At 39.3% G+C, this 555,000-nt stretch overlaps 18 protein-coding genes across 29 annotated transcripts; 6 read left to right on the top strand and 12 right to left on the bottom strand.

The window, feature by feature from the left end:
- Positions 1 to 710: 710 nt before the first annotated feature.
- On the top strand, positions 711 to 2,094 carry LOC121513754 (trypsin-1-like). Its single transcript, XM_041793706.1, has 6 exons — positions 711 to 778; positions 877 to 1,027; positions 1,130 to 1,380; positions 1,475 to 1,611; positions 1,708 to 1,809; positions 1,910 to 2,094. Exons 1-6 carry the CDS (start codon positions 739 to 741, stop codon positions 1,955 to 1,957), a joined length of 729 nt encoding a protein of 242 aa, XP_041649640.1. The 5' UTR covers positions 711 to 738; the 3' UTR covers positions 1,958 to 2,094.
- A 6,561-nt stretch (positions 2,095 to 8,655) lies between these two features.
- Positions 8,656 to 13,657, top strand: mrpl17 (mitochondrial ribosomal protein L17). The gene is made up of 3 exons (XM_041793716.1): positions 8,656 to 9,014; positions 13,073 to 13,141; positions 13,251 to 13,657. The coding sequence occupies exons 1-3, from the start codon at positions 8,841 to 8,843 to the stop codon at positions 13,503 to 13,505; spliced, it is 498 nt and encodes a 165-aa protein (XP_041649650.1). The 5' UTR covers positions 8,656 to 8,840; the 3' UTR covers positions 13,506 to 13,657.
- A 3,561-nt stretch (positions 13,658 to 17,218) lies between these two features.
- tmem145 (transmembrane protein 145) lies at positions 17,219 to 101,648 on the bottom strand. The gene is made up of 15 exons (XM_041793683.1): positions 101,483 to 101,648; positions 66,481 to 66,555; positions 65,900 to 65,977; positions 58,344 to 58,430; positions 57,552 to 57,653; positions 45,710 to 45,794; positions 45,126 to 45,197; positions 41,220 to 41,288; positions 40,542 to 40,622; positions 40,153 to 40,231; positions 35,715 to 35,808; positions 30,428 to 30,600; positions 29,602 to 29,722; positions 26,848 to 27,036; positions 17,219 to 21,855 (listed from the first exon to the last, which is right to left on the bottom strand). The coding sequence occupies exons 1-15, from the start codon at positions 101,591 to 101,593 to the stop codon at positions 21,616 to 21,618; spliced, it is 1,656 nt and encodes a 551-aa protein (XP_041649617.1). The 5' UTR covers positions 101,594 to 101,648; the 3' UTR covers positions 17,219 to 21,615.
- Positions 101,649 to 103,070: 1,422 nt separating this feature from the next.
- On the bottom strand, positions 103,071 to 154,946 carry lipeb (lipase, hormone-sensitive b). Of its 3 annotated transcripts, XM_041793672.1 has the most exons (15): positions 154,803 to 154,918; positions 154,356 to 154,392; positions 146,854 to 146,894; positions 138,692 to 138,933; positions 133,640 to 133,924; positions 132,634 to 132,724; positions 128,162 to 128,307; positions 127,582 to 127,767; positions 126,536 to 126,688; positions 121,454 to 121,598; positions 120,574 to 120,801; positions 117,794 to 117,979; positions 116,638 to 116,819; positions 115,598 to 115,864; positions 103,071 to 107,191 (listed from the first exon to the last, which is right to left on the bottom strand). In XM_041793672.1, the coding sequence occupies exons 1-15, from the start codon at positions 154,891 to 154,893 to the stop codon at positions 106,787 to 106,789; spliced, it is 2,685 nt and encodes an 894-aa protein (XP_041649606.1). In that variant the 5' UTR covers positions 154,894 to 154,918; the 3' UTR covers positions 103,071 to 106,786. The 3 variants fall into 3 exon arrangements, with proteins under 3 accessions (XP_041649606.1, XP_041649608.1, XP_041649607.1); XM_041793674.1 differs by lacking the exon at positions 154,356 to 154,392 and having other exon boundaries at positions 154,803 to 154,915; XM_041793673.1 differs by lacking the exons at positions 146,854 to 146,894; positions 154,356 to 154,392 and having other exon boundaries at positions 154,803 to 154,946.
- Positions 154,947 to 155,174: 228 nt separating this feature from the next.
- On the bottom strand, positions 155,175 to 163,061 carry cd79a (CD79a molecule, immunoglobulin-associated alpha). Its single transcript, XM_041793711.1, has 5 exons — positions 162,901 to 163,061; positions 160,511 to 160,831; positions 159,779 to 159,894; positions 157,838 to 157,900; positions 155,175 to 156,846 (listed from the first exon to the last, which is right to left on the bottom strand). The coding sequence occupies exons 1-5, from the start codon at positions 162,938 to 162,940 to the stop codon at positions 156,721 to 156,723; spliced, it is 666 nt and encodes a 221-aa protein (XP_041649645.1). The 5' UTR covers positions 162,941 to 163,061; the 3' UTR covers positions 155,175 to 156,720.
- Positions 163,062 to 163,247: 186 nt separating this feature from the next.
- Positions 163,248 to 228,208, bottom strand: arhgef1b (Rho guanine nucleotide exchange factor (GEF) 1b). 5 transcript variants are annotated; one of them, XM_041793666.1, is made up of 32 exons: positions 227,936 to 228,208; positions 200,064 to 200,150; positions 199,848 to 199,958; positions 194,994 to 195,092; positions 191,399 to 191,441; positions 191,167 to 191,272; positions 189,376 to 189,516; positions 186,498 to 186,527; positions 185,479 to 185,590; positions 184,203 to 184,275; positions 183,957 to 183,986; positions 183,402 to 183,596; positions 182,177 to 182,318; positions 181,200 to 181,208; positions 180,184 to 180,348; positions 176,873 to 177,063; positions 176,613 to 176,759; positions 176,243 to 176,325; positions 175,869 to 175,994; positions 175,566 to 175,680; positions 174,352 to 174,452; positions 174,115 to 174,189; positions 173,936 to 174,011; positions 171,908 to 172,075; positions 171,725 to 171,812; positions 171,535 to 171,642; positions 171,394 to 171,446; positions 171,145 to 171,288; positions 170,901 to 171,026; positions 169,566 to 169,750; positions 168,987 to 169,103; positions 163,248 to 166,115 (listed from the first exon to the last, which is right to left on the bottom strand). In XM_041793666.1, the coding sequence occupies exons 2-31, from the start codon at positions 200,112 to 200,114 to the stop codon at positions 169,029 to 169,031; spliced, it is 3,168 nt and encodes a 1,055-aa protein (XP_041649600.1). In that variant the 5' UTR covers positions 200,115 to 200,150; positions 227,936 to 228,208; the 3' UTR covers positions 163,248 to 166,115; positions 168,987 to 169,028. The 5 variants fall into 5 exon arrangements, with proteins under 5 accessions (XP_041649600.1, XP_041649599.1, XP_041649601.1 ...); XM_041793665.1 differs by having other exon boundaries at positions 168,999 to 169,103; XM_041793667.1 differs by lacking the exon at positions 183,957 to 183,986 and having other exon boundaries at positions 168,999 to 169,103.
- Positions 228,209 to 232,941: 4,733 nt separating this feature from the next.
- On the bottom strand, positions 232,942 to 390,889 carry erfl1 (Ets2 repressor factor like 1). Of its 2 annotated transcripts, XM_041793690.1 has the most exons (13): positions 390,491 to 390,889; positions 388,847 to 388,961; positions 388,538 to 388,635; positions 387,949 to 388,114; positions 357,512 to 357,601; positions 356,538 to 356,586; positions 326,037 to 326,101; positions 298,384 to 298,536; positions 243,142 to 243,215; positions 242,402 to 242,636; positions 240,531 to 240,708; positions 237,072 to 237,201; positions 232,942 to 235,559 (listed from the first exon to the last, which is right to left on the bottom strand). In XM_041793690.1, the coding sequence occupies exons 9-13, from the start codon at positions 243,200 to 243,202 to the stop codon at positions 234,745 to 234,747; spliced, it is 1,419 nt and encodes a 472-aa protein (XP_041649624.1). In that variant the 5' UTR covers positions 243,203 to 243,215; positions 298,384 to 298,536; positions 326,037 to 326,101; positions 356,538 to 356,586; positions 357,512 to 357,601; positions 387,949 to 388,114; positions 388,538 to 388,635; positions 388,847 to 388,961; positions 390,491 to 390,889; the 3' UTR covers positions 232,942 to 234,744. The 2 variants fall into 2 exon arrangements, with proteins under 2 accessions (XP_041649624.1, XP_041649625.1); XM_041793691.1 differs by lacking the exons at positions 326,037 to 326,101; positions 356,538 to 356,586; positions 357,512 to 357,601; ... (2 more) ...; positions 388,847 to 388,961; positions 390,491 to 390,889 and adding an exon at positions 321,178 to 321,306.
- A 1,371-nt stretch (positions 390,890 to 392,260) lies between these two features.
- On the bottom strand, positions 392,261 to 395,806 carry LOC121513733 (oocyte zinc finger protein XlCOF6). The gene is made up of 3 exons (XM_041793680.1): positions 395,698 to 395,806; positions 394,969 to 395,436; positions 392,261 to 394,048 (listed from the first exon to the last, which is right to left on the bottom strand). The coding sequence occupies exons 2-3, from the start codon at positions 395,390 to 395,392 to the stop codon at positions 392,664 to 392,666; spliced, it is 1,809 nt and encodes a 602-aa protein (XP_041649614.1). The 5' UTR covers positions 395,393 to 395,436; positions 395,698 to 395,806; the 3' UTR covers positions 392,261 to 392,663.
- Positions 395,807 to 397,227: 1,421 nt separating this feature from the next.
- Positions 397,228 to 429,160, bottom strand: megf8 (multiple EGF-like-domains 8). Its single transcript, XM_041793664.1, has 44 exons — positions 428,751 to 429,160; positions 427,841 to 428,030; positions 427,551 to 427,714; positions 427,248 to 427,457; positions 425,747 to 425,927; positions 425,389 to 425,477; positions 423,789 to 424,002; positions 423,511 to 423,694; positions 418,642 to 418,787; positions 418,449 to 418,559; positions 418,190 to 418,341; positions 417,956 to 418,057; positions 417,586 to 417,733; positions 417,054 to 417,217; positions 416,467 to 416,670; positions 415,797 to 415,994; positions 415,393 to 415,653; positions 415,158 to 415,276; positions 414,918 to 415,049; positions 414,635 to 414,748; positions 413,978 to 414,061; positions 412,198 to 412,437; positions 410,245 to 410,429; positions 409,951 to 410,164; positions 407,313 to 407,553; positions 407,055 to 407,187; positions 406,536 to 406,786; positions 406,090 to 406,200; positions 405,880 to 405,998; positions 405,274 to 405,511; positions 404,425 to 404,596; positions 404,076 to 404,239; positions 403,849 to 403,984; positions 403,525 to 403,756; positions 403,296 to 403,422; positions 402,993 to 403,203; positions 402,628 to 402,842; positions 402,342 to 402,537; positions 402,064 to 402,232; positions 401,779 to 401,971; positions 401,520 to 401,690; positions 401,250 to 401,380; positions 400,416 to 400,548; positions 397,228 to 400,327 (listed from the first exon to the last, which is right to left on the bottom strand). The coding sequence occupies exons 1-44, from the start codon at positions 428,772 to 428,774 to the stop codon at positions 398,828 to 398,830; spliced, it is 8,673 nt and encodes a 2,890-aa protein (XP_041649598.1). The 5' UTR covers positions 428,775 to 429,160; the 3' UTR covers positions 397,228 to 398,827.
- Positions 429,161 to 430,486: 1,326 nt separating this feature from the next.
- Positions 430,487 to 435,560, bottom strand: trim35-28 (tripartite motif containing 35-28). 3 transcript variants are annotated; one of them, XM_041793688.1, is made up of 7 exons: positions 435,310 to 435,560; positions 434,752 to 435,235; positions 432,328 to 432,423; positions 431,954 to 432,184; positions 431,834 to 431,856; positions 431,321 to 431,439; positions 430,487 to 431,100 (listed from the first exon to the last, which is right to left on the bottom strand). In XM_041793688.1, exons 2-7 carry the CDS (start codon positions 435,172 to 435,174, stop codon positions 430,565 to 430,567), a joined length of 1,428 nt encoding a protein of 475 aa, XP_041649622.1. In that variant the 5' UTR covers positions 435,175 to 435,235; positions 435,310 to 435,560; the 3' UTR covers positions 430,487 to 430,564. The 3 variants fall into 3 exon arrangements, with proteins under 3 accessions (XP_041649622.1, XP_041649621.1, XP_041649623.1); XM_041793687.1 differs by having other exon boundaries at positions 435,341 to 435,560; XM_041793689.1 differs by having other exon boundaries at positions 435,363 to 435,560.
- A 10,596-nt stretch (positions 435,561 to 446,156) lies between these two features.
- On the top strand, positions 446,157 to 455,336 carry cxcr3.1 (chemokine (C-X-C motif) receptor 3, tandem duplicate 1). Its single transcript, XM_041793693.1, has 3 exons — positions 446,157 to 446,203; positions 453,162 to 453,563; positions 453,784 to 455,336. Exons 2-3 carry the CDS (start codon positions 453,171 to 453,173, stop codon positions 454,507 to 454,509), a joined length of 1,119 nt encoding a protein of 372 aa, XP_041649627.1. The 5' UTR covers positions 446,157 to 446,203; positions 453,162 to 453,170; the 3' UTR covers positions 454,510 to 455,336.
- A 7,012-nt stretch (positions 455,337 to 462,348) lies between these two features.
- LOC121513743 (C-X-C chemokine receptor type 3-like) lies at positions 462,349 to 467,747 on the bottom strand. Its single transcript, XM_041793695.1, has 3 exons — positions 467,261 to 467,747; positions 466,352 to 466,699; positions 462,349 to 466,041 (listed from the first exon to the last, which is right to left on the bottom strand). The coding sequence occupies exons 2-3, from the start codon at positions 466,697 to 466,699 to the stop codon at positions 465,301 to 465,303; spliced, it is 1,089 nt and encodes a 362-aa protein (XP_041649629.1). The 5' UTR covers positions 467,261 to 467,747; the 3' UTR covers positions 462,349 to 465,300.
- A 4,851-nt stretch (positions 467,748 to 472,598) lies between these two features.
- cxcr3.2 (chemokine (C-X-C motif) receptor 3, tandem duplicate 2) lies at positions 472,599 to 477,150 on the bottom strand. Its single transcript, XM_041793692.1, has 3 exons — positions 477,145 to 477,150; positions 476,118 to 476,184; positions 472,599 to 474,335 (listed from the first exon to the last, which is right to left on the bottom strand). The coding sequence occupies exons 2-3, from the start codon at positions 476,151 to 476,153 to the stop codon at positions 473,244 to 473,246; spliced, it is 1,128 nt and encodes a 375-aa protein (XP_041649626.1). The 5' UTR covers positions 476,154 to 476,184; positions 477,145 to 477,150; the 3' UTR covers positions 472,599 to 473,243.
- Positions 477,151 to 482,934: 5,784 nt separating this feature from the next.
- cnfn (cornifelin) lies at positions 482,935 to 483,502 on the top strand. Its single transcript, XM_041794260.1, has 3 exons — positions 482,935 to 483,058; positions 483,144 to 483,280; positions 483,407 to 483,502. Exons 1-3 carry the CDS (start codon positions 482,935 to 482,937, stop codon positions 483,500 to 483,502), a joined length of 357 nt encoding a protein of 118 aa, XP_041650194.1.
- A 1,877-nt stretch (positions 483,503 to 485,379) lies between these two features.
- tlr21 (toll-like receptor 21) lies at positions 485,380 to 489,931 on the top strand. The gene is made up of 2 exons (XM_041793671.1): positions 485,380 to 485,475; positions 486,855 to 489,931. The coding sequence occupies exon 2, from the start codon at positions 486,936 to 486,938 to the stop codon at positions 489,906 to 489,908; it is 2,973 nt and encodes a 990-aa protein (XP_041649605.1). The 5' UTR covers positions 485,380 to 485,475; positions 486,855 to 486,935; the 3' UTR covers positions 489,909 to 489,931.
- Positions 489,932 to 490,082: 151 nt separating this feature from the next.
- Positions 490,083 to 496,826, bottom strand: si:dkey-250k15.4. Its single transcript, XM_041793675.1, has 4 exons — positions 496,748 to 496,826; positions 492,041 to 493,241; positions 491,284 to 491,414; positions 490,083 to 491,162 (listed from the first exon to the last, which is right to left on the bottom strand). The coding sequence occupies exons 2-4, from the start codon at positions 493,227 to 493,229 to the stop codon at positions 490,548 to 490,550; spliced, it is 1,935 nt and encodes a 644-aa protein (XP_041649609.1). The 5' UTR covers positions 493,230 to 493,241; positions 496,748 to 496,826; the 3' UTR covers positions 490,083 to 490,547.
- Positions 496,544 to 501,566, top strand: pafah1b3. 3 transcript variants are annotated; one of them, XM_041793710.1, is made up of 6 exons: positions 496,544 to 496,621; positions 497,414 to 497,512; positions 498,052 to 498,141; positions 498,274 to 498,390; positions 498,558 to 498,680; positions 500,243 to 501,566. In XM_041793710.1, exons 2-6 carry the CDS (start codon positions 497,432 to 497,434, stop codon positions 500,501 to 500,503), a joined length of 672 nt encoding a protein of 223 aa, XP_041649644.1. In that variant the 5' UTR covers positions 496,544 to 496,621; positions 497,414 to 497,431; the 3' UTR covers positions 500,504 to 501,566. The 3 variants fall into 3 exon arrangements, with proteins under 3 accessions (XP_041649644.1, XP_041649642.1, XP_041649643.1); XM_041793708.1 differs by lacking the exon at positions 496,544 to 496,621 and adding an exon at positions 496,762 to 496,895; XM_041793709.1 differs by lacking the exon at positions 496,544 to 496,621 and adding an exon at positions 497,093 to 497,273.
- Positions 501,567 to 504,858: 3,292 nt separating this feature from the next.
- ceacam1 (CEA cell adhesion molecule 1) lies at positions 504,859 to 525,749 on the bottom strand. The gene is made up of 13 exons (XM_041794259.1): positions 525,695 to 525,749; positions 525,302 to 525,592; positions 522,112 to 522,393; positions 519,767 to 519,946; positions 514,574 to 514,855; positions 514,217 to 514,480; positions 511,549 to 511,824; positions 511,201 to 511,452; positions 510,747 to 511,022; positions 510,393 to 510,644; positions 510,036 to 510,305; positions 507,225 to 507,473; positions 504,859 to 505,442 (listed from the first exon to the last, which is right to left on the bottom strand). The coding sequence occupies exons 1-13, from the start codon at positions 525,747 to 525,749 to the stop codon at positions 505,354 to 505,356; spliced, it is 3,018 nt and encodes a 1,005-aa protein (XP_041650193.1). The 3' UTR covers positions 504,859 to 505,353.
- Between the last annotated feature and the right edge of the window lie 29,251 nt (positions 525,750 to 555,000).

Genomic DNA, 555,000 nt, shown 5'->3' with positions numbered 1-555,000 from the left:
AAATAAGAGACAACCCATTATTGAGCATTACTTAGAGAGCAAATACTGCCCATGTTGGATTTAAACCATTCTAACTATTCTAGTAGCTCTCCACTGGTCATCTTATCAAATATACTGTCATTGTGCAAAACTTTGTTTGTCTGCTTGCATTACCATGAATAAACTCTCCATGTTTCTCTAAAGCACGTTCCTGGTTTTCCCTGTGAAAGCCACAATCAACAACAGTTGTTGTGAACCAGGCCATCTGCAGAGTTGCAGATCTGTATGTCTGCACAAAACCATCCATGTCAATGTTGACCATCCCTTAAAACACCTTTAATTTTTATGAATAGAAAATTAGAGTCGTCTGCTTTGAAAAATCTGAATGTTTTCTTACAAAATAGCTATTGATTAATGAAGAGAAAAAACTGTATCATTCAGAGAACTGAAAGGACACACTGACATTATACATCTGAACACTTAGTCAAGTCAGGTCATTCTAGACATTGCTTTTTCATTTGCTGCATGAATATCCAAAAGCATTTTACATGTCTCTTAAAAGGTTAAAAAGAGTAATGTGCAGCATTCAAGCGCACCACCCTAAAGAACAGCAGATGTTTGCTTTTCCAGCACCAGATTATTTTTCCAAGATCCTGATTGGTCAAAAACAACCATAGGGGTGTGTCTGAGGAGCGGAACAATCATATAAAAACCAGGGCTCTACCCAGAGTCCTTCATCAACAGGATCACTCAGCAATCATGAGGTCTCTGGTCTTTGTTCTGCTCATCGGAGCTGCCTGTAAGAACTTCCGCTTCTGCACGTGATGACTATTTGAATCACTGAATGCTAAAAACTTTTCTAGGTTGTTTACTACTTTGTCTCCTGTGTGCTTTCAGTCGCCACTGACGACGACAAGATCGTCGGAGGGTATGAGTGCACACCCTACTCTCAGCCCCATCAGGTCTCCCTGAACTCTGGCTACCACTTCTGTGGAGGCTCCCTGGTCAACGAGAACTGGGTTGTGTCTGCTGCTCACTGCTACAAGTCGTAAGCACAGTCGTCCTGTTTTCCTGAAGTGCATGCTGGTTCATCTTTGATTGGTCAGTTGTGTGTTTCTCTCTCTAATCCTTTCTTTCTTGTTTTTTTCAGCCGCGTTCAGGTCCGTCTCGGAGAGCACCACATTGGAATCAACGAGGGTACCGAGCAGTGGATCAGCTCTTCCCGCGTCATCCGTCACCCCAACTACGACTCCTGGAACATCGACAATGACATCATGCTGATCAAGCTGAGCCAGCCCGCCACCCTCAACCAGTACGTGCAGCCTGTGGATCTGCCCTCCAGCTGTGCTCCCGCTGGCACCATGTGCTTGGTCTCCGGATGGGGCAACACCATGAGCTCCAGTGAGTAACAAATCTTACGCTGTTTTCTTAACTTCTAAGTCTTGACTGCCTTGTACAGTAAGCCTCAACTTTACATTTCTCTTGTGATTTCCAGCCGCTGACAGCGACAAGCTGCAGTGCCTGAACATCCCCATCCTGTCCGACAGGGATTGCAAAAACTCCTACCCCGGCATGATCACCGATGCCATGTTCTGCGCTGGATACCTGGAGGGAGGCAAGGACTCTTGCCAGGTATGTGATGAAATTTTTAGGCAGCAATAATCATGTGAAAGCCTTCTTGCTTGTCCAACTTTATCACGCTTTTATAACCCATCACTCTGTTCTCAGGGTGACTCTGGTGGCCCCGTTGTGTGCAACGGCCAGCTGCAGGGTGTTGTGTCCTGGGGATACGGATGTGCCGAGAGGGACCACCCCGGCGTCTACGCCAAGGTAAAGCCTAAATATCTCTTCATGACTTCATCAAGTGTCCAGTTAGAATTAACCAGTAAAGCTGCTGTGCTGACAAACCTTGTTCTTTCTCTGTTCACAGGTGTGCATCTTCAACGATTGGCTGGAGAACACCATGGCCAGCTATTAAGCCCTATCTTGTGAAGACCATCTTACTCTGCTGCCTCTTTTGTCTTTCGAACTCCAGTTTGTTATTGTAGAGTTTTGAACAATGCGCAGCCACTTTCCATCTGAGTCAATAAAGTCTTGTAACTTAAATCAAAAAAACATTTTCTCCTCTCATTTTCTAAACCTTTTAGACAAAAGTGTAGATAAATGTGTCATTCTACATCCTAGTGATGCATTTAAAGTTTAGATGTACTGATGCTGGCAGGACCCAGGCAGGGTTCATCTGCATGTTTAGAACAACACAAATATGTGTTTTGAGAAAAGCCTTGGCCGTTTTAACAGAAATAACATAAAGGTGCATTATGAGAAAAAAATATGCATATTTAATGCTACAAACAGCGCACATGGTGATAAAACTGATTAAAACTTCTTTAAGCAGACTGTAACTGCAGAATTCAAAGCTTTATGTGCGCTGGCAACTTACTCACATTACTGTGATGTGTTTGCATGACTTCTGTCACCAATTTTTCCCCATCTATCTGTGTGTGTCTTCGTCTTTGAATAACGATATCACTGAAAAATTAAAAGAACATTTGCTCTTGCCAAGCAATCAATGTATAAACTGTTTGGGTTTGACATAAATACCAGCAAAAGAGTCAAATGCATGTGGATTTCAGCCATGGCAGGTACTTCATTGACTCCCACTGGCCACTTAGGTGGGTTAAATTTATTCCTGTGCTTTATTCTAACTTTTTTTGACTTGGTTGTTTGTACCAGTGTTTGTGAACACTGTTACAGTGGTAGATGGTTGTTGCAACAAGGCCTTTATGTATGTAAAGGGGGCAATTTTTCCCCAAAATTACAGACATAGTGCCAGATATGTGCTCACTTTAGACCACAAACTTTGGTTTGGGGAAGGTCAGAGCCTTTAAAAAAACTCAGAGGGTGATTGGATGAACATTCTGTCTGTCACATCTTTACAGGCCAATCAGAGCCACAAAACATGGTGTAGCTGCTACCTAGCTTTACCACTACCGAAGAAGTAAACTCCATAGAGAACTGCATAACACTGCGAGCCATTGCAACTGTAGACATGTCAGTACACGACTTTTGTCGTTTTTGAAAAGAAAACAACTCACTGCTGTTCTTTGTTCTTCTTTAAATGAAGAAATGTCACCAAGTTCTGATAAAACTGGCGCTTTAGCAGCATCCCCTTTCTGGCAGCGACTCCACCGTGCCAGAAAGTACTGTCCCTCGACGCTGATTGGTTCTGTCACTTTCTAACCGGGCCGGACCAGTTCACACAGGAGCTTTTCAAGCTGGATTCACCAGTGAGAAACACGGAAACAGGCGTATCTATCTGCTTTGCAAGGTCAGTTTTCTCCAGGATGGATGAGAAAAAATACTTCAGAGTTGGAAGTACAGTGTTCATTTACATTTCTAAGGATTGTAGATCTAGTTTAATTAGATTTAAGCATGGTAAATGGTAATCCCATATTAATTCAAAGTGGCCAGTAACTTCGAGAAACTACTAGCCACAGTGGCTGCTGAGCAAAAAGTGTTAATGTTAATCCGTAGTTATATGTGTAATCATGATTTTTCAAAATACAAGCAATTTTTCTGACAACCCCAGGGCAGATAAAGCCTCTCACCACATCTATAATTCTCAACGAGTCAGGATCTAAAAGTGGGTCATAGAGCTCTGGAAATGAAAATCATCAACATAAAAAATAGTAAAGCGGCGGGGAAGCTGATGCTGGTTGTCATTCATCATTCAAGACAAAAGAAACAGAAGTGAACAGTTAGATTTTATGCAGCCAATTTAGTACAACATGACACAAATATGACAGAGTACATGAAATATGGATATGTCTTTCTGTCTCTTCAGATAAAAACCTCAGTTTGAGGTGTGAAGCCAACAAGACAACATACTGTGATGTTTTGTTCTGTCTCTAATATGATCATTTTTATTTGGGTGGATGGAAATCTGGTTCCCCATTTGTTGTGCTAGTGTGGGGGCAGACCAGTTGAGACAACTGGTGTAGATTTCTTTTGTAAGTCATACAGTGGGAGTGTTTTTGTCATAACTTGCTGAAACTACTCATACTGGCTTTATTGCAGTTTTTAACCATATTACATGAAAAAATGTCAAATTGCTGAAATGAAATGCATTGAACTGAATACAATTTTTAAAGCAGTTGCTGCAAGGCTGGAGTGAGTCAGTGACTCAGTGTTTGAGAAAAGCTCCACCTGGACCTGAATGAGGCCGAGCTAAGGTCACAATACTGATTACAGCCTTTACAAAACAGGCTGTACTGTAATTTAAAGGCACTTTAGAGCGACAGCATCTCAGACAAATATAATACACATGGTTTCAGTGTTTAAATTCAAACACAAATTTGAACCAGGCTCGTCCTCAGCTCTCCCAGAGAACAGGTCAGTATGACTGGAGGACGAGTCTGCGCTGCTGGTTAATGTAGAGGATGAAGCTCCAACACGGGTCATGAATCTGTGTTTGTGGGAGTTATGAGGATCACCTTCAGAAATCAGAAACATGCGGTTTTAGTCAGTTGAAGGCCCCAGGTGAAGGGCAGAATGAAAAGCATTTTGCTTCAAGCAATCAGAGCAAGCAAAGAATATGTTCTGAAGCATTTCTCACACAAAGACAACACGGCACTCAGAAATAAACAGTGCATGCTCACTACAGGTGCAGTTTCATTTCATCTGACACAATTCATAATCCACTAATCTGTGATTTGATGTTTCTATGTAGATCTACTTATAATTTGCTCAGACAAAGTGGGGCTTTTAGATTTTTTTTTGTCTCAGTAGGAGGTCCAGAGGTCCTTACAAGGGATTTTTTTGAACATTCAACCTATTTTGATGCTGTTTTATGCAACTTTATTCACATTCTAAACACTCATCTTATTTATTGAAATCATTGTAAGCAAACTTTACATTCATTGCACATCTTTGCCTATGTCTTAAGACTCCTTGGTGCATGAGGCCTCAGGCAAGCCTACCTTTTCCTTATGATAAAACCATGGGACATGGGGAGGACACTTATCAGGTCCCTGAGAAAGTATGCAAAAGAGAAGAGAAATGAATACCTTCAAAACAAAAAAGGCTCATAACATGTAAAAAGGTTGGCACATTTGCAATGTAGCACATTAAGACCAACACTAATTATTCTTTTCAGAGTTAGAAAGATGTTTCCCTATCATTCTTTTGTCCTTGAATGTCTTTGCAACTTTCATAGTGACTGAAGCTACAAAGCCGATTTCCTCATCCTGTCTTCTTAGGACTGTTACAACTCATAGAGGAGGAAAAGACTCCTGCCAGCTGTGTAACTCTGCTGTCAAAGTGTACAAGTATCTAAGGCTGTTTTAGTATTCTCTTATACAATCTGAGACTTTATGCTGTAGCCCATGCTTTTTCTCACTGTCTGTGTCTCAGGCTGACTCTGGTGGTCCTGTTGTAACAGTAGGCTGAAGGATTTTGTATCAGGGGGCTTTGATTGTGCAGAGAAGAACTACCCTGAAATCTGTGCCAGGATAGAAAGAAATACAGTCCCCATGGCAAAAATGTTCTCAGCTTTCTTGACACAGAAATGTTCTCAGAACTTGGTGTGACTGAAAGTTTTCAATATACTTTTGCTATTCATGCTTCCCTCTCACTCTTGCATCATTCCCGAATTTTCACAGACTGGCTGCAGAGCACCATGACCACTAACAGCTTAATGATACTTCTATTACAGCTGATTTCTGGACTGTAAAATCCTGTGACCAGGAAGTTCTGTTAACATTTTGGAGGACTAATTAAAAAAAAAGAAGGAAGGAAGAAAGAAGTGCAACACCTATATTTTTCATAAATACACTAAATTTGTACTTCCTCTTTTCTTGACCTTCTGACCTTCAAGAACATCTTGGCAGCTAATGAAACAAGGTTAACAATGTAATGCAATATCAGCACAATCGATAACTCTTAAAATCTAATTTTATTCTCATTATGCTAAACAAAGACCGTACAAGCCATGTTATACAACGATTAGGGAGTGTCTTATTTAGACATGAACTTGATATACAGGTACATCTCAAAAAATAGAATATCATGAAAATTGTCAATATTTTTTGTCACTCATTTCAGAAAGTGAAACCCATATATTATATAGGCTCATTACACATAGAGGGAAATATTTCAAGCCTGAATTTCTTGAAATGTTGATGATTATGGCTTACAGAAATGAAAACCCAAAATTCAATGTCTCAGAAAATTAGAGTATTACATAAGATCAATTAAAAAGGATATTTAAAACAGAAATGTCAGGCTTCTGAAAAGTATGTTCATTTCTATGCCTTCAATACTTGGTTGGGCCTCCTTTTGCATGAATTACTGCATTAATGTGGCATGGCATGGAGGCCATCAGCCTGTGAGACTGCTCTGGTGTAAAGTAAGCCCAGGTTGCTTTGATAGCGGCCATCAGGACATCTGCATTGTTGGGTCTGGTGTCTCTCATCTTCCTCTTGAAAATACCCCATAGATTTTCTGTGTGGTTCAGGTCAGGCCAGTTTGCTGGTCAGTCAAGCACAGTAACACCATGGTCATTGAACCAGCTTTTGGTACCTTTGGCAGTGTGGGCAGGTGCCAAGTCCTGCTGGAAAAATGAAATCAGCATCTCCATAAAGCTTGTCAGCAGAAGGAGGCATGAAGTGCTCTAAAATGTCCTGGTAGATGGCTGCGTTGACTGTGGACTTCAGAAAACACAGTGGACCAACACCAGCAGATGCCATGGCAGCCCAAATCATCACTGACTGTGGAAACTTCACACTGGACCTCAAGCAACATGGACTCTGTGCTTCTCCAATCTTCCTCCAGACTCTGGGACCTTGATTTTCAAATGACATGCAAAATTTACTTTGATCTGAAAAGAGGACTTTGGACCACTGAGCAACAGTCCAGTTCTTTTTCTCCACAGCCCAGTTAAGACGCTTCTGACGTTGTCTCTGGTTCAGGAGTGGCTTGACATGAGGAATGCCACATTTGTAGCCCATGTCTAGGATTGGTCTGTGCATAGTGGCTCTTGATGCGCTGACTCCAGCCTCAGTCCACTCCTTGTGAAGCTCCCCCAAATTCTTGTATGGATTTTGCTTGACAATCCTCTCAAGGCTGCGGTTCTCACTTATGCTGGTGCACCTTTTCCTACCACACTTTTTCCTTCCACTCAACTTTCTATGAATATGCTTGGATACAGCACTCTGTGAACAACCAGCTTCTTTAGCAATGACCTTTTGTGGCTTACCCTCCTTGTGGAGGCTGTCACTGACTGTCTTCTGGACATCTGTCAAGTCTGCAGTCTTCCCCATGATTGTGTAGCCTACTGACTCAGACTGAGAGACCATTTAAAGGCTCAGGAAACCTTTGCAGGTGATTTGAGTTAATTAGCTGATTAGGGTGTGACACCATGACTTTCCAATATTTGAACTTTTTCGCAATATTCTAATTTTCTGAGACATTGAATTTTGGGTTATCTGTAAGCCATAATCATCAAAATTTCAAGAAATAAAGGCTTGAAATATTTCACTCTATGTGTAATGAGTTAATATAATACATGGGTTTCACTTTCTGAAATGAGTGACAAAAAATATTGAACATTTTCATGGTACTCTCATTTTTTTAAATGTACCTGTACAGCCATGTGCATACATTTTAGGGCTTTAATGATTCATCACAGAGCCCTATGTGTCACTACCCAGGGCTGAAGAGAGGGGGGAAGGTGGCAAGAACCCAGCTTGACACACACATTTGTCCCTCGGCAGCCAAGGTCAAGCTCGACAGCATCCTTTTGTCCAGACCTTTTCACTTCTGGTGAAATAGCCAGAACCCACTAGCATTTTTTTGCCCCCCTAGAACGGTGATTTTAATCTTTATTGTCCAAGGCACACCTATGATCAAGGCAAAACTTCAAGGAACACCAAAACCATATCTATACTAAATAGCCTCTTACATGTTACAGTAAATCCAGGCAGGCCACAGAGTCAAGTGCTGCCATATAACTGAGATCAGCTGATCTCACACAAACCCTCATCAGCTGACAGCAAGCTGATTCATTTAGTTATGATGCTATACTCAAACTGCTCTTGCCTGGCAACGCTTTACTGCTCCTTCTGCAAACTATCTTTCACAACCCTCCTCCACCCCAGCTCCTCTTTCATTCTGCCTCTGCCTTCAGCATAAAACTCACCAAATGACCACGTATTTATTTCACATTTAACTAATTTAATCCATTTTTTTTTAATCAAAATAGGTAAAAAGTAACATTTCAAATCATTTGAGAGCATTTGTTTTTGTTTTGTTTGTTTTTTGGAAGGCATCTGGCAACCCTCTCACAGTGTCTTGTGTCCCCCAAGGGGTGCAGATCCCACGCTGAGAATCTAACCAGCATAAACTTGTCTGAAACATGCCTAAAAGTTCCGCACAGTACGATACATGACAAAAAACAGGCTTATGTTGACTAAAAATAACACATAAAATAACATAGGGAGATCTTTCCATGGAATGTATTTTAAGACAATAAAATCAAACCGAAACCCTTTGTTATTTCTTTAATTTGTCAAGAAAATGGGTAATATGTGGACTTTTAATTTGCTCTGTCGTGTCTCCCTGGATTTAGTTGTTTGAGCGGAACTAACGCTCAACGGTTTCTTTTTGAAGCCGGACATATTTGATGACGCACCACCAATGACAACCCCCGTGAATAACGCGTTGACTGTAGTGACCTCTCTTGTCCTAATATCCACGCAACTTAAGTACTTTTGAAACAGATGAAATTCCCTTGGTTACTTTATTCGTGCATATAGTTTAGTTTTTCCCTTCGCTTGTCGCGGAGTCGAGTCTAACCGGACAAGATGCGTCTCACGCTGCAGATGATGATCTCTCACGGCCGGGTGGCCCGGAAGATGGGTCTGGGTCCGCAGTCCCGGATCAATATGCTGCGGAACATTTTGACAGGACTGGTCCGACATGAGAGGATAGAGACCACTCTGGCCCGAGCTGATGAAGTCCGCTTCTACGCTGAAAAGGTAACCATGCTGCTAGCTAGCTGGCTAACAGGACGCTAATGTGATGAGACAGTGTCCAGTAATGTCAACAATAAAGAAGTGGAAGATAAAATTAGAGTTTAACGTTGTTCAGGGTTTTATCAGTGACTGAATATGTAGTGATGGTTTAGCCCAGGGGTATGACCATCAAGAGACAATTATTAACATATCTGAAGTTTCAGGTGATGGCTTGTTAACATTTATTTATGATGAACTAAGAAGACTCGTTTATTTAATTATCATCTTTCAAACATAAATAGTACTCAGCCCATAGTGCGTAATAGGGGAACAACTGATGGGAAATAAAACAAACAAACAAACAAAGGTTGGATATGGAAAGTGTAAAATATTCCAGTTTACTTTATAGCAGGGGTGGGCAACCAGTAGCCCTGGGGCCACATGAGGCCCTCCACCTCACTTAAGTGTGGCACCCGAGTAAACTTCAAACAGCAACACAAATTTTCTTACTTTTGTGCTAAGTTCATATCAATACTAGAAAAGCACTCGGAGAGCGCAGATCTCAGCCATTAGTCGTATCTCCCAATAGTGAAGAATCCTTTAAGAAATTCCTGGATCCGTCCCCCTGTGCCTACCACCACGGCATTCACTGATTACTCCCTACCGGGTGGGGTGGAAACTCGGGGATGCAAAGCATTGGCTTCGCTACGGGTGGACTGTCGTGGCAGAAGCATTGCCTGCTGGTGCCAACAGATGAACTGACAGTCTCACCCATGGTCTCACTGGACGACTGGAAGTCATGGCAGAGGGTGAATATTCCTCTATTCCTCCCAGCATTGTGAGTATTCTCGCTACAATTCGCTGTCTTTCTCTCTGTTATGCTCCGACTCGTTTGAGTAGAAACACCCCCAAAATGCTGCTGGGATTGAAGTTACTCATGTTCGCCATCTCCTGGTGTAAAGTGATAACAGCGCAGGCCTCTGCCATTAGCCCTATCTCCTAATAGTACAGAATGCTTAAAAATATTCCTGAATCCAGACGGTGAAACGAATCACTCTCAAAATCTAATCAGTTCTTTCATATGCCATTTCTGCCATTTCCTGAAAATTTGATCAAAACGTGTCCACAACTTTTTGAGTTATGTTGCTAACAAATGCACAAACGACCACATGTACAAACCCACCCGATCACATAACCTCCTTGGCGGAGGTAATAAAGAAAACATGAATAAACTGTCATGAAAATGGAAACATTTCACTAATAATTTTCTATTACTGGTTTATTACTTTAGAGAAGTTCATAGTTACAGTTGGTAGTAATTGTTTCTGATAAACCTTTCTATCTAAATCATTTAATGAGTTTGTAAAAAATACAGTGCATGTAAATATATTGAAATACCAAGTTACTATTATGTTCACTGCAGTGAAAAAAAAAAACTGAAATTGACTTAATGCTGTGTTTATCTCATAAAATTAATTTATTTTTGCACATGAGCAAAAAAATTAAATGGTATTATAAATGATCGTAAAAGCAAAAAAATCTTCCTTTCACTGAATCAAGGCCAATATCATAAACACTAGAAATAAACAGTACAAAACAACAATTAAATCTAAGGTCACAAATATTTAGTAATTTAAGCACAAAAGAGCCTTTTGTAACAGTGTTTCCAGTAACCAGATGAGAACCTTGCGTCACTTATGGGCTGTGTTAGCAATATTATGATTTGATTTTAATCCGTCAACATCAGTGCTTCATTTTCTGTTTTGTCTTTGTTTTTTTTTTTGTTTGTTTTTTTTTTTTTAATATAGTTCCACATCCAGATGTCAAGGTTTTGATTACAACATCGTGCACACAAGACCACAGAAAAAAATGAAAACGCTGTAGTAAAGTGATTTACTGCACAATAAATCTGTCTCTACAATAAGGACAGTACTACACATTCACTGTTTCTCATGTGTTTTTGTGGTCATGATAATGTTTAACTTTTTTTTTATCATAAACTAGTGCATTAGAGTAATTCACCACTAAATCCCCTCAATTTGCTAGCTCAGTCTTATTATAATTAAGATATCTGCTGAGAATATATTTTTCCACAGACAAATTAAGCTCCTACTGCCTTCAGTTTCTTATGTATTTTCTCATAAAGCACAGCACTTCCTGCTTATGAGTGCAGCTGAAAAAAGAAGAGCCTTTTTCAAAATGATAGTTCTATTTCCCCTCTTTCAAATGTATCTGCTTCTTGGAAAAAAACTATTTTTTCAAAATCAACATGGAAGCTTCAATCCTGTTTCCTCCATCAGCTGGGCACTAATGTACAGCTGATGGAGGAGACAGGAGAGTCTACGGGCTGAAGTTTCTGTGTTGAAACTTTAGGGGAAAAAAAGATGAAGGTTAAATCATTTTCAACAGGCAGCTGAAATTGAAGAATGGGAAATAGAAATATTGTTCTGAAAGGCTCTATGGCTTTATGATAAAAATACAGAGTGATAAAATTAAAGAGTGTTAGAGCTGAATTTGTTAGTGGAAAATAATTTATTCTCGGTGGATATCTATGTTGTAACGAGACTGATGTAGAAAATAATATTTGTGTTTTTATGAGGTGTGCAAATCTACTGCTGCACTACGACAGTGATGACAGTGATTGCCATGATTATTGATGAAAAAAAGAAAGATGGAATCATTTCCAAAATTAATGGCATGACTAGTAAAATTGGCATTTATAGCCCCCAGAACGAGAATAACAATTCCCCTTTCCACATGTATCTGTTTGCACCGTTCTAAATCCAGCTGTCTGTGCCTTGACAAGCTGAATCACAGGTAAATACACCAGATGGTTTGGTTTGAGTTGCAGTGGCTCAGTTCAGACTGCTGTGACACTCACACATGGCAATTGACTGCAACCATAGCGCTCATGTCCCTGTCTACACAGAAAACGTTTACCTCTGGAGCCCATTTCCAAATTGTTCCATTTTCAGGCACTCGAAACCCATAGGATAGCTGAGGAGAGACGGTAAATATGGGAGACAGAGAGTGGGGGGAAGACATGTACCAAACAGCTAGACCGAGAATCGATCCCCCAACCGGTGCACTGAGTACAACAGCCTCTGCTCTACCCACTGAGCTAAACTGGTTCCAACTTTGTCATTTTTGATTCACTGTAGTTGGACCACAAGTGAGAAGTATAAAGAGGAGTACAGTAAGCTCTTGAAAGCTTTGTTTTAACATCATCATCACTCACATCATTCCTGATAATGTGCCCCAGATTTTTCTCTTTTTCCACCACACTGAGGGCCAGATCAGAGATAAAGAAAGACAGAAACTGATGCTTTTGATCATCTTTGGCTTTTAATATCATTATGACACTCTTTTTACTATTATATTTGATATCGTAGTGCACTAGTAACTAGCGCAGATTCTGAGAAGCTGCTGTAAGGCAAAAGGATGGCCAAGTCACCAGCATACATCAGATGATTAACAAGTCAATCACCCACCATACATACAGTTTCACACCTTTTTAACTCTTCAGAGAGATCATTCATATACATATTAAACAGGAGAGGTGATAGAATACCACCTTGTCGGAAGGGTGCTGATATACCCTTGCCCCATCAAACTAACATGGTTTAAAATACCAGAAATGCAGTATTATTAAATAAGAAGGTACTTTCATCAACAATTTGCCATGATTAAATCTATGGAAAGCTTTTAAAAAATGTGTTCATTTTGTTATTTTCTTGATGCAAAAAAATGAATCAAGGGTGCATAATGATAATAAAATATTGATAATCTAAGCAATTAGAAGTTAAGGTAACTGGTCATTGTAATGTCATGAGTTATACATTTGTTGGTGTGATTTGTGTTAAAAGCTACACTGTACTGGAGATCAGTGTAGTCCTTCTTATAGATGTCTGCACCTTGCAAACTGCTAGAGATTGTACTGTAGTGGTAACAAAACTCTACAAATTCACAGGCACTGAGATTATATTTAACAAGACTAACAGGAAAAATATTCTAAGTTTGATTTCTCCCTCACCCACGCTCTGGTTCTCACCATAAGCGTATTCATGTTTCATTCCTTCCAGCTGATCGACTATGCCAAAAAGGGAGACACTGATGAGAAGGCGATGAAAATGGCAAGCTTTTGGCTGACGGTACGTATCTTCTGCTCTCTCATCTGTGTGAAGTTCCATGCTTCCTCCCTCTGAATGTAAAGTAGTCGACAGGAAGTTTATTTTTAATGAATCATCTTTCTCTTCTCAGGAGAAGGATCTGGTCCCAAAGCTCTTCAAGGTCCTCGCTCCACGGTTTGAGACTAAGTCTAACAGCTACACACGGATGGCACGCATCCCAAGCAGACAGAACCTGGACAAAGCCAAGATGGCCGTCCTGGAGTACAAAGGCAATCCCTTCCCTCCTCTTTATCCTGTTAAAAAGGAGAATGAACTCACTCTAATCAACCAGCTGCTGAAAGGCTACAGAGAGGAGAGGGCACAACAGTTAGCTGCCAAATCTTAATTAGAAGAAGACACTGGCAGATGCTGCTGACTGTGGCTCATAGAGGCTTGTGTAGATCTTCACTGGGAAGAACAGTTGTTTCCAGAGTCTGGAGTCGAGATTTTTCTGTTCAAGGACAATTGAGAGATTATGTATCAATAAATATTTTGTAACAGGAGGAACAGATGTCTGCCTCTTTCATTTTACCACTTAGTGAGCTGGTTATTGTGTTGTACCATGATGCTGGGTTTCACACAGAACTACCTTTTCTGTACTTACGTAATAGCCATGTCCCACTTAAGGGGCTGCATTCTTTGGAGGGCCCTCTATCACAGCTCTGGGTGAAAGGCTGACCAAATTAGAAGGCTCCACAAATGCATCCTCCGTCCCCTTACCATAACCCTTACCCTAACCATAACCCTTACCATAAAAGATTCTTCTTTCATGGCTTAACATGTCCTGATATTCATTGCAGTAGCAGAGTAAAGCACTTTTAAACATGATTGGTTTTAATCATAGACTGTAAAAGGTATTCAACAAAGTCTGACTGACATCACCCATATGATTACTGAAGCCCTCTGAGCCAATCCACAACAGTAAAATATTGGAATAAACTGTTTCAAACTACATTTCAGTAAGCCTAGGAGCAGAGGTGGAGCTGAGGCAGGTCTTAAGCCTCCTAACAGTTGCAACGCTCTGGCCTGCAGTCTTATCAGCAAGGCCCCTTTTTATGCATAACTTGCATCCTTAAATCCAAAGTGGATGAGCTATAAAAATAATCACCCCCCTACAGAGTGTGCTAAAGCTATTCTGACCAGAATAATTTTTTTTGCCGCTTGGTGCCAGCAGTTGTGTTTATGTGCCCCATGTACAAAGGCTGGAACTCGGCAACCTGGGTTGAAGTCTGGCCTGTAGCTCCTTTACTTCATGCCGTTCCTCACGGTCTCTATCTACTTTCCTGTTTCCTAAAGGCTTGTTTACACGAGGCTCATATGCACATATGAAAAAAGATCTGGGAGCTTTAAACAAAACCAACCGTCATTACCCTCATTCTGACATGGGCCTGTTACGGTCAAGTGGACACTGAAAACTAATCCACCAGAGAAGCTGCTCTGTCTGTCTTAGACCATAGAAAGAAAGGCCCGTCTTCTGCTCAGCTATGCTGCTGTAGTTGTCTTTGTGTCGGTGAGCTAACATCATTGATGTTTGTATTTTCTAACTGCACCCAAAATTTGTCGATATTTCCTCTGAAAATTTGATTAAGTTCTGCCTTTTTCAAATGATTCGTCTTCAATGTGTTTTGCTACTCTGGGTTGAACTGTTGACTGCAATGCTCAACACTGGCCCCATGATTGGCAAAGGTTTTGCAACATTTGGTGTGTACCCAAGAGAGTGAAAAAACCTACGAAATGATTATGGACAGAAATCGATAAAAAGAAAAAAAAAAAGATAAAAACCCTGAGCTGCAAAACCTGATTAGAAAACATTTAATAAAGCAGAGTTAACAGTGTGCATACAGGAAAAAAGCCAGTCCTCCATAAATGATTCCACTGCAGCCATCTACGTAGCCTACATAGATAACGGAGCTATGGAGCTAATGCTGTGCTCCATTAAATTCGGAAGTCAGAGCTGGGAATGACATTGCACCCAGGTTGAATTTGTTCAATTTGCTAGGAGCTCGTAACTGGGAGTAATGGGGGATGTTCAAACCTTCCGAGTCAAAATTCTGAGTTTAGATCATTTTTTGATTGGAGCTTGGAATTGGTACATTCCGAGATTTAAATGGAACGTACCATAAAGCTCACCAAGCAGCTAAGTAAGCTACGTATCTACGTTATCTGCAAAGCTAAGGCAGCTTTAGCTACATTTACTGAAGCTCATGTTGGTAAAGCTAATGTAGCTACATTGGCAATGTAATAAAGTTAATTGCAGCTAAGATATGTTAGCTATGTAAGCTAACAAAGCTAAAGCGAGCCACTGTTACTTCTAAAATAGATCTATGCATAATTTAATCCAGGATTAGACCTTAGACCTGATATTTTTGTGGCCGTGAAAAATGTCAGACCCCTTGCCATTAATAAGCCAAAAAAGGAATTTAAAGAAACAGGGCCAAATCTACAAATTTTCTAAGATGTTAGGATACATTAACGAGACATGCAAAATAGTCTGTTTCACAAATGTGTTGCATCTACATTCCCAGTGAGCAACCACCTCTTTGTTTGGGAATGGCAGGACCTTTGAAATAATCTCAGAGGGTGACCGGACAAACTGTGTAATTACGGGCCAGTCAGTTGTACAAAACTTGATGTAGAAGGCATGATGCTAACTGTTAGTGGAGCCGGTTCTTGAAACAAACTCATGCCAGCTCTTTTGACAGAGTTGGTCGGGGAGAAGAGCAAAAAAGTTTTCCTTCAGTTAAAGCTTACAGTGGGCTTCTTTGCTCTTCTTTCAACAGAATGTGTAGTTCTGATAAAACTGCTAATGTAGCTACATCCAAGCTAATTGCTCCACCAGCAGCCACTGTATAGTGGCTTGCAGTACAACTAAACCACGCCCATAACACTGCAAACTCATGCTGTGGCCAGTCAGGAAGCGTAGAAACATCTTTTAAGCTAAGAGGAGCTTTCAGTGTGATTCTTGGCTCTTTTATAATAAAGATATGTTCAATTTTGATGAAAATGCCGCTGTGGCTAAATAAGAGCTAATCACTTGACCAGCAGTCGTTGTTAACCAGTTTGCAGAGGCACTAAACCACACCCGTAGATACAGCCTCATTCTTCTCAAATGACTGACTGGTCTGTCGGTGTTCAGACCATGCACAGTCGTTTCAGATTAGAGATTAGAGCTTTGCAAGATTGATCTGCCTGATGACAGACATTGAATCTGGCCAATCCATCAACTTTGCAAGGTTAAGGATAAGTTACATGACTCTAGTTATACTCGCTGGTACTGGTGGAGCTGTTGAGCATTGCAAGACTACGGGGTGGTGCCTAGACTTGAAAGGGTGGGGATAGGGGCAACTGATGAAGCAACAGGTATTGTCTGTGGACCAGACAGTCTCTTAGATCAGCCTGCAAGGTCTCCGTGGGCAGGGTCTTTCAAAGGATGCAACCCCTGAATTGAGACACAACTATTAAAGCAGTAATTTAACAATTTTTGACTGTACTTTTGAGGCATCAAAAGCCAAATCATTAAATTTTCAGTTGAGGTGTTTTTGAGGCTCAACTGAAAAGATTTTAATTAAATACATTTTTTATTAAATGCATAATTATTGATCCTTCCATGTTAATTAATTATGTCACAAGAAAACATTATGGTGCTGGGGGGATACTTGCATAAAATAACTCTTGAACTGAACATTAATAGTTACAAAAGATGGCTAAAGCTTTAATGCATTTTTAAAACTGAAGTGGCAACACCTGGAATAAACACCTTTACAGATGTTGCTAGCTGATGCAGAGTTGCAAAATGAGAATACATGTTTGTCATGACTGCACTTCAGCAGTCACAGAGAGGGGATACTTGCTGTCTCTGAGAAATAATTAGACCAGCCTACATCAGACTGTCACAAGCCTGGAGTGTGTCCCTGTGGTGTTTTACTGTAATGGACTCTTGTAATGAGAACACACTCTAAATATGATTTACAGATATTACACTGACACCTCTGGACACATGCCCTTGCCCTTACTTGAACACTGACTCTGCAGTGAAATAACACACATCCAGACAAAGTCTCTAATAAAACCATATTTTTTATTGTTTTGGCAAAAAGTGTATATGTACAGCATATTTAGAATCGTCATTTGACACCATTAAAATGCATTTGAACAGTGCTTCAGTGATGTGCTCTTAACCAGACCGCTCTGAGTCACCAAAAAGCTGTGCTGTTTTCTGTCATGCATACATAATCTCTTTTTCTAAACTCCTCTCCCCTATGTGTCTCAGTCTTGTTGTATGTCAATATACAAGCACGTTTTAAGCAGTGATACAGTATCAGTAGTCTTGCCTGTCAGCCAAGTCAGTGTCTATTCAGTCATGTAATGGCAACTGTAACAATAGGCAACAGCAGACAAAATGGCAGATATGCCATATACTAACCAGACACATAATCATCAATAACATATAATACTCTAGTTCAAGTATCATTCTGTTTCACATTACACCTCTGACAACACTCATAGAAGTTACACACCACAGTCCTAATACCTTTAAGTACCCCATTACAGCAAGATAGCCATAGAAAAATCTCTGAACTTTTTACCATATTCACACAGCAGCTACTTTCCTCTGACAGCCACAAGGAGGTAAGTTCAAATGCAAATGTTGCACTTCTTTGTTTTCAGTTGTTTGTCATTTGTAAGAAAAAAATGTCAGTGCCATCCCTTTTGTATCATACACATTGGATAAACATTAAGCCACTTCTAAGCTAATGTTATTGTTGGCCAGCAAATGGCTAAAGGCTAAGGTTAGCATTTGTCTTTTGGTCTTAAATGGGCTATTTCTTGTGTTGTCTCGACTAGATACAGTCTGGTTTCAACTACAAAGTCAACTAAGACAACGAGATAATATTTATGATATATTTCCACATGTATTTCTAAACAGAGGTAACGTACTTGCATACAAGCCACCAAAAGAGAATAGCTACTATTAGCATTCAACCACTTCTAGGTAATTTAACTGTTTCCCACAAATGTAAGCCATTACTATTGTATCATGAACAATTTAAAAAATGATTCATTCAGACAAATTTTTTTTAGCTATTGCTACTGTTAGTCAGCAAATGGATCCAAATAGCTTAAGGCTAAGGTTAGCATTTGTCTTATGGTACCAAATGGGCTCTTGTGTTTTCCTGACAAGATAGTAGTCCAGTTTCAACTACAAAGTCGACTAAGACAAAAAGACGATATTTATAACATATTAACAGAAGTAACGTACTTGCATATTAGCTACCATCAGAGAACAGCTACAGTTAGCATTCAACCACTTTTTAGCTAATTCAATTCCCAAGGAATTTATGCCGTTTCTATTTATATAAATGAACACTTTCAAAAATGTAGCATTCAGACACTTTTTAGCTAATGCTAATGTTAGCTATCAAACGTCTAAATTGTAAGATATGCTTTAGTCTGATGGTAACTAATGGACTATTTTAATTTAAGTTCCAGCTCTGAACTTGACTTAGACATACTGTTCACAAGGACATTTATGAACGATAATACGTTGACAAAAATGATTTCTTTAAATACCTGACACCACATTGGCAACCATCAGAGAACTGCTAATATTAGCATTCAACAAATTTCTCAGCTAATTCAACCATAGGCTAGGTATCTGTCCCATTTCAACTGTACCACTCAACACTTTCTATAAGCCACATTAGCATTCAGCCATTTCAAAGCTAACCTTATGCTAAGCTATGCTTTTGCCCATCTGTAGTTTATGGCATACTAATCATGTTGTATTTCATGAATGCAGGTGCCAGATCCAAAATCGAATTTAAAAAACATTATGATAAAGGATATTTATAGTTGATATTATCATATCAGGAACATAGCTGATACCACATTAGCTACAATAAAAGATCAGGAAGCGTTAACATTCACTTCTTAGCTTTCTTTCTTCTTAGCTTAAGTTTTCATCTTAGCTAATATTACTGTTGCTTGAGATTTTTGCCATTCCTATCATATAACTGAAACTTTGACAAAGTAGTGTTTGCTAGCACTAATGTTAACTTGCAAACGGCTGGTTTGGTTTTGTCTCAGGGTAGCTAGTAAGGTATGTTAGTTTAACTCGACCCCTGGTGTCCAAACCTTTTCTACTGAGGGCCACATATACAGAAATAACTGTACGGCCACTTAGTACATTAAAGTCAGTGAAAACAATCCCTGCCTTTAGAATGCTACTGGCACTACTATTTGCTGCCGTAATTAACAAGTGTGTTTTAAATCAAGATATCCTTGTTATTTTGCCTGCCAATATTTTTCCTGCTTTCAGAATTGCCTCAAATTAGTCACAAAAAAAACAAATCAATAAATTCTTCTTGTCAAAATGTTTGTTTACAGAATAAGCACAGTGCCATTGCCTAGTGCTGAACCTAAGAAGTGCAACACAGTCGAGCACAAGCTTCATATTTTAATGTGGGCTGCATTTTCTTTTAAAAATTTGCTGTGGGCCAATCAACAACGGACCATGGGGCACATTTAGCCCCTGGGCCATAGTTTGGACACCTCTGAACTAAAACATGGACAGTTATCCCTTCAAATTTGTGTTTTTAGTAACTGATTAAAATCAGCCTGGAACTCTGTCAACATTAAAACAGCATATCAACTTCCAAAGTGAACTGTGAGGAAAATAGCCGTTATGCTGATATGGTCAAACAGCTGAGTGCCACCAAATCTACTGATCCGGTATCAGTGAATGGTTAAGATAAAACTACATAACTACTAAACTGTCCATTCACAGATATTTTTCATATCTGAATTGCAGAAAGCTGGTGTTAAGCTCTGTTTCAATGACACTTATGTGACTTATTAACTTCAGTAACTGAACATTAATGCCACTAAGCATGTTGCGTTCCTTAAAACGTCTGAGCATTTTCAGACTGTATTTACAGGCCTATGCATCTGGAATACAAATGGATGTGGTGTGAATACAGATTTCAAAGCAGTCGTATAAAGGTGACATCATCACGAATAAACAGACTAAGACCAGGAACATTAAAGTGCTCCATGCAGGACAGACAAAATGTACAGTTGTGTTGCCATTTTCACAGTTCATCTACAAGACTTTTTTTTTAGTTATAGCTCAATGTAAGGGGTATGAAAGTATTTATATTTGTTTAGCTTTTACCAATGAGATCAGTCCAACAAATACTCACGTTTCAGGTAGTGGACAGGGGTGAGGATAAAGTTACTTGTTTTTTAAAGAAAGGCAGCCTCCTGCTCTTAAGTCATGAATTTGGTGCAGTTAGAGCCGCAGGCAGAGAATCAATAAATCTATAATTATACTGTAGAGTAACTTGAAAATCACCTCTGTCCTTGTGCTGTATTGCATCAGTACATTCACCAACGTCTACATACACAGAAATGACATTTTAGAGCAGATCTATTCTGCACTCTAGTAAAAATTCAACAGAAACCAATAACATAATACTGGTTTTATAGTCTGTTCGACAGAGCAAGAGGGTTTTTAACTGGAATTGATCCAATTGAAAATATACTGAAGCCTATCGTATTACAAACGTATAGATTTCAATACACACAATAAGCCATTATTGTATAGTCACGTGGAGTACATAGATCAGTTTTTTTGGACGGGATATACAATACAAACATGCGTGTTTTACGAGTGCCCACAGTAAACGTGACGTTTTACATTTACACATCAGCATATCAATCCAGAATAACCAGCTGCAATGAATTAGAAATAGAAGAGTATGAGTTTTAATCAACAAACTCCATTTAGAGTAAATATCTATGCTTTATCAAAATGTTTCAAACATAAAAAATGCTCTTTACAAATATCCAATAAATTTGATGGCATGAGATTTTTTTGATGTTCACAGCACCAACTGGAATTTAATGATGTGGAAAAAAACATGAAAACAAGTTTCCTTTTCTTTTTTTAAATAAAACTATAGAGTAGTAGCTCTCTCCTGTTTTAGCTATTTACAAACTTCTTCAGGCATACCATCAATGCTTCATGAATGTTTGAATGAAAGCATTTCAAGGGTTTTGTTCATTTCTGCATCGTGCACAGCTATCATTCTATTGCTCTGGCTACATCCACTCTGTCATCTTTCTCTCTGTGTGCCTTTTACTGGTCAACATTAAATATTTATTGCTTCTTTACTCTTTAACAAGCTCAGCACTCCTATCTCACAGCCACTTCCACCTCTGCTCTTCCCCTTCAGGGTTATTTTCATTTACAGGTGAAAAGGGACCACTCAGACAATCAATTTTGAATTTTCTGATCATTTCTCTCCGTCTCCCATCCAAACTTTTATTGGCTGTCCCTTTTGTCTTAAAACAGAAAAACCTTGATTCCCTCTCCAACTTTTTTCCTCACTTTGTATTGTTATTCAGTCTGTTTCCTGTGTCTTCCCCTCTCTCACTCAGTCTCTTTCTTGGTTTCATGCCTTTGTTCCAAACCCTCCTCCTCCTCCGCTCTGCATGCTGAAATACTCGGTGAAGGAAGGCAGCCGGGGCGGCAGTGGGGGTGAGCGTGTGGCCAGGCGTGGGGGTATTGGAGGCGGAGGTGGGGGCAGTATCGATGTCAGGTCTGCTGCAGTGGTGATGATCTTCTGCTCACTGTTCCTTGGCACCTCAGGTCCTTTACGAGCCACTGTCTCCTCCACTGTCTTTACTGGGTCCTGGGGGAAAGAAGAGGGGGGTTTTAAACTTTTGACCTTTGTTTTCCCATGGATGGAGGTCACAGAAGTGTCACATGGGCCGGACACTGCTGGTAACACCATCCATACTATACATCAAAATTTGACACGTTCCAACCGTTCAAAGATGCTGTGGTGGTTACACAGGTTGGGTTAAATGACACCTGTACTGGGTTTCCTGACCTCCAGTTCACTGACTTCTTCACAAACTCTAGATTTTGAAATATGAACCCACTGTATGTTAGAATTTACAAATCGTTTTGTAGGCCTCACAGATATGTCTGAATCATTACAGGAGATCTTTTTTATAACAATACAGCAGTGTTAAATTTGGCAGCTACTGAGTTTTAGCTTTTAGATTACAACGCCTTTAAGCGTAAGTCAATGTTTGTCATTTCTACTCTCAAAAGTTTTAGTTTAGTTTTAGGGGTCGGCAACTCAAAAACTTTTTTGTCCAGTTTTAGTCAAAAAAAGTCCCTTCATTGTAGTCTTTATATGAAAGAGGGGGTATTATACTTTTCCGATTTTTAAAACATAAGTATAAAGTCACAATGTTGGGTGTCCATACTCCACGTATGCAAATTTTCAAACCGCAAGATAAACGTATGCGGCAGTAATCTTGGAATTAGCGTGTAAACTGATGAAAACGGTTCGTTAAAAATCTCTCTGAGATTCACCCGAGACGAGATTTCAATGGAGCGAACAGATGAGGTCATCGCAACAGGATCTACTGACTGGTATGTGGTTCGTTCGTGCTGCAGGCACAGCGGAACAGACCGCCCCCACAAGGCCTTTTAGCCATTTGGTAACACAGTAATTAAACACTTACCAAACAGATATGTCCTGCTCTATCCTTCACTACTGCTGGTTTTCTTTCCCCTCTCTCTCCAAACTATCAGGATCAGACTCCGGGTCTAACACATACGGACGTATATCAAAATTCGCCATATTTTACTCAGTCGGACCGGTTCATTCAAAGTTTACAACTACTAGCATAACATTAGCCACATTAGAGGGGGCGGGCACAAAACACTGAGTCCTGCCGCCGGCCAGCCTCCAGAAAATCGGCCCATTGGAGGAAAGCAGGTCCGTGGGGGGTGTGGGGGTGTGGGTGAAAGAGACAGCAGCGAAAACGAAGCATTTCAGACAGAGGTTAAAATAAGGGTTTTCCAGGATGCCAGTGTGAGAAACATTAGGAGTTTTTTGAGATGTAAACCATGTAAAGCTACTACTTGGGTATCAGACAGTTGGTGTAAAGCCTTGAAAAAAGGCATAATACCCCCACTTTAAGTAGTTGCATATTTTCTCTTTGAACTAATTTAATCAGTCGTACTGTGAAATTAAAATTAATGTAAAGCTTCGATTTAATGCCAGCACTAGCATTTTAGTGCTGACACAGAGCCAGGCAGCTGTGCTCTGATCAGAAGCAACTTTTAAAATTTGAGAGGATAGTATTTCTCATGAGTGGGTGCGGCTTCATGTCATTCAACAGGCACACCCACACCATCCTAGAGCATATTTAGTGACTAATTTTTCAAGATTTTATAAACTTAGAGATGTTTTACATGACTGAAATTTAGCTTGGTGGTTCATAACACAGTGGCCTGTTGTACAACAAACCTAGGATAACCTAGGATATTCATCGCTTTACAGGGACTTTAACGGCTTATTTTTGCCCCGGCTTTTTCCTCTTTTTTTGTTTCACATAATGAGGGAGTCAAGCAGCTAAGAGTGGCCTTCCTGGTCAATGCTGCTAACAGTGAAAAGGACCCACAGGAATATAAAAGTGACACATTGCTGTCAAATTTTATCATCAGTTTTACTAGTTTTATTCATGAAGCCCAAAGAAAATGTATCTACACTTTTTTCTTACATTAAGACCTTTGTATAAACTGTTGAAGTGTGGTACTGTGATTTTAGTTTATATGTGCAAATCAAACTTTGACAACTGAGAGTAAACAGACACCTCGAGTTCTTTGGCTTCCACTCCAGAGGGTCCCAAGAAGGTGTGACTAATCTTTCTGCATTGAACACTGGAAAAATATGGCTTGATTGTTAGTCACTATGAAAACTTGCAAACAGATTTTCTTTAACAGACATATCGGCCAATTATTGCAACTCTGTAAGAATCACAAAAAAAAAAATAGATGTATCAATGACCTACAGTACTCTGTTGTATGATACTGTTAAAGAAACTTAATCTGAAGTCCCTCCAGCTTGGATGTTTTCATAATTAATGTACCTTTTACAGATCTGACCATATTTGGGATAAAGAAATTAGATTTGTTTTACCTATAAAGGTTTGAGTAGAAAAATCCTAATCTGGATTCTGATCACCTTTCATAGCGAAAGACTGTTGTGATAACATCCTAATCTATCCTTCAGGCCAAATACTATAAAACATGAAGACCTCAACACAGCACTTAAAGCTTTTTTGGTTTATCCACCACAATCTGATCCAGTACACTTTCTGTGTCAGTGCAAGTAATTATCTGCAACTAGATGTCTTTCACTGGAGCAAAATAACAAAAGACAGAGTATATTTTATTAAGGAACACTGAGGGGAAATGCTTAATGCCCACCTTGATAGCAGGCTTATAAAGACTAAAGGCCAAGTACAAAATCATGTTGTTTAATTGTACTTTAACAGCCAGACTCTCACTCTGTAATTAGATGTCTGCAGCAAGCGCAGCATTTTTTTATTGCGCTGGATTTCTAGGAAGAACCTGAGGAACAAAGCACATTAATTCTTTCAACACTTGCCTAAAGGAAGTAAGACAATTCTTTTCTAAGTGCTTCCCTTATATCCCAACAACAGAATCAACTTTCTTTATCCTAAGATGTTTTCAAATGTAAATTTAGAACTTGCTTGTCTTCTCAGATCAGCTTTAATGTTTTTGTGGGCTACATTACTTGTGCTATTTTCAGTTTCTTTGAGTTTTTAAGTCATTTTTTTTTCTCTGATCCAGGTATTAAGGTTTCTCTTTCATGTTGTATAATTCCTGCCAGTGTCTGCCTGTTGTGTCAGTTAAGTCTAACATTCTTCCTGTGACTCACTTCTCTGCAGTATGAAAAGGTAACTTTATCAGATTTAAAGTTATAAACACAGGACTTACTTTGGTCATGTTAATAATCCTATTTAATAATTCCCTTGTGTCAGACACCACAATTTCAGCCAAGAAATGTTCCCTAAAATCTTTTTTCCTTAGTAACTTTCATGTTACACTGATGCTTTCTAATTGGACACATTTGTTTTAGATAAGACAATGGTTCATTTCAAGCAAGGTTTGACACAGTGAGGTTTGCATTTTAAAAGAATCTAGAATGGGTTCCACTTAGAGGAATCTAATTTCATAAAGCAAACACTGCAAAATAGTTTTTGGATGTTTAAACTGAATATAAAAAGGCATACAGAGCCTCAGCTGAAAGTCTAATTCTGATGCTTTTAACCTGTTTCTGCACTTCCTCTCTAGATTAAATAGATGTGAATGAATAATTGATGTTTTCACCTTTTTACCCTCCACTCTGTCTTCACCTTCTACATCAGCCCAGGATATTACATATGCGTGGGTAAACACGATAAAGCTTCATTTACAGACACACTACTCTCCTAAAATTCTTCTGAAATTATCCAGGTGAGCTGCATGTGTGACTGCAAATAGCCTGACTTTTACTCTGACTTTATCTGCAATTTTTCCTGCCAGCTTCCAGGTAAAATTTTTGCAAAAAGTCAGGGTGAGCAAGATGATGCAAGATTTCATGGTGTCTTTATTAGAACCTATAAGGGTAAAGTCAGCAGATAGCAAGTGTACATGTCAATGACTTCACTAATGTTAAGCAAAGTTTTGCTGCTATATTTCCTTACTATTGCTTCAGTGGTCATGATCAGGCCTGCACACAGAATGACCTGGACCCCTGAGAAACCCAGTGATTGGGCCCTCCGCAGTTGTGATTTATTGATAATTGAATTGAATCAGTAGCATTGGTGCTAGCATCCTGGCAAATAGTTAAATTATTTTGGAGCTGAAAAGTGTGCCAAGCTGTTATTGGGTTCTAATGTTCAAATTATATTTTTATGCCACATTTTAACCTCTTTTCATCACTGTTTCTGCCTATTTTGCCACATGTGTTTCCATATAAAACCAATTTTGCAACTTTTTAACCTCATTTCACGACTTTAGCCACCTCTTTTTGCCACTTTTTAACCGCTTTTCACCATTTTTGCCCTACTTTTTTTCCTCTCTTAACCCATGTTTGCTGCTTTATCTATTTTTGCCTCTTTTATTCTATTTTTGTCACCTTTGACCCATTTTTGCCTCTCTTTAACCACTTTACACCACTTTATTTTCTGGCATCTTAACATTTGTGCAGATCATGGTCTGACACTACTTTCCAAAGGATTTAGTCAATGTCCCCATCTACATTTTTGACATTATCAATAAAAAGGTAATTCTGTTTTAAGAAAATGTGTGTACATCTTTAAATGGCTAGATTGGACCACAGCAACAATAAATAAATATTATGTATTTATATAAATAATATTAATTTTTGTTACTTTTATAGGAGCGGTTGTTGTAATAAAATATAAAATATGGTTATCACAGATTAACTTTACAATGGACCGTGACCTCCTTTTGGTTGGGCCCCAGAAAGTTTTCCCCCTTGATCTCCCCTTATGGTTGACTTTAGTCATGACATTGTTTTCTCCTGTGGTGTCTGTATTGTGAAAACGTCTTTACGCAGGATGTTGTAGTGGTATTAACCTAGAATTTGTGGTCATCACTAAGTAATCCTCCTTGTTTTTATACACGTGCTACCCCCTCCCCCCCCCACCCCCACCCCCACCCCCCAAGTTCTGTGAGCAGATCCAAAACAGATAATCTTGTTCTTAAAAATATCAGAGCCTTCATATCCTGAAATTATCTGTGAAATGTCAAACAGTGCATGTGTGAAAAGGGCTCCAAATAGACTCACTGATTGGATAGAGAACAGTTCTGTGAAGTTGGGCTGAGAGTCTCCAAGGAAGGAGCTGTTTCCATAAGCATGGTGAGGGAAGCTCTCAGCTCCCTCGCCTCCTTTTGGACTGGACAGCAGGATCCCAATCTGGGATGTCCGGACATGATATGGAAAGTTCTTATTGGCTGCTGAAGGTCGTGTGATGATCTGAAGGACAAAACAAAAAGACATTCATTCAGCCAGGTCATGATTATCCAAAGCTTTGGATAAAAGATAGGATGAACACTGATTCTTTAAGATGCCATCTACCATAAAAACAGATTTCAGGTTGCACCATTATATACACCAGTCTGTTCTGGGGCCTCTACCAGAGGCAAGGCAAGTTTATATTTATAGCACAACAAGCAGCAACAAGGACATTCAAAGTGCCTCACCCAAGACATCAAAACACAATGACAAAAGGAAAAAGAAACACTCCAGAAACCTAAAAAAAATGATCAAAACAGCCAATAAAACTAAGAAATGATGAAAACAAAGAAATCAAAAGAGATAAAAGGAGAAAAATTTCTAGCTTAAAAAGGACTGAAACTGCTTTCTTCTGGACATCTGTCTCCATGTGTGATTGCCTTGATGTTCAGCAGCATGTGCAAATGTGTAGCTCTTTAACTCCTTCCATCTGTTTTCATCATTAAGAGTTCCCACCTTTAGCATCTTTAACATGATAGTGGTGATCTCAGCCTGTGTTGATTGTTGTGAGTTGACAGACACACAAACTGCCGTTCAGCCCACCTCTTTTGGTCACTTGTTGTCTTTAACTGAGGAGTCTTTTCATTCGAACCACCACTCCACAAGTTCATTTACTCATCAGTATATCCCTGCTTTCTTTATATGCAGGATTATGATCTAATGAGGGGGAAAAGAGGGTAAAAATAGGCTCTAACCCCCAACAGTCTGTTCTGCAGCACTGTGTAGAGCATCACTGCAAACTGAGAGCTAAGGCTGCCATTTTTTAAATACTTGGATACTTTTTGAAACCACATGCTTTAAATAATAAAATATCTGCTATTTTATGTTCCATAGTACAAAAAGTAACACTGTTTTGAAGAAAAAACAGTGAGCAAAGAAAGAGTGAAAGAGCGAAACAGACAGAGGACAGCCATGGAGAGTGTCCTGTTGCTAAAACAGAGCAGTGTTATGGACAGCAGAGATGTTATCTTCTGATTGTTGTACAGTGGTTACACTCTAAAGAAGTTAGAAACACACCAAGACTTCTGCCGAGACATGAGAGAAGATTCAGAATATAGTTTGACTGATGCTGAAGACGTGCAATTTTGAACAAAAGATGAAGGCAACGGATGATAGTTCAGAGGCAAAGTCAGCATGTACGGCAAAAGCCACGCATAAGGGTGTAAGTACGATGTAAAGAAACTGTTGGTCTCTTCTTCTGTCCACTGGTGCCGCGCCATGTTGGCTTGGAGTGAACTGATCATGTGACACCGTACGTTATGTCCTGTGACGTGTAAATGCAGAAAAAGTGTTTCTATTGAACTTTCGCGATATACTTCTATGTTGAAATGTCTGAGAAACTTCCTCATGAGAGCGTAAAAACTTTTTAGCAATACTTGAGTGGTTTTTTGAAATTCGGATGTTTCCATTACGAGTTTTTTATTGCCCGATTTAGAGTTTGCACATTTCTAAGGGTAATGGAAATGGGACTAACAGTAGTGTCTGTGAGTGCCATGTTTATTGTCTGACCTATTAATGAAAAAGTTACTTTTCTCTTCTTCCAGTTTATTAATGGTACTTTAGGGAATATTTGATTTTAGGTCAGCCATATACATTATTCCTAGGGAAATATTTTTTATTTTGCCTTTCATCACCATAAACAGTGCCAAATTTTACTATGCATTTACTGTTTAGGGCAGTTGTTCTCAACTGGTGGGTCAGGACCCAAAAGTGGGTCGTGAAGCCATTTTTAGTGGGTCACAGATGTGTGACTAAAAACAAATATGTGGAAAGAAATCTACAACAGGCTCTTATTTTGAAGGATATGTCTCCATTCCCTTTTTCCATTATGTCTTTTGGTCCATTTCAAGTCAAACTGCAAAATTTTAAATTAAAAACATTTGGTTGCGTTTGCAAAATGTTGGAAATTTGGGTTGCAATTTGTTGTTAATGAGATACTGGTGGGTCTTGATGTTAGAATAAATGAGAACCACAGGTTTAGGGAATCTTCCTTATGTTGAAAATGTAAATAAAAGCTACATTCACAAGTTTTGGGATCTTTTTTATTGCAGTGGTAACAAAAAGGCATTGATGTTGTTTGATTTTGACAGATGTTGTATTGAAATTCCAAATTCTAGTATTGTGACAACTCTACCAGCACTGAATAGTACATAATGTGTGACAATGGTAGCCGCACTTGCAGTCATAACTGCACATCTCAGCTCTTTAATATGGTTGCACCAGTATATAGGTCACAGCTAGCTTTTAGATGCTGAAGTAAGAAATGGGAATTGCATGCATGCAGTGTGAAGAAACATAAAATAACATATGTGGGAGCAGAACGACACATTAGTGAAGAATAACATGCCAAGGAGGTGAAGAGGAGGTAGATAATGATGTGTGGAAGAGACAATCAGCATGACTCAAGGATAGTGAATAATATATAACTGACAACGGCGACAATGACTTTTGAAAATGTGATCTATAAAGGTATGACGGTCTGCAAGAGTTTAAGAGCCTTTGTATATGTGTTTGTGTGGTACAAACCAGGAAGACGATGTGAGCGTAGAGATGGATGCCGAGCTGAATGCCGTTGACGATCTTCTCACGGGCCCACCGAGGAATCCCAAAGTTGGCAATCAGAGCCATAACAGGCACAGCGAAAAACCTGCAGAAGACAAGTGAGTCGATTTAGGATAATGGCGTGGAAAAAAACACATTAAAAGAAAAAAAGATGAGGAAAGAGTTTGAGGGTGAGAGGCGGAGAGAGTGGAAATAGATGTAAAGCACAGAGGGAGATAAAGATGGGAGGAGAGGAGAGGCGTAGATAATGAGGCAGGAGATAGTGGTGGCAATGAGAGAGAAATACTGAGATAATATTAGTCTTTGTAATCTACTCTTCATTTCAAGCTCGTGCTATTATACTGAGTGAGTGAAGGGCAGAGAAGCTGAGCTGCACATGTAGATGAGTTTTTCTCAGGGTAAATGAAAAGCACTGCTCCCCAGTGAGTAGCTTTAAACTATCTGGCACAAATTCATATATACCAGCATAAATTATTCTAAAAGAAAGAGACCTCATCAGCAGAGGAAAAATAGGTGTTTTCTTCTAGCAATCACTGGCTTAAATACAATAATGTAGCTCTGAGTTGGGCACACACTTTCGTAGAAGGGTGAAGCAGAATAAACAACATCTTCTTTCACCACAAAAGCATCAGCTGTCTCATGCACATTTTTCACTGAGCTTCATAAATTATTCAAATGGAAGAGACCTCAAACAGAAAAATGTGCATCTTCCCACTCCAGCAAGCTCCCGCTCAGGTGCTATTATCCACAGAGCGAGGGCAGAGAGTGAAGGAGGCTGTGCACGTCTCACCATAGTGTGTACGTGGTGAAGAAAGGGACGTAGAAGGGCTGCTTCTCAGGGTAGTGCTTCAGGGAGACCAACACAGCGTAGCAGAACCACACGTAGGCCAACAGCTGCAGGCCCATCAGTCCGTAGCCTGCAGGGCTGTCATAGGCGTACAGGACCTCGCCAGGGTCAAAAAACTGGCACAGGAACATCAGCGTTAGAGACAAGGTTTGCTGTCAAGTAGGTTAACACAATCAAGCAGCCCCAGAAATTTAAACAGGATAAAATAATATAGAGATGGAAAATGGAACATACATGGCAAATAGATTATCTGAAGCAACACATTTTGTGCTAAGGCTGTCGTATGTTTTTCTTTAAACATATATTTTGGGGCATTTTAGGTTGTTTTCTGTCAGAAATCACTCTGTTATGTTACTTTTGATAACCCCAGGGTTATCTACACAATCTGATGATAATCTGCTTAATGCTTTTATATCATTTTAGCATTGGTGAGAGTTATAAACTCTCATACGTCATAGACGGGGCTTGACATAAACACCCACCAAATGTGGGTGGATTCTTTGCTGTGGCAGGTACCACATTGAATCTAAACAGCCAGTTTGGCAGACTAAGTTTATTACTGTTAGAAACTATCCTTCAATCTAATTGTGCTTGGCTTTTAGCACCATTGTTTATTGTATAGTGAAGCAAATTTGGGGGCATTTTTTCCTCAAATAACTACAAAAAAAGTAGGTATCAGCACATCTGACCAGGAGAAATCAGACAAAAATGTGTAGTTTAACTTACTACATTCAGGGAAGGACATCTTATTTTGATCACGATGATGAGGGGAAAAAGACAATGTGATTCATTTTATCCCAGATGTGCCAGATTTGGCACATAGTGACTGGTGAAAATCCTAGCTATTAACCACTAGCCACAGTGGCTGATGAGCCAAAAAGTTAAGGCCCTGGTGGTCACAGACCATATTTTACCCCACCCAAAAAAACCTAGCACCATAAGAGGTGAAAATCTTTCCAAAAGTCTAAATCCAAAATTCAGTCACACATAGCTCTCAGCCTTTTCAAATGTTTAAAGTCATTTCATTCCACCATATCTACTGTATTTGGGCACACGTTTGATTTTGCTTGTTGGGGACTTTAAGTAAACATTGCCAGTGCAGTTATGTAATTCAGACAGGAGTATGCTTGCAATTTTTGGTAACTGAAAACAAGAAGTGGAACTTTAGGGAACTGCAAACAAAAATATATGGATGATTATGCTAATTTCAATTAAAACAGCCATAATATGAAACTGGTTAAAGACAGAGATACCCAAGTTAGAGGGCTGGTACATTGTTATGCATGAAATATAAATACAATGAAAAAGTTGGCTTTCTCAGACAGAATGCAGCTTGATTGACCTGCCAATACTATGTTTGTGTTGTTTTGTTTCTTTGTTTGCATGTTTTGTTTTGTTTTACAGTTCTTTGAATATAATTTTCAAGGGCTGAACAAGAGCATAAAATTGCGGTCAGTTCTTATGCAGACTGGTTAAAGGGGAAAAATAAGGGAATGTGTTCTAAAAGGGGTTGGGATTTACATTCAGGAGCTCACAAAGCATCCTCTTTAAAGCCACTGCTTTATGCCTTTTTTTCTTTTCTTAAGAAAATTGTTTGTTTTAGTACAAAAAAACAGCGACCAGAGTTTTAAGGATTTGCAAATCTCTGATAATGATCTATACTGTGTACCATCTGAACGTTGGGTGCCTTAGAGTTTTATTTTTGTTCCTGTGTGTTATTTTAAAAAGTATTCATACAGTTACATTTTTAGTTGTATCACATTTAAATTTAACATTGTGGTATTCCAACAAACTGGATCAACTTTTACATGGACTAGAAAAGATGATTCTGGGTGTTTTATGCCACATTTTAGTTCATGTCCTCATTAATAAGATGGATGACTCAACGTTCAGCTGATGCACTACGACGACTGAGCCAAAACTCTGTGTGAGTCTTTGACATTGACGCTCCTTCTCCCCATCTAGGTCGGCGAAATGTGTGTGTGCAAGTTTCTGCTTTTATGTGTGTGGTGCCTTTCTTGCATCTGTGGACTCTAGATTGCATTTCACAGTCCAGTGACTGTATAGCGTTGACCATACAGGGTTACCCTTGCTACATAATGCATAGGTCTCACATCTCACTGTGGAGGAGCTTCTTGGGGTCCAACCAGAGCCTGTTAGATTCCTGGCTGCAGGCTTGGTGCCAGAAACATGCCTAAAGTCTTCTCTCAGCTCTGATTGTAACCTAGTTTGGCGTATTTTTAGCGGAGGCTCCCCTGAGTTTGGCTCTTTAATAGCAGGGAGCATGTAAGAGGGCAGACGGCAGATAAATCACACTGCTTCACATCCACATATTGCAGTGAGAGAGATGCTATAGGCTCCAGGGTTAAATTTAGCATTGCACAAATCCCACTGGGTTGTTCCTAGGTTGGATCCAAAGACTGTAACGCCCCTGTCCCTTAATGTACCATCATCACATGTGGCTGTGCTACTGTGCCCTATGCAGAAACGTATGTAACTGTTATTAATTCATAAGCTCAAAATAGAAACACCGAATCAATAATGAGAATGAAGGTCCCACAGCAAATCTCCATATCACAGAAACCTTAAAGAAACAGTCATTGAATATGACTGGACTTAATTTCAGGTACAGTACTAAGTACTTCTGTACTTGTGCCTGCAGTTGGAAGTTGCCTGTCAGGATCTATAATTTGTAACTCATTTAACATTTCTTCCCCCTTAACAATCAACTTGATGCATATTTATATTAAGCAATATATCAATGTAATGAGTGAGATGACAGGAGAAGCCATTACAGCCCACGTTGATCTGTGAGCCTAACTCTTCCATGAATCTTTATGAGATTATTAAAAAAAAAAGCCAAAGAGAGCTATAACACCAGAGCAGATACCGAGTCAGGACAAATCTCCCACTCAGTCATCCTTGTGTGACTAAAATGCTGTTTCAAGTTCAATCTGAAGAGGAGGAACTTTGAACAGTCACATATTTTACAAGCTGGGCTCTGAATTAAACACATTAATTAAGAAACCAGTTCAGACTTCATTTAAGTTACTGCTGTGGTTGAATTTCTTCAATAGTGTGGAGATTAGAACTACCAATAAAGATTATTTTCACTGCTGTACATTCTGTCTTTAATTGCCAAATGAGTTGAGTCATCTTTGTCTATGAAGTGTCAGAAAGAAAAGAATCATTTTGTTTGTTCTATCCAACAATAGACTGAATTTACATGTTATAAGAGATGGGAAAGAAGCAAATCCTCACATTTGAGCAGACACGATGAGGACTTGAAATGAAATCAAGAAAATAAATAGCTGTCAAACTGGTAATGAATTTTCAGCTGTGTGTGAAAATAACTGATAATTTTCTTTGCTTCAGCTTGTTGAGAAAAAAAATCTCAGTTCTTCCTACTTTTATTTATGACTGGCAGTTTTTTTTTCCAAGTTGAGAGCTCGATAAATAAATGTCATAGGGATAATGAAAGGTGTAGTGCTAGATTGGCCAGTGACTGGAATGAACTGGTTTTTCGTCTAAGGCCTGACTGTAACCTGCAGGTCCTCTCATGTACAGGTGCATTCAGAAAGTATTCAGACCCCTTCATCTTTTTTAATCTTATCATGTAGCAGCCTGAAGGTATGGTTGAAAAAAAAAATATTTTAATTTACAATTAATCTACACTCAGTACCCCATACTGACCAAGTGAATTATGAAAAATGAAAAACTGAAATATCCCATCCACATAAGTACTCAGACCCTTTCTCTTATTGCGTTTCCCTTGTTTCCTGTTTTACTTTGTAATCCTTGCCCCCCTTGTGTTTTCCCTGTACTGTAACTGTTCTCAAAGTCCAGGATCCTTCCGCCTGAGTCAGGTCCCTCAGAGGCAGGGCCAGAGTCCTCCCTGGTAACTCTTGAACACACATTTGGATTACATCATACAAACGGTTGTGCCCATTTATGAGGCGGCAGAGTCAAGTCAAGTCAAAATGGGAGAGGCACTAACAACAACTTGTACAACTCAAGAAATGCCTGAGTAACGCAGAGTAACACCCTCCCACTTTGGTTCTGCTTAAATGTGTGTGAACATGGGCTAGTTTGCCAGAAAGCACCAAGGTTCTGAGACTCCAGAACGGAGCCAGAACCAGAATCAGAACCATGTCTGTCTGAAACCACTACAAGAATCAGCTTGTGATTGTTCCATAAGTCTCACCTGTGCTTGATTGTCTTAGTCTCACCTGAATCCAATTATCCCTGAGTGTATTTAGTCTCTGTGCTCCTATCCTGCAGTGTCAGATATGTCTTTACCTCTGATACTCCTGAGAGTTTTCCTTGTGTTTTTCTGTTTTTGGAATTGTATTTGCGTTTGGATGTTTCCATAGACTAAGATCTAGGAAGTTTTCTGTTTTTAGTATTTGTTTATTCTAGGGATGTGCGCGATCAAATGGTTAAACTCGTTCATCAAATTAGCTGGCACGAGATTTACGAGTTGGTTAAACTAATAACCTGTAATTTTTTATAAACACAAGCTTAAAATCCCAGTCAAAATCTCTTTTTTAAACTGTAATGAAATTTCTGCTGCTAGAGGCCACTATAGTGAGTAGTAGAAGCAGCGTGGTATGCCAGTTTTTTAAAAAGTAAATGGAAATAAGGTAGTATGTAGGCTGTTGAGGGTTGAACTCACATATATCTACTCAACCGAAGTGAAAAGAGGCCACATATCAAAGCACAATATTAATCTGCAAAGAGGAATGAAGGCTAGCTTTTAATGTTAGCCCCACAGTATCAGGCACACACACTCACCGACACAATGACCCTGTGAGGAATTTGACAGTTTTCCAAGGATTTTCTCCTCTTTTAACTAGTCGGTTAAACAAAATTTAAATGAATGTTTAGCTGAATATGGAAATAGATGCTTACAAATTACTATTATTAAATTACTTATATTATACTATTTTAATAATTTACTTGGCCATTAACTTTTATTATGAGACAAAAAACATGCAATGATAAGCCCTGGATCTTTGAAATTGTTTATTTATATTTAGATGATTTGTTGAAAGTGTACATCTTAAAACACAAGCTAGGATCCTAACAGGAGGGAACAATATCATTAAGTGTAAAAAAACAGCTTCAAGTCTGACTTGATACGGGCACAGTGTGTTTTTTCTGAATGAGCTTTAGGATTAAGCTACTGTGCAAAAAATGTATGATGTTGTGTTAGTGTGAAATACTGTACCTCTGCTTCGTATATGAAGAGGATGACGTAGGTGATCGTATAGACTGTCATGTAGATGCTCAACTTAACCGACCCACTGTGGCTGATTCTCGCCCTGACACACAAAAACACACACATATGAGAAGGCTCAGAGGTCAGACGGATAAATCGACAGCTAATAAACAAATCCCTAAACAAACCCAGAGAGATCATGTGTGTGGTTCTTCACACACAAAGCAAAGGCAGCTTAATCTAAAAGCCAATATTCACAGCACACAGCACAAAGGACAGCTGAGATCGCTAAATATAAAATGGATGCAGACTTGTGGACATGGCAGGCTTTGAAAAGACTGCCCACACTTACAAACAGAAATTAAGGCTCCTTCATTTGCACAGCAGCATCAACAAATGGAAGCATTTCTGCGTTAAGCCCTCATCAAAAACATGCTTTAGCTCAAACTAATTCAACAGCAAACATCAGAGGAAAAATATCAAAGTTGTCGGTTAGTTATCTCCAACTGTCAACTTATCATTTACTGCAGATAAACAGCCGTGTTTTAGCTTGATGGAGATGCAGTTTTAGGTTTATTCACTGGGGTTTAAAGAGGGTTTAATAAGTGAGAGAGAGAGAGATCAGAGAATTTTCTGAAGCCAGAGGAGGATGTAATCCTACAGTCAAAAAAGCCAGCTTAAATCTTGCAAGCTCAGTTTTGACGACAGGAGTTCAGCCTAGAAAAATATCCGCAGAGATTCAATTGTGCCGGAAGCAGGACAAATCTTCAAACTATGAGCGCCAGTTTAGATGATGACTCACCGCGAATCAGAACTCAAAAAATTGTGAGCAGCCATTTATTTAAGCTGTTCAGATTTGAAAAAGCATGGATGTGCTGTGAATGTGTTCTCACATAAAACTGACTCAGAAATGTACTTTTGGGGAAAGCTTGGCAGATATTAAATATGATTTTATGAACAGCTGGCTTGTTTTATAACCGGACTTCTGAATTTGAACTGGACAACTGGAAAGACAGCTGACAGTCAGGAGAGGAGGGAGATTGTCCAACCAGGTGTGAGATAGATAGACGCTGATGTTCCAGCCAAGGAGAGCAGCCATAATTCATCTATTGTGAAATGATGCCTCTCCCACGCAAATGTCCAGTAAGCCTTGCCAAAATAGCAGCAAGGGAACCACAACACTGTCAGCTGGCTTTGCAGGGAAACAAAATCATTCAGCTGATACTGCAACACAAAAAGCAGCATCCCTCTTTCTTATTCTCATAACATTCAGGCTGAACAGTATACTATTTCACTATCATAACGGTGATCTGTGCATGTGCAATATTAGGGGAATAAACTACAACTACTGACTTCAATGATTTGCTGATGATGTAATCATTTTAATCATCTTAATTCACTGAGGTGTTATTAATGGAGATGTTCCTGTCGTTTTGGTTGTCAGTCTGTTTTACATTTAATTTGTCATGTCTGTTCAGTCATAAAAGAAAGCAAATTGACAGATTCTTTTAGTCAAAATGTTTGTTTATAGAATTAACACAACACCATGTCATGTTTATACTAGGAAATGTAATACAGTACAACACAAGCTGCATGTTTTAATGCAGGTCATATTTCATTCTTTTTTATTTTAAGGCCCCATCCACACGGAGATGAAAATGATATATTGCCATTTCATTTTGAGAAAGTTTTCCATAAAAACTGAGTCGTTTCAGGAACCACTGAAACGACTGAAAAGGCTGTAGTGCATATGCCAAGCCTGTACATGGCACTGTAATGCTGCCACGGAAATGCACCAAAGGAGAAGAAGAACATCACAGAAAAATTGACACAAACTTTCTTCTAGTTGTCCTTCTAGCCGTTCTCCGCGTTGGATTTAAGAACATATGATTTATGCGTTTCGCGGTGGTGGTAAAGGAGCATTAGATTTTGCTGTAAAAGCCATAACAAGCTCAGTAGCTTCTGCAGCACAAACACAACCCTGTAGTCATTAATGTTTTGGTCGGACTCACACAGGCGCCTTAAGTGAGATACGCTATGTGTGACGTAGTCATTTCAAGAAAGATGTGGATAGCAGTCCACACGGAGACAAAACGGTAGTCGTTTACGGATTCATGCACTCTGGGACCTGTTTTCAAAAAGTATCGTTTACAGTCACCTGAAATGCCGTTTCTGTGTGGATGAAATGCCGATCCGACATAAAACTGTTGCATATACACCTGTGTGGACGGGGCATAAGAATTTGTTTTAGGCCCATCAAGAATGGACCACAGACCACATCTGGCCCTTGGGCCAAAGTTTGGACTTTCTTTCTGCTTTCTACATATATCATGAATTCTTTTATCAAAAAAAGAAAGAAACCAGATACATGTATTGACTTTTTACAGTAAAGATTTTTTGCCTTTATTCTGATAGGACAGCTGAAGAGAGACAGGAAATATGGGGAGAGAGTGGGGGAAGACATGCACCAAACTGCACTGGGACCAGGAATCGAACCTGCGACCAGTGCGTTGAGGAATATAACCTCTATTTATGGGTACCCGCTCTACCAACAGAGCTTAACCAGCGACAGCATACTGACTTTTATGAACTTTTATTACATCTGAGCAATTATATACTGTATTATTTATTAACTTTTTTCTTAAAGTCATTTCCAGACTTCCTACCTCTGACAGTAACTCTGGTACACACACAAAAGGAGGGAAAGTGAAGGTCAACAAGGCAACTCTTTTCTTCATGAACTGTGTTCCCTAAATTACAAAGTCAGTGTGTTTCTTAAATGGTAAAAAGATTTGAGCTTGTATAGTGCTTTTCCAGTTATCTGACTACTCAAAGAGATTTTACATTGCAGGTCACGCCCAACTATTCACACCCATTCACACACTGATAGCAGAATGGAGAATTGGTCATCAGTATTAGCTAATCCCAGTCAGATGCATCCATATACCCATTTACACACCACTAACAAAGAAGTGGGAGCAGATTGGGGTCAAGTGGCTTGCCCAAAGACACAGTGACTGTAGGAGCTGGGGATTGAACCCACAACCCTGATTGTCACCCACCATTTCAAACAACGTTCAAAGTTACATTTGGTCTAAATGATCTGCCCTATTCTGATAAAAGAGAAGCTCAAAGTGTTGTTGAACTCTTGTCACTTACACATACTGCATCACATAAAAACGATTATCACACTCCTGCGTAAACGGACCATATATTAATAAGCAGCATGACCAGGTGCCGCTTGAAGCATAGGATCTACTTACCTAGGATTGGCCTCGCATAATTAAGCGGCTGCCTGCAGCGTCATGCCAGTGCAGCTTATCTGTGACAGCAGCAGTGTCACCTACAGCATAAACTTACATGCAGGAGACTGCATAGGCAGTGTTCAGTTCTTTGGCTTCTGATGGGGATTTCAGGCAGACTTAGATGCAGAAAACTTACAGTTTTATTTTAAATCCATCAACACAGAAGAGGCGACCTTAAATGCTACAGGTCTCATGACTAACATTGCACATTCTCGTGATGCGACTATTGCACATGTGCACATGGCCATCGCAGGTTGAAAAACAATATATTGTTTAGCCCTAGTTGGGCATCTCTTATCTAATCCAAAAATGCATAGTAACAACCCTCGTCAAGTCATTTGAGGAAGACACATGTTTTACACTTACCTGCCACTTTATTAGGTACATCTTGCTGGTACCAGGTCTTGCTTCTGCCTTCAGAATTGCCTTAATTCTTTGTGGCATACTTCAAACAAGGTGTTGGAAACTTCCTTAGAGATTTTGGTCCATACTGACATGATAGCATCACACAGTTGCTGCAGATTTGTCTGCTGCACATCCGTGATGCAAATCCCCTGCCCCAGGACATCCCAAAGGTGTTCTTTTGGATTGAGATCCGGTGACTGTGGAGGCCGTTTGAGTACAGTGAATTCATATTCAAGAAACTAGTTTTGAGATAGTTTGAGCTTTGTACATTATCCTGCTGGAAGTAGCCATCAGAAGATGGGTACAACTTCAGAAAGTTGTCATAACCACATGTACATGGCTAAATGCACTGAGTTGCTGCCATGTGATTAGTTATTTGTGGTGTTAAGCAATTGAACAGGTGTACCTAATAAAGTGGCTGGTGAGTGTATGTGTAACAGAGACAAAAAATATCCCAATGCCACTGTTTTTCCAAATTTATGCATCGCTACATAACTTAGGAGTTCATCCAAACAATCACGCCTGGTACACTAACTGCCTTCCTGACTGACACCTAACATTGTCGTTCTATGAGATAATGTGTCAGGACTGTGACAGCGCAGCCTGACAGTGAGAGACAGTGGCAGCATAAAAACACCCATACAAAGTGACAGATGCAGACGAAGGCACACAATAAACGCATTTAAACATACACACTCAGGCTGAAAAAAAACGGTGTAGAATAAGAAAACTCTCACCTGGTGACAGTGAAACCTTTGCCCAACAATATGAGCATGAGAAGGAACACCAAGAAACTGACAGAGAACAGTAATTTCCCTGGAGAGAGAAAGTGAGAGAGAGGAGACAGAGGGGGTAATTAGGTTCCCAATCTGTAATATCAGAGGAGGAAGATAAAACCAGGTCAGCGCTCACACATGTAGTCCACACACACAAAAACATGCATGATCCTTCCTGAGCCCGTCAAACCAGCCATTGCACTTCCAAGCCTGCAAACACATCCGTCATCGTCCACTTATTCATTCTGCTCGGGCATAGAGAGGCAGCATCGGTCCGTCCATCAGTCAGTCCTTCAGGCACTCCGTCAGTGTTTCAGTCATTCAGGAGCCGATGCAAGAAAAAAACTCACCCAGTATTTTCAGGCTGCCATTGCCGACTCCATCTCTTGCATACAGGCCCCAGTAGACACAATGGAACAACAGGCTGAGCACTGCCAAGTGGAAAAGATGCAGAAGAGAAGAGAAGAGAAGAGAAGAGAAGAGAAGAGAAGAGAAGAGAAGAGAAGAGAAGAGAAGAGAAGAGAAGAGAAGTGGCAGTAGAGTAGTCAGAGAAAATAAGTAAAGAGAAGATGTAAAACAGAAGCGACAGGGAGATGATAATGAGGGAGTACGAGAGCAGGAAGTAGAAAAGAAGTAAAACAAAAAAGAAGAGGAATTGATGAAAGGAGCAGTAGGCGTGAGAGAAATGGGAGGAGAGGGTGAAAGAGAATTTTAGGGATGGAAGGAGAATTGAGAAGGGATTTGGAGAGGGGACAAGCAAGTGAGAAGAAAGCAAGACGGGGGTGGGAGTGGGGGAGAGGAGGAGAAGAGTGGGGTGTAGTTTGTCAGTAACAGCATGCACCATTGAACACTGAAGCACAACGCTTCTGTTTGCTATAGTTCCCATTCAGAGGCTAATAAGGGCGATAATATCTCGCCTATTCAAGCTGGGATTAAGGTATGAGATGATGCAGTAATGTGCGCAGCTCCTCCTGAGAGTTTGTGTGGAAGTGTGTGAGTGAATGTTTGTGTTATGGGAGACATCTCACCCTCAACACCTGCCGCAGTCATAAACATTTTGTAGGTTGTGTGAAGAAGCTGTCTTCCCTTCAGATTGTCTGCAGAGAGAAAAAAAGGGAATGAGATAGAGGTGGCTGAGGTGTGTGTGTGGGGATGGAGATAAAAAGGAAGGAGATATGCTAACAGATGGTGAAGGAGAGTGAGAGAGGTACAGAGAGGAGAAAGAAATAACAACAGAGGAGGCCAAATGAATGGTGGAGTGCCTATTAGTATGCATCTATCTTTTGTTGCCCATCTTTAGATGACGTATTATACATCTCCTGTGCTCCCTCCAGCTCTGATGTGAGAGGGAATATTTTTAATGTGTATTTAAGCAGGCAATTTTACAACCAAACATCCCTGCAAACAGCAGCAGCTCAGGAGGAAATTTACAGCAGGAGGACAGGCCATAAACACACACTCACAGCTGCCCTGTGTAACTACAGGCTTTGGCTGCAGAATCCCCCAGTGATTTCCTCAAAGGTGCTTGAATGATGGCCATCACATTTCTCTCATGAATAAAACCCTGTCATCTCCTCCTGGCTAAATGAACAACCTTTTCAACAATTTTGTCTGTCTCTTCCATTATCTGTAAATTCCTGTGACATTGCAGAAATTGTTTTCATTTAGGAAGAAGTAATGAAAAAGTCCCTTTAGGCCTTTTTATCTATATGCTCAACGCTCTGCATTATTTTAAGTCTGATTCTAACTTGTGCAAACAAATAAAGTCAAACTCATTAAAACTGAAGCCTTATTGTCAGTTTATACTCCAGATAAAATACACATTAACAGATACAGCAGTTAATTCAAAGGCTTTACTAAATCTGCATAAAATTTCAATGAGATTCCAGCAGAGTCTAAATATGTATTTGCACCTCATTATATAGTCTTTTTCTACTGCAGTATGCCACACACACTAAAGAATAAACTCTCCATAACCCCCTGTGTTCCAAGTTATGGGAGGATGTCCGTCTGCAACTTACACTCATTTTCAGTTACAAAGCAATTAAATGACATTGCAGGATTTGAATGTTATTTTATCTCAACATTACGGTTGAATGTCTACAGAATTGTAATCTAGTGGTGTCTCTGCATGCAGATAGTTTGTAGATTTCTGCCTTCACATTGATAAAATAGTCACAAAACAAATGTAGTCAGTGCTAGTCCCAGCCAGATAAATATAACTTAATAGAAGAAGTGTCCTTGTTAAGCTGATGAATTTTAGACTTCAGTGTAGAAAATAGTTTCAACCAAAGAACAAAGTCCCTGTATGAACTTATTATACAGAGAAATCATTGCTGATTAATTTTTAAAAATTACTTTTTAATAGCTGTGGACACAAAAAGTCAATTCATGGCTGTATGGTTGCAGAAATTTTAGAGACACATTACTTTAAAATCGGGACAAGCAAAGTTGAAGCTTTCTGGTGGAGAACCAACATGAGGGAACCTCACAGATCAATCTGGATCTTCAGAAGTCACCAGAGTTTCTTCAATCATGTAAGATAGCTACCAAGTGAACATATAATTTTAAGTTGAGCCAAAAATTTCTGGGGGCTCAACTTCAATAGTTGGCACAGCTATTTAAGTCATGCCACCTCATAAATTTATTTTCAATTGAAAAAAATTCTGCCAGCTCAGAATTTTTATGTCAACCAAGTGGCAACATGATGTTATGGAAGCCCATTTCTGTCAAATACAAAAGAAATGTGAAAGTAAGGCAATTCTTGAAAAAAAAATCCCGAATCATTATTATGAGAAAAAATTTGGAAATTATGAGATAAAAATTATGAGATTAAAAGTCATAATTTTGACTTTTAATCTCCTAATTTTGACTTTTGATATCATAATTATGATTTTATTATCTCATAATTTTGACTTTATCTCAAAATTTTTAATATTTATCTCATAATTATGACTTTTTATCTCATAATTTTGACTGTTTATCTCATTATTTCAGATATTTATCTCATAGTTATGACTGTTTATTTCATAAATATTACTTTTTATCTCATATTTTCAACTTTGTATCTCATAATCATGACTTAGGATTATTTTTTTCCAATTGTCTAACTTCCACATTTTTCTTTTTTAAATGGTGGTTTGTAGGATTCCATATGAAGTACTGAGTTTGGACCCTCAATTAAAAAAAAATCTTCTGAACTATTCACATTGGTAAATAGTATTTTACATTGGCTCCTCATATTTGTTTTTCAATGTATGCATTACATTTTAGTATTTATTAAGGATGCACAGATGCATTGGTTTAATATGGTTATCATCTCTGTTAGAAAAAGTTGGCGATTAAACAAACTATATGTCATGAGCAGATTTAAGTCACCAGTGCTTATCTGTTGCGTCAAATCAATTTTATTCTGGCATCTGGCATGCCTAGCTGCTGAATCAAATACAGATTTTTAACAAAACATTGGTATTGGCTAAATTCTTACAAAATCACAACTAATATTGGCCCTAATTTTAACAACCAGTGTAATCCTACTTTTTATGACAACTAACACTTTAATGGCTTTAATCTGCTTTTTCCTTTGCTACTGCTGGTTTGGTATCCTTTTCAAGTATTCCAGGTATGGTTTTCAAATCAGCCATCCAGCAGGTTTCTGTTGGATTTTATGATGTTTTTATTAACTTGTATTTCTGTTATAGTGTGTTTGTAATGAAAACATAAATACAAACATAATGAGAAACAGGTTGAAGTATGCAATGAATCATTTTGAGGTTCACAAAGGTAGTAACAACTTCAGACTGCTCACTGAAAGCAACGCTGTGAATCATCAGTTGAGAAGACCTTGCATGCTCCTGTTCTGCATATTGATTCTAAAGTGTGGCAGACTGTAAACTTTTCAAACTCAATCAAAAACACCTCTTGAATACTACAGCTTTTACCCTGAGCCAAATCACCTGCAGAGTAGTCGTCCTAAAAACAAACAGATCCAGTGATTAAAATGATTAAAAACACCCAATAAAGAGCTCCATGTTGAAGTTTGTCATTTTCCAATGGTCTTTAGAGGACGCAAAACATCATTTGGGTCTTTTGAGTTTGGCTGCCGGTGTGTTTCAAGGTGCTCAGCATGTTTTTAAGTAAGGTTCCTCCTAGATAATTGTTCACATGGCTTTTACCTGGAACTAAATATCCACAGAGGTCTCCTCCTCTCCAAAACAAACAGACCCTTTGATTAAAACCAGTGAAAAGCAGTTTGATGCTGGAAATCAGTGTCTCTCTGACGCTCATCAGCAGGGCTTGGGGAGCTGTGGAACATTAATTAAAAAACAAAAAAGAACAAATAGTTGAAGGTCCGTGATAAACAGCCCAATCTGATTCAAATGGCAAAAACTCTGGGTGGAGTAGAGTTAAGGAGGAAATAGGCTCTCTTGTGAGTCATAGTTTGGAGAAAGAAAGATACATGGCGGTAAATGAAGAAGGAAGGACACAACAGAGTTTTCATTTGTGGGCAACCCTTTCCTCTGAGCTTTTGTTCTCTCTGGCTTTGGGCTTTTTGAGCTGTGACCTTGCTGCGACAAACCCGCTTCACTTACCTTCAGGCTACGGCTACCTTCTCCATTCAACCGTTCACCTTTACACGAAAACCCAACCCTGCACTCACCAACCTCCATCTCCTGCCTCTTATGTCACCCGTGCTCTGTTCTGACAAACTCCTATCTCAGAGAAAAAAAATAGGCACATGCTTCACCTTTTACTTATCAGAAGAAACATGAAGACTTACTCATCTCCCATCAAGAAAACATGTCCCTTTTTAAAAGATCTAACGAAAAGGGCACTAAATGACTGCTGCGTGCTCTGAAAGTCAAGAGAGATTGTCTGTTTCATAGGAGAAGAGTGAGAGAGGGATACAGCAAAGTGGAAAAGACAGTACTTACAGGCAAAGTAGCACGAGAGGAGGAACACCATGGAGAAGATGACCAGGAACGTGATATCCGTCTCCAAGATACCTGAGAAAAGTGTATGGAAGAAGGAGAGGGAAACAGAATAATTGATGAGGAAGAAAAAAGCAGTGAGAAGAGGGAAAAGGAGAAATGAAGGTGCAGAGGAGGAGGTGGAAACCAGAGGGTAAAAGAGTCAATGAGGTTCACAGGATATTGAGAAGGGAGGGGATGATAGAGGAAGAAAAGTAGAAAAATGAAGGGATGAAAAATCCACAGAGGCAGGTACGTGAGCAGGATGAAGAATTAGTTAAAAACCAAAGAGCGAGAGAGATACAGTAGCGGAAAAGAGACAGAAGCACATTGGGGATGTAGGAATAATTCATTTAAAGCTACATGGGCCACTCTTTCTTTTCATCCCTTCCTCACAGTTCATCTATCATCATTAATTCATTCAGCCGTCCCTTCATTATTGTAATTTGTTCAGTTCAGTGTGCTTTATTGGCCGTGCTAAGTGGTGTTGGCTTGTGCCATCAGCGATTCCTTCAGTAATCTCTCTCTTTCTGTCTAATCACTCTTACCGAACTCATCTGCTGAGAAATGCTGCGTCCAGAAAGACTGGCCATTGGTCAGCTTCATCTCGTACTCCAGCTGCAAGCCATCGCCCTGGCAGAGAGAAGGGAGAGGAGAAAGGAGGAGAGGGAGAGAGAAAGAGAGAGAGGCAGGTGAGATTAAAAATGCATTCTCTTACATGGATCGCTGCAAAACAGCCATTAATGCTAAAAGCTTTGCTGGACAAATCTGCAGGTTGAAACGGCCATGAGAGGTGACTCTTCAGATTCTTGGATATATGATTCCTATGACATTTTGCTTTTTCAATTCATATCTGATAATGAAGACCTTTAGGTCAGGAAAAGGCATTAGCTGGATGTAAAAGCAGTATTTTACACTGTAAGATAGGAATGATGGATCCTCCAGACAGCATGAGTAAAAGGAATAAAAGAGAGGCAAAAGATGCATCCCATAATATTGGAATGCATAAATTGACAAGGTTAATTAAATGTTTAAAGTGCTGAGGGCTTTGATCAGCACATCCATTAACTATTTATGCATGAGAACATAACAAGAAATATTAACTACATATAATCACAAGTAGTACAGTATGCCATCCTTTTAAAGAAATGTACAGTATGCATCCTGTATGTATGCATGTTTCTTATGTATTTTGCTTGTATTGTGCTATTGAGTTTATCATTATAATCAAGTTAATTCATAAAATTCATAAACCCAGACTAGACTTGACTTGTTAAAAAATTGAAGCTTTTTGTGGCACAGATGGCCTAGTGGTAAGGTCCCGCCCCCCGCATGCAGATGGCCTGAGTTCAAGTCCAGCCTGTGGCTTCTTTCCTGCAAGTCTAACCCCCACTCTCTCATCCCTATTTCCAACTCTATCCAACATCCACCTCTCTAAAATAAAGGCATAAAAGCCCAAAAATAAGTTTAAAAAATGGAGCTTTGTGATTTGGATTAGTGTATTTGATAAAATGCAAATCCAATAATTATTGGATTAGCAGGGCAGCCCTTACAAGCCTTACTGATATAATCACCTGGCAAGTAGAGGCCAAAATGTAAAATTTAAGTTCAGCTAAAAAAGCTAAACTACCAGCAAAGTCAAACTAAAATGTCAACACATCAGCCTGCTTGAAACTGTATTCATATATACACCATTCAACACCACTGTGAGTGCATCTAAACCATGATCATAATTTTCTTGTACTTCTCCTTTGCTGATAACGAGAATGTTGTGCTATTAATCATTTATGGGGATGCACGATATTATCAGCATGATATCAGTATCAGATGTTCGCTTAAAAGGTTAAATATCAGTATCAGCAGAGATGGCAATGAGTTTCAGTCTGGACAAACCGTCCGGTGTCAGTTTTTCTTTTGTTCATCTTCATTTCTTAAAATTCAAAGTGTGTTCTATGGACTTCATTTCTTTGTTCATCCTTGAAGTCCTTTTTTTTTTTTTTTTTTAGCAAAATCTGAAGCTCTTTTACCATCACAGAGAACAGCACACACCAGATGTTCTTAAATCCACTATGGAGAACAACCAGAAGGGCAACCAGGAGAAAGTTTCGGTCAGTTTTCTGTAGTCTTCTCCATTTTGTTGTACTTCCGTGTCAGCTTTACAGCAGCACTTACAGGTTTGGCATATATACTACAGCGTTTTCGATGGTTCTGTGCTTACGCGTGTCCCGTGTTTACAGAAAACTTTTTCAAAACGAAACGGAAATATATCGTTTTCATCTCTGTGTCAACAAGGCCCTTTAGAGTGTGTTTTAAGGACTGAAGGTTTACGTCTGAACTACACATATTAATGGGATCCAGTAAAATTAGTTTGTAAATATTGGCTTATCTGATATCTGCCTCAGTCCTACATTTTGCATCCCTACTCATTTATTGATCAAAATTTCAGTTTTTAATGTTCAGTTCAGGTGAATTTTGCTGTTCCCTGCAGAAAAAGCAGTATGACTCATCTTGGTCTGTCAGTGTATGTGTGTAAGTAAATTTCAAACTTATTGCACATTTCAAATGTTTTTTAAGGTATTGCATGCATATTTATTCTAGTACAGTTGTCTTCCTGTACTAGATTAAATATAACAGGAAAAAAAATATAGCTCAAATTAAGGCAGACGTGCTACCATTCTGATCATGCACACTCTGAACTTTCTAGGTAGGTTGCGAGGGCATTCTGTTGGGATTTTATCAATGAAAACAGTTAAGATTGATGTTAGAGTATCATTTGTTTTGTGTGGGTCCTTTGGGAGCTCAGCTTTTCTTAGATAAAAGAAAGGTGGGCTCCAAAGGGAAAAATAGGGAACCAATGACAAAGAGTAATCAGTCCTAGTTTTATTCTGTCTCATGACTGGATTAAAAGCTCTTCACAAGAGCTTTAACATCACAATATCCTGTGAGTGAACAAGACCTGGGTGCCACAATCCAATATGAAACCTCTGTTTCACATGTTAATAAAAATCATCTGAATCTTTCTGATAAGAGAAGTGAAAAAATAATCAAAACCCTCCTCAGGGAGGAACAGACACTCTGTTGGTTTGGCTGCTCTGTGTTATTGCTCCTTATAGTCAGATAGTCCCCCAGCTGGCCTCAGAGAGCCTCAGGAGCCCTCAGGTGTGTTCAGGAAGTGAGCAGGTATGAAAGGTATGCAGGCTGCTCTGTTCAATGAGAAGATGACCCAAAAATAAATAGAAGGAGGGAATAGATGGATCAGAGCAAAGGTCAGAGCTCTGATTTACTTCAGTGTATTCTTATTTTTTATTATTTATAATAACTGTGGCATGTTTATCAATTATTCCTCAGGCTCATTAGAATTATCTGTTGATCAGATATGATTTTTCTGCTCTGTGATGTTATGAAACCACAAAAGAGAATATTAAGGTGGGTAAACATGCAGGGAAGGAGAGATCCTGAGGTCCTGAGATCACCTGAGTTATCAACCACTGATGGAGGGATTAATTTTTTGGTACTCACGAATAAAAAAGGTGTCCAATTGAAAAGAATGTGGAAGGTGAGACAGAGCAACGGGGAGTCGAGAATAAAGAGGAGGGGGACAGAGATGGGTTGACAATCAGAGCACAGAGAGCTCATTTCACACACACAAGTTCAAAGCCGATGAAGTTTGAGCTTGTTGCGTTTGGAGTGAGGGGAAAAGAGAGAGAGGGAGGAGATAAAAAAAAGACTTTGATTTCATTTGGCAGCCTGAAACTCCATCTCACTCCCTCTATCAAAAAAGGGCAAGAAGCGTAGAGCGTGCACTGCCACAAAATCAATACAGACACAAAGAGCAAGGAGACAGAGATAAAGAGAGTGATAGATGTGGAGAGGGGGAAAGTTAAGAAAACAGGTGGAGAGGGAGACAGAATGATGACAAAGGAGTAAATGCAAAGAAGGGGAGAAGAAAGGGATGCAGAGGAGAAAAAAGGACTTCACACCGCAGGGATTCTCTCTCAGTGGGGCTGACAGGGAGGCACGGGATGGGTTTGTGTGTTTCTTTGTGGTTTCAGTCTTCCACGTCTGACATACTGTACTGATTTATCACACTCTGAAGCTGTTTGCACCCAAACACCTGATTAGTCTGAACATGGTGTGCTCCCCTGGGCTGCAGATAACTGCATGTAAAAGGATTTCTGAGAGTCTTTGAGACTGTCGATCTTGTCTCAGAAAACTTAAGTGTTAGGTTAAAGCTCGGGGACACTGTCTGAGAGTTTATTAGAAAAGTGTGCACAGTCTGGTGTCACCACTGAACGGCTGAACAAAGACATACAGATGAAAAAACGAGCATGGATCCAAATATGTCTATCAATAACTGTTGGTATTAATGAAAAAATCTCTTCTCACAGCCTACTTTCATCACAGAGCTTACAAGTATTGATTTTAATGGCTGTCCTATTGGTGGTGACTGATTTTTAGTGGTTTTATTGATTACACCTGTCATTTTTATTTTGTTGTCATGGCTGCCCAGCTTTTAACTCACTAATCCTTTTTATGTGCTTTTTTTTACTTGTGTGAGGCACTGTGTAACAATTTTAGAAAATCATTATTCAAAGTTATGTAAAAACCTATTGACTTTTGCTAACTTCATAAAACAGTGTCTTATAAATTTTACATAATATCCCATTGTAATTAGATTCTTAAGCCAAAATCAAAGACTACCTTTATTTAACAGCTAAGACATTTTCTGATGACCTTTTTTAGATTTGAGAACGCTCCCATAAAAGCCCACATAGGATTTTCAAATTGTTTTCAGACGCTTTGTGGCACTGACCTCAACACTTTAATATGCATTTTGAAACTTCAAATAAAATTCTGTTTGCAAAGATTTGCTCCTATTTTGCCAAATTGAGGTTGCAGTGCCAATGTCCTGTTATCAGGCTGGATTAAAGGTTGCAAGTCCAATTAATCCTGAAATTGTTCAGTTGGGTTGGGATCTGGGTTTAAGCAGGCCAGTCAAATTAATCATCTACAAATCAAACCAATCTAACTCTGTGTCTTTATGGATATGGTCCTAGAGCTGTTTGAATGCTTCTACCAGTTCATTCTGCTGCCATGGCTGCTTGATTAGGGCGAAAATCAAATCACAATTATTTTGATAAAGGCTGAACTTTGTATTGTTTTTAATCACAATTACGATGTTGCATTGTTATTCACATGACCTGATACTACTTCTATGTTGTTTGCTGGAAACAAAGGCACAAGATTTCTCTCAGTTGCCATCACAGATACACCAGCACGATGCTTGAGGCAGATGCTCAGGTACGCACGGCTGATCTAAAATGACTGTTCTCCCGCTATAAGCAGCATCTTGTCCCAGTGCTTGCTAATCCCATGGCCACATAAACAATCTATTAACAGCACAAACATTCCAGTAGTTTGTAATACAACTGCTGAGACACAGCGGCTGAACATGGTGAGCTTTCATTTACAGACAGACAGCAATTCATTCACACCAATAACTGCTCCTCCTCCTTGGTTCCCCCGTCTCAAGGCGTCCCCCAGGGTTCAGTGCTTAGTCCTCTCTTGTTCGTCATATTCCTGCTCCCCTCAGCCATGATCTCCATTTTCACTGTTATGCTGACAACATCCAACTTTACATTTCCATCATCTCCATCAGCACAGAAACACACTCCACTCTAAACAACTGCCTCAATGCCATAAAATCATGGATGACAAACAGCTTTCTCTCACTAAACTAAAATGAATCGGAAATCATGATCATTGGCCCCAAATCTGCTCATAACTCCAGTCTCCAAATTGACACTTCCTCCCTATCTCCCACCCCTTGCATCTGCAATCTTGATTTTTTTTTTTTTGACAGCCACCTCATTTTGTCAGCACGTCACCAAACTCACAAAACCTGCCTCCTTTTCCTGCGTGCATCCATTATTCTCCTTCCCTGCAGCCCAAACCTTAATCCATGCTTTCATCACATCCAGGCTAGATTACTGCAATAGCATTCTCTACGGTACACGGCCTTCCAAAGTGCTCAATAAACTTTAATACATTCAGAACTCTGCAGCACGCCTCCTCACCCAGACCCGCTCCCATGACCACATCACTCCCGTCCTTCAAAATCTCCACTGGCTCTCCATCCTTTTATTGAAATCCTGCACCTCACTCATAAAACCCCCCGCCCCATTCAAATCACTGCTCAAGACTCACCAAAAGAAAGTTTCAAAGTACAGAAAATTTGGACAACCTTTACAACAAAGTACCTTTGTTAAAGCACATTTGATATGTTGCTATGTTTACTTTTAAAAGGTTAACATTTAATTGTTTATACAGACAAAAACATAGTGCACCATGAAGAAATTTGATTTGTGCCATTTAAAATATAAACTTGACTTTTCAGAAGGTTCAGCATATTAGAACAATACTGTGATAATACTGATGAACATGCTATTTAAGGGAACTTTAATTGTGATTATGGGTGTGTGATGGGGATTGTGAAGAAATAGAATCTACGATCTACTAAAGCTATTCTATTGTAGAGTCTGCTCTTTTACTATTAGCTCTTTGCTACCTCAGACTGTTCTCCTCCAGATTCATGGATGCAAATTAATCTGAAACTTCAGATTTAGTCTTCAAGAACATTTTTATAGACCTACAGAGCTGTGTCGTGGTTTTCTAAACCATCAATATGCAAAAAAACATTTATTTGAAAAATCTGCACAGTGTATGAACTTTTTTGATGAGCTGAAAAGACAGCGTCCTAAATTGTCTCCTGAGGTTTGAGCAGGGTGGAAAGATAAACCACAACGCGGCCAGCAAAGGAAAGTGTGGCAGAGGCAGATACAGAGGGAGGCAGCGATGTCTGTGAGGTCTGGAGGTTATTTAAAAATGTTTTTTAACAGTATAATCATTGATTTCCATGCATATATCTAGCCTACATGCATGCTGCTGCATGATCTCTACTTGTATTTTCCTCCTCTTTCCTTTATTATGAGCAGCAGGTATGAGTCTGACACCATAGCCTACATACCTGCTCTGTGAACATTTTCCTGACCCCTTTATAAATAAAAAAACAAAATTATGTTAATGGATCATACTCTGGATTATGTTTATAATTACTTCATTTGGCAGCCTAATAAAAAACTGGACTATATATATATATAACTGAAATATATACAACATTGAATAACAACAGGCTGTCGTGCAAAGATACAGCTGTAGGAATTCTGTTCATAGTCCACATGCATTAAAATGAAAATTACTGCGTAAAAATGTGTATGATTAACACTTAAATACACACAAAATACCAAAGAGAACAGACTAATTATAATTTTAAAGTGGTAAAGAAAACAAAGAAATTGGTTCCATAAAATAGATCAGAATGCAGGAAAATAAATGTTTGGTCCTTAAATATTCTGGAGAAGACCTCCAGACCCCCTTAACTGATGGTGAAATCCATAAAATGGCAAATTTTAAAATTTGGCCAACAGGCTGTTGCAGAGGAAAAAGAAAAAATCTTTAAAAACTTGACTTGTAAACACAGTATTTGTGCATTTAAAAATATATTTGAGAAATAAGCTTGGTTTTTCTGGTCATCAGTTTACAAATTTGTCTTAAAAATGGAATGAAAAAAGTAATAAAATTAAGATCATGATCTTGCCATACATAAATCAAGAAATTATTGCATATCACCCACCCTGAATTTATATCAAAATTCAATATCAAATCATTTTCAAAAGACCAGAAGTTCCCTGACCGCTTCATACTTTTACAGTTTAGGACCAGATTATAATCTGGAATCCAGACAAGCAAACAATCAGTTTTCTGAGAAAATAAGGGTCCACTTTTATCAAGTTGAGCCAAAAATTTAAATAATCATAGCCCATACAAAGTGTGTTTTTCTATAAAGATTATACACAGTCCAAATATTTGACAGGGAAACTGTGAGAAATGAAATCTACAAATCATAAGGTCGCTTTATTTCCTCATCGGTGAGTTTTTTCTCAAGTGAATTGCAAAGCTGTCTAAATATTTCTGCTATCATTACTTATTTATGATATATTAGAAGGCTTTCCAGACTGGCACAGAGGGATGAATCCCTTTTCTATATGTGACTGTGTTCCAGGGCAGAGATATAGTTTACAGCATTTCTGACTGGGACCTGGACAGAAATCAGCAGAGGTGGGTGTGTTTGTTCTCTGAGGATGAGTCACCTGCCAAGTTGGCAGCTTAGAAAATGTTGGCCATTATTGTGGCCTGTGCCAACATCGGAGCTTCCTCGGCTCCCTGCTGAGGCAATTTTGCTCATTATCAGCCCTTCAGCCCTGAATAATAAAGCAGAGGCTGATTACAGCCATTCATAGATTTTGTCACTCTTTTTCTATTTTTTCCCCTCTGTTTAAGAGGATTAGCATGTAAAAAGTTGCAGAGATCAATTACACAATGAAGCCTTGTTATTTAGTTGTTCTGTTTAAGTGTTTATTTACAGTTAAGGGTAATCTACATTATTGTAACTCTTCAAAACAAAGTATTGCCAGTGACAAAAGGTTCATTTGCCTTTTAAAAACGTTGCTACAGAGATGCTCGCAGTACTTTGAAGTTCGTTGAAAAGGGAGGCATTTAATTGGTTTGACACTGTTAATAATCAAGTAAAACACTAGTCATGCAAAGAAAACCGTGGAGTAAAAGCTGCATTCAAGCCTGTTAATTTCAGTGAACTTTGGATGATCTAGCAATTTAATTGCCTTAAAAACATCCACACTGACTGCCAGAGGTCTTGTCCTTTGTAGTTTGTGCTGACTGGATTTTTATTTATAAAGACTGTCTTTATTACAGCTGATAAAACAATGATGATTATTTGGCACCTTGAGGTTTCCAGTTAGAATTAATCGAGTGAAATTGCTTGGAAATGTTAAATAACAATTTTACCATTTCATGCGGGCAAGCCTGTTCTTTGGATTCAGTGTAGAAATCCTTTGATTTTTAACAGCTCATGAGCTAATATAGAGTTAGACCAACTTTAGCACAAGTAAAGGCAGAGATAGAAAGAAGATAAAAGGAGAAATGGATAAGAAAGAAACATGGACAAAAAGAAAAAAATATGACCAAGCACATAAAAGACAGTGTGCAGGGAGAGGGAATGCATGAAATGAGCGAGAGGCGGAGAAGAAATGAGACCAGTGAGATGGCAAGATGGAGAGGAAAAACACAATTAGAGGCAGGCTGACAGAGAGGAGCAGGAGACAGAGAGGTAAATAGATATGAAATGGCTTGGAACACATCACAGCTTGGAGACAGGGAGCTGAAAAAGAGGTGGACGTCGCCAAAGATTGTGAGTGGCAGAGGGTAGGAGAGACGGAGAGGTGTGAAAGGGAGGAGAAGGTGAATAGAAGCTCTCCTTGGATGGAAATTGGCTACGGGACACAGTGTACACATGTCCCCGAGAGTTGAGATGAGCTTTTATACTTTAGTCCAAAAGCATTAGGCAGGGTGTCTATCAGAAAAGGCTGGTGTGACACTGAACCACACACTGCAGGAAGCATCTCCTCTGATCAGATCCCTCTCCAGCCAGTGCTCTGAACCGACGGCACAAAAACAAGCCCACAAAAAAAACTTGCTCAAAAATAAACAGAATCATGACCACAGGCAAAGCACAGTTGTAACCCAGACTATGACTCTGATAGGCAGTCAGCCAGTGATACAAATAGAGCAGAAATCTTCCGTATTTAGCTTCACTCACTTCCAAAAACATGAAAATGATGTACATATAAAAACAAACATTTCCCTGAGATCCGTCCTTGACTGAAGTCCTCAGTGTAGGAGGATGTATCATCACTGATCCTTGCCATCATTATACGAGCTCATTTTTTTCTTTGCTGAGCGCCTGAGTCCAGACTCACATCAACAAACAACTCGCTCAGCAGCTCATACTTTTTCTCTGTGCATACCATTAGCACAACTCTGAGTCCAATCACAAACCAACAACAGGCTTAAAAGTCCCCAAAGCTAGCTAATCAATAGGCTACAGCTGAGTCCTTGTAAGGCGTGTTTAGCAGAGTTTAAGCAGAGTGTTGCATTTTAAAAAGGGTGTGCTTTGTTGTACAAAGGGATGTGGATGTGGAGAGATAAGAACTTCAAGGTGTCCACAGGCGATTCAGGGAGATGCACAGATACAGGATTAGGTGTAAGATAGGGAGAGTTCTGCAACATGCAAGAATATTTGGAAATCCACATTACAGTCAGAATTTATCAAACTATACAACAAGCAATACTGCAGTGTCAAAGTATATCTATATTAATGCTTTATTTATATTCATAACATCATTTATATTCCTTAACTGTACAAAACATAGTCATATGTGGCACTCCTGCATCCACAGTGATGTTTAATACATGTTTTTGCTTTATTGTCTTGTAACGTGCGCTGATTTCTTTGCACCGGGTCCATGAAAACGAGACTGGGTTAAAACCTAGTATATGGCTGACTGCAACCATCTGGGTGAGATGAGGTGTAGGAGTTGGAAATATTTGCATCAAAGCTACACTATAGGTCTATGTAGCCCTGAACTAGGGCTGAACAATTTGTGATGTAATCTTACTGCAATATTTACCCAATAGGCTGTTAGCATTCATGTGATCCTGAATGTCATGAAGTGGAGGACAGCCTTTTGAAATGAGTGGGAATTGAGTATAGTTGGTACTTCATAGCCCTGAATGGATCTCTACGCTGCAATTATAATCAAAAAATGTGTACATACATTTAATACGATCCCTACACTTAACAAAAAAGTGATTTTTACCACAGTTTAACTTATTTAGCTGGTGTGGAGATGATCAATATCGCCATTCATTCAGTCCTGCAGACCTCTTACCATTGCTAACCAGATGAAAGTTGACTAAAGTCTTGTACTGGGCTAAGAGTCTAGCTGAGCCCCCCAAAAACAAATAAAAAACTCCTCATTTTGTCACAAACATGCTTTTAATTGAAATGTGATACACTGTAACACTGTTCGCGAACAAGCCTGTTCTACAAGACGTCTCTTTAATGTCAACGACGGCTAGCTAGCTCACGTCTGAGTGCCAGTTTCCTTTCCTCAATCATTTGTACTTATTTAATCCATATTTAAAAAGCCAAACTGGTACCAAATGAAGAGCCATTTGGGAGCCATCAACCAACTCAACTGAGCTGAGTCAAATGATCTGGATCTCTAAAAAGAAAAGGATTTCCTGTCACACCAAGCAAAGCTGGGTAGACATCAGCTGAGTACATACGTGCATGATCAGAGTTTAATGTGCTAAAACATACTGGTGTGGATTTAGACCCCAGAAACTCACAGAAGTTCCAGGCTTGCTAAAAAAAAACATTCTGTAAGAGCTAAAAAGGCATGGATAATGTCATCAGAATGACACAACGGAGGGCTACGAAGTGGCTACGATTTATGGTTCATAAGTTATTCAACTTTGAATAGCATGCATCTCTTCTTGTCGTATATGACAACTCAGTTGATCAATCTTTAGCAGCTCTAACTCCATCATTACACATTCATTTCTTTGGCCATTTCTTTGGTTCCCTGTACAGACAAGCAGGACCTGGAACTGTCATAAAAATTGCACTGCCAAGTAGCAGAATATTGCAGAGTTGTGGATGCAAAAGTATGTAGTGCTCACATTGGTGAAGGCTTAGATGCAGCACAGACTTGATGCAGAAACATATACTTGTGAACAGGCAGCTCAGGAGGATTTGAATGCAGCTTATCTTTAACTTTCTAATTTAGATAATAACTGTGAATAACTGCAGTAGTTTTTCTTGCAGTTTCCAACTGAGAATTCTTATCTACAAGATTTTAAGATGCAGCAAGGTGAAAATTATTCAAATGGGAAAACACAAACTAGCAAAGAAATTTGGTTAAGTTGGTTTAAAATTTAAACAGAAGGCAGCTCAAAAGTGGCCCCAAAGCATCCACAGTTTTACAGATTCATTCTCACAGTCGGCAGAGTTTCTTTCCTTCCTGAGCTTTTCAACTTTAATATTTGATGCTGCTGCCTGCACCTGAAAACTACTAATCAAGATTCCCTTTCTTTTCTTGACTGTAAAACAAAAAAAAACACCCTATCATTAGAGATGTCAATAGTCTGCTCTTCAATCAGATATCACCCAAAGGAATATTCTGTTTTTGGGTTTAAATTGATAAGAAAAGTGACAGTATAAACGACGATGATGACATCTGCTAATCAAAAGGGTAGATGATAAACACAGTCACTTCACAGTTATGTTTGTGTATGTGCTCTGTGAGTCTGTTTTCATCGCTATGGCAACCGCCTGGTAGTACAGCTGCCCTTATCTGAAGAAACAGCCAGCAGGGGGTTAGGGTAGCGTCAGAGGTCAGTGCTTACCCCACACTTGCTGAGAGCGATGTACCACCATCTCTCCCTGACCGAGCGGAAACTACGACCGCCCACACAGCTCAGAACCTCCTCGTTGCCGTCTCCCTCCACCTGAGAGAGGAAGAGAGAGAGAGAGAGAGATGAAGAGATATAAAGAAGTGCAGTGTTGTTATCCGAAAAGGCATCACGTTTTACCTCTGAGACGCCCTGAATTATCACAGAGCTGGAGACTGAAATACAAAGATGCAGACATATTTCACACCCCCGATATAGCCTGAAATGTGTCAACAAAATCCACTAACAGCCACAACAACAGAGTCACTCTGGCAATCGCACTTCCTAATGTGATAAACAACCACAATGTGTAGCTTATTGAAAAAGAGACTATGTTTTTTTTATTTTAAAGAAGATCTTACTGAAGAAAAGATCTTTTGGGCCTTTTTTTGTTTGTTTGGGATGCATCATCAAGAGTGCAAATGTGTGGATCAGGAAATGTTACAGAAACACATTAGAGGCCATTAGCTGCCTCCATCTCTCTTTTTATGCTTTTTTTTAACCTCTTTTATATATTTGTGCAAAAGGAGTGATGAAAATAAGCCCAACTGTGGGGTTACAGAATGAATTAAGTGGCTCTGTAGTGTATTTCTCTCTATTTTACAACACAAAGAGAGACAAGGTCATTTATAGATACAGAATCCATGTGTTAGATCCTATAGATCTTGGATCCTTAAGGACTGGATACTGCTCATTATTCTTGTGTGGATGTACAGCATATGAATGTGTGATTTTGTGTGTTCTTACCACACAGCCAGACCAGGTGTAGCGTGTTGTTAGGTTGATGACCTGGTTGTTCTCTGGTCTCAGCACCGCTTCTTTCTGGTAGCAGTTCTGATGACATAACACACATTATGATGAAAAATGGACAACTCAGGGTGTCTGATCAGTATAAGTCATCCTCACTAGTCTTAACTCGAATTACAAGTCACTTTAACTAATTAACAGGGATTGCAATGATTAAATTCCAATTAATTTTGCAATAGAGGAGGAAGAAAAAAATCGATTCTTAGATGTATCGTGATGTGTAATAATTTTAAAATGTAATAGTGTGGAATAACAGGAACAAAGAGGTGGACACGAGTGCCTAACAGCAAGATTTAGATTACCAGTTGTTTATCTGTGAAAAAGGACATTTTTTTGTTTGTAATTTCAGATAAGTTACAAGGAAAGGATGCTACTACCTTTGGTTCAGTGCAATTGCAAATTTCCAGTTTACACACATCTTCAATTCTTAAATGATTATTGATGAATCAAAATGCATCAATAATCATTTAAGAATCAAATCGTAGCCCTATGAATCCAAATCAAATCATGAGGTGCCTGAAGAGTCCCACCTCTATTTTGCAAGTACTGTTTTCAAGTACCAGTGTTTACCAGCGTTTTGATTTTTGAATCAAAGGATGCCAAGCAAATTAGTTTATGGTGCATGAGTAAGTTATGATTATGATCATATCATAAAGACTAAGGATGCATAATAATATGTGTATATCAGAAATAGAAGATATAACTGGTATAGGCAGAAGATGTTGCCAAATCCATAATTTTGGCTATAAAAACCTATCAGCTGTAAATATTGGCCATTTGTGCAAAAAAGTAAGTGGAGTTTAAGGATGGACCAACAGACCTACATCAGATGAAATCTTTTTCTTTATTCATCATCATTCCTAACACTTTCAAGTCCATTCTAATGACAAACTTGTTTATTTGTTTATCCTCAAACTAACTTGTGTGTTTTACAGACTGAAGTTTAAGGTCTTAACTATATCTAAATATTGTGTCAATATGGATGTCAGCTAAAATTGATATGTAAATATCAGCATATCGAATGTCGGCCAAAAAATCCACTATCATGTATGCCTATTAAAGGCTGTCTTCTTGATATGATTGATTATTGTGTTATTTTGAGAAGTACTGCATTGATACAACAGCATGGTCTAAACATTATTATGACAATTTGTGATGTTAAAAATAATAATTTCCACGATGCAGTGCGATGCAGCCGTGGACGATTCTGCATCGATGCAGAAGCAGCTCATAATTAATGCAGACAGATACTGCTTGTGTGTTTTCTCCCTTGCAGCTGTACCTACCAAAAGTACTCAAATAAAGACCTGTTTCCCCTCAAACAGGGCTTCTTTCAATGCATTTCATTGTGGAATTATATAGAAAATGGAGGATGCTCTGAATGACTTGTGATGCATCAGGATATTAATAATAGTAATTGAATCAAATCAGAACACCAGTCAAGATGCACAGCTCTGTACAAAATGACTTACTAAAATCCAAAGATCCCTAGTATTTGCCTTTGCCATTTCTGAGAGTTGCAGTTTGGTTACTTTCTCTCAGTGACCGGGCCAGTTAAGGTTGAAGTTTAAATGAGAAAAAAACGTAAAGAAACTGTTCTTGTTATGCATTTACTTTGATGTTTTTACTGTCTTAACAACCGGAACTTTACTTCTTTTTGGAAAAGATGGCTTTTATATTAAAAACCATAAGGAACTTTAAGCAGAAAAAACGACATTAACTTTACCATGGAAACAAGAACTTGTTAAAGATGAAAAGGGAAATGAAAATAGCTAAAGGGGATGGTACAAAGTTAAATATTTGATATCACAAGGTAATTGCTTTGACTTTTCCACTGAGCTGTCTGGAAGTTTTTTAAACTGAAGATAGAAATAGAAGAGTGGAGTCCGTATTTTCCAACACTGTAGGAGCAGTGAGTGGTAACAGTCTGCAGCCCTGCAATTATAACTACAGTGCCCTTAAAGGGACAAAACAGCTTAATGCAGTTAAAAAAAATGCAATGCATTAGTTTCTGACGTTAATCACATCACAAGTATTGTGTTGATTCTGACAGCTTTCCTAATTAGAAATGTATTTGTCAATGAAGGCCAGTAGTGCTGGTTAAATATTATGTTTGAGGATGGTGATACACCGCAGGATTTTAAGCCTGTATTTAGGCCAGATTGTAGGGACGTACCCTGAGTGGAGGCCTGCTGCAGATGATTATTTATCTGAATAATCCTCAAGTGTGTGGTGTCAACAAGGTTATTTTACTGCTCCAAATCACATCATAGTCTCTCAGACCTCATGATATTGTTTGATAGTATAAATATCAACATCTTTGATGTTTACAATTCTAGGTTGCAGTGCTTCTGAAGGAATGCCCATGACAACCACTGAGAGTGACTGACCAGGTAGCGTCACCAACAACCAGACATTGCATCCTTACACTGATTACAAACAAAACTTTACCTTAATTTCAGCCAGGATTTCATCTATATTCTTTTTCTTGTTTTATGATTTTTGCTGCAACTGTAATGCAAGCCATGACAGCCTTTTGTGGAGCGACAACAAGCTGAGGATATCAATGGTCATCTATGTTTATTTTTATTCTGAAGCCACATTTGATCATGCAAGATTCACTGAAATGTGAAATCTGCACTGTGATGTCACTGGCAGGTCGGCAGGTGTGTGACATCCAGGGGTCTGACGGTTGGGCTGAGTTGTTAGTGTGTATTCTCAGAGGATTGTAAAACTAATACTTGTTTGTCTGTGGTCTCCCATGTTTTTATCATCAAGGTGTTTGGCCAGCCAACGCTAACAAACCCAACTGACACTTACAGGAGTTGTAGCTTCAGTTATTGGGTCTAATTTGTGGTCAATCAAGCCTATGACCATTCAACAGAACAATGTGTGACCACATTCAGCACAGGCATGGAGGAGTCAGATGCACTGATCATGAAAATTGGGGCCAATACTGATACTGATGTTAAAATAACAATTTAGCCAGGTGCTGTTATACTACTACCAATTTTTTTCAGCGTTTTTTAAAGATTCCCACCATGCCGACAGGTCCTCTTGTTTGACCATGAAAACAGATGCCCAATAAAAAATCTCTTAGGCACACAAGCCAGCATGAAAATTATTGGACAGAACAGATGCACATGAGCCACTGATATCTGCTGACATTATTTTTCAGTGGCAGAAGTTTATTAACAGGGCTGATACCAGTGTATACTGATGTTAAACTGATGCATAATTGTATTTCTAGTGGAAATAAAACTTTAAGGCAAAAGACTGGTGGCAGCCCACTAACATTAGTGACAATTGGCAAACTCAGCTGACATCGTTTAAGTAGCAAAGTGCCTCAGCAACATTTAAAAGAGCCAACAGCTGGAGACTGCAAAAACCTGTATACAACAGCAAATAAGTAGGTTACACACATCAGGGCTCTGGGCAGTATTTAGCTGTAAAAATGCTAAGATGTAGAATTTTTCTGAGTTCTCTCACATTAGGAATGATCAACTAGTCAGAATTTAAATTTCTATTTAATCTACCGGGATTTAGTCTCTGGAACATCCTTAAAATAAACATGTTGAACTGAAGTCCTGCTGTTCTGGATTTTCTTTCTCGCCTTTCTCTATTTTTTCTGATAAATAAAAAAATATATCCAGTAAAGCTCAGAAGAAGTGCCAGCTTCACTTTACACCTACATTTAGATGTATGCATATTAATAACCCAGAAGCAGCGAAGCAAGAGAGACTGTTTTTTAGTCAAGAAACTGATATGCATGTTTAATCAAACTGTAATTGCAATCTACTGAAGCTGCTGTAAGAGGAATTAAAATTGATATTTTGTGTCTCTCCTTTGATGGATTTTTTTCTGTGTGGCTGCTCAATGAATCTTGCTGCAAAATGGTGAATTAAAGCCACAGTATTTGATTCTGGGAGACTGACATAAAAATCGGTGTGAGAGCTGACAAATTGTGGACTGTTTTTAACTGTACCAGAAATGTACATAAATAATATCACATCTATCTGCCAAAAGATGTCAGCATGAAGAATGCACAACAAAAAAGTTGGCACGGGCCAAGAAAAAGGAGGATGTTCTATTTTCTGACAGTGTTTATTTGAACGTGAGCTGTTCCTGTTTGGAAAACAACACAAAGTAAGAGCTCAACTAGACACTTTAACATAGACACTCAATCTATTTTAATAATGTAACAATTAAATAATCAGTTCACTGCACAGATAAAAAGACACTGGGATGATTAATGCACACCTTTATATAAGTGAATGGATGGTTCCATCGTCTGCCTACAGAAAATGGTTGCATTATATATTATTTATAGGAGGTGAAAGCAATCTAATGTCGATTTTATAGACTGTATCATGTTAAAACTTACTGTACCAGCTGACAGAAGCACAGACAGCTGAATGCAACGAGGATTAAGGATTCATGCATGCTGCTCTTATAGCCAAGGAGAATATTAAATGAATCCGCTCTTGCTACTTTTAAAGCCGAAGATGTCAGAGTGAGGCCTTGAAATTATGGGATTAACCTGTGAATGGACATCGGATGGGACTATAAATGTGTGAATGTAGAATGTAGAAATAACTGAAGACGTAGACAGCACTACATCTAATATGTGGAAACAGATGCAATTTTTATAGTTTGGCTTAATTTGTGCTGAAGCAGGCTGAATTTGAAATAAAACGATGGCTATGAAGCTGCAGAGCTGGCTTTCTGCTTCAAGGGAGTTTGGGTTTGAAGTATTGAGTAGCCAATCATTTTTATGGGTGAACAAAATTAAGAGATTTCTTTCTTTAATGTAACAAAGTTTAGGGACATGTTAAAGACAAAAGTGAAGTTTTGATATTTTTAAAATAAAGCTGTAATATCACAGGACTTATGTTCTAGTTTTATGAGATAAAACTGAGGTATTACCAGAGCAAAGCTGTTATTTTGTCAACAAAAGAAGTCTTATGTAACAACATTATTGAAAAACTGTATGCTCTGGAAAGGCTGTGAGTAATTTTTTACGGTTTTAACTCTGATGAAGATGCAGTACGCATTGAAACGTTAGCCCTTTGCACCTTATTAAACTGCCAGAGAGACTTTTGCGTTCAAGTTTCTTCTTGGGGTTTCCTGTGATAATAATTAGCCCATTCAGTCATCTTTTAAACACAATTTTAGATATCAGATGAGCTAAAGCCCTCAAATCAGAGTGTGGAGCTTTTTGTGAAGTTATACTAGGACTAGGCTCTACAGTCTATATATTCATATCATTTTTATTTGTTTTTGTTTGTTTTTCTCCCCTGCCTGTTGTAGTTATGGTATTGTACTGTGGTATTACAAAAGTATAAGAGATTACATGTTTTTTAAAACGTATATTCAGGTGCTACAGCCTCCCCCCAAACAAGTTTGTGATGGCATACTCTTTTGTAAGTCTTGCTGTGTCTGTAGTTCTTTGTAACTACACCTGGAGTTCAAAGTTTTATTTCCCCCCTGCTGAGGTGTCAAGCTGCTATTTACATCATGTTTCCTGACGTGGTTCTTCACAATCAAAGCACTCAAGGAAAATACCAACAACAGACTTTAAGTGAACTTGATTTAACTTACACAGGTTAAGACTCTTAAACAATTATTTAACAATTATTTAAGCTGTTATAAAAATTTTTATCTGCAGCACTGGGCAAGAACAAAACATGCTGATGACTGGACTCAGAATGAGCTGCTTTCTGCCACATATCACTTTTCTATGCTAATGGTGGCGTCAGTAATGTCTTGAGTGTGCACTACAACATATGTGTTTGAATCAGTGATGACAGTGTTGCTGAAATCCACTCTAAAGCAAACGTTATAACAGTGATGGGATTAATACTGGTTTACCACCCACTAAGTTACACTTTAGTAAAGCTAACAAAAATAACTTCAAGAATATAAAACTCAGTTAATAGGTTTTCTATGTGATCAAAACATCTTACTTTGAATATAACTGTTGTATTCTCAAAATATTACCTCCTTGTTTCCCTAATATTACAACTTTATTCTCAAAATATTATAAGACAGTCTGTTTGCAGACCATTCATCTGTGATGGCCACTCTCACAGACCGTTCATCCGAGATGCTGTTTATCTCAGAATGGAAATACATGTTAACACTTTCTAAATAAAATTGGATTAAACTTCTGTTTAGGGTTAAGGTAAGGGTTAGGATACCAACAGTCAAAAACCTGGCTTGCAAAACCTGATTCCAAACTTTAGCTGGGTAAGCTACATAAATAACAGAGCTACATAGCTAATGTTTGCTACAGCTCTTCGTGTCAAAGCTAACTTAGCTATAGATAACAGAGCTTCATAGCTAATGGAGCTACGCAGCTAACGTTGCTAAAGCTAAGATCATGAAGCAGCTTTGTAAGCTACATAGGCACATTGTCTACATGGCCAAGTCAGCTTTAGCTACATTTGCAACAGCTCACGTTTCTAAGGCTAACTTAGCTACAGTGGCTCATGTCATAATGTTAATTACATAGCTAGCAAAGCTAAGATAGCATTAGCTTAATTTAACAAAGCTAGTTACTGTTCATGTAACTACTTCAAAAAACGTGCCTATAAATAATTTAATCCCAGATTAGACCTCTGACCTTTTTCTATGTTTTATCTATGATATGTTTCATAGTCCAAAATGTTTACAATATATTTATTCCACAAATGTAACTGCCAGACTTTGTTTATGAATATAGTTGAATTAAAAAATAAAATATAAAGATTTAAATACATTGTACCGGCAAAATATGGTTGCTAGAAATGTACAGTCTCAACAATTATTATTTAATGTAATAAATATGATAACTTTATTCTCTTGATATGAAGAATTCTTTCAACTTTATTTGCAGAACATTTAGATTTATTCTCACGTCATCAAGAATTAATTCACCACACCTTTTTGCCTTAATACTGTTTTTCTTTCGATTGCTTTTAACACTTTATCCTTATAAACTCATGGTTTTGATTCCAACTACATTTGGCCAGCATGGATTTAATAATCATTGAAAGCTAGCTGACTTTGTGCAGTTTAAATTCTTGTGTTTTTGAGTACCTGCCTGAAGAATAAAAAAATGTTTTACTATCTAAAAATCAAAATTTCTAGGATGAACAAAATGCAGTGATCTATGTGTGGAATATTCTTGCCTTCAGTTCATAAGGAGCAGCTTTACTTAACAGCAGAGCTCTCTGTTCACAAATATGGATTGCACCATCCTTGATCAGTGCGTGTATCATCAATAATAAATCACTGCCAGCAAGAGAAAGGCCTTTCAGGAACCGAGAGAGACAGCTTTGTTTTATTCTGAGCAGCGTGTGATCCTTTAGTTCAAGTTAAATGTGAAAATTATCTAAATTGGAGTCACGGGGCTTTTTCATTAAAGCACTGACACAAGATAAGTAAAAGGAGCCGTGTTTCTCTTTAATAATGGCCTGTCGAAAGAGATGATGCAGAGGGTGTCAGTATCTCACCTTTTCAGGCCTCTTGTACACAGCTGGCCACTGAGAGCTGTCATCAAAGTAGAGCAATATGTTCTGACAGCAGCGAGACTGCACAGAGGAGAGGCAGAGACGAAGAGAGAAAGAGAGTGTGGAGCGAGAACATAGATCAGAGGAGGCAGTGAGACGGTTTGAGATTTATACGACCAAAACTGTTTCCAAAGTCTGCAGGCTATGACAGTAAAGCAAGGCATGGGAAAAACAAGACAGTGTGGAAGAACAAAACAGACGTGTGGAAATATTGAGCAGGCGAGTGCAGGAGCATAAGGAGGGGAAAAAATGGCGAGGCGGATACAGCAGGGAAAGCCAGAGGAAGGCGAGAGGAGAAATAAAGACATGGCATCAGTTTAAAGGGGTGAGAGGAAGGAAAGAAAGTTAAGAAGCAGAGTGAAAGAAACTAGAGAAAGAAAGTATGAAGAAAGAAGGAAAAACAATAATGCTGCCAGAGAAAGAAAGTAAGGGCAGACTGAGGACATGAGTAAAGTTTATTTCAAATAAAAAGATGCAAACAATTGTGTGATAAAGACACAAGCAGCCACTTTCAGTGGTCCTACCTTCGGATAACGGAACCGGAAGTCCAGGCGACCAAAGTCTGTGAGAAAGCAGAAGCGTGTGAGGAAAACCCAGTCCTGTAGAGAGAAAGAGATAAAAACAAAAACAAAACTAAGGTTAAAGCAAGACAGAAACAAGATTAGTGTTTTTGAGATACTGTAAGTGCTTATGTCAGCAGTAAACTTATTTAATGTGGCACTGTTCAGAATCTAGGTTACTAAGTGCTTTCCAACAACAAGAAGTTAACAACAGCATCTATCTTTTGCTTCTTCCTTGTTGTAAGCATTTCAAGAAGTTGTATCCCATTACAGTGCATAAGAAGAAGACAAATGCATACAGTAAATGCCAAAGAACAAACAATAAAGCATTGAAAAATTGAAACACAACAATCTGCAGAAAGAAAACAACTGATAATAAAAGAAAAAAAGGTTTACATATGGTTGCTGTTTCAGTTGATCTAAAACTTCATATGAGGCTTTCCCATTTCATGCCTTGGCTCTACTTGGTTTGACTCGGCACAGCAGCCCAGCGCAGCAGGGGCTCTGCTTTTCCACCACAACTGAGCTACATGTTTGAGGGCGCGTCTAGAGCTGATGCCCTCCTCTTTCTTATCCACAGTCTGATCTGATTGACTTTATATCATTTTAGGCAAAATCAAACTGTAAACTGACTGCGCCGCATGCTGCTCTTTTCCCATTCTCTTTCTCTATCACTCTCTCTCTTTCCGTGATCAATAAACGAACAATAATTCACATTTATCAAAAAGAGAGAATTTTCCTGCATATAAGTTAAAGAACGGTTTTCTGATGATTGATTTATGAGTCTCTAGATTGCAGAAAATGAACACAATCATATTTTTGGATTAAGTAATAAGAATGGTATGCTTTACTAGCACCAGTTAATAAATTAAAGACTAACTATATCATGGGCTTTAAGAAGGAGAAAGGGTCCTCTGCTCCTGGTTTGTTCTGATCTCACTCATCAGTATGTGAACTCCGTGACTGACTATGGCTAGTCTGCTCTAAAACAGGACCATTCTGGCACAGCTCAGCGCGGCCAAACTAGTGATGGAAAAGCAAATCAGCAAGGCTTGGTTTGGCTCGGCACGGCCAAAAGAAAATAGTGGAAAAGCTCCGGTAGTGTACGTCTTGCTAATATCTGATACATTTAGGTGTGGGGATGCCATGTGTTAAGTGTTAAATGACAATCAAATGACATTTTTGCGCTCTTGTTTAGCACCAACAGATTCATGTGTGAATATACGTATACTTCTTATCACCTGTGCATATCCTTACATAATCATATATAGAGCGTTATGACCACAGTTATTTTTTGTGTTTGTTATTTTTTGCTGTGGTTCTGTTTAATTGTTGCTCCAAGCTGGCTGTGCCTGCTATATGTGTGTGGTGGTTTTTCTGTATTTTTTTTTATAACCAGGTGTGTCATGTGCCAAAGATTGGTTGGCCAAGTCCCACGGTACGTGGGTGATAGGCTGCAGAGGAGATGTAGATTTGTCTGGTCATCTCTCCCTTTGACTACTTTTGTTTGTTATCTGAACTTGAAGTGTTTCTCCCTGAGGTAATTTTCTCATTGTTCTAATGTTCATGTGAACTTAAATTAACTGTGTAAATTATCTCTTTGTTCAAACTTTGAAACTTGGTTATCATGGCTGCTTGAGATTTGAGTGATAGGCCTTTTCAATGCTGCGTTCTGGCCACCCCTAGACACAACAAGAGAAAATACAAACACACTTAATACTATGTTGTCATCTTAGTCTTCACTTCTTTCCAGAGGATCATTACAAGTATTAAGCTTTGTGTATTTCTCCCATAATTCCATCTATCTTTAAACATATGAATCTGGTTTCTGATTCTTATTTTAATTTTCCCATCATATAAACAGTATTTTATTTACAAGACCTTCCCTTTTTGTCTGCCAACTCTAACTGGCAGACAAAATGTTTCTGTAGACCTCTGAGATTATTTTGCTGCTGCCATCATGTGTTACATCAATGAAGATTAATGAGCCCATCCCAGAAGAAGCCATGCAAGCCCAAGCCATGACATTACCTCCACTGCGTTTCACAGACGAGCTCATACATTTGGGATCATGAGCAGATGTATTGCATGTCCTGCAATGTGACTTATACTCATGCACATAGTTCAGTCCTACTACAGCCAGAGTACCTGGAGAGAACCCACACATGCACAGGGAGAACATGCAGACTCCATTCAGAAAGGCTCTGTCCGACCAAGATTCAAACCAGCCAAAATGAGAGCAAATACAAAACCAGCATGAATCAAACTCAAACATACAGAGATCAGAGAAGTACAGTCACTCTAAAGCCATTTTTAAGTGCCCACAAGTATGTTAACATGCTCCTAACAGACATCTCTTCTTTTACCACATTTACCATTAAAGTTAAGCATGCTAATATATAATATAACAGCACCTCAGTATTTGGTTTTACAATTTCTGCCCTAATCTGATTTCTTTAAGATTTTTAGGCTACTCTGCAGCAGCGGGCCACTCCTTAACAGATTAAATTCAGTCCAAGGCAAGAAGTGTCACAAAAATAATGCCAAACGTTAGCAGCCCTTCTCTCTTGGCAGGATAACTCAGAACATCATCCCACATTACCATGGTAACAGTCAGTGACACCCTGAGAAAAGCATGGCTTGCACTTTCTGGTTCGATAACAAAGTGGAGCATGCATAAGCGAAGAGAAAGACGTTTGGAGAAACCACTCCGAGCAGGAAGAAAAAAATAAAGCAGCAAGGAAATAGTAAACTTATCTCTCATTTCTCTACGGAAACTTTCCTGGCCTGAGTGATGTGAGCTAAAGTAAGAAAAAGCCTGCTCTGTGTACAAACCACACTATCTTAGTTCAAGTCTACAAACTTTGCAGATGTTGTGGTAGGTGGGTATCAAGTATCAATACCATTACCAGTATTGCATTTGCCTTTAAATTGATTTTTTGCATCACTATCATTGCCATTTTAAATACATGCATCAGCTAAACTGATGCCACTGACAGCTCAACCTCCCAACCTTATATAGCTTATAAAAACTGTCAGCATGTTTTGCTCTAACTCTTTGGTGCAACGTTAAGTTTTCTGCAAGTTAAAGAAACACGAGGCTCTCTGTCAGTCTGTCTGGGGCTTTAACACAGACTATGGGCTGAATCTTACTGACTCAGTTTGTCTTAAGTGCAGTGCTGTAGCAAGTTACACCTGCATTACAGCGACTTAAACACCTGCTTAAAGGAGAAGTTTTATCTAATGACTCAATTGTTGTGAATCCAAGATGATTCAAAGTAGTGGACTGTGGCTCTGATAGTGGTCAAAGATAGGGGCTGTAAATACTGTAACTACCTACTCACAGATGATTGTACTTCTGCTAAAACTCATTCAATTTCATAATAATTTGATAATTTGGTTACTAACAAATCCTTCACAATAGTCCCTGGTCGTTTCAACGCTTTTACCTTGAAACTACGTCACAAAATAGGCTGTTTTCAGTAACAGCTTTACAAAACTCAGCAGGAGAGGAGTAAATCTTCAGACCACATAGATTCAGTTACAAACCACAACATACTACGAACCAAACCCAGAGAACCATAAAAGCATCTTTCTGTGATCTTGTGCACAGTCATGAGTTGAATGCACCATTACAGGCTTGTTTTAGGAATCATAGAACTTGAACATGTAGTTAATGCTGTGATCCAATGTTATTTTTTAATACCACAATATCATACTATTGCTGCAGAAAACAAAGAGAATACTGTAATACAGATATCATCCACCTCTGGGTGTTAGTAAATGTTATAATAGATTTTCAAAAACGGCCCATGTCACTAGGGATGTGCACAATTAGCCAGATAATGGTAGAGTCAGATCCCTGACCAGAATAACTATCTGGTTACTTAATAATATTTTTTTATTTGTTCTTGCCTACAATCCCAGTCAAATGCTAAACTGTAAAGCCCAAAACACACTGGTACCATCCAACGCGTGTCAAAAACGATTGCCCCCCTTATATTCTATGAATAAATCCACGACAACGGTGACCAGACATGTGTGGACGCGCCACACCACTGCTCTGTTCCCAGCATGGTCACGACTAGTGGAGCGTTTTCCTGAGTGAACAGCTTTTTTGCCCATCTCACCTGCTGTAGTAGCAGCTCTGTTTGAGAGCAAAGAATAATAAATGTAGCACCATCTTTTTGTTCCAGGCATAGATTAAGATGGAGGCTTAGGCTGCTCTATCTAGCACTTGGCCATGCAGTGGCTGGTGGGGAGCTTGGCCACTGACATGCAGCTGCCGGTGTGTGCTAGGTACGGCAACACGACGTAATGCAACGATCCAGCACTAGTGTGTTTAAGGCTTTACATGAGTTGCCCAACTATCTGTGTTTAATAGCTACTACCATAATCCTTTTTAACCTAATGTAAACAATGATGAACCCAAAGCACCAATCTGTCTTGTAGGAACAGTGTGGTTTAGCAATTTATATCCAGAAATTAAAGACAGAGTTGTATTAAGGCTGTACCAGATTATACTCACATACACTATATTGCTAAAAGTATTCACTCACCCATTCAAATAATTGAAATCAGGTGTTCCACACCTGGCCACAGGTGTATAAAATCAAGCACCTTGGCATGCAGACTGTTTCTATAAACATTTGTGAAAGAATGGGTCACTTTCAGGAGCTCAGTGAATTCCAGCGTGGTACTGTGATAGGATGCCACCTTTGCAACAAGTCCAGTCATGAAATTTCCTTGCTCCTAAATATTCCACAGTCAACTGTCAGTGGTATTATAACAAAGTGAAAGCGACTGGGAATGACAGCAACTCAGCCATGAAGTGGTAGGTCACGTAAAATGACGGAGCGGGATCAGCGGATGCTGAGGTGCATCGAGTGCAGAGGTCACCCACTTTCTGCAGAGTCAATCGCTACAGACCTCCAAACTTCATGTGACCTTCAGATTAGCTCCTCTTAGCTCCTCTCATTGATGGCTTATCCAAGACTACTTCTGCTAATTAGCCAGGACATCCCGAGCATTAACAGCCAGTTACGTATGAAGAGGAGAGACGGAGCCGTCGTTATCAGCTCCAGCGGTCTCCGTCGTTCTGCACGATGTGATTCTGTATTGACTCCAATCCAACTTTATCTGAGGATCGGTCATAGGTAGATTTATCGAAGTCCACTACAACTCTGCTCGGCATAAGCTTCCTCTCTCTGCTGCTGCATCGGTGTTTACGACGCTCAGCTATACATTTCCCTGTGTTTCAGCCTCTCCATTACTCACAGCTATGACACAAAATCCCTCCATACCGCTGATGATATTAATCCTTTGGTTAGCCAGGAAAACCTCACTTAGATTAAAATTCTGCTTTCCGACAATGTTCTGGTCAAACTTTTCCAGCATAGTCTCTAGCAGTACTGCGCATGCTCAGAGAGAAGGCTTGGGTTTTACGTCATCTTGCATACATAATTAGCCATGTGCTTGCCGTTTGAAGAGATAAACAACTCCAGCACCGCAGGACAGTAGATGTAGTCAGATCAGGCTACTTTTAGTTTATATTAACGCATTCTTGCAACATATATTGTAGGTTACACAAAATATAATCTGCAAGCATTCAGTATTTACTTATCTGGTCATTTGCATGTTTTCTGCTGGACATTTTGACCGGTTATATTTTTATCCGGACTTCTGCTCTTTTTACTGGGTAATGCCGGCTAATGGAAATTCAGATATATATATGTATAACATTTCCCTATACAACAAAAACTGGTAACTATTGAGTGTGTTTCTCAATGATTCTCTAAACTGAAATAGTCCTACACCACACTCCGCTTTGCTCTTTTGCATCTCTTCATTCAATTTGCATTTTGGCAAATTGAGATTATGCATTGCACTTTTCGAGTACTTCTTCTGTTTACCCTCTCCCTCTCTCCTTGACTTAAATCGCCCCCGATGGGTAACATGTCTCAATGCATTTGTTAAAACCCACTCACAACGTAATGACGGTAGATATTGTCGTGCAGTGAAGAGTAAGACGTGTTTAGTCTCTTTATTAAATGCCAACATCAGACTGACTAAATTCCCTGTGATCGACCAAATTCCTAACGACCAATTAATCGATCATCAATTAATTGTTCCCATCCTTATTTGGGATGAATTAGAGCAGAGACTGAGAGCCAGGCCTTCTCACCCAACATCAGTGTGTGACCTCACAAATGCACTTCTGGAAGAACGGTCAAAAATTCCCATAAACACATTTCTGAACCTTGTGGAAAGCCTTCCCAGAAGAGTTGAAGCTATCATAGATGCAAAGGGTGGACCGACGTCATATTAAACCCTATGGATTAAGAATGGGATGTCACTTAAGTTCATATGTGAGTCAAAGCAGGTGAGCAAATACTTTTGGTAATATAGTGTATAACAGCAGCACTGAGTGAGGATATTAAGCACAGACATGTGAACGTTAACCTGCAAAGAAGACTGAAGGTCAGCAGTGCTAGCATTGCTAAAATTAGCTACATACTCCAGAACAACTTTACATAGATTGCAACCTGCCACTATGGCCCATCTTAAAGAAATGGTGCTCAGTTTTAACTTTTTCCTGGGTGCTTTTCCCAACTTTATACTAGTTGATGTGACATCATTTGCCAAGGAACGTCAGTACTTGTTACCCATGAATTCATAAAAATGCAAACAAAGTTTTGACATAATTGCTCAGCCAGTAATATTTGTTTTCTGAAAGCCTGCGCTTTTTTAAAACAGCAAAAGTCAAGGCAGAAAAGTGCAGAGGAACCGAGCAGCTCTGTAGCTTTGGCTCAATAAGAAATTTAAAACCAAAGCAATATAAGTCAAGTTTATATACAACACTCCTGTTTGTCAAGCTCATGACCTTGCAGTATAAAACCATTAAACAGTAATGTATTCTTGCTCTGACTTGACAGCTAAATACAACAAACCACATGGTCTGAATATCTGAATCCATTTAATTGATACTGAGACATTTTTCTGAACTTAAATAGTAAAGGACTGACTAAACAACTTGCTAAGAGACAGAAGAAATTATCCTGGGAGAAAAAAATCTGACAAGCAATAAAGAAGCGAAAGAGATGAGAAGTCGTAGCAGACGAAGTTGGGGTAAAATTAAAGAAAAGATGGAGGAGAATAAAAAGAAAAAATAAATTGAAGGCAGAAGAGAGACAGAAGTGGAGGGGGACGAAGTAGTGCCAGGAGGGTAAACTTCTAGAACGGGTAAACAGAGGGGGCATTAAGGGGCTGCTGAACACATTAATAAGGGAGAGAGTTGGAGAAGAAGAAAAAAAAAATCCATTCTTAATATAATTCAGCCATAAGCTCGGCAGCATGAGACCAGATAATAGTGCTGATGGTGTACTTCACTGAGCTTACATAACGCACTGCAGCAGCCACAGTATGGTGGCTCAGCCACTGGTGGTCTATACATATATATTATACTTTATATATGTCATATACAGCTGTGGGCCGACACACTCTCAAGATATGGATCATAGTGCTGAACGAAGCACTAACACCACATCACTTTTATACTGTTTACACACACTTCTTTATCTGGAGGCCTGCCCGGTGTGAGTACTCTCTGGACTGGAGCAGCCAGAATGAATGAAGAGTTTTAAACCAGAGTGAGACATCAAATCTTTAAGAAAAGTAATCGCTCGTCTGGCAAAATCAGTGCAACAAATGGCATTAAATTTATTCAGACAAATGACACTAGAGAGGGACCAGGGCTGGATTCGATTCAAAACCCAACATTTTTGTGGTAAATGCTGTTTAGTTGATGTGGAGTCTCACTGTGGGTTTCATTCTTTTTAATTAATGTAAGTATCTAAAGTGCTTTGTTAACAAAATGATTGTCGAACTACTAAAGCCTTTACATTTGTGAATGATGATGACATTTACAACTGATTAATGTTGAAGAAATCAAACATAAAAGTATTTTTGGCTCTAGCTAAAAGGACTTGGAGCCATGTTTAACTACTCGGTACAAATGCTGAATGAAAGCCTCACATAAGGCTTGGCACGCAAATACGCTTAACCTAGGATGTTCAGTTATGTTACATTCATATTCTTCTTTAAAAAACCATTTTCTCGGTTAATAGATGGATAATAAACTTCAAATATTCATTTATTTCCATGACCAAGTTTAGTTATTTATGCCAAAACTCAATTTTTAAGCAGAATAGAGACACAGTAAAACCTGGTGCATAGGACACACTTAAACACCCAGTTTTTTCATGGAAAAAGTTGGCTGCATTCTCACCAGTGACACCAGTGCACCAGTATAAATGCTAAATCATGCTTTCTTATGATAGCAACTGCAGCTGCCATGCAAAGATGCTGCAAACAACCTGGTGTAATAAAGAGTGCCAATTCACTGTGTCTTCCAGGCAGCCATTTCACTGCTTCTAGCGTCCTAATCAGAGCTTAGCTCGTCAGGTCATGATCATGCATTCAAAGACAACAGTGGCCCACTGTTCAGTAAATAAACCTTGTGAATTTCTGGTTTCTCTAAAGAAACTTCTTAGTCCAAGATCGAAAGTGACCAGCTGAGGTGGTCAGAGTGACCAGTGAGCTGTTAGTCTGTACTTCATAACTATCATGACTGTCATAGGCTGAGAGCTCTGCTACTGTAACAGTAGCTAGCAGAATTATGAACTCAGCATGGCAAAAACAGATGTACTAAAAAGGATACACAGCAGCACACACAAAAACAACACTTATTATGGACTGCTGAGTATAATGGAAATCATCAAGACAAGACACAGCATAAAATCAACATGAATAATAATACCATAAAATCAAGATAAGGCTTGCTAGGGTCAGTGTTCAAAATTTCAAAACTTTGTAGATGCTGCTGCTAATGCTACACCAAAGTTCCAATATTATTATTGATAAAACACGTGTTTTAATGCAAATGTTGTAAGAATTACCATGGTTATTTTTTTAGTCTGTGCAGGACTTGTTTAAGGTCTTATTTTGCAGCAAACCCTTACTCTGCAGAACATCAGTGTGTCATGTTTTTCAAACCAAAGAAAGCAGGCTTTTTACAACCTTGTGAAAGTAGTCCAAATAAAACAGTCCAAATGTGATCATCCCTGAAAATGTATTAAAACAGACATTATCCCTAGTGCTGCACAACACGCTTTTTTTTTTTTAAACCAATACCAATAAGAACTGATCATTTTTTAATCGTTGATTTGAAAAAGTACAAGAAGGCCCTTTGGAGGATATTTTTCGTAGGAGCCCAAATCCTTAAACGCCGCAGATGTCTGCTGAGCCGTCCACATATTCAGTGTTTTGCATACATGTCATGCATATTTGTTTTAAATAGAAGAAGGAAAATATAAATATAAATGATGAGCTCACACCAAACAACTGACAGATTAATCAACCAACCGAGGTAATAATCGATAGATTAATCGATAATAAAATAATCAATAAGGACAGCCATAATTTGTAACTAATTCTAACTGACGTTACCTGTGCTTTACATCAAAGAACAAAAAAACAGTTCTGACCTTAAACTGTTATTTATTCTTTTTTTAAACAAGAACATTCTCTATAAAAACAGGAAATTTTCAATTAAGTGGAGTACATTTCCTAATTAAAAATGAAGGAACTAAAAGCTTGCTTCAAATAAGTCTACAGATAACACATCAATGACAACACATTGTCATGTTTAATAAAAGAAAAGTTGTGGAGATTTGGTGGACAGCTGTTATTTTTATTCACCAGTCAGAACTGAAAGAGACCTGATGTTTTTCATAAAGATTCAAAAATGTGCATTAACAGAAGTCATAACAATTAGGTAATAATTACATAAAATAAGAACATAAAGTGCACCATTAACACAAAATAACAGTGTTGTCTGTGGTGTTGAATTAACGGTGTTGTTGATCTGACTGAATGCAAGAAATGCACATCAACCGGAGCAGGCAGGAAAATGTCTGAGAAGTAGCTGTGGATCCGAAGACTGTTGGACTGATTTTGCCATTAATAGTGTTGCCTTTTGGTTGTCTCTGGCAATCTTTGCAGTTTTCAAATGACTGCTTACTCCGTATCTTAACAGCATAAAGGCCGGCTTGGTGATAATGCTAGCGGTGATAATGCTTGCGGTGATAATGCTTGCGGTGATAATGCTAGTGGTTACTGCTTTTTATTTTGTTAATAGTCCACCTTTAGGATCACCTTCTCTTCCCTTTGAGATCTATGTGGAGCATGTTTTACAAACACTTTTGCCTTATCCTCCTCTGAAACACTGAAAAACTCCACCAGTGGCACCGTTTTTTTCAGCGTGCTTTGCATCTCACTGCTGCAGCTTCTTCTTCTTCTTCTCTGGGGTTTTAAGCAGCGGGTCACATACCGCAACACCACATACTGTTTCAGAATATTTAGTGTCCTGAGTAATGAAACAAACGCCTTTATTATCAGTGCAATTTATCAGTTAATATTTTATTATTGGAATAAGAAAAATACATAAAATATATCTGTGAGATTGGCTGATAATTTATCAGTCCCAATAATTATTGTGCATTCTGAATAATCCTTATAACTGAACCAATCAGTCTGGACACCATTCAGTCCATGTACACCGCATTCTACATTATTATGCAAATGACGTTTTTCTCTTATTTTCCTAAATATTAACACAAATGACAGTCAGAATATTTTTCAAGTCTTTAGCTGTTAGAGCATAATTCAAATGTTTTTGAACAAACTTCATAATGATAACCTTTTTTTTTTTTTAAATAAAAACCTCAAAATGCACTGTTCCACGTTATTAGACAGGCCACAGGTTTCAAGCAATATGGGAAAGAAAAAGGATCTCTCTGCTGCCGAAAAGTGTCAAATAGTGCAATGCCTTGGACAAGGAATGAAAACATTAGATATTTCATGAAAACTTAAGCATGATCATCATACCGTGAAGAAATTTGTGGCTGATTCAGAGCACAGATGGGTTTATGCAGATAATGAGGAAGGTTTCTGCCCAACAAATTCATCGGATTAAGAGAGCAGCTGCTAAAATGCCATTATAAAGCAGCAAACAGGTATTTGAAGCTGCTGGTGCCTCTGGAGTCCCACCAATCTCAAGGTGTAGGATCCTCCAGAGGCTTGCAGTCGTGTATAAACCTACTATTCAGCCACCCCTAACCAATGCTCACAAGCAGAAATGGTTGAAGTGGGCCCAGAAATACATGAAGACTCATTTTCAAACAGTCTTGTTGACTGATGAGTGCTGTGCAACCCTGGATGGTCCAGATGGAGGAGTAGTGGATGGTTGGTGGATGGCCACCATGTCCCAATGAGGCCAGAATGTCAGCAAGGAGGTGGTGGAGTCATGTTCTGGGCCAGATTTATGAGGATAGAGCTGGTAGGCCCCTTAGGGTCCTTGAAGGTGTGAAAATGACCTCAGCAAAGTATATAGAGTTTGCCTGTTAAGATGTTTTTGATTGAAATAGCTTTGATTTCAGTGAATATGACCTCCTAATGCTGCAAATTCAACAAATGACCGTTTTCAGTTCTTTACAACCTATAAATTCTTTTAAAACTCTGTTGTGCTAAATAATGTGGAACAGTGCATTTTGAGTTGTTTTTTTTTATAATGGTTATCATTATGAAGTTTGTTCAAAAACATTTGAATTATGCTCTAACAGCTGATGACTTGAAAAATATTCTGTCATTTGCATTAATATTTAGGAAAATAAGAGAAAAATGTCATTTGCATAATAATGTGGAACGCGGTGTATGAAAGAATATTTCTTAATAATTATATAATTTTGTGTGGGCAGCTTTTGCTACGAGATGTCAGCTTGTGCTAGAGGGAATTTCTCACTTTCCACATATTTTATAGAACAAACAATCAATAATTAATGCTGAAAATTACAGCTTATTAATTTATAATGAAAATAGATGCAGGCCTTCCAAGATTTAAATTGGGACATTATCTAGATCAGGACCTAAAAAGTAGTTTTTGATTAATCCTCTCTCTAGTACTGTAAGTTATTCTAATATGATAACAAAACAGGCAACCAAACAGGCTCATTTCTCTTTTGTCAGAGCACTTCATTACACCGCAGATTTATTTCACAGCATTGTACAATTACATTATGTATATGCAACAAAATCCCCGATGATATGGTCTCTGAAATTAGGATTTGCTATTATTCTGATGAATCTCCATGTTCTGGTTCTGAAATAAATTATACTTTTGAAATGTTAACGCAAGCAGAACAAAACATAAACACGCAGAGTAACAACATGTCCACAAGAATCTGTTGCACTCTCTTCTTTATTAGATCGAGCCTTAAGGTTGGTGTATTATTAATTCTTGATCTCCACCCAACCACAAAGCTCCCCATGCGCCATTATACTATAATTACCTCTGCCCTCTGTTCTCCCTACATAAACAAGCACGGTAATTTCTGTGCTGAGAAATAAAGTGCAACCAGAGAGCAGTGTAGCGTGGCTAGCACTGCTGCCTCCATATATCACAGAAAACAAAACCGCAGCCATATTTCAGCCGCCGCCAGTCCGCTTCAACCCCCCCGCCCCCCGGAGCCTCTGGGTTATAATTCATGGCAAACTCCAGAAGTCACTGAAGCCGAGACTCACTCCCACCACCGTGCGTCGTCCCGGGTGACGCTTACTGACCCACAGATGAATCCCTTGAGAGGAAAGAGGGGTGGTCTGGAGGGATGGTGGTGTTTTTAGAAGAGGAGGGGGGTATCATTTAACTCACAACAGGCTGTGAAAGGCCCCCTTGTGAAACACATAGACCCCATGAGCATCTGTCACACACTTACAGCACGCCATAGATGGATGTAACAAACACACACAAGCCTTCACTAAAGTCAGCCCCTGTTTTTCATTATCGTCATAGCAACCACAGCATGCCTTAGTTTGCAGCTGCCATAGAAACATCAAAGGGCCAAGCCATCCATTGAAACACTCACAGTGAAAAACTCTTATTCTGTCCCTCTCGTATGATCGTCCTTCACTTCAGCAGCTAAAGCTCAGCAGTAGTATGACCTTCAATCCCTATTCAGTTCAGGTTATCAGGTAAATTTCCAGCCTGATATATGAGCTAATGCCTAAAGATTCAAACACAGTGAAGACTCAGATGGCTCAACTAAAACAACTTTCTACACTGTATTTAAAGGGTCACCACCACAGGCTGTATTGGTTTCCACAGAGCTGTTGCTCAGGGATGGCGTCAGCCTACTGGCAAACAGCTACAATGCTCCTTTCTGTCAGTAGGAATGTGTGCGCTCAGACGTCTAAACATTTAAATGTCGTCAACCCCTCAAGTGAGCTGGAGATTTACTAGTCAACTGAATCAATGAATAATGCAGCTGCCAGCACCAGTAGGCACTACAGCCTTGGTGATGATTACTGCCAAACTGACATAATGCTCTACTACACAGATGTAAACCAGCACAGTAGACAGATGACACCTTGCAGCCTGCAGCAGTTTGGTAGTGTTTGGAAAAAAAAAAAAAAAAAAAAAGATGGAGATAAGCTGTCTGGAGGTTTGGCCAGGTTAAATTAGATTTTAACCATTCAACCAAAGTCATGTTTACTGGCACAAACATGTGAACATAAACCTCCAAGGTAGAAAGAAGCTGAGTGGTGCCAGAACTGTGGACGCTGTAATCATGATTAGCCATGTCACATAAATTCTGCTCAAATTCTGAATCAGAACCGGCTTTTTTTGGTATGTATGCTTATGCAACAAGGAATTTGACTCTAGCTAGCTTTGCTCTTGATTTACAGGAATTAAACAGTAAATATAAAAAATAAATGACACTAAAAAAGCATTTAAAAATATCAGATTTAAATATGTAAAGGCTCTTGTTAGGTATTTTTCTTGTACATACAAGCCCATGTGCATTGATGGTACAGCTGTAAAATGTGCAAAGGGTGCAAGTATGCTGACTAGACATGACCATAACTACAAACTATATAAGGATGTGGGCAGATTTCAATAAGGTAGATAAGATAAATTTAAGTTAGTTGACATTAATACGTGAAAAAGTCGATCAGAGCAATATCTTTGACTGTTAATTGTCATCAGAGTAACTGTGACTGTTGAGTGGTCATCATGGTAACTCTGTGAATGTGAATAACAGGGTCATGTTTTTTTTTTCCAGTTTTTCATGGATAACTGTTTGGCGCTCATGTTTACATTGGTACATTGTATTTCCCAATCATACTATAATTTGCCCCAGGGCAGAGGTGTTTTAGTCATGCAGACAATTAATACATTTTACTTTTTACTTTTACTTTGATGGTGATCATCAAAAATTATGAGACAAGTTAAGAAATGATCATTTTTACATATGATATTTTGGCACCCTAAAAGTAGATAATTGCAGTAAAAACACATACAAAACTTGAGTTTTGTGTTTTGGTTAGAAGAGATGACAGATGTGGACTATCAGACTTTAAAAATTAGGGCTGAACAATTTGGGAAAATAATCGGATTGCAATGTTTTTCCCCAAATATTGTGATCATGATTAAATGTCCAATTATATTTTAAGTTCTCCATTTTGTGTGTTTTTCATCAATTTAGCATTAATCATCCTATGTCTAACACAATATATGGAAGTTTAATTAAGGCTAAACAATTCTTTAAAAAAAAAAATCTAACTGCCATAATTTGATTCATTGGGAATGTGATGTGAAATGTTGTATTTAAGGGAATGTTGATTTTATGTCTTCTTCACTTTTGATAATACAAACACAAAAACAAGGAAAGTAGAATATATTTTGCAAAATATTCTAGAAGAAATTGGCACTCAAATGTTCACATGATGTGTAGACTATAACATCTCTGCCTTAAAAAATTGTGAACATCTAACCAATCCTACTTTTATGTTGTAATTTCATTTAAAAGTCTACAATCATCCAACAAGATCTGACAGTCTCCTCCCTTCAAAGAAGGCTTTCCACAAGATGTCTGAGCTTGACTGCAGGAGTTTTCTTCCCCTCAGCAACAAAGAATTACTGAGGTCAGACACTGCTGTTTTGTGATAAATCCTGGCTCGCAGTCGGCGTTCCGGTTCATCCCAAAGGTGTTTTGAAGAGGTGAGGTCAGGGCTCTGTGCAGGTCAGATGTTTCCTGAACAAACTCAGACAAAGATTTCTTTATCGATCTAGATTATTGTTGTGTAAAGGCACAGCACTGTTTGGCACAGAAGTGGAGACTAGGATGTATTTTTTCCCCAAATTCATAAAAAGATTAATGCTTGATGAAAATATTCATTATTTGCAACCATCAAGAGTGGCCTACATGCATTAATGCTAGCAACATATTTTTAGCTATAAAGCTGCTGGCAAAACTTTTTTCTGTTCACCCACAGAGAGAGGGCTAGATAGCTATAGTCAGTTCACTTGTTTTAAACATTTTCCAGTTGATCATCTTCAGACCAAACTAACTCTGACTCCAGCAAACTCATTTGAGGGTACTCATCAGATTTTGCATGCTCAGGCTTTTCACAGCTTTTTAGCATTTGTGCTCCACATAGAGATGTAACAATAAAACATTCACACCTGAGTATTGTGGCATCACATTTTCTGACATTAAACAGATTAATCATTTCAGAAAATGCTTTTTCTAGTCTTGGTGGGAAAAAAGTAAAGACGCTTTGTGTTTTATCACCGGGCCACTGGAAGTAATTTATAGTCTTCTTGGGGATGGATGATCAAATGAAGCTTTGCCTCTTTTTTTCTCTCCCTCTGTGCAATGCTGCAATCGTCCCCTATCCTCTCTCTCTCTTTCACTCATAATTGGTTTTGCAAATAATAATGAAAAATGATTATCACACAGGATCTGATAATGTGATGTAATGATATGTGTGCTTTAAATCTGATCAATATGGACTGTAAATATTTATTCACATTTTGTTTGCAGCTTAATCGCAATAGCTACATTCTGGTGTTCTGTGCTCAATTCAGTATCTCACAACATATTGAGTAATAACCTCCTCTATAGCTATTCATACTGTATTTGCAAATTCTTGCTAATAAATGGTACTACAAAGAAAGATTATACACAGATCTCCTAGAGGTGCTAGGCAATTCAAAGAAAGCTGCAGAAAAAAGAGGAATGCCCACACTAACCCAATAAAAAAACTATATTAAAGGGCCTCATTAAATCATTTGGTTTCATAAACTTTATTTGGCATTGAGTAAGTGTGCAGGCATACCTCTTTTTTTAATACAGGGCGCTACTCTCTATTTCCCTCCCTCTTGTATTGAAACCCCAATAGCAGCCAGGCAAAGCATACCCTTCAAAGGCCCTTTGAATTAGGGGTATCACACGTATATATATTTTACCAACTACATTTAAAGTGAGAGCTCATTTTAAAATAAAGATTGTTGCTGAGGCCATTCTCTATCATTCCATAATGCATCTGGGCCTCATCACTTTTCCTCTTGAAACCCCCAAACTCTCACGAACAGGTGTGCTGTGTCAAATCGATGGAGTTCCCCTCTTATTTGCAGACCATTAAGCCTTGCAAGATGCCATCAAAAAACAAGCAAACTCGCCACCAGTCCAAAGCTAATCAGCTAACAAGAACTGAAAAAAAAAAAAACCCAACAGATAGTAAGCCAGCTTAGCTTTATGTGTGTGGACAGTAATAAAGAGACTGAGCCCTGGAGAAATGGAACAGTGGATGAGGTGTCTACTTAAATCCCCCTAGGGGAATACTCACACTAGGGTCAGTTGGCCTGTACTGTGCTGAAGTGCAATTACCCCCCCCCCCCCTTCCCAGTCCCCTGCTGGCTTGCGCTCACACTGCTTCAGGCCCACACATACAACACACAACTGTCTAGAGGCACAGTCTCATAGTTAGGAAAATGGAGGAATACACTGGCAATATGACAACAACTTTACTCACTTTGTGGCCTATTCTGAGATGCTTTGACTAACTAACTCTCCACCAGAATTTAAAAGAATTGTTAAGAGGAATGGTCCATTCTACATCATGTTCACTTTGAACGCCTGTGCTTGGGTGCAAGCATGAGTAATTGCATTGTGCCAGAGCACAGTGTAATATCTCTTCCATTCATGCAAGGGCAAAGGAAGTATACCATGCCTAAACATGGAGGACTCATGCTAGTCAAACCAACTGGACAACAGGGGTCAATCATGCTTGGGCATGGTGCAGACTGCCTAGTTAGTACAACCTTATGGCTCATTTATGCTCCCTTTACATACAAAATAGATCAGTGTTTTCAACGATAAAGTTTTTATCGCACACATACTCAAGCTTGTCTGTTATATTTAGCTGGATGTTAAAAATAATCTGTTAGAGGTAGCAGTCCATTTTCCAAAGCTGTTCAACCTCTTTAAAATTTTGCTGCATTGCATTATCACAACCAGGTGTTTGAAAACCTCATGATATATATGAAGAAGATCGGACTGAGCACTTGCCAGCTTGCATGCGCAAGCCAAGCGAGCAGAGTGCACCTCTGCAGACGTTTCATTCAATCCTTCAACAAAATGCTTTGAGCCTTCAAAAAAAAAAAGAAACCAAAATAAATCAGGGGCACTAGAAGTGAATCAAAGTCCCAGCGTTGTTCTAACACTTGCAACTAAGCTACAGCACATCAGGACAGTGTTGTCTTTTCCTCCATATTCTTTTCCTCCTTCCCTGAGGCAATAATAGCACAAGACTATTATCAGACAGGATCCTTTAATGTGAAGCAATATTTCATGTGCTTTAAAACAGATATAAATAGGCTGTAAATATTCTCATTTTTGTGTTGTGCAACAACGGCAAAGTTCAGTCCAGCCATGACTTACAGTACAGGAAGCTTACGAAAAGTGCTCAAAATACCCAACAGGTATAGATTAACTCCATCTGCATATCCCAAAAAATCTGTTAACACAAGTATAAACCTTTTAAAAACTGTTAACGGTTTTAATTGTGCCTGATTTTGCTGCTGCAGCGGCCAACACATATGGTTATTTCACTCCAGGTTAGGATTCAGAACTGTGGCTTTCAACAGTCATGAAAACAAAACAAGCTTGATTAAATAATAACCGTACTGCATGCTGTGATGTGCTCAATTTATCCAAAGACTTTGCCGTGAGGTAAATTTTTCAGTGTTTGCTGTTTTATTTTGGCCATAAGAGTATTTTTTGTTTATTGTTATAACAAATCCTTATTTATTTTTTATTTTTTCCCACATATAGGATCACATAAAATTATATTTTAAACATATTTTAAAAATGTGTCAGGAGAGGTCAAGAGGCCATCAGGCTTATACAAGAGACTTTACCTATCTACATATAAAATGAAAAGGAAACAAGCAAGATTTCAATAAGAACAAAAACTATGCATGCATACAGCTACATTTGTTCACATGTACACATGCACATATTTTTATAAACCTTAAAAGTTTTCTCTCATTAAAATTAATTATACTTGTCCTTCCAGATAATAGAGTAATTCAGTTGATAAATACATGAAATGCAGATTGTCATGTCTAAAAACTGTATCTAATAATGGTGATCTCATATCAATCAAAATAATCATGAGACAGATTTTTGCCATGATCTCTGCATTTGATCATCGCTGATTTATACTCAGAAAAAAACAGAAGTGTTTTTAAACCCAAATTCCTGTGGCTTTAATTACACCCACGTTTTCACGTTTGACCCTGGAGAATGCCGCGTATAGAGCAATACATGCTGCAACTCCTGAGTAGAGTGCGGAAATTTAAAAAGACCTTTTGTTGTTTGACAAATTAGCTCAACATTGTTAACACAAATTCTGTCATCACTTTTAAAGCATTTTCACTCACAAGCGGTGGCGCTGCTGCTGGAAAAGGACAGAGTGTAAGGCATTTATTATAAACATGCCCTTATTACACAGCACTGTACATGATGGTAATCAATACAATACTGTGGCTATTTTTTAAAGGGGCCATATTATGCAAAAATCACTTTCAGGCTTTTAAAACAAAAAAATGTGTCTGGCCTGTCCACAATCCCCTCAGGCACTCCACCTTTCAGAAAATGTGTGCTAAAACAAGACATTCTCCATTCTCAGACTTTCCCCCCATGATGTCATGTGGGGAGTTAGCCCCGCCCCCAGATTTGGTTGGCCCTCCCTGCTTGGAAGAAAGTTCTGCCCTCCTCTCCTGATCTTCCTCTCAGCCGCCAGCTAAGAGGATTAGGAGATCCACATCTATTAAGCCACATCCATTTCCAGAGAGGGGTGTGGTCAGGGGCAGGGTCAGACAGCTCATTAACATTTAAAGCCACAGACACAGAAACAGCTTGTTCTGAGAAGGGCTGAAACAGAGGGTTTTTTAGACATTAAAAAGTCCTATACTGGTGTGGTTTTTAAGCAAAAGACTTCACAGGCATGTTTTGGGGACCTCTGAGACCAATATAAACTTGTCTTAATATGTCCTCTTTAATCCCACAGGATACCAGATTACAGCCCATTCCTTGTTTGGATTTTCCAAAAACTCACACAATATTTTGCAGTATTTCCTCATGAAGTTTGAGTGAAATTCTGACACTTTTTACAAATTATTCTTCTTCTCTGTGTTTGTCTACTCTGGCTTTAACTGTTGGCTTTATTGCTCAACACTGACTACAGGTGGTATTGTAATGTTTCGTCCACATCTGGAAGCTTCAAGAGAACGTGGAAGAAATGAGTACAGACAAAAAGCTCCATCTGAATCTCTGTGTTGCGAATGTCTCTTCTTTTCTCCTATGGTCACTGCATTGTGATGCAAAATCAGTCGGGCATCTCCTGAGCCTGTTTGTGAGTGCGCTTGAAGATCTCTGAGTGTTTGTGTCTATGTACGCCCCATTAATCAGCTGCTATGCCTTGACGTAGTATCTGGTATCAGCGCAGCATCTCTGTTTTATTCCCAGTGTCTTAAAGTTTGTGTCCCTTCAACTCTGAAGCTTCTCGTCATTTTCTTCCTCTCTCTTGATCCCTGTTTACTTGCTAAGCCTCATTAACAATTAATTACCAATCAGCTAGTCAAGTCACCCCTGGACCGCCGGGCTTCTCAATGATTCATTAGTGAGGGTTACACAACGCTGCGACACATAAACACACTAAAGCTCAGTCTGACTGTCTCTGTGATACACACCAACCGACACACAGACTTTTTACACATGCAAACACATGCATCCTCAGAACAAAAACATTAGGAGAGCATATGGGCACATGAAAACTCTCCCTCACATGCTCACACAAACACCTGCATGCTCACAGCGTGGCTGTATCTCATCTCAATGTCCTCATTAAAAAGAGATGCAGGAAAGTGATTGAGTTTGAAACACAATGCATACAAGGATCTCAAAACTTAACTTCAATGTCAACTTGAAGGATTTTTCACTAACTTTTGAAGTCTTGTTTGCTGAAATTGAATATTCTAGAAGAGGCATATTTTAAGATAAGACATGACATTAATTAAAATAAGACCTCACATACTCTGCCTCTTTACAGCATTACTCTATTAAGCCCTGAAATGCTGCTTATAACCGTCATTTCACAACTTCATCTACATCAAGCCCAACATCCATCACCTTGTTTTTCCTCTGGAGGTGAGGTGTTGATTTTCAGATGAGTAAAAGCCCACTGAGCTGAGGCCCGCTGATGAATATGGGTGCAAGAATTTTAAATTAGAAAGAGAACTTTCAAGGGCATCTGTTCATTTTCATTAATTTTCAAAGGACAAAAGTTTAAAGACCTTTCTGGTCTAATCCACAAATTTTCATTAACTGTGGAAGCCAAAGACCACAGACATTATAACCTGCCAACAGCCATGTTCTTTTACAGACTGAGCTGTCAGAGCTGATACTTTAAACCCCCACCCTCACCTTCCAGGAAAATGCATAACAAGGGCTGAATTATTGATCATTTTTCACGTATGAACATTAATCCAGGGAACCAAACAACGAACAAGAAATACTGGGCTGCTGTCTGGAAAATTCCTTCTCTCCATGCTGGTGACTGAATGCGACTTAACTTTCTGTGTGGTCAGTTTTCTTTGGAAAGTTGCTGTCTGCTTTAAAAAATAAAATCACCCCTGGGACATGTAAAAAAGAAAAAAATAATTGCCCCAATTAAATAAGCTTCCAAAGCCAATGGATTGTCCAGACTCCATGTCTGTCATCAGGCAGATCTATCTTGCAAAGCTTCAGTCTGAAAGGTTTGTGCCTGGTCTGAGAATGAACAGACCAATCAGCGCCATTGGAAGAGAACAAGACGGTATCTACAGGTGAGGTTTAGTTGCTCTATTTGTAACCTGCAATACAATAAGAGGTATGACACAGATTTTGAGGCACAATAAGTTTTATACTGACAGAGAAACTCTCTAATTAGATTTTTTACCTGCATTTGGTGACTGACAGGGGCTAATTTTGCACCCTCAGTGCATAGAAATGAGCAAGAATTTCATGGATAAAATATTTTGTGCCTTTATTTTGGAGCAGAAAGAGATTGGCAGGTGGTTGTTCCTCCATTTTCCACATACAACTGCTATGCCACGATCCACTGGAAAAACACATTGTGGAGCAAATCACTCCTTCTCCTGTCCGGCTCGGGCTCATCCCAGAAGCGCCACCCCACTCCGCTTCGATGGAGATGGTTGTTTTTCTGTGCCAGCTGCTGCCAAACTGCATCAATCCACGTAGAGCAGATCAATCCAAACAGCTGGAAAAACATGCTAAGTATCTGGTCAACTTCAAAATAGAACACAACGCATGGCCCCCAGGTCATAAATCATTACTATATCAACATTGTGGCTGATCCTGCAAAATAAGCAAAAGGTCATCAGGAGGTCAAGGAGTCACAGGGCTACTATGGTGCCATTAACGTGAAAAAGTTAACTTTGGAGGTGGAATACCACAGAATTGTACATGAAAGCACACATCTTTGTAGTGAAGAAAAACCTTTTAGCTTCATAATATACTCACCCATAGCAGAAGCAATAGAATCATGAAATCACGTCAGAATGAATGGCAAATCAAACCCAAAAAGGCGAAATGATCCACTGATAACATGTTATTCCTACGTGAACTCATAGTTCTCCCGTGATCGTCTCATCTTTACTCTCAAGCTGATAGGGCTGCGCTGCGTTGTGCAGTGTTCCAGACACACTTCTTGTGTGTGAGGTCACTTGCTTTCAGTCGCCAGTGTAGTCAGTGTGTGCTGGAAATTATGCAAAAGGGACCAAGAACAGGGTTTACTTTGGAACGTTTCTAAATTTCCAAGATCAGTGGATTTGATACAGCATGTGAATTTTCAGTTTTGCTTTCTGGTTCCTAACGGTAACATCAATCATTCAGGATTAAACTTCAGTAAGAACTTTGTAGTCCATAAAAGTGATACTTTCCTGCCAGAACATGCTGTGCTGAGGTAAAATCACATAATTTGTGTCACGGCACATCAACAAAGTTCTGAGAAGAGGAACATGGGAATTACAGCCAATCATCTAATACAATGCGGCTGAGCCAAAGTGCAGCACACGCAGTTTGGACATTTCATACTGGGTAGGAGGGGCATCCAATATGATGAAGACTTTCTTTAAAACAGGGTGAATTTGAGGCAATGCACCATATTTGATGTGTGACAGTCTCACATCAACAATAAAGCCTGGCAGCTGCATCAGCGTCTCATCATGCCTCCGTACAGAACACAGTTGAATTCACATTGGCTTTAATATTAGGATAAATTAATCATGTCAACAAATATTTCAAATGTACATTTCTAGACACGAGTTTAGAGATCCCCCTTCCAGGTTCCTACAAAGAGACCCTGCCATGCAGAAACTCTGTTCACTTTTTATCTGAATGAACATAAAGAGATGAGATGAGGTGGACTGTCAGTCACTAGTGATGAGATTTGTGGTCAAGGAGTTAACCTCTTGGTCACTGTGTAGTCAGCAGCATGTATAGTAGGTATGCAAAATGTAATAACTGATATCTAGAAAGCTGACTTTTATTTCTTTTAGATTTTAGTTTTGTAGTCTCTTAGTATTTCTGGGGAACCAGCTAGGTTTAACCCTGGCTGACAAAAGTCTTTTTGTTTGTTTATTTGCAGAGTGGAAAAAGTGCACGAGTCTTGTACTCAAGTAAAAGTACCTTTACTCTGGTTAAAATTTACTAAAGAAAAAGTAAAATTACTGGTCAAAAAGTCTATTCAAGTTAAAGCAGAAAGTATACAATTTAAAGTTTATGGAGTTGTACAGTAAATTTGACCTTCCCTACTTGGAAAGAACAACAAAATGATAGATCTCCAAACAAGTTGTTCAGGAAAAGTCATTACAAATCTACAATGTCAAATAAATGCCTACAGGGTTCAATTAAACCTTATTAAAGAGTAGTCATTGGTCCAAACTACATTTGCTTAAACTACACTTTTCAAAGTGTTAAATATTTTACAATATGACAGAGCTAGTCACAGGAAGAAACTCTAACAGTGGTAACTTCACTCATGGCACAAATGTGCCTTACATCAAAAACAACAATCCAATAGAAACAAAGGAACGCCAGCAGCGATCAGTGTATGACAGGAAACATCCAAACACAACTAAACACATAAAAGACATCTAAACACTCTGCCCAAGGGCATGATGGGGATTGAAGTCACAGTGGGTAAAACTTACAGTAATTTCAGTAAATGTAATTAGTTTCTTTTCATCCCTCTTTGTTTGTCACCACACTTTTCATAAAACTAACTTAAAGAATATAAAAATATAAAACTCAAAAATCTTATAACAGCAGTGAAAATGGTGACTTAAAAAGTTCTCTTTCAAATAAGGCTTTTATTGACTTAAAAATAAGCACAAAAATTAGTTAAAGCCATCTTAATACATGAAACAAAGATTCAGTCTATTTTCCCCCACAAACAAACAAAAAATACCCTTTCAGGCTCTTCATTTGTTCAGTTGCTAATTTAATTCCTTTAAATTTCCCGCTCCTCGCTTTTTTCATCGAAAAAAAAGCTCATGGGATGATCAGTTCTTTCCCTAAGTCATAGCCCAGCTATAACAAAAACGAGAGGCATCACTCACAGAAATCGAGGAGGGGACGTGTCAATCAAAACACACAGAGAAAGTCAGCTGTCAGTCAGTCAGCTGCTGCAGCAGTCTAAGTCCTGATCTGTGCAGCGAGATCACCTCTCCGGGCTTGATCCGTGGACCAGACGGGAGCCACACTGGCCGGAGTTCAGCTGTATTGAGATGAGTCGAAAGAAGGGACTAAATCTACGGTTTTTCACACTTTTTTTCAAATTTGACTTCATTCTTGTCTCATATGTCTCATATGATTTGGCTTTTTCTTGTTTGTTTTTGTCAATAAAATATGCTAATAAAATGCTAATAAAACAAAGATTTTTAGTACCAGAATGGAACAAAAATTGTTAAATCATAAAGATATCCAATAGGAAAGGCAATAGAAGGTGCAATATTTGTTTAACCTGAAATATGTGACAAAATACTAGTTTGCCTTTTTTAGATATTATGCTCTACACATCAGGCAAACATTTAGGTTTCAATTTCTTAGAATAGTTTGCAAACATTATCCTACTTTCCTTATTTTTTATTTTTTTAATCCCAATCAAAATGAGAATGGCATGAAAATGATCATTTCCTCTGATACAATTAAAATCCAATTCACAACATGAATCAAATTAATCCCAATTAAATATTTTCCAGAATTGTTTGGCCCTAGTTCAGTCTATCTTTTATTATGTTGGTCATAACATAGAATGATTAATTGCTCTTTTTTGTTGAAAGTGCATGAGACAAGGAAAATAATTGCATATTAAATCGCAATTGTGTTATTGGACAACATAGTGCAATTTGATTATTTTACCAAGTTGTTCAGTCCTAATATCCAACTCTAGTGGGGCCATCACCCTAATTGATTCTGATTCTGATTCTGAAGTCTTATAAAGTTTACAACCTTTAATTATTTTGTTATGTATCATTATTGTAATAATATTTTTCAAAGTTATTTACTCAAGAAAGTTTTACAGGTATAAAAAGTTTATTTTGTTGGCAACACTATTAATGATAATTTTCCTCTGCAGAAGCATCCATGTGAGTGTAATGAGCACATTCTGGGCACTTCTATTGGTTAATAAACACTCTATGAATACATAAAGACATGGCAGTAATTATACTGTTTACACAAGCTAAATATTTGATCGGTGTGTAGACCACAAGGATGGACTGTAAAGAATAATTTCTTTGACAATAACAATGTCAGTCTTGATCATTCTCTCATATCAGACACTTGGTTGACACCTACATCAAGTTTCTGACGTCAGCATGTACCTTAGAAATATTCCTGGCCACACTAAGGTCAGATAAGGAATTTGCATTCTGACATCCGTCTGCTGCAAACAAAGAAAAAACAGCCAGAGGCCCAGCATGGATTTACTGCCTTGCTCGGGGGCCTCTGCTGTGTGCTGCTGAAGAACTTTTTTATTTTCTACCAAGATTTTCCCAGCTGGATTCAAAAACAGCAACCTTCCTCTGACCTTAAAGCTACTGCTGCCCCTCAAAGGAACATTTTATCAGTGCCTTCACACACCATGAGCCACTGGAGCTAATTGCACACATCGACCAGCCCCCACCAAAAGAAAAACAAGCTTCTGACCACCCTGAGGCCCCGATGCCTTTGGATAACTTTACTCATGTTTCTCTTTAATTCTCCAGTTTTCAGCACTTCCTCCCTCCTGGTGTGGTGAATTACATTACATTACATTTGTCCATTACGGCACAAACACTGCCTTCATCCCTGCAGACACTGATACACCTACAGCATCGCCAGATTAAAGCAGAGTGTAAATCTGAGGGAGAGGAAGTGGAGTTAGTGGAATTAGTGGCTGACCTTGGGGCAGTAATGGACAAGCAAGACTGATGATGTGTTAAAATGCACACACTCACACACTCACACAGTATCAATATGTCAAGCCTTGTGTTGGCTGATGTCATTCAGGGTGCTTTGTTGTTTGCTTAGGCTGTCAAAATGATCCAGACCATTTCAGAAGCAGAAGAAACTAAAAAAAAAAAAAAGAAAGAAAAAGAAAACGCAGCCACAACCTTGGAACAAACATTGAACTAAGAAAAAAATACAGTCCCTTCTGTTTTTTTCCATTTTCAAAATCCCAAAAATGAATTTTTTAATTGAAATTTCTTGTGCAATGCAGTAGTCTTAAAACCCAGTGGTTATCTTGTGAGTATTATGAAGTCTGAGAGCAGCAGCAAACTGTTTCAGGGCCTCCAGTGTAGCCAGCAGCTAAAGGACTTCTAACCAAGACTTCCCTTTCTATGCAATGGCATTATTCACAGTCTGAGTGGCAACCTGAGAAGCAAGACTGGAGTTGAGGAGTCAAAGTGGCTTCTAAGAGCAGATTTTATTTTTTCATTTCCCTCATCAGTTAAAGCAAATCATGGTTAGAAGATCCAGGACTAGTTTACATCCAAAACTTTCCTGCTCTTTTGCTCTTCAAACTGTCTATCTGCATTTATCTGAAGTCTGCTGACACACAAGTGAACAATACTACTTGGTCTAACCTGAACACTGTCAAGGATGCATTGATAATGATGATCAGGACCAATTCTAGTCTCATTTATGCTTCCTTTGAGTATTAAAATAGATTTAAGCATTTTAAATCAACAACCATCACCACACACAAGGTTGCTCTAGACTTTTCTGCTTTTATTCCAGCGTCCATCATCCTTTAAAAAATGTCTGTCAAATACAGATCATTTTAGGTTGGCATGACCTTTGCTACCAACAAATTAACACACAGCTGCTACACTCAGATGTGTGCAAACATATTAATCTACTAGATCAGTGATTTCCAACCATTTTTCCAGAAATATTCAGCTAAAGTATCTCAATCGCCCCCTTGTGGTGAACTGCAGTCTAGGGATTAATCTCACTCTAAGAAGCTAAAAATGAAGAAAGAAAGGAAAAAATAAATCGTGAAACAAAAATAAATTAATTGGACCAATTTTTCAAAAATTGTTATTAAAGATTATTTAAGTGTTTAACCTTCAAAGTGTCAAGGAAAAAAACGGCCCTTGTAAAATTGCAGTTGATGACACCTGACAATGAGTCTAAATTACATAAGCAAGCAATTATGGCTGGGGTTTCTCTTCTCTCTATGTCTCCCCTCTCCCAGCAGAAGAGACTCTCCCCTACCCATCTAGACAACTCTCTTAGCATACATGAATACTAGGGGTGTAACAGTTCCTACTTCAGTTTTGAGTCAAGGTTCGGTGCAGGTTTGGATCATCAGTAAAAAAAGAAGGTAAAGTCCTTAATTTATAAGCCTAATTCTAGGTTTCCCTCATTTATTACTTTTAAGCTGACAGAAGTAGAGCATAAAGTTGGACCCTTCTAGTGTGAGAGCTACCTGTGATAGTTTGTACAGCTGTGGAGTGTTAAAAAAAAAAACTGGAAAACATTTTAAAAAGATGCAAAATGAAAATCAAACCAAAAATGAATAGTCTATTATCTCCACAGAATTCTAAAATGATCACAAATTAATGAAAATAATAAAAAGTGTGTAGCCTTTCTAAAAACAGAGCAGAGAAGTAGAGGAAAGGTAGAAGTCAGTTAGTCTCGCCGTTACTCTGCGACTGCACCCATAGTTTACTTTTCTTCTTTGTGTTTTGTTTTTCCTGCGTCTTCCTCTTCTTTGTTGGTTGTCTATAAGCAGTTAGCTATCACGAGCAACACTGCCACCTAGATTGGTGGGTAATTCTGTCATGGGCCTTGTAAGTGTTGCTGAAAAGCCAGGATTTTAAAGTCTCATAAAGACACTCAACCCAAACTATGATTTGCCTGTGTGCAAACTCCCCTCCAGAGTCAGTGAGAGAAAAGGTAGCCCAGCAGCTAATAAATATGACCTCCCTCTCCACAACTAGAGATCTGTGGTCTCAGCCTAACAGTCCATCACATTACAAACTAGAGCTTAAAAAATGTTTGTTCCTTCAAAGGAACTTTTTCTCCCAGTAAACACAGGAGAGCTCCTTGCACAAGGTCTGAAAGACACTCTCAGGTCATGAAACTCAACGACTGTTCATCAGCACAGATAACAGACTAATAAAATCAAAGCTGTGAGTGTTCTGGCCATCGTCTGCATCTTGTGACTGGGGAGTCTTTGTGTAGGTTTGCTTCATCCTTAAAGAGGAAAATAATATTTTATAAACAACAACAGTAAACATAACAGAGAAAACATTTCATAATGTTTCATTCACAATGACTGTATGAAAAACACAAGAGGGTCAGTTTTAATCATCATACTGGTGACACCAGTCATTTTAGCATCAAAGGGCTGACCTAAACATACAGCAACTTTGAGATTTCAAAATATCGCTGCATAGGCTGAAAATATTGGTGTATTAATTTTAGGGCATATCGCCCAGCTCTATGTTATTGATGTCTGTGTCTGTGCCCAGGTAAGCTAGCATGATATAAGCTTCTCAGAACCCACACCATATTCAGCAACATTTCCTCAAAAAGTTCAAGTTCAAGTCATTTTTCAAACTCTTCTTCTTCTTTGTTGAGTTTTGCTGCTCTTGCTTGAACTGTTGTTGTCTGTTGTCATTGCTCAACACTGCCTCCCTTGGTTACTGGTGGTATTGCGGCAGTTGGTGCATTTCAATGAGCTTCAAGAGAACATGCAGAAATACAGACAAAATAAACACAGAATACCTGGCTTCTCAGAAAATCTTTATGTTTTAAAATAGGCCAGAAATGAGCCATTACACTCTGAATGCATACTTCATTTCTTTAACAAGTATGCAATTATTTAAGTATTATTTGATCATATATAAATCTGACTGTACACAAACACACACACACACACATATATATATATGTTGGTTGACCAACAAGCTCTGCCTCTGGATAGACTAAAGAACTGCAATGCATCATGGGGCAGTTGAGCTGAGTGTTAGAAGTAGCAAAGTTTGCAGTTTTAGACAGACAGTGACTCTGCATTTTGGAAAGTTTGATGGACAATTGTTTTTTAGACTTTTATGGCCCAAAGGGTCAGTTTATAAATAATTATATGCATTGATCAGTAATATAATTATAAAATGCTGCCTATTATGCATGTTAATAGCTTAATATATTTGATTTCTTTTGTAGAGAGTAGAGCCCGACCGATTTATCAGCGGGCCAATTAATCGGGCCAATTATAGCGTTTCACAGATTAATCAACATCAGCCAAAATGTAGCCGATATATTAACTTTTTTGCTGTCTCTGCTCCCGTCGCTCTTTGTGTCTCCATGCTGAACTCAGCCCGAGAGCCTGGCCCCTCACCCTCAGATGCAAAGTTCAGCAGCAGCTCGCGACTAGTGACAAATCTAGCGACTTTTTCCTGTGTTATTGGACAGTTTTGGAGGCTTCGACGTGAAAGCACGTATCGTTGTCACTGTTCTCACTGAGCAGCAGGTGCAGCCGTGGGCCTCTACCCATCCCTAAGCACTCACAGACGGCCCTGTCCTCGCACAGTTCGACTGCAGCGGAGGAGGACTAACGCTCATTTCAGATTGGGAGCGTGTTTTGCTGCTTGCGTGTGCTGCGTGTCAGCTCCAGTTCCTGCCGGTGCGGCTTTCACACAGGGCGCGAGTTTTCTGCGTTTCAGCCGCACCTCCCTCTCAAAGCCCTGTCCTCAAAGCGACTTGATTTAATGTATAGAGGAAGTTTGTCGGGAACTATTCAAAATAAAAGCATTCTGTACAAGTGAACAGAGTTTCTCTATAGAAATGCTAAACCGGGCTTTTACTTCGAAAAGCACAAAAGCATTCATATGGTGTTTATCTTTCCTGTGATATATTCTACCAGTGTGGAGACACAAAGTTTCACTAATAGTAAATCTTTAGAGAACAACTTTATAAAACAGGCACATTTAAGCTTGTGGCCTTCCTCAGGGTTATCAAGAAATACATTGTAAACATATTCTATGTGCATATTTGCCACAACGATGTAAATATGGCTCTCCATTTATCATTTTCCTGTCTAATATGGTCCACAGCCACAGTAAAAGACTATTACACAGGGTTTTAATGACATCTAAGTTGCATCTTTTTGAAATAAACAAAGATAAATGCAGTACAGTATATATCCTGTGTATATCAATGTTCTTATTTCATACAGTGCTTAACAAATTTATTAGACCACCTGTCATATTTGTCTCAAAGACCATTTAGCATCATGAAGTGCTTTAATGCGGACTCTTTCGTTTTCAGTGAGCTCTCCACGTTTTACCATTTTGAACAGGAATGAGGGATTTCAAACTGAACTCACCCAAATTCGAGCCGGCTCACTGGGCTTCTCTGAAAAGTCAGAAATGAATAAAGCATAACATTCAACCACTAAAACTCATTTTTCTGTTCAGGAATGCAAGTAAATAACTATAATTTGACATATTAATCAAGAAATATTAATGTACTTTACTATTTTTTCAGTTTTTTTGTAAATCAGTACATTTGAAAATTCATGGATAACAATAATAATTATTGATGTATTAACCATTGCAGAAACATTAAAAATGATTTTGGTAATTACCAATGCTGTTAATTTAGGGCAGCTGTGGCAGAAACCTTACTTTGGTTAGGGTTAGGGTGGTCTAATAAATTTGTTAAGCACTGTATATCGGCCAATATATCGGATATTGGCCAATATATCGGATTTCGGCTTTTTTTAGCCCCCAGTATGGGCATCGGCCCCAAAAATCCCATATCAGTCAGGCTCTAGTAGAGAGACATGCCAGGTTTTCTAAAACTATATTCTCATCTACTGCAGAGGCCAGCGAAATTAGATCACATCCAGTCAAGAGGAGTCTCTCTCTGTCTCACACACACAAAAACAGACACACAAACACAAACTTGGACGATGCCCAGTTCAACCTATTGCAGGCCACTGAGCAGCTCCACTGGAGCAGGTGCAAATTCAGTGCTGCATTCAAGGGCATCTCTACAGCAGTGATGGATGGATGAGTGCCTCTCGTTCAGTTTATCCATTCAGATCCCCATCGTCATCCTGATGGGGATTCAGACTAGGGACTTTAATCTCTCCATTCATGACAGATTTTTGCATTTAATGTAGTCAGAGTTCAGGAAAACTGAGCAAAACGAGTCAGAGAGAGAGTGGGAATTAAAGCTTGTTAGCTCTGCTGACTTATAATTCAGCTGGGAGGAAGGGGGCATTTATGGCAATATACAAGTAAAGTGTTACACAATTGATTTTTAGAGAAAATAATAAATTCACTATTATCCTTATCATTGTTATTCTTATTTTTGCCTGGCTCCTAAGAGCAATTTTGTCAACACACAATCATACAAACAGCATGGCCCTTTCTATTAGTCACTGAGATGAAGCTGTGGGACAAATTATTGATAAGGATATCGATGTCATGGCACATGTAACACAGTTATCAAAATGCTGGTGCCAGAAATTAGTTTATTTAAAAAAAAAAAGGATGGGATCAAGGATATTGGATTTTTCCCAATAACCAACATGAAAATATTTACAAATTCAATTTAGCCGATACAACATCTAACTGTAGTTTAGGCCGAAAACTTCAGTCCAAAAAACACTTTAAAGTTAAAGGATGAACAAAAAAAAAAAAAGACAAAAAAAAAAAAAAAAAACAACTTAAGACCCTAAAAGTTTAAGGAATGAGGATGAACAAAGAAAAAGACATCAGCTAAAGCAGGTCTGTCAGTCCTGCCTCAGTCTCCACAAACATTTTGGTACATATGGCTGATATTTATGCTGGTCTATTTATAGAAATGATCTGCCTTTATTTACTGATGATGAACTTTTTAAGCAAGTATTTGCAGATACCAATATCATGCTATGCAGCCCTAAGAAAAGGCGTTTTTAGCAGACTTCTCTGCAAAAATAGTTTAATTTGGCAATACGTCATAGGGCCTTGGGGTTGGACTTTCATCATGAGAGAGGGTACAGGTAGGGACGAAGAGAAAAATCAGGTATAAGAGAACAAAACAAGACGAGACTGTACTCTATCTTTTAAACTTTAAACAACAGAGTATATGAATTCTTTAATTCAAGGGAAAGACATAAAATGCAACGATTGTAAGTTTTAGCCATTAATCCTCATTTACTAAATATCACTGCCTACACAGAGCTTGTCTAGTCATGATTCAAACACGCATTAAACAGCACTTCATATTAAATATTCATGAATGCAAATATTTTGGCACATCCCCTTTACTTCACTTCCTATTGCTACAGTTCCAATGAAAGTAGAGATAAAAGAAACAGTTTGATAAGACTGGACGTTTGAACAGACTGACATTTAAAAAGCACCAATTTAATTAAACTAGGACATAAGGAAATTTGCATTTGGTAGACTAATTCTTTGTTGTAACAATGCTTCTTGGTAGTTCATCTCATACTGTTAGATATCCTGTTAATTTCACTTTTAAATGGAGCCACATTTGTAAGGAACATGCATTTGTTGGATGAGCAGCAGAGCTGAGTATGTGGGTTGCGCCCATGAAAATTTGCCATATCTTCTCTGTCAGTGCCAAACAGCTTATTACCTCCGCCAAGGAGGTTATGTGATCAGCAGGGTTTGTTAGCAACATAACTCAAAAAGTTATGGACGGATTTTGATGAAATTTTTAGGAAATGTCAGAAATGGCATGACCTGATTAGATTTTGGGAGTGATCCGGATCACCGTCTGGATCCAGGAATTTTTTTAAAGGATTCTTTGCTATTGGGAGATAGGGCTAATGGTGGAGGTCTGCGCTCTCCGAGTGCTTTTATAGTTTTGCTGTTGCTATCGACTCTTGTTTTCAGTGTCTGGTATCCCAGGCAGTGTTCATTTTGGCCACTATTTTTGATTTTAGTCTTTAAATGAAATGCATTTTATTTTTAGTCACATTTAGTCTAGTTTTAGTCAACGAAAACTAAAACTTTTTAGTCTAGTTTTAGTCCATAAAAAGTCCTCACATTTTAGTCTTTACTTTTAGTCCAAGCATTTATTTTCTTGTCTAAATCTGGTACCAAAGCATGGTGCTGTGTTCTCTGCACTCTGCCAAACCTAGGGTCCCTGCTTTCCACAGCAGAGGGGCAATATAGATAATGATGCATTGTCTTTTGACAGATTTACCCAAAGTGAAGAAATATCACAGATTTTGAACACCGACAAAAACGAAATTACATTTTAGTCTAGTTTTAGACACCTTGACAAAAACTAAACTTAGTTTTTGTCGGTTTTAGTCATCACAGATCTATTTTTGTTAGTCTTAGACTAGTTTTAGTCATGGAAAAAAAGGCTGTCGACTAACATTTTTATTCATAGTTTTAGTCGACGAAATTAACACTGCTCCCAGGAGCTGGCACTCGATTGCCTGATAGCTGTTATGTTCAGCGATGAGTCCAGATTCTGTCAACAGCAGCTGGACCGTAGGATAAAAGTGTGGAGAAGACCGCTATGCTGATTGCTGCACCAACGGAGCAACATCGGAGCAAGAATTTGGGAGTGGAGGGGATGGATTGCCTGCCAGCAGACATGACCTCAACCCCACTGAACACTTGTGGGATCAGCTTGGGTGTGCTGTTCGTGTTAGAGTGACCAACACAACCACCCCTATTAATCAGGTATGCTGATGTCTTACCACACAATATTATTGTTTAACCATTTTCCATTATCATGGGCATTAATCATGAGTTACCATGTTAATCCCACCGCTACCAAGAAACCCCAATAGAGAGATCAGATGCTGAAGAAGCTAATGTAAGAGATGAAAATATTCAACATGGGACACAAATTCATCATTTATGCCTCAAGCAAGAATAAAAACAGTAGCTGGTTTACTTTGAGACAACGCTTTGGCTTGTGCATCTTGTAGACTGAATGTTCGGTCTTAACAAGGGTAATGTACACGCCTGTTTGCTGAACATTCATTTTCTTCAACCCTAGAAAGAATCTCCAAGCTTGGCTGACCTAACAGATTGAAAGGTCAAATGTGTCGTCTGTTGTTCTGGATAGATAAGTACTCTGGCTTATAACTGCACATCTTCTGCAGGAATTCCAGCAGAATTTCCTCTATGTTCAAAACGAGCATGAATAATTTGAATTCTTATTTGGCAGTGTTACTACAGAGGCTTCTCAGTCTGCATGGACTCCTGTCTTGTTAAACTCGCAGCAAAATGGTAGACAGCCCAACTCTGCACTACTTGTGTTTTTCAAACTTGATCCATAAACTCGTGAGAATACCGACCAGAGCTGAGGAACAGCAGGTGGTAGCCTCCTGCATTACAAAGAGCTACAATATCTGGTGCCCAGTTGCACACAGTCAACATTTCAACTCAAATCAGATCTTGTCAGGCTGGTGGCGATGATGTCGATGCTGCTCTGAGTACAAACAAACAGAACCCTGGCCAGGCTGGACTGAGCCCACGAATCCAGCAGCGTTGCGCCCCAGAAGCCATATGACGCACACCTGTAACGGCTCCTCTAATCATCAACAGAAATACAGCTGCTAAATCACCTCCAGTAGTGGCATGCATGTGAATCTGCGTTTATATTAAGACAAGTAGCCATAGTCTCTGCTGGAGGCTGGATTGGTGGCCGAGAACTGGTGGGGTGCCGCTTACTGGGGCTACAGTGTTGCCAAAGACCGTCATAATGAGGGAGAAATATACGACACAGATGAGACGCACGCTAATGGCGCGAAATAGCAAAACAGAGTAAAGCTGAGTGTGCTTGTTGAAAATAACCAGAGCAACTTAAGGCTGAATTACAGGCTGCCTCCTCGTCTATCCGAGGTACAGTCCAGCAGAGACACCTGAGTGCGGGTACGCAGTCGAGACCGTTTCCCGCTCCTGCTTGGTGTCATGTCGCAAGTGGCAACTAAACAGAAAGGTAAAGAAAACAGCAGCGCTCACCTCTTTCGTGTTGACGATTCCTTTCACGTATTTCCCGAGGACTGAATCCACGCAGAAGACGCTGGACAGCACAGCCAGGCACAGGAGTCTCTCCCCGACCCTCACCTCCATCTTTCTCTCTCCCCCGCTGCCTCTCGTCTGCTCGCGGTGCTCTCTGAAGCTTGTCTCTGTGCGGGCGCGCGCACGGAGGAACAGCTCGTGCACGGTGATGAGACTGTGGAAAAGGAGACCGGGCGCGTGGACGCCTGTACCTCGCAGTGCCTGTGTGGCCCCCTCCAGCAGTCAAGGCTGGATGGTGGATGCTGTATGTGTGGTGGTGGTTAGGGAGGAAGGGTGGGGGGGTTATAAAGCGCGCGCTCCCGGTTCCGCTCGTGCTTTGAGAATGCGACACGTCCATACATTAAAGATGCCATCGCTGATTGCAATCATGTTTTCATTGGAGGTCACACACCTCTAATGAAGTATTACTCCGACAGATGATGCCTGGCCTTCTGGTTCAAATTATTCTATCACCAAGCAGCAGGATATATATCAACAGGATCAGGGTCTAATTGGCTTCATTGCTGCTGAATTTCCTTGAAAATAGTCCAGTTTTTATCCTGCCTGCAATCCTGTGTCCATGCTTTAACAGCAGTGGAATATAGGTCTGCCATTTAATAATAGGCTGTTAGCACTGTAAACACAAACTATGATTCTTGAATGGAAAAGTTTTTACAAAGTACAGAAATTTAAGCAAATTACACTTAAAAGTTATGCAGGTATCCCTTTTGGATCAGGCTTATTTTATAGAAACTAGTTAGTCCAACACAACACAAAATAGCTGATTTTAACTGATATTTGCTATGCTGGGAACTTTGGGAACACTTTAACATTTGCAATGTTTTGATACTTATTCTTGTCAATTCTTTTCTGCAGCGTATGCATTGGTGAAGAGTATAATTGGATAGAAAATGCATTAGTTTGACATCAGTATCAGCTGATGTTGTCATTAACAAACATCTGCGACAGCCAAATTATGTGGCATGAATAGATATTAGTTACTAATATTTACATGTGTCCAGTCAATTCTATGCTGGCATCTCGTGTATATATAGCTGCTGAATCAAATAAGACATTTTACAGGATAGAAAAAGACACCTGTTGGAAGAACTCTGATCTGATTTCATGGTCAAATTTGAGAGAAAGTTCATGAATAACAGTAACGTTACACTAAAAAGTGATATAGAAAAACACTGGCATTGGAATCTGCCAAATTCTTATTTTCACAATAGGAGCACCTCTAATGGAAACAAAAGCATCTCAAAACTGCTTCTCTGACATAACTGTCTATTTCTGTGCATATAATATTTGATCATTCCCAAAAAATCTTAACATAAACTGGTACTATTCAAGTTAAATGACAGTTCAGCCATACAATTTAACTTTACTTGTGTCTCAGGCAGCTACAAATGAAATAATCTTATTTTTACATTAAAAACCATCAAATGCAAATAAAATAACTATCACATTGTAATCTCTGTGACTTTTAGTTAACCTTCAGATTGATCAGTACAAAGAAATGGTGAATTCATGAGCACACAGCAGCCAGTTCATGGGAGAATATATTTATTTTGATAAAAATCAACAATGGAAGAAACCAGCCTACACAACATTGTAATATGACACCTGCAAGAAAATGCAGGCAAATCAATCACTGTGCAATCAATCTGATTAACAAATCTTAAAATAAAAATATCTACAATGTTTAATTTACATTCTTTTTTTATTCACAGGTTTGCACTTATGGTGTTCTGAATAAAAGAAAACTTAAAACATTAAAAAAGTAAACTTAAACATGTCCAGTCTATGGCTTGTTTTTTTTAAAGGCTTGTATATTCTACAACAGAAATGCATTTTACAGTGCAGAGCTATTTGCATATGCATACAGGCTGTGATGCCTGAATTTTTAAAGATATCTTTGAAGAGCAAACACTTATCGGCAAAAACAGTAAATGTGGCTGCGGACTTTGGTTATTGAAATTTTGACCACAGATGCAGAATATCCAACAGACAGATGGGATGAGTATTTCTAGTTAGGATACATCTCTGAAGAGTGGTCCGAGGTCAGTCTAATGCATTGATGTATGAGTAAAAGAGAAGCATCTCCAGCTTCAGGAATTATTAAGTCCAGCCTTGAGATGGGTAAAACACAGAAATAACCTACATTTGTAACTGTGGAAACAGAAAATGTGCAAACATGTGATGCTGGTGTTCAACTGCATAGCTTTACCTAAAGACATAAATAGTATTAGCAGCCAGCGTATACTTGTAGCAGCGTTGAACTTATTTGCATTGCACTTAAAAAGAATCAGCCTAGGGCAAAGAAAATCTCAAGTAAGGAGAGCTCTCAAAGAATAGTATGTTTGGAGGTATGCTGTACAACCTGACAATTAAACACAAAGAAAACAGCATGACTGTAAAAATTGGTTTGACCCCAGGGCATTTGGTGGTTCTAAATTGGGTCTGTGGATCATCAACAATGAGTCTCGATGATGCAGCTACACTAAACTTAGACAATACTAAAACAAAAAATGAAATGCAGCTTTAAGTTGCAGGCAGCATAAAAGCATCAGTGGAACCACAGCAATGCCTTGAAACTCTAAAATGTAACACTGAGAATTAAATCTCTCCAGAAGACCAGATGGGCTCTCTGGTCCATCACCTGCACCCAGGTTGGCCCGATGCATGAGCGGTCTTCGAGGATAAGTGGCATACAGAGGTCAAAAAACAGCAAGCCGGTGAATTTTGACACTTTTTTGCAAGTAGCTGGCATAACTTTTACAACAAAGTGCTTATGGCCAATCAACCCTGCTGGGTTTCACAAGAAATTCATTATAAGTCAATGTTTTTCGCTATCTGTTTATCATAGATAAATCATTTTATCCCACAGGTAGAGGCTGCTCTTAACAGATGATTAAAACCATACAAAGTCTCTCAAGTGTAAAGTGCCATCCCTGTCTTTATGTGGCCATACGACCCAGACAAAAAAGACCTGCCAACACTGTGCAAGCTCATGTTTCTAAGACACCACAGAGACAAGAAAGATCATATAAACAACAACACACAGACTCCAAGTCAGCCACACACAGGCACCAAGAAAAAGAGCATAAACATGTATATAAAAACACTAACCTAAAACACACTTGCACTGACTAACAAATCAACTCTTGCAAAAGTGCAGAGTGAGCATAAACAGCGGCTAGTAAAGCAAGTACAAACTTCAGCCCAGCATCTCTGAGAGGATGAGTGTGTTTCTTTTTTCTTCAGGGTTCTGGTTCTCTCCATCAATCTGACTAAAAATATTGCGGTAAGTACTTCGAGCTGACAGGACTGAGCATGGTCTAATCCTGTAGCATGACTTTGCTGCTTAAAAAATCCTGCTCTTCTACGGGTAGGGAGGATTTTTCACTCGCAGCTTCAGCTAAATCCTATTCATCACACAGCATCTCTCTCTACAGACCTGGCAACCTCAGCCCTGTTACCAGGCAAGGGCAGGATGGTGACAGTGCCAGCATTGTTGGTGTCTATATTTAGTTGGGCCTGATAGAGCAAATGACCCTCTGAAGGACATTTTTGTGTACTTGAAAGTGCTTCAGTGGCAACTTGCTCAGAGGAGTGTCCTTAGGTTTATTAAAAACAAAGCCAATTCCAAATGAAACTGAGGGGAACAAACAAATCTGGACCAGTCCAGCACCTACTTTAAGTTGGCCAGAACACAAGTTCAGTGGCTTTTACACAACACTCCGACAATCCTTTTCCTTCAGAGGATCCTGGAGTATTGCCTAAAAGCCTCTGATTTGTAGAAACAGATTGTCAGGCAGGAGATATCCTGCCTGAAGAGAAGTGGTACTTCTGAAACACTGCATACTGTGCAGAGAAGTGGTGAGCAATAACGCCCTGGTGAGGAACGAGGGCATCCTGAGAGGAAATCAGTGCAGTGGAGTTTAAAATGAGTATTGATAGCTGAGGGCTGGGCTTTTTGCTGCCGCTTGCTCTCTTTTACTCTTGTTGGAGAGTCATAAATCTTGAGCAACAGTTTCCAGTCTAAAATAATAAAAACAAAACACTGAAGAAAGCTGTGATTGTTCTTAAAAGGCTTGTAAAAGTGGGACCAAAGTTCTTGAGCGAGTAAATGTCTTCAAAACACTCAGTGCATCCTCACAACTTTCACTGCCTAAATTAATTAAATGCAATCGTTGCACCCTTAATGTCAACACTACAAAAGCACCAGGCAGCAACTAGACAGGTCACTGTGTTCCCTGTATTATACCCTACATTTACTGCATTTTTTCAGTACGCAGTATTTAGAAAAGGACATGAATAACATTGTAAAGTCCAGGGACATCGGAGCAGCTGTGCTGAAAAAACAGAGGTAAATATTGGGACATTCAAAAATCTGGAATAAACAGCATAAGATTATAATAAACAAACAATAATGTGTAAAAATCAACAGACAGCTCTGTAATGATTCAAGGATTATAATACAAAAATGATATAAATAAAAAGGTAAAACTACTGCATAGGTTTAGATGATTAAAATTGCAACGGAATAACAAGAAACAAATAGGTCAATTCATCCAGTTTAGAGCCTTTTAGTCTGTTGTGTTCTCACTCTAATTGTATTTAGCAGAGTCAACACAGTTACTCTCCACAAAGTGAGCTGTATTGACTGCCAAACTGGCATAATAGAGAACACAATGTGGAGTTATTAGTGTGATTTAGAGACGCTCCCTTAAGGACAAGTGGCCATTTTGTTGGGATGGCTCAGTACAGAAGCATAGAGTGTGCCTACTGCTATCTGATTAGGATCTCAAATGACTGCTGTGGCCTGGATGAATCACCCATTCAGGGCCCGTCTCAAGACTCTTCTGTTCCGCTTTTGAGTCCGAGCCTCCGCTGCCTAACGGCGGCTCTGTTGAAGTATCTGTGTCGCATGTGTGGGTGAGCGCAGGTCTTTGATCTAAGTAGCTGCTAAATTACCATTTGATTCGAAAAACATGACTGTCCTCTGTGGGTGTGTTCGTTTTGTCTGCCAGATTTGCGTCGGTGCATGATGGTGCAGACAAGTGGCAAGAAATGCAAAGCGGAGATGTTGTATATCTCCTCATTTTTGTGGTCTCGAAAAACTGGGCAATCTCCTAGACTGCCTCCTCCCATCCTTCAGCTTTCCCTCTCTTCTTTTTTTAAGCGTTACACTGCCTAAACTCATCTGACTTTCGTTTTCTCCCTCTATCCTCGGGTGAACTGAAGTCCATCTAACCTCATTTAAGGCCCAATGCCATCAGCGTCAGTGTTATCCTGAACTGCCACAGTAACAAGGCCCTCCTCATCTGAGATTTTAGACCCTTTCTCTCCAGTTAGCTCCACTTCCTCAATGGGGCAGACGAAAAGAGAATCAGCTTCCCCAGTACAGGCCGACACGCCCCTATCAGTCCGTTCCAGCTTGCGGTGCTTGCGTGGCTCTGGGGGCGAGTCCTTCTGGTTGAAGACGGCGCGAATCCTCCCCACGCAGACGTTGGCAGCCTCCCTCGTCTCCCTGGAGAGCTGGGATAGGCTGAGGAAGCCATGAGGGAGGTCGTCCACCACGCACAGAGTGACAGGCTGGTCTATGCTCCTCAAACGCTTGGCAAACATCACAGAGTCATCCAGCATGGGGTCCAGAGCACAAGCCTGGGAGAGGGGAAGAGGAAAAAAGAGGGGGAAAAGAGGGAGAGAAGCAAATTAGGATTCCCTTCAGACATGTCAAGAATCTTAATTAAAGGATGAAGAAAAGGAAGCCAAGCGTCCCAGTCTCTTTTGTCCCAGCTTTCTTTACATTCTCGCTGACTCACTCCAGGCACTTTAAAACCAGCACCAATTTCCTCATTTTCATATTAACACCCTTTTCACAAGAGAGCAGGCTTCAACTTCACATTGTCTCCCCCATCACACTCTGACTCACTCTCATACTAAAATGTAGGCAGTGAGTGTTCTGTAAGGGTGAAAATTGAAGAGTAATTCATAAGACACGCCATATGTGGTCCACAATAACAATAATGACAACAGAGAAATGTCGCGACAAATTCCATATTGAAAGACAACCGTACAAAAATCATATATAAACGTGTGTAACTTATCCATATGCAAGGCCACCCATAAGGGGGAATAAAGGGGTGGGGAGAGCTCTCAGCCAAAATGGGAGCCCATGAGGAGGTCAGCAAAATCATGGGCCATTATTAAAGTTAAGCTGTGATAACAATGTTTTATTGTTTCTATCTAGTAAAGAGCACTTTTAACAAAGTAATAAATATCTCGTATTATGTCACTGTATATAGCCTTTTTCAAAATGTAGATGGGTTAAAAGTGGCAAAAACAGGCAGAAAATAGTGAAATAGGATTAAACAGGGGCTAAAATGGGTTAAGAGAAGCAAAAATGTAATGAAAAGGCAGAGAAATAGGATTAAAAAGTAGCAAAAATTAGTCAACAGTGCCACATTGTGTTTAAATGGCAAAATGGGTTGACATAGGCAAAAAAAGAAAATAGGCGGAGAGCGGTAATATTTGGCCGTAAAATAGCGAAATGCAGCTCAAATTTGCAAACATCGGCATTGAATGTGTCAAACCTGGTTAAAAGTAGTAAAGACGGGTTAACCGAGGCAAAAATAGGCACAGAATGGCAAAGATGGGTTAAAAATAGCAAAAACAGGCAGAAAATGTAGTGAAATTGGACTTTGGCAAAATACAGGTAAAAAGGTAAAAAAAAAAAAGGTTAAAAAAAAAAAGTGTACATTGATAACAAGTGGCACCAGGACTAGCACCGATGCTACTGATCCAACACACATACATTGATATTTTCGATAGATCACAAGGGGGGAGGGCCCATTCAGTGGGGTTAAGTCGATTCTGTGGGCAAGTCTGTCTCTATCGGTCAATTTATAACTATAATTAGAAATTTCTCTGCTTTTGTATTTAACCTTATAACATTTCTTAATTGCCAATCTTTGATTATCATTCATCATCATTCAAATCATCATTCTGGAACCTGCACCTCTGAAAGTGGCTGCAAAGTTTGGTGTCTCTTAACTGTTTTCAATTTTTGCAGTACTTTTTTTGTTGGCTGCTGATGGAGGTTTCTGCTGGGAGAAGAGTTTATTCAAGAGAGGAGCTTCTTTCATTGAGACAGAACAAATCTGGACAACATCAACCAATTCCAGTGGACATTTTGAGGTGTTTTTTTTCTTCTCACGGAGATGGGAGTGGATCCTTCCTGTGTTTCTTGGATCATAGATTACCTGACAGGAAGGCCACAGTTTGTGAGGCTGGGAAACTGTGTTTCTGGGACATTAATGAGCAGTACAGGGGCTCCACAAGGAACAGTCCTGGCTCCATTCCTGTTCACACTGTATCTATCAGACTTCAAATACAGCACTGAGTCCTGCCACATTCAGAAATACTCTGATGACACTGCTATCGTGGCATGTATCAGAAATGGACATGAAGCCGAATACAGGGATCTGGTAAGTGCCTTCAGTGACTGGAGTCACAAAAACTGCCTGCTACTCAACACCTCAAAGATAAAGGAAATGATCATAAATTTCCACAGATCCAAACCCCCTCTTCAGCCAGTGAACACTTGTGGCGTGGACATTGCGGTGGTGACAACGTATAAATATTTAGGTGTACACCTGGATAATAACTTGGACTGGTCTAAAAACGTAGACTTCATCTACAAAAAGGGGCAGAGCCGCCTCTTTTGCCTCAGAAGACTCCGATCAAGAGACATCTGCAGTAAGATGCTGCAGATGTTTTATCAGTCTGTGGTGGCAAGTGTTCTGTTTTATGCTGCAGTCTGCTAGGAAGGCAGTGTAAAACACAAGGATGCAAGACGTCTGAACAAACTGGTTAAAAAAGCTGGCTCTGTGGTCAGAATCAAATTGAACTCATTGGAGGATGAGGGGGGAGAGACGCGCACTGAGCAAGGTGGAGGCCATTCTGAGAAACATGGATCATCCACTTCATATCTCCTTCAATGAGCAAAGAAACAACAGTGGTGGACGGCTCCTATCCCTGCACTGCAGGACAGAAGGATTTAGAAAATCTTTCATACCATCAGCAATTAGACTGTATAATTTCAAAGTAAACAGATGAGACTCCCAGATGATTGAATTTCCCTTCGGGGATAAATGAAGTTCTTGTATTGTATTGTATTGTATTGTATTTATTCTGTTAGTACATCTTCATTGGTTTTGGAGTATTGTTGATGTCATAGACTCAGGCATACACTCAATAATATTTTGAAACAAACAATGGCTCATGATAAAATGATTCAGTGTATTTTTTTACTTTATCTTGGTTCTAGTCTAATATTGTATGCCTTTTATCTACACTTGCAATTGTTTTTTACCACTCTCCAACATTATCCAATTGTCTGCTTTTTCATTTGACCTGCTGTCATCTTCCTCTTTGACCAATTACCTTCCCGCCATGTTTTCTCATTTTAGGTCAGCATTGTGTCATAGTTGGGGTGGGCCATCCTGAGGAGAAAAGAATCCTTTCTCCTAACCTGTGTTGCAAATGCACATACACTATATTGCCAAAAGTATTCGCTCACCTGCCTTGACTCCCATATGAACTCAAGTGACATCCCATTCTTAATCCATAGGGTTTAATATGACGTTGGTCCACCCTTTGCAACTATAACAGCTTCAACTCTTCTGGGAAGGCTTTCCACAAGGTTCAGGAGTGTGTTTATGGGAATTTTTGACCATTCTTCCAGAAGCACATTTATGAGGTCACACTGATGTTGGACGAGAAGGCCTGGCTCTCAGTCTCCGTTCTAATTCAGCCCAAAGGTGTTCTATCGGGTTGAGGTCAGGACTCTGTGCAGGCCAGTCAAGTTCATCCACACTAAACTCTCTCATCCATGTCTTTATGGACCTTGCTTTGTGCACTGGTGCACAGTCATGTTGGAACAGGAAGGGGCCATCCCCAAACTGTTCCCACAAAGATGGGAGCATGGAATTGTCCAAAATTTCTTGGTATGCTGAAGCATTCAGAGTTCCTTTCACTGGAACTAAGGGGCCAAGCCCAGCTCCTGAATAACAACCCCACACCATAATCCCCCCTCCACCAAACTTTACACTTGGCACAATGCAGTCAGACAAGTACAGTTTTCCTGGCAACCACTGAACCCAGACTAGTCCATCAGATTGCCAGATGGAGAAGTGCGATTCGTCACTCCAGAGAACGCGTCTCCACTGCTCTAGAGTCCAGTGGCGGCGTGCTTTACACCACGGCATCTGACACCTTGCATTGCACTTGGTGATGTATGGCTTGGGTGCAGCTGCTCGGCCATGGAAACCCATTCCATGAAGCTCTTTACACACTGTTCTTGAGCTAATCTGAAAGTCACATGAAGTTGGGAGGTCTGTCGCGATTCACTCTGCAGAAAGTTGGTGACCTCTGCGCACTATGTGCCTCAGCATCCGCTGACCCTGCTCCGTCATTTTACGTGACCTACCACTTTGTGGCTGAGTTGCTGTCATTCCCAGTCACTTCCACTTTGTTATAATACCACTGACAGTTGACTGTGGAATATTTAGGAGCGAGGAAATTTCACAACTAGACTTGTTGCACAGGTGGCATCCCATCACAGTACCACGCTGGAATTCACTGAGCTCCTGAGAGCGACCCAATCCTCCACAAATGTTTGTAGAAACAGTCTGCATGCCTAGGTGTGGCCATGTAAGTGATTGGAACACTCAATTTTAATTATTTGGATGGGTGAGTGAATACTTTTGGCAATATAGTGTATTTTAAACTCAGATGCTAATGATAACAATCAGTTGAGTCATTACTAAACTTATCACAATATGATCTGATTGTTTTTATTAAAGACTGAAAGTATCTCATTGAATGACCTGAAGTGTTATTTCCAGTTATCTCGTGCTGCCTGGTTGAATCGCCTGGTGAGTGATACGATGACATTCGCTATAGATGTGATTAATTAAACTGAAAAAATCAATTACTCAAGCTTTCATGATAGTCCCCTGAAACAAACTAACACTGTGTGTATAAGGTGAACATGATGTTCAACTTACATGTCATAAAACGTGGTAGGATTTTGGATCCCACAGTCAGACGAAGCTCATCTTCCTGTTGTTCTCAAACTCAGCTCCGTGCCCTGGTTGGTTGAAATATAAAACTAAAATATAAAAGATTTGAATTTGAAGATATTTGAAGAGCAGAAAGCCACATAGCAGCTCCTCAGAACTGGGGTCTGCTTTACCCTTCAGTGTGAAGTGGATGCTTTCTGGCTTTTCTAGGGCCCAGCCAAAATGGGGGCCCATGGAGGTCAGCAAAATGATGGTCCACTCTTATCAAAGCAACAAATAATGACTTCTGTTAACTATGCTGTAGTCCAATATAGCCTTTTTCAGAATGTGAAGTCCTTTTCTTATCTCATTGATGAAGTTAATGTGGTTGGGCCCCCTGAACTAAACCATCAGGACAGTAATGTCCGATTTCATAGCTAAGCCATGATGTGCACAAATGCCAGGATGCCAGAAAATAAAGTGGAACAAACTGTGTCTGTATCACAAGTGCCACTGTATGTAGTCATGAAGTAACCCCCAAGCAGCAACATCCATTGCTAAAAAACATAAGCCAATGTGATAGTGCAAAAACTGCAGTTCCTTCAGTGTCCGCTTGAGGAAGCCAGTGCAGAAGCACAGAAGTCACATACAAACCCTATGTTGAATGACCGATTTTTACAGCAGAAATAAACATGTTTACAACCTGCTTCAAAAGCTATTTTGGTCAGAATTTTAAATACATTTATGAGCCTATGCTGTGCAAAGAGTGAACTGTTATGTAAAGCTAGTGTTTTGGTTTGAAGATCAATATGAGTTATGCATAATAAGTTGCAAGGCTGATGTGATCGCCAGCCAGCATGGTGTCTGGAGGTTTCAGACCCCCCTCAGTTCCACCTCCTTGTCTATTTCTAGGATTAAGTTGAGACTAAGACAGGGTTTTCAATATGGCAATTAGGTACAAATGCCCTTCAGTAACCAAAAGTCTGACATCACTCAGGCTTTGTCCAGTATTTTTCACAGTTTATGTTTTTTTGCATCATTGTTTTGTCTACCCTCAAGTGTAAAAAAAACTCAGCAGTAGTCTGTTATTTGTGAGCATGCCTTGTTATGTTCTTTTTTTCTGCTTAGCCCTTGTTTGTACCATTATTATCAAACAGCTCATATCCCACTCTGCTCTATTCATTAAACATTTAAAAATGGAAAGAAGCGTGAGAATGATCCTGTCATAGAATCAACCAAATATAAGCCGCAAATCGTATCAACTGCTCATTAATGAACTGACTGCCTATTCCTGCACTTGAATATGGAAGTGTTGTACCTGTTTAACTGTGACGATCAATTAAATAGTCTCCATAGGGAAGAACTAAACACGTATGTTCAATAATAAACACTGGACTCAGTATGGATGGATCAAACAAGATATGTCACCACAAAAATAGCATCAGCAGCCAGTGAGTTTGCAATTTCGCCTGCAGATGAAGGACATGCCCTCTTCTTCACTGCAAAACACTACGAGCTACACGTGAATGAAGGGGATGTCATCTTTTAAGGAGAAAGAAAGGGCGTAGCTACAAAAATAATGGTGAAAGTGACTCCCGTTATCCTCCTGGAATGAGGAAAATGATGGGATTAACCATTTTCTGTACACAGCTATACAGATATTATGGATAGCATTGCTAGAATGACTCTTTCTGTACATCCTGCTTGAGAACATTTTAGAAGTATGAAAGGATTACTTGAAAATGGCTTATTTTCATTCATTCTCCTAGCTGAGTCCATTTGTTTGGACAAGAAGGAGGACTCGGCAGATAACATCTCTCCCATTAAAAATAGTGTGAAAGGTAAACAGTGGAGGAAATTAATGTAAACAAGCTGAGCTAATACTACCTGCAGCCTTTCCCCCAGACATGTTATGTCCACAGAAAAGCACCAGAGACGCAAATATTCAAAATGAGGCTGCTTTTGTCGGTTTTTATTGGTTTTAGTAATCTATACTAAGAAAATAATCATCTAACCATACTTGTGTGTGAAAGTCAACTAAGAGGCATATCATTATCACTTTTTAAAATTTAGTTAATGAGCTGATTGATCTTATAGATTGCTTTCAGTGGTGGAAAATTACAAGAATGTTGTACTCAAGTAAAGCACAGTTACTTTAGTTAAAATTTACAAAATTTAACAGTAGAAATAAAATTACTGGCCAGTAAACCTACTAAAGTAAAAGTGCTGAGTAACTACTGAGGATTTTCACAATAAAGTATGATATTTCCTTACTGGCAATAACAACATGAGATTATAGATCTCCAGCCTGGTTGTTCAGGTAAAGTCATACCTTAATAATAAAGTGAAATTCAGTAGCTGTTTTGGGATTTGATGTGGACTCATTCTTTCGCCCCATCACTGTAACCAGAAAGAAGAAGTACTACTGAACAGAATTTTTAAAAATTTTGGTTGAAAAATAAAAATACTCACATATTCACTACTAACCACTAGCCTGTAGTTGGCGGCAGAGAAATCCATCCCATGAACGGAGGCAAACAGAGTAAGCCAGGCAGCATCAATAAGTGACTTGGTGAGATTAATTTTAAGATGAAAGTTAGCAAAATGCAGAAAGATTCAGTAAAGTCTTTCAAAATAAGGCCTTTGGAGTAGAGAGCATCAGAAGAGAAGCTTAAAGCATCAACATGAAACTACAGACCTGTGACAGGGGGAGAAAGATTACAGTCGCTCTTTGCTGGTTAATCAATGAGGTAAATACTTCCTGTTCTCCCTGTCTCCTTTCTCAAACATCTGGCTCAGATCCAGTCTGGATTCAGACATGTTTGACTGACTTAAAGCACTTTCTGGAGAAAGTTAAGAAGCATATTATGGCCAGGCCCTCTACTCCCTGATGTAGATTATCTGTGGTGGAGTTTTTCTCCTACTTGTCGCACCAGTGTTTGGGTGAAAAAAAAAATGCAAAATTTATTCATTTTAAAGATCAGTGCCATCTGTGATCAGTCAATAAGTATGCTGTGCCCGTTTGCTCTGCCTGTCTTTCTCTCTCCTACTCGACGTGACACACTCTGCACAGAAACCCTGTCATTAGGTTTCTCACGTAAATCAACACATTGCGGGAACTTTCCAGTTGAATATAAACTTTTACCGTTGCTTGGTTGTAAATTTACACAACAAATCTGTAGTTTAGTTTCTGTGCTCGTTCTCGTTCTCATCATTTTGATATGAGAAATTAAAATCTTCCTTGTGCAGATCAGCGATTTTAAAATCATACGCAGGTGAATAGACTAATAAGTCATATTTAAAAGTGATTTAATGAAAGACGCTGCAAAAAAAAAAAAAGTCACTAAATACACAGGGAGGCAGAAACAGCTGACCTGAGCTGGAGTGATGCAGAGGAGGGTGGGGTAGTGATGTGAGCTGAATAAAGATATTCATGTGTGCTAATTCCAAGTTGAGTTACAAAACTAGTTCTACTCTGATTTCATAATTAGGTATAGTGAAGAGTGCATGGGGTAAGAGTGTTTCACACAAAGCAGAGGGCCTGATACTAGAGTCTGCTTAGAGGCTTCCTTAGGGAAGAGGTTCCTTTGTACACAAATCAAATACAGATGTTGAAAAAGGCCTATAAATTTAATTCAACTCACAGCAGAGTGATGTCTGATGATATACCTTACATCCCCTAATATCTAAAATTGTAATTTTGTTATAGCCCCCCCCCCCAAGGAAAATGTATCAGCTGCCACTGGTAAAATTCGAACAACTGGCCTGTGACAGAAAGCTAGACCCCCCCCCCCCCCCTTTAATATACTGATTAAGGGGGAACTGATTTCAAAATGTACCCAAAAAAGCACAAGTCCACAAAAAAGTGAGTAGTTATAGTAATTTTAGTCAATGTATTAACTTACTTTCCACCCCTGAAATCTCTCGTTATTATGACACTCCCACAACAAGCAGCATATAAAAGTGATAAATATTAAACTTCAATTCATATGCTTCTTCTTACCACTATATGCACAGGAGGCAGTCCTTTCAGCATGCTGTCAGGAGCCAAGAGAGGAGAGCAGAAAGGATCCTTGACCACTGGAGAGCTCTCCACCCTCATCTCAGCCAGCTGGGCTGATCGGAGAGGTTCGAACCCCAGAGGGAACTCCCTTGGGTGCGCCAGCTCTAATCCCTCCTCTCCAGCAGGGGGCGGTATAGCCACTGATGACAGGTCCCTGGAAATGCAGGGATCTGCCTCCTTGGTGAGGTAGAAATTCACATCTTCTGGCTGCATGAGAGAAGAGAGAAATAATTTTAGTGAGTGTGGACAGCAGTGATTGCTCAAAGGAGAAGGTACGGTCAAGGATAAAAGAAAAACTAACATCTGTCAGGAAACTTGATTAAAAACACACGCTCACACCACTTTGTCCTTGTGAAAATGTTCAAAATACTTTGGCTCAGTGCCTGAGAATCCTGGCTGAACAATCCATGTTTCAAGAAGAAAAAAGCATATTTAAAATCCTACGTCACCTCAGCTTGCTATTTTCACCAAGCAAGCCACTAATCCACTCTGCCTGTGTGAAAATACATCCAAGGATAATCTGCAATACCTTGCCAGCACACACACAACTAAAAGTTTGGATATGCAGTCAGCATTTTTCAGCAAAATCTGTCTGAGGCACTGGTGACATAATCTCAGCTGAGTTCATGATCATTATGCACGCTCATCTCTGCAAGGTGTGCAGCACTGTTACAGAGGGACAAAATATCTCCATGCTGATGTTCCCCTCTACTTTTAAAAGCCTACAATTGTGTGCTAAATCTTTTAATACAAGCTGAATGACAGCAGATATGAGCTGATAATTGATAGGAGGCTAGTGAAATTCATCTACACTCCAGCTGCGAACTAAAAATCATATCTTTCACTGATCACTGCATTAAATACACACAAGAATCTTCACTTGAAGCTCAGTGTTCAGATCTTTAACAATGTAAATTTCTCATGAACATCAGGCAGAAGCATGCAAATCTCAATGCAAACATATTTGAAGTGGGACGTACAGCTCGCTCAGAGAGCAGCGGTGAATTGTGAGAAGTGGAATTGTTGTGGGATCCCAAGTCCTGGAAAGTTTGGCTCTTGACGGACAACTTCCTAGTGGGGAACTCTGGGTTCTCGGAGGGGACTGGGGGGTCAGCATGAGGAGAAGTGATGGATGCCTCTGAGATGCTCTTTCTTACTGTGTCTAAGGAGGAGAAATAGAGAGATCAGAGAGAGATTTGGCAAAAGCTGAATCTAAATAGAAAATAATTGCATTATAAAGTAAATAATAAATACATCAGTTACAGTAGAAAGTGTATTAAGGATAAAGATGCCACTCAAATTTCCTTGGGGTCAATAGCAGCTGAAGGACACAGGGGAAAAAACCCTCACCAGTAGTACAAGACCACTTTGCTTATTCCACTGATTCCACTTATCATACGTCCTCTGGTTGACAGCCAACAGTTAAAAGCCTTAAATGCAAATTAGTGTGTATCAAGAAGAAAAGGAGAAGTGGGTGGAGGAAACTCAAACAGTGCTGTCAGGGTGATTTCATCTGCCAGCCCTGAGACGTCAAAACACTGCTGTAAGACTCGTCATGGCGTGTCTCCTCACAATCTCTCATCTCTTTAATAATGAACCATCTCTGCACCATGATGGCCTTTTAATAATGTACATCCAACAATGACACTCTCATTAGTTTGGTTTGCAGCTGTGGAGAGTGTCACCTAGCTAAGGGAAATTACAGTTCGCCACCAGATTTACGGTGGCGACAATTAACAATTACTGTCAAAGCCCTGCTGCTCCAAAGAGGTGAATTGATATGAATGGAGCTACAGGAGTGTTATGTAACAGAGCAGAATAAAGCCATAATCAGTTAGTGGGATGATGAGTAAAAGGGATCTCTGCCTGTAACCTCCACCATATGGGTTCTTTATGAACTTTGGGTTATTGTAGTCATGAAACTCACATAAAATACCTTGATTAAGACATCCAAATGTGGGCAGTACAAACACAACATCCCTCACACCAAAAGTGATCGTGTCTTTAGAAAACTTTGAACACAATAACTGCCAAGCAAAACACATTTATGCCACCCACATCTCATCTCCTGTCCCCACCTGACTGCACAAACACGCTCTCACACACCCATGCACACAGTCACAGTCGGCGGTGTACCAGTGGCTCCTGCTGGCGCCTCTGCAGCTGTGCTGGGAGAGGCTGAGGCTCTGTTTGAATCCAGCAGAGAGTGGATCCAGTTTGAGGCACCCTGTCGGAAATCTCTTAGCAGCAGTGCCGTGTCTCTTTTCACCATGCTCAGTGTGCTCACTTTTTCTATCTGCATGTTTGTCTGCGGCTCACTGCCTGAAAAAAAATACATAGAGACACGAAGGGTTAGCATCGAAAATGGATGCACAACAGAATATTTTTGTTTGTTTTAATCAGCATGTATGAGAAATATCAGAAAGATTGGAGAGCAAATCAAAAAATGAAAAGCAAAGAATATCAATGACACAGTGGGTTTAATGGTGCTATGTAACAAATTGTATTTACCAGATGGTAATACATAGTTGTGATGGAATGAGTGAAATCAAGATTATCATGTTTTAGTTCTTTTATTTAAAGATCAGACAATAAAGAAAACATCTCCTGAGCAGACTTTGGTATAGAAGACTTTCTCTCTTTTTCTCTCCCCTACTAGAGAAAGGACAAAATATTAATTTTGTTACATTTGCCGATCGTATCCTATCCCTCAATTTCTTATCATTTTTTTGCATTTACCATAAAATCGATATTATTTGCCCTAGTATATAAGTTGCAGTTTGTTTATAAAATCTTTCAAGGGGAAAACACTGTCCTCTTGAGCGACAATTTTTCTGTTGTTCAGTGAGGTCCACAACTTGCACTTTCTATGCAGCTGTGTTGCTTTGTGTTTTAACTAGCATTTGTTGTCATCATATGGCGTTAGTGCATCTACTAGCTCGCAGCCTGTGAGTTGCCCTCCGCTGTCACTAGTTGTCATTGCTGAGGAGTGTTTCCAGTCAAACCAGAGCTCCACATGGTTTACTTAACAGGCTTTAACTGCTTATGACCCAACGAGTAGGAAAAGCAGATAAAAAGTGCCACTAACCCCCTGCCAGTGTGGTCAAAGTTGTTGTGTGTTGAGCATGCTAAACGTAAGGCCTAAAACACTGCTTGCAATACACAATTAATATTCAGTTGAGTCTGGTATGGTGCAGTGTGTGATGGTGGCAGCTGCACACACTTACAGTAATGACGCTGCACCACTGGATGAAATAACTGGTATCAGGATTTAACAGTATGCCTTTATTTAGATAAAAAAAGTAAATGTAGTCAAAAATTTGGAGGATGGCATGCGAGAGAGGATCCGCAGGTCAGACCCTAACATGGACCACCTGTCTTAAAGACAAAAGCTTCTGCACATGGGGTCCGCACACAACCACCAGTTAGCCTGCAAATTCTGTCTCAAATCCTCAAACTGACACAAATCCATTCAAATACTAACAAGCTCAGTTCTTTTAAGTAACCTTCATGAAAAACCCTACTTTGGTGTAGAACACTGGTGGGCCAAGTGCACCAGCTGATCGTAACTTTAGTCTGTCTACAACCAACTTCTTGGCAGAACTTTACACCAAGTGCACCAAGCACAGCATAGAACAGTCGCAGCTACGCCACATCTTATCATGTGTGTTTATGTAAACCTTCACCGAGAGGTGATGGTTGCCAAGAAATACACAACCCCTTCCATTCTAACTTCAATCAAACCAGCATAAAAAGATTTCAAAAATATAAACGCAAAGAAAATAAAGTCTTAAGTTCTTTGTAGAACCCAAAGAAATTCTTTTTTTCAACTAACAAGTTGCTGTCTGATAAACAAACGTGTTTCTTAGGGGTTTTGTTCATGAAAAAATTAAAATAGATGGTCATTTTTGATAGCAATCTGTCAATTTTTAATTCATGTGGGTCTTGGGGGGGTGGCAATGCTTTTCTTAGATACAAGTAGGGGAGGCTTCAGGGAAAACAGGTTTGGAACCACTGGACCCCTCGGGGGGGTGCCAAAGCTCTTAGAGGGGGAGGCTTTGTCTGCTCTGAGGCTGCCAAAATTAGATTTGCAAGTATTGACTAAAAACCATGATAAAGCAGTTATTAAGTAGTTTATACAAAGGTCTTGTGGTAAGAAAACCATGCATGGGCCTTTATTTTAGGGGCTTATGAGTGAAACAATTAAAATCGATGTTGATTTTTGATGGCAATGTGTCACTTTTCTGTCTCTCTTCGGTCCTGGGGGTGGCTCTGCCTTTCTTAGGTACAAGTGGGGGGGGGGGGGGCTTCAAGGAAAAATGGTTGGGAAACACTGGTGTATAAGATACTGCCAAAGTTGTTTGTATTTTTTATCATTACAGTTTTTGCACACGTTTAATGCTCCATATCAAATTTTGACTACAGTGAGAACAAGGATAAAAACCTAATAGTTGAAGATATTAAAAAAAAGATCATATCGTGTCCTAGCTTAAAAGATTGCAGACTTTGCCAAACTTTTTACAGTTTTGCTAATAAAGTAGTTGTTTTGGGTGTTCCCATAAACTGAACACTGATACTTTGTTTTAGCTGCTGGTCAAGTGTGACAATTGATTTGCTTCTTTATAGCTAGCGTGGTCAGTATAATGGACCCTGATAGATTAGTAAGAATAAAAACTACTGTTACAGCATGAAAAGAAAATAACTCATGCCATGCAAGAGGGTGGTGACTACCATAAATGTTAATAAACCACTACAGCCATAGTCCAGACTATCAGATTTAGAATGTGATTGATGTGGAGCAGATGGTAGGGACGTGCAGGACTGCTTCAAAAACAGATATTGAAGGAAAAGAGATATGAATTTACTAGATAAAAAAGAACACTGGCTTAATTCCTTTAAATATCACACACTCCTACCTGCGTAGGCGCTGAGACACCTGGAGAGCACACTGAGAGGCAGCAGGGGATCCATAAGTGTTAGCAGACGAGAGGGTGAAGCGTAGGCGGTCAGCAGGGTCGCTGGGTAGGCTGCCACGATGCCATCTGGCATTCGAATACCAAAGGCGGCGGCGCGCATCGTCACCGTCACACTCAGGTTGCCTCCTGCACTGTCACCAGCCAGACACACTTTCTCCCCTGTCCAACCTAGATGGAAAAAATAGGACAGAGATGATAGAATAAAAGGAAAGAGGGAAAGAAAACAATAACTCCATGGGAAAACAGAAAAGTGGCACACAAAATAAAGGTGGAAAAAAATGTTTCTGCAACTGAGAGAAATCCACTGAGATGCAGAGAAAAGCATTGTGACAACCATAAAGTAACAGTATGTTCTCTCTCTGCAGTTCCACTGCTGAATTTGTGGCTGTAGAGAGAAGTGCTGTCTCACTATGTCCCTCATGGCAGTGTTATTGTCTTCTTGTACACCAACATTAACATAATGCAATGTGATAACTGTTAATTTTACACAGTGTTCTTCAGCAGTTGGATGTACCCAGAACAGATGAGATGTCTTTTGTTTTCTGCCTTTATAGTAAGCATCACAATTTGTGGGACGATACAGAACAAGGCTACGCTGTTAGACAATGTGCTGCAATGTGATTACTTTCAAAGTGATAAATGAATTCTCTTGAGAGGCAAAGAGAACATATCTGAAGACTTAGAGACGCTCATTAATTCTAATAAACCATTTTCTTTAACTTGCCTTATGTATCATTTTAACTGAGATTCTTTTCCAATATAACAAAACATAAAGAAAAAATGCACAGAGGAGATTAAACAGCCACAAATGTATGTATACCGAGTAGGTGGTGGTTTCTCAGAGCCCAGCAGTAGGCGTAGAAACACTCCTCCAGAGCTCTTGGGAATGGAGCCTCAGGGGCCAAAGAGTAGTCCACTGACAGGATGGGGACACTGAGGTCCTGGGACCAGCTCTTCAGATAAGGCTATGTAAGACAGAAAACGAGGGTACAGAGGGGTGAATATCTGATGGGAAAAACACTCAGTTTCACAGTGAATATATTATATGCTGTAAAATTTATGAGAACAACAGCAGCCACAATAAAACACAGAGGCAGAGAGGCAGAGACACAGAGAAATGCAGTGGGAGAGAGATGCGTGGGTGTGAACATTAAGAAGCCAGGATAAAAAAATTATGAAAATTATGTGTCTCTCTGATGTCATCTGTCTGTTTTTGGGATTACAGTCTAGACAAAGGGAGAATGGGCACTGTCCTCACAAACACCTTCATTTCCTGTCTTTACATATGGTTATAACAGGTGGTCACCATATGTCCATAACAGACAATATTATATCTTCAGAGACATTTGCTATATGAGCTGCAATCATCTTTTACTCAAATGGCAGCTGGTGACTTTTTTTTAGCAGTAACACTGATCATTAGATTTATCTTTAAAGTAAGTTACACAACAGTGAGTTCCACCTGTGTATTCAGACTGGACAAAAGCCATCCCATCAGTGGTGATATCTCTGGGACCTTCACTGTAATTCCCTCTGCCAAGCTGTGTTACCACTGAATCACAAGCAAGACCCCTGACTCCCTCCATGATAAACTACAATAAAAATGTATAAATGTACTTAAAACTGAGCAGCTTGTCTGTAGTCAACAGAAGCGCAAGACTGCAGTGGATGTTGGGGTGGAATAGCTAAAGATCAGTTTCACAAAAACTTTCACATTAAGAACCCGGCCCAGATTTGTGTATTCTTGATCAAAAAGTCAGGCCCATTTGATGAGTGTAAACACAAGTGTATCAGACTCAAGTCAAGTGCAGTCCACCGGAAATATGAACGCAACTGTGTTCAAGTATGGGGTTCTCATCAGGGAGTAGAGTTGTTAAGGCCCTTCTGCCTCTTTAAAAACCATTGTATCTGTACTGCATGGACCAATTCCATCCTCTGAGCTTCACAGTAGATGAGAAAAAAGGAAGAGCATCTCAAAAACAAAACAAATATTTATAGTAGCCTGCAGGATGGATGCCTCATCCATACAAGAAGAAAGAAGTCAAAGCTATAAGTTGCCATAGTTGCCTCTTCTTTCTTGTCTATAGCAAATTTGCAGACCAACCGTGTGCGTACTATCGCCTACTGCACTGTAGTGCAGATATGTGCAGGTGTGCTCTGGTAAAAGGTCACCCATAAGAGGGGATAGAGCTGTGATGTTTTATTGACTTCTTTACCAGAATAATAGGCACTCCTCTCAAAGCTGTAGTATAAAGCCTTCTTTGAAATGTAAACCCCTTTTCTTAAAACAGAATTAAAATGGATTAAAATAGCAAACATGGGCAGAAAAAGGGGTTAAATGGGATTTTTAAAGTAGCAATTTTGTGTTTAAAGTTGCAAAAATTGGATAACAGAGGCAGAAAATTAGGCAGCAAGTGACAAAATGGATTAAAGTGGCAAAATGCTTGAACAGAGGTAAAAAATAGGCAGAGAGTGGGAAAAAAATGGTTAAAAGTTGCAAAAATGGGCATTAAAAAAACTCATTAAGGGGCGCAGGTGGCCTAGAGATTTAAGGCGTGCCCCATGTCCGCAATTGGCCTGGGTTCGAATCTGGCCTGTGGCCCTTTCCCGCAGGTCTCTCCCCCACTCTCTAATCCAATTCTATCCACTGTCCTCTACATCAATAAAAAGGCACAAATACCCCAACCCCCAAAAAAACTCATTAAGTGTGGTTAAAAATAGACAAAATGGTTGTAGAACGTGATTTTAAAAAGGAGCTAATAGGGCAATAAAGGGACAGCAGAGGCGAAAATATGTGAAACTTTGTAAAAAAGGGTTTTAAAGTGACGAAAATAGCTTAAATGTGGCAGAAATGGGTGAAAAAGTGGTGAAATGGGACTTTAAAAGTAGCAAAAATTTGTTAAAAGTGATAGAAATGGGCAGAAAAAGTGGTGAAAACAGGCAGCAAGTGATGAAAATGGGTTCAAATGTGGCAAAAATAGTGTCAAGTGGCAAAACCGGTCTAAAATCACACAAAATTGATGATAAGTAGACAAATAACTGTGGCAAAAATGGGTAGGAAAAGTAGTTAAGACATGGCACAAATAAATAATTTCAACATCAGACTCCAGTTATGACACACTTAAAAGACTTTCCAGCTCCAAAACGAAGCAACTTTTAGCCAGTACGCATGACAGCACTAATGCCACCAAGCTAACACACATACACTGATGTCAACAATAAATCACCACTGGTGAGGGCTCATTCACTGGGTTTTTCAGGAGCCAAGCCAAATCTGTGGACAGGTTTGCTCTGGCATTAAAAATGTTACTAATGTAAAAGCAGACCAGTGGGGCAGAGGCAAGAGGCAGCAACTGTACTCAGGCATGGTACAAAACAATCCCGCATGATGAGCAAATACCCAAATCTACTGTTTTTCTGCAGTTTTCTTCTGTGTGCTGGTCCTAAAACTGTTGTGTAAAAGCAACATAACACTTTGGCTGAATTAAGATCCAATCACAGCAGTGTTTGTATGCCATTCATGTTACATTTCTTAAATATCAGACCTCAGGTATAACCCATTAATTTTAATTTTTGTCTTAAATTAATAATTTCTTAATTATTAACCCAGACAGACTTGTCTAAAGAAAATACTGATTTAAAAAATCCCTAAAAACTGTTGGTTCACCTCCCTATACGCATTTTTAGACTGTATCTCTTGGTACACATGACCTGCTCCAGTCAGAACCAAATAGATCTTGGGGGAAAGAAAAATGGCATATATATTTAGTTAATGATAGAAACACTTAATGATAGGTATATAAAATTGACATTGTTCCATTTTAAATATATAGATAAAAAGAAACAAGACACAGTCATTCTTTTGTATAAATGACAGTTTCATAAAAAAGGTCTTTACTTTTTTTTTTTCAGAGGTTTCCTTTTCTCTGTTTCACAAATGTAATATGTGAAATTGGAATTCAGGTTGTTTTGGAGGTTTTGTGATATATCTGTATCCCTCTTGGGTTTGACCTCTGTAGAAGCCATTTTCAGGTTTCTACCAAATCCAAACATCTGCTTTTAAACATTCTCTGTGTACCACATATTTCCATTTACCTGTGGGAAATAAATAATAAAAAGAAAAAGACAAGAGGATGGTACAGATGCAATTTCAAGGGATTTTTCTCTTATTTTCTTTTCTAGTCAGGCTGTTTACAATTTCAATGCCAACCAATGGCAAGTGCTCCACTTAACAACTGAATCACAGTGACCTTGAAATTTAAGAAAGGCATCAAAACTTGTCAGGAAAAACACACACTCCTTCCACAATGCATTCATCCATTCTCCTCTGTCTTTATCTTCTCCCAACAGGTTTCTGACTTGCTATGACAGGCCTGTCGCTTTCACCGCCAGCCCTCCAATCACAGTGCCAGGAAAAGCACAGTGTGTGTATGCTTGTATGACGGCTCACCGACCAAAGAAGCAGCTTCTGCAGTGAGCTGTGCTGTCTTAAGGCCTGACCTGTCACAATAAATCTCAGAGTAAGAACGATGACATGGGAGCGTGTGTGCAGCTCTGATCAGGTCAGTGTGGGTAGAAAAAATACTCCAAAAGGAGTACAACTGTTCGAGAACAACAGCCATTGTTGCCAGGCTACATTTGGTGTCAACTTAAAGTGGAGTCCATGGACAGGAGCATCAGTCAAACAGTTAATCATCTGCCTGTATAGAAGGAGCTATAGACTCGACAAATAAAGGCCCACTAGCACAAAAGAAGTGTTTGTGTTCTTGGGCTGGGCACAAAGCTGTTAACTTTACATGACTCAGAAAACTCCTCTTGCACACACACCCTATTCACAAAGAAAAACGCTCACTTGCCAACTTAGAGTCCCAGATTTGTTCTTGCAGCACAATCTAATAGGAGCCACAGACCTGCTCATTGTAAGATCATCTGCGAGTGTGAAGCTCCACTAGACCAACACTGTGTGGGTGGGCATGTGTGGCCCATGTCCAAGTTACTTAATGCACAGATGCCAGTGCATCCATCCCTGTGATCTCAGCGTCACTGAGCACCGGGGGCACCAGAGGCTTCTGCTACTGAAGGACACTAAGTGGGCGAAACAGATTTTGTAAGATATTACAAAGATTGAGAGAGAGGATGTTTGAAAACAGAGAGCCCAGGCTTCCATTAGTGCCTATGGTAATCTTTCTCTGCAGGGTTGTACAGTTCTCTGTTAATTCAACATGACAGCCCCGTTCACTCCTTCCTCTGATTGCTCCTTCTCATCTGCTGGTTGTTACCCAGCTGCAGATCAAGGGTGCCCATGTCCTTGGCGATTTCACAGAGCCCCGTCTTGTGGTCGCTGCAAGTTGCCTGATGCTACATGAGAAGGCAGACAGCCAAATTTCAAGATGGTAAAGCCAAGAGCACACACCGTGTAAAAATTTGACTTCTTAATAAGTATCACTTAAAGGTTAAATACGACTTGTGCTCCTCCTCTGCAAGAAAAATAAAGGTAGGGTGCTGACGAAGTGAGCTGCAGGCTGCAATAATTGACATAAAAAAACAAAGCTTAAAGTTAGAAAAGAAAGCATGGGGGCAGATCAAATTGTCCATTACATTTTAGGAATCAATTACAGAATAACTAGTGTAAGCACTTATAATCTGCCAAAGCACTGACATAGGACAAGACTCACAATGGCAACCCCTCTGTTTCATCACCATCAAGTTCATTCTTTTTTTTTTTTTTTTTTCATTTTTCATTTTTGGGGTAATGTAAAAGATGCTGATTTAGAGCCTGTAAAAACATTATCCATCAACAGATACAACAATGGTATGGCATGCAGTGTAGATTTTCTTGCTAAATTAATGTCAGTCTATCTGTTTTTCACTTGGAAAAACTGATTGAAGAGTCTAATCTTACCTCATGAGACTTGGAGGTCTGTGCCACAAAGCCTCCACCATGGAAGTGGATGAGGAGACAGGGGGATGGGGGGAGGCGTTTGGTCTTCAGCCCCAGAGACAGAGAGATAGAGCCCCCCTCAGTACGGGAGAGAGATAACAGGGCCTCGCTGTCCTGAAAGAAAAAAGGGACCAAGAAAATGAGGAAAGGTTATCTTAAATTTCACCACCAAGTCATCAAAACCAGATGTTTTGGTTAAACAGCCCAAAAATATCACATGGAAACAGTGACCTGATGACAGGCAGCTGTTCCCATACTCTGACAAAGCCTTGTTTTCATAGTTAATATATGTCACTGCTAGTGTTAGCAACAGGGCTCCTTTGAGAGACGGATTAAGTAGCTGTTGTGCAGCAGCTTGCTGCCAGCCTTTCCTGCGCCTGCATGAACGCACACTAATTCCCGTTCATTAACAGAAACAAGGAGGGAGGGGAGCTGCGTCTGAGAGGGAGGGCTTCCGCTGATGCAAGCTTGTATTTTGCAACACTAAAAAGGACACTTTTGTTTTGCTGGAGCGTGATCAATGGCTGAAAGTGTTTGTTGATGGCACCTGGTTAAGTGCCAGGCTGCAAAGGAAGGAGGCAAAAAGCTGGAAAGAGAGCGAGAGAGTCTCAGGAGAGCACGTAGACAGGGAGGAAGAGGACAAAAAGTGAGAGTGATACCTTATGACAGAGAAATAAAGTGAGGGAGAGATTATGACAAGGATTAAATGCAGGAGGTTGAGTTGAAAAAGTCATGTACTGTAACAGCTCTCAGAAATGTCATACATTTAGTCTGAATATTTTGGGGCATGGGTAAGACATGTGTTTAGAATAGAGGCTGTTTAAACTGTAATAAACAAGGCCATGAAGCAAATACTTTGATAAGGTACAAGGAAGGTGTGTGAGACAAGTACTGAGCAAATACAAGAGCTAGTCTATTGCAGAATAAAACAGGAGCTTATAAAGCTTTTTTTATTGCATTTTTTCACTTGTTGCACTTCAGTGTGAAGAGAATATTGATTTCAGTACCTGTCCTTCACGTAAGTCATACGAGATGAGCCTCATCTGAACAGGAGCAGTACCGATGTGCGCTGACGGAGGAGCTATGGTTACTGAGGTCTTGTGATTGGCCGCCAGGGGAAGATCAAAGGGCATCGGGGGCACTGAAAGGGCCCGGTTCACCTTCACTGTCGTGGATGTCATACTGGCAAGACTCTGGAGAGGAAGAGATAATGGAGAAAAGTGAGGAAGAGATGGACAGAGAGAGAGAAAGAATTTAAAAGAAAGTCAGACAGAAAAAGAGAAAGAGAGCAAGTTACAGAGCGAGGCAAGAAGGCAGGTCACAGGAGAGAAAGGGAAACCAGATGAATAAATCATGAACCTTTGAATAAATTGAATTCCACTCTATTATTACCAGCGGCCTGTAAGACAAACTGCATAATGAAAGAAAAAGTACTTTCACTAGAGCAAAGTAAAATATCCCTGCCAGAGTTTCAAAATTAAAAACAGGGAAGTGCACTTATCTGTGTGCATGGATCAGTGGTGACATTTGTAGATTACAGATTACATTTGTCTGTGTGTTAACAAGGAAGATTATCATTCCACTCACCGACAGGACTTCAGTCTCAGTAATGTTCCAGAAAGTTTTCCAGAAATGGACGTCTAGGTTCTGGGTGATGCGTTCAAATTCTGCCCCTCTCAGCTCTGGGTCGATAGCATACTTTCCTGAATTAAAGAAAGAGCTGGCCGCCACACCTGGGGAAAAGATAAAAAGCGACAAAATGAGGAGGGTGTATTAACGGGTTGGGTACTCCAGAGACAATGTAATGGAAAAAATGAAATATGGTTCGACATAAAAAAGACAGGAAGGGAAAGGATGATGTGTGGTTGAAGGGGGAGAAAAATGGAATTGAAAAGTGACTGGCAGGGAAAAAGTTTAATATCACAGCAATGAAAAAGTAATTTCACAAAGTCAAAGAGTTAAAACATAAACTGCAAGAAAAAGCCTGCAACCTTGCTCATATAACATCATTAGAAAAGAGAAACTCACTAGAAATGCAAAAGGTGTTGTAGGAAAACATACGATTTTAAAGAAGTCAAAGTGCCATAACACGGGAAACTCTAAGGCCACAAACATGTGAATTAGCTTTAAAGTACTCAGCACTAAAGTATCATTCACTCAAAAGTCTACTGTGCTAATGCTAGGTTAAGACCATGGACTTTATTTAAAAATGAAAAACATTAGGAGCTTCCCTGTCACAGCATAAGCCACAAGCTACGCTTGCTCCATGTTAATAGATGGGACTAGGGTTTCTGTCATTTTAGTCAGTTCTCATCGAGTTGATCAATGCTGTGGAGGAATCAAGAAGTTGACATTTCCTGCTTCAACCATTTCTTTTTAAGCTTTCTTCCTGTCTTATCACTCCAACCCTTAAATGGTTTCATAGACGTCTTGAACTCTGTGACTTTCTAATGAGCTTTCAAATCATGACGTACATCATCGTTATCGGCATAACAAATGGAGGGAAAACCACCCTCACCAACAGAATGACCAAAAACCTGCTGAACTGTTGTGTGGATCATCAGGATGACTTCTTCAAGCCCTACAATCAGACTGAAGTTGGTGAAGATAGCTTTAAGCAGTACAATGGCATCGCTGCTCTAGATGGACACCATGATGAGTATGATCTACACATGGTTGGAGAATCCTGTGAAGTTTGAGAAGTATCGTGGCATTGATAAACCCTGGACACCAAGGTTGAGACTCACATCCTTATTGTGGAGGGCTTTAAGCTATACATCTACGAGCCTCGATTAACGTACTTATCCAACATAACTTTATTTCTACCCTGTAAGAATAGGGGCTCTAGGAACTACACAGTGCCAAATCCACTTTGGCATGTTTGATGGTGATGTCTGGCCCGTGTATTTGAAACACAAGAACTTTGACTTTTTTTGACAAGTTTATTTCTTCACCTCTTAGAATTCTGGGTAAAATTAGCAAAAAATGCCAATCCAGGAATATCCAAGTTAAACTGAATGGTTTGTCTGAACCATTTAAAGTATAAGCACAAATAAGGTGTCCTTAGAAGTGTAAGGCTCAGAAGTTCCTTCCCAAACTGGCAGACTCACTGTAGCTGCTACTGGTATTGAGTAATATAACAAAAAACTAAATGTTTTTCCCCATCTGAATTTGTATCATGAAACAGAGGCCTATGGATGACTATAGCTGGGAGGCTGAAAAACCAGATTGGGCCACAGCATAAAGCTAAAGATTTAAAGCTACTATCTGCAGAGCAGAAAATTAGGGTTTTACACCTGTTTTTATGAGGAGAAGTCCACTTGTTTTCAACCTGGAGACTCCAAAAAGGATCAAGGTTGGCAAATATTTTCCATATAGAGTTGCAAATAATTTCTTGGAAAAAGACATTATTACAATAAATACAGTGGACTGTTTAGAGCAACAACGGCAAATTCAAAATTATACAAAAATTGTCAAAAAAATTGCTACTTTCATACTTTTCCATATTGGTTGTTTAAAATGATACAATCTCTGTTGGTGTTGAAAAGTACAGAAGTTTAAAAAGACTTTTAATTTTCAGTCGTATTTCTAGCCAAAAGCCTTTTTGAGAGAAAGAGAGAGCACCTGTGGTTCATTCAAAGTCAATAGTCTGCAATCATTGAGTCTTAAAAATAGTTATGGTGCTGTGTATATATATATATTCTAGAGATATATATATTTAACCTTTGCTTATCTATTTTATAGGGCTAGGTTGTAGGATAGGAATAGGGTATTTTTTCTGATACCGGTGCTAAATCGACAACTTTTGAATAGTGCCTAAAAGGTGCATGAATCAATACTTCTAAGAGGAAAAAAAAGTGCTGACAGTCCATGGGAGAAGAAAAGCTGTCTTTGTATTATAAAGAATTGAGAGAAAAATTTCTAAAAACGCCAGTATACATGAGATAAGAAAACAAAAAGGGTGTACTTCTTTATGCAGGAGGCTCAAGCAATATTCATATACTTGTGTTGTGTCAGAGATAAATTTAATGTGTCAGTCAGTGTAACTGTCTTCAGCAGGAAAATGCGAGCAGAGGAGAGACATTACTTTGGAAGACTGTCTGATTGGGGGGGTCGGGTACCAAAATTAAGCATCATTATCTGTGTCGGTTCTATGTCAGTACTGGATTTTCAAACTCATCCCTAGATAAGAATGAGTAGCAGCTGTGTTAATTTTGGCAAATATTTTAAATCTAGCCTTAGTCTTTAGACTAAAATGTTAGTTTTATTCAAATTTTAGTCCTTTTCACTCTTGATAGTTTTCGTCTGGTTTTAGTTAAAGAAGACTCAAAAACATTTCAGCCCAGTTTTAGTAAAAAAAAAAATAGTCCTTACATTTAAGCTTACTTTTTGGTCACAACTAGGGCTGAACTATTTGCAAAAATAATCTAATTGTGTTTTTTTTTTTTTTAATTGTGAGTTTGATTTAACATGTAATTACCTTTAGAAGGGCTGTTATTTTAAATCTCAAGTAATCTCTGAATTTCTGTGGTTTATAGCAATAATCACACACTTAATCACATTTTAAAATTCCACTTTTTTGCATATCTAACTGTTCTATGTCGTTTGTAATTTTTTTTTTTTTTTTTCCATTTTAAACTATGAGTAATTGACTTCTAGACCTACTTTTATTGATAGATCAAGACTTAAACAAGAAAAATGAAAATGAAATAAGGGAACATTAAAAAGGTTCAGATGACTGACTTGTCCACTGAGCTGTCTGTACATTTTTCTAAATCAATATGAGACATTAAGGAGCAGTGATGGACTTATTTTACATCACAGTGGCTGCAGAAAGACGGTAAGTTGCCTTAACCAAAGTGTGTTTAAAGAGACAAAGTGTGCGCTAAAAGAATTAGTGCACTATTTGTGGACCTTGACCAATCACACTTAATTCGATTAATCTTGACAAACTTAATTTTGAGGTCCATCATCTTATCTATTACTCAATATTTTTTTACTAGTTTAATCAGCAATATTGTTAAATTAGTATAAATGCAGAACATTCATAATGATGCACCATCAATACTACAATTTGATTAAAATTCAGAAAAACCTTACATGCACAGTTAAGAAATATCACGGATTATGAATGTTTAACAGTCCAGCAATGACATCTTAGTTTCATTTTAGTCTTCTTGAAGGAAACTAAACTTTCATTTTGTCAGACTGTGGCTGGCAGCATCTTTAGTGATAGTTTAAGTCAGCAAAGTTAACACTGTGTGACAATGCTCAGTCACAAGAAGTATTTCAGATCACCTGTGCCCAGCAGGATGAGATGGGGAGGCATTATCCATCTTTACATTCAGTCAAGGGTTTAACTAAACCATTCCTTGGTATTAGAATCAAATTCTACTCAGCTAACGATGCATAAAAGAAAGGACTGAGCAGTGAAAAAAGGGAAAGAATGTCACACTCTGGTATCATGAGCGTACCTACATCTTTAATCTGTAAAGCACACCACAAATGGGACAAAGCTAATGCAGCTAACAGCGTTGTATGCAGAACCATTGAAAGAATAGAAACTGCTGGACAGAAGCAACTTCTTCACAGAGTTTTATAGCCTGAGGTCACTACAGTGCACTATAATGAGGGGCAGAGAGGTTCTAATACACTCACCGTATGGTGCAATACCAATTGCTTCCACTGCGATGCAGCACAGAGCACAAGAAAACGTGAGGATTAAATGATCGTTTTAATTTTAAATATTTGGTGTTTGTGTGCGCGCGTGTGCATGGTGAAAATGTGTCCGTTATAGCGCATGTTTTTCTATCCCTGCCTCTATCCATAACTGTGTGCATGTTCAAAACATTCTAAAATATAGAAGAAGCACTGCAGCTAGCCCTCGAGAATCCAAGGGATGAAAGAGCATGTAGAAATCTAAACACACAACATCAAAAGGTACACAGTGAGGGGCCAAGGAGCACTGTAGAAGAGGCGTGGGAATGAGTGCAGGCTATGAATGAAAATCAAGTCGCTGAATGATGAGAGGGTACAGCTGCAGACAGAATGATGCTAACCTATTCCCGACTGATGCCGTCTGTAGTTTTCTCCAAAGGCCACAAGCCCAATAGCGATGGTCTGAAGACAAGGCCGAATGGCTGGAGTGAACTGAAGGGAGGAGTTGGACAAAAACAGAGACAGACTTCAATTACAATTCACATTCACCATCCTTTTAAAAACTAGAAATGATGTGCTATTACAGCTGTTATCATTCAGCCAGAGTGGGTGAAATAGATGGCGGTACATCAGAATATCAGAGGAGTCCGAGACATTGTAATTTGATGCCAACAGCACCAGAGAGATTTCATCATTTTTTCCCTTTAGTTTGATTTTGACCCCAGTCCTCTGAGGTTTCAGCCGCCCTCGTTAAACTCGACTGAGAACACACACTGTGACAGTGCGATCAAATCCTTTACTCACTACATTTTTACCTGCAGGTCTGAGCAGCAGGTGTCATCCTTAGCTCTGTGTTATTTCCCTGGCCTTTGCTTATTACACGTCTTACTTCACTCTCACCCTTACTTAGGATCTATCTCTGTGGGCTCAGGTGTAATTGAAGGGATAAATAAGCACCTGGTGACAAATCAGCACTTCGCTTGTACGATTTATTTTCTCTCCCTTGTATCAAAAGGTCACCTTTTTGTCAAAAATGATGAATGCTTTTTGAGTAAGAGGCTGTGGAAGACTTGTAACTTTTGTAGGAGGCTTAATAAGCTCCAGTACAATGATATCTTTAATGTTATAAGAAATACAAAAACATCCAGTTGGTCTTTTGATAGATTTTGAATAGAATCTGAAAGTTAAATGAGGATTTTTGTTCTGTTTTCTCTATATTTTTGTGAAAAGTTCTCTAGTTCCCCAAACTCCTGATGACTAAAACAGCTAAATTTGCACATTTTAACTGCATCCTTTTCTATCTACTGAATGTCCTTTGGCCTTGTTTCTTCCTGTACCCCCATTTGTAACGCTTCATTTCTAATTCATGTGTGCACTACTTTCCCCTTGCAATGCTGCTCATCTCACCTGGAAACCAAGGCAACGGCCATAGAAGCACCCTTTGTGCATAGAGGCGTATTCGCGGACGAAGCTCTCGCTCAGGCCACTTTCATCTTGGAAAAAAAGGTTGCCATGGCTGTTGTCATGTAGCATGCGCTGAGCCAAATAGAGTAGGGCGCGCAGCTGGCACAAAGCATTGCAATAGGCCTCCATCTCTCCTGCATTGTGTGCTGCTCGAAAGAATATGCTGCGGCGGTTTGCAGCGATGTAGCTCCCCTTTTGGATAATGTGAAGAAGGCAGCAGCGCACCAACTAGAAAAGTATGAAAACAATAAAAGTGAGTTCGCAGGAATCAGGAAAATGTGGAGTCAAAATTAAAATCAACTAACAAACTAAAGGCAATTCCAATCGCACATATTTAAAGCATATGGGGTAAACAAGGTCATTTGGATGTTAAAAAAATAATCACAACAAGAGGTCATTTTTGATGATGTGTATTTATGATTGGTCAGTGCTTCTCTTTAAATGTCAAACCTTTCCCCAAATCTTTGTTTATATAGCATAAAAAAACAAACATTCTACAAGCACTTGCCAGCTAGATAGACTTTCATATACCCATTGCATAGATATATTTCACATTCATCTGGAAAGCTCCCATAGAAAGCATTTGGGAAGGGCAGGACTTTTAGAAAATTCTCAGAAGATGATTGGAGGAACATTCTCTCACATTCATGATGGGCAAATGAAAGCAACATTACAAAACTAGAAAAGCACTCGGAGAGCGCAGACCTCCGCCATTAGCCCTATCTCCCAATACAGAATCCTTTAAAAAAAACATTCCTGGATCCAGACAATGATCCGGATCACTCCCAAAATCTAATCAGTTCTTCCTTATACCATTTCTGACATTTCCTAAAAATGTAATCAAAATCCGTCCATAATTTGAGTTATGTTGCCAACAAATGAGCAAACAAAAAGAACAAACCCACCCGATCACATAACCTCCTTGGTGGAGGTAATGAGGTTGTACGCATGCACAGCGCTCAAACTTTCAGGAGATGAACAATGGATAATGGTGTGGATAAAACATATTCCGAGGCTGGTCGAGAGAAGAGTGAAAAACGTCGTCTCCATCTATAAAAGCTCTTGTTTTATTTTAATAAAGTAATGTGGAGAAATTCTGATGAAACAAATGCCTTTCTACAGCTGCATTTGAGCTGACTGCTTCAGCTGTTACCAGCCATTGTATTCACCGGCTTACAGCACAACTTAACCCAACCTTAACGATGGCAAACTCAGGCAGGGTCAGGTCAAGAGAAGAGTGCAAACATCTTTTCCATGATGAAAACCATTCAATGTGGCTCTCTACTCTTGTTTTAATAGAGAAATGTGGCCCAGTTCTGATAAAACTGGCACTTTGCACTCAACCGTCTTGAGTCCTGTAAAACCCCGCCCTTAGCTACCTCTTCATTTTCCTGAAATGCCGCTGATTGGTCCAGTGTTCGGTTTGGCACAAACATTGTGAATTGAAGCTTTTCAAGATGGATTTGTCTGATGATAGAGAAGTAGGCAGGTAAATCTATCTGTTTTGCAAAGTTACTTCCCAGCATGTATATTCAAGCAAAACAAACAAAAGTTCTGTCATTACTTTCAACCCTTTGATGCGCAACATGGGTCAAAAGTGACCCGGATGAGTTTCTATTATCCATATCTTTGGAACAAATTAATTTCATCATTCAGTCCTCCAGGTTTTCCTCAAATAACTTGTTTTTAATCATCAAACATCCTTGTTTAATTTTTTAACTTTCTTACTTTTTGAGTTAAACCACTTTTTTCAGCATTACCCCTCTAATGCACAACATGGGTCAAAAACGACCTGCATCCATTTCCTGTTATTTCATGTATATGGCTGAGAGTTTCTACGATATTTTCCAATTATGCAGAAAATATCTTATTTTTGTGATGTACAAATCATCATTTTTATTTTCCCTTCCTTCTCTATGAACAATCAGACCTTTTGTATTTTTACATCAAGTTTACACACATGGGTCAGAAATGACCCACACACATGAAAGTACTCTGAGGGATACTGCAATGTGTTTCAGACACTTCACAGCTCAACACAGCTGCCCTTGCACATCTGGTAGATGAAAGAATTTGTTTTTTGTTGTTGTTCACAATTGTTACAACCTTACTTCTGAAAAAATAAAATGACAGTTCTGCAAGATTACTGTAAATAATGTGGTTAATTTTAGGTTAGCTTGAGAGAGAGAATACATTCCTTGTCAGAGAGTGACAGTATTAACTATTAGCTAGCTAGCTAGCTTGACATAATCCATTTTATTTATGTTTTATTTTATTTTATTATTTAGTTGCTAACCTTTGTAATTAGCATTGATAGGCTGCTTATCTTGTGAACACAATTACAAGGAGAATTTAATTACAATTTAATTAGACTGCATTTTGCAGAGTGAATGATTTGCAGATTGTAAAAATAGGACGGGTTTTTCCTCTTAAAAAAAGACATAAAACGTTGAAATTTTGAAAAAATTAGGAGCAGCCGTCCTGTACAGCATCGAACACTGTCCCCTATTTGTAATATTTTTTTTAATATCAAAGTCAAATGATCATGTTTCCTGTTCTAATTGACCTACTGACATCAAACAAAAACTGAAAGAGAGCTTAAAAATCACCCTTTCCACACAAAGTGATTACAGTGCAACATGTTGCTTTGTTTACTTGCTACCACAAAATGAAAATAGCACAAGATGCCATCACACTGATGTGATTATGGACTTCTTTGGTTTAAGAATTCAGAAAGCTTAGCTTTCCAACTCTTTTCTCCACTGATAAACCAAGTGATATTTTAAGCTCAAAGATGAATATGTTGAAAAGGTGTGAACAATGCACACTGCTTGTTCATCAAGGAGCTGGGCAAAGAGCTTGTAATGCCACATATGAAGAGGAGCATGGGGGGCACGCTGAAACTCCAAAAGCATGTCATTGAGACAATGGGAAGATGTGGGTTAAAAAAAGACAACACAGCCACAAGGAGACAGCAGGCAGGAGGGCCAAAGAAAGAAGAGGAGGTGTGCGATCTGCCCAGTTTTAAAAGACAGAAAACGTATCAGCTGATGTTCCCAGTGCACCAGGCCTGTGTGCAAGGAGCACAAACAGACTGTGATCCTTTGTGAGGCATGCAAAAATTAGGATAGCAGTTTGTGCTTTACTGAAGTGCTGTGTTTAGTTGAACACAGTCAGAACACAATTCAGCAGTTTTCTGTTATAAAACAAAAGTAAAGTTCAGTTCAGTTCAGTCACTGCTTTATCTTATCTGTGTATGTGTGACAAATTACAAATAAACATGTTGCAAATACTGACTACAAAGTGTTTGGCCCAACTTACTGCTAAAGAAATAATACAAGATCAAATCATTCACTTATAAATGACACATAAAAGGATGGGTCATTTTTGACCCGTGTGTAAACTTGATGTCGTAATATAAGAACTGGTTCTTTTCATAGCATAAAGAGGGAAAAATAAAATAATGATATGTGGTAATCAAAAAAAGCATATTGAAAGAATACTTGTAGCAATTAATCATAAAATGATTTTATTTAAAAAGAAACAAAGATAAACTCAGCCAGCATTAAATAGCCATGGAAATAAATACAGGTCATTTTTGACTCATGCTGTGCATTAGAGGGGGGTACTTATGTTGCGCATCAAAGGGTTAAGGCATCCTCATGCACAGGCAGCAGTGCCACTGGTGGAAACAGACACATTCCTGGGAAATTTAACGTAAACATATGCTCATTAAACGGCACCATCTTCAAGACGGTAATTAAAGCAATAAAGTGGCTCTTTTTTTAATTCCCAAGGATATGGTATAACCATAAAACCGCCCATTCCTGTGTGTATTCTTTGGATTATAAAATAAGTAAATTAAGAGAAAATTGTTTGTTCTTGTTTAAATCTCTCAAGAGGAGCAATTTCGGCGCCCCCCGTGGACAAAACAAAAGGTCTCATCCCTTTGCTGATTGTATTCTGTACCTGTGTGTTTCCATAGTAAAATGTCATCCAGCTCTCTTTTAATACTTCTTTAAAACTTCGGGGAGCAGGTGGCCTAGTGGTTGAAGGTGCTCCCCATGTACGCGGGGGGCCCGGATCTCGAATCCAGCCTGAGGCCCTTTACCGCATGTCTCTCCCCCACTCTTGACCCTGTTTCCGACTCTATCCACTGTCATCCTCTATCTAATAAAGGAACAAAAATGCCCAAAAATAAATCTTTAATACTCAAACTTCTGCCCTAAAGCTGGGGTAACAGGCATAAAATATAACTACTCAGAAAAATCACTTTCTTCCTGACGATCTTGTTTGTTAAAGAAAAATCAGTATTAATTCAGTCTGTTTATAATTGGCTGAGAACTCCTCAGAGGAGCTTTAAAGCTGGAATTATAAAGAGGAGATTTGTAATGTAACAAAGAGAATTACATTTCGTTTATTGTGCAATTATTTAAGAGCTGTTTCTTTTGGGTCTATTTAAATTGTGTAAAGATTAAGTTACTAAGCTTGAAGGGGTAAAAAAACATGTATGATAGCATGCCAGAAAGCAAGTGTTTGAAATGCTGCCCTGCTTCACCACAGTGTTACAGATTAGTCAAAGTTGCAGTGTGTGGAGGAGAAGGATTATAAATGTTGAAATCTGGAGGCTTGAAAACAGAGCAGCATTCATTTGCTGCTCTGCTAGACTCATTCAGTTGTGGTGGGCTGCAGTTACTGAAGGTCATGATGTTTCATCAATAACTGTAGAAGATAAAGTACAGTGAGTACAGTTGGGTAGATATCCTGCAGCTGGAGGAATTTATCTAAACTGATTTGCAACATAAAATCAATCTGTAAAACAAATGGACTGACCTTGAAACAAAGCAATATGTAGGCACAGAGGGGCTAGAGAGCTGTTTCTCACAGTGTGGGGAGAATATTGATAAGAATGTAGAGCCATTTGAAGTCTTATTATTCTTAAAGCTGCTCTGTGTTGATATCAGAAAACAGATACAACTCCATCCCAAAGCCTACCTTGACCAGTGAGCGATAGCCGTTGGCTGGTATGTGAGGGTCAAAGTCAAAGTGATGGTACACTGCAGCAAAGCCAGAGACAACCGGCTCCAGACTGCGGGCGTGCTCCTGGATCAGCCTCATGGTTTCCACCAACCGCCGCGCTGCATCGCCCTGAGCCCCTTTGGCTCCTCCTGAGAAGAAAGCGGCGTTTTCTTCACACACACTGTACAGGGCCGCAAACACTGCCTTGGTGTCCATCACTAATAACAGGAAAGAGAGGCAAGACAACAAAAACAACTGTATAAATGAGGAAGTGTGCTGTAAAATGTTACTTTTTTTGAGAATTGTGCATCTAACTCTTTATGTTCATGTGGGGTAATTTTTTTTTAATTAGGCTGAGGAAAGGGGAGTGTACCCCATTAAAACCCACTGATGGTGCTATGAATCATCCCACCTTACTGGTCCAAATGCATGCTTTACTTATAGAATCTAAGACATTGCTTCATTATTTCTGTGTAAAAACTAGCTACTCTAATGTTCTGCAAGAGCATCCTGATCTCTATTCTGCACCATGACCACACTCTTTATCAGCATGTCGACACTGTACCAGCCCAGGTGGGATATCATTGGATACATCCTACAAAATGTTCTCTTACTTCTATTAACTAATCCCACGTAGCCGGGCGAATAGAGGCTCATTGATTGAAACGTGTTAAGCAAGCCTTGAAATTAAATGATGTAAATCCGAGCTAAGCAGCCAAAATCCGCAGAGATCTAGGCAGACATGCATGGAGCAGGAGGAGAAGGCAGAGGCCCCTGTGCTCACGTCATGCTGCTGGGAACAAACCCAGATTAGTCATACACTGACAAAAAAACATAAACACACTCACATAAGAGTCCCAAAGGGAGGCATACAGCTGTGTGTGTTTATCAAGTGTGCCCATATCGCTGCCTTAATGCAGTATAAGAAAGATCCAGCTTTAAGTCCCAGATGGATTCCTGCTGTTGAACTGTCACCTGAGACCTCTGTTTCCACAACACCAAGTCAGGCAACCAGCTGGTACTTACTGTATAGAGTGACTGGCATGCTGAGAGACAGAGGACACGAGAGAAGGGAGAGAGGGCATTCAGAGGAGAAAACAAAAGGAGCGAAAATGGAAACAGCTGTGTTTTCCTAGCAGATAGAGTGAGATGTCAATGAGCGGTCGCATTAAAAAAACCTAAGACTGTGAAAGAAGAATCATACAGCAAATGTGGAAATATGAAAAGTTAAAATGCGGATTAATAGACTAACATAACTCAGAATACTCAGAAACTTATCTCTGTTTTTACATTTATTTCAAGATTTATAATGTATAAGGGTTCAATTGATATAGATCTTTCAGGGCTGATAGCAGTGCCAATCATTAGTAGTTCATGAGACCAATAACCGCCATTTGGAATTCATGTAAAAATAAGCCACAAGTGTCAGTAATTTCATTGTTAGATGTAAAGCATATGATAGGACATAAATCTGTGATTTTCAAAACCGACTACTTCATCACTGATTATTAAGATGAATATGGCTATTACTTATAGGATGTCTAGCAAATCAGATGTCGTTGGGGTGGGACATTGGGTAAACTGGAGAGTGAAAACAGAGCCAGAAAGGGAGACACACCTTGCAACAGAGCCAGTGAAGCTAACTTTAAATTAGTCAATATTATCTGCTATTTGCAAAACAAAACGCCAACAGAAGTAATTTGCCAAATGCCAACTATCGGCCCTGAATAAGTGACAAGAGTGATAATCTGTCAATCCATAATTTATACACATTTATTTGCAAATTATTGCATATTATTCGAGGGGTTTGAGATAGACTAACTGTAAAAAACAGGGCTGAAGCCAATACTAATGTTTTTATAATTACTTCTTTGGTGTTACACTCCTAATATCTCTTCACTATTTCTCATGTGTGACCATGAAAACAGATCAGTCTGTCCAACAGGTCAAATCTTCTGCCCAGTAATGAATCTCTCCTCTATCAGCAGTTAGGTGTACTAGATGGTAGGGCTGAACAATTTGCAAAAATGATCTAATTGCAGTTGTTTTCCCAAAGTTGCAATAATTGAAGGTTTCTCCTCTTATATATTCTTTAATAAACAGAAGCAATAAATCATTCTAAATTATGATGTATGCAATATATGATATAATATACTAGGGAAAGATCATTAAAAACAAATATCAAATTGCGATTATTTTGTCTTACATTGCAAATTTGATATCAATTGCTATATTTTTTAAGTCAATCTCATTTTAAATAAGAAGTAAAGCATTATTTAAAAAAACAGGAATGTTTGCATAACATCTTTGCTGCAAAAAAAGTATTTGACTGGTATTTTGGCACATTTCAAGTTAAAGAAATATTGCAACTTTTGCAATTTGTAAATTGCAGCAGGCCATATTGTGATTTTATCTACTTTGCGATTAATTGCCCAGCCCTACTAGATGGAAGTATTAAATTGATATGACACAACAGAAAAACATCTGCTACTGTCATCAGTTCATGCCCACATTATTTGCTGATGTCTGTCAAAACAGCCGACACTGGCTGATACCGATACCTAACACGTGTCCGTGCATCCCCACGAGGGGGGTCAATAATGCTTGCACATTAATGCTTACACGTAATCCAGAGACCTCTGTGTGTTGATTACTTTAATGCAAATTAAACATTTGACCTTTTTGCTTCATATGCAAATTCCCAGAGCATCATTCACCTTAACTGTCCTTTGAAACACATTCAAGGATGATAATGCAAACTCACGGCAGAGAAAGAGAGGCTTGCCTTCATATTACCAAGAAAGAAATTGACCTAGAGGATCATAACACACCCGTCATTATGAAGTGCCTGCTCTCTCTTTGTGCTGCATTAATATAAACTTGCAAGTCACATCTTCTGATTGAATCAATCGCAACATCTATCATATACTTCCAGTATTATTAACTTTTTAAAAGTTTTTCACTTATTTATACACATTTATTTCATGCAGGGTAAAGTACAATAAGTATTTTTGTAATATGTTTGAACATGATATTCTAAATAGAAAATTATCATTTTCTTCAGTCTACTGGTGGGCAGTAAAACTATATTAATAAAGTCACTGATATAACTACTGCGTTGAAATGGATTTTTGCTGTACTAACATTGCCAGTTTAGGCATTAGTAGTTGTGGTAAAACCTATACCACTAATAACTCTACCTTCCAGCCACAGTAGCAGGCAAATAAAAGTAGTATATCATGGTGATTTGAGGCAGAAAACGGCTCATATTGAGTCCGGTATCCTGACATTTTTGCTCTGTAGATAAAGAGCAGAGGCAGGTGGACCTGCTCACTCACTGACCAAAGGCACAACCTCCTCCTCATGTATATATAACATAACTTCCCACTTGTCACCGACTGTTGCTCCACTAAAGCTCATTTAAGTCAACAATAAACAATGTTATTCCAAAGGGTTCTTTACAATAAAAATTCTCGCCTTTGTGTTTTGTTTTTTTAACTGCCATATAAGGAAATAGGCTTTTTCTAACAGCAGCTTAACACAACACAGCAGGAGAGAAACAAACTTTAAATCAAACATTGAGTTAAAGCTACAACGTGCTGAGAACTAACCTGACACACCAGATGGATTTGTTTCACACATCCATCTGGGAAAGCTTCAATAGGAAATGTGTGAGAAAAGGCAGAGGCTTTGAAAAAAACTTAGAGTGTGATTGGATGACTGTTCTGTCTGTCACATCTCTACGGGCCAATCAGAGCAACAAAACATGTGACGTAGCCGCTATCAAGCTGCGCGTGCACAGCCACCGAGGGATAACGCGAAACATGGTGACTATAGACATGTAAGTACTCAACTTTTGTCATTTTTGAGAAGAAAACAACTCAATGCTGTTCTTTGTTCTTCTTTTAACAAAAAAATGTTGTCAAGTTCTGATAAAACTGACGCTTTAGCAGCATCCACACTAAGCTCTTCCGCCATAATTGCACTGGCCTCTTGCTGCTGCTTGTTTACGTCACGACTCTGCCGTGCCTGAAAGTACTGCCCCTTGTCGCTGATTGGTCCTGTCACTTTCTAACCGGGCCCAAACGGTTCAGCAGGGAGCTTAACAAGATGGAATCGCCAGTGAAAAACAAGGAAATGGGCGTATCCATCTGCTTTGTTAGCTGAGAACTGCACACACCAAAAATAAGAAGACAATGTTTTTGTTAGCATATGCACAAACATGAGTTTAATTACAGGTTTGCTGGGCATTAGAAGGGGGTGTAGATATGTAAAAACATTCCTCTGTTACAGAGTAGTGATAACTGTGGACATTGCAGGACTAATGCGTATTTAGCTGCATGGAGAAATAGTAGTAACTCTAAAAGAAACACTCTGCTGTTTTTAATAATCTTCCATTACATCATGTTATCTGATAAACATCCCAAATTACATCAGGCATGCCAGGAATTTGATCTGCTTCAATGAAGCAATAAAAAAAAAGAGGCATTAAAAAAGGCAGATGCTCTAAGCGACATCTTGGGGTGTGGAACAGAGGTTTCCTCTGCATGCTAAAAAAGTAAATAGGTTCATCCAAATGAAATATTGTTTTGAGGGTTGAAGAAATAATGGAGGCCTTATCATGCAATTATTCTGACATTCGCTGCCATTCAGGAAGAATAATGGGTGAGGCAATTTCAGTTTGAGGCCAGGAATCACAACCCCTGACATTTATCAGCTGGATGATTTGAAGCACACATACCCACAAACACAAGTCCATACGCTATCTTGACGTGAATAAACTTTACAGCCAATACTCCTGTCTCTTCTTTGCCTTTAAGTCTGCTTCCTCATTTTCTTCAGAGCTGGAAGTTTGGAGGTTTGAAAAGTTTGGTAGGAAAAATTAAATACTGTCAATTAGGGGTGAGGTAGAGTACACAACTTTCCTGTGATATCACACACTCAAGGAACTTCTGCTCTACACTGTAGAGAAGTTGACGGTCTCAGATGCCACCTTTGTGTTTTAAAACAATTTTGAAAAAGTATCTGATTGTGATTATTTTGACCCATATGGCGATTCGAAAAGAAATGCTGAACTGAAGTGAATGACTGATGACTACAGATTGTGATAAAATCCTTAAAGGAGATTCATAATGCAAGTAGGGCATGAACAACATGGGCATGACACATGGGGTTTGCAAGGAGTGCTGCATGAAAATATAATACTGTAGTAATACCATGAAAATGAAGGCAAGGCTAACGCTAAATCAGCTAAACAGTTGAAAAAAATGGTATAGATAGCAATATATCGCAATAAGTGGTATCACTATACTCTGTGTACTGCAAAATGTTTAAAATCACAATAATATCGAAGCATGGCATAAGTATCATGAAAACATCAGATCGTGTGGCCACTAGCGATTCCCACCCCCAGTAAAAAGTCTCTCTCTAATCACATAAATCATATCAAAATCACAGTTGAAGTCAAAATAATCACAATTCAATGTGTTTCGCAATTGTTCAGCCCTAATTTTAAGTGATTACTCAGTTTTTCTGCTGTTGTCAGTTGATTTAGACATGCATCATTTTAAAGAAACGTAGAATTAAAATGCCCAATGCTGCAGTGCCACATAGTTTTTAAAAGCAGCTGCCCTATCTCTTAGCTTCCTTTGTCCAGGCCTTCGAGCAGTCATGTGACTGAAAGCTATGAATTGCTGTCCTGGCTCATGTGTTATAATTACTGAGTCTCTGATGCCCGATATTGACATTTTAATTTTAAAATATGGCATTTTACCTATCTCAGAATTGCAGCACTGCAACAATGTTACTATGAACCACATGTTATATTGTATCATATTATGTTGTGATTTACCCTGGTTCTTCATATGTGGTATTAAATCAGATACATATCTGATCCTTTGGTTTATGACCACAATACCAACAGCCAACAAAAAAATCTGATCTGAGCAAAAGATCAGAGCTGAGCATTAAGGCCTGTAGTGAAGAACGCAAAACTGGATTAAGTTCCACAGATTACAGATGAAGGCGCAGCGTCCAACTGAAATGCTACATAGTTGCTCTTTTCACTTAAAACTACAAAACTTGCCTCATTTTAACACACTCAACTTCAAAACAAAAGAATTGATGAATTGTACCACGACAGCTGTCATCTATACAAAAAAATGTAAACCCACTCATTTTATTTCCTAGGTTATTCTGCAAACAGGGACCACCTATATTTCTGATGTTACACTGATGTCTATAGTAAATGTACCAGTGAATACTGCTGGCCTTCGTTGGTTCTGAGGTTCAGAGATCAACCAGAAAAAATCGCAGAACCAAATGACTGAGCTACTCCGAGCATAACTGCAGTAAAGAGTGCATTTTCTGATACAATATCATGTTTTATTTTACTTCTGCAAGCTTAATAAAGCAGCCTGAGGCATAATTTCACATTGGTTTCATCATGTGAATGGGACACTTTGTTTGACATACAGTAAAGCTCATCTCATGACATCGAAAGGTTATTCTACACTGAAACAGAAAAATTCAAATGTAGTTGGACAAAGTTGGTATAGTGGATATAATCACAGCCAAGTGTCTCCCTAAATGTACTCTGAATTGATTTGTTAGTAATGATAGTTGTTTTTGGGTCTCTTGACAGTTCATTTACATTGAAATCTTAGGAACAGCTCTGAAAAAAAGAGCTTCTTTTCACATTACATTCACTGGAATTCAAACATAGCAGCTGTAAAAAAGCAATCCTGCAACATAAGAAAGTTTTTTTTTTTTTTTGTCGTGTCCACTGGATGTAATTTTGGATGTCATTTGTTCCCCATGGAGAGATCAACACACAAAGTTAAGTTACAGGTTAATGAAATAATGTGAATGGCATATTTTGGGTGGGTTCTCCCTTTACACTGCTCTGAGACTGCAGAGGTGTGGCACAGCAGAGAGCTCAGGGTGGCAAACATGAGTAAAGCATAGTTTCCCATCCACTCACCCTGAGAAAACACTCATCACCCAAATGCATCATAAAAATCTGTGACAGAAACCTAGAGCTCTTACTCATAACATCTCAAAAAACAATGAAACACGCACATAAAACAGTTGCTTCGTGTCAGGATTTGGCAACAAACCAGCGGCACGCACTTCCAGTATGAAATGTTCTGACAAGTCAGACTTTGACAAGTCAGGAAACAGTTACTCATTGTGCAACAACTCAGCTCATTACGTCAGCATAAATCTGGAAACACCACGAGAGACGTACAAAGACCAGCTAAAAATACACATTCATCTGTCTGCATAAACACAATCTGCAGGGTGGCCTGAGGGGACACAATGGCTGCTTTGGTCAAGCATTTACACAAATGCCATGCAGCAGGACCAGCTTTAGCGGTCAGACCTGTTTAGGCCAGGAGCCAAAGTTAAAATTACATTGCTTGCTTAATTAGAATGGGGGTACAAGTCTCTGAACTGGGCAAGCCGATAGGCTGCATGTTGACAGAGTAAGCTAGGCGTGAACTTTATGAACCCCCTGGATCAGCATAAGCTGCTTTAAACCTTGCTTAATGATAATGAATATTACACCCCTATCCTGCTGAAGGGAATATATCGTATGCAAATAGAATGCAAATGGAGCAGTACAAGCCTAATGGAGCGCTAACTAAGAGTTCAAACAGGCCCAATGACGACTCCACCTTTGTTAGATGGGGGATAATTACTCAAACAAAGTAACAATAAAGTAATAAATGTACCACCTCACTTGCACAGGAAAGCTGTCAACATGCAATTAATGTGAGTAAAAAACATCACTCACCTATACTCCGTATGCTGCTCCAGCAAACACTACAAGCAACCTCTTTCAGTACCAAGCAACATGTTTCAGCATCACTCCCTAAAGTGTCTTATTGGTACAGGAGTCATTGTAAACCCTCTGAAACTATTAAGTTGTACCTGGTCTCTTCACATTAAAGATGAACGACAGCAGGCATTAATAAGTAATGTGAAACAACACGCAGCAGCAACATTACACACATATACTGAGTCCTGCAGGCCCAATGTACAGTGTTTTTGTAGAAAACAGCCTGCTGCAGAGATAGCATAGGCTAAAGTAAAGCAACTACAAAGCTAGAAGGAGAAAAAGTTAAAATGTTTACCAGCATCTGAGTTCAAGGCTTTGTCCTTGTTTGTCTCCTCTCTTCCACGAAAGCAATGAGAGCATGGGGAAAAGAAAGAGAGAATGAGAAGGAGGGGAGGGGGGGTGGCAAGGAGGAAAGCAACACAGTTTTTCCTTTTGGTTTTGTTGTTCCTTGTCTTTACGATGAGGCTCTTCCCCTGTCAGCCACTCACAGCCAAATCTACCCAGAGGCGATGAGTTACCCTTTTCTATCCTTTCTGCTCGTCCCTCCCATGCCACTTTTACACAGGGTTGGGAGGCTGCTGACAACTTCAGCCCAGTTAACTTTTTCCATATGACACTGTTGCTATTTTGCTGTTGGCCGTTTTAACTTGCAACTCCCTTTAACCTTCAACCTAATTGGCAGATCTCATTCAGGGACATTGAAAGGGACACAGACATTAAATAATGAGATGACATCAATATTTCAGATGTGACATTTTGGTTCATAGCTCTTTAGGGATTTCATAATATTAAATAAGGACAAACCCAATAATTTATTAAAGCATAGCACAGCATGCAAACAATGATTACCCACAGCAGTGATCATTTTGATAGCCATTTTTAATTTTAGTCTCAGTCTTAAGCCTGATTTATGCATCTGCGTTGCGCTGACAGTGTAGGTACACTGGTAACACAACACTGTTGTTGCCCATTCGAAGTTCTGCGTCGAGGAAACGCGTTGCTCTGCAATTCACTGCCATGCCGCTAGGCAGGTGTGGCTTTGCGTGTGGGTGGTTTCAGAGGAGTCACATCCGAATCCTTATTTGTCTTCCGGTCATGGCTACCGAGGTGGAGCAGGTGTGTTTGGAGTTGGATCTCATCGATATCGACGAACAAATTCTTCTGTTGGAAATGTTGATGCGCAGGCGACAGGGAATTTGCGGAGGTGGTCTGTACAACCACTAAACGAGTCAAGTCTGAGAACGGGTGAATATACCACACTGGTTTGCCCACTGAGGGAGCTGGATGAAGAAATTACATTTTGAGCAGACCAATCACAGCCCTTTTGGTCCGCGTCACGGCGACGCGTAGTTAGGATTTTTTGGAGGTGCGTGTCAGGCTACAGCGTAGGGGTCCGCGTCGACGCAGAGGGCTACACGTAGCTACACCATTGACGCGGCGCAGAAGCATAAATCAGGCTCTAGTCTTTATATTAAATGGCTTTGAGTTTTAGTCACATGGTACTAAATCATGGTAGTGGGTTCTATGCCAAACCTGGGGTCTCTGCTTTCTACAGCTGAGAGGCAGAAGGGATACAGATGCATTGTATTTTCACAGATCTACCCACATTGGAGAAATATCACAGATTTTGAGTGTCTGATGAAAACTAAATTACATTTTACTCTAGTTTTAGTCATCTTCACAAAAAATAAACTCACTTTTGGTCAGTTTTAGTCATCAAAGATCTATTTTTGGCTTGTCTTAGTCCAGTCTTTGTCATGGAAAAAAGACCATCACCGAACATTTGTAGTTATAGTTTTAGTCGACAAAATTAAAACTGATCCACAGTCTTTGGAAATTAACTAGAAAACATACAATAATAGTTAAGTGGCTCCACAATAAGCTCCTTTATTAAGTAATTTCTTCTTGACCCCCATTAAAAACCCTTGTTACTTCCTCATAGCCAATCAACACATTCAAAATTATTCTATTAACATTAAACTTAATAAGGTAGTAGTCCCTGGCTTTCACTGTGATACTTCAAAAATACAACTTTCCTTGTGCATTTGTTGGAGGGGTGTTCTTCCACACTATTTATGTCTTTGATGTTTGTGTTTACAAATGTGGAATATCTGCAAACAGTTGAGACATTTTTGACTAAGACTGCAAAACATGTGGACAAAACATGCATAAAAAAGAGAGGGAGAGAGCTTATGTGGGTATTGTTAGAGACTTGAGGGGAAAATATGACCTTAGCTCACACTTCCTTTCTGATTTCACATGCAGCGGTCCCATAACTCAAGGAACCAAAACATTACCTTTCACCCACAGAGACAAAGTTATGCACAAACACTGAGACACAATGTTCCAACTGATGAAAAGTACTAGTTTTTAAAGTTATTATTCTCATAAATTCCACCACAGGATTGAATTCAGTCCCACTTTATGATAGAAAAGAGTGTCTCTAATGTCACTGTTAAGCAAGCATAATAAAATTGAAATTGAGGTGCTAGGAAAATATAAATGAATAAAAAAGGACTAAAAACTATAACATACATTTCTAAAGGAATAAGAAATAACACACTCATACAAATAAAACATTCACAATCTACCCTTATTGCATGATCCCATCATACTGCACAAGAACAACGTTTAAGTTTTTGCTGTGTTTAGTGCAGTTATGGCTTTGGCATAAAAAAAATTGTTCCTGAGTCTGTTAGTGCACCATTTCAGAGATTTTAAGCTTATTTTTTATTTTTTTTTCCTGCAAAGGGCAGCTGTGTAGTAACGTTATGAAAACTGGAGTTAATTGTTTTGCAAAATCCAAAACTTTTACAAATTTATCAAAACAAAACTTAGATCTAAGCATGATTCAGACTACTAATGTGATGCGAGTATTTAGAGTCAAAAGGTTGATCAGTAGGTGGCCTGAGAAAATTTAACAATGCAGAAGAAGAATGCTCAGTGCATTGCACTATGGTTTGAAACTGTATCTTGAAAGCTAATAAGATAAAACAAAACTACATCAGGTTTTACACATGGAAATTTAGAGTTTTGAACAACTTTTTCAAAATGTATGTGCGCTTGGAAAGTTCTTGTTACAGCTTGCCGCGCATGTAGATCAGAGGCATCGTCATTATAAGCTAAATGTGTTTTTAGTGCAAAAAGTAAACTTTCCTTTGATCAATGCACTAACTTTTCCAATATCCTCGTAGCATCAAAATTTTTTTACATTTTTATTTGTTTTTAATCTGCAGTGTGTCCAATCATTATTTTTCATGACCAAAAACAATGGTGGATGGGAAAGTTAGTACAGTGGTCCTCAATGTGGGGTTCGGGACCCCCTTGGGGGTCATGAGACAATGAGAAGGGGACACCATATGCCTTCCAAAAAAAAAACAAATTATATTTTTGAATTATTAAAAATTGTATATTTTACTCATTTTTATAAACATATATGCATAAAATTGATTAAATCATTGAGTGCCAGAAACATCAAAAATGATTTTGGTAATTACCAATGCTGTTAATTTAAGGCAGCTGTGGCATAAACCTTACTTTGGTTAGGGTTAGGGTGGTCTAATAAATTTGTTAAGCACTGTATGTCAAAGTGTTTTTTCAGCAGCTGGCACAAGGGGGCACTCTCACACTCCCTGGGAGTAATTTTGGGGCTTCTAGGAACGTAGTTGGTACACGGAAGAGTCGGCAGATCAAAGCCACAGAGATGAGAGGTGGAGACCCTGGGGTCAAAGAGCAGAGCGATCGTTACGGAGGTAATCTAAGCTAAAAGTTCTAATATAGACAGTGGAAGAAACTTTAAACTTTTGCCTGAGAAATTGCTTACTAACTGAAACCGACACTGAACTCAACAACAGCAAATCCAGGGATCAGCGTGGTCATTCATCTGCCTATGCCGGCCAAGAGGCTAAAGAATGCCGCGAGGTCTCTCCCTGAGCGTCGGAGGAAAAAGGCAGCCGCTCACTAGCTGGATGCATACAGCGATGACACTTCAGAGACGGACTTTTCCGACCCAAACTCTGAGGAATAGCTGCCGAGTGAGTGGAGCAGATCTTGTTCTCCGTCCCAGAGCGATAGAGGTAAGTTAACGTTAGGAACCCACTGATTATTCAGCCAAATTTATCCAATGAAACCATCACTCATAAGCTCCTGTGATTTCAGAAGCATACTTGAGAGGAGAGCAATCCCCATGCAGTTCTACAACACCGTCTGTTGGCAGAAAAAGAGGTAAGAACAACAAGAAAATCTATATTATAGATTATATATTATATATAATAAACATATTATATATTATATTACTTCTATAATTTACAGGCAGTGCCAGGGGACACGCAAGCAGGAGGGGACGTGGGGGTATAGGAGGCTGTCCAGTTCCACAGTGAGAATGGCATGACAGCGACTGGAAGCATTTTTATTTATTTTACAATAAAATAACATTTGTAATACAATTTTCAGATGTCTTTTATGTCACTGAAGGCAAAATTATAACATTCAAATCACTGTTTTGCTTGACAGACTCTCTTTAACAAAAAAGCATTTTTCTCAGCTTTCTAGAAAAAAAAAGTGTTTTTTTTTTTGGTGAAACTAGCCTCTATTCAACTTAAGATAAATCAAGAACAGAACAAGGTGCAAACAAACTTTTTCTTCCATGATGAAATAGATAGTTTCTTCTTTCATTTTAGCTATTTGGTGTTTTCAGAGTCATAGTACAAAATATTTTGTGGGTATTGAAAGATAACACAAAATGGCCGAAAACGCTGGCACAAGCCACTTTCCATTTTATAAAGGGGCTGGCACTCAATGAGTTAAATGTAAAATAAAAACCATGGTCATTTGGTGAGATTTATGCTGAAATGACATTGATGTTTTTAAAAATCCTTAAAATATTAGTCTGCACACAAAGATTCTTGAATGTGCACTGCTGTGTTTAACTATCCTTCAATCACCTTCGGGTACAACGGGGGGTCTCCGGTCTCTTCACCGTTATTTTGGGGGTCGTGGGCTGAAAAGTTTTAGAATCCCTGAGTTAGTAGAGCAGGGGCCCAATAACTAAAGACCTAAACTTGCTGGTCACAGAATAAAATCCCAGTCCTGGAGCATGCTTGGTTCATGTCCTCCCCCACTCTCTTAACCTGTCTTTCTTCAGCTGTTCTGTCCATGAAAGGTAAAGAGCCCAAAAAAGTCTTTAAAAAACAAAAAGACAACTAGGGGCAGATGACCTAGTGGTTAAAGGCGCATCCCATGTATGCAGGTGGCCCGAGTTTGAGTCCGGCCTGTGGCACCGCTTCCCACATGTCTCTCCCCCACTCACTCATCCCCATTTCCGATTCTGTCCACTCACATCGTTAGCATGTGGATGGACAACAGAAGCTATGGATTCCGCCTTTGGCCCCAGTCACACTAGAAGCCTTTTAGAGGTGAAGTGTCATCTTCAAGGACCTCTATCAAGTCCAGTTGCCCTTTTTTCATGAAGATTTGGATAATCATTTAATATTGATTATAAGTTATTGAATCAAATAAAAACTGTATCTGACAAACTTTGTGAAAACAAAAAAATTTAGGCCTAATTGTTGTCAAAAGAACAAATTCATTGACTTACTATGATAAAACTGGTTTATAGAGGTGGGATGCTTTCAACCCAGCTACACTTCTGTGACATTCATGGAACACTGCAGGAAAAATAATACGGACAGTCTAAACAGAGGTAATGCCATAACTTTAAGAAACATTTTTTATGGCACCCCATGGACAAAATGGTGCAGTACAGTCTCATATCATGACTGATCTTCAGTGTTTTCCTATGAAAAGTGTTTCTCAGGCTTTATCAAAATCACTACTTATCTCACTTAAATTATTGGGAGTGTTTGCTATGGCTAATGTAAACAGAAGCTGTTTCGACAGGTATCAGAAGAAGTACCTGCCATCTGTTGTGACAGGTATCAAGAATTTCTTCATACTAGTGATTCATCTTGTTGCTGCTTGTCTTGTCCTGCTTTTGTCGTTCACACAGAGCCATTAATGTAAGTTTCAGTTGGTTTTATAATCAGCAAAAACTCCTCACAGGAGCTTAATAAAGCTGCACAAGGAACCAGATTTTTTTTAAATAATGCCACCTGTCTTCAATTATTGCCTATCAGAATGTGCAATTAGACTTATGCTGCTAATCCAACACTGATGCATCTTTCAAAAGCTCCCATTGCCTTCCACAGCATATTTCAGTATTCGTGCTAAAGGCAGATTCATGTTTACCTTAAGTCCTGTGACAAGTCTAACTTGTGTACAAAAGACACAAACAAATATTTGTATTTTTGGTTGGAAAAACCTGTATATTTATGGTTTCACTTCCTCATAAAAAACACGGGTTCTAGTGTTGTCCAATTAAAAGACTTCCAGCTCTGTCAGTTTGATGAACCACGCTGATCTTGTCTAGGTCATTTCTTACTAATGACCCTCTTAAGTTTCCTTTATCAACCCTAAACAGACCTGTTCTTGGGAAAATGTGAAGAGCAGCAGTTCCTTGGAATTTGGCAGTTTCACAGCACAAAGTCCTTCTAAATCTGCAAGCAGATTTTCTAGACATTTATCTTACACCAGAGGCAGACAGTGTCAGAGGTAAAATATCCTTACATATTTTTCCTGGACAAGATAAGGCTTTGTGAACTTTGCCTGATATGCGACACTCTACGAAATGCCATGCCCATAGGAAGCAGGCTGTAAAAATAGCAATCTTGTGCGGTGCACGGGCGAGAGGAAACGCCAGCAGCAGGGGCTCTTAAGTGTTGTGCTGAGGAGGCTTTGACCCTTCTCCCAGACAGAGCACCTTCATACACATAAGGTCAAACTGAACAACAGGAAACTAGCAACAATGAGCCTCCACATCCCCCTCCAAATAGGACACACTGAGTTTCCCTGTAGTTTATAATGCACCACTTAGATGAATTAGGGATGTCGCAACACAAAAATATTAATCACTGTCAAAATTGTATCTATTCCTGTTCTGACATCACAGTGATAAAAATATAAGCTAAAAAGGAACTAATACTAGAAAGTCTCTTGTTTTCGCTAATCAATATAGCAGGCCACGTCTGTCTAAATTCTCAATACAAAAACACTGGCAACATTTCAATGGCTGATGCTTTTGAGTAGTTTTGACAGTGTGTAAGAGTTTTCCCTCAATATTTCCTGGATCTACTCTTCAGCATCTGTCCTACACAAATGTAGTTTCTGATCTTTTCAACACTATATGGATCATTAACGACAAGCATTCAAGTAATGAGAATCTGGACAACACTGACAGTTATAAATGTGATCTTCAGGTCTGATGAAAACTGAGCATGTTTGCAGCCACATGCAAGATCTGGGATTAGTATAAACTCTTCTAATCTTCTAATCTCATTAAACAGTGCCAAGCGTATAATAAACAGCCCATTCATAAAAAGAAAATCTTACATGTTTAATTGTTGTAGTGAAAATAGACAATGCTTGGGCTCCTGCAAATCTTGCAAAGGATGTATTTTTATAGAAGCGAGACAGAGGCTCATTTAACAGCACAATAAAGCAACAGAGGGGGGCTGTTTATTCGTGTGTACAGCACTTTGCCTTGAGGCAGCATCTTTCCTTCTCCCACAGCCTGCCCATTCGTCTTCATGTGTCAGCCTATTCTCATGACACGCAGGCAGACCTGATACCAATTCACCTAATAGACTTAAACCCAGGACTTTCACCTTTAACTCTAGGGACGACAGCTTAATCTAGAAACACTCCATCATCTCCCTTCCTCTCCTGTTGAATAAGGAGTACCTGTTCAGGTGTTTCCAGTCATTGTCAGCGGATGAAACTGGAGGCACAGAGGGTGAAATGTGAATATAAATACAGCGTGGAGTCGTGCACTTCTAGGCAAAGTCAATAAGGATGATATTACAATAACAGCTACAACTAACGGTACACATAACGTTACTCTAGCTCTGGCGTTCCTAACTAAAAGCATGTCAGCGAAACAGGCAAAACAGGCTTTGAATGGTGAGGATTTCTTCAGAGCCTTTTCGTTTTGATGTCACACAACAATCACGGGACAGAAGCAGCTGAGATGCAACCAGCGGCTTAAATCCTAGCTGCTCATTTGGGCTAGCTAACGTAGCTGCTAACGGACGCTAACGGGAGGTGACAGCTAAGGAGGGAGGGCGTTAAAGTAAAAAGTGACAGTAGGGGCAGTGACGACGTCGGCACGACGCAGACATAAAAACTCACCCACTGGACCTTCTTTGTGTTTCGATGAGCGTCTCCCATTCACACTTTTCTCTAACCTACTACTCCCACCACTCTTCTTGCTCGACGCCATCTTCGCCCACTCTGTTTACGAACCGCCTCTCACGTCTCCCCTACATACCTGCCTGGAAGCACAGAAGGCCCGCCTCCGCCATAGATGGAAACGTTTACTGGCTGCGTCACGGTCCAGTAGCCAATCACGACAGAAAGGGCAGAAAAGGTTCCGCCCATTGCTCTGGTTTAACAGTGTGGCAGAGAACATGTGAGTCCGTCTCAGTGCAGTTTCAGGGCTACAAGGGTTTTGTGGTTGAAAGACATTTGTATGGACGCATTTATCAGTTTTTTTCTGAAACAAAACTTTATTCATTTGTCACACAAGCAAAAATTTATTCCAGACCATAAAGTCATAAAGCAAAGATGCAAGAAATTAAACAGAATGTAATCTTAGAATGTTTAACAAACAAGAATGAAAAACTTAAAGCCCCTGATTTAAATGTTTAGTCTAAAATATATAGTCTATAGTCTAAAAATTGGTACTGTTGCCTCTGTGTGTCCTACAAAGTAAATAAAAACATCAGCAAAAAAGTTTAATCACTTATATATTTATTTACAATGCTTTAAAGTTGCTGGTGTGGGGCAGGTCAGATGAAGTGTTTAAGTCTGCTGACAGAACAGCTTTTACTGGTATTTCCACAGTGGTATGTTAGTCTTAGTTTTTGTTTGATGTTAAGAAAAATCAGTTATGCATGTGCAAGACAAAATCAACAAAGAGATTAATATTAAGACTTATATTCAGAAACTAAGTCTGGCAGTTACATTCACGAAATAAACCACATTGCAAACATTACTGTCTAAGCAACATTTCATAAACACAGAAAAAAAAGTCAGACATCTAACCAGGGGTAAATTATGTATAGACCCGTTTTAGCCGTAGTTTTTGCAAATGGTGACATGGTTAAGCTTTGTTAGCTATTGCTAATGCTGACATAGCTTCACTACATAGTTGTTACTATGTAAGCCAAGTTAAGTATTCTAGCTTCAAAGCTAGCAAAGCTCAAGTGACCCACTGTTCACATAACTACTTCTAAAATTGGTCTAGCTTTAGCAAACAGTATAACTTAGCTTTGTTTGCTTTAGCTCTAGCTATGTTAGTATGTAGCTATGTTATAGATGTAGCCTACATACTAGCATAGCTTTGTTAGCGTTAGATTCAGCAACAAAACCAATGTGGCTTACATAGCAAAGTAGCATGGTTAGCTCTAGATTTAGCTACATCCTCTACATAGCTATCATAGCTTTGTTAGCTTTAGCCTTAGCTACGATAGCTGTGTAAGAATGTTTTCATGGAAGACAAGCTTTGTTCCTGTAGGCAGACTGTTTTTCAGCTTCATTAAACATTTTTGTAGAATTTTTAGGTCAAGTTTTTTAAATTTTAACTTCTGTTAGCATAATTCTTATACCCTAACTCTTACTGTAGGTTTGACATGATTTCATTTTGAAAGTTTTAGTATATTCCTGTTCTGACAGATGTGGCAACTCTACATATGGGCAAAGGTGTGCCAAGATCAAGTTGAAAAAAAAAAAAAAAGGTAAAGTAGACACAAGATTCAACTGTTTTAATGCAAATACTTATTTAGCAAAATGTATAAGAAACAATAACATAAAAGAGCTCCCTCTGAAATTGTGTGCTGTTCTTGTTTTTATCTCCTCATCTCATATCAGCTTGTTGATATTTTTATCTTTTCTGCCGCTGCTTGGCTTATCATCACCAACAAGTTCTCTTGTATGCGCACAATGACAACAAATAATCTCATCACTCTTGTCTTATCTTTAAAAAGTACTTAGAAAGCAAACTTAAGCTAACAAAACACACCCAATTCTATCTTTTTCTCTCCATCCTTTAAGGTTTCTCCAGCTGGATCCCCTCCTCACGCTCTGCAAAGTTGCACACATCCTCATATTGGCCCTGTGCCTGGGAGCGCTCGATCTGATCATACGTGGTGCAGCAGTCGTCCAGATTCAGCCCCTGGTGTGTGAGATAAGGATGATGGAAATCGAGGAGCAACACAAAAATCAGTGGGGGATGTTCACTGATTGGTTGCATGCTATGTTTACATTATTGTTCCTTCTATCAAAAAAGTGTCTAATAGAGGGGAAGATGATTGATTAAAATCAAATTTCTATGGATGAATTCACCTGATAATAATCTGTAATCAATCAATATTTCCAAGAGGGTCTGGCTGCAGCCCTCGAGCAAATCTCTACGTTAGGGGGTTTGGCTGGAGACCTCTACTGTGGGGCGAAACCTCTTCGCTGGGGTGTGACGTCATTGCCCAAGCCTACGCTGGGGCGTGCAGCCTGTTAGCTGTTGTTAGCATGACCTAGCTGTTGTTAGCATGACTACAACGCTGTGCTTATGACACATTAGCATCGCCCCATACGCTGGGGCGAAGCTTGATAAATTATTGCAAAAAAAAGTTAAAAATGTTTCCATGTATGGTATTTCTATTGTCCATTTTTGGTCAAAAACAGTGGAAAAACTTTTGAAATCTTACAATTAAAAAAAATATTATGCATAAAAACAAGGTTATTGCTCATTTTTTACATGTTCAAAGCTTTGACATCCCCTTTAAGGAAATCCAATTTGCATGTAGTGTAAGAAAAATATGCCCCTTAATGTGTTTTTTACATCAAAATTTCAGAGTTTTTGCACTTCAACTGCTGCTGAAAGGGTTTTATTTCTAAAAAAAAAAAAAATCTGTATTTGATCTTTATGATCCGGTCTGATCTAAAAAAAAAACAAGTAGTTGTAAAAAAATATATATATTCTTTTTGTATATGCTGACATTTTTGGTAATGAACATCCTCAGTGTAATAATTCTTTTACACAATCTGAGGGTTAACCTTGCTTTCGTCAAGTCTCACAACCACACAATATCACAAACTTTGTATGTGTTTTAATATAGAAATGTGCAAAAGGCAATTAAACTGTAAAGCAAGCTGATTTTAAAGTTCACCTGATAAATGTTTTCCTCCTCCCTCTTCATCTTCTTCTTCTCCAGTTCAGTTAATTTCTTCGACTGTGAGGGAAAAACAGAAGTCAGCAGTTTTAAGAAATTGAAAAACTTCCCTTTAAAAAATTAGGAAGCAGTTAAAAAAAATGACTATCTTAAAGTTAGATAGGTTAGGTTCGTGGATTGATAGAATTTCTGGCGTGCTGACTTGTATGATGAGGTAAAACCTGGAGAGAGAAATGTCCCTACACTATAGTAAAAACCAGTGCTAATGCTGGGAGTTGTAAACAGATCAGTGCACATAAATGTCTCATATGACTGTGTTGAATGGTCTTCATTGTCTAATACTGGTGTATCCTAATCTACAAAGCTGTTTTGGGTCTGCTTTATTTCCTTCAAACCTTCTAACTGGTCAGAACACACTCATTCTGAGCTAGTCAGTCCTCAAATTAAGTTATAATAATCTTTATACATTTTGAATCTAACCATTACCTAGTAAAGCAAAAGAGCATGCATATTTATTTACTGTTGCCTTTTAAAATGTAAATCTTCTCAAATTTGTACAAATTAGCTATTGTTGTGAATTAAAGTTAGGAGCAGCCAGACCAGTAATGACTGTTCCCTGTGACTGACTGGCAACCAGTTCAGGGTGTACCCTGCCTCTCGCCTCGAGACAGCTGGGATTGGTTCCAGCCCCTCGTGTTCTGGACCATGAAGTTCATGGATGGATGGATGTCAGTCTGTGTACGGCCATGCAAGGACCTACAACAAATGTTTTTGTCAGTCAGCTACAAAACCTCAACCAGGCCCTTGAGGTACATGTTAATGTTGCTAATTGGTCTGATTGGTACAACCAAGGCTGACGACACACTGGAAGATTTTTAAGTCTTAAACAATTCTAAAAATGTGTGAGATCACAGATAAACGGATAGTTTCAAATGGTCCTTCATTTTATAATCCTCTGTCTGGAGTAGCACTGAAGATTTCCTATGCACAATATCTCGCAGATACTTGACTTGATCAAACGTGACTGCAGAAGAAAAAATTCAAATCAAAAAATAACAAAATCAAACATGTTTTAAATGTACTTTTTGGACACACCCCTGATTATTGTGTAGCCGGCTTAAGCCAACATTCACACCTTGATACCATTATGACAGCGGGGCCCATTATTACTTCTTAGAGGTTTCTTTTCAAAAGCCCAAAGATTGACAGTTGGTAAGCTGTTTCATCAGCTGTTTTTGAAATGATGTTATGGTACTGTAGATGTTCTGCCTGATGTACTATATACACAGTACTGTGAAGAACTTTAAGCATGTGTGGGCCAAAAAATTAGGCTGAAGTAAGGCATAGATGTGGCTAGTAAGCCACCTGAGAGCACCTGGTGGGACGGAGGATTGACACAATCCAGGTCATGCTCTGGATGTCCTTGCATTACTAGAGCATGGGAAAATAACGTTGGGAAAATAACAAAGTCCACACCTTTAGGGCGGAGTAAGACGTAGATGTGATGAGTAAATACGGTCTAGGGTACTGTGTGAGTGGGTCCTGAGGTTGCTGTGGATGTCACAAGGGCCTGAAAACAGCCAGCAGTTGCTGGGTGAATGACAGGGGGTGAAAAAGCCCAGACAAAAGAGATGCTGTTTAGCTTGACCTTGGCTGCCGAGACACACAGATGTGTGTCGACTTTGACCTCCCACCCACCCACCACCTCCAACCTAGGTTGTAGCACATCGAGCCCCATGATGAATCCTTATTATTAGGTATTTGTCATCTTTTTATAAATCATGTATTTTGTTTAGATGTATGGCTGTTCATTGTCAGAAACTTTATTATGCTGCTGTCTTTCTTGGCCTCAAAAATACATGTTTGATCTTGTAGAGGTTTTACTTGTTGAATTAAGATTTTTTAATTAAATCAAATAAATGTAGGTGTAACTCTTACCTGGAAGAGAACAGTGGCTGCTGGAAGAATCACAGACAGTACCAGCAACACTCCTTCAGCTGTCAGGATCTTGTTTTTGGTGCTCTCACTCAGGTCTATCGTCTTCTCCAGTGGTACTTTACATACAGACAAGAAATAAAACGCAGATATTTGCATACCAGAGCTTATGTTTGGAAAGTGAAGGCATACATTTAAATATGCTGGAGAAAATCAGGTTAATTGTATAACTACTTAACAAGCTCACTTGTTTATTATTACAAGATTGACTGTTCAGTTATGCAACTGTACTACTTAAAACAAATACCTAGTTTTCCACATGTAGATGTTTGCATGAACTAACACAAGTTATCTCACTCATAATCCCCCAGGAGTTCACTGGTTGTTTTACATTTCTGCCATCTGTATTTACTTAGATCATGATGCAAAATGGTATTTCAGCGCTTCCGCATGCTAGCACGATAACAGCTTGATGTAATCTTGGTGCTATTTAAAGGAAAATAAAGGGCAGCAGACTGTGATGAGACCGTCCTAATGATATAAGATTACAAAGCTGTCATATGTGCAGCTGCTGCCACTCACACAGCTCTGTTAGACGACTGTTAAAAGGATTTATGGCTTACAAGGTGTAAGCAGCGCTGAGAGCTCACTCAACTCCAGTTCTTCCTTTTGGCACTAGTTAACACTTTGGATAGGCCTCCTTCCACACAAACACAGACAGACAGAAACACTCACTGTAGACGTGCAAGTAGGTGCCATGTGTGAAGATTTTATTGTCCAGCAAGCACTGATACAGGCCTGAGTCACTGGGCTGGGCAGAGATGAAGCTTAGGTTGCCACAAGGTGGTTCATAGCCTTTAATCACCAGGTCTGTAATCGTCACATTAAGTGGACCTTCAGTTGCATTGCCACGGTGATGTCGTCTGACCCAAGAGAAATTTATGATCTTCCCTTTGTTGTTGTTGAAGCAGCACTTCAGGACAGCCGTCTGCTTGTTCTGCACCCACAAAAAGGGCATGTCCGGCTCCAAAGTCACCTCAGCCTGAGTGGCAACCACTGTGGAGGAAGCAGCAGTTATTGGGACATACTGAGTGACTTTGATATACATTTTGTCATAGTCCATCAGGATTAACTATTTTTGCAGATATTTTTTATGCCTGAAACTGCTTCTTTTACAGTGTAGGTGTCAGGGGCTAAAAAGTTAAGCAACTGCTATTAATAAAGCTTTTGTTTGTGAGCAACATAAATCTAAAGTTCCCCACAGGAACTTTGAACCAGGGATGTGGATTTTCACTGATGTCTAATATGCTGGTTTTTCCACACCCGTTTCAGCTGTACCAATATAGACCTAGACTTGGATTTTATTGTTGATGCTGCCACCACAATGTTTCATGGTGGGGATGGTGTGCTCAGGGTGATGTGCAGTGTGTTGTTTCCACCACACATAGCATTTTGTATATAGGCCAGTAAGTTCAGTTTTGATCTCATCTGACCAGAGTACCTTCTTCAACATGTTTGCGGTGTCAAACAAACGAGACATCCTATGGCTTTCTTTCTTTTGCCGCTCTTCCATAAAGACCAGATTTGTGGAGTGCATGACTAATAGCAGTGTTGAGGGCGACTTTGGCCTTGAGGGCAACTGTGGTTCAGTAGGTAGAATCGGTTGTCCTGCATTATCCCGATTCAATCCACAGCTCCTGCAGTCACATGTCCATGTTGTAAATGTGTAGCAAATACTGATGGGCAATTCTCCATAGCAACCTCAAAAAAAGTAGGTGTGACCCACAGTGTTAAAGCACTTCGAGTAGTCAGATGGCTAGAAAATCGCTATACAAACTCAAGTCCATTGCCTGACCTGTGAGTTTAGGTTAACAGCCTTGTCTTGGTAGATTTGCGGTTGTGCCATATTCTTTTTGTTTTCAGATGATGGATTCAATAGAGCTCCATTAAGTGTTTAAAGCTTAGGATATTTTTTTAGAACCCTGCTTTATATTTCTCAACAACTTTAGCCTTGACCTGTCTGGTGAGCTCCTTATGAAGCTGTTTGTTAGGTAATGTTCTCTAACAAACCTCTTAGGCCTTCACAGATCAGCTGTGTTTACTGAGATGAAATTGCACACAGGTGAACTCCATTCAATGGAGCTCAACAGCAGTTCAAGCAGGAAGCCTGTGTCTTACCAATTCATTAGTGGCCACTCATACATATAGCTCATTTCTTCCATTCCTTCTCTCTTCCTGCTCTGGTGATCAGCTGATTACGGGCGTTCACTCCTTTAAGTACTAAGCTAATCGGGTTCTGTCACAACCTTGTTTGACCAATTATCATGCACCTGTCATCCTTGCTTTCACAGTCAGTCAGTCATTTCAGTGTGGACACTGCAACCCTCCTCCGCCCCAGCCACTTCCATCTCATCTTGCATAACTCGATTTCCTACTACAAACTGCATCCATGTCCCGGTCCAGCTTCTGAGAAGTCTACTCCTCTACTGATCCTGCTTCCCTCATCAACACCACCACCAGGGTCTAGACTCCATAGCAGGGTATCCATAGCAGGGTATCCTTGGCCTCACTACCCCTTCAAGTACATGAAATCATATATAAGTTATGTTTAACTCTTATTAAGGCTTTCCTGGTTGAACTAATTCTGTCACTTAGGAATTTCATCGTAAAGGTGGGTGAATAGATATAGACTCAGCACTTTTCAGATTTTTATTTGTAAATAATTTTTAAACATGTAATATTAGCCTCCACTTCAAAATTATTCATTTGTTTGTGTTGGTCTATACTGTACTAACTCTGTATATAAAAGTTAAATAAATTGGAATAAAAAAGGTCAAAATGAGCTTTAAACTTCATAACTAATCAAGATGGAGGAGCAAAAAGTAGCATGATAATATCACCACCTGTTCTGAGAGGAGATGTGGTTCACCGGAGCAGAACTCAAAAGTTAAAACAAAAGAATAATGGAAAGATATTTACATATATTTTAGCTTAATTTAAAAAGTATACAGAAATACCATTCTTCCTCAGAAACCCTAGAAATACTTGCTTTGACATAAATCATGTTTTTCATAACTTATTAGAACATTTCAGATAATCATAAGTATCAAAGTGTTTTGACTTACCAACAAAGCCGCATAAGAGAAGGTTTGTAACTGTCCTCATTGCATGAACAAATGTGAATCACAGAAATAAAAGACCAAAAACGACGATCAAATCCTTTAACAGATACAACACTTGCAGTAGAAGCCGTTACTGTACCAACACATTGGTTTACTTGCTCTTCATTCTGTCAGGATTCACGCTCGGTTGAATTTTGGACCATCCTACATTTGTATTAAAGTTCCAGCTGAATGCATTTAGAAACCACCCATATAGAGTCAAAATGACACATTTGTAACCTGAAAGCAACAGCTCCACTTTTACTGTCACTTGTCTTATAACTATAAATATGAAATGACAAAACACTTTCTTATTTCCCCAATTTATTTAAAAAAAAATGAAGAATTAAAAAACAGAACGTACCACAATTTTCCTGAAGTATACATCATTAAAGAGCCTCTTGCACAATAAAAATCAAAAAAGCCAAATACACAGTATAGTTCTTGCATATTCATTGTTTATAGATAGACAAAAATGGCAACAAAGGCAGTGTCTTTTCTGAGTTGGCGGAAGGGCTTGAATCCTATTGCTGTGATGGACGTGGACATGAAATCCCAGCATGATCTCTGGATGCACATTTATTGCTTCTAAAGGCTTCACAGTCCACCGTATAAGACAGTCCAAACAAAAAGAAGTGATTGTTTGACTCAAGAGCCCTTTATGCAAAAAAAAAAAAAAAAAAAGAAACACCTGATGGTAAGAACAAGGCACCACTCTATAAATCTATACATCTATCAATCTGTATATAGAATTCATGAGGAGAAATCATCTGGAGAAGAGAAGAGAGCAAGGCCTGCCTCTAGCAGTAGCTCAGGCAGTGAGTGACTGTTTCTGGTATGGGATGTCTTTAAATGCATCCCTTGGTCCGCTTGTTAGCCACAGTACACAGCAGGTTTACAGTGTGGAGTCCAGAATATAGGACAGTATTTGCATAATTGTTCATTTCATTTTTGCATAGACAATGTCACAAGCAAGTCTCATCTCTCTCTCTTCAAATCGGCCAAATACAAAGCAAATAATTACAAAAGCTTGTTGGGAAACAGTAACAAACACCTCCCTGGCCTGTTAAAGTACATCAGATGAATAACACAACAAAACATGGACTGTGAAGAAGGAGGAGGTGATTGCTGTCACAAGTGAGGGTGTTATGCAGCTATTAAGCTTAATAGAAATAAGATACGGAGGGAGGGGAAAAGGGTTAATTCAGAATTTTTTACATTTTTCTTTTCCTTCGAGCTATTTACAATTACTAAGAGAAAGACACAGAACACGATTGCAGTAACATTACAACAAAGTTGTGACCGCTGGACGATAACGGAATCATTATTTACATGATTTCAGTTTCAGTGAGGTGAAAGGGGGCATATGTTGTTGTAGTGGCAACAACAATAAAAGAATGCATATCAGGAAGTAATCGTGATTACAGTACAGCTGAGAGGAATCTTGGAATAAGACTGCAGCTTTCCTTCCTTCTAACTTTCTCCTTTGTTATCCTCGCCATCTTTGAGTCCGGTTTTTCTTTTTCTGCTGCCGGGACAGTTCTCCGAGCAGCATGTAAGTCCTCTTTTCACACTATTGGAACAGTCTGCCAGCTTTAGTAACACTTACTCACATAAACAGACATTATTTGTATTGTTTTTGGCTCCTGAAAGGTGAGCTGGATCTGAGGTTTGAGTTTGGGTTCATCTCTGTGTTCATCCAACAGGCGAAAACCAGGTGATTTATTCAACAATTATACTCTTGTACAGTTTTTGAAATCCCTTCACTTTGGCAGCATTGTGTGACCATACAGATGCCTTTAGGAAAATAACAGCTGGTATGAGGATCTTTGGTCCTGTGCGCACAGCCACAGTCACGCCACTACTCAGAAATCACACAATACAATCAATCTGGATAAAATACAAAGACAGAGCTCTGTTTTGTTACAAATGCTGCATGGGGGGGAGAAAGAATAAGAATCTTTTACATATAACAGGTGATTTAACGTCATACAGCATGAATTAAAACCCTGTCTTAAGTTTGTTCTTTTGCTTGGAGGGGGGGTGGGGGGGTTTACAGCTAGTGAACACTAGTGGCACTGGGATTTCAGTGTAACATTTCTGTATACGTGTACATTTTCTCCAATACAGTGAGTGCAAATCCTATTCTCTTTTCTTTAACGCTATCCTCTTAAATCTCTGCACCAAACCTCCCTCAAAACTCACAACTCATCCCTCCATCTATCCGCTTCACTTCAATCTTTCTTACACGTTCTTAGCTCACCTTCTTTTCTTTTTTCTCTAACTCACTTCTCTGTCTGACTTTGGCCCCAGTGCTGTAACAGTTTCACTCAGGTGATGCAACAACACGCAGACCCAACAGAGGAATAAATAAAAGCAGTAAATACAAACAAATCTCCATTATTAACAGCATTGATTATACATAGTGCTACTATTTATAAATGTTTCTATGTGTCCTAATAATAAGAACCCTCAAAAATAAGCAGTTAAAAATTTGTAACACACATACACACACTGTCTTGAATGCAGTCTATTAAATAAGGTGGGCTGACTACATAAAGCCCAAACTGTACTGAACTGAGGGCAAACATAGTAAATGTTGCAAAAACAGTGTGGGTTCGACTTGTTTGGCTTGAACAAAGTGCATCTTTGTGGTACTTTGGCATAGACTAAAACAACTATCTATCAGCAGTAGTATTTCAATATATTTTCAAATGCTACATTTGCCCCTTAAGGCTTCCAGCTCATTCTCCTGTTTTCTACGGCTACTTTTGTCAATAATGTAAATTATTTTCTAGCGTGCATGTCTCTGGTGTGCGTATGTGTGTTACAGCAGATCACAATCATTACATTTTGTTAGGCAGCATCCCTCTCACAGCAAAAATATATTGCTTTGTTTTTGTCTTTTTGGCACCTCTCCACAAAAAACAACCTCCCGCTCAAAAGTAGGAAGTCCTGTTTTTTTTTTTCTTTTTGTTATGTAAAACTCTGTCTACGGAGCATGCAGGCAAACATCCGCACATACACCTGCACACCTCCCATGTTCTATCACTGAACCACTGCACTGTGCACAAAAGTCCCTGCTAAGGCAACAAAAAGGTCCAGGCGTGAGGGTTTGGGAATTTCCAGGTGAGCCACTGAAAGGAACTCTTGCACTTCAAACAAGCACCAGTACAAATCTAAACAGGAGACAGAAGAAAAGTAAAGTTAATGACCTTAGTGATATATTTAATGCAGGAAAGGAGCCACAGGTTGGATTTGAACCCAGGCCACAGTCTCTAAGAGGTGGGGACATGACCACTTGGCCTGTGGTACTCTACTGGTGGGTTAGGACCCAAAAGGGGGTTGCAAATGTGTACCTCGAAAAAATATGCGGCAACAATGTGTTGAAGCCCCTAGAGGACACAGCCATGTATTCTATTTAGCTCACATTTGCAATGATGTTGTTTTCTCAAGATCTCAACTTATTTATCTTTATCACTGTGATACAGTATCTATAAGAAGTATTCACCCTCTTGGATGTTTTTCCTTTTTTGTTGATTTTATAAACAATCATGGTCAACATAATTTGGACAAAAAAACTCTTTAAAATCAAAGTGAAAACAGAGCTCTACAAAGTAATGTCAAGTAAGGTTAAATACATGACTGCATAAATATTCACCCTCTTTAAAGTGACTGACCTAATTCAACAGAGGTCTGGCCAATCAGTGCTAGTACTCTCACAGTTAGTGAAATGGGGATCACCTGAGTGCAGTGAATGTGTTTCAAGTGATTGCAGTATAAAGACACCTGTCTAGAAGGTCCAGTTACTTGTTTATCAGTATTCCTGGCTACCATTACACCATAAGGACAAAAGAACACTCAAAGAAAATCAGAGAAAAGGTTACAAAAAGTAACCATGGTCAAGTGGAAAAAACTTCTCTGGTCTGATGAAACAAAAATGGTGGTTTCTGGCCATCAGACAACATTTGGCAGACACCAAACATTGCACATCACCAAAAACATATCATTCCTGCTGTGAAGTACAGTGGAGACAGCATCATGCTATGGAGATGCTTCTAAGCAGACAGGGGGATGCTAACAAGGCCCTTGAAAGCTTTTAAAGACTGAGGGTTAAATGAATCAATATTAAAGCAAATATAGATTTTATATTACATATTTTATTCTATGACAGTACTTAGTAGAGATCTGTTTTCACTTTGGCATTAAAGAGTTTTTAAAATAATTTTTTGGTCAAAAAAGCCAAATTATATTTTCATGATTGATTTATAAAATCAATAAAAGGGTAAGACATTCATGGAGGTGACTCTTTTTTATAGGCACTGTAGTTGTCCCATGATAATGTGTTAATTTCTGGAGATCTCTAAAAAAAAGAACAAAAAGTAAATGTAATAACAGGAAACATAATAAAGTTAAATATGCATATATGCATGCATGTACTTCCAGGATTTCTGCAATATGTTGTTTTCTGTCTCTTTGTTTTAACTTTCTGTATATCTTACTCCATCCAAGGTTCAAACTGAAACATTTTATTGAATGAATTTGAGTGGTTGCAAATTTTTGAAAAATCGGGTTGCAATTTCTTGCTAAGGAAGTGGCAGTGGGTCCTGAGGCCAGACCAGTTGTGAACCACTGTACTAGGCCACTGGCACCCCAGTGATAATCAAATTGGCACTTGTATTCCCCACTCACTGTTCAGATCCTGTATTTGTCCTTCAAATTTTACAGTTTGTCTGATCCAGGAACAAACGTCTCTTTAGAAAGCCTCTTCAGCCTTCCAAGCCACAAAAAGCCTGTAGACATGTATAAAAAAGGTTGATCTGTTCATCAGAAGGGTCTGTTTGCGTGGCTGCACAAAGTTAATTCAAGCCATTTTATGCCCCTGGTTTTGGCTCAGCGGCTGCTACGACACTGGGTTTTTTCATGAGAATAAGACGAATCCTTTAAAGCCGAAAAAAATGACCTCTTTTGCACGAATCTGAATGGCGTTCTTTTAAATAACTATTTTTATTTACTGGCAACAAATAACCTTTTAAATGGACCACAGTTCTAATTACTACTCTAAGCTAATAGTCTCCATTGACAATATCTTGATTGTTCAACAAAGGGTTTCTTATACATATTTATTAATTCTGCAATCCTTTCATAATTTATTTCTTTCATGTCCAGCACATTTTGCAAAAATGCTTTAAATTTTGTTTCTTTTTGTATTTCTGTTTATATTCAACTTAAGGTCCTTAGCATAAATGCATTAGTTAGTGCTTACATTTAACTTATTTTAATTATAGCATTAATCAATTGTTTATTGTGTCTTTCAGCACACTCTGGTTGAGCCGCTGCAGTGCCCTCCTGCAGCAATAGTAATGTACACTAAGTCCACCACCACTTCACCTAAATGCCTCATTTTACAAAAAAAAAAAAAAAGCAGCTCAGTGGATAAATCAAAAGTCAATTGCCCCTGGTGTTAGCAAATATTTTACTTTTCACTGTTCCCTTATTTCTTTTTCAAACCATTACAAGCTCCTTTCCGTAGTTTAATTCATGTCATAATCTTCAATCGACTCAAAAGTTTTTGTTTTATGATATTTTAAAAGCAGCTCTGTATCCAAACAGGAAGTTAAGGATTCTTAGAATCTAAGTTTTGAAACAAAAAAAAAATAGAGTGCAAAATAGTGGAATTTCAAAATTAGAGGATTTGATGTGATTGACCACAGAAATTCTGAGGCTACTCATGATTTTAGAATGTTGGTCATTTTACAGTGTAATTCCTGTTCTTCTTACTGATACAGTGTATAAGAGCAATCATAATGACCTATACATAGTTGCTTTTAGACATTAACGATGTTGATTGTTAACATCATTAGTCGTTTCTTCATCGTGAAAATCAGTTTCAAATTATTTAATACATTGGTAGACAAAGCATTAATTAATAATGAATAGTATTCTCTTGTCCAGAAGAACATCCTAACTCTACACCTGAAACTAAATCTTTACCCGCAATAAAGCATGATGAAACTTGACCAAATACTTCTGTCACTTTAAATATCTACCTGTGAGCTCACCTAAAGGCCAGCAGGTGGCATGGTGGTGTCTTACTGGAAGTTTCCCCCCTCCAGTGAAAACTTGGAAAGGGCCTCCTGCAGTCTGTGGTGCTCCTCCTCTACAGTCTGTAACCCACAAAAATCAATATCATCTTAAGACCAGAGGACAGACAGACACACAAACACACACTTCAACCTCCTCCTCTTAACATCCTCTCTTCGTCTCCCTCACTGCGTCTCTGACACATCCCATTGCAAGCGCTGGACATAATAGCCATTTTCAGAGAAGTCCAATTTCACAAAGCAATTTTGAGCCAAGCAATAACAGCAGTGGTTAAATGGTTTTCTATTCTCTAGTTTCTCTTTTGTGCCATTTTGGCCCCATTTGTCCAAACTACACCACGGCTTGCTCCTTACTTAAGTTATCCTCAGTGAAATCCTCCATGTTTCACTGTGTGTCTCTTTCCAGCCAGCTCCTATCTTTTGTTATGTCTCTCATCTTTATCTGCTCCTATCACACCATCTGCTCTCTGCTGGCTTTTCTCTATATTCTCATTTCTTCCTCTCTTTCTGTTCACCTCCCCTCACCTGTAGTCTCTTCAGTTGTTCCTGCAGACTGTGGAGCCTCCTGCACACTTCCTCCAACCTCTCCTGGGACAACACCAGGGGTGCACTGATGCTCTCCTCCTCCTCGCCTTTCATCCCTGCTTCTTCTTTTTTACTGAGGTTATCGTTCTCCTCCTCTGCAGCTCTGTCTGTGGGGTGGCTGTCTTCTGTGTAGGGAAAGACTCAATTTAGACAACAAATATGACAGTTCTACTTTGAATTACTAAACATCAAACACCATGTATTTAAGGGTTTCTTCCTTCAGGTGCAACTCTACTATCATCTACTATCTTTTAACATTAATAAAAAGCCAAACAACAGATCCTATTAGCTAGGATGCTAGCACCAGTGCTACTTAACCAATACACAAGAACTGATATTATCAATAAATTACAGTACAACTTAACCCCATCAGTAACGATCGCAAACTCGTGCTGAAGCAGGTTGGGGGAAGAGCGAAAACATCTTTTTCCTTATGAAAAGCTTTCAGTTTGGCTCTTTTTTTGCTGCGCCACTGTATATCCTGACACTGATCCCCTACCCCCAGTAACTCTTGCAAACTCATGGTCAAGAGAAGAGTGAAAAACACCTTTTCCATCATGAAAAGCTTTTAGTGCTGTTCTTTGCTCTTTCAAAAGAAATGTAGTGCAGTTCTGATAAAACTGCCCCCATTCTAAAGCTATATCCAAGCTAATTGCTACATGTGTGGCAGCCATTGCTAACGGCTTTTAGTTCAACTTAACCCTGCCCGTAGTTACGGCCTTGTTCTCCTCAAATCACGCCAGTTGGTCCAAACCGTTTTCAGTTCAGCACTGAAACATTGTGGATTGGAGCTTTTCATGATGGATGTGCAAAAATTACAACACGGAGGCTGGCCAATCCATCTGCTTTGCACGATTAAGAGGAGGCTTTTGAAGCAAATCTAACCGACACAGAGCCTGAGCTGAGGTGGGTCTCATCTCTCCTGACAATCAGCTACATCATGCTGACTCGCAGTTATATCAGTTATGCCACTAACAATGCATAAGTCAATATCCTTATTAGAGCAAAAACGGTCAAGTAAAAATAAATAAATAAATAAACACCCCTAGTACAGAGAGTAAATTGGTAAAAACCACAACCTTCTGACTGCACTTACTGTCTGTTGTTGATTACAGAAAACAATAGATTACACCTGCAGCTTGTCTTTAAAATAATCTCAAACAGCTGTTGCTTCCGCTTTAAGTTAATCTTAACAACTAAAACGTATATTCAATTTTCCTAGCTGGTATACTTTAATAAACATGCTTATATAATGTTGATTACACAAAATCATACCTGTTGATTGAAAGATATCTGTTTCTTGACAGGGCCTGTCTGATTGGTCCTCTCCGTTTTCTTCATCAGGATGCGAGTCTTCTGATAGGCTGATACTGCGGATCAATAGCCTTTTCAGGCACATGACTAACACAGGAGACACATATGTCACTTTTACTAAAAGGGCGGGAAAGCTGCTGTGACAGACATGAAAGTGGATGAAATAAAAGTGATCTGTATAAGCACAAGGGAGACCTCCATTCACCTTCATCCAGAGCGCTGTTTGCCACCTTCTCCTGATCACTGTTAGAGTGGCCGATCAAGTCGAAGCCTTTGTCCGACAGGAAATCAATCAGCCTGTGCCGCGGGTCTGAAGACTTGTCATCCGTCAAACAGTCCTTATCTTGGTCTGAAGACAGAAACAGAGCTTTAGTTTGGTTTAAGCTCTCAGAAATGTGAAACAAGAACACAACGTGAATATTTATGAAGTGCTGAGCTGATAAAGCGGTCTCACCACCAACGCCTTTTAAACCTCCATTCTCTGTGGGGCTCAGAGGGGCAGAGAGTCTAAAAAAGAAAATGACAAAAGAAATTAGATATTTTAGGATGGGTGAGTTGATGAATACATCTTGTACAAACACACACTGGCACATACGCTGAAGGACTGAAGGGAGCTCCTCCACTTCCAGGAGGAAGTGTCAACCTCATGGGCGCTCCGCTCTTTTTTAGATCATCCACTGCTGTTTTGATCACTTCAGTCCAGCTGCAAACACACAAATCAGACAGTTCAGGAATTTACTCTGCAGAAAAATATGATGTACTGTTGTTTCCTCCCTGACACTTACATCTTCCTCTCTCCAACGGACTGAGCCACCAGTTCATAGATCTGAGCACCGCTGTCCCACGTAAATATGACATAGAAGGCCTTTCGATCTGACAGAACAGGAACAAACAGAAGGTTGAACTATGTATTGATCCCACAATGGAAGTGACTGCATTTACCTGTGAAACCACTTTGTACAACTGACCTGTGGCCACCTCCCGAAGGAAGACTGAGTCCAGCTTAATGATGGGGCTCAACATCTGCTTTCCCTCCTGAACAGCGATGTTGCTTTTACTTTGACATTTAAGGACCATTTTGTCATCTTGTCTCTGCAGGAGCACCAGCAGATCCCCGAGGAGCACGCACTGCACCTCTGTGAGACATAGAGGAGGTGTAGGAAGGTGGAGAGGAAAAAATAAATACATTTAGATCATTTAGAGGGTGTCTCCTATTAGCTCCTCTTTTAGAACCTCAGTAGCTATGGCTTTGTTACGTTTGATTTCAAGACCAATTATTCATGTATGATTACCAACTATAAACCCTATGGCTTTGACGGTCTTCTAAATAATTGGATTTCAAGTTGTGGGTGGGGACCCATAATTGGGTTGCGGGGCTGTTTCAGCGGGTCGAACTGATAGCTGGAAAAAGAATTATGGGGAAATAACTAGGCTGTTCTGAAGATTTAGGCAGATGTGCATCAATATATTTTATTTTTCCTTATTTGGCAGACATGGAGTAAATTCTGGTTGTTTTCTTGAGATCTCGACTTATTTATCCTGCTATCTTGGATAAAAATAGTTTGAAGAAAGTTGTTTTCGTATGATGCCTCAATCTCCTGAGACCTATAAAGAGCAACCAAAATACATGTTTCAATGGCAAACAGAGTCAAACCAAATGTCAGTGTCTTTGTTCTAGCACATGCCACCTAAAGTCCAAGTTGTGACATTTTTTATTAAATCAATTTCAGTGGTTAAAGGTACATTTGGGTCACAACTGAAGTTCACTGAGGTGATTGATACTTTGGTTGGACCAGTTGAGAACCACTGTTCTAAATGACATTGGAATTACTGATTGAAGTAAGTTCTTTTGCCTTTAATTTTAATATATTTTCCATTTTAATGTCTTATTTTGCTCGCCATGTAGCCTTTCATGATCTGAATGTTCTGTCTTTTAACTCTGTTTAGGTCTTTAATAACTCTGTGTATGGATGGTACTTATTGAATGAGCTTGCTTAGTCTTGTCTAAATATGTTGAGGACTGTGGCCTCTGTATGAGTGCCAGCTCTACTGACTGAGCTAAACTAGCACCTGTTAAAACATTTTTCTATTCACAAAGGTTACAGCAATGATTTAAAAAATCCGAGGTTAATGGGCTTGTGAGACCTCATGAAAAAGCACCTGCACTGCACCTGTTTTAACCTTTACAGAAAACCTTCATCTACACATCACAAAAAGAGGAAATGAAAACATTTATTTAAAAACTGGGTACTAGATAAAATCATTCCCACTGTGGTTTTCTTTGGTCTGTTTAGAACTGATGATTCAAAGTGCATGTATAAAAATAAATATTATGAGCTGCCAAGTTCACTTTAGCCTCAGAGAGATTTGTATTCACTGGATATATCAAATAAAAATGTAAAAAAAGAACTGAAAATAGAAATATCAAAATGAGATGGCTGGTTTCATGAAGGCACACAACATTCATCCACAAGCTTGAAAAGGGAGACAAGTTTGGCAAAAATATTTGATGTAAAAATTTCCTTGCTTTTTCCTTGCTGTTGATGACCAATTAATTTTCAAAGTTGTCCCAAGAACCCTGAAATGGTCCAGAGGAGCCAACGTTTGCAGAGGGGTTTGTGTCTGATCCTTTAAATTTCAGCAAATTCATGAAAAAAAGTTAAATAAATCTTTGAATTGCAAATGAATGCTTATTTTCCAACGTTTAAAGGAGAAACCTTTGCTAACAAGAGGGAGAAATGATGAAACTTTTCTGTAGAAGAGGAGAACACTACCATTTTGTGACTCTCTCTGGACATTAGTGGACTTTTGATCACATAAATGAGGATTACTCGAAAGCTTGTGCCTCAGCAGTGTTTTCTTTTAATTGTTTTCTTTTGATTTATTTTGCTTGTGTTGTGTGTGATGCCAAATTTGAAAATCAGCTTAATTAAAAGTAAAAGCTTATCTTTCTATTCATCCAAGACAGTTTTATGCATGTTATGTGATATAATTACCGATTGCCTTTTCTTTCGTGACTCTCCAGGTTAGGGGGCCTTCATAGAGCATCTTCTTCTGTGTCAGGTCGATGTTCTTAAATACACAAGGAGAACAGTGAGAAAATTTCCTTGTCAAAAATGTGAAAGCACATCTTTGCAGCAGTGCTAGTAAACAAACTTTGTTTTAAGACCTTCACCTTATATTCAGTATAAAGCTCATTGCTCGGTTTGAGCCCTGATGTGTCCAATCTTCGCTGGTAGTCCTTAAGAGTCTTTGAACAAACAAAGAGAGAGGTGAGGGGGTCAGACAGAGGATAGACACAAGCAGTCTAACAAGCAGAGACCTTCAGAGGCCTCAAAATGAATTTACCAGACTCCAATCGTTGCTCAATCACCACATAACAGAGTACTGAGTGATTGATTGTGTTTCTCACCAATAGGTTCTCCATCACTTTGACCTCCTCGTTGACATGGTTGAGGATCTTTCTGCAGCACTCTGCGCTCTGTTGGATCTTCTCCTTCTCTGTCGAGTCCTCTGTGGAGAGACGGAAAACACAGAGGTTAGAAAAAAATAGCTTTCACAGCCAAGTCTAAACTAAAGCCATAAATCATGATCATACACAGCAATCTGTGGCCGACAGTATTGTTGGTTTAAGTAGTTGCTTGCTGTGCTTAAAGCTGGTGGACAAATATTAACCATGTATATCCTGCGTTGATAGTGACTGACTCATAACACTAGAATAACATAAAAACATGCCTGGAAAGAAAAATCTCCACATTAGACAGGTTTCTGCTACTTCTAAACTTTTGATTTCTTCACATTTCTAGTGAAAGTTTTTTATTCAATCTTTTCCCTCTGTCCTATAACAAATGATGATGTAGAGAAATGGATGCAACAGCATTAGAACACTGAACATGACAATTATCTTCTCATTCCTTTTCAGTTATCTTTGCTGTTGGACGGGGTAGATAGTACGGTGCAATGAAACGAGCAACATCTTCATTTCTTCTGCAATCCCCAGTTTCTAAAAGGAAAATTGGAGCCAAGTAGAATTTGAAGCAGATTAAATTTATGTATATATAGGAGCAAATACAACAGGTATCAGGGAGAGAATCAAGAACAGCGATGCTAAGATAAGAAAGCATTGCAGGAACCCCCAACACTTGGCATTTCAAGCAAGTTCAGACCAGCACTGCTCAGTGCTGCCCACCTCCATCGCCTCCTTCTCAATACTCCTTGTTTAATTGAGGACTCTGTTCAGTAAAAACAGCACCTCACAAGGCGTTTTTACTAAATAGAAACCAACGTTTTGTTTTGGTTAATAAATCTCTTATAATGAGGGAGAAATGCGGTGAAAAAGGCACTTCCATATTCATGCTGGAAAGAGCTGGGCAGCGTTGGTTGAGAGCCCCCTGGTGGTGGAATTTAACGTACTGCGCTGTTAATCAGCTGTAAAAAGGATTCCTATCAGCTATTTTTTCCAACTAATTTTATCATGATATAAAGCAGATTGATATCCTGATGAATTAAAGGGATATGGATTAGATTTTCTTCCATACCCCTATTCACTGTTTCCACAAAAATAATGTTTTTATGTCTGCAATGGGCAAACTGCTTGCACACAAACATAGCCTTAAAAACACCCACCTGTGTTCTTTGCAATATTTTCCAGCAGCAGCGGGTATTTGGTCAGTCTCTGCATCTCTATTGGAATGATGTCCTTGAGCTGCAGCCTGCGGCACTGGGGTTTACTCTCTGCCTCCTGGGATAAAAACAAACAAACAAACAAACAGGACACAGTCTGAATGGATGCACATTTTCAAACCACTTATGTTAGTTCTTGCATGTCCATACATTTAAAACTGCCGCATCCAACCATGCATGGCTTTCTTTTCAATCTAAAAAACATATAATTCCAAGTCAGTTCATCTGTTTGTGTATATGTGTTACCTGTATGAAGGAGTTGAAGCGTGGCTCCCTCTTCTGCCTGCTCTTGATCTGGTCCAAGGCCCATGATTGGTGACTACAGAAACGGGCTGTCAGTTTCTGGAACCATTCCCCCTCTGTGCCTCCAAACTGGAAGACACACAGACATGCACAGTCACAAAATTGTGTTACAGGGGCTAGAGGGGAAGAATGAGAGGGAAAAAAAGATGGGCAGGAAGTAAAAGAACTGGGAAGGGCACAGAATAACACTGACAGCCACAGAATGTTGATAAATAGCTTTCAGCGGTTGTTATATCTACAGAATAAGATTTGAATCAGTTGGTGTTTTTTAGAGAGAAGGGCAGCAGGATGTTATAAATAGAAAGATGATGACTCACTCTGTTGAGCATTGTGGTGCTGATGGATTTAACTATGAAGTTGTCATCCAAACGCAATTTCTTCAGGTTGTCATAGAAGTTATCTGGGGACAAAAATATTAAGTTTGACTTTGAAATAAAAAGAGCAACTCTTCTTTTCCAGCTGTCACAAAAGTCTTGAAGCCTGGCTGTTGAAACACTCTTATATCCACTTATTTCCTAGTCACACAGACTGTCCACGTCTTTATAACTGGATTTTTAATAGAATCAAAAAGCTTCACACGCTAAAGTTGATTTTTACATTGGTTTAAAATGTGTGAATGTTTATGCTTAAGGTTTCTAACTCTAGGAACATTCACACATAAGTTTGGCTCCTGGCATCATCACTCACAGTGCATCTCAATGATTTCATCAAGGTTGGGGAAGATGGCAGCCAGCTCAGTGGCAGTGAGGAGCTCCTCTTTCTCCAGAGGTCTGGAGAAAACCATCTGCAGAACACTTAGCATCCTCACATGAGCATGCTCAGTTGTGAACAGCTCTAAGGGAAGAGAGGCAGCAGGAATTTAATAAGTTAGAGCCTGAAAAAGCCTATTTTCACATGCATATTTGGTACTTTTTTATAACATATGCTGCTTCAGCTCTTCTCCTTACCATTAATGATCTCTTGCCTCTTTGTCTCCTTCTTGCTGAGACTGGCCAGGGCTTCAGGGGAGGCCTGCTCCTTCCAGTTGGGCGGGTCTTGCTCGAACTCCAAGAGGCGGGGCTCCATTTCCTCCAGCTGAGGGGACGGGCTGGTAGGGGAGTGGCCGGGGCCTTCGGGATTCAAAACCAGTCCTTCAGGACTGAAGGAAGAAAGAGGTGTTGTGAGTGATTCATAAAAACTGGAATGTGTAGCACAGTTCAAGCTTAAACCCAGGTGACTGTAAAGAGACCTGACACTTCACACTCTGGTGGGACTTGGAGGTTGCTGGCAGTAAACCAAGGGCAGCTGGCTGTATTTCTAAAAGTGCACCAGGGATGTCTTATCATTTAATAATTTAGGGATGTTAAAAGGTAACCATGCCTCTAGTGGATAAGCTAAGCATTAATGTCTTGCTGTTATCACTGTAGCTAGAAAATCAAAAGTCGTCTCAAATCATTAGCAGCTAGAATTTCTAACTAAGACAAGTTTTGATAGCTAATACTGAAAAAAATCATATACCAACCTTAATCAAAACAAAAGCTTCACATAACACTACGGTCCTATGAATCCTAGATGATCCAAAGGGGAAATTAAAAACAGTCTAAATATTTTTGACATGATTCAGTGAGAACCACTAACATATTTTCTGGCTATTTATGAAAATACAAACATTCTGGGACAAAGCTATGGGGACCCTTGAAGAGACTTTGTTGCCACAAGACTGTCTGAGAATCATGGACTGTGTATTTAGGACTGACTCTTGGTGATATACTTCAAAACAAGGATACCTACATTTTAAAAATCCTGACACCTGCTTGTAAGAAGGCCATAACAATGAACTGGTTCAAAAGTGACCCCTTAAGCCCAGCACAATGGGTGAACACAGTAGAGGAAATTCTATATCTCTTAAATGTAAAACTATAAAGTAAAGACCTATGAACAATATTGGGGTAAAGGAATGGGTCTGGAAATCTACTGGGCAGAAAAGACTTCATAAACAGAACTATTGAGAGGGTGCTCTTGCTTCTTAAATGTTTGTATGTTTATTTTTCATTATGCTGCTGTGAACCTGCCTGACTCCAACTACTACATCTATTATATAAGCTTTACATCTATTATCATTGTGATAATTGTTAAAGGAAATTTAAGAGCTGTTCAACTTAATTTACTATAATAACAGCCATTTCAACCTCATTACCATCTTAGCTACTGCTAATACGTCTGCTAATACATATTTTTACCATTAGAGCCATACTGAAGATAATAGGAATAAGATAGGTTTGTGGCCAAGGCAGCCACAAATCTAGGTAGCCTTGTTTGTCTATTTCTCTTTCTCTCTTTCTGTGCCTCCTTCTATTACGTACCCCAAGCACAGTTTCAGCAGAAGGCTGTCCCACATAAATCTGTTTCTGCTTGAGATCTTAACCTGATGCAGTACCTATAGAAAGTTGGATGTTTCACCCTTTCATCTGTTTATAAATCAATAATGGTCAATATAACCTGGCTTTGGGAGGCTGGTGGCCTTGTGGTTTAAGGTGCGCCCAATGTGCGCGGTATGATGTCAAAGTGAAAACAAATTTTTACAACATATGTCAATTAAATAAAATTATGGATTGCATAAATATTCACCCCCTTCAAGTCAGTATTTAAGATGTTGCTTTGGCTGCAATCAAAGCACTGAGTCTGTGTCAATAGGTCTCAATCAGGCTTGCACATCTGGACACTGCAATTTTACTCCATTCTTCTTTGCAAAACTACTTAAGCTCTGTCAGGTTGCACAGGGATCAGGCGTGAACAGCCCTTTTCAAGTCTAGCCACAAATTCTCTACTTCCAGGGCGAGCTGCTGAGAAGCATCCCCACAGCATGATGCTGCCACCACTGTGCTTTATAGTGGGGATGGTGTGTTTGTGGTGATGTGCAGTGTTTGGTGTTTGCAAACACAATGTCTTGTCTGATGGCCAAAAAGCACCATTTTGGTCTCAACAGACCAAAGAACTTTCTTGACCATGAAGTCTCCCCTGTGCTTTTTGGTAAACTCTAGTCGAGATTGAATCTAAGTTTTCTTCAAAAGTTGCTTTCTCTTTGCCACTCTCCCATAAAGTTTTGACTGGTGAAGAACCCAGGCAACAATCATTGTATGCAGTCTGTCCTATCTCAGCTGCTGAAGCTTCTAACTCCCTCAGAGTTGTCAGAGCTGTCTTGGCGGCCTCTCTCATGGGTCTCCTTCCCTGTATGGTCAGTTAGTGAGGACGGCCTGCTTGATGCTTGATAATAGTCAACTAAACTTCAGGAGATGTTAGTGCCTTGGAAATGTTTTTGCATCAATCCCCTGACTTACACTTTTCAATAACCTTTTCTCTGATTTGCTCAGAGTGTTCCTTTTGTCTTCATGGGGTAATGGTAGCCAGGAATACAGATTAACCAGTGACTGAACCTTCCAGATGGAGGTGTATTTATACTCTAATCACTTGAGACACATTTACTGCACTCAGGTGATCCCCATTTCACTTATTGTGAGATTACTAGCACCAACTGGGTGAAGCTTTGTTGAATTAGGCCAGTCACTTTAAAGGGGATGACTACGACATTTCTTTGAAGCAATTGGTTTTCACTTTAACATTAAAGAGGTTTTTTCCAAAAAGTCAAACTATATTGACCATGACTGATTTATAAAAATGGTAAAACATTCAAAGGGGTAAATAGTTTTTCTAGGCACTTTAAATGTTTTTTTTTTCTTTGCCACTGTAATTTTGATAAACACTGCTTGCTTGTTTGTTAAAGAAAAATAATTAAAAGCATCAAAAGCAACAGCAGAAATAATAACTAACATTTCAGATGTATTTCTACTTTATTGGCTTACTCAGGACCTAACCTAAAGTTAACCTAATGGTTAACATTGATCCAGTTATCATTCCCCTGCAGAGCTAAATGTCAGATGATGGAGTGAAAATGAGAGAGCTCTTTAACACTTAATTATTGCCTGCCAGTCAAAACACAGATGACCTCTGTCTGATAATCATTAAAGAGTCAATAAAGCTGCCAGTCAGACTGATTCAGGTTCATGCCTAAAGGAAACATGTACAATGGCTGTTTATAAACTACATGTCTTCTATTAGTTTTACAATTTTTCTGTATATTTCCCTGCTCTGAATAAAGCATATAGGCTTTGCTTATGTAAAACCACACTCTAACTTATCTGTCAGTGTTTGACATCCTGTCTGTCCCTGCTGTGCACCTCTCTGACCAGAGAGGCTTTAAAAGGGGGTTTGTCCATCTTACGGATGGAGGAGCTGGGGGGTAAGCGGGGCAGGTGTTGTTGTCGTGGCAGATGGTGGCTGGAGGTCCACGTCGCTCCGAGAGCGAGACTGTTTAGCCCGGGAAGAGCCACGGCGCCGAGAGGAGTGCCGGTCCACACGGGCACTCTCACTGCGCCCCACTTTCCTACTGTAGGGAGGGAAGGTGGGAGAGGATTGGGGGGGGGGGGGGGATGGGGAGAGAAAGGATAGGGACAGAGCACGAGGAAGGAGGAATTGGGATAGAAAAATAAAGCAGGAATAGACCAAATGTTAAGAAAATAGGGAGACAGACGCAAGGATGGACAAAGGGAAATCACGAAAGGTATGAAAGGAGGAAAAAAGAGAGCGACCACAGAGTAGACAGAGGTAATACAGAAAGAATATAGATTTTAAAGAGTTGGAAAGTAGGAGATCATATTTAAGACATGCAGATTGCATAGACATTTGTGGAAATTATGAGGGTTAAGAAATGGATATTAGTAGAGCAAATGAGAAGTTACACAAAATGGAAAAAGGTTGCACCAAAAAAAGAGAAAGAAAATTAGTAATCATGCAAAATAAATATGCATGATAAATGACATATGACATGCATATGTTTATACAATGAAACATATAGAGTATGCTTCATATACTGTAAGCACTGCCCCACCTAAATACATGTTACACTTCAAATAAGCCTATGTACCACAGTAAGTATAAAAATATTACTTCTATTTAATGTTTGCACCACCTTTAAAGTTCATATCTATATAAATGTTTCAGAATCCACACAACCTGCATTCACATCCAGCAAAAATAATCCGACTGACCTCAACAACCAAGCTAAATCCTTCACAGGCAGGTACATGACAAATAGCCATGTGTGTGTGTTACATGTCAGTAATGTAATAATTCAATGTGAGGTGTGTTTTTGTGTTTGTTTTGTTTGAATATGGGTGTTGTTTGATCAGTGTAAGGCCTGAAGCGTGTCCATGACTCTGTCAAGGCGCAGACACCCACCTCTTCCTTCTGTAAAAACACGGGACACCACATTAATACTTTACTGCATTTTTCCAACCATTGCAAGCCAAAGTAAAGACCAAAACATGCAGCTGAATACTCCAACATAATAAACTTTACATGTTGAACCACTGTCAGAGTAGCATGACAAATAATTCGCTGCCAAAGCCCCTGGCACAACATGGAACTGCACACACTGTGGAGACAAGCAGGACAGAGGACGGGCCCTGGCCACATCAGACAAAGACACCTTGAAAAGCACACGGGGTGAGCAACACAGATTTTAAATTTAAACTTTGAGCTTATTTCTTATAACTTAATGAAGCAGTTCAAGCTACCCTACCTAAAATTTAACTGAAGTTAGCTTGAGTTGTTTCAAACCAAACTTAGAGAAAAGTATCAGCACTGCAATGAAAATAATATTTTCCTGACTTGCTTTGAAATGACTAAACAGCTTACTACAGCAGAGACAGACTTCACTGTCAACAGGCCCAAAATGTCTTAACATAGATGAAAAATAACCCAAGTAATCACCTAAATTTTGCTTGAATCCAAAAAAAAAAAAAAAAAACCACAAGACAGTCAGACCTGCACAAATAACAACTGAATAGAACAAAAACTGCAATGACAGAATGATATTAGGAAGAGAACACACATGCTAATGTGAAGAGAAGAGGGCAGGTGGGAGAGGGAAGGCATGTAGGGTAGACCAGGGAGTTCACCTGTCGAGAGTCCTTCACAGAACTGCAGGCTCTGTTAGCTAGCGAGCAACAGGCAGCACGACAGAAGCTTGCACACAGCAGGGACAGACAGCTGGGGGAGTTTTACCATGCTCCCTCAGCCTGAGCACTTCAGACACCGCCCCATTGATTTCAACTGGCTAAATAATCTGAATACAACCCATTCTAATGCATCGTCTTAGCTACTCTGCTGTTTTGATGTCAATCCCAAGAGTTTACTGATAGCATCCCCCTCACCTTTCTTTCTCCGCATTCTCCTCTGTGGGAGTTTCGTTGGTTAGGAAAGGCTCTCCAATGGTCAGCCCTCCTACCAGTCCAACAGGTGATACGTCTCCCCCGTCTGATAGGGTTGGTGGCTCTAAGCGATTGCTTGGCAGGCCTGTAATATTCAGAGAAAGTGAAAGGAACAAATGATGGGTTAAATATTCTAACAAAAAAGATTGTGAAAGAAAATACATACACATGCCCAAATAAAGAGTATCCCAAATATATGCATGTATTATGTTACAATGCATCTGAAACTGTAAAGTAGGGATTCACAATATTGTCCATGTGACAGTAATATCTGCAGAAATTTGATTCTCATATTTAGCAGATATGAAAATTTCTAGCAGTATTTCTAAATGGAGTTAAAGCAGGAAGACAGTTTACAACAGATTCCTTAGTCACCACTCGTTCACGTCTCTCTATTCTCCCATACTGTCTCTCTTCTTGCTCTCACTCTCTTAAAATGAGGTTGCTCCACAACCTCATTTGACCGGTCATCATGCACCTGTTATATTTTAAATCTGGTGTCCTGTTGTTTCAGTGTGGATGCTGCAACCCTCCTCCACCCCAGCCCCCTCCATTCAATTCTTCCTTTCCCGCATGTCTCTCCCCCTCTCTCTCACCCCTGTTTCTGATTCTATCCACTGTCAACCTCTACAAATAAAGGCAAAAAAGCCTAGAAAATATCTTCAAAAAAACTCTTACATATAAATCAGGAGTTGAATATGTTTAAGGCTAAAACTGCTCAACAGAGTGATGCTACTGTAAGGAGTTTATGCTGTTTTTTTTAAAAATGCTACTAATAGTGATGTATCTTTATGACCTACAAGAGCAAATGTGGCCATCAGCAACAAGCCTGTTAATTTCTACATGGTCATCTTAAAGCTTGAAATCCCTGCTGCAGATAGATCCCTAACAAAGAGATGGGCAGCACACTGCCACATCAGCTTTTTTCTACATTTATGTGGCAACATTTTTAATAGGTGACACCTTTGACTGATAAAAAAGTTTGATGAGATGGTCTTTATTATACTTTACATAGCACTTAGCTACATGCTTTTAATTTTCCTTAGTCCTAATTTGAATGTCTGTTATACTTGTTCTATTTCATTTTTAATTTTGTAAATGGTTTATTATCAAATACAACAAATTCTTGATTTCACACTATAGATTCAAACCCAGTGAACAGGCTTACCATCAGTGTGTGCTGACTCAGGGCTGTTGGTAGTGATGATGTTGTTGTTTGATCCGTCATTGGTCTCTAGCCCTGGTAGGGAGGAGGGGCTTACATTAGTGCTCAACTTCTTGCTGGGGAGGGAAGGGGCTGCAGAGTCGGTTAATGAGCCTCTCCCCGGAGCCAGACCCTTACGCTCTGGATTCACCTTATCCGCTGAAGAGGAAAACAGATGTGAAACTTATAAGAGAGCTGGACTACTCTAGGGCAGCTCCTGAAAAAACCAAACCCACACCACTTCAGCCAATGAAAAAGACAAACATACAGGATGAGTATGGTGCAGTTAGACCCTCTGTGGTGAATGAAACGGGTTAGTCGAGTACAAAAGAGCACCCAAAGGCCTGAAAACGATGTGAGTGTGTGAGGTTTTCTGTAGTACTAATTACATAAAAAAAAACACCCACATCCCCTCCCAGTTTGATTTGGGACATGCAGACATGCTAATGGGGTGATTAGTAGGGAAGGGACATTTCTACACATAAGAAGGGGAAGTTGGGAACTCTGGATGACTTGTACCTTCAGGCTCCGTCTTAGGTTTGACCTCAGCTGTAACAGGAGAGAAGGGCAGGACAACAGGTTCTCATATCCACATTGTTCATGGATGGCAACATTTAATATAATGCATGCAAGTGTGCCACTTTAATTCACAATTCTAAATATAGATACTAAGTAAACACAGAGATTTTACAGGTAAAAACCTTGAAATACTGTTCTGAAGTAGACAGGGTAAAATACTGGGTAATAAAAAGTAAAAACACGTACTGTTGCCTGCAATCCAACTGGGAATTGGGAACCCTCCTCTAGGCTTGGACCTTGATGGTTCATCTTTCTTATTCTGCAAAGATAACACAGGAAGAACAGAATGTAAGGCCGAAAAAATAGTGAAATAAAGAAATAAGACAAGATAAGAAGAGAAGAGACTGGGGGGCAGCGGTGGACAATCAAGAATGACTGGTGTCTGTCAGACAAAGCAGCAGTGCAGATAAATCAAGAATTAATTTATGAATATTTACACACTAAAAAATACAGAAACATACCAAAATAAAGGGAGAAGCAGGTTTTAGTAATAATAATAGATTTATTTATAAAGGACTTCAATCAAAGAACATTAGGTTTAGTTTGATAAAGCTGCTGAAGTGGTGCTCCGAGAGCTGCTCCACTCTGTCAGTGTCTCTTCCAATTAACGGCAGTTCATGCTCAAAAACCTTCCAATATGGCTGAGTTAAAACAATTCTGCAAAGAAGAGTGGGCCAAAATTCCTCCACAGCGATGCAAAGACTCATCACCACTTATTGCAAATGCTGGATTTCAGTTATAGCTGCCAAGGGGGGTGCAATTACTTTTTCACATAGGGCCAGATAGGTTTGGATTATTTTTTCCCTTAATAAATAAAATCATCATTTACAAACTGCATTTTGTATTTACTTGGGTTGTTTGTTTTTTTTGAGATATTAAAATTGATGATCCAAAACACTTAAGTGTGATAAATATGCAAAAAAATCAGGAATCAGAAAGGGGGAAAATACTTTTTCACGGCACTGTAGATCGTATGGCCAATATGTTCAGAGATCATGGGCAAGTGCATGCTGTTCAATGCATAGTTAATTTTTTATTAATTTAGTAAAACAAAATGATGTTGAAAACAATTTACAACACTATCAATGATTAAGTTGATCTAGAATTTTTGTGTTTGTCTTTGTTTATTCTTTCTTTAATATGTCGATCAGTCAGTGTGCAGGTGTAATTTCAGTTGACCAAATTGTTTTTGGTTGACAGCCCTAGAAATAATTTAAAGAAGCAAACCTAATGGCTGCAAAGAAAACAGGAATGCTCCCTGGCCTCCTGTCCCTCTCTGTCTCCCTTACTTATCATGGAGGATATTACATTAGTCTGCCATGTGGTCAAGGATGAATTAACTTCCACGTCTCTTACTGTATATAATTTGGGGGAAGGACTTTAGGAGAAGGACTATGGTGTGATATTTTTCAGAAATACAATATTGCAATGTTTTCTTTCTGAATACATGATGGTAGCTTACCTTTACCAGCTGCCTTCTGAAGAAACCTCCTCTGGACTTCTTACTGTCGACTGCCCTGCTTTTAACACCGAGGTGCTTCATATAGAAGACCACCGCTGAAAAGATGGATTGGCTATGGGAGAAATAATGATAGGTATTAATTAATAACTTGTTTACTTTTTAATGCTTATTGGGTAAAAAATATGTTGCAAGACTTTTAAATTAAAATGAATTAAACTTATGCAAATTAAGAATAGTGCTTGAGCAACATTTGTTTTTTTAAGCAATCATCAGTTTGTAATGTTTCTGCATTGCCACTGGTGATTCAGCTGATGATACTAAAAAACTTGCACAAAACTAAAAATGCAAATGAGGGAGGGGCGCAAAGATGAAAATGAGGATGGGTAGGCATATGGAGGTGGAGAGTTAAAGATGCCCAGAAAGGGGGGAGTCAAAAAAGAGCAGGGTGGAGAAGAAAATCATGCAAAACACAAAGGAGGAGTCAAGGGAAATATGAGGAGTTAGGAGAAAAAAAGGACCTGAGGGAGGAGCCTCTGGGGATGAGCACAAAACAAAAGAACAAGTGTCTTGCATCAGCGGTCACAGTTTTACAGAGCATGCTGTCTGAATACACTGACTGCAACATAAAGAAACCCTCATAATGAAGGACCAGAACGACAGAGAGAAAAACATGGCATGCCTGCATGGCATGGTGTAGTAATTCATTTTATGTGCAGCATATTAATTAAGATTATGAAGGCATCCAAGCTGCCTTTTTCATGCAGTTATGCACCATTTTTCAAAAAAAGTAGAAAGACTTACATTCTAAAATAAAACAAATTTTCTAAGGAGAACTCAACTAAAGAAAAGTTAATGACTAACTGAAGCACATGAGCCAGTATGCAAAATCCTCATTGCTTTGGCCACACCCAGCCTTGTTTCATGCATTCAACAAATCAGTAACATGTCCACAAGCACATGCTTAAAAAAACACTCATACAGATACTTCAAAAGTAACCAAAACAAGCAACTGAACTCACCATTTTTCCTCGTCTGAGACGATTGAAGGTCTGAAAGAGAAGAGACAGTCTGTCAGCGGTGTTACATTATCAGAAGGATAAATGCAAAACAGAGGGATTCTAATTTTGCAGCATGAAGCTCACCTCTTCTTTTTAAGTAGCATTTTTTCTTTCTCTTGCTCGACAGTTAGTTAAGTGTGTTTTGGGCCTATGGAATCTGAAGCAACTAAGCTTTTCCTGATCCAACTCAAAGCTGACTTTTGTGTTATTGTGTTCACAGCAGAAGCTATTGAACATATTCTAAAATCTGCACAGAAATAAAAAGTAAAAAAAAAAAAAAAAAAAAAAACTAAAAAAGATCAAAAAGTAAAAGATGCATCCAAAGCTGCACCTCTTTCTGCAAAAAATGTTGAAAATAGCAACTACCACTGTCAAAGATCTGCAAACAAGCCAAACTATTGTCTGAAAAAAGTCTAAAACTTTAGCTGCCTGTCCTGTAAGTTGTCTGCAAAGGATATCCAAAGTCGGGAATGGTCCAGCACAGCGGAAGTGTCTATTTAACTCTGTTTTAGTCTGATGCAACAGGCAGGCAACATTGTGGAAATCGGATACTTGTGTTTTGCTATGAACATGAAGGGTGGGAGGGGTTTCCCTGGGATTTCCCTGCATAATCCAATCAAATTGTCCAGCTATCCTGTTCTCATCACATGAGAAACCAATGAGAAACAACTTGGGCAAAATCACTTCATTGTGGTGGGATAAGGGGGTGACCGGGTGCAAAAGTATGGGGGAGTGCAAGACTGAGGAGAATAAGGAGATGATTGTAAAGAGAGGATGAATAGAGAGAAGTGAATGAATTGTTTGTGCACTGGAGATAAAGATCAGACTGTGTGATACTAAGTGAATCAGTCAAACACATCTGGAAGTAGATTGCTTTGCAGCATTTTCTGTGTATTTTTTCCTTAAGATGAATATATCTTTTTGTCTTTCTGTTCATTTTTTCTCTCTCTCCTGACAAGATGAAGTTAGACAGTCCTCTGCCCTCTCCCTGGCCTCCCCCTCTCTCTCTGTCTCACCCGTTTTTTTGGAACAGGATAACACATTGCAGTCTGCCACAGGGTCAAGGATAGATTAACTTTCCTCCACATCTTCTGCTCTATTTCTTTAACTGTGTGCAGGCCAGGTGCTTTGCAGCGTTAATAACCCTCAGGACCTCTCTGTGCCCCTCTTATCTTCGACTCTGCAACCAAACACCACTACCAATGGCACTATCCCTCCCCTCTTGATGGCAAAATGCCAGCAGTGGGCCTTCCTGCCAGCGTGGCACTGCTGACTCCATGTTTTCCTCTCTTACTCTTCACTTCCTTCCTTCCTCTCTCTATGGTGCTGTCTTCCAGCCTCTGTTGCCCTGCTGGTGAGGTTGAGTTTCTCCCTCTCCCGCTGTGTTTGTTTCAGTCATATTTTGATTGTGCACAGTTTACACTAAAGAATAACTGCAACATCTCAAAGAGTTTCAGATGTTGCATTCTGATTGGGTTTTGGAAAAAGTTTTACATTCTAAAAACAAAAGACTCGATATCCAAGAACCTTGGATTCTGTGCCTCTCTCGTCTTCCTCCAGACTCTGGGACATTGGTTTCCAAATGAAACTAAAAATGTAGTTTTATCTGAAAATAGGACTCTGGACCACTGAGCAACAGTCCAGTTCTTTATCTCCTTAGCAGAGGTGGCAAAAGTACTAGACCATTGTACCCAAGTTAAAGGAAAGTTACTTTGGATAAAATTTACTTAAGTAGGAGTAAAAGTAGTAATCTAGACATCTAGTCAAGTAAAAAGTAAGTCATCTAAAATGTACTCAAAGTACTGAGTGGCTACTTTTAATAGCTGGGGGGGGGGTATACAGTACAAATGTGAGATTTTCTTAATAAATAAATAACTACAAGAGAATATGAATCTATAACCAGGTTGTTTTTTATAAGATGAGACTTGCCCTAAAGTCAAATTCAACAGCTGTTTTAAGATGAAATATGGAATCATTCTCTTGCTACTGACCCTCATGTGCTGTGAAAGTCAAACTTCTGGCCATTTTGTTGCAGACAGAAAGCTAGAACCTCCTTGTTTTGGTTTTTAGCATTGTTTTTTTACTCAGTACTTGATGCTTTTTAAAATATAGTGAAGTACAATACTTTCCTCAAAATGTACGCAAGTAAACATAAAAGTAGTGATTTTGAAAAGTACTAAAAAAAAAGTACAAGTACACAAAAAACCTACTCAATTACAGTTACTTGAGAAAATGTAAGTGGTTACTTTCCACCCTGCTCCTTAGCCTTGGTGAGACACTGATAATGTTTTCTGTGGTTCAAGAGTGGCTTGAAGATCAGTTCATGACCCTTGTAGCCCATTTTCTTGACCCATCTGTGTGTGGTAGCTCTTGATCCAATGGCATCAGCCTCAAGTTCTTGGATCTGCTTTGTGTGACAATCCTCTGAAGGCTGAGCGCATCACTGTTGCTTTTGCACCTTTGTGCAAAAGCTTTTGTCCTCAATGAAACTAAACCCATACTTAATGCACACAATGTAGTGTTTGATTTAGCCATGCTTAACTGGTAGCATAAACAAACTCTGTCTCCTCTGTGGCCCACTGTAACCAGCTTAGTGATCTACTTTTGGGTTCTGACCCACCAGTTGAGAACCATAGTTCTAGGTCAGCATCTCATTTAGTTTAAGACCGGACAGGATGTTTGCCACAACCCTTATATCTTTACCAGTGCTCCAAATACCAGGTATACAAAAATGTCCATACAAGAGACGACGTAGATGCATCTTTGAGGACTTGAGTACATCTTATACTTTTATTTTTAGTTTTTGCTATAAGAAACGGTGAAAGAGGGAAACGCTCACTGTGTTTCAGACATCTTATCCAGCAGGTTCTCAGCTACAGACTTCTCCTTCATCTCCTTGGGAATGCGGTCGGTGGAATAGTGACTGTCCACATCAATGAGCTCAGCCTCGTTGGGGGTCATACCCATCATCCTCTTCTGCCTGGTGCAGGGCAAGACAGAGGACAGCGAGTTAATGCATAAAAATAGAAAAGACTACACACACTTCATGTACTGCAGATGAAGAAAGCAACTCAGTGAAGAGCACCTGCTGCACAAAACCTTGAAATATCAAAGACTAAACGTCTTCCTTCTTGGTTTTAGTGCTTACATATTCAATATCTTGCTAGGTTTACTTTACAGCAAACTAAATATTCATCTACAGTTATTTTATTCTGGTAATAAAATTGTAATCAAGGTCAAATTTGCAGACAGAGAGAAATGGAAGTGACAAATGACCTTCTCTTGTGTTCACACTGCTGCTCTTTGCAGTAAAAGCATCCTCAAAATGAAAAATCATGTATGAAAAATGTATCTTATTGAGCAAAACAAGGTTAAAAAGTCTTCTGGTAGTTGTTTAAGTTGTCTAAGTGTCTTGGGGCCTGAACCCTCATTATACATGAATAATTTCATTCACTTAGGACTATGCACAGCTGAGTTATAAGCAAGTTCCTTTTTCATAAAAAGCAGCATAACTTTTGTTCATTAATGTCTCTTCTAGCCATCAAACAAATTTCACATAGTTCTGATGAATGCTGTTGGACAAGTTAATCCTAGAAGGACCACAGGAAATGGCAAAATTTCAAACACATTTTTCAAAATGGTGGATTTCCTGTTGGGAATTCACCATGTCCATAAGAGACTTTTTCGTGTGTATTAACAAGCTAAATATGTGTATTTAATACCTGTAGGTAAAACTGTGTCTATAGGCTGTGTTTATCCGTGAGTTTAGGGGGCGCTAATGAGACAATTTCCCACAGTCATATTGGGGACCTATAAAATATAAAATATCAAGAATAAAACAAAAAGAAAAGGCCAGCAGAATTTTTTTTATTGTAGTATGTAAATTAAGCTTTCTTTGACCATTTTGAGATTAGATTATGAGAAAAAAAAACAACCAAAAAGGTATAATTGCCAAGATCAGGATACTTATAATCTTCAATTCCTTTTCTTTCTTTTTATTTATTTTTTTGTAGAAATTATTTTTTATTTCAAAGTAAACAACTGGTATAGTTATATACACAACTTTCAAATTTTTTTCATTTTCTAAAATTCTTACAGCTGTATCCATATGGTTTGTAAATAACAGATGGTATCAGTCAGATTTTACCAATAGCAAATTCAGGCATATTTTAACTACAAATACACTGCTTAAATAAAGTGATCTTTAATTATTTTTAAAGCATTGATGTGTCAGGGATTTCTTTACTGTTGTAGCTGATCAGCCATATCTCACGGTACTTGAGTTGTAATCATTTCAATAATTAATCTCCATGAGTGTGGGATAAATCCAGGTCAAATCTGGAAAAATGTAAAAAAAAAAAACGCATGTGTGATTACATCTGAATATAAAAAACAAAAGCAGAAAAATAAACTTTTAGTACTTTTTAAGACCCCCACAGACAACCTGATGATGGATCGATGGATCAACTACGAAAGTGGCCAAAATCTGTTTGGAAAGATCAGATTTCAGTGTAACCTGTGCTGTTTACACGGTCATCAAAAAACAGATCTGAGACTAAAAAAGTCAGATCTAGCTCTCTTTGGACAGCAATGGGAATGAAACAGTAGAGATCTGGCCCAGGTTTCTCACCTGAAGTCTTCCAGCTGCTTGGCCACTTCAGCAGCCTGCTGATTCTGAACTTCCTGAGCATAACGCCGTTGGGTGTCCTCAGTGAGCAGATCTGGACGAGTACGGTCTAAGAGAATGGGGAAGAATAAGTTAGTTAATAAGATGCACTTGTGTTTCAATTGTCAGAGTTTGTACCCTTGAATTTCCTTGGAGGAATATGAAAATAACTAATTGAAAAAGGGAAATAACTTACCCAGTTCATAGCTTATATTAGGAGGCACGGCCACTCTGAGAATCTAGATTGAAGAGCAAAAATTATATGTAAATCAACAAAAATACAAAGTCAGAAATAATATGACTACATCTAAGCATTTACAACAAACAATATATCTGACATCTTTTTTGCATTAATGTAAATGTGACTGCTGGAAACTGCTTTAGGGAGGTGTGATTTAGCTGTTTGGTCATATGCTGCAACCAAGCTGCAAAGTGCACTGTACTTCTGGTTATTTCTAGAAATGCTCCACCTGAAACAGGTTGAAATCTTCAGCCAAAAAAGCCCTTTGGTCCCACAAGTTCTCTAAACGTGACTATAAACTTGAAGCTAAGCCTCTCAAAAACACTAGCAGCATTACTTGTAAGAAGATGCATCAGAATAAATTCAAACTGAGTGCCTGTGGTGTGTTTATTTATGTGCTGAACCAAAGTTAAACACAGTGCCATCACTTGATAACATTGACAAATAAGGTCTGCAGTAATAACATATGACCACAAGGGGTCATTTTAACATCAGAAATAGAAAACAACCAAGTGAAAATCCATATTCCAACTCAGGAGATGCCTCGCTGTGAGCAGACCAGAGAGCAACAACAGGCCAAGTTTAAGTCAACAGGCTTACTAAAAAGAGGATTTTTAAAAAAGAGACGCTAAAAGAGGACAATTCCTTCCAGAGGGCTTTCCCACGATCCTGACAGGAGGCTGTGGGGTCTGATGGGGAGACGAAGAGAGTGACAGACACATGAGAGCAGGAGCTGAGAGGAGGAGATAGAAAAGAGAGGTGACAGAGACCAGGTGTGCAGGGTAGAGACAACAGAAATACAGACAGAGAGAGGAAGTGAAGAGTGCTGCAGGGACGCAGAGAAGAGACAGAGCAAACAGAGACGACACGACACAGCACACTTGCAAATAAACACTGTGTACACAATGTGTTCCTCTCTCTAGAGTCCAGCTTATAGACTGCAATCCAGCTCTACATCAAAAGCTTTTTGATGCAAAACAAAAAGAAAAGAATTAAATGTCCATGCTACACAGGAAACTGATATTTTGTACAAAGTCTTTCAAGCATTAGTGACAAACTGAGCAACTAAATACAGAGAGCAACCACTGAGCTCAAAGTCTATCATTAAAGGGCTATTGGAGGTTTTTTAAATCTGCAAACATAAATATGATAATTTAAGCATTACTACATCTGCAGCAACTGCTAAAGTAATTGCAATAAGATATTCTGTCCAAACCCAAGGCTGACATAAAAAACAAGCTGAAGAAGTCCAGACACACTCTGGGAAAATCGAGATGGGTCTCTTAAGGTCATCAAATTCACTTAGCTTCCCTAAGGAAGAAGTGATAGCAGCAAATCACAAGCACTGTTAGGGTGCATGTGTAAATGCAAAAACAGTGACTATAAAAAGCTGAATAAGATTCAAGGGTATAAAAAATCCTGATTCTTTGTTATTTTTTTAATTATATAAACTGATACAATCCGTTGGCTAGTTCCTAAAAAACAATCCCATATGAAAGGCCTGAGAGATAATGCATGAGTGTAATAATCTTTATATCTTCCATCAAGCATTTAGCAAAATGTTCTGGGCTTTCTCATCCTTAACAACCTCCTCAGTTGATGTAAGCATACATGCCTTGATGGTATTTGCAGTTGTTATAGGCTTTACATGACTTTTGTTCTGTGCAAGCCCCAAAAACGCCATGCCTACCCCCAAAATCATCTGAGGGCAAAAATCTGGGCCAATTTCTGTCAAAATTAGCACAAGTTGTCTTAAAATGCCTTCTCAGGTTGTATTCCCTGCACACCAATATACCCTTATTGCAGAGTAAGCACACAGGCCTTACACAAAACAGATAACAACACATACTTTCACTAATAAACTGTTTGTTCTCTGCATCTGCTATTTTCAGATAGAAGGGACATTTTGTCTGGCTTTTGGGCTTCTGTACTCAGAAGAAAACAGGTGCTGAAATGTGTGTATTGATACTGGAGTGGAGAGCAGTGCATTTATCAGGCAGGAATGAGAAAATATGGTATGAACAAGGACAACAGCAACATTGCAGGTTGGGATGGGAATTGATAAGGTTTATTCATATCAATGCCATTATCCATTCTTTTTAGGGATTTAATTCCCTTATTGATTCCTTTCTGTGAATTTTCTTTTAAGAAAAATTTGGCTATTTTGGTTTTCACTGTTAACTCAAATTTTGAGTCTCTCTCTCTCTGAACACCGAACAAGATGCATGCCACCTTCAGTGAGAATCAATGACGAGCACACTCCAATAACTGGCTATAATAAACTGTTTTGACAACTAAAAATGTTAAAAATTAATTGTTTGTGAGGAAAGGTAAAATACAGAAAAATTATCTTTTTTGTTGGAAATGTCTCAGCTAAAAAAACCTCTCTGGATCTTCAATCTCTGAACTTAAATTAGAATACAGTACTAGTGCTCATTTTCTTTAAAATATAAAACCTTAAAATAAATATAAACTGGTCTCTGGATCCTAGATCTCTTGAAGTATTAAAAGAAATTGAAAAACTGTACAAAATGAACAGTTCTTGTGCAAATGGATGCATGCCTTGCTGTTCGATCAACGCTGAATGTTGCGCTATTCACATCATTTCTGGAAAAAAATGAAGCCACACTTGTGACGGCTTTAGTCTGTTTTTGTGACAGTCAACCATGTTTACTTCCTCAACATCTCTGTTCTTGTTTGCTTTGCTGACAGCCTCTTGCAAGACTGTGTTTTTTTAGGCATGTGGAAGTGAGGCATTGATAAGGAAATCGTTACAGTTAAATGTAATGTTATCAATGGATTGAACCAGTTGGAGCCTGTTCTCAACTGGAACCAGTTCTTGATTCCCATCTGTAACTGAGGTGACAAACAAAATGTGAAATATATATACAATATACTGTATATACTGTATACAAACTAATATCATTTTATTTTAGAAAACTTGTGTGGATCATGTTTAAGCACGAGAAGTCTAAGGGCCACTAAAATGACCCTGGGGGGCTGACTTGGCCCCGGGGTGTCCAATTAAATAGCCTGGATCTATAATATCAAAAAGTGTCAAAGCTCTAAAAACAGTGTTTAGTTGTATATGTTAAACAAAAACTGACACTACTGGAAGACAGAAAGCTCTGCCTACACTGCACAAATACTGTAACATTGTATTTATCCACTTTAGACAGTGTGCAGGAGTGCGCTTGCATTTTTTGACCATTAAAAACAAGAAATTAACAAACTCACCGAGTGCCTGGGTTGATGTGGTATTGAAACAGGCATCAGTATCGTTTGATTATTGCATCGAAGTCTAAAAATGGTGTTAATACTACCCATTTAAGATCTAACACTACAGGTAGCTGTATGTTATCGGATTTTTGTTTCGTTTTACAAACTGAATGCCTTATTTATTACTTTAGCAAACAGTGTGATTATATTTACTTAACCCACAGTATAACATTTTATTACTAATATGTGTGTTTAGCATTGTTAAAAGTCAATTTGCAATGATTTGCAGTTGGTGTCTTTATGAAAATGCTTTATGTAAAGTGTTACTTACAGCACCCTTGTCCAAAAAATTGTTGTAGAACTCCACAAACTGCTTCTTGGTCTCTTTGGCATTGAGGTTCTTGAAGAGTTCAGCATGGAGGTAACACAGCTTTGAGAAGAGAGATGAAGAAAAGACCAGAGAGGGATGAGAAATGTTCAGTGTTTCATTTGTTGTTTGTATTGTGCATAAGCACTCATGGTTCTGTGTCATTATCTGTGAAAAGTGAAGTGAGCATCTGCTTCAGTAATAAAGTTCAAACATACAAAAACACACCATAGATAGCTGTTGGCCTTTTCTTCATCATGCTGAACTGTTCATCAAATACTAAATAGATGTTCCATTATAATGAAATGATATAGATTAAAATTCTCTGACCTTTTAGACATAACCTTGCACACATGTAAATTTCAGAGTCAAAAAGTCCTCTAAAGGGTGCACACATTTCCATTAAATCAGTAATTCAGCAGAAAAGATGCTGTATAAACATGCTTTTCTCTAAATGCTCTGTTCTCTGTATGGACCTCCATGTGTCAAAGGACTGATAGAGGAGAGGACGAGGGTGTCCTGACAGGGGGAGATGTAACAGTACCTGGGTGGGTCATGGTGTCTGCATGCAGAACAAAGAGGATAGGACAGGCATGCTTTATATGTTAGCTCTGACACACATGTCATCAGGCACGCAGAAACAAACATAACAGGGATACATGTGCACTCTTGGCTAAAAGCAATAATAATCCATAATTTATGAACTCATGCAAGTCACAGCTAGACATAATATCTTGTACTGTTTTTATGTTTTGGCTATCAAATTTGCTAAATTATAAAAGATTCAAAGACCACTCTTTGTGTTTAAACAGGCTTGAGAAAAAAAATGAACACAGGTATTTTTTAAAGGATGCTCTGATTAATTTGGTGTTTAATAAGCATTTTCATGAATATAAATATTAATACTTAAATTTTATACCGTCATGCATCCCTTTAAAGGTAATATCATACCGCATTGCCACCTTTTGACAAAGTCAAGCATCAGAGGAGGTTTTTGACCTGTATAACCAGCTCTAAACAACTTTTCACTGAACTGTTGGGTTTGGTATGTGTCATAAATGAGATCATTCTCACCGCACCCCCCTCTTTCCTGGTGGTGTGCTGCAGAGGTGGAAAAAGTGCAAGACTATCATACTCAAGTAAAAGCACAGTTACGTGGGTTAAAATTGACTTAAGCAGAGGTAAAAGTACTCTTCTATAGTTACTTTTCACTATCCAAGGGGCTTGTGCAGTAAAAAAATAATCTTTCCTTAATGTGCAATAACAACAAGAGAATATGAATCTATATGCAGGTTGTTTATTAAGGTGTGATTTAACCTGAAGTAAAATGCAAAGTCCTGAAATGTGGAATCAATCTCTCATTATGTGCTACTGACCGTTATGTTTATCCAAAACCAAACTACTGGCCAGTTTCATGTTGGTGACAGAAAGCTTGGTCCTCCTCATTTTGGCTTTTAGTGTTAATTATTTTCCTCATTACTTTATGCTTTTTAAAATGTAGTTAAGGTAAAATCCCTGATTTTAAAAACTACACAAAAAAGTACAAGTACATGGAAAAGCTATTAAATTACATTAATTAAGTAAATGTATTTAGATACTTTCAGAGTGAAGCTGTGTGCCTTCATGGCTGTGAGCAGAAATACCAGGTAAGGGGCAGGTGTTATTATAATGACTCACTATGATGTAACAAAGAGCGCAGATTTTGAACAATCCGTTACATCAGTGACTCAACTGGTGGGTCAGGAGCCAAATGTGGGTCACTGAACTGGTTTCAGTGAGTTTCATATGTGTGCTGGGTAGGGGTGTGACAAAATCAAAACATTAAAACTGTCTCAGGAGATAAATGTTGCTCAAATACGAGGAACAGCAACTCCCGTGACAGATAAGAACACCAGACTGGAAAATTACAAAGATCACAGTTTCTCCAGACACTTTAATGGCATGGCACATAGAGAACTGATCTGTGACTCCTTTGGATCACCACTCCCCCCAGTGGGACTGCACACCAAGGTTATTTTAGTTAACTAAACTAACAAAATAACTTAAACTAAAATTCAAAAATCATTTTCGTTAACTGAAACTAAATAAAAACTAAGTTTTACCAAAAAAAAGAAAAACTAACAATCTGTATAGTGCACTTACAAAACTAACTAAAATAAAATAATGGAGACAAAATCTCTTTAGTTTTAGTCTTTGACACAACAATACTGACTGGCACCTACACACAAGTCTGGGGAGTGTAGAATTGCCTGATTACTTCACACAGTGGTAGTTAAGTAAATAAAATGATACGTGAAGAGCCGTCTGTTTGAATATGTTTTAAAAATGTATGACGCTCACTCAGCCCTGACACGTAGGCGCAAAAAAAACTAACACTAACACTAAAACTAATAAAAACTAAACTAAACTAAACTAAAAAACCAGCAGTCAAAACTAACAAAACTAAACTTAAAATCGAACACAGAAAGTGAAAACGAAATAGAAATAAAAACTAATGAAAAATCCCAAACTATTATAACCTTGCCGCACACAATCCATAAATGCATTACAAGGAGGGATGCACGAAATCGGATTTTTGCAGATATCAGATATGCCAATATTTGCAGATTCATTTTAGCCGATACCAATATCTAAATATACTTTTTGGACAGGAAATTTCAGTCCTTTTAGACACACTTTAAGGTTTAAGGATGACCAAGGAAACAAACTTTAGTCCTTAAAAAACACTTTCATGTTTAAAGAATGAGGATGAATAAAGAAAAAGACCTCAGCTGACATAGATCTGTTCATTCAGCCTAAAACTCCACTAATTTCTTAGTATATATGGACAAAATTTACAGTTGATGTATGCTGAAATACACAGGCAAATTATCAGATGTAAATATCAGGAGAAATTTTGATATCTGCCGATACTGATACCAGACTGATAATATCATGAATCCCTACTTATAAGTTTGTCCTAACGGTGTGAAATGATTAAATACTGCTGCGAAACATATCTGCAGAGTCTCCACGAGAAGACTAATGTTTATTTAGCTTCCTTATAGTGTTTCTGTTTGTTACTCTGTAACTTTGATTCAATATGCTTTGCCCTGTCTTGTTCTCCTCGCACCGTCTGTGTCAGTCGCTCATATATCAGCTGATGGCTACAACATCAGTCAGAAACTTCCCGTTAGTATACTGCAAACAAAACTTATATTTCTGTAAAACGCAGCCAGCATGTTTTTCACATGAAGATTTCTTCTGTTTTGTTTTAAACATGGATATCCCTAAATGAGAAATATTTTAGTTTTACTGATGCAGATTTTTATATTTCAGTCTGTTGTAGACAGTTTTCAAAGTACCTCCAAAATAATTTAAATGCTTCTATTATTATTGTGATTGTAGTAATGAGTGCATAGTGTAGTAAATTAATGACTATTAAGATATTAAAATGAAAGCAGATTTGATTTGAAGAGCTGTTCAAACACAGTTTGATCAGAGTTAGACAAGACAAACCATATGCAACACTAATATTTAGTAAAAGATGATTTGTTTAAACATTTCTAAAACAGGCCTGCATTGCTTTGCATTTGTGATTTTTAGCTGTATAAAAGACACATTTTCCCCTCATCTATTTTGTTACCAGCATTAAAAAATAGTGTAAAATCTCATCTTGTTCTCATGGACCTAAGTTTCACCTTGTCTTGTGACTCGTGTCCCATCATAGCCCTAGTGTCAGGTAATAAAGGGAGCAAAAAGACCAATACACAGAGGCCTAATGCAGACATACACCCATACTTTTTATATAAAAAAAGCTATTTTCCAAAGATAACAAGGAGAAATGGAGAAATTACCAAAATTTCCATGCTATCTCAGGAGAATGAAGTAAAAAAAATGCATGCATGCCCTTCTGTTACTATGTGCTTTTCAATGTGCTTCTTTTGTCTTTTCTCTTTGTTTAATCATGTGTTTTTATCTAAGGTTTAAACTACTGCATTTTTCATTAAATGAATTTGTGGGGTTGATTTTTTCTAAAAATCTGGGTCATGATTTCTCATGAGAACATTGTGCTGGATTCTGATGGCCTAAGATTACATGTACATCAAATAAGGGACAGAGAAGGTTATTTTAGTTAACTAAACAACTAAAATTACAGGTGTGAAGAAAAAATGAAAAAGTGGGATTTTCATGGCATGTCCCCTATAAACTTTAAAATGTCAGAGGCATCCAGCCATCCTGGTACTGTGAATGCTGGGTGATCGCAATTCCCCCAGTTTAAGTTCATTCGGGACCTTTGGTCTTGCCCCACCACTATCAAAAACACACTTTTAAAAAATCTTCAAGAAACAGTTGTTACTTAAATCAGTTCCCATGACTTCAGTGTACTTCTACTGACCTTCTTTAAAATATCAGGCATCTTTCTGAGCAAATTCATACATTTTAAAGCTGTATTTTTATTAGTTAATTACACAATGTTATTTACTGATTAATAATTAATAGAGTTAAAAAAAAAAAAGAAAACGTTACAGATTCTAAGATCAGCACTTAAAAAAATCATTTATGATTTTAACTTCTGTAGCAGTGAGTCATTTGTGTTTTTCTTTTGGGTTGGGTGTTTTTTCAGCACGAGTTTGCAAACAAACACTCCTTCATTTACACACACTGTAAAAGCAGCATACTGGCACAGATGCTCACATTAGTGTGTGTAATGTGCAGCTGAAGCATAAGCTCATATAGTCTGTGTAGCCAGCTGTATTGATTAAAAGTGATCTGTTCACACTCTTAGGAGCTGTTTGACTGAGAAACAGATAGAATGTTGCGTTAAAGATTTCTCACCAGGGGAGCGGGGTCAAACTGCAGAATGACATGTTGCAAGAAGACCAGCAGATGTGTCGGCCGATCTTTCAAGTTTTCTATATTGTTGAAGGTTGAGTGGTCATCTGCCACCTGAGAGAAAGGATTGGAGCAAAGAAACAACAAGAATGAAAAACATTTTTAATAAAAAAAATAAAAGAAGCTTAGTGGGGATGTAGCTCAGTCTAATATACTCACATCTGTCAGATCATTCTCAAAATCCTCATCCTCAGCCCCGATGATGCTCATGGCTGGGTTAGAGCTATAAGCCCCAAACACGCCGTGCTGTGGAGAGAGAGAGGGAGGAAGAAAACAAGACAATTAGCAAACATTATAAGCTATACTTTGAAGCAGTAGGCTACCTCTTTGACATCCTGATCCCCGCTGAGTCGGGCCAGACATAAAGCCAGATTAAAGATTGGACACAGTGAACTTTCCAAGTGAAAAAACATCAAGCAGGAAAGACGGGAAATGTCCCGGGAGTCAATCCCACCGCCTCAGGAGAGAGAGAGAGAGACAGGCTAAACGCATCTTAGTATGAATATTATTCTTTTAAGGAGAGAAGCATCCCATTCATGTGTGCTTAACAAGGCAAAGAAATACATTTGTTTCTTTCCTCACAGAAAACTTTTCTGCTTGTTGTTGATAAATCTTTGTATGAAAAACCATTGTCCAAAAAGGGAACTTTTTTTTTAAGTGTAACAAATTCTCTCCAGAAATAATTTGTGAACTTACGGGAAAGGGATAATGAACAATAATAAACTAAAAATGAAGCAATTAAAATGGTTTTAGCTAAATAATTTTGAGTATTTTATTGATTTTTGGGAGGTTTTTTGGTGAAATGCTAAAGTGTTCTCCCCTTAGGCCACATTAAAACATTCATTTAGGTGTCAAATCAGGAGGGAATAATTCAGTGTGCAACCAGCTGCCATCCGTTTCTGCTTTCACCAGAGTTTGGACAAATCTTCACTCAGAAAATAGTTTTTCATTGGTTTAGAAATACACTCAGAGACTCAGCTGTTAACCTAGCTGTAGTTAAACTAATCTGTGATCAAAGCTTTATGCAAGTCCTTGCCTTTGAAATCCATGAATGGGAAAAAAAATGACATCAGAATGGGCGAACAATTTACCCCTGCACCATTTCCCCTTCATGCATTCACACCCTGAACGCACAAATAACATGCACATTCAGTTCTCTCAAGGCTGCAGACCCAGAGTCGCTACCAAGCAGGCAACACCCAACACACAAACACACATCAAAAAACCCCAACAGCTACACCACACAACATCTACTATTGTCCACTGTTAGGCCAGGTTTAAGGGCACAGAAGATGAAGAGCTGTGAATGTTTCAGAGGGAAAAAAGTGTGTCTTACAGGAGAGGTTTTTGTTTTTATATCATTTCAGAAGTCATTTTATAGGTTAATTTGCATATGTGGCACCAGCTCAACTCTACTTTGTGTTCAGTTACAGTATTGGTAGTGCCTCTTAAGGGCGGAGGGGTTGTCATAATGGAGCTGCGCAAAGCTGTAGTGATATTCAGTGACAACAATGGAGGACATGGAGGTGATAATGTACCTAGTTCTTGGTCGGTAGCTTTTAGTTGCAGCAGAAGACAAGTTTTGTTCCAGAAATGGTTGCCAGCAATGAGACAAAATACTATTGATAACTACAAGAGTGTTTGGGGAGTCATATAGCATAACAAAGCTGATGATGAGAGGAGTTTGATTACTGATAACACTGTTGGTGATGATTAGGGATGAGTATCAAAGCACAGCTGGAGCGAATTACTATGGAGATTTCAATGCTTCATTTCGGTAACCCTGCCTCTCAACGTGACTGTTGCTGCTCCGAATGAAAAGCACAAACAATGTGAAGGAATTTGTGTGATTTATATGCACTTGTCTTATTTCAGCAGGGTATTTAGCCAACTTTTTTGTCTTGAAACTTGATTAAGGCACCGTTTAAAAGGCACTGATTTAGGACCTGCAACGGAAAAACCCAACCAACACAAACCTAGTGACCATACTCTCATTCAGAGATTGGCAGTGTCTTGACATGACACTTTAGTCTCTGCTTAGTTTGGTAGTCCAATGGTACCAAAAGAAGTATCAGGTATTAGATGTGATCACCAACAGGAAAAAAAAGGTAGAGTTAAGATGAGATGAATCGAGCAGTACAACATAATGTGAAAGCAGCATTAGAGCTGCTAATGTGCCCAAAGAATGGGTTTCAGAGTTGATGGACTTGGTTAATATGTCCTTTTTTTTTATAAGGATTTAAAACCTAAATCATAATCTGATTTTGGCCTGTTGAGCTTGTAAACATCTATTTAGTCATTTACCTATTCTATGTATTCTCTTTTTGCATTTTACTGCTCTAGGGAGTTTACCTTAGTTTAACAATGTTATCTACTTTACAGTCTTCCTATTGTTTACTGTCCTTTTACAGCAGAAATCACAGTTTGCTTGCATACTGGTGCTGTGTGTTCACTAACAGGACTAAAGTCTCTGATGGTCGGTCTGAGAGGATGATGACTTTTAGCTTTTTACAAGCACAATACTCTTGAAATTCTAGGGGGAAACTATTACAAAATCAGCGTACTCTACTTCCATAATAGACTGAAATGGGGTAGAAACATGTCTATATCTTAATTATTCTCTGAGGGTTTTAGTGTTCCTGTTTTCAAGAGGAAGTGCAAACCAGTGAGTATTCATACATCCTAATTAAAAAGATCTTTGCAACTTTGTTGAGTATTGTGGAACATAAATAAACTATTATCACGTATACATTAGTACTAAGCTTGTCACAATACATTTAAACTTTGATTTGAGTTAGTAAAAATCTAATGATACTGACACCTGTTTACATAACAAGGCAAGAAAAAAAGAAGTCACAGGAACCTAATATTGGGGAATTTCTTGTTTTTTAATCGGCAAAACTTGCAAGCAAACTTCTGCACACTGAGAAACTGCACAAATACTTTGGCAATATTTCAGAACTGAGACGCAGCAATGTTTTTCTGCATTTTCAAAAGTGTCACCACTTCTGCTATCTGTTACAAAGACATGAAATTTTGTATCCATGGATGTATCTCAAAAAATTGAATATCTCGAAAATTTTATTTCTGTGAATTAATTCAAGACATGGCACTTCAACAAATTCTGCATTCATCATTGCAATGTTAAATATTTCAGGTCTTTTTTGTTTTAATGTTGAGGATCATAGCTTATAGATCATAAAAATCAAAAACCACTATCTCATAATGTCCTAATATAAAAAATATCAGTCTAAAAAAGGATTTATTACACAGAAAAATTACCTTCTGGAAAATTATGCTCATTTATGCACTCAGTGATTGGTTGGAGTCCTTTTGCATAAACTTCTGCATCTATGGGATGCTGTATTGTTGAGTCTGATGTCTCTCATCTTCCTCTTGACATTGCCCCAGAGATTCTCTATGGGGTTCTGATCAAACTACTTGGTTGGCCAGTCAAGCACAGTAACACCTTAGTCAGCAAATCAGTTTGTGGTAGTTTTGGCTTCATACTGGGCAGGTGCCAAATTCTGCTGTAAAAGGAAATCAGTATCTCAATAAAGCTTCTCAGCACAGGGAAGCATGAAGTGCATGGAGGACCAAAACCACCAGGCGCCAGCCTCTGAGAACGGCCTGTCCTGTCAGCAACAACCTTCTATGGCCTATCTTCCTTGTGGAGGATGACAGTGATTGTTTTTTGGACAACAGTCAAGTCAGCAGTCTTCCCCATGACTGTGGCTGTGTGTACTGAACCAGAGTGAGAGAATGAAGGCTCAGGAAACCTTTGCAAATTTGACTTTAGTACAATATTCTTATATTTGGAGAAAGTGTATTTTTGATTTTCACGGGCTGTAAGCCTTAATCATCAAGATTACAACAAAAAGTCTTGAAATGTTTTACGTTGTATGAACTGAATTTAGATGAATCTAGAAGAAGAGAAGAATTTAACTTTCTAAAGTAAATCACAGGGGGAAAAAAAGAATCTATATGATTTTCCTGAACCTGGGAATTTGAAATGAATTTGTGACTAAAGATACTCAGCTTTTATTTTTAAAGTGCCAGTATTTTTGATACTATAGTCACCCGAAAAACAGACAATATCATTTTAAAAACATGCCATGCTTAAGACCCTGTCAAGTGAAATCTAAAATGTGTCTTAACACAATAGATATGTTGGAACATGGTCGCTGTAAACATGTGAAAACACTGAGATCTACATGTGACTGAATTTTGGATTTAGACGGTTTGAAAGTTTATTGAAAGGAAACAGACAGTTAAATGCTGTTTTTTTGTTCATTGTGAGGTAAATTTGCCAGACCTATCAGCCACAGTGGCCTACGGATCATTTAAAGCATCATAACAGAGATGTGAGCCAGAAATCTGATTTTGTCTCTTCTCTGACATAGAGCCAGGCAGCTGCGCTTTGATCATAAGGTCAGCGTAACATCCAGGGGCACGCAGTGAGTGCTCTCCTCCATTCAGATTGTAGCATTTTTTAAATTTGAGAGGATCATATTTATCCTGAGAGGGTGTGGCTTCAGCTCATTCAACAGACACGCACACACCATCCTAGTGCAGATACTATCTCATTTTTCATGTATTTGAGGCTTAATTTTATAAACCTAAAGATGTTTTATCTGGCCAAAATTTGACCTGGGAGTTCATAAGACAGGGACCTGTCATACAACAAACCTAAATACAGATTTATTATCACTTTACAGGGTCTTTAAACTTATCAAACGCACTGGGAAGTTTTGTCAAACTTATAGTAGGTATATATTTTTTAGGAGACATGTTTGGGAACATTTCTGCACAAAACAGCTGCAATGATCAATACTTAGTAAATACCATGCAGTTCCTTAGTTAATTCATATATTGCATTGAGCACTTTATCTGCATGTATTGTTTTTAAATTGTCCCTCAAACACTCATGTAGTTTTAAAAATGAACATAACTTCATGCTAGCAGAGGGTGTCTAATTATATTTGCATGGTTTACAAGCTGTCCAAGTAATATTTAGTAGGAACTGAAAAAATCACTTAGTGGTTAGTTTATAAGGAAATGTATCAATGTACACAACCACAGAAATTCATAGCCTGAACACACACATTGTGTGGTGTCAGGCAGAACTCATAGGTCAAGGTGAGTCCTTGTAAAGAGACAGAGAGAGAGAGAGAGAGAGAGAGAGAGAGAGAGAGAGAGAGAGAAAGGGAGAAAACAGTAACAGATACAGACAGAAGAAAGGGAGAGAATGTGTTCATTCATGGCCGTGTTCAGTGGGCTGAGAAAGGCCAGTGTTGACGTGACATGTGTAGGAGGGGTTAACCAAACAGAGACTCACATCTGCATGGACACACACACATTCTCAGCGACATACAGCTCACACACACAGCCATCGAGAACCATACCAAAACAAAACCACAGACACCACCTTACCCAGACGAACACAAAGTAAGTCACCATGACAACAACAACAATTCTGCAAAAGCAGAACAAGCCGTTTCCTGGTGGAAAGATAAAATGCGGCTCTGTCAAAGCTCAAATGAAAACTGATAAGATCCAGTCTGGATCACAAGTGCACAGAGCAGACTGGTCTGTTACCTGGATGTCTAATAGTAACATTTTTTCATCTAATTTATTTAGTTAAGACTTTTGAATGGTCACTGTATTTTCAGACTTATTATTCAGAGCACAGTCTTGAATAAGTCTGTCACTGTTCTCACACATGTGGTCTGATGACTCCAAAAGCCATACTGTATGGTTTACAATAATGCTAAAACTTGTTTGCAGTCAAATCTGATGAAAGATTTCTTCAATATTTAAAGGTACAATAATCAATTTTTTTTGCCCTAAAATTGTCACAGTTATGACCTAAAATTTCAGTCACTAAAACTCAAACTTATTTGTACGTATGGCCAATATTTACAGCCAACATATCGGTGCCAAATATCAGCAGAAATTTTCATAGCTGTCAATACAATAATCAACTATTTAAGCTAGTATCTGCTGAGATGGTACTACTTTTACAATAGTAATAGTCAGAGGCTTGCCTTGTCATCAGCTGCCATGACAGATGTGATATGTTTATTGTTGCTGTGATGGGATGTTACATGAAAGCCAAATACTTACGAAAGGATCGACTGTTACTGGAAGCTGCCATTCTGTTGCTGTGTCTCACATCCATGTTTTGTGCTGCTTGTTGGTTTTGAACCAATATTAGGGTCGGCCTGTGCCCATAGCTGGTGTTTTAGCCGATAACCTCCTTTTCAGAGCCACCTTACTTTTTATGTGGTTGTGTTCCTGTGTAGCATGGATTAGTCTAGGTTATTCTGGGTTTCTATTCTTGGTCTTCATTTTTATTCTGGAATTTATTTGGGTTTTTATGTCTTTCTACGTTGACATGTAAAAAATGTAAAAATTTGTCCCTCTTTCATTGGTAGAATGTGTAACATCTTAAAAATGCTATATGTGCTTCATATTTCTGTATTTCAAGGAAATGTCACACAGAAGACATACAGACAATGTAAAGGCCTCCTGTGCTGACACAGGCAGCAGTTTCAGACCTGAAAACTACCCTCAAAAAAGACAAAGAAATACAGGTTTAGATCAGTTTCCTTTCCACTGTTGTTAGAAGTCTCGCCCCAGTTATATCTAAAAAAACCCATTAAATAAAGGGTGTAAAAAACGATTTCTCATTTTACTAAAGATTTTAAGGACAAAAACTGGTATCATCCAAAATCTTTATTGAATATTAAAGACCAGGAAACAGTAGAAATTACAATTTCTCAGTTGAATTGAAATCTGTGCATCTCTGGTTTAAGTAGCTCCAAGAGCACAACATTGTTTAAAGAGATTTTGTCATAGATTTAGCGTCTTAATTTTGCTCTCAAAGTGCACTAGTTTGATGTATTTAACTTTAAAACTTCCATCCCAGTGGAGCACGCCCCTGGACCTCCCTGGTATCTCCTCTGCCTCAATTTGAGCCGAGGAAAACCCCTGTATAGATATATAGAAAAGATTCACATGGAGTTTTGTAGTAGGCTCACTGAAGCCTTCTTCTTCCGCGAAACTAATGTGAGCAGATCTCCTGTCACAAGATTTGTTTGGAGCAGGCTAATCTTCTACACTGGTGTAACTACAACCAGCCCAGGCTATCTGGTGTTAATATCTAATGATTTTATTTAGCAAAAAAGTGTCTTTTTCATATTTCCTCTTTGATCAGTTTTTTTCTGAAACTTAACTGGGAAAAAACTTGCATGTGTTTTTTGAGCTTCAGCTAAAAACTTTAAATATTTTTCAGGTTTTTGTTTTTCAAAACAGAATTAGAAGATCAATCACAACTATATTCAACTAATCAGCGAAGTTTTAAAATGGGTCTTCTTCTTTCTCAATTAACTTTTAAACTTTAAGTTACGTGAAAAAAGCACAGATTTTTAAAAACCTATAAAAGCTGACCCATACAATAAAATGCTCCTGCTTTGTTACTCTAATGACCACAGAATTTCAGCCTCCTCATTACAGGAGATGCTGAAGCCGATCCGTTGTTATTGTTTTGTCTTGGTGAATATCTGAGTCACTGTAATCCACATCCATAGTTAGATAAACTGGAACAGCCAGGGGGGAAGCTAATTGTGGCTACTCAGGAAGAAGGGGAAGCCGGGAAGGTCAACTCTGTTCTGCATTTAAAGAGATCATAGCTGGGCAGGAGGAACCAAGTGGTGCATTCCAGCATATGGCACAGTTCAGACAACAGATGGAGACAGTCTGTGAGTTTTCAACAGTAACCAGACCCTCCCTCCCTTCACCTCTGTTAACATGTGATATCTACTATACACTCCAAATGTGAGGGTCATTCCTGGCTCATACAGATGAGGCTGAGGAGGAAAAATTTGAACAGAGCGTCCCAGAAGTTGCAGAAATCAGGTCTGGTGCTCCTGAGAGTCAGCAGCTGCCCCTCACCCTGCCCACCCCTCTCTCTCCCCTTCATCACATTCCTGTACTAACTAAGTGTCAGGTGGCATCAGTCCAATGATAGCCATCAAGCGTACGTGCCTTTGTGTGTGTGTGTGTGTGTGTGGGTTAAGACTGAGCACGTATGTGGGAGGGGGCCATTCCTATGTGATTGTGGGGAGTGTATGTGTGTGTGCATGCGTGTTACATGACAACTGTTCTACAGCAGCATTCCTCTCCACCTCAGGGCTGAAAATTAATACTGTAAGTAAAAAGAGGAGAAAGCACCTGTTTCATCTGATTTTGTTTGACTTTTTTAGCAAATGCAGCATTTTGTATTTCCACCAGGTAAATATGAGGTTACACTGCAGCCATACAATAACCGAGTCACTGTTACATCTGATCTATTATGCAAATCCTGCGTCCAATGACAAACCCCTCAGAGGAGGAGTTCCGCTGTGACCTCACCCCGTAGTGGGCATCTTCAGCATCCATATCGCCACTGGAGGGTCCCAAACCTGTCAATGGGTGACTGTCAAAGGGGTAGGGGTAAGTTATGGTAAGTTAGCCTACAGCACGAGGTTCAAACATTCACTGCAACACACCTTCCTGTCAGTAAATATCTTTAAGATATTAAAAACAGCATTCCCTTTATTCAAAAGTGTTATCTCACTAGAAGAATTGATATAAAAAATATAAATCTTTTCTGGAAAAATAATGTCACCAAGTGCATTTACATGCAGTTAGATGAGTCAATTTACTGTGTTGTATTGTCTTAAGTTGGACTTTAAGAATGCATGTAAATGTGATTCTGACTAAAATCAAGCAGAATCTCTCAAAATCCCAATCAAACACCTACGTAGATAATGTGGTAAGCAATCAACTTTACTGTTGCATGTATACACTGAAATCAGCCTCAAGCTGTCCTCTGCATTCTGTATACACTCCAGTTCCTGCACCAAGCTTTGACACAATAGTCAAATTTGTAGAGGAAAGCCAGGGAACAAACGTTTTAACATAGTGATGAGAGAGTGAGAACCTTGCATCGAGAACTAGAGGAGACACGGTTCATGTGTCAGACTTGCACATATTCAAGTACATGGGTGGAAGGATAACATCAGTGGTAGGCAATTCATTACATTTCAGTTTAAATTATAATTTCAGCTTCCCATTATTATGAAAAAGAGATCATCAAAATCAAATGATTAATGTGCCACGTGCTGTGTTTCACTTGTTCTGTCCATAGGCATTGTTTCAGTGTTTTTGTGATATTTTGGTGTCAACAGTACATCACCACTACACCAAAAGCACAAGTAATGTATTTTTTTTATAAAAGTATTCAAATTATTCATTATCATTATCATCAAAAATGTATGTATAATCTTAATGTTTTTAATTTAATGCTAGTTTTTCAAATTGTTGGGATTTTAAAGTGGATGATGTTTAAGTTTGATGAACAAAAACTCTGTGAGAAATCCTAATACTCATGATCTTACTGTTTATCAAAATCATCGTTATGATTTTTGACATAAATGAGCAGCCTTACTGTCAATTGATCTGTGATGTATATAGGTCAAGTGGAAAAACCCGAATAGTACGCAGCTGAAAGAAGGTTTAAGGTCACCTACTGTAGCAACAAACAGAGATGGACAAACCACTTTCTTTGACAGAAGTTAAATAAAACAGCCTAACTGAATCTTAACCATGACTATTGACACTAATATGATTTGGGTCTTAAAGGGGACATATTATGCAAAAATCCCTTTTTCAGGTTTTTCTAAAAAAAAAAAATATGTGCCCCTGGCCTGTCCACAACCCCCTGGAACTTCTAAAGAAACTAATTATGACTATTTACAACTGGACTGAATATATATGTTAAATGTGAGGGTTTTTTATTCTACCTGTAAGGGCCCCATGAAAGGAACCAAGCAGGAAGGCTTGGTTCCAGACTGGCCTGTGATTTCTTTCCAGCATGCCATTCCCTTTTTCACTCTTCCAGAGTTCCTACTCTATTACAGTACATTCAGAAAGTATTCAGACCCCCTTTCACTTTTTTCAGATCTTTTTATGTTGCAGCCTGATGCTACAGTTGAAATTTTTTTTAAATTCTCAACACTCAGTATCCCTTTAAGAAAAAGCTTGGCCTTTACATGGAGGTTTTTTTGCAAAATCTAAGCGGGCTTTCATGTGTTTTTCAAAATTCAATTTTTTGACTGTAGCAGCCGGCTGCAACATAACAAAACTAAAAAAAGTGAGGGGGGTCTGAATACTTTCTGAATGCACTGTAACTGTCCCATCCAAGCAAATTCATAAAAAGCCCCCAAATTTAATTTCATAACTTGCTGTCCTCTATAGTGGTATCTAAGATGACAGGTTATGATACTCTGAGATGCCCATTTTCACTGGGAAGATTGAACTAAAACATGATTGATGAATACTGAGTCTAGCTATAAGATGTTAAAACTGCTTTCACGAGGAGCTGAACTAAAACAATGTGGAATGATACGGTGCTAATAATGCAGATGCTAATAAAAGACACCACAAAGTGTTAAAGGTGAAAGTGTGAAATTGTGTTTTGGGAGCCTAGCAGAGAACAAAATGTGTCTAAAAGCAGATTAGCAAACACTGAATTAGATCTAGAATTAGAAGAAATAATCGCCAAAACACAGACCTTTGACCCCACTGATGAAGATGTCACTACAAAGCCTCAAACCAATCATCAAAGAAAGTATCAAAACAATGATGGGTGCCATGAAAAGGATCCAGGCATCCAAAGAAATTAGCTTTACATATTTTACACATACATACATCAAAAGTATAACGGGCCAAACAAAGAGTGTTAAACTTAATCAAGCAAGTTTCCTCACAGTAAGGCTCTTACAGGATCACATGATCTGAGCTGAACTCACCAGACTGAGCAGAAACTAAGAGCCTAGAGAGCAGCTCAGAGCCGTTACCGCACACACACAAAAGACAAAAGGCACACAGAAACAGGCAAACGCTTGACCCTTCCTTTTAAGTCTAACTTAGATGGTAAATGAACTCCTTATAAAGCACTTTTCTAGTCTTCTTAATCCACATGTCACAGGCTTTGTTCACATTGTAGTTACATGTGACTCAAATCTGATTGTTTTTGCTCATATGTGACTCATATCTGCTTTTTCTCCTAACAGTGCAAACAGCTCAAGCCACACTCAATCCAATCTTTTCATATCAGATTCAGACGACTTTCATATGAGCTAATACATCAGATACATATCTGATCTCTTGAATTCGATTACAGTGTGAACAGCCGACAAAGAAAATCAGATCTGAGCAAAAGATCAGATAATTGAGCAATAAGGCCTGCAGTGTGAACGTAGCGACACTCACCACATTTATACACATATAGTGGAGGATAATACATAAAATTCCCCATCACTCTAATTGATCCCAAAAACGTTGAATGCTGCTGGCTATTCCTTGAAGGGAAGTTTGGGGTTCCGGTCTCTTCTAAGAACACTTCCACATGTGACTGCAGGAGCTGGGATTGAACCTCCAACCTTCCAATCAAAAGATGGACGATTTTACCATTGAACCAAAGCCACACCAAGATCCAAGGATTTAAGGTTTTGACCTTTTAGGATTCATAAAGGCGGAGCACCAGTATCCCACTCTTTATGTCTGTTCATCCCATGTACCGAGGAAACTCATATCCATATTACTTAGCTGAATGGTATATGTTTTTATATTTTCTTCTGTGAAGAAATACCTAATGACTTATAAACACTGATACACTGATGACAAAGTCCTTGCCACTGAATTTTGAGTCCTTTCTGAGGTTGTCAGATTCTCCTATACTGTTAAATACCTTGGGCTTCAAAATTGTATAATCTTTGAAAATAAAATAAAAATTTAAACATTCACTGTTCGCCAGTTCCACCTACTTTTCTAAATATTGCCAAAGCATTTGTGCAATTGAGACAATGTGAAGAGTTTCCCTCTATGTTCAAATTTTTCAAAAAACAAATCATCAAAAATGATCGGGTTCAGGATTGTTTGGGCATTTTAACTTGTGCTAGAATGTTTTACTTATACAACTCCCTCTTTAATTAAAGGAGAGAATAAATGAGAATTTCCCATTAGTCAAAAGATTTTCAAATAAATTATCTTGTGGTCAATAGGCTGCTTCACACTGTAAAATAAATATATAAGCAATTATTAAGCTTGGCATCTTTCTTAATCTTTTTAAGAACAATTCATTCAACACTGCACTCACCAAACAACAAAAAGAAATGTCCAGTGTAATTTTAATGCAACATATTGATTTAACAATGTTAACTTCTGACATTAAAAGTATAATATCAAGGTTTTACATGAAAATAATACTTTTTTCATTTGCAGAGTTAAAACATAGGACACAGGGATGCAGGATAACCTAGAGGTTATGTAGCTCCTCATGAACAGAGGCTGTAGTTCTTTTAGCACACTGCCTGAATTGAACTCCAGCCCTATGCACTTTATGGCATTTAACCCCTGCTCCTGCATCCCTGGTTTCCAACTTAATCTTCTGGCCTCTTCAACAATAAAAGCATAAAAGCCCCCCAAATAATCTGAATTAATACATAAATCAAATAAAATACAGGGTGCATCTTCCTACAGCATACACTCAGTGTGGCATCATTGCTAGGAGCGGGGCATCCAAAGGGAAAACAGAGAGAGGTCTGCCTGCAGACCGTACATCTCTGACAGCCACTCTTGTTCATCTGAGACACCGTGTTTCTCTGAAAGGAAGTGCCAAAATTTGTTAGGACAATGTATTTCCAGTTTAGATTAGGGCCTGGCAATTAATCGAAAATTAGATTAAATTGCAATATGACCTGCTGCAATTTTCAAATCCCAGAAGGTGCAATATTTCTTTAACCTCAAATTTGTGTCAAAAAAGTTTAAAACTTTGTTATGCATTACAGATCATGCAATCTTCCACAGACATTTTTTTTTAGAATAGTCTAAAAAAAATCCTACTTTTTTGTACGTTTTTCTTATTAAATAAGAGAATGACATAAAATTATAACTCCCTTTAGTACATCAATTCCTTTCCAATTTGCAATATGAGTTGAAATCATCATAATTAAATATTTTTCACAGTTTTTCAGCTATAGTTTGATCTCATATTGTGTTGGTTATAAAATAGAATGATTTATTACGTGTTTGTTGGTAAAAAACATCAAATAAGGAACTTAGGAAATAATTGTATCAAATCGCAATTGCAATACTGAGAAAAAAATCGCAATTAGATTATTTTCCCAAATCGTTCAGCCCTAGTTTAGATTTTGTGTTTTTAAGTTCAACTTCATTCATAGTCTGGCAGTTACATTCATGAAACAACCATTTTACAAACAGAACAGACTTAGTCATATTTCATAAATACAACAGAGAAAAAGGTCAGAGGTCTAATCTAGGATTAAATTACCCATTTAGGCAGTAGATACACAAACGTTAGCTTGATTTAGCTTTGTTAGCTTAAGCTAACAAAGGAAAATGATACCACACAACGGCCCAAAATGTTATCTCCAGAAAAGGGTATAATATTTTCAGCATGATATCTGTAACAACAGATTTTAGCATAAAAATTCAATTATCTGTATCAGCAGATCATAGTGTAAAGTCAGTTATCTACACAGGCAGTTATCAAAATTTCTGCCAATTTTTACAACATTTATATCGGCTGTAAATATTAACCTTATTAATAAATCTGTGGAGTTTTTAACAGGACCAACACACCTACGTAAGTCTTTTTCTTTGTTCATCCTTATTCCTCAATCTGAAAAGTGTATTTTAAGGACATTCATTTTAATTCTTTGCTCATTCTTAAACTTCAAAAATATGTTTTATGGAATAACTACATCTTTATATTGGTATTGATCGTGGCATCATTGATCGTGAATTTTAAATAGCAGGATACCTGCTAGTGGCAAAAGTCCAATATCCTGCATCCCTGATTCCAAGATTTCTTCTTCTTCCTCATGGAATTGCCAAATAAGAGTTCAAATTACATGTTCTGTAGATATGATGAATTAAACCTAACAAAATATCAATTAATCCAACATTCATGGTAACCCTAAAACAATACAGCACTGTGTGGAAAAGGGGAACATAACATTTACATGTAATGAGGTGCTGACTACAGAAATACACTTGTTAGGATTTTGGATCCCATGGGCTTAGCTTGTCGTCCTGCTGCTGCAGCCACAGTGTTGTTCTACTCAGCTCTGTGCTTTGGTTAGGTAAGATATAAAACTAAAATATGAAAGATTTAGATTTTATAGGTCATTTAAAATGCAGAAAGACACACAGAAGATCTTGAGCTCTGAGGTTAACCTGTTTCCTTCTCAGCGCGAAGCCAATGTGATGTTTTTGGGTGTGACACTTGATGCTGACTATGATGAAACGCCCATGCTTAGTGTTTTTGAAAAAAGGGTGAAAGCGTCAAGATTAAGTTTGCGAAGAGATCGGAAGTACACTGTGACTTCACTGTTGCTGGTGGTTGCAGGTGCAACATCAAAAAAGAAACAGGAAAAGAGAGAGATGAATTCTGTAATCTTTGTAACACTCAGTCAGCAAACTGTACATCATCCTGTACTAAAAATGTTAAACTAAGCTCCGCTTATTCACAATAACTGAATGCACCTGGCCACAGTATCCATTGTATAAGCACAGGTCACTGTTCTCTCCTTACACTCGGTCACAATGGGCTGTGTCCTGTCCTCCATAAGCTATGAGGGCAGTATCCAAAAATAGCCGAGCAGCTAATGGCCATAGCTCACTGTGTTTGTACTGCTGTTTATCTGGCTCTCTCATCAGACCCCAGCCTCATTAGCAGTGACGGGGGGATTCCTACCAGCACCACAGCTCCTCCAGCAGCAGATCCCTGCGGCGCCTAAGCACAGAAGAAGAAAAGGAGGGAGGAAAAAAATGGGGGAGTGGAAAGGTGGCAAATGGGGAGGCACACAGACAGGAAGAGGGTGTAATTTCCTCAGGAAACTATCAGAGCCATTTCTTGTATGACCTATCAGATTAAAAGAGGGGGAGAAAGAGAAAAGTGAGACAGAAAGATGGAGAGAATGAGGAAATGTTGAAAAACTAAAACTGCATCAAAGAAAACCCCTGTGCCAGTCGTGCTTAAGTTCACATGGGAACCAGAAAAGGAAGTGCTCAACATGAACGACATAAAGTGATGAAAAAAATGAGGAACCTAGAGAGCTATGTAAAATATGGTGAACAGGAAAAGACAGCACAAACCAAAGGAGTTCATATGCAAACTTGACTGGGTTTTTTTCAGACATCTTCAAGATGCAATTTAGGCAGAGGGATCACATTGAGACAACATATATAAGCAATATAGGAGGCGAATCCTCAATGTTAAAAAAGGTGCTCTAATCTGTTTCTCATCATGTATGTTCCAATAATTTTGTTTTTTTTTCCACAGAAGTCAAGAGAAATTAGAAATTATCAACTGTATTCATAAACTTCTAAGACAAACTATGACTGCAAAACAAGGCTATGGCTGCAAGCATTAGCCTATATGAACACTATAGACTAAACAGAGGGAAGAAAAAGCAAGGGGCCTACTGAGGAGGGACCAGGAGGGGAGGAGGAGGAGAGGGAGCGTGGAGAAGAAATTAAAAGAGGGGACAGAGTGCAGCAGGAAATGAGGAATAAGGCAGTACCAGTGGAAAAAAAGACAAACAAGGTAGTGGAAATGTATGTGTGAGAAAGTCTGGAAAGTCTGACTAGCACAGGAGAGTCAAGAAACCTTGTTTAATCATGGAGTTACACCTACAAGGTTTATAACCTTGACCAAATGTTTGGGCTGTAGCTGGCAGAGATGACAGTTAGTTAGAGCATGAGTGAAAATGTGCTTAGTCTTTACAAATGTTGATTTATGAAGTAGTTTGTGTCATAACTGTGGGGAAATTTAAACAATGAAATTCTCTTCTGGATCATGGACATTCACACGTCACTAGTTACGACAATCACTATGCAATTATACTGTTTAAGGTGAACTATTTTTTCATGACATTGCTGCAATTTGATGGCACAGCTGTAAAAAAGAGCCTTATCAATGAGGTTTTAACACTAAGGCATTAATGATTCATAATGTAGAGGAGCAGATTGACCTATTAGCAATAAGAAGAATAAAAATAGATCTATTTTCACCAATATGGCTATAAAAAGTTACAGAAGGCTAAAAAGAAGACCAAGTTCAATGAAGAAAGTTCAAATATAAGCTCCCTTGTCTGGCACAGACTGCCTTTTGTGTGAACCGTTGCAAAATTTCATTTCCGTCCACTTTGACCAAAATCTCAACTAATGCTTCTTAAGGATGTACTAGTTGTGCAACAGCATCACAGTGTGCCCATCTTTGCCTCTTTTTTTGTGTTTTATTTAATGCGGATCTTGTGCAATATAGGGTGGCATGCAAATCGAATTGATCAGTCCAGTCCTTAGATTAAGAAGGAGCACCTTTCAATATGACCACTCCTGCACACAACCATTACCAACTACTTCAATAACAAATATTAAGCACACAATTATCATCTTTCTGACAATATCAACAACAACTAATAAAAGGAAAACATTTTGTAGAAGTAGACATAATGTAGAAATGTTTAATTGAATAGTTTGCAAAGTTGATCATGTTAGGCGGACAGGTTTATATTGTTTGTGGATATTATTGATATATGATTCTCTCATTACATATGGATCGATGTTTGAGTCTGCTAATGTTTATTGATGATACTGTGGAGGCAGATCAGTGCAGCTCACTAAAGGATGGTGGTTTTACTCTGCTACCTTAACAATGGTAAGCCTTCACATATGCAGATCACCTGCTGTGATAACAGAATATCAAGTGAAACATTTACAAAAAGTGAGGCGATGAATACTGTCAAAGGGACACAAAATTAAACATACAGGAAGAGACAGGACAATAAAGCATATGTCGTGTTTTGTTTTTTGTTATTGATGTTACTGTGAAGTTGTATCAATGCATGCAGCCCCTACATCCAAACGTTTCCTAATGAGGACAATAAATTGTATCCTGCCATATCATATCTTATCTTTTTGTATAGTATCATATTGTGTTTTGATTTTATCTATTGATGTTACTGTAACCCGCACTTTCCAAATATAATGGCTGCGCCGTGCTCCACAGCACCACGGTTTAGCTCTGACCAAAGGCCAGCGACCTCGCCTTCTGGAGGCGTGTCTAGAGCACTGCACCACGGTGTGCAGCCCTGATCAGAGTGAAGAGATCACAGGAGAACTGCAAATTCATGCAGGAATAGTATGTCAACAGCCAACTATTTTACCTTTTTGGGGTTGATTTATCATCCATTCTGACATGAGTCCATGATATTATTGTTTTTGCCATGGGTGAGTACCTTAGGAAGTTAAAAGGTTAATGTTTGCTTAAATGATGAATGGTTTAAAGTAAAATTCTTTGGCTAAATGTCCTCAAAAGTTAACTTTTCCATGTTAGTGGTGCCAGCATTGTAGCTTTGTGACCCTCTGACCTCTCAGTGACCCTTTGCTCTTGTTGCAGGATAAGACGTAATGTTGATATAGTGATGATTTATGATTGGGAGTCTGTGCATTGTGTTGTATTTTAAGTACCAGATACCCAACGCTTTTGACTTCGTGTTTGTAACTTTCTGAGACAGGATAAGAAGCAGTTTATAGACCCGCATGGTATCCCCAACTTAGCGCAGCGGAGGGGTGCTTCAGGGATGCGCTGGTGCTGGACTGGAGCGTGGGCAGTGGAATTGCTCTGACTGACTAGACAGAGCAAATCGCTCTCACACCCACTGAATGCAGAAATTGCAGGTGAATGTGGACCAATGCATGCAGCCCTTGCATCCAAAATTTATTTCCTAATGAGGCCAATAAACTGTATCCTATCATAATGTAACATATAGTTTTGTACTGCATCGCAACTCAACACACTGTATTGTATCTCATGGTTTTACACAGTATCATACCTTACTACTGTGTCATAGTGTATCATATCATGATACTGACCAGCCAGTTATCAGCTGGGCTTTAAAGAAATACAAATTCTCTCTTATACCGCTTTCCCACTAAAACTAGCATGTAAAAGTGGTTTTTTTTAATGCGGGTAAACCCACTAACAATCAGCAAGTGACTCCTTTCCCATTGCCAGCAGACCCGGGTCCGATCGCCAGCAGACGGGCTGTGTGGCTGTTCCTTTTTCACCTCTGGAGCGTCAAGCTGATGTCATCACAATGATGACATCATCAGCGTGCTGAAACACAGCTAGGTAAACAATAGAAAGAAGCATGGAAGCCATGGACACAGTGGTCAACTGTTTTCCGTACTTTGTACCTTTGTCCCTCTCTCAAAATATACAAACTCAGCGCAGACTGAACGACATTCGAGTGCTGATGATATGAAGGCGGGTGGAATTTGTTGCTGAGATGGCAAAGAGTCGCACAAGTTACAGACGGAGGAGACAACAATGCTCGTCCCTCAGCTGCCAGCGTCCTTTTGTTGTCCCAAGTTAAGGGCGCGATCTTATGACGTAGGCACGTTACGGCAAAGTCATCCCGCATTCACCCAGGTGTGACGTTCCTACCGAAGCCGACCAGAGGCGAGCCGATAAAAACCCGTGTCCATTGCAGGGTCACATGAAGTTGGAGTAGCACCATGAAAGCATTTAACTGAGAGAATAGTTGTGCTTAACAGTTAGGAGATCATCACCTCAACCAGTTTTGATTCTGCCCTTTCTTTTAAAACTTACACCCAAACTTGTCTTACTGATAGTACAAAGAACAACCTTCAAACAGTACGACTCCTGAGCAGATTATCCCGACACAGAACACAAGCATCTTAAATTATTCCACAAACAGAGACTTGATGTAAGATAGGGTTCCTTTCAATTCACAGCGATAAGATATTTCAAGATAAAACTTGATTAAATATCCAGTGAAGTAAAAGGGCAGCAGAACAGTGATCTGAACATTTCTGAGGGCACAGCTATCCCTGAAATCTTGTCACTGCTCTGACAGTAAGCAAACAACAGAGATACAGGAGATAGCAGAGCAGAGTGTGAGGGAAGTGACATCAGTGTGTGTGAGTGAGAGTAGCTCTACTGCGGTGGAGAATATATGCTCTCTCAGACACTTTTTACCGCCTGCTTTTGACTACCACATCCTTTTCTTCGTCTTTGAGTAAATTTCATCTTACAGAATCTTCTTTTTTTTTATATTTCTCTTTCTATCTTCCTGTCTCCCCTTTTGCTTTAAATAAAACACTCCCTTGTACGATCACTCCAAGACAGCCAGTGCATTCATGGCCGACAGACAAGGCCCAATTATGTAATTTAACGACCATTACGTAGTGGCTAAAATAAGATTATGTCCAACAGTGCGAGTAAAGCACAGGCAGCTCTTTTCACTGCTTGACAGGATCCTACCTTACATGTTTACTTTTTTCAAACAGGAATCACATAATTGAACGCCTCACATTTACAAAAGGGCTCTTTGCACCACATCTGCCACGTCTCCTCTTACAGCAATGACCTTTTCTTGATGGTTTTATTTGGACACAATCACTACAGAGAATCACTGACCTTCTCTACATATGATTTCAGTTGAGTAGACATGGCTCTCAGAGGCTTTTAATGATGCCAAATGATCCCCTTCCCCCTCTTTAAACCTCAGTTTTCTGCAGTTTTCTTCTTCTTTACAAAGATGTTGAACAAGGCAACACAAATAACAAGCTACTCCTTTCTTTACGCACACTGATGCACATATTCAACACACCTTCTCTTCATTTTCCATCAACCCTCCTTGCAGCCAAAGTACACTTCGCTTTCCTGCTCTAACAAACTGCTACCCCCACCCAAACCAGCCCCCTTCCCTTTTCCCTCTCTTTCTCCCTGCATGTCCCCGTATAGAGGTCATTCACTTCATGGAAACATTTGATAGGCCAGGGCCAATCGACTGGCATGGATTGGCTGCTCACAGTCAACCTCCAGCTTGGCCTAACTACTTCCATGTGTGTTTGTGTGTGTGTTGCAGTGATTGGAGCAGTAATTGCCAAGGCCAAATAGAAAACTTGAGATTTAGGGCAAAAGCCCTCCTCAAAACATCTAAAATCTGCTGTGCATACACGTGACCACCGTTCAATAAGTGCAACCTTTGCAAAGACCCAAAAAAGAACAAACAAAAACTCCCCCTGCTAATATTTTTTGAATTCAACATCTGCATAATCCTGTCAAATTTACCTCTTTATTTACACACCACTACACCATGCTTGAGACTGCTGACCTCATGCCAGGAGTGTGCAATCCAGATACATAGCATTCTTGTCTCTCAGGATGAGACTCTCTATGAGGGAAACAGTGCTGTCTATATCACAGACAGTTATTTGAACTGGTAATGGTGATCAATCTTCACCTACAATTTAGATCAATTTCTTAAATTAAACAAAAAACACTCCTATCATGGTTTGATAACGTGAAGGCACGAGAAGGCAGCATTGCTATCATCTGAAAATGGTTCCATATAAAGGGTGCAGCAATACTAAAAGCAATTTTTCCCAGGTCAACCCCTAACTTTGGTGCTTTAAAGTGATCCATTGTTGTTGTAAAGCCTGGGATGTTTATCGGCAGAAATCATAACATGACACGCCGGATTATTTCCTATATCCACTGCATGGATATATTTCACATCTATCTGGGCAACCACCCATACAAAGCGTTTGGGAAGGGCAGAAAAAATTTCTCAGAGGGTGACTGATTGAACATTCTGTGACATTCATTACAGGCTGATTAGAGCGAAAAGATATCGTGAAGTAGTGGCATGTGCAGCTCCAGTAAGTTTACTACATTTAGGTGCTTTCATTTTTTACTGACAGTGGAGCAAGTCGGCGAAAAAACGTATGTCAAAGCCGGTCAAGAAGTACAAAAACATCTTTTCTGCCAAGAAAAGCCGTGCTTCTTTAAATAAAGAAATACAGTCACGTTCTGACTTAAAAAACTGTCACTATAGCTGCATCCAAGTTAACTGCTTCATCAGCAGACATTGTTTACGAGCTTGCAGAACACCAAACCACGCCCCCTAGCTAAATATCAAACATGTTTGATATTTACAATTCTAGGTCGTAGTGTGGCTGACGGAGTACCTACAACAACCAATGAGAGCAAGCAGACCGGATCATACATACTTTCACGGCTCACAGTGATAAACACAACTGCACCTTAATTCCAGCCATTCCAGAGTCTTTCCCTTGTTTTATGATTTTTGCTGCACCTGTAACGCATGCCAGGGTACTCTGCTGTGGAGGGACAGCAAGACAGTATCAACAGACATCCATGTATGTTTGCTTTTTCTGAGGTCACGTGATCACAGAGGTTGTATGCAGGTCGGCAGGTGTGTGGTCTCCAGTGATCTGACAGTCTTGCTGAGTCAAGTGTGTGCGTTCAGAGGATTAAAGATGAAAATTTGTTTTAAACAGTCCTCATGTCTGTGGTCTCCCATGGTTTTAAAATCATTTAAGATTTGAAAATCATCTAGTGTGTGGCCGGACTTAGTTTGACTTTAGGTCTGGAAAGGGGCCTGACAGTGGAGCTGGGCCTGACATTGGAGATCTGCAGCAGGACCCCCAGTACAATAATAAAGTACATGTTTTATGCCTAAATTAGTCAAATGTTGGGACAGATTATATCATCCAAATCTCGGGATTCCAAGGCTTTACGTATACTGGCCTCACAGATGAGATACAATATGATGCCATACTATACAATATGAAAGGATACACTTTCTTGTCACCTTTAAGAACTTAATCTCAGACTTAAGTTTGAGTATTCTATGTAGAAATACAGACTGCCAGTACAAATGCAGATGCTTTTCCATGACTTCTTTTCTTGTAGCTAAGACTCCCTAAATGCAGTGTTTTTGTGCATGTTTTACCACAAACACAGATCAGAGTTTGTTTAATCAGTCCAACTTTTGCCTAAAAAGAATTTAAAAAATAACACTTCCTAAAATCAGCAGTTAGTTATACTACATGGCAACATTAAAATCCACTACTGTTCATGGCACATTATTTTCAAATGTGCCAATGTTTGTCCACAGGGCAGATATGACTGATACCGGTGAACTGATGCATACATGCATCCTTGATTTTGTGCTTTTCCTTTTTTTCCAGTACACACTTTAAGCTAACAGTGAGTCTTTACATTTACATTATGTTGTCCTTGTCCTGTTTATTGTTTGGTTTATGCAAAGTAACGGTAAAAGAAAATGTAAAAAAAAAAAAAAAAAAAAAGGAAGCGACCATTTTTAATTTTCTATTTTGAAATATTTGGGCCCTTTTTTTGCCAAAGAAATGACTGAACTGATAACTTTACTGAAAACAGAAGGTGCTTGAGTCAATGAAAAGTAATTGGTCTGTTTAGTATGGCCAATGAAGCATCAACTTTTTCAGTTATTACAGTTAAATCAAGCAATATCAACAGGTTAAATTTATCAAAGCAGTGTTTAAACAGAAACAAACCAATGAATCTCTATAATGTCAGTGGATATGGTGATTCACTCACATTTACATTCACTGCAGAAAAGCCACTTACATAATGTTATAATATTTACAGCTGGATGGCAAATACAAGAGTACAAGAGTACAAACAAACAGTCATCAAACTGTCTGCACACTCACTCTCAGACTGGAAGACCTTTCACCCCTCAATCCCCAGTGTCCTTGACTCCTCAAGAGTAAACATCATCTATGAAGTCTGGTCTTGCTTTTTCCAGCCTGACCCTCAAATGAAAGAGCTCATTCTCTGTTTCCTCCCTCTCTCACTAACACTCACTCTCTGTCACATCAGCTTTCCAGCCATCTCTCTGTGACTCACACTCGGACGGACGGATGTAACTCTTTCCATCCTCTACCTATTTTTTTTTTCTCAAACTGAGAGGAACAAACTGCTGCAGCAAAGGGGACACTTGTCGCACAAAATCCTGTCATCAGAGAGTGTGAGAGCACGTAAACACTTACAAAGAGATTGGCTGCATTTGTTTTGGCCCCCTGGAGGGGTCATTTGGTTGTGGGGTTTATCCAAGCTGAACACACATGACTCACAAGGCTCACACATGCACAGTTTGACACCACAAACTGAGCAGGGAGCCTCGCTTGCTTCGACTGAAGCAGTCCACGTTGACAGCAGAGAGAGGACAGAGATTGGCAGGTGAACATGTCAACTGCCTCTGGGCTGCTTTAAATTACAACTACTGTCTATGAATGAGCAAATAATGTGACTACTGAACAGTGGCAGTAATGTCAAAGTGAATCAACAGGCTCAGAAAAAGTTATGACTGAACAAAGTATTCTGTGTTCATCTTAGAGCCAAAGGTTTAGAACAAGTCAACACATTTAAGTGTTGTGGCAATCAGACTTGCAAGGCAAGCAGCAGTGCCCTAAATGATCATGTTTCATTCATAAGGGGCTATTTAACAGCTGTAAACATTCAGGTCATTTTCAAAAAGCCTTTAGGAATAACCCTGATAATGTCATTTCAAATAATTGGGTTATCTCAGCATGAGCTTGGAGATTGTAAGTGAAAATGTGGGTTGTACACTTTTTTCTTGGATCAGGACATTTTAAAGATGTTTCTATGGGCTAACAAAGGGTCTAATGAAATGTATTCTTGGGTTGTGTTATGGGAACTGTAGGTTCAAACGTTTTGAGGAGCTTGATCCATTTAAAGAGAGGATATCTGACTGGGCCTGTGCTCCTTTCATTTTCACCATTGGTTTTGAGTTAATCTCTAATTATCTACCAACCAATGCTGGAAATCCAACACTAAAATTAAGACCAAACCATAAACCATGATATTCAAAAAGAGAAATCCTCAAAATTCCAGTAAGTAGACTTAAGTTGTTATACTAAGAACCTCTTTTGCACCCTTTTTACATGTTTTTTTTGTTTGTTTGTTTTTATTTTAGGGCCACTCTCTCCTATATTTGGGGAACAAGATGTGTGCCAATTGGTGTGACAAATCTAAAACTCTGAAGAAATGTGAGGTTGATAAAAGTTTCAGAAATGGCCATCAGAAATAGCACCACCTTTGTACAGAAGTTAGTCTTCCAAGCAGGCGGTTTAGGTTCAAATCTGACCCGTGACTCCTTCGCCACATGTCATTCCCCACCCTCTTTGATTACCTACACTATCAACTGTCCTATCCGCTTCAATAAAAGACAATAAAGAGATTTCGACTCCCAACATATAATTTTAACGCCATTCTGAGTGAAATGGTCTTCGGGGGAGATATTTGACCTGTTGATCCAACAGTGTTAGTTCCACTCTGTTAAGACTCAACTGATCTATGATCCACCCACTGCCATCTTAAATCATGCCCTTGGGCAGCGTCTTAAGTTGTGTTTGGATTTTGCCTCTTGTATAGTGATCCCTGCCAGGGTTCTTTTGCTCAAGTTACAGGCAGATTGTTGTTGTTTTTGATGTGAGACACTAGTGGTGGGTGGTAAACCAGTATCAGTACAGTCATCTGTAAAATTTCTGCCATGGAATGGATTTCTGCATCACTATCATTACTGGTTTAAAAGGTTGCGTTCAGTTGTAGCGCAAAAGTGAGGCATAACTGATCCTAACATAGCAAAATGATGTAAGTCGAATGTAAGTCCCTGTTGAGTCCAAGAAGCGAGCTGTGGCTTTAAACAATGCCAGAGAGTTAGCTATAAACACTACAGCTGCAAAAAGTACCGCTGCAGATGTTAAAGTGAATCAATGATCAACAAGCTACTTCCAATAATTCCTTCACAATAGAAGTCCGTAGCTGTGGCTCCTTTGCCGCATGTCATTCCCCACTCTCTCTTCAAGATAATATTTTATTGATCCCCAGATGGGAAATTCTGGAATTTTCTGGAATATTTTCTACACTATCCACTGTCTTGTCAGCTTCAAATACTGGCAAGAGGCCAAAAAATAAATCTTGAGAAAAACAAAACTAAAAAACAAAAAACTATGGCAGCCAACTGCAGATATAATAATATCTTTGTACTAAAAGCAAATAGTTAAATAATCTCAACAATGTCTCTGTTTCCCCAGCATCCCAATAAGTCATGATGGTGTGACAATGATCAAGAATGAGCAATGTCTGTCCTCTGGAAAAGACTGAAAAGATACTGGATAGAATTCAACCATCATGAATTGTATTATTCATAGATATGTACATCTTGGCCCAAGAGCTCTGAGTTCACTGTTTTAGGTTATTAATGTGCAGCTTTTCTCCTGAGAACTCATCTTTAAACCAGTTTAAGAAGCATTCAAAGATAAAGTCAACTGATTGGGCTTTCTGTTTGTGGCTTATCCAGTTCTTCATGCTGTAAATGTCTAACATAGTAAGGTCCATCAACACACTGATATTAAAATGATGCTACTGAAATCCTGCTGGCTTATAACACAAGCTACAAATGACCTACAAAGCAGAGAATACTGGACGAAGTCTGAGAAACCTCAGTCATTTGGTAACTGAAGGGGGACTGAAGGGGGATTTTGAAGCCAGTGTGCAGTGAACGCCAAAATGAAAATGCGGTCTAATGCTTACAACTTTCAGTCTAGCAACAGACAAAGAGGTGGAGGTGAGGCAGGCCTAAAGTCACTTTACAAACAGTTATACTGAGCTGTCTTGTAGTCATATCAGCCACGCCCTTAATTATGCACGACTCATATACTTCTCAAAATTAAAGCAGACGGGTTCTAAAAAAAAAACAGAAAAGGTTTTTTTCACTTCCACATTGGCCACATTTTAACCATGGAGGTTGTCTCTTGCCAATGCCATATCAAAGAATTATTATAATGGCATAAAACTATATCGGCCAACACTGTATCTCTTCTTATAGATCATTAATTGATATGAATTTGGGAGTATTTTATTAAAAATATTTGAAAAAAAAAAAACTGCAGAAACATCAATTGAAGTACCACCTTAAAGATTAGATTATGTGTTCTTAGGTGTGGTTGTGCCAAGGTCACAGTGCAGCATAACCATCTTCCTATTCACTCTGACACACACTCATAAACACGCATCTGTATCTTCACCCCACCTTACCTCCTGAGCTCATTCAGGAGGAATCAGTAGATTTCACTGCTGACCCGCAGAGAGAAGCTGAGCCTCACAGTCCGCTCTGTCTCTCATTATCTGCAGCCTGTGCGTCAATCTGGCTGCAGTCAGAGAAGAATACCTGTGTTTCCTTTGAAGTCTGGCCCTGACTACAGTAAATTATTAGCTTGCCTGCAACACAGCTCCAGGCCCTTAGGACACCCCCTGGCTGTTCCAGAGGTGGGTGCTATTACCTGTCATCACAGTTGTTGGGAATCTCTCAGAGAGGCTAATAAAGACTGCTGTGTCTGACTGTATCTCCATCAGAGACTGTCTTCCAATCCTATGAGGGGGTTTTACATGTGGGTGAGTTTACGTAGAACTGTAACAATAGAGAGAGAGACACATACAGGAGGAGGGGAGAGAGAGCAGCACAGCAACTCTGATTAAATAGCCAACATTCCTTTAAAAGGAAGAGAAGGTAGCCTTTGGGCTCCAGACAAGCCTGCACTTGTAAAATGTGAAAGAGAGAGAGAGAGAGAGAGAGAGAGAGAGAGAGAGAGAGAGAGAGATGACAAGTGCAGGGCTCCTCTTAGCAGAGTGTAACAGGAAGTGGCAGGGCCTGCTTCACATGGGGCCTCTGGGGTGCAGCGGCTGGCTGGGGAACACGTCACAGTCTCCAAAAACGGCTGCCTGCAACGCCTTTAACACACACATGGTAACATCTACTAACAAGCAACTGTTAATTTTACCAGGACAGAGCTCAATTTTTTAGTCCCAGCCCCCTCCCCGAGGAGTGAAAGTCATAGATGCACAAATATGACAAACTGGACTGGCAACCTGGCTGCAAAACCGTTGCTGTTCTTTACGAAAGATAAATAAAAGCATGACGAATAATGGCAACACGCACTATCCCAGCCTCCTGTCTGTACTCAATGGCTGCAAAGCGATAATGAAGCCATGCAACTCACTCTACAGTAATTGCAGTTTCCTGTGAGAACAGGAAACTCTTGCCTATTCTTCACAGGCAATGTCCTCTGTTTCACAAGGCAATATCATCAGGGCTAATCAATTATATGCAGACACTAATTACTGAGCACTGTCTGCACTCAACACCCCCCACTCTATATAGGCTCAGGGGTATAGGGGACAGAGGAGGAGGGGTGACTACATGGGTCAGACTGTGCAGTATGTTTCTACCTTCTTTTATGTTAAACCAAACCTGATGAATAAATAACTGAAGCAAAAGGCTTGATTTGGCACTGGATACTTTAATCTCTACTCACGTTGCTGAGAGCCATTGTTTCAAATGAAAAGAGCAGTAAAACTACAACAATGGCGGTTTAACAAGCAAAAACAAACAGGTTCATACACTAAAGCTGTATGAGAAACAACCTCATAGCGTCTATGATAAATGGCAGAGGGATACTTTGGAAGAATTCATAAAATTTGGCAAGGTCACCAGCTATAAACTCTCTTCTGACTACTTATGACACCGCATAACTCCCTTTGAGAATATTAAAGTGATTTGTAGTTCAGTATCAGACCTAAACAAGGCAACCCGTAAAATGACTTTCCCACAAAAAACATGGTCAAACTCTTCTACCTGAGATTGTTTTACCTGCATTACTGCCTGTAATACAGACTAAAAGTTGTCCAAGAAGAGTCAAAATGTTTCCAGGGCTACATTCAGAAAAGACAAATGTTAAATAACGGTGTTACAGAGTCGGCTTTTTAATACCAGAACAGGAGGCGGTATGTATGCAGACAGCCGAGCACAGCATTCCTGTATGTGGACTCTGCCGTCTGCAGCTCGCGCTACAACAGGGGAGGGTAAGGGGGGGTAGACCGTTCCTCTCGGTAAAACTAATATCCATTTCGACTTTAAATTAAGCACACAGAGCTGCAAAAGTTCAGACTCCTGATAATGCTTTTAGGTATAGTGATAAAATAACAGACTCACCCGTGAATTTAAGAGAAAACGACAGTCGAAGCGTCTGATAGGGTTCCTGTTCGAAAGTTGTCGTGTGTCAGTGGGAAAAAAACATTGTACGCGGAAGTACACATGAAAAAAACGCACAGGACTATCAGACCCTGAAAATACTAATTACGTAATGGTTGCAATTATCTACCAAAAATATATCGTATTAAACAGTAAAACCGAGAGATGACGTAACTATTTTGGGTGACTTTTACGGTTCGAGGGACAACGTTAAAAGTTAAGTGTTTTAACGGCTTGTTTCCGCACTGTGTTACACAATAACCCTTCCCCCCAGTTCTCTTTACTTTGCTTTCCTAGACGTTAATGACCTTACTTTTTGCCTAAGGGTTTGAATGGATGTTTTTTTTTAATAAATCAGAATTAGTTTTTGAGTAATAAAAAGTAGATGTATATAATTTTTAGGACCTCATATTTCACTAAGGCGTCTATATTTATAAGTTAAATTTCAACATTAACTTATGAGATTGTTATTTTGAACTAACAGAATTTATCTTTGCAGTAAACATCTTTTTTCCTTCAACATAGGCCTTATTTCACAACTTATATCTGTTGTAATAAATATAACATATTCTACTGTTCTGTTTTTTTTTTACAGCTGACCTGCTTTATTGTACATTTTCAAATTTCCATCAATAATGTGACACACTGCAACGCTGTAAGCAGCACAAATAACACTTAACGTAGAATCAAAGCATTTATTTGCATGGTAAATTGCAGAAATCAAACTTTACTCCACTTTCCTTATCATTAACCTCTACTTGCTGCTTTTCTGTTCGGCCTCCTTGCGCCACCCTGTGGAGAATGTGGAAATAACACCTTGGCCTCACGGCTTTTGGATGACCTTGCAGTAATTCCTGAGCTCTCTATTTAATTTGACCAGCAATGCATCTTATTTATAACATTTATCAAGTAGAAAATGTAAAAGCTTGATCACCACATAAAAATCTGTTTATTCTTGACCCCATAAACAAGGGATTTACAATGCAATACTGCCCCAACGTCACTAAAATGTCTCATGATCTTTATAATAATGCCTAGATAGATTTGTGGATCTATAAGTGTTTTTTTTTCTTTGCTGCTCATTACCAATGGATTATGTAAACAACTGCATTACTGTTTCATTCAGTAATAGTCCATAAGGGCTTGGGATGGCAACCCAGGGGTTGCTGGTTTAAGTCTCAATTGGACCTAGTCATTGGTCTAGTAGGTGGAGCTTCCTCCTTGAGTACTGCTGAGGCACCTTTGAGCAAGGCCATGAACCCCCAACCCCTCAGGTGGCACTCCTTTATGGCAGCGGCCTCTCACTATGACTTCTTGTACGTAACACCTACAAATGTAATAACTGCACATAAAAATAATACAATTTTGCAGCTTCCAATGTAATAAAAACATATGTAACTATTACATTTGCAGGGATTTACTTTGTTTATGGGTAAAATTTACTGTCTCTCAAAATTGTATTAACTTCCCACAAACATGTGAACATGAAAAATGAAAGCTGTAGTCATTGTTTGTTTATTGTAGCCTTTTTACAACTGCCAGGGGATTCAAGTGGTAAAATTTTCCATGAAACAGGAAGCTTTATTTCAGTTTCCAAACACTCGTAAAGCCATAAATCTTAGCACAAAAATATTGATATCAGTTTGGGAAAATGTAAACAAAACAAAACTCACAGGCTAAGGCTTTGCTGGCTCTCCATATTAAAGCAAGTTACTGTGTCCTAAACACACAGGGTACAAACTTCCTGAGACTAAAAACTAAGTTTGAGTGGACAGGGATTTTACATTATTGTAAAACTATAAAACTGACTGGGTTAACAGTTTTTTTATACATTGTTGGTCTATTAAGATTCATGGCTCTACCAGTGTTTTAAGACTGAGAAAACTACTTCCTGTTTCATGGCGAACAGTAAAATTGTCATGACTACATTTTTTGGCATGACTTGAACTTCAGCTGACTTGACTACACTGGCAGTTATAAAAAGGGGGCAACAAACAAACAATGACCACAATCATTTAGTGTTTATGTTCTTTTAACATTTGTGGGAAATTATTACAGTTTTTAAAAGTCAGAGATTTTTACCTTCCCTCAAACGTAACAAATCCCTGAAATTGTAATAGTTTTTGTGTTGGTGGGAATTTTGTTGTTAGATTTGCAGTAGACAACTACACTAACATTTGTAGGGTTAATGCGTTAAAAGCTGCAGATTTGTATCACATTTGTATCTTATTACACTGCAGGTGTAACACATCCCTCAATGTAGGACCCTGTTTTGTGTTCCTTTATTTTCTCCTCTTAAACAGCTCTTTTCATTCTATACTGTTTTTTCATTGAGCCCATATTTTATTCTACTTAACAAATGGCACTCTTAGACTTTAACTGAATCTTTATGATTAAACAAACATTCTGAAATATTGTAACAAATTTCAACTAATTTGAATTATTTTTAACATTATATTTTGCATTTTACTATTTTGAGTCATGTTTTTGATACTCTTGATGTTTTAAATTCCTTGTTTCCTTGTTTGTTTGATTTTTTAGACTTGATATCTTAGCGTGTCCTCTCTTGAACAGATGTACATTGGGTACCACAAGGAACTGTCCTTGGGCCATATTTATTTACTTTGTATATATAAATGAGATCCCAAATCAAATGGGAACTGTGAAAAATCATCTTTATGCTGATGACACAACATTATTATTTATTGCGCCCTCTGATGGTCAAACCCTGTCACAGCTACAAACAGCTTGCCATCTATCACAGTGCTCTTAGATCCATCAGTGGTGATGGATTTCGAACTCATCATTGTGACCTGTATAGCTCTGTAGGTCAGGTCTCCTTGGGCCTACACAGAAAGCAGCACAATGTTATATTCATCTACAGAGCACTCACGGGTAAACTCCTTCCCTGACATTACTCCTAAATATAAACATTTCAACCCAAAGGTACAGGACTGAATGGAGAAAGTCTGCTTTTAGTGTAGCTGCACCCTTTATGTTGAACAATTCCCAGCTGACAGCTATAAGTGTAGTTTTAAAAATATGTTTGTTGAACACTAAGGACAACAGTTCATTTGTGCTGGCTTTTTGCTGCACATCATTTGACTTGTAGGGGCCAAGTGAAAGGGCATAACTGGGTTAAAGGATTTTTTTTTTTTTCACTGTAAACCACAACTATCTTGGGCTTACTTCAAACCAAAAATGCTTCCTTACAGTTTGAACATGTCTGTCTATAATTTCTTTGTTTTTGGTGAGAGGGATGCAGATGATTGAGATGGTGGAAGAAAATTCATGTTGTGTGTCTTTATCAGCACGTATTTAAATTATCATCCTTGTTTCTACAATCAGATGGAGATGTGACAGTGGCTGATCAATTGCAAAGGTTAAAGAAAACAAAGCTGGCACAGTGATTTACACTTCTCGTTCATTGCAGAGGTTAGAAGTAGGTTATTTTCCTGAAAAGTAGTCTTTTTTATAAGGGGGGCTTATGGGACACTGACTGCTGGGATTATGCAGGAGTGGTGTTAAGTTTGTGTGCACGAGTGAATAGCATGTATTTACACTTTCTACACCATATTTAAAGTACACATATCTACTTTACACTCGAGCATGGAAGTTAATATAAAGGACCACTCAAGCCATAGGGAATGAAAACTACACAGATTTTTTATGATTAATTCACACAATGCAATTTTATGGTTTATATTTTTCATTTTTTAGGCCTTGATCTGCATTCAAATATCAAGTTTGGCTAAATAAAATGAAAAGTGAAGAGCAGCTGTTCAAATAGGTTTGTAAAATTTAATGATGCTTACTTGTTTGGATCTCCCCTCTGACAAGAAGTACATGTCATTAAATAAAAAACTATTAAAACTAAGAAAAACAACATTTTAGCAAAATTACAAATACACTAACAAACCAACAGCAAAATCATCTTTAAAAAAACACTCAAATTGGAAAAAAGTGAGAAAAAAGATGACAGAAAATTAGAAAAACTACTACACTCTTGCATATTATCTCCAATCTGTTTGTCTTTTAACTTTTTAACTGCCACTTCTGTGATGTTGCAAAACATGCCATTATTTTTAGTTTTTTTCATCAAGGCTTTCAATAATCTGTGATCAAGACAGGAGAAAATATGGATTGTTTGCAGAAACTCACTCTCAAATAATAATCAAACTTCTTTATCTGAGTTTCTTGAAATTAAAATGTATATTATTTCATAACTTTTTAGAATTAACTGCTATATTTTGTTGATCTGTGCAATAAAATTCTTTTTTTGTGGGGATGTTTAAACCCAAACCAAGGAGGACTTAGAAATACTGCTCACTATTAAAATTTGGCAGATGTGTCATGCCACATCTGATTGATCAGGATTCCCACTATTTACTACTTTTCCAGGATAGTGTAGCTGGTATGACAGGGATGTGATGTGCCATATACGAAATAACATACGATGATATAAAAGATGTGTGTAGGGCTGTAACCTGAAATCTTACATGCATGTGAATGATGACAATTGTCTGAAACTTATGCATCAGACTTTTAAGCTGCAGTATTTCAAGTCTAGAGGTGCTGTTAGTGTGTAGCCTATTCTTAATACTGTTGTCCTTAAACTACCTTTACGGTTTGACAAGACTTTCCAGGACATACCTGTCCTCTCATTGTGTTTTCCATGACTTCCATGAAAATTGGTCAGCTGTTTTCCAGGTTGCGTGGAAACCCTTATTACCGTTTTTTTAAAAAGTAATGTAGGAATTGATCAGACAGAAAATGTATCAGGTTTACAAATAGCTAGTGGCTGTGTGCTTTTAAAAAATCAGTCTAAGATCTCAGTTTGAGGCAATATGAGGGAAAGCCAGCATTAAAGTAAATGAAAGAGCCACAATGCTCTATAAAAAGTGTTAAATCTCTTCCAGAAACTCAGAGCCAACAACAGTTCACTATCCAGAATAATGTTTATTGCTTTGAAGATATTAATCTTTTTCTTCTTTTTTGCCACTTTCCATTTTTCCTCTTTACAGTAAAACAAAGAGATGACAGGTAAAAGCACTGCATTGTTGTTTTTGGATGTGTTCACACACATATACACACAGAGGAAACAGTATTTACAGCTGTTTGTTTGTGAACTCCACATGGAGGAGGTGACTGGAGGCCTTTTTCCTGTAGCAACTCAACAAACATAGAGCTTTACATTAACTTTACAATAGAGCTTTCACAACGAATCGTATACCGCCACTGTTTGACAAACCATCGGATATAAAGGCTATGAAGCTGTACAATATGGTTTAGTGTTCACTCTGTGCTGTGAAAACCGGGCCGCAGACAGGATGTTGTTTCAGTAGATCTGTTTGAGCAGAAATAAACCGTTTTTGAATAATTTTTCAAACAGCGTTTAATGTCCTCATGTAAACCAAATTGCTGTGCTGCTGGCGCCGACAAAAAGCACTGATTGAAAAATAATCAAAAACAGATTTAGAGGGGAGGATTTAAAAAAAGAAAATGCAAAGACCAATATTATTCACATTAGACTAATTACATTACAGTTACACTTGGTGAATGCTAACTATAAAAATAAGTCTACCGGCATATTTTTGAACCCAAAGGGTTTGTACGTCGGGCATCTGGCAAAAATGACCAAAGGGCACGATTAATTGGGTTTGAGACAATTCCCACAGTGTGAACTCTGTCCTCATCATAGAAAAACATCTTCAGAGTGCAGATCTTCTTCCATTAATAATTTAAACTTTGATACACCTAAGCTTATAATTTATCCAACATGTTTAAATACTGAATTAAATCACAACAATACAGCTAAATCTTATCATAGTGAATAATAATTAAATGTAATGTACACAATAATAAAATATATACACAGAAATATTCATACAAATTTCTAGATTGGTCCAGCTCCCTCTGCTCTCTTTTTCTTTCCTTTTTTGATAAAAATGTGCAGAAAATACTCAAACCACAGGACAAAATAAATAATCACACACTATCACAGTTATCACTATAAAAAAAAAGATTATAACATTTAAATAAACCTGCAAGAAACAATAGTGTTTGAAAGTAAGAGCAAAGTAAACTCAGAGGCAACATTTTTCCTCCCAGGATTAAGATGAGATGAAAGGATTTCATTAAAGAAGATGCTGGTTAAAAAGACCACTAGGTGGCAGCGTTTGACTATGTCTCAAAACTCAAAGTGATTTTATATATATTTATATATGTGGTCCAAATCTGGAGAATTACAGGACAAATGTGTAAAATTGGATCGATCTGAGCATTATTTGTTGTTCTGTTCTGTTAGTATAGGGATGTTGTTTGTTAATGTTTGTCAGGGCGGGCGTTGCTGTGCTGTAATTTACCACCTCGCTGCTTTCTATCATAGCTTGTCCGCAGACAGCAAATTGTCGAGTCCTTGCTGGCAACGTGTTTAACAAGTCTGCAAAGTGTGGAGCGATCATTTGGTGTGAGAGATCAAAACAGAAAGGACAAGATGGTGATATGGACAGCCAATACCTTGGGAAAGTGCACACCTAAAGATGGACACGTCTGCAGAGTAATGGACTGTAGGCGAGTTAAAAACTTACACGGCAAACAGGGAAACAGTAGTTCTACGAGTAAAGAACATAACTGCCTTTCCTGGAAGAAAGTGTCCATCAAGAGTTGACATTTTAAAGCAGGAAAGTGTCTCCGAGAAAAGAAAGGAGAGAAAAAGAGAGTTATCAGAGCACAGACTGGCAAAGATGGTGGACGCTGGAGAGAAAGTATTAGCTGTGGATCATTTTGAGAGTCTCTGTCTCTCTGTGTCTGTCATGCAGCGCCATGGAGGGGGAGAGCGAGGGAGGCAGGGATGGAGGAGGAGGAGTGAGGGGCATCAGGCTCTTCAGAGGATGCGGGGACACGGGTGGAGGGAGAGAGGAGATGGGTGGCAGCACGCTCCCTTTCTTCCCATCCAGTAGTATCTGTGATCGGCTCGCCAGGCTGGATTCCTTCCCAATGCCAAACTCGTGCTCGTTCTCGTTGTCCGAGCTGCAGTCGCTTAGATCTGTGATCTCCAGGTCCGAGTCTGACTCCGGGTCCTGCTTCACCCCTCCACCTCTCCTCTCCGTAGGGCTCTGCTGGCCCGTGACAGCTTCGGCTCCCAGTCCCACTGCTCCCAGACCCAAACCTAGCCCTGTGCCTGGAGGATTCACCTCCACCCTCTCCCTCTCCCCCAATGATGCCCCAATGTCCGTCCGACCCATTGACAGGCTCCCTGGGTACGGTGGCAGGCACAGTCTGACTGGTTGACCACCCGCTGTGCCGTTTGTGCCTCCAGTTTGCCCCGCCGCCCCTCTCTCACCTCCACCTGCCTCCCCTGGGGGGAGCAGGGAGGAGAAAGGGTGAGGCAGCTGGGAGAGGCTGCTCTGTAAAGGGTTGGGGTAGAACTGGGAGGGGTAAAGCGAGCCAGGGGGCAGTTTGGGGCAGTTATTGAGAGAGAAGGCCCCTGGGAGGTAGGGGTTGAAGCCCCAGGGGTAGTCAAAGGGTGGGTTGCGTGAGTACGGGCCCAGCAGGGACGGGGGTTTGGAGTAGCACGGGGCACCTAGGATGGAGAAAAATCAAGAAATGGAGGTTAGTGCTCAGGAGGGCCAAAGGTTTCTTGACATACAACATCCAAGAATGTTCACTAATTATACTCAGCGGTATTAGCAAGTCTAATGAGAAGCCACAGGGGCCAATTCTGGCACGGCTGCTTTCAACAAAAACCTGATGGTTCATTTATGCATGCCAGTACTGTGTAGCAATAACACAAAGATTCTACATGCTAAGAAAATCAAATGGTGAACTATCATCTTGACATGGATTATTGTTTCTGTATTTTGAAAGGGAAATATTTGGAGACTTTCTGCCTCTGTTTCTGCTGCACATCATCACAACAGTGACAGCCACATTGTAGAATAATCCTGCAGAGATTGAATAAAGAATACATCAGCAGGATCGTTCCTGCACAAATGGAGGTTAAGCAAGGAAGAAGAGAAACTTTGCAAATTGTCGACCTCTTTCCCTCAAAATGTTTAGCATCAATTGAGATTAATTGAAAAGACATTGCAAATTAAATATTGTATTTGAATCCAGTTCCTTGTTAGCTAGCAGAGAAGGGAGGTAAACTTGAGGTGATGCTCCAATTCAATTTTAATGAACAAACAAAAGCATTGCCGCTCGACCTACTGTACTTCCTTCCAACTGACAGCTAACTCAAAGATTCTCTCCCTCCACCTCTCCTCCCTCACTCTCTCTTTTTCACTCTGTTATTTACTATGCAGGGCTAATTTGACAGTGCTGAAGTCTCTGCGTGCTGGGCCAGGAGTAGCTGGCAGACACATGAATATTGAATCAGTCAGGCAGGCCTCACTTGCTTATGAAAACACAGTAATGGGCGCCCACAGGCCACAAACTGAAGCCTGCACCCTCAATTAGGGCCTTCCTGCCTGGGAAGGGATTAGGACAGCGGGGACACATGGGAGGGAGAGGAGGGTGAGAAGGGAGGAAGGGGGGGAAAAGGACCTGAGGACAAACAGAGCAGGGAGGGAAGAAAAAGGGGGAGGCAGGCTGTGTGATTAAAAGTGCATCTGTTTCTCTGTGGCACATTCATATGCATTCTGATGCACATATAGCAGAGAAACAAAGGCAGATGCATTGGAAAAAACTTGCAAAAATCAACACTGCATTTCCTAAGCCTTTTGCATTTCTCCGAATTAGACAACTGTGCTGAAAAGGCGGATGATTTCTTCAGCCTTCAACCTGTTTTGCACCACTGCAGATATGCATAATTCACAAGCTAACCTGGACTCTCACCTGAAGCACAGCCTCACTTCAGGCTGCGATGGGACAGCCATCTCTCTTATTTCCTTTAACAATAAATGTTCATGCCTTCCCATATCCTCATTCCTCTCCCTGCTCTCCTCTTTTCCCTCCACCATCTCTTCCTTCCTTCTTTTTGAGTATTCACCTCCTATATGCCCTCCATACATGTTGTCTTTTCCCTCTCCGAGAAGAAGAAGAAGAAGAAGGTGTGCTCTCTGGGATACCAATAGATTCCTGTTCTTCTTCTCACCTGAACTGAGAAAGGGGAACGTGTCCAGTCTCAGCTTGTCTCCTTCGGGCCCCGGTGCGGTTGTCCCTCGATCAAACAGAGACGTTCCCCTGCCGGAGTCTGGCAAACGAGGAAACAGGGACTGTATGGCCTGAGCAACACAGACAGGGAGAAGAAAGGGGAGGAGAAATATCAGAATATGCTATTTTACTTCCCAAAAAGAACAAATGTCATCCTGTGTATCCACTCTTTTGGTGCTGTTGTGTTGTGCCAAAGTTATGTTGAGCATCCTGCAGAGAGTGATGCAAGCAATGAAGTCGCAGCAAGGACAGGATAAAAAGAGGTGTCATTGGACTCTAGGGAGAAAAAGGGACGCAGGAAGGACGCAGGGGCTCAAAGACTCAAAGGCAGGAAGAGTTCAGAGTCAAATGGAGAACAGCGATTAAGATTGTGGGCCAAAGGATGAACGACCAAGGGACACAGCAAGAAATAGGACTGAGATCTTAGAAAGTGGCATGCATTCAGGATGTAGGGCAGCTGTGTATGTGTTGCTGTGTGACTATTTTTTCTGTGTAAAACAGATGAAGGAGAAGGAGGCAAAGGTAAAATAAACGGATCAGATGAAATCTCAGGAATGACGGGGACAAAGGGGGGATTTTTTTTCCCCGAGCAGGACTTTTGGATCAATAGTATCTGTCACCCCGCATCCCTGCAAGTTTGAAAGGCGAGACTGTACTCCCAAGCTGCAGGATCCACGTTGCTTAACAAACCGCATTAATGACCCGCCATTGATCTGATCTGACGCCACCCCCTCTGCTTTCAATTTCTTTCATTTTCAATCGATGACACATGGATACGCCATCGGAGACGGGGATGAGAGCGGGAGGGGATAACGTCTTCTTTTGTTTTTAAGGACAAGTTAAAACCCTCTCCCCCTCCTCCTCCAGCATCTCCTTCAGAGTCTGTCGCCTTATCCCGTCTTAAGACGAGCACAGACAAATGACGGGCGATTCTCCTGTACTGTACTTTCAAGTCAGAGACACTTTCGAGGACGTCAGATGTTAATTAAAACCAGCTGCACATGGCACACACATCAAAGTTAAAAAATACGATCTTTTCCATTTTTTTTTCCTTGAACATCCATCATGTGGCAAAGAATTAAAAAACTTAATTTCAACAACTTATCCCCTTAATAAGCCACATTTAAGGACATATTTTTGAACTAATTTCGTTTTTTTTTTTATTTCTGCTCTTTGTCTCCGAAACAATTTACAATCTCTCAGGGCAAACGATGAGCTTTCCAATAATATCACTACTAAAGAGTGAATGAAAAATAGACACAATGAACACCAGCCGCTCTCTTGTACATAGCAAATAAAGGCACAGCAGGGGCCTGAGATGCAACAGCAAAATCACTGGAGAAAAAAAGATTTCAGTTACCTGGATAAAATCCCAATTAATAAAGAATTAAGGGGAAGATAGCTACAATTTCTCCTTTTATTCTCTATTCCATAAAAAATGTGTCCCTAAATTCCATTTTTAAACCTGAAATACCAACATGCTAAAATAAACAACCTCCATTTAACATTGGTATAATTTGATGTTCTCTGTTGAACTCGTCTCATTTTTCAAATGATACGTTTTCTGTAATATCACACAATATTTTTTTAATGATTTTAAACATGTGAAGCCATAAGGTCAAATCTTTTTTAATTTTCTTATATATTTTGTTTATTTTTTTGTAATATTGTAATAACAATATGAGCTGTGAAAAATAAAATACATCGTGTTTATTAGATTATTAAATTGGGATCCACAATTCATGGCTCCCCTGATAAATATGAGAAAACATGGAAACCCTTTATGGAATACATTAAAGTTAAGCTCAGTGCAACTCTACAAGAGATGAGTCATTTTTATGTGTTTACAATAATATATTGCAATCTTTGTAACCCTTTTTACAACTGCCTAGTGTTGATGTTTGCCTGAAATTACAGGGCTTTCCATAGATATGTGGAATAGTCAGGTTGTGGTTAACAGTAGCCAGCTATGGGGGTTCGAAAGCGTTTTCCCCTGGTTCATTTAATAAAGTAAGGCACAAGTTGTAAGAGGGCGTCTGTGAGTATCCAACACTTAATTCCTTATAATCTGAGGAATGTGGAAGTTAAATTTTGGATTGGAAATCATCGATTATGATTAACAAAAATTCAGCTACTTCATGCATGAAGATTGACTGTTGCAAGATCCAATGTTTTATTTTTACACATTTGTTTTAAAAAATTGGTTTCAAGTAAAAAGCAATCTCATTGTGGAAATATGTTAACTGCTCTAAACGTTTAAATTAAATGATGACTTTAAAACCTTTGTCAAAAACCCTGCAAAACAGCCACTCATATTATATATGAGTGATTTCCCCATTATAGGGGGATAAAGTTATGTTTAAGTAGCAAAGAGTTTGTTTTAATAAAAAAAACACTTTATTTCTAGTTGATTCATTGTTGAAATAAATCTAAAATTAACTGAAAAAAATTGCCATTTAATTAAGTCAACAAAAGGAAAGAGCATCCACCTGTAGTTTTGTGAACAACTGGCTGTTTGGCTGACAGCTGCCACCTATGGAAAGCCCTGGATTGCACAAAGAATTGTTCTGAATATAAAAATACTTATTTTCTAGTTGATTAATTGCTGAACTAAATCTCTAATTTACAGGAAAAGTACAATTATATTAAGTCAACGAAAAGAAAAAAGCAGCTGACTGTAGTTTTGTGATTAGTTGGCTGTTTGGCTGCTGCTAATGGAAAGCCTTGGATTTAGAATTAGCTTTAATCTAAAAATACTTGATTTTAAGTTTATCCATTGTTGAAATAAATCTCAAATTGACATGAAAAGTACAATTGTATTAAGTCAATGAAAGGAGAAAAGCAGATGGCTGTAGTTTTGTGACCAGTTGGCTGTTTGGCTGACAGCTGCAGCCTATGGAAAGCCCTGAATTTCTCCTATGTGTTTTGAGACAATAAAAACAATAAATATATTCATGAAAATAGTGCAGATCAGCTTTTGCTCATACTCTATTTAAATGTCAATGTCTTTCATTTTTTTTTACAATACCTGCGGTTGCAAAATATCTCCCTATATCCAGATAAGTCAAAAGTGTTTTCTCTCACTGCTAAATTTGTCAGTTAACGTGAGGGTAGCTGACAGTTAGGTTAACCTTCATCTGACTGCATCAAAATGATGTGACTGCACCAAAAATACAAACAGGCCTCCATCCAGCAGGACAAGAGAGAAAACAATGTATGTCTGCATTAAATAATTTGGTTATTCATTTCAAAAAATGCAGACTTTTGTGATGTTTTCTTATAATCGTGATGATATTGTGATTTATTCTGCAGGTCTACTTCATTATCTACATATTTATCTCACAAACAAAATCTTCTGCCATTCCTCCCTCTCCCTGTCCTTTCATCCCACCCGTCGTACCTCTGGGCTGCAGTCTGGCGCCGTTGAACCCCCATTGAAGTGATTCTGAGCCAGAAAGAAAGGAGAGTTTGCCATATCCAGGATGGGGTAGTTCACCAGCACCACCTTACTGAAGTTAAACTTGTAGGTGAAACGTTTTCCTTTGGTTTTATGCAAAATGCGCTTGTTGTAGTAATACCTGGAGCAGAACAGAAGTAGAGGAAATCGAAGGAGGGATGGAATGAGGGGGTAAAGGATAAGGGAAAGAGGAAGAGGAAAAGGAAAAGAGGAGGGAAGGATTAATATAATGCTCGCATCAAGGTTTTTGTGTTTCATTGCTTACAGAAAAGAATAAGTAAACAATTTCAGCGCTGACGGGTGAGAGCTATGCTGATTTCCCACTGTTTTTATTCATCTCCTCCTACCTCCAATCAATTCATGTCTGCCTGCCTTGATTCAATACAAGATGCTTGTTTAAAGGGAAATTTTATTCAGCTGCTAACAGACAAAAAGTCGAAAAGATGAATCCCTTCAAGCCACAGAAGACATTTACATACAGTCAATGTTACACAACAGTATGAAAGAACAACAGAATAACAAAGCAAAATATTGTTCTTGATATGTACAGGCCTTTTTTAAAATATAAAATGGGTTATAGCTATTAAAATATTAGAAAACAAGCTATTATGCATCTTAAAACTATCTTTTTCAGAAAAAGATGTTATCTTGTCAAATTTTGGGGAGGATATTGAATTCATAGTTTAATATTTAAGTTGCACACTCTGAGACATAACAACCAGGCCAGGTGACGTTTGAATGTGAATTACAGAGAAGCTGTCAATGCTTCCACCGTGTGAAACACATTTACAGAAAGGTGAGACAAACATGACAAGTCTCCATGGTGATGACCCAGGTGTCTCCCGCTGGGCATGTTGAGCTGCTGTCATACCAGCTTCCTGTGCCACCCACCAAGGTGTCAGAGTGTACAGTCTGCCAAGATGATCAGCAGTAAAGGAGAGGAGCCATCTGGCTCAGGTGAAGGGGGAGAGAGTGGGGGGGAGGGGTTATAAATTTGAAAACTTGTGGATGCGCTATCACGAGACAGAAGTTTAAATCTCGTACGCCACCCCCCCCCCCCAGCTCTCCGATTTGTATTTTAAAAGTGCAGCAAACACAGAATGCAATAGGCGAGCTCAGCATTAAATAGTGTTGAGCAACGCCTCATTATGCAGACGCACAATATAAACACACAGCAGCATGTACGGATCAGCATGTAGCCACAGTGGCTGCGCCCAGTGCAATGATGTGTACGTGTTTTGCTTTGCGTGGCAATTGTGCCGTGGCCCTTAATTGAGCAATTAAGTGAGGCTAATTAAGAAGGCTAATTGTGGCCCCAGCCAATTCATAACAATTAGACTCTGACGACAGCCCCCATTAACAAGAGGCCAAAGGAATACGGAGGGAGCGAGGAGGGGGGCGTGGGTGGGTGGGGGAATAAGTCGGGTAGTGTGTATTTGCATAAAGAAACTGTGTGTGCAATTGGGGGTTGTAAACTGCTGAAGGTGTGGAGTGTGAGTTGTTTTAATCAGCTTTGGTAAGTTCAGTGCCGGTGCAGAGAAAGGAGAAGTCCAGGCAATTTTAGGCTGGAGCTTTAATTTTAGAATTCTTATTGAATTTTTTATTTGGCAGCTCGATGGTGAACTTTTCCATTAGGATGTCCACAGATAAGGAGGAATTGAGAGTATTGACATTCCTAAGGAAAAAGCCCCATCTTTATCTTTCCATTTACCTGACATATAGGAAAGAAAAAGCAGGGATTTGCCCTGAACTATTTATGTAAACTCTGCCATATTCTTAATCTGATAAAAACAGCCTTGTGCACAAACATGTACCTCAGTGCTCGGCTCAGCTTGTCATAGTTCATGTGAGGTTTGCACTTCCTAATCCCCCACAGCCGGGCCACCTCGTCCGGGTCCTTGATGACAAACTCCCCGTAGTCCCCCTGCCAGGCGATCACCCCCTGATACTCCTCCTTTTGCAGAAGCTCCAGGATGAAGTGCCACAGCTGGATCTGTCTGGACCCGGGGCTCGACTCAGGCTTGTAGGCCCAGTCTGGGAAGGCGAACCCTGGATATACAGGAAAAAAGATAAGAGGACGAGGGTCAGGGCCTGTCATTTGTCCCCACCGGTTGCCGAGGGGGATCGCTGTCTGAATGACTGATGAGTGATGGAGGTGAGGGATGATGTGTTTAATATCACAGCACGTGCCCTGAGCAATGTTAGTCTGCGCTAATGCCCTCTAGCCTCAACAGATTGGTCAGCGGGATGATGACAGCTCGCTGGGAGAGATCTGATTGATGTAGCTCAAGATTGAATTCTAAAAGACAACTGTTTGCATGGCATGGATGGAGTTAAGCAGCTTTTTGATTCACCAAGGAGTGAATCTGGTACTAACTAGCCTCGTAAGCACATTAGAAACACAACCAATTACCTCCAGAGACTGAATTTGTTTACCAAAAATATGTTTATTGGTTAATTTTTTATTCTGCAAAGTTTTGACTGAATTTTGGCTTGCATTGCTGTCATTTTGATGATGATGGCAGAGTTTTATTATAACTGCTTGTTAACTGACCTGGCGTCCAGAGAGCGGGCACCGGGGGGAGCAGTAGATCACTGACGCAGTTACAGTCCATGCCTCCACAACACCTGAAATCAAACAAACAACAATCAGTGACAACTTTAATGACTCTTTATATATAACTCCAAACACCACAAAAAAAATAGAAAACCAGAGGGGTTCCAGTTCACGGAAAATTATTCTCAGCTCTTCAGCAGATTCGCTTCAGTAAGTTAAAGTTGAAAAGTGTAAACTTTGTTGAAAAATGGAGGTATTGCATAAGAGTCTGAAGGCGCTGAATTAGTTCAAAATCAGACCTTAAATCGATGTGAAATATGGCAAGGTTATGTTTCATATGTCTCGGGTAGAGATCAGGTGTTTGATGGATGTGATCTTGTGTGGCCACCTGAGGCAGAGTCTGATGCAACATGGTGGACATCCCTAAAGTGCATTTATGAACAGGAGGAATTAAATAGACTCTTGAAAACTTGGTTTAAGTTGCGCCGTATCAAACAGAAAGAATGGGGCTTTTCAGTGTCTAATAATGCGCTTCATTGGTGGAGTTTGAAAAAAACTAAAGCTGCCCATTGTGCCAATTTTTTTTTTTTTTGTATATTACATGTAAAATATCACTCAGCTGCATGATCATTAACTACAGGAACTGCTGGGTTAAGTGTCCAATGATTAAGCTGTCTTTTTATGATATTTAGGCTGATTTCTTACTTTTCCTCTTATTATTATAATGATTTAGGGGCATAAAGACAGATTTTTTCTGTATTTTTATGGTTTTTAACAGGGGGTAGGTGTCAGTAATGAGATTGCGATTACACCACAGCTAATGATAGAGATGTAACAGTATTGTTAATTTGACGGTATCGTGGCGACAGAAATGTCTCACGCCTTCGTAGCCATGAGACGCTTTCTAACAATAAGCCTTCAGTCCAAAAAAGCAAAGTGGGAACTACAGTTATCATCATCCTTTGCGCTCTACTCGCTGGCTTGATCTGACAAAAATGGCGGATGCTACGAGTAGCTTTGGCGAACTGAGTGACAAAGTTTTAGGGATTGTGGAGGATCCAGCGACTTTTAAATCTGAGGTTTTGAAGCATTTTGGTTTTCCAGTGTCAGGAAATGAAAAAGGAAAAAAATGATGGACAAACAAAAACAGTATGCAGACACTGCCAGACTGCGGTGACACACTTGATGGAGAATACGAGTAACATGAGGAGCCACTTGGCAAATCATCACCCTGAAAATATTTGTGAAGATAGGAAGAGCAGAATCCGGCCTGGCCAAAGGACTCTTAAGGAAGCGTTCACAATCCCCCTTCCCCACAACAGCACAAGGTCTCAACAGATCATGAGGTATATCGGTGAATACATCACCAAAGACCCACAGCTGTTTTCAGTGGTGGACAACAAAGGTTTTAGAAACTTAGTAAACACGCTAGAGCCTAAGTGTAAGTTTAATGTTTTAAGCCAACAACACTTTTCTGCACATATTGTAATATTTAAACAGAAATTGTTATTTAATAAACGCTGACATAACTTTTTTCAATTCTTGATTTGTTTTCGGGTTGTTTTTTAAATAATACCACAATAAATACCATACCATGGTCTTGTTTCCGAGGTATCATACCATAAGATTTTGATACAGTTGCATCCCTACAAAATATTACTTACACAAATTCAGCATAGAGAGGTCTTTCCTCAAGGGGCGCCAGAATCAATGCAACCCCAATATTCCTCACAGGAGCTTTAAATAAAATGTATAGTTTCTGATGATTTTTCATAGCTGAGGATTCTAAATGAACTTGGGTGCTCTTAAAGCAAAGGAACCTTTTTTGTAGCTCGTTTGTTGTCCTTTTTATATTCTAAAATTAAAACTATACTTCAGAATAAAGTGACTGAGTACAAAACACTGCAAAAATGTCCTTTATTTCTAGAAAAAGGAGGCAATTGTTTAAGTGCTTATAGAATTCTTAGAGCTGTCAGCATTAATGCATTAATTGTGATGCAATCAAGGTCCATAATTTATGAGGTTTTTTACCCTATGAATCACAGTTATATTGTCCCTTTCAGCACACTTTGGCTAAGTTACTGCAACCTCTCCCTAAAGCCACAGTGGTGTCAAAAGTCACCTTGTGCTATCAAACACTTTTTCCACTGTCGTTCTGTCCTTTCAGTCCATAACAAGTTCCTGTTTCTGTGGTTAAGTTTACATCATATTCTTCTAGCTACCAAACGGTCCTGATGTCCTTTCAAAATAAAAGCAGGACTATATCCAACAGGAAGTCAATTAATGCTAGTTTAAGTCAGTACAAAAATCCAAACAAAAACAGTTTTAAAAGCAAAATAGTGGAATTTAAAAACGCAACAAAAATTGGCCATTTAATCATGTTTAAGAACAGACATTATGAAATTATCCACAATTTACATTTGTAATCATTTGATAACCCTAAAAATTTTACTACTTCTCATTTGCCATTTCACTCAAAACTGATGGGCCAACCATTCCAGAGATTCATTTTAGGGTCTTTAATACTTGTATGTTAGTCAGACGTATCCATCTTTGTACCCACCATTTCTTCAATCTTAGAAACGTTGCTAAAGTTAGACCTTTATTAACACGTAAAAAAAATATGTATGCTTTTCATACTAGTCATTTAGATTACTGCAAATCCCTTTATGCTGGGCTGTCCAAAGGTCACTGGAAAAACTACAACTTCCTCCAAATGCTGCAGCAAGAGTTTTAGGTACAATCAATATAAAACTGCTATAAATTATTTTTTTTTTTTTTTCATATTTTTATTACTATTTAACTTTATTTAAGTAATATATTTCATTCAGGAACAATCTCATCACATATCCACATAACCATTTTACTGGATTAGTCAAGCAGAATGTTTTGACTTTCTAGGGAGCTCATGGCTAGAAACCTCCATATGGATAGATTCAATTCGGACAATGCAAATACAATAAAATTAGTTAAAAAGCACTTAATCTGTAGTAGCATGAATCTGACTATGAGGGTGCAACAAGCTTCAAGGAGGTTAAGCTTTGCAGCATGGTGCATCAGCATTAATGCAAGCAGGGATTAGTGAGAAGTATGTCATATTAAATTTCAACACTATGTTGAGAAAGAGCTGTGATTGGCTTGTGGGAGCTGGGAGTATGACTACTGTGTCTTGCATGAACTAATGCTGTTTCATGTGTCTACTTTCTACCAGGAACAAAAATAACATGTCTAAATATTCGCCAGTTTATTTGAAACCAGTGTTTCAGGTGGTGAAACTGTAATAGTGTCACTTTAAAAAAACACTATTAAGTTTTGAAAATATTTACTTTCCTTTTAATTAGGTATCACAAATTAAAAAATGACTAATTACAGTTTTGCAAAGGTGAGTGGGTATACTCTCCATGTATAGTTATAAACAAAGGTAAAACAGATAAATTGTATTCAACCTTAAAATTACTTATTTAAGAATATGTATATCCACTTTCTAACAAGAATAAAAGTTAACAGCATGTGTCTAAATATTTCCCTGTTTAATTTGAAATTAGTTGAAAATGTCAGGTGGTGCAACCATTGTGTCAGGTGGCACAATCCCAAATGAATGAAGCCTCATATGTCATTGACCCATATATTGGTATCAGCTAAAATGAGCATTGACACATTTGAATATATTTAATATCCCCTATTATCAATAGTATCTAAAAAATCCCAGCTTAAGTAATGCACCTTAGGAGTGCATCACAGCCTAAAACAAACTGTTGATTTTCATGCTATCTCTGTACATCACGTTCTTTCACATGTTAGCAGGTGATCCAAACACATAAATGATAATGGTAGGAAAGTCAGGTTGCTTTGTCAATGGAGAGATAATATGCTGTTTCTCCTTTGACAGGAGAAAGCACTCAGATTTTGGTATTTCTATGATGAATAAGAGGATGAGATCTGGTTTGGATATCACAGTTTGATCAGTCTTGTTTTACAAAGCTCAGATGGAAGAGACGCCCCGCTACTACACTGCTATCTTTTAATGCCGACCTCTCTATCTCTCCCTTCACTCTCTGCTTCTATTTAATTATGCTCTGTGAATTTTGGATTTTCCCTCCAGCATTGAAATAGAACGTGAATTATTAAGGTGTGTTTGTATAAATTATTATTGCTAACTCCAGGCATTTCTCCCTCTCTCTTTCTCTCGCTCGCTTGCTCGCTCTCACCCTGCTCCTAGCCTTTGGATTGTGGTCCCTCTCTCTCCTCCATCTCTTCATCTTTCTTGTTTTCAAGCTGCTCCTTCTGTCTTCAGATATGGAGTTGGCATTCATCCTATCCCTATCTCTCACTTCTTTTCCCACATCATTCATGCCATCGTTTCTTATTTTTCCATCTTTTTCACGCCTGTCTCGTGTCTCTGCCTACTTACTTTCCTGTAATGAGTCTAAGTTTTCACACGGGTTCACAGAATACTTAGAAGTTACATCTCCACAGTAAAAGCACTAGAGTTTCTACAACAGATTATTTTATGGGTTATACAAACACACGCTGACTGAAGGCCTCAGCAGAGAGAGCTTAGAGTCTTTAAAAATGCTTTTTGTTGGAGGTAGTAATCTATAAGTTTCTTCTTCCCTGTGGGCTACAGGCCATCAGTAGTATATCATCTCTTTCATTCGCCATATTCTCGTGATGCACAGCATGTATACACTCGTCTCCTCCGAGGATTACATACTTGTGCTCTTCTCTCTGTCAGGGTTTCTCCAGTTACCTCTTCTACCACCTACGCACCGCCTATATCTATATCCATCTCCCTTTTCCCAATCTGCCATGTATGTATACAGGTGAATCCTCCCTTCCTCTTTCCCACCTTTTTCCTACTCATACACACCTATCGTCTCTGTCTCCTCACCCTCCCTCCTTTCCTTCCTCCCGCCCCACCCATCTCCTCTCTCTCTCCTGCTCTGTGTGTTTTGCTTCGGCGCAGTAATTTTCCGTTTGATTTCGGAGGTAATGCATTTTTTACAAATCAAAGAGGAAGCCAGGCTGCCCCCCCTCCTCCTCCTCCTACCTCCTCTTCTTCTTCTTCCTCCTCCCCTCTCTCTCTCCCTCCCTTTCCCTCTCCTCCTCCTTATCCTTCCCTCTCTCTCCCTCCCTAGTCTCCCATTCTCGCCCCCCAGGCCAGAGAGGAGATAAAGGAGCCCCCATCATTTCCTTGTTAGTTTTGATTTGGGCAGCGCAGGGCTTTCAAGTTCCCCCCATCACCCCCAGAAACATTATAACTAGCAGCCCAGGGAATACCGCTCCTCGCACACACTCTGACACACACATGCAAGCACAGGCTGTCAGATACAGACGCTCACAGATTGTAATAGATTGTACATGCACGGTGAGCGCACAGGCTCCAGCAGATTTGCCACAAATACACAGGTATTCAGGTACACTCTAAAAAATGATTCATGGAGTTAATGCTTCAAATAAATATGTTTACCAAAGTAAAAAATAACCTTCGTTAGTTGCACTAGTTTTAGTCAGTTTACATCATATTTTAAGGATTATGTCAAACTCAAAATGTAAGAGCATTGACTTCATGTAATACTTTATTGATTTTAAACATATTTGTTCCGAGTCCACTTAACTTTGAAAGATATTAAGTTCAGGTAACTTATCTATCTACTCCATTACAACAACATGCATCTTTACAAAATCTGGACTTGCCCGGACTTGTTCTGCTGGCACATGGAACCCAGCACACGAAAGAAGAGTTAGAGACACTGTTTTTCTTAGCAAATATTAATGGTAAGTTCTCTCTTTCTTTTATCAACAACAAACTGTACCTGCACAGTCTGAGAAACTGTTTGAATGCACTCCTCTTTGTGAAAGAATTAATTGATAAGTATTTCCTATGCTAACATTAAGCATCCTTTATGTCCTAAATCACATGCTTATGTACTAAGTACAGAACATTTTCAGTTCACACACATGGGATATGTGTGTTCACACTGAGAAGTTGGTGACATTGTGGATGTTATACTATTAGCATGCTAGTGTGCTAACTCGCATTAGCATACGATAGCTAGCTAGCATAATATTAGCAACAGCAGCAGATTTCAATCAATTAGAGGGCATTTAAGCCAAAGTAAGTGCATTTTTCTTATGCGAATAATGTAAACATAAAATAAAATTTCTCTACCATAGTTCAGTTTTACCAACTCCTCAGTAAGGAAAGTAACAACTGGCTGTCTTAAAAGTTACTAGAAGTCCTAAATGATGCTATCACCTTTTTTAATGTTTGCTGTAGGAGAGAGGAATAACATCGGAAGAGAAACTAAAAGAGTGTAAACGCGCACATCTCTAGTAAAAAACACACTAAATATGTTTAAACTTTTAAATTAAATGAATTAAACTTTCTTTTGTCAATTCTTGTTTTTTAAATGTCATAATTCCAACCCTCCTCCTTTATCTGGGCTTGAGACCAGCAAAAGTGACCCCAAAGAGATGCTCTGGTGGAATTACTGAGGTGTTTTTTGTTGTTGTCGTTTTTTTTCTTTTTAGTTTAGCCCACAACAAGCCACAGTAAAACATGAACATGTTTTACCATAACATTTTAACATCCTTTTTTTTTTTTATAAAATCTACATTAACAATGTAAATGGACCAACAGAATAAACTGTCAAGGTGGCTTTGCAGCACGATTCATTTGCAGTCTGGATGCAGAGGGGTGAACGTCTCCTCTCTGCAGCTTTGAGGGACTTCTGCAATGAACTGGGCTGTCTGCTAGTGCTGGGACAGGGGAGGGGACCACGGCAGCACCTGTTGTTAGATTTGTCTCTAGCTGCTTTTTTGAAGAACAGGGGCTAGAGGGGTCTGAATACTCACTAAGTATAGCGACAAACTCACTAAGCTGGCAACATGGACGTTGTACACAACGTATGTTGTACTATTATCACGCTAGCGCGCAGGCTAGCATTAGCATCCGCTAATGTGTTATTAGCAACGGATGCAGATTTCAATCAAAAAAAGGTCATTTAAGGCTTAATAAGTTAATTTTCCTTCAGTTAATAATGTTATAAAATACATGTTACATGAATTTAACAGTGAGTGAAAATAGCTGTCACATTTCAGTTATATTGTCCTATCATCTATTTAATACTAAAATTTAAAAGGCAGCAGAAGAAAACAAAGGCAGTTAAAACATTGTCACATCCTGTCATTGCAAAACAGCAGGGCGCAATTTGGGACAATACTAAAGCGCTGTTATTACGTGCTCTCTACTGCATTTACAGTGTATTCAGAAAGTATTCAGACCCCCCTCACTTTTTTCAATTTTCTTCCATTGCATCCTAATGCTACAATAATAAAATCTTTATTCTTATTAATCTACACCCAACATGAAAAAAGTGAACACAGATTTTTTTTTTTTTTTGCAAACTTGTTAGAAATAAAAAACTAAAATATCACACTGACATACGTCTTCAGACCTTTTTCAAATGCCCAAAAAATTTAGCTCAAGCACTTCTCTGAATATTTGCTGAAATATTTCCGCATCTTGACAGAAGTCCACCTGTGGTGAAATAAATTGACTGGACATGATTTGGAAAGGCACACACCTCTCTGTAGAAGGCCTCACATCTGCCAATGCATATCAGAGCAAAAACCAAGCCATGAGGTCAAAGGAACTACCTACAGAGCTCAGAGACAGGATTGCTGACAGACACAGATCTGGGGAAGGCAACCAAAAAAAAAAGGATCCCAAGAGCATAGTGGCCTCCATAATTCTCAAGTGGAAGAAGTTTGGCACAAACAGGACTCTTCAAGAGCTGGTCCCCAAACGGAGCCTCTTCTCAGTGTAAAACATATGCAAGTTTGCTTTGGGTCTGCAAAACACTCTACATGAAAGCCTGTTTGGCTTGACTCAAAAGTCAATGCAAATTGTCACCTTAATTGTACTAAGTAAGATCAAAGTAAAATAAAATTGTTTAATGAATGAAATAAAACAAATTCTCAGCTTAATATGACCACAACTTTTGAATTACAATTAAGTTAGAGCCAGGGTATAATTTTTTGGAGTGTAGCCGACACACACAGACACACAAACACAGAATAAGACATGGAGCCCATAGATATTGACTCAATCAATAGAGACACACTAACACACATCTCAGCGAGCTGAAAGACACTTTGTTTACTAAAGATGCTTCAGCACTGATAGAGCTCAGAGAACTATGAAGACAAAAAACAAATGTATTTTATATGAAAAGAGCAACTTTGGACACAAACAAAAGCACCTTTCTCCCACAAAAGGCCACCAATAACACTAAGGACGGATGATGGATCACATAGTTAGCAGTGACAATGGTAGAAACACAGAACAGGGCCACATACACACTCACATCTTCTCTGTTCAAAGGAAATCTCAGCTTTTAAGTGTAAGCCTACACTCCATTGAGCAAACACACAAACCTACAGCTCATCCTCCGGTGTCTTCATGACTCATTGGCTTTGATAATACAGTCAACAGTTGAAAGATTGTGCAGGTGTTAGGGACACTTACGCACACTTATGCCAGGTAGAAGGTGAAAATGTGCCTTGGCTGTTCGCTTCGAAACATTTCAAACAGACTCAAAAAGGCAAAATCATCCTCAAGCCTACATTTCATGATTTTCATTTTGTTTTTTTTACCATTTTAGAGTAAGAGCTGTAAACATAAGTGAAATATGACACCAATAAGTTAGTATGCCAAACCTGTTAGAGCTTACACATCCAGATCACGCAGAAGAGCATCAGCATTCATTAGGCATCATGTTTCTCACCATTCAGTCAATCTAGGTCCAATGTTTACTCACTTTTTGCCCTGTTTTCCACAAACCAACCCCTTTACAAAATATATGGCTATTAAACGGCAAAAAATTCCACTTCATGATCTGGTAACTTTGTGGATCTTTGGTTGATGGGTAGATAGAGAACAGCTGATTCAAAGTGACTGTACGAGGACGGTGGGGGTAGGAAAGAGCTAAAAGACACTTGAGTAGTTTTTAGACCATATGGGGTTTATTGAGTAGATTGTATATTTAATATTTCTTTTTTTCTATTTTTTCGTTTCACTTTTTTAATGCTTTTATGCTAGGGGTGTGAATCTCTCCTTCTCAAGACGATCCGATCCAGCTAGCAAAAAAGGGGAAAAAAAGCTCATTTCAAAATAATCTAAGTTCATTCAATCTTATTTATAAAACAGACTAAATGCCAGGCCTCCTGTGCTAACATTCTGAAATTATGTTTAAGAAAGTTTTCATCACACCCAGGTGTCCAGGTGTCTTACTTTGACATTAAATTTGGAGATAAATATTAAAATGAGTTTTTACTGGTACATGTTCGTCCTTCTGGACTTGTCACTTCCTTAGCATTATTAATCCCAATAACAGTACAAAACTAAATATCACATTTTTCCAAGAAGCACAAATTACAACGAATTTAGAGTCACAAGGAGATTCGGATAAAGATAGCTCTGTGTGTCTGCTAGTACAGGAGAACAAGGGGTTAAAATAATACTGAAAACAGTCAAATTAAAACAGCTTTCTATACATATTTTTCCTTTCATAATTCCTCTTAATGTGAGTATTCAGTATACATGTCGCAAAAACATCATTCTTTCCTTTCTCTGTGTATCTGACCGTTCTTGATTGTTTTCATTCTTGAATTAATTCATGGTTTAGCATTAGCATTTTAGCTAAACTTTAGCTTCGCCGTCTCAACAGGTGTGATTTATGAACTGCCGAAGTTCTTAATCGCTTTTCTCCAAAGTGTACAGACAGGCAGACATTTTGAAAGTTATCCTTCCTTCAAATAAAGTCCAAATGACTTTTTTTCCTGAGGTGCAGAACTGTAACTTAAGGACATTTAGGCGATGACCGGTGAAACACATCCATCTACCACAGACTGTAGAAAGAATTGGACAAACCCAGTGTGACGTCAGTTGTCTGCTTACAATAGGTGGACTCAAACGGCTCTTGAAGCCCATCCGTGGAGGCTTCCATATTGAAATTGCGGTCTCAACCAAACTTTGGATCAACCTAACGGCCTGCCCACTAAGCGCGACTTCCTGTCAGCCTGCTAGCTAGCATTCTGGTTGACAGAAACGGAGCCTCTGCCTGCTGAGCTATCTGTCAATCAAATGAGACGTGCCAATCAGCTGTCATCCGTCATCCTAAGTATAATCCAAACGATCGTGGTACAAAAAATTTACCCCCCGTACAGTGGGAGCACAATAAGACACTAGCTAATGAGACACGTTTGGTGTTTTGAACCAGGCTGTAAACCAGTTTATTTCTAGTATCAAAACTGGCTGTTTAACATGTGTCCAGACGGGATTTCCAGTGTTCCTGCAGCCAGCCTCAAGTGGACACTCGCAGTACAGCAATTTTTTGCACTTCCACATTGGCTTCATTTTTCAGGACCGGAGGTTGTCGCTTGCCAGCTACCTAGCTGCTCCTACGACAAACGAAACTCTCATTTAAAGGTAAAAGGTCACCGCAGGTCACGCGAGATTGCAGATGCTGAGCCAGAGCATGGGAGAACGGGCTATGAAAACAAGCAGCAGAGCCTCAATTAACCGATCTCCAACATTAAAACCAGTCCAAAGACCGGTTCGTGCCGCATTTCTATCGATCCAGGGCTCCGCGGACAGATGCACTCGGACCACTGACGTCAAGATCGGTTAACCTATCCACATCGCATTATTTTTATACCACTATTTTATAACTTTACTGAAGAAAAGAACTGTAAGATGAATCAGAATGAGAGAGGAGAAAAACATGCAGTAAAGTGCCAAGGGTCAAATTGAACCAAGGCAGCCAGCTCTAAGGACAACAGCCTCTTTGAACGAAGCACATGGATCACAAATACTCAAATCAAGGCAAAAGTATACAAAAATACACAATTACACTTAGCCACATTTACTTACAAGTCCAGAAGGACATCTTATTTCAAGATCTAAAATCCAAAAATTATGCTCTCAATGCTTGTAGTATGTGAAAATATCTGCCAATGAGGCAAGCAATTTTATTAGTTGAATTTCTTGAAATAAAATGTTCAAAATAATCTAATATAGACGTCTCATTTCACTATTTGCCAATGTTTTCCCCACTTGCTAATAATTTTAAATGTTGCAAGCAGTGACTAAAACATGTTTTTAATATAAGATTTTTATCTTAACTTGTCAGATGAATGTGTCTTGAAATAAGAGTAAGACTAATTACTAATAACTAGTAACTAATTACATTTAACTTCATTAATAAATATGAGTAGCATTTTTATTTTACTCGTACTTTTCTGAGAGGATTTAAAATCTAGTTTTACTTTTTCATATCTCAAGTCAGAGTTGTACTCTACTTATTCAACATCCGTTACAGAGTAAAAAATGACTAAATACATAATTAAATCCATAAAAGGAGATATGCCAGATATTTTGCCTGTGCTACTACATAACTGTCTATAACAGAAATCTGCTGTTGCAGCATTTTTATTATTAAGATGTTCCATCAATCTGGTTAGAAATTCAAATCTAGAGATTCTCTTGTTGTCTCTATTCAGTACTTTGAGTAAACTTATTATTTACAAAATTATTTACTTTTTTACCTTTACTTGAGTGGATTTATAAGCAAGAAATTTCCCTTCTAGTTGAATACATTATCATCAGAATAATGGCACTGTGGTTTCTGGCTTAATTCCAAGTCAGACGAGGCTTTTCTGTGGGGAGTCTGCATGTTCTCCCTGTGCATTTATGGGTCTTATGCTGGTACTCTGGCTTCCTTTAAAAGTCCAAAGACATCCTTGTTTGGTTAATTGTTGACCCTTAATTGACCACAGGTGTTAACGTGGTTTTGGTTGTTTGCCTCTATATTTCAGCCCTGTGATTGTCTGGTGACCAGTCCAGGGTGTACCTCACCTCTGGCCTGATGACAACAGCGAATTGGTTCCTGCACCTACTTCCTTGAACAGGATACTGTAAGAGGTAATGGATAACTGTACTTTTACTTAAGTGCAATTTCTAGGGCGCTGCTTTAGCTCAGTGGGTAGAGTGGGCACCCATTTACAGAGGCCATTGTCCTCAATGCACAGGTCACAGGACCAGGTCCTGGTCTTGGCGTTGGTGTGTGTCGTCACGCCGTTCTCCTTCCAACATTTCCTGTCTTTCTTCAGCTGTCCTATCTAAATAAAGGCAAAAAGCCCAAAAAAGAATTTAAAATGTACAAACATTAAAGATTACAGTCCTTTATCATGACAGTAAATAGTTCCACACAGCATGCACCATAGGTTTGTTTACTGAAGTGAACTGAAAAGAAGTCCACATGGGACTTAAAAGTTTCAGGGATGAGGGGACAGCACTGTCTCTGTCCTCTGTCTGCACAGTCTGACAGAGGGTGGGGCAGAGAAATGTCATGGAGCAAAAGGAGCACTTTTGCAGTAATCTAACAAAAAAGAACCTTTCTGAACCTGTGTCTATGTGTTTCTCAGTTTTTTAGAGTAGTTCAATCAGAAAAAATAACATCTAATTTTTCTGTGTTTGTACAAAAATGCATAGTGCTGCTTATTTATCATATATACAGTGCTTAACAAATTTATTAGACCACCTGTCATATTTGTCTTAAAGACCAACTAGCATCATGAAGTGCTTTAATGCGGACTCTTTCATTTTCAGTGAGCTCTCCACGTTTTACCATTTTGAACAGGAATGAGGAATTTCAAACTGAATTTACCCAAATTTGAGCCGGCTCACTGGGCTTCTCTGAGAAGTCGGAAATTAATCAAGCATAACATTCAAAACACTAAAACTCATTTTTCTGTTCAGGAATGCAAGTAAATAACTATAATTTGACATATTAATCAAGAAATAATAATGTGCTTGACTATTTTTTTCAGGTTTTTGTAAACCAGTAAATTTGAAAATTCATGGATAACAATGATAATTCTATTTTAGCATTAAAAATATCATTTGGGTTAAAGAGCTTCTACATATTGGTGTATTAACCATTGCAGAAACATCAAAAATGATTTTGGTAATTACCAATGCTGTTAATTTAAGGCAGCTGTGGCATAAACCTTACTTTGGTTAGGGTTAGAGTATTCTAATAAATTTGTTAAGCACTGTATATATTTTTAAAATAAAACATTGTGCTATGTTTTCATTTCCATGTATCAGGAGTTTAAAGACATTTTATAAAACTGCCAATAATGTGATTATACTGATATCCATGATCATTTTGGTCACTATGATTGTGATGTCAAATGTTAATATAGTTAAATCTCAAGCAACAAAGCAGCCCTGTTTAATCTTTACTTAACCTGGAAAAGCTTGCCAAGGCCAAAATCTAGCCAAGACTTGAATATTTTTGACAATGAGCAGCAATCCATACAAACATAAAGACAAGAAATAACTAATTAAACCAGCAAATATGTGTCCAAGTCAACCACAATCACAAACATATATGGCAACCTACAGTTGTCACAACACCAGAATTTAACACTTCACTGTGAAACTACTAAAATCAAATGACCCTAATGCATGTTTTTGGTGGCAACAAAAAGGAAATCATAGGCCGTTGACACTGGGAAAAGTCTTGTTTCTAGCAAGCAAAAATTCCAGGCAAAGTCCTGCCCATCGTCTAAATTGCACAAAAAACTGGCAACCTTTGAGTGCTGAAACAGTCTGATTGAATTAGTCCTTTTCATCTATTTATTAAGACAGGGTTGAAGAAGTGCTTTCAGTTTATGGGTCCCGGAACTTTTTTGTAGTCCAAGTGACATTAGCCGAGTAAAAAAAAAAGGATGTTTAGAGCATGACTGTGCACCACAGGGTTGATGTTTTACAAGCTTTTTAAGACAATAAGTCCTGCCGAGACAAAATAGTTTAAAAAATGCTTAGGGCTCAGAGGCTTAAAAAAGCAGAAACTTTATCAAATGTTGACAACACTAACTTGCCACCAATTAATTGAAAATCCACTAGATAGTATTAAATGAGATCATTTTGTCATGTTTAGGTTTTTTTGTAATTCAGTCCTTAATGGCAGCAAACTTTTTCCCCACCACTGCCATTAGAGTTCATTATATGAAAGAGTTACAGATGCTCCTGTGTGCTCTGTCCTGATTTTTAAACCTATTTGGTTTATATCATACTTCTCCTTGTTTATGTCTGTGACACTTTTCCCCTTACATGCCCTTCATTTTGAATGGTGTTTCAGTGATTTAGTTCGATTGCATGTCTTTCTTTTTAAAATAAACACATATTATCATTTCTCTTAGAGTGATCTGATTGTTTTCTGACTGTAATAACCCACTCAGATAAAAAGAACAAGTTTTTAACTGTAATCACAGTCAATACCAGTCGTCTTCTGTGCAAAGTGAATGGTGCAAAGTTCCACAAATTAGGGTGCTGACATTAACAAACTTGATGCAACATCAGGCTCAGCCTGATCTTCTGGACTTAAAGATAGAAGACATTGATAAAAAACAAAATTGAAAGCATGTTTCAAAAGTCCAAGAGGTAGACTTGGTTGATTTTTTAGGTATGTCTGGATTAGAACATCTTTCTCCCAAACAGAAGTGAATGATCCACACTGATGCAAGTTTGCAGCATAGCTTGTAATCTTTTGGACCAGGCCCTTTAGCAGAACCTGTTTACTCGTGAAACCGGGGTTAGTAGGCCACTGACGGGAGTGAAAAGGAAACAGTGTGAGGAATATACTGTAGTAGCGACTGTGTTTTGAAGTACAGCGGAGTGACTGGGGTAGAGGGAGGACGGGGGGAGCAGGCTGACATTCAGGCAACATTACGTCTCCAGTGTTGTCTAAAGAAGGAAAGAGTGATGGGTCATGATATAAAAAGATAGAAGAAATATGAGAGGCATGAAGAGTCTGGCCTCTCCCGCTTTCTTTTTCCACCAGATGAAACGGGCTCTGTACATCTGTCTCATCTTCCTTTTTTTCGGTTGCCCCTGAAAAAGGCCCAACTGAACCCTCTCTCTCTCCCTTTCTCTTTACTCGCCTCTCTGTCTCTCACTCTCTCTCTGTTCCTCTCCCTGGTTAGCTCTGACACACTGGTCAGCCTCAGGGTGGAAGAACAGAGGGACTCTGCGATGGGTTTGTTAGAGGAGATGGAGAGAAGGAGAGAGGAGAAACGAGGAGGGGAGAGAGACGGAGAGAGAGAGAGAGAGAGAGAGAGAGGAGGGAGGGTGGTCAGGAAGAGGGAAAAAGAACCTGTCCATCCAAATGTTAAAAGAGAGTCAACACTGAATGAAATTTTACTACCAAAGAGACCTCAATATCATCTGATTTAGTCAAATCTTCACTCTTCATTTGAGAAAGTATTTTAATTCAGTCTTAAAAGATAAATAACAGAGGGTTTTTAGCTTATGTGAGAGTCATATATTGGGTAATATCCCTCAAATTTGTGTCCTCAAACTAGAAAGTGGCACTTTTTGCAGAATTACGTACACATAGTTCTCATTAAAGCGGCTGATCACTGGCTGATTATGCCGACTCAAAATTGAACCAAGACATACAATAACATTAAACTTCAATTTATACCATCCATCCATTCTTAAACCTCCAAAAACCATACAAAAATCTGAACAATTAAAGGAGCACACTGGATAAAATAAGCCATTAAAATTCCCTGGTGTAATTCTAATTGAGAGATGTTATTTTCTGTTACATGCCTGTCTTTTTCATTATTGTAGAAGTAAGTGTTCCCACTTTGCTAGCCTTTGAACTGCCTTGTTTTGTACATGCATTAATAAATCAAATCACTCAAAGATGAAGCAGTGATTGCTGAGAAGGCTGTTGCGCAGTTTTTACTGCATTTAGTTCAAGAGTTGTTTACATTAGACAATGCAAGTCATAACGAAACTAATGCTACTGCTAAATCTCTATGATTTCTACACTGAACCTTAACTTAAAGATTGAGAAACCAGTGAAACAGACAATAATGCTGTCAGATCATCAAAAAGAATAGAAAGATGTACAGTGCTTAACAAATTTATTAGACCACCTGTCATATTTCTTTCAAAGACCATCCAGCATCATGAAGTGCTTTAATGCAGACTCTTTCATTTTCAGTGAGCTCTCCACATTTTACCATTTTGAACAGGAATGAGGGATTTCAAACTGAATTCACCCAAATTTGAGCCGGCTCACTGGGCTTCTCTGAGAAGTCAGAAATTAATCAAGCATAACATTCAAAACACTAAAACTAATTTTTCTGTTCAGGAATGCAAGTAAATAACTATAATTTGACATATTAATCAAGAAATAATAATGTGCTTTACTATATTTTCATTTTTTTGTAAATCAGTAAATTTGAAAATTCATAGATAACAATAATAATTTGATTTTAGCATTAAAAATATCATTTGGGTGAAAGAGCTTCTTCATATTGGTGTATTAACCATTGCAGAAACATCAAAAATGATTTGGTAATTACCAGTGCTGTTAATTTAGGGCAGCTGTGGCATAAACCTTACTTTGGTTAGGGTTAGGGTGGTCTAATAAATTTGTTAAGCACTGTATATCTCTGTGACTCTGCTCACACAGGGCAGCCATTACTCCACACTGCAGGGACCAAGCTGATACTAAATCCTTCACACTGGGAAATCAGCTGACAGAGCCGCTAGTCAAAGTGCCATTCAGTGATACTCAGCTTTAAAAATAATCTAAATGTTTCAACTAGCAGAGTGGTTGTGTATTTACAAGCAGCATTTAGAGTGGGGAGAAAAAGGAGAGAGTCAAAATAGGTTTAAAATCACAGATAGTTTTCAGTCAGGGACTAAAATTGTTGAAGATTTAAATGGCAATTTTCTGGATAAACCTAATCCCTGACTAAACAGACGTCAGGTTCTAGAGAATAAGGCTAATAAGGGTTTAGGGCTGGATGCTATAGACCAAAAATCATCTCTTGATAATGTTTAATGAATGCCCATACCTGACATACATTAGATTTTTTTCTGTAAATCATTTGGAAGTCATAATACCAGCATTATAAACTTCATACCTGTTCTTTTTGCCATTGCAATAGAAATAGAAGTCTTGAGCCAACTTTAGATCAAGTAAAACACAGCTTTAAAACGCTGGTGGGGACAGTTGCAGTTGTGTGAATTGAGCCTAAGTTTGAATCAGGACATTTGATCATTTCATCAAAAGGCAAACATCTCGTAGATAAACAGGAAATTTAGATTTGATAAGCTATAAATGCCAAACAATAGTTGTCCGAAGTGGACTATTCTGTTTTTAAAATCATACTGTTGATTTTGGAAATGATTAAACTTTTTTTTTTTTTTTTTACTTTTCACAAAGAAACTTCAGCCTGATACACTCCTGTCCTCTCCGTTATCTGTCCATGTAAGTAGAACGTGCTGCAATATATGAGCAAATACTAGAGATGAGTATCGGTAGCTTGTACCAACATAGTTCTGGTACCAACATATATGATACCTTCTGTACCGAATTACAAGACAGATTTCGGTGCTTCACTTTGGTCCCACTCCAAAGGAAAGGCACAAAATGTGTTATGTGAAGAAGTTACACCCTCTCCTTCTAATTATGTGTTCTATTGGCATCTTATTTCTGAATTATTTACGATACAAAGACAGCTTTTTTTTTTTTTTGGAAAGTATTAATTCAGGCACCATTTAGGCGCTGACACCTTCTAAAAAGTATTGATTTAGCACTGGTACTGGAAAAACCCAAATGATAACCAATTCTTGATAAAACATGAGAAATTCAAGGCTGTATTAGTTGAAGTTGTCTGGGAAAACATGTTGTTTTCAGCAGATCACAGTACTAACAAGACTGAGCAAGCAACGCGTTTTTGTGTTCATATGTGGAGTGAAATTTTATTGCCATGTAACGATGGTGAAGACAAGGGAAAAAGTGATGAGCAGGAACCAAACAGCCTGATGTCATGGATAAAATAATGTGCAATACTACCCTTGCGTAGACAGATTTATTGCGCAGTAACATAAGACATAAATCACATTAAATTGAGAGACTGTGCAAGTCGCTATTAAAACTATGCACCATCTCCTCCAGTTGCAGCGGTGTGAACTGACAGGCTTTCAGAACGTTGCAGAGCAGACTGTTGCAAACAGCTCCGAGCTTCAACTCACCTTGTCGCAAATCTTTGGCCTGACCTGAACATAAAAAGAGAGAGTGCACTGTTTTAATTGCTCGAATACGTTTGCAATATTTGGTGAGGAGTGAGGGTTTCTCTCGCTTTTCCAAATGTTGCCAGTGTAAAGGTACAATTTAGAAAGTGTGCATTAGTTTGCCTGTAATTTTTGATGATTGAGAACTACAGCTTACCCAATGCTTGTGGTGGTTTTGTTGCAGTGGTTAAGGTAGCTAGATTTATTGATATCATTTGATTTTTACTGATAATATAAGCAAAATAAAAAAAAAACAATTTCATAATACCCCATTTAGCCTGAACATTTCACATACATTACCTTGTGGTCGCAGTATGTTACAGTTAGTGCTTCTTTTAGGCCTAATTTTCAAATCAACATACCAATGTAAATATACCCCATAACTCTTTTAAAAATATCTTAACTTGTAGAGCTGTGTAGTACATGACAGATCAAATGATGCCAATGCACTTTTAATGTAATTCCCAGCTTCTCAACCTCTCACATTCACATTAACCATTACTAATGATGGCCTTCAACCTCTGAGAAGACTTACAAATATATAACTGAATAAAGTCCTTGTAATAAGAACCTTTTCATCTACAGCTGACAGGTATCGTTCTTACACAATATAATCCAAAACAAAAAGATGTTTATAGTTTTCATTTACAGATTTGGATTAAAACACCGTCTGTTGAGTCGAGCCAGTATCCATGGCACAAAAGTGATATAAAGAAGTAAGGAAACTTCAAAGTCAGGTTGCTACCTTTCAATTCACACAGCAGCTCATATTATTTAACACCCCTTCAGTTTTAACTTTAAGAAACTGCATGGTGTCTTGCTTTGATGTAGCTCCATTGTGTGTGCTTTAATTCTGTTTTCATTGTGCATATGTTGTATTTCTAAGTGTATTTGATGTTTCTGTTTTAGTGTGAAACCTTGTTTGAATGCATTACAGGAGACGAGTCAGAGCGTAACAGAGAGAAAGACAGCGAATTGTAGCGAGAATACTCACAATGCTGGGAGGAATAGAGGAATATTCACCCTCTGCCATGACTTCCACACGTAGTGAAGCCAATGCTTTGCCTCACCGTGTCTCCACCCCACCGGGGAGGGAGTATTCGGCGAATTAGATTTTGGGAGTGATTTAGATCACCGTCTGGATCCAGGGATGTTGTTAAAGGATTCATCACTAATGGGAGATAGGGCTGATGGCGGAGGTCTGCGCTCTCTGAGTGCTTTTCTAGTCCATCATAAGTGCTATTGGTCACCCTCTATATCTGCCAGTGGGTTTTACACATTTGAACTGTTGAAAAGTTAAAAAATGACCACTCAACAGTCACAGAGTGTCAGAAAATAGAACTTTCATTTCACAAGCACCTTAGCCCTGATAATGTAAAATATCCTGCACTGTCTCTTACTGCTTTACTGTAACTCAAAGACTATAAGAAAGCTCGCTGTGGTTAAAGCCTCACCTCATATGCACATTTGCACTCAATCTATGAACTGTAACTTAAATCACTGTGGTAAAATGCCTCACCTCGTATGCGTATTTGCACTTATTAACCTAATTAATGTACAAATGTGCTAATTTGATTTATTTACTGTACTCAAATGCTGTAAGTAATTAATACATTCACTATAACTGAAATACAAAGAAGGCTCACTGTGGTAAAATGCCTCACCTCATATGCACGAGTGCACTAATTTAACTAATTACTGTAACCCAAATACGCTACCACATCTCATTGTGGTAAAATGCCTCAGCTCATATGCACATTTGCACTAAGTAATCTATTTACTGTAACTCAAATACTATAAGAAACCTCATCGTAGTAAAATGTCTCATCTTAAACGTACATTTGCATTAATGTAAGCTTTCCTAAATTATCTCAACTAACCATGTTAATCCGCCCACATCGTTACATATGTCCCACTTCTTATCATGTCCAGTCAGCATCCTTGCACCCTTTGCACATCTTGAAACCATACTTTCAATGCACAAAGGCTTGTATATTATTAAAAAAAACCTACAAGAGATTGTACATATTTAATTTCTTTTTTTACTTTTTTCAGTGTTATTTATTTTTTATTAAATGTTTAATTCCTGTACATAGACAGCAGTGCTAACCAGGATCAAAATCCTTGTGCCTAAACCACACGACTCCTTTGAACTGGAGTTACTTTAAGCCAGAACTCTTTGTCCATTTTCACTGGTCCAACACCTTGCAACATTTTAGCTTTATTTTGGTGTTATGTTAATAATTTATTGACAACTTCTGGTATTTTATCGAAAAGAAAGCCATAATGCTGCCTTTGTTTTATTATTTTAATTTCTTAAAGATCAGTGTTTTCCTTTATTTGCTGAAGGGACAATGTATTTGCATGTAAAAGTAAAGTATTTCCTATTTCTAAAATTAATCCTACAACACTGAGGGTCTATGGCATACATATCAGCAGTTCAAAGGGTCATTTAGTTGGGTGCTTAGTGTTTTATGGTATAATTGAAGGGCATGAAGGGATAATATAACTAGCTTTATCCTTTTAAGTTCAGTTTTATTCGTGTTGAGAAGTTTAATGATTCCTACAGTCAGGTGAAGCGGAGTCAGGTCATAAATAGGATACTGTAGCTTTTGATAAATAAGGAAAATTGTTTTTCAGACTTTGATGAAAGGTGGAGAACTCCAACAAGTTTAAGAGGTGAGTGGAGATGAGGCTGTGAAACGGTATTAGTATGGTATGGTACGCTGGCCTTAAGAAAATAAGGAAAAGAAGGGGAAAAGGATGAAGAAAAAAGTATCAATCGATAGGGTTAAATTATTCATCGTCATTAATTATCGATCGCTCTCCGCTGCCGGCTCGTCCGCCTCGCGCCAGAGTTGAAAGGAGGGAAAGCGCGCTTTATTAAAACCGGCTCGAGCCTCATTGTTTCATGTCCCGCGGCAAAGAAAAAGCTCGAGTTTGGCTCTGCCCGCGCCAGTAGAAAAATACACACACACTCATTGCTCAACCTCCCTCCTTTGCCTTCTCTCCTGCTCTCTCTCTCTCCCTCTCTCCGGACGCGCGGGAGGAGCTTTGGGGAGCCTCGCGCGGTGTTCACGGGGCGGCTGTGTCTCGCGTGGATCGATGAGGGATCAATGGCTCGCGCTGACTAATAGCCAGAGAGCGCCTTTGATCTCGCGGCTGAGAGATCAAAACCTGCGCGAGAGGGAAGAGAAATAGGAAAAGAAACTGCGCCGGCGAGCTGACCTTTACACACACACTCACACATTTACGCAAAACACACGTAGCCTACGCACGCGCGCGCGGCTTTTAGGAATTTGACTGCAGGATATCCTACCAGCAAACAACCTAGGAGAGATGAATTAATGATGAAACTAAAGATGAATATGCGCATCAAACACTTAAAACTACAGTTAGTCTCTATCTCAAACAAAGATCCTCCTCACTCTTCTTCCTCGCGACACAAGTAGACACTTCGACTAGCACGTGCACGCGCATTCGCACACACCACTTTGCTTCAAGTTGTTGCTCTTGATTTTGACTTCCTCAGACAAGGTGACACGGTGAGAACAAGGAAACCATCTGTTGTTTCCATGGAGCAGATGAGTGTCCTGTGGGCTCAACTTCACGCCTATAGAGCAGGAAGAGGCGCGTTTGTGTGAAGAGTGGGCAAACCTTTTTTATGAAGAAAGAAAGAAAGAGAGAAAGCTGGTGGCTACAGTGCCTAAAAAGAAATGTGGTAAATTGTCTCATAAAGTGCTGAGTTTGAGTAGGTTGTGAAACCAGATGAGGCAACAACTGTGGGTCAGTTATAAACTTCTATCACTGCCTCTTATGTGAAATATGGTGGCAATAATGATAGGTGTGATGCCCATTAGCTTTAATATGCACCCTGCAGGAGTTCTATGCCAAACATGGTTGCATTTGTAATCCTTTAGGGGTTCTAGAGAAAACTTTTCTAGATGTCACCTTATTACAGTGGTACTTTTTAAAATTGTTTATTTGTTTCCAAAGCTTGCCATGGAAAATACCTGTATCTATCCAAAATCCAAGAAGTAAATTGAAAAGTGACATTACTTTACAACACAACAGGACAGTTAAACATTACAACCTTCATCAAGTACTACAGTTTTATCAAAGTTTGTTGAGAGATCGTACAATGAGATTGGCCAACCAAGGATCCATAATGTCACCACTACAAGATGAAATATTGAACTTTTCTTTATCAGTGAATGCAGCCAGTGGGTGTTCAGCATGAATCTGGTTCTGCCTGTTAAATAGAAAGTTTGCCCTCCTTGTTGTTAAGTGTTACTGTGTAATTCCCTCACAGATGCATGAATGTGGGGTCTCAGTATATAATTCAACAGGGTACTGTATAGTGCTGTTCTTACTGTAAAGTACCTTTAGATATCATTTTTACGCTGAATCACTTATAGGGTCCTGGAGATCCCAGGCCCCCCTTTTTCAAGAGGAATGACCTAATAACTTCTCCGTATATCTTGGTTATTAGTTGATTCAAAAGTTTGCCTTTGAACTGTACTTCTGTTTTGTTTCTCAGAGAGCATATATGTAAAATAAGATGTGTTTGCATGATGCATGCATCATATGTGTGAACTAAATTTGTGCTCCACCTTTCAGCAGATTAAGGGTTTGTGCTGTTGAAGCTGTACCACAAAAACAAACAAACAAAAAAAAAAAACACAAAGACTTACAACAAATAGGAGAACTATTATTGCTCTTCCCGGTCCACAACATCCATCCTTGCAAATATTGTCTTGTTTTCCTCCTCTACCTGAGGAAACACAGTTCCCTCTTCTCTCTCGTCCTCCTTGCGCTCTCTTTATCCTCTCATCCCCCGGTCATCCCCCCCCCCCCGGTCAGTGAGTTACTCTCTCTATCGCTCTCACTTCCCGAATTAACCACTCAAGAAGTCACCACCGACTCAATCAATAGCTCATACATAAACCCTGCTATAATCGCTGCCCCTGCCTGCCTGTCTGTCTGCCCCCTCCCCTCACCTCTCCTCCCCCCCTTGCCTCTCCTCTCCTCACCCTTTACCCCCTTCTTAGCCTTCAAATGGACTCACCTCTTCCTCTCCTCCTCCTCTACCCCACTGTTTGTCTGTTCGTTTTGTCCTTTCATAATTGTTTGACGCTTTCGCCTCTCAGACAAAAAACATCAAACCTCTGTCATATAAACACAAAGGAGGGACACCAAGGTGCCTTTCTTTGCAACTAAATTTCACATTTTATGTGAGAAGAAATATATTTTATTTTTAAGAGGAAAGTTGCAGAAAATGCACATTTGCTAGACATGGTCCTGTTTTGAACTCCAGTGGCAAATACCAAGAGTTGTAAAACTGAGAAGACTGGGCTGACAGCAATGAAAATGTCATAAAAAATAGGAGTATCACTATATCGAAGTACAGTGGAGTTTATAGCACAGGATTTGGAAGTTTTATGGATTCTCAAACATTTGCCATTTTGTCTTAATTTGACTAAGATTTTTAAAATGTGCAGTGATTAAACCATTTAAGACTAAAACTACATATCCGGCAACATTTAATATGCAAAAAAATCACAATTTTGATAACATCATTCTAGACAGGAATTTGTGCTTTAATGAACCATCAGAGAGTGTTTTTGCTTGCTTAAATTGATTGGTTATTGATTAAGATTATAAGATAAGTATACAATACAACATTTAGGACTTTAGAATAATTAGAAAGTGCTTATCTGGCAACAAAAAACTGTCATAAAATAAGAATAGAACACTTTTTAAGGAGCATATACCCTTCTAAGTGGACTTTTGAGATTTTGTGGGATCAGACAGTCTTCATGTGGGCTTGATTTGACTGACTACAGATTATGATTATAATAAATGCATAGATGAGAACATTTAGGAACTGAAGTAAGTATTAAAAGCACCAATCTGGCAACTCTGGATATGTCATAGAATTATCACTATTAAGTATCTTTTATCTTAACACATGGGATTTGAAGATTTATGAATGTAAAAGCCATCTATTTTCCATCTTAATTTGATGAGTTAGTGAATAAGATGATCAGATATGTACAGAATACAACACAGAACATGAAACTGAATATAAAGTGCTTATCTGGCAGCTATACATGCAATAAAATATTGCTTTTTTTAAGCACCATACAACACGGGATTGTTCGATATTTGAGGTTCTGTGAATTCTAGAGGTCTTAATTCCGGCTTCATTTGATAGGTTAGTTATTACGATTGCAAAATGTGCATTAATTACAACATTTAGGAGTTAGTGAATAAGATGATCAAATATGTATGGTTTACAACATCTAAGACTGGAAAGTGTATAGAAAATGCCATCTGGCAACTGTGAACAGGTCATGAAATAGAAATATCACTATTTTGAGGTATACAGCATATACCATGAGCTTTTGTGAATCCTAAAGAAGTCTTTCTTTCAGCTAAATTTTGTTAGTGAATAAGATGAAATATTGAAAGATTTACAGCCTTCATTTGAGTAAAACCTTCTTCTCTGACAACTATGAAAATGCCATAAGACAAAAAGACTGCTATTTTTATTAAGTATTTTGTAGGAATTCTTAAACATTCTTTTTTTTGGTTTAATTTGATTGTTAGTGATTCAGATAATGAAATATTTATAAAATACAACATTTAAGACCGTTATGCTTAAATAAAGTTCCACAGTCCATCAATCCTTATCAAGGCTGATTCAGTCATATCTAATCTGGACGTCTCGAGCAGAATACTCAGTCTAAAAGGCGACCTGATGCCACTTTAGTAGTATTTTTATCTCCTTGGCTTTCACTGTATTCCTTCAGGGACTTAATATTTGTGTAGCATCCCTCTAAAATTTATTGCAGGATCAGAGTAATTCTTTTAAGTGCGGGGGCACTATCGGCCCATGTTAGTGCGTCCAGCCAGAATGGGCCCAGGATTGCGTTATAGCAAAGACGAGGAGACATCAATATTGCATTATCTCATGTTTAACTGTGAGACACAGATAGTTGTTTTGGGGGCCTTAAAGATATTGTATTACCAAAGGAGATCCAGGCAGACATCCACACACAAACACACAAGGAGAGGGAGGAAAAAAGAGGAGAATAACACACAGAGAATTTTAAAATTATAAGGCCTCTACACACCCTCTGCTCGCATCCCTTCTCTGTATCTCTCTCTCTCTTCACTGGCTTCTTCTCTGCCTCTCTCTCCTCTCACCAAAGTCTTTGATTCGTCCGCACGGTTTGATCTGCGAGAGAGCGAGTTTTGTAAACACATTTTTCACGATCATATAGCCACGGGCAAGGGGAGCGTGAGGCGCGGAGGAAGAAGAAGGAGAGGGAGAGAGACTCAGAGAGAGAAAGACTGTGTGTGTTAGTGTGTGTGTGTGAGGGACGTTTAATGAGCGTGCAAGATGGAAAGACAGACTGACAGAGAATGCAAGGATGGAGGCTCACATATGACTCGCTGCTATAGCCTACTGCACAGAGCAACAAAGACACACATACAAACTCCACACACACAGAGGGAGTCCAGACGGATGGTTTTGGCACAAGCAAAGCATCACAGGGGTTGACGAAATGTGAAGCAACAAGGAGAAAAGGCAAGTTATTCAGTTTTCCTCATCATGCAGAGGAGGGTGACACTCCAACACTGCATTTCCCTTTATGACACTTCCTGACTGGTGCACCCAGAGAGTCAGAGACACACATATACAAGGAGAGAGAGAGAGAGACAGAGAGAGAGAGAGAGAGAGAGAGTGATGCATCTCGTTTGGGATGATGAACACAGAAAACAGAGAGAAACTATGTGTGAAAAACAGATTATAGAGTGAGCCAATAAAACGCAGAGCACAGACGGTAAACACACCGTGCTGTAAAGCTGAACTAATAAAAGTGCGAGGCTCTCATTCCTTACATTTATTTTTTTTCCTCCCTCACTCTGTTCAAACACTTTCTTTTTTTCTCGTCTACCAGCTGCTAATTCGGTTAGCTTCGATCGGCTCCGGTAATGGCGCTAACCCGTTTCTATACACCGACTCGTCTCCACGGGACGCTGCGGGGAGGAGGCGACTCAGGCTCGGTGTGAGCAACAGACAGACATCGGCGAAGGAAATTAGTCGAACCGGGAGGAGGAGGAGGAGGAAGAAGAAGTTGTAACTTCAGCAAGATTCTCCCTTAAATTTACTTACTTCCTAGGAAGGCTATTGGGCCTACAGGATATATATTACCAGGATATATATTTGTATTATTTCACAAGAAGTTAAAAACTAGTGTTATAGCATCACAACCAAATCTAGGAGAAAATTTAGAGCTACTTTTTGGGGGGCAGTAACCGCCAAAAAAATAATTCAAGGCGGTTGTTACTCGATATTCTACTGCATATCCCTTCAAAATAAAGCAAGCAGCTTGAAACAATTAACGTGCCAGTCAGCTAATTGAATCATATAGCTGAAAATGCGCAAAATGTGATTACACCACAGCCTATCCTTTCAAAAATAAAACTTACGGGTTAAATTAACTGGGCAACATAAGCAGGTGGAACCATACTGCTAATATTTCATGACATAAGCTAGATGCAAATTGTTGGCTTTAAAATTATAAGTCCTATAGCATCACACATAAACACAGCAAAGTTGTGATATATTGATTTTGGGTGAAATAAATGTATAACAATTATTCCAGACGGGGTTCGCTCGTTTTTATCCCTTCAAAGTAAAACATGCAGATTTAATTGGTGCATGACAAGAAGTCGTCCATTGTGGATTATTATGCTAACATTCATTCGAAAATTATTAGCCTAAATTTTACATCGTTTTACTATCTCACACAAAGCTTGGGGAATATTTAAAGTTACTTTATGAGAGAAATTAACAGCAAAAACAATTAGCTTAACTCTAGACGGGTTTTATTCGATATTAGCCCATAGCATTTCCCTTCAAAATAAAACATGCAAATTCAATTATGCCTCAATAACACTCGTGAAATTTAAGTAAATGGAATCCTAATATTAAAACCATACAGGAATCATTCTCTAGTGATATTGATAGTTATTTAAATATGAATATAATGCATTTTGCATACGTCCACGGACATATCTTGATGATGAACTGGCTCTTTGGTCTTGACGCAGAGAAGCGCAGGCTGGGGTTAGAAACAGGCCATCACATTTAAAGTGCTTTTCCACTCCGAGATTTGTTTGTTTTCCTAAAAGACGGGGAAACACTCCTCAACAATTCTGCACAAATCCCTGGCGTCGGTCGTTAAAGAATGATTTTCTTTTCATTTTTCCTTTCCTTCCATTCTTTTTTTTTAAGTTAGCCTGCTGCTTTTTAGAAAGAAGAATAGCTGCAAGCAGTAAAGTCGGTTGTCAGATTGTGTGTGTGGTGCGTGTGTGTGCATATATATATATAAATATATATAGTGCAGTGCAGTGTAGTGTAGCAGTTTCCTCTTCCTCTCTCTCTTTCTTCTCTCAGTCTTTTTCTGTCCGGGGAATTGTTCTCAACGTCCACAAACACATTGCAAATACCCGGCGGCCCAGCTGCATCGATTTCTAATTAGACGCCAGGATAATCGTTGGAGAGAGATGAAAAAAAGGGAGAGAGTGATAGCGAGAGCGAGTAAATAAATATATAAACGAATTAGAGGCCAGATTAATTGAATGAATATGAGCATTAAAAAAGAAACAAAGGTGATCTTGGCGGATAAACGTTACGTGGACTGAACTGGAAATGAGGCTTTTGTACACACAGGGAGGAACAAGTCGGAGGGTGGGGATTTTATTTTGAAAGGCGATTATGATTGGGGAAATAATGGCCTATTTGTTAGATTTTTGTTCTGCAATGTAACTGAGAAATGCATATCATCTAAAATGTAAAAATGACAGACTTCAGGGGTTTAAGACAAAACTGTTTTTTCAATCATTATATACCCTTATTGAGTCTCTTATCTGTATTTCTTCTGTATGTCTTTTAGGTCTAATGCTCTATGGCGTTGCGAATTAGAAGAAGCTATGTTAATTAAATGTTGAATAAATCAACAAAACAGCCTAAATAAGATCAGCTTCGATAATGACACTGTTTAAGTTCTCTCAGGCACAAGGGACTTATCCTCTTAGGGAATCTTCTCCAGAAAGTTGACCAAAACTTATTTGAAACATCATCATATTTAACTAGAAAGGAAGAAATAGATGCCTAAGCTGACCCTCGAAATAATCCATGTTTAATTTGATAGAGCTAAAAACCCTTCGCATCAGCAGGCTGCTATGCGTAAAACTGTAGCCAGTGACAGCCTTCAACCTTGAACTAAAGCCACAGCTGGATTACCCAACTTCTCCTCAGTTCAGTCAAATGCCCCCTCCTCCTCCTCCTTGTCTTCCACCCTCCCTCCTTCTGTCTCCTGACAGAGTGTGACAGCAGGGTTAGCCGGGGAGCTCAGGTAGCTCGTTTACTTTAATTAACGTTTCATCATCCTCGGAGCGGGACCGCGCGCCACATATAGGCCTGCTGCACTCTTTTCATGCTGCTCCGTCTCTCATCCCTGTTCTCCATCCATTCATCATCACCCTTCTCCTTTCTTTCTTTCCCTCTCCCCTCCCCACCTTCGGGCTCACCTCTCATCTTTTTCTTCAACAACTCACCCTCCTCCTCCTCCTGGCTCGTGCTCTCTGTCTCGTGTCCACTCAGGCATATACAGGATAATAATTCAAACACTTTCCTTCCTCCTCCTATGCCTCTTTTTTCCAACTTCTTCCCCGCCCCTTTTCTTTCACCTCCTTTGCCCAGCCTTTTTTTCCAATAACGTTTTTATTATCCACATAATTACAGGCTTGTTTAACCCACTGATCCAGAGGGAGAAATGTTTTTATAGAGCAGGAATAAGCCCTTAAATATAGTCAAAGTAACCCTAAGTGTACACAGCTATTGATCAATGTGTTGTGATTATTAATCGGGCATATTATAAGTTTACACTTTGGGAGAAAGGGAAGAAAAGGGCATAAGAGAGGAGGAGGGTTATTGATTGAATTGACTGCCTCTGATCATATAATGGAAAATAAACCATCACTAACGGCGATCATAATCACGATAAAATCAATGTTTGGTGATGTCTGCGGTCGCTTTTAATGCTTTTCTGTCTGTTTGAAGTAATGCTTTATAAGTAAAGGTCACAAATGTTCTATAAAGTCAAACTTTGAGCGTTTTCTTGTGTAGAGGGAGAAAAGGGGGGACAAGTGGGCAGAAGCAGATAAAGAAACCCCAAATACGTCTAAACGAATGGGCTAAAACATCCGCAATTTACTTCGCGAAAAGTACATTTTAATGAGGAACGTCGTCCTTAAAATTCACAAAACATCTTCCCATGAGATAAGACAAAGAAGCGATTATGAAGTTTTCATTTTTCAGCGTAAAAAAAAAAAAAAATCCATGTTTCTCTTCATTTAACTCCAGAGGAAGAGGAGAGGAGGAACAAGTGGTTGACAGCAGCAGATAAGCTAATGAATCCACTGATGGGTCGTCGTGAACGAGCTGGCATAAAAAGCTGACTTTTATGTGTGATGGATAAGATCCGGATCCGTTTGAGAGCCGTTTGCTTTTTAATTGTACGTGTATGCATTTGATGGGGGGGGGGTAAACAATTACATGTTTTAATTAGTTGGAAAAATGAAGCAAAACACCAGCGCAAATATCAATGTTAACCTATATCATGACATAGCTCAAGTTGGCTGGTAAAATGAAGCCAAAATTGTAACAAATAAAGAGACATTTGGGAGCCTAAAGAGTCGGCTGTTCTTGCTGAGCTGAGCCAAATGATTCAGATCAACAAAAAGAACTGTAATTCCCATCACTAAATGAAACCCAATATCTAGCTGTAGCTAAATAAGCTAAAACATCTGCACCTCATTTTTTGTTAATATTTTAAGATGGAATGCTATCCTTTAAATTAACAAAACATTCTTGCATGAGATAATGTAAGAAGTAATTTACAAGTTTTAAAAAAATCTGTATTTTTCCTAATGTAACATCCGAGCTGATGGCGAAAAAAAGTCGACGAGTAGTCACAATATCTGGGGGAAGTGGCTTTTTGTAATGTGACAGTTCATAAGAAAGTGAAATAGTGATGGGAACTCCAGCTCTTTTTCGTGATCTGGATCATTTGGCTCAGCAAGAAGAGCCATATTGTGGTAAGTTGAATTTAATCAGAATTTTTAAGTGTAGGAAAGTGTGCACAGTATAGTTAAACTGGAAAAAAGCCAAGTTAACCTAACATAGAGATATAAGCAAAACTAAGTAGATAGAACTTAAAATGGTTAGATACCTGATACTTAACAGGTGGTGGTTTTTAGTGAGTACAACTTAAAAATGTCTTCGTAATCAGTTTCATCTAATATTTTGCATTCTCATAACTCATTGATGATTACAGTGTAAATTATACACTTTGGTTTAAGTCAAGAGCTTTGCACTCAGAGTCAGTTTTTTCACAATCATTTCAGGTGTAATTTTAGTGATTCTGAGATGTACTGTACTCTTACTGCATAAACGTGCATTAAATTTCCCCTACTTGCCCATAAAAAAAGGAAAGTTTAAAATAAGTCAATAAAAACTTAAGTTAAAACTTGAGACAATCAAAAACCAATAGCAGTGAATCCCTTCAGAATCGATTCAGAGCCGGAGTTTGATAAAGCGGTGGAAATGGCAGATGTTGTATATGAAAGAAAAATTTAATGAGAGAAAACAAGTAAATGCAGTTAGACTCATATGTAGTCCTGGCGAGACTTGAACATGGTGTGGGACTCAGTGTGAAGCATTTTGCTAGTTGAAACAGTCTTAAACACTTACAGTGGTAACTGGATTTGGAGCCTTGTGGGGTTAAGAACTTGATGAAATCCGCCGTGCCCACTGGGACCGCAGAGGTGAGCACTCACATACAAAGTGCCATTGATAAAGAGAGAAGAGGAAGCCTCATCATCACAAACCCAACAGCCCAAAGGAAAAAAACCCTCTCCTAACCAGAATGCAGTGCAGCTGGCACCATCTGGGACACTGAGGGAGTTGAGATTGATATTGCACAGAATTAATTTTGCTTTTCAGTCATCTTAACTGGAGCTATTTGGTTTTGATCGGGGATCATTCTCCCACATTTTGTGTAATCAATACTGTGTGACAGGACATGTGGGAGAGTTTCAGCTTTGTTGAACTCCAAACGGGCTAAATGTTGACCTTTAAAGGGGCAGAGCAGCCAGTGAATGCTGCAGCCCAAAGGTGCCATCAATAATAGAGGGAAAACTACAAGCGAGCCTGCTTAGTCTATATTGATGATAAACTATGTCAGAGCAACTACACATAGGCCTTTATAACCCTTCAAATAAAACAAAATAATCATGTGGACAAAATACAGATTAATAGGACTTAAAGGTATAGTACGTAGGATTTTTGCACTTATATGTTTGCATCAATTGAAAATTACCTCTTTTATGTATGAATTTTAATCAAGTACTTACATGACCTCAAATATTTCTAACGGATTTAAAGCATGAAAAATCCTTAGTTTCTTTACAGGTTTATCATTGCTGTGCAATTTAAGGAAGCAGGAACCCCTATGGGAAGCTTTTGTTCTGTTGCTGTATCTCATTCATGTCTTGTGCTGCTTACTCTTGATGAACTGTGATTATTCTCTGCCATTGACTTCAAATCCTATAAGAGCCTCCTATATGGAACTCAATCCCCTGACCCCATAACATTGTGGCCATTCTAGACATTTACCAGTCAAGTAGAGACCAGATGGATTGCACAGCTCTGCCCTTCGCTGCAGTTTACTTCTTGTTTTACATTGAGGATTCTGTGAAAAATGGCACTCAATTAAAGGGTATTTATCAAGCAGTACACCAACATTTTGATTTCATAGATACATTTCCTATAATAAGAGAGAAAAGCTGTTAAAAATGACCTTTCTGGTTGATGCTGCAAACTACTAGTTAAGCATTCTAGGATCACTCACAGCATTACCCAAGAGGGCCATTTTTAGCAGCTTTTCTCCCCCATTATGTGATGTTCATCCATCAAACAAAAATATTTGTTTACTATTTAGCATAGTGCATTTTTCATTGAACACAGTCCTCAATGGGTGTGGGCAAAGCTGAGCAGTGCATCTCTACTTGGTGGGGGTTGTGATTAACATACAGTGTGCTTAATAAAACACAAAATAAGTGAAACTATCAAGGTCAACGGTCCAGATTTCTATGGCAGCCAAATTTGCAAGGCAACCACTATATACAATACTGAGCATACGTTTTAGGCATGTAGGGCACTAAGGATTCTCCACAGGGGCCCAATGTGCCACAACCCAGGGTGGAAGATGAGGGGGGCAGAGTCAAACTCTACACGTGTCAACACGTGTGCTGCTTGGCAGCCAAGGTCAAGCTCAATGGCATCTCTTTTGACCTGGCCTGGTGATACACCCGGAGACTGCTAGTGGTTTTCGAGCCCTTGGGACACCCACAGCACGACCAGGGGTTCGTGGCAACTTCCTGCCCGGACGGTAGCATAGGCCATGCTTTCTCGCCACATCTGTCCCTTACTCCTAAAGGTGTGGACTTTGTTATTTTTTTAACAGCAGATTATTTTCCCATGCCCCCAGTAAAATGCAATTAAATCCAAAGCACAGCCTTCCTGATCGATGGTGCCCAAACATGCCTGAAAGTTCTGCAAATGTTCAATTTTACCTTGCTAAGGTGCCATACCAGATATAGTCACAACTATTTCACAGATTTTATATTTCCTAGAAGCAGGTCAGACCTTATTATGATGTATATATGTACAGGTTTAAATATGTTTACAGTTTTGGAGGTTATTATAATAACCTGTATATAAACAGGTTATTACCACAGGCAGCATTTTTACTTTTACATGGCTGGCTTTGCCATAGTGTATATCAAGTTTGGAATTTTTTTTCTTCTCTTGTGTAAGAAACGGATCCTACCATGTCAAAATGTGTGTTAGTGAATCTACTTTAAAATGTAGGTGCTCTTCATCAGCTGCTTTCACATTCTTTCAATGAGTTTTGTAAAAAACGTCAGTAATTTCTTTGTAATCTTTCATATGGACCAACACCTGGCACGACTTCATCTGAAGATAACATACTTAGATGCATTCATGTTAGTATTGAGAGCAGAAGATTTGTTTTGCCTTTGTAAAATCAGCCTGCACAGTGTAAGCATTGTGTTGGTCTGAAGCAATGAATGTCTCACAATGAGGAGGAGCTAGGCCATTATTGCAGCCAATACTGACTTAATGAACACATGTTTGCTTTTATATTAACAAACTGAGAAAACATATGACGGACAGCTGCCTACAAAATAAATAACAGAGCAAAATCTCACAGAAATCCAGTGTACTGAAGTCAAACCTACGCAAAAATGATTTCTCGAGGGTTGCTGTGTTTGATATCAGAACATATAAATCTCACGGCTCATCAGAAGCTTTTGGTTTATTATGATGCTTCTACCTACAACACTGTAGGATGCAGTAGAGTACAAAAGTTATTACTCATGCAAAGACCTGGGAGACTTGATGTCGAAATCTCTGCTTTTTGATTTGTCCATCAGTGGGATGAGCCGGGGACAATCTCGCACTTTAATGGTGATGTTGAGGGTGCAGAGAGAAACCACAGATAACACTTTTCAAGTGAAACCTCCTGTTACATCATTTGTCTTTTACTACTTTTCCCCCTTTTTCTTTTTATACCAACATAGCTGAATATTTGAAGATTCATTCATTTAACCAAATGTCATTCAAAAACCTGCGTACGAAACAAGAATCTTTCCATTTAAGCTGCATGGGGGCAAAATGTCTAGTTTTGCATGGATGTGCCTGTTTTCTCCAAATAGATCATGACTCACAATCTTGGTACAAATATAAAATCATTAATACTTTTAATGCAATTCTGTGAATAACTCATGTACTCATGATTGGTTAATGTAAAGGAATCCTTTAACTGTTAATGTTTGCTGCACATTTAATTTATAGAATCATGGGATTTGCAATATCTGGAAGATCTGAATGTCTATGGCAAATGTTAGCCTGTGTGCCATTTAAAAGTTTATTTAGTAATGGTATTTGCCTTGAATCAGAGACCAGTCAACTGTAAACGAAATATGACAAATCAGACTTGAATATATAAATGAATATTTAGGGTTATATCAAGTTTAAACACACTGTTTGTCTAGTTGCATGTGATCACATATATCTCTTTGAAAGGACTATAGAAACAATTCTGTAATATGCAAAAAGAATAAAGCAGATGCAGTTAATTGAATCAATCCTAGTCAGAAGAAAAATAAATTACAAGACTGACAAAAAGTAGAATTTCAGCAGCTTTTTGAGGTTAATTTTAGAAATTAGACTACACTGACTAGTCTGCTACCAAGCCATGAATATCCGGCCACTAGTAGAATGCTGTAGTATTTTTCCTGTCATTCATACCATTTAAAATATGGATATCACTAACATCAGGCCAAAACCTTGTATCACCAAAATCATTACCTTTCAGAGAATTACTTATTTTTCAAATTAATGTAAAACTGAATGGTCATAGTCAGCATCTTTTATACTGAAACTGGCAAAAATCCACTGACAGATGTAAAGGGTGACCTATAGCACCGATTTGTGAAAAATAAATAAATAAAATAAAATGAAATACGAGGTTATGGCCTGACGCCAGCAACATTTATAATTAGAAAATACAGTAACAAAACCTACTGTCCAAAGAAATGAGTAAAAAAAGAAAGCTACAAATTGATTAAAACAAAATCACTACACAGGGCTGCTACACACTGCTTAAACTCAGAGACTTTTAAGGCTCAAACATAGAAGAAATGATGTTTTTTCAACGGCAGGTACTTTACAGATTTCATTTAGCCAAAACAGCTTTGATTCCCAGTGACCCAAGTTTAAAAACTTATTGGTATATCTTCCAGCTCACCTCAAAAGTAGGGATGCACAACATTACCAACATGATATCCGTATTGGAAGATGTTATATATCAGCACTAATGCATATTTCTGCAGATATTTACAACCAATATATTGGGTACACAAACCTGCCTTTAAATATAAGCCATATGAACAAATAAGTTAGTGGAATTTAGGCTGGACCAACAGACCGACGTCCTCTGAAGTCTTATCTCCATTCATCATCCTTCCTTACACTTTAAAGTCTGTTTTAAGGAATGAAATATGTCATGTGTGTTCATCCTCAAACTTTAAATTATATGTTTTAAGAACTTAAGCTTAAGTTCTGAACTACATTTGAATATCCGTATTGATACTGGTATCAGCTAAAGTTAATTTGTAAATAACGGCATATTGGATATTGGCAAAATCCTATATTGTGCATCCTGACTAATTAGGGCTGTCAACATTGATACATCAACTGCAATAAATTATGTCAAAAATAAGTGCAACAAAAACATATGTATATTTATTGTGCACTTTATTGTCCCTTTCAGCACATGTTGGGTAAGTGATGTAAAACAACTACAACACTGCTTCTTAATGTCTCATTTCAGTAAGAATAAAAAAAACACAGACAGCTCAGCGGAAAAGTCAAAAGCCATCTGTTGTCTAACCAAATAAAGAGTGCTCCTTTATTTCCTTCTTAACCATAATAAGTTCATTTTACATGGTTGAGTTCATGTCTATATCTTTGATCTACCTAAAGTTCCTTTTTGCCTTTCAAAATAAAATCAGGAAGGTTAATGAATCTTGATTAACCAAACAAATTTTAAGCCTAATTGCAAATTAATCTGCAAATTCACTCCCACTGTCCCAAAGATGTTACAGCCACCTCTCAAAGTGTGGAATTTCTCTTCAGTCTTTAACTGCATGTGAAATTATTAAAATTTATTAATTACTTTTCATATAGCTAATTACTTTTCCCTCTCCTGCTGAGCTGCTGTAATAACCAAATTTCCCCCAATGGGGATCAATAAAGTTTTATCTTATCTAAACAAACATTTAATCATTTGACAGCCTGACGCATAATCGATGTTGCCACAGTTGATCTTTCTCAGTGTTTTCTATCTCTATGCCAAATGTTAATCTCCATATTTTTTTTTACCATTTTTTCATTCAGTTTGTGAATGCATATGCAATACCTAAAAAAAGTCACATAAACAAATGATTCCTAAAAGAAGAAATAATCATATCTCAACTTGATCGAGATGTGTTCCAGTCAAAGTGCCATCTAAATTCTACATTTATAACCTTAAATTTGAAGCCAAGGAGGAGACAAGAATATGGCATATGTTGTATTGTAGATCATAATATTGTCTTAAAAAAAAAAAACATGTATTTTGAGAGTTCTATACTGCCTACTGAGGCTTGGATACTTCTTTGATACCATGTGCTTCAGAAGGACACAATCTCCATTATTTTAATGACTGAGTATCAGAATACAAAAAAATACACATTTTTTATTAGATGGGTGTGTTGGAGAGGAATGAGTCCATCAAACATTGTGATCAAATCAATGCACACCCTCTAAATTGCAAAAAACATTTCCCATGTTTTAAGTTATTTAGACAATGTAAAGAAGTTTGGTAACAATTTTTAAGAAATCAGCCAATAATGGGTGTCTAAGGCTTCTATTTCTGATGCTGTGGTATCAAACTTGTATCAGCACAGTTTGATTTTTCATTAGCATCATATCAAAGTTTAGAACCGTGTCATCATGACAACCGTACTGGTGTTGAAAAGGTTATGTGGAGGTTAGAAAATTGAGCGTAGATCAACACAAACTTCAGAGGCTTGATAAATATCTAAATCTCCACAAAACTGCAGCTTAGATTTCAGCTAGCATCCCATCATAATGACTCCCCTCCATCCATGTATATATGCATTCTGCTGTTCTCTACCCTGTAAGGAAAGTGCTTTTTATTGTGCCTTCTGTTACCACTGTTTCCATATTTACTATGAAATCTAATATCTATTTGTCTCTACTCAATACTGCTCTGTCTCTTCCCATTACACACACCTCTTTGACTGAAGCACTGAAGTCATATAACCATGTACATGTACACACACACCAAGAAATTCAATCTCTCCATCTTTCTATCTGTGTTTCCCTCTCTCAGTCTTTCTCACACACACAAAAATGTACTCTCACACGTCTGCCCCGGCCCCCGTCGGCCCTCTCGCCTGTGTGTGCGTGTCAAATCAAATCTCCACCTCAGCGCGTAGTACACCTGCTGTGCCGGCGTATAATGCGCTGCATACAGTGAGTGCACGATGACGGATTACTGAATTAGACCAATAATGACAAGTGACACTTCTGTTACCGCTCCCTGAGCCACTGCAGAGAGCCAGAGAGAGGAGGTGTAAATAAAGAACAGAGACAGCCACAGAGAGAGAGAGAACAGAGACAGAGGAAGTCATGGAGATGGATCAGGGATTTTCAGCTTGTTCTGTGAAAATAAATAAGTTCTGTTTCATCCGAATGGAACTTCTTTGTCTGTTATCTTTCTTTCCCCTCTCTCTCTTGTCATGGAGTCATGATCGCAGCGTAAAATAGGTTCATATCACAATGACAATATCTTTCTCACACAGTGTAATACCAAACATATTGTTTCTTTCTCTCAATAGTGAGCTCCCACCTGGACTCGACTTAGCTCAGACCCTTCATGGGGGCAAGGCATTAGAAAAATCTTGCCAGAGAATTTAAGGCAACTTTGCACCAAACTTGCATGTTTGGCATGGAGCAGTCTCTTCAAAAGTTTTTGACATGTTTTCCTGATGAATAAACATGAAATGTAGAGCAGGCTAATTTGTGAGTGTCCACCAGTGGTAGACCTGTGCAGTGTATCTGCAGGATGTCTCGGCCCCCCATGGACCCGGGGTCTCCGCAGGCCTGTGCTCAGGATACTAAACCATGCCAAATGAGGAAGAGGAGGTGCAATCCTCTGTGGGACCACATGAATAAATCAGCGTACCACCCGGTGCTTCTGTAGAGGGGGCAAACACTGACTGGAGGAGTTGGAGAGAAGAGCACAAACACATGCATTCATTCATACATGCAGAAGAGATGCTATGTAGGTGTGAAACATCAAGATCTGTCTGCTTGTTTTGGAGGGTTAGAGGCAGACTGTTTGACACAAACATCAATGAGAATATTTGTGTAAGCGCCCCGTCTGTGATGTCAATTTCACTGGGAGGCTCATCATCCTGCCTGCATCGTATCATGATGGAGAGTCAAGACATTGTGCCACTGTCGTGCTAACATACAAAGGCAAAAGTCACTTCCAAACCCTCAGTACATCTGCACCACCTTGATGGAGAAAACAGACACAAAGATGAACAAGTGAGCGCTTAACTGGGGGGGAACACACACCAACAGAGGCAGGGGAAGAACAATTGGAGTGAGGGAGCAATAGGGGGAGCACCGAGGAAGGAAGACAGAAAGAAATATTGACAAAGCCTAGATATACACATAAGTCACCCGACACGACCCGCCTGCTCCCCTGTATTTTATAGAGCTGCTCTGCGCTGGCGGAACACCATGACAGGTCAGTTCCTTCAACGGAAAATATGGTCCCTCTCTGCGCTCCCGCCTCTCGCTCCGCTATCACTCCTGTTTTCTGTCTATCCCACCTGATATCATTCTGTCACCTCCACCGGGCCGCACTCTTTTTTCCCCCATCATATCCCTATTTCTTTCCCTCCCTGCGCTTTTTATTGGTGCTCTACATTCCAGCCGTCATGTTTCACTCCTCTGTTTCTATCCATCTTCATGTCGCTCTCTTAATCCGCTCTCATTTGCTCTCCTTGGCCCCTCATCCCTCCCCCGTTTCTCTTCCTGTTCTCTTTCCGTGTGCTGTCCCATTTCCACCTACTCCTCTCGCGTTTCCCTCATTCTTCCTGATTCATTTCCCTTCTGCTATCCTTTCCATTCATCCCTCTTCCTCTCTATTTGTGCTACCTACAACGCAATCCCTTACTCTACCCCAGGCTTTCCTGTCTCTATCCTACTCTTTTCCAGCTATACTTCCTATGACCTCCATGTTTGTCAGTTTATCTGTCAGTCTGTCTCTATATCAACAGTTGACACTTTATCCATCCACTTCTTTAAGCTAGGCCTTCTCACTTTTGTTCTTTTCTCTCCTCCTGTGGCTGTTTTCTTTTTCTTTTATTGAAATACACACAAGTATTCACCACATTTTCCCAAATTTTATACTGTTCTCTTACCCTCTGTTTCCCCTTAAACTTGATAAACACTTTGATTCCATAAGATTCCATGTCCATCATCAGGCAGATCTGTCTTGCATAGCTCCAGTCTGAAACTATTGTTCCAGATCTAAGAACGAACCTGACTAATCAGCCTCTTGAGGAGAATGAGGCAGAAGCTACAGGCAGGGTTTAGTTGTACTGCAAGCTGGTGAACTAGAAGAGCAGATGGATTGGCCAGATACCATGTCTGTCATCAGGTAGATCTGTCTTTCTAGGCTCCAATCTGAAACGACTGTGCCATATCTGAGAATCCACCTGGCCAATCAGTGTCATTTGAGGAGAATGTGACAGAAACTACAGGTGGAGTTTAGTCGTATAGCAAGCCAGTAGCAATGGCTACCACCGCTGTAGTGATAAGCTCAGATGTAGCAGTAGAATAGGAGCAGTTCCATCACAACTGGACGGTATTTCTTTATTAAAAGAAAAGCAAAGAACCACACTGAAACTCTTCTTGGTGGGAAAGATGTTCTTGCTCTTCTCCCGACCAGCTTCGGCATGAGTTTGATCCACCAACAAGCTCCATTGTTCATAAACTACAACATTGTCTGCCTGCCAGCTGTGCAGGCGTTCAACATCATTTTGTCTTGTCGCTCTGACTGGCCAATAATAAATGTGACAGACAGTACCAGTCCAGTCACCCTCTTGGAATTTTTTTGCCCTCCCTAAACGCTTTGTATTAAAAGTTTCCCAGATGGATGTGAATATATCCATGCAATGAATAAATGAAACAGTCTGGAGTGTCAGGCTAGCTTTCCTTCTTCTCACCCCCTATCCTTCCATCTTTACTTTTTCATTCCTCTCTTTTGTCTCTCTTTGCCTCCTTTCTCCTCTTTCCCTCTGCATTCCAGCCTGCCCTCCCTTTCTCATCCGCAGCCTGAGCACAGAGCCCCATGTGTCGGAATCAATTAGGGCTGAGAGCCGTCGTGGCCGCTCTTTCACGGAGGTAAATATTAAACTGCACCAAGCACCGAGGAGGAAGAGAGAGAGAGAGAGAGGAGGGGAGAGAGGGAGCCCTCCGTCCCTAATCCACCGCATCGATCAGGCGGGGATGAGGGTAATATATTATTTTGACAAGATACGATTCTCCGACGCGCACCGCTATCCCCGGCGATCGATTTCTTTTTTCTCTCCTTTTTTCTTTCCTTTTCTCCCCCTCAGCGAGTGGGACAGAGTTTGTGTGTTACCGTGTGTGCGTGTCTGACATAGGTTAGGTGTGTGTGCATTTGTGTGTTGTCTTGGCGTGTGCATGTGCACTGGAGTGTGGATGGGTGACAATAGGAACAGCATTAGGAAATGTGGGGAAGAGATGAGGATGGTGCTGCTAGTAGGTCTGCGCTTTTACAAACAAGCTCCTGTCTAAACAGCTAAATCAAGCACTCGTCCAAAGATGGATCATTGAGAGGAGGATCATATTTTGCGCCTATATTCTGAGGTGTATGCACAGTGCACTGCTCAAGGCAGGATGTCAGGGTTACAGTTAGTCAAATAGGCAGAGCTGACCTATTGTAAAGTTGAATGTCCTCCCCCGCACGGTCCCCTCTGCTCCTTGTGACTCCCCTCTGTATCACTTTGTAAACTGTGTCTAAATGCTAAATTCCCAGATCAATTTTTTTTATTCAACCCCCCCCATCAACATGCTCCTGCTGCCCCCGGCCTCTGTCCTCCTCACGCAGCTTCATGTCTAACTGTCCTCCAGTGATAGAGGGTGTCCTACCAGGCTTATGTGTGCATGAGTGTCAGTAGGCAGCAGCTGACATGTTTGACTTCACCTCCAAGGAGAAAATTCTACAAGAGACAAAGTTTTCTAAGTGCTGGGTTTGCAGTGCTGAACTCGGTAGTTTGGTCTCAAGACTACCAGGTTGATTCGGTGTGTTTTAGGGTTGAATCTTCGAATCCATGGTGCCAGACTTTCTGAGGATCAACAGCAAGTTCTATGAGGGTTCAGTGTCACAGCTACCTTCAACCCCTCAATAAAATCAAAAGCTGTTATTTCATGTTATATGTGCCAATAAAGGGATTAAGATATAGTAGAATATGAAACAATATGTAATAATATACAATGATGAATATAACATGATATAATCCAAAATAACATAGGAGAACACAGTATGAAAGTCATTATTAAGAAAAATGACAACATGATACGATATACTCGGTACGGTATGATATGCTACAATGCAAGCAGTATGGTACAATAAGATACGATACGACAGGAGTTCTCAAACTTTTCAGCCCACAACCCCGAAAAATAAAGGTGCCAGAGGCTGTGGACCTGGGTTGAACATGGTCATGCATGATCAAGAATAGTTGTGTCTTTCTTTTACATTTACCTAATTCTATGCACACATTTTATTAAAATTGGTAAAACATACCATTTTAAATCATTTAAAAATATTCTTTGTTTTTTTGGAGGCATCTGGTGACCCCCTTTCAGTGTCTTGTGACCCCCTAGGGGGCCCCAAACCCCAGGTTGAGAACCACTGCCATATGGTACGGTATGAAAGGATATAATACGGTACAGTATGAGAAACAAGTGACAAAGTAGATAGCAATACGCCATTGATGTGTCCAGCCAAAGCCAAAGAAAAAGATCTATGAAGTGTTTGAGATTGTGGGCAACTGTAGTTCAATAAATGCCAGCATCACTTTTCTTCCCCAAGTCTTCAACTCTTGTTGTTGTTTTCATACTGCAATAAATACCATACCGGGGACTTGTTACTGAGGTATTATCCTACTGTGACATTTTAATAAATTACATCCCAGCCACGTGTCTTCTAATGATGCATTCCTTTCTAATGATTTTCAGTACTGAAAACTACAAATGTTTTTTCAGTGTTTCTTTCGTAAGAAAAGTCCTAAAATCCCAAGCAGGTGTCCAGAGTTAGCTCACAAATTTTGATAATCACAGAAAAATAGTTCCTAATACTGGGGGTCTTGGCTTGACTTGACTTCTTGTTATTATTTTTGTTTACTGTGGTATCCAAACAGATATAAATCAATAAATCATTTTAGATTTTTCTGCTATCATATCAAAGTGTATATTTTTCTGGTAGCAGGCTGCAGACAGTCCAGTGACTGTGTATGAAAACTTGTCTTCTATGTGAGCAGCGCAGATTCGAATCTGACCTTTAGCTTCTTTCCCACATATCATCCCACACCCTCCCCTCCTGATCTCCTTCATTATTCACTAACTTCTCCTTTCCTACTACAGGCAACAATCCCCCAAAAAACATATTTAAAAAAATGTCTGGTCTATGACACTGTAGCTTTGAGTACTTGATATTCGATATGATTGTCCAACCCTATCATAAAAAAGGGTTATTTAAAAGATTCGGGATATGCTCAATTGCACTTTTACAATGAAGACTAAGTACCTAAAAATTGTTGCTCTCTGTGATACCTGTGTTTAACAAAGCAGCAGTTCGAAAAACTGATTAGGATACATAAAACCCTCACAGTTGCTGGCGTTGCTCCGTTGCACCTTGCACCTCCAAAATGCCCTATTTGCAGAGAGGTACCTGGATGCAGACCTCTACGGCGGGGTGTTTTGGGCTCATCTGTTGCAGACCTCTACAATTGGCGCAACCTCGACCGTGGGGCGGGAAGTGACGTACTAACCTTTGTTGGGTTTTTCCTTAGTTTGTGGTGGGTTAAACTTAAATTTATCCCTCTCAGTGCATTTTCAATTTTCATTCATAAAATTCTGCTGTTGTGAAATACATACAGCCACTGCTATACTACTGCAAGCCGAGGTCACCTCAATATAGAGGTCTGCAAAAGATGAGGCCAAAATATCCTACCATAGAGGTCTGCAGCAAGATCCTCTTGTGATTTTGCAGTGAATTCAAAAAGCATTACATTTTTCAACTAAAGGGTGACCAATAGCACTGATTTATGGAAAAAAGTTAAACCATGAAAAATGGAGATACAAGGTTTTGGCCTAACTCCAGTGAAGTGCCGCAAGTCAACATCAATACATCCCCGTAACTTTTTACTTTTTAAAACAGGGAGGAGTTTGGTATAAGAGCTCAACTCAAAAAATGTGGAGGACAGATCAGTCACATTTTGGCAGTGCTAGACACAAAACATTAGATCACTGCATTTACAGTCGCATAACAGAAACAGAGATGAAACAACCATTCAGATTTAAATGAAATCCGTGTGAGTAAAATGTGTGATCAAGACAGTCAGCTGATTTGGTACAGTAAATGAATGGAGCACTACTTTTCTGGCAATGACTCTTGGCAGTCATATGATACAGTATGTACTTTTTACAAGTATCATGCCTAAGTTTAAAAATTTTAAAGCAAATTGTGATTGTGTAAAACATTTCTCACAGGCAGCAGAAACACAACAAATAGGGCACTAGGGATTTCCATACAGAAAGGTTTTATAGTTGAAATGTCTTTCAATGGTATGCTAGAGTCAAAGTATGTAAATATGAACTCAAGTGACAATGTACTTCAGTCTGCCCCTCTGCAGAGTTGCTGTGATACAAACACAAGTCATGTCTTCATGCACAAACTCCACCACCCAACCAGTTTCCTCTCCATCCAAACAAGCATGACGACCCCCGCTGGTGTCTCCTCTGACTCAACTCCACTCTCTCTTACTCCTTGTCTCCCACTTTCTCTGTTTCTGCCCGCTGCGACTTAGTTTTCCTCTTTCTTTCTGTCCGCTCTCGCTTTTATTGTGCCATTTTCTGCCACTTTGGTCCAAGAAAGGGAGGCCGTAATGCAATCTCTCCCCCTCTCCATCCCCTGCTGTGAGGGAGAGTAGCTTGGCCTGTGTGCTGGGCCGGGGAGAAGGGGGGAGAGACGGGGTCAAGGTGAGCTCTAATACACTATTGATCCGCCCCAATTGAAAACCTGATGGAAATTTTACCCCCCTCCCCTCCCTTCCCTTTCTCCTCATCCTTTCCCTGCACCCCTCTCTCTCTCTTTCTGTTTTTCTCCCCCCTCCTTTGCTCTACCCTCCTTGCACCCCCCTTTTCCTATCTCCCACTCTTCCCTTATGTCTTTTTTCCTTTCCTGTGTGTATCCTCCCTGGTGTCTGGAGTCTTCCTCTTTTTCAGTGTCTATCCCCGTTCACTCCAATCTGTTTTCTCTCCCAGCTGAATGTCTCTTTCAACCGCTGACCACTTTCTCTCGCTTCTATCTTTGTGCTGGGCTGCTCTCTGCCTCCATGTCTTTTAAACTGTGCCTCTAATCATTTCCTCTCGTCTCTTCTCCCTCTTTTTGGTCTTGCCATCTCCCCTTTATCTAGCTTGTCCCTCTCTTTCTTCTTTAAACCTCCCCCTCCCTGCTGTTTCTGTCCCTCTCACTGCTTTCCCCTCATCCCCCTCTCTGAGTGTGCATCAGATGGTCCATTTCTCTCTAACCCAGTGCATATTGATCTCTATGGCAGTAGCATGCAGGGTGAGAGCTGCGAGGACCACTGCTACAGTGTATTAAACGCCACAAACGCTTTGGACGCGGGGCTCGAGACACGCCTCCGCGGCAGGGCCCTGTCGATAGCTGCTGCCTCCTGTCAACAGCAGCCAAATGGCCTCTCAATCTGGGACTTGTGATGGGCTGCAGATTGGTACACAGAGACACCACACAAAAACAGACGAGAGGAGCCAGGACAGAAAATATGATGCCGTGTTTTAAATAGGGATGTGGCGATACATTCAACTCACCACAGAATATACATCGTACTACAATACAAAATTCCCCCTTTCCTTTTTTTTGTTCAGAATTTAAGCAATATTTCTAAGTTAAAGGTAGGAGAGTTGCAAATAAAACAACAAGTAGTTTTATTAATAAAAAGCAACATGGATAACATCCTACAAAAAGACCATTTCAAAGCTTTTATTTAATAAAAAAATTGGTTTAAAGCAAATCCTAAATCATCAAATATGTATTAGGCACAATTAGAGAAAATCTTTGAAAATAAAGCAAGTTGCAGCGAGGGTTTCTTGGATTACAGCATAGAAAGATTTTTAAAGAAGCTGAATTTTCTCAAGATTTGCTCCCTAATGTAAATTTTTAGTTTTACAGCTCCATGTAGTAATCTAAGTCTAAGCAAGCAGTCTCAAATGTGCTTGTTATATATTGCATACTTTATTGTCTTGAGCTATGCAGTGTGGCCTTGTTTTACATGCTACAGGATGCTGTAGACTGTACAAAATATGGACGTAGTCCAGGTGACGTCACCCTAAGGTTCCTGAAGCGCAATTTAGAAGCCAAACAAATCGACATATTAAATATGCTGTCTCAAACTTAACCTTCGTTAGCTCAGAAACAGACAAAGAACTGGAGTTGCATCGTGACTCTGTGCAATTCATGTTATTGTCCTCTAGAGGACACACCAGAGAGCTCAGGTCATATAAAACTTCCTGATTTGTGGGAACTTCCAATATGGCGACACTCAAGGAGGGTACTCGGCCTTATGGACAAAAGTCTTTGACAACGCCTGTAACTTAACAAGTTCAGGTGTTTCAATCAGACCTGTTACCACAGGTGTGTAAAATCAAGCACCTAGCCATGCAGTCTCCATTTGCAAACATTTATGATTCAAAAGGAGTTGTTCTGAAGATCTCAGTTACTTCAAGTGTGGTACTGTGATGGATGCCACCTTTGCAATAAGATGGTTTGGGAAATTTCCTTCAACTGTAAGTGGAAGCGTCGAGGAACAACAGCAACTCAGGCATGAATCAGAAGACCAAGTAAAATCAGCAGGGTGAGCGATTGCTAAGGCGTATGGTGCGTTAAAGTCTCCAATACTCTGCTGATTCCATAGCTGAAGAACTCTGAACTTCCACTGCCATTCAAGTAAGCGCAAAAACTATGCAGCTGGAGCTTCATGGATGGGTTTCCATGGCCAAGCAGCTGCATGCAAGCCTACATCACAAAGTCGAATGCCAAACTTCGGACGGAGTGGTGTAAAGCACACCAACACTGGACTGTGAAGCAGTGGAAATGTGTTCTATGGAGTGATGAATCATGCTTCTCTGTTTGGCAGTCACATGGGCGAGTCTGGGTTTGGCAAATGAAGGAGAATGTTAACTGCCTGACTGCATTGTGCCAACTGTGAATTTTGGTGGAGAGACAATGGTATGGGGCTTTTGAGGCCCTCTTAAGGGTTTCTCCACTGAAGGGAAACCCTAATGCTTCGGTATAACAAGACATTTTGAACATTGCTATGCTTCCAACTTTATGGCAACAGTTTAGGGAAGGCCTGTTTCTATTCTAACATGACTGTGCCCCAGTCAGGTTTGTAGTCGAGTCTTAGTTATATTACCAGCATTATTTGTGTATTTAGGGTGGGAAAATGAGACAACATGTTTTTAACTGAACTCGTGCTTAACATCTATCTTATACTAAATGTTCCTCCTTTAAAATGACTGGATTTATTCAGATTTCTCACTAAAACTAAAAATCAAATTTTCTCCATTGGACATTTGAACACATAATAAAAAGGTCTTAACTTCATCCCCTCTTCGATACTGCAAAGTTTGAGCCGTCTTTATACACTTCATAATTTTACCGTAGGCCACCTTGTTTAGTTCACTAATCAGCATTATCTCACCGATGTTGACACAGATTTCAACACTGGATTGATATTTCTAACTAACGGGACTCACTACAAGGTTTGAGAGTTTTTATCACTCTGTCCAAGACTGAGGAGGATTACTGTACAGCAGCAACAGCAGCTTATATGACCAGTCTGAGCAGCTGATGGAGATTTTCAGCGATTCAGAGGTAGGCTGGCTGCATTTTAGTTTAATTTCTTGTAAAGATTACCGCAGGAATACAGAGAAGAGTCACAGGTTTTAACTACCTATCAGCTCCTCTCTTTGTCACCCAGGCTTCCCCGCTCTTCCTGCTCTCTCTCCTCTGGTTGTTTTCACAGACCGTAAGACTCACATGAACGCGCATGAAGGTGAACGCACACCGGGTGCCGCGTGAACACTCATCAGTTTGCGGATTTTTCTCACACCTAAACAACAAATATTGCAGAGTAAAACGGTCTTCAGCAAAAAAGTCCAAGTCTGAGTCATCAGCGCTCAAGACCAAATTGAGTCACGAGTCCTCCAAATCAGGATTCGAGTCGGACTCAAGTCCGAGTCTGGGACTCGAGTTCTACAAGACTGGCCCCAGTACACAAAGCAAGGTCAATAAAGACATGGCTTGATGAGTTTGGCGTGGAAGAATTTGACTGGCCTCGACAGAGCCCTGACCTCAACCCTATCAAGCACCTTTGAGATGAACTAGAACAGGGATTGAGAGCCAGGCCTTCTCGTTCAACATCAGTGTCTGATCTCATAAATGCCCTCCAGAATGAACGGACACAAATTCCCACAGAAATACTCCAAAACCTCCTTATCATATATGTATGTATATCATATCATATCATACCATATCATATCATTTAAAGTGATCATGTTAGATTTATTTTTGGGCTTTTTAGTGCCTTTATCCGGATTCAAACACAGGCTACCCGCGTACTTGGGTCGCGACTTAGACCGCTAGGCCATCTGCGCGCCCACTTTCAGAGAAAAGGTGGGGAAAACAAACTGAAAAACTAAGTTTGTAGTCCCATAAATAAAATGGCTCACATCGCTCTTTTTGTGCACCAAAATTTTTCTTTTTAGTAATGAGATCTGATCACAACTGCTACGTTGATTTTTTAGCCTCTTTTAACTTAGCTCGAAGGCTTTTCACTTTCCTTTGTAATCATGTTTGTGCATTTCTTCTGAAAGTCATTCCAAAAAAAAGGTCAGTTACAAAACATACCCGTATAACCTTCATATAACGGAGTCATCCCAAGTACTTATGAGGTCTAACACCTCACTTTCCCTCCACTGATTGCTTCCATCACTTTACAAAAAAAGTGCTTTTTCACTGTTTAACAGATTTACCTGGTGTGGAGGTGATCAGCATCACAAATTACTCAGTCCTGCAGGCTCCCTTGAATCTAGCATCATCTATCCAGATAAAGGGGAACAAGATTCTAGAGAAGTCTTGTACTAAGAGGCTAGCTGAGCTCCCTTAACATATAAAAAATTCTAATTTTGTCACAAACATGCTTTTAATTGAAACGGTGATAAGCTACCACCTTATAAACGAATCACGAATGAGCTTGTGCTAAGAAATGGCCCTTTAATGTGAGCTACAGTAGCTAGCTCCTGTTTGCGTGCCAGTTTCCTTTCCTCCATCCTTTGTCATTATCTAATCCAAATTCAAAAAGCCAAACGGATACCAAAGAGCTGTTTGGGAGCCAAACGAACAGCTTTACTGAGCTGAGCCAAATGATCTGGCTCTCTAAAAAGACATAGAGACTGTGGGTTAATGAGACATACCAGCTGAGGAAACATGGGTAATGGTTTAAAACTGTACTAAACCAAGCCGTATCCCTTTGTGGAAACGGACATAAATGTGTGACAACGCTCTTCCAGGCTTTGGACAGTGTTTTTTTAAAAATTCCTGCCTGCTGCTTTTTCTCCATGTGTTTAAAAAAAAATTTGTTTATTTTTGACTGAATACTTCACACAAAAGTAGCTTAATAATTAAGAAAGTTTATACTTTCGTACTTTGAACACTTGGCATAGTTGTAAACAGCTCAAAATATGGCCTTTTTTTAAGCATTTTTCTTTGTAGATATCTCTTTTGCTCTCTACTGCCTGATGTCATCTGCAAAGAACCTATCCTGTTGTCTGCTGGTGCAAAACTCTGTGTCCCTCCAGAATGACATCAAAGTCACATTCAAAATTTTCTGTGCAGACCGCAGTTGAATTAGGAAAGATCTGGTATGTATTTGATTAAGTACCACATATGAAAGTGGTCTAATCTGATATCAAAACAACAGATTCATTGTGACTTGTGCTTTTACACTGTCAGATAAAAATCAGATATGAGTCATATATGATAAAAAAAATCAGATTTGGGTCACTTTTAGCTGCAGTGTGAAGCTAGTTTTGTTGACCTCTAAATGGATCTTTTCTGTCCCTTCTTTTTTGACAGACATGTTTGTGTCTCTGCAGAGGCAATGACAGATCAGGATAATCGTGCACTCTATCAGCTCTTCCCTACTTTCTGCCTGGGTTGTTCACATCCACATCCCTATGAGACTCAGTACTCCCCCTACTGGCAACGCACATATTACATCTCATGCCACGGTGGTATTCATTTTTTACAATCCTTGCACCAATGAACACAGAGGATGTTTAGCAGCTATCGTGTATAAAGAGGCAAGAAAGGTTCCAACTCCAGTAAGCTCCAAATTAAAGAATGCACTATGCAAGAAGTGATGATTCAAGCCAACATGTACGAAGGATGATCAGTCGGCATCTTTAAATGTACACTGACAAAGACGACCCAACACAGCTGATGTTTTTACTTCTTAGTGAAGTAAGCCTCATGGTAAACAACTGCAGCACATTCATTAGGCAAATCAGCCATTCTCTTAATTATGCATAACTTTAATCCATCCATGTATCCATTTTAAACACTCTTTTAGGGTTGTGGGGGACTGACACCTATCCCAGCTGTCAATAGATGAAAGGCAGGGTACACTCTGGACTGGTCACCGGTCAACTGCAATCAGGCATGCTTGTACTCACACCTATGGGCAATTTGGAGGCACCACTTACCCTAACGAACATGTTTTAGTTCTGTGGGAGGAAGCTGGAGTATATGGAGAGAACCCACACATGCACACGGAGAACATGCAAACTCCACACAGAAAGACCCTGACCAGGATTTGAACCAGGAACCTTCTTGCTGAGAGGGGACAGTGCTAACGCCTGAGTCTCCGCAGCCCCTGCATAACTTTTGTGCTTCATTAAAACAGAGCCAGCCTTAGCCAAATTAGTCAGCCTCAAGTGGACACTGGAGGAACTGCAGGTTTTGGCACATATGCAATGAGTTCATTTTTTGACTCTGGACGTTGCTGGTAGTTTGTGCTCCATCGGCACATCAGTTCCTCATACTAAACCAGATAAGTAAAAAGCAAATCCTGACCCCTGCTGGTTGAAAAACAAATACTGCAATATATTATATTTCTGTCAAATCAATTTATAATGTCCATCTTTAAATCAATTTTAAATGTATTGTGCGACATCCTTACCTCCCCGGTTTTAAGCAATTTACCCTTAGATGGTGAGCTGCTTTTAAAGAACAGATACAGAGCACTAATACACATCAATGAAATATGTGAAACCACTTCCATTCACAGGGGCTAAGATGTTTGACAACAAAATCTATGACCTCTGCTTTCAATTTTCTCCATTCTTTTCCTTAACAGGCTTTTATAATAACACGCTGTTGTCCTGAACAGTAATTATGGATGCAGTCGGGTTTGCTTTATACTGTTTGAGCACATCAAACAAAAGAGCTACAGACACTGCAAAGGCCTGAACAATAGAGATGGCAGCAACACAAGTATAAACCTTTTTATGGCTCCCCATTACTTTCCCACTTAACAAGACAGACCACAACCTCTCTCCATGTCCCTCTCCGAGTCTATGCAGAGTTGGCCGCTATCAGCGTGCTGCTCGAGTGGGAGATAAATGGAGCGAGCGCGCGGATGTGTGCGTTTGATTTATGTACTGTTGTGTACGTGTCAGACGGCCCGGCTATCATGACCAGCATCTCCCAATAGACACAGAAATGCTACAGCGGCAGAGAGACCCCTGTGTCGACCTGGAGACCTCTGATACACATCTGGAACAGCAGAGCGCAACAAACGAGGGACTGGAGAAGCTATTTTCAGTCCTTTTTCTTCCCATTTTCATTCTTCACTTTGTCCCTCAGTCTCCATCTCTCTGTAACTCTGTCTCTTTTTCTTTTTCTGCTGCTGCACTTTCACCTCAAAACTCAACTTTCACAACTTCTGCCCGCTCTCAGAGGACTGATCTCGCAGGTAGCAGAGGTCTAAATGGACACGCTGGAGGTCCTAGTTTATTTGCTTTCACATTAAGCTTCTGTCAACAGAGTCAGTCAGTTTGATCCTGCTCTCAGGAGGGTTCATAAATACAGAATGCAAACAGTGCATAAGAAAATAACAAGAAAAAACTTCTCTTAAAATAAAAACCCCACCTCCCACCTTTACTTCTGTTTGCCTTTAAAACTGTGGTATTACTCGATTATTTTTTAATTCAGATAGGACTGTTTTGATTAATCACATTAGTTGGGTCCACAGTTAGAGCATTATACTTATTATCCCTTTCAGCACACTTTGGTTAAGCCCCTGCAGCTTCTCCCTGCAGCAACAGTGATTAGAATAAGTCCACCACTGCTCCTAAATGTCTTATTTCACTTTAAAAAACTCACACACAGCTCAGTGGACAAGATAAAAGTCATTTGCATCTTGTGTTATCAAACATTAACCTTTCTTACCATCCCCTTAATTCCTTTTCAATCCACAACAAGCTCCTCTTTCTGAGGTTCAAGTCCCAGTAAAGTGAAATCTAAACTCTGTATCTTAACACAAAAGATATGTTGGAATACGGTTGCTACATGTGACTGAATTTTTTTTATTTAGACCATAAGAAAGTTGTTCATCTCTTTCCTGGCTTGGTTTTATCTGAGCAGGGCAAAAATATGAGGCTAGTCTTAATGGGGAATAACCCCACCCCCCTACAATGCTACAATGATATAAATTCACCAGTCAGCTCATCTCAGAGAGCGGTCTGTTGATAGACATCACCACCTACACTGAAAGTTAACAGCCTGCTACATGCTGTGTCTATCAGCCACTGTAGCCTACGGATCATTAAAAGCATCATAACAAAGAGATTTGTGCCAGAAATCAGTAAATTTAATCTCCAACTTCTGTCTCTCTTCTCTGGCACAGAGCCAGGCAGCAACTCTCTGATCAGAAGCAGTTTTTCAAATCATATTTCTCCTGAGAGGGCGTGGCTTCAGCTCATTCAACAACGCGCCCAAACCATCCTAGAGCAGATTTTACTGCCCTGTTTTTTATAATTTTGAAGCTTAATTTTATAACTTAGAGATGCTTCTCATGACTGAAATTTGGCCCGGTAGTCCATAACACAGGGGCCTGTTGTACAAAAAACTTAAAATGTAGATGTTTTCATGACTTTACAGCGACTTTAATTTCATTTAAAATCTTCAGTCCTCCTATAGAAGCATCTAAACTAGATGTCAATCATCCTTAGTTTAGTTAAAAAAAATCACAAATGGTAGAAAACAGTTTTGAATGGAAAATGGTGGAATTTAAAAATGTAATAAAAAATTCTGAGATTAAGCCAAAGTTTTAAACAATTCAACTATATTATTTTTGCTGCATTTCTTCATCTTTTCTGTCCACAAACTGCCCCACAGAGCTCGGACACCAGTTTTATTTTTCCACTATTCTCTTTCAATCACTCTTTTCTTCTCCCCCCTCCCTTCTTCACCCTCTCCATCTATTTCTTTCTCTCTAGGAAGGAATCAGTCTCACCTTAATTGCTCTTAAATCGGATTAATGACTGACCGGGGACAACTTGACTTAATCTCTCTTCTAGTAAATCTCTTCCTCTCCCCTCTTCTCGTACATCACTCTTAAACATTTTATCCTCTCTCGCTCTCTATCTCTCTTGTCCTTTCCTTTTTTCCTCTCTCCCCTCCCCTCTCAGCATCTCTTCCTCACCCCTTTTCTTTCTCCCTCGTTCCCTCTCCATCACTCTCCCTGCAAGTCAATCATTCTTTCATCTTTTTGGACGCACTCTGTCATGCTTCAGCTCTGCTCACCATCCGGGTCCCTTCATCATTTTTCTCCTCTTCTTTTCCACAACTTTTTTATCAGCCTCTAACTTTGTCATCCTAGAAATCTTTTTTGACTTGGCTGTCGCTCTCTCTCTGTTTCACCATCCACTTACTCTCTTTCCTGCAAGGTTGGCCAGTCGCAGGGTGTTGTGTGTGTGTGTGTGTGTGTGTGTGTTAGCGCGCGTCGATGTGGTCCTGTCATTGCCTCCTAAGTGCTTTGGCAATACTAGGGATCTGCTGTCATGCCAGTGCAACTAATCTCAATTGAATTACACTGAACTTGTATTGAGATGGAGATAAAGGACATGAGCGTGTGTCTGTGTGATCGCTCAAGCAGCTCTTGTGAAAAAACACCAACAGGGATGGGAAAGATCAGTGTAATGACGCCTTTTTGACAATGAAACTTGATTAAATTAATGCCAAAGATGCCAAGACGGGGGATAAAAAGTCTACAGTTCAATAGAAAAAACGGCCTGTGTGTCATAACGTACTGATTCTTGTTAAGGGTATAAGGGCAAAGAAATTGTGCCACCTTCCAAAACCCCTGCAGTTCAGAAAACTGAGCGAAAAAAAAGAGGCCAGCCTTGTGGACAAAAGCTCATTTTCCTCTTGGTTGCACACTGCTGCAGGCGGGCTAACATGCCACAGGAGAATTCAACCACTCATACACCTTTGTTTTCCTCAGGTTTTTCTCAACTTTACACATGGCGGCAGAGCCATAACTGTGAGCAAAAACCAGGGTTTCGATGTCAGCCCATGAGGCATGTGCACAACCTGTCCAGCCTGAGGCGAATTTGATCACTCGAGAACCACAAAGTCGCCCGTTTTTCTTTTCTCATTGTGACAGAAAAAAAGTGAGAATCTGTCATTTCCAAAAGCGGCTGCATTTGTTCCCCTTCCAGTTTTGCTTTGAGCCACTTTTACGTCTCCTTCTAACTCTCATTTCTCACTTCTCTTCACTCCCCTCTCCAACCTTTGCATGCCCAGTGTCTGTCCCCTCTCTCTCTCTCTCTTACAGTGCAGTCAGGATTAAGCATTTATCTTGGTGGTCCTCCTTTCGGCCCTAAACGCCCGTGAGGATGATAAGAGTTGCTGGGATTTGTCAAATTGTGCGCCATTGATTAACTGACCTTTCACGCCTGCGAGTCTCTCAGCCACTCCACTAACTGCCGACAGGCGAGATCGAGAGATAGATGGATACATCTGGCTGTTATTATTGTGTACAAGTTTGTAGTTACCAGGTGTGGCAGCCAGAGACAACAGGGGTGTGAGAGAGGAGGGGGGAGACAAGGGAGAAGGAGGAGGGAAGCAGGACAGAGGCTTGGAGATGGAGGGAGAGATACAGAAGAGTCCTTCAGTTGCCCTATAGGCCTGCAGTGTAACAGGTAGACGTGCGTCTGCAACCAAACAGTGATGAATAATGAATAATGAAACACAAATTTTAAGGTGTGCCGAGGGGCTAATATCAGACAGGAAGAATTAGGGAGGGGGGAGCAGAGGAGCCGGAGGAAGTGTTCAGACATTGGCTGGCTGGAGGAGCATGTTGCATGTGATCGGTAATGGCCAAAGGCGATTACATGGAGCATTGGACACCTTTGATTATGCACAGAGCTGTACTACAAAGTAGAAACAAATAATCTGATTGCAGAGCAGATGAAAAGAAAATTTAAAACTGAAGCTGCATGATTTACTGCGATCAAATGCCTTTGTGATTTGATATGCATGTTTCGATGCAATACGTTCCTATTTTATATGTATAGAATAAAATCAATTTAAGTGTTCTTTTTCAGTAACCAGTCTCACAATTTTTATCATGAGGCTTAAAAGTTTCAGTCCTCAATTTAATGAAAAAAGAACCCCTCCCATGGTAAAACAACATGATCTAAAGAGACATCAGCTTCCCTTAAAAATATCAAAAATTGGAACAATTTACCCCAATCAAAAGAAAAATGAAGGCACGATTTTAAACAAAAGCAGCAAAGAAAGCAAAGGGAAACCGACATTTTTTAAAGTGATTGAAGTGGAAGACGAACCCACCTGGACTCCCGCGTCGCCCCGCCTCAGAGATTCACCTGAGGCCGAAGCCCGATCACCGTCTCTCGGCCTGGACTGGAGTTTGTTCGCCGCTGCGCTGGTTCCGACCCAGGAGGAGGAGGTGGGAGGGGAGAGTGCCGCTGTGCGAAGGCGTCACTAAAAACAAACATATATAAACTTTTCAATCCTCTCAAGTTTAAAAAAAAAATGTCTTTTTATCCAATTCTAAACAGACGAAGTATGAGACAGCGGCACTTTTGAAGCACTTGAATGGAGCCGGTCCTTTTGATTGTGTTGTGTTGTTTTCCCACAGGAGCACAGACTCCTCACAGACCTCAGATCAATCACCTTATTTACTCTTTACCGCCATACAGTAAGGGACGCAGCGAGAGGCAGGAAGAGGTGCCAATAGGAGTGAAATCGCCCTCCTACGATGACGAAAAATGGCGCGTCTTATGCACACTTATGTCTAAATGACCTTATCGAACTTCACTCCAGATGGAATAGTTGCACTCATTAAAAAACCCGAAGACAGCTTTACGACAGTGTGCATTTATATATAAGCCTTCTGAAATGTTTGCATGCGGTTCTGGCTGTTTTTACGCACGGGGTGTATCCGGGTGTCTCGGCGTAAAGAGCGGATTCAGAGGCCCTGAGCGCCGCTCAGCTCAGCGCGAGCCTCTGCTGTCTTGTTATCGATATGTGAGAAGCTCGCTGGAAAGAATATTGACCGCACTAACTAGCCGCACTTTGATCATACGCAATTGCTTTTCCAGATGACAACACATTAAGGATGGGAGCATTTTAAAAAAATCAAACCCGCCTCCCGCACCTCTCAGAAGTTTGTTTTTACCGAGTGAGATGGAGATGAGGAGAGGTGAAAGAGAGCCAATAGGTCGTCTGTCTTAATGAATAAAGGAAAGCCAATAGTCTTTTCAAAAGAGGGAGGAAAAGGCAAAATAATGAGGACAAATCAGAAAAGGGAGGACACATCCTAAAATGTTAATTCATCTTCAGCAAAGAATCCCGAACGTAACCTCCAAAAAAATTCAAAGAAAACATCGAACTAAAACAATCAACTCACTCCCACAAAAACGAAATTTATTACAAGAAAATACGTAGCAAAAATAAACATGGAAAACAGTTCAGGCTGCATTTCTTTTTGGATAAGGAGGAAGTGACGCAAAGGGAATTACGCACAAAGCAAGAGAACATTTATATATAACGTCTAATTTTTAAAGATTAATTTAAACTTATTATAATCAATTTATTGATAAAAAATTTAATAATAAACGATAATGATTCAATAATTTTAATATCTCAGAAAAATAGAGTGGAAAAGCAGGAGTTTAAAGTTTTAATCAGCATGCCTTTAAAAAGAATTCGTTCTATATAATAATAATAATAATAATAATAATAATAATAGGCTAATAATAATAATAATTTGTAATTGTTTAATTTAAATTGAAGAATGTTGAATGAATGAAGCTGCCTTGTTTATTTCCATAATAGAGAAGGGCCTACTTTTTGAACTCGTTTTTTTTTGTGGTAATAACTGTCATTAAACCTAATATCATTTATGAAATTATAACGATTATTATATTATTATCCTGTTAATAAACGGAGCGTACACCCATCATTAACCATAGAAATAATAAAGCCTCCATGTGCCTCCAAAGTCTCCTATAGTCAAACAGCAGCATCGTTATGAAAAGGCTCATATTAACACAAGCGTAACTGGAAGAACTTAAGGAACTGAATGGCGACCGTGCAGAGGTTGGAGGGAGGGGAGAGGGCAAGAGTGACGTTGTAGAAAAATTTCCCCAAATGTCATTTAATGTCGGAAATATTTCCGTCAAGTATTGACAGCGCGCAGACGGGTGAGGAAGAGCCGGCGAGAAGACGCACAAAGACGGGGAAACAATCCAATTAGACGGCCTGCAGAGGAGACGAGCAACACGTTCATGGCCTTCAAGTTCACAGGAAGAAAGAGGGAAGAATTTCAGTAGAAGAAATGTTGAAAGATGTGAAAACATTTTAGTCATATAAGGAAAAACATTAACAGCAAGAAAAATAAAACGGCATTTCAGTCTTTATTTATCTATTTTAATGAAAACGAATACATTTCAGGATTTACTTAATACTGTTTCTTTTATTTTAATTATTGCTCCTTTAGTTTAATTATGTTTTCATTTAAACTATTACACTGTGTTAAATGTATTCCTCATAAAGTCCAGTTTCTTTCTGTCATATGCACGCGCATGCACGCCGAAAACTTTGCAGACGCAGGCTGCTGTTGTGTAAAGTTGGAGGTGAATAATTGACAGAAGAAAAACAACATTGGTCCGGGTTAGTGTGGATCCATTGATCGATCTCTTAATCTGCAATAGTTACATGCAAGTATTGATTTACAAACACTGTTTATCTGGAAATATACTGGCACAAATAATTGATGGAGTACACCCACGGTGCGCATAAATATGCATCAAAGTTGTGAGGGGGGTAAACACCTAAAAAGAGACGAGGAGTAAAAAAAAAAAAAAAAAAATCGGAGGAGAAACCAACGAATTCACATAAAGATTATTCCAGATATTTCTTTCCCAAGTTTGGCTCGCGCTGTATCGATGCGCCCACTTCTGAAACAAACTCCCATGCGAGAGTGAAAACACGCACACACAAACACCACTAGCTCCGCTCCTGATGGAGTAAACTTTGGTATTTTCCGTGGGTGAACACACTGACTGATGGTCAGAGAGTGCACAACTCGACTGATATTTTTTTTGAAGGTTTGAGGTTAAGTTTGTTTTGTGAGAACGTGAAAACATAAACATGAAAAATAAATGTTGGTATGGAGAAGCAGGATGCTCTTAGAGCTGGTTGAAGTTCAAACTTTGAAGACTTTCAACTAAAACAACTCATGAATGATTAATTAACCAATTAAAAATATGGATTACACTAAATCGTAGCACGTGCAGCCATCTCCTAAAGCTAAGGAGATAGCACGAGAGCTATGACAAGAAAATATCAAGTAGATATTAAAAATATCACGCTCAATTAATAACGCATTCATAAAGGTAAATTAAACGGGGTCAAACACACGCTCGCACACACCAGAGAGAGAGAGAGTGTGTGTGTGATGCACCGGCTGAGGTCTCGTGCAGCTCGCCGTGTGTGAGTGCCTGTTTAATTGACTGATTGATGCGGCGGTGAGGAGGTGAGGGCTGGACGCGCTAACAAATAGAGACACTTAAAGGCTAATCCGGGCCAACGCCGACAGCTGAACGCATCAAAGTGCTTTGGCTAGAGCCGACACATTCACACCTTAACACGCGCCAAAAACCCGGGTAGTTATCCCCGCAAAGATTTTCACTTTCACGATGTTTTCCAACACAGAATAAACGAGAGAAAAGCTTCCTAACAAGGGAGAGTGCATGCGTAATTACGCACGGTTCAACTTTTTTTGGTAAGGCTGCGCAGCGATCTTTGAACTAATATTAAATTAGTAGAAACGAATGTTGTGGGAAAAGCAAAATAAGCAAAACAATGAGGAATAAAAGCGCAAGCATACATTTTTTTTCAGGACAGTTTTGGAACACGCATATGCTGCAAAACAGTCACAACTTTCTGCAAGAGGAACACACAATTTCAGCAAAAATCGCAATATCAAAAAAAGAGAGGAATGTCATGTTGAATTAAAGTGCATAAAAAAGAAGACATACCGCCGGTTGTTACGCTCAGGAAGTGGTGCTACAGCCCTCACCGGCTAAAGTGCGATCACTCTATCCACACGCATTCACTTTGACGGCGCAGCGAGGCAGCGACCGGAGAGGCAGCACTACTACCAACCTGAACCCGGGGAGGAGAGCACACGGAGGGAGGGAGGGTGGGAGAGGGGAGGAGGGAAGGAGGGAGGGAGAAGAGGAGAGGAGGTGTGCATCTCTCTCACTCTCCCTTGCTTTCTCTCTCTCTCTCTCCCTGTGTGTGTGCGCGTGTGTAAGTAGTTAATTAGTAAATCCCCACTCGCAGTGCCTCGGGTCGGTTTGTTTTCCCCGGTCGACAAGCCGAGAGGAAAGAGAATTTGAAGTAGGATTCGACCCGTTTCCGCTCCTGTGTCTCATATATGAGGTCTGTGTGTGTGTGAGAGAGTGTGTAGTGTAACGTTGTGTGTGTTTTGTCTTTCAGGGCACCACAGAAAGAGCCTCTTCTACCTTGTTTCACCTCTGCCAGGCCACCGAGGTGTCACTAAGTACACGCATGTGTTGACCTCAGAAGTTGCTCAACTTGAATCAGGCGCAAAGAGGGAGTGAAGGTGGAGACGCAGGTGCCACTACAGCTTGGATCCATAGTGTCCTCAAACATCCACCTAGACTTGAAGCTGCACTCAAGTCAGAAAACGAGAAACCAGAGCAGTTTTCTATCTGGAATCTGTCCCCTAAACTCAGAACAAAAGCTCCTTTTCTACCATGAGCATAAAGGAAACACCACTCAGCACTCACATGTCAGTCTGCTCTCTAACTACCTGAATTCACTGTTTTTATCCACATTTCCCTTTCTCCCTGCAGAAAAATCCACATTAAGATGAAACACATTATCTGCCTCAACTCAATAGCATTGGATCTATCAACCTTCTTTAGAAATGTAATCACACACACATCTGTGCACACACACATAGTAGAGCATGGCCTGCCTCCCTGCCAGTAAATCGACCCTACCCTTAACAAACTTTAATTATTTAATTGATCCCTAATCAGCAACTTAATAATCAATTAGGTAAACCTATGGAACTCACTTGAATGCAGAAAGGAAGAGAAGTGTATGGCAGGAGAATGGAGATAAAGGGTCTGGAGCTGGAGAGGAGGATGATGAAGTTATTCTGCCTCATAGTGACTCTCATAGCAGATAAAGGCCAGAATTTAGAATTGCCAACTACTTGCCTACTACTAAGAATTACTGATGCATCAGTTAAACATCAATACCAGCCAAAATCAGCCTTTTTCACAAACATCAGGTATCGGCAAACGTGGACTGATGTCATCTGCAGGTTTTTCTGTTGTGTTGTATCCATTTAATTTTAGTTTAGCACGTCTAATGGCTTTTTTTAGAGAAGAGATTTATTGAAGACAGCAGAAGAGACCTGCTGGACAAACTCTGGTCTGTTTACGTGGTAAAAACATGAGGGGAAATGATGGAGCTGTCATAGTGTTGAATGAAAAACCACGAGCATCGGCTCTGATTTCTATATCTGTTGCATTTCGACTAGCATACCTTTCAGTGCAAAGGCTGGAAAAGGAAAAAAAGATGATCTTTGTTGGTGCTGAGCAGGATTACACTGTAATACATGCAGTTAAATCAATAATGGCTTTGAATGCTGACTTTTTTGCATCAATTTAAGGCAAGACTGCCTGATATTCACCTGCTCTTACACTATAATTTAAATACTAAGATGTATTTTAACTTGAAGATTTAATTTCTTTTACTTGGATCGATTTTTGATCAGCTTTAGTAATCATCAGATTCTTCAAAAATTAAAAAAATATTAAGCAGGGGTGGAAAGTAACTAATACAGTTTACTCAAGGTACTGTTTCGGGTACTTGTGTTTTTTTGAGTTATTTTTAAATCAGTACTGACTTCTAATTAAGTACATTTTAACCAGTGTAACTGTACTTTCTCTTGAGTACAATACTCCTGTACTTTCTCCACATTTGACAGTGTTGATCCAAGGGTTTTAGTTCAATTCTGTAAAGCGTAGATTGATATGCCTTTCAGACTGGCTGGGCTCTGTGCCGGTTCCTGAACCTGAACAGTTGGTTCTCAACTGGAACCAAAAAAAAGTTGGTTCTTTCTTGCTAGCTGTGACATAATCAGTCGGCGTGTCACTTTCTAGGTTGTGAAGATGAGCAAAAAAATTGAGAAAAAGTTGCCTGCGGGGGAGACAAAATGATTGGTTGTGATCTGGGCAGGGACATAACTCCAAGTAAAGCTGGAGAGTAGCACAAGGAGGGGCAAGTTATGTGCCCAACTTGCAGAAGAGATAGTGAAGACTGGGTTCACCTGAACACCAGGCCAAATAATCAATCAACTCAAGAAACCGAAGAAGGAATTCTGGGACAGCAGGAGAGACTTTGGCAAAAGTGGAGCTGAACACATGTCCATCATGTCCTCCCACTTTGGTTCTGCTTAAACTGGTGTGAACACGGGCTGGTTCGCCAGAGAGCACCAAGGTTCTGAGACTCCATAAGGGAACCAGAACCAGACCCGTATCTGTCTGAAAACACTATCAGTTCCACCCAATGCATATCTGGGCGTGTCGGGGCAGATTTCCCTTTCATGCCCTTGGGCAGAGCATTTAGATGTATTTGTATGTGCTGCTGGAGTTCTTTATCTCATGTTGCTGGTGGATTGTTGATACTTTTGATGTGAGACACATCTGCACCATGAGTGAAGTTATCCACTGAGTTACAGCTTGATTTCAGGGTTTCCTACAGCATTTTTTATTAGTATCTTGCTGTAAGGTTAACTTTCTGCTTCCTTCTTGCTAGAAGAAACCCACCTTGCTACAGACTTTCAACAATTACAGCAGTTCTGTCATATTATAAAATATTTAAGACTTTCAAAAGTGTATTATAACTGTATGTAGTGTGGACCAATACATTTTTAAAGTGCCAAATTTAACTCATTGAACTCACTCAATTTAACTTACAGTGTAGGTTTTGCTGTGTATTTTACTTAATTATAGAGGTGTGACTTTACCTGAACAACCTGGTTGGAGATCTTTTCTCTTGTTGTTTTTTTCCAATATGGAAAGATCATTGTTTACTGTACAGCTCCTCAACAGCTACTTAGAACTTAAAGTAAACTTTAAATTAAATAGTTTTTACTTTTACTAGAGTAAATTCATAGACCAGTACTTAACTTTTACTTAAGTAAATATAACCAGAGTATCTGTACTTTTACTTGAGTACAATAGTAGTGTACTTTATCTCAGCACATTTTCAAGTGTTGTCTTTGCATTTTTAATAAAATGTTTAAAAACATATCTGTATCCATAGGGATGTTTATAGTAGTGGCTCTCAGCTGGTCTGGCTTCAGGACCCATCACCTCCTGAAAGAGCATTTGTGACCTTAATTTCTTAACTTCTTAAATTCATATAACAGAGAATACTGATATGAAAGTGTGAGGAAACAGAGACAAAATGTCCATGCATGTATACATTGTATTTTGTTCTGTTTTCCATGATAAGGTTTAAATTTTGGTTGTTTCTACAGATTTTGGTGAAACTGGTTTACATGTTATAAAATATGTACTCTTTATTATGCAAAAACAGTCAAACAGTCCTCTAAGGCCTTTTTGTACATCATGGAGTTATTTTCCAGGCAAACCTTTGCAACCTACTTTTGGATCCCGAACCACCAGTTGAGAACCACTCTTTTTTCTTTTGTTCTCCGACTTGTCCTTGTTTTAAGTGTTGAGACTGGAGTCAAATATCTTGTATGTGTGCTCATATTTCACCAATAAAACTGATTCTGCTGCAACCATAACTTCAGAGACTGTCATTTGCATCAACTGTGTATTAAGGGTAGTTTCTCTGAAATCATAAAGCTGCTATACAAGCTGCTCAAAATGCTGGATCTAGTACAGAGCAGTGTTTGGTCCAACATGGCCATGGTCACATCCATTCACTCAGGTTCAAACATGCACCTCTTTATCGCCCTCTAGTGTCGACTGCTGCTCCCAGCCTTCCATCACTGCTTGTTAACCCCTTGAGCTGACACTTTCTCAACTCTGTGCCCTGATTTTTCTTCTTTTTTTTTAGGTTTCACAGCTGCACAGAGCTACAGCTAGAGTGGATTTGTTGGCTATATGACTGTTTTTTTTCCCAACTGTATGTCAAGTATGTTTGTGTGGGAGCAGGGAGTATCAGACACTCACACACTCAGCAGATGAAAGCTTTGCCAATACTGCAAGTCCCCTGAGGGTCATGGCAATATTGATGTGACCACTACTATGTGTGCGTGCATGCTGTCGGTGCATGACAGTGTTTGTCCATGCATGCTATGCCTGTTGCAATTCTCAGTGTCACCTCTAAATTTCCAAAAAGGGCGAAAGCAGGCACACTGCAACATGCCAGGAACCTAAGCACTCATCTCAGACCAGCTCATACTAACCACGCCGTATTGGTTTTTTTTCCAGCAGCTGGAGCGGCTGAGCCCCTGACACCTGGGAGGTATGTATGACAGAGTGGCGCGGCACTGAAAGAGGATGAATAACTGACCTATCACATCCACATTGACTGAGTTAATTAATATAAGTAGAGCAGGGGATTCTTAGCTCACTTTTCACCGTATGGATTTACTGTCTCCTCACATTTGGTATGTTTTATGTCTGTTCAATGCAAATCCAATGTGTTCTATCCCGCGGCCCCGATCATGACAGCTAATTTTGGTATGTGAGCTGTTTTGATAGGGCCGATTTTAATTGTGGCGCAACAAGGGGGCCTCACAGTGACTGATTGATATAAAATCTCATGTGAGCAGATGTCAAATTGCAGCAGAGTGAACTGTTAAAAGGAGCATTGTATTTCCACTTGAGGCTACAGTTGTAAATCTGCTGGATTCTTTGCATCTTCGAGCACTAATGTCCTCTTTGAAGGGAACAGACGAGGCTGAATGAGGTTGTTGTTGTTGGCACAGAAATTAGGAAAAGGGAAGCAGAGAGAGGAAAAGAGGAAGGACAAGGAAATCCTCATGGACTCCTCTACATGCAAACACTCTTTCTTCTTCTTTGTGGGTGTAAAAGACAAGAGAGTAGAGCACAGGGGAGAGGGTGGGGTGGGGGGGATGACACAAGCAGGACAGACAGGAAGACAGGCAGAAGAAGGTGGGAAATGGAGAGAAAAGGAGGGGAAAGAGAGCAAGAAAGAGCTCCACTGCCTAGTCTTAATCTGAGCTGTTCTGATCAATAGCCCATTTCCCATTGTTGCCAGAGCTGTTCGATCGCTACACCACGGAATTAACACACCCACTTTAATCTAGGGGGAGAGGAGTGAGAGGAGGGGAGGGGGAAAAAGGGGAAGAAGGGGGTTAAGGGGGTGAGTGGGGAGCAGCTGTGGAGGCATTCTCAAATGAAATCAAATCTAATTGTTATCACTGTAGCCCCTGCACTTATTACCAGCACTGTTACAATTATCCACCAGCCGTATAGCTCTTTTTTTCTCCCGCTCATACCCTGCGTCATGTGGTGTAAACTGGACGTAAATAATCCGAATTAGTGTTTATTTGTTTCATGTTGCCGGCTGTAGATTGGATTGGGTTGGGAGGCTGAGGGGGGTGGAAAGCTTGACTCATTCAGGGAACGAGGTACGTGGTCAGGTAGGCTTTATTGTAGTGGATACACTCCAAACATCTGGGTGTCTCAATTCAGCTGTAAGGCTATTTCTTTGTAGGGTTGGCTAGAAAATCCTGTTATGTGACAAGAATGTTTTTATGATCCCAGTGTGACCTTATTAAACGTTCAAGGGTTTGTTTAGGTGGTACCAATCAGCCATCCATTTTTTGCAGCCACAACACATGACTAATGCAGATGGTTTGGGATTAAATACTACTCAATAAATCTGTCACAACGATTTTTCTTTTTGAAGTAATTCAGAAACATTCAAGAGATTTGATACCCTTCATGGGCAAACAAGGGCAACTGATGAGATGAACACCATCCCTAATATTCTACCTGGTAGGAGAAGACAAAAGCCTGATTCATACTTCTGACCTAAATCATCAAATCTAACTCGTGGCATACACCGTAGGCTTGTGTAACCATGCATCTTTGCAGAATCTACATCTATATACTGTGCAGGTAGCAAGCCCTGTGGCTGGTCTGGCGGTGGCACTGTATGTCTGCATTAACAATATTTCCGGTATCCATCTAACCTGACACGGCAAATGGATTTGCGAAACAAATCCATCTGGAAAACCTCCCATAGACTGTGTTTGGGAAAGGGCACAGCCTTTGAAAGAAAACTTGGAGGGTGATTGGATGAACGTTCTGTTTGTCACATCTTTACAGGCCAATCAGAGCAACAAAACACGTGATGTCATAGGTGTGCGCCACTACCGAGGAGTAAACTCCATAGAGAACTACATAACATGAACCATGGCAACTGTAACCATGTTAGTATGCGGCTTTTGTCATTTTAGAAAAGAAAACAACTCACTGCTGCTCTTTGTTCTTCTTTTATTGAAGTAATGGTATCAAGTTCTGATAAAACTTACGCTTTAGCAGCATCCACGTAAATCTCATCTGCCATAATGGCACCGAGCTTTGCAAGATGGATCCACAAGTGAGAAACACGGAAACAGGCGTATCCATCTGCTTTCAAGGTTAGTATCCATCCACTTTCTTCTGCTTATCCAGGGACAGGTCATGGTGCCAACAGGCTTAACAAGTCAACCCAGACCAGCTCCATTTTCCAGCTCTTCTGGGGTGATTCCTATGTCTTCCCAGGCTGAGTACGATATATAATCCCCCTGCAAGTTCTGGGACTGGCCTGAGGTCTCCTCCAAGTTTGAGGTGCCTGGAAGGCCTCAACAAGGAGGAGACAAGGAGGCATAAACTAACTCCTTCCAGGGCAAAGGAGCAGTGGCTTCACTCTGAGCTTCCCCTGAATGTCCGAGCTCCTCACCCTATAAGGCTGAGCCCAGCCACCTTCCTGAGGAATCTTGTTTTGACTTCTTGTCAATGATCCTTCCGCAGGTTCACCTCCGGAAACCTTGTTACGACTTTTACTTCCTCTAGATAGTCAAGTTTGATCGTCTTCTCTGCGCTTCAAGTATCATTTGACAAAATCCTCTCATCCTGTCAAACATTCCATCTCCTTCAGTGTCTCATCTTTGATTCTTTGCATGATTGCTGTTTCATCAGCTGCTTCCAAATATTTAACATCTCCAACTCCAGCACAATATGCTTGGATTTAGTCATCAAGGTGCACAGACAAGCAGAGAACACAGTGGGATGAGAAACTAGCTGAGCAAATAGCGTTTGGGAGGAGTATGGCAGAGCTATGCAGAAACACCAACACACAAGTTTATCACTCCCATGACAGGGAGGACAGACACAGTTTGGCTATGGCTAATTCCACCGTTAGCAAAACTACTTCTAATACAGGTCTAAGTTTAGCAAAAATAGCATAATATCACATAGCTTGTGTACTATGTTTGCTTTAGCTACGTTGTAGCTACAATACCTGCGTAGCTATCATAGCATTGTTAGCTTGTGAATTAGCTTCATATCTATGTTACCTATGTAGCTGACACAGCATGGTATGCTTTAGCTACATTATCTATGTAGCTACATTATCTACGTAGCTAACATAGTATTGTCAGCGTTAGATTTAGCTAACCAGCTGTTACCTATTTAGCTGACATAGCACTGTGAGCTTGAGCTACATTATCTATATAAATAACATAGTTATATCAGCTTTAGATTTAGCTACGTAGCTGTTACCTATGTAGCTGATGTAGCATTGTAAGCTTTAGCTACATTATCTATGTAGCTATATTATCTGCATATGTAACACAGCTTTGTCAGCTTTAGACTTAGCTTTATAGCTATGTTACCTAGGTAGCTGACATAGCACTGAGCTTTAGCGACATTAACTATGAAGCTACATTATCTACATAGATAACATAGCTTTCCAGATTTAGTAGCTGTTACCTATGTACCTGCGGTAGCATTGTAAGCTTTAGCTACAGGATCTCCATAGCTAACGTAGCTTTGTCAGCTTTAGATTTAGCTATGTAGTTATCCTAACTAAGTAACTAACATAGCTTCATTAGCTTAAGCCAAAGCTACATTAGCATCGCTGGAGTGATTTCACAGAGGAGTAGTTTTGCAAAATAGGTTTCTAACTTTTCACTTTTAGTAGCCAAAACAATACCTCAACCCCTATCCTAACCAGAGGTTTAATCTTTATAAAGATTTATTGTGATGTTTATCTGACAGACGTGATGTCTCACTGTAGTGGTTTGCTGAAACAACCAGTGTTTATGGAAGAGAATACTTTAAAAAAAGGGAATGTTTAAGTCCAAAAGACACTGGTATGAATGATCTAGGTCCAGGCACTCTGGACCTGCCCTAATCCTATTAGAATGATTTTTTTAGTTGATTTTCTGATCTTAAAATGAATAAAAAGATGTTTACAAAAAGTTTGACTACTCTGTTTAATCAAATGCAGTTAAAGCTAATTTCTGCACATTTTTGCTTCTCTACAGGTTGTATGGTTTGCAAACAAAAACATGTTTAGTTCACAAAGATGCAAGAGTTGTATCAGTAACATTAATAATAATCCTTAGTAAAGAACAAACTTAAGGGTGTACCATACTAAAAAAGCAGTGGGTTTGCAATGATTAAAAGTAGCTTTTCTGCTCTGTGAAGATGGAAAACCCTGGTATTGACCTAGACTTGTGATGAATACCAGGTTGTTTTCATGCAAAAAAAGATTTGGGGTTAAAAATCCATTAAAGCTGCTTTATTTTAGGAATACACAGAATATTAAGATGATACAAGGGTCAACACACTGTATATTTTGATAACTGATATTTGCTTTGTATTGGTTTTCAACAGTAAATGACTTTGCATTACTCTGAATAAATACTGCTCTATAATAACTTGCCTTGCTCTGTATGGTCGAGCTAGATAGGGAGAAAGATTCTGATTTTTTCAGCAATCAAAAGTTCGAGTTATTTCACACCAATGTGCCTTTCAAAAAAGTATTACCTGGTGAGTGAAAATAATAAAAAAACTGAACAGTTTTCAGTCAAACTCCCCAGAAAACTGTCCACAGAGGGGTTTTGGATTTTCCAGGAACTGGTTTATGAAGGCGTGCACAAGAATAGCTTGTTTTCAGCCACAGTAGCAACACTGATAAATGATGGCAATGTTGGTTAACCTACCTGTTGCTTAAAAGGAAAAGTTTTGAAATTATTCCTTGTTAAATTTTGAGAAAATTCAAAGTAGTGAGTTGACAATGACTTTGATGGTTCCCTGACTTTACCTTTGTTATTACTGTACGTGTTTATGTGTACAGAGTTAAACACCTTAGAAAGTTCATTTCTATTTCTAATTTTATCTATTAATCCAGTGAGCCAACCAATCTCCTGTTGTCTGTCCTTATGTTTCAGAAATTACCATGACATTGGATTTCCATTCATAGTGCACAGACAAATTTATACTCTCCTAATGGTGAGAAATGGCAGTCTTCTGTCTACCTATCTATTTATTTATTTATTACAAGGGACAATGCACATTAATGAACATGGACATGTAAATGTGCCAGATTGTAGCCATAGGTTAATTTCCATCTGTTGTCCCCAGGAGGTTGATGGTATATACAACAAAGAGTATCATATTTGATTAAAAAAAAAAAAAAGTCTAATCTAGTCATAGTGTAAGTAATAAAATATCTGCATAATCTTGATATTACCAACTCTTCCGCTCTTAGAGTAATTAGCATTAGGGTCTACTGACACTGCTTTTTCAGTTCATAATCAATATTTGAGCTTGAGCTGATATGTTAGTGGAACTCGGGCAGCAGTGTTGATTGGCTCTTACTCGTGGGACGTCTAGCCAATCAGATAGTGTCGGTGGGATATTAGGTGAGTCTGTGGAGAGAAAGCAAAGCCTAAGCAGCATTCTGTTAAATGAATCAATTTCATCGTCAATCTGTAAATGCTGATACTGATCAGCCAAACTGTTGAATATCTGTCCAGACAATTGGCTGATGATCTGTGGACTCCTAACTAGTACTGATGCATCAGGATTATTGGCAGAACAGGTATGGAAATTTCTGCTGATATTTCAGCGATACATACACTGTATACACCGACAAGTTAGTAGAACCCAAAATATTACATGGAAGTATTATCTAAAATACTTTATGTAGGACTACCCCAACTGAGTGGGTAACTTCGCTCATAGTGCAAAAGTGCATAATTCTTGCAGATTAAGGGGTAATTGTTAAATTATTTGAGTACAAAGACAAAAAAAAATCCCAAAGTGATTGAGTACTGTTTACTTTAAACCAAAAATGTTGTCCATTAATTCAGAAAAACAGAGCTGAAATAGATATTTTGGATTTTCTGCGTTAAAACGACACAATAAAAAAATTAATTAATTAAAAAAAAAAAAAAAAAAATTTACCTTATGGTCTTACGTGTACAGAATTTACAAATAGGTTTTTCAGTTTACTGCACAATTTATGGACTTACCTGAGCTTAGATTGTTTTCTTTTTTTCATATCATTCTGTTAACTTTAAACCGCTTTCTAAGAACTAAAGTTTAAGGTCTGGTCAACAGCTCGTTTATTATTTTGCTCTCGAGGGAATGTTTATGCTGTGTTATTTTTAAGCACATTGTCAGAATTCTCTCTGAGAGCCATCATGTAAATCTGGGAAAAGGGAAAACTTCAATATGAAAATAATGTAATTAACATTGCTATATACAATGTGTCTGCCAAAAAAACACTGAAGCCAAAAGTCAAGTCAAGATTTTTCTAGCTTTGTGTTTTTTTCTGCAGAGATTATTTGGGTTCAAAAGCATTCTGTAAGGACTCTGCCATGTTCAGTGATTGTGAGTTTTATATTTAAATCAGAGATTTTGATTAACATCCGTTTAAAGAAGATTCATATATTAATATCCTTTGCAGTGAAGTTTTTCTGCCACTGTTTTAGTGAGACTCATGAAAAGTCAGTTAAATGAACATACAGGTTATCTGGAACTGCTGAGATTAAAAAGAGACCAAATTGGCAACCGTGTTCACTTCCCCCTTTACAACAAAGCTTTAAAACACCCACTCTTCCATTACTAAAGTGAACACTTGTGCTTCCTTAATGCCAACACCAGAGTTTAGCTGTTGAATATTGTAGTCCACAGCTCTGGGTGCTGCTGCAGGAGTCTTTGCTTACTGCCGTCCACTGAGACAGCTCAAGGCGGAAAGACAGCGCACAAGATCTTCTCTGCCACCAGAGGCTATACCCAACTTTTCCTCCAATCCATTCTACTTACTCCAGTCCTTTTGAAGTAATTTCATAACAGAGCAATTTTCTCGTTAGCGTTTGGCTTTAATTGTGGGTAATTAAGCGTGCTCCAGCAGTAGAGAGAGTGCTGTTCAGAGGACTGGGGGGAAATTAGCCGTAGTTCAGCTGTGAAATATGGGGTTAAGTGGGAGACGGGGTAGGGAGAGGAGAGAGCCGAGGGGGGTCAGCGACTCCAAAACAGGGGGCTTGCTTTCTGAAAAGAAAAGCTGCTTTGGATACAGAGGAAGATGGTTAGGCAGGTGAAAGAGGAAAGCAGGACACACAAATAGGTGAGTCCCAATCTGCAGATAAGGGGCTGAAGGAGGAGGCAACATGGGGAGTGCAAGAGAATGATGATGATTTAGAGAGGAAGGAGAGTGGACAAAAGCTTGGACGCTTACATTTGTGCTTGATAAGGTTGTTTACATTTTCAGTCATTTATACTTTTTGATACCACGGGCTTTGGAACAATATAACCTCTGATACTTTGATAAAAGGTAGTATCAAAACTTGAAAAAACTACATTTGTTCTCTTAGGCAGGTGCATAGACAGGAAGGACTCCATTAAAAATTGTAGGCAAGCTCATGCACACTGTCTAAATTGCACAAAAGCATTGGCAACATTACAGTACCAAAATGGCGCCCAAGGTTTTTTGCAATTCAGCCAGTGTGCAGGAGTTTGCCTGCCATTTCTGGTATTTGAAAACAAGGAATTACCAAATATTTGATGTGAAGGACTTGCATATTGGTTGGCATGGTATCAAAACCGATATTGTTTGATTTTTTGTAGCACCGTATGGAACACAATCCTGGCATCTTGCCACTATTTCCTTACTCAACAAGTAAAATACAGTAGTTCTGTAAATTTGAAAAACAAGCAAAAATGTACCTGTGCTCATAATTTTTATCATTTTTACCATTCCCCGACCAACATAACTGGAGCCAACCCAGATGCCATTGGGTGCAGGCAGGGTACACCCTGGACAGGTTGCCAGTCAGGTGCAAAAATGACAGATAGGGACAACCACACTTATGGGCAATTTAGAGCCACCAATTACACCTAACCTTTTTAGTCTGTGGCAGGAAGTCGGAGTGCCAAGAGAGAATTGACACATGCACAGTGAGAACATGCAAACACCATGCAGAAAGGCCCTCTACGAACGGGATTTCAACCAGGATTATTCTGAGAGGCATCTGGCTGCAGATCGCTATGGTGGGGCGTTTTGGGCTTATCTGTTGCAGACCTCTGCAGACCGTGGGGCACGGAGTGGTGTACTAACCCCTTGTTGGGTTTTTCCTTCGTTTGTGGTGTGTTATTTTTAATTTTATCCCCCTCCCCCTTACCCTAAGCCTAACTTTAACCTTTAGGGTTTGAGTGCCTAACCCCAACCCTCTTGGGGTTTTCTTAGTTTGTTGTGTGTTAAATTAAACTTATCCCCCTAAGTACATTTTCAATTTCTATTCAATCTAATAGCCACTTACAGTAACCTCTGACAGAGAGCAGAAAATATATGTCATTCAGTACGCCATTCTGGCATAGGTAATATATACCACTTCCTGCTCCACACTTGAGATCGCTCTTTTGTAGAGGTCTGCAGCTGAACGTCCCCACCAAAGAGGTCTGCAGCCATAACCTCTTGAATATTCTTGCTCGTGTTTGAGGGCTTAATGTTAATGAGGATAGTGTTTTGCAACCATCATCCTAGAGCACAGGAAAGAGGATGACATCAGCAGCAAGCAGCTGCAGAAAAAAACGTTAAATCAAGTATTATGTATGTTTGGGAAATACAGGATTAATGAGTGCTGGTTCAGCTCAGCTGATAGAGCAAGGGCCCAAACACAGAGACTACAGTCCTTGACGTGCTAGTTGCAGGATGGATTCCTGATCCCAGCACTGTTTGGTCTTACCCCATCCTCTCTTCCCATATTTCCTTTTTCTCTTCAGCTGTTCCATCAAAATGAAGACAAAAGGCTAAAAATTATTGTTTTGATTGATATCTTTGCAGCAATTTCAAAAGCTTAGCTACTGATCCGAAGCACATATTTTTGATCTTGCATTACTGTTATCATTAAATCCTCCTCATATTAGTGGAAATTAATCTAAAGGCCTGCAGTTGATAACACTGTTTTATTTAATCTATTAAAAGCACTAGCAGCAATATCTTAACCTTAGAATTGCTGGCATTTCATCTGTAATTTTAATCATTTGTGCATGATTTTAATGTCACAACAAGAATCAATGCAAGAGCATGACTGCACAGACGAGTGCAGGAAGTCTGGAACATAGCAGGTCAGAGCAAATATTTTTTTCCAGTAGATCAAAAACTGCATTAGATCAAAAACTAAGCCAAAATCAGGCCTTCTATCATTTTACTTTTACAGAGCTTAGGACCAAGACGTCGTCAATAAACTAAGAAAAATTTGTTTAAGACTGTATTGGATTTCATTCATCGCCTCCTTAAAAGCAACAGTGTGTGTAACCCTGTGGTGCCACTAACTGTCACCAAGTGGATTATGGACTTTTCACAGTGCGCCTGTTGATTAAATACACCATCCTACTGAATAGAGCCCCTGCCCTTCACATCCATTAATGCTTTTATTTTAACCCCATAACAGCCATAAACGTCCTTGCAGCCATAAAGCAGATGAGGAATGATTGGAGCCATTGAGTGTACTGTCAAACGCTTGGCCAATGGGGACATACTCCGTCGGGCCCTTTATGAGTGCTTCAACCCTCCGCGGAACCATCCTCTCTGACAATAATGAAGCCGTTAAAGCCTCTATAAATATTGGATTCCCGTGCTTACAGATCGTTTGAATACCTCCCCGATAGAGCGCCGTTTGCAAACAAGTGGCTGGGTGTTGGAGGTGGTGAAGCTAATACCTAATCAATGGAGGGACGCTCCGCTCCCTTGAAGTTCTGCTCTTACACAGCCCTGATTCATGCAGTGTGGATATAATTTGGTCTAAAATAAGCACAAAACTACCCTATTGATTAACACATAATCACTGTCAAAAGAAAAAGTTCCCCCCTGGAGGTGAAAAGTGATTGGGCAGTGGCATGGCCATGCAGAAAGAAAACACATCAAGACTGCAGTGGGAACTAAACATCTTCCTGCCAGCTTCAGTGAGGAACTCAGATTCAGGAGGTCGCAGGTGGGGTCACTCCCCCCATGTTGGGTGCCGGTGATGTGGATTAGAGAGGAGTCCAGGTTGTTCTACCTAAGGAAATCCAAACATTCCCTAGTCGACAAAGAAGATCCCTTCACCAGGAGAGGAGATATTTAGGTTTAACATAGACTACTGTGCTACATTTCAATCACTTAAAGAGGAGTAACACTGAATTTTAATGTTAAACTCCTATTTTTTTAACTGTATTGCAATTATCAGTAAATGAGATACTCCAAACAGCCATGATGTATTTCAGCTTGGTCCTAAAGCAGGTAATGTGAACTTTAAGTTGGTGTGCCAAAGCAGAGAATAACAGAGAAAAAAGAGATAACATTTTTAAAATCTTCTTGAAAAATGAGACGCTTTAAAAACTATGAATGATGGCCAGATTTATAAAGAGCAACTCTTGATACTGGAATCCCAATGTTGTGCAAGCATTATAGCTTTGGAAAATATTATGTTTCAGTTCAAGAAAAAATACACAAGCACAAAACACTCTTCTTGAAATGCAGGCATTTAATTTCCATTTTCATGCCATGCATTTTAGCAATGTTCTGCAAAATCTCTAACTTTGACAGTATATCTGCTCTGAAGATGAGTAATTCTTGCAAAGTAGAAAGACAGTCCAGTGAGCAGACAAGATTATGTATGATGGAGAAAGCATCATAAACTCTTGATCTCTGAGTTACACAAAGATAATCAAGTGATAAAATTAGCATGTATACAAGTTAATGAGATGCCTGTTTATCTTTGACTTCATGAAGGACAGTTTTGTGTCAGTGTGGTGTAAATAATTGTGCACATATATTTGTTTGGTGCATGATTTATCTGATTTTTGATGTAGTACCTGTTCCACTTTGCAACTTATTTACTCTCTCCTGAAAAAGTGATATACTGCAATGGCAGTAATGTTTTAGTGTCATAAACCGACCTTTGTTATTACCTCCACCAAGGAGGTTATGTGATTGGCAGGGTTAGTTAGTTAGTTAGTTAGTTTGTTAGCAACATAACTCAAAAAGTTATGGACAGATTTTGATGAAATTTTCAGAAAATGTCAGAAATGGCATAAGGAAGAACTGATTAGATTTTGGGAGTGATCCGGATCCACATCTGGATTCAGGAATTGTTTAAAGGATTCTTTACTATTGGGAGATAGGGCTAATGGCTGAGGTCTGTGCTCTCTGAGTGCTTTTCTAGTTCAGGAAAAGCTTTACTTACATAGTCATGCAAAAAAATCCTAATTTATGCCCACTTTAGGACTGTTTTGTTTTCATGTTGAAGCCATCTGGCTTTATTTATTTGCAAGGTTTTTGACCTTATATGACATGAGCTTGAAATCAGTGTAAGCACATGCTATTATGATCTAGGATGGCATTTTGGTACACCTGCTGCATCAAGTGAAGATGTGAAGCAGTTCTACAGTTTTGACCAAAACGTTGCCAACGCATTTGTTCAAGGACAACAGCGTGCAGAAGTTAGCCTGCAAATTTTGATGGAGTCATTGCTCTCTCAAGCAGTGTTCCTACACACTTTTAACAATCAAATTTAAGACTTTTTAAGACATGTGCTGATAAAAATTAAGGCCAGATTCTGTACAGCAGACAATCAAAAATGAAATGTATGTGATATGCCCTGAATGATCTGGTTTAATGCAGGACAAAGAAATGGTTTGATCATAAAAGTTAAATGTGATGATTTCTGGCAAATTCAATGCCATTTTTCTCCCAAGATAAGATATGGTGATATCTATCATAATATATGCAGAAAGCACATACTCAAAAAGAATGATTAAAAACAAAGTTTTAATTTATGTTTTATCTATTTCATTGAAGATTTTTTTAAAAACAAAGGCAGGAATAGGTGAATTAAATCAAACAAACACAGTTTAAATCAAATATGTGTAGGTAGAAAGCCAAAATTGGATAAAGAAGCATCTAAGTCAATGTGCCAGCTAAAATTTTAGATCACTTACTTGCAGAAATAAGACCTTAAATTCCTCAATAAACCTCAATAAACTAGTGTTTTTTAAAGCTTTGGCACTCTTGGATACAATCATTAAAATAATCCAGGATGTAATATTTTAAGATACTTGGTATAAAAAAGTATAAAATAATCAAACAAGCTGAACTCAGACTGAAAAAAAGTTTTTTATTTTTTACCCCATAAAAAGTATAGAAAAGACAGACTTCATTTTAAAGTTGGCAGTGATCAAATATAACTTAAAATGTTGTGGTATGTGAAGGTGAAAATATCAAAGCAGCATCCACTCGAGGATCCAAGAAAACATGAACTTTGCCAGGTAAGAGCGCTAATGTGACTTTGACCTCTTCAGCACTATTGCTTGTTTCAAAACTGGAGCACTGAGGATAGAAAAACTGAAAAATCTGTATAATTTTTTTTAAAAAGTTCACAAAGTGAGCCACACGCTCATTACCAAAAAGCATCCACATAGAGTGTGTACATCAGAAGTATGAAAAAGATGAGTCTTTCAACTCTCAGTTTTAAAAAGGGTTCTTCATAATTACAACTGAGCTGCCACAAAAATATGGCATTAAAGCAGGGTCAAATCTGGCCTCAAGACTTTCACAAGTAAAAACTGACCAGATTAAATAGTAAAAGGAAGCATGTTCGAATGCAACTAAATGGTCAAGAGAGGAACAGCTTGACAGGTTTTCTCAGGTAAAGCAAGTGACTTATGAAGCCAGTCTGACTGAGTGAAGCTCACACAAACACAAAGGAAAGCCTTAATCTGCCCTGTGTGCGTGTGTTGGTATCAGTGATAGTTGGTAAATGTGTATCTTGAAAAAGTTTGTATGTTAGTGTGGGTTACGATTAAATATTGCATGTGAGACAGATTCAGTGTAACTCATAGTGATTGGGAATGCACTACACAGATGATATTTGTTTATCTTTGTCATGATTATGATTTTGATGTTATTGAACCTAGGGCGGTCAAAAGATTACAAATTTTATTTGACATTAATCTAAGAATCAATGTCTACTATCTATTGTATTGCATTTAAAATTCCACTTAAAACTGTTTACAGTCTCTTTGTCATTTTTTCTACTGTCTTAAACTAAGGGTACACGACTTCCTCTTTTGACACAGATCTACTTTTAAAGGTAGATCTATGATTTTTACATAAACTTAACCATAGGAAAAGGAACTTGTTATGGACTGAAAGGGAAATAGGGGTACAGTAGAAAGGTAAATGTTTGATAACACAACTTGCAGATGACTTTTGAATGTTCTGTGAGTTTTTTTAATGTGAAAAGAGACATTAAGGAGCATTGGTGTATATTTACATCACTGTAGCTGCAGGGAGACGCTGACAACCCAGTGTCTTTTGAGTGGTGTGGCGAGGCACACTGGTGTGCCTTGAGGCAAGTCTAGGTGTGCCATGAGAATTTGCTCAGCGATACAATGTTACTGCAACTATACAACTACTTTACTTACTTTTGTCTTCTGTTTTCTTCTAGACAAACTTTGCCATGTTTCGACTAAGTTGACTGCAGGAACTTCGCAGAAACATGGCAAGGTCACACAAAACTATACTCGCCTGCCAATAAGAAAACAGAGATATTATAGTCTGTGAAGATGGTACGAACGTATTTGGAGTATAACTGTAACATGGTTTCAAGAGCCTGTTTGTATCGATATGAATATGGTGTGCCATGGGGTTAGCTTGATCTTAGGTGTGCCCTGGGCAAAAAAACATTAAAAACCACTGGCTTAACAGCTATCTGCTAAAGGGACAATAAACCATGAGATTAGTTGTGATGAACTAAAATTTTGCATTAATTGTTGATCTTAGTTAATTGTGATTTATGCAATTAATCTTGACAGCCGTACTTGTGACCCAAGTCACTCAATATAATAAAATTATTATTTAAAAAAGGCTTGGGTAAATGGAATTTTAGGTACACGCTTAAATCAGTCCAATACAAATGCATGTTAACTAACAAGAAAAGTTTACCAAAGCACCACAAACTTCATAAAAACAGCACAATAAAAGGTTAACCAGGTACACACAACAGTGGCTGGTTAGCTATAGCTACATTCATACACACTATACAATGTTAAATAAATCACAATATCTACGCTGAACTTTGACTAAAAGCTAACAAATATTAAGCTAAGTCTGCGCACGCGCATTTCCAAGCAATCCCAATTGTGCCGTTTTGACTTAGCTAACTTTGAAGGGAATTTCCTCGTGCTTCTCTGATACTTTTCATCTCAAATTTGTCCGGATTCAACGCCTCAGTCTCTGAAGCCACAGAAGGATGTAAATTACAAATGTATCGCTAAAGCAGCTCTACAGTTGAAACCTTTTAGGAGTTGCTGCCGAGCTGTTGAGAAGGAAACGCGCCGCGGTCGACAACTCTGCGGCGCACGAGCGCACGCAGCCTATAGCAATCAATTTCTGCATGAGGCGCACGCGTTTCCCCCTCTCACCAGCGAAGTGCATTATACTACTCAGGAGATTCTCATTTCTGACGCGTTTCTCAATTATTAATGCCGCTCGTCCGTAACACTACAGGGAAAGTAGGATGCTTACCTTCACCGCTGCTCCTTCATTGACTTGAACGGCTGCTCCTACTTTAGTTGTGGGGAATCCTGTCGACGTGCGCGGAGGGTTGATGGAAATCTGGGCAGTTCAACAGATCGGATCGCGCCTCCTTCTCCTCCCTGCCTCCGGCATTAAACTACACTGATGAAGAACAGCATGATCTGTGAGTGGCAATGAAGGAAGAGATCCCATAAGAGGGAAAGGAAGAAAAAAAAAAGATGAGTGGTATAAGGACGCAGCGCGCAGGACTGGAGCGGGGAAAAAGTTGCCCTGGAAGCAGGAAAAAGTTGACAGGCAAAAAAGGGGGACTCCGCTGCAAGTGGCTGCTGTCCGGAGTGGATCTAGTTTACATGTAACCAAAAAAAAAAAAAAAAAAAACGGAGATGGAGAAACAGGCAGGTGTTAAGCGCGCAGGGGAGAGATCCGAGCGCGCAGTGAGAGAGAGAAAACGAGGGGGGAGGAAAAAGAGAGGTGCTGAGCCTGAACCTCACATCAGCCTGACTGCATTTAAGTTTGAATCAGCTGCACACTCTGTTCTGCACGTGTTCCCGTGGACGTGAGACAGAAAAAATTGACCTGCACAGTGAAGAGCCCCGCGCCGGGAAAATATATGTAGACGGGTGGTGGCCAGAAATCGGATCGATCGGGTTATAATTTTGTCCAAAGTCGAGGGAAAATAAAGTTCATGGAGGAATGAAATTTGAAAACAGATGGCGAATCCCGTCGCCCTCCTAAATAAGATTCGATCTTTGGGAATGGAGTGTAGATAATATTTGGTTGGACGTTTGATGAAAATGACGGATTTTTCATTTTGGACAGGTGGGGGTTGATGGAGTGAGGAGGGGGAGGCAGGGGAGGGTGGGGGGTGATAGAAGGTGGATATGATGCGTCTAGAGACAGAAACTAAACTTAGGAGAGGAGGACGCAGTGGGTTTTTTTTTTCTTCTCCCCTTCAAATTTCATCCCTATCCTTCTTTCTCCATTTGCCCCCACAAATACCCCCCACCCTCACTTCCCCCCCACACCTCACCCTCGCAAAGAGGGGCGCCGGGTGGAAGGAGGAAAAGGAGAGAAAACAAGAATACCAAATAAATGAGAAATTTTCGTACAGGCCCCGCTTCCGTGCGTTCCATGCTAGCAATAACAATTAAATATCGACCGCTTTCCCGGCCGGAGAGAACCTGAGATACCCAGAGACTGCCAAGTACCGAGACCCCCCTTCCCTCCCCTCCCATTTCTCCCCATCTTCCACATATGCACTCCCTCACTCACTCACTCCCCTCCTCTTCTCGTCATCCCCTCCCCATACACCTCTTTTCCTTCTAATCCAAGTCCATCAGGCCAATCTCTTCTAATTTGGTGTATCTCATTTCTCTTGATTCTATCCCACAACCCATTTCAGCTCCACTTTTATCATTGCTGATTTGGGGGTGGCCCCTCGGACACACTCCCAATTTTCTCCCCAATGCAGGAGGACTTCCTCACACCATGCATGTTAGTTTATCAAAATCAATTATGGGATTGAGATTCACATTGCTTTCACTCTGGTGTTAGAGCGTCAGGCTCATTGGAGCTACTGCTTTGCTCGACTTCGGCTTCATTTTGACGACTTATGGGTCATTTTCAGCACATTTTCAACTCAACATGCCTACAAAGACAATAAGTGATCCAGCACTGCCTCATTAAAACACACTGGGATTTAAAAAGACACAAATTTGTATAAAACAATACAGACATAGATATTAACATGAGGGAGATGGGTTCATTGACTATTGCAGAACACCTTACTTGTTTATTTGTTTTCACAGTTTTTCCTCAGTCTATTTTTGCCACTTAGTTTATTATCCTGTAAGATGTAATGTATAAAATGGTGCGCAAGAATTTGGTAATCTGTCATTTGGAAGACCTGACTGAAATCAAGAGACACATGGATTGCTGACAGATGTCAATAAACAACAGAACTTCAGCAGGGAACACGAAAAATTCAGCGTCAATGGCTTGAACTGTTCACTAGGGGCCAACTGGCATTGATTTTTTAGGCCAATACAGTACCGATTATTAGTAGTTCTGAGCAATCACTGATATTTGGAACCAATATGTAAACTTGGAACAAAAAGTTAGGAAACTTGCATTTGGTAAACTATTTCTTTGTTGTAATGCTTCTTGGCAATAAATCATATACCATTGGAAAGTCTGTTTATTACCCTTTTAGATGGTTCCACATTTGTAAGGAACATGCATTCGTGGGATGAGCAGCAGAGCTGAGTATGTTGGTTGCACCCATGAAAAATTTGCCAAATCACTATTATAAAAGAAATACTGTACATGCAAAAACATTTGAAATAAATTGGATTAAACTTCTGTTTAGGGTTAGGGTATGAGTTGAGATAAAGATTGGGACACAAAAAGTTAAAAGTTTAAAAACTGACTTGCAAAACTTGATTACACATGTACAACATAACATGTAATAGGCTAAAGCAGAGAAAACAGTCTGATTACAAGAAAAAAGTTTGTCCTCCATTGAAATTTCAAATACAGCCAGCATAGCTAGCATAGGCCCATTAACTGTACAAGCTACGTAGATAATGGAGATACACAGCTAATGTAGCTAAACTCATTGAGTAGTGACATATCTGTTATCTACGTAGCTAAGTAAGCTTTAGCTACTTTAGCTAAGGCTCCATTGCTAAAGCTAACGAGGTCAAAGATAATGGAGCTTTGTAGCTAAAGTAGCTAACCTAGATAAAGCTGAGCTCATACAGCAGCTATGTAAGATACATAGGCACATTATCTATGTAGTTTGTAGCTTTAGCTACATTTGCTAAATATAACTTATATAAATTGGCTTATATAAAAACATTGGTTACATTGCTAAAATAGTTATGTTAGCTTTAGCTACCAAAGCTAAAGAGAGCCACACTTCATGAAGCTACTTCTTAAATGGGTCTATGCATACTTGTAATTTAATCCAGGATTACACCTCTGACTTCTCATTTTTTAAATTTATGAAGTCTGTAATGTTTGCAGTGTGGATATTTCATGAATTCAACTGCCAAACTTTGTTAGTAATCCCTTAATCTGCATAGTTTTCCCAGAATGCCTATGAGTGTTGATACTTTTGCACCATGAGTGAAGTGCCCGTCATTTTGACAAGTCTTGTCTGTGAGGACCAACTTTGGTAAAACAAGGATGGTGTACTGAACTCTAGGAAGAGAACTTTCTGGGAGAAATTAGTATTTTCAACATGTTTAGTTAGTTCATTTCAGCTGGACAAAGATATACATATGATGGGTGGTGCACTTTTTTTAAAGATATATTTTGGGCATTTTTGTGCCTTTATTTGACTGAGGAGGACAGAAGTTAGAGTCGGAAACAAGGACGAGATCAGCGGAAAGACATGAGCTAAAGGGCCTCAGCCGGATTCGAACCCTGGCCGTCCGCATACATGGGGTGCACCTTGAACCACTAGGCCACCTGCACCCCATGCACTGATTTTTGAGAACCACTTACTAGACTATTTTCTGTCAGGGCACAATTTCAACTTTTTGTTACTATGTTTTTTTGAGACCATGTCTAAAACCTGTTTGGCTGATTGAAGACAATGGCAAGCTGGATTTTGATTGAAGACAAAAAAAATGGAGATTCAGTTTGCAGAATCTGTTAATAAATGACAACACTAAAGAAATGACCATAACAAAGTCAATATCTGTGGTCATGAACAGGAAATAGTGGGGATTTTTGTAGAATGGTTGATTATCATTTGATGGTTTTTCAAACAGCACAATGGGGGACTTCATGTTTGGTGTTAAATTCACAACTCTCAAGGCTTCTTGAAGAGTGACTAGACTCAGGAGAGATTTGGGTAGTCTGTCACTTTTTAAGATAATTTCAGTGGGTGCTTTATTCTCATTCAGATAGGAAAATGGGAAATGTGTATCCAGTGTGATGAGGACTACATCTCCTGTACATGGGACTTCTCTTCTCTGCTGACCGAGCTAAAACAGCGCACATTTCGGTCTCATTTCTGTCATAACAGGGTGAAAGAACAGAGCTAAGGCTTTCTGAAAAATGTTGCAGAAGCAATGACCAAAGTAAAGCAATGGCCACAGCATAACTTTATTATTTATGGTCTTGATTTGATTGACAATAGTGAAAAAACAACAACCATGATATAAACACAACAGACTGTCGATTGATTGGTAGGCTGACTTTTTGATAACCTCTTACTGTCATATTTTCCTTTGTAGCATTGTTTTGTTTTAAGATGGGTGGATTTATGTTGGGCATATAACTGATAAAACCCTTCAAGGCTTCAAGAATTTGGTGGTCTGTCATACAGAGGACAAAAATGGACCAAAAGATGAACGTACAAAGATAAACACTGGAGAAGCAGGTGACAACCAACAAAACTCAAACGGTGACCATGAAAAACTGGAATGTTTGGCCATGACTTGTACAGTTGTGAAAAATTAAAGTTCCTGTGAGCAACTTTTAATTTGTGTTGATTTGGTGACCCCTGTGAACAAAAGTGGTACCTCCTATCCCTTTGCTGATCTTGCTCTTTACAGTTATAAGTTATGTGTGTTTACCTGAGTATCTCCTCCCGCTCTCCACTATTAATATCACATCATGTTAAACTTTGCACTTTACCTTGCTTTGTCTGACACCTGAAGAAGTAAAAGTCTCCTCACAGGTGCTTAAAAGACATAAATATCAATAAATACATATTTTACATCTCAAAAATAAGTGTCTCACTTCATAGGAGAGCAGGTCTAGGCCTTCTATTCTTTATAATAGAACTGCACATACCCAACATTGATCCTCCAGCAAGCATAGAAATAACTTACTTGTTACAGGTAGAAATCTTGAGCAGAACCGGACATGGAGATGGACAGCCATCTGCCACAAGTAGCTAGCCAGAAAAAGAAAAAAAACATGTAAATACAAAGGGGCTGCTCCATTATAAAAAATCACAATAATTATAAATGATATTGTGACCATGATCAACTGATCTTTTCACTGATGTGATGACAACACTTAACACTTGTTCAAACAGTTGACCAGTTCCTTGAGCCCAGAGTTGCCAGCAGTGTTTAATGGAAGCATGTCTTTTTCTAGCACGCACGGTGTGATGACCTCTAATGTTCCTCTATGTCTAAGAGAGCTGGTCGGATTGTAAAGTATATCATAAAAGCTAACTGTGCTTTTGTTGGAGCATTGAGCATTTTTGCATTTATTTATTTCTTGAATATATACAATCAATGTGAAAATTTCTGCCTTGAAAGACAGCCACAACTGTTGCCAGTTGCCTGTTAAAGGTGACTGAGGTAATTTTACCTTTTCGTTCATGAAAACTGCCTGTCATCTTCTTTAGCTCTCACCTTTTAAACTACCCAGAGTGCATGCTGCTCCTCACTTAAATTGTCCTCAGCTAATCGTGAGGGGTCTGGCTGCAGACGGTACATTTCTGACAGCTGTTCTCGCAGACTGTTCATCTGAGACACCGTATATCTCAGAAAAAAAGTGCCATTATTTGTCAGTACAACATATTTCCAGTTTTTGAGTTTTTTAAATTAAATTTATTCATAAACAAAGTCTGGCAGTTATATTCAAGAAATAACCACGTTACAAACATTACAGACTAAGAAGCATATCAGAAATAAAACAGAGAAAAAGGTCAGAGGTCTAATCAGGGATTACATTATTCAAAGATCCATTTTAGAAGAAGTTAGCTAAGCTAGCTATGTAATAAACATAACTTACTACATAAGCCAACGTAGGTAAGTAAGCTTTACTGATGTGAGCTTTAGCAAATGTAGCTAAAGCTAATGTAGCTACATAAATTAGTTTACATAGCTGCTTTGTAAGGTTAGCTTTAGCTCTGTTAGCTATGTAGCTCTGCTAGCTGTATAGCTGACACAACTAAAGGAGCTTTGTTAGCTATGTTGGCTGTGTCAGAGTGATTTCATGGAGGATGAGTTTTTTCCTGTAAGCAGACTGTCTACTCGGCTTTATTAAAGGTTTTTTGATTAGACTTTCGGTATCCTAACCCTTAACTTAACCCTAAATGAAACCTTAATCTAATTTAATTTCCAAAGATTTAGCGTTTATTTCTGCTCTGAGATATTTGGCATCCCAGATAAACGGTCTGAGAGTGACCATCAGGAATAAACGGTCTGCAGCCAGACTTCCTTGAGTTAATTGCCCAGCACTAAAACATACTGCGTTACCACGGCAAATAGTCACTGCTTTGGCCACAATACGTACTAAAAAGGTGGCAAATAGGTAGAGCTGTTCTAATTCCAATATGAGTATCAGAAATACATCCAAAGCTCCTGAAAATGGGGGTACTGGTATCAGTGAGCACACATGCTTATGTAGAGATCTGGTATCAGCCTTGTTACATATGACAAAGAGTGACGCAGGTTATTAAAAGTTCAATAACTTTTAACCATAAGTCACAGCCTTTTACCTTTTCCTCTCTTAAAACAAACCATTGTGCCATTCAGTTGTAACTATCAATGCCTTTGTAGTGACCCTGGAGCTTGGGTGACTTTTTAAGGACTTTTAATATTAAATCCACACCAGTACATTTGATAATAAATGCCTTTTTGTCTGTTTTTTTAAAAACCCATTTTGATTGTATATTGAATGCTAACCGCCATACTGGTTTTCCAGACTGCTTTGTTAGAGGAATGTGTCAAACTGTGCATGCTTAAACATGAAGATCATTATGGAATCGATGTGGAAAGAGCATAATGGAGAGACAGAGAGACCCTGCAGTGGTCCTCTGTGTTATTGTTGGTATCGGAATCAGTATCAGGATTGAGTTTGGGAACAGTGACTTATTATATATATTAGCAAAAATTATATATGGTTCATCCCAAGACAAAAGGAGCGTGATAAAGCAAATGGGAGATCTTGTTTAATCCAGAGTGTCCTGTTTTCATGATTGCGAGAAGCACTGAAACACACTGTGACACAATGGCATATAGTCATTGTTTTGTAGCAGATCAGTACTTGGTATCGGCCCAGACCCAACGCTCTGGTATCGGGAAGGAAAAAGTGGTATTGGAACATCTCGAGGCCATACTGAGTACAGAATCCCATCTTTTCGTAAACAGGATTGCATAGAGAAACACTGAGAGTGAAGAGATTTTTGTCCTTTTACTGGTGAAATCTACTGGGTGAGACATTTCAAATTTAAAGTGCTCAGACTACTTTTTTATTCCAGTCATTTTTTTTCCATGCGGTAAGTGAATACACCATTTTTGGGCATTTTTTTGAAAACCGCTGTGGCTCTTTGTGCAAAATGATGACCTCTAATCTAGTGGTCTATATCCACCAGGGAACAAAAGGGAGTCTGGGGGTTTGAAGCTCTCAGACCCCAAAGACAAACAGGTAGACTCCATTCCTTTGCAACAACCTCCTTTTGTTGATTGACAGGGCCTCTGGATTTGTGCAAACTCGTGACAAGACTGCCAGAGGAGTGGCATTATGTTGGACTTATAAGTCCTGAGCACGCCAATGCCAACTTTTCCAAACGAATTGCACAACTATCAAAAGTTTCTCCATCATTGTCGTTGTGTCTTCTCTCACTCCTCTTTATATTTTTTTCCGCCTCAGAACTTCTCTCTGCTCGCACCCAAGCCATTCAATTTCTATTTATTTCACCCCCCCCCCACCCTCACCTCGCCTCCACCCGCCTCCACCCCCCCCCCCCCCAACCCCCCTCTCGCTCTCCCTCATCCTCCGTCTCATCTCTCCTTTTCCACACCTCTCCTCGCTATTAAAACCCACTCTTCCCCCTGTTGTCACCCTAATTCTCCCTCCCTCCATCCATCCCGCCGTCTTTTCCCTTTTCCTTATACTTCCCTCCACCTCGTTATCTCCCCCGTTTGACTTTAATTAGTTAATGCATTAATTATCTACGCCCCAATACCTGCACCATTAACATAGCCTCTCCTCCCCGTGGCTCCCTCTCTGTCTCACCCCGAGGCCTCTGGGCTGGAGATGCTGCGCGGACGCACGGCTAAAGCGCGCACACGCACGGACACACAAAACCTGCTTTCTCCCTCTCTCCCTTTTTTACCCCATGCCTCTTTTTCACTCTATTTCTCAGTCTTCCACTCTTTGCCCCCTACCTATTTCCCCCCAAGTCATCTCTCTCCCCCCTCTCTATCTTTCTTCTGCCCCCCTCATACTCTCCTCTTTTTCTCTCTGTGCCTTGCAGTCGCCTCTGCCGGCTGCTCTCTCTCCCCGGCGACGGAATTATGAAAAATGCGCCCATCGACAGAGCGCCTCAGCTTCGATTAGCCGAGATGGGACATGACAGGCCGCGATCAATACTTATACCGTCCTATAACGTGTCAACTAATGAATCAATCTCGGCTAAATTTTCCATTTTTCAAAAGCCGACGCGAGAGACTGGAATATCCTCTTTTGTAAAGATATTATTATCGATTTCGTCGGCAATTTGACATCGGGGGTAGTTAATTCCACTCTAGAATAAAATTGAAAACACTTGAGATTGAAGTGAGAGAGGGAAGAGAGAGGGAGAGGAGGGGGGAGAGGGGAGAGGAGAGGAGGGAGGCAAGGGCAGGCAGGAGGGGAGGGGGGGAGACGGCTGTTGACTTGATAAAAGAGAATGGGAAGATGGAAGGAAGGGGGAGAGGAGGGAAGGAAGAAGAGATACTACTGTGGTGATGCAGAGACAGCAGCAGTCTGTCTATCTATCTATCTATCTATCTATCTATCTATCTAATGTTAAAGTGAAAACAGATTTCTACAAAGGAGTGTAAATGAAACAAAAAGATGTAAGATAAAATAAGTGACTGCATAAATATTCACCCCCTTTTAAAGCGACTGACCCTTTTCAACAGAACTTCAGCCAACTGGAGCTAGTAGTCTCAGTATTAATTAAATATGGATCACCTGAGTGTAGTGAATGTGTCTCAAGTGATTGGAGTATGTAGACAGCTGTGTCTGGAAGGTCCAGTCACTGGTTAATCAGTATTCCTGGCTACCATTACACCATGAAGTCAAAGGAACACTCCAAGCAAATTCAAGAATTGGAAGACATATGGCACACGTGTAAATCTGCCTAGATCAGGCCATCCTCACAAACTGAGTGAGCGTGCAAGAAGGAGACTAGTGAGATAGGCCGCCAAGACACCAGAACTCACAAGAAATCTTGACTACAGTTCTCCAAAAGGCATGTGGGAGACTCCATGGTTAAGTGGAAGAAAGTACCAAAATGGGGCTTTGTGGCAATCAGAAAAGACACTATGTTTGGTGGAACAGTGCACATCACCACAAACAACACCACCCCCCCATGAAGCACAGTGGTGTCAGCATCATGCTGTGGGGGATGCTTCTCGGCAGTGGGTCCTGGAAGGTTTGTAAAGGTACAGGCTATAATGGATGTGGCAAAATATAGGAAAATCCTGGAGGACAGTATTATTCAGTCTGCAAGAGAACGAAAGCTTGGGAGAATTATTGTTTTCCAACATAACAATGACCCAAACTATTCAGTGAAAGCTACGCAGAAAGAGTTTATAGACAGAAGAAAAAGAGTAAAATTAGCAGTAAAAAAGACCAGGTGGGAGGTGGAAGTTGGTACCGCAATCTCAGCAAGCCTGTGGAAAGAGAGCTTAGAGAACGTACAAACCAGTTCAAAAAAAACAATGCATTGCCTTGTCCAGCTCAAAATTATACATAGGCTGCCCTACTCCAAGGAGAAGCTACACTCCACAGACCAAGAAACATCTCCTTTGTGTGATAAATGTCATACCCCTGTAGCAAACCATCATCACAGTTTTGTACTCTGTCCTTGAACTCAATGTTTGGGACTGGATGGTTTTTTTGTTTTTGTTTTTTTTTTTTTATATCTGAGGCTATGAACAAAATAGAGCCAGAGCCTTTGCTTATCATTCTTGGCTTATCTGAATCCTCTAAAAGATTAAACAGTGTGCAGCAATGCTTTCTCTCTCACTGCCTTATAATAGCAAAGAAACTGATATTAATGCTAGGGAAGAGCGAGTGCCCCTAGCTCTAAGATGTGGTTAGATGATTTTACTAACACGCTCCACTTGGAGAGGAAAAGATACACTCTGAAGGATAAACTTCCACAATTCAATAAGACCTGGAATCCAGCATTCATAATTATTAAAACCATGGTGATTGTGACATTGTGAAATAATAAAGAGTGAAAAATAGCCCAAGGTTTGGGTTATAGGGTAACTGGGGAAGGTAGGGGGAACTATGGATGGTTTTCTAAACAACTTGGTATTTTTTTTTTCTTCAGATTTCATTTAGGTTCTGTACCATTCAGTTCTGTATTTCAATGCGTGAGCACATTTGTGAAAAAACAACTTGAGACCTGCATGTACAAGGAAATGTATTTGATACCGGATTGCTCAATACCTGCAACATTCACATACACACTTTGTGCTACATAATTTTGAATGAAAAGTGACATACAAATAAAGGCTGACTGATTGATTTTCAATCCATAACAAGTTTCTTTTTCACTATCCATTACCATCTGAAGTTCCTGATTTTCTTTAAACTTAAAGCAGGTCTGTATCTAAACAAAAAGTCAGTCATTCTTAGTTCAAGACAGTAAAAAAGTTCCACAACGAAATAAGAGCAATTAAAAAAAAACGATTAATAGTGGAATTTCAAAATGAGACAACAAAGAGATTTTTCACTATTAAAAATAGAAACCCTGAGATCAGAGCGATCAAAAATTATGAACAGTTTCACAGCCCTACTTAAAATATAAAACAGGACCTCAAACAAATACTGATATAAATCAGCCTAACAGTTCTGATTTAACAGGCTGAATAAAACTAAAGATAGACCAATTATTGACGCTAACGAAGGGTAGGCCTGGCTGATTATTGATGCATTGGCATTTAGCAGTTATCAGTATCAGTATTTTATTTTCCCATATCGGCCCAGCTTCTCTGGCTCCACTGCAAGGTGTGTCTTCCCCTCTGACTTTGTTTTCATTCTCTACAGTCTCGCCTAATCTCCTTCCCACAACCCTATGACTGGCTTGATGTCACATAACTAGCTAATCAGCACTGACGCCTGGGTGGCACTGACAGAGGGAGAGTACGGCATCACTTCCTGTTTCTTGTTGCAGTGTTGCTCTGTGCTGTTTCTCATGTTGACAGAGCTTGTGCTAAATAGTCTATTTTTATTCATCTTTAACATGCAGTTCTACTTTGTCACATTAAGGGCATTTTATAAGTCATAATAAATGCATAATGGTTCTAAATATAATTTTTTGGTCTCATGCACTACTTATAATCAGTGTTGATATTGGCCCTGAAAAACCAACATCAGTTGACCCTTAAATAAAACAATAAAAGATGATGCTATTAAAAGAATAAAAAGATCTTTTAGGGTAAAAAGGTAAATGACTGTAAGAAACAGTAAACCTAAGGAGAATGTAATAATCTGATCGTAGGGGGAATGGATGATTTAGAGCAGCAGTTAGTTTAACAAACAGGCACAACACCCTCAAAGTTTTAAAGCTGCAGATAAATACACAAAGACAAACACACACAAGCTGCTCCTGGGTTGCATACGCATGCGAGTGCCTTCAGGGCATGCATGATCAAAATTGGTTATCATTTGGCTTTTTACTGGTGTCATATCGAAGTTTAAAATCCTGGTGTCATGACAGCCCTAAGTGGTAAGTGGTAAGTTTGTCCAATCTTGTCAACAGACGAGGTTGATATTAGATCATTTAGGAAACAAGGTTTTTGATACCTATATGCTTTGGTCTCACTTTTTTCTAACAACAATGTCTGTTATCTAACTATAGTACTGGAAAGTGAAAAAGCTTTAAAAAGTACTAATATTACATAAGACAGGAGCTAAGGAGAGGAATAAATCAAACAAAAACTGCAAGTAAACTCCTGCACTCTATTTAAATTTTGCGAATGCATTGGCAGTGGTCTTTACTTAAAAACTGCCAGAGAGGTGTTTTTATTTACAGCTTCAAGGACTCTCAGCTCATATGAATTACAATCAAGATGCTTAAGTAATCCTTTGAAACGCAGAAGTTACATTCCAGGTCTGGTCACATGACTGACTATCTAGCCAACAAGAAGTAGATGAACTAGTCCCAGTTTGATTTGACTTCATGAGTGTTAACGTGTACTTTATGTCATATTTACAAACTAGCATCTGAGTGTTTGTGTGCATGTACGAGCACATGCCTGGATGTGTGTGTGTCAGTGCAGAGAGGGAGAGAGAGAGAGAAGGAGAGAGGGAGAGAGAGGAGCGTCAGCATGTGTGTCAGAGTGAAATATAGATGGAGGAGGCCGGTGTGTGTGAGGGTCAGCGAGGTGCAGTGTAACTGTCGACAATCACAGCCTTATTTACCTGTCAAAAACACTATCATCCCACACAGCCCCAGCCAAGCAATTTCTCCTGTCTCTTCCTCCCTCCTCACCCTCTCTCTCTCCCCCTCTTTCTCACTCTCTCTCTACCTCCAATTACAACCTAGAGGGCTATTTCTCTCCAGGACAAAAACACTACCCGCTAGCCCTCCCTCTCCTTTCCGATAGCCCCTTCTCTCTCGCCATTTCTGAACCTCCTCTCTCCTTTTTCTACCCCCCACTCTCTCCCCCGTTCTTTTTCCTCTGCTGAGAGTTGGAGAGTGGAAATGAACAAGCTGTAAACACACACCACTTATGGCAGTGTATGCTGTTGTGTATTTGTTGGTGGAGGCTGGATGAGGTGAAGGCTGTGGTATATGAGGCCAGAGGTGTGGGCTACAGTACCAGATGGAGAGACGTGAAATAAAGATGCACGGCGGGTTGACAGGCGGTTTGATCAATGCACTGTTGGTCGCTCACTAAACCCTCCTGTTCCGAAACGGCGTCTGCTGAAAAGTGCACAGTTACAAAGCATGTTCATTTTTACACACTATGTGCTGTCTGCTTCCTTATACTGCTCTGCTGTTAAACAAGGAAACTGTAGTCAATATTCTGCACACATTCTCAACAAAATCCCAAAGAAGCCTCAGTAAATTAACCCTACTGTGTACACAAAGCTGAAAGACATCTCCAAAACTGCTAACATCTTGAGTGGCACTCACTGCAGACATGTTCCTTGCAATAAATTCATAAACACAACAAAGAACAAAACAAATATGCATTGATCCACAGCTAAACATATGCAGTGTCTAATAAATACAGTGTCTGTTCCCTTTTTAGTTGAACACAGTATGTCAATTCCACCATCAGTGGGCTCTCAATCAAAACAATAACAAAAGATGATGTTGACGGTAGTAGGAAATCATGGTGCTTTAACATGGACTTCGTCCTATTCTGATCCTATTCTGTAAATATTTTTTACATGCACACCTGGTGATTCACATCCCTTTTAACATGATAAATATTAGTATCCCAGGTTATGATCACTGTATTTTATTTGCAGAGCTGCCCGTGATGTTTATTTTTTACAACATAAACTGTGGTAACTTTGACATCTTTGAGAAACCTATGGTTTACTGGAGGCTTTAAATTCATGCAGTATATAATGTAGCCACCTCATTTTCAGCAATGGGAGAATAGACAGCAAATATTGAACATGCCCTTATCTCTGGCTGGTATCTGTACTGCCATTACATGGGACAAGGGGGCAGGGGTGAAGATATTCAGCTGTCAGTATTTAGATGCTTTGTCCTGGGCAATATAGGTTATTATTGAGGAATCCTATTTTTTAACTAATGAATCCTATTTGTGGAAAATTTAGATTTTGAAAAATGAAAAAGTAGACTTTCTCTTGAACTTTCTCTGGGTCTCCTCTTGGGCTCTGCACAGCTAAGTACAGGATAGACTGGTTGGAAATTTCCTCTGAATTGATTCTAGCTGCTTAACTGTCCTGGGTCTTCTTTGACGGATTTTTCGTTTTATGTTCTGCCAAACGTTTTCTATTGGTGAAAGGTCGGAACTGCAGGGAGGCCAGTTCAGCAGCTGGACTCTTTTACTGCGAAGCCATACTGTTGTGATGGATGTGGTATGTGGTTTAGCACTGTCTCACTAAAATATGTGATTCCTTCCCAGAAAGTGGTGCTGCCTGGATCAGAGCATATGTTGCTCTTCAACCTCTATATACTTTTCAGCATTCATAGTGCCTTTTCAGATGTGCAAGCTGCTGACGCCATAGGCACTAATGCAACTCCACACCATCAGAGATGCAGGCCTTTGAAATGTGTGCTGATAACAAGCTGGATTCTTTCCCTCCTCTTTAGTCTGCAGGACATGGAGTCCAAGGTTTTAAAAAAGAATTTAAAATTTTGATTCATCTGACCACAGAACAGTTTTCCATAGTGCCATGGTCCAATTTAAATGAGCTTTGGTTTTCTGGATTATTCACATATGGCCTCTTTGTTTTCATGGTACAGTTTTAACTTGTATTTGTGGATGGCATGGTGACCTGTGTTGACAGACAATGATTTGTGGAAGTGTTCCTGAGCCCATGCAGTAATTTAGGAAATGGGCTACAAGTGTTGTGTTCTTTGTATCAAGCTACTTTTTAACCACATGTAATAAGCGCCCAAAGTCTTGTTTTCAGATGAAATTAGATTTTTAACTCAATTTTGGAAATCAAGGTCCCCAACACTGAAATAAGATCAGGGAGGCACAGAATTCAAGGTGCTATAAATCCAGTGTTTTCAGTTTCCACAGTCAGCCATAGTTTGAGGTGCCATATCATCTGCTGCTGTTGGTCCACTGTGCTTTATCAAGTCCACAGCCAACTCTTCAAGCACTTCATGCTTCCATCTGCTGAGAAACGTTATGGAGATACTGACTCCTTTTCCAGCAGGACCATCAACACTGCCCACATGAAGCCAAAAAAAATACCAATTCTGGCATTTGTGCTATTTTAAATCAAACATAGGTTCTCCATGTTGTGAAAAACATCACATTCTGTTTATCATTTTTCACACTGTTTCAGCTTTTTAGGGTTGTATGAGAATATTCCTATGACAAAGACAGTTTGACAGATTAGAGCGACTTGAGGAATTCTGCTGATACATGACTAGTGGATAGCTGTGTGGCCTTTTATTTCCTGCACTGAGTCCTGGTGCAGAAACATACACATGTGCACAGTCACACATATACACACAGATGTACACACACAGACTGATAGCAGTCTGCTGTCTGTCTTCCTGACTGGCTCTGTGAAAAGGCCATCTGACAAAGCCATTAACAGGGCGGTGTAATACCTGTGTCTGTAGTGAGCTGAGCGACACAAAAAGACATTTATGGGCACTGCCATGACAGGAGAAGCACTGTGACATCTGAGTGACTGACTGACTGGATTTCAGGCTGGTTGACAAGAAAAGGCAGGAAGAGACACCAACGCTGCAGAGACAGAGATGGAGACAAGAGAAGGGACATGAATCATGTCAGATTGAGGGAGAGAATCCAGCCTGGAAGCTGCACACACAACTACGTTAGCCTGTATCGACACTTTGGCAAAAAAGTTTTCAAATTGATCAAACAGGGCCAAGATTTTACACAGCAGGGGTCAAATCTGAGCACAAAGAGTGTAGACATTGAGTGTTGTACTTTGAAATTTCTCCAAAAAAAAGAATTTTCATTATCAGTAAGTGTAGCACTCTGCTGTAAATGATGGGGAATTGAGGTGTCATTTTAGTGGATCTAGATGGAGAATGGGCAAAGAACAAAAAGCAAAGAAGAAAGAGTTATGGACAATAAGATGAATAGAAAGTCAGAGCAGAAATGTAAAGTGTGAGACTAAGAGGGAAAGAGGAGAATGATGTTGAATTGAGTGTGTGCATGTGTGTTGTAGTGAGTGCAGCCGGGGCAGCAGGCAGAGGCAGCTAAGCAGAACCAGCCAGCCCTCACAAACCAATCAGGCCTTCATTAGGCTGGGCGGGAGGGATCGATGGCCAGCCCGCATCAATTAAACAGCACTCGTACCACACTATATATACACACACATGCACCTATTCTATACACTGGCATCACAAACCCATACGTACACCAATCAGACACAGAAAAGTATTATTTTAAATCAGCACTTACACAGAAAAAAATGTTAAAGACTGAGATATTTTATTTCTCATACAATTGACAAACAGTATTGAATACATATTCCAACTGGGGCAAACATGATGCATTCCTGTGCACATCACAATTTAAAATCCAGCATGCCATTGTATGATTTACTCTCAAAAAAAAAAAAAAAAGTCTAATCTTACTCATCTTTAAGCTTTTGAACACTTTTCTTGTGCTTAAGAGTCATTAAACTAATCAAAGAAAAAAATAATGTCAGTTATTTTGGTATTCCATAACTTATCGAGTAAATTAAACATTAATAAAACAGAATTTAAAATAATGAGAGGAATTCCTGTCGTGAAACTTTATCAACTAAAAGAAAAGGTGCGTACTTTTAAAGTCAGTTTCCAAACTGCAATCACACTGTAACCTGTCCATTCGCTCTCTCAACCCCCGACATACACTCACAACATCGATAACACCCAATTACACATAAGCTCACACATGGTGGGTCCTGAAAACACACAATTACATGCGCTCCGGACACACTTTTTATTAACACTCAATTACACACACGCATAAATCACAGACGAGCCGTGCAGCCACGAGAGCGTAACTGGGAGCTGCTGTGTGAGGGACAGATCATTTTCTTGAGGCACTGCCCTGACAAAAGGCAAAAAAAAAAAAACAGGAAAGTTAGAGGTAAGTCCACAGAGAAGTCAGGCTATTCTGCACAACGACACATGAAAGGAGCTGGCTATGAACAAGTACCACCTATGTTGGTCTTGCTTTTTTGATGCTAACACAAGATTATTACAAATAAGCAAAACAGTGTTCAAAGATTATAAAAAATAGTGTGTTTCCTGCAGTCTCATGCAGATTGCTGGAAGTTCATGTCCAAGAGCGACTCTCAGATGCAGAATTTAAGATCACAATGTCGCACCATGTAACTATAACGTTTTAATCTCTTAGAAACAACACCTCATCCTCATCATCTTAACTTGACACAGAGATGCAGGATTATAACATGTTTAAGTGTCACTGTGTCACTGCTCCACTCTCCATCACAGCAGCAACTCTTGCTGTGTGTTTAATTCACTGGTCAGCAAATACATTGTATTGAGTCCCTTTATCATGGTGTTAAAATGCACATTACCCTTTTGTTTTAACCTTTACTAGATGAAAACCCGGTGAGATCAAAATCTCTTTCACAAGGGTGACCTGGCCAAAAGGTCAGCAGCACACATCGTTATAAACAAATAATATAATTCAAAATACATATTACAACAATTATTTAAAACAAACAATATTGCCGAAAGTGATTTAAAGTGCTGGAGTTGAGGTCAAAATAGCAATTCAAAAACACAGGCAGTGTTCAAGGGTCCCACGTTGTCAATCATTTAAGACCAAATGAAAAGCTTCAAGTGAAGTGAGTTATGACAGTTTTACCTCAGTCTGGAGAGTATTCCATGACAAAACTGAATACTCTTTACCCCTGTTCAGTCCTGACATGAGGAACACGCAGATAAAAAAAACGTCACTGGAACGCAAAGCTTAGTGGCTTTTAGTTCTTTGAAGAAGAGTACAAAAATAAGAAGAAACTAAGCCAAGAGCCTTATAAATCAGCACCTGCAAACACTCAGACCAGGCCAATCAGATTTAACATGGAGTTCACAATGATGAGTGAGGCGACTGCAACCAGAGACAAAACAGTGCACAGTTATAAACAGTTTTCAAGGACTGTAGATATTTGGCTGAAGAACTCATGTACATTAAGCAAAGGTAGAAAGGTTGCTGATATAAGATGTTTATGAGCTCTGAGGGAGAATCAGGGTTTGTTTCTGTAATAGAAGCCCAGCTTCACACTGTATTTGGGGGCAAAACTGGTAATGTGTGCTTTGAACAAAGCTTAAGATCAATAAGAAAGCCCAGATATTTACCATTTGAGACTTGCTCAATAGGTATAACTGGTATAGTTAAGATTGAAGGGATGTTGCTTGTTAACTCACTTGTGTAAGAAAATACCAAAGTTTGGTTCTGTCTGCATTCAAAACCAATTTGAGTTTCTGCAGACGTGACTGAACACTGAAAGCAGACTGTAAAAACTCAAAGGCCTGTGTAACAGAGATCAGAGATCAGAGGAGAGAACAAACGATATCTCCTGGTCCTTAAAAGTTTTTCTTTACATCCCAACCTGCTGAGATTTTTTCCCCCTCAGCAAATATATGCTGCATGCTAGGCCTGGCAATTCTGGCAAAAATCAAAATCATGATTAATTGAAATTTTTACCTTAATTATGATGGATGAATGATTGTTCCACCCGCAACCTCTGACTCTGTTTGTTCTGAAAATATTTGTACAATTTTAAAACAAATAACTGAAAGGAACATACAAAGACAAAAAAACCATGATTATTTATTGAAACAACTAAAATCAAAACACACATCAGCTGAAATTAAACTGATGTTCTTGTGTTTCAAACACAAGAACATCGTGGCCAAACGTGGCCATCGAATAGGTTGGACACCATGTAGTTCCTAGAGCAGTTTCTACAGCTGTTGTATAAATAGAGGTTGAGTTTTAGCAGACTGGATGGGATGATGTCACATGACTAGTACTTCTTCTTCCCTTTTCAGCAAGCTACATGCCTTGCAACACCTGGCTACCTATCACATGACTACTCAGCTAGTAGTTTGTTTTTAAGGGGGTGGTGCATAAGTAGAGAGAGGTATTACAAGGGAAAAATTGAAATAATTGACACGGCAGGTTTTTGTCAGTTAGAGGCTCTAAATGTATCGATTGTTTTTCGATTAATTGCCCAGCTCTACTGCATGCTGTCTGGTATACTGATAAACTTCACATATTTCACTATAAATTAAGATTAAAAACAACATCTGAAGTTTTGTGCTACAATCATATGAATATAGACAGGTGCACACTAGTTGTCTCTGAGTCGGTTGTTATTTCAGTATTTATAATAAGGTTAAAACTAATATGTCAGGCTGCACAAAGCTTCTTTTATTAATTTCTAAGTTCATTTAGACTAGCAGGAGGGTGCAGTGAGGAACTGATTGAACTGATCTTGAGATACCATGTAGTTTCTATTTATTTGTTTTTTTTTTACCAAAATGACCAATTGATTGGAAGGTCAGTGGGTAAAATTTCAGCCAACTATTTACTTTTTTTAAATGGTTGATTACAGGCCTAATAATTACTTAAGATCAATATGTACAACAGCATAAAGAGTTTTTATCTTTGAAAACTGTAAATCTCTTACAGATCAGATATGCATGATACATGAGTACAAGTGCAACTCTTACATTCAAATTTTACTTAATCATGATTAATAGACTTAACAATCTTCAATATTGCAAATGTTCAAGCTGGCGCTCACTTAGACTGATTTAGACTGAGACTGTGGAGAGCCAGAGGAGCTAACAAACCTGTCAACAGAGCCAAAGTAGCCCACTTTTAAATAAATCAATTCATCTTAAATCAATAAAATAATATGCTGATACAGACAATCAGCCAAATGCTGAAAATCAGCCCTGTTGTTTATTTAATTTGTCCTTAAATGGCTATAATTAAAAGTTTAAATTTCAGTGGGATCATCATGAGTCATTATATTACATGATAATAGTTTGAGTTATAAAATCTCAAAGAGAAATTGAACACTATTTGCAAAAGACCTAAAAATATTACTCTGGTCATGATTTTCATTTGAACACATCCTCAGCTCATTCCAGGATATCGAAGGCTTTAGAAATTTTATTTAAAAACTGCTTAAGAAACAGGAGAATGCATTATGAGAACGGATTTGTACAAAGTTTACAAAGATCAGGTGTAACGCCTTTTTCATGGCTGATGGGTGATCTCAAGATTCCCCCCCAAAACAGCTGCTGCGGTGCAGCAGATGCAACGTGGTGAAAATATTCAACTCCAAAATAAATGTGTCTGTATTGGCCGATTACCGGGCCACGCTTCCTGAGCCCTGCGCGTCACCTGCTCACTGTGGCATTGACACGTCAGTCTCCCACGGCTAACGCTATGTGACAGTGTTGAGATTATAATATCTGGCCCGTATTACCGGGCATTAACGCCATTACCGCGCCCCGCCCGTTCAGGTGGGCCACTCTGGGACTGAGAGATCAGGAAATTGAGAGAAAGTAGTGTGGAAAAGGAGGGAGGAGGATTGCAGGATAGATGAATGAATTTGAGAAAATGGGAAAAGCAGTTTAACTGCAGTTACAGGCCTGTATAGTTGAGGAAGAAAATGACTAAACATCTGACAATCAACTGGGAAAGATGGGGCATTTTCTATCTGATTTTATGGCATTGCAGGCGGATGCATTCAAGGACGACTGCAGCTTATTATGGTGTTGCAAGTAAACCATTCACTGAATAATGATGATGAGATCTGCCATCTATCCAAATCACCAGAGTACAAGTGTGTGTGGGGCTGCTGTGTGATATAATAACAAAGAAAAGGGGGTAAGAGGGGGCAGCACAATTGGATAAAGCTATTCTAATAATGAACAGCTGAACAAGCACCATCACTTCACATGATTTAATGTTTACACCATGCCACGCCTGGTTTCATATTGCTTTTTCAGAGCCTTCATTTGTTTCACCCAAAGAAAACACTTCTATTCCACAGCCTTGTTGTTTTAATTAGGGAAATTAATAAATAAGAATAAATTAATGTGGCCTCCTCCTGAACCCCCCCTGAACAGTGGCTTGCCTCCCTGCTCGCTTGCCTGCATGGGATGTATTTGCGTGCCATAATTAACGCTTAATAAGTAAGTGATTCATTATGATTAGCGTGCGGATTCGCTGTAATGGCCCCTCTCTGTGCTAGCAATCAAGCTCACTCTGTTTATCCGCACATAAGCCCCCCGATCCATCTCTGTCTGTGCTGCCCGGTCTACATATCTGCCACTGTGCTTCATTCCTCTGGTCCTAATGCAGGGGCCATTTGTTGGGCTGCTGGTGGAGGCCTCTCTATCAATCCAAGTGTCATTAGGGAAGCTGAGGAGGAGGAAGGGGCGTCATTGTCATCTAAAAAGGGGGGTGGTTGTCATGGGAAAAGAGGATCACTCATTTTGGTGATGGGGTATGAGTGTAGAAGTGAAAGATTCGTTTATCTGGAAAAGGAATTGATAGGTTTGCCAAGCGCAATGATAAGTTTGTGCAAGTAAGGCTTCATGTGTGTAAGTATCACTCATTATCACTCATCAAACAAGTACATTGAAGGGTGCTTAGAAGAAACCCCAAGAGCAGAGAAGATTTATTTATCATGGTGGGATTTTTAGGCTGGGTGGGTGAAAACTGAAGAGCTGCCACTGTTGTAATGTGAGAGAAGCTCATTTAGTTAAAGCCTCTTGGGTGTAGTTTGTTTAGTGTTTGGCGCTCATTCATACCCCCATGAGGGTGGTGTTTAATGCACAAGTCATGCCGTAATTTAAAGAGCAACGCTCGGGACAAGACAGAGGCCTCTGTGTCAGAAAATGATGATGATAAAATGATAGGAATGAAAGCTTTAAGATAGCAACGTCAGGCTATATTCACAGCCCAACAGGAATTTCCCAGGTTGAGCAGACACCAGGCCTGCTGCTCAGAGTGCCCACCTCCGGCTTGCTTCTTACACCAAAATGTGGCTTTGTTGTTTATTAAATACACTGTATGGAGTTTTTAATGAGCAGTACTCAGATCAAAACATGACAAATGGGTAGCAGGGATAGGTCGAGCTGAGCAGAGCATCCCTACTCGTCACACTGTACAATTGTTTTGAGGATCCCCTGGCGGTGGAATATTCAGTGCCCAAAAAAAGTAATCACCTCCTTGGAAGTTTGACCCTTGTGGTGATTTTAAATCAATCATGATCAACATAATTCAGCTTTTTTGAGGAAAAAAACTCTTGAATGTCACAGTAAAAACTGATTTCTAAGTAATGTCAAGAAAATAAGAATATGAAATGTAAAATAATCTCAAGTAATTGTAATATAAACCTTCACTTGAAAAACACCTGTGTCTTGAAGGTCCGGTCACTGGTTAATCAGTATTCCTGGCTACCATTACACCATGAAGAAAAATGAACACTCCAAACAACTCAGAGAAAATGTTACTGAAAAGCATAAGTCAGGGGATGGATATGAAAAGAAAAAATTCCAAGGCACTTAACATCTCCAAGAGTTCTGTTAAATCCATCATCAAGAAATGACAGGAATATGGCACATGTGTAAATCTACATAGATCAAACCATTCCCACAAACTGAGTGACTGTGCAAGAAGGAGACTAGTGAGAGAGGCCACCAAGACATCTATGACTACTCTGAAGGAGTTACAAGCCTCAGCAGCTGAGATGGAAGCAACTCTGCATACAACTGTCGACTGGGTTCTTCACCAGTCAAAGCTTCATGGGAGAGTAGCAAAGAGAAAGCCACTGTTGAATGAAGCTCATTAAATTTCAATGAGTGTTCACCAAAAGGCATGTAAGAGACTCCATGGTCAAGTGGAAGAAAGTTCTTTGGTCTGATGAGACCAAAATGGTGCTTTTTCGCCATCAGAAAAGACGTTAGTTTGGCGGAAACAGAACACTGCACAACACTACAAACACACCATCCCTACTGTGAAGCATGGTGGTGGCAGCATCATACTGTGGGGATGTTTCTCGGCAGCAGGCCCCAGAAGGCTAATAAAGATAGAGGGTAAAATGAATGAGGCAAAATACAGAAAAATCATGGAGGATAATCTTATTCAGTCTGCAAGAGAACTACAGCTTGGGAGAAGATATATTTTCTGGTAAGACAATGATCCTAAGCAGACAGCAAAAGCTACACAGAAATGGCACAGAAAGACAACAAGATGAATGTTCTGGAGTGTGCGAGTCAAAGCCCAGACTTCAATCCGATAGAGAATTTGAGGCAGGACTTCAAAAGGGCTGTTCACGCCTGATCCCTGTGCAACCTGACAGAGCTTGAGCAAATTTGCAAAGAGGAATAGAGTAAATCTGTCAAGATGTCCAAGTCTGACTGAGACCTATCCACACAGACTCAGCGCTGTGATTGCAGCCAAAGGTGCATCTACTAAATACTGACTTGAAAGGGGTGAATATTTGTGCAGTCACTTGTTTTAACTTTATTTTTATTCAGTTGCCATTACTTTGCAGAAATCTGTTTTCACTCAAACATTAAACACGTATGTATTTTTTTTGTCACAAAAGCTAAATTACATTGACCATGACAGGTTTTTTAAACCAATTAAAAAGGTAAAAAATTTAAGTAGGCAAATGATTTTATAGGCACTGTACACACACAGTGCATTTAAGAAGAAAAACAAATATAAAGAACAACCATTGTCCTCAGCTGGCTGTCCTGGAGTGTGTTGTGTTCTGCAGTGAAAGACAAAGAACAGTAAAAGGATACTGGGGAAATCCTGGCTGGGATTTATTCACATGTATTTAACCAAGAGAACCTCACTGAAATCAAGAATCTCATTTTCAAAACTGTCCAGGCTGAGACGGGCAAAGTAATAACTGTGTTTATGTTTAAGAAAGTAAGCAACTTTCGGTCGGTGACACTACCCCATCTGCTCGCTCTCATTGACTATAATGAGTATACCGCTGGAGGTGGCACAACCTGGAGTGATAAATATCTGGATTAGAAAGGTTCCACCTTGATCAGTAGCAGTAAAATAAATACAGTGACACAACAGTCTTGAGGATTATTTGGACAAATAATCAGTTGCAACAAGCCTCCTGTCTCCCCAACTGTTGGGGGCAAATCAGGCCTAAAATGTGTCTTAAAATGGTCCAGTGTGTACCTAGCCTTAGCCAGGAGGCATGTTTGACCCTGTTGCACAATCTTCCAAAAGCTGTGATTGCTTTTTTCCAAAAAAAGAAAAATTCCCTTGGAGACAATGGTCATAGAAAAACAGTCAAATCGATTGGCTTAACCATAGAACCTAGTCTGACTTTGTGAAATAATGAACACAATTTTCTGAAATGAACATTTGTGTTGAATAAATTTTTTAAGCCATACTTAAAAGTTTGTAGCTCACAAAATGTTTTAAAATACAGGTACACTTGAACAGCAAGCTCTTCACATGCTGACGGCTCCATCATCACCACCACATTTAGAAGGACTCAAAATGAATGGTTGAGTTTACACTGAACAAAGTCTGCATAAATAATTTCTAGTCTGTTCAGCCTGACTATGTATCAATAATAATATCCTTTATTCAGTGTTTGGAGAGCATTTCTCCATTTTCTCCTCACTTTGAGAAACTCTAAAGTCTTAAAAACCCTTTTCCCTTTTCCAAGCTGTTTCAATGAAAAAATGCTCATCAACCACCTTTATCAATGAGGAAGATGACAACATACAAGCTAAGTCATTTTTAATTGTTTCAGATCAACAAACATATTTCACTATCAGACCAAGATAACCCAGAGTAAATACAAAATGCAATTTTTACATGATTATCTCATTTATTAAGGGAAAAAATGAACCTACATTACCCTATGGGAAAAGCAATTGCCCTCTAAACCTAATAACTGTTTGGGCAACCCTTCGCAGCAACAACTGCAAGCAAACATTTGCAGTGAGTGGCAATGAGTCTTTCAGATTGCTGTGGAGGAATTTTGGCTGACTCTTCTTTGCAGAATTGTTTTAATTCAGCCATATTGGAGCCATACTGTTTTCAAGCATGAGTGGCCTATTTAAGCCATTCAGAAGTGGACTTGCTGGTGTGGTTTAGATCATTGTCCTGCTGCATACCCCAAGCGTACTTGAGATCACAAACTGATCGCTGAGATGGCTAAGATTTTCTGGTAGAGAGCAGAAATCATGGCTCCATCAATCACGGCAAGCTGTCCAGGTCCTGAAGCAGCAAAGCAGCCACAGACCATCACTCCATCACCACCATATTTGACTGTTGGTAGGATGCTCTTTATATGAAATGCTGTTAGTTTTACACCAGATGTAACAGGATGCCCCACGACCCCCAAAGGGATAAATGGTATAGAAAATGGATGGATGGATGTAACAGGATTCACACTGTCCAAAAGTTTAACTTTTGTCTGATCAGTCCACAGAATATTTCCTTAATAGTCTCAGGGATCATCAAGATGTTTTTTCCCCCAAATGTGAAATGAGCCTTTGTGTTCGTTTTGATCAGCAGTAGTTTTGGCCTGAGAACTTTCCCATGGATGCTGTTTTTGCCCAGTCTCTTTCCTACTGTTGAATCATTAACACTGACCTCAACTGAGTCAAGTGAAGCCTGCAGGTCTTTAGATGTTGTTCTGGGTTCTTTGGTGATCTCCTGGATGAGTCATCGATGTGCTCTTGGAGTAATTTTGGTAGGCTGGCCACTCCTGGGAAGGTTCACCACAGTTCTCTCCCGTTTGTTTTCTGTTTTCTCCATTTGTGGATAATGGCTCTGACCGTGGTTTGCTGGAATCCCAAAGCCTTAGAAATGTCTTTGTAATGCTTTACAGACAGATGGATGTCGATGACCTTTTTTCTTCAGACAGGGTCTATATAGTGTTTTTTTAATTCCATAGGTCTGGCAATAATCAGGCCTGAGTGTGGCTGGTAAAACTGAGTTCAACTTTCACAAAAAAGTGGTTAATCACAGTTATTCCATGATTTAACATGCAGGGGGAGGACATTTTTTCGTATGGGACTTCCTTAATAAATCTGGTTCTAATGCTAGAAGTATTAATTTGTGCCACTTTTTAACCACTTTTCCCACCTATTCTTGTCCCTATTGTTACCCACTTTTCATCAAGTTGTGCAATTTGACCCCATTTATACCTACCTTTAACCATTTTTGCAACTTAACATCAATTTTGACATGTTCTTACCCCTTACTTTTTCTGCCAATTTTTGCTATTTTAAACACATAATCACATAATCACACATAATCCCCATTTCTAATATTTCTTAGTCCCATTTCACTGCCTTTTCTGCCAAATTCTTCAACTTAAAATCCATTTTTGTCATTTTCAAACCCTTTTTACCACTTTCTCTGCCTATTTTTGCCAATTATAGCTGCATTTCAATTTTTTTTTCTTGACAATTTTTCCTACTTTAAACCCATTTCTGCCATTTCTGCCAGTCTCAGCCTATTTTTTTCTGCCTCTGTTTACCCATTTTTGCCACTTTAAACCTACCTCTACCAATTTTTGATCCCATTTCACATCTTTTAATGCCCATTTCAGCCACTTTAAAGCTTTTGTTGCCACTCTTAACCTGTTAGCCCGTTAATGTATTTTTTAACCCACCCATTTTTTTGCCTCTCTTATTCAATTTTTGCCACTTTTATCAATTTTTTTGGCACTTTTAACCAGTTTCCACCATTGATAACCCATTTTAATTCTGCTCTTAAGAAAAGGAGTGTTTATTTTTAGGATGGCTATATATCATGGCACAAATGAATATAAAAAGGTATTTGTTGCATTGATAAGAGTGGTTATTATTCAGGTAAAAAACAAAACAAAACAAAACATGGATATCGCAGTTTAACTTTACATTGGACCATGGTTTGGCTGACCTCTATGGGCCCCCGGTTTGGCACGTCCCCAGAAAGCTCTACCCTTTATCCCCCCTCATGGGCGGCCTTGGTTCTGTGTAAGACTGAAGTCAAAGCTGTTTTTCTGAAGATAACATAGTAAGTGTTGTGTGTCAACATGATCACACTGCACCATGTATAAGATAACCACATTTGTTATTGCTACTGTGCTGATTAAAGTCTGGTAAACATAGGAATGTCCAGGAATGTACATGAACACCGGCGTATACACTGACACATCCATACACAACTACTCAGCCAGCTTATCGAGGATCTACCTGAGGATCAACTCAATGATCTTTCACCAACAACTCCACTTGACAGCAGTTTGCTTGAGCCATTTTGTACCCTGTGAGAAAGGTTTGCACTTTCTCTCAGCCCCCTCCTCCCCCCATACCTCCTAGAATGTTCATTGCCCAGAAAATAATTTCTCTAGTCATTTCAGAGCCTTTGTGAGCGGCAATCAATTTCTCTTCTCTTCATGATGGTCCCGCGTGTGGGCACAGAAGTTTGACCTTCTCTAAAAGATCTATCAATTTATCCGTCCATCCTGCAACCTATCCATTAATGTTTTCATCTTCCCCTGTTGTCTTTTTTTTCTTTTCTCTGGCTGCTGACTGTTGGGTGGTAAAGTGGCTTTAAGCTTATATGCTCTTCAAGACCTCGCTGGTGTCTGCTTGTGCAATTATACCTCAGTCATAGAGCTGGACCAAAATCAGCTGGTGGAGAAAATGATGGTCATTCTGACTGACGAGAATATGCACTTGAGACAAAGGGAAGGGAAGCTTATTTTGAGCATGGTGACGGCTGTGAACCGTGTGAGGGGACGGGGTCGGGCTAAGGCTAAATGACATATCACATTACCAGCTAGGGGTCACCCAATTTCTCCCAATCTACTACCAGCAATTCTCTTTCAACGGCTCTGATAAAAGCTAACCTATTGTTTATCTGCCTGTCTGCTTGTCTCTGCTTTCCTTTACTCGTGTATTCATCTACTGGACCAAGGAGAAATTGAATCAAACTGTAATGTACTGTAAAAAATGTGTTTTTATCAGCAATAGTGTTGCCATGCCATCTGACAATAACTCCAAAAAGACAACATTTTAATTTTATTACTTTTTCTCAGTGTTAACCAGTATCTTTGTTCATGTGGTTTTAAGGTGACTCTACTTAACTTAATGTTGGTATTCTTATCAGGGTTGAGCATACAGAGTGCTAAAAATGTTACCCAAGAATGCTTATGTAAGCAACCACTGACTTTTGGAAATTTGTGCCACCACTAATATACATAAAAGCTATGTCTTTCTAAATTTAAACGTTTAAATACATGAGGAAAAGACAACTTCAACTACTAAAATTTGATTGACTTATACAGGCAAAGTTGTTAAAATTCATAAATATCCTAAGTATTTGCCTCATTATGTAAAAACATGGATTTTTACTGTGAATCTTCTGGACACAGACTCTCAGATGTCAAATGTTGCTTTGGTAAACGATCAGAACTTTAAAAACCATCAACATGCAGAGTAATCCTCATTTAAAATGTGCACACAACACCTGCAGTATCCTAATCATTGATATTTTATTACAAAATAAAAAAAACACCAATGTCATTTTGCCTCTGAAATCAGAGGACCAGCTCTTTGTTACAAGACTTCAAATATTCTAGCACTAAAAGGGCAAAAGAAAAAGCTTGATGTTGGTTTGGATCATTTAAGTATGAGCACTTACAGCTGTACCTCATGAAGCTTTGTTTCCTTATGCTGAGGACTCTCTACCACATAGAGTAACAGATGAATCTATCAAAGATGTACACTCTCTATGAGCACATAATGACGCAGTCTAAAAGGGTTCCCCTTGCTTTCTGTGTCAGTCCCAAAGGGAGAGAGCTGACAACATAAGGAGGATACAAGCCTGTGAAAGGGGTCAAGACCCTCAGGAAGTAAAACCAGTGACAACTGCCTCCTCTCTTCCTGTATGAAACATGGGGCCAGAGAAAAAGGCTCCTTGGACCTTCTTTAGACGTGTATAGATATAAAGTTTGTTTTGCTGAGTCTGTGTGAGGTTCAAAAGAGACAAAATTGTGTTAATTGTTAGTCTTCTCTATAATACAGGCAAAATCCTTTTAAACTGATGCTGTTTAATCTTTGCTTTTTGTCTCTTGTGGACCGTCAGCTAAAGAGAACTTTGGCTCTGCACAGCTTCTCTCTATGGGCCTATTCTCATGTATCCTCTACATCTCACTGATCCCTTTCTCTCTTCTCCTCCTGCTAACCCTCCTCTCCTCTCACCCCCCAAACCTACCCAGAGCCTTTCTATTCTCATCTCTCTTCCTCACTCGTTTTCTCTTTCCCTCATTCACACTCCTCTCTCTGTCCCTTCCAATCTCTCTTCTCCTCTGGCTCCCCTCTCTCCTGCTCACAGGACAGTATTATATATTCCAGTCTCATGCTTTGCATGATTTGGGCAATAGATGAAGCCATATCCCTCTCTCCTCTTTGGGCTCTCCCCTCCCCTCTCTCTCTCGCCTTGTTGTTTAATGTTTCAATTTGGAGGAAGCAAACATTCAATCAGACAGATTAACTGTTTAATGCATGTCATCAGTCAAACTGTCTACAAGAGGGGGGCCCCTCGGCCAGGCGCTGCCTCTCCCCCCCAACTGCCGCTACGTCCTTCTCACTCCCCTGCTCTCCACGCGCACACTGTCTACTCTCATATAGACGGGCCCATCCAGGCTGCAGCCCAGACGCAAAGGCGTCTCTGTGCACACATGAGTGCAAAAAACACATATATTTATCCATGCACACACCCCCCAAACACAGACATATAAGCACAAGCATTACCACATGATTATATCCTTCAACAGCCAGATATGTATGCATGAAAAACCACATGCTGATATCCATATAAATATAGTTGAAACAAGGCAGAGAATATGTTCAGACACCTGCAACCAAAACAGAAAATGCATGTGTGTGTGTTTCAAAGGTGTGCAGATTACATGAGACATTGCATGTAATTCCAATGCCACATACACTGATGTGCTAAAGGACACATCCACTGATTCACTTACAACGATTGTGAAACTGCTTTACACAATTAAGTCATGCTCTCTTAACAGACAACACACATGCTCTCACATACATTCTCATTCTCCCTCAAACACATACACTCTCTCACACATCCCACAGGCCAGTGGATAGGGAAATCAAAGTGACACGGAGGTAGAGCAAGGGGGAGTGAGAGATTAGAGGAAATGAAAAGAGTAAAGAGGAAAGAGGGAAAGAGGGAATGGGAGGCTGAGCATGCTGCAGATGGAGTAGACTGTAAAATAGGGAGTGACGCTCACACTGAGTTTATAAATGATACTGTATGAATTCCAGATGAGGATGTACACAATGACTTAGAGAATGATTTGGGTGATCACACTGCACTGTTTTTACCTGAAAGAACATTGTAGGATAATAGTAGGAACATACCTAACCTACAATCATACTCACTGCCTTGCTGCCTGTATTAATTTCCTTTTGTTGACTTCTCTTTTAATGTATCCTGTATCTTGCAGTTTTCACCAGGACTTCCAGAATATTTTAGTACCATATGCACTATACAACCTCACTTTAAAAAAATCATTTGAACAGATTGCCTTAAAAATTGAGCAAAAATAACTTTTTGATCTCAGTAAACTACATGTTATGTGTTGAATTTACCAAAGTTTTTTTGTGCTGTATACATACACCTAAGCTTAAGTAACACAATAAATGAAAGGTACACACTGAACCAAGACATCTTTTTCTTTCTTGTCCACTGTACCATCAATTGTGTACTGTGGTCACTTCCCACGGGCGGGACTTGTCTGACAGTCAGTAACTTCAGTCATGGTGCAAAAGTGTCTAATTCCCAAAGGCATACTAGAAAAACTGCAGATTAAAGGATTATTTGGAAATAACTTGAGTACAATGAAAAAAACACACTAAAAATGAATGTTTAGTCAAAACTAAGGTTTTTAAAAGATTTTTTAATTGCAATTAATCTTAGGATTTCTGTGGTTAATTGTGATTAATTGTCAAATTATAAAATTCCATTATTTTGCATTAAAACTATTTTTATGCCATTTCCGATTTCTGTGCAGTTTCAAACTAAGGGTAAATGACTTCCAGACCTGCTTTTAAAGGAAGATTAAAGATTTTAAAATTGATGTTATGCAATGTAAAGGAAATATGGGAACACTAAAAGGGTGAATGTTTGATAAAACAAGGTTCAGCTGACTTTGCACATGTCCACTGAGCTGCTTGTGAGTTTTCAAACTAAGCTGAGACTTTTAAAGGAACCCTGCATTAACAGACAAGTTCATCTTGTTGGATAGATATATGTAACCCTCAAATGTATATTGAACTAAAAAAACCTACTAGATATCTGCATTTTGAGTAAATTTAAGTTTATAAACTCACCAGGAGGCTGCAATGTTTTTGTCTGTGCTGGTAGTGTGATGGCACAGTTCTGCAGCACTCCCTTTGAACGCTCCTCTCCGTTCCTATGCAGTAACTGCTGTTTCAGATGGTTTTGCTGCTTGCAGCTATTGCTGCCACAACAGCTTTCATACCAGACATGAATTTGCTGTGTGTTGGTTTTGTCTCCTTGCTGTCAAAGCTCTGTCATTCCTAAGTTTTATCTCAATAAAACTCCCTACAAGTGACTGGATTCAGTGTATAGTGGAAGCATGCTGGTAGCCTTTCAAAATAAAAGCATTATGTACAAATGAAGGGAGTTTCTCCATAGAAATGCTAAAGTGGACTTGTACTTTGAAAAGTGTAAACCAGAAGTGCTTTCGTACTGTGTTTACCTTTACCTCTTCTGTGTGGAAAAAGAAAGCTTCATAAAGAGTAGATGTTTGGGGAACAACTTTATTAAACAGATGCTTTTTAGCTCGTGGCCCTCATCTGGTTCATCAAGAAACGGATTTCTGCAGATGTTGACATAAATATTTGCTACAAGAAGGTAAATATGGCTCTGTATTTATCATTTTCCTGTCTAGATGGACAGATAACTGCTCATGGTGCAAATAAAAAATAGAAGAGACCTCAAATTTTAAAATTCTCCGTGCGTGAGACATACCGCGTTTCTGAGATGCAGTCCTAACACTGGCTACCAGTCTGAAACAGTGGTTACTGTATAAGAGAAGCGAGAAGCGAGAAGCGATGAGGAACTGATGACACACCGCCAGCGCGGACAAAAACATGGCGGCATCCTGGTGAGTTTATAAACTCAAATTTATTCAAAATGCAGATATATAGTGAGTTTTTTAGTTCAATATACAGACAAGAGATACAAAGACCTATCCAACATGATGAACTTGTCAGGCAGAGTTCCTTTAAGGAACAGTGATGGCCAGCCTTTCAACTGTTCGGTTGGACAGTGCAGGACAGTTGTGCAGTTTCTCGAGAACAAGTTAATGTATTTGGATTCATATTCTCCTCTCTACTACTCTAACGACCAGAGAACAAAAACAGAAGTTTTTCATACTCTGTGCACGTGTGCAAAGATACACGCAATTTTTAAGGATTTGCAACAATGTTAAAACGCTGCAGACTTCTTAAAATCTGTGCAAAAGTGCAATTCTATTCCTTATAATGCTGAGGCCTTACAACACCAACAGAGTTGCACAAAAGTAAAAAAAAATCACATATATTCTGTGTTGTCCTCATTCCTTTTTTTTTTCTCAGTGTGGGCTCAAGCACATGCTCAGATGGCTCAAACTGTTAAATTACTTCTTTTTCAGCTTGTTTGGGTGTTTCTTTAACCTGGTTACCTCCACCTACTGTGGACAACAGTTAAATGGTTTCCCTCACCCTACAATTAAACATCACTCGATAAAACCTAGTAATGAGCACGTAAACTTGATAATCACGTAAAGTTAATGTTTGTGAGCCTGGATAGTTATCATGGTTTACAGTGTGTGTCGAAAAGGGATGCACAATAAGGTTTAAGCCCCTTTTGGACAGGGCTTTTCTGTGGGTTGGCATGTTTTCCCTGCATGTGAGGGTTCTCTCTGGGTACTCTGGCCTCCCCCCACAGTTCAAAAACAACTTGTTAGACTAATTGGTGACTCTAAATTGCCCGTAAGCATGAGTGTGGGCATGACTGGTAGTTTGTCCCTGTACAGCTCTGTGATTGACTGTTGACAAGCTGTATAGATTATGGATGGATGTTTTAAAAAGATACATTTTTTTGTCATTAAATGATAAATACTATCAACAAGGACCAAAAACTTAAAAAACTACAGGTTTTTCATGATACAGTGTAGGAATAAATACATGAAAATGGCAAGCAAACAGTCTATTTGCACAAAAACATTGGCAAAATTGTCAACCTTTAGTGCAATTCAGACAATGTAGATCAATTTGCCTGCAATTTTTAATTGAAAAAAGAAATAACTCTGAATAAGGCACAGGACTTTCCATTTTGTTGCCATGGTATTAAAAGCAGCTTGATTTTTACTACTGTTGAAGCATTAAATTTAGGTAAAACTCAAACTGGCCCAACTGTACATGTAAGAGTCAACACAAATTCTCAAAGCCCTTCAAAACTTTTTCCTTGCAAGACAAACCAAAGGTTAAAATTAAGGACATGTTCAGTTCTTTAGCCCTTAAAGTTCAATTCTAAAGCTCAGGAAGAAATATAATTCACAAGTCAACACAATATGGGGTTATCTTTATGGTTTGAAAAGTACCAATGATTCAAGAACTAAAGATCATTGATGATGTCATTCCTAATACCTGTTTTTTTTCATTTTTAAATGTGTATTTAATCTTTGTTTAGGCTTTTGGTATTAATTCTTAAAGTCTGAAATGAAGAAAATTGTGTGTGACTACACTTTAAAAAGTTATTAGCTATCTTTAATGACTGTGTATTTATTTTATTGGTATTTGTGTATTATGTTGTACATAATTGCAGATTTTGCTGTTATTGTGGCATCTTTTTGTCCTACACTGTTATATTTGTGATTGTATTGATTTTCAGATGCATTTTATTATATTTGCAAAGTCAGAGCTCCTGCCAAAAGACTGCAGTGGAGACTTAGCTGACTGGCTAACACTTGCATATTTAGAAATTGTGGTTAATGTGCATTGACTCTGTAGATAAATAAATGCAACATGAAAGGTTGGAGATCCTGCATAAGGAAAACCATCAGGATCCATCAAGTGGATTTTGCAAAACCAGCTTTGACGTCCCTGGAAATTAAGAGAAATAGTAAGCTCTTATAGTAATCTTTTTATGAAATTTAATATGTTTTATGCACAGACTCACGCAACAGAACATCAGTCTTTTTTTAACATCACTAACAGCCATAACTCTGAAAAATACAATCCAAAACTTTTGGACTCAACTTGCCTTTTCTAAAGTTTAATCAAGTAAAAGAAGAGGTAGACACACAGATTGTTAAAACTGAAGAATTGTATTTGATGGCTGCAGATATCTGGGGAATCTAATGGTGGTGTAACACTGTTCATGAGCTCATACACTGTAAAGCCTCAAATGTCAAAAATCCAAGAAGGCTCTACTAAAGTGTAACAGCCTTATGAGGTTGCTGACCAGCTGCTTCACACACTGCCTCCCTCCATCATTTTCCCCTCCATCCCTCTTTGTTTTACTCTACCTCTCATTCATTTTTATTTTATCTCCCAGTGCTGTGGAGCATCTCGTGTATCTCCCTCTCCCCCCCACTCTCCAACCACAGCGCAGAGGGTGGCCAAACCTGGTAAGTATTGACAGGGAGCTCCAGTGACACGGAGAGAGCCAGTCAATGCCCAGACACCCAGGGCAGGGGTCAATGACAAAAGGTAGGCCGCCTGGAAAGAGGGAGCTCGGGGAATGGAAGGAGGGAGGTGGAGAACAAGAAGGGGAAGGCAGTTGATAGATGGTGAGGCACAAGAGATATGCTGCGAGATAGTACAACTTAGAGGTAAGATAAATACGAAGAGAAAGAATAAAGATCATGCCAAACAGAGGAACAAAGACAGATGAAGATGAAAGGTGGTTTATTTTTAAAAGATGGCGTCTTACAGATCAAACAAGACAATATTTACGACTGTTTGGTTGTGAAGTTTAAGGCACTCAGCTAATGATTATGTGAAAAAGACTCAAAACTTTTTGATAATTAGTTCAAATTTGTAAGCGCAACAAGAAACCTGAGAAGGCAGCATGGAAGTTCAAAATGATTGCGATGAAGGGAATGAGTCGGATTGACCTGAACGCTCCTCTGAGACTGTAGATGGGACATTAGAAACTAGACTAGGATTAACAGACCTGTATAGCACACGCACAGGGACACACAGCGTGTTTGTGTATTGACACACAGAGAGAGTGTCAGTATGTATTGAACGGCGGGCGGTAAGTGTACCCTCCTCTCCCGCCCATCCCCTCCTCCATCTCTCCTTCTCTCTATCGGATATCAGTCCCTTCTCCTCTAATCATTTCCTTCCTTTTGGCCCTCTCTTCTTTCTAATGCAATTATCCCTCATTCCTCCTTTTCTTCCTCTTGCCTTCATCCCTCTGTTTCTCCTGCTTCTCCTTTCTTCCTTCTCCCCTCGTTGGCACTTTTCTCTTTTACTTTGTAAAATGTTCACCCTCCCTTTATTATTATCTCACAAGTCATGCTGCAGCTAACAACACTGTGTCTACCATTGTCAGTTGTACTTATTGTTCCTCCTTGTTTGTTCTTACCTGGCTCTCTCCTTTGTTTTGATCTTTAGTGATCAGTCTCCCGTAGCCTCTGTGTGTGACAAAAAGGTTCTCATTAATCAATATCACTCTCCAAATGTGATAACATTCTTCTCCAAGCCTCTGCAATATGGCAAAGAGAAAGCTACATAACTACAGGGCTTAGAAAAAATAAAAAATGCTTCATCATCAAAGACTTTGCAGCAAAAAAGGAGGGTTATATTAGGTTGCCAGACCATTAGAAATATTTGTAAAATCTGAATAAACTGTCCAAAACACCAGTTTTTGTGTATCTTGTATCTATCATTCCCATCTATAAATTCATTTAGTGTCTGCTATATTTTCCTCTACACCAATTAAAACATTTTGCAGTTTTGTTTACTGGCACACTTGCAATTTTCTCACAACTAGCCTCCTTTTGAGCTCTGTTAGTTTCTCATGTTACTGTGAAAACTTACAGATCAAAGTGCTAATTACCAGACCTGTTTTATTGCCGAGGATTTCTGCTAACTGGCACTGCATCAAGCATAATACACCTTTGAAGCTCTATTTGTAATTTTTACCAAGTCATTTAAGGTATTTTTTCAGAGTTCTCCATTTTTGTTTAAAATGTGTAATAGTTTAAGCTCAGGGAAACAACAACAAAGCTAACTTAGCTTTTTGTAGCAGGTCTTTCTGATACTTTAACATCCTTTAATTCAAGAAATTTTCATGATCTTAATTCAGTTCAGCCCAAAGGTGTTGTGTAAAGGAATCAAAATGCCCCCACTATCAACAAGAATTCTGCTTGTATCTTTTTTAATAACACATTTTTAAGGCTCATCTCTAATGAAGTCTGTTACATGTGGGAATAAGTATTACGAAAAATCAGCCAATAATAAAGAGAAGGGCAGAAAAAAGAAGGCTTCTTGCTCACAAATGAATAGAGACCTCTTTCCACACCCCAGGCTATGATCCTGTTAACACTTTCAACTCACTGCGTCGGATCTGCAAGTCTCTCCAGTCTCAGGTAATGATCTGCAGGCCCTATCATCTCACTTCTGCAGAGTTGAGGGAAAGCATGCCCCCTATAGAGGAACAAGAAGTGATCTCATCAACTTTATGTGTACAACAATAGTGTCACAGTGCTGATGGAAGTACTCCAGGAGTGGAGAGGAATAACATGTACTCATATTTACTCAATCATTGTAACTGAGTAGCTTAAACTTTTTTGAGTAGTTTCTAAAACAAGTAATTTCATTTTCACTTAAGTATATTTTCAGGAAGTATTGTAATTCAGGATCTTGGCAGTTTTTTCATGGAATTTTACAGCCTTCTTCTTTCATATCTTCTAATCTACATCAGTCAGAGGAGCTCTAGACCATACCGTCTTTGTTCTCAGGATGTTTTCTTACTCTCTATTACAAGGGCCTGAACTGAACTCGGAAAAAAGACCTTTAAATTTACAGCATCTTTTGGCTGGTATGAAATACAAAAGGACCTGAAACTTCATGACTTGGTTTCAGGAGGATGCTGGATTACCTGAGGCAGACCCTCAGCTTGTATGTTCTATCTGATCAACAGGGTTTTATGAATGTTGTCCAGTTTTGACAAGTATTTAATTCTTTTATTCATCTATTGTTTTCTAGTGTGTTATTATGCTTGTATGTATGGCTGCTTACTGTCTCAATCTTTGTTACCTGTGCTGTTGCCTTTCTTGGCCATGAAACTCTTGAAAAAGACATTTTTAATCTCAGTGAGGTTTTCCTGTTTAAATAAAGGTTAAAAAAAAAACAAAAAACACTATGACATGATTGCTACAGCACACAGGAAAGGAATACTTCCACATTTCATCCAAAATATGCAGTTGAATTGCACTTATTCTAAGGGTATGCATTGAAATAAAAAACTGGTTTGTTATTTTCATTCTCATGTATTTAGATTTATATTCTATCATAAAGCATGATCTGGTACATTAAGCAAATTTTAATTAATTTATAGACCTGCAATTTTACTTTAGCATACATAAATGTCAGCCAAAATAACAGTGCTTTTACATGTGTGCATGTTTGTACCCATTCAGGATTCTTTAACCCTTTAAATTCACTTGTTAAATGTACACTTAACCGGGTTTTAAGTATTTTACATTAGATTACAAACAAGTAGAACTAATATAGGGATGGAAAGATCATATCCTCTCACGGTGCATTGTTACTGAAAATGCCCTGGGTACTTCTTATCAGACAGGTCGAGATTAGTTTGTCTCTTTGGCAACAACAACTCCCTATATCTCTCTATCACACCTGCAAACACACTTCCCATAACACTTGCTCTGCACGTGCCCTAACTGCCGTTAATAGCTGAGGCAGAGTTTGTTGATAGGTGGACAGAATTGTACCAAAGCCCTTTCTCAAACCCTTCATGGTGATAAATCTCCACAAACTAGGCTACGTTAATTTGACACCCTTTCCCTGTGCAAAGTTATTAAGTCGGCGTTCCGTTGTTTTCTGTCTGCAACACTTCAACACAGTTTGGTGCACGACACGAACGATAGGGATTCAAGTGAAGGGGGGCAGGGGGATATTTCACAACAAGCACATTGGCAGACAACCACCTTTCCTCGCAAATTTGTGAGCCTCGCTTCCTGCATGCCCCGCGCGATGCTCTGCCGGAAACAGATGGTTCCCGGAATGTCCTCGAGCGGAGTTCAGAAGAGCTGCTAGTAGCCCGAGAGGCGCGTGAAGGAGGGAGGGGCGCGCGTGTCTCTGCCACAAACTTCACTCCATCTGACTCACGTTGGAGCTCTCTGTCTCTACTGCTTTACGGGGATACTAAATAATGTTTCAGTACAGCTATTCTGAAAGGTCGTGAAGCTTTCAAGCAGCAGTCACAGTAGCGTCATGCTATTTCACACACTTAAGTACGGTGGCAAAGCTAACTTAGTAGCTAAAAGTTAACGGTAGTTTTGTTCTCGCGTCATGACACAAACACGAGTGACATCGTAAGGGTTGTGTGTGGTTTTCTGCTCGCGCATTTAAGGTGAGGCATTTGTAAAGTTAAAAGGATTTAGCCTACTCGTAATCTAAATAGGCATAAAATAATATAAGAAGGGGCTATACGGTGCAAATAGGGGGTTTCAGCACCCAGGACAGCGAACACTCCGGTCCAGCAACTTCAGCACCATAGACAGCGAATTATTCCAGGTCTCCAAACACAAACTTATGATACGTTTATGTGTGTATGATTCAAATAACTACAGCCTTTTGCACAGGAAAATTACTTCTACGACTACTACTCCAATACAGTTTACACTGCTTTACTTGAGTATTTCCATGTTGTACATACAGAGACACAGGGGCGGAGCCAGAAGTGATAAATAACCAGGGCTAAGCCCAAATCTAAGAGGGTCCAGAAGACGTACTCCTCCAAGATAGTTTTGCTTATTGGGCAATTAAGGACCCAATTTTCAAGTCATCTTAAATACAAATGTAAATTTAAAATGGCAACTCTATGCATCATTTGGTGATGATACAATTCTGCCTTAAAAACGTTATTTAAGAGCTGACATCATTCTTATCTGTACTTTATCTCAAAGACTCCTAATTATTGTAAAACCAACCAGCCGTAGTTTAAACCTTGACAGTGGATCCTCTCTCCTGGGCCTGATTATATTACTTGAATTCAATCATGTTTGCGCACCCATAAAAAAACAAATCCAAAGGTTCAACCTTTACTTCAGGTTCTTTCGAGGTGGATCCTTTTATGCTTAACAAGCTCAGTGCGTAAAAACGTTTCTCTGAGCAAGCTTTCTCACAGGCACCGTTCACTCTGAAGGAAAAGAACAGAAAAATATGTGGTTCCAGATATAGATTTACTCATGAAAATGTAGAAAAGTTCAAGTTAAGGTCAACTGTACACAGTACATTTAACTCATCAGAGAGTGTATGTGGTGTTAGAAGTTAAAAAAATTGTTTGATTTTGTAAGTTTGGCCACAAGAATGGCCATGTTGTGATCAGCATGGTCCATGTCTTCATTATCATCACTATCATCTACTACTGCATTCATCTGCCCCAACACCTTAACAGTAGCATACATTTTATCAAGCAAAGGATTGTAGGCCCTTTGAGAAAACTTTCAGGGCTTAAGCCCTGTAACCCACCCCTGGCTCCACCTATGGAGACAAATATTTAACGTTTTTACTTACTCAGTTAACTTAGTAAGTTGTGTTAAAACAATTCTCAAATATCAAAATAGATGCATCAATCCAAAATACTATACCCAGCAATATCTCAAGTAGAATTTCCCACAAGCCCCTCCCTCCTTCACTCAGGACCACTTACAGGATAAACTGTGGCATTATTGTAATGGATAAGTAATTCACCATAAATTAAGAATAACTAAGAAGTATATCCTCTAAAAGCAGGCCTGCTTACAGTAAATGTGTTTATAACACAGAGAATGGGACTATCACTTACATCTAGAAAAAAATGTGTTATAAATCACAGTATTACCAGGTTATCTTAAGCATAGTTTTGGCTACTTTTCCACCATGTTGCCTTTCATAATAGTGGTGATATATAGCAAAGCATCCCTGTCCTAAAAGTTTCCCACAAGTGTTGTAAAAGTTCAGCTTTAGAGCAAGAAAACGGCAACAACTGAGAAATCGTGGCCTATTTTTGAGCCCCTCAGTAATGGGCTGAAAGCATCCGTTCCAATTAGCCCGTTGTAATCCACGGCTCATCCCTGTCTTACGCCCCACTTGTCCTACACCCGATACTTTGATCCGGACTCGGCGGCACCTGACGATCCGACTCTTTGTTGGAGAGCACGCCGGGGCTAATCCCACTGACCCGGCGCAACCTTGACCACCTACTCTCCCGGCCTTGGGCTTGGTTCACCGCCGCCCCGGACGCACAACACTTCCGGGGGGGGGAGAGACAGGGAAGGGCAGAGGATAGAGAGAAGGAAAGAGAGCTCTTGATCGTTTCATCAAACGCGTCCCCGCTGCGAGAGCTCGCGCGCCGCCGACCTCCCACTCGTCCCAGCAGCGGGGATAAGGGGGAAGTCGATGCAACAGCGCCAACACAGTCAATGATCCATAAAGAGGAGCCAATAGGCGAGTGGGTAATGAGGGACTTCATTTGAACTTTATGTAAACAATAAGGAGCAAGAAGCGGGGCAGATCTGAAGGTTGTAACCCAGATGGATGGACAGCTAGAGCGGATCTGGAGCGTGCTTTTACTCCCTGAGAGAGGTATTGATTAGAATTACGGAGGTGCCTCATTTGGTTGTGAAAGCAAAAACTGCATATATAACAATAAACATCCAATATGAAGGCAGATGCTTTTACTCTGAGTCCAAAGCAATGGGCGATAAAATACACACAAAACACTTAAACTCAAACAGAGAGCGAGAAAGAGGGAGAGAGAGAGGGGGGAGAGGAGCACCTTTCACCGCCCCCTCCCTCCCTCCTTCCCCCTCTATCTCTCGTTTTCACCCCCCCACCCCCCTTCTCTCTCTTTCTCTCTGGAAAAAAACGGCAAGGAGGCGCGACTCGCAGGGCCGCACATAGCTGATCAATATTCGATTTAGTTGCTAATTTAGGGCCTTTCTATAGCTGTCATCCCGTGATGTATGAGTCCTAACCCGAGGTCGCCGTGGAAAAGAAGAAGAAGAAAAAAAAGAGAAAAAAAAATCAAACACCAGTCAACTTTTCACTTAACAATAGAGCGACTTGAATATTATTTATGGGCGAAAGACCCACTTTATGGCTGAATTGCTCCTATCGCTGGTGGGATGATGAAGCGCCTTGTAAGTACATGCCACACAGGCTCTGACACCGGCGTAAACAGACATGCAGGCAGGGGAGAAACATGTAAACACGCGGGGCAGCACGCTGCTTTTAAAATAGGCGCAACGCCGTGCAAAGAGGGGAAATATTCATATCAGCAGACGTCAATATCTCAGTCTCTTGGAGTCCACAATGCAATTTGAATGCACACATTTGATTAATGGCGTTTGTGTGATAAAGAGATCCCCCCCTCTTTGAAACCCCTCACTGCACACGCACGAGCCACGCACGTGCTCCCAAGCAAGTTTGAAAAGACATATCCTATTTGTCACGCGGGCTAATATTATGTATTATGGACCTAATTGTTTTTGCACATTGCTCTACGCGCACACGCGCGCGCAGCAGCCATCAAATCTGAACGCGGCTGCTTTATTTTGCCACTTAATGTCTTCCCGATCGATCACTGTTCTAAGGATGTTATCAATAATTTGAAAGCTTGATTAACTTCAACGTTTCCATAACAATTCCACCACGTTCATCCACTCTTGAATTTTTAATTAACGCGTGCTTAATTAGTTCGAGATCGTTTGTGAGAGAGATACTTTATTTTAAGGGGGAGGGAGGGAGGAAATTAACATAAAAATCTCTGCTGATAAATTGATATATTATCAGGAAAGAAATGTTGTAGGGATTTCAAGGCGGAACGAGTCATAAACAGACATCCATCAAGACAAGACAGTTTGAGACAATGTATAATTCTTTGGCAGTATTTTTTAATTATTTAATGACTGCACTATTCCAGTTTCTCCAATTAATGAGGGTGTAAATTCTTTCTGCCTGAATCCCTCATAGACAAAGAGACCGATTTATAACATGCAGCATGTACAGGAAACCAATTTCCTCAGGTGACAAAGTATTTTAAGGAGCAGCCAGCGCAGACCCATGAACTAGAACCATCATGCCTTTTTAAAGTGTAACTTCATTAGGAAAAATCTGCAAAAATGTATAATTGTGCTGAAAAAGTAGGGACTAGTGAGAAGTATTTTCAGTGTATTTGTGTGGCAATTTAACCTTAAATGCAAGTACAGGGCTGCCATGTAAACCACTGAATGAATAAAAGGCATTTTAATTAGAGTGATTAGTTAAGGAATCAATGAGCTGGCACTAGCAGCGCTCACAGGGAGACCTGAGATCAGCTAATGGAGCGGTTGAACACTGAAGTAAGCTTTAACACCCCTTCATAGACTTCTTTTGTTATTGAGTGGTCCCTGTAAGTGTAAACGTCAAACATTGGAAGTTAGAGATGCTATGAAAATAACAAGTTCAAGTGCCTTAAAATGATCAATAATGAATGAGGTGGTGTATTCTTCAGATTCCGTTCTCTTATTTGACTAATAGATCAGTTTTTGCTAAAGGAGATGTGTGATTCTCACTGAATTCAGATGTTTTATGCAGGCCATACATCACAGATCCAGTGTGTTTAGGAGTCTCTTTGCATATAAACTAGGAAATGGGGAGTGGGAGTGTGTGTATTGGCTGCTGCCAGCTGCCATGGAGCCTCCAGGTTGTTTGGTGAAAGTGAGAGTGTGATTTCCCCAGACCCTGCTCTCCGGGGACGCCTGCTCCCCCTGCCATCTCCCTAGAACCCCAACGGTTAAACGGACAGGTCATTGATACACGCATACACAAACACACACTCTCCCAGCCTGCCTTTCAATCCCATCTCCCTCGATGGCCCTCCGCAGCCGTATAAAGGCTGCATTTCCCTGATCATTACCGGCAAGTCACAGAGAATCTCTCACCTCACTGTATGCAAGATAATCAGATCAAACCTAGAATTACCATCATTAGAAATATTCCAGGAGGCAAGTCGTAAGGAAACAACCTGGTGGATAATGGCTCAATGAGAGTTGTAATTGTAAATCTGATTCTACCCCTTAACCCCATGCTATAATGAGCACACGGCATTGTTTAAACGACTCAAATGAAATTGATGCCGATTCACCAAGCATGAATGACAGCTCATATGAAGATGTGTGCTGAGAATGAGGGATGATGGGTGAGTGTGTGCGTCTGCCTGTACGCATGGTGGCGGCCCTTGAATGGGGTGTTTAACAGTGGTATTAATAATCTCCATGATCTATGAGCTCGTCTGGTGTCACTCAGTCATTAGGGAGACAGTCTCTCTGTGTTCTCCACACCTCGTTTCCTCCCCCCCTCGCCCCTGTCACCCCCCCCCAAAATAATTGTGTGTTAATGGGTGAGGAGGAGGGGTAAGAGGAGGGGGTATGAGGAGGGATTAGAGCTCAAGGAGGGAGGATAGAGGGATTATGGTGGGGACGGGTCAGTGTTAACAGAGGAGATGATGAGGTGATGACTGACCCTTGAGGAGCTGTTGAGGTTATTTGTAGAGGAAAAACGGACCAGTGTTAGTTTTGCTGACTAAAACCAAGGGTGGAAAAAGTATAAGAATATTGTACTGAAGTAACAGTACCGTAACTTTGATTGAAAACTACTTTAGCCGCAGTAAAATAACTGCTCTATAAATCTACTTCAGCAAAAGAATGAAGTTCATTCAAAGTTTACTTAAAATACTGAATAGTTAATGGGGGGTGTTAAAACTGTTTTCTCCATTATGCAAAAAGCAATGAAAAGTGTGTCTTTGACTTTATGTTTAACAAGGGTACATATTTTTAATAGACCGCACTGCTACTGCAAATTCTGGATGTAACATGAAAATATGTTAGCTCAGTCTCATCTCTAACTTTTTCTTTTTTTTTCTGAGTGCCCTGAAACACAGTTAAGAATGCTAGTGGTAAAGTCTTCCTCTACAACATGGGATGACCCTTCCTAATTCGTCATTGATGACATGCACCTAAACAGATGCACCAACGATACATGACATTTCTAACCTGACATGCCAGATGGATTTGTTTCACACATCCATCTGGAAAAGCTTCAATAGGAAACGTTTGAGAAAAGGCAGAGACTTGGAAAAAAACTCGGAGTATAATTGGGTGAATGTTCTGTCCATCACATCTCTACGGGCCTATCAGAGCAACAAACACGTGACGTAGCCGCTATCAAGCTGTGCGTGCGCAACTATTGAGGAATAACGTGAAACATGGCGAGTATAGAAATGTAAGTACACAACTTCTGTCGTTTTTGAAAAGAAAACTCACTGCTGTTCTTTGTTCTTCTTTTAACAAAGAAATGTTGTCAAGTTCTGATAAAACTGGCGCCACGCTGATCTCTTCCTCAATAACTGCACCAGCTCTTGCTGCTGCTTGTTTATGTCACAACTCTGCTGTGCCTGAAAGTACCGCCCCTTTTCACTGATTGGTCCTGTCACTTTCTAACTGGGCCCAAACGGTTCAGATGGGAGCTTTGCAAAGATGGATTCGCCAGTGAGAAACAAGGAAACAGGCAAATCCATCTGCTTTGCAAGGTTATGGCATTTCTACTTTGAACATTTTTTAAATGCTTGTTAAAGTCAAATGGACCATAATCATAGATTATGATATTAGACTGTGATCAAAGCTTGCTTTTGATTTGCAAGGCCTTCTAGGAGATTTCCCATAGCACTCAGTTTGAGTGTGCCTCTGGAAAATCTCCTTTTGATGGGCCATGTAGGCCTAGAACTTCACCCTACTCCTCCATTCCAACAGGAGTCCCCACACCCTTCTCCTAGACGTGAACATGCAAAACAAAGAATAGGCCCACATGGAAGGGGCAAACGTTGAACTGGAACTGAGCTTTTCTATAGACCAAAGCATGCAGCCTTGGCTAGCTCAGGTTCAAAGATGACAACAACAGAACACTTGGTGAGCATTTTAAACCTGTTTTTATGAGGAAAAGTCCAGGTGTTTCAAACTGGAGTCTTAAAAAAGGACCGAGGTTGGCAGCCATTTTTATATACAGCATTGCTAATTACAGCAAATAAGGTGGAGTATTGAGAATAACAACTCCATATTTGAAATTTTACAAAACCAGTCCACGGATCTTTATGGATGTGATCATGTTTTTGGACCAACAATCTGAATGGATTTAGATTGTAAGGACACTTTCTGATACAGCAGGAATGCTTTTGATGAAATATTATGATCAGGAGAGTACAGGAGAGCTCCTAATGGCAAGCTGTGTCCCTTTTATTATTGTTTGTTTGTTGTCCGGCAAATGCTTTAGTTGTGGCTGCTGTGGTGGTTTTATCCTGATATGGTAAGAATCCTAGGAATCTGAACTTTCTGTTGGTGTATAACATGTTACATGTTTACATTTTGTAAAAAACTGAATGGTTGCAAAAATATCTGCCGGCCCACCTATGGGTCCTCTGAATTTGATGAGATTAAAACTACTGCATCTTCACTTTCTAACCTGTTACAGCAATCACACAGTTAAGTATATGTTTGTGCTGATAGTAAGACAAAAAAGTGACAACAAAGAAAATAAACTGTTGGTAGTATTTCTTGGAGAATTTTTAGATAAGACAAAAAAAAACTGATACAATGAGGTAGCTGATGACAGCAGGACTAATTTCTTTTACCTAAACCGTCTAAAAGTTATCAGACACAATATAGAAGTTCCTATTAACAAGTTTTGCACTGCAGTTAAACTAAAAAGTATAATAACATACATTTAGGTGTTAAGAGAAAAGAGGTATAATTGCCCATTTCAGGATATTTACAGTACTTTTCAATAAATTGATTTATCAACTTCATTATACCTTTTCAGACCCATGGACAGCCTGTAAAGCTATGGCTAAAATAGTGACAACCTTTTATCCCCGAAGAAGACAAAGCTTAAACTAGCTAAAAATAGATCTTTGATGATAAAAACTGAAAAAAGTACGTTTGGTTTACATCTGAGACAAAAACACGACTAACATTATCTTGGTTGACTGTTAGACATTCAAAATCCATAGTATTTCTCCAATGTGCATTTCAGATATATCGATATTTTCATCAGTATCTATTTAATCAATGAAAGTATTGATATCAGTGTTTTATATATTAATATTATTTTACAATTTCTGGGATTAAATTGGTTCATAGAGAAAAAATACCTTGACTAAAAGCAGGGCTGTCAAGATTAGTATAATTAACTGGATTAATTACAGTCCACAGCTAGAAAAGCACTCGGAGAGCGCAAACTTCTGCCATTAGCCCTATCTTCCAATAGTACAGAATCCTTTAAAAAATTTCTGGATCCAGACAGTGATCCGGATCACTCCCAAAATCTAATCAGTTCTTCTTTATGCCATTTCTGACATTTCCTGAAAATTTCATCAAAATCCGTCCATAACTTTTTGAGCTATGTTGCTAACAAACAAACTAACAAACTAACAAACCCTGACGATCACACAACCTCCTTGGCGGAGGTAATTAGTCCACTTTCCAAAACTCCTTAAAGACACTTTGGTTAAGGAACTGCAGTGTCTCCCTGCAACCACAGAGAAGTCAAATAAGTCCACCACTGCTCCTTAATGTCTCATTTCACTTTAAAAACCTCACAGCTCAGTGAACAAGTCAAAAGTCTTTTTTTAACCTTGTGTAATTAAACATTTACCTTTTTACTGCCCCCTTTTTTCCTTTTCAATCCATAACAAGCTCCTTTTTCCTTGGTTAAATTCATGGTAAAATATTTGGCTCATCTATGAAGGAGGTCTGTATCCAAACAGGAAGTCAACTACCTTACCTTAAGACAGGGTAAAACCTATAATGAAAGAAAAACGCTTTTGAATGTAACAAAGTGGCATAACAAAATCTACAAAAGGATGCAATTAATAGTGTACAGAAATTCCGAGATTAATCACGGTTAAAAAAATTAAACATTTTTTGAGAGCACTTACTGAAGTAGAGACTTGCATGAATTTTTTATTGACTAAAATGTGACTAAAATGTTTTTGAAGTTTTGTTGACAAAATTAAAACTATGGATGGAAAAAAATGACTAAAATGTGAGTAAAACTGAAGAGCATTTTAGTCTTAGGAGTAAAAGCAAGGCAGAATTTCAAAAAGCTGACCCAAAAAAACACTGACACAGTTTGCAAAAAAGGGATAATGGTTAAAAAAAATAAACAGGGAGAGATTTTAAAGGCACAGACATATCCGAGTTTGTTATAATGAGAGTAAGAAGTAATATTTTGCCAGTAACCCTGTGAGATAAGGAGCTCCAAAGCCAGGTGAGGTAGCCTAAAGCCATTTACTGGTCCCAATCTGGGTGGAATGAGCCGTGAGAGGAAGAAGGAACTAAAGAACACTGACTAACAGGTCTCTCCTGACCCCTCTCCAACTCCCGCTCTCCCACCTCTACTTTTCTTCTCCCTCGTTTCCTCTCTCCTTCCAACCCTGCTTTCCACCACTTCCATCTACAAAACAAAGTTGCCTGGCATTGACGGGACCCTGGAGGCTTTCAGCAACGAAAGGTGGGAGTCACCCTTAGCCGAGAGAAAGAGGTAAGAAAGCGAAAGAGGGGGAGAGTGAGAGAGAGAGGGAAGGAATGAGGGGGGAGTGAGGAGATTGAAGCGTTTCTAATTTAAATAAACCCTTTTGTAGACTGAAACTGGCAGCGAGCTTCCCCTTTGCTTGCGAGGAAAAGAGAGAGAAGAAAGGGAAAAGAGGGAGGGCAAAAGGAAAGGAGAGATAGATAGATGGATATAGAGATGTCTCCATGCTGGTTTGCTTATCCGCATGGGAGAGTTAGAGGCCAGAGGATGGAGAATGGGGGAATATAGAGAGTGAAGTGGAAGAAGATAGGAGCTAGATGGAGAAGAAAGAGAGGGGACACAAATAATGGGGGAAAAACACTGACAAGATACAGGGGTTAAGGGAGGGGAGGATAGGAAAGAGCTGTGAAAGTTAGGTAATAGAGAGTTGTGTGTGTGAATAGATGGAGGTGCGATCCATCTATTGGGAAGAGTTCATCCATCCTCGCCCTGTGGAAGAAATGCACACACACACAAAAAGAAAGAGAAAGAAAGTAAAACAGGGCCTCTCAGCAGTGGGTCCGATCAGTCTCATCTCATCAAAACTTGGCTGAAGTTTTTTGGATGGATCCCAGCACCAATCTACTCGAGCCGCCACACTCTTCTCCGTCACACTGTCTCCCCCTGTCTGTCCCTTTGGCTCGTCACAGCAGCAGGCTCGCTCACTGGGCTATACACTTCTAATAGGCTGCCATGGTGAGAGGAGCTGCAGCAATACAGGCTGTAATCTAAAGTCTCACCACTGAACGCCAGAGGATGCCTATTTTGTTTGTCTGCTGGTTATTATGATGGGTGGCTAAGAGGTGACAACAAGAGAACCATACAGCTCAGAGATTTAGAAGCTGCTCCTGCTGGCCCTGAAAAACTATAAAACAACAAAGCAAAACATATAATCAGGTTTGTAAGGGGAGAAAACCCACAGAGTTTTATATAAGTTTAAGAAGGAGATGGACGGACTGGCGTTTTAAATCAATTAGGCATCAAACTTAAGCCTTTTCACACTCCAAGAAATTGCTAGAGGATTTCAGGACGGACTGGCCTTAAAGTCTTTGGGATTGCATGTTCAGATGAGCCTCACAGCAGGACACTTTCCTCGTCTGATGATGCAGAAATGGGAGGTGAAGCAACAGCATCTGATGCTATAGTAAGAGTTTTTGTTTGGATGTCAGTGCTAAATATAAACTCCTGTCGATAAATTCTTTCTGATGATCTGTGTCATGCACATTTTCCACACAGAAAGTTCAGAAGATAATTCTATTTTATGACTTTCTTGAACTTTTACTGATCCCAATTACATCTATGATATAATTATTCACTTGTTGAAAATGCATAGTTGGCTAATGTTACAAAAACTTACGGTGAGGCATCTTTTTATCACTATGGCCCCATCTGTGGAACAGCCTACCTGAAGACCTGAAGGCTGCGCCTAATGTTAATGTTTTAAAAAGCAAACTCAAGACCTAATAATCTGGCTTTTACCTGAATTTAATATGCTCATCTTAATCTGTTTTAGTAATTTAGGTTTTATCTTATTCTGTTTTAACTTCATAATTATCTTTTAGTAGTTTATCCTCTTGTTTGTCTTCTTTCCCTAAGATCTTCTTAAGTGTTTTATTTCCCTGTTTGAGCATATTGCTGTTACCTTTTAGTGTTTTTATTCTCATTACAACACCCTTTGATTATCTGTTTATTTTTTATTTATTAATTCATTTAACTTCATTTCAATTTGTTTTTTATTCTATTTGATGATGTTTTTAATTTTACGCTTTAACCTAACCTCCAGTGTTTACTCATTTTAAACCTTTAGGATGGCGTTTTCTCTGTGCGAACTGGGTAAATAAATTTTCCTGTTCTACCAGTGTCTTTTATTTATGATGCATTTTGCCAGTACTGTGATTGTGGGGTGGATGGGTTAGGGGGTTGGGCAGAGTGAGTTTGGGTCATACCTCCTTTTATCTTCTTTTAGTTTATCTGTCTGTGTGTAAAGCACTTTGTGCTACATTTTCTTGTATTAAAAGTGCTATATAAATAAAGTTTGATTGATTGATTGATAATGTCAACACTGGCACTTCTGCTGTCCACTGTAGTAAGTGATGCAAAATATTTGATCTTTGCTAATGTCTGATACACCAATATTTAGAGATTCATTTCAGTCAATACCAATATTGATACTGATATTTAAATACGCTTTTCGCACAAGAAATTGTAATCCTTTTGGACACACTTTAAGGTTCGAGGATGAACAAGGAAACAAACTTTAGTCCTTAAAAAACACTTTAAGTTTAAAGAATGAGGAAAAATAAAGAAAAAGACCTCAACTGACATAGGTCTGTTGGTTGGTCCAGCCTAAAACCCCACTAATTTATTAATATATATGGACAAAATTTGCAGTCGATATATGCTGAAATACACAGGCAAAATATTGGATGTAAATATGGGCCGAAATGTGGATATCTGCCAATACCGATATTTGCCTCTTTAAGCTAATATCTGCCGATATCGATATCAGTCCGATACTATCGTGCATCCCTAATCATAATAGTGACGTGTTTGCAAAATGTCTATATTATTACAATGTGTGACTGGACTCTTCATAGATCAAATAAGGGGTAAAGAAATATTTTTAAGAAGAAGATTATAAAGGAGCTTCTCCACATGATGTAAACCTCACCAATCCCACTCAACTGTGGTATATTTATCAGAATATTTACTGTGGCATTCATATATGATATTATGCAGAAACTTTGCTAGTCAGCTGGCAGGAAAATGTCCATGTAAAGTCAAAGTAAAAAAAACATCATCTGTTTGCTTTCACATATTTTCCTGAAGTCATGCTGGGTTCACACATTACTCATCCCAACTTTACCCAGACATTTTACAAAAGCCAGCTGGAAAAAGTCCCTGTAAAGTTGGGGTTAAAAAAATAAGAAATTCGATTTTCAATTGCATTTTAACAGAGGACTGGCAATCTTCAGGCAATGTCAGGGCTTCCATGTATATAAAGGCTGCAGTGTCGCGACATGACTCACCTTGTCTTTAGCAGAAATCCTAAGAGTGCTGTCAGAAAAATGTCCAGGTAAAGTTGGGATAAAAACATCTTCTGTTCATACAGTTTTCCTGAATATTCCCTTATGTGTTTAAACATGTCTCATTTTCAAACATGAAGCCTGATAGGAAAACATTCAGGTTAAGTCAAGATTATTGTCTGTTTGCATTAACACAATGTTCCAGAGTTTTTCCTGCTATGGTCTCACATGGTTCTAAATGAATTCATGCAAAAAAAAAACATGAATAGAGATTTGGCAGGAAAATGTCCAGGTAATGTCAGGGTGACAAAAACAATCTTTTTAAATTCAGATAAGTTTCCCCTGCTGGGTTCTCATATTTGTCACCATGGCATTGCTGGAAAAAGTAAAAATTGGGTTTGAAAAAAAAAAATTGCATTCTAAACTTTTCCTGAATATTTTCAGGTGTGTTTGCACATGGCTCAACCCAACTTCACACAAAACTTTAACAGAGGGCTGGCAGGAAAATGTCCAGGTAAAGTCGGTAAAAATCTTGTGTTTAAATAGTTTTTCTGAATATTTCATGTGGTCAAACATGGCTCATTTAGACTTTATGCAGAAATCAGGGATGGCTTAAAAATGTAGGGTAAAATTGGAATTAAAAAATTGTCTGTTTGCATTCAGACAATTTTTCCTGAATATTGCCTGCAGTTCTCTTACCCTGACTCTGTGCAAAAATATATCAAGGAAGCTGGCAGAAAAGTATAAATAATAATATAATAATAATAATAATAAAATAAGCCGTAAGGATTTTTCATGTTGCCAACCATTAAAATTTCAGGAGACTTTCCCGAAGATTTCAGGAAATTTTCAAGAAAATATCAGGAAGTTTTCAGGAAAATTCAGGATTTTCTTTGTATATGTGAAAAAATGCCATGATGCAATTATAGAAGAAATGTTAAAAAGGCAAAAAGATGCCATTTTAAAATTGTCTGTAATTGTGTTTGTTATTTTTCCTGTGCCATTTCAAGGTCATCATCCTCTGCTTTTTTATTTCCCAACCCATCACTTAACATTATGTTTGATTAGCTACTAATGCTCATATACATATAGACCAGTTTTACTGTGATATTGCAGCGTCAACACAAGAATCCGGGCTCGTCACGCCTGTTGTCAAAAAATGACACGATACGATTACACACTCTCTGGATTAAAGGTGTGCGTGTGTGCGTAAAGCAAGACATGCATGTTGTGTACAGGCCCACAGGTAGGAGCAAAGACTGTAGGATAAATGAAGAGAGGGAGAAGGAGAGAGAGAGAGAGAGAGAGAGAGAGAGAGAGAGAGAGAAGGAGGCTGGGTGGGGGGAGACTCCCGACCCCCTCCTTCAAACATACACACCGAGAACTGGCTCTGGCTCTGGCTTCGCTGGAGTGGAGAACCATAAATCTTCATATAGCGGCTGTTTTGATTAATGCAGCCGAGTCGAGCTAGGGGGCTGGACCTATCCCATTACGGCCTAATGGAAGATGGAGCGGCGCTGTCTCCACCACTAGGCCCCTGTCATTTGTTCCACTTTGCAGTCCATTTGGCCGAGAGACTACAAGCCACTCCATCAAAAATATTTTCAGAGTTAATTTCCGCCCGCTTAATTCGCCTTGATTCGGATTGCGTATCGAATGGCAGGATCGATTTTCGCCTGGCGTCTAAATTAAATAAAAGAGAGGGGGGTATACTTTAAGTCTGCGTTTTCTTTCTTTTCTCTTTTCCATTCCATTCTTCCACCTCTTTTCTAGACATCCTTTACCGTGAGCCAGCTCATTCTTTTTTTTTCTTTACGATGCATCTCATTTCCTCTTTTCTCTCAGATTTTGATAGAGCAATGTTTGCAGAAGGAGAAGGAGGAGGAAGAGGTCGCACAAATCTGATTGTAGTTACAGATGAAGGAAAACCTATTGGAAGGAAGGCTCAGGTGGATGGATTTATGGATTTGTCATAAAATACAAACAGACACATAAAGGCCCGGATATGGGAGAAACACCTTAAAGACAGGTAGACAGACAGAAAGAAAAGAAAGTCTATATGCTCACATGACAGCTTCACAATTCCTAGATCCTGAAGGATAAATTTGGAAAACATGGAGTGAAGAAGAATTGGACAGGCCTACACAGAAAAAGTGGGGTAAATTAGGGGCATCGGGGTATTGAGGGGGTGAAAAATAATAGGGGGGAAAAGTACCAAAAAAGAAATGAAAAAAGGCAAAAAGCACAGTGACAAATTGGTCGAGTGTGTCGCGAATTCCCTTTTAGATTTAAAGCCGCGTGTAGCCTATCGTCATATCTTTCCAGAGTAATTTATTTTCTCATTTCTCTCTCTCCCCTCACTACCCTTCCCTCTCTCTGTGTGAATTTATCTGGTAGTCACGTGGGCAGAGGAGGGGGGAAAAAGTCAATAAAAGTCTCTGGCGACAACTGTTTCCCCCATCGGTCTCTTGTCTGCTTCTTGCATTATCTCTCCTGCTTTGCCTTCTATTTGTTTATGCACTGAAGCTGCTTTGCTCCTCCCTATTTCCTCCACCATCCGCTGTGTTTCCTCTTTCAGATCCTCCCTCATATCATACGACTACAAGCTATACCTACTCCTCTCCAGAGAGGCCTATTGATTTTATCCTCCCACTAACAGCAAGCCCCACGCTTTGAAATTACAAAATCAGGAAGCTGTAGGATCCATCTCTTGTATCCACCTCAGAAATGTTTCGATAAGCGGCAGAAAGTTCTCAGAGGCTTACAAGTTGGAGATGAAGGCCAGTGAGCTTTGGCTCATAGATGTGGAGCCACTTGTAGATTTCTCTAATCAACAAAGGAATTAGAATCTGATCAATCTGGTTTTATTATTCTCTGCCAAAACTACGAGTCTGAACAGCCCTAACAGGAACACGAAGACAATGAAAGGATGAAGGGCTTAAGGATGGGAGGATTGTGTAATAAATGAGAGTTCTGCAATACCTGAGAGAGACATAATAAGAAAGACAAGGCAAATGCAAGCGATATTTTGACATCTAAATGTTTACAGTACTTGCCAGATCCTTAAAACTAAAGGAGCTTATCATCTTTGCCCTTAAGGGTGAGAGTCAACCTTCATTTTATCAGGCTGTCACAACAGGGAAAAACTGATATATAGAGAATTGGAAAAGAAAACAGATCTTTATGGAAAAGAAGGCAAGGTCTAACAGACATCTTAACTTGTATAAAATTGCCCCCATGAGTTTTAGAGAAGTGGGTCTCAACTGGTGGGTTCGGAGTCAGAAGTGGGTCACGGAGCTGTTTTCAGTGGGTCGCGAATGTGTCTGGAAAAAAAGAGGCAAAAAGTCTGTGTAAAGTCCTTGGTGGACATGCATCTGTACATTATGCTTTACTATAGGTAATTTATATATTTTCTCAGTATTTCAACTCATTTATCTCACAATCGTGCAATAAGAAAAATGCTTTTCCCTCTCTTGTGAGGTAATTTTGTAAGATTTCTGGAAAAGGGCAAAAGTATGCAAGTAATTGTGGGGAAAAGGTGGTGTGAAATGTGTCAGTTTTGTACTGTCTCTCTTTCGAGTCATGTATTTTGTTCCATTCAAGATCCAAACAGCAACATTTTTCATTAAAATAAATATGCATTGTTGAATATTTTTGGAAATTTGGGTCATTATTTGTCATTGAAGAAACTGAAGGGTCCTGAGGCTGGACCAGTTGAGAACCAGTGTTTTAGAGGAAACATACTTTTATCGACTAGTTTGATACTGATGTTTAAAATAACAATTGAGCCAAAACCAATGACTTCCTTTGGTGTAACACTACCATAATGCAAGCATTACTGTGCATGTTTGACCATGATAACAAAACTCTAAAACACCGGCCTAGGCGCTCTAGAAGTATTAAATTGATATAACACAGCTGCTGCATCAGTTCATGTGTCATTATTTCAATGAGAAAAATAAATCTGAGCAAAAGTAGATCAAACTAATACAATCTGTGATATCAACAATAAAAACAAGTTTACAGATTTAGATAAATACACCTAATTTTGAAGTCATACAGTGTGACTGTTTTTCTTGAACAACAATGATATATGTAAAGCCAGCCTATCTTCCCAAGTTTATCTGCATACCAAAACCTGTTCTTTTAATCTTTTCTCTGTTCTATTCTGTATTTAAAAAAACACAAACTACTCCAGAACCCATGAACTATCAATGTCCCCTGTGGTGCAGTGTGGGAATTTCTAATTAGCGAAAAAGAGCTTTTCTACCAATCAGGAATAGCTGAACTGTTTACTGAGGACATGGCAGTGATGATGGATAAGACTGGTGGATTTCAAATCTGGGGATATTTAGGCAGAATTAAGAATTAAGAAATTAATTTTATTTTAAAGAAAAAAATAAGTAATTTAAACAAAGACTTCAATACCCTAAAAATGTAAATTAATGTTACTTGGATTTTCTAGTTATAAACAAAAACAAATGAGAAGTTAAAATAAAGATTAACCTGGCTAATCTACATAAAAATGTATGCTTAGGCTTTTTAAAAAGTAGATCTGGTTAGGTATTTTTTATCTGTGTATGGGTCAGCAGGGATGAAAAGCTGGCACACTGATTCATCCCTAATAACAAACAGTCCCCTCTCAGAAATACGTTTAAGGTGCAATTTTCTTTTTCAGAACAGCGAATATGAAAAGTTCCACAAAGAAAACCTTGTATAAAAGTGACAGCCTTCTAATGTCGTACCTTGTTGAAACAGGAAGAAACGATGATCACAAAGGCCAGAGATGCACTTGCCGTTTCACCTTGTGTTTGCATCCAACTGCATCATGAGCATCTTTGTAAAAATACTTGTCCATATGTGACACGTGTTACAGGAGCACACCAATAGAGGTCACAGCAGAGCTCTGGACCAACCACCTGATGTGTGAGATGTAAACTACAAACATGGAGACACTCAGGGAGGTTGGTACAGTTTTGACTCTGAGGTCAGAACTAACATGAAATTAACACTGGTAATCAATGGTAACACCAGATGAGACTCAGACTAACAGCTGATGGTAAAAACACGCTGCCTGCTCTTGGCTTCTTCACCATTTTCATCTGCACATGGAGGTTACTTGCCCGGTGTATCGGTTTCATTAAAGACTGTGATTACAACCGCGTTCGTAGATGTGGTTGTCTCAAATGACAGAAAGCCTCTTGCAAATAAACTTTTTGTTACTATGTCCACATATCCTGATCAGATACGTATTTAATAAAAGCTAAACAAACAAAAACAGCCATTGGCATGCTTGAATGGTCACCACATTGAATGGTCACTTGCAAAACTGCAGCACCATCTTCTCACGGTCATTGTTTTGATGGGCTTAAATATCATTTTCCAAAAACACAGTTATCCATCCTAGTTTGACAAACATGTTTGTCTCTGTGCATTGACAATGACTAATCTTAAAGAAGTGAAGAATTGTGGACCCTTAGGTTGCTCTTTGTCTTCTTGCACTGTTATTGCTCATTTGCACATCTTCATATTGCACTTTACATTACTTGGTTGTTATTTCTATATTTGGGTGTGAGATCTGGATCGATTTTTATAGCTGATTTTGTGTATGGTGCTTTTTATAATGTGTTATTTTCATATTATCAGAATTTTAGGCTTTTTAATTGAGTCTTATTTCACTGCTGATGTCATTTTTGTGTATTTTATCTTTTAGTGTGTGCCTGCAGCAAAACTAATTACCCTGCATGGGTCAATAAAGACAATCTGAATTTCAATCAGCTAGGTTTCAAAACTTTCAGCCATTATTGTCCCTGCTGCAAACTGCATCTTGCACATGCATTTTTGAGGACAGCAAGTACATCAACGGCCTAAGCCTTTCAATTGAATATGTTTCTGTTAAGTCCTCTTAAAATTAACATGGTAACACATTGTTGATTAAGTTCAAAATTCTTTAGTTTGACAAAACCATTTTGAGTTTTAAGGCAAAAGCACCAGCATTGACCATCATCCAGGAGTGGTCGGTTCACCAGAGAATACAGTATGTTACTGATTGTTTTCTCTAATCTCTGCTAAATCACAAGTTTAATCATTATGGGTGAAAAAAGAAGGGAAACAAATTGAATGATTTCAAAAGCTAAAATAAATCTCGGAATGACGCTTTTGGATTTGTTCAACTCAGCGAAAAACCCATCATTACTCCTCACTACTGCTAAAGGTCAGGGGTCATCAACTACATTTGTAGAAGGGACAGATTTTTTTCCTTACAGATGCTGTGGGGGGTCAGACTTTCGAATAAATTCAACTAAAAGAAACATTTAGGTTTAATAACATACTTTTTTGTTATTTTTTTATGTTTTCATTCAAAATGCAAGTTATTTTCAGGCATTAACTGTGAGATCAGCCCCCATCACCTATTCTGCAGCCTGCCACAAGGGGGCGATTGAGATATTTTAGCTATATATTTCAGGGACTGTCATATTGTCAATCTTTGGGTTTGACGCTTACATGCTTTCTCGTGATTGGTGCAATTGGTGCAAAACATGTGCAAGAAACAGGTCTTTAGATCAGGTAGCAGGAAAGGGCTGAAGTGGAAAGGTAACACAGAAAACTGAAGATTTAATCAGGACTGGACTGATAAGTAAATACTGATCCTGCACCATATTCAGTAATAATGGCTGACAGGGGGATTTCTGTAAAAACATCACACATTAAGTCATTCCCAATAAAATATGTTTCCATGTTGATCATTTTTGGGGTTGATTTAATACCTGTAGGGATTTAAAAATGAAAGACACCCTAAAAAACACAGCATCTTTTTTCCTTCTCAGATTTTATAAATTTTTGGGGGCCAGATGGGAAGCTTTGGGCTGCCAGATGATGATCACTGCTGTAGGTGCAATCAAAGGCATTTAAGAGAACATAGCTGGACAGGTATATTAGCTGGTATGTGATTATGGTTGATCCAGGTTGGCATGTAGATTGACTGGTCATATTACATCATTTGCCCAAAGTCATCTGCTACAACTTAATATCTAACATTAAAAAGTCCAGCGAGATGTGTGTCTTGGTTATGATGCTTAATCAAGACAAATGTCACATAAAATCAGACGTTTCATGTTACAATTTCAAACTCTGCTTTGTGTTTTTCTGTCACAAAAAGAAAGCACTTGTTAAATTACAAACTTTGCCTCTGAAATTGTATTAAGTTAAACTCTGGAGCAGAAAAAATAAAAATTAAACGTGAGGGACGCCTTTATTTGCTCATGACTGAACAAACTTTTACATAAAATGTTGCTCGACAAACTGAAATTTAACTGAGCACATTTCCAAACACAGCAACACAACATAAAGCAGATAACACCACAAGCTACTGTCGAGCTGAAGAGGTTGATAAAACTGAAGGGTCACTGTGCTCTGGGTACCCTTGGGGGGTTTACACTTCCACAGCAAACAGGACTGATGGCCGAGCCACCCGGCGATATGACTTGTTCACTCAGCCCCTCCAATATCAGTGTCTCTATTTCAGTCGCCACATCTGTTATTGTCTGATTCTTAAGAAAAAAGTGGCTGAGCAGAGGATAATGAAATCAAAGCCCAACACACACAGCCAAGAACCCTCTGGTAAGAAACACAGTGTCAATATTAATCTCCCTGACAGAAAGTCGAAATATGGCATCTGTCACACATCATCTTCCCTCTCTGCTGTCTTTGTGCAGAGTGGAAAAAGAGCGAGAGGAGCTGGTTTTGGTGGGAGTGAAGAGGGGGAAGTTGTTGGAAATCGAGGACAAGGACCGGAAAGGGCAAAGGACTCTGGGAGTTTTTTAGAAATGTTCTTATATGCACCTGCATGTTACAGGTCTGGTGGACATTTGGATTATTCAAATGAAAAAAAAAAAATAATAAGTACATTATAAATTAGGGCTGGACAATTTTAACAGCTCAATATCTTTATCCGCAGATAATAGCTCCATGAGTAAATAAGCAGGGCTTTGCTTTAGCTCAGTTGGTAGAGCAGGGGCCCACTGCAGCTGTAGTCCTGAGCGCACTGATCGCAGGATTGATTCCCAATCCTAGCACATGTTTGGTGCATGCCTTCCCCCACTCACTCTCTCCACAATTCCTGTCTCTTTTCAACTCTCCTAACCAATAAAAGCAAAAAAACCCCAAAATAATCTTTAGGAAAAAGATAAATTTCCCACACCAGCAGAAATTACCTTTTCTTTTTACATTTACAGCTGAAATATCTGCAGGATGCATGAATGAACCATAATGCTTCACCTTAGAAGATAAAGCATTAGGTTTCTCGATTTTTAAAAGATATATTATGGGTTTTTTTATGCCATTATGACATAGAGGAGGACAGTGGATAGAGAAAGAAACAGGGATGAGAGAGTTGAGGAGAGACATCCAGGAAAGAGGCCACAGGTTGGACACTTTAACACTTGTTCTAAGCACTGAAGTTTTGGGTTCAATTACAGCTGATTAACATTTTTCCCTTTGTTAACAATGGGTATTTTGTGTTACTTCAAGCACTTCCTCAAGATTGTCTAAGGCAACCATCCTGCAAACATGTTGTTTAATTGAAACAATTAATTTTAATTAGTAAGTAAAAACTCCATAAAAAAGGAATTTAGCATACAACAGAGCTGTTCAGTCTGTCAGCAGGTTGTCACAGCACATTTTAAAGTCCTCAAAAAGGCAGATGAAAATTGTTTTAAGTGCTACTGTTTAACCCTTTATGACCTACCATAGAACAAGTCTGCCAGAGCATATCTTTACATATTTACATGCTGTAGTGCTATTTTTTGAGTATTTGAACTGGCTATACATCAATACAACCTCTAGAACCCAGATTTAATGATATATTGTATGAAGTCCATAGTAACAAATTAAATTGCAATGTGAAGTTTAAAAAATCATGGTGTCTGAACGTATTCAAGAATCAAAATGGTGACATCCTTACCAGTTTTACCTTGTGCGTAGCTGTGTTAAAACTTCAGTTTTGGGATCTACTGAGATGCAACAAAAACTGACCTTTTTTTCTGAAAAAATCAAGTATTGTCCTGTTAAAATTAAGGGAACCTTTGGGAACAAGCTGTACATTTTTTGTACATACTTACTAGTATACTATTTTATTGTTTTTATTTTATGTTTTCGTTAAGTGTGTCTTTTTCCTTTTGCCTTGAATTTTCTCGTTGCTGTAGCATGCCATATAAAAACCTGTCTTGCCTTACTGACATTTGTACGTAGCTAACAAAAGGGTAATCTTTTTATGCTCTACTTTTATCATTGCTAAATCCCCAGAATGACAAAAACAATTTATTTCCTTCAGTCACTAATACTGCCCGTGTTGCTCAGCACTGTATAGGTTTTATCCTATGCCATAAAGGTGTTTTGTAAAACTGCTGAAAACTAATAATCCAGCTACACTGTGGAAATAAGTGACATGTTCTTTCATTACATTGGACATATGAATTGATACAGTGTATACAGTGTATTCTAGTCAGTCTCACATATACAGACTTGTTGCCATAAAGAATCACAGAGCAGTGATTCCCAGTCTGTGGTAAGGGAGCTCTCCCTTCTGTTACACAGGAGCCTCGCTTAATCTAAGACTGCACTTCAAGTGTCCAAATTCCTCACTTTGAAGTTCAAGACAATTCTTTTGTTCTGTCTAATTAAGGCATCAGAAGCATGTTAATCTAGTCACACACAAATTAGATTAAAACGTGTTGAATAGCTTGTAGTTAAATGTTCCTGTATATATCAATGAAGAGAAGATATAATAAAACAAAGTCAGGCTTCTTATTACTGGATAACTTCTCTGGTGCTAAACAGTCCAAGTGTGATAAAATTGTGTTCAATACTCATCTATAAGGCCTTACATAATTGAGTATCTTCTTCTATCACTGACTGCTTTGTCTTTTATGTCCCAACTCAAATCCTTAGATCTTCCACTGCCTTTTTTTGGAAGTCTCTAGTGTCCCAAGAGATTTCTGGTGGAGCAGCTTTTAGTTTTCACAGCACTACATTGTGGAGCAGGATCTTCCTGGATCCAAGAATAGCAGACTCTCTGAGAACATTTAAAAAGAAACTGAAGACCTGTCTTTATGACTTTGCTTTTAAATAGGATTAACCAGGCATTGACATTAATATCTATTTTACTGTTGAACATTTTTATCAAACCATTTTGGTTGATAACTTAGTTTTAACCATCGTTATCATTTTGATTTTATTTCTCATGTGACAATATTTTTCATATTGTTATTGTGTGTTTCTGATCTTGTTCTTTTAAGCTGTAGCTTTGCAGGTGAAACATATATTTAGTTATTGTTATCCTTATAAGCAGCAGTTGTTATTGTAGTAGGAGAGTTAATTGACCAATTAATTTAAGGATTGTATTCATTTATGTTTGATGTACAATGTGCCCTCTCACATGAAAAGACACCAGAAATACAGTTGCAGTGGTTCAGCAATACGCCCAATTACAAGTTGGTCTAAATGTATTCTGCACACTGTCCACACAATATCTTCTGAATTTTCTCCTGAGGTTTGCAGATAAAATCTGATACTATGACAACATAGTCATTTATCTGGAGGAAATAAACATTATGGGTAGGCGTGCAACATATTGGAAATTTGCCAATATCTAATGTGCTGCTACTATAAATTCCCTTGAGCCAATACTGATACTGATAACAATATATAACTGTAGTTGAGACCTAATGTTACAGTCCTTAAGACACACTTAAAAGTGTAAGGATGAACAAAGAAACAAACTTCAGTCCTTAAAAAACACATTCAAGTTTAAGGAATAAGGATTAACAAGAATAAAGACTTAAAAGACGTAGACATAGATCTGTTAGTCCTGCCTAAATCTCCACAACCTTATTCATATTTAAGGCCAATATTTACAGCCTGTGTACTGGTCATTAATAATGGCAGAATTTTCACATCTGCCAATACGATCAGCTTTTTCAGTTACCATCTGCTAATACCATTAGCATACTGATAGTAAAGTGCATCCCTATTTACTGGAAGACATTTCTCTAAAAAGTAGCCCTAGCTGTAGTAACAGTGTTATGTGGTTACTGAGATACCACAGCTTTTCAGCTGTGTATCATTTTATTAATATGTCCAATAACAATAGGAAAGTTTTTCTCTAGAGTAGAGTACAGAGTCCTACATGAGCTGCAGAGCTGACTGACAATATAGATAGAGAGATAATTAACCATGCAGCGTTGACACTATCAGAAAAAAATGTTTCTATGTAGATTTGAAGTGAAATGGTTAAACGATGTTTGGTAAAACCTAAATTGAGGATATATATTCTAATTGAGCATGATTATGGTACTGAGTTTTATGTTTAAGCTATCCTAACGAGAAGTCTGAGACCTTTGGTTGCTCAGTTAAGAACAGGAATCCATCGTCAGGGTCTTGCAGTCGGCAGATTTAAAAACATCCCAGAAGAGAAGAGACTGTGTGAACTAGGTGATTTAGGAGAAGTCGAGAGTGAATCTCATTTTCTTTTATATCGTCCTGCTTATGATGCTTTAAGATCACCTCTGATGAAAGAAAAGTTTGTGACAGGATGAAATGATGACGACAGGATGGAGAGGTTGTTTACTTTTAATGTCCTGGCCTCTTCTGTAGCAAAAGCCAGGGAGAAACATCAGGATGGTCTGTATCATTAGTATTATTCTACCAGACGTCTACTTTTGGTTACTGGTCTTTTTGTATTAACATTGTTTTCTTGTAAACCTGTTCAGGCTGGGCATATTGTTTATGAATGACACAATAATAACATCCATCAGGTACTAAGTACTATGTAATTCAATCTATCTATCTGTCTGTCTATCAATCTATCTATTACTGAGGAGCTAGTTCAGTCAGTGTTGTGTTCACAATGGGAAATGATGGCATATTTGCTTACATTAGATTATGGCACTTGTTCTAAAAGAGCTTGGGAACTTTTGCAAATAAAGTACCAAAGATACTGCACAAATAAGTCCTGTAGTTGACTCTCTGTTGCTTAAAGTATAATTAAAAATTTAGTCTTGAGTGTAAATTAACACGCTTGGATGTGAGTGAAGTTTTAAAGTTTTGAGAGGCGATTTATCACCTTGTTAAGTTGTTCCATTAATCCAAATTATTGACCAAAAATACAAGCCAGAGTACATTTCTAGATTGTTGTGCTAATAATGCAGTATTCAACAATAAATTTAAGTTTAGGCAACTATGACATTTTCTGACCGAATCCCCGACTCACATTGAAATTTAAATAGACTTGAAAATGCAGTACGACCTGCAGAGGAAAGCATATAAATAAAGGGTTCATAACCGAGGTCAACTGTAACGAGCAACAAGTCCAAGTGAGAAATGAGTGTTCTACCTAAAGGGCAGCAAAACCAATGTTGTTCTCATAAAAAGATGCTTAAAGGTGACACTCACAAAACAAGGTCTCTTAGTGATGATATAAAATGTCCTCAGATATTTGATCAGTTCTCCGTGCTTGAGGTTTCTCCTCCCCATGCACATCCCCTCTCCTTTATTTATCCTTCAATCATCCAGGACTTTCTCCCCCTTCTCAGCCGTGTATCTTTTTCTCCCACTCGTTCCATCCACAACACTTTCCTTTCTTTCATCCTCTTTCCATCTGCTTCCTATTCCTCCCACCTCTCTTCTTCCTCCCTCTCTCTATCTCTCTGTCTTTTGGACATTTCTCTTAGTCCTTCCTATATCCCTCCACCCTGCTTCTCCACCCCCTTTCCCCCTCTTTCCCCTGTGATGAATGAGTCTGTCTGCTGGGTGCAGTTCATATTTACTGAGCAGGGGAGCGCACACTGTCAGTCTCCCTCGCCCTCCACATCTCTATTCCTCCACTAAAGAGACAGAGGGAGCAAGAGGTTACAGTGGGATGAGAGGAGGAGGGAGGCCGTGGTCAGGAGATCCACTCCGGGAGTTGCTACGACAGCAGCCGGCTTGGTGGGGAACACATTAGTCCTGAGCAGCATAGTTTCTCAGTGCCAGCATTAGAGATGGTTGAGAGAGAGAGAAATCTTCCTTAGCCTTTGACCAACCTGTCAATGTGGTGATACTAATAGGGAATAAACAGCGTCTTTCCATCCCTCTGTGTGCAACTCGGCAGCCTACTTTTAGCACTCAATGCAACACAATTTAATGGAGTTTTCTCTCTCCATCCTTTGTGTGAGCCATGCTTTTAGGCACATTTGGACTTGAGAGGGGGAGAAGTAAGAGCCGCTACCAGCTGCAGCTTACCAAAGGCCCACAAAATACCCGGTTTCATCTACACCCACACACACCAGTGTGTTGCGGGGAGTCAAACGGTGTGTTTTGACCCGTGTGTTGACCTCTTCATGAATAAGAGGAGTGGATGTGGGCCTGCCGGAGCCCAAAGGGACAGGCCAAGAGCCGCTGCAAAGCCCTGCAGAGCCACCATCTCTTCCCACACACTGACCTCCGAGGCCAGCCAACACCAAAACCACCGTAGCGTGATGACACCGGTGACACCCCGCGCCAACGCACAAAATGTGTTCCTCTGCCAAATTGACAAAAATATAGACAGTAAATACAAGGAAAATTGGATGGCTCAAATTACATCACAAAAAGAAAATCCCCTCAACTGGACTTTTATAAGATCCAGTATGAGGTAATTTAATCCGCAGACTGCAACCTAAAGCCCTGCCAACTGTCTGTCAAAGGGGGCAGATTCAAAATGTTTTGCCTTTTGGTTCTGGGGAAAGGAAGGCTAAATAAATGTAAGGATTTATGTTTCGATTTGTGGATGATTTGCAGGAGACACTCAGCCCTCCCCGTGTGTCTATATCTGCGCTGATTAAACATGATTTCACTGTAAACATTCATATCATGCCGCTGTATGTCAGAATCTAAGGAGAGCAGTGGAAGAAAACCAGGGGAAAATGGGAGCAGGAGAGGAAAATAGTGGAACGCTGAAAGGAGGAAAGGAAAGCATCACACCATAATCATCTGAATATTAGGGAAAATTGGAGAAGGGAATGGCAAAAATTGGATATGGGGGACGGTTTCTGAGGAGTAGAGAAAAGCCTGAATGCATCAAATGTGAAAACAATAACCAGTATCAGAACGGATGAAACAAATGCAGGCTCCTCTCTGGATAAATCACTGCTGTAAAATATCCTTTAGGAGGTTCTAAAAGCCGTCGTCAACAGACAAATGAAAGGGTCAGAGGTCTTACACAGAGAGCACTATCAGCTGGAATGACAATGTTTATGATGGAGGAGGAGGTGTAGTGCTTTACAACAGGACATAAAAGGTATTTTCTATATACACTGTAGACAGCAGGCTTTTTCCTCATCATAGTTCCAACAAACTTGCAAAAGAGACGCATACCCTGAGCTGGCTTCATCCCTGAAGCATCCTTTCCACAGCTATCCATTTCCCCCTGGTGCCTCAAGAGAGGAACTACTGCTGCTCCACTCACTGCGACCTTTCAGGGAGAGGATTCATCGGCCGGCTCGTCTGCTCTACAGGCCTCAAACTGTGATGTATCCGGCCATCACCCGCAAAGTGATAAGTTGCACACACATTGCATGGAAAGGGTAAACAGCAACACCTTTATTTGTCATGATGCATTCTCTGCCGCCCCATGTTTGTGCACTGCAGCGAACCCCCACCTCCACCTCCTCATCCCCGGATCATATTTGTCCATCTGCCTGCCACGCCGATGGAACATTCCAAAAACGGCTGCTGTGCAATCTATCTCAATTTTCCAAATCTATTAACTTTCTTTGTGTGGCCTGCCTCTCCTCGAGCTCGATCTTTAAAAACCGTGGTTGTTCAACAATTATGATAACTGCAACAGGGGGAATTAGAGAATCCACCCATTCATCTCTCTGCCCCTCCTCCGCACAGACATGACGCGGCTAAATGAAAAATGGACACGCTTTAAGAAGTATTGATTCCAGCTTTAAACAAAGGTACAGTCAATATTATTTACTACTAAATATATCTTTGTTATCTGCGCCGGAGTCGTAGTTACGGCTCTGTCCTCGTAATTGCGGACATAAAAATAATAGACCAATTCCCACTGAATTGACCGAGACAGGTTGGGTTGTGGCCCTTGTCCTGGTGATGCATACCCCTGGTGTAAATGAATGTGTGAGCAAGGTTTTCCTCTGATGACTGCCCTACTAGAGGCAGATATCTATTCGATCCACGCAGGAAATATAATGCCAGAGATAGTGAGACAGATTTTTTTAAGGTAAATGGGAAAAAAAGGACTAAGGCAAGTCATCTGCTCTCAATAATTGTTTTTCATACAATCTATTTTTCAAATTGTGTTTCCTGCTCAAAGACTCTTTGATGTATTCAGGTTTAGTATCTTTCTGAAGGCTTTTCGTTTGATACATTTCCTCAGCTTCCTGAGGTTTCTTTTGTCATGTAGAAAATTAAAGTTTGTTTTGATTTTCTTGACAGTATATCACTTTATGTAGCTTTTCACTTCCCCAAACTTCTTCCGGGCAAAACAGGATTTCTTGTGCTTGTCTTTTTGTTTAGATTTTGCAAATATACTCAATAAAATAATCTGATAATAATAACAACAACTATAATGATAATTTATTGGCAACTTTTAAGAGGAATTTTCTAGAAACAAAAAGTAGTTTAGGATTTTTAGCAGAGTTCAATGTAATGTTTCTTTTTTCAAGATACCAAATATATGACAAAAGGTGACATGTAAGTTAAATCTTCTGGCTGAGCTTTTTCTTTTAGTTTTGTTTGTTCGTTTTTTAGTTCTGGGTATTTTCATAACTGTAAGCATGTAATAAAGTACTTTGTGATCATGTGATGTCTATTCTTTTAAATATGCTTACAGTTTCTATTTGGGGTAGATGGCCTCTCACGGTCCACCTGCCCACCATCTTGCACCACTGAAATATAAATCTAGGCATCCTTTGTGTATAATGTTGTGTAAAGGGTTGGTGCCAGTAATGAAAAACAAGTCTTTTAACCCCTGAGCAGAAGTATGTGCTTCCACAGACATGTAAAGTTAGCAAATATTGTGTTCCACTCCTAAAAATGTACCACTACAAGGGATTTAAAAGTTCTGTGTACATAAGAAAAGTTGATTCTTACCAAAACAGAGACAGAAGATATGCAGAGACTCCTTTTACAGTTTGAGACAGCTCTGTCAGGGGTCCCTAAGGTCCTCCAGCAAACCAAAGCTGCTTACAGTGACAGGGCAGGTGTGGGTTTGCCTGGCTGGCTGAAGGATGGCCCTCTCAGGTTTCCAGACTCTGAGCTGCATCAGAATCAGAAAAGTACAATTTCAATTAAAAAAAACAAAAAAAAACTTCAGAGATAAAGAAAGGACTATTTAAAGAAGTAGGGATGCACATTTTTATCAAAAAGGAGATTATTGGTATCAGGAGATATTAACATTTCTGCTGATATTTACAACCAATAAAATTGGCTCTGAATATTGGCCTACATCCAACGTAAATACCAAGTTTTTGGCTTGACCAACAGACTCAAGTCTTTTTCCTTTGTTCGTCCGTAAACTTTAAAGTGTTTTAAGGATTGAAACTTTCGGTCTGAACAACATTGAAATATCTGCATTGATAACGGTATCAGCCAAAATTTACTTGTGAATATCAGCATAGTGAATATCGGCAAAAATCAAATATCATGCATCCCTGTGAAGAAAACAGTTGAATTATGATACCATGGTGATGGGGATGATACTGAACAAAGACATGCTGCTGCAGGAGGCAAGGCTCGGGAAACTGAATGAAGGATACTCTGGAAAAACTCTGGATCCTCCTGAAAAGGCAAAGCATGAGATGAAAACATGAAACATTAAACTTGATAGTCTGATAACCTTATCTTAAGCAATAAATGAAAAAAGTCATACACACATTTATCAAACTTACAAATTTACAGAAGACCTTCTGTTTATGTTTTTCTGGGTGTCCTCTAACTCCACTTAAATAATTTTCTTACTATAGCATAACATATAACCTAGTTTGCTTACCTGTTTAGTCTTTCAATGACAGTCAAAACCCTGGAATGATGAAACTGTAGACATGATGAGGGGCTTTAACTTCAAAGTTTGTTTTCTCTTAGCCTTGTCTGGTCTGTTTTGAACACTGAAACAGCAGGAACAGTAGTCACGTTATAGTGCAACAGCTTCATTTATCATACACTTTTGTCCAAAATAGCATACATCTTAGATTAAGTATGACACAAGCAAGGATCCAGACAGGAGAGATCAGTAAGTGCCACAAGCTGCTTCAAGTCCAATCAGACACAGGTGCTGCCACGCCGTCTTCTTTTTGCCGCATTAAGATGGCACCTCACAAATTACAATGGCAAAGAATTCTTGTTTATCTATCAATGTATGACACCGTCAGGCATGCAGGGATCAGTAGCACAGCAGCAAATGCACCCAAGCTTTCTGAGAAGTTAAGCTTATCTATTTGTCTGCCAGGGTTTAGCTTGTTAACGGTTTGGGGAAGGGACCAACAATAAAGGGTTACTTTCTCCAAATTAAAAACAAGTGATTCATTTTAGAGAAAGAATAATTCCAATTGAGATTAATATTGACAGTCTTCCAACAAATATATTCAGTATCTGAACAATATATATATATATATATTATAATGAGTAGAAAGCAGGTTTAAACCCTTTCACATGCGCATCTAGTTGCATTACAGTGGATTAGAAAAGATAAGATAAGGTGAAAATTACTTGTGTTGCTCTAGTCTTGCTATTGTGACTCAGTTTCTTTCTTGACAAAAGCCTTATGCCTTCATAATTAAATCAAAACACTGATTTATGATAGATTCCGTGTGTCTCGGAGTCTGCTGGATCTTGTCTGAAAAGTTTACAATAATACCAGCTCATATTATATCACTCCACAATCAAGTCTTCTTCTCCTTTTTGTATTCAAACTTCATGGTCAGCCATTAAGATTTTTACAGTTTGATTTGAAAGTGGCTTTATAATTGTTGTTTTCGATAAATGAAGGGCTGAATGATTTCCTTTTAAAGGAGCCTTCCTGTTTGGTTAAAGGAAATTATCTAGCGACTGAAAAGGATGATGCTTATGCAACTGCTATGGTGCCAACAAGAAAAATCAAGTAAAAAAGGTGGCTTAATCATCTTCTCCTCCATGTCTCTTTCAACGACCCTAATGTTACAAAAGATCTCTGTATCTCTTTGCTGCTGTAGGAGCTCACCAAAATGAACTACTGCTGGATTCTTATTTCTACATGTGATGATATGCTGAAAGTTATTTCAAATTTGTGTCGCACCACACCTTCTCAAAAGAATCCAGTGCAAGGATACAACGAGAAAACAGAGTCAAAGTTTGATGAATGTAAATAAAATAACATGACATATACAGTGTAGCACTGATTTTGCACCTATGACACTGAAGAATTGTAGGGCGCATTTTTGGTTGCTAGTTGCAGTTTGAAGGTGCGTTTTCATGTGTGTAGTGTTAGTGTTGTGTAGTCTGAATATGATATTAAACGTCTACGTTAACACGCAAGAAAAGAACTGTCATGTTCCATGAAATTCCGACCTCTGTTTACCGTGTCATATCTTACTGTAAAGTGTTACGGCGTAAAGCTAGTATATTTGGTTCAGTAATGAACAAAAACATCGTAACTTACCTGAACTCAGCACTTTGGAGGTTCTTCGTTAGCTTGAATGACGCAGCGTAGCTTGGCGGGGTTAAGCCGGCTTCAAATTTTCCTTTGGTATTTTTAAATTTTAACAGAACTTAACAGGTTTAAACTTTACTCGAGAATCAAAAGCAGCTCTTTTCTCTAACTTTGCTCAGACTACGGGTAACGTGAGGAGTCACCTACGGCGCGACACTCATGCTAGCAAGTCCTGCCTAGCGCTCCTGTAAGCTACATGAAACCCATGTTTACACTGTATTAAAGTTAGTAAGTTAGTGGGGGTCAGGGTACTTGTGTCTGTGTGGCAATAAATTACAAACATTTCTGAATCAAAACTCATTCGTTTTAAGGCGTAAGACATCAGCCGACCACCGGACAGTCAAAGAACCTCACCCCCCTCCCCCGCTCGAAACGTGCGTGTTTAGTACGTTAACTTTGACCGCGTGTGTGGAACTTCTACAATGAAGACAATGTCGGCACCGCCCCACTTGGATACGCTTGTGTCATCACTCAACTGCATAGTAAACAAACGGGGCGTATGGAGTCAGTCAAAGATTTGGACTTGTCTTATCAATCGGGGGATAGGAGAAGTCCAAATCTTTGTACAAACCCCCAAATTTTTCAGGTTGGATAAAAATATGATGCTTATGAATGATGATAAATGCAATGAACAATTGGGCCTTGCTGATTACAACATGGAAATTTAATTCTAAAAGCCAAACTAAATTAAAAACAGCTTCTTTTATAACCATTAAGAACCTATCAATATTGCAGGTTAGAAAGTACTTTAACATTGTTCTAAAAACACAAATTGAATTTTTTTGTAAATAGATCAGCATCTGTGACACCATATGTTGTTTTATATATTCTAAAAAATGCCTCTATACCAAATTCCTACCTTACCTATGTAATGTAACTTTGAAAAATAAGAATAATAATGACACTTTTAATGAAATTAGATTCAGAGAAAAAAACGTAAGCTCTGAAGGATGTTTATTTTTTTTTCAACTGTGTAATCTTTACCCAAACAATGTACAGATTTGCTGGTGTTTGAACTCCAATTTATTTATTTTTTTTAATTGTGTAAAAAATAGTACACACAACTGCCTGATGAGGGAAGCAGCTCCCTAGACTGTCCTTTATTACTCCTGGCTCTGCCCCTGATTAAAACTTTGACAAATTTTAGTATGTTTGCGTTCACTTTTTAAATACGTACTCAAACGTCTATCAGTACTGTTCATACTTGGAACTTATGTCTCCTTCTTTTAAAAAGAAAAATTAGAAATGTCTTGTAAATATCTGTTCTGCATCATCTATATTCGCAAATGTTTCTATTCATGTCACTTTTATTACATACTCTAATATACAGTACAGCTTCTTTTAATTTAACCTCTTTGCTGAGAGTAAATATCCTTGATTTCTAGAGGCCAAATATCTTTCCTTGTGTGCTTCCCTGAATTAACCAGTTGATTTTTCTTAGGCATGTAAATAGCAGTCCATGTTGAAAGATGTGGTTCCCTTAGAATCAAATGGTGATTTTTGATCAGTTAAGAACATTTTCTATCTAAACAGATGGGCTAATCTGCCCAATTCCATTCTAAAACAAATATTTAAACCTGTCTGAAATCTTGAAAAGTCTGTTGACAGAATATTGTAGGAAAATGTTCCACTTTTGATTTTCAGGCTAAAAAATGACAGCTTATGGGGCACTAGTGCTCAGATGACTTGCCTTCACACACAGAAGCAGCAAACACTCAATTTGCGCATTCATGATGTAGTTTATTTTATTTTTACAAATAATACAGCTGTAATCTCTGGAGATACAAATCAGTTCATATTCTGCATGTTCCAGTGAACCCCGACTAAAGCCACACCATCAAACTTCAGATACAATAGTGTCTTGCAGAACTAGTAGATCTATTGGAAAGATTTGTCAAATAAGGTTATAAACAAGCTCTGTGCAATAACAAACGTGACCATGTGTTCAGTTACTTTTTAGAATAAGTTAAAATGGCATATGGGACAAGAAAGTTTTTAAATAGTTTAACACAGATATTAGTTTTAGATTAAACACATTCATTGAAGAAATCTAGTAGTAGACTGTAGACAGTTTTTAATGAGCACTACCAGGCAAGCTTATTTACAGTCCTCTTTGGAAAGCTTAACGACATTTAGCCACATGCCCAGAGAGATGGTGAGAGCGAGCAAACCTGCGGAGGCAATTAGGACAGGAAAATGGCTTCTCCCCTGTGTGTGTTAACATGTGAGTTTTCAAATGGCCCGATAAGCGAAAGCTTTTTTCACATTCTGAGCATGTGTAGGGACGCAGGTTAGTGTGACTCCTCCGGTGCTTGCCCAGGTCACCAGAGGAGGTGTAGCAGCGATGGCAGTCTGGACATTCAAAGGGCTTTTCTCCGGAGTGTATCCTCTTATGCTTCACCAGGTCACCAGACTGAGTGAAACTCTTGTCACATTCATCACATTTGTAGGGTCTCTCACCTGTGTGGGTGCGTTGGTGGTTTCGTAAATGTGAAAGGCGAATGAACCTGTTGCCACACACTGTGCAGTGGTAGGGTCTTTCTCCTGTGTGCGTCCGCAGGTGTATTTTCAAAGCCCCCAGATCTCCGATCTTTAGTCCACAGTCCCCACACTGGTGAGCTTTCTCGCTGTTGTGGAGTTTGCTATGAACCCTCAAGTTTTTCCTGGTGTTGAAGTTCTTCCCGCACACATTGCAGTGAAAAGGTTTTTCACTGGAATGTGTCCTCAGGTGAAGCTTCAGACTTGCCTTAAGTCCAAACTCCTTCCCACAAATGGAGCAGGAATATTCCTTCTTGGCAGAGTGTGTTGTCAAGTGGCAGTTGAGATGGTGTGATCGGAGAAAGGCTTTCCCACAGACCTGACATTTGTAGGGCTTCTCCCCTGTGTGAATTTTCATGTGCTGCCGCCAACCGCTGCGCTCTACAAACCTCCGACCACAATCCTTGCAGACAAATGGACGGTCTCCTGTGTGGGTTCGCATGTGATCCTCCAGGCTTTGAGGTGTGCGCAGAATCTTTCCACATTCTGGGCACGGTATACCAATATCCAGACAGATGGGCTTATCCTCAGGTTCTGTGGTATCAGGTTCATTACACAAATGAGGCCCTTGACCCCAGGTAGCCTTAAAACTCTTTCCACAATCAGCACAGCTGAGATACCCTCCACGGGTTACCACAGACATGTTGTGCCATCGCTGACAGTGATTCTTGAGGTTCTTTAGGTACTGGAAACTACGTGCACAGGTTGGACAGGGGTAAAGCCTGCGGGGAGGGGCTGAAGGGTGGGCTTCACGGACATGGAGCCTCAGGCTTACTTTAGAAGTGAAGGTGCTGCTGCAAATGTTGCAGGTGTGTTTGGGGATTAGGTTCATGGAGCTGCTTGAGAGGCATTTTTTCAGACTGGCGAGGTATTGTTTCTGATGGACCCATTTGACATGTTTCTCTAGGAACTCAAGGTCAGTAAAGGAGACGGAGCAGTGAGGACAAGGAAAAAACTCGGATGATGACTCTGGAAAAAGAAGACACACAGACAACACAGAAAAAATGAAAAATAGTGCAGGTCAGGCTTAACATTCTGGAGCCCACAGATGTGTTTTAACCTACCAGTTTTACAGACATTTCAGGAAAAAGAGATCTAAACAGGGTTGCTACATGCTTTTAAAAATCAAATTTTCAGACTTTTAAGACCTGAGGTGAGAAAAATAGATAGCACTGTTTGCAAGGTCAAAAATGAATGGTATATTAGATTTCTTGGTGCACCGAACCAGAGCTGATTTTTCTGATTTCATGTACTGTTCAGGAAATGTGAAAAGGCATAAGGGCAGATACATTTTTTGGCCATAAATCCCCAAAATCAATGATTTCTGGCACATACAGTGCTTCCAATCTATCATTATGCTACATACTGATATTTATCCTGACACATTTTAGCAGATGTACTATACTGATTATAAATTATTTTAACTATTAAAAGTCAGAATAATACTTTTTATCAGGGAAAACCTCAAATAAGGGTGGACATCATGGAGCCTTTAAGTGACCAACCTGGTAACCTAGATATTAGAGAACTGGACTAGTGTTTTACAACAGTACAGAGTAAATAGAGGGGGCTAGGGTGTCTTCCCCCAGAATATTCAGCGTCATACACAACACCTAAACTACTTGCACTGTATCAAATGCTGTGAATGATTTTGCTGAAGCTGAATAAAATAGCAAAAATGCTTTCAGTGAGATAAAAACATACTATTTATTTCTCATCTTTTATCTAAAGGAAAAACAGTTGTACTTTTTCCTCAAACAAAATGCAAGACTAAATACACATCCACAAACTGCAAATCAATGCCATCTGTTGCATAAAAGCAAGCATAACAATAGAAAAACAATGTCCTGAGACTGTGTGTGTTTACTTAATTTCATTAACTTCCCTACCTGTGCAGACCTGCTCATTCTCTTCATAACCCTCCTGGATGTTGTCTTCATCCTCTCCACCATCTTCCTCCTCTTTTAACCACATCTCCGACTCGTCCTTGACCGCTGCTTCGTTGAATTTATATTCTGGCTGCTCAAGCTCGTCCTTTATGAAGCCCTGTCGGTCTGGAGCATCCGTCCGGGATGCCACAGTATTATTGTTAGTGTTTGTAGAGCTTAGTGCGTTTAAATGAAGCTCCTCGCTGATCTCCTGTGAATTTGGTTCCTCCTTAATTTGTATGTTAAGACATTCTCCGTTAGTGTAAATCTCATGAGCATCTTCTTCTGATTTATACTCAGTCTGAACTACGACCACTTCGTGTGGCGTCTCCTCTGTCTTTGGGTTCGTTTGGACAGACTTCTTCTTGGCAGCTTCCATCTTCATGGTGTCACCATTAATTCGGATTAGGATTCGGTCTCTTTAGTGTGCTGTGGACCAGATGAATGTCGCATTACAATGACATATGTCTTTAGATGCAACATTATTAACAAACAGGGCAATGACAGCAATATGAGGACGGGAACAAGCGGTTATTCTCCAATCATAGGTGTTAGCATCGCGTAGCTATCACAACGACAGCTTTAGCCTAGCAACATTGCTAACGCTGCGGCTCATTTGCTTCAGTTTGCTCATAACTGAGCCACAGTCATTGTCATTTAGCTTTTGTATGCTGAAATGTCAAAACTTACCTTTACATATCATATAATTCAACCGATGCCTCTTTCGTCTCTGCAAACGTTAACAAAGTGCCTACATTAGACACTGGTGTGTAGTGTTGGTGAGATAATAACACAAAACCGGACTTCCTGTGATTCTGACCAATCAGGGTATAGCAGTGACTTTTGGGTAAACGCCCACATTTAAAGAGACACAAAAACCTTCCTTTTTCAAGTAGTTTACTTTCCTTCACCTTTAGCGTGATCGCAGTTTATAAGTTAGTTCTGAGTGACAGGATTAAACAAGCTAAATTTGTGTCTTTTCTTAAATCAACCGTGGTTGATATGAGGAATTCAATCATTTTCAATAATTAACCCCCTGAAACCAGTGTTGTTCTATATAAAAGTATGAGACATAAGTTATTCAAAGTTGAATAACATTTGAATCATGATTTGTAAACTGTCACTTTTTTCCCTCTCTTGAAGCTAGCCATTGTGCCATTCTAATGCCGCTATCCATGCATTCCAGTTTTTTCTTGCAGCCTGAAACTCTGCTGCTAGCAGCTAATGCTAAACACCATTTGTATCCCACAATGCTTTGTGACAGGGTTTTGAAAAACAATGACAGGCTGTTCCGTCATAGCATCATTCTTTGTCAAACTGTGCGCTTCGATCACGACAGGGACAGCCTGAATAGCTCATAATTGAAAGAGAGACAGAGAGCCTGTGATGTCACCCTCTGTGTCACTGACAAGAATTGCTTTGAATAAAGGCACAAATAGATCCAATACAAAGAAGTGCAAGAACTTCTTTTGATGATTATTTCACTTTTTGGTCCCCAAAAGATGGGAGCACAAGTTTGAGCAAAAGAATTTTAGTCATTATTGTCTGTATTTTATTGTTTACTGTGTGTGGCATAAAAAAATGTTTTAATTTCTGTTTTTTTCTTTTGTCTTTATAGTCCCATAACTTTTTCATAATTCAAGTGAGCCCAGGTTGCCCTGACTGTGCACCACAGGGTTGTTGTTTTGCTAGGGAACTGATACAAAGTAATCCCATACTTGTCCGTCAGCTGGGAGTCATACCAATGGTGCTATTAAATTCTAAGATACTGTTCTTTTTAATTCCCTTCAATTTATTTAGATATTAAAATTTTTTACCTTACCTTGTTACACTTTGATCTACCTTGTTTGGTCAAACTGAAAATCCTTTCCCATATTTAACATGCCTCCTTTTGCTAGAATTAAACTGTTTATTCATGTACAGAAAAAATAACTCAAAATACCTTCAATCAAAACAGGTTAACTGGGAAGAACTGGTAAATAATACACAACACCTAAAGGCCTACTGTCATAGTAGTTAGTTTCAAGATTCTATTAAACTATGGGCTATGGGCAACTATCCATCTCAGAGTATTAAATTTTACTACATTACGGCATCACCATGCTCATTTAGGGCCTATATATTTGGGCTGTTTGAGAAAGAAACCTTTACCTTACAGTATCTAGGATTACTAACAGCAAAAACTGTAACATTTCTTATCTGTACAAAACAAACTCACACTCATGTTCCACAGACTTTATTTCAGCTGACTCAGGCCAGAGAATCTTGATGCAATCTTCTGTTCAACACTGTTCCCTTCTTTGAAAACATGGAGAAAAAAACAACAGTTATGTACAAAAATAAAGTATGTTAAAAAAAAACATACACAAAGATACAAGACAGAAAACTGTTTTAATGCTTATTTGTGGATGGCTGCTTTAAGTAGCTACAGTATTTATTTGAGCTTTAGTTTAGCTAAACGTTTCTGTATGCAGTTCATGATAAGGAGCCAGTAGCACCGTTCTGAGTTCAACCAATGACACCCTGTGCCACCTGAGGCCAGACAACTTCCCCTCTAAGTGTTTCACATGAATAATGGGGCTCATTGCCTCCATGCAGTGCAAAAAAGGAAAAAACAAAAATACTAACATCAACACCGACCAGTGAACAAGTTTTTCAGTCTCATCACAAATAAAATGCTGTCAAGTCTTCCAAAATCTCTCACCAGGAGAACTTTTCAAAAGAGTAAAATTTTTCTCTACTACTGTTTTTAACATCCAAATTTTTCTTGATCAAATTGTAGCTATGACTGGATAATACAATCATCTAAGCAGACACATTGCTTGAATAAAAGCAGTCCAGCAAAATAGCCAACAACAACGTACATTTTATGTCAACAAATGCTTTAAATGGCAAACATCTTTTTATGGACTACTACGCAATGTAATATGGTCATGAACTTAAGATTTATCAAGGACATCCTTCATTTTTTCTTTACAGAAACAACTAATGACAGAAAATGTAACATATGCTTTTGTTATTGTGTTCCTCAGGAGCTGCACCACACAAATCCATTAACACAAGTTTTAGTGTAAGCCCAGTGACTCACAGACAAGGCAAGATGTGAAGGCAGATGAGCAGAAAAACAAATAACAATGTAACAGAGCGGGTGAATGGGCCTGTTTAACAAAAACATGTAGCTTAGAAGCCTGCCATATACTGAGTTACAATTATAAATTGTTCATATTGACTATGATATTAAAAAAAAAACATCTCACAAGCAACTTTGACATTTTTTTCCTGCGCTGAGCTGACAATCAAAATCTTGCACATTATGCTGAACCTATTAAAGTCTTTTGTTCTTAACGGCAATTTTTGATTGTCACTTTTTGGGGTATAAAGCACATGTTGGTTCCAAAGAGAGCAGAAGCACTTTTTAATCATCACTTCTGTTTGAGAAAAATTTTAGCAACAGTCCAGCTTCAGTTTGTACGAGACTGACTGTTGAGTGTGCTCATACCTCTTTAGTGATCACAGACAGGTAGCAACATTGCTTTGTTGATACGTATAGCAGTTGTAGTGCATTCTAGAGACAGCTGGCTTGGTCATGTGAAGCACTGAAATACAGTATAGCAATACATAATACAATAAAAGACACTTAATAATTCATTATACAGTGTATGTACAACTCTGTTTAAAATGCTCACGTTAACAGACTCTGTCATAACTCTTTCTTCTTGACTTTGCCATTAAATTATTACATATCAAACACTTTACAGGTTTATCCCATCCTTTTCTCTCTTTTATTCCTACTTTGTTTTTAATTCAAATCTTTGCTTTCCTACATAGCCATAGTGGTCAGGTGTTGGTTCCCTAGCAGCCCCTTGCGCCCTGCACCTGCCCCTGGGTGCCCGCCTCCATTGCCATGACCACAGTACTCTTGCAGGTTCTGGCGCAGAGTTACCAAAGCGGAGCCCAAACAGGCACGATTTGGAGCCAAGACACCCCCAGGTAACTGGAAGAGGACGGTCGCAACCCCAGCCATGCCGTCGTCTGTGGGCTCAAGAGTGATAGGCCCGACTTTAAAGGAGGAGTAGGAGAAGCCCATGAGCTGCGAGAGGAAAGGGTCGGACCGGCAAAAGTGCTGATAGCCACTGTAAGTGGATGGGTGATGATGGTGTGAAGCTTGGGTGCCAGCTGTGGTGCTGGCATAGTGGTGGGTGTTCAGGTAGTGCAGCGGCAGGTGTTGGCCGCCGTTGCCCCCTCCACCCAAGGCGAGGTGATGGTGGTGGTGGGCTGTGGGTCCTGAGCCAGGGTCATGTTTATATGAGACAGCTCCTGCCCTGCCCCTCTGGCCCACCACTACTCCCCCTAACTTGCTCGTGCGGGCATGGGCAAGTGATACAGTGCTGCCCCCCACCCCTCCCCCAGCTGAGGGCAAGTAGATGAGCTGAGGCTCCTCTGGCTCTAGATAAATGGTGAGTTTCGCGAAGGGCCTTGACGCCATCTTTGTCATCTCCTGGATGTGGCGACGCTGCTCTCGACGGAAGTCCAGGAACTGTTTGACCTTCCACAGGAGGACGCAGACGGACAGGAAAAGGAAAAAGCAGGAAAAGAAAACTGAGAAGAAGACAAACAGGTCGATGTGGGCTTGGTCTTGACGCAGAAACAGCAGGCCCTGGGACTCTCCTTGTCGCTCAACTGTTCCCACACCTCTCAGAGCAATATAAAAGCGGCTGGACTTCAGGGAGTGCACCTCATGGGGGAAGGTGATAACCACACGATCTCTTACGGCACGGACGATGAGCACTGTCTGTGGTTTCCACACAGTGATGTAGGTGATAAGCCCCTCTGCCCGCTCCTCTCTTATCTCTCTCTCCGCCCCTGGAGCCTTGGCTTGCAGCTGCAGTGGATTGTGGGAGAGCACAGGACCCCCGAGACTAGACGAAGAATTGGCAAACACCTTTATAGGTGATGGAGCTGAATCCTTTTCTGTGCCGGTGGTTGTTCCTCGAGTCACCGATTCCTCCTCGATCTTGATGGTGTGAATCCCTGTGAAGCGGTCTACATCCACGATGAAAGTGTCATGTGAGTTGGACACATACACCTCCACCTCACCAAAGGTTACATCAATTGTGACCCGTATGTCCACATTGGTGAACTTCGGCTGGGCTGCAAAAAACACAGTGCGCCCCTTGGGAAGGTTACGAATGGTGGGATCATGGAAGCAGTTGGTCTGGGACGTGGGATCAAAGCAGCACTCGGTGTCCACATTGAACTGACGGTAGCACTGACGCCCATTCACAGGTGTGCCATTGAAGGAGTCTTTGCACTTTGCACACTAAAGAGAAGAACACAACAATAAGAATCTGAAAAAACAAATACCTTAAAATCCTCCATGTTTACAGCATTCTCTAGCTCTTTCATACTTGTTGCCTGTAGCAGTCTTTCCTGTCACTCTGGGGGCTGCTAAGACACGAGGAGGTCTCAGTGTTGTTTTGACAAGGGCAACCTGTACCATCATGCTCGTTACATGTGTCTGCATGACCGTTGCACTGGCACCTGTATAAAAAAGGAGAAAATAAAAACAAGGGAAAAGCTTTCTTTTATACAGCATTACGAGCACCAATCTGTATCATTATAGATTTAAAGTTAGTGTTGTCATTAAATCAAAATAACCACCGTTTAAAAAAACACAATGTGAGCATTGTGTGCAGAATATATCATTTTAGCTCCAGTCCAATATATGTGATCGGATGACCCCTGCTGATATAATATAGATAATATTGTGCACCCCCACCTATAGTTCATCAACAGTTTTTAAAATCCTTAATCGAATGAAAACAATAATCTAAATCAATATCCTCCTCTTCAAATTTGTCCCTCATCCATCAGACTTTGGCTAGCAGGTTGACAGTCACATCAATCTGGGTTGTTGTGATCTCGTTGCTCTTGTTGTCTAAAATATCGCTCTAGTCCACCTCCCTTTGCTCATGTCATCAGCCATTGTCAAAGTAACTCAAAGCTCAGTTTTAAAAACTTTTTCATACGGCTTTTCTGAGTATTTAAGCAAATTTTGTAGCTACTTGTCAGTCATGTCTCAAAAACAATCACATAATTCAAAATGTACTAAAATCATACCAGGTCTTTAAGGGTGAAGCACACCAGTGACTCATCTGGTTTTACAGGTATATGCATATGAACTAAATAGGCTAACAGATGTGATGTTGTAGCATCAAAGGTATACAGCAAACATTACTTACTTCTCACATTTCCCCTGCAGCAGAAAGTAACCACTGAGGCAGCTCTCACATTTGTCCCCCACGCTGTTGTTCTGGCAGTTCACACAAACAGCGTTCTCTTCTGTGGGACCCTCAGACACCCAGTTCTGAATCTGATGACGAAAAAAAAAAGAGATTTAGCCTTGAAACTTCACAAAAAAGCTGAACAGAAACAGTGCCAAAAATACAGGAGTAAGCACATGACTTGTGTATTTATTTCACAAAGTCAGAGGGAGGCCAGCAGACGCTTACACTGTTGGGGTCCAGAGGGAAGAGCCGTGGGTTCTCAAGGGCCTTCTTATGTTCATCTCGGGATAAACACATTCCACTGTTCCCCCTGCAAAACTCTCGACACGGACGACAAGTGCCACCCCCCTTTGCAGAGCCCACAAACAGCGGCTTACACTTCTCACAGTGTTTACCCTGGAGAGAAGGAAAGGACAATCATCACCAGTGGAAAATAACAACCTGTATTTATAATATGTGTATATGTTTGACGTGAAACTCTTACAATGGTGTTATTGTGGCACTCAAGGCAAACATCTGGTTTGTTAACACCAGCGCAGTTGCTGTGTTTGTTGCAGCTGCACTGAGAGGAGCAGTTATCACCCACAAATCCAAAGTGACACTGACATACTCCTGGGGATACGCACGTCCCATTCACACAGCCCTGTGCACACACCGGCTCACACTGACCAGAAATGCTGTACAGGAAGAGAACATGAAAAATATAACGTTATCCAGTGTACAAACAATGACAAGCATGCAACGCACTGTATGCTCTTCCTGATTGTACCTGCTGAGGATGTAGCCATGTTTGCAAGTGCAGTGGTATCCCTGAGGCAGGTCATGGCAGTCCTGGGTGCTGTTGCAGTGGTGATGACTGTTGGCGCACTCATCCTCTTCTGGACAGTGAAGGAAGGACCAGCTGCTGTTTCTCAGGGGGCAAACACCCTCACTCACACCTTTGAGACAAGAAGGAAGATGGTGGGTGAATCAGAAGGTGGACATAAAAAATAGATACTTTTGGGGAAAACACAGAAGCAGAACTTCTAAGTTTCATATATTTCTCACCATCAAGTCCTCCCTGCAGACAGCGTCCAGCTCCATTTCCCCCTCGAGTAGCACACCAGCCACACTGAGGCCTTGCAATGCACTGGGAGCACTGGCTAAGCTGGGAGCATTGGGGTGAGCAAGAATCCCCCCCAGAGAGCAGGCGACCACACTGACCCGCCTCACATCGCAGGGGCATGAAAGAGGGGCTCATACACTGGAGAATGAGTAGAGAGGTCAGCTGTGTATGAGCACTTTGATAAAAATATCAGAAATAATCTGTAAAGCTACAACTAGGTGGTGTTACCTGTTGCAGAGCCATGCTCCACACACAATGCTGCCAGCCTCCATCAGAGCCTCGAGAGCCCAAACAGAGGCTGCAGTTCAGGAGGGTGTGGCAGGGTGGAGGGCATGGCATTGGGGGAGAGGACTCCACCTGCATGGGGGAGACATTGAGCAGGGCGTAGCTGAAACAGGTCCAGTCATAAGTGGGGTTTACACTCAGGATGCGCCTTGTTTCACCTGGAGAAAGTCAACATTTGAAAACAGAAGAACAAAAAGGTGAGCGTTTTCAAACAGAGACAATTATGTTAAAATCTATTTTCACATATAAATGGAAACATGAGAAAACAAGCAGGATTTAAGAAAACTCAAAATCTCTACCATCCATACCTGTGCGTTTGAACTGTCGAGTCCACATGCATTTTCCAGAAGCAGTACACTTAGGGCAGTCAGAGGCCTCGCAGCTGGTCTCAGTGCAGTTGCTGGACAGGAAGATCTCTCTTTGGTTGATCCGACAGTCGTGCTCAGACGTGCAGCTAACAGAGCTGCTGATGCACGCACCTTCAGGACAATTTGTGCACCACTTGCATTGCAGAGCAGGCTGGGGAATACATGGAAGAATGTTTTTAGTAAAAGACAGCAGATTTGATTTACCAAAGTCTTTTTGCTCTGAGCAGGTGTGCTGGAATTTACCTGTGATGGACTGGAGAATGTTTTAGGGTGTCTGGCAAGGCATTCACTGCAGGTCTTCAGCCTGCGGCACTGATCTGGCTGACGAGGAGTTGGGGAGCAGGGTGACTGGCCTGTGAAGCAGCCCATTCTAAAACAGAGGACGGAGTACATTTTATCTAACAGCAACACAAAACCTTAAACTCAGTAATGAATGCTGTTTACTCAGGGTTCTTTTTGACTAATGGTTTACCTTTCAGCAGTATCAGAAGAAGCACAGGTTCCCCTGCACCAGAGGCAGCTGCCTGTGGTGGTGTTGCAGGCCTCTGGTGTTAGCATGAGAGCACAGGGATCAGAGGGTACAGACAGTGTAAGCAGTCTGCCCAGTGTGACACCATTGAAACCTCCTGACAGGAAGAGACGACCACCCCAGCTTGTCATGGCAAGAGACACCGAACGATTTACTGGATCTCCGATGGCTGAGACTGAGGGAAGGAGAGGAGGAGTGGTTTTCTTATGATATGGCAATTTATAGTGTGACTACATTTTTATATAAAAAACACATGAAAATAGTTACCTGGTTGTATCCAGGTGTTACAGTTGATTTGATACAGAGATACCGAGTTGCTGTAGTCTTCTGCTTCCGTCCTCCCCCCGACAATGACCATGGTGTCTTTAATAAGGGCTGCGGCATGGAAGAAACGGGACAGGGGCTGCATAGCAAAGAGACAGTGGATAAAAAGAACAGGAATTATCTTTATATCATAATTTGATGGCTGAGTCTGGACTTGAAGGATATCTTACCTTGTTTCCCTGTGAGGGGACCAGCAGAGACCAGGTTAGATTGGGGTAGTACAGACTGTAGAGTTCTCCTGAGGGCTCTACAGTCTCTACATGAAAGCGATAACCTCCAAAGACATAGATGGCATCAGTTTGCTCATGATATACTGCAGAGTGACCATATAAACCTGAAGATGACAACAGAGAAACATAGGATAACATAAGAAGACAAAAGACTTGCTGCAACCATTCCTTTCAACCAAATTTGTAATTAACAAATGAGTTATTTTTATCATTAATTTAGAACATCTGTCCTAATGCTACATAAGAAAAACTATGCCATTAAAGATTAATAAACAAGCAGACAAAAAACCTGTAGGTGGTGTGCCAGTGTGGGGGGCAATGGTCCAGTTTCCAGAGAGAGGGCTGAACTCCAACAGGTGATGGTTGAAACCGTTCTCTGGAGAGTAACCTCCAATCAGCAGCACAGAGGCGTCTCTACGTACAGTCAAAGTGTGGCCTGCCACCGGTGGAAGCAGTGTGCTCTGTCAGAGACGAAGGAAAATGCTTTTAGTTTAGGCAGAGAAAAATACTCTTTTGGTATCTTCCTATCCCAACTGTGACAAAGAAGCTCAGTTACTCAGTGCAGTCAGCACAACCTTTTTGTACCCTGTATTCTGTGCTACTCAAGGCAAGGAGGAACTCGTCTCTTTTTTTGTACTGCACAATATGTTATATTAGGTGCACTTTTAAAATCTATTTTTCCATCTATAAAGTTGGAAAATTGCTTCTAGACCAGGTTGAGTTGTATACCAGTATAAAGTGCTGAGACGTCACTACTGCAGGTGTGTGCAGCTACCACTATCAGACGCTGCACAAGAACTAATGAGAATGAAAATTCCTGCCAACCATTGTGTTGGGCAAGCAGCTGCTTCTGTCACACATGAGGAAAATGAAAACAATTTTCCCCTCTGGTAGAATTAAAAAAGACTGTATACCTGGGGGTCTTATATTACACCTTGTATATTTTGTATAGAGAAATGTTCCTATTTTCTCTCCCATTTTAATACAAACTTATTTACATTAATTGACATTACATTTATTTACTAGCAGGTGGACAGAAATAAATACACTGACTACATTTTTATCACTTTGTTTTTTCTCTGTTTTGGGAAGGCTTAAAACAGAATCATGTGACTGGTACCACTAACGTGATTTTTACCTTGTGCTCTCTCCAGACCAAACTGCTGAGATTGAGACTCCAGGTATCCATGGCAATGCCAGTTTGAGTTACACCACCCACCACTAACATGAAGTTGTGACTGGCTGTGAGGCTTCCTGAGCCAGACTCATGACTGGTGAACAGTGCTGAGGCATGGTGATAGCGAGGGCCCGGGGTGGAGCCTTCTTCAACAGAACTCGTCAACATCTGTGTCCAACGGTGCTCTGAAACTGAATATCTAAAACAGACAAGGACAAATGCATCATTTGGCATACATACAGTGCCTATAAAAAGTATTAACCCCCTTAGATGTTTTACCCTTTATTTGATTTTATAAATCAATCATGGTCAATATAAGTTAGATTTTTCCTTATTTTACATTACATACTTTGATTTAAATGACATTACCTTGTAGAAATCTGTTTTCACTCAGACCATAAGAAGATTTTTGTAAACTGTTTTGTCAAAAAGTCAAATTATATTGACCATGATTGATGTAAAAAATCAATAAAAAGGCTAAAACATCCAAGGGGGTGAATACCTTTTTAAGGGACTGCAGATAGTACATAGATTTTAATTCTGTTTAAAATGTTAACATTCCCCTACCTGTAGACATTTCCCAGAATACCCTCTGCTAGAGAGAGCCCCCCATACATCCAAAGGTAGCCCTGTGGTCCAGACACCAGCGTGTGGCCCATCCTGTGGAGGAATCTATGTGCCTGGTTCTGTGGAGCAGTGATGCACATCAAAATGTGACTGTGTGTAGACCTTTTAAAATATGAATACTTTTTTCTACTGTTTATTTTCTGCTCTTACCACAGTTAACTGTGTGTCCAGTAGTGTTTCCCAGATTAGGCTGTTTGAGTCACGAGGAACAGAGCAGTCTGAGCCAGCCCAGTTGTCTGTGCACATACACACTCCCAAAGACTGACACACAAAAAAATAAAAAATGGGTTAAAAAAACTGACATAATGTGCTCTACCTACTCTAATATAATTAAAATGTCTGTCTTTATGATTTTTTTAAATGGCCTGGTCTAATGGCTTTTTCTACAAGTTATTTTCCTAAAATTGTTTTGTGAAAAACATAAACTAGAAAGAATTTTATGGTGTGGAGTAAATACTATACACAGCTACAAATAGAAGAATCAACCATTTTATATTATTGTTACACTTGGGTACATTACAGAAACTAACTGTTGTTCAAGAGAGGTGACTTAAACGACAAAAAATATTCTAAATATGAATTGTGACAACTCTTACTATATTACAAGTCCCTCTTCCTTCAGCTATCCCACAATCCTGAGGGCACATGGGGCGGTCACAGTGGGGTCCAGCATATCCCTGAGGACACTGACAGAGTCCCCCTTGGCACTGGCCTCCACCTGGACACACAGGTGACCCATCTTCACCCTCATCTAAGCTGTGGTGACAGCGCCGCACCCAGAAAGATGCATTGAAGCCCTGAGGTTTGTTTGAGGTGACATTGGCTTCAAAATAGACCGAGATCACTCCTGGTGGTAATAAAAAAATAAAAAATAGTTCAAGTGACTCTGTGATTTTTATCTTTGTGTTTCAAAGTTAGCTCATTTTAAAATTCTTATGACCAGATTAAAGAGAGAGTTGATAAAACATCTTACAAGAGTTGACAGAAAAAATAACTTCCTAAGGTTGAATAATCTGCTGGGTAGTAAGTCTAGTGCAAAAAGAACGATAAAATACTCGTGCAAAAAGTGTCTGTAAAAATATTAATTGTTTCATAATTTATTAATAAATAATTACCTGAGGTGGCCTCTACAGTAATAGGCTGAGTCCTTGTGGTTCCACAAAATGCCCCAATCAGATTGTGATCTGAATGTACAACGCCATTGTCCAGGAAACGAGGAAGGCCATCAAATACATAAACATAGGAGCTCTTCAAAACATAAATAATGGAGACAGACAGAGAGAGAAACATAAAGCTATTTCATGCCAGATTCACTGCTATAACAATAACTGAGTGTGGAGTTGTGTGCATAAACAGGCCACCTTTGTACTTACTTTACAATGCGTGTGGGAGTCTGGGTGTAGCGTGAGGGCTATAGGGGGACACAGCTGTCTAGGCAGACAAGGGGCCAGGTTTTCAGTCACAGAGAGGACCCACAGGCAATGTGAAAGTCCTCCCTTCCCTTCCGTGCCACTTCGCCACCCCAGAGAAGATGAGAGAGGAATGGCGGAGGTGGAAGTGGAGGAGAGCAGCACTGAGCGACCCTGACACTGCCGGTAACATGTGCCATTGTTCCTTTTGGACAAAGATAAACATCATAAGGAAAAACAATATTTAAAAACCTCTTATTTTTATCAAAATTGCATTTCAATTATCACTTCTAAGAAACCTGACATGCCACATAGACCATTTCATTTTAATGAAGAAATGTAGCCCAGTTCTGATGAAACTGCTGCTTTACTGTGGCTACATCCAAGCTAACTGCTAGACTGTTTGCAGCCATACGAGCTTACAGTTAAAGCTGCCACTCCATCTGCTTAATAAGGTTAACTTCTGAGACCTAGAGTAGGCATCATTTCATTGGCTGATGGTCATATATGATTAAAGACATAAATTTGAAGTTTTGTACCTAAAAAAAGATATATCTGGTCTGAATCAAACAACCAGTCAGGACAGGCTTGTACATACTGAGCATTTCATGACTCTTTACAAACTTGCACCCAGCTACTGTGTGACTTATATCAACAGCTAGCTTTCCTTTCCTTGCCTTGGTGGTTCTCAAAGCACAAAGGCTGTGTGGTGCACACAGATACTACTTTTTAACTGTTTTTCTGATGCATATTGAGCTGTTAACAGCATTTCTTTCCTCTAAAGCAAGTAGAAAGTTTGCAATAGTTGTGTTTAGTGTGCATACACATGTGGACAAAATTGTTGGTACCCCTCTGTTAATGAAAGAAAAACCCACAAAGGTCACAGAAATAACTTGAATCTGACAAAAGTAATAATAAATAAAAATTTTATGAAAATTAAGCAATGAAAATAAGACATTGCTTTTGAATTGTGGTTCAACAGAATTATTAAAAAAAAAAAACTCATGAAACAGGCCTGGACAAAAATGATGGTACCCTTAACTTAATATTTTGTTGCACAACCTTTTGAGGCAATCACTACAATCAAACAATTTCTGTAACTTTCAGTGAGACTTCTGCACCTCTCAGCAGGTGTTTTGGCCCACTCCTCATGAGCAAACGGCTCCAGTTGTCTCAGTTTTGAAGGGTGCCTTCTCCAGACACAATGTTTCAGCTCCTTCCACAGATGTTCAACAGGATTTAGATCAGGGCTCATAGAAGGCCACTTCAGAATAGTCCAATGTTTCCCTCTTAGCCATTCTTGGGTGTTTTTAGCTGTGTTTTGGGTCATTATCCTGTTGCAAGACCCATGGCCTGCGACTGAGACCAAGCTTCCTGACACTGGGCTGCACATTTTTCTCTAGAATACCTTGATAGTCTTGAGATTTCATTGTACCCTGCACAGACTCTAGACACCCTGTGCCAGATGCAGCAAAGCAGCCCCAGAACATAACAGAGCCTCCTCCATGTTTCACAGCAGGGACAGTGTTCTTTTCTTGGTATGCTTCATTTTTGTGCCTGTGAACATAGAGCTGATGTGCCTTGCCAAAAAGTTCCAGTTTTGTCTTGTCTGTCCATAGGACATTCTCCCAGAAGCTTTGTGGCTTGTCAACATGCAGTTTGGCAAATTCCAGTCTCGCTTTTTTATGATTTGTTTTCAACAGTGGTGTCCTCCTTGGTCGTCCCCATGAAGTCCACTTTGGCTCAAACAACGACGGATGGTGCGATCTGACACTGATGTACCTTGACCTTGGAGTTCACCTTTAATGTCTTTGGAGGTTGTTCTGGGCTCTTTTGTTACCATTCGTATTATCCGTCGCTTCGATTTGTCATCAATTTTCCTCCTGCGGCCACGTCCAGGGAGGTTGGCTACAGTCCCATGGATATTACATTTCTGAATAATATGTGCAACTGTAGTCACAGGAACATCAAGCGGCTTGGAGATGGTCTTATAGCCTTTACCTTTAACATGCTTGTCTACAATTTTCTTTCTAATCTCCTGAGACAACTCTCTCCTTCGCTTCCTCTGGTCCATGTTTAGTGTGGTACACACCATGTCACCAAACAGCACAGTGACTACTTGTCACCCTTTAAATAGGTCAACTGACTGATTACAAGTTTGTAGATTAGAGGACACACCTTGGTTGTACATGTCCCTATGGTCACATTATTTTCAGTCTTTTCTAGGGGTACCATCATTTTTGTACAGGCCTGTTTCATGAGTTTGTTTTTTTAAATAATTCTGTTGAACCACAATTCAAAAGCAATGTCGGATTTTCATTGGTTAATTTTCATTGAATCTTTATTTATTATCACTTTTGTCAGATTCAAGGTATTTCTGTGACCATTGTGGGTTTTTGTTTCATTAACAGAGGGGTACCAACAATTTTGTCCACGTGTGTATTTGTTGCATCACTTGGTGGAAAGAGCCCAACATATCAAGAGGTAGCAAAGGGAGAGTTGAAAGGCTTTTTCAACTGAAATGCTCATGTGGTTTACTGGCACGTTAAACCTGAAATGTATTCAAACAATAAAAGAGGGCATACTGTTTACATCTCCTTACCTGGGGTCTCCATAGTAACCAGGCAGGCAGGACTCGCAGTGTGGTCCATGAGTGTTGTGTGTGCAGTAACACTGGCCAGTCTGGTTGTGACAGTATCCTCGTAAAGGGTCACCATGACCGTTACACTCGCACTGCACACAGCCACCACCACCAGACAGGGCTGAGCCAAAGCTACCGGGCCGGCAGTGCTCACAGTGGGGGCCTGTTGTCCAATCTGAATTACAGAGGATTGATGTCAGCAGAGCAGAAAACTTTGATTGGTATGAGTTAGACAGAAAAGGAAAAAGAACTTACCTTGGCATTCATCACATATTCCTGGTGCTGTAATGCAGGTGGAATGGAAGTTGCAGCCACAGTCCACATCACACTCAACACCACTAAGAACCAGAGTAGCAGGGTCAGACGTCCAGCCAAGGGAGCATTCACACTCAAACCGTGGGCTGCCACTGCACTGGCCCTCACGACACTCATTGTAGCACCTGTATGAGGGGGGAATATAACAGTCTTTATTTTGACAGTTATTTTAAATTAAGTCTTAGTCTTTCGATTAAAATGCCTTCCAGTTACATGTAAGTCATTTTTATTCTTTATATTTGTAATTAACAAAAAGTCAAATATTTTAGTCCTATTTTAGTCAATAAAAAGTACTTAGATTCTAGTCTACCAAAAGTAAAGACTTTTATTTTCTTTGAACGAATTTAATCAGCCAAACTGTAAAATTAATATGATTTTAAACACTCATGTTAATGTGCTATCAATACGTTTTTTGATTTAAAATACTTTGATAAAAACCTAACAAACCTTATTGGCACAGTGGAGAAATGTCATGGACTTTTAGCGTTCCACAGTCCAGCACAAACATTTAAAGGTGCTTTCACACTAAGGGCCCGGTCCTGAATCCAAGTGCACTTGAGCCCAAAGTCCGGTTCGTTTTGGTAGTGTGAATGCAAATGAACTGTGGCCAGGCACCGGGCCCACTTGGGGAGGTGGTCTCTGGCGCGATTCAAGTGGACTCTGGCACAGTTCGGATGAGATGTAAATGCAACCCATTCGGATACGAAACAGAGCGTCATATCAGCTTTATGACGTCATTGTAAAAACTAAACTTCTTTCAACAGTGTGGCAATTTATTCAGATTTTTTCTCCATAAAAAGCGGAAATCATCAGAATTCAGTCAATAAACGGTCTGTTGTGACTCACCTTACGGAGTCAGTTGGAGTCAGTGAGAGGAGGTGCAAAGGCAATAAAAGTCCCCTGTCACCTCAATAACCGCTGTATCTGTGCAGCGTGAGCCCATTTAATCCTCTGAGCTGCACGTAAATGTGCAGATATGAAGAGCGAAGTTGCTGGCATCTATAAAAGTGATTTTAATCATCCATGGCTGCAGGATGGACTTTTTGTCGGGTCAAAACAAAAGCAGTTGTTGCTCAGATCATGACCCCAGTGGTTGCCATGGTAGCTTCTTCTTCTTTCTCCTCCTTTGCGGGGTTGTAAACCAGCTACGTGCATACTGCTACCTGCTGTTTCAGACAGAGTAAATACGCAAGTGCGCCCGGGCAAGGTTAAATATTGCTAGTGTGAAATCAAGCCAGAGAGGGAGAGGGAGGGGGAGGGGGAGGAATCGCGCCGTGGCGTGGTTCGAAACAACTGGGCCCAATGCGAAAGCACCCTAAGTCTTGTTTTAATGTCCTTGATGAAACCTAATCTTACTTTCGTCAGAGTTTTTTTTTATCACTAAAGATCTATTTTGGGCTGGTCTTAGACTAGCCTTTCTCAAGGAAAAGGTTATCGACTAACATCTTTAGTCTTGGTTCTGGTCAGTGAAATTAACACGGATAACAAACTGTAGAATCATGGGCATATTCTCAGTGGCATACAAACTTATCAGTACTGCTTAGTGTTTATATTTAATCAAAATGTGTGCTTCGTACAAACATTTTACCCTATATTTTTAAAGAAATGAGCTAGAAAGAAAAAAATACAATATGTGAACCTGATAATTTTAAACATATCTGCTGTGAAAATTGGCATTTTTAAACAGGATAGGTATTCTTTAGTTCTGGTGGACACTTGAGGAACTGCATTTTCTTTGCACGTCTGTACTGTTGAGTGCACCTGCAACAATGGAGGTTACTGCTTGGGGAAAATGAAGTGAGGCATAGTCAAGCAAAACATTTAAGGTGAATACGAGCATCACATTAAAACTCGCCAAAGAAAGACTTTCAGGACAACTGAACAGACTCTTACGTTTGGTTACAGTGCAGTGTGCCGTCTCCTGTGTAACCTCTCTCACAGTGGCATTCATACGAGGTGGGAGTGTTGATACAGGTGGCGTAGGGGTGACAGTTATGCAGGCCCAGCCTGCATTCCTCTACGTCAGGGCAGGTGGGGTAGGACCAGATGGCATCTTGCTCTTCGCCCTCCAAGTGCTCCAGCTCCATCTCCATGTCTAAGGGGCGGGGTGGGGCTGAGGTTTGAGGCTCAGGGCTGGAGGAGTAGAACAACAAGATGAGAAAGTGGAGAAGAATAACAAATTTACTTTATCACCATGTGAAATCTCTGTATGAAGCGATGATTAAGCTAGTGGCTGTTCTACTAAACCTGTAGAGTTGTATCATTAAGAAGTAAAAAGCATTTGAATTGTGTACTTTTAAAAGAGTTACTCCAAACATTTTAATTTGTCACACAAAACATTAGCTGAAAAATACAGATTTATTTTTGAGTCTGGCAAATTAACATAACAATTAGTATGGAGGAAAGTACCTCAACACAAATATAAGGCCTGCTTTAAAAGATGAAGACAATTGTTCCTCTTACCCTTTTTAACACTGCACCATCCCAAATACTTTTTCAAACTGTACAGAACACCCCACTCATATATTTACAGTAGAGCCCGACCAATATGGGGTTTTTGGGGCCGATGCTGATACTGCTATTGGGGGCTAAAAAATGCCGATATCTGATATATCAGCCGATATCTGATATATTGGCCAATAACCGATATATCGGCCGATATATGAAATAAGAACATTGATATACACAGAATGTTTACTAATTTAAAAGTTGCATTTATCTTCGTTTATTTCAAAAAGATGCAACTTGGACAACGTTAAAATGCTGTATAATAGTCTTTTATTAGATAATGGTGGGCATGAGAATTAACAGTTGCATTTATCTTTATTTCACAAAGATGCAACTTAAAATGACTGAAAACACTGTAGTGCGTATGCCAAGCCTGTACGTTACACTGTATTGCTGCCACGGAAATGCACTAAAAGAGAAGAAGAAGCTCACAGAAAACTGACACAAACTTTCTTTTAGTTGCACTTCTGGTTGTTCTCCGCATTGGATTTAAGAGCTTATGGTGTATGCATTTCGCGGTGGTGGTAAAGGAGCATCAGATTTTGCTGAAAAGCCATAACAAGCTCAGTAGCTTCTGCAGCACGAACACAACCCTGTAGTCTACCATGTTTGTTTTGGTCAGACCCGAACAGGTGTCTTCAGAGAGCTGCATTGCATGTGACGTTCGTTTCAAGAAAGATGCAGATAGCCGTCCACACAGAAAGAAACAGTAGTCGTTTATGGATGTATGCACTCTTGGACCCATTTTCAAAAAGTATCGTTTACAGTCACCCAAAACGCTGTTTCTGTGTGGATGAAATGCTGATACAACAAAAAACTTTTGCGTATATTCCTGAATTTGTCTCCGTGGGGATGGGGCCTGAGTGGGGGAGAGACAGCTGCTTGTGTGTGAGAGGGAGGGGCCAGGCACTCGAGCCGAGTTCAGCAGGGACACGCAGGAGCAGAGCACAGGAGCAGCGCGACAAAATCCCCGCGCAGCAAAAAGTTAATATATCGGCTACATATTGGCCAAAGTTGATTAATCTGTGATACACTATAATCAGCCCGCCGATCAATCGATCTGGCTCTAATTTACAGTATATTATTACCTCTATAAGGAAACATTTTATATTGAGATGAAAATATATGGTATCATGCCACGTAAGTGTAGTAAGGGATCTCTTACTTTGCAGCCCGAGCTTCAGCAACTGCAACACTACAGTTATAAACCAAGGGGTCATCCATTCCTGCCCAGTCTCCTCTCAAACATCTAGAAAGACAGGTGGGAAAAGGTTTTCAAAAAAAATCACCAAAATATAATGACTTTATCAGTTCTTCAGTATAGGAGGAATTTGTTCTTAATCATTTATAGTGCATTTAGAAAGTATTGAGACTCCCATCACTGTTTTGTTTTACTTATCAATCAACTAATCAAAGTTTATTTGTATAGCACTTTTCATACAAGAGAATGTAGCACAAATAATATAAACACAAATTATATAAAGATAAATTAAAGGAGATAAAAGGAAATATGACCCTATGAAGTTCTAGAAGGACAATCATCACTGCAGCCCTCCACTCATCTGCAATGACCATTCAGAATGACCATCGGGTTCTTGGTCACATCTACTAAGGCCATTCTCTCCATTCTGTCATGATGCAGTACTGATTGTAGATTAATGATACTATAAATGCATTTAAACAACTGTAGCATCAGGCTGCAACAAAAGAAAAATTGCAAAGTTAAGGGGGCCTGAATACTTTTTGGATGAACTGTAAATCATAACTGGTTTGCTCTTTTGTGTTCTTTTTTTAAGTGTAGAAATTAAAGTGTGATACTTACTTTCCAATTGTGGGATTGTTATAGTCACCACACCAGCCACACTGAAAGGTCCGCAGGCAGTCTGTGCATGTGTTAAGAGCTGAACATTGCTTACACTGGGGAACCGAATGAACGCTGACGAGCAGAAAAAGTTAAAGTTAATTTTAATTCACTCGTTTTTTTTAGTATTATGATTCTAATAGCACGTGGTCAAGAAAAAAAAGAAACTGTATGTCAAATTGTGACAACTACTACAGTAGTGCAGCAAATAAAATTAAAAAGGCTTCAATTCTCCTTATGTTACCTGTCATACCAGTCCCTGCACTCTCCATAGGGATATTTTGTGAGGTAGGCAGCGAAGTAGAAGCAGGCCTGGGCAGACTCACACCATGCGCACTGGCTGGAGTTAGAGAGGCACTCACCACATGTCTTTCTCCTTTGCATGACAAAGAAAAGACAAGAGAAAGGAGGGTTAAGTTGTGAGCTGTGGGTTCTTGTAAAAGTATCCAACATTTTTAGTTTGAAAATACAGTTTTCATCTCACTGGTTGCAGACTTTAGGGCATCCTCTTGAGTCACGTATGGACCCATCAAGTCTTCCACGTCGACTGCACTGGTAGTCTCCCTTCTTGCTTGAGTTTATCTGCCACTCACAATAGGGATCCTGTGGGCCAGTTAGCATTGCATTAGTCAGAAATACCAGCTATCTCAAAGTAAAACCGTTTTACTTGTTATATGTGTATTTGATTGTGCTTTTTTTTGGTGTTCTCTGTGATGTACCTGAGTACAAGCAGAGCAGTCTCTGTACTCTTCACACAAGGTGCAATGCTGTGGAGCCAACAGCAGATGGCGCTGACCCTCTCCTTTGCCTTCCCCCTTCTCTCCCTCAGGGCAGGGCTCGAGGTCTGGGCTGTCCCGTAGAAGGCACCGGGACAAAGACGGGCACCAGCCACAAGACTGATCAGACAGACAGGCCAGACATGACATATACCCCAAGCAGGAACCTGAACGGTATGGCTCCAAAAACAAGAAGGAGATCTCCTTGAAAGGGAAAAAAAGAGGGTGTCAGGTCAGGTGGTTTACTGTGTTGAAAGAGACTCATGGCGTTGAAAAATGACAGAAATGCAAAAGCTAAACCTCTTTGCTTTGTAGAGAAGGATGAGTTTAAATATGTTGGTACTCACACTTCCTCCAGGCAGCGTTCTGTTCCAGATCAGAGCCATCTCACTGGTCTGTCCAGAGCCAGAGTTGTTAAGGTAGCCCTCAGCCTGAACAAGGTAATGGTTTCCTCTGGTCAGGTTAGAGAACAGTCTGCTCCCATCCGACCGAGCAAGCAGCTTCAGCTCCTTCTCCTGCTGGGCTGCCCAACGACCCACCACCTCCTGCTCCAAGTACATTAGAGATGCACAGAGAGGCAGAGAGGAAAAGTTGAGCAAAAATAACAACAAACAAGTTCTACATACTTTAAAATTTCTCATTTATTTCATTAAATTTACATGGTGTAATGTTTTTGTATACAATCATGTTTCCAGACAAAATTTTTTATAAAATTCCATCATAGGAAAATTATTCTCTATGAAAATCCAGGACATCGTATATTGTAATAGTTCATTTTTTTTCTTCATCAACACTCTCTAAAAGACTCATGCAGTTGAATGCAGTAGATGTAAATCATAGCAAACAAAGATCAAATTCAAGCTAAAGAGGGCAAGAGTTATCTAGATGTGATGTTTCTTGTGAGTATTACTTTCCTGTAGGACAATTAATTCTTTCAAACTGTTAAAATTTGAGATAAGCAGCAAGTTTCACACCCTCTACTAAAGATCTATTGTAGTGATGTTCTGTTTCCCTCACCAGTTGGCTCGAGTTGGGCCCGGTCGCCATCCGAGCCTCAAAGTGGAGCCTCTGGATGCGAGCCCACATGGAGACAGTGTCTGTGGGAGGGGGAGCAGGCGGAGGGGCCCCCCACAGCGGGTGGATGAAGCCCCTGAACTGCAACGCTACGTCCATTTCAGTCGTTGGGCTGAGGATGATGGTGGTGCTGCGGAGGATGGACACCTGGCAAAAAGAAGGTGAGGAGGATGGAGGATAGTGGAGGATGGATGGAAGTGGAGACACATCAACAGAAGCACTATTCTCTACAAACTGCTCCACAAGTTTGACAGAGTACTCCAGAAAAAAAAACAGGAATCTTCTCTATGAGCGTATTGAAAACAGACAGCAGAGGAGAACAGAAAAAGAGAAGTGAGCATTGGAGTGTTAGGAAGCCAAGAGCACGAGATAGAAAACAATAAAGGGAAGAGGAACAGTAGTCAACTTGGAGAACTACACTGGATTGTTAAAGCAATTTGGAGGAAGGAAGGAGGGATAAGTATTAGTGAAGAGGGGAGTAGATACAGCCACAGCTAGCACAGTTAGCACTTGAGATGTGGACTCCGTACCTTGTCAGGCTGGGAGTCGTTGCGCGGGTGCTGGAAGGTGAGCAGGTGCAGTCCCGGGACATAGTTCTCGGTGCGACAGGAGTGGAGGGAGGTTAGGAAAAGGGTACGCTCCCCCCACCAGCCGTACGCCCCTGAGATCTGGTCCACACGGCACGCACTTCGCTCTGTGAGACCGAGAGGGAGAGGTCAGCACACAAAGAAAACATCTGACCTCTTGAAATTCTCATCATACAGCAGTTTCCTGAAGTGTACCACTGTACTGAAACGAGCCTGATCCTTGACTTTTGTGTGACGTGTGCTCAAAAAGAGTAAAACTGCATGACCTCACTGCACCAAGGGAACGATGGGATTGAACAGGCAAGTCAAATCGCAGTCTGAGTAGCTTGTCCAATCTTTGCTGGGTGCAGTTGGGTCACTGTTGTCTGTTTTTGAAACACGCCAAACATGAGTCTAGTCCCTCCCATGTCAGCACATAACATCTTCTTTTAAAACCCTTATCTTGTGCCCTCCTTCCTCCCTCCCTGGGTCTCACCTGACACTGGTAGGCAGGATTCATTCTGAACACACCAACCGAACTCCCCAGGGGCACGGGCCAGGGAAGCTGGAGTGCCACTGAACACTAGACAGGACTGGCAATCAGACAGGAAGCGAGCCAGGCCAAGGCAACCAGTACTGCCACACTGAAAACAAAACAGAAGTTTACAAATAATGACAGTGACATCCACATTTTCCTGTAGAAAAATTAGAGGCTGGAAGGATTGGGAGTCACAATGGAAAATTCACTGACTACATATTATGAATTTGCTCTAAATATGCTGGCTTTACTTCCAGTTGCCTGTCTCTCTGTGCATCTTAATATATGTAGGTCAATAGCAGGAATGCAAAATAACGTCAAGGTTTACCGGATTGGTGGGCTGGTACTCTCGACATCGTCCTTCACACCAGCTGCACTCTGGATTCTTAAGGCACATACTCTCGTCTAGCGCCTCAGCACAAACGGCATCCTAAAAAAAAAAAAAAAAAAAAAAGTACTTTAGAACAAGGAATTTCCCCTACAAGCTCTTCAGCATTAAAACATATGACTGTCATCCCTATGATGTTATTTTGTCATCTTGTTTTGGGAAATAATCACTCACCCTGTCACCTTGATCACTACTGACAAACAGTGGTACTTTGTAAGCCACCAGATCTCCACGGGCAACGCCACTGTAGCCCCCGGCAACCAACAGCACTCGTCCCTCCATCACTGCGGCAACATGCGAGTAACGCCCTCTCACAGAGTCTCCTCCTAAGATGAAAGAAAACTTGTGTAAGCCTTTGAACTGCAGATTTTCAAACAACCACAAAGACAATTGCTCTGGAAGAAAACTGGAGTATGTTTGAAGTCAAACTCACTGAGTGACCATCTCTCCCCAGCAGACACCCACTGATGACAGCCCAGATGGTAAAAGAAGATCTCCTCATCATAGCACTTTTCTTCTTGGTAATGAATATGGACGTTCCCTCCTTTGAACAACACACAAGAAGAAAACGGATAAATATACACAGGACAGCACCGATGAGATCCTCTGTGTTTCTCCAGGCTCACCGTAGACCACCATGTAGTTGCCGATGACAGTGGCTGAGTGAAAAGCTCTCTCTCTAGGGCCTGTTGCTGGGAAACGGGAACGGAAGGAGGTCCAAAAGCGCCTGTCCACATGGAACACATCAGTGTTGTTCACCCTCACACTAAACCTTAGGGAAAAAAAGACACAATGGGCTTTAGAATCCAAACATATGTCTATTATTTATTTGTTTGATGGATTATTCTCAGTGTGTTCTTGATTTTGTCAACCAAGAACTTTTCAACTTTTCTTCTCTTATCTTTATCATTTCATTAAGTTCAATATGTGTAACAGATTATATAAGAAGACCTCTAAGAGGAAAAAATGAAGCATTTAAGAAGTCCAACTTGATGCATGCAACAGCACAAAAAATATGCACATCAAAAATAAAAACAGCTGCAAGAACACACTCAAACAATACAATACATATCAGAATACTGCGTTCACAACACATTATCATTACAATATTATAACATCAGCCAAGATCCTTAAAAACAGTTTGCATGTCTTCCCTAGAGATGAATATCAAAATCAGGTATTAACATGGTACCAGTACCAACACATTCCATACATACTGGACAAAATACTACACAGATACACTATATTGCCAAAAGTATTCACTCACCCATCCAAATAATTGAAATCAGGTGTTACAATCACTTCCATGGCCACAGGTGTATAAAATCAAGCACCTAGGCATGCAGTACTTTCTACAAACATTTGTAAAAGAATGGGTCACTCTCAGGAGCTCAGTGAACTCCAGCGTGGTACTGTGATAGGATGCCACCTGTGCAACAAGTCCAGTCGTGAAATTTCCTTGCTCCTAAATATTCCACAGTCAACTGTCAGCTGACTGGCCACGTAAAAATGACAGAGCGGGGTCAGCGGATGCTGAGGGGCATAATGTGCAGAGGTTGCCAACTTTCTGCAGAGTCAATCGCTACAGACCTCCAAACTTCATGTGGCCTTCAGATTAGCTCAAGAACAGTGTGTAGAGAGCTTCATGGAATGGGTTTCCATGGCCGAGCAGCTGCATCCAAGCCATACATCACCAAGTGCAATGCAAAGCGTCAGATGCAGTGGTGTAAAGCATGCCGCCACTGGACTCTAGAGCAGTGGAGACACGTTCTCTGGAGTGACGAATCGCGCTTCTCCATTTGGCAATCTGATGGACGAGTCTGGGTTTGGCGGTTGCCAGGTGAACAGTACTTGTCTGGCTGCACTGTGCCAAGTGTAAAGTTTGGTGGAGAAGGGGATTATGGTGTGGGGTTGTTTTTCAGGAGATGGGCTTGGCCTCTTAGTTCCAGTGAAAGTTCCTTTCACCGGAAGGATTTTGGACAATTCCATGCTCCCAACTTTGTGGGAACAGTTTGGGGATGGCCCCTTCCTGTTCCAACATGACTGTGCACCAGTGCACAAAGCAAGGTCCATAAAAACATGGATGAGAGAGTTTGGTGTGGATGAACTTGACTGGCCTGCACAGAGTCCTGACCTCAACCCGATAGAACACCTTTGGGATGAATTAGAGAAGAGACTGAGAGCCAGGCCTTCTCCTCCAACATCAGTGTGTGACCTCACAAATGCGAAGACAGAACAGGAACCATGTAGAGAGAGAGTGGCAGAAGACATGCACTAAACATGTGCCAAGACCAGGAACTGATCCCACAACCGGTGCACTGAGGACTACAGTCTAAGCATAAAGATGCAAGCTCTACCAACTGAGCTCAACCAGTGTCCGGAAGGGCATCTTTAATAGCTTTACTCCGTCATTATGAAAAATTCATCCATTTAAACTAAAACAATAGTTTATCGTTTATAAAGTACACTGAGTTACATACACTTTTTATGAATAGAGTCCTCAATTCAGTGTAAGAAGTAATCACAGTTTGTAGCAGGTTAGCACGCTGGGCAGCAATGACTCATCTCTTCACAACCTGTAAATTCCTGGTGAGGCTGCAACATTACAAGAGTGAACTAAACTGGCAATCAGTGTCAGAGAATAATCATGGTCCATCACAAATAGGCAGCACAAACTATGAATGAGAGGCAGCAACAGAATGGCCACTTCCAGTGGCTGTCTCCACTGAATTATGCAGCAGTCTTTCATTTACCATACAACATTTCCAAGTCATGACAGCCACCCTTATGACACACGTCCCATTACAACTGTAAAAGTTAAGAATATCTCTATACATGAATACTTCTGGAAATATTTGAGGAAATTCAACTATAAATTGTATATAACATAGAAGTGAGTCATGTGCATCAGATTTTAGTTGTATAAAAATTTCAGTGTAAATTCTACATATTGTGGCAAAGACCTCCAAAACAATCTTTATTTATATATTTATATATAGGTATTTATATACCTCTGTTTTCTTTCATCTCTCTGGCCTTTGCACTCATTAAAGCTGGCATTTTAAATCTACTTACTATCATATAATCATTTATTTTGCTGCCTTGAGCTTTGAAGCTTTATGCAGTCTAACACACTGCACTATGCTAGGTTTGTCATTTGGGATGTTTACAGTCCCTTGCAATACTTGCACACTTCTCTTTCTTGCTCAGTATATGAGGCCCTGGTTTCATCACTTCCACTTTGACTTGCTTACTGTCCGTACACCTCCAGTCTTCAGTTTCTGACATTAAAAAGAGAAACCAAGAGCAGATAGCACCCCCTGTTGGCTAAAAAGGATTAACTTGATATATATTTTTGTCAAATTGGTTTGAATTAGGGATGGGAACAATTAATCAATGATCAATTAATTGGACATTAAGAATTTGGTCGATCACAGGAAATTTAGTCGATCTGATGCTGGCATTTAATAAAGGGACTAAACACGCCTTACTCTGCACTGCACAACAATATCTACTGTCATGACATTTTGAGTGGGTTTTAACAAAAGCAAGGAGAGAGGGAGAGGGCAAACAGAAGAAGTACTGGAGCAGCGCAATGCATTATCTCAATTTGCCGAAACGCAAAATGAAGAGAGCGAAGCGAAGTGTGGTGTGGGACTATTTCAGTTTAGAGAATCATTGAGAAACACACTCATTAGCTACCAGTTTTTGTTATATAGGGAAATGTTATATATATCGGAGTTTCTGTTAGCCGGCATTGGCCGGTAAAAAGGCTGGAAGTCTGGCAGATAAAAATATAACTGGTCAAAATGTCCAGCAGAAAACATGCCGATGGCCAGATAAGTAAATACTGAATGCTTGCAGATTATATTTTGTGTAACCTAGAAGATATGTTGTGAGAATGCATTAATATAATCTTACTACATCTATTGCCCTGCAGTGCTGGAGTTGTTTATCTCCTCAGACGGCAAGCACATGGCTAATTATGTATGCAAGATGACGTAAAACCCAAGCCTTCTCTCTTAGCATGTGCAGTTCTGCTGGGGACTATGCTGGAAACGTTTGTCCAAAACATTCTCGGAAAGCAGAATTTTAATCTAAGTGAAGTTTTCCTGGTTAACCAAAGGCTTAATATCATCAGCGGTATGGAGGGATTTTGAGTGTCATCGCTGCGAGTAATGGAGAGGCTGAAACAAAGGGAATTGTATAGCTGAGCGTCGTAAACACCAACGCAGCAGCAGAGAGAGGAGAGTTGAGCAGAGTTGTAGTGGACTTCAATAAACTACCTATGACTGACCCTCAGATAAAGTTGGATTGTAGTCAACACAGAATCACATCGTGCAGAACGACAGAGACCGCTGGAGCTGATAACGACAGCTCCGTCTCTCCTCCTCAAACGTAGCTGGCTGTTAAGACTCGGGATGTCCTGGCTAATTAGCAGAAGTAGTCTTGGATAAGCCATTAATGAGAGGAAGACTGGACTGGGCTAGCAGCGTGGCGCTTTTGTCTTTTCAGGACTAGTCCAATAAACCAGGATGGTTGGATTTACAGCTTTAGCAGAGGTTACAGTTATCATGAGGACTGATATTAGCAACTGACGGTAGGACTCATTTATTACTTGAAATGCGGAGTTTTAACGCAGTGTCCAGTTAACAGAGCACCTTTTTATGTGTTTGGATGCTCCATTGTTGTCGGTGGAGGATGGTATTTGGCTGTTAAGTTATGGTAGCAGCCAATGTGCTAACAGGCTAACGGTGCTAATGTGAAGCTGTTGTTGTTAATGAGTTTAACATGGGCGTATATTGTGTAACTGACTGCGTGTGTAAGGAAAAGCGCGCAGCTTTCATTTTGATGCTTTAAACCACTTACACAAAGAATAATAAGAGAAAGTCTGTGTGCAGTCATTTCTAGGGTTTTAATCATGTGTACCTGTCTACAAGCCTGTAATAACAGGGCAATAATTACTCAGGTTTCCTGTTGGCTTGGTTTCTACTGTCTCGGTTTTGGGTCAGGTCTGGAAATAAAAATGTATCCTCCCTCCTGTTTAGCACAGACTTGTATGTATCAATGTACCACAGAATATCAGATTTATGCATTTTTCTGCTGTTAATGCAGCAAAACAGTGTGAAAGCAAATGTCCGGTAGTTGTTCTAAATGGCCGGAATTCTTGAGGACTGCCAGTCATTTTCACCGAGGACAAAAAAGTCTAGCGGAAACGCTGTGTTATACATATGCCCATGTATGTGTTTTTTATACATACATAACGATTAATCAATTAATTGATCGTTAACATTATCAGTGCTCGAGTTGCCAGGTTTCTTCCAAACGCCCATCCCTAGTTTGAATTTTCCATATTTGTTTTGATTTTTAATTGTATTGCATGAGATCTCTAAACGACACAGAAACATAAATGTTCACAACCACATAAAGACGAGGGTGCCAGTTTTGACAATGGCATATGTCTCCAGTATGCCCATTCACTTCAGGGTGTGTACCTGGCGGTAGTAGGTCGATGGCCTCCGTAGACCAGAAGAGTCCTGGATGGGCTGTGGAACACCATGGAGTGTCCAGCAGTGGCAGGGGGCTTCCCACCAGTGGGCTGAACAGTCTCCCATCGTCCAGAGCCATGCAGACCGAACCGATACAGAGAGGAGGAAAACATATCTTCCTCAGTGCGACCTAGGAAATAAAATGAAGAAATAAACATTCAAGTTTGATTTATTTATCAAGCGTATGTTCTATCTAATCAAAGACAACAAAACTTGAACCCCACCTCCAAATACATAAAGGTAACTGTCCACTACAGCGGCAGCGTGGTTGGCCAGTTTAGGAGCACCGAGTGAATTTGAAAACCCGAGCTGCTGCCAGTCGTCATGGAGAGGACGGTACATCCAGACATCACTTGCCAGGGAGCCGTTTGCCAGCTCTCCTCCAAATATAACCATGTTACCCATCCACTCGACTGCAGTGTGAGAGTGACGAGCCACCTGACAACACAAGGATGGGTATCAGATAATAAACAGAAGTGTGAAACAATTAATATGAGCATTTCTATTTCAAAATTTGCACATTTAAAAGACAACCTTAGTTGACCAAAGTGCTTTACAGGCTTTGACAAAACAGTAAAAGCACGAGAAATGATTCACAAAAAAACACATAAAACACATAATGATCTAGCAATATCAAAGAGAATACAAATGTCAAGTTCAACTTGTATTAAAAGCCAGTGCAAACAGGTGAGTTTTCAGCAAAGATTTAAAATTATCTCTAGACTGAGCAGTTCTAATGTTCAGAAGTAAACTGTTCCACAGTCTAGGAGTAGCCACAGCAAACGTCCTGGTTGCACCGGTTGCACACCAACCACAGGATATAAGCATCATCACCCCCTATCAACTGCTTGTGCTGAACTTCCTGAATATTTCCAGCTATGGTTCACCTCAGTGTCACAGAAAAAAAACACCAAGAAGTTGGAAGGTAAATCCCAGTAAAGCCAGAGTAAAAAATTGGTAGTTTCAGTTAATATATAAATTGTGAGAAAACATGAAATTTCCCTGGAAATGTCCAGAACTTTTAAGAATCTTGTGTTAATAACTGTTTACATGCATGTAAAAATAGTCCAAGAGCATAACCTCTTGCAACCTGTTAAATATCAAACCTACAGTTAGGCACTTAACCGGAAATAAAATTATTTCACCGACATATTATCAGAACTACTACTGGCATATTTTCGGTATGAGCCCACATGAATGTATCTGGACACAAAACATAGTGGTAGAAGTGTCTGCTCAATATAAACAGTATTCATTCAAATCTTTTTGACAAAACTTTGAGTTGCTAAGAAGCTTTGAAAACCCACTCCTGCTTGAGTTCACTTGTTAAGACATGGCATCAATGTAAAGATAACGCTTTACAGATTTTAGCAGATGTGTAAAAATCCCTATAAAAGTTACTGGGACTGGGTAAATGATGTGTAACTGATGTTTTTCTGCCTAAAAATGTTTACACTTTTAGAGTAAATATCTCCTGTGTTGCTGGCATGTAATATTGTAAAAGTATTGAGGGTGCCTTGTTTACAGTAAAGTACTGGGATTAGAGGAACTGTAGTTTGTGACATATTTTCATTCTACTGGTTGTGGTCTGAGTTGTGTTTTGTTTAGGTGGAAAATGCTGTGCTTGTTAGTTTGCCATGATCTGTGGGCACTCAGTCAATGGACTTTGAGACTGCCTTTAAAAGGTTTTCCTCTGACAAGAGCTAGCCCCAGATATGGGGCCTCTAGGGATGAAGGGTTAGAAAAACTGTTACTTGTTTATATAAAACTGATCGATTCTGTGTGCACGAGTTAACTAGAGAATCTACAGTACAAAAAACTTACAGGAGAATGACCATATGACCGGCTGTCCCACTGGTTGGATGTGAAGTTATATTTGATCAGGTCACCAAGAGCTCTGTTCAGGTCAAAGCCTGGGAGAGAAGAGTTCTGTCATTAGCATACACTGACACCATTCATCACTAACAGATAGTGGGGGAGATTACAGGGAGAGGAGGGATGACAGATGACAAAAAAGATTTCAGTACTTTGGGTTAAGACTAATCCTAATCTAAGTAATAAATGGCATTAGATGGTAGAAGTTATATATCCTGTAGAAGGATAATTTTCTTACTGTAAATGCATTTTTATTAGGAGCTTAAAGGGAGATCTATACTGAAAACAATATCAGTGTGTAGCTTACCGCCAAACAAGTACATGGCTCCAGAGGAGGACAAGTAAACGCCAGCAGAACCCGTCCTTGGGGGTGTGTAGGGGTTTCCATCACTCACACGCCACCACTGCCCAGCCCCACTGTCGTCATGAAAACCAAGTTGGCAGCTACGACCCAAGAAGCCTGGGTTGCACAGACAGCGCTCTCCTTTCTGAAGTGAAACATGGATAAGAGAAAAAGGCAAAAGAGAATTATTCAGAAAAAAAACACACATTTTTTGTATTTTACAAATATATTTGGATATTGGGAGTATCTACCAGCTAACAAATGTTAAATAAGTCAACCAGTGCCTTTTTTTGTGGTCCACCAGTGTTTGAAAACAGGTGCTGTCAAGCGACTGAAAAGAATAATTGAGTCAATTACAGCCTCCGTGATTAATTCATGGCATACATGGATGATATACGCAGGACTGCATTATAGAATTTACTTTATAAAACTGTTTGTGACTGGTTATATATCTAAATTTATGTTTATATGATACATTGTTGTCTATATATTACTCTGGTCTTCACATTATTAAAAGTGAATCATCCATTTATTGTAACTGATCTGTTACTCTATTGACATTTGACATCCTACATATCTTCCCCCAACACAAAGACACTCACTAGCAGTAGGCCTACCTCTGGTCTTAGTCAAACCAGGCTGTCTACCTCCTCTCTCTGCCTCTTCACTGGTGTTTTGTTACACTCTAAAGTTATGTTTTAACTTATGAACACGTTTTCATTGCATGTGAGTGTGCGCAGAAAGCTTCCTGTTAGTGACGTCACGAAAGTTCATAATGAAAGATTTTGAGCATCAGACCTTTACACAAGGTTTGAAAGCTGTATATAAATAATCACCACAAGACCATGACATGCATGGCTTGTTTATTCATCCAGTTTACAACGCTACAGTGGACAAATGTGGAAGACAGTGACGTCAGTGCGACTGGTTTGCATTAAAGTTCTTTTATTGCGCAATGTTTGTGTGATTAGTTAATCAAAATGATCACGTTATTTCGCCAGCACTATTGAAAACACAAAATCTGGCAGTCTTTGTAGAATCAGTACTCACTCTGACTTCACAATCTGTCAATACAAAATGCAGTGCCATAGGAATGGAAGCACAGAGGGGTAGATGTGTTAACACACCCAAAAGAAGAGAAAGGTGGGGTGAGGAGGAGCTCATTTTCATTTAAAGAGACACACAAGAAGAATGCTATTTAAAGCTGGCTAAGCAGGGTCAAAAACCTCCTTTGCTGCTTAATCCATACAATGTTTTGACCAAATCATGGCACAGACGTTTCATTCAGACTACAGGGGACAGTGGTCAAGGTAAAAAAAAAAAAAAAAAGGGGTACCTTACCTATCAATGTTAAAAAAGCTGCACGACTGGCATACTAACTAAGGTTATTCAAGGTAGGATGCGTGACTAAATCACTGTTGGATTTTGATTTTAATTTCAGATCTTAAGATTCTCTTCTTCTTACCTTGTCACACTGGCCATTCACTGAACAGGACTGGGAACACAGAGGAGTTGTACAGGCAGCTCCTCCCCAGCCTTGATGACAGTGGCACTTAAATGTAGAGGGGTCACAGCGGCCATGACCACCACACGCTCCAGGGCACAAAGAGAAGGTGTAGGTTGCATTAAAGCCCAGCAGGTTGTAATTAGCATCACTGAAGAGATGCAGCAGCATCTGGAACGAGGAAATGTAATCAGAAACACAAACCTGACATTTTCTATGGTTAAAAGGCTTCGCTGTCTCCCAAATTTTGTCTTGATTGGTTACCTTTCCAGACTTGGCCTCGATAGGTTGAGGCAGAGTGTTTCCACTCAGACTGGCAAGAAGTGGGCTCTGGTAGGAGTCGCCATCATACACAAACAGGTAGTCATAGGTACACTCTGTGTCCATGAAGGTGAAATTTAAGACAATGCGGTGACTGTTGCTGGGAGCTGGAAGATACAAAAAGAGAATAATGCAAGAATTATTAATTAAAGAACGACTGCCTGCAAATTACATTTTTTGAAACATTTTTTTCCTTTTCAAATAACACAGCACAGTAACATATCTCTTTATACCTTTAATAAGCCACTCGCAGTTCCCATTGACAGAGTAGTTTCCTGGCCCATCTGTGACATACCCTGGTGGTCCCCGTAACACCTGCCTGTGGCCCTTGCAGTCCCCCGCTTGACACACAGGTGACTCAGCCAACAGTAGTGCCACCAGGATGAAGGAGACAGGGAGGGGGGAGGCCATTACTGGCACAGCCTGGAGGAAGCAAAGGTGGCAGAGAATCATGAAGTTTAAGTCTGAGTAAACCCGTTGCAAAAAAAAAACCGAAACAAAACAAAAAAACAACAAGCAGTAGAAATGTGAAGAGAATGTGGATCAACCCACACATTTCAATGGTGTCAAGCATCTGGTTGAACATGAAAAAGGTAGTTTAAAAACAGGATGTTCATGGTTATTCAACAATTTCTTAAGGCTATTGCTTTTCCTTGCACATGGTCATTTATCTCTTTGTTTATCTTAAAAAAACTTTAAATACATATGACCCTTGTATTCGCTGCAGTGTTCTTCAATGTAAAAACTATCACAAAGGGACCGTTAAACATTAAACATACATTAAATTGTACGTTGCGCATTTCGATCATCAGAAAATACTCTGGTCTGATAACGCTAACTAGTGTTAGCCAAGTGTACTGTAATCACTGCACCAATCTCATAAGCATAGCACAAATGTAACTCAGATGTTTTAAAAAATGGGATTTTAAACACAGTTAACACTAAATAGAAACTTGGTGTTGATAAAATGTATTTCTAACATCAAACTAGCGAAAGCCCACTAGTATCTCCAACTGAGGGCTCTCCGCAGGCTATAACAACAAAGCTAACGTTAACCGTTGCTAAGCTAAGCTAGCTATTGAATACCGTTAACAGGCAGAGGCCGTTAGCTGGGTAGTTCACTATTTGCATTATCGCACTCACCAGTTCCCGTCTCTTTTGCCCCATCTCAATTTACATTTTCGGGACTCTTTACCGCTAGCTACTACATGAGCTAACTAAACCTTATTGAGCGCTCAAGGCTACCAGCTAGCCAAAATAGCTAGTAGCTGAATCCCTGCAGAGGACAGCGCTGGATGGTCGGCTAGCCTGGTCGACAGCTAGCGGTAGCGGCTCAGACACATCCAGATGCGCAGTCGTGAGCTACTGCAAAATCTCCCGTGGAAGTCATTCTGTAGAGTACTTCTTCGTGTTTGATCACGGAATCATTTTTCCAAACTATGTTATCAAGTTGATGGGAAAAGCTCCAGTCTAACAGCGAAACCTGGGAACAGCATCGGGCCGATTGATGCAGTCCATCTTAAGGACAGATGCCCGTTGTTTTGGTGTTTATGGCTGGCTAGCACAACCAGTGGTTGCCAACACAAAAGACAGCGCTGCGAGTGGCATAGCCCAGCACTGCCATCAAGTGGAGACAAAAAACAACTATTTAACATCTGGATGTGACCGACTCTAACTATTATGAACAAATTATTAACAACCATGGATGTAATGACTGTTTAAATCTACGTAAATTTGAGTCAGTTATATTTGTACCTTCAGGTATATTCGATATAATCACCAGTCAAGGCAGTTTCTTCCAATTCCAGCCTTTTATTTTCATTGCAAAGATTAAACAAAATTACTTGATTTGCGTTTTTATTAAGTTGATTCAGAAACAACACACAGAGTAGCAGTAGTGAATAATACTTTTTTCTGCTAAGCATTGAGCAGTAATAAGTGAACACCAGCTAATACAGATACATGAAAATAAACACACCAGCTTAAGTTTAGACATCAGAAACTTGCAATAAAAAGCTAGAAATGTCACAGTTAAAAATCTTAAATTTTTTTTCATTTTTTAAAAAATATTTTTGACTTTAGGTACTCATTTCATTTCAAGTTCTTAAAATAATCTCCAATTCATGAACATGTATGACTTTAAAAGTTGAAATGTCCTTCTTTACTTGTAGATTAACATTTTGAACTTGAGAATTTTCTCTTTTTTTCTTGAAAATCAACAAACCTGCTTTATTATTTTTTTCTAAAGTGGCCCTTACACACCGTCAAAATAAAGGATAGTTTATACATAGATCTTTTGTCAAAAACAAGTGTTTGTAGGCCTATCATGTTGGGATTGTGCCAATGAAAATAATTAAAATTGATATTTACTTTGTCCAAGTGGATCCTGGGTGGGCTAAGAGGGCTTTCTTAGATGCACATTTTTCATGCATCAAGGCACTACCATTTATTGAATTTCAGACATTCAAGTGTTTAGCAGCCCTAAAAGCCAGCAAAGAAACTGAAGTTGCATTCCTCGTCAGCATTTTTCATATAAAGATTATGCTTTATTTCATAAAGTTCGTTTACAACTGAAGAGGGACAGCTCAATCTGACTCTTCAGACTTTGTCACTATTTACTTTCAGCATCTTCTATGCTCCAAATTATTTTGGTGATTTAAAGGAAAAAAATATAGTTTTACCTCTCTTGCATATGAACTGACAAAAACTGGTAGATCTAGTTCCATAAGGCAAGCATTCCAGTTTTTGCACTTCAGTTTTCTCTGCTAGCCCTTTAAAAGAAAGGATTTTATCAATTTTATTCAATGTCTTTTTAATCAAGCATTAAACTCAAAGTTTCTTGGCAAACTATTAAAGTCTGACAGAGTTCTAAAGCACTGTTGACCATGTCCACCTTTATTGGAGTTAAAATATTAACTCTTGCTGCTCCAAATCTCTCTTTTTTTTCATACAGGATATCATGAAGTGTGGACAGCCATTTTCCCTGAAGCCAGAATCATTGGTGTATTGTGGAGCCCAGGGCCAAATATAGGATAAATCCTCTCATCAAACTTGTGTGTTAAAGTAACCAGGTGCTTTGCTGTTCCCCCATCCCAAAAGGACACCTCTCCTTTATCAATATTAAGCTTGACTCGGATCACTTCGGGACGCTGCTGCACCTGCAGCTCTGTACGCTCAGGTGTTAAGGCAGTGTAAACCCCTTTGGACAGTCCTATGGCCCACACCCCACGGCTTGTATTGACTGTGAACTTCTTTTTACGAGGCACTGACTCTTTGCACACTCCCACCACCCACTTGGGGTGGTCACCAACAGAGATGTCCCATTTGTGTTTCCCCGAGGTGTAACCTTCAGCACCCAGGACAAAGACGCAGGGATCAAAGCGCTCCGGGTTGTCGGGGACAGTCAGACGCTCTGAGCTCTCTTTCACACTGGTCAGGTCTGCACTTAAAGCCAGCCATGGAGAGGCAGTGTTAGGGTCCAAAACCACTGGATCTGCATACAGGAAAAAACAGGTCACAGTTTGATGCATTGCTAACATTTGTTGAATATACTGACCAATTATTTCAAATTGTAAACACTGTTTATAGAGTGAAAAACTCTTGAATTTTTGCTAATGTTAAAAGCAGTGTTACAACAAACCCCAATACCGACTCTAGTATAGACTTTCAGTCATTAGAATCAACATTTCATTCCATTGGTGTAATTTACTTACTATATTTGACATGGGCCTGCATGTTTTTCCAGATTTTGAAGCTCAGAGCACCAACATGCTTGCCCATATCCAAAAGACAGCCTTCACCAAGGCGAGGGTCTTCACCACCCCAGCGTGCTCTGAAGCAAAGATGGAAAGATGCGATCAGTAAGATTCAACGAAGGCCAAAAAAAGAGGGACTTCAAACATTTTGACCTCTTAAGGTGCATGACTACAAAAAAAAGACCCACTAAAGACTAAGGAGTCAGCACTCAAATATGTCCTATGGAGTTATTTTACTCCTGGGCTTGCTGTAAACTGTACGCCAAGCCAGGTAATGATAGAACTCCAAAGGACACATTTCAGTGTGGACTCCTCATTTTTTTTCACCCAAATTAATAAAAAGCATTGTTAAACAATAAACAATGATAAAATAAAACTCCCTGTCAACTTAGCAGTTTAGATTTACACATGTACATGCAGATATTATCCATCAGGAAAAACATTTGATCATTGACATTTATTACTACTTACTTTGATTTTAATTCCTTGAAATTCTAAAACACAAAAGAGAATAATACATTATTATAATAATAATTTAAATTCAGAGAGAAGTCAGTGTACATTTTGTGTGAATCTGCCCCCTTCTCTTACCCGCAAGAGGGGTAAATCCTCATTGCCCATCTCTTTTTTCAAAGAGTCAGTGAGCTCTTTCAGGGCAGCTATGTCTTTTGTTGTCTTGTCATTGAGCTCCTGTAAGGCAGCGATCTTCTCCTCTTCCTCAGAACCGAGGGCTCTCAGACGCAAAGCTTCTTCTGTGATGAGCACCTGTCGCAGCCTCTCAAATTCTGCCTTGATCTGCTCCTCTGCCTGCTGAGCTTGTTGCTGCATTAAGCAAAAGAAAAGAATTTACATGCTGATTAAATAGGTATGAAGTCAAACCAGTGCAGTGTGGAGTGTGACTTTTCTAGAGTGTTGGAGGTCCTGTTGATTGACGAACATTATAGCTGCTGGGACAATAACTTTACCTTGATGTAATCCACTGCCTTGCTGATTTTACTGCTTGTTTTCTTGTATGAATCCACTTTCTTTTCAAAAATCTGGACTCTGTATCCCAGCTCCTTCTGCAGGGTGAAAAGGCAGAATGTTGGCTAACCATAAAACAAAAGGGAAAATGGTGAATTGGTGTGAATCTGTATGTATAAATCTAGCTGTCTCTGCTAAATTCATAATGGATCTATAGTTGGACAAGGTTACTAACCACTGTTTTCTCACAGGGAGGTAATTTCTTGTCAGATGACTAGTTTTGAGGCAAACAGTGAAATCTGGTGAATATTCTGTGTGGGGATTATGCAGTGGTCTTTTGTTAATCAGAGAAGTGAAAGGGGATGTTTGGATACTTGATAAAAATAAAAACAAGACAAAAAAATGTCTGATACACTCCAGCAACATATGTTGAAAAATGTAAATGAGTGATTAATTCATATTTCTGAAAATAACTGTATTTTGAGGGATTGCAATTTTATATGTGGGTGTTACCATGATAGACTAGATAAATATAGGTTATATAATAAAGAGTCAATTGTATATGTTACCATATATTGATAACAATTGTTTATGTACACTTTATTGCCAAAAGTATTCGCTCACCTGCCTTGACTCGCATATGACCTTAAGTGACATCCCATTCTTAATCCATAGGGTTTAATATGATGTCGATCCACCCTTTGCAGCTAAAACAGCTTCAACTCTTCTGGGAAGGTTTTCCACAAAGTTTAGGAGTGTGTTTATGGGAATTTTTGACCATTCTTCCAGAAGTACATTTGTGAGGTCACACACTGATGTTGGACAAGAAGGCCCGGCTCTCAGTCTCCGCTCTAATTCATCCCAAAGGTGTTCTATCAGGTTGAGGTCAGGACTCTGTGCAGGCCAGTCAAGTTCATCCACATCAAACTCTCTCATCCATGTCTTTATGGACCTTGCTTTGTGCACTGGTGCCCAGTCATGTTGGAACAGGAAGGGGCCATCCCCAAACTGTTCCCACAAAGTTGGGAGCATGGAATTGCCCAAAATGTCTTGGTATGCTGAAGCATTCAGAGTTCCTTTTTACTAGAACTAAGGGGCCAAGCCCAGCTCCTGAAAAACAACCCCACACCATAATCCCCCCCTCCATCAAACTTTACACTTGACACAATGCAGTCAGACAAGTACCGTTCTCCTGGCAACTGCCAAACCCAGACTCGTCCATCAGATTGCCAGATGTAGAAGCGTGATTCGCCACTCCAGAGAACATGTCTCCACTGCTCTAGACTCCAGTGGCAGAGTGCTTTACACCACGGCATCCGACACTTTGCATTACACTTGGTGATGTATGATTTGGATGCAGTTGTGCAACCATGGAAACCCATTCCGTGAAGCTCTTTACGCACTGTTCTTGAGCTAATCTGAAGGCAACATGAAGTTTGGAGGTCTGTAGCAACTGACTCTGAAGAAAGTTGGCGACCTCTGCGCACTATGCCCCTCAGCATCCGCTGACCCCGCTCCGTCATTTTACGTGGCCTACCACTTCGTGGCTGAGTTGCTGTCATTCCAAATTGCTCCCACTTTGTTATAATACCACTGACAGTTGACTGTGGAGTATTTAGGAGCAAGGAAATTTCACGACTGGACTTGCGGCACAGGTGGCATCCTATCACAGTACCACGCTGGAATTCACTGAGCTCCTGAGAGCAGCCCATTCTTTCACAAATGTTTGTAGAACATTTGCATTTGCAGAAAAGTCTGCATGCCTAGGTGCTTGATTTTATACACCTGTGGCCATGGAAGTGATTGGAACACCTGATTTCAATTATTTGGATGGGTGAGTGAATACTTTTGGCAATATAGTGTATGTTGTAAATGAGCATACCTTTGGAAGTAAATTCTTTATATATTGCTAGATTTTTGTTGATATCCAATATGCTGACATTTACATACAAACTGCCTTTAGCCGATACCAACCGGTACCAGATCTAAAACTTCAGTCCTAAAACACACATTTCCAAGTTTAAGGATGAAGAAATGAAGACATTTCAGCCCTTAAAAAAGTTTTAACTGTAAGGAATAATGGTTAAAAAACTCTACTACTTTATTTGTTAGTATGGTGGATATTCACAGCTGAAATAGGCAGAATTTTGTAGCCATGTCAGTCATAAATATCTGGGGAAATTAAAATATATATATTTATTTATTTATTTATTTAAATTTCATGTTAGTTAAACAGTATCTCCTTAGTGCCTGTTGTCTTAAATATGACATTTTCATGTATGTTATCTGGAGCTTTGTATTTTTTTGTATTTTATGTCTGATGTGATAATTTTTTAAAAAGCAAAAATTATGCATAAATAAATAAAATAAATCAAGTTACTATATTTCCAATGCAGTCACTTGAACCTGTGGTGAAATCACTTTACCTTACATATTGCTGCTCCATCTCTTACTGACCACAGCCTGTGTGTATTATGTAGAGCTACACATTCCACACACAGAGGCTCCTCGTCCTTCTCACAGTAGAGCTCAACAGGCTTCAGGTGAATCTTACAGATGTCATTGCTGGCAGGTTGTTGGTTCGGCCGCCAGTTGGAGGTCTTCAGGAAGGTCTCACATGTGTCCCGGAGCGCACGGTTGGAAATGTCCTGTCCCTCCTTAAAGTCCTTCCTACAAAGAGGACAGCATTTTTTCACCCGTAAACTTCTCCGAAGACAATCCCTACAGAAGCTGTGGGTGCACGGCAGCAGTACGGGGTCATCGAATATACTCTGACACACAGGGCAGGTCAGGTCCAGCTGCAGGCGTTCACGCTCCTCCGTCATTTCTTCCTCCATACTGTCAGCCATGGTGTCACTCCGGGCCCTCTTCAGTTTACTTTCGTTTTTGACAAAGCTCTGAAGCGACAGACTGAACAGAAAATACACACCAACGTCACTCTGTGTGGTAATTTAATGTTTTACCCATCAGCTAATCTTACGTACTTATTCAACAGGCCGTAGTTGAAGTGACAACCTTAGAAAGAAGAAGTAGATACCAGCACTGAACTCTTCTTCCTCCACGTCCCCGTCCTCTTCTTCTTCAAAGTAATTCCGACAGCCTGAAATGTGTAACGCTAGCTCTAATAGACTGGGTTTTCGGTAAATATTTCAAATAAAACATGACAAGTAGGGCAGAGACTTCTCGGAGTAACTCCACTCTGGTTCTTGCCACGGACTTCGCCCGTGCTACAAAGTTCTTCCGTGTTTTGGTGACGTGTGTCTACGGCCCTATCAACCAGGCTGGGTTTCACAACACTGCCCTCTAGTGGATGTTAGGTGAGCTCCCCAATACTTGAGCTCCCTCTTATTAGGCCTTACAGCTTACAAGATAAGCACAAATCGTCAAACATCAACAACTGAGAAAATATATCCTCCCGAGACCCGTGCTTTTGTTGCTAAAACATTTTAAGCTTCTCCAATCAATCTGGGTAAAGTAGGACCTGATAAATATAAAACTTAAGCCCTGTCAGTGTTGTGTTTTTTTTTTTTTTTTTTTTTTTTAACCATAAATGATGTCTGCAATCCAAAACAAAATTACTTCCTTACTTGGAGGAAGTCATTATAACAAAGAATATGTTGTATCCAACTCAAGTTCTTGAGTCCCTGGAAAATTTCCTTTAGAATTATTATATTTCTAAACACAAAAAAATCCCCTCAAATTCCTTAAAATTTCCTAAGACATCATCTAAAGTGTCTGTTAATATTCGTAAATATTTTTTTAATCTAATAAGAAAAAAACTCGTAAAGATTAACCATATGTTTTAGTGAAATACTCTGAAAAGTAAAAAAGAAAAAAAAAATCCCGATAAATGTCACAAAATTCTGAGAATTTTAAAAGCAAATTTCACCAAATGAAAATCCAAACAAATTACCTAAAATGTCCATTAAATTTCTGGGAAAATTTTCCCCCAAAAATCCAATAAGTTTAAAAATGATCACAGATAAATTCCAAAAATGCCCATAAAAGTACCAGAAATTTCAGAGCTATTCCCCAGAAGACTTAAAAATTACAATTATATCTTAAAAAATATCATGAAAATTCCATTAAACTTTGAATTAAATTGCCCAAATATTAAATCTAATTACTGAAGCGTGATTTCCAGTTATCTTAAAAATTAATTGAAGAGCAGAATTTATTACTATGTTGTTAGAAGCCAAACGTAATGTCCTCTTATGTAAATACAGGGTCTCACGAGGATAAATAAATAATATAAGATGTATATTAAATCTAAAAATATATAGTTCAAATAGTAGAAATATGCCACTAAATAGGAATTTAATTGAAGGCCCTGGTAAAGCACTGCAGACAACAAATGAAGAAAAGAAATGTTTTCCCATTGTCAAAGTAAGATATTCTAACAAGTAAGGGAAATTTTAATTAATGTGAGTTTCTCTTGCCATTTTTCCATATGTATTTTATGTATTGAAATATATCTGAATAAACTGTTTACACAGATAAATGAAGTTCAGCTAACTTTGTAGGTGGAGCAGCAAAGTGATTTTGAACTAAATTGTTCCTCAAACTGCAAATCAGTCCTCATTGCTCCCTCACGATTGCAAAAATGACTCACATACAAAAATGTATTGGTTGCAAGAAGTCAAGATCAGCTTTTCCTGTGGAGGTTTGTATCTGTGGTCTAACCACCTCCGTTTCTATGGTATTTGATCAGTTATTGGAGATTAAGTTGGTCTTTCCTTTAGAGTTGTGTTTTTTGTACTGATGCACTACAAAGAAACTGTTCTTTAAAAAAAAAAAAAAATCCAAATGCTTTAATCATATGTTGTGTGTATTTCCAGTGTAATATCCCTGTTCTGTTGCATGAAAACTGAAATAGCATATAAACTTGACCTTAACCTCTGCTCAGGAGAGGCCATGCTAGCTTGTGCTTCTGTGCTTCTCAGATAACTTAACAGTTGCTACATCTGTATGCTCTATCATGGGTAAAGGCCTGCTTATACCCACTATTAGACAGACATCCTATGTTTTCTCTTTTAACTAGCGTGTTAAAAATCATAAACATCCTTGTATCAGTGTCTTGCTTCAGTTTGCCGTCGCTGTCTAGAATTTATATAACATTTTTTATATAACTACCTAAACCTCCACGTACTATTAGACACAAAGGGCTTTTATGCATCAGAATTTTACCATAGTGTTTTTATGAAATACAAATGTATACATTTAAAGTTAAGAGCATAAACTTTCAATCGTTTAATTTCCTTGTGACTTTAATGTTTGAAAAAAAGCACTCTGAAAGTTTATGGTGCATGTTTATCCAGCTGAGGGAGCCATAGTGCATCATTAACCATCATGTGGTACAGTACTGTGACATCTGTGGTCATCCAAATGTAAGGTTCTGACATAATTTGTGGTTTCACTATCAACTGCGGTTTGGCAACAAGTAGGCTAGGTGTTGCATTTTGAAATTAACTGGATGTTAAGTTTATATGTCTCATAGTGTTTGGGGGGGTGTTGAGTTGTGGCATCACTGGATGTTGTGCTTTGATAATAACTACACTGTTTTTAACTTCAGCTCATTCAAGTGCGCTGTCTTAACTAGATGTTAGGTTTGATATCAACAACATCAGGGTTACAGCAACTGGATTTTAAGTTTTGATGCCAATTGGGTGTTGGGTTTTGACGTACACCAGACATTAGGTTATGGGATGGATGTATCTCAAGTTTTTGGGAATTTTCAGGCATGCATAAGTGAAAACTTCTTAATAACCCCCCTTTCCCCAGAGGAAATAATTAAAAGTGGCAGAGCAGCTTGCATCTTTTTGATATTCAACATTTTACACATCAGTCAAAGGACTTGGTAAGAACTACAGGCATAAAAACCCGGTACACATCTTAACAAACTTGTCTGAGAGATTTTGTCAGATTGACACCAGCTTTTTTGCTCATTTTTGACAAGGTAGATCCAAAGCTGTTCAGACTGTGAGTTTTCATCATAGGGTGTGGCCATAATCAAGGCCCAAACTCTGAATACTTTTTTGTACTTTTTTGCATTATGTATTCACCAGTAATGCCATATACATTTTAAATGCTTTTTTCAATCATAACCAAATTTCACAGGAATGATCCCTCTTACCGAATGCATTAATGCATTGATATTATTGCTATGTTACAGTGGCCCCTGCTGTCAACTGCAAAGTGAACGTTTTCTCCTCTGAATTTAGTTTTTTTTCCCCCTCCTCCATAACAACTTTAAACCCACAGCTCCTGCAGACCATTCAGCCTAGGCTAATGATTTTGGGTCTGCATATGAGTCATCATCAGACCAACAAAAAAGCCTCTTGGACCCATGTCCCAAACATAACAGGACGTCCACCAGCTTCATCTCAATTTCAAAACAGGGTGTTTTATATAATGCTGCCAAGACAACAGTATCACACTGAGCATGCCTACACACATCTTATCATCGTGCCCCTGACTGGCAACAGGAAGTGACACATTTGGATTAATTGTTTATTTGTCTTGCTGTGTTGAACCTATCAAGCTCATATTTCAAAATAAAGGCCTCAGTATTTGTCCAACACAGTGATATGTGCCATTAAAGGATGCCCCACTAGCAATGGTGAGCATTTCCATATCTTGCCATTTGACAGGAAGTTAGGGTAACTTTCATACGAAACATCTGATTAGATAAAACATCTGATCCTCTTGGGAATATACTTGATAATTGTCAGTCCTGTCCTTATCAGATCTACATATTAGCATCTTGTATGTTATACAAGATGCTGCCACCCACTGTTTGCAGCCAGTACTTCCTCATATACAAAGTTCGATATGCTCATTGTTTTTGCTTTAATGACAGTCATGGGAATACGTGCATGGTGTCTCTGCTGTGCTGCAGCACACTGCATGGGTTGCTAACACTTCTACATACCTGTAGTTCAGACACACTACAACATGCACCAGGGTTGGAGGACCCCTCAGTGCTGCTTGTAGCCTCTGTTTGGCTTTATATTTTCAGAGGCTGATACTTTATGGCACACAACACTGTGGTATATTCTCATTGCTCTTTTTTGTACAGGGTAATCAGAAGGTGAGATTTGACTGGTATTGTGTGCTAGAGTGGCACACTAACCTAAAATACAGTGAAACCAAGATCATAACCATGAAACCTGAATCTGCAAGGGGAAGGAAGGGGTTCAAACTGAGTGAGAAAATAAAACCAAAAACCCAGGTGTTTAAAGAGAAGACAGGCTTCTGAAGGTAACAGGATGCTCTTTTTCTTCATGAACATCATAAATGTCACATGGATCTCCCAAGCATACTTCCTTTGGTTTATTGTGGTTAAAATCTTCATAGGAAGACAAAACATCCCTAACATGACTATAAATGGTTGCTATCTACATAAAGTAAAATAGTTACCAACAAAACAATACAGGAATAGAGGAATCAAAACTAGAACATTTTTGCTCTTGTTGTTTCACTTCCTCAAGGCACGTGTTATCATGGTTTTATTTTCATAAAGAGGACCCAAATTGTGCAGCACTGTACAACTTTATGGATTAATAAAGAACAAACTTAAACTGTTTTATACTAATAAAGGGAACTTTAAAGGACTGCAGCCTTAATAGCAGGAAAGAAAATACTTTGAAGGATAATCAGTCCTTGGATCAAAATAACCTTTAGCGGCTTGTTCTACAACCACAGTGAGGCTATCAGCAATTCCACAATGTCTTTACTCTTTCAAATAATAAAACCACTCTCTTTATGTTCACAACCTGCAATGTAGCATGAGATATTTGAGTTAACCTCACAGGTGCAGCACATTATATGCAAAATGTCATGCAATCAGTTTCCATTTTCGTTGAATTGGCATGTAAATCACAGTTGAATACATTTCTAGGGCTTTTTTCTGATTATGAAACGAAATAAGCAATCTTGCATGGTTGGACATGGTGTGCGCTACCATCAGCCCCCTCCTTACCACAAACACTGCTTAAAAGAACAGGAGACAAAGGTGTGAAAAAAACAGGAAAATACATTGAGCTTGCACAGGAAAAGACAGAGACAATCAGAAAAAAAAATTTGAAAAACCACCCCATATCACCACAGGTGTCATTTTGCATGACAGGATGCATACACACGAGCAATGTCGAGAAGAAATGAAGGTGTGAAATAGATCTTATCACAGGATATCTGCAGATCTTAAATGGTTAGGGAAACGATTCAAGCAGAGATTCTAGACCGAATTATCTGATCAAGCCTCTGATAAAAATCTAAAGGGGCACCAGAAAACAATCAGTGTAACTCATCAGGTTTCACTGATCTCTACTTGTTGATGTGTGTTTGTAATTGTTTTGTGTTTTATGTTGCTAATGAGATCTACTCTCAAAAAAGTGTGTGAACACAATAAAAATGCATGCTTTTTGTACCAGTCACTCAATGTGTTTTGTGCACATCTTTCTGCACAAGGTTTTTGGAAAGTAGGTGTTTAATTCTACTTTAAACTGAAAATTGTTATCCATGTTTGCTATAGCTTGCATTTCTTTCCCTCTGTGTTGCTGTTTAAGTATTTCTCAAAATCGCAGTCTATTACCGCAGTCTATTATGTTTGGTCCATGCCGATCCAGACAGAGTCGTGCTGGTTTACTTTTCTATCACCAGTTTGGCTGTGCCAGGCTACGCCAAGCCACGCCCAGAAAAGTCCTGCTGTAGAGCCTCTAAGCATCTGCAGTGATGTCACAGCAGTTTGTCATCATTCAGGGACACCTTGCAGATGTATTTAAGAACCAACTGCTGCACCAAACTTTGAAACCTACCAGATTACAAGAAGAAAAGAAGAAGAAACAGTGCCTCTTCTTCTAGCAGAACAAAGCTTCCACCCACAGGTTCTTCAATTTAACTGGTGACTCTGAATTGCTTGTGACTGCGAGTGTACCTGGATGTTTCTCTCTGTTGATTATGGTAGTTTAACATCCTCAAATGACAAAGAAGTTAAAAGATGAGCTTTGTGGCTTTAAGCTGAAACTTGAGAGGAGAAAAGTCATATAAAGTGGGACAGGTGAGGTGTTCTATATGCCAGTGATCACAGTATAAACTGTAGTTTGCTTGTCTGTTAACACATTCCTCACACATTCACTACGTTTATGACATCTCTAGTTACATGACTGGATCTTGTGTCCTGTCTAACATAGACAGTCTGAACAGACACTTAAAAACACTGACAACTCTATTTTCTAATGTAATATATGATGTAATGGCAGTCCTTGTTTAGAAAAATTTCATGTTTCACTCGCTGACCACTAGATTTGGGCTCCCATAAACCACTAAACTGTCTATTTTCCACTTTTAAATCCCAAATGACCCCATCTTCCCATTTAGTATTCACTTTGATGGAGGTGTTACCCAGATAGAAAGAGTAAGGTCAGCAGTTTTTGGGCAAAGTTCTGAGAAGGACCAGTGCACCGTGTACCCCACTTCTTGCCTAATGAAAGCTGGGAAAAGGACAAGTTGTACAGACAACTGACCTGTGCATGACTTACATCAACAAACAGGAGTAGGCTGACTATGGTATTACATGTCTGTCACCTATCTGTAGAGTGCTGAGTAGGTGTCAGACAGGTCTATGAAAAAACACTGCAGAAAAAGTCTTTTTCTCCACCCCATTTTAGATGTAACTAATTGTCAGAAAAGTTTTTTTTATTTTGTCACTGTAAAGTGAAGCAGAAAAGCACAGTCTTAGTGTGTGCAATACTAGACTTGAATGCCAGATGTGCTATAAGTTTGGTCGAAGAACTGAAATCTGAATTTAGAAATGCAAACAAGCATGATTAATGTTTGGTTATCATGAGTTTGTTAATAAGAATAATATAGAACAAAAGAAAGACAAACATCCAATGGGTCCTGCACGGCACTGTCGCCTCACAGCAAGTAAGCTACAGGTTCTAATCCCAGCCAGGGCCTTCCTGTGTGGAGTTTGCATGTCCCCCCCTGTGCATGCATGGGCTCTCTCCAGGAACTCCAGCTTTCTCCTACGGACAACAAACATGCTTGTTAGGCCAACTGATGACTCTAGATTTGGCTGGAGGGTGTCAGTCTTGCAACTGACAGGTGACCAGTCCAGAGTGTACCCAGTGACAGCTGGGATAGGCTCCAGCCCACAGCGACCACGAGGAATAAGAGGCATAGAGAATGGATGGATGGAAATTTGCATTGAGGATTTCTATCATGTATATTTCCTGTTTTGGCATTTTTTGTTTCCAGAACAATGACTTTAAATATAGTGACTTAGTGGTCTCCTTAAGTTACATGAACTGTTTTGACTGTCAGTGTTTCTTGAGTTTGATTTAACTTCAGATTTTCTTTTGCCTGTGTGAAAGGGCATCATATCTAAGCTTTGAAATAATATATGGAGTTAAGAAAATGTTATGAATTCTATGTATAGCTTAGATATTTCTAGCACATTATGTTAAAAATCTGTTAAAATGATACATCTATGAGGCTCTGATTAGCCTAATGGTCAGGTCCCACTCTATTTACAGAGGCTGAAGTTCTGCAAGCAGATGGCCTAAGTTTGAGTCCAGCCTTTGGCTCCTTTCTAGCATGTCATCCCTCACTCTCTCATTCACTGTTCTATCAAATAAAAGCATTAAAGCCCCCAATATATTAAAAATGGTTATATTTACAATACTATTAAGTGCAGGAACACCATAATTAAGACATTAAAAATACAGCACATCAGAGAAACTTTATGAAGTAGCGTGTTCAAATGGCGTGATCATGAGTCAGTCTGCTGTGATTCATGAAGGAAGTCGAAGAGTGTTTCTGGAAAAAAAAACAGGTGATCTGAAAGTATGCACCTGAAACTTTAGCTCATGACCAGAATAGCTGCAAAAGCAGATGTTCCTGTGAGGTTGTCTGCCATGCCACTCAAATGTCCATGAACACACAGTTTTCCACCAAATACTGGCACAAGAAAAATTCGACAGACAGCACAACAAAGTTGTTGTAAACACCATCAGGTTTCGCAACCAAAACCTCATGAAACCTCTTGTTTCAGAATCAGTCAGCGGATGGTTTTATTATCATATTGTTAAATCGGTGTAGTCCCTTTATAAAGAACACTTTAGTTCCACTGTTTTACTATAAGTCAGTTAAACTTCAGGGCAATCAATCCGTCCATTTAGGAAGCACATGTGATTGTGAATTAAATTGACCAGTTTTGGTAAAAATGAAAGCGACAACATAACGCAAGACACTGACCAAAAAGGGAAATATTTCTGCAGTTGCTCTCACTGATTATTTTCTAGTTTTATATTCTGCTAGTGTTCTTTGGATGGCATCCATATGTTTTGTTGCAAGTATGGCTACTACAACTCCCAGCACAGTCTCAAAATGAATAAAGGAGGCCAAGGCCTCCTCTATTGACATATATATGACAGGGCCATAGACAGCATCGACGTAGCAGCAGGTACACTCTCTGATGTTTTGTGCAAGCAGGAACAGGAGGAGCACTGCCTGAGTCCTACAAAATGATCAAATCTTTTGTGCATGAGTTACTCAGAAGCAGATTCCATGAGTGTGGCAAGAGGGCCAAGTGTCCTCAAGTGACCTCTGCTCACAGCTCAGCACTGTGTCGTTCAATTTGCATTGTACCAGAATTGGCAGGTCTGCTATTGAATCTTACCTCAATGATGAGAGAGGGTTCACACAGTGCACAGACAGATGTGAGAGAGTGTAGAGGTAGAGTAGTGAACATTATGCTGCCTGTAGCATCATCCATCATAACTGGTTCGGTGATGGGATATCCATGGTCTGCAGAGACCTCCATGTTGCAGCCATCATCACCCTGACTGCTGTTAAGAACTGGGATGAAATCCTCATAAGGGACTTTCAGATTTAACACTGGCGTTGTGGGCCCTGGGTTCCTCCTGATGAAAGACAACGTCCAGCCTCTTGTGGGTAGGGTGTGTTGGTAGTTCTTGGACGATGAAGGTCCTGATGCCATTGACTGACCCTGTTTTTTACCCTGACCTACATCCAGTTGATTGCCCATGGATGCTGCACACTGAAAAGTACCACCATAGACTGTCCAGAAGTTCACTGATGTTCTGATTCAGGTCTGGGAGGAGAACCATCCTCTGGCTCATCAGGAGCATGCCCAGACATTGCTGTGAGTACATACAGGAGGCAGGTTGCATCAGCCTCTGGTTTCACTTTCTTTTAATTTGTGTTTCACTGTGATTAATGGGCTGATGATTGTGGTTTTATCACAATATTTTATTAAGTTTGTTTTTTGGGATGCTCAGATGGCCTAGAGGTTCAAGTCCAGCTGTGGCTCCTCTCCCACATGTCTCTCCACCACTCTCTCATCCTTGATTCTGATTCTATCCTTTGTCCTCCTTGATCAATAAAGTATATCAATAAAATATAAAAGAAATTTTTGATGTGTTTATTGAATTTTGAGTAGTATACATAATAAAGAGAGTGGGATGTATCCAGATGTATCAAGAGCAAAAAGTCTTAAATCAAAACATTTTTATGGTCAAGTTCATTCATATCTGGTCATAATGGAGTAAAAGCATGTTTCAGCATTTCTAAATCACAATCAAAATAATTGATCTATTCTGAGTTTTATTGGAAATAATAACACATCTATATATATATTTCCATATACGGTGCTTAAATTTCTTAGACCACCTGTCATGAAAACGAGAAACCAAATATTTTAGAAATCTCTCAAAAACTTGTTTAACATTAAAAATGTTATTGTTATTTATTTGGCAAATAACAAACTGAAACAACTAAATAGTCCTTTTTCACACATAATAACCAAAAAACTTTATATATTGTATGGCCTCCTTTGGCCTTGATAACAGCTTACATTCTTGCTGGCATTGTTTTTTTTTTTTTTTTTTTTTCTAGTTTTCCACAGTCTTTTTTGTTATTGAGTTCCAGATAGTTTCTAGCTGTTCCCACAGACTTGCTTTAGATGAAACTTTTGTGCCATCAGTCTTTGAATCTACTAAATCCCAAATTTGTTCAATAGGATTCAAATCTGGACTTTGACTTGGTCAGTCCATCAGTTCCAGTACTCCAGATTCCCTTTCCTTGGTCAAATAGTCTCTGCACAGCTTTGAAGTATGCTTGGGGTCATTGTCTTGTTGGTATATGAACCCACAACCAATCAGATTCAGTCCAGAAGGGATTCCATGATGCACTAAGATGTTGTGGTAGACGTTTTCTTTCATGATAACATCCATTTTCACTCATTTGCCCACGCCGTATCCATAAATGGAACCCCATGCCATAATGGAATCTCCACCGTGTTTCACTGTGGGTGCAATGCATCTGGCATCAAAACGTTCTCCAGCTTTTCTGCGGACATAAACACGACCATGCTGACCCAAGAGTTCAAACTTGGACTCGTCCGTCCAGCATGATTCATCAATGAATCATGCTATGATATAGCTAGAGCGCTGTTCCATATCAGAAGCATTTAAAAGGTGTGCAGTAGTCAGGAAATGATTAATACCCTGTAACCAATCAGATTATCGGAGTTTTCACCTAGACCAAGTATGACCAATGGCTGAATGGAGATTTTTGGTTAAAAATAAAATTAAATACAAAAAATATAAAATAAATTGGACTTTTGGGGAATCTTTAATTAAAATAACAAATCAAATAAAATTAATCCCTAAATGGAGATTTTAGTTAAATGTAGTGAAACAGGCATTAACTGTGGTATCTTTACATAGCTCCTCCTGCTTCCTCTGTGGTCTATGCTTGGCTTCATCAGGGGTAGTTTGATCTCATTTCTGCTGTTGAGGCTTTAAAGACCCACTCACTGAGGATAATACAACATCAGAGGATTGCTATTTGGTAAGTTTTTAATATAAAAGCTGTTTTTTAAATTGCAAATATTCAACCTTAGCAGTGTGTGAATTAAGACTTTTTTTCCCCAGAAACTCTACTAGAATTTTTTTCTTGCTGCATTGGCCAACTAAATGATGCCATTCAGATCTTTTTTTTTTTTTTTTGCTTGTAATAACTTTCTATAAGAGATATTACTGTCCTAACTCTTTTTCAGAGACTTGTTGGGTGAATGTGGCTATTAACGTCAAATGATACTTTTTTCAGGAAAGACACACCAGCTTGCTCTGAGTTTTTGCAGTTGATGATGTGTATAGTGGTTTCTACTGCCCACATGCTAAAGAGTATTTTTACTCATACCACTTATCAGAAACTCTGTGTTTATTCTTTGAAACACAGAAGTACATGACACAGCAGTGGCAAGCTCCCATTGCAAGTGCTTTCTTTATCTGATGGTGTGTCTCATTAAAATAGATGCTGTAGAAGCACATCAAAACTGTTATAAACCCATAGTGGTTATGTGTGTTTATGTGACAGTAAGAAGATACAGTAAAGGATCATTAGAACTGGAACAGATTGTATTTTTAACATGTACCTCACCACCAAATGTGGACTTCTGTATCTCTAGAGCAGAAATTGTGCAACATTTGAGTGAATGCCCATTTTTTTGCTTTGACAACCTCTCTAACACAAACAACTGGTTGCTTGTGGTATTCACACCAATAGGTGATATATTAAAAGACATCCTCAGATGTCTTCTAATGTATGAAAGCATGCACACAATTTCTCTTCTTATTTGGGGTTTGTATTTGTATTTTTTTTTTTTAGAAATTCTGCCTGCCCTCCAAGGCTCGTGCAAAGTGGTTAAGTGTTAGGTACGCTGTGAAATGCTGAGTATTACCCACTTCTCTATTCCGTATAACCACTTCTAAGTCCTCTCTCCTAGGATGGCAAAGGCAACAAAAAGTAAAGAGTACTCACTACTGCATTGGATTGTAATGCATGTGGGCCATTGGTGATCTTAAAACTGGATCTCTTTTGGCTATCAATTTCATAATGATCCTTGCTCCCTGGAGCAGCTCACTGACATTGTGTTAGTACTAAAGTCCCATTCTTAGGTGAACTAAAAACAGCAAAATGCCTGTTTATGTTAGCATAACCATTTATCATTCCCTGGATTGCTTGTTTAAAAAAGATGGATGTTAACTTAAGAGTATACCCACTTCATGGGGCGTTTACCTGGGATCTCTATAAATAGGGCCTATATGGGTCTCGTTTAAATTGCCCGGATAGGCCCCACCCAAACCCCAGGATGATCCCACTTGAAGCCAACATGGGAAATCACAGGTAAGCCACCATGGCCCCCACAGACAATCCCACTTGGGACCCATATATTTGTTATTTATTTATAGTTTGTACAGATGAATTAACCAGGATTTAGTGGATCTCTTAAAGGTGGTGAAGTTTGTAATAGGTTTCAGAGTCTGTGTATGTTCTGGCAGTTCTATTTCCTGGTTGAAACCAGCAACAGAAATCAGAAGAAACTCTTTTTATTCAATTTTTCCATTTTGGCAGATAATGGAAAAACGGAGAACAAGCAGTTTTCTCTCTTATTGTTTTTGACAGAACATAAAAAAAAGGAAAAATGAGCAGCCATCTCTTTTTTTTTGGTCACAAAAATGGAAAAATATGTTTTTTTTTTAATATTTCCAATTTTTATTTTTTTTATTTTTTTTTGGATTCCATTATTTTGTTTCTTGTGTGGATTAAATACTTAAGAAAAAGAAATTGTGACCCAGAGGGAAAGGTGAACATTTCATAATAAAAGCCCTCATGTCAAACTTTTAGCCTACGTAGCCATCCACTGTGTTTTACAGTATAATAATAGACTTTTTTTGCTCTATACAATGTATTTAAAGAAATGTCAGTGGTAAAAGTACTGGTGATTTATGGGACTGTATTAATATCAAGAAGAAAATAAATTACAGTTTTTCTGAGTCGCTTTGGTACATTTCTCGAATCATCCTCGACATTTGCAAAACAGTAAGTGCGTTTCTCAAACAATTCGTACAAATAGCAAAACACCATGGATTACCTTAAAAAGCCAGTCTCCTGCTCAAAATCCTTAGTTCATCTCTCAAAAGTGAAACTCTGTGTCAGTGAACATGTCAGTGCCATCAGAATGACAAGTCCTTGTGTCATTGTGTACGGATAAGAGTCAGATTTCTTAGTCATGTTGTCAAGATAACAGTGTACTCTGGAGGGATGTTCTGATGTTACTATGGCTAAAGTTTTGATGACAATTAATGTAAATTGTAAGTTACACCTCAGTGTATGTGGGAGATTGCAAGAGACTGGACATGATTCACATTTACGCTTTTACTGTTTGTACTGTAATTTGTTGACAGACCATGTCATAGGGATATAGAAAGAAAAAGACAGCACTGCATAGCACAAAGGAGAAAAAAACAAAGAAAAACCAAAAGTAGAAATGTGAACACAGGACAATCTTCTTAGGGAAAACTGTACATGCAGTGCTGTAGGAATTACAGTGCAGTCTTCCTACACCTCCTGATGTTCCTGTATGTTGGGCCACAAATTCTCATCCACATCACAACGAATATCTTCTCTTGTGACGCAGCGTGGAAAGAATCTTTTAGAGTGTCTTATCCAGCCTCTGCAGGTATCTGCTGTGATGTCATCACACGCTGCATCCATGGCAGCCAGAAGGGTCATCTATGTATGTGGCTGGCGATCATATACTTTCCATCTCCTTGCTGAGAAAACTCCTCAATCATCAAATTCTCCTCAATCAAATTCCTTGATCATTGGTTGATCTAATGCTTCACACATTCTTCGATAGAGAAAGTCAAGATTCACCTGGGAGCAATTTAACAATTTAGGACAGATTTAGGAAAAAAAAGTCTAATGCTTGACATAGCTATTATGACAAAATGTTCAACCATTTTGCATGTGAAGACTTATGCGATGAACTAATGCCTAAATGTTGTGAGGGGTGAGACTATTCAGCAGAGACCCATGATAATACATTTTGATCAACATGACATAAGCAACTGATAATGTAGGAAACAGCAGAGAATTGTACAGAATCCTTTGCATGGATGTACCAAAGCATTTGCAACTTGTTGAAAGAAGTGAGAAACTGCTTTTTTGATGTGCACAAGTGACAAAACGATGTGAAAATTGAACAAGTAGTTTTGAGAATTTCGATTCTGATCTGAGAAATGTACCAAAGCGGCTGAGAAAAACTGTAATATGAATACGCCTGAACAGCTTGAGGCGCTTATTCATCCATGTACATGTTTTCTTTCGAAATGTTCATCTTTCAAATGGATCACATAATTTTCTTTTCCTCAATATTTCATTGAAACAAGAAAACAAAAAAACAGAATTGAAAAAACAAAACAAAATTGAACCACTTTTTCTGTTTTTGTCACCAGAATAAAAAAAAAAACGAGTAAATGGCTAATTTTTCCATTTTTTCCTTTTCTTTTCTTTTTTTTGTTTAAAGCGAAAAAAAACCCCTAGGATACAGCTCGTTTTTCCATTTTCTGTCATAACAAAAAAAAAAAAACGGAACAATAAGAGTTGCACCTGATTTTTGCATCTGGTTTCAAACAGGAAATGGATCTGCCAGAAAATACACTGACCTTTCAGCTGATCAGTTCGAGAGTTTCAGGATTTGACTCCTTTTACAGAAAAAACTGTCTGGAGATTTATGTTTTGCAACATGAAATGACAGATTTTCCATTTGATGCTGCTCTGGTGGATCTGATTAAGCTCTGTAGTCTCCTTATGAATGTGCAGAAAAGCGGAGAAGCAAGTCCATTTAAGGATTTGAACACAAACTTTTCATAGTGGAAATTAGTAACATAAATAAAACTTAAAATCATGTATTCACTTAAAGTGTGGCAGAGATTGTGTCTTTTCCTTTAATCCAGGATTTTAAGAGCCACATTGTAGAGCCCCTCTAACGTTTTGATCACTGACTGATTTGTTGAGTCCAGGCAGTTAAACCATAGCAGCCCAACTATAATCCATATAGAGCCCATTTGGACATGCAGGTTTGGAGTGTAAAATCCATCACCACAATTTTAAGCAATCTGGCTGAAAATAAAGTTAAGTTTAACAAAGAGGAATGTGCATCACAGTACATCAGGACTAGTTTCAGGACTCTGTTGACTGTCTTCCTAAGATGTCTGTGGCTAAACATGAAAGACCACTAGTGGTCAAGAAGATCTCTGTTCCCACGCTTCATTGTTTACAGTCAGCAAACAACTAAGAAGAAGTTGGACTGATCTCTATTTTACTTTCACTGTGTCTCATACCCTCAGTGTTTAAAAGCTTGACATGCAGAGGGTTAGTGTGTTGTTAAAACCCTCAAACAGCAGGCTGCACTGGTGCCACCTCACTGATTGTGGTTGGCTATTTGGGTATTTATATCTCACACTGGGACATTTACTGTAGTTCTGTGGCTCTGTTTAACTAAGAGAGATGTTTTCTATTTTTTTTTCCACTCATTTTTGATGCTTTTAGCTAGAGGGTGAGGGGCTTCATATTGGTCTTGCCCTGGGCCTCAAAATGACTAGAATCGGCCCTGCCTCACACCTGCAGCTCTCTTAGACACATCGTTCCACCTCACCTCATTCTGTAACTTTGGTTTCCTGTTTCTGGTCTTTCGACGGTATTTATTATCAGTTGCACATCAAAGATCAAATTAAACATCCACATTTAGAGTGCACTTAGGTTTAAAGAAATGAAAACCCAGACAGATATCCTGGGTGGTATCTTTATATTTCCTTCTGTTTTCTTTTTATGTTGCTATATTTCATGCGAAGCATTTTAAATTCTGTTAATACACATGCAAAACTAAGATACCATGTTTGTGCTGTTTATTGCTGCATGCTTTAAAATTCAGAAGGTGAGATATATTTTGCTTACATTAAGTTAAGTAACCATAGCTTTCCTGGTAGCCTCTAAATAATCATTTTTAGGAGAGTGAAGTCATACTTAACCCTAGACAGTTATTTTACAGTGAGATGCCTCTTCCCCCACTAGACAGTGTTTAAAGGGGTACATGTTTTATTCTTTTGGTACACAAAGTATCTTGTATTTAGTGAGCCTGTAGTGAAAGGGTTACACTAAAATAAAAGTAATATTTTAAAAAATCCATAAAAGGAAAGTCTGCACACAGGAGTGCCAACAGATTTGGCTGGGTCCCTGACAAGAATGGGCCCTCCCCAGTATGATTAATTGATATCAGTTCATGTGTGTTTGTCAGTAGCATTGATGCTTACAGTTACCTTATTTTGGAGCTAAAAAGTGTGTCACTCTATTATTGGGTATTTATTTTGAAAGTATTTATTTGTGCCACTTATTAACCACATTTCCTGCCCAGTTATGCCACTGTTATTCACCACTTTTCATTAATTTTGAACAATTTGCGCCCCTTTAAGACTGTTTTAACCCATTTTCTGCCACTTTAAACCAATTTTGCCAGAATTTCCATCACCTTTCCCACCAATTTTTGCAACATTTAATACATTTTTGCTACTTTAAATGCATTTTTGACACATTTTAATCCCATTATACTGTATTGTCTGCTATTTTTTTCAATTTTAAAGCCATTCTCTCACTTATAAACTATTTCCACCACTTTTTCTGCCTGTTTTCCCCCACTTCTAAACCAGTTCTTGCCATTTTCAATCTATTGTTGCCTCTGTCAACCCATTATTGTGACTTACCGCCCCTTTTCACCACTTTTTACAACCAGTTTTGCCCATTTTAACCAAATGTCACTATTAGTTATGTCCATTTTCACCAGTCTAATCCCTCTTTTCCTTTGCTTTATACTATGGCACAAATCAGTAAAAAGATAGCTTACAGAGCTAGGTAAGATATGTTTGCTATGTTAGAGTGTTTTCATGGAGCTTTTTCCTGTAAGCCAACTGTTTACTAAGCTTTTATATTTGGTTTTGCAGGTCATGATTTTGTTTTTTGTTTTAGATTCTATCGATTGGTATCTGAAACCTTACCGTAACCCTCAGTCTAATCTGCTTTTATTTTGAAAGTTTGAAATATGTGAAATAATTAATAGCCACTAAACAAAGAAACAGCATATCACAACATAAATGTTGACTTGTAATCATATGTTATCCTAAGAGCAGCATATCTACTATCTACATTAAATCTGTTGTGCTTTTTTATTTTGCTATTTTTTCTCATGTCTTCAGTTTCACAGTCAGAGGCCACAGTGTTAAAAGTCAACAGGAAGTCTACAGTGTCTGTTTGGCACACCTAAATCTCGTTTACCATTCATTTAAAAGAACATCAAAGAACGCAGCAATGATTGTGTGAAATTGATAAGAATCTGGCTTTGAATCATAAAGAAAGTAACATCTGGGTCAGTTTCTGCTCATATGAATTACACTAACACTTAAAGAGCCATGAATAAAAACAAAACTTTCTCCAGCTGTTAAATAATACAGTCATGGACATCTCAAAGCACAAAAATTTAGGAAACATTTAAATATTATAATAAGAAACGCTAAAAAAATGGTATGACTTTTCCTTTGCACAGCATAACATGCACTTTGGTTACAGTCTTTTGGTTAGATGTGCAATACTGCACTTTCTCTATATCTCCTCCTCGATAAAAAAAATTATATGATAAAATAAAAAGATAAATTTAGATAAGCATGATTCTGCTGTTAGCTATATAAAAGCTATTTAATCTGTAATGATATTTCTAATTGGTTTACATATATATTCAGATTTGTTTAAGAATGTCCACTTGTGTATTTGGACTTAAATGCTTTTAAACAGACTACAGATGATAGATAGATAGATAGATAGATAGATAGATAGATAGATAGATAGATAGATAGAGCACCACCTTGTGATTGAAACAGGCTACACAGGCTGATTAAACTTTGTTCTTCTGCAGACCTCACAAATGGAGACGATAGCATTTACTGTGTCTGGGTACCTTGATGGCCTGGATGACCTCTATGACAACAGTGACCTTTATGGCAACAGCTCATATGATGAATGCTGTGATGGGGGAGACGTATGTGACCTGAACGAGGGCAAGCGGTTTGAGGCGGTGTTCATCCCAGTTCTGTATTCTGCGGCCTTCCTTGTTGGTGTCCTGGGCAACGGGGTGCTGCTGGGAGTTCTTGCTCGGAGCAGAAGGGCCTGGAGCGTTACAGACAACTTCATCTTACACCTGGGTGTGGCAGATGTCCTGCTGCTGCTGACGCTGCCCTTTTGGGCCGCACAGGCGGTTCAAGACCAGGGGTGGACCTTTGGTACCCCCCTGTGCAAGATCACTGGAGCTGTCTTTACGGTGAGAGATTTACAGCAGGAAAGCTGCACCCAAACTGAAGATGACAACTATGTCATTATCCGAATCTCCGCACACTGTGAAATGAAAATTTACCTCAAAGCTGAGGATATTGGAGGCTATTGAGTTGGTGGGGGATAAATTAATTCCATTTTATGTTGCAGCAAAGTGAACATTTAGTGGTTGAAAATTGATGATTATGAACTGTTTTTTGTCCCTTTAGATCAATTTCTACTGTGGCATCTTTCTCCTGGCCTGCATCAGTCTGGACCGGTACCTCTCCATCGTCCATGCTACCCAGATGTACTCTCGTAAGAAACCTTGGGTTGTTCACGTCAGCTGTTTGGCAGTGTGGCTCTTCTCCCTGTTCCTCTCTATCCCTGACTGGATCTTTTTGGAGGCTTCCTACAATAGCAGGCAAAATCAAACTGAGTGCATCCGCGATTACTACAAATTTCAAGTGGCGGTAGCTAACTGGCGTCAGGCATCGCGGCTGCTCTACCACATCGTGGGCTTCCTGCTGCCTTCAGCTGCCCTGATCTTCTGCTACTCCTGTGTCCTTCTGCGGCTTCGGTGCGGCTCCCAGGGCCTGCAAAAGCAGAAAGCTTTCCGGATCATCATGGCTGTGGTGATAGTTTTCTTTCTCTGCTGGACGCCGTACAACATCACTCTCTTGGTGGACACGTTTCTTCCTGACTCCAACTGTGGGATGCAAACGACCCTGAAGCAAGCCATGATAGTCACCTCGTCTTTGGGTTACCTCCACTGCTGCCTCAACCCCATCCTGTACGCCTTCGTTGGTGTCAAGTTTAGACGTCAGCTCCTGGATATCCTGAGGTCTCTGGGCTGCCAGCTGAAGACAAGTGCCAAATTTCATTCTGTTAGCAGCAGCAGGAGAAGCTCATTTTGGTCTGAGTCTGGTGACACTTCAAACTCCATCGCTGTCTGACAGAGAGAGACAGACTTGAAGTAAGATGTTCATTCAGTACATCTGCAAGTTTTCTTTTCTTGCCCCACAGGCAGATATTTTACTCATTACAAGCAGCTCAGGTCTTTTTTTGTCTTTTATATCTGTACATGAATATTTTTCTTCCGTATTGAGTCAAGAGTGCAATTAGATGTTTTTACTAGAAATTAGACAAATGCGATTGCTTAGTTTGATTTTTTACAGTGTAAGCCTCCCTTTCTGACAAGTGATCCTTGAGAGTTTCAGATGTAAACTGCTTGTTACGAGTCTTGATGATGATCACTTATCCTGCCTGATAATGCCGTGACAACTGAAAAGTTTTTGTGTTTAACACAGGGCATTAAGCAGTACTCCAAAACCCAAGATGTCATCTAGATCAGGATCTTACATACAGTCTATAAGGACCTGATCTAACTTGAACAAACAGTCAAAGTGACTGAAAGACAGGGACATGAAAGCTGATTGTGTGTTTCTTGGTGTATTTCCTGTTTTTACGTGTGACCGTTCCTCACCTTCCACAGCGCATTGGCAGCTGCAGATGAAAATGACCACTTATCACTTTGAGATCCCACACTTGTGCAAGTGTGAGAGACGTTTTCTTTTTTATTGTTGAGCAGAAGTATCACATTTTCTGTTCCTGACCTCAGGGCTAAATGCATAAACCCAACGTGGATGTAATATTGCAAGAGGTGTAGCTTTGTATTTTCCTTGTATATGATTAAAGTCTTATGTAACTTTTTTTGTACAATGCATTATTTTTTATGAAGTATATAAATAATTGATATATTTTCAATAAAATGTCATATTTTTGTGGGTATTTCCCAGTGTTTTTATAACATTCTGCCTAAACAGCATGGATGGTTCCCTATCACACTCTCTGAAAATACTCTTCATGATCAATACTAACTATGAATGCAGGGGTGTTTAAAAATGTGTTGTGTTTTTTGTCTTGGTGGTGAAAAATGACACAGGGGGGCTTTTATCATTACCATAGCCAGAGTAATTCACAGTTTCTGCCACATCTGATTATTAAAAACTCCAGGATTTAATTTAAATGAGGCCAGTTGGCTAGAAGTAAAGAGAAAAAGTTTAAAAATGTGTTCATAATGGACGTCTTTAAAGATCTGAAATAGAATTGGGGGGTATCTTATACAGATACTTTGAGGCAAACCAGACAAGGTAATTTTTAAAGTGTGATTATTTGCTACTATTAGAAATTTATATAAAAATAATGATGAATATAATAACTTTGTGTAGCACCTTTAAAACATGTTTACAAGTGTTTTAACAGACATAGCGAAGGCATGAACTCAGGGATTAATAAAATGAACAATAATAATGAGCCAAACAGAGAAAGTCTTCAAAACCAAGCAGAAAGTCAGAACAACCTGAAGGACCAAGTCTACAAAAAAACAAAAACAAAAACAAAAAAACACAGTTGAAAGGAATTAAATCTTAAGAAATCTTAAAAGGCAGTTAAATAGTAAATGGTGAAACTATCAAGATATGACATGATAATAAGAAAAAAACGTGGACACAGAGAAGAGGACATCACATCAGTAGAGATAAGACGAGGATAAGAGGATTCAAAGCAGATAAAAAAGTAAGTGAATTAGGGAAAGAGGATGTTAAGACAAAAACAGAAGGAAAAGGCATGGCTAATTAGAACAAGAGCAGCAAAACAAATGGAAATTAATAAATAGTTACTGGAGGCGTTGCATAAAAGCAAGTCTGTAAAAATGAGTTTTAAGGAATGATTTAAAGGATGTAATTGAATCTTATCTCCTCAGACAGGTCATTCCAAAGCTGAGGGGCACTGACAGAAACCTGATGCTTTAGATTACAGTCTGGACTTTGGATCAACTAGGAATCCTCTGCTAGCTGAAATCTGTTTTTGCTTGAAGAATGAAAGTATTAGGAGAATGATCAGAAGCTTCAGTGGTGTCTTGAGGAGTCCTCAAGATGGCTTTGGCTAAAAGAAGAGAGCCATGGAGGCAGCACAGTTCCTGAAACAGTCTGGCTACAGACTGTACATCCCTGACGGCCACTCTCCTCTGAGATGCCATCTAAGTCAGAATGAGAATGCTGTGATTTGTTGGTGTAATGCTTTAGTTGAAAAAAAAATCGACTTTATTCATAAACAAAGTCTGGCATTTATATTTATGAATTAACCACTCTTCAAACATTACAGAATAAGAAACATTTCATAATTGAAACAGAGAAAAAGGTCAGAGGACAAATCTGGGATTAAACTTTATATTGAAGTAGACACAAACAAGGCTCACTTTAGCTTTGTTAGCGTTAGCTAAAGCTAGTATAGGTACACCAGCTATATAATTATTACAAAAGCCAATGTAGCTAAATTAGCTTTAGCTAATCTACTGTAATGACTTAGAGAATGTAGCTATGCTTTGTGAGTTTATCTTTAGCTACGTTAACTATGTAACTATGTTAGCTACAAGCTATGCATGCTGCGTTAGATTGCTTTATGTCTTACGCAGCAGCTTTGTCAGTATAGACATCCATGAGTTTTTTGAGCTTTAGCTTTTGCCACATTAGCTTTGTAGCTATGTTATCTATGTAGCTTACACAGCTAACCGAGCTATGAAAGTCATGTTTGCTGCATTAGAGTGTTTTCATGGAGGGTGATTTCATTTTTCTGTAAATAAACTGTTGACTCTGCTTTGCTCAGTTTTAAAAAGGTCAGGCTTCTTATTTTTTTTAATCAATTTTTGGCTTTCTTACATTCCTTTAACCTTTACCCTATGGAAGTATAATCTGATTTTATTTTGAAAGTTTGAGGGGTATTGTTTGCTGTGAAAGAAATGATTTCTCAGATGAACGGTCTTTGAGAGTGGCTATCTGCTTCCTGATCCCTCTGGCGCCATTGGCCATCTGGTTACAAGTTAATGTCTGAGGCCAAAATAAGACATCTGTAATTGTTTGCTTATTGTCAAAGTTTAAATGCTCTACTTTGTAATTATACAGAAGTAATGGAAATGAAAAAGATTTCCTGTTCAGGTTTTTGATTGCCTTCTCTGAGGATGTTTTTAGTGTGCTGTCTGTGACCAGGTTGTAAAATATATATTAGAAAAAATACATGCATACAAGCAATGACTATTATTGACAAAGGGTATTATGTGATAGAAATGTAAAAACTGAAATAATAACATCTGTGATTTTTTTGGGCCTGTTCCATAAGAGTCAAACTTGGGTCAGGTATCACCAAGATACTTGAGTTGTTCCACCACATTCAGACTCTTCTGTCTCTCCATTGAGTGGTAAACATGGTTGTTGTTGGCCCTCTGCTGGCGGGAAGGATAAAAACATGCATACAGTTTTTTTCTGTTGAGATGAAAACATTACTTGTGGAGTGAATCAGACACTGGTACCATAGCTGTAGCTTATGACTTTGTTTTGGCATATGAATAATTCTGCGTCATCAGTTGCTGCTAAAATTAAGCATCATAATCCTCGGTAAGTCATTTTGCATCATGACTTAATCATTAACTGGATATCATTTTCCCTTCTTTATCCTCTTCCCCTTTTCTCACAGTTAGATTATGACTCTGTAGTTTCTTTTCTTTTACAGACAAACTCAGCTTTTAATATAAACCACACATGTGACACTTGCAGCCCTGAATGATAGGACACCTTAGAAAAGATTTCCAGCTGTCGTTGCAACCCTTGTATGTTTCTAAGTCACTGCTTTTGTTTAAAATGTATCTGCCCTTTTGGCCTGAGGCCCTGAACAGCTGCCTGCCTTGCCTGTTGATAAAAAGTGCCCCTGAGTCCAAGCACCAAAGGTCTTTTATCAAGCCATGTAATCAAATCATGATTTAACCTTGTAAATAAATACTCCTGTCCTTATTCACTTGTCTCTCCTGATTGGATTATTTAAGATATTTTAAACACGATACTGGATGTCTTTTGGGAAAATTATCAAAGACTTCTGTCAACTTTTGTAAAAACTGAAAATGGACATAGAACTTTTTACTGAGTGTGGTCCTTGTCAGTCACATAGATTGTTGCACAGTAAACAGGAAAGCTGTGAATCTATGAAGATGTGGGTTCTTTTGTGTGTAGAAAGGCCTTTTCTCATCTTATAACACACCCAGACCGGCTCCTATTTTTTTCCAGCTTGAGTAATTCCATAATTATGTAACTTTCTCTGTTGCTAAACAGGGACATTAGACTGGTGTTAATGTCCTCGTGTATTTCTGTGGTGTTTCTTATTTTCATATCTTTATTGGCTGAAATGGATATTTGCATGACTGATCTTACTCAGATAGCAGAAGAGATTAATAAACTATCAAGCATACACTTACATATGATGATGAATGGAAGTTGTGCCCCTCATCTACAACCCCAATTCCCAAAAAATGGGGCACTGAGTAAAATGCAAAAAAAAAAAAAAAAAAAAAAAATGCAATTAGCAAATCTCATAAACCCTTATTGTATTCACTGTAGAACATAAACAACATATCACATGTTCAACCGTCCGCTGGAGTTTTCCATTTATGATCCTGCAAATGTTTCTCTTGGTGAAAGGCAGGCTGGACAGTAGGCAGGCCCAGACTCTTCTGCTGTGAAGTCATGCTGATACTCTGTGATGGATGTAGTAAGTGGTTTGACACTTGCTGAAATACGCAAGACTTTTGCTGTAGGAGACTTTGTCTGGCTGGAAGCATATGTTGCTCTGAAACCTTTATATACTTTTTAGCATTGATAGAGCCTTTCCAGATGTGTAAGCTGCCCACACTATAGGCACTAATGCAACCCCATACCATCAGAGATGCAGGCTTTTGAACTGTGAACTGATAACAAGGGGGTAACAAGGATAACATGGTCCTTCTCCTCTTTAGTATGCAGGACAGGCTGTCCGTGGTTTCCAAAATGATTCTTAAATTTTGATTAATTTGACCACAGAACAGTTTTCCATTTTTGCCTCAGTCACTTTGTGTTGACATTAAATAATCATGCATGCTTTTATTGCAGTGCTGCCTGTGGGCCTGAATCTCACAAGCATCCAATATTGACCTTTAGGCTTGTCCCATGTACAGAGTTTTCTCCAGATTCTCTAAATAGTTTGATGATATCATGGACTGTAGATGGTGGGATGTTCAAACTAGTCAAACTTTTATTTCTTTCTGAAATTGATCCACATTTTTTGACAGTTTTTTTGGCATTGGGGTTGTAGTTGCTGTTCTTTCTCTATTCACCTGCAACTGTGGATTTTTCACCAAATTTAAATCCACCTTCTTTTTAAAGTGTCTAACAAACAGCTCACATTGAAACTTTTAAATGGAAACTTTTAAGACAGGTGTGCTATTGACCACTTTTTGTTAAACCTACCTCATGGCAGAGTTTTCAGGCATTAAAATGAGTAAATATGAAAATAATTAGTCTATTCTCTGATGGCATTATTTCTTTCTTAGGTCAAATAGAAACATCAGTGCTCATTACCAGCCAGCTCCAAACTTCTAAACTCTCTTAAAATTAAGTTGTAGAGCAGAAGTTTCTGTGCACTACCCCTTTCCATTTCCTCTCTAAGTTCCTACAGGTTTCGGAGAAACTTTAACATGCCCTCATCATTTGTCATCTTAAACCTTCAACAAATTTGCATTAGGTCTGATGATACTAGGAAAGCCTACCAAATATAGGTTTAAACAAAAGTTACCACATGTAGGAGTTGCAGAGGAAATAATTTGTGTTTTCACAGGAAATGGAAACAGACAAAAAAATCAGCTGCACATTTTCACACCAGCAGAAGCAGGGTAACAAGAAGTAGATGAGTGAAGAGCTCAGAGGCATGTGATATTGAGCACAACTCCCTCACAAACCAGTGTGTTCGAGATAGCAAGGAAAACCACAGCGTGCCACCAGAGCTCCTCTTACAATGCATTAAGTTGTCATTTGCATGACAGGAAAATTGACTGTGACAGGGCCAACTGTGAAGGGTTGATCTCGCATTTATGGAGAGTGCAGTACTGACAACAGGTCTGTTAATAATTATAGAAGCTTATGCTATCAGCTTAAATACAGTTTACAGAACAAACATGCTCTAACTGAGGCAGGAAATCACATTTCAGTCAGATGCAGTCCTCAACAAGAATAATAACCAGCAATGCTGTAAAGTTGACATGCTGCAGCAGCAGCTAGTAAATCTCACGTATGTCCATTTTTCTTATAAACTGTAGATGAAAACTGAAGTGAGGAAGGAAGTTTTAAAGTAGTTGTGAAATGACTAATGTCCCCTTATGACCCTCAAAGCAAACAAAACTTTCAGCACGTACAATGGCCATTTTTATTTTCAAGTCTGCTGCCTGTGGTAAAGTTTGATATGAAGCTATTAACAGTCTGCAGAGCCTTCTTTACTCTATGAACCCTTTACAGGGCAAGGAACCATATAAAGTCACTTTGGCGGTCTCTGTGATACAGTCGAACCAGAATGATTTTTCTCAACCAATCACTGGAGATCAGTCATTGAAAGTGACATAACACCATCCGACCAATCAGCAGTGGCCCAGAGCATCTCAGACTTCCTGTTTCCCTCAGAACTTGCAAAATGCAGTTTTACATCTCATTTGGTTCCAAACAAATGGCCCTAAAATCATAACTTACCATGATGAGCTGATGAAACTCCAACATTTTAAAGGCAGGATTTTTTTCAACTGCTGAAATCTTAGCATGAAAAATGGAGAGGCCATATTTGGAATTAAGCCCCTTTAGGGGTGTAAAATGTTTAGATTAAAACCTATGGCCATCTCATGTAGCAGGCCACACTGAGGGTATTTTCTTAACTACTCATTATAATGTAAGATAACAGCACTCTGTAGTGTAGTTAGATGTTACCACTGGTTTGTAAAAAATGTAAAGTTGTCCTGTGGTAAATTTGAGTAATTTAAAGAAATTTCAAGGTATAGATAGTACAATTTGTGTGATTCTTGGTCAGTTTTTTAACCTTATGACAGCTTTTTTTAATTACACTTATGTGGGTTTTATCAGATTTTATTAATGTGAGCCCTATTCTGCTTAAATTGATTCAGACATTCAATATTTGTGATGTTTCTTACATCTTCTGGTGGAATTATAAGGAAAAATAATCAGTAACAACAGTGAAATATATATGATTTAGTCTGTTTCACAACAGTGTAACAGTTTTTTAAAACTTAAATGGCATAAATCTGATTTTATTTTAATCGTGAGTCTGATCCCTGCTATTATTCACTTAGTTATCCAATGTTTGGGATTACTATAGGTGCCCTGTTGGAATTATAGGATAAAACTGGTGGTATCACCATTACTGCATTAATCTGAAGCCATTCATACCTCTAAAAGAGGTCAGAATTGAAAGGAAGCTTCACAATGTCTTATAAAAGAATTTTATTGAATTTTATTGTATTTATTTTTTTTTTTTGCATTGTATTTAAATAACTTTATAAGCATTTTAATATGCATACACCTTTTTTTAACAAACGAGCAAAGGACCATATATGGTCCCTTTGTTGACCTAGATTTTCACCATAATAATTTAGATTTTTCGAAAAGTGACAAAAATATTAAAAAGTATTGGGACGTCCACCAATAACATTCTAGGGCCTGGGTTTTGATTTTCCAAGTATTTTAATGAGTGCTTTGTTTTTCTTTAACACATGTAGGGAGGCTCAAAAGAAACATGGTTGGGAACCACTGATCTGGACTAACCAGTGGTTGCTTACATGAGCTTTAACATTTCACTTGAGACAGAAAAATAATGGGAAAAGGTTGTTTTAGAAGAAAGGGAAGAACACACTTTTTTGTATTTACTAACCAAAGACAGACTCTAAATTGACTTTATTTCAGATCTCATTACATGTGTCAGTGTGATTGTCTCGCCTTGAGCCTTGTACAGAAACAGGCTGTAACCTGCAGAGCAGGTTGCCGATAAAACCACACATTTACAGCTCAGAGCAGCATGTGCTGTGACGTTTACACTTTATCTCCTCTTCTATCCTCCATTTGTTGACCCCACTCTTCTTTCCCAGCTGATTTCCCTGACAGACAAAGCATGGCACTGTTCTCTCATCGCTGAACAAACACGTCTTTAAATGACAGTAAACACAGAGCAGCTACAGAGAGCTCCCCCACTTCCTCGCCCTGTATCACTCTCTGTCACCTGACTGGTGACATCACCACCTGATTGTGTCAGCCCACAGTGCCACGTCCACGTGGTAATGTTGTAACAAAACACATGAGGCTGAAGAAAAAGCCCTTGGGATTCACTAAAGGGGAAATTCCCTTAAAGCAGACATACACACAATTACTGCCCAGTAGTGGAATTTACACGGTCTTTACTGCCTGACTGTATTCTGTTAAAAGAAAAGTGAAACAGTTTGATGTGTTATCAGCAGGTAGGTAATAAACTACAGTGTCAGAAAGATGAGAGCTTTAAAACAGGAAACTTTCTGATACTGTCAGGACTACTGCCCCATATTTACAATGAACATATGTACTGTATATAAGATGTGCTTTATAAATTAGTATTTGCATATGAATATACTGAGTATATACTGGGTTTTGCTCCATTTTTGTATTTATATCAGCTCAATAATCATCTACTTTCAGAATGAAAACTAGCTATACTGCCTCCCAGCATAATCTACACATCTGTTTTAAAAGAATAGATACAGCTCCTATAAAAAGTATTCATCCCCTTGGATGTTTTACCCTTTCATTGATATTACAAATCAATCATGGTTAATATAACTTGGCTTTTTGTCAAAATTCTATTTCATAACAAAATATAAACCTCTTTAATCTCAAAGTGATAAAAACATGTTGACAAAGTAATGACAATTAAACAAAAATATGTAATGTAAAAGAAGTGACTGCATAAATATTCACCCCCTATAAAGTGACAAAACTCATTCAACAGAAGATCACCCAGTTGGTGCTAGTCATCCCACAGTTAGTGAAATGGGGATCACCTGAGTGCAGGGAATGTGTCTCTTGTGATTGTCACATAAAGACACCTGTGTCTGGAAGGTCCAGTCACTGGTCAATCAGAACTCCTGGCTACCATTACACTATGAAGACAAAAGAACACTCACAGCAACTCAGCGAAAATGTTATTGTAAAGTATATGTCAGGGGATGGATACAAAAATATCCAAGGCACTAAACATCCCTTGGAGTTAAGTTGACCCTATTAACAGAAACAGAAAAAAAACATGACACATGTGTATCTACTAAGATCAGCCTGTCCTCACAAACTGAGTGACTGTGCAAGAGGAATGCTGGTGAGAGAGGCCACCAAGACACCTATGACTACTGTGAAGGAGTTATAAGCTTCAGCAGCTGGGATACAAGAGACTGCATACAACAGCTGTTGCCCAGGTTCTTCACCAGTGAAAGCTTTATGGGAGAGTGGCAAACAGAAAGCCACTGTTGAAGAAAACTCACATTAAATGTGGACTAGAATTCACCAAGACATGTTGCAGAAAGATCTTTCACCTGATGAGACCAAAACTGCACTTTCTGACTGTCAGACAAGACGCTACGAACACTACATCAACATAAACACACCATCCCCACTGTAAAGCATGGTGGCAGCAGCATCATGCTGTGGAGATGCTTCTTGGCAGCCAGCCCTGGAAGGCTTGTAAAGGTAGAGGGTAAAATGAAGTTGGCAAAATATAGTAAAATCCTGGAGGAGGTTCATATTCAATCTGTAAGGGAACTATGGCTTGGAAGAATTATTATTTTCCAGTAAGACAATGACCCAAAGCATACAGCGAAAGCAACACAGAAATGGTTTAAACACAAAAAGGTAAATGTTCTGGAGTGACCGAGTCAAAGTCCAGACCTCAATCCAATAGAAAATATGTGGCTGGACTTAAAAAGGCTGTTTACAACTGATGCCAGTGCAACCTGACAGAGATTAAGCAAAGAAGAATGAAGTAAAACTGTACTGTCCAAATGTGTAAGCCTAATCCACACAGACACAGTGATGTGAATGTAGCCAAAAGTACATTTACTAAATACTGTGTTAAAGGGGGTGGATATTGATGCAGTCACTTTTTACATTACATACTTTTATTTAATTGAGATAACTTTGTACAGTCATTTTCACTTCGACATTAAAGAGTTGTTTTGTCAAAAAAAAAAAAAAAAGCAAAATTATATTGATCATGATTAATTGCCCAAAGCAATTAAAGGGTAAAAGTTCCAAGAGGGCAAATCCTTTTTATGGACCCTGTACAGTTAGTTTGCAAAAGGATGCACAAAGGCCACAAGACATGCTTTATCTGCCACAGATATCATTCACTGTTGACCCTTTATACTCTCCAAAGCTACACAGCTTTTTATATGAAACAATTCTCTAAACAAACAATAAAAAATATGACCAAGAAAAGAGCTTAACACTGTCCAAGGAACCAATGACACCATAGGTTTTTCTCTACATATAAAATAATGGATAAAAGTATCAAAAAATAAAATTTATAAATATATATATATATGTCTAAAAGTGAATAAAAATATGTGATTCAGGGTGACAGAAAACAATTGTGCAATAGTGATTACGAAATAAAATGACAGGAAATTAGAGTTCCCCTTGGTTTGGAGACCTTCACATTTAAATGCAATGTGAGGGAGTTTTTTCTTATAAATATATACTTCCCATCATTAGGATGAATTTAGTTCTCCAGCGCTTGAACTCATGACCTATGATAAGACTTCCCTGCAGGGGTGGGGATCATTCACATCACTTTTGAGTCACTTTGTCCATTCATCAGCACTGAGTTGACTGAACTTGATGATCAACACTGGTCATTTGTCTCTGCTCTTCTTCATTACCATGACTCTGGTCAGGTGGCGCCTCCTCTCCCACACCCAGCTCCCACAGCGAGACGTCATCCTCAACTGTAGCACATCTCAGCATGGCCATGGCTCGCTTCCTGAAGTTTCCGCGCAAGCCAAGGTAGAGCAGAGGCCTGAGGCAGGCGTGAACGCAGCCCAGAGCTTTGGTGACCATCAGAGCTGTTTGCAGAGAACCTTTAATGTTTCCAGACTGCTCATTACCAGGTTCATCAGAGCTGCTTTTGATGGTGCCCACAATGAAAACTATGATATACGGCATCCAGAAGAGAAAGAAGACCCCCACCAAGGGCAGGATGAGCATGATGAAGGCCCTCTGTGACTGCAGGACTTTAGGGCTGCGCAGAAGCCTCTGCACAATGCAGGAGAAGCAGATAATGAGAATGGCTGTAGGTAGCAGGAAGCCAATTGTGTGGTGGAGCAGGCGGGGCGCCAGCTGATAGCACAGAGTTTTCTCTTGTGTAGAACTTTTATGAGCTACCATGAAAAACCAGTCAGGGATTGTGATAATCAGGGAGATGAACCAGACCAACAAGCAGCTGATGAGGACAAACAGGGACCTTCTCTGGGAGTACAGCTGAGTGCCGTGGACAATGGACAGGTAGCGGTCCAGACTGATGCACATGAGCAGAAGGATGCCACAGTAGAAGTTTATCTAGGAAGAGCAAAGACAAACTTTAACTGTTACCTCAAAACTCCAGTTGTTTTTACAACTTAACTTTCACTTTTCCTTACTCTGACCCCCTCCCCTCGCCTGTTCCCAGAAACGCTGGGATCCTGGAGGAATGTGGATGTCAGTGGGAGAATTCTTGCTTAATAACATTTGCCTGCCAAGAGTCCTGATTAGACAGGAACTTAGAGCCTGCAGCCAAATACAACCCATCCAAATATCTTTCACACAGCTTCACTGAAATGATCCCCTTTCTAGTAACTAATACAAGCATGTTCTGCAAATCACTACTTACATGGAAAACTGCTCCACTAAACTTGCAGAGAAAAGCCCCAAAGCACCATCCATTTGGCTGAGCGGCCTCTGCAGCCCAGAGGGGTAGCGTCACCAGCAGCAGGACGTCTGCAATACTCAGGTGGAGGATGAAGGTGTCCGATAGACTCCAGGATCGCCTCTTTTGAGCCAGAACAGCCAGGAGGAGTCCATTCCCAAACAGACCTATGACTAACACAAGTGAGTACAGAACTGGGATGATCACCGCTCCAGTGCCTCTTGACTCAAAGTCATCATGGTACTCGTAGTTGTCGTAGTCAATGGTGCTGTTCTCGAGAAATATTCCATCGAGCTCCACGTCCATGCTCATCTACAGTCGAGACAAAAAAAGTAATTTAAAACAAGAATGCAGCAGTTATTGAAACTCCTCTGATCTCTCTGTGTCAGCTATGTGAGAGTGAAGTCTGGGAGGTCCAGCTGAGCTTTTATAGCACCCTCATACTTAAACTGAGCTCACATGGTGCGATGTCACTGTGTTAGGCAAGAGTGGAGTGAGTTTGCCCGGAAAGCACAGTTCCCCTTGGTCATGCATACATATCTGAACACACCCACATCTTCTCACACCATCTGAGCAACATGTTAAGAGCAGTATGGCTAGTGTCTCTTTTGTTGTGGGTGAACTGTATGCAAAACACGCCATAAAACAAGAAATGCTGGTGCAAGAATGCGAGCATCTGACTTAAGATATGCTCAAACATGCCAAAAGCAGAGGCAAATGGTGAAACAGAAAGAGAAAGCTTCTAGGTTGGCCATGTTATTAACAGCAAATAACATACAAGCGATTAAGTTATTCATCACATAAAACAACACTGTTTTAATGTGGGGCTGAATAAGATTACTTTGAAATGCTTATAGAGGGCATACCACTTACCGTGGAGGGCTTGAGCTGCAAAATTGAAAGGACGTAAATCTTTATGTGCTTGAACAGGACACGCACGGCTCCCTTTACACCGGGGTAACCAGGATCAGATGAGAAACCACCGACCCGTGTTTTGGAGGGAGGTCAGAGACCTCCTGTAGCTGCCGTGCCCCCGTCAACCCAGACGGAAAACGCACAGAAACTTCCAGAGCGGGTGTGCAAATAACCCTGCTGCCCTAAAATAAAATAAATTTGAAGGAAAAATCCCGTCTTTAAATGGACTTCGTGTAAATCCCCGATACAAAAACAACCATCGCCGGAGAACGGAACTACAAATTAGCTTACGACGAGAAAGGCTGCGTTTTTTTAATAAACTGGAAGATTTCCAGCGCGCACAGTCTTACCGTCATCACGGTATCTTTAAAGCCTTTCACAAACACTTGCACGCACTTCCATTACTTCCCTATCGGATTGAACTGCTTTCACAAATGTCAGCTCCTTCGCACAGTTGCCACTTTTGGTAAATTCCGCCAAGTCACATTCAGAATCGGGTCGCTCGTGGAGCTTTTTTCAAAACAAAATTTACGATATAATCTGCAAGGATACTTCCTCTTCAAAATGAGCAAACTGTGGCTAAAGAATAAAAATACGTTTTCTGTTTTATCAAAAAAGGCACAAGATGTGGTAATGATGGCACATTTAGGCAGAAAGTATAGCAATACGTGCTTTATTTTGAAGGTCATCCCACCCAACTTCCGTATTTTGGCATTTTGTGTTTGACTTGACGCAACCATGCATCAACACGAAGAACTGAGCTGGGACACAAAGCAGACTCACAAAAAAAGCGCCCAACTACAGAGAGAGGCGCTCTCCGCTAGATGGCGCTGTGGTAATGTCTCCAAACCATTGAACAAGATAACGAGGCCAACTTTAAGCTCCTCTGAGGAGTTAAGTTGGTTGTCAGAGAGTCTCAAATCGATACTGATGCTCAGAGATAACCCTAAAAGGTAAACAAGAGCCTTAGCAACAAAGCTGTTCCTGTTTGTCTCCTGGGTAGTTGTTAGAAACCCTTTGTTTAGATTTCTCACATCATAAATGACGGAAGAGGAGGGATAAGGGATATTACAAGTCCTGCTGTGAAAACAATCAAGGCAATGCAGGCTTTAGTGTTTTATATGGGGGTCAATCTTTTGCTGTTTATTTCTGTAAGCTACTTCCTTAGGCCTGCATTTGTAAGGGTTTTATTTTACTTTTAAACCCTAATTCATAGCCACTTACCCCCCACCCCACCACCTGAGCCTGCTGTTGTGTCACACACTACTGATCCTTTCCATGCCTTATAGCCCTGACGGGGGGCTTTTCAAGCAAGCCTGTAACCAACTGCATTTAAAGATTAAATCCCTGCCAGTAACTCTGATACTGGAAGTCTTTTAATCCATTTCTTAATCAATTTTAGAATGTTTCTGCTGCTAGCTTAGCAATAGTCACCATATCATTTCCCCACAATGCACTATGACGAGCAGTGACATCCAATGGCAGGCTTTTTTCTGGTCATGTAATGTTTTGCCTAACCGTGTATGTCATTACTCTTAGATCCAGGAGGAGACGATCTGAATACCTCATAATGGAGGGAAAAGAGACAGAGAACCTGTGATGTGGCCTTCTGTTTTACTGCAGACCACATCTACTTTGAATAATGGCTCAAAAGCCGCCTATACAAAAAAATGCAGAAGTGTTTTTTGGAAATATGTGAATATTTTGATGATTTTTTTGGTCACAGACTGATTTTTTTTCTCTTTTTAGGAGATGGGAGAACAAGTTTGCACAAAAAGTCTTAATCATTAATGTTTACTGTGTTACACATATTCTTTAAACCAAGGATTTTTAAAGGGATGTTCAGTGTTCTACTGTGCACCACAGGGTTGATTTTTTACAAGCTTTTTAAGACAATAAGTCCAGGTGAGACAATGGTTAAATAGCTCAGGGCTTGAAGGGTGAAGGCATCTGCCCTTCAAGTGGACAACCTCACTGATGTTCCCTACATGGTGCTCTCTCAATGGACAAAACATCTTACAGTGCCCTTCAGGGGGCCCTTTCAGTGGTCAAAACATATCAAAGTACTCATTATAGTGCCCTTCCACTGGACAGAATGTGATTAAGTGCCCTGTAGGGTAAAAAACACTGTTAAGTGCCCTTCAGGGTGCCCTTTCAATAGACAACACATGATAAAATACCTGCCAGGGTGCCGTCTCAGTGGACAAAACATATTATCATGGCCATTTTATTGACAGAGTATGACGAAGTGCCCCCCGAGGCCGCCATTTTAATGGACAAAACACTGCTTAGTGCCAGCCAGGGTGCCCTTTCAGTGGACAAAATGTGATGAAGTGCCATTTAGGTCACCCCTCAACTTGGTTCGGTGCCCTTTGGGTTCCCATCCAGTGGACAAAGCAAAGTGCCCTATAGGGTGCCCTCCCATCAGACAAAAATTGGTTGAGAACCCTTAGGGTGCTTTTCTAGTGGACACAATATTTCCTACCCAGCAAAGCTTCACCCTCAGTTGCTTACAGCTGCTTCCGAATTTCACATCACTTTTACTACAGAGGTTAAAACACAGCATAAAAAATGTTTAATCTTAACCTAACTTTCTAACTATTTCATAATTGTAGGCCATCATACTGTTGCCGCACTGCATTGACGAGCGCCCTGTTAATCATTTTCACCCCATCCCGTCAAACATCCTTAATCTGCCACAGAGAGATAGGCCACCTTATTTTAGCAGTACATATCAAACCATCTGAAAACTACTCTTCACTCCCCTCTCGTGTGAGTTGCATCACAAGTAAAAAACATCCAACATTTCACAATCAAAAAATTAAAGTGAAAAACTCCCAGACTAAATAAAATGTGTGCCACGGAACTTCCCCTTTATTTTTAACCCCTCTTATTTTAAATATACCAAGACATCTAAGATTTTTCATGTTACAGATCCAGTAGTTCCAGTAAAATAGTTCAGTTTTTCTTAACTAAGTATAAGCCCTTAATTCATGGATAAGGAGGGTCCATGATTTGTGCATCTTGGCTGTTTCTATAGTACCAGTCAGGGACCAAATAGCAGATAGGCATAATCAGTTTTACACACTAACTGTACCTTTAATTTGATGCTGACTTAGGATTTCAAAGGCATGGCTTTAATCTGCAATACAATATGTTATTGATGCACAGATAATTTGACCTAATCTAACAGTCCAAATAGTTGGCTGGTAATTATTTTGCTGGGTAAAACATGAAATAATGAGAATGTGATGTTATTTAAACATGTTGTATTGTAACTGATCATCATTTACATCATACAAAAGTGAATTATATCAAAATGCAAGAAATGACGAATAATGCACTTAACAATGGAACAGTTAACTTGAATAACCAAATTAAATGCATATTTACACAAACTGCCTGTGCTGAAAATTCTTGTTTTAGTGCACAAATGTCACGAATGCCTTGTTTTTGGCTCCGTGAAGCACTTTGAATGCTGAACGAATGAACAGTGCTCTATAAATAAAGTTGCCTTGCCTTGTCCTGCAAACTTGGTGATTTTATTCTCAGTATAACCTGTCCAGGGCCAACCAAAGCCAGCATGGGCCCCCCAACTGCCAACCAATATTATTGATGCAATCAGAGCTAGATAATTTGCATAACTAATGCCAATCTAAACACCAGCTGAAGAAGTATAAGGTTGCAGACCTTGAGTTTCTGTATATTTACTTCAAATTCTATTATAGAACATACTGAAACAAATTCTACATTTAAAGGCATAGAAAATAATTTGGTTAAACCAGAAGTGATTTGTCTCAGTTGATTTTACACGAGAGTTAAATTACTCATGTATTTTGTTAGTGTGTATGAACTGTTTAAGTCTGCTGAGACACATCCCTATACATCACTGATCATCAACTGGAGGCCCAGGGGCCACATCAGGGCCTCCAAAGCTTCCCATCTGGCCCCCAGAACTTCATTAAATAATAAAAAAAAACCTGCTGAGGAAAAAAAATTGCTGTATTTAGGATATATTTTCTTTATTTTTCCCTTTTTAACCCCTAAAGATATTTAAGGAACTCCAAAAACAAATTAGATTGATACATTTTTAAAAAAAGATTGGATTAGTGTTTGATCAGTTTGACAAAAATCCAGCTATTATCAACCATTATTGGCAAATAAGATGCATGGCAAAATCATACTTATAGGTCCATTCTTGATTGAAGTCACAGATTCCTGCATAAAAAAATAAACAGTTCAGGGGGTTTGAGGGTTTATTTTTATTGCCTGAGAATCAAAACAAAAAGACCTGTTTCTTTCATGTGTTTTTCACCAATCATGATGCAGCATATTCTCATCAAACTACCTGGCAGTCCCAGAAATATGTGGCTTAAATATCTCCATTGCCCCCTTGTGGCTGACTTCAGTATAGGTAATAGGGAATGAGTTCACTGCTAAAGGCAAATAACGTGCATTTCAAAGAAAACAAAATTATTCAGAGAAAAGTGTTTCTTTTATTTAGGTCATTTAACGGTCTGGTCTCCACAGTATCTACATAGGCATAAGATGGCCCTTGTACCAATGTAGTTGATGACCCCTGCTATACATGATGGTAGTGACTATGGGCCCACCAGCATTCATGCTGTAAATTCAACTGTGAGCTAGACTGTTGTTATCTGGAAAGGACTAAAATTGTTTCAAGGTGATCAGGAAGCCCTCCACTCCCCTGTCTTTGCAGGGTTTTTAAGGTTTTACCTTCTTGCAAACAGATGGAAGAAAGGCCCCTGTCTTTCTTCTCTTTTTTTGTGGGCTTTCTGTCTGTAGGCAGCTGTGTTGTCCTTGAAGTCTGTGCAAGGAATGGATATTTGTGAAGGAGATGGACTTCTTTCTTTCTTACTCAGCCTTCTGTCATTCTTTTGGAGACGCATCTCATCTCTCCAGTGCAATAAAAATACATAAAAAAACAAACAAATAACTGATGTTTTGTATAAAACATGAGAAATACACCTCCTGATGCCAGAAAGCATTTCCCTCTAAAACACTGCTCCCACCTCCTGAAACAACACAAAAATTCTGGCAGTATTTTTAACTATAAAACACAATGCACATGGGTAGTTTATTTTTTTTTACATGCTATTTACTTCAATCATAAACTCAATTATGGAAACAGTTTATTTAACCTATAAGACACTTATTTCACAGCTCTGTCTAGCAGCTGCATGCTCGACAGATGTCGAGTAAACTTCTGTAGATTTTGTGATAAATATTCAAATGAGACTCTTTACTTCAAAATATTTATTATAAAAACCTTCATACACCAGAAAATGGCTGTATTTTGACATACACAACATTCAAAATGACTGATTTTGATTTCAATTCCACTTTTGTGGCACATGGTTGAGCTCTGAAGCTGGGAGAACAGTTGAACACTTAAAAAAACAAACAAAAAAAACAAGAAATGAGAATAACAAATGAACAAAGTTTAACAATTAAACCATTTCCACTATTTTAAAAGCTGAATCTTGTTTTTTGTTTTTTACACGCAACATTAGTTGGAATTCGTTGGTAGAAATGCCCTGAGTGTAAGGAAGTGAGATAGATGAGTCTTACTTCTGAAGCCACAGTCCTTATCTAAAATGCTGAGCAAGCATTTTGAGGAAGAAATGTTTCACAAGATTTGACTTATAGACAACAAACAACATCAGCATGTTTTAGGATTACATGGCAGCATAAACGTGCAATTTAGCATACTCCACTTTTACTTTCTTTGATTACAGCATTCTCATAGAGAAAGGTAACCTGCAACAGGATGGTAGAAGAATTAGAAGAAATGCATCAGAGATAGAAATGATTTACCCGTTTTTACGATTTAAAAGTCTTCATACAATGGCATCTTCTTTACAAAACCTCACACATCTCCTCTCACACACCTTTTCATGTCCTGCCTCTCTCACTAGTTTCATACCATGACAGAGTAAGAGGTGTTTTCACTTTCTGAGCTACCAGATGGGGTTCTTCTCCATCTCCTCTCGCTCCCTCCCTGCATTCCCAGCCAGCCTCGCTGTCCCAGCAGCCCCTTACACATCCTGACCAGCTCTCTCCTAAATTTGACACCTACAAAGCCGTACAGCAGGGGGTTGAGGGCGCAGTGCGACAGCCCCAAACTCTCAGTGATCAGAGTCCCGGTGTCCACCACGCGGCCAAACTGGCAACCTCCAGACACCAATTTCAGCCTGTGCAGACTGTCTACCAGTTGGAAGCAGTTGTACGGCGCCCAGCAGATGACAAACACAGATACTAGGGAGATGATAAGGCGGAGGGATTTACGTTTTTGGCGGCGGGTGGCGTTGCAGAGAGACTTGAAGATGCGGATGTAGCAGTAGAGCATGATCAAAAGCGGCACTCCAAAACCTAGAATCACACTGATCATCTGCAGCGCCACCTGCCACTGGGTGGAGTTTTCTGTGAACAACAGGCGACACAACATCTTCTTGCCACCTTCAATTCTCACCTCATCTACTTGTTTGAAGGTGATGTCAATGCTGCTCAGGCCCAGGCAGCCCACCCAGATGACGGCACACGCAACCTGAGCGTGGCAGGTGTTCCTCTTCCACCCCGAGCTGACGGCGTGAACGATGGCCAGGTATCGGTCAAAGCTGATGCAGGCGAGGAAGAGGATACCACTATAGCGGTTCAAGGTGAAGAGGGCACCGGAGAGCTTGCAGGTGGTCTCGCCAAACACCCACTCGTGACTCCACTGCACTGCAAACAGGGGCAGGGTGAAGGCCAGCAGGAGGTCTGAGATGGCCAGGTGAAGGAGGAAGGTGTCAGTCAGAGAAAAAGAGCAGGCTCCGCCGCTCTGAGAGATACGGTAGCGGCGGATCACACACAGCACCAGGATGTTGCCCACGAGAGCCAAAAGGAACACCAGGGTGAAAACAGCAGGGGAGTACCTTGCTGCAAAACCGTAGATGTCCTCCAGAAAGCACGGGACTGCACGACTCCTGTCAGCATCAGGGGGCGATGTAAAGTTGTCATAATCACCAAAATCCTGCAGACAAGAGAGAAATGTCATGGGTTGTTCAAGGAACAGAACTTTTCAGCATGTTACAAATATCTTTAAGAGGAAACCAGTCTAGTATTTGTTTTTTCTGGAAAGTTTGTTTAAAAAAATCACAAGATTCCTTCCACATTAAATAAAGCCTGTGTTTGATGGAAAAGAACTTACGAGAGCTACTCAAACCTTTCTGTGTGAAAATTGTAAACAGTTCAACTAACTGTGTACAGAAGCCAGCACTGTACAAAGACAACTAACATTTATGGCCTAAAACAGTATTGCCATTTATTATGACTTCAAAATATAAGTCACTGACATTTGAGATGATAAGTTAGCCCAGCAAACCAAGCCACTTGTTTGCTTTAAAAAACTTCATTGAGTTATCAAAACGTACATCTTTCAGTTGCAAGTAAATACAAGGAGTGTCAGTTCTGTTAACTTGTTTTTCTTTGTTGTAAAAGGTGGGAAGGCCATGTTTCTGAGTTGGAATTTGTCACACTGAAGGTCTCAGTCTGGCAGTGTTGCCTCCATGTTTCCCCAAGTGTTGACCTAGTTTTGATTTTATGGAGTTAAAATGATTAATGAATACAGCAACCTACCCTCTAAAAGTGATGTAATGTAATATTCTGATGGAAATCTAATCCAATTTTGTGTCTGTATCTTTTGGGCTATTTTAACACATGAGCTCGGGAAAAGTGCACCAGAGTGTTTGCAGATTAAAGATATTAAAAGAGAATTGAGTTATGCTTACTAAAAAACACTAAAACCTGATACAGCTGTATTTCTCTGAGATAAAAAAAAGTAATTCTAATTCTAAATAATTGATACTTATCATTTTGAGTATTTTATTCATAATTGTACTCATATTATTTAAGAATCCTCCCTTAATATAAAGAAATTTCCTAGAATGCCTTTGGGTATTAGACAGTTTTGCACCATGAGTGAAGTTACTGACTCAGGTAGAGAAGTCCCACCTATGAGGAGCAACCATAATTTGCAATAGATGATACACTACACATGATCAGAGGTGTATTCCTCATTCAGAATGCACCTATAGTGACTTTATTTGGCCTACCTTGAGTGGCATAAATGCTTAGGATTTAAATATGTATTAGAAATATGGGAAAAACACAGCGGGTGAAGAACGTGACTTCATGCAAAGCACTTAAACATGTTGTTTGGAGTTGATTTTACACAAAAATTTTAAGTGTAGGAAAGTTTCCAAAGTGCATTTAAACTTAAAATAGTCAAGTAAACCCAGCATTTATGTACAAGTAATTATTACTGAAAAATGTATTTCCAAGACTAAAAAACTTCATCATTTTGAGTTGTTACAAATTCAAATCATAAGTTTCTACCACTTACAGCTGAGTTTTAAAAACAGGATTGAAAGTTAAAGAATTTAATCTTAAAACTTTGCTGAAGTTTGTTGCCTTACAATAGAGTTCCCAACATTTTTTGCAGTGCAAAGAGGGCATGCATCCATAACTTTTTAAAAAAATCAAGTTTAACCCTAACAAGTTAATTTCAGAGTTTTCATAAGATTTCAGCAGATTCATTTCATATTGTGGGCACAGTTTAGTTCAGATCTTGGGAAAAGTACACAAATTTACATGCCAAAATGAGAAATTAATGTAAAAAAAATGCATAGTTGTGTATTTGCTTGTGGCCTCCACAGACTGCAGACTCAGGAGTTTTTCCTCAATTTATATTCAAGATAACGCTTAAGAATAAAAAAGAGCAAAAATCAATCAGGATTGTAAGATATGCACTCACCCAGTAATCATATGTGGTTGGCGTGACTTCATCCATGTTTGTTGTAGACCAGGAGGCAGCAGAATACCTTAAAACATCCAATAGTCAAGAGAGCCCACTCAAAACCATGTTAAACATCCTTTTTTTTGAACTGCTATCTTTGTCTCACTCCAGATGGGGGGAGGGGGGGTTCAGAAAGAAGAAGTTATATTCAGGAACTGAATCCAGATTTTAGACAGATGCTAACAAAAGGACTGTAGTAGGAATGCATGACTGTCAGGGAAATTGTGACATATTTTTAAAAACAAGGCTGTGGAAGCTCTGGCAGACAGACAATGCATGACCTGGTTCACTTTATGGAAAATCTCCTATTTCTTACATGCACTCACACACGCTGAAGATTCAGAGTCATACACAGAAAGCACGATAAAAGACGCTAATTTAAAATGTGTTAAGAAGCACAAATTTAATAATCAAATAATGATCAAAATTGAGCATAATTGTAAGTAAATTAGGGAAAGCATCATCTGCCAAATGTGTCTATGTCAAAGTCATTCTGCTTCCTCTTAAATGCATCAGAGTGCAGATCATTACATTTCCATTAAATTGCTTACACATGATTTTATCAAAAGGGAACACCTTTCGTTTGTTTTACCCTCAAGAAGAACGGTCATTTTACAATCCAACCTTGATGAATAAAGCAGAAGGAGAAGTGCTGTCTTGGCAGAAATTTAACAGACAACATCATGTTTTTCATTTTCGGCTTGCTCTGTCTGGAGTATAAAAACTTTGTTTACTGTGGTAACGGACTACAAGAATGTAACTTGAATGATGCAACTATTACAAAACTGAGAATTCAAACTTAAAACTAAGTACAGAACAAAGAAGTATTTTTTTTTTTTTGCTTTGATTTCAGGGATTTATTCTAATCCAGCCCCTTTGCAAAGCTTTGACTGGTTGAAAAGTGGAAATCAATAAAAAAAAAAAAAAAAGACTCCGTAATAATCTAACCCTAGTGTGCATGAAGAGGAGGACATTGCCTACTTACCCTTGGTGATCTTGTATAGAAGACAGGATACAAACCCAGCACCGATATATGTGATACTTTTATATTTCAAAGAAAACAACAGGAAATGATGTTATCTGTGGTTTAAGCGACTCAGAGTTCAGGCTTTAACTTACACCTAAAAGAGGCTTCTACAAAAAAAGCTAAGCATTATGATGACACACAAATAGATCCCTCAGATGTTTTACTGATAAACTTGTGCTGATAATCCTACATATTCTTACGCCTCATACAGTATTAGCACATTTCAATACATGACTTCACTTTTACAGTTGTGAAGGGAAACTTGCAGAGACAAAAATATTATCTTAGAGATGTATTTAATATCACCATGTGGTCACAATCTACATATAAACTCATATTACTCAAATGCTGATATAGAGATGGAGTGCAGAGTTGAGTTAGAAAAGTTTTTACAGCACAGGCCAGAACAAAGAAGGATGGGTAAAGAGTAACCCCCTTTCGGTATTACCATTTTTATAAATAACATTCATGTGTGAGGAACTGAACACTCTTGTGGTTCACTTGTCTTTAGGTTCTTCTGGTAAATGCTGTTATTGAGCAATAAAGTGAATGTTTAACTTCATTTTATCATTACGTATGGAAGATGAACACTGTGTTATACCACAGGGACTTAATGTTAAAGTTGAAACAGAATAAACACAACCCAAGAATTCAAATCATTAGTAAAGAAAAAACACTTAAGCAGGAAAAAGCAGAACAGGGTTTAAACAGTAAGATTTCATTTTTAAGTAAGTGAAGTTATGGTTTGACATCAGAGTCACCAAGTTTTAGATCAGGATCTGCTGATAGATCTTTGAGACATTTCAAGTACATCTTTAACTCTAGATTTGCATTAAGTTTCACTCTTAGTGTTTCCATCTGCCCTTTAGTTTTCAGTAGGAGCCAACTGGTCAGGCTGTTGAACATTCTATTTATACTTGAAAACATAGTTCCCAATGATAGGACTTTCTTTTGAAAGAAAATTTAAAATCCTCAGGACTGTCAGTCTGATTGTTTAAAGCCTGACAACAGTAATAATGAACTTCTTATTACATAAAAAGTCTTGCTCATTTTAAAACTGGCAAAGGAAAAAGACGTGAATTTTGATACACATTGATTAGTTACATCAAAAAGACACGTATGCAGGCTCTGTTTGACACAAGAAAAATAAACAGTTGATTCTTACTTTTGATTCTTCCCTTCCTCTACTAGCATATACTGGCAACTCTGATGGGGGCCAGGACCTTCATTTGAGAAGCACAGTATTGGGCGGCATAAATTGTTGAATGTAAACTTTTATAATTAAAAAAGGTCCAAATGCACTTATTACTTGCAGAAATTCTTACATTTGTATGACATAGAAATGCAAATCTCTAAAATAACATCTTTTTGGAAGGGATACAACCAGCTTAAATGTTGGTAAAACAAAATCATATCAGTTGAAAAGTAAGCAATTTTTTTCAGTGATTTTGTGTGGGTAAATCAAGCTTTCTTTGTTAACCTCAAAGTGCATTGGTTCCCACCCTAGGGTCCGGTCACCTCTAGGGGAGAGCCAAAGATGTAGGGGGGGCCTTGCTGCTCTGGTGTTGTCAAAATTAGATGTACATATTTTTACTATCATGATTAAAAACACGATGTATGATGACGTGTAAGGGCCACCCTAAAAGAGAAAACAATAAAGAGGATTCATAAATTGCAAACAATCTATTCACTATAACTCAAATACTGTAAGAAGGCTCTTTGTGGTAAAAGGTCTCACCTCATCCGCATATTTGCACTAATTAATCTAATCACTGTTCTAATTACTAATTTAATCTATTTACTGTACTCAAATTTTTGCACTCTTTGTACATCTCGCAACTGTACCATAAAGGCACACAGACTTTATACTAGAAATAAGTAAATATCATAATAACAATAATTATTTACTAATACTAATATTCAACTAGCAAATACCTGCAAGAGCTTGTACATATTTAAATCTTAATTATTATACATTTTCAGTTTATTTATTTTTGGATTTAATGTGTAATTCCTATACACTGAGAGAGAGTATGACCCCCCCCCCCAAAAGAGTACAATCTATTTTTACACTTTAACTTCCAAACTGCCTATTTAGGTGAAAATTATATGTTTGATTCTACTTGAAAAACTGTAGCTACACATTTTTAAACATAAATGCTCAGGCCTCTCTCTAACTGGTACAATAATTGAGGTTCAGAAAGTAATCTACCCCTATTTCTCTCTGACTCCAGTGGCACATTAATCATCACACACATCAATGTTGTAAGATTCCCAGGCCTAAATGATGGAAGGATTTTTAGGCTGATAATGATTTCTAAAGGAAATTTGTGGATTAAATTGGATTTTCTTTTTTGAAATAACGGATTTCACTTAAGTTGGACTCTGGTATATGAAAGGAATTTTCAGTGCTCTCTGGTGGACAATCTAAGTAATAATAATCCTCTTTATAAATAGTATGAGACATATTTTAAATTTAATGCCTACATCAGTCCAGATCACCTGTAATAAACTACTTTTAGCAGACATATTGAGCTGAGCAGTTTACTGGTTGAAACCAACACACACTTTGATAAAAGTCTCAGTTACAGTTTACTGCTGGGGCTTTCACTCTCACAGCTTCCTTATGATGTGTAATTTTATCCAGAAGCTCTCACAAATGTTTGGTTGAACTCTGCTAAGGAAATGTTCATTACCTTTAGAGTTATTTACTCTCAATGTGTCCCTTGCTCTTATTCTTTGTTTTCATTTTTATTTGATTTTGCAAATTTCAACCCAGGCTTGTTTTATAAGTTGTGACTTGCTCTGCACATTCGAAAGAACCCTGCATGTAAGATTAACGTTTATATCTTCTATATAAGCCTTTTGCAGAGAAACACTGGATTTCAACATTCTAGATGAATCAAGGAAAATGCATTCTCATGCAAGGTACCATTGTTGTGCAATGTGATGTTGCAGTGATGTCGAATGGTTCTTCTGTGAACTGGGAAGGCATCAGGGACAATGCATTGAGCTGATTTTATTCTTATCTTTTAGAGTTGTGGTCCCCACAGATAATAACTCCTCCGCTAACTCTACCATTACCTGTGGTGTACTGCAAGGTTCAGTTTTAGGTCCAATTTTATTTTCTATTTATGCTGCCCCTTGGCCAAATCATTCAGCGCAACAGTCTCCTCTCACTGCTATGCAGATGACACACTGGTATACCTGCCCCTGAGACCTGAGGACTATTGAAGCCTAGCTGCTGTCAAAGACTGTTTAAGCGATATCAGCTGCTTGATGGCACAGAACTTCTTACAACTCAATAACTAAAGATCCAAAATAATACTTTTTAACACTAAAAACTCCACCCACATCAAATCCTGCCTTGGTACTCTCCCAGAAAACATCAGACCTACGGACAGAAATCTTGGACCAGTATTTGATCCAGACCTTACCTTCACAACCCATAACAATAAAGTTGTGCAGTCTTGTTTTTTTCCACATTGGAACCATATCCAAAATAACAATAAAAAAAATACTCAATGGATCTGAACTGACCTGACCTGACCTCTGTAACTCTCTTTTCTCTGGTTATTCCAACTTTCAACAGATAACATCACATCTCCTTTATTTTAGCTTCTTTAAATTAATGTTACTTTTGGAATTGTTTTAAATATTTTACTCATCACTTTTAAAGCACTTAAAGGTCTGGCGCCAATCCACTTAACAAAACTTTTAATGCCCTATTAGCCAACCTTACATCCTCAGGTTGGGGCCTCCTGGTCATTCCAAAGTCGAGACTTAATACCAAAGGTGCCAGGGCCTTTTCCATTAGGAACCCCTAACTTTGGAACGACCTGCCCAAGGTGATAAAGCGTGCATAATCATTCAACATCTTTAAATTCCTCCCTAAAACAAATGTTTATAGACTTGCTTTTATGTGTTGTCTTTTGTATTTTATCAATTGCTCTTTTCCATTATATCCTTATTGTATCGTAGAGCCTTTATGTCGGCTCTGCTCTGTATTTATACCTTTATTTGGTTCTTATTGCCTATATTTCTTCTCTTCTCATATTTGATCTTAGAGGTTTTTACCCCCCACACACTTTTATTGTTTGAACCTCTTTTGGCTTTAATATCTGCTTTTTTAAAAGTTATTATAATTTTTATTACTCTACAGTTTCTCGCTTTCTAATTTTTGTATTCTGAGCTAACAGTATCTGCCCATTTTAATTGTTTTCATATCTTGTCACTCTTTTGATTTCAATTCTTTCTATCCTATCTCTTCTTAATGTTTTGCAGCTCCTATATTGCTGGTCCTTAGGTCTCTCTTTATGTAGTTGGATTCCTGTCTTGCCTGGATTCTTTTAAGATATTCTGGTCTTTTAATTTTAATCCAATTTCATTTTTCTTCTGGATTTGTATGTTTTTAGGTTTTTTATAATGACTTGATGATATGTTCCAGGGATTTTTATAATGCGTCTCCTGAGCTATGATGTTAGAGTTACATTGTTGGCTGATTTTTTTTTCATGGGTTCTTCTGTTGTTGGGATTTTGCCTTTCTTATTGTGTTCCTATGCTTGTGTTATGATGCTTTGTCTTATTTGTGATTCTGCTCATTGTCACAGCCCTTTATAAACCTTTTTTTTCAAAGGTGCTGTACACCTATGAAGGTTAGGCTATGAAGTTATTATTGCCATTATTATTGTTATTGTTGTTTTGGTTTACTTTGATTTCTGCATGTTATATTTTGTCCGATAGTCAAATTATTTTTTTCCTAAAGCCTTATGAACAAAACAAAATACCTTTTACATGTATGTCTGTCAGTAGCTTTCTTGATGTTAAAAAAAATTAAATATAACGTGAATAAAAAGGCAGACAGTTGGAAATGGACTCTTTGTACAGTGGATGAGTCATGACATGACCTAACAATGGTTTTATCTATTCCACCCTTATCTTTTATTGACTCTGGTTTGAATTCCTTATTTTCTAAGCTCATTGACTCCACTGTTTGCAAATTAATACAAGCAATCCCTCATCAGACATCTTTCTTATCCACTTCATTGTAATCAGGATGTGTACACTTTTTGTGTGTGTATAAGAGCAATGTGAATCTGGGGTCAATTTCAGATCTGATCTAAAAACAGGTGATAAACAGGTGTTGCATTTCCTCTCTTACATAACCACAAAAAGGATGTTAAATCTGTTTGCCTGTGCTTGTAGACTTGTGCATCCTGACACACCGTTCAAATTCAATATTTACCAATGTCAAGCAATACATGGCAACACAAGACAATATGAAATTTGCCCTCATTGCACATTTATAGAGTTGGACAGAGAGTGTGTACACACATTAAACCACCTTGAGAGGTGGGATTGGTCAAATACAAATAAGCACTCCACTCTTGTTTTGTTCTTTATGTATGCAGATACCAGCATGTAAGTGCACCCTTCTGAAAGAAGTACTGTGCCCCAAAACTAAACATTTGGGTTGTTTTACAAGGTGTTTGCACCTGCAAGGATGGGCTTCAGTGCACATGTGATGTCATGCTGCGTATAAAAGCTGTTTGTGACTGAACTCCTCTGTTTGAGGATTAAGCCTGCAACCTGAACACCATCTCAAGAGACCAGCAGGAACCTTGGCAGGTAAGGGATGAAATGCATTTAAAAGAGGGTCCAGGGCGTCTTTGTGAAAACATCGTCAGGCCTTCACTCAGATTATTTTCCTTCTGTCTCTCTCCCTTACTTTTTCTCTTTATTGCAGTAATGGCGTTCCAGCCCAATGTGATCAGCACGCAACCTCAGGTCACTGTCACTCAGTACGCTGTGTCATCTAGATCATCAGATTGGAGCTCAAATGTGTGCGACTGCTGTGAAGACTGCGGCATCTGTAAGCGTTCTTAGAAATGTCCCTGATATAGAAAGCAAACTGAGATGGTGAAATGAATGAAAATGTGACAACATCTCTCCTCCAGGTCTCTGTGCCTCCTTCCTCCCTTGTATCCTGGCCTGTCAGGTGGCCCAAGACCACGGGGACAGCTGCTGTCTAGCCTTCCTTCCTGGGGCCATGATAGCTCTCAGAACGAGCATCCGCAGCAAATACAACATAGAAGTAAGTGTACTGAAGTTATCTGGGCACACATTGAACAGGATTGATGATGGAGCTGATCACAAAATGTTTTATTTTTGTATGAGATACTGCTGAATGCCGCTAAGTCACTGCCTGTGCTCCTTCTAGGGCTCGGTGTGTGATGACTGGGTGGTCATGGCCTGCCTGCCTCTGTGTGGACTGTGTCAGATGGCACGGGAGCAGAAGGCAAGGGGGCTAAAATAAAGGACACTGGATTGAAGAGAAATGAACAATGACACTACAGAAATGTAGAAATGGCACTCCTTGGTTCTGGACATAGTTTGTGTGTGAGATTTAAGGTTTAAATGTAGTGGCACCCATACACACTGTATTAGCCTGTTAATCTGGCTGAATAGACATTGTTTCAGTTTTCTATTCTCTGTAAGCCTGTCACTTTTTATACACTTGTTAGGCAATGTGATTTAATTGTATTCAAGAATAATTATTTAAGATTTAAAGAAACAATTTTCTCTTAGAATAATCTTGGGGGGCTTTTTCTGCTCTGAGGTTGTCAAAGTTAGGTCTCTATATATTTACTAAAGCGGCAATGATTGCTGAATAGCTCATACAAAGGTCTGACTTTAAAACTGTGTAGAAATATATACCCCTGGCCACTTTATTAGGTACTCCTTGCAGGTACTGGGTTGGACTCCCTTTTGCCTTCAGAACTGCCTTTATTTTTTGTGCTATAGTTTCAACAAGCTACCGGAAACATTCCAGAGATTTTGTTCCATACTGACGTGATTGCATCATGCAGTTGCTGCAGATTTGTCGGCCGTGTATCCATGATGTGAATCTCTCGTTCCACCACATCCCAAAGGTGCTTTATTGGATTGAGATCTGGTAACTGTGGAGGCCATTGGAATACAGTGAACTCATTGTCATGTTCAAGAAACCAGCTTGAGATGATTTGAGCTTTGTGACATGGTGAAATAACCTGCTGGAAGTAGCCATCAGAAGATGGATACACTGTGGCCATAAAGAGAGGGACATGGTCAGCAACAATACTCAAGAAGGCTGTGGCATTTAAACAATGATCATTTGGTGCCCAAGGGGCCCAAAGTGTGTCAAGAAAATATCTCCTATACCATTACCAGCCTTAACCGTTGATACAAGGCAGGATGGATCCATGCTTTTATGTTGTTTACACCAAATTCTGACCCTACCGACTGAAATCGAGACTCATAAGCCCAGGCAGCGTTTTCCCAATCTTCTATTGTGCAATTTTGGTGAGCCCCTGCAAATTGCAGCCTGTTTCCGGTTCTTAGCTGACAGGAGTGGCACCCCGTGTGCCCCTGTGTCATCTGTTTCAAGGTTCGACATGTTGTGAGGTCAGAGGTATTCTGCATACCTTGGTTGTGACAAGTGATTATTTGAGTTACTGTTGCCTTTCTGTCATCTCCAACCAGTCTGCCCATTCTCCTCTGACATAAACAAGGCATTTTCATCCATAAAACTGCAGCTTAAGGGAGATTTTTCTTTTTTGGACCATTTTCTGTAAACCCTAGAGATGACTGCATGTGAAAATCCCAGTGGTTCAGCAGTTTCTGAAATACTCAGACCAGCCCATCTGGCACAACAACCACACAATGTTCAAAGTCACATAAATCCCCTTTCTTCCCCATTTTGATGTTCGGTTTGAACTTCAGCAAGCTGTATTGACAGCATCCACATCCCTAAATGCACTGAAATGCTACCATATGATTGTCTGGTTAGCTATTTGTGTTAACAAGCAATTGAACGGGTGTGCCTAATAAAAGTGGCTGTAGAGTGTATGTTTCCTCACTCATAAATATCAGGCTACTTATACATGGATAGTTCAAGGTTATAAGAAAACAAACTAAAATTTCTGCTAATTTTTAAAAGCACTGCATCACATTTTTATATGGATCCGAGTTGAGTGGTGAGATACGTTTATTTTTAGAAATTACTCTAAAATGTGGATGCGATATTCACTTTTATACAAAAAATAAAGAGTATTTCATGTATGTTAAATAATAAAATAAACCAATGGACCTTTCACATTATGACTGTTTTTTACATGCTGTAAGCTGCGACTACCCATGAAAGCAAATGAACAGCTGCACCCATCTTCCTCTTTCTGACTTGGTGTGTTCATAAGATGTCCACACTGAAACAGGCTCTCTAATGAGGCATAATCAGCGACATCTAAACAGGTAAGGCTGTGGTTGTAATGTTATACTTCTGAATTACATCAACCAAAGTAAAATATTGAGTGGTTAAGACAGGATTTTTTTCAGATTTGGGTGTTAAAGTTTGTGTGAAAGATATCAAGAGTTACTTCCTACAGGAAATCAGTGTTCGCATGAGATCTTCGTCCTGGATGACAGCCAGGTTTTTGAAAAATAACAGCTCATTTAAAACAATGTGAAACTGATTTTTTTCAAAGATTCTTTATGACGGATAGTGTGCAAGGATTAATTGATCAGTCTGTTGTCTCTGCTAATGATGCTTTTTTTGGTCAAAAATGAAATGTTAATGTGGTCAAATTTGGGCTATTCTTGCTGACCTTTCTAGTGGTAAAATTGGAAGTTTAAACACAAGCAGCTATTGATTGAAACAAAGGATATGTAATTGTAAGAACAGAAGGGCAGAGCAAAAAGGGAAATGTCACAAGAGGAAACCAGTTATCCTTTTTAAACTCGAACTATTTGGTCATATGGCCCATTTATATTCTGGGATTTGATTTCAGTGTAATAGCTACATCACATTGTACATCAGACTTTTTAAATTTGGCATGTTTCTCAGATAGGACTGCGAAATTAAATGTAATTCAGTCACTGAAATACATAGTTAAAGCTATACGTAGTTGGTTGATGACACTTAAAACTTTTTGCTTAGATTTACCACAGTGGATTTAAGGAAAAGACATTTTACTAAAGGGTAGACTTCCAGCTTTTATTTAAGAGGCTTCACAAAAGTATGGCACTCAGGAAACACAGCCTTTACCAGGAGCTCAAAAGTATTTGGACATAATAACATTGTAAGAAATTATAACTACAGCTTTAATAATTGGATGGTAATTCTTTACTGCCTGGAGTCTGGATTCCAGGGACACCACTGAATTCTGAGTTTAATTTGTGCAGGTGCTTTTCCAGGCCTTCACTGCAGCTGCCCCCAGTTACTGCGTGTTTGGGGGTCTCTCTGCCTTATGTTATGTCAGCATAGATGAAAAGTGTGCACTCTTGGGTTGAGATGAGGTGATTTACTCAGTCAATATTCAATTATCCCATAGGGAACTATACTGGAAAGGACACTTACAATTTATTTGGTTCCTGCATATCTACTCTCCCTGTGCCCTGTAGCTTGGTTAACTTCAAATTGAGTTTTTTTGTAAATTCAAACTGCCATTTATATTTAGCTTTTCTTGGACTTTCAATGGTATAGAAAGAGGAATTGTATGTGTACGATAAAAAGGGACATCTAGCTTAAGAAGCACTTTGGTTTAAAGCTTGTTCTGCTTATAAATAAGGAAGCCTGCATGAAACTTTCACTTTAAGCATGTGATCTGTTATGTCCTGTTCTCTGTCCACAGATTGCTGATCCACCTTTGAATTGAGGAATAAAGCAGTCTGGTCAGACATTTTCCAGACCAAACCAGTGGGGGCACTCGTGAATGTTATTTAAAGGCCCACCTCTTCTACTCAAAAACATGGAGAGGCTAATACCTCTTCTGTTGTCTACCGTGGTTTTTCTTGCTGCTGTTGAACCCATCAGTTTTAGAAACTGCATCAAAGATCCGAACTCAAATGAAACTTTTAAATGCATCCATCGAAACAACATGAGCATCTCAGCCTACGTTGACGACCTGCCAAAATCGACCATCAACCTCATCATCAATAATACTACGCTGAGGAACATTCCCAAAAGCAGCTTTGTTCATCTGCCAAACCTTCGGGAACTCAGACTGGATAACAACAACTTGAGCAATATAGATCCTTTTTCTTTCCAAAACTTGCATCGTCTTCGATCCCTCAATTTGTCTACAAACAAAATATTAGTGCTCCGCCCTCATCTTTTTCATGACCTACACAACCTAACCTTTCTCTCACTGGCAAATAATAGATTAAAGCAGCTTCCAGAGGGTATTTTCTCCAGTCTTTACAACCTGGCAATTTTAATCATGAGGCAAAATTTTTTGACAAATTTCTCCACCATTGCAAAGTCTGTATCAAACCTAACACGTCTGACATCGTTAGATCTTTGTTTCAACAGGTTCACCTCCCTAAGCCACGCAAATGCTTCCCTGCCCAAATCCCTCACTAGGCTATATTTATGTCGAAATAATCTGTCGACATTAGGATGCAAACAGTCATTCCTTAGCGTCATCAAGCTGTTGGATTTGTCCTACAACCCTGAGCTTTCTACAGTGGCTTTTCATGGAATTGATTTAAGCCATATAAACTATCTGCGGTTGCGTTCAACACAGGTCAAGGTAGTGGAGTTTTTGAAAACCAGCAGTGTAAACCCCAGTCACGTTGATTTCTCCGGCACTGGTCTGAAAAATGATACCTTGCTGGTGGAGCTCTGCAAATTTTTAAAGCAAAAGGTTAAATGGGTTAAGAATATGACCCTGAGTAGTAATGAGATTGTGAAACTAACAAAAAACACTCTTCGTGATTGCCCAAATATCCGCCTGGCATTAGATCTATCACTTAATAAGCTGAAAAACACAGATTGTCTTAACTTTCTCAACAGAAAGTCACATTTAAAAGTGTTCACTGCAGAGTTTAACTATTTAACTTACCTTCCAACCTGTAAGGTACAAAACATGAATTATTTCTCAAGTGTGGAAGAGATTAGCTACCGTTACAACCGCATCTTGTTAGTCAACTCTCATGCTTTCGCTAATACACCAAATCTAAAGACATTAAAACTTAACATAAACAAAATTGCTTATCTCAATGTCACGGCTTTTAAAGGGCTGCAAAGCCTTGAGACTCTTCGCTTGGACAATAATCTCTTAACTGAATTGTTCAAAGGCACATTTGAGGACCAGGTCAACCTAAAAACCCTCAACCTACGCAACAATCGTATTGCTGCCATTTTTGATGAGACCTTCCACAGTCTTAAGAATCTGACTATACTAGACCTGGGAGGTAATAAGATCACACATTTTACATCATCTGGTCTTGATGGACTGTGGAGTCTGTCCAAATTCTACCTAGATGGAAACAACCTTAAAAAAATTGATGCATCCCTCTATCACGCTTTTCAAGACACACTAACAGTGCTGGATTTACAAAGTAATCAGATTCACTTCATCAAAGAACAAACTTTTTCACCATTTAAGAATCTCAGTAAACTCCTTGATCTGAAACTAGATGGGCAGCGGCCACATGGCCTCGGTGTTATGCAAAGAAAATTCTTCCATGGTCTAAGCTCACTGCAATCTCTGTATCTCACCGACAATAAAATCTATCAGCTGTCTTCTGACGTTTTTGATGATCTGAGAAGCTTAAAGTTTTTAACATTGGATAATTGCTGTGTCGGGGTGATGCAACTACAGCCAGGAGTCTTTAAAAATCAAAAAAATTTAACCAAATTGATCATAGAAAGCATGGTCATTCAGAACTTCTCCAGAGAGGTTTTTGGGCAGTTAACACAGTTGGAAATCCTGCAGCTCAACCGCAATGGGATGCATAGCATTCCTGTTGATGCACTAGAAAGTATCCCTAAACTCAAGTATCTTGACATAAGAAGCATTCCCTTAACCTGTACCTGCACCAACAGCTTGTTGCAAAACTGGACTGTGAATAACCCAAGAGTCCAGGTTGTTTATCTCTACAATCTGCCCTGTCAACACGATCCAAAACACTTCTTCTACAACTTTGATACCAAAGTTTGTTACATAGATCTAGGAGAGTACCTGTTTTTAAGCACAGCTGTAGTGATCTTTCTTTTCACATTTACTCCATTACTTTATGTCAAACTTTACTGGAAAATGAAGTACAGCTACTATGTGTTCCGGTCCTGGTTTAGTGAGCAGTGGCACAGAATCAGAGACGAGGAGGAAAACTGCAAATATGATGCATTTATTTCCTACAATTCTTCCGATGAACAGTGGGTCATGGACCAGTTGTTGCCAAACCTCGAGGGAAATGGATCATCTTTTAGACTTTGCCTACATCACAGGGACTTTGAGCCTGGCCGGTACATTGTGGACAACATTGTCACTGCTGTATACAGTAGCCGCAAGACTATTTGTGTGGTGAGCAGGAACTTCCTCAGCAGTGAATGGTGCTCTCTGGAAATTCAACTGGCCAGCTACCGACTCTTTGATGAACATTGGGATGTTCTCCTGCTCGTGTTTCTGGAGCCAATCTCTGAGAGGCAGCTGTCCTCTTATCACCGCATGAGGAAAGTCATGCTGAAAAAGACCTATCTGCAGTGGCCCAGCTCAAACTGCACTGATCCCATACAGGCTCAAGAGCTGTTTTGGAATCAGCTTCGTAGGGCGATGAGAACGGGAAGCAGAGTGGAAATGGAAGAAAGTGACAAAAGAAAAGGGTGTGCAACTTTTGAAAGAGAAAGAACTGAAGATTTTGGGACTAACATGCCAGATGAAAACCTTTATTTGGTACCCTGAGAATATCTTATGATTCAGTCTGTGATTTTTTTTGACAAACTTCTAAGTGTAGTCCATGAAATAACCAGAGAGGGTCTAGTGGAGAGACAAAAACATGTAGATGTGTAGTGTTCTGGAATATTACATGAATCATTACATACTTAGACTCAAATTGATCAGAAATTATGTTTAGTGTTTTTTTTTTTGTTTATACTTTACTATACAATGCATGTTTGAATTGCACTGTTGTACTAATATATTCTTCTACGTTCGAATGAAGTCTGCATACACAAAAGAATATCAAATAGCTTTCAAAATAGCACAGTCTTGACTAAAAATCTCACTGTGAATAAGCTCCATCATGGCATCCGTGTCAATGAACAAGTGACATTTACAGTTTTGCATATTAAAAAAAGGCTACAATGATGTAAACCAAACATAATTGTGCTTTTCTTAATCTTGCCATAAATGTAAACAAAGAGTAAAAATGGTTTAAAGCTTCAAAAGACATATTCTGCCACTACTTTGACTTCTTTGTGTAAAATTAAAGCACTCAAAATATCTGTGCTGACTATGAGTCTGGATGGTATAAACTAAGAGAGCATTGTTTTTCTTTGACAAAATGTCCACAAATGCATCCATGCAGAGCTTCCTCATGCATTAGTAGAGTCTCATAGGAGGAAAGGACCAGTGCTCAGGGCTCAGGCGAGTAGAAAGGGAAGGTGCTGACTCTTTTTCCAACATGTGAGATGGGGGGTAATGAATCATGTCAGTGTGGTGAGCCCTGAGAGGAGGGTGAATTGAAGGTTGACTGAAAGGCTGGAAGCTATGGCTTCGCTCAGGACTGAGCATTTGGGATGAGAGGGAGGGAGGTAAAGAGTATCTTTCGGTATCAAATAGGTCTTGCTTTTGGGGAAAATTAATTGGCTCTGTGGAACGTCTTTCTAGCAGCTGTGTTTGGTAGGATAAGAACTTGGGGGTTCTGCTGATACTGTTTTGAGGTCCATCCGGAGCCCTTGTTTGGCTCAAGAAGCCGTTTTCAAAGAAATCAAACATTAAAGAATCTTTGTCGTCTGGTCTGCTGGAACGTCCTCCCCAGAGGGGAGAGGGTGGGTATTTTTCTCCCCAACATGAGGTAGGAGAGGGAGCAAATAAATGATCCCTGATTCCAGAGCACCTAAAGTCCATGCCAAACTCAGGAGAGCAGGGAGGTCTGAGGTTATCATCCAAAAGAAGAGCAGAAGTCTCCTCAGGCCCTCTGAACCACTCAGATGTCTACATAAAAACAGATTATTTTATACTATTATAAAATCGACTTATCTGGTGATAACAATGGGAAAGAAAGTAACTGAGCTGTATTTGAGGAAACTGTGGCAAGGTAAATTTCAGGCCTTACCTTTCTCATGTTTTGGACCATCTGCGGACTGGATTTCAAGTTAAAATGCACACTTCCCTTTGTGGTGAGAGATCTGGTTTTCCGGGTGTCAAAAAATGGCTTACTGGCATCAAAGACTGTTGAGAATGAATCTGAAAAAGAGCCCCAAAATGAAGTCAGCACTCTAACTGTAATGTGTACGATGATAACCAGAGTTGTATGTTTAAAACAGGTTTTATACCGTGTGAGCAAATGCTAATTTTGTCAACTAAAACTATGAATAAAAATGTTAAATGCCTTGTTTTCATGATGATAAGACTAAGACTAGCTAAAAATAGATATTTGATGACAAAAACTCAGGCAAAAATTAAGGGTAACACTTTATTTAGGGGTGCATAAGACTGACATAACACTGCCATAATCATGGCACGACAGCTTTCATTCACATGAAGGAGACAGAACATTTATGAGTGTTGACAATTAAGTGTCATTAAGTCAGTAATGCCACTTTTAATGCAAAGTTGTTATTGTTTGATCCATTTTTGCTTCTTTGTACAGTAAGGTAAGGCTGTAGCCAGCTGTCTTAGCCTAGCACAAAGACTGGAAACAATAGAGGAAAGTGGGGTAGGATCCAGATCCAGTGCAGGGTAGACTAACACTTCCACTCTTGATTTGTAATGTCCAGTGGTGTAGTGGTGTGTGTAGAAGTGGATATGCTCTTCATTTACTGCATTAAAGGTGACATAATCCCAGAAACGTCCAATTATTTAATGCCTACCTGTTTGCTGGAGCTCATCTTCTTCTATCATAGTCAGCTCTTGCTCCTTGTCTTTCTTGGAATGATCAGATCCAAAGCTGTGGCATTGCTGCAGTCTGAAGAGGTTCTCCTGAAGCCGGGATCCATGCCTCTTCTTCAGAGCCTTTAGCAGCACCTCCCTGCTCTCTGCCACCAGGTTTCTCCTCCTCAAAAGTGGAAACTGCAGACATCCACACAAACTTGTCACCACAGCAGAGACAGACTCAGTCAAAGAGCTGGAATCTGGTCTGTGTTGAGAGTCAGAGCTGTGTGCAGCATGGGGGCTGGAGAGCTGAGGTGGAGTTTGGCTGACACCATGGGATTGTATTTGGTGGATAGGTGACTCCTGGTTCTTTGGGGTGTTCTCTGGAGAAAAAAACATGGTTCCCTCTACCTTCTTTAATTTCATCACATTATCTCTGCTATCAATGGGGGTTAGCTGTGGCTCACTGCCCTTTTCTTTTGTGACAGGGTTGGTCTTTGGTCCTTGTGTAACATCAGCCTCCTGACTGATACGCTTTTCTTTTTCCTGACAATTATCATAGGCCTTTGGAGAAAAGTCTGCTTCCCTGTCTATTGTCACAACCTCCTCAGGCTCAGCACCCACCATATTATCACAGGAGAATGGAAAGGGATTGCGAGATACTGAAGATGGATGTGAAGTAGAATTGTTATTTTCTCGCACTCCACTGTTCTCCACATTCATCTGCCTACTCAACAGGCGTTCAATGTCGATAGATTTTACCTCATGGTTAAACAGCCCATGGTGTCCTATGAGGCGACTTTCTGTGATGATACTGGGCTCCTGTGCAGCTGGAACAACATTTGGGAAAGGTGCATCTTGCCTACAGGAACAATTACAGCTACTATGACAGCAGCGATCATATACATATGTAATGTCTCTACTGCTTTGCCGATGACAGTGATGGTGATGTGACTTTAACCTTGAGGCTTCTTTACCACCACTCCTCATCTGGCTCCTCTCCTTGCGACTCTTAAAGCGCTTTATTCTGTGTTGCCCATCAGTCTTACTGTTTCGGTTTGAACATTTGGAGCCTGCAGCTGATCTGTTCACTGAGCAACAGTTTTTATCTGTTGTTTTTAACGGCTTGTTGAAAACGTTTAAGAATCTACCTTTGTCTGGTAGAGACCGGCCACACATGTGGCTCATGCTGCACCAATTCTGTGGAAAGGGAAAAGAACTGCTGTTAGTAGTGCAAGAAAGAGATAAGCAATGGTGTAAAGCTCTACAGGATGATACTTCACCACAATGAGGTCTAATATTTGATTAGATCATTAAAAACTATGTATGCTTCAATGACAGTCATTGGCTGACACCATATATCAGTTCATGACATGTTAGACACTGTGAATTAATGCAGGAATATGAACAAAATTAAATTTAATCAAATGGTTTTGAGAGTAACAAACTACTCCAAACTACTTTATTTATTGCTTTCCCTTAGTTGTATAAAAGCAAGCTCCATAAAAGGCCTTGAGCATGCTTGGCCATTTGTACTCTGTTCTCAATGTCAAAATAACTTGACTTTACAGATTATAATAAAACACAACTATTGTGCATGCATAATTTTAGAGGAACTTAAGACTTCACTAGGTCTATATAATTCCCAGTTGGCATAAATGTAAAAAAGAGTTATAAAAGCCAACATTTAAACCCAGCAGATCATTTTTCTTCAGCATTTAAGACACAGGGTTTTGACACTTTGTACCCTGAAACAAATTAATTAGTGAATAGAAAACTTACTCTCTCTTCTTTTTTTCATAATTTCATGACATTTTAAAATAAAATGGGTCAGCAAAGAAAAGCAGAAGTTTAGTCACCACATCTGAAACTGCCAGTTAGAAAGTCTGACCCTCTTTCTTTGGAGAATAAATGCTGTATAAACTATTAAGTGATGGGAGATATATTCATTATGAAAACTGCATAACACTATAAAACATCTATGGATTAACAGAGGAAAAGCAGATGAAATGTTAATATTAAATATCTTTCTTTGGCGCCCTTTGTGGACAGAATTAACCCACTATCACTTTTAGAAGTATGACATAATGAAGGCAACTGCACCACCTGTTGTTCCAGAAAATTGACTGCAGTGATTGCAAAATGAATGAAGTTTTTTCATTTTTACAAATTGAGCTTTTGTATAATATTGCAAAGTTCTGATTCTATCCCAAAAACCTAGAAAATGTATTTTTTGCAAACATGCAATGGCCTCTCCCACAACTTGCACTCCATCCTCCATCTGACTGCATAAAAATGGCAGCAGCTACGATCCATCCTTGTAGCCAGTGAAGTTTATGGTTAAAAAATGCATGATTTATTTTGAATTAACGAGAAAACATGTTTCAAATAGCTAAGGTTAAGCTTACAAAGAGTCTTCAGTATTAGTTTATCAACTAGACATCATTATCGAAACAAAACAATAAAATGGTATTATGCATCACACTTTTCATCAACTAGTCCAGCCTCAGATTAAAAAAAGTCTTCAAGTTTTAAATGATTAATTTATTACTTTAAGACTGAAATGTTACTTCCTCATGATTAAGCCTAAAGACACTAACTGCTTTTGTTTTTGTACAGTCTTTTGTACAGAGTAGGAAAGTAAATAATTACATTTACTCGAATTACTGTAATTGAGTAGTGTTTCTGGGGTACTTGTACTTTTTTGAGTACATTTTGAAATCACTACTTTAACTTCTACTGAAGTAAGTTTTAACCAGAGTTACTGTACTTTTACTTGAGTACAATAAACCTGTAATTTTCCACCTCTGTTGACTACACAGTAGCACACAGCAACAGCATGAGTCCATATCACATCCCTAAACAGCTGTTGTATTTCACTTGATTTTAAAGATGTGACTTTACCTGAACTACCTAGTTGGAGATCGATATTATCATTTGCTCATGTCAATAAGGAAAGTTCATCTTTTAGAGTACAACTCTTCTGGAGCTATTAGGGCAGTATGATTTGGAAGAAATTATCTATTTTACAGGCACCAGACCCCCAGCCCATATATATATCTACACTGCAATTACAATTAAACGAACTGTTATTTCCTGCAAGCCAGACCTATATGGTAGGATGAAATCAAATAATGTAATAATGTAATGTAATAACATAAAGGGCATATGTTTTTGCTCAACTTCAATCCCGTTAGCAAACTGATTTGTTTTATCTTAAAGCCTTGTAAGTGATTGGGCTGAACAGGTAATTGAAATTTGGATTCAATCACAATGTGTCCACGTTAATTTTCAAAACACAGAAGGTGTAATATTTCTTTGACATAACATGTGTCAAAATACCTACATTTTTATGCAGCAGAGATGTTATGCTCTACACACAACAAACATTCAAGTGTCGATTTTTTATAACTCTTTAAAAAAATTAAGCATTAGTTTAATCTACCAAACATGGTGTGTGTTGTAATGTATAAGGACGTCTTGTTTGCCTGGTAAGAAATAAATAAGACGAGGAATCTAAATAATAAACCCAGACTGAATCACAATCACTATATTGAGGAAAATAATTACAGCTAGATTATCTTCCCAAACTGTTCAGCCTTAGTGAGCAATCATCATGACAGCATAGCAAAACTCTGCCAAACAAGTGTGCTGTAAACATCAAAACAAACAAGTAACAAGTAGGGTGACTCATATTACTCAATTCTGTTTGAACTGTTGCATTGAGGGGAGTAAGAATTTTCATGTCATTCTCATTCTTAATAAGAAAAACATATGCAAAATTGAGGAGAGTAGATTGTTTTTGCAAACTATTTGAAAGTGATTTGAAATTTGCAGTAGTAAATATTGTGAATTAATCTCCTTTTTTTATTAACTGTTGGGCCCCAGTAATTACTGAGCATTAAAAGTAATCTTTAAATGAAATACTTTTTACTTGTACTTGAGTAATTTATAGATTCTATACTTGAACTTTTATTTGTGTAATTTTTAACCAGAGTTTATGTACTTTTTCTTGTGTATAACAGTCCTGTAATTGTTCAATTTCTGTATTTAAACATACATATTGACACTTGAATGACTGCATGCTTGCAATGTGTAGAGCATAACATCTGTGCTGCAAAAAGAGGAAAAAATAATTAAACTGGTATTTTGACACTCATTTTAGGTTAAAGAAATATTGCACCTTCTGAAATTTGAAAATTGCAGTGGGTCATATTTTGATTAAGTCTAAATAAACTGTCAAGCCCCTTTATTTATTCAGTGTTAAAAGTAAATGTTAAATGAAATACTTTTTACTTTTTACTTGAGTAAATTTATAGACCCGTACGTTCAACATATTCAAGTAATTTTTAGCCAGAGTACCTGTACTTTTATCTGAGTACAGTAGTCCTCTGTCTTCCCATCTCTGTCTCAAATATAAATATTGCACAAAGAAACAATATCGCAACGTCACTTCCCCGGTAATGTTCACCTCCTTGGAGGAACTTGCTAGCTATTAGTCACCGAAGCTAGGCTGATAAACGGATGTTAAAAACGACGGCCAGCAGGTGAACTCACCTGTTTGGAGCTACATTAATCAGGTATGGCGCCTCAAAAACGTGGTAACAACTCATCACTTTAGACACATTTCGTGCTATAAGAGTGGCAACTCTCACAAGTAATATTTTATACAAACTTTAAATCATTGCTTTCGTAACACCACTTACCGAAATTAACCCTAAAGCCTTGTAGTCGTTTCTTGCCGCCGATAAATCTGTCGTTGCTCAGCAACATGCCGCAGACGTGTTCCTCTACGCAGCAGCGACTCTCACGAACGCCACCGCGGAGGGCGAAACCATTTTCTCTGAAGAGGAGGTGAAACGCTTTCATTTGTGCTATCCATATTCACTTTGACTACTGTCCTTAAGTAATTTATCCACATATACGTATTTAAGTTTTAAGGTTAAATATACAGTGAAGCTGAAATGCTTGATGAGAGCAAAATACATGAAAACATATACTCTGTAGTCAGTGGCCAACGATGGTACTTGCAACCAACGTTGGAGTGAACATTCACTTCCTGAAACTGTTGGGAGATGACGATTTTTAGATTTTTTCGATAGCCTGTGTTTTGTTACATGTATAAATGTAATATTTGAAGCTCTGCCTTATCTTTTTGCAAACAACATCGCATAATTGCAGGATAATAATCTTCGTTGCTTGTTTGACTACAGAAGTTAAACTTAAGCTATTGTGAGTTTTAGACAGCAGGCTAGCTACTGTGGCTAACTGTTCCAGCCTCTTAAGATTTAGCTAGCAGGTAGAGCTTTAGGGTTCTGATTAATCGGTTCGTTTCCCATTCACAAATCTTTATACACAACTTGCTATCCTAGCACCACTAGAGCCAAGTCATGAGTGCAGAAGACTGTAACCCCGCCGCCACACCCACTCCTTGTGAAGACACCCAGGGAGATGGACGATGGATGTCTCTGGTGTGTGAAAAACATTATTATTGGAAGTTTTCTCTTTGCTGTTCCCATAGCTTCAGCATGGCTATAGCCATGTGTTGCCAGGGCTTCCAAATCAGCATGCCAATGTTAAGCTTTATTATATAACTATTAGCTGAAGTCTGACATTATGTACTGCATTATTCTGATTTGTTAAAAGCAGAAGTTAAAAGATACCTTTAATTCACTGGTATTTGTCTTTATGAGCCACACATGTATGGACAAGGCAAATTAAAAGTAAGGTAGATACACTAGCAGTTTTTAAGTTTTTTTCTCCCACAAGGTTTCAGTAAGAATGTGCACTGGTGTTAGATAAATTGGAGGAAAAATATTCTATCAAATGTAATTAGGCCCCTTTTTGTTTGAAAGCATGCTTCCTGCACTTTATATTTGTCATTTGGTTTCAAGGATATCTATTTTTTTTTGCCATATTCGGCTGATAAGCCTTGTGGCTAGATAAGGTCTATGATTTTGTATTTGCTATCAAGAAACATAAAAATCTGTCTTCATATTTCTCTTTGTAGCACAACCGCTTTGTGTCTGACAGCAAGGACAAAGAACCCGAAGTCCTGTTTGTTGGAGACTCTCTCATTCAGCTCATGCACCAGTTTGGGGTAAAAAATAGATGGCATACTTTCCTGTGGATGGTTATGCATTCAGTGTCTGGAAAGCCTGTCTTTTTACTTGTATTTATGTGAAAGTGGAAGTTCAGATTGACTTTTTTTGTTGTTCTGGTTTGCCTGCAGATATGGCGACAGTTGTTCTCTCCCCTCCATGCCCTCAATTTTGGGGTGGGTGGTGATGCAACACAACATGTGCTATGGAGACTGAGCAACGGTGAACTGGATAATATCAGCCCAAAGGTCCAATACACTGTTAAAAATAGAGAACATTACCATGCTTGTTCTGTCGAACAGTAGAGCCATTGTGCTTAACTTTCTGCTTTAATCAAAATTCCAGGTATACTGCCTCTTAACTATCAATGACATGAGTTCAATCATACATTTTTCTCTGTTTTGTTGTGCTGTAGGTTGTAGTGCTTTGGGTAGGCACAAACAATCATGGTCACACTCCTGAACAAATCTGTGGAGGTATTATGGCTATTGTCCAAGTCATCAAGAACAAGCTCCCTCATGCCCAGACTCTTGTGCTGGTAGGTTTTTTCCCCAGTGCATTGCTTGAATGGGGTTTTTATCTGCTTATCTGTTAAATGACAAATAAGTACAAACAATAACCAAACTGTGAAGTGTTATTGCCCCTTTGGTTTAGGTTCAGCTTGTGAGATTAGGTAAACAAGAGACTTTCGATGTATTGCATAAGTTGAGCAATAGCACGATTAAGTTACTACTAAAGATTGGCTTTGGATTGTGTGAGATGTACTTCTTCTCCACGTTTTTTTTAAAGCGAAATGTGATGGAACTAAATCAGAATTATAGTTTGCAGCTGCATGTTTTATCTAAGTTTAAAGTAAAAAAAAAAAAAAGGCCTGCACGCTCAGTCAGTCCCCCCCCCCCCCAAAAAAAAAAAAAAATCCAAAATTTGTAATTTGGTAATTTTTTGTAGCAGTATGTAAATGTGCAGGCCTATCTTTTTTTCCTTTCTTTTCCTTCCTGTTTTTGAATTTTCCTGAACCTGCTAGCCAAGGCCGCCCATAAGGGGGTATAAAAGGGAGAGCTTTGTGGGGCCCGGCCAAACTGGGGGCCCATGAAGTTCTATTATTTACCTTTAATAGTAACCACTCTTATCAAAGCAACAAAAATTTTGATTTATTTGTGCCATAGTATATAGCCTTCTTAAGAATGTAGAACCATTTTTATTAAAATAGAATCAAAATGGGTTAAAATTGGCAAAGTGGTGATCTGGATCACTCCCAAACTCTAATCAGTTCTTCCTTATGCCATTTCTGCAATTTCCTGAAAATTTCATCAAAATCCGTCCACAACTTTATGAGTTATGTTGCTAACAAACAAACTAACTAACTAATAAACCAACCCTGCTGATCACATAACCTCCTTGGCAGAGGTAATAAATGGGTTAAACATGGCAACAAAGGATTGACAAAGGCAGTAAAAGGAGAAATATGCTAAAATTGGTCAAAAGTGTCAAAAACAGGCAGAAAGAGTGGTGAAAATGGGTTACAAATGGAAAATATGGGTTTAAAGTGGCAAAATGGCCATAACAAATATTGAAATGCAATTAGAATTGGAAAAAATGGCAAAGGGAGTGGTGTAAAGGGGTTAGTAGTGGCAAAAATGGGGCAACAGGCAACAATAAATGGAGAGTGGTAAATATAGGCAGAAAAAGTGTTGGGTAGGATTCAAAAGTGGCAAAAATAGCTTAAAGTGGCAGAAATTGGTGGTAAAGGTGGTGAAATGGGAATAAAATGTGGCAAAAATGGGTGTTAAGGTGCAAAAATTAGTGGAAAAGGAGTTAGTATGGTATTTCAAAGGTAGCAAAAATGGGTTAAAAGTGGGCGCTTTTGTGTTTAAAGTGGCAACAGTGGGTGAAAAAAGTGATGAAAAGGGGTTAAGGGCAGTAGGCAGGCCCGCTGCTAGGAATGCATGTAACCACCCTTTATTTGGGTTGTGAGTGACATGGGCTAATGCCATATTGCATGTTCCTTTAACCCTGGAAATTGTCTATTTTTATAGTGACCGTTTTTATCATGTTTAGAATGGCACTGTTTTCCCTCCTAATCACTGCATCTCATTTCAGAGTATTCTGCCCAGGGGCAAAATGCCAAACCCTTTGCGAGAGCGAAATGCCAAGGTGAACAAGCTGGTCCATGAAGCTGTGTCATCCCTTCCCCATGCTTCATTCCTCAATGTGGACCCAGGTTTTGTCCACTCTGATGGTAACATCTCCCATCAGGACATGTATGATTACCTTCACCTGACCCCTCAGGGCTATCAGGCTGTGTGCGAACCCTTGCACGCCCATCTTACATCAATGCTAGATAAGCCTGCAGAGAACTGAGCCACCAGGTTACAATCTTGCACTACAGCAGTGGTCCTCATCCCTGGTCATATGAAGCATCACAATCAGCTTATTAAAGTTTTTAATGATGGATGGATCAGTTATTTCAGGTAGAGAACACTGTGCCTGTTATCCTCTCCTTGACCAGGGTTGGTGACCACTGTTTTAGATAATGGGACCATAAAAGTTGATATGTTTAATTTGCTGTGCTTTGGAGAGACAAAGTCTTCTTTTTCACCATATATTGGCTCTTAAAATTTTTCCATGTTTTTCATTTTCAGCCCCGTGTTACAAGTACTGAAAATGATTTGTGGTTGCACTTAACTAACTCCCACTTGAGATGCCCTGTGATTCTAAATAAAGCTTGCTTAAAGATGCAGCAACTTCTCCACAAATACAGATATGCAAAGTACTTCTTGCTGCATTTGATTGAATAGCTTTATTTATGATTCTACCAAACACTCAGATCCCAATTTATCTTGCATCTATGATAAATTGCACTATCCTCCCGGGGATTCAAGGATAGGAAAATGGTGTGTGACTTTGGCTCTTTAGTTGCCAGCAAAGAGTTTGAAATGCAAAAATTGCCCTTACCATGAAGTTGCTGTAATTTGTCTCTTTGATTTCTCCGTTTCACTTAATTGAGTTACATTTATCAGGTTAAAGCTTTGTTTACTTCTTTGTGGTGTCCGATGTCTTTTGTAGATGTTGATTTCAAAGACCAAATGTTGATTTGACTTTGCTGTATGTTATATCATTCCACCTTCTGCCCTATATTATTTTCCTAATTGCTTTGACTTTTGTAACAGCAGCAGAACTTGACAGGCTGTGTTTTGTTAAAAACAGATGTACATGGATAGGATGTGAAGTTGTGTTGATAAACCTAAGACTGCTTTTGCCTCAAGTTTATTCTCTGTATCAAAATGGCCCATCAGAGCATTGACAAAGGCTTTACTTCACACTAAAATGCTTCTTGCGTAAGGTTTGTGCTGCAGGACTTGAATTATACTCCAGGATGGCTGATTGTGCAAGTGATGGAAGAATGAATTAAATGTGAAAACAAGATGGTGTCTGTGTTCTTGATTGATTGATCAGATCTGTCTGATGATAAAACTAAGAGAGACATTTTCTCTGATGCGTAGACTAGCTTCCACTTACCGGCAGGGTCATTAGACGTACAAATAAAAAGAATTCATAAACAAGAGATCGGTTGGATGGTTAAGAGAAGATTTCGGACATGGTTGTGTGCATTTTTGAAACCTGAGGAGAGTGAACAAGTTCAGCTTTGCTTTTAATCTGCATCCAGCCTTAACATGAATGCAAGACTTTGGAATGGTTTGTTCCAGCTATGACAAAAAAACTACAAAACCTCATGCCTTCCTGCCCATTGTCTTTTGGAGAGGATTATTTGAACTTTGTCAGTAAGTTGTTGCACAATAGTTGTTGCTCAACAGGCTGATATCAATGCTCATGATTGTTATTGATTATAAGCATGAATAAAATCAATCTGCAGCCAGAAAAGTGTTGATTATACATATCTGTTCTACAGCAAGGCAACACACAAGCATATATGCCACTTTGATGCCAGTTTTTTGAAAACAGGTGCATACCTAAAAGAAAAGTTGATCTCAGGTTACTCCTAAAACCACAACACCCTGCAGGAATGTTCACCTGAGATGTAAAACCATGCACATTTGGCTCTAAAGAGGCTCTTTTCTGCAGATCAGTTATCATGAGGGTCCTTCACTTCATCATGACACACTAACCACCGTCTTTTATTTGGAAGCCAAGCAGCATATTTCCCATTATTCCCAACCCTCCACTGTTGAGGTGTAGGCTGGGCAAGCCATGCCTCATATAACTTCCAGCAGATGAATGTGTCAAGGCTATAATTTCAGAAAAGAACACCATCCTTTATAAGGCGCCACAACAACAAGCTTTTCATCCTTACAGGGACTGACGTTAATGCAGGTACAGGATTGCTTTGCCTAAGGTCACTTTATTTTACTTGCTCTGCTGGAACATGGGACCAAAGATGTTTTTGCTGTTGGTTCTTGGACTGTTTATGTTGACGGATCACAGCCAAGGTATTTAGATTTTATCAGGATGACAAGCTTTTTAATTAGATTCATATCTTGTGATTTTTTTCTGTGATTTTGTATTTTTTGTCTCAAATTTTCAAAGGTGTTCGAGAGGAAAATGAACAAAATGTGACTGCTGGCACATTCACTGATGGTATGCAAAATCAATTTTATAATACAAATTTTCCACGAGTGTTTATTAATTAATTTGATAGTTTAAGCACCTTTATCATTATTTATGTGTTATTAAAATGCTATTGTGTTGTAGCTTCTGTTGGGGAGCGCAAGGCAGCTGCAAATGCAAGCAACACCCAAAGATTGTGTAGATGCAAAGGTAAAAGCAGCACTGTCTGGATATACAGAAAATCTAAGATGCATTTAGTTTTCTTCTTGTGTTTTTTAAATGCAAATCTGGCTTTAGTATAACAGGAGCCTTTTTTTTCTTATTCAGCTCACCTAAAAACAGGAGAAGTGGCAGGGAATACACGCTGTCTTTGTCTGCACTTTGCAAAACGCAAGAAAAATTATGAAAAATGTAAGTATCATACAGTTTTCAAACTTAATAAAAAGAAAAAGAAAACATATGAATAAGTAAAACCATCCTAAAAAGTCATTCTCTGATGCTTATATCGATTCAAAGAAGCTTTAAAATGTTTTACAGAGAGTCTGGATTGCTAACTTATTATTTTTTGTCTTCTCTTGTTGCTCTACTTGTCTTGATTCTTCAAACCATTAGTGAAAAGGCTGTGCCGGAGGGAGAAGAATAAAGATCTGAGGAAGTGCAAGTGGTTTTTCAAGGTCTACAAGCACTTTGGTCCCAGTGTCCCCATGTGAACAACAATAAGAAACGCTCCGTCTACACATAAAAAATATATAGACTGCATGTGTAGGATAGTGATGCATGACCACTGTATTTCACTGCTTTGTTTTATTCTGGCTCTCAATATAACCAGGAACTCTTGCCTGCAACACTTCTTACGTGTGTTTTTAAAATTTGAAATAATTTTTTTAGTCTTCGTTTAAAATCAGAATAAGCTTTAAAAGATTTTATAGAAAGTCTTGATTGCCAATTCACTGTTAATTAAAAAAATGTTTTCGCATTGCTCTGCTTGTATTTTTTCAAACCACAATTTAAAAGGCTGTGCAAGAGGGAGAAGAATAAAAACCTGAGAAAGTTCACTTGGTTTTTCAAAATCCACAGGAACTTTGGTCCTAGTGTCCCCCTAAGAGACGTTCCATCTACAAACTAGAAAAGCACTGGGAGAGCGCAGACCTCCACCATTAGCCCTATCTCCCAATAGTAAAGAATACTTTTGAAAAATTTCCTGGATCCAGATGGTGATCCAGATCAGTCCCAAAATCTAATCTGTTCTTCACTATGCCATTTTTGACATTTCCTGAAAATTTCATCAAAATCCGTCCATAACTTTTTGAGTTATGTTGCTAACAAACAATCTAACTAACTAACTAACAAACCCTGCCAATCACATAACCTCCTTGGCAGAGGTAATAAAGATATGCTGCAGACCAGTGGTTCCCCACCTTTTTTCCTTAGCCCCCTAGCATAATCCTAACATAATAAACCTGCTTCCTGAAAAGGTTCTTTCCAAAAGATTTATGTATCATCTTTATAACAATCCATTATTATCATGCTGTATTTGGGTTACTCTGAAAAGTAAAAAATAAAGAGGATCTGGTCATTTCTGAGGAAAAAAAAACTAAAAATTGTTAACTTTAAAAAGTCATACATTTACAAGAAGAAAACTCGGAATGTTTTACTTTCAATGTTGTAAATTTAAGTGAACCTAAAAGTAGAATTAAAGAGATTATGATTTTGAAAATAACAGATTGTGTAGAAGATAATTCTACCAGATGAGGCTGTTTTTCTTGCAAAAGTCCTTGGAGAGCCTGATCAAATTACACTTTTAACTAAGTCTGATCGATTAGGAAATGCTTGTGATTTTAGCCCAGAATCAGCCCCATGTTGGGAACCACTATGTGTATAATGTTAATGCATGACCACTGGATCATGCTATTTTACTGCTTATTTTTTGTATACTGGCTGACAATGTAACCAAGAACTCTTGCACACTGCCCTCAAAACTTCTTATGTCTGATTTTGTACTTTTTTTATTGAATTCATTTTTTATTGCATTGCAATGTACCATTTATAATTACTACACACATTATTAACTCCTCAATAAAGCTCATCAACAGTGATTATGTTCATTTTTATTGATTGAGAAACACAAAAGCCTTTAAAATACATGATAAGATAAATTCACTTACAATTTTCACACTATTGCACATAACAAAACAGCTATGGGTGATCAGGGAAGAGGAGTAACTTGTATCAAATATAGAAGCAATTTTAGATGAAATGGTTTCCCCTAGTACCCAGTAAAATAACTTAAAGTTCTTTATTACACCAGCGTAAAGGTCACCAAAATAAAATAACTACTTTTACTTGTATATAACGATAGCATATGACAGAGAATACACCCAAAAGTCAACACGGTAAATAGAAAATATCTGCAGTCTTACCACCAGAATGATAATTCAGAATGTTACTGAAAACCAAGCAGATTAAGTAACACATCAAACTGAAATTTCTAACTTTAATCAAAGCTTCTCATACGTTCAGATTCTTATAATGGCTGCAAGATCATTTTCACGGTGCCCTCCCATGCATTTTAGAGTAAGATTAGTAATAAAGCCAGCAGAGGGAGCCAGAGGTCCTTCAGTTTGACTGCGTTTCAGTGTGAAGACTCAGCTGAAGAGCTTGTTCATAGACAAAGCAAGCACACCCATCATCATCAGAACAGCTTTGGATTGGGTGTGGAGGCCAACAGCATGAGCTGAAAACAAAGAGAGACGAATCAAGAAATTAACACATGCAGAGATAAATGATGGGAAAAGAAAGTTCCATTTTTTTTTACTGACAGTAGCTGCACTTATGCAGGTGATACTCTTCCAGTCATAGGAAAAAGCAAATGATCTAAAATTATTATGATCTTTATTTACAGAGTTACAAAGTGCCTCACAAGCAGCAGACAAAAAGCAGATAAAACTCAAGTAAAATCAGCCTCTGATTTCCTCAGGCAGGGTGTTACAGAGCCTCTGGGCCTGGACTGAAAATGCCCTGACCCCTTTAGTTTTCAGCTGGGTGCCTGGGACAGCTAAGAGAGCACACCAGAGTATCTTATAAGGGGTTAAAAGATTCAGCCAGGCCATCTAGAGCTTTAAAGGTTGCCAGTAAAATTTGAAAATCAATTCTTAAACATACTGGGAGCCAGTGTCAAGACAAAAAGTAGGAGTGATATGATGCATTGATTAAAAAGCCTGGCAGCTGTCTTTTTAAACAACTGCAGACAGTAAATATCTTGTTTTTTTTTTTGTTTTTTTGTTTTTTTTTTGCTCAAGCAAGTAAAAAGGCTGTTGGAATAATCTATGCATGACGATATAAATGAAAAGTGTTTCTTTAAAATTTAAAATTGATCATAATTTTGAGGTTTTTCTTAGGTGATAAATACAGGACTAGAAAAGTTTAGTTTTATGTAATTAAAAGGGGAACCAGCAGAGCTGGGACCCACTGACAAGTATGTCAGTTCTGACATCATTTAACTGTAGAAAGACACTTGACATCCAGCTCTTCACATCATCTAAACAACTTGTCAGGGTGCTCAGCTTACAGATTTACTGGCATGTATAGCTGGGTGTCATCTGCATAGAAGCAAAGGAAAATCCATGTTTTTCAATAATATGCCCCAGGGGCAGCATCAACTAAGAAAACTAAATTGGTCCCAGGGGCACACCGTACTTGATGGTGGAAAATGACTAGGAATGATTGTTTGCTAATAAAATGTATTTAACTTCCAATTAATCTGCTCAAACAATAACTAATAGGTAATAGAAAATCTGGATGAAATATGCAACATTTTAGACATCCATATCCCATATTTATGCATTATCATATATTCCCCAACTAAATATATTTTCTTTCTAAAAAAAGGAGTTAAGCCAAACTCACTATGGGTTTGTTGTTCTCAGCTCTTTGATCACACCAATGAGGCAGTGCGTCCTTCAGCTTGTTTATTTTTTGCTCAGAGGATCTAACATGTTTAATAGCTTTTTTTTTGAGTGAACCTCACCCTCTCTAACGAATAGCCCTGCCAACATGTATGTGGGTGAAGAGAGATAGCCCCATAAACTCAAAACTGCTGTATGTTTAGCCACAATAGCGAAGTTTCATTGTAAGAGTACAATTTTAGGAGAACTAAATGACTAAACTAAAAGAAAGGACTGTCTGTTCTAAATTACTTGAAAGAAATAAAGAACCTTATCAACTTTAAGTTGCATATTTGAATGGAGATCAGTCTTACATGCCACTACACTTGATCAGACCTTTGGGAGATGGCTAGAGGGGGAAGCAGTGTGGTTTGATTTGGTCTGAGTGACTGGTGCTAAATTGTGACATCTTGTGGACAACTCTTAAACTTGCATCTAACTCCTTTAAAAAAAGTGGATCACGCTGTGGTAGCAGATCAGTTTAAAGCTACAGGAATCCCACAAAACGCTGTGCCTGTTATGAAAAATCAGTTGTAATTTAAAAAAAAAAAAAGATGAGAAAAAGGGCTCACCAGTGAATTGTTTGGTCTGGCGCATGGTGATATTGGTCACAGGGTTCTTTGCCTGGCATATGTAGTTCCCACTGCTATCATTGGTCACAGAGAAACTGAGAAAAGATCCAGTGGCCAGAGGAGTGGTTAGCTGGTTATAGAACCACTGCAAGTTGCTATTGGGACGGGAATCTGCCAGGCAGGTCATGAAAGCAATTTCACCAACTGGTGCTGAATCTGGTCCTAGGATTGTTACCCTCACAGGACCGACTGTGGACAGAGAGAGAGATGGAGAAATGTTACAACAATAGTATGACCTTTCAAAGACTGATTTGGTTATTCCTGTTTTGACTGAAACCACTGATTTTTAAAAATATTAATTTAAACATTTGCTTAATGATAAATCATTGGCTTGGTTTGAACTATTATTTCTGCATCTTTGGAGGAAAAAACTCATTTCATCAGGGGGTTTATGTGTGACTTGTTATAGTTTTTGAAAAATAATGGAATGTACCAAGACATAAATTGACACCCAAAAGCTTATACATTGGTGATTATTTTTTCAGTTTATGCTAAAGTTACAGTCCAAGTTTTCTGATACTGAAACATTTTCATTCTGACCATAGAAGCTGATGTCTAAAACAGACAAGGAGCACACTCAGAGAGAGCTGACCTTCATCAAAGTATTTTTTTACTTTGTGTATTTGTACTTTATATTTGTATTACTTGATGATGAATATACAGTAAAACTTTAAGCCAGGTTCTAATTTATGTCAGTGTACAAAATGACTATGGGCTCATCTGGGACAGGTGTCATAAGAAATAGGCCTTAATTATTTCCAAACAAAACTGGTGAACAGCTCAAAATAGATGAAACAATAACAAAGCTAAATTACAAATCCCTAATTTGATCTTTCTTTGTCAGACAGTCCATCCTTCCTGTCCTACACTCAGTTACACATTTTTTTCAGCACTTAATACACAAGATCTTCTCAATAAGACCAGCTTGTATTTGTCAAAAATGTGTGGCAACACCAGTTCAGTAAGAGGACGGGCCTTAAAACTAGGCCTGTATAACTTTAATTTGAACTTTCAAACAAATCTTGCTATCTTTCACATTATTTTATCTTATATTTTACACTGATATTCATAAATATGCTGTTTCCACAATAAAACAACCAAACAAAAAATAAAGAAAAAAATTAATGACTGTTGTTGGATATTTGGTCATGCTACACCTTTCACTTTGCATTGGATATATAGTATTAATAAAAAAATATTACAGATGGATTCTACCAAGATTTTCTTGCCATGTTACAACTATCAACCACCAATTTTCATAACAATTTGGGACTGTAATTATGTTATAAGACTTATTTATGTGTTTGAAAACAATCATTTAGACTGGCAAGTTGGTAAAGTAACAAAACTGGAGCGGGGAATGACATGCTAACCTTGCCTGGCACGTCTAAGAACGGATCTGACCAATCAACATCATTTGAGAAGAACTTTAGGCGGGGCTCAGTTATACTGGAAGCTTGTGGTAATGGCTGTTGCCAATGTAGCGATTAGCTCTGCTGTAACTTTAGGATAGCTGCATTTTTATCAGCTCTGGACCACATTTCATGATAAAAAACAAGCAAAGAAGCCTATTGAATTCAGAAATCTTTTCATGGCAGAAAAGATGCTTCCACTCTGCACCTGATCTGCTTCAGCATGAGTTTGAATGGTTACAGGCAGAGTTTAGTTGTACTGAAGCCATCGACTACTGCCACTGGTAAAGCTGTTAGCTCAGCTTTGGTGACACTTTTAATCAGATCTGCACTGCATACACTTTAAAATAAACTTGATAAGGGTTAGGTTGTTGAGCAAACAGATTGTGAAGTACTGGGCACACTTGTGATGACTTGACTAATTGATAAAATACATTATATTAAGTTTTTAAAACTATGTAAGATAAAAACTAAGCAATTTTATAGGTTTAATTCTAAGGGCACTTGTCTTAAATAGTTGGCACAGCTACTTTAGTTGAGCCAACTGAATATATATATTTCTATTTCAAAACATTTCTACCATCTTCACATTTTTAACCCGGAGCATGTTATGTCAACTAAAAGGCGACATGAAGTATTAAGTTGGGCCTCTCAACTCATGAAAGCTGTGAAACTTGTAACTTAACTTTTATATTAGGCCCTTATATTTGCTTTTACAGTTTATCTTTATTGAAAGAGAAGCAAAAAACACACTGAAAGCCTTCCTTGGCAGAGAAAATGTTTTTGCACTTCTTTGTACAGGTCCACTGTTCATAAGCTACAGCAGCGCCTGCCTGTTGAGCTCAGGTTACTACTGGAGCTGTGCCTGCCTCCTACCTCATTTTGCCTTGTAGCTCTGATTGGCCACTAATGAATGTGCCGGACAGAATGTTTGTCCAATCACCTTATGAGATTTCTTCTATCAGTCCTACCCATCCTAAACCCTTTGAATAGGAGATTTCCCAGATGAATGTGAGATAATATCAATGTATATATGAACCAGTCTATCTGGCGTGTCAGGTTAATGACATGCAAGAAAGGGGCCACAAGTCTGACTCAAACTTGGGCTGTCCACTTAGAGATCGTATAGAGAGAGAAAGAGAGAAGAGACTTCCCTAAACTCTATAAGTTTGACTTTCTGCTTCACGGTGACAACGAAATATGCAATGTCAGCACCTGTCATGATGATATTTTGGCCTCATCTTTGCACAGTGAGAGGAAGTTAAGGTATTTTGTCCATATTTATATAAAGCCAATGAACTGAATGACTAATAACAGGATTTTTTCCTTGCATACTCACAGTTCACCAGGAGTGTATATGGGCTGCTGTGATGTGAAGTAGCCTTATTTTTGGCAACACACACATAAAGTCCATCATCGCTTGTGGTCACTGGAGTGAAGTACAGCATGTTGTCTTTAAAGGTCATTCCTGTGGAGGTGTTGTTCAGGGGTGCTTTATCCTTCATCCAGTAGATGCTATCATAGGGTCCGGTTACCTCACAGGTGAGTGTGAAGTTTTTAGAGTTGATTGGAAGTGTCTTCTTAGTGATTGTCACTGACTTTATTGCTTCTGTGGGCATAAATCAAAGCAAGATATCAGTTATCTGATCACTTATGATGCATTTAAAGAGTCAAATTAACACTGAAGTTTTCTTACCAATGACTGTGAGGTTATGGGAGGTTGTGCTATTCTTTTGTGTGACATTATTGTGAGCCACACAGGTGTATTCTCCACTCATATTGTGAGTCACAGGTCCCGTTCTAAGCACTGAGGTATTACCCACTTTTGAGCCATTGTATTTCCAGGTGTAATGACTGGGAGGCATTGACTTGGCAGAGCAGTTAAAGTATACATTTTGTCCGACCTCAGCATAAGACGGTCCTTTAATGACTGGTGTTTTCGGCCCAACTGCAGAGGAGAAATTGAGCTTAAATTCTGGCATTTTTTGAAAATGTATCAGGAAGTTAAAATGGTTCTTCAAATAACATCACTATAATAAATGTTACTTACAGTTCACATAGAGCTTATGAGGAGGGCTGGTCATGTTCAGAACGTCGTCAAAAGCCACACACTGGTATTTTCCAGTGTCATTGTAGTGCACCGGGTCGAAGGTGACCGTCTTGTTGTCTGTGCTGAAAGTTGTTCTGTTGTCCTCATGCAGTAGCTGACCATTTTTCATCCAGTAAATGTAATGAGCAGATCCGGTCACATTGCATGTTAGAGTGTAACTTTTACCTTCAACGGCAGGCTTCATTGGTGTTTCAATGCTTACATTTCTTATTTGATCTGGAAGCAAAGCAAAGATTCACAATGATGTTTCTGAGGTGAATCTTTTCTTGTTTATGAATAAAGAAGCAGTGCAAAAATCATAACTTAAAATTCATAAAATGACAACATTTTCAATTATTTTGTAAGCAAATGTTCATCCCTAAAAATGTCAACTGGTTGTTGTGCTGCAAGTTACCCAAAACACTGAGCATGGTGTAGTCAGAGCTGTCTTTCTTATTGGCGCTGTTGAAGGCCTTGCAGATGTACTTCCCACTCATGTTCCCTGTCAGAGGTCCAAGCATTAATGTAGAGGTGTTCGCCAGTGTAACATTATTGAAGAACCACTTGTAGCTGCTTGGAGGATATGAATCAGCAGTGCAGTTTAGGGATACCTTCTGTCCTCTCAGAGCCATTGAGCGCCCCATGATCATTGGTTTCATCGGGCCAACTTTTAAAATCAGAAAGTCAAGCAAAGTGGTTACATTTTCATCTGCTTGTTTTATATGACAAACCTGAAATGATACAGAAAAAAGTAAATACTTACAGATTACTTTGACTGGGAAAGGGCTGCTGGTCACATTGCTGACTTCATTCCCTGCTGTACACTTATACTCCCCTTTGTCTGACAGTTTGACCGGGTTGAGTGTCAGTGTTTTTTCAGTCATGTTAATCATAGTGGAGTTGTCAGTAGAAATAAGTTGATTGCCTTTCCACCATTTAACCATGGTAACAGATCCATTCACTTCACAGTGCAGAGTCAGCATCCCACCAAGTGTTGCTGGTTCACCCTTGATACTCACCATAGCAGCTGTAAGTGGATCTATAAGAGGAAATGGATATGAAAAATCTAAATAAAAAAAAAACAGGTTGGGTGAGTCAACATAACAGAGCCATGGGATCATTTGATGGAATGGTTTTATATTTGGTATTATTTTGGCAGGGTCAAACAGAGAGTGGGCCCTTCCCAGCTTTGATTTATTGATCGTACCAATGTATGTGTGTCTGTTCAGGAGCATTGGGACTATCATCCTGGCCAACAGTTACCTCATTTAGAGATGAAAAGTGTGGCAAACTATTATTGGGTTCTGATCTTGAAATTATTTGTGCCACTTTTCATTTAAACTGCTTTTTCCAACTATTTTTTGCCACTATTATTTCAAACTTTTGATCAATTTTGTGCAGTTTCTTCCCATTTTGCCTCTTTACACCTTTTTTGTTGCCATTTTAAGCCAATTTTGCTACATTTTAACCCTTTTTCATCACCCTTTTCCACCCTTTTTGCCACTGTTTTGCCTCTTTTAACCAATACTTGCTATATTTCCAATTTCAACAACTTTTCTGTCCGTTTTTGCACCTTTTGCCCATTTTTTGTCTCTTTCAACCCATTTTTGCTAATGTCTACCTATTGTTGCTTCTGTTGACTAATTTTTGCAGCTTTAGACATATTTTTGCAACTTTTAACCATTTTTTGGACTAAATTTAAGCCGAATTTCACCAAATTTTCTGTCCATTTTTGACACCTAATACACCAATTTTTGCTTCTTTGACCCCAGTTAACCATGTTTTTATCTAATTTTAAAACAATTTCTGTTCATTCCTGTCACTTTTGATCCAGTTTGCTGCCATCAACCTATTGTTGTCTGTTGCCTCATGTTTACCACGATTAACCCCTTTTCATCCCTTTTCACACATATTTTTGACCATTTTAACCATGTTCTACCACATATTACACCCATTTTAGCCACTTCTAACCTATTTTTGCCACTTGAAGCCACTTCTCACCTCTTCTTTTTTTGGTCATTTTTTCTGCTTCAAACTATTTTTGGCACTCTTAATCTGTATCTGCTTCCAATCAAATCCCATCTCACCACCTTTTCCGCCCATTCATGCTTCTTTTTACCAATTTTTGCCAATTCAAGCCAGTTTTTGTCACATTTAAAACCCTTTCCACCAATTTTTGCTATTTCTGCCACACTGACCCTTTTTTCCCACTATCTGCCTATTGTTGCCCGATTGAGCCTTTTCAGTGACTTTTTATGCCCATTTTTGCCAATTTCAGATGTATTTCACTGTTTATGTCCATTTTTGCCACTTCAACCCGACACTTCTACTTTTTAAAACCCCATTTCACCACCTTTGCTTCCCATTTTTTTCGCCTTTTTTTTTTTTTTTTACCAATTTTATTTTTTTAAAGTAAAAGGGTATATATTTTTATAAAAAGCTATATACAACTGAATATATCAATGCTGCTTTGATAAGAGTGTTTATTCTTTGGGTTAAAAAAATTAAATAAAACATGGTTATTACAGCTTAAATTTACAATGAATTATGATTTTTCTGACCTCTATAGGCCCCCCGCTTGGCTGGGCCCCAGAAAGCTCTCCCTTTGATTCCCCCTTATTGGTGGCCTTGATCTTCTTTCAGGAGTATAAAGGGATTATTTGACCTAGTATAGTATCGACTTAATTATATAGAAAACTCTGTGGTCTTTTTATGAAATTTCCATTAGATGATATTTACAAGTGAGGACCATGTCTTCAAAGAGCACAACCAATCAAGCATCAAAACACACTTTTAGGCTTCCATCAAATCATTCTTCTTGTTAAACATAATAGACTGACTCAATAAAGTGGCCAATATGTACATCTGAAACTTTCATAGATTATCTGCAGTTTAAATACTGCTACAATGGCAACTTGAAGTTTTAGACAAGCTGCAAACTCTGGTGTTGAAACAGTGAGGTCAAACCACACCTCAAGTTAAAACGCTAATTTTTCCAGTAAAAGTAAATATGTTTACAGTCTTTGGTCAAAAGAAACGATTTGTCAAACAGGGTTAGGCTTTCAAAAATACTGGAATACACTGGTTTCATATTGAAAATGAGCACCACTATTGCATAAAATGACAGCTATAGATACAGGCCCTTGATCATATCAATTACAAACCTATCTTAAAGTTAGGGAAGCCAAAGTTGGCCAAACACTCTGTTTTCTGGCAGTATTGTGGTGTCAACAAGATTCAGGAAGTTACTCCTCCATGCCAAGATATTTTCTGAAAAATAGCACCCACAAAGCCAAAAACCAACAAAAATCCCCATTGTGCTTGTACTGCATGATTTTCTCAATGCTAAGCTAAGCTAACCAGTTGCTTTCCAGTCTCTTTTAATGTAACACTTAGCAAAAAGTCATCAATGACAACATGATCCTCCTTACCTATGATCCTGATCATTTTACTCGCACTGCTGAACCTGGATGTTTCTGAGTTGTGAAAAACACATTTGTAATTTCCTGAGTCGCTTGTTTTTGCCATCTTTAGTTGAAGCTGTGGGCCAGAGTGATTGAGGGACTTCCCCTCAAACATCCACTGGATCATGGCTGGAGGGCTGGACTCTGCTGAGCATGACAGTGTGATGTTGGTTCCTGTTCTGTGGATGTGGCCGGTGGGCATGATCATCATCTTCGCATCACTTGGACCATCTGATGACGCAGAGGAACATTGTTTAAGTGATGTGTAGTCATCGTCATATACTTACAGTTCAGACCAATGACATGGCTACAGTGGAAACTTACAGCTGATGCTCAGGTGTACAGGGTTGCTGACTTTGTTGCTGATTAGATTAGACACATTACATACAAAAGTCCCATTGAACTGACGGGTAACACTGGCTATTGTCAAAGTGGCGCCATTGTTGCTGAACTGTACTCCTCCACCAGCTGTGACCGCCATCCCATTATTCATCCAAGAATATGAGGGGGAGGAGCCGTTGGATGCAGAGCACATGAGAACTGCTGTGTCATTGAACTCCACAAGGTTGGTTTTGTTTGCCTTCAGAGTCACACTGGAAACAGGCTCTGCAAAGTAGAACATAATAGCATTTTGTCAAGTGTTTGGTGTATAAATATGACATTGTTATGTCAAGAATATGGAAAATTATGACTCACTCAAGCTAGATAACCTTGCAAGCTGTGATGCTTTATGTGTTGTTTTCAATCCATCACCATGGTCCAGACTGAACTATCTAAGCAGTTCTGGGAAAAATTATTTACAAACTGAATCCTGAAATAAACCCACAATCATAGAATTAAATAATTCAAGTGTTTCCAATGATTTTTTCAGCATTTATTTCTTACGTACTTTGTTTTATTTCTAATTGGACACTGTGTAAGATTAGGAAGCATTAAGGGGGCAAACTTGGTAAAAATTAAACATTATATTTCAAAGTATGTTTAACTTGATGTTGAAAACTATTTCTAAAACAGGGCTGCCAAACTCAGTTTCAACCTGGCCACATCAATATTAATTGTGTCATGAAAGGGCCGGTTGTTACTGTAAGGCTTTAAAAAACAACCTATATGACCTCATGTTTGACTCTCATCAGTTTTAGTGATACATTAATGTACAATAGGAACTGAACAGAGCTCTGGGAAAATGTGTTTAACTACAGTTAAACATTTTAAAGAAATAGCTTGATAATTAAAGCAAATGCTTCTATTTGTGTATGGCAATGCAAAAAGACTATGTGGGCATACCCACTCACATCTATCTTACTACTATAATTGGTGGTGTGTCTGTCTGTGTTGATTTGCAGGCTACATCGTTGCTCCAGTTGTCCTTGATCCCTCTCAAAAGACTTCTTGGGTGTAAAATTTCCACTATGGTGCCATTAAAAAAAATCTGAAATATGTGCAGATTTTCAATAAAATCCAAAATTGCTGTGCCTATTGCTTTAGTGTGGCCCCTGTCCTGCCCTTTCCTCTGTGCAACATATACGCTCCTGCTGTATTCCATTAACCACAGATGTCAGAGCTGGGAATGACAATCCATCCGAGTTGAAAGTCTTCCATTTGCTAGGAGTTTGTAACTGGGGTTACTGGGGATTGTTTAGACTTTCCAAGTCGGAATTCTAAATTCAGGGCACATTTTTAAAGTAGTATCTGACTGGCAGGTCAGAAATTCTGAACTCTGAGATTAAATGGAATGCAATGATTGAGCCAGAAAACAACTGGACTTTAGTTGTAGGCCAATCACTGCAAATATGCACTGGTGCGCAGAGATGCTGAGCCATTATGCAGTTATTTGGGAAAAAAACACCCCTTTATGTGCAAATTGGCCTTATTCCACTCAGCATTTAATGAAAAGGTTGATAATGGCATGGTGCTTACAGCATAAAGATTGTGAGAACCGATGGAAGTGCGCACGCACTATTTCTTACATTAACAGCTGTCTGACTGCGGCTGAGAAGGGCAGAAATATGATACAACACATGAATGTAGACTGTGATTTAGAATTTGTTTTTGATCAAACAGCTAATCTGCAGAAATTATGGAGGAAAATGGACAAATGTTTTTGTCATTTGATATGGTTAGCATGCCATTGATCAACTACAAGCCCTACAATGCCCGCACAATGGATTAAAGAGCATTTAGTTTATCTTAACTCAGTGGCTTGGCTTTGTCTTGCAAAAAAAGAAATATATATATATATATATTCTTTGGAAGCTCTTGCAGGCCCCTGGGCCTTGAGTTTAGCATTTATGTTCCAAAACAATGTTGTTGCAGCACAAAATGTCAGTCTGATCCAAGCTTTAGATGTTGCTAATAACACACATTGCACTTTCAATATGCTAAAAGCTTGTGGAATCTTGATCATGTAACAAAAAAACCTGCATTTTGCTTAATTTCAACGCTATATTACAAATGTTGGTATGCCTAACAACAACAACAACAACAACATTAAGACTTACTTTTTAACACACTGAGAGAATGTAGCATTTAAATTGTGATAGCTGTTGAGCATTAGTGTTGTTTTTTTGTGTACGTCACTGAATTTAGAATTAGGTGATTAAAGTGGTGCACCTAAGAGGTGCTATGCTTAACATTAACCACTGACGTGCAAACTATTCATGTTTCAGCCAAACTAAAACAACTTAAACTTGCCCAAATATGTACAAATCTGCTTTTCACCAATCCATGACAAACATTATAAAGACATTTAATAAAAGCAGGTGCAGACTGTACTCTCTCTCTGTTACTTACAAAAACTCAAGCAAGGTTAAGCAAAGCCATGGTGTCCAGCAAAAAAAAGTCTTTCAACACAAAGCTCAAACAAAATGGGACTCTTGTTGAACTGCCATCTGCTGAAACTGTTGGAGTTGTGAGGGGATGGAGGGATATGCAGAAGGAGACAGGGGTAAACAGTGCCATAGCAATAACCAAAGAATAATCAAAACATGCACCACCACAGTGGTAAAAGTAGGTGTTATCTGGTTTTAATCAGATTTTAAGTCAGAAATATCATATTCCTTTAATTTGATCATTCAAATTCATATTTAATACCCACCTAGCTCTCGGACAAAGCAAGCTGCCACTCAAGGTCAAATCAACTCTAGACACACATTGCTGTGTTCTTTTGTCTGGCAAATCAGAGGTTTGCTCTGGGAGAGGCATGTTCTACTTTTTGTAAGAGTTTTTTTTATTTAATACAAAGCAGTGTAATAGATCACCATGCATACCAGTGTGTGTTTATCGGATGATATTCAAAATCCATTTCTGTGAAGTGAAAAGTCCACACAAAAGAATGGTTAAACATTACGAGTGATTTAATGATCCTTACCTTGGACAAAAAGCGTTAGCTCTGCTGGTGAAGCTGACAGACCCTCTAATGTGTACTTTCCAGAGTCTCCCACTGTGAGCGACCTTATGGTCAATGAAGAAGTGGTTGAATTGAATGTTGCCCTGGATATCCAAGGGAGTCGAATATTAGCATTTCCTTGGGCTATGAACACAATGAGAGAGGTCTCAAACAACCATACGCCAGAACTGACAGGTCTACTGCTGGAAAGAGTGACTTCACTGCCCACTTCTAAGGCAGTCTTAGAGGCAGAGATTGTCAGACAGTTAGCTGGAGCTGGAAGCAGAAAGCAGGGAAGAAACATTTAGTCGCTCTTTATTGTACAACATGTTAGTGTGAATACAGGTTTAAGTTAGTTTAGAAATAATCCGCCTTACCTGCTGCAGAGAAAACCAAGATCAGCACAAACACCACTGGAGGCTCCCTTCCAGCCATCTTTTCCTTTTTGATTGAAACTTCCTTGTGAGCTAAATGACTCTAGCTGCTTTGACTTCAAAACTTCAGGTAATGTTTGGTCTTTTTGATCAGCAAATATCTGCTCTTCATCAGCTCAGCTTTTCTGCTCTTAGTGCTCACACCTCACCTAACATCCCTATACCTCAGTCCTGGCCACTCCTTGTTTTGCCCTGAACTATACAGGTGCACAACAAGGAGTGTCATTTACTGTAAACATCAGTCTTTCTGCGAGTTTCGTCCATCCAGCAGAGGTGATAGGGGTCACAATTTAAGAGAACTGATTCTGACTCAGAAATAATGCTTTAGTCACATGAACCTTTATATCCTTATAACACATGAGGAGTAGCATATAAAGATAGGGTACAGACTGACAATGAAAAGGAACGGTCCATTACTGATGATTTTCAGTGTCACTGAGAATAATTGGAGATGCCAACAAATCTAGTACTTTTGCTTTCTTTGTTTACTGTAACCAAAGACAGACAATAAAAACCTGTTCATCACCAAAAGACATGAGTTTTAAATACCAAAATACTTGAAAAACACACCACATGCCTGCCCCTCCCATTATCAGTGGTCTTACTGACAGATCATAGGATATCAGACACACAATAATGAGCATTTCTTCATTTATTTAAGAAGATACACATAATTCATTACAACATTGTGTTTTGTTACCATTACTTGAAGACTAACATCAATTTAAATTAACAAAATAGTTGTTAAACATTACACAAGAAGCAATAAAATAACTGCTGTGGCATTTCTGATAAGAACCATGATTTGTTGTTTGTATAGTTCAGGTCATCAAGCTGAATCTGATCTTTGAGTTATATATATTCTCCCACTGGAAGTAGCTGAGATACATCGCCACAGTACATCGTAGGAAATCCAACATCAGCAATATCACATAAAATGATTCTACCAAAATAAATTCCTAATTGATTTTTTGAATACAAAAACTGCAATCCCATTTATTTTACTGCATCGGGGTTATCCCTTTAGAGAAGAATCCACCAACATCTGTGAGGAAAAAGCAGTTATACCTGTTATTATTAATCATAGGATTTTTGCTGGATTTTTGCTTTTTTTCATCCAATGCTATGGTTGAGCATATGTCTTCATTTCAGTGTATAATTTGTAGATATATTTTGAGAGTGGTGGAATTTTTGCATATCATTACATATCACTGAAGGACGTATAATATACAAATTACTGGGCCACTTTGATTTACAGTGTGTTCAGAAAGTATTCACACATGTTGCAGCCTCATTCAGTTGTAAAATAGTTTTTTTTTCTGTTCTCATTGATGTGTTCTTCTGTGTCACTGCAGACTGGAACTGCTTTGAATAATGACTCAACAGAAGACACTTCCAAAATTGACAAGGACTTTTCATTTGTAAAAATGTGAATATTTTGAAGACTTTTTGTCACAGAATGATTATATTTTTTCACTTTTTGGTCCCCAAGAGATGAGAGAACAAGTTTTAATTTCAAGTCGATGTTTCACAACTTGCCTGATTAACTAGAAGAGTAATCCACCCAGTAAAAGCAGAGGCAGAAGCCACAGGTTGACTCCTAATCCTGATAATCCTGCAAAAACAAACCAAATACAGAATGATGTTTGGATCACATGGAGGAAAATAAAGATTTGTCACATCTTTACAAAATCTCACCTGATATCAGGATGTTTTTGGTGATGGTGCTGTTCATGTTGGTGTGATTGTTGAAGGCCATACAGGAGTAAAGACCGCTTTGGTCCTTGCTGACACTGAGCAGCTTCCACAGAGGGCCTGTAGTGTTCACCAGCACTCCTTTGAAAGCCCACTGCAGCTGAGCTGGAGGGTTGGACTGTGCTGAACAGAGCATGGTCAGATTGGATCCCACTTTAAAGGAAGTTGTATTCTGTCCATTCACTGTTAAAGCCATGTTATCTGGGCCATCTGAGGAGGAGAAACTGGATTTCAGAAATCTGACAAAGGACTTGGATTTTGTTATGCATGGGAAAAGCAAAAAATACTCACAAGGTGGTCATTTAAATCTGGTGCTAGGAAGCTCAAATGTGGTGTAGCCTAGATATAGGGATATCTGATATATAAACCTTTTTTAAATCAATGTCCTGATTCATAAGCAACCAAAAAGACATCAGGAATATGAAAGTATGTGAATATGGAGGCAAATCATGAATCCTTTTGATAACCTAAGGCATCAGTGATTTGAGAAATCATAGGCAAACATTTAACTACAGCTAATATCAGCATTTCCCAAACAGCACAACCGTTCTATGACAAGATAAAATGGGAATGGCATAAATATTGTACCAAACATCACCCTTTGACAGTGTAGCACATTACTATGAGTAAACATGTCATTCAGTTACAGAGTTAGCTTTGCTATTAGTTTCCTGTGTGTTCTTGCCATCTACACAGGCTATGCTCAGCCTCCCAAAAAACTAAAGCAGAAAAATGAAATCCTGTTGAACTTTAGGCTTACCCTATCATACAATAGTTATTGGTGATATGATTGATTATGCTTTGGCTGTGTTAGCAATCAAATATTTGTTTAACCTTGGAATAAGGCGCAACTTTCTTGAGGGGTCTGGCAGACCACCACTGTGAGACGCCCCCATTCTCAGGACAGAAGGGATGCAATTTGCCTGTACAGCGTTTAAGTCGTTTTTTTTTTTTTTATTTTACTTTATTCATGAACAAGGTCTGACAGTTACATTCATGAAATAACCACATTACAGACTAAGCAACATTTCCTTTTCATTGGTTGTTTAATCAAATAAAGTGAAAACGCCATATCTCCAACAATATTTAGGTCAATGTTGACCCAATACTCTAGTTATTAAGATCAACCTGATGTCTCCATGGTGCAGCCGAACAATAACATTAAGTTTCCGCTTAGCTAGTTTCTAAATAGTGTTTAGTGTGGACTTTACACCATCTTAAGACAAAATTTATGCATAGCTGGTGTAACAGGCTACAGATGTCTAATCCGGGGTTTACTTAGGCTATATATTGACCCATTTTAGAAGTACTTATGCAAACAGTGGCTCGCTTTAGCTTCATTAGCTCTAGCTAATACAAACATAGCTTCACTTGCTTTGTAGTTAACATAATTACACAAGCCAACATAGTTACATTAGCTTTAGCAAAAGCTAACAGAGCAAAAGCAAGCCACCGTTCTAAAAGTGAGTCTAGCTTTGGGAAATGTAGCATAATAGCATAATAATCTAACATAGGCAGTATAGCTTCCTTCACATAGCTTTAGCTACATTAGTTATCTAACTAAGTTGCCTACATAGCTTACGTAGCTTATGTACTTACACAGCTAATGTAGCTTCATTAGCTTTAGGTTTGGGTATGTAGCTGTTACCGACAGAGCAATGTAACCTACGTAGTGTAGACAGTTTTGTTTGCTTTAGATTTAGCTACATTAGTTGTACAGCTATGTTACCTGAGTAGCTTTGTAGCGTCATTATCTTTAGATTTGTTAGCTGTACCCTTAGCTACATTAGCTGCGTTACATTATTTTCATGAAGGACAAGCTTTTTATTTCCCCCAGTAAGCCGACTGTATTCTCCGCTTTATCAAATGTTTTGCCCATAGGTTTTGCAGGTCAGGTTTTCAACTTTAAATTTTGGTATCCTAAGCCTTAACCTAAATTGAAGTTTAGTCTGATTATATTTTGAAAGTTTTAGCTTGCATTTCTGTTGTGGCAGAAGCAGCAGCAGCTTACACATTTGGTCTGCAAGAGTGGGTGTCTGAGGTGTGTAGACGGGCTAACATGTTTAACTACCATCAAATGTAGATTTTTGATCACCAGAGAGCAGCAGAAGTGCAATTACCGTTAATTTGAAATTAATTAGTTAATTTGAAATTAATTAGTTAATTTGAAACCAAAGAAACATTACAGCACTTGAGCTATTCACCTGCTTGATGGAAGAAGAAAAGAGCCACTGTGTTCATGTGGTCAGTAATACTTAATCAGGAGTAAATGACACTATGTTACTCACATGTGATTGTAAACTTGACAGAATCACTTGTTCCGTTACTGACAAGATTAGACACATAACACCTGAATGGTCCCTGGTCATAGCGGGTCACGTTGGTTATAGTGAGAGTGGTGTTTCCCTCAGTGAGCTGAACTCTGTCACTGGCTGTGACCTCAGAGCTGCCGTTCATCCAGGTGTAGGAGAGGGAGGATCCGGAGGAGACGGAGCAGGTAATGACTGCTGAACTATTCAGCTCCATCAGGTTGGTTTCATTCGCCCTGAGACTCACATTTGAAATGACCTCTGTGAAAGACAATGAGAAAGCAAATGGATTCACATGGGAAAGGAGTCACATGTGGGACGTGAACCTGGCTTGCCAACTCAGAGGACATCCCCACTGTAGCTTTTTTACCTGGAGACTCTTCATTGCTTTAAAGGCAGGCTTCTTTTGATTCTGAGACTAAACAAAAAAGATTATAAATCTAATTTCCTCACAGTAGTTATCATATTGAAGAAACCCTTGCAAAGTGTAAAAACAGTCATCTCTACCAGGCTTTGTTTTGTATATAGAGGCAGAGACGTGGGGAATATTGACCCAGCAGAAAAAAAGTTATGTGAAACTTCAGGATTAAACCAAGTGTGACACAATAAGACGGGCTAGAGGTTAGCGATGAAGTTCACAGATACAGACAGAGCCACAGGAAATGGTCAAGTGAGCAAAACAGCAGTTAAAAAAAAAGAAAGCACATGTAGGCCCTCGTGCAGTAAGATGTATTGAAGTCTGCCGGTTGTTGGTCCAAGTATCATGTGTCATAAGCGGGATTTTTTGTAAGTCCTGTCTGAGCTGTGTTTAGGGAAACTCTTTCCCAGTACAGCAGAAACCAGTTCCAGTAAAAAGGGCAGTGTAAACAATTAATCAGCACTTTTCCGTTCTACTTTACCTTTTATTGCAACTTTTTTTTTTCATTGGATGTTATTTTCACACATTTTTTTTCTAATCTTGTTGGGCGTCCCCATCTTCAAGGTGTATTAAAACATTTCCTTTATGCCTCTAAATGAAAATTTGATTTTAAATGTGCATCATTGTACTTATAAAACATTAACATTCATACATATTTCAGACTGAATATATTTAACATAAATCTAATCTTTTAGACGACAGAAACAGATCAAATGTATTTGTACAAAAATTTTTTACAATAGGTATCTCTCGGAAGGACCAGATAAAAAGTCATCATATTGGGGCACAGATGGCCTAGTGGTTAAGGCCCCATGTATTTGGGCGGTCTGGGTTTAAGTCTGGACTGTGGCTCCTTTCCCGCATGTCTCTCCCTCCTTGTGTCCAACTCTATTCACTATCCCCTTTAAATAAAGGCATAAAGTGCCTCCAAAAATATATCTAAATAAGGCCCATCCATCCATCCATCTATCCTTCGTCTTTTGCTTATTCAGGGTCAGGCCGCGGTGGCAGTAAGTAAAGCAAGTCAACCAAGACGTCCCTCTCCCCAGGTCCTCCCGAGTGATACTGAGGTGGAGCTTTGAACATGTCAGTTGTACTAACTTGGTACAACTTAGTTTGGTCATTAAGAGTTGAACCCAAAATGTTGCCACTGAGTCCTAAATAAAAATGTGTCTTCTTAACAACTGTCATTTACAAAAAATAAATAAATAACTACAATCAGGAAATGACTAGTCAGTATGTCTCTAGTGTAGAAACCATTTACTTGCTGAAATGTGCTTCAGGTCTTTATTGTGCTGAAAAAAATCACACAACCAAAAGAGGTAGAAGAAACAAATCATACTGACTACTGAAATGACTGAAAGTAAGTAGCTTTTGTTAGTACTAGGCCAAACGCACAGAGACTGTAGTCCTAGTGGGTTCAAACCTGACCTGTGGCAATCATCTATCCATGGATGGATTAATGGATGGAAGAATTAAGGCAGTTCTGATGGAAAAAGGGGGTCCAAACCATCATTACCAAGGTGTACCTAATAAAGTGGCTGGTGAGTGCATATTGCTGATTACTTTGCCCTCTATTGTGAGCTGTTGCAATAACCAAATAAACCCCAGTGGAGGATCTGTAGAGGTTTATCTTATCTAAACAAAAGATCATTTTGAGCTTACATCATCCAAATATTTATTTCATCTCAAAGTGTCTACATCTTTTCAAACCATAATCCTTGCTGAAAACTAATGATTTTCACTTCTCTGTCCTAAAATAGGGGCAAATATATCAGGGCTTTTGAGGAAATATTTTGGGCTCTATCTATGAAGCTGTGCCTTTAATTTAATTGCCTGGTTAAGATTCATATTCTCTTGTCCACTTCATACTGCACTAGAAAGAAAGATCATATTTTAATTCAAACCGCCTCAGGTGTCAAAAGTAATTACTCAGTGCTTTGAGTGAACTTTGACTGAATAATTGATTACTAAATTACATTTCAACAAAAGTAACTGAGCCTTTAATAAATAGATAATATTCTTGTACTCTTTCCACTCCTGCAAACCAGAAAACAATACACCAGTGGTTCCCAAACTTTTTCTATGGGGCCCAACTTTGGCAGACGAAAAAATTTTCAAGCCCCCCTGAACCGTCACCATACGTATCCACATAAAACATGTAAATGTATGACAAATACACCGTTATTTACAATTTTTGCAAAAAAAAAAATGCTTTTTTAAAGAATTTACCACCACATCAAATCTAAAAATTTTGAGTTTTACAGATTTGACTCTCTGAGGATGGACAATTTCCTGAGAATAAAAACTAAATGAACATCTTTAAGATTTACACACCCAGTCCTGCAATTATTTCAGTGACAACTGTGGGCTTATTTGGTACTTCAGATCTTTTTGTGTCTTGGATGCAGCTGTGAGACTGGCACTCTCAGTTCTTTTTCAATGTCCAGCTATGATTTGATTTTGCATTGTAGAGGCAACTGCCTTTTGCAACCTCCCTTATACAGGTAGGACGATGCAAAAAGGAAAAAAGTTTGGAAAATGAACCACTGCAATACATGAAATCTATCTTTCAATGAAGTGCCAGATAGGCCACTGCAGTGAGTATTCCACTTTAAATTTATTTCCATGTCACAGTTTCTGTTGCTTTTGACCACATTCCTGGTTTAGGTTGTATTCATGCATGAGTTAATGAGTTTCCACTTTAAGTATGCTTGAAAACTAAAAGAACATCAGTCACTTCAGTCTTACCCAGAACAGTGATGGAGGCGCTGGCAGTCAGCTGGGGGTCGGTGCCCTGCACTGTGTACACTCCCGTGTCCGACACCTTGACTGAGCTCAGGGTAAGAGCTCCGGTGGTAATATTCACCGACGCCCTGCCACTGTGACTGGGGAAGACGGCCTGCTGCTCCCCAAGCCAGGTGACAATTTGGGACACTCCTACGGTCCAGCTCCCACTATTGATCGCCGTGGAGGGAGACAGAGACAGCATCACAGTATCCCCAACCACAGCTGGGTTGATGGAAGGTTTGACCTCCACAGCTGCAGAGACCAGAACTCCTGAAAAAAGGAGCAATTATTGCTTACTGCATCATAAATTAAATATGTTACCATAACTCACAATATGGCTACAACAAAGCTTACCTAGAAGAAGAGTCAGCACTAAATATGCCTGGATTCCTTTACTTTTCCTCCCCATTTTGTAAGAGTGGTCTAATGATGACCTGGCTTTGTCTCCCTTAATATACTTGTACATTTGTCCAACCCTTGGCCAATAAATTCCTTCAGTATTATCTCCACTTCTTATCTGCAGGTGTTTCTGGTTACTTGATGTTTATTCTTGTCAAACTCACAAAAGGTGCATAACATTTTTTGTTGACCACCCTGGGTTAAGTTCTGTAAATTGCTGGTGAGTAAAATGACAAATTATGACAGGAGGTATGTGAGGCTGGAGTTGGTTGATTTTGGGTGGGGTTGTGGGTGCTTCTGTTGTCTGGTTTCAGGGAATTATAATGAACATTTTTGGGGAAATAAGCTGTTATCAATATAATTCATTAAGACCATCACCACCTATAATTGTAGGGTAAATATCAGATGTTTTAAAGTGTTTTCATCCCTACACTTGTGAGTTACAGTGTGAACATATCACACTTTGGGCCATGGTTTCTGTGTATACTTGTGCATAGTTGTCAAAATAGACTCTTAAGCCTTATGCCTTTCAGAGGCTGTGTCATTTACATTTAGGTCTTTACGTTCTGTGTGGAGGCAGCAAGACACCAACACTGAGAGTTTGGGATATTTAATCAGTGAACCCCTTTTCAGTTTAAGACAGTATGTTTACATGCACAGTTATATCAAGCTACAGCTTTAACCAACACAGTCTAACTGTAGAATTTAGATCTCAGGCGCCCCCTCTCATAGACAGTTAATGTGAGACGCCTTATCAGTCAGAACGGATGTGCCGTGATTTGCTGGTACAATGCATTTACAGTTCTAGAGGTTTTTTATTTAACTTTATGAAAACAAATTTGGTAGTTGCATTCATGAAATAACCATACTACAAACATTACAGACTTAGGAACATTTCATGATTAAAACAGATAAAAAGGTCAAAGGTCTAACCTGGCGGGGATTAGTTTGGAACTGTTTTAGAAATAGATACCTGAACAATGGCTAGCCTTAGTTTTGTAAGCTTCACACAGCCATGTTAGCTATGTAGTTGACATTAGGAAGGCTAATGTAGCTAAGTTAGCTTTAGCAATGTGAGCTTTAGCAAATGTAGCTTAAGCTCATGTAGCTACATCAACTACATAGATAACATAGCTACATAGCTTAAGTAGCTAATATTAGCTCCGTTGCATCATTAGTATAGATATCCATGAGATTCTTAGGTTTTTGCTTTAGCTACATTAGCTACATACTTCTTTCATCTGCGTAGCTTACACAGCTAATGGAGTAAGCTATGTTAGCAATGTTAAAATGTCTTAATGGAGGACAAATCTTTTTCCTGTTAACAGACTGTTCAACTGCTTTATAAGATACTTCATAATCAGGTTTTGCTGGTCAGGTTTTTAACTTTTAACATCATACTTTTACCTTAACCCTAACACAACCTAAAGTTTAATCTAATTTAGTTTTGACAGTTATAGCCTTTATTTTCATTTTGACATATGTGACGTTTCACAGTAATGGTCTGCCAAGTGACAGTTTGAGATTGGTCAGCAGCCAGACCCTTCTTGTTTTAACTGTGTGTTGTTTACCAGCTGCACAGAGAGCCATCACCACTGCACAAAAGATCATTGGCTGTCCTTTGCCTTCTCTGGAAGAACTGCACAACTCAACAGGGATCCATCCTAACAAGGACATTATCTGTTTGAAGGACTTCTCTTGAGCAGATGGTACAGAACATTTAAAGCGTGAACAAACAGGTTAAGAAACTGTTTTTATGCAAAATCCATTACCACACTTAATGCAGGGAAGACCTAATGGAACTTGTGCATCTTTTGCACTTTAAAGAGAATTGCACAAAAAAGACGTGTGAATGCGAAATGCCCTTTGTGGTCAGTTGTTATGCGTTTTTATTATTTTATTGCTTTTTATTATGGTTTTGATGTGGTTCTACTTATCTTGCACTATGTTTTAAATGGTTTTGATTTTTAAGTACTTTTTACTGTCATAGCAGCACAAGGATTACATTCAATTTCATTGTTCTTGTACAACTACAATAAAGACTATTCATTTTTGTAAGGATATTTAACTGGACAACTATCCAGTGAATTAAAACAGTTTTGTGCATTTCTTACATGCCATTTGCTTTAATTTTAGTACAAATACAATGCACGCTTTCCCGCTTTTGTCTTGTGATAGTCCAAGGCAGGTGACAAGATGGCTTCAAAGCCTGGTGACACTACAAAGAAGAGACAATTGTGGATTGTATCAGGAAGAGGACAATATGGACTGGCTATCCTTGAAATAGAACTTGAGGTTTCATTGTGTTGACACGTCATGAGAATGAGCTTGGTTAGCTTGCTACACTAGTTTCACTGTATGTAAACATAAGATCCCCAGAGGGAGAAAAAGATCTGTATTGTTCTGGAAAATTATGATACAAAGATAAGGAGCAAATGCTATCCTATTGGTTAGCATCAACGTGCATGTTGTTGACATCAGGCCAGAGTTTCCAACTACAAAAAAGATATAAGAAACTCTAACGTGCCAGTCTTTTCTAATTGTGGTGGTGGGGCATCTTTGACACATTGTTGATTATATCACAAAAGGGTTTATCGTTCCTGATTTTCATGTACCAGCCTGATGTTTAAAGGAATATTTTGGTATTTTAGAAGTTTGGTTGTATGAGATGTGAGATATTTGGCAATAATGGTGGCTCCAGCCTCCAGAAATTCAGTGTGCGCTGGCCCTTTAAGAATAACTCACTGGTCATACTGGCAGGGAAGCTAGGCTACAGAGTAACAGATGGCTACAGTTGCTCCACATAATTTAACAACTTTTAAGTAAAAATAGGCCAATAAAGCAATGTAGGCTCAAATCTACATTCTACTGACATTTTTTAAGCGTTTTATTTTTCACCCAAATAGCCTCTTTGTTCAGCACTATTTTGCAATACATTTTGCAGTGTATCGTCCTCTCCTGATCAGCCATTTGGGCACTGTATAGCCTAGCTTCCCTGCCAATATGAGTCCTGAAATCTGGAGGCTAGTGCCACTACTACTGACAAGTTCCTCAGATGACCCATCTTCAAAACGCACCAAAATATCCCTTTAACGATGGGGTGTGACAATGCAGTCAGCCTGACATCTGGCTAAAATCACAGGTTCCAACCCAAGCTTTAGTTGGACTTAAAAAAATTCATTTGGTACAGTTTCAGTAAGACTTATAAGTTTGCATGCACTTAACCAGTTTTAGTAATTACACTTTTTCCAGCTTCATGCAAACACACTGATGAAGGATGTTTGTTCCAGTATTATGTACTGAAAATGCAAACCATTGGAGCTTTCCCAATACCAGTGCGGTAACACCTGTGGTATTATTTGAGCTGTGGGGGTGTAAAGTTCAGTATCGGAGCACACCTGTGTCATGAGCCTGACACACAGGAGGTGGGAGTGATGTATATGCTGTTATCTGTAGAGCATTATGAGGTGCAGGGAGCAGCAGAAGCAGACTGATATACAGTTCCTGTGGCTATTCATCATCAGGCCTCAGTGCACTCGTCTACTGTAAAGCTGTATTCATCTTATTGGTTTAGTGTTTTTGACACTTTTAAACAGTGAGAATTACTATTTAATAATACAGTAGCTCTGTGAGGTTTTTCTTTTTTACACTGCAAGACTGAACAGTGGAATGTTGTTAAAAAAAATGAGTATACAGATGAAAATAAAACAGGGCCTAAAACTGAACCTTGTGGTACCTTAAGGAGGAGTGGTTACCTGTGGTTTAAAACAACAGAAAATGATGGCATAGTAGGAATGTTACACCAGATATGGTGAGAATAAGCTAAATTGTTGTATACATTGGCATCTGCCATAGATTTAACAACATATGCATCTTTCATTGGTCAAACATTAAACTAGAACCACTGCCTGACAGTGAAATGCCTCTGCAAGGTTTACATCTGCAGGACGGTGAAAGTACAGCGGTGGGTCAGGAAGAAGGTCTGAGGTGGTTTTAGTGTTCTTGTGATTTGTAGAATTCTAATTCCTATCCTAATGTAGGGTAACCTTGTAAAGCAGATGGATACACCCATTTTCATGTTTCTCACTGGCGAATCCATCTTGCCAAGCTCCCGTCTGAACCGTCTGGGCTCGGTTAGAAAGTGACAGGACCAATCAACTTTGAGGAGCAGTATTTTCAGGTGCAGCAGAGTCGTGACGTAAGCAAGCAGCAACAAGAGGCCGGTGAATTATGGCAGAAGATATTACCGTGGATGCTGCTAAAGTGTTAGTTTTATCAGAACTTGACATTTCTTCGATGGAGGCACAGCTTGGGAGTGGCTACATCACGTTTTGTTGCTCTAAATGACCCGTAAAGATGTGGTAGGACGTTCGTCCAATCACCCTGCAAGTTTTTTTTTCCTAAGGCTCTGCCCTTCCCCAAACACCGTCTATAAGTGGTTTACCAGATGGGTGTGTGAAACACATCCATCTGGCGTGCAAGGTTAAATGTAGATCCAAGTCTTTTTAAATCAAACTTTCGGTTTCAGAGATACCACCTACAGAATCATGGCAACTCACAACTGTGGCTCAGTAGGCTGAGTCAGTTGTCCCACAGTTGGAAGGTTGAGGGTTTGATCCTCAGCTCCTGCAGTCACATGTCGATGTGTCCTTGGGCAAGGACACACTGCTTCATCAGTGGCATGTAAATGGGTATGGTGGCGATTAAATGGTATTAGCCAATTCTCTATAGCAAACTCTGCCATCAGTGTGTGAAGGTTGAATGCCCCAGAGGTGTGGACTATACTCCACAGTAAAAACTGGAGTGTTCATTTCCCAGAGTTAGGTTGATTTAATTCCCTAAGTGTAATTTTAACTCCATTCTGAGTTAAGTGGTCTTCAGTGTTGGAGTTGTTTGACAGTGTTGATCCCATCAACACTGCAGAGAGTCAATTGATATAAACTCCGCCTACTTTAATCTCAAAATTTGAATAATTTTCCTATGATGCCCGCATGCAAAATGTTTATATGTGTTTTAGATGTTTTAAATTGTGTTTGGATATGTTTAGATGATGCCTGTTGTACAGTAATCATTGCTTGAAGTCCTTTGTTCATGTTTCTGGTGGATTGTTGAAGATTTTTCAAGTATTTAAACTTTCCACTATGAGTGAAATTGTTTACTGAGTAAGTGACTTCCTGCCTGTGGCCGCAGAGCATGGTACATGAGTACAGCAACAAGGGCTACACAATTAAGCAAAGTATAAATGTACACTACTTACCGTATGTCACTATTTTGTAACACCCTTGTTTAACTGCCTGAGCAAGACACTTAGGCATTTATTGATTATATTATTAATCAATCTATTGAAACATGACGGAAAAAAACGAACTTACGAAGATGTTAAAAAACACCTTCATGTGTTGAAAAGTAATATTTGAATGCTATGATGTTTTTTCAACAGATTAAAGACACCCAGAGCACGTGTGGGGTTGTGGCAATCCACCTTTCTGCCCAATGGTGCCCTCAGGCGGCCTACTCCCCACATCTATGCCTTACTTCAGCCACAATTTTTGGCCCAAACATGCCTTAAAGTTCTGAACAGCATGTATTTCATTAAAAGTTTGAGCTGTTTTTTTATTGTAGATGACTGAGAGATAAACATTAAAATCATCATCCCAATGTGTCGTGTAATAAAAACCTGAAGTTGTCATTTGAATTTTTGTCATATGCAAAACTCTGTTGTGAATGTGTATGCAAATAATTATGCAAAGCTCCAAAACATTAATTATGTTGTTTCTTATACCGACATAACAATACACTTCCTTTATACTCTTTATATTGTGACAAACAATTGAACCCTTTATACAACTTAACATTCAGCTCTTAAAATATCTCACTCTTTTCTAATCTCTGCTCTTAACTCTATGAAGCACATGTGGGAAAATGCTTGATGCCATCATGTAATCCAACACCCAAACCAGACGAACCGCTCTGACCATGTTGTTGTGCCACACAGAGAGCATGATGGGTCATACATGTACAATAAGGGCCTAACTTTGTCCTTGTTGTTTGACAGCTTTGTGCTTGGGTGCCATCAGAATCCACACATTTGAAGGACTAGTAGAAAACACATATCATCCTTGTAGGTGTCTAAATTTGAATTTTGTGAACAGGAACATTATCATGAATTGAGATTGAACCTGGATCATCTTGAAGAGGAGAGAATAACACCCCTAGGATGTTATGGATCCTCGTACAACTTGTCCATTTTGTTCCATCCAAGATGAGAGTTATACATAACCAGGAGCATGGGGATGCTGTTTCCATGTTTTATGTCTCTATAACAGTGAAACAACAATCTCTTATGATGTGGAGGCAAGTTAAAGTCAGTTCAGAGAGCAAAACTGAGTTACAGTTAATAACAAAGATAGATGGAGACAGAAACTGCTTTGTTATATGTTGAGTTCTGATCTTATCATGAAAGTTGCAATTTATCTTATTCATAAAACACCATTCAAAGGAAAAATCATGATTGCATTATGGCATCCAAAGACAGCAAGAAGGTGTTGATTATGTTAAAATGTCAGTTGACAAAAGAATAAATAATGATATCAAATAAAAGTAAAAACTGGGGAAAAATTGACTTGACTTTTCAATATTATTTGTTGATGTGAAAAAAGCACTAGAATAGTGCCCTCTTTTGGTGGCAGGACAAGGACAACAAGAAAGCACGATTAGGAGGTACATACAGTATTCACTATGTGGCAATCTGGTGGATTTTTGAGACTGAGTGGAATTATTTAGTGACTTATTGATTGACTGAGACTGATGAATAAGACATGAACGCGCCCAGCACGCAGTTGTAATGAGAGTGAATTTGCTGTGTTTTTAAATTATGTGGTGCTTGGTGTAGTTGAATGCTTTGAAAATGTAGTCATATTGAACAATTCATCTAAAAAAAAAAAAAAAAAAAAAGCAACAAAGTGAGGAGAAAGTCAGCATAATTCTGTTATCTAAGAGGCGTGAAAAAGACCAGGGGAAAGTGGTGCTGAAAGCAGCTGTAACATTACTTACACAAGGGTAGAAAGTTCTTTCTTTGACACACATGTAAACTGGTTTTCAATAATGTGATATACCCTCCAGACAGCAGAAGGAGCTTCATGCATGTTAACTTCATCACAGCTACCATACATGTAGTAACCCAGGTGTATGGAAAAACAAAACAACTGTTGCTTCCACTTGTCTGTGCTCATGTGAATAGTCAAGCTTTTTGATGCACAGATAAAACTGAGCATTGACACCTCAAGACAAAAAATATTCTACTTTGGCTTTTAAAATTAGACAAAAAAGGTGCATTTAGTGAAATCTTGTACAATTTGGGGGCTTCATGGTCTCTGTAGGGAGTAGGGGTCAGCAGGATTTTTACATGTATCTCTGAATAAAAAAATAAAATAGTTTGGCAACAATGACTATTAATTTAGATCACATGTCCTTCAGTGAGTATTACTGGGCTGCTTAGTTATTTGTTGTATGTTCACTTCTAATGTAATTATGAAGATGGCTAATAATCTTAATCCTAAAGCACCATACACATAAAAAAACATCACATTTAGAGCATCCAAAGACAGCAAGAAGGTGTGGAATATCTTAAAATGTCAGTTGACAAAAGATCAAATAATGATATCAAATAAAAGTAAAAGCTGGGGGAAGATTAAAAAAAAGAAAAAGTGGATATTTTTATGCTCCAATGAAAGCTTTCTCCAGAAATCACAGGATGGTTTATGAAGTTATTGAATTGACTTTTCAACATGATTTGTTGGTGTGAGAAAGCACTACTATGGCGCCCTCTGCTGGTGACAGGACGAGGACAAGAAGAAAGCATGAGTAGGAGGTAAAATCATTCAAGTCAAGTAGAAATAGTTTCATCGATATGGCCGTCATATTGAGGTGCAGATCACACATATTCACTATGTGGCAATCTGGGGGATGTTTGTGACAGTTTGAGTGGAATGATTCAGTGACTTATTGATTGACTGAGACTAAAGAATAAGACAGGTGGTACTAAAGACAAGAGTGAAAGTCCGAGCCATAGGTCCGAGTCTGACTGAGGGATGTGGTGGTCTAAAAGAGAGGTTTGGTCAGTGAATACCTTCATGAGGTCAACAATAAGCAGTCTCATAACGGATATCACAGCGATTCTCTGGCTGTCAGAATGAATGATCACAAATCCATAATCAGACAGTGGCTGAACCATTTTGGCCATTGAGGAGAATTTTTTTTTCTTTGTTTAATTTAACCTGCCAAATAGGATTGAAGGCTGATGAAATCTTGCCCCATAGACGGATGGACAGACTTTGTTGTGTGTCATGTATTGATAGAATAAAATGACAATGTGAGAGTGGAGATGCAAACTGCAGGAATTTTCTATTTAAAAAAGCCATGAGATCAGATGACCAACTTTCTGCAACGGAACGCACGGAGGAGCTGACACGGAGAAGCTGGTCCGACTGGTAAGGCAAAGAGGTTCAAATCTTGACAAAGAATGGACACAGTCCGCAGAAGAATCATCAAACACTCCTGCAGGCGGTGGCTTCCTCAGAAATTTCATCACCCTTTTTGTACTGCTCGGCTACGAGGAGCATCACAGATTGATTGTAATCATTCACATGAGCAACCAGAGGCTCGCCTTGGTAAATATAACCAGCTGCGTCAATGCACTGCTGATGGCGCTTTTCCACATCGCCGAAGCAGAAGAGTGACAGCGGCGTGTGTGCTGCGCGACGGTGTGTGTGAATTTTTTCCTGAACATGGAGCTCTGCGGGGGCAAACCACAGACAAAGTGTGCGTGTATTTCTCAACAGTAAATATGAAGACATAAGTATGTGTGAAAGGAGAGGATCACGGTAAGAGAAGAACTGTTTCTCCCTCCATCAGTTTTCTCTGATTATGATGAATAATTTCATGGTGAGTCTATTTAAAGCCATATCCAGATTTTTAAAGGGTATATGGTTCCGGTTTGCACCATACCATTTTCGTATTTCTGCGCTCTGCTCTGGCTGACCTCTGGATCACTGCCGAGGACAGAGGGGCGTCATCCCCATCCCCCATGTATGCTCTGTGCTTCGGACAGGCAGCCAGAGAGACACCTGGCTGAAGAGCTCTGATACTGGGGCCAAGTCACTCCGACACCAAAGCTTTGTGCTTGCCAGAGGATTAGACCACGATGCATCAGCCACACCACGTCAACCCCTGCTCCAGACAGGTTCCATACTCGAATGGGGGCGACCAACAAGACGCGTGGCTGCAAAGCCAATTTGTTGTCCTGTTCCCCTTCTTCACCTGGGTAGCGTGCGTAAGGGAGACGGTCTGTAGGACACCTGCCACGGGATGTGCACGCAATGCTATGGGCAGCACAGCCTGCCTGCCGAGCATTGGCACCTCTCCTCTGGAGCCTTATGCGTAACGGCGAGGGCCAGAGAAGCACCAGGCTAAAGAGCATGCCGCTCCGCTCCGTGATTTTGTCAGCGTCTCCAACACCGAGCAGAGGAAGATTACGACAGCCACGGATGGGGTGCACGGCTACGCCAGCATCACTCTGGCAGAAAGAGGCCACAGACTCCCCTGCTGATGGTGATATTCAGCATTAGAAGAGTGTGGCCACAGAGACCAGAGCACCCAGGTCCCGTATGGAGAGCCAGCAACTTTGCTTTCCAACGAAAATTCTGTCCGACAATAACTGCACCGAAGAAGAAAGAACTCCATGGCTGATGGAAAGGCTTCATTGATGAAAAATACACAGACGTGGCTCACGCGCATCAAGAAACAATTCACATCACACCGCGAAGAGAAAAATCCAGCACTGCATTTGTCACTTGAATGTTCATAATAAAAATATTTGTGCTTTGTCCCGTTTCTTGTTCTCAATCAGTTTTCACACAAGATCGAGTAGGAAAGAAGTCAGTGCTTACTCTTTTCGACAATGAGGCTCTCCACATACACCTGTAGAATTTACCAACATCAGACACGCAGCTTTAGGATTTTCAACATAAAAGTTCATCCACTCAAACAGAGGCTGCGCACCAATGGGCTGCTATACTTTGTGGGCACCTGGTATCTCTCTATCAGTGACTGACTGGTTGGATACACTGAAAAAATAATACGACTAGTGAGAGGAAATGCTAGGACAAACAGCAGGATGTGGCATTTGCACACTCAGCAGGTTTATATTTTAATGAGAAGTAGGTCTTGAGCTGTGCCTTTCAGACGGAGGAGAACTTTGAACGCACAGTTCATTCCCACTAAACAGGTAAGTATCAGGAAGTGTTTGCACTTGGTTTTTGCCTTTGGTGAGAGGCGTCGAGCAGGTGTGGGAATACTGATTGCCCCCAGGCTGGCAGCCTGTACATTGGGGTTTACCCCAGTGGACGAGAGGGTAGCCTCCCTCCGACACTCAGCAAGTTTATATTTAATGGTTGACAAGAACAACAATAATAAAGAATATTGCTAATTTATAATCATTATTATGATTTGCATTATATTATTATTAAAGCAATAACAAAGTAAAGCAATAATAAAATCTAAAAAATAATAAAAGTAATGATAATATCAAAGTAATAACAGAAACAGTAATATAATTATTGTTAAATAATAATAGCTACATAATAATTTAAGAATAATCATAATTCATCATTACTGTATCACTAAAATTATTATCATTAATCTAGTAAAAACAACATTTAATAGTAATCAATCATCCATCTTCTTCTTCCGTTTATCCGAGATCGGGTCGCGAGGGCAGCAGCCTAAGCAGGGAGACCCAGACTTCCCTCTCCCCGGCCACTTCGTCCAGCTCTTCCCGGGGGATCCCAAGGCGTCCCCAGGCCAGCCGAGTGACAGTCTCTCCAGCGTGCCTAGGTCTTCCCCGGGGTCTCCTCACTGGGGGACTTGCCTGAAACACCTCACCCGGGAGGCGTCCAGGAGGCATCCGGACCAGATGCCTGAGCCACCTCATCTGGCTCCTCTCAACACAGAGGAGCAGCAGCTCTACTCCAAGTGTCTCCCGAATGGCCGAGCTTCTCACCCTATCTCTAAGGGAGAGCCCTGCGGAGGAAACTCATTTCAGCTGCCTGTATCCGTGATCTCGTTCTTTTGGTCACATCCCACAGCTCATGACCATAGGTGAGGGTGGGAACGTAGACTCAATGTCCCCCGCCTCCCCCGAAACATGGTTGAAACTCTGTTGGAGGTGAGAGTTTTAGTGCCTTCTGACAGGGAACTCCGCCAGACGTTCCCAGCACACCCTCACAATACGCTTGGGCCTGCCAGGTCTGACCGGCATCCTCCCCCACCAGCGGAGCCAACTCACCACCAGGTGGTAATCAGTTGCCAGCTCCGTCCCTCTCTTTACCCGAGTGTCCAGGACATGTGGCCTCAGGTCCGATGATACAACTACAAAATCGATCATTGAACTGTGACCTAGGGTGTCCTGGTGCCAAATGCACATGAGGACACCCTTATGCCTGAACATGGTGTTCGTTATAGACATTCCATGACGAGCACAAAAACCCAGCAACAGAATGCCACTCGGGCTCAGATCAGGGGGGGCCGTCCCCCCCCCCCAAGTCTCACTGTCATTGCCCACGTGAGCACTGAAGTCCCCCAGCAGAACGAAGGAGTCCCCAGAGGGAGCGCTCTCCAGCACCCCCTCCAGCGACTCCAAAAAGGGTGGGTACTCTGAACTGCTGTTTGGTGCATACGCACAAACAACAGTCAGGACCCGTCCCCCCACCCGAAGGCGGAGGGAGGCTACCCTCTCGTCCACTGGGGTAAACCCCAATGTACAGGCTGCCAGCCTGGGGGCAATCAGTATTCCCACACCTGCTCGACGCCTCTCACCAAGGGCAAAAACCGAGTGCAAACACTTCCTGATACTTACCTGTTTAGTGGGAATGAACTGTGCGTTCAAAGTTTTCCTTCGTCTGAAAGGCACAGCTCAAGACCCACTTCTCATTAAAATTTAAACCTGCTGAGTGTGCAAATGCCACATCCTGCTGTTTGTCCTAGCATTTCCTCTCACTAGTCGTATTATTTTTTCAGTGTATCCAACCAGTCAGTCACTGATAGAGAGATACCAGGTGCCTGCAAAGTATAGCAGCCCGTTGGTGCGCAGCCTCTGTTTGTGTGGATGAACTTTTTTGTTGAAAATCCTAAAGCTGCACGTCTGACGTTGGTAAATTCTACAGGTGTACGTGGAGAGCCTCATTGTCGAAAAGAACAAGCACTGATTCCTTTCCTACTCGATCTTGTGTGAAAGCTGATTGAGAAGAAGTAAAAGTACAAAGCACAAATATTTTTATTATGAACATTCAAGTGACAAATGCAGCGCTGGATTTTTCTCTTCGCGGTGTGATGTGAATTGTTTCTTGATGTGCATGAGCCGCGTCCGTGTATTTTTTATCGATGAAGCCGCACCACATCCGTGGCTGTCGTAATCTTCCTCTACTCAGTGTTGGAAACGCTGACAAACCACGGAGTGGAGTGGTATCTCCATGCCCATGCTCTTTAGCCATCTCCGCGCACAGCCCGTGGCAGGCGCAGGCGTCCTGCTGGCCGTCTCCATGCACAGCCCATAGCAGGTGTCCTCCAGGCTGTCTCCCTTTGTGAACCCCTGGAGCAGGGGTTGCCGTGGTGTGGCCGGCGCATTGTGGTTGACTCCTCTCTCAAGCACAAGGCTTTGGGGCCCAGAGCGCTTCAGCCAGGTGTCTTCCTGGCTGCCTGTCTGAAGCACACAGCATGCGTGGGGGATGGGGCTGATGCCTCTCTGTTCTCAGCCGTGATCCAGGGGTCTGACAACGCAGAGAGCAGAAATATGAAAATGGTGGTCAGTATACTTTCTGGCAGTTCCAATTCCTTGAACCCAGCCTGAAAAAACTGTAGAAACTGTCCTTTTCCCGTCTTCCGTTAGTGACCAAAAATGGAAAAAACAAACAAACAAACAAAAAAAAAAAGAAAGAAAGAAAAAGAAAAAAACAGGAAAAACTGCCCTTTTTTTCGTTTTTTCCATTTTTGGTCAAAAAAAGAATAAATGGAATAAGGACAATTCCTCCCGTTTTTCAGTCTGGTTTCAACCAGGAAATGGAATTGCCAGAAAGCACACTGATAATAGACACCTCATAATCAGAGAAAATTGATGGAGGGATAAACAGTTTTTCTCTTACCTTAACCTCTCCTTTCACACGTACTTCTGTCTTCATATTTACTGTTGAGAAATACACGCACGCTTTGTCTGTGGTTCGCCCCGCAGAGCTCCATGTTCAGGAAAAAATTCACACACACCGTCGCGCAGCACACACGCCGCTGTCACTCTTCTGCTTCGGCGATGTGGAAAAGCGCCATCAGCAGTGCATTGACGCAGCTGGTTATATTTACCACGGCAAGCCTCTGGTTGCTCATGTGAATGATCATAATCAATCCGTGATGCTCCTCGTAGCCGAGCAGTACAAAACGGGAGATGAAATTTCTGAGGAAAGCCACCGCCTGCAGGAGTGTATCGATGATTCTTCCGCGGACTGTGTCCATTCTTTGTCAAGATTTGAACCTATTTGCCTTACCAGTCGGACCAGCTTCTCCGTGTCAGCTCCTCCGTGCGTTCCGTTGAAGAAAGTCGGTCGTCTCATCTCATGGCTTTTTTAATTCCTGCAGTTTGCATTTCCACGCCCACATTGTCATTTTATCCTATCAATGCATGACACACAACAAAGTTCTCCCTCGCACCTATGTGAGAACCCCTTGACTGCAGTGGGCAGATTGGGCGGCGCTCAACGTTCGGCGTTTGCCTCCACCCATCTCAATGTTCCATAAACCAATCGAGTTCAGTCTCGTTACATACAACTTCACTTCATTTTGCAACTGTTTTTTAACCCTGTCTCCAGCTCGACTCACGACTTGTAATTTCTGCCGCTTATCCCCCTATTTTTAAGTATGGTCCGGTCATCTCTAATATTTTTCAAGTCAAAGCAAGTCCTCTACTTGTGCTTTATATCCAGACCTCAAAAACATCCACCCCTCTCCCCGTAGCTGGTTTGATCCAAAGACACTGCATGAGATCCTCTCTGCAGGTTACACAGGCACATTGGTAGCTGTGTATCACTTGTTGCTGAGGAGTTTGTTAGAACATCAGCTCTTTTTTAAAAAACGTGTTATGATATGTGATGAGTTATACTGGTTGGTAAAAGTTTAAACATCCTGTGGTTTAGCTCTGTTCTCGCTATTTAACATAAGTTTTGACGTGCTTTAATGTAGTATCCTCTAATATTCATAAGGAAATTTTAGAGCTGCGTGAATCTTAAAAGTAAGGACGCTGACTGTTACTGTCACGACTGACTTTCAATAAAGGCATCATCTACTTCCCTAGAGCCCTACCGCTAACGACGTTGAGCTCCAACTCAGCCAATGGAATGCTGACGTTAAGTGGCGTTTAACTCTGCCCTGTTCTGCACACTGCAGTCTACCTGGCCTATGTGGCAAGATTTCATCAGCCTTCAAACCAGTTTGGCTGGTTAAATTAAACCATATCACAAACTGTGCTTTGTTGGGCTGTAATTAAGTGGGAGTAATTATGAATCAACAAACACGGGGAGAAGCTTGCATCCGTACCCACCATTTGACGTAGTGTTAATTTTGGCAGCTGTTTTTAATCTTAGTCTTTTGATTACATGTCTTTTAGTTTTAGTCAGATTTTAGTCATTTCTAGTTTTAGTCTAGTTTTAGTTGATGAAAACTCCACAACATTTTGGTCTAGTTTTAGTCAAAAAAAAGTCTTCACATTTTAGTCCAAGCATTTATTCTCTTACCTAAATCTTGTATCAAGTCATGGTAGTGTGGTCTCTACACTCTGCCAAACCTGGGGTCCCTGCTTTCTACAGCTAAGAGGCAGAAGAGATACAGATGCATTGTGTTTTAAAGGGGCTCTATGTAAGATTTTTGCTTTAAAACTTCCCACTTTTGAGTATATAATGCGCATTTTATCCCGATGTGAAGAATGAGGTTCTTTATGTCTTCCTTGTTTGCCTGTATAAGCCTGTGGAGTCGTTTCTCTGTGAAGAACTCGGGCCGAATTTTCCGTGAAATCTCAACGGAAGTGACGTCGGGTACTACGTAATGCATACACCCTGTTGCTCTGTTTATACCTGACAACGGCGTGTTGAATGGAGAAGGCTGCTTCCGCGAGTAAACGACCGGCTAGCTCAGCCCAAACACCCACACTAACTGCTCGAAAACATAAAAAACTAAGACAGTTTTATCTGCTGAAGCCCGTCAAGCTACAAGAGAGTGTGACCGACGCAGGGGGAAATGGAGGATAAATATCGATGGAGCATTTGAGAAGTAGAGGGAGCTACGCTTGACGCTCGGGATAAATACTGATCCAGAGATGGCTGTCTTTCTGTGGAAAAGGTAAAGCATCACTCTGGACCATGAAATACAATGTAGTGTTTAATGTTGTATAAACCATATGCTACATCACGTTAGCTTGCTTACAAAGATGCTATCCAAACAATGAGAATGTCACGTTACTCATGTAGTGTTTTCCGGATAATGTTTCATCTTTTTCTTGCTTCTGGCACTGGACGCAACTTACTGGGTTTATGTTTTGATACTTAGTTTGTAACATATCTTCAACACATAATGTCAGCTATCTGATATCCGTGGTCGAGGCACCATTATCAGAGCTAAGCAATGTTAACCCTGTTGGTTCTGCTCTAAAACGCGTCCCATTCAATACGCATCACACATTACACGTAAAAAGACAATTAAATTGGTCAGTGCTGCACTAAGTTGCTAAGTTGTTCATTCATAGAAATGGTCGCGAAAATATCGTCCTTTTTTTAATAGCCTTTGTGCCGTGTCTGCAATAGAGGTTCAAATATGCTTTATTCATTTTCATTTTTAGTTGGTGGAACTTTTAAGTGTTACTTCACTTACCTCCTCTGTATACACGATGCCGGTAAATCACCTTGGTCTGCGTGTGTATCAGCTGATAAACCGGAGGCTCGTTCATGAGCAAGGAGCGTGCCATCATGGACGAGCAACACAATATTGTTGTAGTTTGCCTAATGGCCGGCGGTGTCGCTACACTGATATTTTTCTAAATCATGCATAGAGCCCCTTTAACAGATTTGCCCACAGAGAAGAAATAATATGGATTTTGAATGTCAACAAAAACTTAATTACATTTTAGTCTAGTTTAACTAATCTTGACGAAAATTTAACCTACTGTTGTCGGTTTTAGTCATCACTTATCTATTTTTGGCTAGTAGTCATAGTTTTACTTGACGAAATTAACACTGGTTGGATGGGCTGGCTGATGATGATGCAGCGATACCCAGTCACACCAATGTTATGTGCTGTAACCTGGTTTATGAGGGCAATGACCACTTTGTTTTTTTCAGCAGGATATATAGCAGTGCCATAAGACTGCCACATATCTAATTGTCCCAACAGAGCAGGAAAAAGACAAATTATTTGGTCACTGCAGACCATTCACAAGAATATCCATCAACACAGGCAGTGTAAACACAAAGGACGCCTTAGGAAATTGGGCAACCAAATATGATACTTGTCCTCACCCAGATGGCTCAACCAGAAGAAAATGCCCTCACTGTGCCAGGTTGCAGATTGCAAAAGACAAAACCAAATAAAATGTTAAGTTTCAGTGCCCTATTGTGATTGTATTGTTTTTCCTGAAACACCTCTGGAACTATATCAAATATCCTTGACTAACAAAATAAATATTATTTAGATGAAATTTACTAATGTCAAAAGCAAAGCTATAGATTTTCTTTCAGCAAAAGTCTTATCTAAACAGAGTCATCAGAATCAGAGAAATATACACAGTATATGCCATATTATAGTCTGACCTCACAAACAAGTTATAGGTGTTGTAGAGAATGAGTTACACATGACAGAATCAGAATCAGCTTTGGTGGCCAAGTTTTCTTATGCAACAAGGGATTTGACTCCAGTTAGCTTTGCTCTTAATTTAGAGGAATTAAACATTAAATATAAAAGTAAATGAACTGACAAAGTATAAAATTAAGATTTAAATATATACAAGCTCTTGTTAGGTATTATTTCTAGTATATACAAGTGTGTGAGCATTGATAGTATTGATGCAAGATGGGCAAAGGGTGCAAGGATGCTGAATAGACATGATGAGAGAAAACAATGTAAGGGAATGTTGGCAGACTTACATGAGAGAAATAAGATAGTTTAAGATAGTTGATTAGTGCAATGTACATATGAGGTGAGGCATTTACTACACAGAGACATTCTTGCAGCATTTGAATATGGTAACTACATGAAATTAGTTTTTAATGCGGTAAATAGATTATTTAGTGTGGATATGAATATGAGGTAGGGCATTTACCACTGAGAGCCTTCCACAGCATTTGAGTAACAGTAAGGAGATAAATTACTTGCAGCGGTTAAGTATGAGATTATGTAAGTTAGTTATTCATCATAGATATTTAGTGCAGGAGGAGAATCAGTGGGGAGGGGTTGGCAGGGAGCACAGGCAGTCCTAATATTTGGGTGGATGTATCCTTTTCAAAGTTTGTGTAGAAGCTGTTCAGGTTGTCTGCCAGTCAGGGGACTCCAACAAGTTGGGACATCAGCCATCTGCTTATAATAGGCGGACTCAAACAGCTCTTGAAGCCAATCCGCGGAGGCTTCCATATTGAAATTGCAGTCTCAACCAAACTTTGGATCAACCTAAGTGCCTTCCCACTAAGCTCCACTTCCTGTCAGCTAGGTAGCTAGCATTCTGGTTGACAGAAATGTAGCTTCTGCCTGTCAAGCTAACTGTCAATTAAATCACACATGCCAATCAGTGCTCAGTGAGCTTTTCTCCAAATATAATCGAAACGATTGTGGTAGAAAAAAATTCACCCATGTACGGTGAGAGCACATGAAGACATTAGCTAATGAGACATGTTTGGTTTTTTGAACCAGGCTGTAAACCCGTTTATTTCTTGTGTAAAAAAATGCTTTTCAATATACGTTCAGACGGCACTACCAGTGTTCCTGCAGCCAGCCTCTAGTGAACACTTAACATACTGCAATTTTTTGCACTTATGCATCGGCTTCATTTTTCAGGACTGGAGGTTGCTGCTTGACTCCATACCCTGAAAACTGAGAAAAATGGCACACCTCCTGGCTGAAATTTTATTGAATAACTTCCACCTTTACTGTGTGCACTTGAATGCACCAGGGACTCACAGCGCTCAAGTGCTTTACCTTACATAAGGCAGTAGACATACACTCGGGTTTTAGGTGCAGTTGTGAGACTACACTTAAGTGAGGCATGGATGGCGTGAGGGCAGTGCAGTACTCCATCCATCTATCTTCTATACCGCTTGTCGAGTGCAGGAGCTGGAGCCTATCCTAGCTGGCATTGGGCGAGAAGCAGGGTAAACCCTGGACTGGTGGACAGTCATTCACAGGGCTGACATATAGAGACAGACAACCAAAGAGGCTTACATTCACACCTACTGCCAATTTAGGGTCACCTATTAACCAAATGAGCATATTTTTGGTGATGGGAGGAAGTCGGAGTACCAGAGAGAACCCATGCATGCACAGGGAGAACATGCAAACTCCGCAAAGAAGGGCCCTGACCAGAAAGCAAACCAGGAACCTTCTTGCTTTGAGGCAACAATGCTAACCCCTGTGCAACAGTGCAGCCCCAGTGCAATACTACTGGTGCCAATAATATAATCACCTGCAGCCTGGTGACCCTGAAGGTAGAGGGTGGGGGAGAAACTTCCCCCTGCCCCAGACAGATCTCTTTCTAGTTAAATGCAATTCTGAATTGTAGTTTCACATGTTCACACATGTAAGGCATTTTACAGAGACTGTCAAGATTCTCTGTTATTGTCTTAAATACTCATACATTAACAGGACATACATTAACAGGAGGGGTAAAAATGTGAGCGTTCATCTCTCTTCCTCTCTGTTGATCACCTGCAGATGCAAAATATAAATAAATATAGTTTAATATATTAATACTTTATATTGTTTGTTTGGTTAGGGTGGCCTAAATGATGAATGCTCCGTAAATGGGCGCATTTTTAAAATGCTACTAAAACCTTTGAGACGTTTATATATGTGGGGCGTGTAACAGATTTGCCATATATCCATAATTCACATAAAGGACGATGGAAACTCTGAAACTTTAAATTAGTTCACTGAGACAGTATGAAACAGAAGCAGAAGGATAAATGTCTGTTACTGATCACTTAGGAGTCATGAGAATTCAACTAAATAATGAGGCTTTTTGTCTCCTTCTAATATTAAACACCTGACGGAACAATTTAATATTCTTGACCTTTGAGCTTCATGCAGCAAATGTAAGCCATCTATCAGTTAAACAGATAGTGTAATCAATTTTAGGGCTTTATTTTACACATATAAAGACATTTCCACCATAAAGTTTAAAGGAAACAGGGGAGAAGGAGGAGTTTGACACTCAACATTCTCTGGAGGAGATTTGTCAGTAAAAATACAGATGTTTCTGCAATCTGCTGTTTTTTCCCCTGATAAACAGTCAATTATCAGTCAGTATTTTAATATTAGCATGAACTAATATCCATCTAAGAAAAAAAATCTCTCAGTCATTGGCTCCTAGATGACTGTCTCTAACATTGAGGTATGACATTTCTCTGTAGTGTGCTGATAAAGGGAGAATTTCTTTATTAAGAGGAGAGCTGATATTGATCACACTAATAAGGGAAAATAGAGCATGTTTCATATATATATATATATATAGTCTTTCCTGGTTGGTTTAACATCAAGTTACAAGAAGGACTCCATGATAAAAATGAATTTAAAAGAAGTAGGGTGGGGGTGGGGCAACGGATGGGTAAGGGCTCATATTTGTGTTCCCTAGAGCCCAGAAATGGCTACATCCATCACTGGTGCCAATGTGGAATGATGAAATCCTAAGAGTCCATGCGCACTGATGCAGCACAGCGCAGACAGAAGCTGAACCATTTTGTCCATTTTAGAAAAAAAAAAATCCCTGAATCAACCTTGTTACCATTACCATTTAATTCATAATCACTTACAGCTAAGCGAAGCACAGTTTGTAACATGGTCTAAATCAAACCGACAAAGTGGCTTGAGGTTGATGAAATTCATCCCTAATCAGCAGGTGGGCGGACTTTGGTGTTGGTGTCATGCCATTGGTAGTCTAAAAGAAAACATGGGAGTGGAAATGTAAAATGCGGTAACTTGACAGTATAAAGCCTCGAGGAGATCAGAGCTCTTCACAAATCTTCCGGCAACGGAACACGGAGAACTGACACGAGCAGACACGCTTGGAAGAGCCACATTGGTGAGCCAAAAAAAAATGGATAGAGTCTGTGGCAGAATCCTTATTACACTCCAACAGGTGGGGATTTATCTCAGCCGCTTTGTACAGCTTATTTATAATGAAGATGGATTGGTTGCGGTATTGCATGTTAACAACCAGAGGCTCGCTGAGATTAACATAACCAACTGTGTTAATATATTGCTGATGGCTCTGTTCCACATCGATGAAGCCGAATAACGGTGGGAAAAGCGTGTGCTGCGGGACGGTGTGTGTGAATACGGTGGCCAGTCAGGCCCGCCTAAGCGCATAAGGCCTCAACATCGTGGAGGGCCTGACTATGAGAGCTTGAGGTATTATCTCTCTCTGCACATCAGACAGATGTCTGCATGAAAAATATGATCGAGATCTTTGATATCCAACTATGATGAAACATAACGATTGTCTGGCCTTCACATTGGTAAATCAACTCTGGAGATATCTATAATGGAGATTTATGCCATTGTGATCAATGAAATGCGGCAAAAGTGCGCTGGCTTTCTCCCTCTCTCCTGACACATCGAGAAACAGCTCACATCACACCCAACGAAAGAGAAAAAGCCAGCACCGCATTTGTCACTGTAATGTTTACAATAAAAATATTTATGAGCTTTAATTGCCTCTCAACTTATTTTCCATCGGCTTGAACAAAAAATAAAGTAGGAAAGGAATCACTACTTATTCTTTAAACGCTGGTTAAATGTCAAATGCCATATCGCAGACGTTATTGAGCTGTGGTGTGAGCTGTGTGAGCTCAGTGAGGCTAGAGGTGGCCCAATCCACCCAGTGGCGATTCTAGAGTGTGTTGGGGCTCCAAGCAAAAACTCCCAAGAGGCCCCTCTGATAAGTGTTACCCATATTTATAAATAATCTGAAACCAACAAAAGAGATGAGAAACTAAAACTTAAAAAAAAAAAAATTTTTACTACATACCTCACATGAACAGACAAAATTAAAAAATGAGCTCTATTTAAAAAATGTATACAGTGCTTAACAAATTTATTAGACCACCTGTCATATTTGTCTCAAAGACCATCCAGCATCATGAAGTGCTTTAATGCGGACTCTTTCATTTTCAGTGAGCTCTCCATGTTTTACCATTTTGAACAGGAATGAGGGATTTCAAACTGAATTCACCCAAATTTGAGCCGGCTCACTGGCCTTCTCTGAGAAGTCAGAAATTAATAAAACATGACGTTAAAACACATACAAACACAGAACAATAAAGCTTTTTAAACTCCTTTGAATAAGAACAATATAAATGTCCAAATTTTCGCATAGAAAAGTTTTTTTAGGGGACTAAACCCACATTTCAAGCCAGTGCTCATCAACAGTATCTGAGCATTGAACCTACAAGTACTGCTTACATGCCTTGGCTAGTGCAAATGCTGTAACTATGTCCTCCATATTCAAAGACCTTCGCACACTGCACTCTATTGAAATCAGTGCCAGTCCTGAAAGTCTCTCCTGGGACATTGTTGACCTGAGATAGGTTTGTGTGCACATAACCAACATATTATCTTGTAGAATCATTACATTCACATCTATGATTAAAAAAATACTAAAACAAAATAGAGCAAACAAGTATTAACAACTAGCAAAATTGTCAGGAGACATGCAAGTCCTAGGACTAACAGATTTAAAAGACTCGTTAAAAAATAAGTCAGGAGAAAATTTAGTGTAGGGGTGGAATTATTAGTTTTTTCCTCCTAAAAGTATTGATTCAGGCACCCTTTAGTTCAGGGCTATTCAATTACAAATTCAACTGGGCCAAATTTTAAAATCAAGAAATATAGCTGGGCCAGACATGTTCGGCGTCCAGTAAGCAGCTGGTAATGTCAAATTTGGAACAAATACAGATCAATTTGATGGAAACTATGCATTTTTTATTCATAGTCTCCTGTTTAAATTTGGCAACATGACAAATGCACATCAAAAAGTGAATTAAAAACACAACAACAGAGCTGTATTTGAACATAACCTGTAGTAGAAATGTTTAAAAAAATAGAATGAAATTCTGTAAATAATCATTTTGGTCACGTCTTACCCAGGCATATCTAAATGTGCATAAAAACTAAATGTACACAGTTGTAGCTACAGTTGAAAAGGACATGTTTTATACTCTGTATTTTGGGGCTACTTCTGTCAACATCGCTAGTCACACTTCAAAACAACGCAGTTCATTGTGAGAAGTCAGAAATGAATCAAGCATAACATTCAACCACTAAAACTAATTTTTCTGTTCATGATTGCAAGTAAATAACTATAATTTGACATATTAATCAAGAAATAATAATGTGCTTTAGTATTTTTTCAATTTTTTGTAAATCAGTAAATTTGAAAATTCATGGATAACAATAATAATTATATTTCAACATTCAAAATATCATTTGGGTTAAAGAGCTTCTATATATTGGTGTATTAACCATTGCAGAAACATAAAAAAAATGATTTTGTAACCAGTGCTGTTAATTTAGGGCAGCTGTGGCATAAACCTTTCTTTGGGTGGTGGTCTAATAAATTTGTTAAGCACTGTATAATAATCAAGACGATAGCCTACTATGAGAAACTTGAGACTTGACTTGGACTTGCAAAAATTGACTTGTGTGCATCTCTGTTAGATAGATTCCTGTTTAATGGTAATTTTTTATGCCCTGTCTAGAGGTGGCCAGGACAAAACATAAAAATGAATTGTAAAACTCAGATTTCAAATAGCCACCAAGATAAAGTTCAAAGATTTGAACAACAGTAATTTATTAACAAAGGTCAAATTTAAAATCACAAGAACTAAGGAGGGGGTTGTCTCAATGTTCAAATTTCACCTAACAATCATGGCAGAGCAAGGAGGATGAGTCACAGGAGGTTATATGAGAGATGGGTGTGGTTATTGTCTCCCCTTTGTCTTTGGGTCTGCTTTGTTCATGCTGCCACTGTACCTAAGTAAGTTTGTTTGAGAAGTGATCCAACTTTTTACATTGATTTGCCAAATAAGTGCATCCTTTTAATTGTGTTTGTCATTATCACCAAAGGTAGATGTTGTGGCCTAGGAAACCACTTACAAGAATAGTGACCTAGAATTGTTTGTCTACTTTAAGAGACCCCAATCAGTGAGAACATTTCCTATCAAAGCTTAAAGAGAACAGTGTTTATTTTTACAGTGTACTAATTTATGTTCGTGTAACAGGAAGTTGAAGAAATTCCTTACTCTTTGTTTAACCAAATGGATGCATAAAATAACATGAGTTAATTCCTATTTGATTTAATTTAATACTGAAATGTGCGTGGCAATGTATTGATTTTTTTTAATATCTGTTTATTGTACAGAAAATCATCTGTTCATCCCTACATCCATTCATCCTTCCATCCACTCATATGCTCTGCCCCTAAATAAATGGTTAAACTGACTTATGGATCCATGTGTTTAAATGTGCACAAAGGATTGGTCATCAGCTACATTTGTACAAGGGCCAGTTTTTACTTGGAAGACACAGAAGGGGCTGGACTTTGAAAAAACTCAATATAATTTGGCTCGATTAGCACATAATTGTTCAATACTTTTTTTCCTTCAAAAATGTAAATTATTTCTTGCCTGTGGAAGTGAGATCAGTGCCAATCACCTAAACTGTAGCTGCCACTAGGGGGCGATTGTGATATTTTGGCTATATATTTCTGGGGCTAGCATGTTGTCATCACTAGGGTTGATGCTAAAATGCTGTGTTGTGATTGGCGGGGAAAACAGTCAGGAAATCAGTCTGTTGGTGGTTCTCTGACAGAAAAAGCTGAACTCTCACATGCCTAAAGTGGAAAGTTGAGATGGAAAATCTTCGGGGGGGCAGATGGGAAGCTGTGGCAGGCCTGATGTGGGCCCTGATCTGCCAGTTGATGATCACTGACCAAGAGGTTTGGTGAGCTAGCATTATTTAAAAAACAATTGACTTCCACTAATTAAATTTAGTGATAGATTTTCACTAAGATTAAAACACAAATAATAAACCAATCTCAAGGTTTGCAGTAAAAGCCTTTAAAAAATAACAATACAAACACACCAAAGGTTCACCCTTACTTTACCCAATCTACACAATTAACAAACGAAGATCTCTGACAAGAAAAAAACTGGTGTGGCTGGTTTGGATTTGAATGTGACAGGGTTCCCTCCGTTGCTGTGGTGAGGTCTCTGCCATTTAAATCACTCCACACCTCCACTGCAGCCTATCACCTGCCGACACGAGTTCAGGAGCAGCCATTCAGCAGCAGGCAGCAGCATGCCTAGTTAAACAATGTGACAAAATGCCACGCACACACTCACCCCTCCCCCACACACACACAGATAGGCAGGCACAGCCAACTTGGGCACAACAGTGAAATAATACTTCAAACATTAACAACCTCAGTCGTAACAGCATTATATAGGAATTTGCTAATTACAGCTTGATTTGATTAGTTTTAGTCTTTCGAATCAGTATACTAGTGACCTATGTCCATAATAATCGAGATCAAGACTCTGTAATTGCAAAAATGTGGATTCCATCTCCTGAAAATCAGAAAAATGACACACCTCCCATCAGAAATTTTATGGGATGATTTCTGTTTTTAATGTGTGCACTTGAATGCACCAGGGACTCTCACCTTACATAAGTAGGTAGACATACACTTGGTTTTAGGTGCAGATTGCGAGACTGCACTTAAGCAAGGAACGGATGGTGCGAGCGCAGTGCAATACTCCATCCATCCATTTTCTATACCGCTTGTCGAGTGGAGGGGCTGGAGCCAGTCATTCGCAGGGCTGACATATGGGCTACGTTCACACCGCAGGCCTTAGTGCTCAATTCTGATCTTTTCTCAGATCTGATTTTTTTTGTTTGCCTGTTTACACTGCAGTCAACTTCCAAAAGATCAGATACGTATCTGATTCAGAACCACATACGGAAGTGGCCTGAATCTGATTTGGAAAGGTCAGATTCAATGGGACTTGGCTGTTCACACTGTCAGAAAAAAATCAGATACCAGTCACATGTGAGCAAAAAAATCAGATTCAGCTCAGTTTTAACTGCAGTGTGAATGAAGCCACAGAGACAGACAACCAAGCACACTCACATTCACCCTTTTTGCCAATTTAGAGTCACCTATTAACATAATGAGCATGTTTTCGGTGGTGATAGGACGCTATAGGTACCGGAGAGAACCCATGCATGCACAGGGAGAACATACAATCTCTGCAAAGAAAGGCCCTGACCAGGAAGTGAACCAGTAACCTTCTTGCTTTGAGGCAACAGTGCTAACCTCTACGCCACCGTGCTGCCCAGTGCAATACTACTGGTGCCAATTATATAATCACCAGCAGCCTGGTGACACTGAAGGTAGAGGGTGGGGGAGAAACTTCCCCCTGCCCCAGAAAGGATCTCTTTGTAGTTAAATGCGATTCTGAATTGTAGTTTCACATGTTTACACATGTAAGGCACACTGTAAAAACTGAGACTGGGGTTAATTGATTTTTTTACTAAACAAATTTAAATAAACTGTACACAATAAAAACAAATATGTGCCTTTTGGACAAATACTACATCAGAAAAACCGAATATCTGAATATATTGAGTAAAATTTACCATAGTTTGTGTGTGTGTGTTTTTCTAAGTAAATCCAGCGTAATATATTTGTCTAGAATTTAATTATTTTCATTTGCGTCACAAATGCAAAAAAATATTATTCTTTACTAATTTTTAGTACTTTCACCACTTAACTCCTCCCACCCCCCCAACCATTTGTTCATGCTGCATCATCAACTGCCACACAGTTTAGGAGCTGGCATTTGTAAGTTAGACTCTTTTTTTTTTTTTTTTTTTTTTGCAATTTATTGACAAGTCATTCTTTAAAAACTACCATAAGTCCAACTAGCCAGTGACCGCTGTTTCTGGCTCCAGCGAGTTGTTCAAAGTGCAAAGTTTAATGTGCAGTAAGTCACAATTAGACTGTTTTTGTTCAGTGTCCTATTGCCCTGACTTTGACTTAAGTTGAACAAGATAATGGCTGCAAAAATCATTTCTTAGTGACAGTTTTAAACTTTTTGAAGAATAATACTATGTTGCATGTAATGTCTATTGAATAATTCAACTCAGTTGGGCTTTTGACACTATGTCTGGCCTTAGCCAGTGTTTTATTAACACTCTTACTAGAGAACTGTTAGCATTTCCTACCATCTGCAATTTATTAGGTAAAACAAAGGAAGCTCTATGTGGTGGGTAATTTGAGTTTTATTAAACCAAGTGCATTTCTTTTTTTAAATGACATTGTTCAAAATAAATATATAACATTCAATCAATTAAGCAAAACATTGCATGTATTGTCATGTTATATTATTGAACACAGTAGCCTACAGTATGTCTACTGCGTTAGTTTTATCTGTTATATTTTGTTTCATTAGAGCTCTATTGTCTTTCTTAAATGTTCTGGTCAGCTTTTGTGTTTAAAAATCCCCTGAAGCTCTGTGTTAGGATCTGTTAATACAACAACAACAACAATGTTCTCATGTTTGTCTTTAACAGAAGAGTACGTCTCTGGATGAAGAGAGGTTGAAGGTCTATCAGTAGGTATGTTTGGCAACACACAGGATGTAATAAAACACAGTCTGTAAATTCTGTGTAAAAGTTAATTCACATCAGAGAGAACCTACTATTTTTAATTCCATACTCAAAAAAACCTCTGCGTCTCTTCTGAATGTTCCAAAATGGTGAGTTTAAGAAGTTAGACACTTAAAAACTTTAACTGTTAAGATTAAACATGTAGAGAAAGAGAGAAGAAGAGGCAGAGAGAGAAAGAGAGGTATGCCTACATGAGGTTAAAGATGCTACTGATTAAACTGTATAGACCTACCTGAAAATGGAAGGAACATCCTCTCTGATATTACCCCCCTAATATTACACCAAAAGTAAGTAAAAAATCTTTTAACAATGTGACTTACACCTAACCTAGATTTAGTTTTAACTATTTAGAAAAGAGAACAGTGTATGATAAAGGTAGAGAAAGTGAATGATGGATGCACTAAACACTGTTGTAAACATAGGACAATATCTGCTACAGCTGCAGAACATGGTGATCTTGCCCAAATGCTGAAGAAATTAGAAATATGTAAGTGACCTTTTTTTTTTTGACTGCACAGTCTGAAATATACTATGCTTTGCTATTCAAGGATACCGATGAAGACAGGGTGGCCCGGGACCTGGCTGGCCAGGAATGAAGATCTATAGAATCAAGATAAGCCTGCCTGAAGACACTGGTAGCGTAGTCAATCATGTGAAACTGTCTTGGAAAACTCTCTAGTTAAAAAGGATTAAGAATGGAAGATTGGGAGGAGCAACACAGATTATCCGTAAAAAAAAAAAAAAAAAAAAAAAATAGATAGATAAACAGTGGTGTTCAGTAGTCCTTATAATTTCTTTTTTTTTTCTTAGTTTATTTTTATTTTTTTGTAGCTAATCCATGTGTTTTATTGTTATTTTCACATGTATTAGTATTTTTTTGTTGACAAAAAAAAAAAAAGTTTTTAAAGGCATTATTTTCCATGACATGTTTTGGCTGTGATCACTCTGCAGTCTTCCTCAGCAGAGTTAGAGGATTTTATTGTGAAAGGTCTGATCAGCTATTTTTGTACAGACTTGGTCACCCTTTTAAAACCTGCTGTCATACAGCTTCTTCAGGACAGCAATCAAAGAGGAAACATGTAAGTCCACTAAAACTGGACTCGTTTCTGGATCTTAGCTTCTCTTATCCACTGGTACTGGTTGTTTTCTAACTGAAGGATCTGGAAACGGACCTAAGACTAACTATGAGGGAGCTTACATGTTGCATCACACCTGGGATATTGTCCTCAAAAATTCTTGGGAAAAAGGGGGTGTGTTGTCCTGTCAAAGGAGACAGGACTATCAAACCTGGAAAAAAGCTGATATGGCATGTCACAATAATATCGGGTGACTCAGGATGATAACAGTCAAAACGTCACGATAACAAAAACTACACCTTTAAAACAGTTGTTTGTCAAGAAGAAAAAATATGCAAAAATATGAGAAATGGTGAAAAATCACTGGACTACATATGGAATTTTGCTCTTTAGCAATGTTTGATAAATTGTCTGTATTTGCACAGAGTTTCACAAATAAATGCTTGTGCTGTTCTTTCAATGCATTGTGATCTGTTGTTGTGGTCTTAAGCTAAGTGGCTAAGTGTATACCACTAATAGGTAAAATTGAGTTAAACATACTTAAAAATATTATGGCAACAAAGTGACATCCAAATAAATTACAATTTTTTTTTGTAATTTTCCCAAATATCTTGTAAATTTAAATCAATAATGACCAAAAAATACTTGTAAATGATTAATTTACCACATAATTAGTAAAAAATAATTTAATTTTCCCATAATTTTCATTAAATATTAATTAATTTTTACTTCAAAATTAATTAAAATTAATTATCTTTTTTAGTCAATGTTATTACTTTCTATTAATAATTAAGTTCAATTTACTTCATATATATTTTAGTAAATATAACTCGTCTTTGGGCAACTTAGTACATAAAAACCAACCTTAAACCTGTTTGCCAATGAAATGTGCTCTTTTTTTTTGTTTAGATTTAGATAAATTTAGAAATATATTTTAATCAAATTTGTACAACTTATGGTCTACTCAATTATATTAAGTGTCACTTTGTTGACTTAATTTTATTGAGTAAACAGGCCTAGTCAGTCTTTTTACAGTGCATTTGACACAGGCTGTGAAAAATTCTGTTATTGTCTTAAATACTCATACATTAACAGGAGGGGTAAAACAGCAAGGACTCGTCTCTCTTCCTCTCCGCTGATCACCTGCAGACATGCACATCCTGG

The sequence above is a fragment of the Cheilinus undulatus genome, linkage group 8, assembly GCF_018320785.1.
Source record: "Cheilinus undulatus linkage group 8, ASM1832078v1, whole genome shotgun sequence".
In the NCBI taxonomy this organism is placed as follows: Eukaryota; Metazoa; Chordata; class Actinopteri; order Labriformes; family Labridae; genus Cheilinus; species Cheilinus undulatus.
This window is presented reverse-complemented; position numbering and strand designations above follow the sequence as displayed.

Excerpts from the sequence above, each read along its gene's own strand:
- ceacam1 (XM_041794259.1), bottom strand. The coding sequence starts at position 525,749 with ATGGGGAGGAAAAGTAAAGGAATCCAGGCATATTTAGTGCTGACTCTT. Across the intron at positions 522,394-525,301 it reads CGCCTCCATCACTGTTCTGG|AGGTCATTTCAAATGTGAGT; the intron begins GTAAGACTGAAG and ends TGTCTTTCACAG. Across the intron at positions 507,474-510,035 it reads ATATACACTCCTGGTGAACT|TCGGTCCTGTGAGGGTAACA; the intron begins GTGAGTATGCAA and ends CTCTGTCCACAG.
- LOC121513733 (XM_041793680.1), bottom strand. The coding sequence starts at position 395,392 with ATGAAGATGGAAGCTGCCAAGAAGAAGTCTGTCCAAACGAACCCAAAG. Across the intron at positions 394,049-394,968 it reads GAATGAGCAGGTCTGCACAG|AGTCATCATCCGAGTTTTTT; the intron begins GTAGGGAAGTTA and ends TTCTTTTTCCAG.
- LOC121513754 (XM_041793706.1), top strand. The coding sequence starts at position 739 with ATGAGGTCTCTGGTCTTTGTTCTGCTCATCGGAGCTGCCT. Across the intron at positions 1,028-1,129 it reads GCTGCTCACTGCTACAAGTC|CCGCGTTCAGGTCCGTCTCG; the intron begins GTAAGCACAGTC and ends TGTTTTTTTCAG. Across the intron at positions 1,810-1,909 it reads ACCCCGGCGTCTACGCCAAG|GTGTGCATCTTCAACGATTG; the intron begins GTAAAGCCTAAA and ends CTCTGTTCACAG.
- arhgef1b (XM_041793666.1), bottom strand. The coding sequence starts at position 200,114 with ATGAGCATCATCGGGGCTGAGGATGAGGATTTTGAGAATGATCTGACA. Across the intron at positions 174,453-175,565 it reads AAATATTGCAAAGAACACAG|AGGACTCGACAGAGAAGGAG; the intron begins GTGGGTGTTTTT and ends GTCTCTCCACAG. Across the intron at positions 172,076-173,935 it reads CACGAAAGAAAAGGCAATCG|AGGTGCAGTGCGTGCTCCTC; the intron begins GTAATTATATCA and ends TATGTCTCACAG.
- cd79a (XM_041793711.1), bottom strand. The coding sequence starts at position 162,940 with ATGAGGACAGTTACAAACCTTCTCTTATGCGGCTTTGTTG. Across the intron at positions 160,832-162,900 it reads TCTCTTATGCGGCTTTGTTG|TGGTTGCCACTCAGGCTGAG; the intron begins GTAAGTCAAAAC and ends CTTCCTCCACAG. Across the intron at positions 157,901-159,778 it reads CAGCCACTGTTCTCTTCCAG|TCGAAGAAATTAACTGAACT; the intron begins GTAAGAGTTACA and ends TTTCCCTCACAG.
- si:dkey-250k15.4 (XM_041793675.1), bottom strand. The coding sequence starts at position 493,229 with ATGAGCCACATGTGTGGCCGGTCTCTACCAGACAAAGGTAGATTCTTA. Across the intron at positions 491,415-492,040 it reads AGATGAGCTCCAGCAAACAG|ATTCATTCTCAACAGTCTTT; the intron begins GTAGGCATTAAA and ends GCTCTTTTTCAG. Across the intron at positions 491,163-491,283 it reads TGGTCCAAAACATGAGAAAG|ACATCTGAGTGGTTCAGAGG; the intron begins GTAAGGCCTGAA and ends GTTTTTATGTAG.
- mrpl17 (XM_041793716.1), top strand. The coding sequence starts at position 8,841 with ATGCGTCTCACGCTGCAGATGATGATCTCTCACGGCCGGGTGGCCCGG. Across the intron at positions 9,015-13,072 it reads TCCGCTTCTACGCTGAAAAG|CTGATCGACTATGCCAAAAA; the intron begins GTAACCATGCTG and ends CATTCCTTCCAG. Across the intron at positions 13,142-13,250 it reads TGGCAAGCTTTTGGCTGACG|GAGAAGGATCTGGTCCCAAA; the intron begins GTACGTATCTTC and ends TTCTCTTCTCAG.
- tlr21 (XM_041793671.1), top strand. The coding sequence starts at position 486,936 with ATGTTATTTAAAGGCCCACCTCTTCTACTCAAAAACATGGAGAGGCTA.
- cxcr3.2 (XM_041793692.1), bottom strand. The coding sequence starts at position 476,153 with ATGGATGAAGTCACGCCAACCACATATGATTACTGG. Across the intron at positions 474,336-476,117 it reads CAACCACATATGATTACTGG|GATTTTGGTGATTATGACAA; the intron begins GTGAGTGCATAT and ends TCTTGTCTGCAG.
- pafah1b3 (XM_041793710.1), top strand. The coding sequence starts at position 497,432 with ATGAGTGCAGAAGACTGTAACCCCGCCGCCACACCCACTCCTTGTGAA. Across the intron at positions 498,142-498,273 it reads AGCTCATGCACCAGTTTGGG|ATATGGCGACAGTTGTTCTC; the intron begins GTAAAAAATAGA and ends GTTTGCCTGCAG. Across the intron at positions 498,681-500,242 it reads ATGCCCAGACTCTTGTGCTG|AGTATTCTGCCCAGGGGCAA; the intron begins GTAGGTTTTTTC and ends ATCTCATTTCAG.
- cxcr3.1 (XM_041793693.1), top strand. The coding sequence starts at position 453,171 with ATGGAGACGATAGCATTTACTGTGTCTGGGTACCTTGATGGCCTGGAT. Across the intron at positions 453,564-453,783 it reads TCACTGGAGCTGTCTTTACG|ATCAATTTCTACTGTGGCAT; the intron begins GTGAGAGATTTA and ends TTGTCCCTTTAG.
- trim35-28 (XM_041793688.1), bottom strand. The coding sequence starts at position 435,174 with ATGGCTGACAGTATGGAGGAAGAAATGACGGAGGAGCGTGAACGCCTG. Across the intron at positions 432,185-432,327 it reads AGGCAGTGGATTACATCAAG|CAACAAGCTCAGCAGGCAGA; the intron begins GTAAAGTTATTG and ends TGCTTAATGCAG. Across the intron at positions 431,440-431,833 it reads TTCAAGGAATTAAAATCAAA|AGCACGCTGGGGTGGTGAAG; the intron begins GTAAGTAGTAAT and ends TCTTTGCTTCAG.
- LOC121513743 (XM_041793695.1), bottom strand. The coding sequence starts at position 466,699 with ATGAGCATGGACGTGGAGCTCGATGGAATATTTCTCGAGAACAGCACC. Across the intron at positions 466,042-466,351 it reads TTAGTGGAGCAGTTTTCCAT|ATAAACTTCTACTGTGGCAT; the intron begins GTAAGTAGTGAT and ends TGCTCTTCCTAG.
- tmem145 (XM_041793683.1), bottom strand. The coding sequence starts at position 101,593 with ATGGAGGTGAGGGTCGGGGAGAGACTCCTGTGCCTGGCTGTGCTGTCC. Across the intron at positions 40,623-41,219 it reads GACTGCGGCAGGTGTTGAGG|TGCTCAGCCTGTTGTTCCAT; the intron begins GTGAGATGTCTC and ends TCCACTTGGCAG. Across the intron at positions 30,601-35,714 it reads TCTTCATATACGAAGCAGAG|TTTTTTGACCCTGGCGAGGT; the intron begins GTACAGTATTTC and ends TTCCTGTGCCAG.
- erfl1 (XM_041793690.1), bottom strand. The coding sequence starts at position 243,202 with ATGGACTGTAACTGCGTCAGTGATCTACTGCTCCCCCCGGTGCCCGCT. Across the intron at positions 240,709-242,401 it reads AAGCTGAGCCGAGCACTGAG|GTATTACTACAACAAGCGCA; the intron begins GTACATGTTTGT and ends GTTCTGCTCCAG. Across the intron at positions 235,560-237,071 it reads GTTCCCCTTTCTCAGTTCAG|GTGCCCCGTGCTACTCCAAA; the intron begins GTGAGAAGAAGA and ends TCTCCATCCTAG.
- lipeb (XM_041793672.1), bottom strand. The coding sequence starts at position 154,893 with ATGGCGTCGAGCAAGAAGAGTGGTGGGAGTAGTAGGTTAGAGAAAAGT. Across the intron at positions 132,725-133,639 it reads GCCGTTGCCTTGGTTTCCAG|TTCACTCCAGCCATTCGGCC; the intron begins GTGAGATGAGCA and ends TCCTCCCTTCAG. Across the intron at positions 115,865-116,637 it reads CGCTGCTCTCTGAGCGAGCT|CCAGAAGATGTGAATTTCTA; the intron begins GTACGTCCCACT and ends TCTCTCATGCAG.
- megf8 (XM_041793664.1), bottom strand. The coding sequence starts at position 428,774 with ATGGGGCAAAAGAGACGGGAACTG. Across the intron at positions 407,188-407,312 it reads ACTCCCACACGCATTGTAAA|AGCTCCTATGTTTATGTATT; the intron begins GTAAGTACAAAG and ends TATGTTTTGAAG. Across the intron at positions 406,201-406,535 it reads GAAGAGGGACTTGTAATATA|TCTTTGGGAGTGTGTATGTG; the intron begins GTAAGAGTTGTC and ends TTTGTGTGTCAG.
- cnfn (XM_041794260.1), top strand. The coding sequence starts at position 482,935 with ATGGCGTTCCAGCCCAATGTGATCAGCACGCAACCTCAGGTCACTGTC. Across the intron at positions 483,059-483,143 it reads CTGTGAAGACTGCGGCATCT|GTCTCTGTGCCTCCTTCCTC; the intron begins GTAAGCGTTCTT and ends TCTCTCCTCCAG. Across the intron at positions 483,281-483,406 it reads GCAGCAAATACAACATAGAA|GGCTCGGTGTGTGATGACTG; the intron begins GTAAGTGTACTG and ends TGCTCCTTCTAG.